Genomic DNA, 576,716 nt, shown 5'->3' on the forward strand with positions numbered 1-576,716 from the left:
AGACACTAGCAATTGGTTCTGATCCAAACAAAACTCTTGCAAATGTTTCACCAATGATTTGTGTACAATGCATGCAAACAAACAAGGTATTTTGTTGTTGGTCATTGCTAAGTTTGCTCATTCATTCTTGAAAGCAGTTGAAAAAGTCAGCCAACTAGTTCCAAACTTGATGGAATAAGACCTGACAAGAACAAATCCAACAACATTCAGGATCAAGTGCTTGCCTTTAGGTCCAAAATTTTAAAAACAGGAGAAGTCTTGGCAAGAATAGGGTCAATGGAACATCTGGCTTTCATTCCGCGAATGGCAAAAAACATTGACAAGTACATCTCAAATATTAACCTAAAGAGCAATTTTAAAATATACTATTTATTAATCTTTATTCGTCAGCAAAATGATTTAGAAGTAATTCTCAACTTTCAGAAGTTGGAACTTACGAAATGGTTATTTTCAAGCTGTAGTGGTGATGTTTGGCTTAGAACCAATTTCAATGTGTTTATCAGTTATTCACAAAGGATATTACATTATATTGTAACATATATTGCAACACAAATGTCAGTCAATGAATATCTCCAATATGAGACAATCTAACTACAGCCCTTTGACATTCAACGGTGTTACCATCACTGAATTCCTCAGTATCAACATCCTGGGGATTACCATTGCCCAGAAACTCAACTGAATTATAATTGCAATATAAGTGCAAGAGCAGATCAGAGGCTAGGTATTCTGCAGTGGGTAACTCACGTCCTGACTCCCCAAAGCTTGTCCACCATTCACAAGGCACAAGTCAGGAGTAGAAATACTCCCCACTTGCCTGGATGAGTTCAGCTCCAACAATGTTCAAGATGCTTGACACCATCCAGGACAAAGCAGCCTGCTTAATTGGCACGATACTGACAAGCATCCTCTCCCTCCACTATTGATAGTCTGCATTGCAAAAATTTACTAAAGATCCTGTGACAGCACCTTCCAAACCCACAATCACTTCCATCTAGAAGGACCAAGATAACAAATACATGTAAACTCCCCTCCAAGCTATTCTCCATCCTGATTGGAAATATATTGCCGTTCCTTCAGTCATTGGGTAAAATCCTGGAATTCCTTCCCTAACGATATTGTGGGTACACCTATAGCACCTGGATTGCAGCAGTACAAAGATGCAGCTCCCCACCACCTTCTCAAGGGGAACTAGGGACAGGCATAAATGCTGGCCCAGCCGGTGATGTTCCTGTTCCGTGAAAGAATAAAACAAATCAACTAAAAGCTCTTTGTAATAATTGTCACAGCATGTGGAAAGAGGGGAGAAGGAGCAGAATGGACAGCTAGCTGACAACAAAACAGAAGTAGGACTTAAGGTGCCCCCCAGTCCAACAAGTGATGAGAAATGGCATTACAGGTTGTATGATCTAAATTGAAGGTACTACTGGAAAGTCAGATCCCAGGATGAAATCTGACTTGATAGATTATATTTTCTTTATTTCAGTTACTGCGGTGCTCAGTCACTAAAACATAGTCACGAGGCTGCAGAGTTCCTTTAACAACAGAACAGAGGTGTATTACACAAAAGACAAAAATAAATAAAACCTATATCGGAATTTAGAAAAAGCTTAAAACACAAAGCATAACAAAGCTTTCAACCTACTTTCAAATACCATCAATTTAGAGAATTACCCCTTTAAATTAGAACTTTAGTCTCGACTGAACTGATTCTCCCCAGTTTCTTTCTCGTGAACTGTGGAGTCTTATTACATGAAGAATCATAAAACTGAAAACTTAAACATTCTCTGCTTCTAATAACCCACTAATTTCTAACCAGACAAAAACTGAAAGAACCGTAGAAGCTGTAAATCAGAAACAAAAACAGAAGTTGCTGGAAAAGCTCAGCAGGTCTGGCAGCAAGGGTGAAGAGAAATCAGAGCTAACATTTTGGGTCCAGTGACTCTTCCTCAGAACTGACGGCAGCAGAGAAAATGTTGGTTTATATACAGAAGATAGGGTGAGGGGAGGGAGTAAGGAGTAAATGGTAGGTGGGGATAGAGCCCAAAGAGACAAAAGACAGTTAGGTAGAAAAAGGAGTGGATAACAATCTGGCTGGGAGAGTGAATAGTTGTTAATGGAGACTGATAGTGGCCAACAATAGGTAGCGTGTAATGGCAGACAGTGTGATAACAAGCGAATCGACGTTTCGAGCATAAGCCCTTCTTCCGGAAAGGCTTATGCCCGAAACGTTGATTCTCCTGCTCCTTGGATGCTGCCTGACCTGCTGCGCTTTTCCAGCAACACATTTTCAGCTCTGATCTCCAGCATCTGCAGTCCTCACTCTCTCCTCCCGTGTGATAACAAGGCCTGGTGCCTGAGATTAAGGACCAGAACATGGAAGAGTTCAGGCCCTAAAATTATTGAACCTGATATTGAGTCCGGAGGGCTGCAAGGTCCCCAAGAAGAAAATTACACTGAGCTTCGCTAGAACACTGCAGCAAGCCTAAGACTTAGATGTTCGCCAGGGAACAGAATGGCATGTTGAAGTGGCAGGCAACTGGAAACGCAAGGTCTTTTTTGCAGACAGAACATGGGAATTCTGCGAAGTGCTCACTCAGTCTTCATTTCCCAAATGCAGAGACCACATTGTGAGCAGCAAGTACGATAGATTAGATTGCGTGAAGTATTGTGAAGACACAATATAGTCTACTGCATTCACTGCTTACACACCATCTTGTTCCCTGGCCATCATCTTTGTCTCAAGCTTGCTGCAGTGTTCCAGTGAAGCTCTGTGAAAGCTGGATGAACAACACCTCATTTTCTGTTTGGGGGGCCCTGCAGTCCTCTGGACTCAATAATTTTAGGGCCTGAACTCTCCCATGCCCTAGTTCCCAACCCCACATACCAGGACTTGTTTTCGCATAGTCTGCCATTACACACTACCTATTGTTAATGGCTAACAATAGGTAGTGTTTTTTGGGGCAACACGGTGGCTCAGTGGTTAGCACTATTGCCTCACGGCACCGATTGAACCCTGGTTCGATTCTAGCCTCGGGTGACTGTCAGTGTGGAGTTTACACATTCACCCAGTGTCTGCATTGGTTTCCTCTGGGTGTTCCAGGTTCCTCACAGTCCAAAGATGTGCAGATCAGGTGAATTGGCCACGCTAAATTGGCCGTACTGTTAGGTGCATTAGTTAGAGGGAAATGGGTCTGGGTGGGTTACTCTCCGGACAGTTGGTGTGGACTTGTTGGGCCAAATGGCCTGTTTCCATACCGTAGTGAATCTAATCTAATCACTAATTCGATTAATAGCTAATCACTCTCCCAGCCAGATCATTATCCATTTCTTTGTCTGTCCAACTGTTTTCTCCCTCTTTGGGCTCTATCCCTATCTATCATTTACTCCTTACTGCATATAAACCGACATTTTCCTAGGTACCATCAGTTCTGAGGAAGAATTGCTGAATGTGAAAAGATAACTTTGATTTCTCTTTACTGATGCTGCCAGACCTGCTGAGCTTTTCCAACAACTTCTATTTTCGTTTCTAATTTCTAACTAGACTTTGTTTCTTTGGAAGTTACACAAACTAAACTTTCCTCCTGAAATGACTATGTTTTCCCTGGACAGTCTCAAAATCCTGGAAGGAGATGACCCTAAACTTGCTTCAAAACCCAAACAGGCCTCCTCCAAACTACCCTAAAAACTTTAAATCTTGGATTTTCTAATCTAAAATCAATCCTGATTAGTCTGAACAAAAAAAACAAGCTAGTGGCCTTCAATGTTTAACCACTTGTCATAAACCTGGCATAAATAATTTTGCATCATATCACAAGGGTCTACCACCCTTCTTGCTTTCTGGGCAAGTTGGAGTGGGGTGACTGTCTCACAAGGACTCTGACATTGCTTTTACATTCATTCATTTATAAGTGTAATGAAATTATACATCTTTCACCAGAGTGAATTTGGCTATGCCAGGTTGTCCAACCTTTTCAAAAGATGTCACATTTCAATTTCTCCCTCAGTCCTGCAGCCAGTCAGCAAATTTCTAAATACAAGCTTTGAAACCACTGTAAACCTGAACTTCCGAATAAAAGTTGATAAGTGAAATAAATATTTAGTAAAAACAATCATTAAATAATGCCAAGTAACAGAGCTAATGAATTAAATTTTTCTGTTTGACTCTTTGTTTAAGAGGCAGTATTAGGCTGAAAAGGAATCAGAATTTCTCTGATCATTAGGCCAAGGAGGAGGTTGAGGGCAGAGTTATGTTGAATTTAACTGACAAACATGTAATAATCTCTGAGCTAGCCTTTGGGAAATTTAGATGAAAGTGAGGGTTAAAAGTGGGTTGCCTTTTTCCCTCAGTTTTCCTCCGCTCCAGCTTATGTCAAGGGATTTGCAGGGATGAAGGAAGAGGAGAGGTAAGGTGGTGTCAGTCCACATTGGACACACTAAGAGTTCAGACACTTTGCCCAATCCCCTCCATCACAACCCTCATTCATTCACTTGCATTCCTTTAGACCGTCTCTCCTATTCATTAATCTGCTCACATTCTTACTCACACATACTCTCCCACCCTCATACATTCTCTCTCTCTCTCTCTCCATCTCACGTACCCTTCCCACCCTCATTAAATCACATGCCCTCAAGTGGTAAAGAAGGTATGCGGCATGGTTACCTTCATAGTCAGGGCACTGGGTGATGGAAAAGAATAGAGCAGATCCAAAAGTTGAAGTTCTAAATTGGAGAAAGGTCAATTTTGACGATACTAGGCAAAAACTTTGAAAAGTTGATTTGGGGCAGATGTTTGCAGGTAAAGGGATGGCTAGAAAATAGGAAGCCTTCAAGAATGAGGTCATGAGAGCTCAGAGACAGTATATTTTTGTTAGGGTGAAAGGCAAGGCTGGTATGTGTTGGGAAAGCTAGATGACTAGAGAAATTGAGGTTTTGATTCAGAAAAAGAAGGTAGCATATGTAAGATATCAACAGCAGAGATCAAATGAATCATTAGAAGAGTATAAAGGCAGGAGGAGTATACTTAAGAGGGAAATCAGGATGGCAAAAAGGGGACATGAGATAGCAAATAAGGTTAATGAGAATCCAAAGGGATTTGACAAATACATTAAGGACAAAAGGGTAACAAGGGAGAGAATAGGGCCCCTCAAAGGTCAGCAAGGCAGCCTTTGTGTAGAACCACTGGAGATGGGGGGAAATACTAAATGAGTATTTTGCATCTGTGTTTACTGTGGAGGACATGGAAGATATAGATGGTGACATCTTGAAAAATATTCACCTTACAGAGGTGGTGGTGCTGGATGTCTTGAAATGCATAAAGGGTGGAAAAATCCCCAGGACCCAATCAGGTGTACCCTAGAACTCTGTGGGAAGTTAGGAAAATGATTGCTGGGCCCCTAGCTGAGATATTTGCATCATCGAAATTCACAGGTGAGGTGCCAGAAGACTGGAGGTTGGCTAATGTGGTGCCACTATTTAAGAAAATTGGTAAGGAAAAGCCAGGAAACTATAGACCAGTGTGCCTGATATCGGTGCCGGGCAAGTTGCTGGAGGGAATCCTGAGGAATGGGGTTTACATTTTTAGATTAGATTAGATTCCCTACAGTATGGAAACAGGCCCTTTGGCCTAACAAGTCCACACCGACCCTCCAAAGGGTAACCCACCCAGAACCATTCCCCTACGTTTACCCTGAACACTATGGACAATTTAGCACGGCCAATTCACCTGACCTGCACATCTTTGGATTGTGGGTGGAACCCACACAGACACGGGGAGAATGTGCAAACTCCACACACACAGTTGTCCAAGTCAGGAATCAAACCTGGGTCCCTGGCAATTGTGAGGCAGCAGTGCTAACGGCTGAGCCATGCCGTCCCATGCATTTGGAAAGGCGAGGGATAGTCAGTATGGCTTTGTGCATGGGAAATCATGTTTAACTTGATTGAGTTTTCTGAAGAAGTAACAAAGAAGATTAATGAGAGCAGAGCAGTGGACATGATCTATATAAACTTCAGTAAGGCATTTGACAAGGTTTCTCTTGGTACACTGGTGTGCAAGGTTAGATCACATGGAATATAGGAAACTAGCCATTTGGATACAGAACTGGCTCGAAGGTAGAAGACAGAGGGTGGTGATGGAGGATTGTTTTTCAGATTGGAGGCCGGTGATCAGTGGTGTACCAAAAGGAACTGTGCTGGGTCCTCTGCTTTTCATCATGTAAATGTATTGGATGTGAACATAGGAAGGATAGTTAGTAGATTTGCAGAGGACACCAAAATTAGAGGTGTACTGGACAGTGAAGAAGGTTATCTTAGAGTACAGTGGGATCTTGATCTGATGGGCCAATGGGCTGAGGAGTGGCAGGTGGTGTTTAATTGAGATAAATGTGAGGTGCTGCATTTTGGAAAGGCAATTCAGGGCAGGACTTATACACTTAATGGTAAGGTCCTAGGGAGCGTTGCTGAACAATGAACCTTGGAGTACAGGCTCATTGTTCCTTGAAAGTGGAGTCGCAAGTAGATAGGATAATGAAGAAGGCATTTGATATGCTTTCCTTTATTGGTCAGAGCATTGGGTATAGGAGTTAGGAGGTCATGTTGCGACTGTACAAGACATTGGTTAGGCTACTTTTGGAATATTGTGTGCAATTCTGGTTTCCCTCCTGTCAGAAGGACGTTGTGAAATTTGAAAGTGTTCAGAAAACATTTACAAGGATGTTGCCAGGGTTGAAGGGCTTGAGTTATAGGGAGAGGCTGAATAGGCTGGGGCTGGTTTCCCTGGAATGTCAGAGGCTGAGGAGTGATCTTATAATGGTTTATGAAATAGTGAGGGGCATGGATAGGGTAAATAGACACGGTCTTTTCCCTGAGATTGGAAAGTCCAGAACTAGAGGGCATAGGTTTAGGGCGAGAGGGGAAAGACATAAAAGGGACATAAAGGGCAACTTTTTCACGCAGAGAGTGTTGCATGTATGGAATGAGCTGCCAGATAAAGTGGTGGAGGCGGGTACAATGGTAACATTTCAAAGGCATCTGAATGGGTATATAAATAGGAAGGGTTTAGAGAGATATGGGCCAAGGGCTGGTAAATGGGACTAGATTTGGTTAGGATAATCTGATCAGCATGGACAAATTGGACTGAAGGGTCTGTTTCTGTGCTGTACATCTCTATGACTCTATCTTGCAGCTGTATAAAACTTTAGTTCGGCCACATTTGGAATATTGTGTGCACTTCTGATCACTGGATTTTGGGAAGGATATAGAGACTTTGGAAGAGTTGCAAAAGAAGTTTACTAGGATGTTGCCCAGTTGAAATGTATGATCTATAATGAAAGGTTGGACAAACTTGAATTGTTTTTGCTACTATTATGAAAGGGAAGTCAACACCCCTCTGATAATTAAGATAAAACACCCAGAAAAGATTGTCTTGCCCCTTAACCTGATAAAAAAAATGTGCAAAGTGGTATAATTACCTGTTGAAGGAGTGGTTAAATGAAATGGAATCCTTTCACATACTTTATAATCAACAATAACAATTTAATTATCTCACCCAAACAGTGAACAAATTAACAGAATTACTAACAAATCACACAATTTTCCCCTAAGTACTAACTATTCCCTAACTGAACTAAACTCTACTGGAATGAATGCTGTTCAAATAAGTCCCACTTATATCAACCCAATTAATAAGAACACAATAAATCAAAACTTAATCTCTCTGAGCTCGCACAGCCTATGTCTTTTCCGCTTTATCTCCAATCTTCCTATTGCTGATCTCATGACATAAAACTACTTTCTTCTGATGATTCTTCTGTGAGGCTTTTGAGTTGGAAATGCTCTGGTACTTTTGATGGGTCTTTTTAGAGAACTTACCAGTGTTATGTGAAAGCCAGGTTTGTCTCTCAGATGGCAGGCTTACATTCGATACAACTTACGTTTGGCTCTCCCTTCAGATAACAGTTGTTTCTCTCTTGATTTTCAAAAAACACTTTCTTAAACACCACAAACGATGCAACAAATTCTCATAATATGATTGGTTTCAGGCTGTTAACACCAGTTCTTAAATTTCGTTGAATTTCTGAGTGTTTGGTTTAAATTAATTGGCCAAATTCAAACACATCGTCAAAACAAGCTTGGAGTGAGCGGCATGGTGGCACAGTGGTTAGCACTGCTGCCTCACAGCGCCCGAGACCCGGGTTCAATTCCCGACTCAGGCGACTGACTGTGTGGAGTTTGCACATTCTCCCCGTGTCTGCGTGGGTTTCCTCCGGGTGCTCCGGTTTCCTCCCACAGTCCAAAGATGTGCAGGTCAGGTGAATTGGCCATGCTAAATTGCCCCTAGTGTTAGGTAAAGGGGTAAATGTAGGGGAATGGGTGGGTTACGCTTTGGCGGGTCGGTGTGGACTTGTTGGGCCGAAGGGCCTGTTTCCACACTGTAAGTAATCTAATCTAAAGTAACCATTAACCAATTGTTACATTTCCATTTTTAGAACTATCTGTCCTATTACCCAAATGCTCACAGACCCCTTCTCTGTTTACTTTAAACCTATAAAGCACTTTATCTCTTAGAGGGACTACACACTGCTTTTCAATTCATGATTATTCTATACAACTTCGTAACATGACAGCATCAGAGGCTGAGGAATGACCTGATAAAAATGCCAAATCCTTGGAGAAAATAGGTTTAAGGTGAGAAAGAGAAGGTTTAAAAGGAGATGTGTGAGGTAAATTTGTTTACACAGAGAGTGGTAGGTGATTGGAACACACTGCTGCAGAAGAAATAGAAGCAGATACAATAGCAACCTTTAGCAGGCAGTTAGGCAGACACATGATCGGACAGGGAATACAGAGATACGGACCATATGCAGACACATAGGATTAGTTTAGAATGAGATCATAGTCAGCTGAAGAACCTGTATGTTTGTTCTACATTAAATGTGGAGTCAGAGTTAAAATTTCAGGTCAATGATCCATCAATAGAATTGTTCTGAGGAAGGGTCATCAACCTAAAGTACCATTTCTGTTTCCTTCCACAGATACTGCCTGACCTCCTGTGCACTTCCTGTATTTTCTGTTCCTATATCTCAAAATAGATTATTTTTTCTGGTTATATTTGTGTGTGTCAGAGCATGCTTTGTGAAAAGTATTTGCTGTGCATCTTATACTAAAAGTCTGCATGTCTATAGTACTTAACTGGGTTTAAAACATTTTGGGGCATCCTAAAGGTCACTATACAAATGTAAAACAAAAAGAGAAATTGCTGGAGAAGGCTGGACAAACAGGCAGCATCTGTGAAGAGAAAGCAGAGTTAACATTTCAGTCTAGTGACCATACACATCTAAGTCCTTCTCAACGTAAAACCAATTCAGCGTGGGTCCATGAGAATTTTTCTCATTCTTTCTGGAATGAACTAACTTAGCTGGATATTGACCAACTTTACATTAATGACACTTTTGGAGGAAGACAAGATACTTTGTTTATATTTGATCAGTTAGCTTGTTCTTTACAAATCTGAAAAATAATTGTACCTAAAATAATCTGTGATCCTTCCACATCTGAATATCCCCTGGGCACTCAATAAGTGAAATGATCCAAAATTAATCAGGACGAACCACTTATGTATTAATGTAATGTCTTATTCCTGACTCAGATATTTGTACGTCCTGGCAGTTTAAACAGTAGACTTATCCAACATTAAAACAACAGTTGTGCTACATAGTCCCCAACAATAAATAATTTCAAAGTACTTAAGGAACAGATCATTGTTACTGTCATTATGACAATCAATGCTGCAGTAAAGAGACCAAGAGTACATTAATCTGAGCTTGGCAGTAGCAGGTATGTTGGCTGGATCACTAAAATACTTCTATCAATAGTCCCACAGAATCTATAAGATCAACTAGAATCAGTTGAACAACTGGATTTGCAAGTTGGATACACTTTGGCGAAAGCACTGTGGACAGATAGGGAAATAGTACCAAATATAGAAGTAGTGGTGCCAGGAAGGTGAGAGGCACTCAGTCATTACTTGAAATGGGACACTTCAATAAACTAAGAAACTTTTTTTAGGATATGGGACTCAAGTAGAAATGAGACATTAGCTTTAGAGAACTGAAATACCAAATTGTTTCTCTTGCCCCCTTCAACCAATTTCCTACGAAGTACTCAACCGCATATCCAGTCAGATAGGCTGGTTTGATATTTCATGGCTCAATAACAGAGCTGATATGATCAGTCGGCATATGAAGGACAGTGACATAATGCTCATTTATTTTAATTGCCAAACTGTGCACCCAATCATTATTTGAATTAACAGCTGTCAAAAATAGGCTCACATGTTTAAATGTTCTGAAGGATTTTGCCTGAAGACTGATTACTGAAAACGCAGCAGAAATATTTGCTGAGATTTCTGAAATCCACATTTATGATATTGCCTGAGTCCAATTTGTAGAGATGTTATAGTGTTCAATCTGTTGAGGCTAAATTTATTCCACTCAATTTCACTTTTCCATATGAAAGTGGTGAAGGGCAAAAAACAGCCGTTAATATGATAAAAACCATTTCATTAGCTTTGGCACACAAACAGAAAAGCTAGCAGTCCATTTTTCCAGTCCAGTAATATCTGATTTGGAAATTCCCATCCTTGTTTTCAATCAACTTCCACAGTTTTATCCTTCCCTTTGACCATACCCTCGAAGAGGTTCATTCTCCTTCAATTGTGATCTCTTACATATTCTCAATTTTAATCATTCCAGCACTGCAGACATGCCTTCAGATGTCGAACTGTAAACACTGATAATTCCTCTATAAGCTTCTATGTTTCTTTCTCCAAAAGACACTTATTAAAACCACTTCTGTAACCAAACCATTGGTCGCCTGTCCTAAAATCTCCCGAAGTGACTCAGTCTCAAATTTTGCTTGGTAACACTCCTTTGTGACATGTTATTTTAAAGCTGTTACGTAAATGAAAGTTATTGTTTAGAGCAAGTATACAAATTTCAGGAGTACCTGAACAGAACCACAAAAGTCTGTAACAGAACTACATAATACAATATACACACTTCTGTGAAATTTTTACTTGCCCCAGTGGGTTTATAGTGAGTTTTGCTTCAGAATGTGATCATGTTTAATGTTGAGTTTAAACAGCCATCTTACAAAGTTAAACAGCCCTGGCACAATGAACAGTTGACTGGGCCTAAGGGGAAGACTATGCAATCTGACCCAAACATCTCCTACAGGACAGGACGATTTGTTTTCATCAGTTATTAATTCAGATTATGAGTTAGGTGGCCAGCTTTAACAGCTGAAACAAAGGTCAAAAACTAAATAATAATACATCCCACTGGAGCAAACCAATCACAGCTAAGAATGTACGGTCTTAATATTTTATTGGAATATCTCCAAAAACTATCACAAAATGCATCAGTTTGAAGGTTGTTGCATTTATTTGTCAGATTAATACTACCCTTTGCACTAGACTATATTTTTCTCAAAGAGAAGTTATGGGAGAACAGAATCAATATATAAATAAATGCGCACATCTAACTCACACACACACACCCCCCTAACATTCTCTTGAGATAATGAATGCACCAACACTTCAGCTCAACAGTGGCAGTCTTCACTGACATCAATCGGAATTGAAAAGTGATCAAGTCAGAAATGACAGAGATTCATTGGAAAATAATTAAGCAGAGTGCAAATGATTCATGTTTTCTAAAAAAACAAGAGAGTCTGATCACAAATTTATTTCTAACAATCTGTTGAAGAAATGGGCACTATATCTATATGGAAAGGATAGCTTAGTGAGGCACAGCAGCTGCTACGTGAATCCAGCTGACATTCTGCAAATGGGATCAAACGAGACTAAGATTAGAGATGATATTTGTGTATTTCTTCAAGTATTGTTGTAATTTTTAAAAATCAGGTTCATTAATACTTCTTCTTATGTCCTGTTGACAGGATAGAGTCAAGCTCTCCCTACGTAAAGCAACTGTTTGGACACTGCTGATGGAAATGGAGAAGACTGGGAAAATATTAACAGTCTCAAGCAAGTTTGGCTGTTCAGCTTTGTATCTTCCACTTTGTATCTTCCCCCCAACACATTACACCACAGTAACTTTCTTATGTGGACTTAATGTCAAAAGAAAAAAACAGCTATGTTCCCAATATATCAGTTCTCTTCTAAGTACCTCCGACCAAAGTCTCCTAATTTCTCATTGATTCAGTCCATAATCCTTCACTGCTCTTGTTAAACACCTAGCAGGAATCAAAGAAAGTTTTTGCAATCATCTTGAGCTGCTGCATGTAACAAAGAAATACAATATGTCTGTTTCTTTCACCATAGTAACATTTCTTCTGTTTGACACTCCAAACTTTTATGATATTTTTGCATACCCATTCAGTGAAGTATTATTTTAAGCACGCCGTATTTTGTACAAAACACAAATTTTATTATGACCACAAATTACAAATGAATTTTAACAAAATAATCATTAGTGGGGAAGTTAAACCAAAAGCAATGCCAGAAAAATTGGAATAAATGTGATCTTGCAACTGTGCTCAACTGCACTGTAAGCAGGGAGACAACTGTATGAATCCTTTGAAAAATTTCAAGACAAAAGCTGAAGGACTTGACGTATTCGCTCAATCTTCACAGTAATGTCTTCAGTGCAATCATCTGTTCAAGTGAAAACATATCAGCAAATATTAAGTTTCTTTGTACACATTAATTCAAAGAATCAAAACCTAATGCACTCAAAAGACAATTATTTATTTTTATAATCCAGATGCTCCCTGCAGGGACCTGCCCAAAACATTGACTCTCCTGCTCTTCTGATGCTGCTTGACCTGCTGTACTTTTTCCAGCTCCACATTTTATCGACACTGACTTTCCAGCATCTGCAGTCCTCACTATCTCCCAGATGCTCCCTTTCCCTTTCTTCTCCAAGTAGTTCTAAATCTAGAGATCACTACCATGTATGGCATGTCTTAATCGACACAGGTTCCCTTAGTAATATATTGCTAGAAAGTAGCCTATGAAAATGATTAAGTATATATGTAAAGGAGGAATAAAGAAGCAAAAAAGACAGAAAAAGGAGAACACAAAGGAGGACAGTCTTGCAAGTTGTAAAGCTCTCCTTTCACAGTCTCAGAATGTCACAATGCCAGTGCAGTGTTGACAATGTTATACTGTTTGAAACACAATGATTGATTTGCACAAAATAAGCTACCAGAAACAACCATGCGATAATAGGAAGATACTCTTTTTTTATTGTGTTTTTGGAAGTATTGTCTTGAGTGTTGTCACTGCAGTAATTCTATTGAAAATATTGAGAAGATATAAAGAGCCTTTTGTGATGAAGCTGCTCCTCTGACAAAACCATGCAGTCCTTGTTTTTTTTTAAGAGAGGTCGTAAATGACACAGACTCCAAAAAGTCTGGGGTGTATGGTTTTCGGGCCAATTTGATAGTAGCCAACAGATACTGCCTCAGGCAGAGGCTTTCAAGGTATTACAAAAACACTTGTATAATGAAAGTGGTACGGCCAGTTCTTCCAGCTCAGCTTTTCTCTGGTTTGGGTTTTTTTTTAGGAGTAGGGTGAAAAAGAAAAGCTGCTGGATCCACAGAAGCAGGTCCAGGCTGGTACCCTCTCTCTGACTTCTATCTTGGAAGAACTTGTATTTGATTTTACCTTTTGTGCTAAGAGGTGTTTATGGCGATTGTTGCAAGTATTTGGAACAGCATCATTAAGTTGGGATGATTATTGGATTTTCAGAGAGGATAACTTATTCAGTATTCTGTTTTCTGTTGTTTGCATTTCATTTCATAACCTTGTAAATAAACTCTGTTTTGTTTGAAACAAAGTGGTTTGACCAGCTGATTCTCTCCTGGAATATCCACTTCGCACCTGCTTAAAACAACGAGCAAAGTTAGGGTCTGGGCTACCTTCCTGAAATGTTTTGCGGGGTCTGGCCTGGTCCATAACACTTCATCATAGAACTGTAAAATCTTTTACATGTACAAGCTTTTCGTCAACAAAATAAGGCTCCTTATCAACAATTGTAAGGCTCCTTACAAATGGAAGGCGTGGAAATTAATACAGTTGTATTTCATGAGCCAGTGGGTATTATTGGAGTTGAGTCATACCGAGATTTTGATCTATTAGTCCTCTTGGGTTTTGTTCTGCAATGGATCATCAAAGTACTTTCTGACAGTCTAAAGTTTGGTTTCCAACCCAAAAGACAGACTATGCAAGGCCCTCTGAATGCAAATTCTGCACGTATCATGAAAAGTGCAATGTCGCATGAATTCAGTTAGATTTCATAACACAAAATATATTGATTGTTTTATAAAATTCTACAATAAAAAGAATCATTATGCAATGCATAAAAATTAAAGTAAAAATAATGATATTTCATCAGACTCACTTAATACTTCTTGCATTACTGTTTAAATGGCAATATGTCATGCTTCACATTAAACGGGGGAATGTTAACTAAAGCAATGGGTGCATTTGGGGTTAGCCTGGGTGGGGTGTAGTGTGTTAAAGTCTTAATAATCTAATTCACTACACAGACCTATTCCAGCTTTAGCCCATAGACAACTCTGTAATCACATCCAAGTGTGTTCTTCATAATTGTTGATTATGGCAGGAAATACTTTTACACCCACCTCCTGCACTCAATATACCAGCCTGAAAATACCCTATGGATGGTGGAAGGATCCTCCTCCAATCTTGCCCATGAAATCTCGACACTGACAACCTTTACCCACCAAGACTTCTGATCTCCTAGCTCCTATGCCCCTGATCCTCTATACCTGAATCCAATACCCTCAGTTCTGGCCTTTCTGAGGATTGAACTCTAACAGAGATTAATTCCCCCTCTGAGAACACTGTTAACGCACGCCTGCACAGACTTACTTACCAATCACTAACGTTGATTTCGTGAGTCAGAGGAATTGATCAGTAAAGTGCGAATATGGTATAATCCATAAGTATTGAGAAGAATCCTAAGTTCTGAGCTCCTCACCATCTCTGATACACATGCATCTCATGGAAAGAGTAAGTAAAAATCTACAGCAATGTCTTAGGTAGATCATACAAAGTATTTACCTGTTGTTTCAAATTCCTTCATCAGAGCCTCAGCTTTCTGAATGCTTTCCTCCCGAGCGTTGCCCTTCAGCCCATTTAGATATTTCAGCAACCTGGCAAAATGCTTGTCAGAGATCTACATCAAAGCAGAAAACAATAAGTAGCTCAGCACTATAGAACAGAATTTACTGTCAGAATCACTCGGTTGATAATAACAGTATTAAAATACCATGGTCCAAACAGAAATGATAAATGATTATTGCTGGGCCATTGCAAGATTGTGGGAACTCATAATATTTGTCCGTTGAAGTTTTAAGTGCAATTTCTCTTCGTTCTTGTTTTCCTATCAGTTAGGATCATATTCGCTGGAGTTGAGAAGAATGAGGGGACATTGCAGAGAAACACAAAGTTCTAATAGACAGGGTGGATGCAGGAAGGATGTTCCCATTGGGGAGCTGGGAAGTCCAGAACCAGGGATCACGGTCTAAAGATCTGGGGTTAACCATTTAGCATTCAGATGAGGAGAAATGTTTCCAGCCAGAGAGTAGTGAGCTTGTGGAAGTCACTACCACAGAAAGCAGTTGAAGTCAAAACATTGTATGATTTCAAGAAGAAGTTGGATGTAGCACTTAGGGTAAAGGGATTAAGGGATATGGGGGAACTGACAATTGAGTAGAATGATCAGCTGTGATTGTATTGAATGGCAGAGCAGGCTGAAAGAGTCAAATGACATACTTCTGCTCCCATTTTCTATGTTTCTAACAATCCTTGAAACCAACTTCAATAGACTTAATTCTCATCAGAGATCTACCGATACACCCTTTGGACTCACTGCTTCTTAAAAAAAAAAGACACAAAACTCCAGGATGACAGTGTAAAGAACAACAAAGAAGCACCATCAAGGAATAACCTGCATTCAGGTCATGCCATTCACAATATTGAACATCCCAGAGAATGTTAACAGCCAATGAAGTACTTTTGAAGTGCATTTGAAAGATATTAACCAAGTTGCACACCGCAAAAGTCCAACAAGTCATGACCTGATCATGTGACTTTTTTCTGTGGAGGAGGTTGGCTGCTGTTTATAAAGATTGCTTTTGTCTCTGGGGAGAAAAGCCCAAACTTTATTCCAATAATACCTTGTAATCTCCAAATTCAATTTTTTTTACTACTCTTCTTTATCAGTTTCTGATTGTGCCAGCACAGGTTTTGACATTGTCCAGTCCTAATTATGGGTGATGTACGGCAGCTATTTTAATATACTCCTGCTGTTGGCAATCAGGTGAATATTTAAAGGCATGAGTACTATTGTCACATGTTCGAATCAATTCAGGGAGTCATCCTAACCACTCAAATAAGCCTCAACATTCCAGCATATCATGTTCACAACACCAACAAAATAATGATATTTAATATAACATAGGTCAGCATATGACAAATTAATTAAAACACAGAAAGATAAGAGCCAAAAGAACTTTTGAGAGATCAGTGAAATTATTTTACGGTGACTTCGGTAGGAAGAATAGAGTGAGGCAACACAAAATAAGGATACAATACTAAGAGGGATGCAGGAGAAGAGAGACCGGGACATATATATACATAAGTCACTGAAGGTGGGCCAGCAAGTTGACGGGGCGGTCAATCAAACAAATGCATTCTATGCTTTATTACTTGGGGCATGGAGCACAAAAGCAAGTTGGTCATGTTGAACCATAAGAAATACTGGATTGGCCTCATATGGAATAATGCATCCAGCTCCAGGCTCCACATTTGAGGAAAGGTGTGAAGGCCTTAGAGAGGATGCAGCCAAGATCCACAAGAATGATTCCATGGAATAAGGAACTTCAGTTAAGCAGAAATACTGAAGCTGGCACTGTTCTCTTTGTGAAATCTCCTCTCAAAGTTCTCTTCTCCAAGTAGATAGGGAAAAACTATGCCCACTGGTGGATGGAACGTGAATGATAGAGCACGGATTTATGGTCATTGCCAAAGAAGCAATGATAACATGAGTAAAACTTGCCCATACATTGAGTGCTTAGGACTTGCAAAAGGGTCATGGATCCAGGGTCAACTTAAGTTTTCAAAAGTGAACAGGATTAATACCTAAAAGGGAAAAACTTACAGGGGGCCAGCACAGACACAATGAACTGAATGGGTTCCTTCTGTGCGATAACCACATTATGATGCTTTGACTTTCTCGACCAAGATAAAATGCAGCAAATGGAATCAGTAGTATCTATGAAAGTGGCTGATGGTTGCAGCATCCAGCTGCCCTGATCAAAAAAACTTGTTTCAATATTTAAGGCGAGTCGGATTCGGAGACAAATGAGTGAATGTAAGAAGATGCATACCATTTAATCATATAGGAGAAATCCCATTTAATGACATAGCTCAATATTTTTGGTGGTTTAAGTTGTTCTATTTTTGACCTTGATGTGTAGAATCTTATTTTAAAAATCAACATCTATCAACTAGAGAGTCAAATCTCCTTTACCAATAGCATTAGCATCACAAGAGACAGATGACTCTTTTAGGATACTGGAAGTACAGCTGTCATGAAATCAACAAATTAAAGACTTCTCTAAATGCTAATTTGACACAAATCCAATTTCAGTTTGTAAGTGCAAGTTAATATTTTACAATAGCTGGTTCATTTGCATTGTCTTCACTTTGAGTCTGCAGTTAGCACAATTTGAAAGTAACATTTCGATCACATTTTTCCAATATTGATACCTTACCTTAATACGATCATACATGTGCTTTAAGAGCCAGGTCTGCCTCGTCTTCTGAAATCTCCAATCCTTCTGTTTCTTGGACCAACTTCAAACAAAGTGAGAAAGGTATGAAAAATAACTTGGAAAATGTAGCCAGTTTCTTTTTTTAAAAAGTACATTTTGATGTTAGTCACTGTTGTAATGCGAGTACGCAGTGACTTTGTACATACCAAGCTCCCCTAAACAGCAATTTGAGAAAACAGATAGGGCAGAAATTTCCCCTCCCTGATGTGGGATGCGAACTATAAAGAACTTAGAAAGTATGAGGTCCTAGGGAGTGTTGCTGAACAAAGAGACCTTGGAGTGCAGGTTCATAGCTCCTTGAAAGTAGAGTCGCAGGTAGATAGGATAGTGAAGAAGGCGTTTGGTATGCTTTCTTTTATTGGTCAGAATATTGAGTACAGGAGTTGGGAGGTCATGTTGCGGCTGTACAGGACATTGGTTAGGCCACTTTTGGAATATTGTGTGCAATTCTGGTCTCCTTCCTATCAGAAAGATGTTGCGCAACCTGAAAGGGTTCAGAAAAGATTTACAAGGATGTTGCCAGGGTTGGAGGATTTGAGCTTCAGGGAGAGGCTGAACAGGCTGGGGCTGTTTTCCCTGGAGTGTCAGAGGCTGAGGGATGATCTTGTAGAGATTTACAAAATTATGAGGGGCATGGATAGAGTAAATAGACAAAGTATTTTCCCTGGGGTTGGGGAGTCCAGAACTAGAGGGCAAAGGTTTAGGGTGAGAGTGAAAGATATAAAAGGGACCGAAGGGGCAACTTTTTCACACAGAGGGTGATATAGGTATGGAATGAGCTGCCAGAGGAAGTGGTGGAGGCTGGTACAATTGCAACATTTAAGAGGCATTTTGATGGATATATGAATAGGAAGGGTTTGGAGAGATATGGGCCGAGTGCTGGCAGGTGGGACTAGATTAGGTTGGGATATCTGGTTGGCATGGACGGGTTGGACCGAAGGATCTGTTTCCATGCTGTACATCTCTATAACTTCATATTGATGATACAAATATCTCAGCAAGAGGCCCAGCAATCACTTCTCCAGCTTCCCACAGAGTTCTCGGGTACACCTGATCAGGTCCTGGGGATTTATCCACCTTTACCCATTTCAAGACATCCAACACTTCCTCCTCTGTAATCTGGACATTTTTCAAGATGTCACCATCTATTTCCCTACAGTCTATATCTTCCATATTCTTTTCCACAGTAAATACTGATGCAAAATGCTCGTTTAGTATCTCCCCCATTTTCTGCAGCTCCTCACAAAGGCCATCTTGCTGATCTTTGAGGGGCCCTATTCTCTCCCTAGTTACCCTTTTGTCCTTAATGTATCTGTAAAAACCCTTTGGATTCTCCTTAATTCTATTTGCCAAAGCTATCTCATGTCCCTTTTTGCCCTCCTGATTTCCGTCTTAAGTACACTCCTACTGCCTTTATACTCTTCTGAGGATTCACTCAATCTACCTTACATATGCTTCCTTCTTTTTCTTAACCAAACCCTCAATTTCTTTAGTCATCCAGCATTCCCTACACCTACCAGTCTTTCCTTTCACCCTGACAGGAATATACTTTCTCTGGATTCTCGTTATCTCATTGCTGAAGGCTTCCCATTTTCCAGCCGTCTCTTTACCTGCGAACATCTGCCCCCCAATCAGCTTTTGAAAGTTCTTGCCTAATACCATCAAAATTGGCCTTTCTCCAAATTAGAACTTCAACTTTTAGATCTGGTCTATCCTTTTCCATTACTATTTTAAATCTAATAGAATATGGTCACTGGCCCCAAAGTGCTCCCCACTGACACTTCAGTCACCTGCCCTGCCTTATTTCCCAAGAGTAGGTCAAGTTTTGCCCACTACTCCACTGACATTAGTGTCAACTGCAAACTTACTAAACCATTCATCTCTGCCTGTGTCCAAGTCATTTATAAAAATGACAAACAGCAGTGGTCCCAAAACAGATCCTAGTAACCGTACTCCGTGCTTAAAATTATCCATCAACCACCACTCACTGCCTTCTTACAGGAAGCCAGTTTCTAATCCAAACTGCTAAATCACCCTCAATCCCATGCATCCAAAAGCCTACCATGTGGAACCTTATCAAAGACCTAATTAAGTGTTGACTACCTCATTTTCATGCATTTGTGTCTTATGGCACAGATTAGATTAGATTAGATTGGATTCCCTACAGTGTGGAAACAGGCCCTTCGGCCCAACAAATCCACACCAACCCTCCGAAGACCATCACACCCAGACCCACCGTCCCACATTTACCTCTGACTAATGCACTTAATGCCATGGGCAATTTAGCATGGTCAATTCACCTAACCTGCACATCTTTGGACTGTGGGAGGAAACCGAAGCACCCAGAGGAAACCCACGCTGACATGGGGAGAAGATGCAAACTCCACACAGACAGTTGCCCGAGGCAGAAATTGAACCTGGGCCCCTGGCACTGTGAGGCAGCAGTGCTAACCACTGAGCCACCATGCCGCCCCTATATTTCTATACACTTTCAATTCTTCTCTCCTTCTCTCAGAAACTAAATGGCACTAACTCCAACATGAAAGTCATAATGGCTGGAGGATGCCAGGTGCTTAGCCTGGCCACCATTAGCCATGCACACAACACCATGTCGCTGCTTACTCACGGATACCATCTTCTTCCTTGAACCTTCGTGCATGCAATTTGGCATCGGCAAACGACCAGCCTCACCACACCATCAGGGCTACTCTCTGACCAACTCTCACACCAGTTCAGCCCCTTAATGTTTCACTTTGGGGCTCAAGGGTGCCCATGACTTGCATGCTTTTGCCTGGTTGCTTTGCATGCAGAGACAAATGCACATCTCATGTATCCGCACAGGCCAGTTTTTTTGCTCACAGCTTACTCTCTGTTCACTCAACATGTCTGCTTCAAGATTGCTTTCTTAATATCCATTCACTGACTTCAGTCTCTGTGCCATCAGCTTACATGGCAAAAAGACTGCATGTGCTTCAATGGTCATGTGTGAAAGTCAAAGAGCAAGAGTCCTCAATGGCGTGAAATGCAACCACAGTCAGTCAGGGGTAAAGCCACAGTCAGTCAAAAGATTTGCCAGTTCCGATCACAATAGCCAAGGTCAGTCAAGTGTTTGATCATACCAGAGTCCAGAGACTGGGTGTCAGTCATTCCTGCAGGTCAAGGACAACCAGTCCAGGGATTACATTTAAGAGAATCAGAGGCAAATGTAGACATCAATCCTGGGGCTTGACAATGCTCAATAGCAGCTGTTAATGCCAAGTCAGTCTGAGGACGGGTCAAGGTTAGCCTGGAGGTTTGGTCAGTCATAGTCAGGGAATTTATTTTGCTAGGGAAGTTCATGGATCTTTCATTTTATATTGCTTTTATCAGGAATTGTGGGCAGATTTCAGGTTTAAAACATGCTCCATGATACCAGGTATCAAGTTCACATCACTTCTGGAACTAAAATCTATTAGGACTTTTAGGCAACAAAGCATTGAGCATCAATTCCTTCCTGCATTGATAACCTCATGCAGCATATGGAAGCCTGGCATTCTCATGGCCTGCATTTGAGATGCTGACTTTGAAACTTGGCCGGCAACTTGCACAGCATTCTGATGAAAGAGCATCGGTCTGAATAATTAACACTGTTTTTATTCCCAAATGGTGCCTGACCTACTGAGTTTCTCCAGCACTATCTGTACTTGCTTCAGATTGCCAGCATCTGCAGTATGCTGGCCAGGACACTTACAAACCAATATGGATACACCTCTTTAATGTGGACACTGAAATCCAAAGTGCACGCAAATATTTATATCCCTACTAAAATGATAAGCGTTCCAATGAAAAAGCAGTGAGGTTTGACAAATCACAAGAATGTGCTTGCATTACTACATGATGAGTGCTAGGAAAACAGGCTGCCCTGTCTGTTATGTGAGATTTATAAGGAAATTAGTGCAACCTTTCTGGGAACAAACTGTTCACAACTCTCCCAAGTTTATAGGCAGCAAATTTATTTCAAAAAGTAAAGTAAACTCTTTGGTGATTTATTTGGAGACTGTAATAAATTTAATCAACATCCTGACCTAACCCTGCCACAGGTTTTGTTTGTATGCGTAGCCTAGGAACAGGTTTTGTTTATAAAAAGAACATCCTTTGTTTCCAACTATAGACTTCTCTCACCCTTTTCCCTGAGGATGTGTGCTTGGCTCAGTAATACCTCCTCTAATAGTAGCATAGAATGAAAGACTTGTATTTCTATAGAGCCTTTCATGACCACACAGCCAATGAAGCACTTGTTGAAGGAGGGTCATTGTATTTTAGGAATGAAACTGGATACTTTCAACTTGGGTCAGTATACTGTTAGACAGCTCATAAAATTATAGAATCCCTACAGTGAAGATAGCAGCCATTTGACACGTAGTCTGCACCAACTCTCCAAAGAGCATCTCACCAGACTCACCCCATCCCCATAACCCCACATTTACCACAGTAGACAAACAGGAGGTTGGAAGAACACAACAAGCCAGGCAGCATCAGGAGGTGGAGATTGACGTTTTGGGTCGAGACCCTTCATCAGGATTGTGGAGGGGAAAAGGAGCTCAAATAAATAGAGGGAGACAGATGGGTCTGGGGGAAAGGTAGGTGGAATAGCAATAGGTGGCTGCAGCTGGGGAATATCGTATTGGACAGTGAGAAGGGTGGAACTGATAGGTGGGAAGAAAGATGGACAGGTAAGGTCAGGTCAAGGAGGCAGGGAGGAGGGTAAGGGCTGGACATGGGATGAAGCTGGGGGTGGGGAGATAGTGAAGCTAGTGAAGTGGGAGGTGGAAATGAAGGGAGGAGGTGGAGGTGGAGGTGGAAAGGAGCTAGGGAATGGGTGGAAAAGTTATTTGAAATTGGAGAACTCAATGTTAAGTCCTCTGGGCTATATGCTCACCTTCTGCCTAGGCAGCCTACATTTACCATGGTTAACCCACCTTATCCCTGGACACTACTTGCAATTTAGCATGGCCAGTCCACCTAATCTGCAAACCTCTGGACTGTGGGAGGAAACCGTAGTACTTGGTGGAAACCCATGCAGACATGAGGAGAACATGCAAACTCCACATAGACAGTTGTCCAAGGCTGGAATGGAACCTGACTAACTGCTGCTGTGAGGCAGCAGTGCTAACCACTGTGCCATCCTAATAGATACTAATTCGACCTCTCAGGCTATAAACACTCATTTCTGTATGATTTGGAGATTAATCAACAAGTGTTCATCTTGGTGGCACAACTCAAACTAAGCGTGAACACAGCAACAGATAACAGATTCTGGATTAGTGGTGCTGGAAGAGCACAGCAGTTCAGGCAGCATCCAAGAAGCTTCGAAATCGATGTTTCGGGCACAAGCCCTTCATCAGGAATAAAGGCAGTGAGCCTGAAGCGTGGAGAGATAAGCTAGAGGAGGGTGGGGGTGGGCAGAAGTGTAGCATAGAGTACAATGGGTGAGTGGGGGAGGGGATGAAGGTGATAGGTCAAGGAGGAGAGGGTGGAGTGGATAGGTGGAAAAGAAGATAGGCAGGTAGGACAAGTCCGGACAAGTCATGGAGACAGTTACTGAGCTGGAAGTTTAGAACGAGGGTGAGGTGGGGGAAGGGGAAAGGAGGAAACTGTTGAAGTCCACAGTCCGAGGCGGAGGATAAGGCGTTGTTCCTCCAGGCGTCTGGTGGTGAGGGAGCTGCGGTGAAGGAGGCCCAGGACCTCCATGTCCTCGGCAGAGTGGGAGGGGGAGTTGAAATGTTGGGCCACGGGGCGGTGTGGTTGATTGGTGCGGGTGTCCCGGAGATGTTCCCTAAAGCGCTCTGCTAGGAGGCGCCCAGTCTCCCCAATGTAGAGGAGACCGCATCGGGAGCAACGGATACAATAAATGATATTAATGGATGTGCAAGTAAAACTTTGATGGATGTGGAATGCTCCTTGAGGGCCTTGGATAGAGGTGAGGGAGGAGGTGTGGGCGCAGGTTTTACAGTTCCTTCGGTGGCAGGGGAAAGTGCCAGGATTGGAGGGTGGGTTGTTTGGGGGCGTGGACCTGACCAGGTAGTCGCGGAGGGAACGGTCTTTGCGGAAGGTGTGGCATTTTTGCAAGAGGTAGGGTGGGAAGAGGTGTAATCCAGGTAGCTGTGGGAGTCAGTTGATGAATTGCTCAACCTCCTCGCGGGAGCACAAGGTGGCGCCAATGCAGTCATCAATGTAGCGGAGGAAGACGTGGGGAGTGGTGCTGGTGTAATTATGGAAGATCAACTGCTCTACATAGCCAACAAAGAGACAGGCATAGCTGGGGCCCATATGTGCGCCCATGGCTACACCTTTGGTCTGGAGGAAGTGGGAGGATTCAAAGGAGAAATTGTTAAGGGTGTCTCCGCCTCCGAGCTTACTTTCACAATCAGGACTCCCGCCCACCTTCCGAGGACCCCTTCGCCCACCTCCAACACACTGCATCCACCTGGACACTCCGCGCTAGCCTATTACCTGCCCTCGACCTTTTCATTTCCAACTGCCACCGGGACATTAACCGCCTCAACCTGTCTACCTCCCTCCCCCACTCCAACCTCTCACCTTCACAACGCGCAGCCCTCCAATCCCTCTGCTCCAATCCCAACCTCACCATCAAGCCAGAGGATAAAGGGGGCGCAGTGGTAGTTTGGCACACTGACCTCTACACCGCTGAAGCCAAATGTCAACTCGAGGACACCTCTTCCTACTGCCCCCTCGACCATGACCCCATCCCCCATCACCAAACTATCATCTCCCAGACCATACAGAACCTCATCACCTCAGGAGATCTCCCACCCACCGCTTCCAACCTCATAGTTCGGGAACCCCGCACTGCCCGGTTCTACCTCCTTCCCAAGATCCACAAGCCTGACCACCCTGGCCGACCCATTGTCTCAGCATGCTCCTGCCCCACTGAACTCATCTCTACCTACCTCGACACTGTCCTATCCCCCCTAGTCCAGGAACTCCCCACATATGTTCGAGACACCACCCACGCCCTCCACCTCCTCCAAGACTTCCGTTCTCCTGGCCCCCAACGCCTCATCTTCACCATGGATATCCAATCCCTCTACACCTCCATCCGCCATGACCAGGGCCTCCAAGCCCTCCATTTTTTCCTCTCCATACGTCCCCAACAGTACCCTTCCACCGACACGCTCATTTGTTTGGCCGAACTGGTCCTCACCCTTAACAATTTCTCCTTTGAATCCTCCCACTTCCTCCAGACCAAAGGCGTAGCCATGGGCACACGTATGGGCCCCAGCAATGCCTGTCTCTTTGTTGCTACATAGAGCAGTTGATCTTCTGTAATTACACCGGCACCACTCCCCACCTCTTCCTCCGCTACATTGATGACTGCATTGGCGCCACCTCGTGCTCCCGCGAGGAGGTTGAGCAATTCAACAACTTCACCAACACATTCCACCCTGACCTTAAATTTACCTCGACCATCTCTGACACCTCCCTCCCCTTCCAGGACCTCTCCATCTCCATTAATGACGACCGACTTGACACTGACATTTTTTACAAACCCACCGACTCCCACAGCTACCTGGATTACACCTTTTCCCACCCTACCTCTTGCAAAAATGCCATCCCGTATTCCCAATTCCTCCGCCTCCGCCGGATCTGCTCCCAGGAGGACCAGTTCCACCACAGAACACACCAGATAACCTCCTTCTTTAGAGACCGCAATTTCCCTTCCCACGTGCTTAAAGATGCCCTCCAACGCATCTAGTCTACATCCCGTACCTCCGCCCTCAGGCCCCACCCCTCCAATCATAACAAGGACAGAACGCCCCTGGTGCTCACCTTCCACCCTACCAACCTTCGCATAAACCAAATCATCCGCCGACATTTCCGCCACCTCCAAACAGACCCCACCACCAGGGATATATTTCCCTCCCCACCCCTTTCCGCCTTCCGCAAAGACCGTTCCCTCCGCGACTACCTGGTCAAGTCCACGCCCCCAAACAACCCACCCTCCAATCCTGGCACTTTCCCCTGCCACCGCAGGAACTGTAAAACCTGCGCCCACACCTCCTCCCTCACCTCTATCCAAGGCCCTCAAGGAGCATTCCACATCCATCAAAGTTTTACTTGCACATCCATTAATATCATTTATTGTATCCGTTGCTCCCGATGCGGTCTCCTCTACATTGGGGAGACTGGGCGCCTCCTAGCAGAGCGCTTTAGGGAACATCTCCGGGACACCCGCACCAATCAACCACACCGCCCCGTGGCCCAACATTTCAACTCCCCCTCCCACTCTGCCGAGGACATGGAGGTCCTGGGCCTCCTTCACCGCAGCTCCCTCACCACCAGACGTCTGGAGGAAGAACACCTCATCTTCCGCCTCAGAACACTTCAACCCCAGGGCATCAAAGTGGACTTCAACAGTTTCCTCATTTCCCCTTCCTCCACCTCACCCTAGTTCTAAACTTCCAGCTCAGTAACTGTCTCCATGACTTGTCCGACCTGCCTATCTTCTTTTCCACCTATCCACTCCACCCTCTCCTCCTTGACCTATCACCTTCATTCCCTCCCCCACTCACCCATTGTACTCTATGCTACTTTCTCCCCACCCCCACCCTCCTCTAGCTTATCTCTCCACGCTTCAGGCTCACTGCTTTTATTCCTGATGAAGGGCTTGTGCCCGAAACGTCGATTTCGAAGCTATTTGGATGCTGCCTGAACTGCTGTGCTCTTCCAGCACCACTAATCCAGAATCTGGTTTCCAGCATCTGCAGTCATTGTTTTTACCTAACAGATAACAGAAGTGCATGTGAGCCTTTTATACAATTGATGGGTATTACCATTGGTTCAGTGGCAGAAATCTCAATACTCCCTGAACCAAGATCACCAAAACAGATTATCTGATTGCTGTTTGCAGGAGTTTGCTATTCGCAAACTTGACTGCCACATTTTTCCTGCATTACAACAATGAGATATTTCTGAAGTGCTTTAGCATCCCCTGAGGCTGTGAAAGGTGCAAAGTAACAAGTTCTTTCTTTCTTGTGGTTATATGCAGAAAGAGGGAAATACCAACTAGATTCACACATTGACAAACAACAAAATCTCCTGGGAAAGGGATGATATAGTGATTTACTTCCTTAGTCCCACTTATCCTCATTTGAAAAACTGCTGATTCTATCATACAATCAACCATAGGACAATGAAAGTTCAAGCAAACTGCAGATTTTTAGTGTTCAGATTGGAAGCACAGTTGTTTAATGGATTATTAAACTCAACATCAAACTATAATGGCTTCCCTAGCCATGCAAACAAAAAAAAACACAAATTACACTCTTGAGTATTGGATTTCTGTTTTTCTGAAGAAATACTGTTCACTTCACAACATAGGAGTTTACAAAATGAAGTTAAAAATCACACAACCAGGTTATAGTCCAACAGGTTTAATTGGAAGCCTTTTACTTAATTGGAAGCACACTAGCTTTCAGAGCGACGGTCCTTCTTCAGGTGATAATGACTATCACCTGATGAAGAAGCATCACTCCGAAAGCTAGTGTGCTTCCAATTAAACCTGTTGGACTATAACCTGGTGTTGTGTGATTTTTAACTTTGTACACCCCAGTCCAATACCAGCATCTCCAAATCATGAGTACAAAATGAAGGTTATATTGGGATAAGGATCTTTAATGTTATCAATAGCAACACCAGAGACTCAGTAGAGTTGGCAAAAGTTCACCTGTTTAAATGACTGTCAAAATAATGGGGATTTTCATGTTTTACCTCTTCAGATATTTGAGTGCAAGGTCGGATGCTGATGGCCCCGGAGGTTTCACTTTTTCTACTAATGCACCAGCTTCCCTCAGCAGCTGTTTTTCTTTCTTTTTGCACTCTTTCTTCAGTTTCCGTTCAATCTTTCTCTTTTCTTCTGCTGTGAGTTCCTCCTGCTCCTGCTGTACTGGTATTTCCATCCTTTCTTCTTCAATATCCTGATGATCACAGAACAATAGATTGAACTCAGAAAATTATTTTATAGGCAACACCTAAGAATCAGATTCTCACAAAAATTAAGCTGATTATAACTTGCCAATGGTCCTTTGACAGCAACTCTCAAACCGTCAACCTCTTCCAACCAGTAGCAATGGTACAGCAGGCATTTGGAAACTTTAGCCCCTGTAACTGCAAATCCACTCTGACTTGCACATGCATCACTGCCTCAAAATCCTGTCACTCCCTATTTAAAATCACTTTGCAAGTGACTGCACAGCTTCAAGCCAAAAGTTCAAAACCTTCTTCTCAAGGCAATTAGGGATGAGCAATAAATACCAGCCCTGCCAGCAAAACCTATATCTCAAGAATAGTTACTTAAAAAAAATACTATTAACACAACTCAATTATAATCTGCAGTGTTTCATCTATCAGTTGCTACTTCTGGTTTTCCATAGAACTTTTTTTATAGAATAATACAGCACAGAAGAGGCTGTTCAACACATTGAGTCTGTACTGACCTATCGACCCTAATCTCACTGTCGAGCGCTTGATCTAAAGCCTTGAATGTTGTCACATTTCCAATACTCATTTTACAGTTTGTGAAGTTTCCTGTTATAACACTCTCCCAAGTGGTGCCATACAGATTCCCACCACCCTCTGGGTAAAATGATTTTCCTCAAATCCCCTCTAAACCTCATATTTTCACCTTAGAATAATGCTCCCTCACTACTGACCCTTCAATTAAGAGGAACTGTTGCTTCCTATCCACTTTATCGATGCCCCAGAAGACCTTACACATCTCAATCAGGTCTCCCTTCAACTCACTCCATGCCAGGCAACATCTTGGTCAATCTCCTCTGCATCCCCTCCAGTGCAATAGTGCAGTGACCTGAACTGTACACACTACTCCAGCTGGAGCCTAACCAAAGTTTTGAATAGCTCCAAAATAACTTCCCTGCTCTTATAATCTAAACCATGATTGATAAAGGCAAGTGTCCAACATGCTTTCTTAGCCACCCTATTAACCTGTTTGCCAACTTCAGAGATCTGCGGTAAAGCACACTAAGAATCCTCTGTTGCTTCCTGGTGTCCTGCCATTTATTAAGTACTCCTTTGCATTGTTACTTCTTCCAACGTGCATCAACTCACACTTTTTCAGGGTTAAATTCTTTTTGCCAATGATCTGCCCATCTAACTAACCCATCTATATCTTCCTGTAACCGATGACCTTCCTAACTATTAACCACTCAGCCAATTTTCATGTCATTTATAAACTTACAGGTCACACTCCCCCCAAATTTTCATCTATAATGTTTATATATATTATGACTTACCAATACAAGGACCCACTATGTTCCCTGTGGTACACTACTACGCACAGGGTTCCAACCATACAAAAGCCTTTTACCATAGAGTCATAGAGTTGTACAGCATGGAGACAGACTCTTGGGTCCAACTCTTCCATGCTGACCAGATATCCTAAATTAATCTATATTCTTCTATACCCTTTCTATTCATGCACCCATCCAGATGCCTTTTAAATGTTGTAAATGTACCAGCCTCCACCACATCCTCAAGCAGCTAATTCCATACACACTCTACCTCTGTGTCTTACAACTCAGCCAGTTTTGAATCCATATTGCCAAGTTACACTGAATCCCATGTGCTTTCACCTTTTTTTTATCAATCTCCCATGTGGGACCTTGTCAAAGGTTTTGCTAAAATCCATATAAACTGCATTACCCTTATTGACACTTTTGATCAACTCTGAAAAATCCAATCAAATTTGTTAGCCATGAGCCTCCTCTGACAAAGCTATGCTGACTATCCCTCAACAAACTTTGCCTCTAGAAGTGGAGATTAATTCTCTCCTTCCGAATTTTATCGAATAGTTTCCCTATCACCGATGGGAGACTCATTGGTCTCAAATTTCCTGGTTTATCCCAACCATCCTTTTTGAAATGTGGAACCATGTTAGCTATCCTCCAAACCTCTGGCACCTCCCCTGTGGCCACAGGGGCATTAAAAATTTAGGCCACAGACCCTGTAATTTCCTCCTTCATCCCCCACAGCAGCCTGGGATACAACTCATCCAGACCTGGGGATCCATCCACTTTTAAGTTTACTAAAACCTCCGATGGTTTCTCACTCCCTATGTCAATCTGCTCAAAAGCCCAACAGTTCCTCTCCTCAAATTCTGCACCTACATCTTCCTTCCCTCGAATGAAGACAGAAGTGGACGGCATGGTGACTCAGTGGTTAGCACTGCTGCCTCATAGTGCCAGGGACTCAGGTTCAGTTCCACCCTCTCACGCAACTGTCTCTGTGGGGTTTGCACATTCTCTCCACGTCTGCGTGGGTTTCCTCTGGGTGCTCCAGTTTCCTCCCAAGACAAACATGTGCAGGTTAGATGGATTGGTCATGAAAGTGCAGAGGTCAGGGGCTAGGTCAGGATGGCATGCTCTTCACTCTTCGTAGCATCGGTGTGGACCCAATGGATTAAATGGCCTGCTTCCACACTGTAGGGATTCTATGCTTCTATTTGAAGTGAAGCATTTAACATTCTATCAATGCCCTCCAGCTCCATACCTCCCTTTTGGTCCCTAATATGCCCTACTCTTTCCCTGGTTACCCTTTTCCCCTTCATATAGCTACATAATATCTTGGGATTTTCTGTAATTTTACCTGTCAGTGTTTTTTCAAGCCCCACTTTGCTCTCCTAATTGCTTTCTTAAGGACCACCAGCACTTTCTATACTCTACTAGGGTTTCAGGTGATTTTTTTCCCTTTGCAACTACAAAAAGTCTCTCTTTACCTTTTTAACCAATCCTGAATATTCCCAGGCAACCAGGGTTCTCTGGGCCTGTTGCTCCTACATTTCATCTAAAGGGAACCTGTTGCACCGGTACCCTACCTATTTCCTTTTTGAACACCCCCACTGTCCTGCTATAGATTGTCCCATGAGTAGCTATTCAAGTCTACTTTGGCCACATCCTGCCTTATTTTAATAAAATCTGCCTTCCCAATTGAAAACCATTTTCTTTGCAAGCCATCATTTTTCTTTACCACAACAAGTTTAAATCATACTGTATAGGGGTCGCTATTCTCAAAATTGTGCCATAGTGCCCAACCATCACCCAGAATTTGGTACAGCACTGCACCCTCCTTTGTTGGACATTTTACATGTTGACATAAAGAGTGTTCCTAAATGCATTTCAAGACATTGTTCCACTTTGAACCCTACTATGGCTTTAAGGAATGTATTTTGTCCTGGTCTTTGTAGGAAAAAGGTTGAGACAGAGGCAGCGAACAGTCTACTCACAGTCAATAAAGTAAATAGCTTCTAAGGCCTTAGAGTTTTTTAAAAATTAAAGTTGGAACAATAGAAGCAGCCTGAATGGGTAGGGTCAAGTTCCCACAGAACCAGAATTTTTAGTTTTAGCTTTCAGTAGTTGCTGGGGTCTTGAAGCTGGACGTGGAAGCTCTTATTCCCATCTCTGTCACAGCTAAAAGCTGGGGTTTTCTACCTGCCACTAGAATTGCATGTGAGACAATCTACTTTACTGAATGTGGCTTTGCCAATGGCGTGTTTATGTTACTAAATCTGGACACTTAATTAGTAGTTTATATATATTATTTTGTTAAGCATTTCAATAGTTACAGTAAAACCAACTCTATTCTTTATTTTTATTTTGTCTGCATTTTAATCGTGGTGTAAAAATAAAATGTGTTCTGCTTCAAGTAGTTTGACCAATCAATTTGCATCTGAAATGTAATGCCTTAAAATAAGAAAAGTCAGCGTCTAGGATATCTCCTAAATGTATTTTGAGAGGATCTGGTCTAGTCCATAATACTTTGCACTTTGACTATCCCAGTTGATGCTGGGGCTGTTCAAAATCCCCTAATATAATACCCTACTATTGTTAAATCACAATGAAATGTCCACATATCTGCTCCACTAATGCTCGCTGTTTGCAGGCCTATAAAACACTCCCAGCAAAGTGACTGACCCTTTGTATTTCTGTGCCCAAAGCCTTCCAAGATATCATCCCTCTTTTTCTACAGTAACTGATTCCTTAAGTAATACTGCAACATCACCTCCTCTTTTGCAGCCTCCCATCTTGCCAGAAGATTCTATTTCTTGGAATGTTGAGTTGTCAGTCCTACCACTTGTTCAACCATGTCTCTGGGATGGCAACAATATCTTAATTTCATTTGTCAATCCAGACCCTTAGCTCATCTATCTTATCTATAATAAAAGGTAAAGAAAAGTTGCCATGGTCTTACCAAACCATAGGATTGCTCTATCATCAGAGAGGGACAGCAAGTGGTGGTTTAACCTGAAAGTTACCATGCCTCAGGTGAGGAGGAGGTTAAGAAGGGGAGTCCTTCATGGTAACCTCAGCTGGTGAATCTGTGCTTTTGCCATCACTGCATTGAAAACCAGCTGTCCAGACAACTCAGCTAATCCTTAGCATGAAAGTAGAGGCCATCCACCCTCGCCTTACAGCCTTGAGTCTTAACAAAATTGAACTGTTTTGCCCTGGTTTCTTTATTATGCTGCTAACATTTGGTGTTCCCTCCTTTGAAAACTAGCTTAAACTCCTCCCAACAGCACTAATTCATCCAATTTTGATTCAGGTGTAGACTGTCCCACCTGCACAGGTCACACCTTTCCCATCAACAGTCCCAGTGATCCAGGAATCTAAAATCCTCCCCCTTGCATCAAGTTTTGAGCCACATATTAAATTGTGTAAAACGACCTTGAACAGTACACAAACAACAACTCATTCCTAACAAAAACAAACTTGTGTAAAACAAAATCATTTCAGCCATCAGTCCTGATCAGGTATATCCTATATCTCTGTGGGAGGCTAGGGAGGAGACTGCTGGGCCCCTTGCTAAGATATTTGTATCATCAAAAGCCACAGGCAAGGTACTGGAAGACTGGAGGTTGGCTAACATGATGCTACTATTTAAGAAAGGTAGTAAGAAAAAGCCAGGGAACTATTGACCGGTAAGTCTGATATCGGTGGTTGGCAAGTGACCAGAGGGAATCCTGAGGGACGGGATTTACATGTACTTGAAAAGGCAAAGACTGATTAGGGGTGGTCAACATGGCTTTGTGCATGGGAAGTCGTGTCTTACTAACTTGATTGACTTTTTTAAAGAAGTAACAAAGAGGAATGATGAGGGAAGAATGGTGGATGTGATCTATATAGACTTCAGTAAGGTATTTGACGAAGTTCCTCAGGGTAAACTGGTTAGCAAAGTTAGATCACATGGAATAAAGGGAGAACTAATTACTTGGAAACAGAACTGGCTCAAAGGTAGATGAAGGGGATGGTGGAGTAGGGTTGTTTTTCAGACTGGAGGCCTGTGACCAGTGATGTGCCACAAGGATTAGTGCAGGGTCCACTGTTTTTCACCATTTATACAAATAATTTGGATGTGAACACAGGATGTATGGTTAGTAAGTTTGTAGATGACACCAAACTTGGAGGTGTAGTTGACAGCAAAGAAAGTTACCTCAGAGTACAACAGGATCTTGATCAGATGGGCCAACGGGCCAAGGAGTGGCAGATGGAGTTTAATTTAGACAAATCTGAGGTGCTGCATTTTGGGAAAGCAAATCAGAACAGGACCTATACACTTAATGATAAGGTCCTGGGGAGTGTTACTGAACAAAGAGACCTTGGAGTGCAGATTCATGGTTCCTTGAAAGTGGAGGTGCAGGTAAATAGAATAGTGAAGAAGACATTTGGTATGCTTGCCTTTACTGGTCAGTGCGTTGAGTATAGGAATTAGGAGGTCATGTTGTGACTGACATTGGTTCAGCCACATTTGGAGTATTGAGTACAGTACTGGTCTTCTTCATGTAGCAAGAATGTTGTGAAACTTGAAAGAGTTCAGAAAACATTTACAAGGATGTTGCCAGGGTTGGAGGGGTTGAGCTGTAGGGAGAGGCTGAATGGGTTTTTTTCCCTGGAGCGTCAGAGGCTGAGGGGTGACCTTATAGAGGTTTATAATATCATGAGGGTCATGGATAGGGTAAATGGACAAGATATCTTCCCTGGGGTGGGGGAGTCCAAAACTTCAGGGCATAGGCTTAAGGTGAGAAGGGAAAGATACAAAAGGGACCTAAAGGGCAACTTTTTTCACACAGAGGGTGGTGAGTGCATGGAATGAGCTGCCAGAGGACGAGGTTGAGGTTGGTACAATTACAACATTTACATGGCATTTGGATGGGTATATGAATAGGAAGGATTTAGAGGCATCTGGGCCAAATGCTGGCAAATGAGACTAATTTATATAGGATATCTGGTCAACATGGATGAGTTGGCCCAAAGGGTCTGTTTCCTTGCTGTATATCTCAATGACTGTAAAACTCTGTGTGTTAAACAACATTGCTTTTCACATTTTTATTGACTATTTCAGCTCAACATACAAACTCTTGTAATTGTTTCAAAAGTCTGGTATTAATGAGAGGCATTGAAATTTTCCAAAGGTAAACAGTTCTTTTCAACTGATATTAGAGAAAATCAAGATGCTTGATAAAGAAAGATTATAATAAACAACAACTATGACCATATGCTTATGCACACCTTTTCTAATTTACTGGAATTTATGGCAAATAGGAAATAGCTTGCAAAGTATATTCAAACTGCTCTTAGTACTTTGTTCAGGAAGGTTATTAGTTTATATTGCAAAATACCCAAAGACATGAGTGTCTGATTGACAGGTTATATGGTATTTACAAGCCACCTGTGCAAATCTGTTTGGAATGGATTGCCCCGTGATTTGAGTGCAAATCAGACTAAATTGCTGGTTAATCCTTTGATGGTAGGATTGAGTTTTAGATTAATGTACACAGGAATTAGACAGGCACTGACTGAGGTCTTAGTGCTATCAGAGGTCATAGTGCCCTTAAGCCGACACTGCAACCAGGGTAGAGCAAATTTTGAACAAAGCCACTGAAATAAGATTTGTGTTCAATTCTGATTGCAACATTGAATATATTTCTATTGAATGCACTTAGTAAATTAAAATATATACGCCAGCATCTGGTGAAGGTGGGGGAAGGCAAATTACTACTGAATTTTAACATTTGAGTTATTTGGCGCTGTTTTTGCTAATATTTGACAGTCCAATCAGAGCAGTTCTTGGCTAAAAGCAGCAATTCCATTCTAGACCACGAGGAAAAGAAAGATATAAGGAGAAATTAAGAGTACATGGAAGAGAGAAGAAGCCAAGACTAGTGTTTTGCCAAGGAGATGGGAAAAAAAATTGAATCTTGATATTTTGCAGTGATTGGTGCCCAATCAGTCAGGTTATTTTCTTTTGTTATAAAACCCATTGAAAATAGAATTAATTGTGAGGTCTACAAACTGCTTTAAAGAAACAGAATGACTTTTTATAATACATATTTTAAACATTCTATCGGAGTCTGATTTCCTGATTTTCATGCCCATATTTTTTCAAATACATTCCAAGAGGTGTGGATCACTGGCAAGGCCAGCATTATTGCCATTTCTTAATTTTTCCTGAGACCATTCCAATCAAATGGTTAAGTTACACCATAGTGCAGTTAGATAGGATTTTGACCCAGAAAATATGAACGAACAATAACACAACTTCAGGATGATGAATGACTTGAAGGGATCACTGTCCTGTCTGCTGATCTTGTCCTTCTGAATTATTGAGGTCTTGGGTTTTGGAGGTACGGTTCGTGAAATCTTGGCAAGTTGCTCTGGTACACCTTGCAGAGGGTATACATCACTGCCACAATTCACTGCTAATGGAAGGAGTGAAGCTTTAATGGAGTGAAGAGGGTGTCAATCAAGTGAGTCACTGTGTCTTGGTGATGAATGTGGTTAGAGTTGCACTCATTAAAGCACATGGGGTATATTCCACCATATGTCTGTGTGCGGCGACTAGGCCTTGAAGAGTCAGAATGTGAGTTACGTGTCAAAGAATTCCCAAATTACTTTTATAGGCACGGTAACTCCCGTTATGCTTCTGGTCAATGGTAACCCCAAAGATGCTGATGGTGGGGAATTCATTTACATGACCAATGCAGTCCAAATGATTGTTTCTGACTGCATGGTTTTTAATGACATAACAGCTAAGCAGGATTTTTTCATCCTTTCGCCCTTAAGGAGAGAACAAGAGGTGACGATAGAAAAACATTCTTATGTAGAAACTGGTTTGTATCTCAACTGATGGTGCACAGCCATGCTTATAGTAAATATTGCATCTTTGCAGAATGATTCTGATTTCCATCCAATTTGTCAAGTATGACTGCATAATCCATTAGCAAGTAAAGTTATGGTCTTTTCTCATATTATGAAAGTTGTTGTTAAGATTGGAAACTTGATTCAAGTAAAACTGTCATAACATCAAAACTGAACAAGGTGAATGATGAACTACAGGGAAAGGATGGAGACTTGGCATATATGATCAGTGTTGTGCATTCAAATTGAAATTGGGTACTCCCAATATTTACTGAGTCTGCAGAAAGTATTAAAATAAATCAAAGCCAAAGAAAAATGGTTCCATGCAGAAAACGCCGATGCACACCTGAGCAAATTAGCAGAAGAATTCAACAAGTAAATTCAGTTATTAGATGTGTTGGAAGACATTATTATATGTTAGACATTGGTGGGGGTGACAAATGCAGTAGGTGTTTGATTTACAAAGCATTGGAGTTGATATGGATAATTACTATGCAAAACGATATGGAGCAGAAAGTTAGATCAAGGGCCAGTGATGTTTAGGAACTCATAAGCCACTTCTAACATCCTGTGGTTTTAAAGAGATAGCTTATTTTGACTCCACATACATGCGTGAGATAGCATTCTCCCTAACGAAGGTAATCAAGACTTAGCATCATAGCCACCTTACAGATACCCATTCAATGTCTTGTATTCAACATGCAGTCTCAATGACAAGACAGACTTCAAGGCACGAGCAGATAACATGCAACTACAGGTGTCAAACAAAGCATTGGTAAGTCGAGGACAAAATGAAGAATTACATTTACATGATTCCAATTTATACAGCACTAAAAATAAATTCTTTATTCTGCATTGTCTTTGGGTCGTGGATTACAAATTCAGAAAGTGATTGCTGCTTAAAACAGTTGGAGGTCACTGTTCAAGGTGGTAGAGGTGGCAGGTTTGGAACGTGTTGTCAAAGGAGAGTTGCTAACTGCATCTTGAAGATATCGCACACTGCTGCCACTGTGCATCACGGTGAAGAGAGTAAATGTTGAAAGTGGTGTATGGAGAATTCAGCAATGAAACCAAGCAGGCAACTTTACTCTGGATGGTATTAAGCTCACTTCAGTATTGCTTGAGCTGCAATTGTCCAGGAAAGTGAGAAGTATTCCATTGTAATCCTGATGTGTGTCTTGTGTATGGGGACAGGCTTCGGGGAGACAGGAGATGAGCTACTTGTCAGAGAATTTGTACTCTCTGACCTGCTCATGTAACCACAGTATTGATATGACTTATCCATTCCTCCAGGATATTAATGGTGAGGGAGTCAGTGATGGTAATGCCATTGCCCATCAAACAGTGACAGTTAAATTCTCGCTTGTTGGAGATGGTCATTATCTGGCTCATGTGTGGCCTTATGACTTAAAGGAAAATCATTGCTGACAGCCAAACGTGATGTGATCAACCCAACTCCGAAAGCAATGCCCTTTGCTGAGATGATTGGCTTCCAATATCAAAAACATCTTCCTTTTGGCAAGGTATGATGGAGTTTGACTCCTCTGCAAAGGTAAACAGGTCACTCCTAGTTAGTCCATTTAGACCTTCATAATTTTATACCACTCACCGCTCAGCTCATTTGTTTTTAAGGAAAGCAACTCCAGCTTTAACTTTTTGACTCTTGTATCTATCTCCACAGATGTTGCCAGAGCTGCTGAATTTCTCCAGCATTTTATTTTTTTTAATTTCAGCCTTAAAGGATTCTCTTCAGGATTAAAGAGGATCTGAGCAAACATTGTTTCACCAATGAAACCACCAGAGGGTAGTAGGGTTCTGGATCTTATACCCTAAAGAGGAAAAAGCAGAAAGTCTCACTACATTTAAAATGCACTTGAATATATATTTGAAAAGCTGTAACCGGTAAGGTTACAAGTGTTGTGCAGGATTTAACCTCTTCATTCATTGGTATGAACAAGATGAGCTGAATGGACTAATTCAATTTTCTATATGAGATGGTAAGGTTTTTGTTTTTAAAGGTTAGCAGGAATTGGGAGTACAATATGGAAAAATATATGGCCATCCACATTGTCAAGAAAATCGGTAAGGTGAATATTAATTAAATGGAGACAGACTGCAAAATGCTGCATAAAGGGATCCTCAAACATGAATCACCAATTGTTAGCTTGCAAATACAGCAAGTAATTAGAAAGGCAAATTGAAACGTGCTGTTTATTGCTCAGACGAATGGAGTGTAAAAGTAGGGAAGTCTTGCTAATAACATGGCCTTGGTGATATTTCACCATGTTTTATGATCTCTTTACACAAGAAGCGATATACCCACTTTGAAAGCAATTCAAACAAGATTTGCTAGGCTGATTCCTGGGATGAAGAGGATTATTGAAAGTGAAAGGTTGAGCCTATATTTACTGTAGTTTAAAAGACTGTGGGGTGACCTTATTCAAACATACATGGTGCTTGGCAGGGTAAATGCTGAAAGGATATTTTCCCTTGCATGGGGGTGGGAGTGGTGGACACTGTTTCAAATTAAAGTGCCACCCATTTAAAGTGAAAATCAGAAGGATTTTCTTCTCTTAACGGGGAATTAATTTTTTGGAATTTTCCATGCCAAAGAGCTGTGGAGGCTGAGTTCTGAAAGGTTTTGAAGGGTGAGGCAGGAAAGTCGAGCTAAGACCATAATCAGATCAGTCATGATCTCATTGAATGGCAGAGCAGGCTCAAGAGGCTCAGTGGCCTACTCCTGCTTCCATTTCTTATGATGTTATGAACAATCATTGGAGGTTATCAGTGTAGCACTAGTGAAGCTAGAAAATTATCTAGAATTCTGCTCCTGATTATAGCTGCATTGCTGAAACCACATGTGCGCTCACTGCAAGACTGGGTTTGGCTGTGAAGCCACACACAATGGAATAATCCCACAGCCAGACTCATACTTAAGATTCACTTGTGAAAACCAGCTGCTTGTGCAAGGGAGTCAAAGATTTTTGGGGTAAAGGCAGGAAAGTGGAACTGAGACAACAACCAGAGCAGCAATACTCTTACTGATTGGTGGAGTAGGCTTGAGTAGCCAAATAGGCGAAAGTGAGGACTGCAGATGCGGAGATCAGAGTCAAGCTTAGAGTGGTGTTGGAAAAACACAGCAGGTCAGGCAGCATCCGAGAAGCAGGAAAATCAACGTTTCGGCAAAATCCCTTCATGAGCCTGATGCGCTTTTCCAGTACCACTCCAATCTTGACTCTTGAATAGCCAAATGACCAACTCTTGCTCCTAAGTCCCATATACAGGAAGATTAGATCAGATTCCCTACAGTGCGGAAACAGGTCTTTTTGGCCCAACTAGTCCACACCGACCCTCCGAAGAGTAACCCACCCAGACCCATTCCCCCGAACTAATGCACCTAACTCTACGGGCAATTTAGCATGACCAATTCGCCTAACCTGCACATCTTCGGACTGTGGGAGGAAACTGGAGCACCCGGAGGAAACCCACGCAGACACTGGGAGAATGTGCAAACTCCACACAGACAGTTACCCGAGGCTGGAATTGAACCCGTGTCCCCGGTGCTATGAGGCAGCAATGCTAACCACTGTGCCACCGTGCCGCCTCCCATAATCAGGAAGGAGAAGAATGATGAAAGGGGAAATTTGGTAGATGTGTTCAGCATCATGAAATGTGTTGATAGGGTAGGAGAACATGCTTTCAGAAGGGTCAACAACCAGAGGACCCAGATTAAAGACAACTGGCAAACTGGGTGAGATGAGCAGAATTTGTTTTTACATGGCAAGTATGTAACAGGGAATGGAAGCGGATTCAATAATATATTTCAAAAGGAAACTGAAGGACAATCATTTACAGAGGAACCTCAATTATCCAAAGGACATGGGCAGGGAGTATTCCAATTAGTTAATCAAATTTCAGATAATCAAATGCCGGATAACATAGTTTAGTCAAGCATCGGGACTTTGTGATCTTGCCGAATAATCCAACATTCAGATAATCAAATGCCTGACAATTGAGGTTGCTCTGTACAGGGTTATACGGAAAGGGAACTGGAATTGATAAACTGGCTGTTCTGCCAAAGAATAGGCATAGTGGGCTGAATGGACTCCTTTCTTGGGCTGGATCATTCTATGAAAACAAATGGTGCAGTCCAGGCTGTAAAACGCAGCTGCGTAATTGCAGATAGTCTGCAACATCCTCATGTTTCTATGTATTCTTTACGTAAACGCTTTAGCAGTCGAGAACACTACAACAGCCCATTTTCAAAGTGTGAGCCATCTGTACAAGCCTCCAGCAGGGTGTACTGAAGAGGAGTGTGCAGCTGGCTGATTCTTTTCAGGGGCACAACTGCATCACCACTCTGAATGAGAGCAGAGATTAGGGACTGAAATTGGTAGTAGTGGCCTGCTTGGCACAATGCAAACCATGCATGGAATTTATCTACTGTGCCATCAAAAAGCTTTCTGCTCCCAAATGGTTTTGATTTGGTGACTGGAAACTGATCAACATTCTGGCATTTGTCAGTAGGCTGTGAATAGCTGCTATAAGATTTAATCACTGTTTTTGCAAAGTAACATTGCTGGAATCAGTTAATTTTCTATATCCAGAAACTGACTGACAAGCCAAAGCTTGAAAAGATAGCCACAACTGTCCCTTAGTTTGTTGAGCACATACCTACCATCTGCCATTATTCTGGCCAAGAAAAGGAGAATATGAATGATGACTAGCAGATAACTGGCTGCCCTCACAGAAATCAGATTCAGCAAACTGTCAAAGAAATTTTTAATTCCTATGATAGTGAGTTCAATCTTGTGTTTTCTGAAAGTGATCCAGCATATTCGAGCCAACTGTGTAAGATATTCCAGTTTGTGCATGGGTCAGAACTGAAATAACTCCACAGAAGCCAGTATCCCATCACCAAGTCATCTCTTATTGACACGTGGGGAGTCCTTGACACTGGTCCAGCTCGTTCAGAGCCAGCGCTCAGTGAACAGAACCTCTGACATTCCTGTTTATGTCTGTCAGTCAGGACTCCCTGATTTAATCAGATTAACAGCCCCCATCAGGGAACTCATATTCTACGAAGTGCACCTGGCTGACCTCATTACAATCACTATATCCCTCCCCTCTGAGTCGATCATTTGCCAGATCTTTTATTTTAGCACCGGGTCACATTTCTCCAACTCTGCCTCTCATACAAGCAGCATGTAATGCATAGCAGCTTACCTCTTTCATCCAGAGTGCCCTAAAAGAAATTAATTCTTCTCCTCAGGCGGCAAGAGTGTCAAGACAGCAACATTCGCTGTATTCATCTCAGATTCCAAGGTACCTTCAATATTTGACAGAGAACCTACAGGTTCCGAAACAATCTGGAAGGCTATTTAGGAGCCAGGCACATTTTGCTCCCACACCATTTGCAAGTTTGCAGCTTGCATATGGTTGACAGCCTTGTTCAAGACCACTCCACATACATGACTGGACATGACCTCATGTCGACCATGCTTCTTATTCATGCAGGGGCATTTCCATAGTTCCAACACCAAACTTCATCCCCTTAAATAAACTGTCTCTCTCACTTTGTGGAGTCGTGTGTCTGGCCTTGTCGTTCCCGGTGTCATTTCACCCTTGCTCCAAGTCCAGGAAAATCAGATTTGACCTGACGCAGAGTCTTCTCCCTATTAACAATTCTGCTGCAGCTGTACCTATATTTGCATGAAAGGTGGTCCTATAATCAAATAGGAACCGGAACAGTTGGTATCTAGTGAATCTGTAGGCTGTTTTGGCTGTTTCTTTAAGATTGCCTTCTAAGTCTGAACTGCTTTTTCTGCCAAAGGATTGTTTGGTAGGATGCATGGAGCTTTCCTTGTAAGGCAAATACCATTCAACTTTAGGAATGATCAAATTCCCTGCTTGTAAATGGCTGGCTCGTTATCTATGACCAACACTCCCAGGAGTCTTGTGTTTTGCAAAGGATGCTCGCAATTTTTCTGTTGTCATTTCCATGTTGGATGAATCATGTCCAGCTACGTTGAGTGGGCATTCACAATGATTAAGAACAGTTAGCGCCCCTGAAAGGACCTGGATAGCTGATGTGAAACCAAGTCCAGGATTTACCTAGCCACTCCAACAACCATGGGGCAGCTGCTGGAGGTAATTTTTGTCCTAGTTGGCACTCTGGTCACTGTCCCAACAAAGCAGCTATATCAGCATCTAACTCTGGCCACCAGATATAACCTCTCGCCAACATCTTCATTTTGGAAACCCATGGATGACCCTTGTGGTGTCAGCCATTATCTGGCAGTGAACTTTGCAATCATTCTTGCTGCCACAATGATATGCCTACCTCTACTGTGTTCTGGTCTCTTCGAGTCAGAAAAAATTTCAATTCTGGTTGCGACGGTCCTTTGGTCTCTCCCATCATCACCAGCTATTTCAGTTAAGCTAGGATGGGGTTTTTTTCTCCATCCAAAGTCTGGTACTGTTAGCTGTAACAGGAAGTGTGTCCAGAGAACGTAAAACCATTACGGATACCACCAGTGGTGTATCTGTCAGCAGGAGGGGGCTCAATGCATCTGCATTTGTTCATTAGCCTCCCAGATGGTGTTCCAACTTGTAATTACATGCACTACTAGAGCCCACCACTGATTTCAGCCTGAAACTTTGGGCAGTACTGTCTCATCCTCTCTAAGTAGACCTTGCAGTGACTTGTGGTACATTATTATTACAAATTTATGTTTGTAAAGGTATTGGTGGAACTTCCTGACTCCAAACCTTTCTTCTCCACCTCAGCATATTCATACTCTACATTAGCCAAAGTCCTGGATATACAAGTCATTCTATGATAATGTGTGTTTTGTTGACGCTAATTCACTGTAATATTGACGAATTGGGGACACTGATAATAAAGAACGGACTTTTGAAACATGTGTTGGCTGTAACGAGATTGCATCATCACTACTTTAAGCGCTGTTCCTAAAGCGTGATTTTTCTATAATGTGGCGTTGCACAAGAACGCAACCATCGCGTTATAGAAGAACTATCTGTATACTCTATTGGGCGTGCCTCCATTGGGCCACCTATGCCTCACAGCGCCAGTGACCTGGGTTCAATTCCTGCTTTGGGCGACTGTCTGTGTGGAGTTTGCACATTATCCCAGTGTTTGCGTGGGTTTCCTCCGGGTGTTCTGGTTTCCTCCCACAATCCAAAGATGTGCAGGTCATTGGCCATGGGAAATTGCCCATTGTGTTAGGTGCATTAGTCAGGGGTAAATAGAGGGTAGGGGAATGCATCTGGGTGGATTACTCTTTGGAGGGTCAGTGTGGACTTGTTGGGCCAAAGGACCTATTTCCATACTGAAGGGAATCTAATCTAATCTAATACTACCCCAATGCCATACAGGGAGGCATCATATGTCAATACAAAATCTTGCTTGGGATCATAGTGTCCCAACACCTTAGAGAATTATAGCAGTTTCTTCACTTCCCTGAAAGCTATGGCTTGGCCACACAACCATTTCCAAGCCTGACCCTTCTTTAAGAGTTGATACAAAGGTGCCAGGATGGAGGTCAGGTTACATATGAACTTTCAGTAAATAGTTCACCAGCCCAAGACGTAAGCTCCAGTACAGACATGGGAGCCAGGGCACATTTGATCATCTTCACTTTATCTTCCAATGGGTGTAACTTGGGGTATCTGGAACACACATTTTTCCCTTCTAAGGTGTACATCCACCTGGGACAAATGTCTAAGGATGATATCTAAATTTTCTGCGTGCTCCTTATTGGTCTTCCCTGTTATTAGCACGTTATTTAGATAAATGGTGACCTGGGGTAGACCTTGCAAAATGTTCTCCATCCTCCACTGAAAAGTTGCACAGTCTGACGATACTCCAAACTCTTGTGGATATTAATTGTAGCATACTTCCGAGAATTTTCATCTAACTGCAACTAGAGGTACACATAGTTCATGTCCAGCTTCGTGAAGGACAGTCCTCCCACCAACTTTGCGTATAAATCTCTATGTGAAGGACTGGCTACTTATCCAGGTGCGAAAAGCTGTTTACCCTTTGTTTAAACTCCCCAGAAAAGTGAACCGACCCATCAGGCTTCACAATCAGTATTACTGGTGCTCCCCATTCCACAAATTGGACTGATTTGATGACTTCTTCATTTTCCAACCTCCCGATTTCTGGTTCTACTTTTGCCTATAAGGCAAATAGCACTGGGTGGGCCTTGCAGAGTCATGGAATTCCTTCCTGGTCAATATGCCCAGAGGCCTTGGTTCCCTGGTAGTCACCTGGCCCTTCGTGAAAATTCTTCAGGTGTAGGCCACTTTAGGAATATTGCATGCAATTCTGGTCTCCTTCCTATTGGAAGGCTGTTGTGAAACTTGAAAGGATTCAGAAAAGATTTACAAGGATGTTGCCAGTGTTGGAGGATTTGAGCTATCGGGAGAGGTTGAATAGGCTGGGGCTGTTTTCCCTGGAGTGCTGGAGGCTGAGGGGTGACCTTACAGAGGTTTATAAAATCATGAGGGACATGGATAGGATAAATAGAAAAAGTCTCTTCCCTGGGGTGGGCAAGACCAGAACTAGAGAGCATAGGTTTAGTGCAAGAGGGGAAAGATATAAAAGAGAGCTAAAGAGCAACTTTTTCACGCAGAGGGCGGTATGTGTATGGAATGATTTTCCAGAGGAGGCTAGTACGATTGCAACATTTAGAAGGCATCTGGATGTGTATATGAATAGGAAGGGTTTGGAGGGATATGGGCCGGGTGCTGGCAAGTGGGACTAGATTGGATTGGGATATCTGGTTGGCATGGATGAGTTGGACCGAAGGGTCTGTTTCCATGCAGTACATCTCTATGACTCGATTTCAGGAAGCCGTTTTCTGATCAAAAAATGTTGAGCCAATCTAGGTGAATCTTTCTCAACCAATTTCATCCCATAAAACTTGGGCGCAAATCTTTTATTGCAATCAGCAGTAATTGAACCAGCTGCTTTTCATAAGAGACTGGAACCAAAGTTGTACCCTTAATCTGTAAAAGATCCCCAGTGTCGGGTTGCAGTCCAGAGTGAATTTTATTAAAGACTGGTTCTCTGATCACTGTAACGGCCACGCTGGAATCAACTTCCATTAGAACCAGGTGACCATTTAACCAGATATTTATTTTGGTTGGTTCTGATTTGCATGTTGCTGAGCAATTTAATTATTCCAAACCAGATGTAGGTGAACTTTCTAGGGTGTACACTTTCCTGGATCCAGGCCTGCGAGTTCTCTTACTCAATTTAGGTCAAGTCATTAAATAGTCAAAGTTACAGTTTCAAAACTCATCTGATGCTGTCTTGAGTCTGCACACCAGCAGCAACTACAATAGCTTGCTGGCCCAGATCCTGTAGAAACTTTTAACCATTTGACCAAGGCTTGGCTTTGCTTTGGGGTTTTACTGTGGGCTGACCTAGATGCCCTCTGTTCAGGATATGACCTGAGTGAAGCTATGCAATTGCCTTCATGCAAACTGTGTTCGCCAACCTTAGTTGGACCGGTGAGCGTATCCACGTCTACTGGAATATTCAGTTCTACATGCCACATTTTCCAAAATAAAGCCAGTTGTAATACCTGTTTGAAGTTCAGTTGGACTTCCACTGTAGGCACTTTTGTATGATTACATCATTAATTCCACATAACAACGGTCTCTCAGCATCTCATTCAGGATTAAACCAAAGTCACATGTCTTTGCCAGTCATCTTAACCTAGTCAAAGATCCTTCTACAAATTCCCCTGATTTTTGAATTGCCAGGTAAAACGAATAGCGTCTCAGAATTAGAGGAGGCTTGGGATCGTAATATTCCTTAACTAAATCTGTAAACTCTTGAAAGGTTTTAGTATCTGGTGCCTCAGGAGAAGTTAGACTCCTAGTAATCAAAAAAGCTGCAGGTCCACAAGCTGTCAGGAGAATTACTTTTTGCTTTTCATTTGTCCCAATATAATTTGCAATGAAACAAAAATACATTCTTTCCACATGCTGATTCTACTCTCATCATCACTGAGGTAATTCCATACAGGCTGCTATCTCATCACCAAGTCATTCTTTATTTACATGTAGAGAGTCCTTGACACTGATCCAGCTCCCTCAGAAGCAGCTCTCGGACTAAACACAGCCTCTGAGACACTTGTTTATTTCTTTCTTTCTTTTTTCTTCTTCTCAACATTGATCCAGCTCCCTCAGAGCCAGCTCTCAGAGTGAACAGAACCTCTGATAATCCTGTTTTTTTTCTTTTGATCCAGCGTCCTCTGAGGAGACAACTGTTTTTTTTTCTTTCTTTTTTTTTCATCAAAGGGTAATGCTATCCGATGTTTTTTTTTATTTTTTATTTTTTGTGTGTGTGTGCAGGTGTGAGACACAGTGAGAGACACAAGGTGTATGAATCTTTATTCAATTTCCACCACCAGGAAGATAGGAAAACACCCGAGGGGCCAGTGACAAGCAGTGCCCTTCACATCAAAGGGCAATGCTGTGTGATCAAAACAGTGAAGGGGAGGGTAGGGACTAAATGAAAATAGAGTTGGAGGGGGAGAGACACCTGTTTATTTTTTTTTCCACCACCAGGAAGATATGAAAAACACCCGAGTGGCCAGTGACAAGCAGTGCCCTTCACATCGAAGGGCAATGCTGTCTGATCAAAACAGTGAAGGGGAGGGTAGGGACTAAATCAAAATAGAGTTGGAGGGAGAAATAATACACTCGACTCCCTGCGGGAGACACCTGTTTATAATGTCAGCCAGGGCTCCCCTATTGAACCATGTTAACAGCTCCAATCAGGGAACTCGTATATGAGATCCACCTGGCTGATGTCATTGCAATCACTACAAGAACAATCTCTCCTCACCCTCTCACCAATATTGCCCTCTAAATAGGTTTGAACAAGCTGAGATTTTAAACTTATCTTCCTTTATTCTGTTCATGCTGTTGTTTCCACGTTTCCATTTGGTTAAAGTCATGGGTTATTTAAGGGACGTTTGCTACCCCCGAATTATATGCAGTGCCCAGCCCTTGAACCCCAGCCTCTTTCAAGAAGAAATAGAATTCATGTCTGAGTAGCACTTTTCACCTCCTTAGGACTTTCTAAAGGGTTACAACCACTGCAGTATTTCTGAAACATATGAAGAAAAACAAGTTAACTTTTCAGGTTTGTGTCACAGACGGATTTATCTTCTTTCTTGTAGTTCTCCATTCCAGGTTAATAATGGAGCAGAAAGCCTTTTATGCGTTTAAAATAAAGGTTTATTTATTCTCACCCAATTAACTTGAATTAACGCAATGTATACACTTTTCTGATTATAGTTAATTCAGTTTGTGATTTACAGTTCCCAACTTCCATGTGGTGGGCCTGGGCCTGTGGTTCCTTGAACAGATTGGTCCTGACCCGAATCGTTGACTTTCCTGCTTCTTCGACGCTGTCTGACCTGCTGTGCTCTTCCCAGCTCCACATTTTATTCACTCTGACTTCCAGCATCTGCAGTCCTTACTATCTCCTTGACGGTTTATAAGTTGCCGTAAGGATCATATAAATCAAAGAATTCACAGCAGGCTGTGAAGTTTCTTGTACGTTTGGCTCTCAGATGAGTTTTGAAACTGTTACTTTGGCTATTTAATGACTTGCAGCTCATATTTGAGTTTGGTATTTGGACTTGCTGATGACTAATGGTTCTGATGTGTTTGGATGCGAGCAGATTTTAACTGATTTTTAAACACATTGCTGTCTCACCAAGTGATTTTTCATAAATTCAAGGTATTTTTGAAATAAGGTGTCGTGTTCATTTGATTTCAAATCCTGTGTCATGGGTTAACATGGCTGAGGCCCACCAGTCTAACCTGGATACAGAACATGATTTGGAGATGCCGGTGTTGGACTGGGGTGTACAAAGTTAAAAATCACCTGATGAAGGAGCGGCGCTTCGAAAGCTAGTGTGCTTCCAATTAAATCTGTTGGACTATAATCTGGTGTTGTGTGATTTTTAACTGGATAGGGAAGGCCACCATAATGGCCACTGAATTTTGATCTTCCCTTTTGTCCACTGTGAAACATGGAGACACACAGTCTGGAAATTCCTATAGTTCTTTACATGCTGGCCCATTATTAAACAACGGGATGTGTGAATTCCCCAGTTAACTCTTAAGAAATTTAACACCTATGTCCATATTTAATCAGATAATTAGCAGACACTGGATGCTGTCTGTAGACTGAATGCTAAAAATCACATGGTTTGCAGCAGTCACCTTAACAGCTTGATAGTGTTGAATTTTTTTATCAGCTTTTAGTCAAAACTTTTAATGTGACATACCTTTACATAGCATGACATCAGACCAATGTGATGCAAGGCCACTGGCCTGAAATATTAACTCTTTTCCCTCTTACCACAGATGCTTACAGCATTTTCCTGCTATTATTTCAGATATCCAGTATGCACAGTATTTTGCCTTTGTACTTTTTAAGTGTGATCACTGATGTACTGCAGAGAAATAATTCTCTGCAGTAGCTAATTCATATACAGAGAGATCCCACAAACACCAATGAGAAAAAAGGAACAAATATTTGCATCCCTACAGAATGATTGAAGCTCAAGCAATACAAAGGACCGTATTCAGAGATATTACTTAGTGAACTGATTCTATATCAAGGAGCAAGATCTTTTAATGTCGGTAACCCAAAGTATTAGGAACTGAAATTTAAAAATGTTATTAATTGATGCTAGTCACATAGGTGGTCGATAAAAATAAAAGCTCAAAGCACCCAAGCTATTAAAGCCATGGAAAGTAGCTGCCAATATAGAAAAGGGTGTTGTCCAAGATCAGACTTGAATTAGAATCAGAATGAGAATATCCTTTACTGCCACATGTATTCAAGTACAGATGCAGGAGTACAGTGAAAAATTTTATAATGTCGCCTCTTATAGCACCATAAGGCATAAGTACCTAGGTACAAATCTTATATACAAAATGAATAAAAAAGATAAATAGTTGCATTACTTTACAGAAACAAAATATTGTTAAAATAATAGTCATTACAGTGTTATTAATAAATTACAAATAAACATTGCATGCAGTAGCTGAGCGCAGGGGCTTCCACACATGGTCTGACTGCTTATTGGTCTGGGTGCTACCTGTTAAAGAATACCACGACCGTAAAGACATTTAGTTGAGCAGGTATGCCTTGCCAGTTAGAATGCAGTCCAAGATGTTACAAAGGAATTAAAATGGAGGATAAAGTATACAAAGACCCTCCTTCTCCATGCTGAAGCCAAGCACTTTCCCAATTTAAAAGAGACGTTTAGCATAGACCAGGGATAAAACTTAGAATGTTCTTACGCAGTAACACTCCATGGTCAGCATCTATCCAAATTAACCATCAGGAACTGCCCTTACTACAAACATTTATCAAGAACAAAGATACCTTCAGTGAATTACCAATACAATAAAAGTAACAGTACGTTATTAGAAGACACATATTACGGTGAATTTGTGTCTAGGGCTGGAGAATCACCTCAATTAGTCAAATGGCAAAACCATGATCTTTGCTCCCCCACTGCTGCAAACTCTAGTCCTTTGCCATTGATTGCATCTCTTGCCCATGCCCAACTTTCACCGAAAATAAACAGTTCACAACCTCTGAGACGAGTATTAGGTTCCATACTATGTCTTTAATTTCGTTTCCGTCCCAGACTAAGCCTACTGCAGCTAAAACCCATATACATCAGCACTTGGCTTCCAACCATTCCAACTTCCTGCTTGATGACTCCTACTCAATTCTCTGCACTCAAACTCCAATGTCTAAAAACCTGGTGCATATGTCCCAACCTAAGTTCTACTGGACTTTGAAATGGCTTTTGGCAACCCTTGTTGATTACCACCAATAGCACAAAAGTTAGGGTTTTTGTAAATTTTAAATCTCACCATGGCCTCATCTATTTCTACATCAATTACCTATATCCTGAACCAACCTCTTTACACCTCTGACGTCTTGTACCACATCCACTCCCACTGATCCAATCCTGCCAGCAGGGCAGTCTCATTTCCACTCTTGAAACCTTTTCCATAAACTCTTGATCCTCTCTCTGCATCCTCTCTGCCCACCCCCCCTTAAAAACGTTTACTAATCCACTTCAATATTTCGATATTTCAAGCTTCGTGTCATTTTTAGTTGACATAGAAATGGAGAGATCTCATCGAAAACCGCAAGGTATTATGAAAGATTAATATGACTAAATCATGTAGTGAATTCAAAGAATACATGCAATTTAATGCAGAACCATCATATACTGAGCAGATGTAAACTGTCACATATCAAATATATTAGGAACATAGAAACAAGACTAAGCAATTTCAGTTCCTAAAGTTGTTCTATCATTTAATATGATCATGGTTTACGTATGTTCCAACTTTTACCCATCTTTGCCCCATATCTCCTAATACATTTTATTAACAAAAATACATCAGTCTCAGATTTAAAGCTCACAAGTGAACCAACTACCATCTTCTGTGTACTATAGTATTTCTTAATTTCACTCTGAAAAGTCTGACTCTAACTTTTAAACCCTGTCCTCTCACCCTAGACCTTCCAACGGGTGGAAATAGTTACTATTTACCCTCTCTTCTTAAGAACTTCAGTCAAGCCAAACTTTAACCTTGTATATTATTTTGAACATAACCTCATTTGCGTAACCTCTCTTTGTTATTTAGTCCAGCTTGCTATCATTCTAGTATATCTATGTTGCACTGCCTCTAAGACTAACATATGGGTGTGGTGTCCAGAACTGCTGACAGTACTCTAGGTGTGGTTCAGCCAGCCCCTCTATGAAAATCCCAGCTTAACTCCTACATCCTTGAATTCTAGTCCTCCAGCCACCAAAAGTCTGCACCTGTTAACATTTTTGATTATTTTCTGTACCAGCTTGTGACACTTTAATGATCTTTATATGAGGTCCTCCATATCTATATTTTAAAAATTAAGTCTTGCCTTCATAAAGTAACTTTACTGAGGGTGGCCCAAAAATACGTTTTTTAAATTGTATCACTGTTATTTTGGAGCCATGATTAGATTAGATTACAGTGTGGAAACATGCCTTTTGGCCCAACAAGTCTACATCGAGCCTCCAAAGGATAACCCACCCAGTCCCATTTCCCACTGACTAATGCACCTAACACTACAGGCAATTTAGCATGGACAATTCACCTGACTTGCACATCTTTGGACTGTGTTAGGAAACCAGAGCATCCAGAGGAAACCCACGCAGACAAGGGGAGAATGTGCAAACGCCACACAGACAGTTTTCCGAGGCTGGAATCGAACGTGGGACCCTGGTGCTGTGAGGCAGCAGTGCTAACCACTGAGCCACTGTGGAGGTGCTAGTGTTGGACTGGGGTGGACAAGGTCAGAAGTCAGAAGACACCAGGTTATACTCCAACAGGTTTATTTGAAATCACATTCTTTCAGAGCACTGCTCCTTCATGAAGTGAAAACCTTTGCCATTGATTCCATCCTTTCCCCATTCCCAACTTTCACCTAACGAAGGGGCAGAGATACGAAAGCTTGTGATTTTATATAAACCTGTTGGACTATAACCTGGTGTCGCATCACTTCTGACCTTGTTATATAGCAGTCAATTTACAAACAGCAAGATCCACTAACAGCAAAAGCAGGTGATTTTTTTTTAGTGATGTTAAGTTAAGGATAAATACTGCCCATGACACCAAGGAGAAATCTGCTGCTCTTTTCTGAATCAGGACTGTATAATCCTTTAAGCACTTGAGAGATGGACAAGGCATTAGCCTAAAATCTCGTCCAAAAGATCACATCTCTGACAGCGCACCATACCTTGGAGGGTGGCTACCCTGGAATAAATTGTATGCTCAAATCTCTGGAGTAGACCCTACACCCATAATCTTTGGACTCAGAGGTAAGAGTTTTGCACTCTGATCCACTGCACTCACCTCGAATTGCGTCACACCACCCCAACCGAACCAAGTAGGAATTGACACATAGAGCTTTGCAAACAAGTCCATTTTTGAGGTTGGTTTTTTGGGGGAGCTATGTCAACTGCTGTCTTATAACAATCTCTGATTGCCCAACATAACGCTGTTGAGAGGGCAGAAAATGATTGCAATTCTCAATCCCTTACACAACATTCGTTGGCCGGAATGAAATGTTAATACACTCGATACAGGCGAGACCCCTTCCGTACCATCGACATCAACACCCCAGCACCCTCACCGCCAATCGATACCCTCTTCCCAAACTGCACGTGTCAAAAATTTGAAAACTATATACACTGTACAGATACTACAGCTGCTGTTTTCTCAAAACAAGTTGCTGCATCTTTTACTAACGAGGAGAGTCATAAAAGTGTCAAGCGCTCGGCAAAGAGCTCTTAATCGGCTCCGACTCGTCCTCGGAGGCATTTCAGAAACAAAAAGCGGATTTATGTCTTTTTTAAAAACTTTACTGTGTGGAGTTGTGTCCACAGTCTCCACTGGGAAGGGTCGTCTACTCTTTCATTTCCTCCTTTATTTCCTAGATTTTTCTTAACAATCGTTTCCCTCTGTTAACTGTCACAAGCACTATCGCTCTTGATAGGAAGAAAATGCCAGGACATATTCCACTTTCCTTGCCAACCGTTTATTTTTAAACTCAAAAAACGGTTTAAGCCATCATGTTGAATTTTAAACTCGTGGGGTTCAGATGGCAGAGCAGTATAACGCGTGCCCATGTTCCAAAAAAAACCCACTCAGGGTTTGAGAAAGAATATAAAAGAGCTGACAGTGGGAACAGTGGGCTGAATTTTAAAAAGGTTTCTGAAGTGCGCTGAGGCAGAAGGATTCAAAACAGGTTGGGGGGGGGGGGGGGGTAGAGGCAGGACTTGTTCTGTCAGTGAGAAACTTGCGTATCCGACAGAAGGTAAGCGCCTTCACAGCGGTTGTTTTGAAGTTTGGAGGATGGGGTGTTTTTATTTTTTTTTGGGGGGGGGGGCTGCCTTCATAAAGCAACTGAGTTCCGAGATGCCTCTTTGGAAAGCGTACCCACGGAATAGGCAGCTTGCCAGACAAGCCTTCTGTGGTGTGACCGCAGTGCATTCAGGCTTTAATGAAATCCAGGCAGCGCACATTACATGGTGTATCAGCCGAGAGCCAGCCTCCCGACAGTAATCACGACTGATATATATTTTAAAAAAACACGCACACACTAGGCACAGAGTCGGCGGGTGGGAGAGAGAAAAACAGAAGTGAATCCGTTCTAATGTACCCAGTTATTTTTAGTTTGAAGGAGATACAACCTAGGTCAGTCCGCGTTCTGTGAATGTATTCACATTTTGTGAACTGTCGCCCCCCACCCCCCCCTTTCGTAGACATCGCTCAGTGGTCAGAGTGAGAATGGGATCGCACTGCCCTGTTTGTTTGCTGCGAGACAATCCTGGGATCATCCTCTGACGAGTTTCGGAGAAAAGAATGGACTTTCACCAGCAAGGGCCTCATGCAGACAGAGGCTGACGGGGGTGCGAGCAAACCTACATGGAAAAGTCATCCAGAACTGCAGTCCTCACTGCTGAACCAGATTCTTATCAACAGCACCTATTTCGGGGGTTGGTAGGGGAGAAGAGGCAGCTTCGCAACCCGAATTTCTACTCAGCGGCAAAGCTAAAGAGCGGTAAGTGTTTCTGGAATGTCCTCACTCGTTAAACGTAAAATTTGAAACTAATTGCATTTTATCTTACTCGACCTGAGTGTTTCAATGGCAACCGCTGGAGCCTAGTTCTTGTCCACCTGCTTTAAAACAACTTCTAAACAGTCGTTCACCAGTTTTCAGCAAAGCGTGTTAATGAGGTCCAACTGGGCTTGAATCATGGCTTGTATGTTTTCTGGACGCATACCTATAAACTAATGACGACGTGAGCGTCTCAGAGTTAGTGAGTGACTTTTCCTTGGAACGCATTGTGCTGGAAGTTTGCAATTTACATTTTCATTTCACATCCACTGACAGGAGTAAACTGCAGGGCAACATGCACTCGACTCTACTGCTGCTCAAACAATGATAAGTCACAGGTACTGACAGCTCCCCTGCAAGCTTTAGTGAGATATAGATAACAATGTAAAAGGTGGCTGTCACTTTCTATCTACTCAAATTGTTCAGAGATGACAGAATAAATTGTGATCAAATGCTAAGGCACAGGGTCTGTCAGACGAGGAAGATGGGATGGGAGAATGAGGTGGCACTGGTTTGGGATCAGGTCTTAGCGACTGCAAGTTGGCAAAATGACACCTGAGTGATCTTTTTTACACTGGGGACTATCGCCAATTCTCAGCTGGCCCTGCAGATGGTGATGTGCATGGCAATTGCAGAACCAGGGTCACAGTCTAAGGATGTGGGGTAAACCATGAGGTGAGGAGAAATTTCTTCACCCAGAGAGTGGTGAGCCTGTGGAATTCACCACCTCAGAATGCAGTCAAGGGTAAAACATTGTATTATTTCAAGGAGTGAATGTAGCACTTGATCTTAAAAGAATCAAAGAATATGGGGAAAAGCAGGAACAGGCGGAAGAGTGGGATGATCAGTCATGATCATAATGAATGGTGAGAAAGACTCAAAGGGTCAAATTGCCTTCTTCTGTTGGTATTTTCTAGGTTTCTATCACCCAGAATGAGTTGGAGTGGGACATCATACAATGTACACTGCTGAGTTAGACTTGTTCCCTCAATTGGTGTCAGTGGGGGAGCACTTTGGGGCAAGTGATCATTATTCTATTAGTTTTAAAACAGTCATGGGAAGTTTTAGAACGAATCATAAAGTTAATGTTCTAAATTGGAGTAAGGCCAATTTGACAGTAATAGACACAAACTTTCGGAAATTTATTGGGTGAAGCTATTCACAGGTAACAGGATGGTTGGGAAATGAAAGGCCTTTAAGAATGACATCCAATTAAACCTGTTGGACTATAACCTGGTGTTGTGTGATTTTTAAGAATGAAATAATGAGAGTTCAGAGACAGTATGTTCCTTTTAATGTGAAGAGCAAGGGAAGGCTGAACTCTATAACTACAGGAATGAGATTTCAACATTTGATGTCTTTCTGGGCCAGAGCTTGAATGGCATTGCAGGAACGTAAATCTCCTAGTTAATAAAATTCTTACACTGCTAAGTGCCAGCGCTAACTTTCTGCAGCCCAGGTTCAGAGGGAAATTAACACACAAATGTAATAATTTCACAAAATTGACAGTAGTTTGACATTAAGCACCCATTCTTGTAAGGCTAATAGATCATTCAGTAAATTATGGTGATTTACAATTCATAGGCAATCCCTTCCTTGCCATAAGTTGCTGGGCAATTTATACATTAATAACCTTTTGGATAACTAAACCCGCCATTAGTTTGGCAGCAAAGTGTGAGTCAAAATCCAAGAGGTGTTTTTGTCCGCTCAACTACTAGCTGCAGACATGGGCTCAGGTTTGTATTGTACATGGTGCCATAGCAATAGTTAGGTTTCTCTTGGGATCTGTAAGTACAGGTCAGGTATCATTGTCTCTCCTAATTCAAGGAATATTCACTGACCATAACATTTGAAGAATTATTTATTCAATTAAGTCAGCCTGAAAAGGATTTATACTCTGCAAACACAAAAGCTTATCAATTGAACAGGAAAACATTGGTCCAATTCTGAAGCTTTGCATGAACACAGTTCACAAATCAGTGTACCATTTTCAATCATCAGCTCTGGCTTGTCACAGAAAAATGAATAGAATTGCAGAATGAATCTTAAATCATTGCTAAAAAAAAAATCACAGAACTCATTTATTAAAGAGAATGGACTTGTGTAACAATCCTAACTAAATAATGCAAGCTTCCCAAAAATTCACAAAAGCTTTGAAATTCCATGCAGTAATACTGAATTTATTGAGTTACGATAAGTTCTAGTACGGAGTGTGAGAGTCATAGAGATGTACAGAATGGAAACAGACCCTTCAGTCCAAATCGTCCATGCCAACCAGATATCCTACATTAATCTAGTCCCATCTGCCACCACTTGGCCCATATCCCTCTAAACTCTTCCTATTCATATATCCATCCACATACCTTTTAAATGTTGTAATTGTACCAGTCTCCACCACTTCCTCTGGCAGCTCATTCCATATATACACTTACCTCTGCATGAAAAAGTTGCCCCTAGGTCCCTTTTAAATCCTTCCCCTCTCACCCTAAACCTATGCCCTCTAGTTCTGGACTTCCCCAAGGGAAAATATCTTGTCTATTGTTCATTCCCCTCATGATTTTATAAACCTCTATAAGGTCACCCCTCAGTCTCCAACACTTCTGGGAAAACAGCCCAGCATATTCAGCCTCTCCCTATCGCTCAAACCTTCCAACCTGGCAACGTCCTTGTAAGACAACAAGGTTACACTTATCTGCTCCTGTGCTGTGAGTTCTCCCACACAGGTTCCTCCAAGATCAGCTGTGAATTTCACATATTTCTCAGATGCACTCTGATGTCTAGAAATACTTGAACTCAAACAGCAAAGGCAGTAGCTGTGCAGGTTCACTACTGTGACAGACAGCAGTGTTGGCTTCTTTCTGTCTCCATCTCTCTCACTGGCCATGTGGTCACTGCTTTTATTCTCTTCTTCCTTTTAAAAGTGCCATTGTTTTGATCTTTTTCTCCCCAAAGTTCCAAAACATTGCAACATCTTATAAAACAGTAACTAATACTCCTGGAATTCGAGGAAATCACCTCCAACACCTAAAATACCTCAAAGAAAGTGCAGCTCTTACAGCCACAATTTTTTCCCATCCTCCATCTTGGATTATTCAGAATCGAGGCCAGCAAAGATTCATTGTTGTCCCTTCCTTGTTTGTTTGAGATAATGATGAGCCTTCTTCAGATACTGTTTTTATGTAACTGAGTAATTTGCTGGGAATATTTCTAGAAAGCATTAAAAGGTCTCAGCATAATCTTAGGGTTAGCAACGTTGTTTGATGTATTCCTGGAGTCTTGTTCACATGGTTTCCATCTTCCAACCACACCACCTGGTTAAATAGCCCTTTTAATATCTCCTAATCACCAATTTTGCATGTGATAATGAACTCTGCCTCACAGTGTCAGGGACCCAGGTTTGATTCCAGCCTTGGGTGACTGTCTGTATGGCGTTTACACATTCTCCCTGTGTCTGAGTGTGTTTTCTCCAGGCACTCCGATTTCCTCCCACAGTCCATAAATGTGTCAGTTAGGCAGATTGGCCACTCAGAATTGTCCATCGTGTCCAGGGAATGTGCAGGCTGGGTGGACTAGCCATGGGAAATGCAGGGTTACAGAGATAGGGTAGGGGCCTGGATCTGGGTGGGATGCTCTTCAGAGGATCGGTGTGGACTTGATGGGCTAAATGGTCTGCTTCCACACTGTAGGGATTCTGTGGTTTTATGATATGATCTATGAAAATTAGAAAATAAAAACAAGTTTTTTGTTTTTAGAAGCACCCTTAGGATTACCCCCATTTCCCACCCAAAGCTGTTACCAGTACAGTCCAAGAGGTTAATCTGTCATTCAAAGAATGTCCAGGACAATCTTGGAGGGATGGCAACCCTATATAGAGAAGCATTAGAATTATGCAGAGGTTAGATTGGCTAGAGATGTCTGTGAGCCAGATGGATTTTTTATGCATTATTTATATTTAGAGTGTGCCTTTCCTTATTTAATTAATTCAATCTCAAGAATTGCATATTAAGTTTGAATTCATGGTCTCTGGTTTGCTAGTGATGCTACATGAAACCAGTGGACTACTGAATCATTTCAAAAAACATGCAAGATTATTCGAATGCTTATCTTTTTGGACACCTTGATTGCTTCATAAAATGTTAACACGCTATAAGCCTGGACACAAAATCTAAAAGGGACACAGGCATCAGAATCAGAAATAACAATCACAGTCAGTGGAGCAGATGAATTTAATTTGGCAGAGCTCATCTCAAAAGCTTTGTGAATTCCTCTGAGCTACTCCCAAATACAGAGACAGATTGTATTATAAGCTTTTGCATTGGTATCTGAGCAGCAAGTCAGAATACACAGATGCACTTAACTGCTAACTGTCATTATAGTCTACAGGAAACGTTTATAGTATGCCTGCTGATCACTGCAATGATGCTAACAGCAAACCTCGACAAATGTACTTTTGACCTACTTCAGCTTGTCATTACAGTTTTCGCATTGACTTTGCAAATTACGTAGGAATTTAACTTTGGCTGCCAGCAAGAAAGATTTGAATTTACAACTCCAGGATACCCCAAAGCACTTTACAGTGAATGAAGTAATTATGAATTGCAATCTCTTTTGTAATGTAGGGAACATAGCTAAGTACAAACTGACAACAAAGTCCTACAAACAGCAACATTACTAAATCAGGTCATCAGGACATTGTCACAATGGTGTTGGCTGGGGATTACCAGCTGATCAGGATTCCAAGGAGAATACTGCTGATGTTGGAAGTTTGAAATAAACACAGAAAATTCTGGAAAAACTCAGCAGGTCTGGCAGCATCTATGGTGTAAGAAAGAGTTATTGCTTTGAGTCCAGTATGACTCTTCTTCAGAATAAAATGTCATGCTAGACTCAAAATGTTGACAGCTTCTCGGTTTTCTTTCTACTGATGCTCACAGACCTGTTGAATTCCTCCATCTATTTCTGTTTTTGCTCCAACATCCACCATTTTTGGTTCATTCTATTGTTCTGACTTGCACAAACTCCTTTTACAAGTTCCTACACTATAAATACACTAAATCAGAATCTTTTTCCCTTGACCTTTCCCACTCAGCAAGATAAAGTATAATATTCTGTCAAAGGTCAGTCTTCTGTGTGAGGCTCAAAAAGATAAATAGTTGGAGAAACTCATCAAGTCTGGCAGCATCTGTGGAGACAAAGGAGAGTTAGCATTTCAGGTCCAGTGACCACTCTTTAGAACTGACTGTAGCTAGGAGAAGATTGGTATATATGCTGAAGATGGAGTGTGAGGAGCGGGGAGGGGTAAACAATAGGTGGAGATGGAGCCCAGTGAGAGTATAGCAGTTGGATAGACAAAGCAGTGGGCAAATGTCAGCCTGCGAGAATCAGTAGCTGTGAATGGGAATCATTAGTGGCTGCCAATGAGTTGGTTGTGGTGGAAGCCCATGTGATGGCAAGGTCTGATGTGTGGAGTTTTCATTACCTTTGAAATGAAGAGTTCACCACGAAGTGAAGACTCTCATCCCAAAACTGATGGACAATGAGAGTTAATCTTGGGCAACATCCTGTTTTAAACCACAAGTAAGAGGAACCAGAGTAGACCACCTGGTCCTTAAAGCCACTTGGTCCTTGATCATGGCTGATCCAATATTAAACATATTGACTTTTTTGTTTTCCCTATTGATCAAGAATCTATCCATCTCAACCTTAAATATACAAAGGAATTTTGGGATGCTATTCTTGAGAGAGCGGCAGGAAGTCCATTTTAACAAAAATATTGTTATAGTGGATATAGACTGGTTTACAGAAACAAGATATATTAAGTATCTCCCCTCTCAGGTTACACTGTTTTGAAGAGCAGGGCAGGGCTTATGCCCGAAACGTCGATTCTCCTGCTCCTTGGATGCTGCCTGACCTACTGCGCTTTTCCAGCAACACATTTTTCAGCTCTGATCTCCAGCATCTGCAGTCCTCACTTTCTCCTAATCAACATGTCCTGACCAATACACAGAAAGGATTCATGAGAACAATGCCATGGACAACAATTTAAGTTATGAAGGTGGATTGGAGAAGTTAGAAGTATATTCCTCAGAGAAGAGAAGACTATTTGGAGGTCTGATAGAGGTTTCTAAAATCATGATGGGTTTAAACAGAACAGATAGGTGAAATTGTTCACTGCAATGAAAGGATGGCACTTAGCAAAATCCTCTTTTGGAGAGCGAACACAGAAGGAGCTGATTGCTTCCTTTACGTTAGAATAATTCTGTGATATGTATTACTTAACCAACACCACTGAAACAGATTATCTGGTCATTAGCACATTGGCGTGTGTGGAACCTTGCTATGCACAGACTGATTGCCATACTTCTTGCATTACAAGAGTATTTCATTGCTGTAAGGCACCTTGAGTCATCTTCAGGTTGTGAATAGTATTAAGTAAAGAGAGGCTTTTATTAAGATGTTCAGACAGGATACAATGCATCTATCAGGACAAAGATACGATATGCACAAAGCATAGTTCAGGAATGTACTCCTCTATAAGAGGAGAATTCTGTTCACAGTTATTGGCTTTCAGTAAGCTTCTTGTTTTAACTGCAGTACTATGTGAGCTCTGATACTACCTCTCTATAACTAAAAGCTTATCTGCTGCCAGGAATGAAACAATACTGTGGAAAGCAAGGAAAAGGAGGCCCCTATACACTTAAATAAATGTGAAACTCATATCTGCTCTAAATATCTGAAGCCGCATTAGCTTAGGGCACTTTTGTTCTGCAACCAACTTGGCTCAAGCTATTAAAGTGGAATGTAGTACATGGTCTCTTCTGACATTAATGTATGTTGTGCATGACACTCATACCCATTAGCAGAAAAATTGCTTAAATCCACAACTCTGAAATTCATGATGAATGGGGGTTGAGGGAATGGCAAAGGGACACAGATCCAGAGTGCAGACAACTTTCCATTCGCCCACTGACGTTACTGTTACTTCATCTGAAAACCTAGGTCAAGGTTACTTAAATGTAAAGAGTGGAGAACATTACTGTTTGCAAGTCAACCGAGTCACCTTCATGATCATTAAAGAGGAGGGAGAAGAAGTGGGAAACAGGAGTGGAGGAGCAGGGGAATGTGCAGACTATAGGGTTGGGGGATTAAGTAGAGGGACGGGGAGGGGGGATGCAGAGAGAAGGGGAAAGGCAGGAGAACAAACAGGAGGAGATTAAGGGACAGGGTGATATGGGGGGGGATGGGGAAGCAGAGGGTGAGGAGTAAGCACAGGGATAGGTGGAGGGGGAATTTTCTGTGGGATCTTTTACAACATTATAGTGTTCTGGAAATAATTAACATAATTAACATTTTTAAATGTTAAAAGAAAACTATGTTTCTATCTGATCAATTGCATTGTAAAACTGGTTTTTATATTTCTATCCCCCTTCCCCACAACGTTTCTGCCCACAGCCACGGTGATCTTAGTTGCCAGGACCCAATGGGTGTCAAATGCTTCCCACCTACCCAGCCTTTTGCTTCAAACATATTGCTAGTTTATGTGGCATCTAATATATAAGGTTAAGTATATTGCTTTTGAGACAATATTTGTAACAGTCAGATTTCACTGGATAATCAGTACATTACATACAATAAGAAAAAGGCAGCACAGATGGATATATGTGAGATGTTAACTCAGCGACTTTAATGACAAAGGGCATAAAAAGAGGTGTTTTTCTTCACAAAGCTGAATCAACAACATTTCTTGTTCGACCCATTTCACGGTTTACACATAATTAAGCTTGCACTCACGTTGTAATTTGCAGAGAAAAAATATTAATTTAAGCAGTGAATCATGCAGCATGAGCAGTATACTATTCCTTACCTAAGCAGAGAGCTCAGAAGCTTGTTCTCGTACCATCGCAGCTCTAAGCAAAGTTCTCTCTTCCAACCTGTAAGTGTTGAGGAGTCCTGCCCTTGTATCAGGAGGTCATGAGTTCAAGTACTACTCCAGAGACTTGAATGCATAGATACTTTTAGTGAGTTTAAAATCACACAACGCCAAGTTATAGTCCAACAGTTTTAATTGGAAGCACACTAGCTTTCGGAGTGACACTCCTTCATCAGGTGATGAAGGAGCGTCCCTCCAAAAGCTAGTGTGCTTCCAATTAAACCTGTTGGACTATAACCTGGTGTTGTGTGATTTTTAACTTTGAACACCCCAGTCCAACATCGGCATCTCCAAATCATGACTACTTTTAGTAAAGTGGTGAAGAAGTGCTGTGCTGTCATAGATTCTATCTTTTGGATGCTACATTAAAATGTGTTTGCCCACACAGGAGGGCATAAAGGTCCCCTCATACTATTCTAAGAACAGGGATGTTCCCTTGCTGTCCTGACCAACATTTATCCTTGAATCAAGATCAATAAAGATAAATTACTTGTGGGACCTTGTTGTGCACAAATTAACTGCAGTTTGCTATACTTTTAAAGGTAAAATATCCATCGACTATGAAGTGCTTTGGGAGGTTCTAACTTCATGAAACATATTACTTTTAATCCCATGGAGAAAATATGTTCATGTGAATCAATGGACGAAACTGGAAGTTGACAATGTTTGAAGAGGAAAACATACACATATGATACAAGGCACTACAGCTTGCAGTTACTTCTGGGGGAAAGGAGTGTGTGTCTGATTGGGCATCCCAGAGGGCTTATCTCCGAATTATGGGGTCAGCAGGGAGAGCCTCCCAGTCATGTGGCCCCCTGAGGGGATAGAAGCTTGTAATCACACAGGACTCCAGGGCAACTAATTGCTGAGCAGCTCACTGATGGAACTCTTGCCTTAGAGTCAGAAGTCCTCTGTTTGCATTACACTCATGGAAACAATTACCAGAGAAACCCGTCGTATTTTGCTACACAGTTTTACAGGTATAAAAGTGCAAAAGCAACATTATCTCTCTGAGGTTTCAGCTACTATTGTTTAGCAGGGACAGCAGGCCCACCGATTCAACCCTGTGGCCATTTTATTGTCTGCTGAAAAGAACTCTTTAAGCCAAGTAATTTGGATGATTTGAGAATTGACCTCAACACATTTTTCCATCAGAACTGTCAAAACCAATATAATTATATTTTGAAAAGTCATGGATTAGTCCACATGCTGAACCATCAGAAGCTAAATGCTTGAAATATTTTGCTTGCAGTTGGAAACACTGGTCTTTCACTTTGTGTGTGTGTCTTTACTACACAGATTTGAGCCCATAATGCTCCTGGGCTAAAGGGTGTAAACATGAGAACAAGTTGCATAAATCATGCTTATATTCCTCTGAATATTGAAGATTTAAGGGATGAGACAATTGAAATGCTTGATTTGATTGCAGGAGCTAATAATCTATCTCCATCTACCTGATATCCTCTAATGGAGAGCGAACAAAGGAACGAAACCTCCAAATGAGGAGCTAGGCCATTTGTGGAAGATGTAAGGAAGTACTTCTTTACACGAAGGACATGGAAATATCGAAGATCATCCTTACCTAAGAAGCTGCTGAGATAGGGGGTAATTACAGGGAGGCAGAACTGTGGTAACAATGTCACTGATTTAGTAATCCAGAACCCCAAGTTCTGGCTATGGGTTAGAATTGCATCATAGCAGGTGATGAAATTTGAATTAATTACAAATCTGGAATAAAAAGCAAGCCTAATGATGACTGTATAACCGCTGTTGAAAGTCACAAAAAACCATCTGGTTCACTAATGTCCTTTATGGAAGGAAATCTCCAGTTTTACCTGGTCTGGCCTATAGATGACTCCAGATCCATAATGATGTGGTTGACATTTAATGGCCATTGGACAACTGGAAATGAGCATAAATTCCAGCCCAGTCAACAATGCCCACATCCCATGAATGAATAAAAGTTGAACATTTCAAAACTGAGATTGAGGGATTTACATCAGGGTTACGGAATTGTGATGGATGGATGTGATGAAAGCACAGGTCAGTCACCATCTAGTTGAACAGCAGAACAGGTGCAAATGGTTAAATGGCCTATTTCTGTGCCGTTATTCATCCAGGTGATTTGATATGAAATATCCTTCTAGAGTTTTTCATCACTGCCAGTTTTAATGTGTCAGCATTTTAACCTGAGAATAAACAACTCCATCAATAAATAAAAAGGCACAAGAGACCTTGGTTATGAAGAGACTCAGGTTCTTTTCATTACAGAAGGTTAAAAGGGAGTTTGATTGGGCATTGAAGTTATAAGCTGTCTTGCCACAGCACAAGAAATATTATATAAATTAATGAAATATGTTTTGAAGTAAAGAGCTTTAGCACATCCCAAGATTATGAAAAGTGCGATAGAACTGCAAGTGCTTTCTTTATAAGCTGAAAAGAATCTTGTTTCCACTGTTCAGTGGGCCAGCATCAAATATTTCACCAATTACATGAAGTTAAGATGTTGTCTTCAGCTGTGGGATTTTAAAGCATGGAACATCTGACTAGGAACTATGGTGGAGGGGGGGAAATCCAGAAACAGCTTTTAAAAGGGATGAGGACAAGCATAAAACATTTAGGGGGAAAGAAAAGTTAAAATCATGAGCAAACTTGCAAGCAAACAGTTAATGAGTTAATGAGTCAGAATGAGACTGAATGGCCTCCTCCAAAACTGAAAATATGATTTCACAAAACTTTCTGTTTAGTTTACAGTGGAACAATGTTAGATGACCATTCAGAATCCACAAATTCAAAGCTTCTTTTTAGATTAAGGAAGGAAGATGGAAACATTTGTAGCCCTGTTTCAGCACAATAGCAACCTGTGTTTATATAACATCTTTAACTTAAGAAAACATTCCAAGATACTTCACAGGAGTATTATCAGTCAATGTGACACCAGGCCACAAAAGAACTAATAGATCAAAGACTTGGTCAAACAAGGAGGGTTTAAAAAGTACACAAGGTATCGAAATTTGGGGCGGGGGGAGGAGTTCCACAACTTTGGGCCTAGTCACTAAAAGCAGACTGTTGAAAATGAAGATTGCACAAGACATCAGAATGGAGGAGTGCAATGAACTCTGAGGGTTATAGTAAGAGAGAGAGGAAGGGAGGAGCAAAGATGATTTTCAAATTGATGAGAAGTTTAAAAGCAGGCAATACGGAATAAAGTGCTTACTAACTATTGAGCAAAGTGACCATCAACCATGAAGAAATTCAGGCTCCAGATGGTCAGACCTTGCCAGCCTCCAGTGAGCAATTAGGTGAGAATGGGGGCACAGCTGAATTGTTACAAAATCTTTTAGTAATTAGTCGATTGCATTGTTTCTTTGCTGGTGCAATTTTACATAGTGACAGCTGATAAAATGTCACCAAGCAAATTTGCAAAAAAAGCATCATAAGCAACTGAATGTTCATAACCCAGCACATGGAATGTGTCTCCAAGGATAGACTGGAATATTTTCCTTGGAAAAATTCCATCAGTGATGTACTCTGGGCTACAAAAATAAATCGGAGGAAAGAGTTGGGCTATCATGTGTAAAAACAACTGTTAATTGCACTGTGCCATCGAGTTCAGTAAAACAGACACACTCTTGTGCAGAAAACAGTCTGCTCTGCTACACCATGTATCAGCCAAGATGATTTCCTTCCTCTAACTGGCTTTGCAGTATGACTTCCCCTCTGTCTTTATGTAATGGCATATAGTAAGGTAAAACAAAATAGCTTATTAAAATTCCATTTGAAGTCACAATATTAAAGCAGGATTTTCTCAGTATGCATTCCAGATTCTCAAAGTCACCCAGCTACTGAATGAAAACTAAATCAACACTAAATGTATCAGCCTTTTCTTCATTTTGAAGGGGAAGTTCATTTACAATTTTATATATTGCATAGCACTGGTTTTTGTCCAATTCATTAAAGGCAAAGTATTTCAGAGTAGTCTCAAGAGCAAGTATCACACTGAGGGCAGGCGTTTCATGATCAAGGTGGACAACACAATTCATTCCATCAGATGAGATTTAATTGTTTCAACAGTAAACCCCGCCACCATCACCACCACCGTGCCCTCTAATGATCACATTAAGAGCAGCAGGTAGCAAGCCTAGTAGCTAGGTACCTGCACAACACTGGTCTGGGTTGCCAACCCTCCAGGATTATCCTGAAATCTCCAGGAATTAAAGATTAATCTCTTCAACCCACTACCAGCAAAGTGGAAGAAAAATCTTCAAAGCATGTATTATCGTGTTTCCAATTTTCTGTAAATCTTTTGCTTATTAGTTTTAACAGTGGTTTGAACAATGTTTTCTGGAAATCTAAGTACATGGTATGCCAATATGCTCCTCCTCCACAGTGCATGTTACTCTTCAAAAAACTTCAATAAATTGATTAAATGTGATTTCCCTTTCACAAAACTATGCTGACTCTTCCCAATTACTTTTTTTTAAAAGTACTGTACGCATCTGTAGCCTCATTAATGACCAATTCTAACACCTTCCTCATGATTGATGTCAAGCTAACTGACTTCAAGGTTTTTACCTCCATTCTCGAAGAAAGGGTTTATATTTGCTACTTTCCAGTCAGATGGAAACTTTCCAGAATCTAACTAGTTTTGGAAAACGCTGCTTCACCATTCCAGCCAGACTCAAAACAGTGCCACATTCATGACCCTCTCGGAACACTGTCAGAATCTTAATGAGATAAATCCAAAACACCACAGAGTTCTGTAAATGCTGCATTTCATAAAAAAAAAGTAACTCTGAGTTAACAGTAATCTCAGAGCATGCTTTTGCAGAATCACCTGTTCAGTAGTTGGGTGCTCCTTTGCAACAAATGAAATGTGTGCCACATGATGTTTTACAGCTACAAGGTAAAACAATGTTTTATTCCAAACATTTCTCAATTTGGAGCACTTAAGTGGAATCCTTTCTTGGAATAAATCTTCAAGACTAGCCCTTTTTTTTCATTAATGAACCTCAGAATCCAGCTCTATAATCAGTCTCTATTTGAACATCTCTGCTGAGAGGACCTTGCCAGTAAACCAATGAACTCCAGACAGTTCTGTTGGTTCAGAAGCATCTATTGAAGAAAACAGGGTTGCCAACTCTGCTTGGAATTATTCCTGGAGGTTTCATCACAAACCTAGTGCCAGTAAAACAACCTCTTCAATAGCTTTAATGTTATGAATAAATGGTAAAATGTAAGCATTCAAACAGTTTTTGGAAAATAATTGTTTGATTGCCACTCTGATTTTTCTCCTAGGTTTTGTTTACACTAGTGACCAGGAGATTAATCTTCATCCATTGGAGATTCCAGACATTCCCAGTGGGTTGGTACCCCAAGGTGAGAACTGCAGCTTCACATTGGGCAACTGGTACAAGCCATAGCCCAGGTGAGTTGAGCATGGAAACCTGCCCTACAGTATATGAACTGATTTGATTCCAGAGTTTTGCTGTTAAAAACATTTTGAAATGTAATCATTGTATAAATTATTCAGAGCATGTTTCGGTGGGAGTCTAGTTTCATTTCAGTTTCTCTTGCAGCATCAATCAAAAGAAATGATGGAGTCGATTGCATAATCGTGTGCGTAATTTTGTAACAAGTATCAACATGAATCACTATGCAACTGAGATGAAACACATAGTCAGCAGATATCATTGTGCACAAATACAGGCATCACCTCACTTGTTTTGATGTAATTAACTTAGCTGCTGGAATTTGTGATACCTTTGCTCAGATGCTCTCCAAGTTGTTATTTCAGATGTAGACAGTTGCATTCATTCAACAACTTGCATTCATATATTATACCAAAGCATGTTAAAGGAGCATAATCAAACAGAAAATTGATATTAAGCCACATAAGGACATATCGCAGCAGATGATCAAAAACATGATCAAAAATGTGCATCTTAAAGGAAGAGAGAGAGTATGAGGTGGGAAAGTGTAGGGAGAGAATTCCAGAGCTTTAGGGCTGAGACAGCTGAAGCATGGCCGTCAATTGAAGCAAGGAAAATTGCAGACATGGATGAGGCCTGAATTGGATGAATGCAATGTTCAATACAGAACTAGTATTGTTAAATGTGTGACAATCTTCTGTATAAATTTGTCGCTGTGTGCAGACTGCCCTGAAGCACTTAAATCTTGGCATGCTTATTGCAAAGTGAACTGGATTTCGTTTGCGAACAAAATATGGCAATTGAATGTAGTTCTCACATAAAGATATACCAGATCATTTAAATTTGCTCTGCACTGATTTCAAAATTGGAATTGGTACAGAAATAATTGTATGGAAATCTTAACCCGTTTTACTCACCATTTAAATAATAATGAAATAAACAAACTTTTTGTGGTAATTGGTGTAGGTAAAATTGCCAATGGTGTCCTGGTAGAATAAGAAAAAGCCAAAGTGAAAGACAAATTTTAAAGAAAGAATTTGGATTAATATAGCACCTTTCAAAATTAGAGGCTCGACAAGTGCTTTACAGCCAATGAATTATTTGAAGTGAAACTGCTGTTGTAACGTAGGAAATGTGGGAACCAATCGACACATAGCAAGTTCCCAGAAACAAAACTTGATAATGGCCTGATAATCTTTGTGAACGATATTGGTTGAGGGATAAATATTTACAGGATAGTAAGGAGGACTTCTCTGTTCTTCAAAATAGTACCATGATCTTTTACATTTATCAGGGTAGGTGGAGTGTTGGTTAAACATCACATCCAAAAGACCACATCACTGGCAAGACTGCATTCCCTCAATGTTGTAACAGTTTAGTTATTTGTGTTCCTCACTCTGAAGTGGGACTTGAATCTGTAAATTCCTGACTCAGGGGTGACAACATTACCAGGTCAGCTGTGTTGAACCAATTGTGTCAGAATGGCTTTTACCAGAACATCAGATATGGAAGTAGGATAGAAAAGTGCCCCACCTGATAGCTCAATTATTCCAAACGCTGGCGAGTTTGACAGGTGGCCAGTACAGCAGGACTCATGCTCTCATGTCAAGGCAGAGGTCTGACAACTTTCAAAAGGCTTTAAACAGAATAGCTATTGGTATTGGGTGTGTGTTCCATTCCAGTATCACAGTACAAAGGATAAGGAAAGTTTGCAATCATGGGTAGCAAGTTCTTGGTCAAGGTTAGGATGTCAATGTAAAGTGAGAAAGAGAAAATTGTGGGAACAGAACCAAAATACACTTCCCTGGCCTTGCACCAGCTATCAAAAGAGTTACGGTACAACGGCAAAGTCAAATCCTTCCTCCCAGGGAATTGGTGGCACAGAGTAACAACATGGCCAAGTTAAAGAGGAAGGAGAAAGAATTCAGGAGTTTTATCAGAAATGAATGAGCTCATAAGAGGAGGTTGATTGCGTGACTTTAAAAGGGCACAACTTCTGATTGTATTTTTTTTAAAGTGAATCATTTACAGGAAAGTGGAACTGTGGACTGAGATTTCTGTACATGGTATGGTCACAAATGCTATTGTGAAAGAAAGGAAACTGGTCACAATGACAATACCCAGTCACCACCACAAATAATCTCACTATTTCTCTGAATTATGATATAACATGCATTTGTTTCCACCTGATTGTAATCTACATTTACAATGCAATTGCTAACATCTGACAATTTTATCCGGCATCTAAACGTATTTTTTTTAAAATGGGATCTGGAAATTGCCCTTGAACAATTTTTGTTCCAGTGCTTGTGAGAATGGTCATTCCTTCCAAGCAGTGAGCTGTCTCTAAGCTTTTTTTGCTGCTTCCAAGGAGTCTTACAGACAAAGGTTCCTCAACTGTCAAACCAAGAGAAGATACAGGAAGCAACACTTGCAACATTTTTGAACAACTTAAAATAAATCTTTACACACGAACACTTAAAATTGGCAAGTTGTCACCACTACTCTGAAACTCAAGAACTAATGAATTAAGACCATAAAGCATAGGGAGCAGAAATTAGGTCATTCAGCCCATCGAGTCTGCTGCGCCAGTCAATCATGGCTGATAAGTTTCTCAACCCAGTTCTCTCACTTTCTCTCCATATCCCTTAATCCCTTGATAGTCAAGAACCTATCTATCTCAGTTTTAAATATATTCAATGACCTGGTCCTCTATGGCAATGAATTTCACAGATTCACCACTCTCTGGCTGAAGACGTTTCTCCTTATCTCCATTCTAAAAAGTCTTCCATTTAGTCTAAGGCTATGCCCTCAGGTCCTAGTCTGTCCTACCAATGGGAACATCTTCCCAATATCTACTCTGTCCAGACCATTCAGTATTCTGTAGAATCAATCAGATTCCCTCCAACCCCACCTCCCTGCCCCCATCCTTCTAAACTCTGAGTATATACCCAGATTCCTCAAACATGAAGCTTTTCATTCCTGAGACCTCCTCTGAATACGTACCACGGCCAGTACATCCTTTCTTAAATATGGGGGCCAAAACAGCACACAATACTCAAAATGTGGTCTGACCAGAGGAGGGTCATTGTGGACTTGTTGGGCCAAAGGGCCTGTTTCCACACTGTAGGGAATCTAATTTAATCTAATCATTATAAAGCCTCTTTTTTATTCAAGTCCTCTCAAAATATTTCATTCTCATTGACTCCTGACTCAACCTGCAAGTTTACCTTGAGAGAATCCTGGACTAGAACCCCCAAGTCTTTTTGCACTTCAGATCTCTGAATCTTCCTATCAAAATATATGACCTCACACTTTCTCACAATGTTTTCCATTTGCCACTCCCTTGCCCACTCTCTGAACTTGTCCAAATTAACTGGTGAACTGGAAAAAGATATTTTCACCCAAATCCAATTTTCAGAGTTGTGTCTTGCTTCAGGGCCAGTGGGGAGTTCGGAGAGTGCGTGTTTTTACAACAAACCAGCACAGATATGATGGGCCAAATAACCTTCTTCTATACTGTATGATTCTATGTGTGCACAGTCCCATCAGCACATGAAGACAGAAGTGCACCTCAAAACCTGTGTAATTCTTTCACTAAATACTCCATGAAAGACACGGAAATAAATAATATCTCAGAACTTCAAGGTCCAGCGCTCTGCAGAGTGATTGAATTTTCCTGTCAAAGTCATCCCAATATGGGCTATTAACGATCAAGCAGACGGTTGCCTGTTTATAGTTGATTCAACTCACAGCAAGTATGGGGTTTGGTGGACACCACTGGGACACATTAAAAAATTCATCAAGGAACTAAAGAGTCTGAATTTATATAGCACCATTTATGAGATTAAGTTGTCCCAATGTGCTTGACAGCTGATAAAATACCTTTGAAGTATAGTCACAAATGCAACATAAAAAACACAGCAGTGCATTTGAGAACAGCAAACTTCCACAAGCAGCAGTGTGTCTACTGAGATGGCAGTACTGGCCAGGGCATCAGACAGAATATCTATGATATAATGGTGTAACTTATAGGAATTATAGAGTCATAGAGGTGTACAGACCCTTCAGCCCAACTTGTCCATGCTGACCAGATATCCTAAATTAATCTACTCCCGTGGCCAGCACTTGGCCCTATCCCTCAGAACCCTTCCTATTCATATCCCATCCAGATCCTTTTTAAATGTTGTAATTGTACCAGCTTCCACCACTTCCTCTGGCAGCTCATTCCATACATACACTATCCTCTCTGTGAAAAGGTTGCTCTTTGGTCCCTTTTGAATCTTCCCTGTCTCATCTTAAAACTATGCCCACTAGTTTTGCACCCCACCACCCACAACAGGGAAAGATCATGACTATTCAACCTACCCACGCCCCAAACCTCCAGAAAGTCACCCCTCAGCCTCCGATGTTCCAGCCTATTCAGTTAAAATCTTCCAACTTGACAACATCCTTGCAAATCTTTTCTGAACCCTTTCAAGTTTCACAGCATCCTTCTTTTTGCAGGGAGACTACAATTAAACGCAGTATTCCAAAAGTGGCCTAATGAATGTCCTGCACAGCCACAACATGACCTCCCAGTTCCTTTATTCAATGCACTAACCAATAAAGCCAAGCATACTAAATGCCTTCTTCACTATTTATTGATCTGGACTCCAGTTTCAAGAAACTATGAATCTGCACTCCAAGGTCTCTTTGTTCAGCAACACTCCCCAGGACCTTACCATTAATTGTATTATTATTTAGACATAATTCTTATACCTCCCAAATACGTAATATATAGCAAGCAATTAGAGTCTAGAGATGTATTGCATGGAAACAGACCCTTCAGTCCAACCCGTCCATGCCGACCAGCTATCCCAACCCAATCTAGTGCCACCTGCCAGCACCCGGCCCATATCCCTCTAAACCCTTCCTATTCATATACCCATCCAAGTGCCTTTTAAATGTTGCAATTGTACCAGCCTCCACCACATCCTCTGGCAGCTCATTCCATACACGTACCACCGTCTGCTTGAAAAAGTTGCCCCTTCGGTCCCTTTTATATCTTCCCCTCTCACCCTAAACCTATGCCCTCTAGTTCTGGACTCCCCTACCCCAGGGAAAAGACTTTGCCTATTTACCCTATCCATGCCTCATAATTTTGTAAACCTCTATAAGGTCACGCCTCAGCCTCCGACGCTCCAGGGAAAACAGCCCCAGCCTGTTCAACCTCTCCCTATAGCTCAAATCCTCCAACCCTGGCAACATCCTCGTAAATCTTTTCTGAACCCTTTCAAGTTTCACAACATCTTTCCGATAGGAAGGAGATCAGAATTGCACGCAATATTCCAACAGTGGCCTAACCAATTGTCCTGTACAGCCGCAACATGACCTCCCGACTCCTGTACTCAATACTCTGACCAATAAAAGAAAGCACACCAAACGCCTTCTTCACTATCCTATCCACCTGCGACTCCACTTTCAAGGAGCTATGAACCTGCACTTCAAGGTTTCTTTGTTCAGCAACACTGCCTAGGACCTTACCATTAAGTGTATAAATCCTGCTAAGATTTGCTTTCCCAAAATGCAGCACCTCACATTTATCTGAATTAAACTCTATTTTCCACTTCTCAGCCCATTGGCCCATCTGGTCCAGATCCTGTTGTAATCTAAGGTAACCCTCTTCGCTATCCACTACACCTCCAATTTTGGTGTCATCTGCAAACTTACTAACTGTACCTCTTATGCTCGGAACCAAAGATCAAACAAACCTATATACCGTTCACTTTAATATTATCCATGTGCCCATCCAAGAGTTGCTTAAATGTTCTAATGTATCTGACTCTACTACCATCGTTGGCAGCGCACTGTCTCCATGTACCCACCAACAAGTCCCTGACAAAAACTGAAATTGCTGTAAAAGCTCAGCAGGTCAGGCAGCAACTGTTGAAAGCAATCAGAGTTAGCATTTCGGGTCCAGTGACCTTTCCTCAGTCACCCAATGCGACATGCTAACTCTGACTTCTCTTCAGAGATGCTGCCAGATCTGCTCAGCTTTTCCAGCAATTTCTAACTTTGTCTCTGATTTACAGCATCCACAGTTCTTTCAGTTGTTTTCTTTTACTCCCGAGTCCCTTTTGTGTTGCAGCTTTCTGCAAATTTTCTCCATTTAAATAATACTATTCTTTAGTATTCTCTACCAAAATGAGCAATTTCACATTGGTGCAGTTGGGGAATGAAGGGCTGCTCAGATCTTAAACATTTACTTCATACAAACCCACAGAATTTGAGGCTGAATATAATTCCCTAAACTGACCACTAATAGCTGGATATATCAGTTACTTCTGAAATGAAGGTTTGGTTTAATTTACCTTGTTGTCATTGTGCTGTAGACATATTGGGAGCAGCTGAAAGGGGTAATAAAGCTGTCTAAGATAGGAAATACAATTGTGTTAAAGAGTAAATTACAAATTTATAGTTAAAAGTTAAACATTTTACATTTGTTTTGTCCCTTTTTAAAACTTATTTTTTCCTTTCTCTTCAAGTCCCATCTGATTATTTCCCCAATCTAAGAAACTGCTGAGTTGTCAAGCCAGCTGCTAATCAATGGATGTGTCAATCATCAAATTCTTTCTCCAGCAGTTTATAGGAGTCACCTTTTCGACAATGTGGAATTTCATTCTGCCACATTGCAGATGGTAGCTAGTACCAGATTGTTCTCTGCCTAAACGCTTTCAGGGCATCAATCCAGTCTAGCCATTATGATTGTCGCTGATAATTTTATACTGGCAATGAGAACTCTGAATAAATTCAAACTAACTAGATGCTCAACTCTCCAGAAAATCCCCTGCTCCTATATGTCACTGATTTTACTGTTGCACTCGGTTTTCAGAGAATACCCAGTTTTCACTTTAGCCTTGCACACAAGATGTTTTGCAGGCACATAGTGGAAGTTTGAAGAACTCAGACTGGTTTCAATTACGGTGCAATGAACAACAAAGTCAGAAATCTTTCTTCGGGACAAAACAAAGAATGGATTCTATGCCACATATTGCAAATTGCAATCTGTGGGGATTTCATGATGAACTTAATTACAAATGATGATGGAAAGGAATCTCTCTGCATTTGTATAATAGCAGGGGTACAATGAATTTTTCACTTTAAAGAAGTGCAACTATTTTTCCCCTCAGGGTTAACTATATGTTACTGAAATAGTAAATATCCATTCATGTTTCACAGAAAAGTTTCTTTCAAAAAGTGCTGGTTTTACTCTACAATGGTGTAGCAGATGGGCAGGTTGATCAAATGCTTTATGTACAGGCCTGAAGCCAAGCTTGTATTTGCGATCTGAGCCTGTGAACTCAGTTTCTGACTCTCGCCCAACATCTCTCCACAAAAAAGGAGAAGCAGCAATCACAGAGGTCAGACAATGGCCCCTCTATCTACTTTGCAATTCTCTGATAGCTGATTTCAGAGTAATATCAGTGGAAGCTGGGGGCTGGCTAATGATTCATGATGAGAACATCTGAAGCAAAGAATGGAGAAATTTATGCCAGCAAGGCAGACATAAAGTTTTTTTTAAAGAACAGTGTTTACTTAGCTTGTAAAGGATCAGATGAGCTACCTTTCCAGAACTGTGGTAGACCACACGTGGTAGGTACCAACAAGATTATTTTCAGCAATCATCAATTACAACTGAGAAGGATTGCTAGGTCACTTCAGTGGGCAATGTAAAGTCAATCTCAACCATTTAGATCTGGCATCACACATAGGCCACACCAAGTAAGGACAGCAGAAATCCTCCCCTGGAGGACATTAGTGAAACAGATCAAGTTTTATGACAATCAAGTAGTCCCATGGCTATCAATACTAATCACTAAAAGTAATAATAGCATTAATGTAGTCAAAGAAACTGGCACAGAATAGAACCTAGTCCAATCACCGAGAAAGCTGAATTAACTCAGACATGTACTTCTGAATCCATGAAACACCTTTATCTACTAACACTGATTCACTTTACCAACACTAAAGTCAGTTCTCAGAGTGCAATGATCAGCACTACTTTTGAACAAAATTATTAAGGGGAACACACTTAACAGAAATCAGTAGAAACAGTTGGAGACAATACTACTAGAGAAAACATACAGGACAACATCTTAGATCCATCAATTTCACTGCTTCATCAATGACCTTCCCCTGACCAGTTTCCTCGAGGTGCTCTGGTTTCCGTCCACTGTTCAAAGATGTCCAGGTTATGTGGTTTGGCCATGGTAAATTACCTATTGTGTCCAGGGTGGGCAGGTTAGGTGGAATAGCCATGGGGAATGCACAGATAGGATGGGGGGGGCGGTGGTATGCTCTTGGAGGGTCAGTGTGGTCGCGATGGGCCAAATGGCCTGCTTCCACACTGTAGGGATTCCATGATTCTATGATAAGGTGAGAACTGAAGATTGTATAATGTTCACCTCCCTTTGTAACACCTCAGATACAAAAGCAGCCCATGTCCATAGCAGTAAAACCATAACAATATTCAGGCAAAATCATAGAAACATATGGAACAGAAGAGGCCTTTTGGCCCATCAAGTCTACACCAGCAAAGCTACTCTAAATCTACACTAGTCTCACTTTCAAGCACTCAGCCCATAGTCTTGAATGTTACAACATTTCAAATGCTCATCCATGTACTTTTTAAAGGTTGTGAGGTTTCCTGCCTCCCAAGGAGTACATTCCAGATCCCTATTACTCTCTAGGAGAAAACAGTTTTCCTCAAATCTCCTCTAAACTTCCCACTTTTCATCTCCAAATTATGTCCTCTTATTATTTTTGACCCTTCAACTCAGGGGAACAGCTGATTTCTATCTGTTCTATCCATGTCCCTCATAATCTTACACACCACAATCAGGTCCCCTCTCAACCTTCTCTGCTCGAAAGAAGGTAGGCCTAGAGGTCAGTGCACCAAACTACCACTGCACCCTCTTTATCCACCGGCTTGATGGTGAGGTTGGGGTTGGAGCAGAGGGAGTGGAGGAATGCGCGTTGTGAGAGTGAGAGGTTGGAGTGGGGGAGGGGGGTGGACAGGTTGAGGTGGTTAATGTCTCGGCAGCAGTTGGAAATGAAGAGATTGAGGGCAGGTAATAGGCGGGGTATCCAGGTGGATGGAGTGTGTTGGATATGGGCGAAGGAGTCCTCGGGAGGTGGGCGGGAGTCCTGATTGAAAAAGTAAGCTTGGAGACGGCGGAAGAAGTGTTCAACATCATGACGTGTATTAAATTCATTGATGCCTGGACAGAGGGGGATAAAGGTAAGGCCTTTGCTGAGAACAGATTGTTCGTCCTCAGTGAGAGGGAGGTCTGAGGAGATGGTGAAAACCCAGCAGGGCTGGGAGCTAGGACCTGGTGTAGGTGTGGAGCTGGGAGTGGGGGCGGAGCCTGTAACTGGAGTGGGTGTGGTGGTAGGGGAAATTGGGGTGGAGTCATGAGCAGGGGTAGTGTTCCCCACAGGGTTCTGGGGGGTGGGGATGGTGACATTGGAACCTGTGGGAGGGTGTGTTGGCAAAATATTGGTGAGTGGCATCGGTGTACACATCCAGGCAAGTAGGGAGTATTCCATCATACTCCTGACTTTAGACTTATAGGTAATGGGCAGGCTTTGGGAAATCAGAAGGTAAATTACTTGGTGTATTCCTAGCTTCTGACCTGCTCTTTTTTTTGGCCCCAGGATCCTCAGCTAAAAGAATCAAGGGAGCGGCAAGAGGAAGGGGCTGGGTGAGGCATTAGCTCGCCTCACAGCTGACTGTGAGCTTGTGGCGTTACAATTGGTTATACTCCCACTTTCAGTATTCTAGTGGTTACTATTCACCATAAATGTAACTAGACTGGCTGCTTAAATATTGTGGCTGCAACAGAAAGTCAAAAATATCAATAGAAAATGCTGAAAGTACTCAGCAGGTCAGACAGAATCAGTGCAAAGAGAGAGTTAATAACTCAGGTCGACAATCCTTTACTGCAGCAATTCACCCAGGCTCCTTTGACAGCAACTTCCAAACCCATCTGGAAGAACAAGGAGAGACACAACACCAAAACCTAGCAGTTCCCTATAAGCACACACCATTCTGACATTAGTGTTCTTTTCCTGTCATGGAGTCAAAACCCAGGAAATTCCATCCTGAAAAGTGATGTTGGTGTACACATACCCTGTGGAAATTATGGGAACACCAGGCCTAATTGAAGCAGATAGGAAAATACATAGCTGGTACATTGAGTCTAGTTTGGATTTTCACTTTGGGAAGGATCTGAAGGCATTAGAGGGGATGCAGAAAAGGTTGCGAAGAATGGGTCAAGGAATGAGGGTCATCAGTCATTCAGAAGCAATGGAGAAGTTAGGAAGGTGTTCCTTGGAGGAAAGGAGGCTGCAATGAGTTGACAGAAATATTCAAATTCATGAAGGGTTTGGTCAGAAAGGAAAGGGAATAGCATTCCCACTCGTGAACAGAGCAAAAATGGAAGAGTATACATCTCAAATACTTGGCAAAAGAAGCAAAAGCGATATATGAAAAAGCTTTTTTTTGTGCAGTATGTTTTTACTCACTATCACTGGGTTCACAACATAGTGAAATTAAAATATTTAATGACCTTCAAAATTTCCCAATGATTCCTCGCCAGACCAAAAACAGCCAATACCAGACACTAAACATATATCAATACTATAACTTTAGCAGAGCAAACCTAAAGAACAAGGTAATCTAATTAATGCCCGTGATTTAAACCCAATCTTCTTTGATTGTAAGCCCAAGTCTTGCAAATTGACAGATAAACACAGTTAAGGGATAAATTAGGAAAGAAATGAAGGAATTATAATTTGCCAGTTCGATAACCAGGCAAGCGATGAATACCAGGTATTTATCGAATTCTTGAATGGTGCATTATATTACAGGTACATGGAATCTATCTTGCAGGAATTTCAACAATGTGTTACCAAATAGAATACAAGACAGATTACAATTCAAAAATCAGCTTCCTAGTCCATCAACTTCCAAGCATATGGCCTTCTGTCCAAAAAGCCCACTCAAAACCAGATATAGAATCATAGAGATATACAGCATAGAACAGACACTTTGGTCCAACTCATCCATGCTGACTAGATATCCTAGGTAAATCTAATTCCATTTGCCAGCCTTTGGCCCATATCACTCTAATCCTTCTGATTCATATATCCATCCAAATACATTGTAAATGCTGTAATTGTACCAGCCTTTAACACTTCCTGTGGCAGCTCATTCCATACATCCACTATCCTCTGCATAAAAAATGTTACCCCTTTGGTCTCTTTTCAATCTTTCCTCTCTCACCTTATAGCTATGCCCTCTGGTTTTGGACCTCCCCCACCCCAGGCAAAAAATCTCGTCTATTTACTCTATCCGTGCCCGTCATGATTAAACCTCTATATAATCACACCTCAGCCTCCGACACTCCAGGGAAAACAGCCCCAACCTATTCAGCATCCCCATTTAGCTCAAACCTTCCAACCCTGGCAACATCCTTGTACAAAGTTAAAAATCACACAAACCAGGTTATAGTCCAACAGGTTTAACTGGAAGCATTAGCTTTCGGAACACTGCTCCTTCATCAGGTGGTTGACAACTGATGGAGCAGTGCCCCAAAAGCTAGTACTTCTAATTCAACCTGTTGGACTATAACCTAGGTTGTGTGATTTTTAACTTTGTACACCCAGTCCAACACCGGCATCTCCATATCATAACATCCTTGTAAATCTTTTCTGAACCTTTTCAAGTTTCACAATATCCTTCCCATAGCAGGGAGACCAGATTTCCACACAGTATTCCAAAACTGGTCTAACCAATATCCTGTATAGCTGGAACAGGATCTCCCAATTCCTATACTCAATGCACTGATCAATAAAGGCAAGCATACCAAATACCTTCTTCACTATCCTATCCACCTGCACTCCAAGGTCTCTTTGTTCAGTAACATTCCCCAGGACCTTACCATTAAGTGGTAAGTCGTGCCCTGATTTGCATTTCCAAATGCAGCACCTCACATTTATCTGAATTAAATTCCATCTGCCACTCCTCAACCCACCAGCTCATCTGATTAAGATCCCACTGTACTCCAAGGTAACCTTTTTCAGTGTCCAGTATACCCTTAATTTGGGTGTCATCTGCAAACTCTCTGGTCACATCCCAATAACTTATATAGATGGAACCAGTACTGATCCTTGTGGCACACTACTGGTTACAGGCCTCCAAGCTGAAAGGCAACCCTCTATCACAACCCCCTATATTCTACATTTGAGCCAGTTCAGGATCCAAATGGCTAGTTCTCCCTCTATTACATGAGATCAAACCTTGCTAACCAGTCCACCATGGGGAACCTTGTCAAACACCCTACTGAAGTCCACATAGATCACGCCCACCACTCTGCCCTCATCAATCCTCTTTATTGCTTCTTCAAAACCCTAAAATCAAGTTAGACATGATTTCTCACACACAAAGCCATGTTGTTTATCCCTAATCAGTCCTTGCCTTTCCAAATAAGTGTAAATCCTGTCCCTCAGGATTCCCTCCAACAACGTGCCCACCACCGATATCATGCTCACCGGTCTATAGTTCCCTGGCTTGTCCTTACCACCTTTTTTAAATAGTGGTACTACGCTACTCTACCTGTAGTCTTCCAGCACCTCACTTGTGGCTATTGATGATATAAATAAGGGGACCAACAATCACTTTCCTAGCTTCCCATAGAACTCTAGGGGACACCTGATTAGGTCCCAGGGACTTGGCCACTTTTGAGTTTTAAGAGCAGTCCAGCACCCCTCCTCTGTAACATGGACATTTTTCAAGATGTCTCTATTTATTTCTCCACATTCCATGTCCTTCTCCACAGAATACACTGATGCAAAATACTTGTTTAGTATCTCCCCCATCTCCTGTAGTTCCACAAATAGGCAGCCTTGCTGATCTTTGAGGGGGCTTATTCTCTCCCTAATTACCCTTTCATCCTTAATCTATGTATAAAATCCCTTTAGATTCTACTTAACCATACATGCCAAAGCTATCTCATGTCCACTTTGTGCCCTCCTGATCTCCCTCTTAAGTATACTCCCACTGCATTTACATTCTTCTAAAGATTCACGAAATCTTTGCTGTCTATACCTGACATACGTTTCCTTTTTCTTGACCAAAACCTCACTTTCTCTTGTCATCCAGCATTCCATACACCTACCAGCCTTGCCCTTCACCCCAACAGGAATATACTGCTTCTGGACTCTCATTATCTCATTTTTGAAGGCTCTCCATTTTCCAGCCATCCATTACTGCAAATATTACCCCACCCCACCCCACCCACAGTCAACTTTGGAAAGGTTATACCATCAAAATTGGCCTTCTTCCAATTTAGAACTTTAATGTTTAAATCTGGTCTCTCCTTTTCCGCCACAATTTTAAAACTAATCAAATTATGGTTGCTGGCCCCAACATGCTCCCCCACTAACTCCTAAGTCACCTGCCCTGCTTGTTTTCCCAAGAGTGAGTCAGGTTTTGCACCTTCTCTAGTCGGTAAATCCACATACTGTATCAGAAAATTTTCTTGTACACACTGAACAAATTCCTTTCCATCTCAGCCCTTAAGACTATGGCAGTCCCAGTCTATGTCTGGAAAGCTAAAATCCCCCACCATAACCACCCTATTAGTCTTACAGATAACTGAGATCATCTTACAAATTTATTTTTTAATTTCCCGCTGACTATTGGGGATATCTATAGTACAACCCCAATAAGTGATCATCCCTTGCTTATTTCTCAGTTCCATCCAAATAACTTCCCTCAACATATTCCCAGGAATGTCCTGTAATGTTATCCCTAATCAAAAATGCCATTCCCCCATTCTCTTGCCTCCCTTTCTATCCTTCCAATAGCATCTATACCCTGGAATATTGAGCTGCCAGTGCTGTCCATCCCTGAGTCACATCTCCGTAATTGCTATGATATCCCAGTCCCATGTTCCTAACCGTGTGCTGAGTTCATCTGCTTTACCGTTAAATCTCTTGCATTGAAATAAATGCATTTTAACTTCTCAGTCCTAACTCATTTGCTGCTTTGTCCCTACCTGCCCTGACTGTTTGACTTGCTCCTTTTCCTAACTGTACCAGTCTCAGACTGATCTCTTTCCTCACTGTCTCCCTGGGTCCCACCCTCCCACCTTACTAGTTTAAATCTAAGCAGCTCCAGCAAATCTCCCTGCCAGTATATTACTCCGCTTCCAATTCCGGTGTAATCTGTCCTTCTTATACAGGTCACTTCTACCTCAGAAGAGGTTCCAATGATCCAAAATTGTGAATCTTTCTCCCTTGCACCAAATCCTCAACTATGCATTCATCTGCTCTATCCTCCTATTCCTACCCTCACTAGCTCATGGCACCAGGAGTAATCCAGAGATTAATATCCCCAAGGATCTCCTTTTACAAATTCTTGCCTAACTTCCTATATTGTCTCCTCAGAATCTCATCCTTTTCTCTTCCTGTGTCGTTAGTTCCAATGTGTACAATGACCTTCTGCTGGTCTCTCCCCATTTGAGAATACTCTACACCCTCTCAGGGATATCCTTGATCCTGGCACTGGGGAGGCAACACACCATACTGATTTCTTGCTGTCAGCCACAGAGACATCTGTCCGTACTTCTGACTAGACAGTCCCCCAACAGAATCGATTACTTGGAACCTAAAGTGTCCCTCGTTACATTAGAGCCAATCTCGGTACCAGAAACCTGCCTGTCAGTACTATATTCCTCAGAGTGCATCACCCCCTACATTTTCCAAAACAGCATACTTTTTTAAGATGGGGTTAGCCACAGGAGCTTCCAGCATGACCACCTTCCCTCTCCTACCTTTCCTGCAGGTAACTGATCTACTTGACTGTATCTGCAGTTCTTCTTTCTTCCTACAACTGCCATCCATCACACTCCCTCACTCCTGCAAATTTCTCATTGCCGCTCTAACCAATCCATGTGATCTTGGAAGATTCACACTTCCTGCAGACATAATCATCAGTAACATGGAAACGCTCCCGAAACTCCCACATCCGACAGGAAGAACACATCACTGTATTAAAGGCCATCTTTGCACCTTAACAATCTACAGATCCAGAAACTAGCACAGCTTTACTGCTCTAAAAAACACTACTCCAAGCTAACTTAGTATTTACTTTTTACATTTTTAAAGTTTAATTGAGAGACAGAACTCAATAAAACACTTAATCAAAAAGGAACCGACTCTACTCACCATTGTAGCTTTACAAAATACACAATAAGGTTACACTTTAAAAAGCCACTTAGCTGCTCCCCTGTTGAGAGCTCTCCCACACAAGTTTCTCCAAGGTCAGTGGTGAATTTTGCTGTTTGTTAATTTTTCTTAGACAACTTCCAATGTCCAGAAATACTTGAAAACCAAACAGCAGAGGCTGTACAGATTCACTGCTGGGTCAGATAGCTGTGCAGGCTTCTTTTCCCATTTGAATCTCTTCCAACATGGTCACTGCCTTTGTCTGTCTTCGTCCTTTTTTAAAGTGCTGTTGTTTTGATCTTTTCCCCTCACAATGCAAAAGAATGCAACACCTTATAAAACAGTAACTATTATTAAAATTCGAGGAAATTAATTCCAACACTCAGAATACCTCAAAAAACGAGCAGGTTTTACAGCCACAATTTATTTCCCTTCCTCCATTTTCAATCAATGGTTTCTTATTGATAACATTCACTGTGTTTGCCTTCCCCTTAATTAACCTATACAATACCCAACCAACTGCCAGTCCTTGAGCACTGTTCTTGGAACAATAATTAACCTGCAGTTATCTTTCCAGGCCAGTTCCCCTATGCAAACATTAATTTGTTCTCTTTTTTAAAACAAGGCGCTGCTCAAAGTTCAAAGCTGGATTCGCAACTTAAGTTCACAGTTTCAAACCAGAAATAAGAAAAATAAAGAAAAAAGTGATGCCCTCAACGAGTGAGTTTTTAAGGTCTGGACTGCACAGCCTCAGAGAGTGGTGAATCCAGGTTCAGTCAAAGCATTCAAAAAGGAATTAAGACTTATTTTCAAAAGGAGAATGTACAGGGTAACAGGGAAAGAGTGGGAGAATGAGCACATCGTTCAGTACCATTCAGAGAGCTGTTGCAGGCATGAAGGGCCGAATGATCTCCTTTTGCTTCTCTAATGATACAAAGTGTTAGTAAAAGAATAAAGCTGATCAAAGTAACCGGGTAAGCTGGTATACTAAAGAGGAGTTTGAAAAGATGTAAAAGGCCTACCTTGCCCTTGACTGATTTGCTGGTTTACTCCCTTGAAACGTGGACTAAGTTTCTTTACCAACAATTAAATATGGGAAATAAAGTTTCATCATTAAACAAATTGTAATAGCAAAACATGTGCATTCTTTAACTTTTTAAATACTTTATTTCAAGAAACCATCTCCATAATCTGTCATTACAAGAAATTCGTTTAATCAACCTTTTGGAGGTTTATAAAATCATGAGAGTCATGGATAGGGTAAATAGAGAAGATCTTTTCCCTGGGATGGAGAGCAGCAGTCAATGTCTTTTTTATATTGAACAGCAATCCCTCTCTTTGCTATAGAGAATAGGGCATAGGTGAAATGGGAAAGATTTGAAAGGGACAATAGGGACAACTTTTTCACGCAGAGGGTGGTGCGTGTATGCAATGAGCTGCCAGAGGAAGTGGTGGAGGCTGGTACAATTACAACATTCAAAGGCATCTGGATAAATATATTAATAGGGAGGGTTTACAGGGATATGAGCCAAATGCTGGCAAACAGGACTAGATTAATTTAGGATATCTGGTTGGCATGGATGAGTTGAATCGAAGAGTCTATTTTCATGCTGTACACCACTATGACTCTATCTGCTCAGCAGCTCCAATCTAAGTTGGGCAACTAGAATAGCTTCAAATTGATTCCTACACTACACTGGCTTCATCCCTCACTGCAGATAGGAGGATGCAACGTGCGAGGGGCAATTTCTCTCCAATTTCCATTTGGGAAATGAAAAAAGATTTCAAGAGTGCCATAGGGCATGGGTCATCATTTCTGCATTCGATACCTAATAACAGAATTGGGAAACAGTTTGAAAATGTTACTGTAAAACTATCAACAAACGTGGTTTGTTGGCAAACCCAGCTTTATCCTGTTTATTCTGTATTGAATGGTTTCCAAGATCTGCACATACCAACATACTGTTATTATGATAAACACCAGAAGCAAGAAAACCTATGAGACGCAGCCATTAAAAAACATATTGTGTTCTTGCTGCTGGCAACAACATTGCAACACTATTCCAAATGGGATTTTTGAAGCTTGAATCAGACATTCTAGACACATGGATTACAACTGAATCTCATCCATATGGTTATGATTTCCCAAGTTCTAACATGCTTTTTTGGAATAATGACCAAGTCCAACCAAATGAAAATTCTCCTTCCTGTGTAATTCCAATAAATAATGGTTACTTCTTGCATCAAGTCTTCAATTATCACTTCTTATAAAGTATAAACAAATTGTTTTGTTTTCTTTCATTATCTATTAATTTTTTTCCAATGTTTGATCTCAGGACATAATATCCCTCCTCCACCAGCCGCTCCCTTCTTCAATGCCCACCTCTTCTCATAACCTTGGGTCAATAGGGTAAATGAGCTTAGAAGTCCAAAGAATGAAGTTTGAAATAATGTTTTTTTGAATTCCTTTATACCACTAATATTCCTTCCAACAGTCCCCAATCACCTCTCTCCTCTCACAACTGCACGGCAGAATTGGTTGAGCCTAAACGCATTGTAAACCTGTGTGCGCCAGTGACAAAAGCCTTACAGCTGTTACCATGCTTTAAAGTATTGCTAACTTAAATCAATTTCTTCAAGTTTTTGTTCTGTGTCAGCCGTGATTCAGTGGGTATCTCTCACCTCATTGTGGTTTTAAGTCCCACTCCACAGGTTTGAGATTAAAGTCTAGACTGACACTCCAGTACAATGCTGACGGAAAACTGCACAGTCACACATGCTGTTTCTGAAATACAGATAACATACTAAAATGAGAGTTAAACACTGAGGTTTGTAAAATATCCAACTGCACGATTTTGAAAAAGAACAGGAAGAATTCTGCCCAATGTCCTACTCAATATTTACCCCTCAACATAGCAAGAACAGATTATCTGGTTAACGCACTATGTTTGTAGGCTAAGACAAAAAAAAACTAGATTACGTGAGTTGTTGCTGCAATCTAAAAAGCAAATTGGTGAAGGATAATACTGGGGTCAATCCTGAATTATTCTTGTACTTATTTATAGAGCGGAACACTGTAGGTATACATCACCTAACTCAGCCACACACACAGTTTGTAGTGAACAGCAAAGAAGGTTATCTCGGATTATAACAGGATCTTGATCAGATGGGCCAATTGGCTGAGGAGTGGCAGATGGAGTTTAATTCAGATAAATGCGAGGTGCTGCATTTTGGGAAAGCAAATCTTAACAGGACTTATACACTTATTGGTAAGATCCTAGGGAGTGTTGCTGAACAAAGAGGCCTTGGAGTGCAGGTTCATAGCTCCTTGAATGTAGAGTCGCAGGTAGATAGTATAGTGAAGAAGGCGTTTGATATGCTTTCCTTTATTGGTCAGAGTATTGAGTACAGGAGTTGGGAGGTCATGTCGTGGCTGTACAGGACTTTGGTTAGGCCACTTTTGGAATTATGCGTGCAATTCTGGTCTCTTTCCTATCGGAAAGATGTTGTGAAACTTGAAAGGGTTCAGAAAAGATTTACAAGGATGTTGCCAGGCTTGGAGGATTCGAGCTATAGGGAAAGTTTGAATAGGCTAGGGCTGTTTTTCCTGGAGCGTCAGAAGCTGAGGTGTGATCTTGTAGAGGTTTACAAAATCATGAGGGGCATGGATAGGGTAAATAGACAAGGCCTTTTCCCAGGGGTGGGGGAGTCCAGAACTAGAGGTCATAGGTTTGGGGTGGAAGGGGAAAGATATAAAAGGGACCTAAGAGGCAACGTATGCACGCAGAGGGTGGTGCGTGTGTATGGAATGAGCTGCCAGAGGAAGTGGTGGAGGCTGGTACAGTTGCAATATTTAAAAGGCATCTGGATGGGTATATGAATAGGAAGGGTTTGGAGGGATATGGGCCGGTGCTGGCAGGTGGGACGAGATTGGGTTGGGAAATCTGGTCAGCAATGATGAGTTGGACTGAAGGGTCTGTTTCCGTGCTGTACATCTCTATGACTCTAAGTACCTCTTTATATGCTTTGAATTAACTCATTAAAACTTAACTTTAACACTGTTAATTGTGAAACATTATGAAGGATCCTTCTCCTTCTCTGCTTTCGCTGCACCATGAAGTTTATCACCATCCTTTGCCTGCGTCACGACGACATAGAAGTCATGGTAATGACAAATGGCTTTACAACTGACTCATTGCCCATTCAGACTGGTGTCAAAGAGGGCTGTGTCATCACTCCAACGCTGTTCTCAATCTACCTCTCTGCAATGCTTTACCTCACTGCCAACAAGCTCCATGTTGGAGTGGAGCAAACCTACAGAACCAGTGGGAAATTATCAACATCTGCCACCTTCTAGCCAAAATCAAAGTCAGTACAACCAGTGTCATCAAGCTATGACACACAGATGATGCTTGTGTATGTGCCAACTCAGAGATGAATTGTAGATTATCATCAGCACCTTTATGAAGGCATATGAGAGCATGAGTCTCACTTTGGACATCAACACGAACATCCTCCATCAACCTGGCTCCTGATCATCAAGGTCCATGGGGAGGCCTTAGGGAATGATGGCCACTTCCAATACCTCGGGAATGTCCTGTCGACCAAAGCAGGTATTGAGGAAGAGATACAGCACTCCCTCCAGTGTGCTTCCACAGCCTTCAGCCATCTGAGGAAAACAGTGTTCGAGGACAACAACATCAAGTCCAACATCAGGCTCATGGTTTGCAGAGCTGTGGTGATTCCCAACCTCCTATACAGCTCTGAGACATGGATTGTCTACTGCAGTCTCCTCTATGCATTGCAGCTGTACCACCAATGCTACCTGTGTAAGATCTGCAAATCCACTGGAAAGAAAGACGCACGAACACCAGCATCCTTGAATAGGCCAACATCCCCAGCATCAAGGCACTGACCACCTTGATCGACTGCAGTGGGCTGGACATGTCATCTGCATGACTGACACGAGACTCCCCAAGCTGGTGCTCTATTCCCAGCTTTGAAACAGTAGGTGAGCGCCAGGAGAACAGAGGAAACGCGTCAGTGATACCCTCAAGGCCTCACTGGTGAAGTGTGGCATTCCCACCGACACCTGGGAATCACTGGTCCAAAACCATCCAAAGTGGAGGAGCAGCATCCAGGTAGATGTCGATCACTTTGGGACTTGCCGTCAGGAAAAGCAGAAGCCAGGCAAAAACAGTGTAAGGAGTGCACTGCCACACCAATGTACCACCCACCCCTTCCCACAACCACCTTCTGTCCCAAGTGTAACAGAGCCTGTAAAAGCTGCAGCAGACTGTCCAGCCACTTACAGACTCACCCTGAGAGTGAAGGAGAGTCACCTTCATCTAAGAGGGACCACCGATGACGATAAAAACTAATCAATTAAACCAGATGACAGTCCTAAAAGAAACATTGTGAAAAAATTCAAATTGTGGAAGGAAGCTGAATAAATTTAAATTAAAAGTTAGTTACACGGTAAGATGATGCATCCAGCTGCTGCAATATAATGTAAGTAGTGCTGAATGGCCTTCTCCTGTGTTGTCACCAATTCAAACTTTCAACTAAAATAGTCTAAGAAATATTCATGCCGCGTGACCGAGTGTCTCTTTAGAAAATTTATTAAAAATCTTTTTTGGATATGTTATCACACAGCTCCATGGCCATTACATCTTCAGATGGGACTTGGGCACTGTGCCATAGGACCCCCTGCCCCCACGTATCTCTTTATACATCCTCAATGATAATCTAATCAATCTGTGTTCAGATATTATTACATTCCTTTGGAACACTTGGGAGGTAGGGCACTACCACAATGCCACAAGAGCCCTCATATAAATGCTCAAGTAAAACCTAAATTAGTGCACTCTACCTGCACATATATAAATTGAATCAATTGTGTTTAAGTAAGTGCCAGAGTAGGCAATAGTATCTTCTTGATCTACTCCGGAGCTGCTATTGTGACCAACAGAATTTAGCCTGCCAAATGGTGCAAGAAGTTTGTTCAACATAACACTTAACAAAAGGAATTCATCAAAAATCATTGGAGTAGGTAAGTTTCTCAGCTAACAATTTTCATTTACACAACATGTGTTTTCAGAAGATTTGCCCAGGCTGGTGTTGACTGCAACAGGAATTTGGAACAGCGTAGAGCAGCAGCCAGCTTACACCATCTGTGAATTATTCAGTTCAAGATTCTAATGTTTTATTCATTTATTCGATCAGTTCCAGCTTTGGGGAGTAGGGTCCTGAGGTTGATCAAGTTGGGAAGGTGGAACTGTGATTTCATTTGGGATGATACATTGCTAAATGTTTGCATCAATGGCACAGTTGGCAGCACTCTCCCTTCTGAGTCAGAAGGTTTTGGATTCAACTCCCACATCAGAGGCTACCACATTGACTCCAAGCTGACACTCCCAGTGCGGTACTGAGTGATTGCTGCACTGCAAGAAATACTGTCTTTAAGAGAAGACATTAAACTGAGTTCTTGCTTATCATTTTAGGTGGTTAGAAAATGTCCCTTGCCATTAGTTAGAAGAGTAGCAGTCAGCTTCCCCAGTGTCCAGGTTAATATTTATCCCTCAATCAACCAACAGATTATCCCGTCATTATCACATTTCTGTTTGTGGGAGCTAGCTTTGCACAAAATAGTTGCTGTGTTTCTCATATGGCAATGATGGATATGCTTTGAAAATGTAGTTCCAGTCTATAAAGGATTTTGGAACATCCTGAGCTCATGAAAAGATTAACTGCAATTCTTTTAAAGTGCTTGAGTAACATTGTTTTCTCTGATTTCAAACTACAAAGATTCCTCAAGTTGCTCGGATCAGGATTGTATTGGGTGGGTAAATCACAGGCTTGAACCAGTTATTCAGTCCAGTCAGACTACTGAACAGCACAATGACTGGATGCAATGGAAGATAAACTACGGGTAGTTCTTCTATAATGTGATGGTTGGATTCTTAACAACACCATGTTATAGAAAAATCGCGCTTTACTACCAGCACTTAAAGTGTTGGCAATGTAATCGTGTTTCAGCCAATGCACGTTTTAAAAGTTTGCTTTTTAGAAACAGTGTCCGCAATTCGTCAGTCGCGTTACAATGAATTCTCACTCACGAGATGCACGTTATATCAGAATGACCTGTATTCAATTCACTCTACCATAAGTTAGAAAATGAAACCAAAAAATGCTGTAATTGCTAAGAAGGTCAGACATCATCCAAGGGTAACAGAGATAATGAGGTAAAAACAATGACTGCATATGCTGGAAACCAGATTCTGGATTAGTGGTGATTTCGAAGCTACTTGGATGCTGCCTGAACTGCTGTGCTCTTCCAGCACCACTAATCCAGAATAACAGAGATAATGGTTCAGGCAATGAGTAAAAGGATGCAAGGCAAAGTGGGCATGATAATGGCACAAATAAAGAAAAAAAATAAGTCTTGAGGAGATGCAAATGATTAAAGCAGGGTAACAAAGAGGGAGAAAAAAAACTGAAAACTGAAAATCTGCCACAGCTGATGAGGATGCCATGACACAGGGATGATATTACTGTAGAGGGGTTAGTTTAGCTCAGTTGGCTATATGATTGGTTTGCAATGCAGAGTGACGCCAACAGAATATGTTCAATCTGCACACCGGCTGAAGTTACCATAAAGGATTCTACTTTTCAATCTCTTCTGCTTGCCTGAGGCATGGTGACCATCAGATTAAACCAGCACCAGTCATCTCTGTAATGTGAGAGCAGTTCTGTGGTCTGGTAAGGCCTTATTGACTACAGATTAATATGGAATGCCCAGTCTGAGCTTTACCCCACACCCTCTTTCCACTCTCTCTAACTCTAGTGCAGCCATCGGCCATTAACCAAGAAAGTAGTATTGATAGTTAAGATGTAAAAATAAAAGATGATTGAATTCAGATAGGTGATGGTGCAAGTGGACATCCTAAATTAAATCAAAACGAAACTTGTTCCAAAACAACTATTGGGGATGGGGGTGGAGGGAGGTGGGAGGAGTGCATAGTTGGGGAGGTAATCTCCACTAAATTTGTGTTTTGGTTCCATAAATTTTTCATAGTGTTCTAAGTGGAAACATCTTTCCATAAAAATCAGTGCTGCTTGTTGATCTGAACCATGCTGTGGAGCATGAAATTCTCTCTTCAAACTTTCATACTATTACTGGAAATAGATTGAGTCATGGACTTCCTTTTACAAAAAAAATACAAACTTCAGCCAGAAAGCACTTTTGAGTAAGAAATTTGGATTCTTGCAGCCTCAAGATACCATACAATGGTGGTCTAAATGTTCAGACTTTAAGTTCCTATTTTTCCTTCCCCTTTGGGATGTAGTAATCATTAAGACAAGGTACTTCTTCATGGCAGGATAATATTCTTGCTCCGGCTGCGACCTCAGCTCAAGGTAAGCAAAAAAAAAGCACAATTTTTATTTGGAACATGGAGGTTATGACACAGAGTGGGAGAAGCTCACCAGAAAAAAAAACATAGAACTGAAAATTAATTAGTGTTAATTTGCCTCCATCAACGCATCTGTTCTTAGTTTTCTGTGCACTAAAAGAACATTACATTCATTATATATCAACAGTTTCACAAACACAAAAAGCCTAGTTACAAAACTCATTCTGACATTCAGTTCGCAAAGGAGAGTTAGATTGTGCGGACAAATTAATATCTATATTGAACTGAAATTACTACCAATGAAGAGTTAGGGTTAATAAATATAAATCGATCACTAGTAAATCCGATAAGGAATCCCGAAGAAACTGCTAAGAACTGTTAGATTGTAGAATTTACTAATGCACAGATTATGTAGAATGGCATACAAACATCTAAGCGCAGCAGGTCAGGCAGCATCAAAGGAGCAGGAGAATCGACGTTTCGGGCATAAGCCCTTCTTCAGGAATGAGGAAAGTGTGCCAAGCTGGCTAAGATAAAAGGTAGGGCGGAGGGACTTGGGGGAGGGGCGTTGGAAATGAGATAGGTGGAAGGAGGTTAAGGTGAGGGTGATAGGCCGGAGTGGGGGTGGGGACGGAGAGGTCAGGAGGAAGATTGCAGGTTAGGAAGGTGGTACTGAGTTCGAGGGTTGGGACTGAGACAAGGTGGGGGGAGGGGAAATGAGGAAACTGGAGAAATCTGAGTTCATCCCTTGTGGTTGGAGGGTTCCGAGGCGGAAGATGAGCGCTCCTCCTCCAGCCGTCGTGTTGCTATGGTCTGGCGATGGAGGAGTCCAAGGACCTGCATGTCCTTGGTGGAGTGGGAGGGGGAGTTGAAGTGTTGAGCCACGGGGTGGTTGGGTGGGTTGGTCCGGGTGTCCCAGAGGTGTTCTCTGAAACATTCTGCAAGTAGGTGGCCTGTCTCCCCAATATAGAGGAGGCCACATCGGGTGCAGCGGATGCAGTAAATGATGTGTGGATGTGCAGGTGAATTTGTGGCAGATATGGAAGGATCCCTTGGGACCTTGGAGGGAAGTAAGGGGGGAGGTGTGGGCGCAAGTTTTGCATTTCTTGCGGTTGCAGGGGAAGGTGCCGGGAGTGGAGATTGGGTTGGTGGGGGGTGTGGACCTGACGAGGGAGTCACGGAGGGAGTGGTCTTTTCGGAACGCTGATAGAGGAGGGGAGGGAAATATATCCCTGGTGGTGGGGTCCGTTTGGAGATGGCGGAAATGACGACGGATGATACGATGTATATGGAGGTTGGTGGGGTGGTAGGTGAGGACCAGTGGGGTTCTGTCCTGGTGGCGATTGGAGGGGCTGGGCTCAAGGGCAGAGGAGCGGGAAGTGGAGGAGATGCGGTGGAGAGTATCGTCGATCATGTCTGGGGGGAAATTACGGTCTTTGAAGAAGGAGGCCATCTGGGTTGTTCGGTATTGGAACTCCCCCCTGGGAGCAGATGCGGCGGAGACGAAGGAATTGGGAATATGGGATGGCATTTTTACAGGAGGCAGGGTGAGAGGAGGTGTAGTCTAGGTAGCTGTGGGAGTCGTGTTGATTCAGTCGCCCGAGATAGAAATGGAGAGGTCTGGGAAGGGGAGGGAGGGGTCTGAGACGGTCCAGGTAAATTTGAGGTCAGGGTGGAAGGTGTTGGTAAAGTGGATGAACTGATCAACCTCCTCATGGGAGCACAAGGCAGCGCCGATACAGCCATCAATGTAGCGGAGGAAAAGGGGAGGGGGTGGGCGCCGCCAGTGTAGCTGCGGAGGTTGAACAGTTCATCCACTTTACCAACACCTTCCACCCCGACCTCAAATTCACCTGGACCGTCTCAGACTCCTCTCTCCCCTTCCCAGACCTCTCCATTTCTATCTCGGGCGACTGAATCAACACGGACATTTATTATAAACCGAACGACTCCCACAGCTACCTAGACTACACCTCCTCTCACCCTGCCTCCTGTAAAAATGCCATCCCATATTCCCAATTCCTTCATCTCCACCGCATCTGCTCCCAGGAGGACCAGTTCCAATACAGAACAACCCAGATGGCCTCCTTCTTCAAAGACCGCAATTTTCCCCCAGACGTGATCGACGATGCTCTCCACTGCATCTCCTCCACTTCCCTTGAGCCCTGCCCCTCCAATCGCCACCAGGACAGAACCCCACTGGTCCTCACCTACCACCCCACCAACCTCCATATACAGCGTATCATCCGTCATCATTTCCGCCACCTCCAAACGGACCCCACCACCAGGGATATATTTCCCTTCCCTCCCCTATCAGCGTTCCGAAAAAAACACTCCCTCCGTGACTCCCTCGTCAGGTCCACACCCCCCACCAACCCAACTTCCACTCCCGGCACCTTCCCCTGCAACCGCAAGAAATGCAAAACTTGCGCCCACACCTTCCCCCTTACTTCCCTCCAAGATCCCAAGGGATCCTTCTGTATCCACCACAAATTCACCTGCACCTCCACACACATCATTTACTGCATCCGCTGCACCCGATGTGGCCTTCTCTATATTGGGGAGACAGGCCGCCTACTTGCGGAACGTTTCAGAGAACACCTTTGGGACACCCGGACCAACCAACCCACCCAACCACCCCGTGGCTCAACACTTCAACTCCCCCTCCCACTCCACCAAGGACATGCAGGTCCTTGGACTCCTCCATCGCCAGACCATAGCAACACGACAGCTGGAGGAAGAGCGCCTCATCTTCCGCCTAGGAACCCTCCAACCACAAGGGATGAACTCAGATTTCTCCAGTTACCTCATTTCCCCTCCCCCCACCTTGTCTCAGTCCCAATTCTCGAACTCAGTACCACCTTCCTAACCTGCAATCTTCCTCCTGACCTCTCCGTCTCCACCCCCACTCCGGCCTATCACCCTCACCTTAACCTCCTTCCACCTATCTCATTTCCAACGCCCCCCCCCCACCCCCCCCCAAGTCCCTCCGCCCTACCTTTTATCTTAGCCTGCTTGGCACACTTTCTTCATTCCTGAAGAAGGGCTCATGCCCGAAATGTCAATTCTCCTGCTCCTTGGATGCTGCCTGACCTGCTGCGCTTTTCCAGCAACATATTTTCAGCTCTGATCTCCAGCATCTGCAGTCCTCACTTTCTCCTATTAATAGGGGCTGTCCTGTTCAGTTGCTTTTATCTTAAATCCTGTTCAGTTTCTGGTGAATGGTAACTACAGGATGTTTATTAGGAGAGTTGAGCAAAAATAAAGCCACTGAATGTCATGAGGAGATGGCTAAATTCACCCTTGTTGGAGATGGTAATTGCCTGACAACTTATGTGACATGAATGTTACTTGCTATTTTATCAGCCTAAGACTGAATATTGATCAGATTTTGCTTCGTTTGGTCACAGGCTGCTTCAGATCTGAGGGGCTGTGAATGCTACTGGACAATCAATGGTAAACAACCCCACTTCTGAACATATGATGGAGAGAATGGGTAATAGTTGAAGCTGGTTGAGCCCTAGGTTGCCACTCTGAGGAACTCTTGCAATGATATTCTGGCATTGAGACGATTAGCTTAGTGTTGACTCTAACCAGCCAGGAGTTTTCTCCAGTTCCCACTGGGGCGGCATGGTGGCACAGTAGTTGGCACTGCTGCCTCACAGCGCCAGAGACCCAGGTTCAATTCCCGCCTCAGGTGACTCTCTGTGTGAAGTTTGCACATTCTCCCCGTGTCTGCGTGGGTTTGATCCGGTTTCCTCCCACAGTCCAAAAATGTGCAATTTAGGTAAATTGGCCATGCTAAATTGCCCGTAGTGTTAGGTGAAGGGGTAAATGTAGGAGAATGGGTCTGGGTGGGTTGCTCTTCGGAGGGTCAGTGTGGACTTGTTGGGCCGAAGGTCCTGTTTCCACACTGTAAATAATTTAATCTAATTTAAATTCTAAAGGGATTCAATGCCACACATTAGCAATGGTGTAGACCAGTTTTGCAAATGGACTGCTTCTGTGTAGTAAATTTGAGTATGTAATTCTCAAACATTATTTTTTCCTTCAACCTTTTATTTGTATTACTGGTGAAATGATATCTTGAATGAAAATGCTGGTGCTCAACTGTTTATCATCCCTGTTCTCAGGCATACTTTCAAGCTTTTGTAAGGGCAACTTGACTTGACACCCACTTGTATTTATATAACATCTTTCATGTAAAATACCAAACGAAATTCAGAGTTGCTTTTCTAAGCAAAAATTAACACCCAACCACATCATGTGACATCAGGTCAGTTACCAAATCTCCAGTGACTGGAAAGCACAGATTTAACATGAATTGCAAAATAATCAGAGGCTGATACAGGTAGTTCTGCTGTAACACGAGTTTCGTTCACACGAATTCACTGTAACACGATTAACGAATTGGGGATAGTATTTCTAAAGCGCAAATGTTCAAAACGTGTGTTGGCTGAAATGCAATTTTATCATCAATACTTTAAGTGCTGTTTCCAAACTGCGATGTTTATATAATGAAGGGTTGCACAAGAACACAAGTATCATGTTAGAGAAGAATTATCTGTATAATACAAATCTCCAGTGACTGGAAAGCACAGATTTAACATGAACAGCAAAATAATCCTACTCTGAAGGCCTCACGCCTGGTTTTTTTAGCATGTCCTGATTCATCCAGGTTTCCTGTTGGGGAACACCCAGATTGACTTCACAAATCATAGGCCATAGCAGTGAAGATTGGGGACAATATTTCATCGTCACTAAAACTCAACACTGGAGACCCCCGGGTGCGTACTCAGCCCATTCTGTACTCACTGTATATCCAGTCTGCATTGCCTAATGCCACTTACAAGTTCGCTGATGACACCACCATTGTCAGTCAAATCGCAGATGGCGACGCAACTGACTACAGATGGGAGGTGGAAGACTGGAAAAATGGTGCACTGAGAATAACCGAGCTCTCAATGCCAGCAAAACCAAGGAACTCATTATTGACTTTTGGCGGGATGTTACTCATACCACTTCCCCCCCCCCCCCCCCCCCCCACCACACCAAACATTAACAGCACAGAGGTGGAATGAGTGGAGAGTGTCAAGCTCCTGGGAGTGGTCCACAACAAGCTTTCTTGGACTCTTCATGTGGATGCACTGTTTACAAAGGCCCGGCAACAGCTCTTCTTCCTCAGGCAGCTGACGAAATTTGGCATGACGGCGAATACCCTTGCCAACTTTTATAGGGGTGCCATCGAGAGCATTCTGTCTGGATGTATCACTACATGGTATGGCAAGTGCATCATTCAAAATCAGAGATGGTTACAGAGAGTGCTGAACTCAGCCCGGACAATCACAAAGACCAACCTCCCATCTATAGAATCCATCTATCAAGGAAAGGCCACCAGCATTCTTAAAGATGCATCCCACCTTGTCAATGTTTTTCTACAATCTCTACCATCAGGGAGAAGGTACAGAAGCCTGAACACACGCACCAGCCGGTTTCACAAGTTTCTACCCTACTATTGTTAGAATACTGAATGGACTCACAAACTCTTAACATTCGCCTGTACCTGTGTTTTTGTTTTTGCCACTGTTTACCTATTATTTACTATGCATGCTACTTAACTCTGTGATCTGCCTGTATTGCTTGCAAGACAAAGCTTTTCACTGTGCCTCAGTACACGTGACAATAAATTCAATTCGATCTTTTATACACAATAAGTGATTCAGATTTGGAATTTACTATCTTACAGATTTAATAATAACCTCCAAAATGCAGTTGGATAAATACATGAAGGAGAAATATGCAGAAATAAGAAGGAGTAGAGCAGAGGAACTAAGTAGATCTCTTTTTGAAAGATCTTGTACAGAATCAATCGGCCGAACTATCACTTTCTGAATGCTTTTATTCACGATTCTACAGCTAGAAGGTTAGGTTTTAAACTGTGTCTTAGGAAAGGAAGAGAGGCAGAGAGCATTAAGGAGAAATTTACAGAGCTTTGGGATCTAGGCAGCTGGAAACAATGATGTTGTGATTAAGTTCAGAAGAACATAAGAACTAGGAACATCAAGCCTGCTATGTCATTCAATAAGATCATGACTGAAACTTTCATGGACACAGCTCCACGTACCCACCATAACCCTTAATTCCTTTACTGTTCAAAAATCTATCTATCTTTGCCTTAAAAACATTCAATGAGGTAGCCTCAACTGCTTCGCTGAGCAGGGAATTCCACAGATTCACAACCCTTTGGGTGAAGAAGTTCTTCCTCAACTCAGTCCTAAATCTGCTTCCCCTTACTTTGAGGTTGTGCCCCCTAGTTCTAGTTTCACCTGCCATTGGAAACAACTTCCCTGCTTCTGTCTTATCTATTCCCTTCATAATTTTATGTTTCTATAAGATACGCCCTCATTCTTCTGAATTCCAACAAGTATAGTCCCAGTCTACTCAATCTCTCTTCATAAGTCAACTTAATGAACTTCCTCTGCACCCTCTCCAGTGCCAGTATATCCTTTCTCAAGTAAGGAGACCAAACTGTTCACAGTACTCCAGGTGTGGCTTTACCAGCACACTACATAGCTGCAGCATAACCTCCCTATTTTTAAACTCCATCCCTGTAGCAATGAAAGATAATATTCCATTTGCCTTAATTACCTGTTGCACCTGCAAACCAACTTTTTGTGATTCATGCACAAGGACACTCTCTGCATAGCAGCATGCTGCAATTTTTCCACCATTTCAAGAATAGTCCATTTTGCTGTCATTCCTATCAAACAGATGACCTACATTTACCAACATTGTACTCCATTTGCCAGACCCTTGCCCACTCACTACCTGTATCTCTCTGCAGACTTTCAGTGTCCACTGCACACTTTGCTGTATCATTCATTTTAATGTCATATGTGAACTTTTATACACATTTGGTCCCCAACTCTATATCATTGATGTAAATTGTAAACAACTGCAGCCCCAACACTGATCCCTGAGGAGACTATTAGCCACTGATCGCCAACCAGTAAAACACCCATTTATCCCACTCTTTGCTTTCTATTAGTTAACCAATTTTTCATCCATGCTAATACAGTACCCCTAACACTTTTATCTAATGCAGCAGCCTCTTGAGTGGTACCTTGTCAAATGCCTTCTGGAAATCCAGATACACCACCAAGTTGGGAATGCTTTAGATGCTAGAATACAAGCAGCACAGATATGAAGTAGAGTTGTAGGGCCGGAGAAAGTTCCACATATCGAAAGTTACAATGTTATGGATGCATTTGAAACTCAGCTGGAGTATGCAAGCTATCCCAGTTTGTCCTTTCATTCAACTTCTCTCACACTTCGCAAGAGAACCACCCAGAATCCATTCAACACCTTCCACACACTGCATTGGAGAACAGGAACCAGCCTAGCAGAAAGTACAAATTCAAATCTGTGCTATAGCAACACAGTTGTGGTACTAATTACCTACTGGTATCAGTATGTCAGTCAATGAGTCGAAATTGGGATAAGAGTTGGAGCAAATCGAGGTTAGTCCCATAGAGATTCTGCCATCAATCACAGCAATCAGAGAGTAACTTCTCCTGATAACAGAAAGATTGTTTAATCAGCACAGTGCAGTGAGTAGAAGCTAGTTACATGACTCAAGTTATGTGCATGAAATCAATCCTAGCCATTTATAAGTGTGGGCACCAGTCATGATTGAGAGGGGAATTATACAATCAGGTTCAACTTAGCCACCCAATAATTTTTGGTACTGTAGGTTACTCTTTGTGCACGGACAGGTGATAAATTGTTTTGTTTTGGGGATTTTATCAACCAGCCTGATAGATCCAGAAATTATAATTGTTTCTGAACTGACAAGAATGAATATACTGCATTCACTCCTGCAGAAAACATGATATTTAAGGCTGGAGAGTTTAAACTAAATACTTAAAAAATGTTCAGCAGCTCTGGTTTATGACGGACTGAAGATTAACTTAGTAGCTTGGCTCCCCTCAGCCAGCATCTGCAGTCCTCACTTTCTCCCCTCAGAGCAATCTCACCTCAGAGTTAGGAGGCTCACAGTAACTTGAGCACACAGTAACTGGGATATATCTTGGGACAGTGTTGAGGAAATACTTCATTGTGTGAACAGTGAGTTTCAGATAATATATCAATCTAAGGCTGCTAACCATGCCTTTCTCTACACCAATTAATTCGTTTCAGTTGCATAGGAATCATACAGTAAGGTTCAGAGAACAGACAATACTCTTGATGACTCAGCAACACAAAGCAACCATTAACTATCTTACTTGATGTCTGTAGAACCTAGCAGTTTGCAAAGTGCCCTACATGATACCACTGATGGTCTTTTCACTTAAAATAATTCACCAAAACACTTTGAAATGCCATGAAAGATGCGATCCAGGCATCTTCTCAATCTCAATCCTTCTCAATACATTGTGACAAAGCCATTGTTGTGTATTGCATCTGCCACAATCTATAACCAATATTTACATTATTCTACTCACAGTCTCCAAGCCAATGGACTATTGATTGATTATATTTATATTACAATGAGTCATAATTGATTGCACAACAATCATTATTCATCATAAAAGCAACAATTTTTTTAAACATTGATATTTGATGACAAAACCCATTGATGTTGTTCTGAATAGTGATGCCTTAGATATATAGAGTTTATAGAAAACAATATCTACTGGCACAATATATAGTTAAAACCATTAATTTTTTTTAGCCTTCATTATTGCAAATTAGTCATCTAATTTAGTACAGTATACAATGCAATAGGTGCAGTGCACCTTTTAATTATGCACTAAGGGAAAATCAAAAGACATTCAATTTTCAGAAGGTTACTTGTAGCAGTCTCCATCTACTTTCCAAACAATTATTTCTGGGACACAGTTCCCATATTTCTTTGGTATCAATGCATGGGTAAATACAGTAATTTGACAAGGTAGCATCTGAATTAAACAGCATTGCAAATGGAACATAAACACTGGCAGAGACCAATTGAACTGAACAACATGTTCCTACGCTGAATATGCTCTCACATTTAGTACACACAGTTCTGCTTCATTTATCAAGTCTGGTCCTGAACATTCACAAGGTATGCTATCTAGCATGTTTCTATTTATGTAAAATCCCATTTGAATTGTGACACTGGGTAGCTTGTAATATTACTTAGCAGAGAAGCTTTCTTCTGTGAAACATCTGTGAAAGTATTAGGTGTGCTGTCAGTTAAGTACAGGACACCTAGTTCCATTTGCTGGAATTCAATTAGCAGTATTAGCTATTGTATGCTTCTAATAATAGTTTTGCTAGAATTTCATCCTTTGGGTTAAAGGATGAGTAGACTCACTCAGTGCCTTTAAAGCTCAAATTTGCTTTTCCTTGAGCTAACTACTTCCAGAGTTTTAATCAATACAAATGGCCAACTGCAAAGACCAAAGACCAATTCTGTAGAAATTTATAGCACAGAAAGTAACTATGCACACCATTGTGCCTGCAATGGTTCTCTGAACAATTATCTAATGAATTCCAAACCTTTGTTCTTGCCCTGTTGCTTTTAAGGAGGAATTTTTAGGCTGCAGTTGTAGAGGTAAGAAAACACAGAAGAACCGACGTTTCGGGCATAAGCCCTTTTTCAGGATTCCTGATGAAGGGCTTATGCCCGAAACGTCGATTCTCCTACTCCTCGGACGCTGCCTGACCTGCTGCGTTTTTCCAGCACCACGCTCTCGACTCTGATCTCCTGCATCTGCAGTCCTCACTTTCGCCTTTTGCAGTTGCAGAGGCCCTATCTCTGGGCAAGAAATTCTGGTTTCAAGTCCCATACAACCTGAATAAACAGGTCAATTATCAGCCTGTAAATCCAAAGCCATACGAGATCATGGCTGATCTGATCATCCTCAACTCCACTTTCTTGCCTCATCACCATAACCCTTGGTTCCCTTATGGAAAATATCAGCCTTGATTATATTCAATGAAGAGAAAGTGAGGACTGCAGATGCTGGAGATCAGAGCTGAAAAATGTGTTGCTGGAAAAGCGCAGCAGGTCAGGCAGCATCCAAGGAGCAGGAGAATCGACATTTCAGGCATAAGCCCTTCTTCAGGAATGAGGAGCGTGTGCCAAGCAGGCTAAGATAAAAGGTAGGGAGGAGGGACTTGGGGAGGGGCGTAGGGAATGCGATAGGTGGAAGGAGGTTAAGGTGAGGGTGATAGGCTGAAGAGGGGGTGGGGGCGGAGAGGTCGGGAAGAACCTCTCCGCCCCCACCCCCTCTCCAGCCTCTCACCCTCACCTTAACCTCCTTCCACTTATCACATTCCCAACGCCCTCCCCCAAGTCCCTCCTCCCTACCTTTTATCTTAGCCTGCTTGGCACACGCTCCTCATTCCTGAAGAAGGGCTTATGCCTGAAATATCGATTCTCCTGCTCCTTGGATGCTGTCTGACCTGCTGCGCTTTTCCAGCAACACATTTTTCAGCTCTTATACTCAATGATCCAACCTAGACAGCCCTCTATGGTAAATAATTTCAGATTCACGACTCTCAGAAAGAAAAAATTCTCACCGGTCTTAATGGGCAAATTCTTACTTTGAACTTAAACCCTCTGGTCCTAGATTCTCCCACAAAGGGAAAAAACCTGTTTGTGACTATCCTGTGAAGTCCCCTAAGAATCCTTAATATTTCATCAAGGTCTCCTCTCATTCTTCTAAACTTTAATGAGTACAGTCCTAACCTTTCATCATAAGAAAATCCCTCCATACCCAGAGTCCAAAATCAGTATATCTTTCCGTAGATAAGGGGACTAAAACTGTTCAAAGCATTTGAAGTGTAGTCTGACGACAGCCTTGAATAGTTTTAGCAAGACCTTCCTATTTTTAATACTCCATTCCCTCTGAAATAAAAGTTCACAGTCCATGGCGTTCCCTATTATCCACTGAACTTGGATGTTAGCATTTTGTGATTCATGCACAAGAATCCCAAATTCATCCATGGTGTACTTTTATGTGGTTTTCTCCTATTTAAGTAATATTTAGATCTTCTATTCTTCCAGCCAAAATGCATAACTTCACATTTTCCAACTTTATACTTCATGTTTGCCCACTCACTTAATCTGTCTATATCCCTGTGCCATCTCACCTATTTGCATTAGCTGCAAACTTAGTGATGGTACTTTCACTTCCTTCATCTGACTGTGACTCTAAACTGATCCCCGTGATACCAGTCACTCCACTAGTTACAGATGACATTCTAAAAAATGTCCCATTACCCCCTTATCTGTCCTCTCTTAGTTAGCTAATTATCTAAACTACCCAAACTCAATGAGCTCTTATCTTATTATGTAGCTTTATGTGCAGTATCTTATCGTATCTCTTGGAAATCCAAATATATTACATCTACTTGTTCCTCTATCAATGTCACTTGTTACCTCCTCAAAGAACCGACTAAAGTTGTCAGGCATGATTTCCCTTTCGTAAAGCCATACTGATTTTGTTTGATCATATTATGTATTTCTAATTGCTCTGGTACATACTTTAAATTAAAAGATAACATTTTCCCAATAAAGATGTTAAGATGTGGGCAAATGGTGGTTCAGTGCTTAGCATTGCTACCTCACAGCACCAGGAACCAAAGTTCAATTCCACCCTTGGGTAACTGTCCATGTGGAGTTTGCACATTCTCCTTGTGTCCAAAGATGTGCAGATGGATTGGCCATGCTAAATTGCCCATAGAGTCCTGAGGTGTGCAGGCTGGGTGGATTAGCCAGGAATAGGGTTGGGGGGGATTGGATCTGGATTGGATGCTATTTGGAGGGTTGGTATGGACTCAATGGACCAAATAGCCTGCTTCCTCGCTATATGGATTCTATGAACTGTTTTATAGTTATCTGCTTTCTGTCTCCCTCAGTTTTGAATAAGGATCTTACATTGGCAATTTTTCAATCCTCTGCAACTTTTCCAGAATCTAAGAAGTTGTGAAAGATTACGATCAGTGCAACCTTCTCCCACTGTAGATATGTCCTTAAAATTCCTGGAATGCAACCTATCAGATCCAGGAGAATTATCAGGCTCTAGCTCCAGCAGTTTCCCCACTACTTTGTCTCTAATGATAGTTATAACACTTGTTCCCTCCCTCACTTTAGCTCCTTGATTATTTAGTATCTTTGAAATGTTGTTAGCATTCTTCCTTAAAAGTTCCTCAACCATCCTCTCCACTAAACTGCATTCTCAGTTAACTCCTTCCAATATACCTGATGGATGTGATGAGAGTGAATGTGCTTCCTAGTTTGTCATCTTACAGAAAGCAATGGCAAACCACTGTAATTCTTCATCCATAAACAAACATTGACCAAAAATGGAAGCCCTTGGCCCAGTTAAGATAGAGGAAAAGTCAGAGACAGCTAGTAAGGTGGTCCTTTGTTAATATTTCTCTCCTTCCCTCCCACACCCACACCCCCACCCACTCTTTTAAAAGCAACGACACTCTCTGCTATCCACTACTATTGTTATCCTAGTGACTGATTTTTAAATAAGAGTTGCTGCTGGAACAGGCCCTTTGGCTTAATGATGGGCAAGTATTTAAACACCATTCCAGAAAGTCCCAGAGATTGCTGACCAGCTTGAATTTCTGGGTAACCTAACCATCGGGCAACTTGAAACCAAAGGAGATGGGCAACTCCCACTTCAGTACATAGATTGTGGGAACCCAGAAAACCGACTTCTCCTATGTTAGGCTCACCACCTTACCAACTGTCAAAACAATGCTTCTGGTCATAGTAGATATATTTATGTTGTGGCCCGTCAAACAGTTAACCAGCCTGAAATTTTTTCCAATATTTCACACCAAAGAAAGATTAGAAAGCTAGAACTACAGACCTAAAACAACAGTAATATTGTTAGACTTGACATGGGATCACAGTGAGAGAGGTTATGAAAGCTGATGTGCCTCAGGGTAAGAATATTTTTGTTCTTGGTATAAATGTTTGAAGTTTAGAAAAATGCAAGCTGCAGTATAAGTTTTGGATAATTCTATTAAATTGCTAACTCCAAACTCCAAGCAACGTTCTCCAATTTATTTATAAACGTTCCAGACCCGAAATTGTCAAGATCCCAGCTGACGGGGGATGAATTAGCTCTCCTTCTTTATTCACCCACCCTCCTCAGTTGGTCACAACCAATTTCACAAGTGTTCTTTCTCTTGAGGATGCTTTTCTCCCAGTGGAATTTAATTTATGATTCAAAAGAGCCAATTTAACCAGACTCTCTTGAGCTAACAAGAGTGAGGTTATTCATTACTAAGTGAGAAAAGAAATAATAACACAACACACATATATGGATTACAAATTAGAAGTGAGTTTAAGCAAAGACAAAAGTTTTTAAAGATATACAAATCAGTCTGGGTTCCGTGAACAGTTGACTTTAGAATGTTGCAGCCATTATGTTGGTTAATATAAACTGACAGCAATGGTGTTGGGAGGCTAGCAACTGTTTGAGATGCTTGGCTTTGGGGGTTTAGCTAAAGATCTTTGCAGTTTTGTTTTGTTTTCTGGTTTCCAGCAAAGTCACAGATACTTTTTTTAAAAATCTGCATGACTAGATATTTTCTCAGCTGTAACTGTTAGCTCCTCATTATCTCTGTAGTCACAGGAGACTACAGTCCTCTTTGTTTTAACTTGCCTCTCTCCCTTTGAAGACTTGTTGCTTGAAGTTCCCCTCACATCAGGTGTGATATTCTAGGGTTCTTGTCCACTGAATTTATATCTACCATCAATTTTTGGCTATATGTCAATTTTGAAAAATAAAAGACAGGAAGTTCAGTATGTCCATATGTAGTTTGGGATTTTGATCTAACGGTACGACAGCAAGTCCAATGCACCCACCAGCCACCTCTAAACTTCTGGTTACTCTGCTCCAGATTCCTATCTGAGGAGCACTAGTTGGGAATGTATGTATGTGTGTGTATGTGTGTGTGTGTTTGTGTTCATGCATGCACGTGAGTGTATCTGTGTACAGTGAGTTAACAGAAAGTCAGAATTTGCTATAATTCCTGCTGAACTATTCTTAACAGTTGAAAAGATAACCAAGTTCCCATGTGTCCATGAAGCTTATTCTGACTGAATATATCCAAGACCAATTCAGCCCGGAGGTATTCCTGGACATTTTACCCTGTGATCTATTGCTTCCAAATGCTCCGCTGCCGTATTGCTGCCAATGCTTATTCACCACATCCTTTCACACAGTAAACTGCCTTAGTGTGCCATTCAGAGAAAGCAACTCTTCATTAACCAAAACAATACTTGATCCTGTCAGTTAAAGAGCCTTTTTTTTCTCATTTTCATAACTAAAATGTAGGAAGGAAACAGCTTCCACTTTTTTTGCTCTGACAGCAGTATCCTGGAGATTAATCTTCAACTAGGGAGACTCCAGGATAGTCCTGGAAGATGGTATCTCTTTGGCTCCTGTAATTTACCACTGAGTTTAATGTTATACTAACTCCATCTTGCAGATAGATCACTTGGCAGATTTAAAAAGGCATTTTTTGGGTGTGCTGGAGGAGACTACTGGACCTATATTTTTTAAAAATTATATCTGTTGGTAATAAGATAAAATATTCATCTCAAGTTTTATTTCTGTCAATATGTCATCAGCAATCCTAATTGCTTGTAAATCATAAATATAAAATAGGCACTAATAAATCCACTGGAGAATTCAGGAGAAACTTGTAAACCATAGGGTGATGTGAATTTGGAAATTGACTACCACACAGAGTATTCAGAGCCAGATAAGAAAAATGTCTCATATAAAAAGAAAGAAGCTGGATAAACACAGGGTCAGAAGGGATAGAAGATTATGTTGATCAGGTATGGGGCAGGGCATTTGAAAGCTTGCATAAAACCAATGTGAAATTATTGTGCTGTATCACCCGTTATGTAGTGACCTGTGTTTAAAGCTCTGCAGCAATACACTTAAGTGAAGGTTGAGACTTGTAGATTGTGAATGTGATTGTGTTACATTTGTTCACCATAGTAGAGTGTGACTTGAAGTTGAAAAATGCTCACACCTACTAAAGTATCATGCAATTAAATGTTCCCCAGTAATTTAAAATGGATGCTATGTGAGCCAAGAGAGTTCAAACTCACCTGAGCTACTCTTTCATACTTCATCCATTTCACATTAGCAACATAATAAATCTCACAATGCAGTACAAACGACTTGTTCACACTGCAAAGATATAGCATTGCCAACATGCTACAGATCTGCAAAAGCACCTCAAATAGGCAGCTAAAATTTATTTTGTAGTCTCGGCTTTGATGGTCAGCATGGATGATTTTTAAAAGCAGCAAACCAGGAGTGAAATTAACAAATAAAGATCAGTCCTCTATTTGGAAGCAGTAATAACCCAATCAAGGGCTTCATATCGTCACACTATTTTCTTGAACTGACAGCCAGTATAGTACATAATGGCTTCTAATAATTACAAGGGCTTCCAATGATTTCTTTGTTGGTTCAAATTACAGTTCCTGTGCATAGTGAAAACAAAACAATAACTATTCAATCAAGCTTTGCAATCTTTAATTAACACAATCTTATTGTGTTAAGTCAGTGCTGCCATAATTGCTGAATCAAGCCACATCATTACCAACTCTCAAGGATTTAACTATCTCTTTTGATAAATCCACAAAGCCATTATCACCCAATACCTCAATGGATTTGCACTTTTTACCTGTGATTACAGTATTACCTGGTGGGAAGAAAAGAGAAAGAAACAATTCTTCATTAATGTAGTGTCTTTCTCAGCCATTACAGTATTTTTGAATCACAGTCACTGTTGTAACGTAGAAAATGTGGCAGCCAATTTGCACACAGCAAACTCCCACAAACAGCAACATGATGGTGACAAAATAATATATTTTTGTGATGTTAATTAAGAGATAACCATTGGCCAGAACATTAAGGATAACTCTGCTCTTCTTCAGATTAGCACCACAGAATGATTTGCATGCATTTTACAGAGCAGTTGAGGCTTCGGTTTAACAACAGTCATGATGATGTAAACATTGAATATTCATCTTCAAAATCTCATCAGCTAACTGAAAAGCCTTGAACATTGCAATTGAGATAAAAACAGTTGAAAATGAGCTGAGACACCTTAAAATAGCATGACCTGAAAGAAGCCAAACTGTCAGGAATAAACAAAGACTGACTATCATACATTGAAACAGCTACCCAAAGGATAATTACCTGGATATTAAAATTCATCATCTGGAATAGATAGCTCACAAGGAGGCCTTCATTATAGGAAGGATGTGAAGGCTTTGGAGAGTGTGCAAAAGAGGTTTACCTGGATTGGAATGTATTATCTATAAAGGAGAGGTTGGACAATGGACTGTTTCGTTGAAGCATCAGAGCCTGAAGGGCAACTTGATAGATCTGTACAGTATGAAGTTATGAGAGGCATAGATAGGGTTGATAGTCATAGGCTGTTTCCAGGTTGGAAATGTCAAAGTCTAGAGGGCGTAGGTTTAAATTGAGAGGGGGAAAGTTTAAAGGAGATGTGCAAGACACGTTTTTTTTATGCAGAGGGTGATATGTGCCTGGAATACACAGCCAGTCATAGAAATAGATATGATAGCAATATTTAAGAGACATTTAGATTGAAACATGATCAGGCAGGGAATAGAGTGATACAGACCACATGCGGGCAGATGTGATTAGTTTAGAATGGCATCATGGTCAGCACACAGTGGGCCGAAGGGCTTGTTCCTATGCTGTACTTTTCTATGTTGTATATTCAAATGTCTGCATGGGGATGGGGCTTCCCAACTAAAGGTATAGATGCAGCAAAGACTAAAATTAAAAACTCATTATACAAAGAGGTGGATTGATTCCACCACACCCAGTACACCTATCTATGTCAAAGGTTAACAAGGCAATTTTGACAAAAGATCATCAAACTCTTTGTAAAAATGGGTTTTACCCATTTTTGTAGGTGAATAGCCATGTTTTCAAGTGTCAAAATCTATCATAGTTCCAAGAAGATATTAACAAATGCAAAGTAATAATATTGACACACGGCTGTCATAGGTAGACCCACCAAAAGACCTCTTTGAAATATACACTGCAACCAATATTTCAAAGGAATTACTGAGAGCTTCCAGGTATATAGCTGAAGAGATGCTGCGGTCTATATCTTTCTTCTCAGAATAAGTTGGCACTTGCTTCTGACAGAAACAGCTATAGAGAAAAATTCACAAGTAACTGAGCATTTTTGCTAACTGCAACATTTAAAAAACAGATCAACGTTAGCCTTGGGTTAACAGCTTTGACTGAGGGGTTTGCAGTGTTCATACATCTGGGTCAACAGTTGTGGGTTTGAGTACCATTTCTGGATATGATAGCTGCAGAGGTAATATTATAACCCATCCAATCAGGCTGCTTTCAAGAAAGTACCAGCCGTTCATAGGTGTGTAAGATATTGTTTTGCTTTGCAACTTTCCAATGTTTCCTTTGCAAAGGTCTTGTGCAGTGGTAGTGTCCTGACCTCTGACCTAGAGGTCTGGGTTCAAGTCCCACCTGTTCCAAAGGTGTGTGATAACATGGCCAAGCAGACTGATTTGAATAATTACAACCTTAGTCTCAAAAGCAAAGGATACTAACTGCACATTTTTAAATCTTTTTTTGTGCTTGACACTAAACACCCTTCACTTCAGTTGACTGTGGCTAAATGACTGTACAAATGTACTATGCACCAATTAACAGTAGGCTTTGACAGTTAAAGGAATATCTTGCAGGGAGAAGAGTTGTCTTGCAAATTAAATCTCTAGCTCAAAGGACTTGCTTTGACAGAGGAACAAAAGTGTTCTTCACTTGAAAGGAAACCATGGCTATATTTAAGCAACAATCTGAGTATCCAGTTCACTTTTTCAACTGTTTAGCTCAGTTTTACAGCAGGAAGATGGACTCCATAAAGATAGAATTATCTATGTTACAGATTTTAAAGACAGTTATCAGATTCTCTGAGATCACCTTATAAGATTTCTGAAACATTGTGTTTTCAAATTAATTTAGAAGTATCAGTGATCATTAAACACAGATTTATCTTGTGCCTGTATAAGTTTACATTTTGGCTATACTAACAGTAGCAAATTAGCCTGAAGCATATAGTATATCACCATGGCGTTTTCTAAATGTTGCAAAGCTGAGGACAAATTGTTGGATATCTTACACTACGTTTGATGTATGACCCTGAGGCACAGGCAGAAATTATTAGCCTTGAGTCATATGATTGTAATCACTACAGCCACAAGGTTAGGCTTTGGTTTCACCGGACAGGGCTTGAATTTTGCATTTTGTGGCAAATGCCATTAAGGGTGTTGTGAGCAGAGTCTAAGCTGGAACAGAGTGAACAGGTTATATGATATTACAAGTTGCTTCAAGCCCAGCCATTCAGGGGTTTGTTGCTAGATTTGTAGCAGCATATCCAAGGACACAAGCCAGTGTGTGAAATCACAAGGATATTGATATCACTGGAAAAAAATAGTCTATGATCTTTCAGTGTTGAGAAAGTTAAAGGAAAACAAACAAAATGCACATCAACGTTACAAACAAAAGACTCTTAGCAAGTGGAACCTGTACAACATATAATGTGCTGTTCCATCACACGTGCTAGGCTTTCACCACAGTATTTCTCCAGTATGCAAAGGCATCACATGCTCTCAGAATAGAGAACCAAAAGAGTTCACATGTTTAATAACGGCTTCAGTAACTGAACACAATGGTTCACAAGTTCACGGCACTAAATGCGATCTGGTTTTAATCAGCAATCTGACGGGCAGTAGGTACTTGATTTTCAAGGAGAACACAAACAGTAAGAAATATCACCACACATTCTGTGCGTGAAAATAAGTCCAGCAAACATGAATATTTGATAGCAGATTGAGTTTAAAGACAATGCAAATGCTATTTTTAAATCAGAAACTTGCAACAAATCTGTGCTTAATATTGGCAACTGACACTGACAGATAGCAGAATGTATCCAATGAGAGACATTGACAAACTTCAACAAAAGACACTAATTTCTCATTGATTTCAGGTGACATTTTCAATTATATCGGGTTAGAGTTACTCACATAGGGCACTATTATTCAAGGCCAGTCTTATTCTCCCACCAGGTTTAGCTGAATACTGAGTAATTTTCATCCGAGGACAATTATAATATTTCCTACTTCTCTGTAAAAACAATGACTGCAGATGCTGGAAACCAGATTCTGGATTAGTGGTGCTGGAAGAGCACAGCAGTTCAGGCAGCATCCAAGTAGCTTCGAAATCGACGTTTCGGGCAAAAGCCCTTCATCAGGAATAAAACTTCTGCCTTGCCCTGGATCAACTAATCCCATCCAGAGGAAACCAAGTGCTGCTTGATTAAAACTTGTACAGTCATCAGGGAAGCAGAAAAGAACCTTTTAGCCACAAAGATGGTGGACTGAAAATTTGCAGTAGCAGGGCACCTTACGTTACGTAGACCTGTCCTTGCACGTTAAGATTTTTAAATTTCTTACATGACAAGTTGCTGAAAATGTGAGCTGCTATCAGCAGTGCAAGAAACAGGGCACCTCAGACTTTACCTAACCGTATTGAAGGATTGTGAAATAATATTGTAAGGACAGAGAAAGAGTAGGTGAACACAATGTCAATTCAGGTACAGATAAAGAAATAAATAGAGGGAAAATTTTGGATCAGGGAGAGAAAAGAGTTTTTGAAAAAATAAAAACAGTATAAAATTTAACATTTTCAAAATCTCTAACAATCAAAACATGACTAAAAGTTTTAACAGTTAACCTTTTACGTCAGAGACATTGACTCAGTTATTATAGAGTCATAGAGATGTACAGCATGGACCCTTCGGTCCAACTCGTCCATGTCGACCAGATATCCCAACCCAATCTAGTCCCACCTAGGTTATCTGTAAAGGCCACTTAGATTGAAATATACAAATCTGTGGTGAGTTTCATACATATATATGGCGGAGGTATAACAATCCCAGACAATTCAATGTGTTTCAATGGGGAGGTAGTCAGCAAGCTGCTGTTTTTGCAAAGCTAAGAACAGATTTGTAGAACCTGGACAATCTTTGGATTTCAAGTATAACCATGAATTTGCCTCTCATCTGAAGTTGTTGTGCCATTTATGAATAAATATTGTCCATAGCAACAGACTCTCATTTTGATAGCAAATTATGGCCAGATCTGGTAAATCCACTCATCACCTCAATGCAAATTAGCTAAACGAATAAACTTTACCAAACTTTGATTCTATAACAATTCACCACATCCATCTTTCCCCACCTAATCCACAGGAAATTAGATAGATAAACTTAATCAGCTCTGCAAACCTGTAATATTCTTATTCTATATGAAATCTGGAATGAGAACTGCTGGAAGTCAAATCATCACCATATACTACTCTTAGAATGAAGTTTGTGTTAATTTTTTAATCGGAAGCATTCATCTGAGAACTAGGACATGTCTCTGTTCAGAAAACGTTTTACCACTAATTATGCCAAATTCTACGATGTACCTTCAATAAAAGCACAATCAGGCTACTGGGAAAACATAGCGTAGTTCAAATCTCTGAATGCATTTAACTCCCTCATTTGCAGTGTTTTAAGTCTGCTAATTATTTTGAAAAGCAAATTTCCTTAGATAAGGGTAACAGTTTTGAGAAAAATACTTTTAATAGAGATGATGGTTTATCACATTTGTAAAAAGGGAATTAAATCCAACTCGTCCATGTCAGCATTCACCCTCTTTATGAACAAACCATTCTAATCATATTTGCTCACATTCTTCCCACATCCCTTCAACCGTTTTTTCACCTATCCAGGCTAATACTAGTGTCTTAATAACTGACACCAGTATCACAACTCTCCATGTTAAGAAGCTTCTCCTATCCTCTGTTCTTGATCTCTTTCAGGAGTCCTGTATTGGTGGCCATTAGCTCTAAATCCCTCAACAAACGGAAGCTGTCTGCTTTTGCCCATCATGACCCACCTTTTAATAATTCTAAATCCTTCTGTTAAACTGTCTTATAATCTGCAATGTTGTAAAGAGAACATTCTTTTGTGGTTATTTGATGATAGTCCAGCAAGAATATGAAGGAAAATTAAAAGAACTGCAGATGCTATAAATCAGAAACAACAACATAAACTACTGGAAAAGCTCAGCAAGTCTGGCAGCACCTGTGAAGAGAAATCAAAGTTAAACCATTTCAGGTCCAATGAATCCAATGAACGTAACCCCTTCGGATATCGGAACCGAGTTTCCTTTGGTTGCAGGTTGATGGGCCTCAGCTATTATCTTAACGTCCGTTCAACCCCGCAACTCTATTCAGAGCACAAGAGAAGGAAAAGAGGTGCCAGACAGACATATCTAGCCTCAAAATACAAGTCTTGCATCATCCAAAGTATTAAATTCTATTAATATGGATGAGAAGCTTTGATTTAGATTCTCCAGTCTCTCCTGGTCAAACAGAGGCAGTGATTGAGGAAGAAAGGCAATTTTAATAAACATTGCAAAGGTTCACTCAGTTTCAACTGGTGAGTGAACTGGTCATATTTTTATGCCCTGTTCTATACTAAGATGTTGCATACTTCCCCCACCCACCCCACATCCACCCACACACACACAAACTCTTCTCCCTCTCCTTAACTTTTGTAAGCCTCTTCAGACTGAACACAAGCAGGACTGGAAACATTTTTGTTCTGGCCAAAATCTTGAGGTTGAGGCCCTATAATTCAAACAGGGAGCTAAATCAGAGCTATAGTTAATATGAAATATGATCCAAGCACAGTTTTGACAGCAGGCTTTATGCAGTGCAGATGCTCTGCTTCAAGATTCCCTTATTATAAATTCTTTGGGTTACATAGCATGTAGGTTGTGCCTTTCTGGCTGCAGTTATCTATGCTGCACTATGAATGGTATGCAGTGTGGGTAAATATTACCATGGTACCAGCAAGGTGCTTGCTTACAGCACAGAGCGGAATAGCTTCACCCAAACTACAGTAACACTTGAGGTTGTGGGACTGTTTCAGCTGGTGGTACACCACTTGTGGAATCCCTCTACTATGGGTTACTGAGATGAGAAAACTATAATCGAGGCTCCAAAGGAAATTGTAAGCAAGTCAAAAGAGGATGACAGAATGGCTTTGTTATTGAAACTGTCAATTGGAAAGTGTAAATTAAAGCTAGCAAGTATAAAAAAGTTTAGATATGTCTTTCATGACTGTAGAGTGTCCCAGAGTGCTTTACAGCTGACAGTGTACTCGAAGTTCAGTCACTGCCATAACTTAGGAAACATCAGTATCTTTTGTGCACAGCAAACCCTCACAATCGGCTCTGAGATAATTAATAATTTGATTGTGTGATGTTCATTGAGAGATTTAATATTGGTCAGGACACAAGGAAAAACTCCCTTAATTTTCTTTGTGGTTTCTTCTTTTAAGCTTGTTTGAGAGAGCAGCACGAACTTGCTTTAACGATTCAAAGAAATGGCACCTCCAGTAGTGTAACATACCTTCAGTTAGGCACTGCGGCTGTAAGCCTGGTTCAGTCCTCAAAGCTCTGACATAGGACTTGAACCCACACAGCCTTCTGACTCAGGCGAATGTGCTGCCTACTGAGTGAGTAACTGGTGCTGATCTCAATCAGACTTCCTTTTCCTGTAAATCAAACAGTTGATGTTGAAGTGGTTGCAACATATACCAAGAAATTCACTGTCCAAAGAAAAAAATTCCAGAACATGGGTGTAATCATTTTATTTAATAACTTGCCCTTCAGTGTGTGTACTTGCACATAATTCATGCACAAACAAAGCAGACTGGAGCCAGAAATCTTAAATCTCAGTGACACAGATTTGCTACTGCAGCTGCTCTTAATTTTTCTGTTAAAAAAAATCTATGGGGATGAACTGCAGTCCGTCTTTCTTTCTACCGTCTAGGTCTGAATCCAACCCAAGTTTGTGCTTTCACTGCTGATTTTAAGTGTCCTTCATGGAGTTGCCAACCCTACAGGATTGTCATGGATATATATTGGCAGTGAGAAAAACTATGTGGCCCATCAAGTCTATGATGGCTTTCTTTAGAGCCTTCCATTCCCCTGTGAGTTTATTTCCCTCAAATTCCCATCCAATTTCCTTTTAAAAGCACAAATCATCGATGATTACCAAAGCGACCCACCCCTCTTCCCACAGCACCTTCCCATGTAAGTGCAGAAGGTGCAACACCTATCCATTCACCTCTTCCCTGCTCACTATCGAAGGGCCTCAACAGTCTTTCCAGGTGAATCAGCATTTCACCTGTACCTTCTCCAAACAGGTCTACTCCATTCACTACACCCAACGTGGCCTACTCTACATTGAAGAAAGCAAACACAGTCTGGGTGACTGCTTTGTAGAACACCTTCCCATAGCCGGTCATTTTAACAAGGTGTCCTGTTTGCATGCTCACTTCTCTGTCCTTGGCATGCTGCAATGCTCCAGCAAATCACAGGTGCAAATTGGAGGAACAGCATCTCATCTTCAGATTAAGTACTTTACAATCTTCTGGATTTAATATTGAGTTCAACATCTTCAGATTGTGAACTCACTCCCATGTCTTCCCTTCATTTTAGCTTTACTAGTTGCATTCTCTGTCACCGTGTCCTATCTCCCCTCCTCCCACTCAGTGGGACCATCGTTCATTTCCATTTTGGCAGTCAGACCTTTATTCTGCCATTTTCACATTCTGATTGTTTAATTGGCATTATCAACACCCTTTTTCTTCCCCCAGCACTCCATCCTCACCCTACTGCATTAACAGTGCCCCCTCCACACTTCACGTCAGCTCTGATGAAATCATCTAGAATTGAAATGTTAGCTTGCCTTCTCCAAGTTGCTGCCTGACCTGCTATGATTACCAGCATTTTTGACTCAGTGCAGATTCCAGTTTGTGCAGTAATTTGCTCCTATGAAACATCTCAATTTCCCCTAGCAATGAATGATAATCTCCAAAAGGCTTCAGGACCTAACCCCAGGATGGAGAGAGAGAGAGAGCAATCACAATGACATTAAAAAAAATTTCCTTATTTTTATTTTGTTAGTCAAAATGACATTGGAGATGGGAAAACAAAGGCAGGTTGAGTGGCAGCAAATAATCACCTAGTGAGATAATGTAGAGTCTTTTTGCTTACCAATTAGTCAGAAGATCATATGTGGTGAAGTGGAAGTGGACATGGTGGGCAACCAGTGGATGGGGTTGGGGGGGGGGGGGGGGGGGTGTCATTTCTCCATGAAGGACAGCTGATATGGAACAGTCCAACTACTTGGAGCGTTCTGTAGCAACAGGACCAGTCCCGTCCTTCACAAAACAGAGAACAGACAGAACCTCAGTACAGAATGACATTGGTGTTTCTGTACTGAGGATCCACGCATAGTTTGATGCAGCCACATTCAAAGGTGGTCGTCAGGATGAGGGTGGCATTGGGTACGTTCTTCTCTTCTTTTATCTTAAGCTTTGTACATGGTGGAGAGTGTGGTGCTGGAAAAGCACAGCAGGTCAGGTAGCATCCGAGGAGCAGGAGAATCGATGTTTCGCACATAAGCCCTTCATCGGGAATGGGCTGATGAAGGGCTGAAACGCAAAATGTTGATTCTCCTGCTTCTCGGATGCTGCCTGACCTGCTGTGCTTTTCCAGCACCACACTCTCGACTCTGATCTCCGGCATCTGCAGTCCGCACTTTCTCCCCTTTGTATATGGTGTCCCAGCAGGCATGGTCCATCTTAGACTCCCAGATGAAGTGGAAGATGGCTCAGGTGACTGCAGTAGCACAGATTCTGGCAATGGGCCAGACCTCACACCTGATGATCAAAGATTTTAACTGAATGAAGTGGGTGCGGTGCTCCCAAAAGCTCAGTTTCTGCCTCACCTTGGAGATTTGCTGTGCTTCTCCTGTTTCTGAACCCTTATCCCTACTCGCCTCTTCAACCCTCCTCCACATATTGTTTGGGTGCCCAGAATGGGGAACCATTGTCAGAGTGAGGTTGACCATTTTATGAAGGATTAGGAAAACTTCTTAGCTTTTGTATTTTAGGCCTATGTTCATTAAGCCCACGAAATGTCAGATTTCAGCATGATATACTTTACAACCACAGCTTTGTCAGACAATTACACACGACACAGTTGTTCATATTACGTAATGATCTGAACTTTGAACCAGGCCTTATGCAATATCCAGACAGCAATATCCAAAAGACTTGAACCCTCACAGCCACAACAAATAATGATCTAAAGTAAAGTCGAGAATGGCTCCTAATTTCACTTCCAAGTTTAAAATGGCAAAACCTTCAAATAAATTAGCACCAACATATTCACTTGTGTTATTTCTATCCACTTATGTGGATTTTGTTAACAGAAAAATTACACTTGTCATTCAGTGATAAATATTTTCTCATTTTAAATTGAAACAAATCACACTTACAAATACCCAGCCTTACAAAGGAGATGTCTTGATGCTGGTGACCAACTGCTTGGTCAACTTGGCTTTCATCAACCAGCACAGTCACTATACCAAACAAGTGGTTAGCATTTCAAAATATGCTGGACAGTTATGCAGTTAAGAAAATTTAGGATTTGCATTTCGTGCCAATGACCCAGGAACTTGACAAGGCCACAGTAACTTGTTATCCATTAACATGTACTCAATCAGAGATGAATTCTGCCCTGTGTGCAACATCAATTGAACTCTTAACTGCAAACACTGCAGGAAATGTACACACTGCCCACAGGAAAATACTTTTAGATCAGATAATAAAAATGGTTGGCTCCAAAGGGGCTGACTAAGTTAATGTTGGAATGATTGCTTCTACTGTGCTTGTTTGGCTGTAGTCAGAGCCCCATTTGCCTAACATAGTAGTTCATTTGTTAGATGGAAACTTTACTTTTAAAATACTGCAACTGCTATTAACATTCAATTGTTTGAAAGCTAACTTAGTAATCAACATTAGAGCTGAGAATGCAGATGGGTATGAGGATGGGAGTGATTCTATCCTCATTTAAGTTGTCAACTCTAACTGAATGCACTCATGCAAATTTCATCACACATCTGCCTCTTCGATAGCTGAACATCCTTAACAGGGTTAGGGACCCCAGCCAAACAACTGAGTGCAGTTCCCCCCTCCCAAAGTATATCACACTGAGCTCCCCACCCTGACCTTGCCCTTAATTCCAAAGTGCAAAGCAGTTGGATTGACCATGCTATATTGTCCATAGTGTCCAGAGATGTGCAGACTGGGTAGTTTAGCAATGGTAAATGTGCGGTCACAAGGATAGGGTAGTTGGCTGGATCGGGGTGGGATGCTCCTCGGAGGGTCAGTGCAGAGCCGATGGGCTAAATGGCCTCTTTTAACACTATAGGAATTGTATGAATCTCTAGCTTTTCCTTCCATTCAACAAATGAAAGTTCTAAAGTTTGAAAGTAACTTTGCTATGACTCATTAACCTCTTTTAAAGTAATGAAACCATGACAACTTCAAACTAAAACAGAAACTAAACAAAAAGTAACACAATGCCACTCTCATATATTTAAGGCTTACCCCTCCATCGTGGCATCTGGTTCCTTCAAGGTGTCTATGGTCCCAGTCCAGGGTATCCCAAAGTACAAGGGCAGAGGTATTCGCCTCAATTCACCCAACCAAAGAAAGAAAACTGCCCAGCTGTCCTACTAGCTGTTCCAAAACTGCAATTTTCTACCACAGCACAGCAATATCACTCACAGCAATATCTTAGAGATTAGTCTTGAATTCCTGGAGACTCTAGAACAATTTGGTTGACTACTCTAGATGACACATCTATTGTGATGTGTTCTAATTTGGGTCATGAAATAGCAGTAAATTTTCTTTTTAGCAACGTCCGGTGACAAGTCTTTAAGTTGTCAATTCATCATAAAGAAGATGGTGGCAATTTTTGCAAAAGGGACAGTTCTTGCTGCGCTCAGTGGAAAACCTTGATTCAACAGTCGTATCCCTGACACTGAGGCAAGATAGCAATCGGAATAGATTGAGCAATTCATATATAATGAAGTGAGCTGACCAGCTTGGCCTTCATTCTTACTTTCGCTCACATGCTAATATGTACACTGATTAGAAGCAAGATTTTGCAAGTGGATTATGAATCACTGGTCTCTTCTATTCCTGAGCAACTATTGATTATATATGCATCATGCGATACATTGTAGAGAAAAAAAAACAAAATAATGATTATACTGTCAATGACAGAAAGCAGAATGATCTAGAACAGCAAGAGGAACTTGGAGGTTCACTTTTATACAATATTCTACGTAGTGCCTCACATAGATAAGCTCTTAGAAAAGCTAATGGAATATTATGTTTTTAACAAAAGATATAGAATACAATGATTGAGATTTAGTGGTGAATTTATGTAGCAGTAACACCATAGGTAGCGGAACTTGTAGCTTTGAATTCCACATCATTATGGAAAGCATGTTGAGGCAATGGACCTACAGTTCAAGAAATAACTTGTAATTATGATGCAATACCTTTTAAGGCTTTGTGCAGCATTTTACAGCAAATAGTCGTAATAGTCGTATTCATGTAAGTTAGGAAAAACAACTTATGCACTTCTCTGTGCTTTTTCAAATAGTGCTTTGAGATCTTTTACATCCTCCTGAATGGCAGAATAAAACTCAGTTGAAAGTCTTATCTAAAAGACACCACCTCTGATAAGTACAACATATCGACAGTGCTGCATTGGTAGTATCAGCATAAATTACATGCTCAAGTCTTTGGAGTGGGACTTCAGCCTGCAACCTCCTGACTCAAAATGAACTCCCTAATCACTGAGCCATGACTGACATATCTAAAACGTTTCTCAATATATCAAACACAAACTAAAAATCAGAATATTTCTGCAAAATTTATCGTTGGCAGCAGGATCACTAAACACACAGAATGCACGGACCTCTCAATAAAATTAAGTGGGACTAGAGATTTAACAAAACGGAGAGGATTATATCACTGATGTCAATGAGGAATAGAACCCTGCAATTCCCATAGGTGACTCACCTGGCCTACACACAGCTGGAAGCTGTAGGCAGTTTGGTGTGGCCAGTCAACCTAGCCTGCACATGTTGGGCTGTGGGGGGTGCCGGTGTGCCCAGCAGGGACTCATGCAGTCATGGAGAAGGGGTCCAGGCTCCACGCAGTCAGTCATCCAGGAGTGGAGTCAAGCCCAGGTCCCTGGCACTGTGAGGCAGTGGTGCTGGCCCCTAAGTCACCGTGCCACCTAAACACAGGGTTGCAGGGTTACAGGGATAGGGTAGGTGGTGGTTCTGGGTGGAATGCTGTTTGGAGTGTCAGTGTAGACCAGATGGGCCAAATAGCCCACTTCCACACTGTAGGCATTCTAAAGTGGCTCTGTTAAGTTGCATAGGGTAGGATTAATGAAATGATAGAATGGTGATGGTCAGGAGCCATTAGATTCTGCAGTGATAAGATCATATTGCTTGCTATCTGAACATGCTGAGGTGTACCAGTTTAAGAAACAGACACTGTGGAAAATTTAGATGCTCCTACTCTGCCCTCCCATTTCCTTCTGAAATAATGGATTCTGAAATCCACTTCCACCAGCATTGTGCATCCTCTTTAATTTTCCAATCTCACTTGACATTACAAGAATCACTTTTTGGCAAGAACCAAAGGAGATAATTAAAATTATAAAGTGGTTCAATAGAGCACACTCAGCGAAGGTGCTTTCACTTGATGAGGAGAGCAACACTACGGGCTGGAACTATGAAATAGCTTTAAGTAAATCAAATAAGGAATGCAGTGGGATCTTATTTATCCACAGAGTGGTGAGAACATGGAACTTAAAATCACAGAGGTTTTAAGAGCATGGAGAAAGGCCCATCAGCCCATTGTGTCTATACCAGTCATCAAGAACCCATCTATCCTGATCCCATTTTCCAGCATTCAGCTCACAGCCTGTATGCTAGGAGATTTCAAGTGCTCAATCCAAATAGTTGTTGAATGCTTTGAGGGTTTCCAAATCTACTACCCTATTAGGCAATGAGTTCCAGAAACCCACCAACTGCTGGGTGAAAAATCTTTTCCTCAAATTCTCTCTAAACCCTCCGCTCCTTCCCCTGAAACTGTGCCCCCAGGTACTGATCTGTCTTCTAACAGGAAAGGTTTTTTCCTATCTATGCCTAATAAATTGGGGCGGCACGGTAGCTCAGTGGTTAGCACTGCTGCCTCACAGCACTAGGGTCCCAGGTTCAATTCCAGCCTCGGCAACTGTATGTGTGGAGTTGCACATTCTCTCCGTGTCTGCGTGGGTTTCCTCCAGGTGCTCCGCTTTCCTCCCACAGTCCAAAGATGTGCAGATTAGGTGAATTGGCCATGTTAAATTGCCCATAGTGTTAGGTTCATTAGTCAGAGGGAAATGGGTCTGGGTGGGTTACTCTTCGGAGGGTCAGTAGTGGACTTGTTGGGACGAAGGGCCTGCTTCCACACTGTAGAGAATCTAATCTAATCTAAATTGATACACCTCAATCAGATGTCCCCTGCCATCTCAGCTCTAAGGAAAACAACCCAGCCTATTTAGTCTCTCTTTATAGTTGAAACTCTCCAACCAGGGAGCACTGAAATGAATATCCTCTCCACATTCTCTGCTGCAAACTTGCTATCATGTGGTGAATTGAAACAAATAGCATAGATACATTTAAAAGGATGAAAGTATATGCAGGAGAAAGGAATTGAAGTTTATACCCAAAGGGTGGAGTAAATTAGGGTGAGAGGAAGCTTCTATAGAGCATAAACACTGGAAGAGACAAATATCCTATTTAGTGTAAATTCCCATTGGAGACCAGTAATGTCCAAATCCAAACAATGAAAATTAGCAACTGATTTGACGGCATGAAGAAGGACAGGCAAGTAGAAATATCTTTTGCATAGAGTTTATGATGTTGGTGCTCTCAATTGAGATGCTGTCAGATTGAACCTGCTCTGTTACTTTGTAGATGTTGAAGGAGTAACTGTCTTTCCCTCGACCCTTTTCTTTCTGCTTCATGGTGCCCTTTCCTTACATTTATTCAAAACTTCTTTTAGGCACAACCTCCCAGACCACAACAAGCACAAAAGTTATCCGTATTCTTTCATCTTCACATGAACACTTACAACCAGCAACAGCTGAATAGTCACCCCTTTCCAATCCAGGTCAGCAAATGCCTCTACTGTCATCTCAGCTGAGACTGGATAACTCAACAAAGATTAGCAACCAAACGAAGCCAGATGGACAAAGACAGTTCTAACTATATTTTCTGGTCTGTGTTAAATTAGCTAGTCTAGATTAGCACAGCAGTATTAAGGGGCAGGAAAGCAAGAGAAGACCGTGACAGTGTAATTGGTCTTAGTGTTCCCAGGTTACAGAGGAATTGAAAATATAAATAGCAGCCGAGGTTCTCATTCATCCACTGACATAAGTGCACTTTTGTCAATATGGAGTGATCATCCTACTTAGTAAATCTTGTAAATAAAAATCATGTACATATAACAAAGAAAAAAAGGATGTATTTTAACAAGATCCTGTCAGATGGCAAGTCTGATATAAACATAATATCCTTTCCCTGCATTCCCTCCAGTCAACTAGCCATTTTTATTCAAAGGCCTGTTAATAGCATCACGGCCTGACTCCAAATCTGCTCCAATAAATAACGAAACATCTAACCCTTTGCATTTTATACATAGAAACTGGATCCATAGAAAAGTGAAGCTGAGGTAATATTTCATCTCTCACAGGCTATATTTTGGGTGACTCCCACATGAAAGAGTTTCAAGATATCTTTAAACTTTTACAAAGTAAAAAGCATTTACAGACAGAAACAGATTATTGAATCCAACCTTTCTATGTTTATAATCCAAACAAGCATTCTCCAATGCTCTTTCAGCAAATGACCTCATCAACATTTCCTTTTATTTCTTTCTCCCTCATGTATTTATCTACCTGCCCATAACTATTCTTTGGAAGAGCAAGCTCCATTCTGGCCACTATTTTAAGTCAAGATGTTTCTCCTGAATTACCCATTTATTAGTGACACTCTATTCACTGCACCTATTTCTGGTCTCACACACAAGAGACAACACCTTTACACCTATTGTAGAAAATTCCTTAATAATTTTGAACATTTCTAACAGTATCATATCTCAGTTTTCTCTTTTCTAGTGAAGGCATTTAATTCTAATATTCAGTTTGTTACCTCTGGTGTTCCCCAAGGATATGTCCTTGACCCCATCCTATTTCTCACCTACATGCTGCCCCTTAGTGATATAAGCTATAAACAGAACATCAGTTCCCTTGCCTGCTGGGTTCACTGCTTTTTGGCATTTATATAAATGATCTGGATGTGAATAGAGAAGGTATGGTTTGTAATTTTGCAATGACACCAAATAGTTGGTGTAGTGGACAGTGAGGATTATTATCTCAGAGTACAGTGGGACCTTGATCAGATGAACCAACGGATCAAGTTGTTCCTGATCGAGTTTAACTTTGATAAATGAGAGGTGTTGCCTTTTGTTAAAGCAAATCAGGGCAGGAATTATCGAGTTAACAGTAGAGCCCTGAGGAATGTTGCTGAACAGTGAGACCTAGTGGTGGAGGTGCAAAGTTTCTTGAAAGTCGTTAGTGTTGAAGGAGGCATTTGGCCTCATTGATCAGAACACTGAGCATAAATGTTGGGATGTCATGTTGAGCCTCTACAGGACACTGGTGAGGCCACTTTTAGAATACTGCATTCAATTTTGGTCACCCTTCTTTCGGAAAGGTGTTGTTAAACTTGAAAGGGTGCAGAAAAGATTTATAAAGATGTTGCCGGGACTGGTGGGTTTCAGTTATAGAGAAAGGCTGAATAAGCTGGGGCTATTTTCCCTGGAGCATCGGAGGCTAAGGGGTGATCTTCTCGAGGTTTATAAAATTATGAGTGGCACGGATAGGATGAATAGCCATGGGCTTTTTCCTAGCGTGAGCGAGTCCAAAACTACAGAGTATGGATTTAAGGTGAAGGCATAAAGGACTATTATAAAGGGCTAACATTTTCACGTGGAGGGTGGTACACATATGGAAGTGGTGGTGGTGGATACAATTACAACATTTAAAAGGCATCTGGATGGGTATATAGTAATAGGAAGGGTTTAGAGGGATATGGCCAAATGCTGGCAAATGAGACAAGGTCAGATTGGGATGTCTGGTCAGCACTGATGAGTTGGATTGAAGGGTCAGTTTCAGTGTATATGACTCGACATATGTTGATGACACCGAGCTCCACCTCACTTCCACTGTCTTTGAATTGTCAAGACTAGTTATCTGACATACAGTGCTGGAAGAGCAGAAACTTCCTCCAATTAAGTAAGGGAAAGACTGAAGACTAATCCCTACCTCAAACCCTATTCATCAAGCTCCATTCTTGGCAACTTTCTGAAATAGATTGTTTGCAGGTATCATACTCAACTCATAGAGTCATAGAGATGTACAGAATGGAAACAGACCCTTCGGTCCAACTTGTCCATGCTGACTAGATATCCCAACCCAATCTAGTCCCACCTGCCAACACCCGGCTCATATCCCTCCAAACCCTTCCTATTCACATACCCATCCAGATGCCTTTTAAATGTTGCAATTGTACCATCCTCCACCACTCATCCTGGCACCTCATTCCATACACGCACCACCCTCTGTGTGAAAAGGTTCTCCCATAGGTCTCTTTTATATTTTTCCCCTCTCACCCTAAACCTATGCCCTCTAGTTCTGGACTCCCCCACCCCAAGAAAGAGACTTTGTCAATTTATCCTATCCATGCCCCTCATAATTTTGTAAGCCTCTAAGATCTCAGCCTCCGACACTCCAGGGAAAACAGCCCTAGCCTATTCAATCTCTCCCTATAGCACAAATCCTCCAACCCTGGCAACATCCTTGTAAATCTTTTCTGAACCCTTTCAAGTTTCACAACATCTTTCTGATAGGAAGGAGACCAGAACTGCATGCAATATTCCAATAGTGGCCTAACCAATGTCCTGTACAGCTGCAACATGACCTCCCAACTCCTGTACTCAGTATTCTGACAAATAAAGGAAATCATACCAAACACCTTCTTCACTATCCTATCTACCTGCGACTCCACTTTCAAAGAGCTATGAACCTGCACTCCAAGATCTCTTTGTTCAGCAACACTCCCAAGGACCTTACCATTAAGTGTATAAGTCCTGCTAAGATTTGCTTTCCCAAAATGCAGCACCTCGCATTTATGAATTAAACTCCATCTGCCACTTCTCAGCCCATTGGCCCATCTGATCAAGATCTTGTTGTAATCTAAGGAGGCCTTCTTTGCTGTCCACTACACCTCCAATTTTAGTGTCATCTGCAAACTTAATAACTATACCTCTTATGCTCACATCCAAATCATTTATATAAATGATGAGAAGTAGTGGGCCCAGCACCGATCCTTGTGGCACTCCACTGGTCACAGGCCTCCAGTCTGAAAAACAATCCTCCACCACCACTCTCCGTCTTCTTTCTTTGAGCCAGTTCTTTATCCAGATGGCTAGTTCTTCCTGTATTCCATGAGATCTAACCTTGCTAACAGTCTCCCATGGGGAACCTTGTTGAATGCTTTAATGAAGTCCATATTGATCACGTCCATTGCCCTGCCCTCATCAATCCTCTTTGTTACTTCTTCATAAAACTCAATCAAGTTTGTAAGACATGGTTTCTCACACACAAAGTCATGTTGACTATCCCTAATCAGTCCTTGCCTTTCCAAATACTTGTACATTCTGTCCCTCAGGATTTCCTCCAACAACTTGCGCACCACTGACATCAGGCTCACTGGTCTTTAGTGCCCTAGCTTGTCCTTACCACCCTTCTTAAAAAGTGGCACCACGTTAGCCAACCTCCTGTCTTCCGGCACCTCACCCGTGACTACCGATGATACAAATAGTAAGGGGCCCAGTAATCACTTCCCAAGCTTCTTAATGCATTTTTAAAAAACCTTTGGATTCTCCTATCTCATGTCCTCTTTTTTCCCTCTTGATTTCCCTCTTAAGTATATTCCTACTACCTTTATACTCGATCTATATTGTCTATACCTGACATATGCTTCCTTCTTTTCCTTAACCAAACCCTCAATTTCTTTAGCCATCCAGCATTCCCTACACCTACCAGCCTTTCCTTTCATCCTAAAAGGAATATACTGTCTCTGGACTCTCATTATCTCACCTCTGAAGGCTTCCCATTTTCTAGCCATCCCTTTACCTGCAAGTATCTGCCCCCAATCAGCTTTTGAAAGTTCCTGCATAATACCATCAAAATTAGCCTTCCTCCAATTTAGAGCTTCAACTTTTAGATCTGGTCTAAAAGTTTTTCCCATCTTTTTTCGCCACTATGCTATTGGAAGCGACCATAGAATTATGGTTGCTGGCCCCAAAGTGCTCCCCCACTGACACCTCAGCCACTACTTCTTTAACCTAGCTTTTAGGATATTCTTGTGTAGTCCAGTGTCAAACTTGACTATGTTGTTGATAGAATCTTGTGACTTACTGATTAGAATACTATATAAATACAAGTTGTTATTTGTGAATGCAATACAGTTTCAGATCTTACAGATAAAACTGAAGGGGTCTGCTTTATCTTGTCAAAATGATCTAATGCAAAATCTACTATAATGGACATCATGTTTCTATGAGGTGGAGGTGTCAGTGTTGGACAGGGGTGGACAAAGTTAAAAATCAAACAATACCAGGTTATAGTCTAACAGGTTGCTTTGAAAGTACAAGCTTTCGGAGCGCTGACAAAAGTTAGACCCGACGAAAGTGCAGTGCTCAGAAAGCTTATACTTTCCAATAACCTATTAGAGTATAACCTGGTGTTGTGTGATTTTTAAACATGTTTCTAAGAAGAGTACATCAGCCTTTTCCATATCATATGCAATTAACATTTTACAGCTGCTCTCAGAAGATACCCATCAAGATGTGTCTAGAAGACAGTAGTATCTTTCCCTACCTCAAACATTGAGACGCTATAGTCAATGGCCGCAAGATGTATACTCAAAATAGTGTTCAGCTGCCACAGAAGCTGTCCATGTACAGAGGGAGACCTTCTGCAACATCCTCAATGACAATATATATTTAAATCAACACTTGAATATAATATTCCAAGGCACCTCTGAACAGGATTAATAAATAGAATTCAACACCAAGCCACCTAAGGGCATAGTGGGGCAGGTGACCAAAGGTTTGATTGCAAGTTCAGAGAGTCAGAGAGTTATACAGCACGGAATCAGACTCTCTGGTCCAACTCATTGGTCCTAATCAGAAATCCTAAACTGATTTCATCTAACTTACCAGCAACTTATTCCATATACACACCACTCTCTTTATCAAGAAGTTGCCCCTCAGCTCCCTTTTAAACTTTTTCCCTCTCACCTTAAACATATTCCCTCTAGTTTTGGACTCCCCTACCCTGAGGAAAAAAACCTTGTATATTCACCCTATCCATGACCCTCATGATTTTAAAAATCCAAAAGATCATTCCTCAGCCTCCAACACTCCAGGGAAAAACACCCAGCCGATTCAGCTTCTCCATATAGCTCAATCCCTCCAATTCAGGCAACAACCTTGTAAATCTTTTCTGAATACATTCAAGTTTAACAACATTTTTCCAAAGCAGGGAGACCAGAAATGAATGCAGTATTTTAAGAGTAGCCTAACCAATGTTCTTTATAGCCTCAACATGATGTCCAGTTTTGAGGAGAATCTTAGAGGAGGAGAGGGAAGCAAGAGGCGTTTTAAAGTTGGATTCCAGAGCTCCACAATTTGACAATCCGTGCGATTTTCTGTCGCCTAGGGAAGTAGCAAAAATACACTACATCAACTTTGTGGTTCGTAAATGCATAAATAGTTCTCACAATGCTGGATTCAGAGGGAGCAGAGGTTTTAAGCTCTGAATTATTTTACTGGAGATGCATTGCATCTTGCACTGATCCATGTGTAATTTTATCAAATCTGGCTAGCTCTTTAATTTAAACCAATAAATATATCATGAAAGTACAAAGAGTTCGAGGAGAGAATAAAACTGCAATTTTACTGCTCAAAAAAGGAAAAAGAACAGAAACAGTTTGTTTAGTTTTGCCTGCGACTTGTAAAACCCAATGCCCCTTCTGGATATTTTCAGGGTTATACAGCATTTTCAAATCTATACAATTGGACAAGAAGTCAATGCATACTTCAGCTTTAATTTTGTTGATATGTTGATGTCATATCAACTTCAAATTGCCTTCATGGTTGCTCAAACTCCAACTAGCAAAGCCAGTGCAAACTATAGGTGGTTCCCTCACCATCCTTCATTAGATTGATGAAAAGTTAAGGACAGTCTAGTTTTGTGTTAATTTAAAATTAAAATAAGGTTTTATCACATTCAAAGTTTGCAATTCTTTTATTAAGTTTTCACTGTTTGTCTCAATAATTTCTTATAAGGCAAATGTTGTCTTGATTCCATGCAAGGTTTCAATGCTAAATGAATGCAAATCATTCCACCTGTTAGTAGAGTTGACTGCAAAACAGCCCTTTTGTTTTTTATATACTTTATATCACCAGTTTCACAACATTAGGGCAAATTCAGAATGGTGGCAGTCAGGCAGTAGGCTAATAACTTCTTGCCAGTAGCTATTAACATGCAAGAGAGGAGAAATCTAAACATCAGCTGAAATAATAATAGGAATAACATTAATAACAATGACAATTCTGAGCTAGCAATCTAGCTTTGCTCTAGTCTAGCCCACATGTGACTCCAGTTCCACGTATTTGACGCTGATATCTTTTAAAAGTGGCTTACAAACCAAATATTCACCCAAGAAGACTTTTGTTGAAAAAGGCAATTCATCATCATCCTCTCACAGCAATGAGTAATAAAATCTACATTGCCTATACCTCAAGGGGAAATATACAGGGTGTTTTTACACCGTTCTTTGCAGTTGGCTGTGTTCCCTGACCTGTGCCAGGATTCAGGATAACTAGCTTAAAAATGTGTTGCTGGAAAAGCGCAGCAGGTCAGGCAGTATCAAAGGAGCAGGAGAATCGACGTTTCGGGCATAAGCCCTTCTTCAGGAATGTCGATTCTCCTGCTCCTTTGATGCTGTCTGACCTGCTGCGCTTTTCCAGCAACACATTTTTAAGCTCTGATCTCCAGCATCTGCAATCCTCACTTTCTCCTTCAGGATAACTAATCTGGCCTGGAGAAAAGCTCACAGTGAGAAGGATCTAGTAGTCATGCTCCAGTCTGGCACCAATGACATAGCTGAAATTCAAGAAGAGCTTCAGCTCAGACAGTAGTGGAAGCTATACACTAAATTGAAAGACTCAAAGAACTTAAATTAGGAACCTAAAAGATAATAATCTCTGTAGTACAACCTGAGCAACATGCAAACTAGCATATGCCAAGTAAGATTGGAGACATTCAAGTGTAGAGAAAAGTTTTGGGGCAAAATATAATTAGGTGAGGCTATCAAAAACCAAGATCTTTGTTTCAGTCTATGAGTCACTGTAGTTCAATTGTGGCCCTTGTGAGGACAACATTTTGAAGTTAAATATTCTAGGACTTGGGAGTTAGTCTTTAAAGATGAATGCAATCTGTAGGAAGTCATAGTCAAGCAAATATTTTAAATGTAAGCTTTCTATTAAGCCCTATCTCTAAGGAAGGAGTTGAATTGTTTAAGAGTAGAGTTGAAGACAATTCAGATCTGGATTTCTATAGCAGCATTTAACAATCTAAGGATGTACAAAATCCATTACAGCCAATGAAGTATTTTTAAAGTGGTTGTCACTATTGTAACAAATAATTCAGACACTGCAAATTTCTACCATCAACATTGCAAAAATGACCAGATAGCCTCTCTTTGGGTGTTGATAGTGAGATAAATATTGGTCAGACCACAATTTTCATGTCCACCTGACAGGGCAGACTGGGCTTCATTTAAACTATTTTTTCAAGGACAGTAACAGAAAATATAGCTTCCTGTCAGTAATGAGTGGAGATGTGTGCCTATGTTTTATGCTCAGCTCTGTAAAGTGGAACTCAAACTCAAACCCTGTCAGTCATGAGGCCAAAATGCAGACATCCGCGAAAAGCAGAAAGAATGATTTACAAACTTTGCCAGATTGATATGAAGTTTGTTACATTTGTGGTGAAGAAGCTGATGCAGTCATGTGATATCAAATGTTGTGTGGGTTATCTCAGTTAGTGTACATACAAAACATAAATAACTGTGAATGTTTACATGGCTTAAGAAAACAATTTAACTTCTGAGGTTGGAATTCATTTGACGTTTCCTTAAAATGACTGATGGGAATCGAAGAGTCACATAGTGATTGTTAGCTTGATCCAATTATCATTCACTAGGTCACATGCAATGTTGAACTTTAAAATAGGCATGCTACATAAAGCTTGGGTAAGCTTAAGCTTCGGACTAGCTTAACTACATCTTAAAGATTTCAGCAGCCAAGTAAACTAAAACTGTTAACACTAGTAGTACTTACATCTGCATTCTATCCCTTCAATCAAGAACACAAAATTGAGCCAGTTATAAATATCATCCTTCCAGTCTCCATGACTATAAACGGATCATCCAAAATTACTTTTAACAGTGACTAACTTTTGGATCTATTTAGTTGGCAATTTTAAATATACATTACAAAGCATAACTTTCTTAACTGAGTTTTAGAGCTATAAATAGACTTGGGAGTTGTCTGCCAGAATGGGTTACTTCTACTCAATAGACTTACAGTATGTACCTTAGTGAGGGAAAGGCTAATGGACTTCAACAAGGGTAAAGGAAGAATCTAAATAAAGAGGTCAGTAACTGGAGAACCAGAGTGGAAGTTAGGTCTAAATTTTCTAACATAGTGAGAACTGTACAGTCTGAATAGATGGTGAAAGCAGAGATCTACTTGAAGGCTTTTCAAATAGAGACATCGGGTAGAGCTCTGCAGACCTTTTTAACAGCAGGCAGAGCCCAACACAGTAGTCCCTCCCCATTTCTGACAGATAGTAGTAGGGGGAATGCACAGTGTGTAATATACACAGGAGGGAAACCTGAACGCAGAGGACTCTTTGAACTTAATGTAGAATTCAATTTTGCTTATAACTGCCATGATCTGATTTTTAAAAAATCTTGCTTAAAAAAATGTTACAGCTGTCACACGAACTTTATAAAATGCTGCGCAGCACACTGATTTGATAGACAAGTTAGAATTAAGTTTGCAACTTACTACTCACTCAGTTTCAATGGAGATCTTTTTCTTATGGTTTTGGGTGGCACGGTGACATAGTGGCTAGCACTGCTGCCTCACAGCGCCAGAGACTCGGGTTCAATTCCCGCCTCAGGCAACTGTCTGTGTGGAGTTTGCACGTTCTCCCAGTGTCTGTGTGGGTTTCCTCCGGGTGCTCCGGTTTCCTCCCACAGTCCAAAATGTGCAGGTTAGGTGAATTGGCCATGCTAAATTGCCCATAGTGTTAGGTGAAGGGGTAAGTGTAGGAGAATGGGTCTGGGTGGGTTGCTCTTCGGAGGGTCGGTGTGGACTTGTTGGGTCGAAGGACCTGTTTCCACACTATACTGAATCTAATCTAATCTAATCTAATCTAAATCAATGTTTGTGGCCATCACATTCTAAGGGTGCGATTTGAACTTGGATCTTCTGGTCTAGAGACAGGAACACTACCACTTTGTTACAATTCCTCTGGTGACCTTTCCTTAAGGGCTACTTGCTGTATCATTATCAATGGTAGGCTAAATTTCAAAAATTACAATTACTTCAGCAGGAGATTCTGAGTTCACTGTTTGATTGCTTAAAGAGGCTACTAAAAAATGAGCTGTCTTTTGTTTTATTAATTTGTGGGATGTGTGCAATGCTGGCTGGCCAGCATTGACAGTCCATCCTTATTTGCCCTTGAGAAGGTGGTGGTGAGCTGCCTTCTTGAACTGCTGTAACCCACCTGCTGTGGGTTGATCCATAATGCTGTTTGGGAAGGAATTCCAGGATTTTGATATATTTCCAAGTCAGAATAGTGAGTGGCTTAAAAGGGAAATAGAAGGTGGTGGTGTTCCCAATAGTGGTGTCTAAATGGAAAGTTATTCTACAAAAGATTAACTACTTTTAGGAAATTTGAAAACTTTGGATTTTTGATTGGGAGATCTTTCACTAACAAGTGTGTGTGAGTGAGAACTATATTAAGGTTATTACATGGGGAGTATGGGTGGGCACTGAGGTAGCACTGAAGGGTATGAGGGGCCATGGTCATAGATGGGATACAGGGGGCGAGGGCTAGAGAGCACACTAGATTCTGAAGCAACTGAGACAACGTCACAGAGAATCATGTGTACTAGAAACAGATTCATTTGAGACTTCTTAGAAGTTTGGATGATTATCTTAAGTTTATAGGACTACTGGTTTATAACTTATGTCAAAGGCTGCAGACAAGTTGAGAAAGGACAAAGAGGGAAAGTTGCAGTTGCTCACTCACGTAGAATCTCATTGGTAACTTTGATAAGAGGCAGTTAAATAATGAGGCAGGAGAAGAAAATTGATGGATGCGGGTTTCACATTTGATGTTCTAGGAAAAATGTGAATGGATTTAGGAAGTGACAACATGCTTAATATCTTTGGAGAAGTAAAGGACTCTGGGATTATGACAGTAGATTTCAAGGGTGATGAGATTAAATGTTTCATTTTAAGGAATGGGCAACCACAGTAAATGTAAAGTTCCAGCTGTTATACAGCAGAAACTTGAGGACCAAATGGCCTCCTTCCATGTGGTAACCATTCTCTGACTCCATTCTATTGAATTGCTGCGAGCTGGCTTCTACTTTAGTGGCAAAAATCGACAATTTTGTTCCAGTCATGGATCTAATATAATTGAGAGATGGTCTACTGGCTTTTACTTCTGGGCAACTTCAAAGTGACTGAATCGTGTCTTTGGAATTCTTACTTTACCAGAAGACACATTTTCAGCTTTGGGCCAGCCAAAGAAGAGTTCTTGGCTTTAACTCTGTGCCAACCAACTGGTGTGCTCAACTAGATTAAAGTTAAATATGAAGAAAACTTGAGTTTGAAGTTTGGGAGGAAAAAAAGCGTCAGTTTTATTATTGAATATATCAAGGGGGGAAAGAAGGGTAATTTTAATTGTGTACTTACACTTACCTGGTTTACAGAATTCAGCTATCAGCTTTTTAGACCCTGAGTTTCAATAATATGGATCACATTTAAAGAAATGAAGCACTGGATTATGCAACATTTGCGTAGCTGCCACAAAGAGCAAATATTCTTAGCTACAATCCTTGGATCCTGCTGTGATTTACCCAAGGTGGGTTTAATGTGCTCTTAATCTGTAAATTAATGCTGAACTTCAGAAAACAACTAGTGAAGTGAAAAAGTTATAAGGATAAACACACTCATTGTTACATAGTTCAAAGATGTCTTGATGTAGAAACGTGAGTGATATTTAGAATGCGTCCTTGAACCCACAGGGAGTACTGGTCAGTTTATTGTCCATCAGCTCCCTGATTCTGACATTGGACTTATATAGTGAGATGAGGTGTTGTGAAAAACACAGGAGGCAGATGCTTCAGAGGCAAAGAAAACTCTGATTTTATTAAAACAAGCAAAATTGAGAATACATGTGTATATATAATCGCTGACAAGAAAATGAGTATTTAGAGAAAAAAAAGCTATGCATCAAATGAAATGAGAGTGGTCTTAAAGGAAGAATGCTAAGTTGGGGGAATGCCAACTATACCAAAATTCAGCAGGGGCTGAGGAATGTAGTTTGGGAGCAGCTGTTTGAAGGTAAATCCACATTCAGTATGTGGGAGGCTTTTAAAGAGAGGTTGATTAGAGTTCAGGAGAATAGGTTCCTGTGAAAATGAGGATAGAGATGGCAAAATTATGGAACCATGGATAACAAGTGAAATTCTGAGACTAGCTAAGAGAAAAAAGGATGCATACATAAGGTCTAGGCAATTGAAGACAGACGAAGCTTTGGAAGAATATTGGGAATATTGGACCAATCTGAAACGAGGAATTAAGAGGGCTAAAAGGGGTCATGAGATGCCCTTAGCAAACAGGGTTAAGGAAAATCCCAAAGCCTTTTATTCCTATATAAGGAGCAAGAGGGTAACTAAAGAAAGGGTTGGCTTACTCCAGGACAAAGGGGGAAAGCTATGTGTGGAGTCAGAGAAAATGGGCGAGCTTCTTTATGAGTACTTTGCATCGGTATTCACCGAGGAGAGGGATATGACGGATGTTGAGGTTAGGGATAGATCTTTGATTACTCTACGTCAAGTCAGCAGAAGGAGGGAGGAAGTGTTGGGTATTCCAAAAGGCATTAAGGTGGACACATCCCCAGATCCGGATGGGATCTATCCCAGGTTACTGAAGGGAGCGAGAGAGGAAGTAGCTGGGGCTTTAATAGATATCTTTGCAGCATCCTTGAACAAGGTGAGGTCCCGGAGGACTGGAGAATTGCTAGCACTGTCCCATTGTTTAAGAACTGTAGCAGGGATAATCCAGCTAATTACAGACCTGTGAGCCTGACATCAGTGGTAGGGAAGCTGCTGGAGAAGATACTAAGGGATAGGATATATTCCCATTTGGAAAAAAATGGGCTTAGCTTATCAGTGATTGGCAGCATGGTTTTGTGCAAGGAAGGTCATGTCTTACAAACCCTAATAGAATTCTTTGAGGAGGTGACAAAGTTGATTGATGAGTGAAGGGATGTAGATGTCATATACATGGACTTTAGTAAGTGTTTGATAAGTTTCCCCATGGTAGACTGATGGAGAAGGTGAAGTCGCGTGGGATCCAGGGTGTTCTAGCTAGATGGATAGAGATAAGGCTGGGTAATAGGAGACAGAGAGTAGCAGATTAGATTCCCTACAATATGGAAACAGATCCCTCGGCCCAACAAGTCCACGCCGACCCTCTGAAGAGTAACCCACCTAGACCCATTTCCCTACCCTATATTTACCTCTGACTAATACACTTAACACTATGGGCAATTTAGCATGGCCAATTCACCTGACCAGCACATCTTTGGATTATGGGAAGAAACCGGAGCACCCGGAGGAAACCCATGCAGGCACGGGGAGAGTGTGCAAACTCCACACAGACAATTGCCTGAGGCGGTAATCAAACCCTGGTGCTGTGAGATAGTAGTGCTAACCACTGAGCTACTGTGACTCCCCAAAGGGGTGTAGTGGAAGGGAGTTTCTCAAAGTGGAGACCTGTGACCAGTGGTGTTCTACCGGGATCCATGCTGGGACCACTGTTGCTTGTGATGTACTTCAATGATTTAGAGGAAGATATCGGTTGCCTGATTAGCAAGTTTGTAGATGACACTAAAATTGGTGGAGTAGCAGATAGTGAAGGGGACTGTCAGAGAATACAGCAGGGTGTAGATAGATTGGAGAGTTGGGCAGAGAAATGACAAATGGAGTTCAATCTGGGCAAATGTGAAGTGATGCATTTTGGAAGATCCCATTCAAGAGCGAACTATACAGTAAATGGAAAAGTCCTGGGGAAAATTGATGTGCATAGAGATCTGGGTGTGCAGGCCCATTGTTCCTTGAAGGTGGCAACGCAGGTCAGTAGAGTAGTCAAGGCAGCATATGGCATGCTTTCCTTCATTGGACGGTGTATTGAGTACAAGAGTTGGCAGGTCATGTTACAGTTGTATAAGACTTTGGTTCGGTCACATTTGGAATACTGCATACAGTTCTAGTCAAAAGGATGCGGATGCTTTGGAGAGGGCGCAGAGGAGGTTCACTAGGATGTTGCCTGGTATGGAGGGTGCTAGCTATGAAGAGAGGTTGAGTAGCTTAGGATTATTTTCATTAGAAACATGGAGGTGGGGGGGGGGGGGGGGGCACCTGATTGAGGTCTACAAAATCATGAGAGGTGTAAGCAGGGTGGATAACAAGAAGCTTTTTCCCCAGAGTGGAGGACTCAATTACAATGGATTATGAGTTCAAAGTGAGAGGGGAAAAGTTTAGGGGAGATATGCATGGAAAGTTCTTCACACAGATGGTGGTGAGTGCCTGGAATGCGTTGCTAGCGGAGGTGGCAGGAGTGGGAACGATAGCGTCATTTATGATATATCTAGACAGATACATGAATGGGCAGGGTGCAGAGGGATACATACCCTTATAAAATAGGTGACAGGTTTAGATAGAGGATGCAGATCGGTGCAGGCTTGGAGGGCTGAAGGGCCTGTTACTGAGCTGTAATTTTCTTTGTTCTTTGAGACTTGTCTGACAGCTACTAACACCCCTGTTAACCCTTGCAGCCCTGACTTGGTACGGTGGGTTTTGAATTACAGAGAGCTGTTAATTACTGGGTGACAGGGGAAAAGAGAGAGAAAAAGTAAACGCGAATCCCAAGGTCCAATCCCTGGGGAGTGCCCTGCACCGTTGGCCCTGAAGCCCTCCCTTCCTACCCTATCTTAGTGAGCTGGGACAAAGAGTCGCGATGACCTTATGCTCGCTCCGAAGGGGCCCCTTGTGGCTTAGATAGTGATGGATATTGCTGGCGCTGCAAACTGTCGGTCTTTCAGCTCTCCAGTCACTTCTTGTCAGTATGTGGATAGAAGATTGCTCACTGTCTTTTTCCTGAAACTGCAATTGTTATGGCTGATGTTGTTGATGCTGGCCGGATCTCTTGATGAACAAACCCCAGGGGTCTGGGTTCCCCAGTTATACTGACTGTCAGATTCCCTTATCGCCCGCTCAGAGTTCCTGAGTTATACTGACTGTCGGATTCCCTTATCTCCCACTTAGGGTTCCACAGTTATACTGACTGTCAGTGTCCCTTATTGCCCGCTCAGGGTTCCCCAGTTATACTGACTGTCAGTGTCCCTTATTGCACGCTCAGAGTTCCCCAGTTATACTGACTGTCAGATTCCCTTATCACCCGCCAAATCTGGATTTGATCACTGAGCTGTTGTACCTCCTCTCTGGGTTGAATGGTCTTCCTGAGTATTAGATGAGGTGTGAATGGTTCTCCAATTAAAGTGAGTGGGTCTCCGATAGTTTTGAATGTCCATGCTTTCTCATGGATGGGATTAGGTTACGATGTTGCTGGAAGGCCTTCCCATTCACAGCGAACAGGTTCGTATGGCATACAATGGTGTAGACTGCTCATTATCTCTGTATCCGAGCAAATGATTAAAAGTTGAATGGTTTCATAATTTTGTAGGCTCCAGAATGTCTCTGTTGTTTGCTCTGCAGGACGGTGTTCATTGCCTTTTAGGCGAGGTGTTTGTGGGAGTCTTCCTTTAGCTTAAACCTCTGTTCCAGACAGCTGCCCCGAGGCTTGCATATTGCCTAGTCTGTCTCAGCCAGAGAGGTCAGTGACTCTTCGTTCAAATGTGAATTCTACAAACTCATGTCCCAAGTTCAGAGGGTTTTAGTCCAGAATATCTGATGGGACTTTTTGCCCCATCTTACAATGCCAGCTGTAGCATTCTAATCTTTCAAGTTGGAAAGTTGTGGGATCAACCATGAGTCTTTTTCACGTAATAGCATGAATAACTGAGATGGTACTTCCAGGTGGATGCACAAAATCCCACTTAGAAAATGGGAGGGAAGCTGGTCTACACTTATCCCTGAGGAGAAAGTGAGGACTGCAGATGCTGGAGATCAGAGTCGAAGAGTGAGGTGCTGGAAAAGCACAGCAGGTCAGGCAGCATCCAAGGAGCAGAAAAGTCAACGTTTTGAGCGTAAATTCTTCATGAGGAATGAGGTGGTGGCCAAGGGGGCTGAGAGATAAATGGGTGGGGGGTGGGGCTGGGGGGAAGGTGGCTAGGAATGCGATAGGTGGGGGTGATGGTGATAGGTCAGAGAAGAGGGTGGAGCAGATAGTTGGGAAGGAAGATGGACAGATAGGACAGATCAAGAGGGTGGTGTTGAGTTGGAAGACTGGATATGTGATAAGGTGGGGGGAGGGGAAATGATGAAACTGGTGAAATTCACATTGATCCTGTATAGTTGGAGGGTCCCAAGGTGGAAGATGAGGCATTCTTCCTCCAGGTGTCAGTTGGCTAGAATTTATGATGAAGGCCTCCAGGCTCTCCATTTCGTCCTCTCCCGCTGCCCCAACCAGTACCCTTCCACTGACACACCCATTCAAGTGGCTGAACTGGTTCTCACCCTAAACAATTTCTCCTCTGAATCCTCCCACTTCCTCCAGACCAAAGGAGGACACCTGCACGGGCCCCAACTATGCCTGCCTCTTCATCGGATACGTGGAACAGTCCATCTTCCGCAGCTACACTGGCACCACTCCCGATCTATTCCTCTGCTACATCAATGACTGTACTGGCTCCACCTCGTGCTTCATCAACTTCATGAACACGTTTCCACCCTGACCTCAAGTTCACCTGGACCATCTTGGACACCTCCCTCCCCTTCCTGGACCTCTCCAACTCCATTTCCGATGATGAACTAACCACGGATGTCTACTTCAAACCCACCGACTCCCACGGCTACCTAGACTACACCTCCTCCGACTCTGCCTCCTGTAAAAATGCGATCCCTTATTCCTAATTCCTCCGCCTCCATCACGTCTGCTCCCAGGAGGGCCAATTCCATCAAAGAATATCCCAGATGGCCTCCTTTGTCAAAGACCGCAATTTCCCCTCTCATGTGGTCAATGATGCTCTGCAGCGTATCTCCTCCACTTCCCGAACCTCTGCCTCTGAACCTCACCCCTCCAGTCGTAACAAGGACAGAATCTCTGGTCCTCACCTTCCACCCTACCAACCTCTGGATACATTGCATCATCCTCTGCCATTTCTGCCACCTACAAACAGACCCCACCATTAGGGATATATTTCCCTATCTGTATTCCATAGAGATCATTCCCTCTGCTACTCTCTTGTTAGATCCACACCCTCCCACCAACTCAACTTCCACTGCCAGCACTTTCCCCTGTCACTGCAAGAAGTGCAAAACCTTCACTCACACCTCCCCCCTTGCCTCCTTCCAAGCCCCGAAGGATCCTTCCACATCCAATAGAGATTTTCCTGCACCTCCACACACGTCATCTACTAAGTCTGTTACTCTTGATGTGGTCTCCTCTACACTGGGGAGACAGGACGCCGACTTGCGAATGTTTCAGAGAACATCTCTGGAACGTACAGACTACACAATCCCACTGCTCTGTGGCTGAACACTAACTCCCCCTGCCATTCCACCAAGGACATGCAATTCTTGGGCCTCCTCCACCACCAAACTCTAGCCACTCGATGCCTGGAGGAAGAATGCCTCATCTTTCACCTTGGGACCTTCCAACCTCACGGGATCAATGTGGATTTCACCAGTCTCCTCATTCCCCCTCCCCCAATCTTATCCCAGTCCCAACCTCCCAACTCAGCACCGCTCTCTTGAATGGTCTTATCTGTCCATTTTCCTTCCCAACGATCCACACCATCCTCCTCTCTGATCTATCACCTTCATCCCCCACCTTCATCTACCTATCACATTCCCAGCGACTTTTCCCCAACAGCCCCCAGTCCCCCATTTATCTGTCAGCATCCTTGGGGCACCACCCCCACCACCACATTCCAGCTTATGCTCAAAACATTGATTTTCCTGCTCCTTGGATGCTGCCTGACCGGCTGTGCTTTTCCAGCACCATAATTTTCAACACTTATCCCTTAACAAGTAATGCCAAACTTACTATTTAATCATTATCTCATCACTGATTGTAGGAGTTTGCTATGTGCAAACTGGCAAATGCTTTTTCCACAACATCTACTATAATTCAAAAGTATTTATTTGGTTATAAAGCAATTTGGCATGTCCCTAGGTTATGAAAGGCTACAATTATAAATATAAATGCAAGCCCATCTTTATTTAACATAATATCACAATGTATTACTACATATGTAATTTCATTCAACAATTGCACGAGAATTCAGTATACAGTGATGCCCAATACCAGAAATAGCAACCACATTCCAAAAATAATGTGGATAGGCAATTGTATCATCTCTGTGGCAAAGAACAAAACAATGGCATTATTCATTCCAGTATAATGAAATATAACAATCAGAAATACTTCTTTCCCAATTCCCACCCCCAAAGATTCTTTGGCCACAGAACTTAAAGTTGTCTTGTGGTTAAACCATCTGGGGACTTTTAGTTCTCAAAATAACTGTTTTGTACACAGTAAGAGTTCAACAATTTTAAAAAAGAAATGCTCAAAAAATCAATTCCAGTTCACCCTGGAAATCAAATTCTTCATCTAAAAGCTTTGGTTAACTGTCTGTCATCTCCTTACATGGCTTTTGGGAAAATTTTGTCCAACTACTCTCCAATAAAGTATTTTATGACACCTACTATATTAATGTGCTGTATACATGCAAGGTGTGTTGGCATGCGTACATCATAATCACTTGAGCCATAGCATACATTTAAAATAAAATTGAACAGCTTATAATTCTTTTGGAAGTGTAAAGACAAAATTAATTTTAAATAAGTATTCACTGCCCAGTGCAGCACATCCTGGCTGTGGGATATATGCATTGTGCATATAATTTAGAGAAAAATATTTAGAAGACTAATACAATCTCTTTATGTTAATAATACAGCATGCTAGTAGGGTTAATGTTGAACCTTCCTTAATGTTTCAGATTCACCTATTGTTTTATGGTGCAATTTGAGGTCACATTAATAGCAGTTTGAGAGATCAGATGATACCATTAACAAATCTGCACAGTGTCAAACACTCTCACCTCAGAGTCATAAAGCAATGGATCTAAGCTCCCAGTGTAGGATTGAGCACATAATCTAGTCTGAAATTGGGGGTACTCAAGAACAAGTAGCTATTTAGCTGCTTGAGAATGTTCCACCATCTGGTGAGGTCTGTAATGGTAATTCCATGCTTTGGTTACATAGAGAGATGTTCAGCATGGAAACAGACCCTTTGGTTCAACTTGTCCATGCCAATCAGATATATCCTAATTTAATCTGGTCCCATTTGCCAGCAATTGGCCCATATCCTCTAAACCCTTCCTGTTCATATACCCATCCAGATACCTTTTAAATGTTGTAATTGTACCAGCCTTCACTACTCCCTATGGCACCTCTTTCCATCCCACCGTCTGCATGAAAATGTTGCCCCATAGGCCTCTTTTAAATCTTGCCCCTCTCAGCCTAGACCTAGATACCCTCTCGTTCTAGACTCCCCAACATGGAAAAGATCATTTCTATTTACCCTATCCATCCCACTCATGATTTGGAGATGCCAGTGTTGGACTGGGGTGTACAAAGTTAAAAATCACACAACACCAGGTTATAGTCCAACAGGTTTAATTGGAAGCACACTAGCTTTTGGACCGCCGCTCCTTCATCAATTCTCTGGCCAATAAAGGAAAGCATACTAAATGCCTTCTTCACTATCCTATGTATCTGCGACTCCACTTTCAAGGTACGTATTACCTTTGAATGCCTTTGAATAGCAAGAATATAAAAGAGTCCCAGATTTAAAATTATTAATTGAATTTGTAGCTACAGCTTTAAAACTTCTTTCATCTTTTTTGTGATGAGGTTTTTCTTAACTTCTGTCTTGAATGACAGCTCTGATTTTAAGGTAATGTTGCTTGTCTTAGACTTGCCCATCAGCGGAAACTATTTATGTCCACCTGCTTCATCAATTCCTTTGAAACCCCAAAAACTTTCTATCAAACTTAATTTTATGTTCAAGGAAAGACACATTTAGTTTGATGCCAACTCACCTCACCTTGGAATCCTGGAAATATTCTGATGAACCTGGATGGAACATCATCTATCTCTAAACTGAAATGATCCTTCCAACCACAAAAGTTTAGTATATAAACTAGACTGAGTAGATATGCAACATTAATTGAACAACATTTGGAGGGCCGAGCACAGTTCTAATATTCATATTGAAGAAGCAATATAAGAGGCACTTGTGAAGCTGCAAAAAGATTCACAATGATAAAATCCGAATGCCGAGGGCACATTTTTCAGAAAGACTGGACAGGTGGGGGCGCTTTCCATCTGAAAATATAGCTGAGCAGTGACCTGGTGAGGATTCTAAAATGCAGAGAAAAAGTTTTTACTTGTCAAAAAGAGAAAGGAAGTTAATGAATTTGAAGACAGATAGAGCCCTTATAGCATAGAAAGATAGCAGGGAAGAACTTAAACAACGAATTAGGATGGCTAAAAGGGGCCATGAAATGTCTTTTGGCAAACAGGATAAGAAAATCCCAAGGTGATTTTTATGTAAGGAGCAAGAGAAGCACCTGTACTAGACAGGAAAAGGTAGGCCCACTTCAGGACAAAGGAGAGAATTTATGCATGGAGGCAAAAGTAGTAAGTAAGGTCTTTAATGAATTTTTGCATTGGTATTCACACAGGAGAAGGACCTGGTAGATGTTGAGTCTCAGGAAGGGTTATGTTGATATTCTGGGGCATGTCAACATAAAAAAAAGATGGTGCTGGCTGTCTTAAATGCATTAATGCAGACAAGTCCCCAGGACCTAATGGAATTTGTGAATGCAAAGGGAGACAGGTGAGGAAATTGCTGGGGCCTTGTATGAAATCATGATATCTTCTTTAGTTACAGGAGATTCCTAGAGGAATGGAGCATTCCTGCTGGTTTTTCTTTCTTTAAGAGGGACAACAGATACTCCCAGAAATTACAGGCCACTGAGCCTTATGTCAGTGGTAGGGAAATTATTAGGGAAGATTCTTAGGGATATGACTTACTCAAATTAGGAAAAATATGGACTGAAGTGATCGGCATTATGGCTTTGTGTAGAGAAGGTCGTGTCTCTCAAACTTGATTGAGTTTTTTGAGGAAGTGATTAATAAGACATGGGCAGTAGATGTTGCCTTTATGGACTTTAGCAAGACTGTTGACAAGTCTGTCATGTCAGGCTAATTCATGGGATTCACGGTGAGCTGGTAAGATAAATATAGAACTAGCTTAGTCCAAGAAGATAGAGAGATAGAAAGACTGTTTTTCTGACTGGAAATCTATGACGAGTAGTGTTCCACAGAGATCAGTGCTGTGACCCATAATCTTCTCCAACTACTCTTTATTGGTCTTCCCAGTTATTAGTATATCAGCTAGATAAATGGCGAACTGGAGTAGACCTTGTAAAGTGTTCCCCATTGTCTGCTGGAAAAGGGCACAAACTGATGATATCCCACATGGCAGTCTCATGTACTGCTACAAACCTATATGGATCTTAATTGTGGCATAATTCTGGGATTTCTCATCTGGTCGCAACTACAGGTTCACATGGCTTATGTCCAGCTTCGTGAAGTACAACACCCTTGCCAGATTTGCGTATACATCCTCTATGGGAGGGATTGGGTACTTGTTCAGCTGTGCGAAGCAGTTTACCATTTGCTTAACATCTCCACTAAGGGAAAACCGACCAGTCAGGCCTCACAACCAGTACAACCGGTGCTGCTAATTCTGCAAAATGAACTGATTTGATTATTCCTTCGCATTCCAGTCTTTTGATTTCTGCCTGTACTTTTGCCAGTAAGGCAAATGGCACAGGGCGGCCTCGCAGAATCACTGAACTGCTTCCTGGTTGGCATGTAAGGTAATCTTGGCTCATTTGATAGTCCCTAGACTGTCCTGAAAATCTTTCAAGTATTTAATTAGGGTTTCCCTCAGGCACAAGCCTGATGGACCTGATTCGAAAATGCCATTTTCGAATCAGGTCCATCAGGCTTGTGCCCAAGCCTTTTACTACAATCAGTGGCAACTGCACAAAGCTGCTTTGCATAGGAGACTGGAACTGAAGTGTTATCCTTAGTCTGTAATGGTTTCCTGGTCTGTGTTCTCAATCTGGCCGAGGTCTTGCGCAATCTTAATTGTTAGAGTTCAGAGCGAATCTTGTTAAAGACCAGTTCTGCAATGACAGATACTGCTGCACTGGTATCAACCTCCATTAAAACCGGGTGACTATTTAACCGTACATTTATTTTGATTGGTTCTGATTTGGATGTTGCTAAGCAATTTAACTGTTCAAAACCGCATGTAGGTGGATTTTCCAGAGTGTCCTCTCTCCTGGATACCAACCTGTGAGTTTTCTGACTCAAGCCAGGCTTCGAAGGCCTCCCTTACTGTCTTGAGTCCACATACCGGCAGCAATTACAATGGTTTGCCAGCCTGGATCCTGAAGAACATTTCAGCCATTTGGCTGGGGCTTGGCTTTATTTTGGAGTTTTGCTGTGGGCTGACTTAGGGTCCTTCTGCTCAGCCTATGTCAGTCGAACGATGAGGGCGTTCACTTCCATTGGAACATTCTGTAGCTCACATGCTCAATTGTCACAATTTCTAATGATAAAGCCAGTTGTAGATCTGGTTTGAAGTCCATTGGACTTCAACTAGTAGGCACTTTTACATGGTTACATCAGTAATCCCTCATATAAAACGATCTCACAGCATCTCATTCAGGGTTAACCCAAAATTACATGCAGCAAAAGTGGGTTAACCCTGAATGAGATGCTGTGAGATCGTTTTATATGAGGGATTACTGATGTAACCATGTAAAAGTGCCTACTAGTTGAAGTCCAATGGACTTCAAACCAGATCTACAACTGGCTTTATCATTAGAAATTGTGACAATTGAGCATGTGAGCTACAGAATGTTCCAATGGAAGTGATGCTAGAGATTAGAGTGGTGTTGTCCTGATGAAGGGCTTTTGCCCGAAACATCGATATTTCCTGCTCCTTGGATGCTGCCTGTCCTGCTGTGCTTTTCCAGCACCACTCGACTCAAACCCCAAAATTACATGCCTCTGACAATCAACCTTGTAAAATACCCTGATATGGATTCTCCTGGTTCTCGAACTGCCGAATAAAACTGGTAGCGTCTCAGAATTAAGTGGAGATTTGGGGTCATAATCTTCCTTAACTAAATCTGTCAACTCTTTAAAGGTTTTCATATCTGATGCCTCAGAGAAAGTTAAGCTCCTAATAACAGAAAATAGTGCAGGTCCACAGGCTGCCGGAAGTATTACTCATTAATTTTCTTCTGCATCAATGTCATTTGCTCAGAAGAAATAACACATTCGTTCCACACACTGGGCCCAGACTTCGATGGCAGGATCAAACAAATCAAGCTTCCGAAATAGAGGCATGGTGTCAGAAATGCTTACCCAACTCAGAGACAACTATTCCGATCAAATTGTTTCCAGGAGCATACTGTTTTCTAACATCACCACTGAACTAACTCCATGGAGGCCTGTATCCTGTTACCAATTAATTCTTTATTTTCAAATCCACAGTACAAGGACTCTGACCCGCTAGCTCAGAGCCAGTCCAGACAGTGACAAGAATTCCTGAGAATCCTGTTTATACCTGTCAGCCACTAGTCCCTGATGGACCCAAGTTAATGGTCACAATCAGGGAACTCATACTCAATGAGAGCCACCTGGCCACCCTCCTTCCAATTACTACATATACCTTTCAGGTTAGATGGAGAGAGGTGTGGTTTTTGGCCTTGATTGGTGGGTTGAATGCCCTTTTTGATGCTGTAGATTCAATGCAATGCAATATAAATTTGAAATAAACCCAGGGGTAAAAAATTAAATTAATCTTTCATCTTGAATCCTTAATTGCAAAATGATGCAAACACCCAATATTAAGTCTTGGCCTCACTCTAGTTCCCAAGCACTAACTGACCTGTTGTGCATTCTTTTCACACCCACATTCTAAAAAGTGCAAAGTGTTGAAGAAACATCACAGATGAATAAACAGACCAAACTATTTAATAAATGTTGTGCTTGCATTCATTTCTGAGTTCATTGCTGAAAACAAGACACATTGTTCTAAAGCATTATTACAATGGCTATAATGTAGACATTCAGCTGCAATCCAAGGAATGCCAGATTAGTAGATGATTGGCCTGTTTTAAATAGAGTCACTATTCACTTTAAGAACATTACTCAATCACATTCTCATAACTGAATGGTCTAAATGACTAAATTCTGACCTTTCCTTTCTCATCTTGCAAATGGTCAAGCTCATAACAGTGGAAAAAACGAGGGAAAAACAATGACTGCAGATGCTGGACACCAGATTCTGGATTAGAGTGGTGCTGGAAAAGCACAGCAGTTCAGGCAGCATCTGAGGAGCAGGAAAATCGACATTTCGGGCAAAGGCCCTTCATCAGGAATACAGGCAGAGTGCCTGAAGGGTGGAGGGATAAATGAGAGGAGGGTGGGGATGGGGAGAAAGTAGCATAGAGTACAATGTTCTGGATTAGTGGTGCTGGAAGAGCACAGCAGTTCAGGCAGCATCCGAGGAGCAGTAAAATCGGCGTTTCGGGCAAAAGCCCTTCGTCAGGAATAAAGCTTTTGCCCGAAACGTCGATTTTACTGCTCCTCGGATGCTGCCTGAACTGCTGTGTTCTTCCAGCACCACTAATCCAGAATCTGGTTTCCAGCATCTGCAGTTATTGTTTTTAACCATAGAGTACAATAGGTGAGTGGGGGTGGGGATGGAAGTGATAGGTCAGGGAGGAGGGTGGGGTAAGGTAGCAAAGAGTGCAATGGGTGAATGGGGTGGGGATGAAGGTGATAGGTCAGAGAGGAGGGTGGAGTGGATAGGTGGAAAGGAAGATAGACAGGTAGGACACGTAATGGGGACAGTGCTGTGCTGGAAGTTTGGAGCTGGGGTGAGGTGGGAAAGGGGAAATGAGGAAACTGGTGAAGTCCACATTGATGCCCTGGGGTTGGAGGGTTCCGAGGTTGAAGATGAGGTGTTTTTCCTCCAGGCGTCGGGTGGTGAGGGAGCAGCGGTGAACGCCCCTAGTGCTCACCTTCCACCCTACCAACCTTCGCATAAACCAAATCAACCGACGACATTTCCACCATCTCCAAACGGACCCCACCACCACCACCAGGGATATATTTCCCTCCCCATCCCTTTCCGCCTTCCACAAAGACCGTTCCCTCTGTGACTACCTGGTCAGGTCCACGCCCCCCCCCCACCCCCTCCCCCAACAACCCATTCCCCACCCCCTCCCCCAACAACCCACCCTCCCATCCTGGCACCTTCCCCTGCCACCGCATGAATTGCAAAGCCTGCGCCCATACCTCCTCCCTCATCTCCATCCAAGGCCCCAAAGGAGCCTTCCACATCCATCAAACTTTTACCTGCACATCCACCAATATCATTTATTGCATTCGTTGCTCCCGATGCGGTCTCCTCTACATTGGGGAGACTGGACGCCTCCTAGCAGAGCGCTTTAGGGAACATCTCTGGGACACCCGCACCCCAATAAACCACACCACCCTGTGGCCCAAAATTTCAACTCCCCCTCCCACTCAGCCAAGGAAATGCAGGTCCTGGGCCTCCTTCACCACCACTCCCTCACCATCCGACGCCTGGAGGAAGAACGCCTCACCTTCCGCCTCTGATGCCCTGGGGTTGAAGTGTTCTATGTGGACTTAACCAGTTTCCTCATTTCCCCTTCCCCCGCCTCACCCCCAGCTCCAAACTTCCAGCTCAACACTGTCCCCATGACTTGTCCTGTCTATCTTCCTTCCCACCTATCCGCTCCACCCTCCTCTCTGACCGATCATCTTCATCCCCATCCCCATTCACCCACTGCACACTTTGCTACCTTCCCCCACCTTCCTCCCTGATTTATCACCTCCATCCCCACCCCCACTCACCTATTGTACTCTATGCTACTTTCTCCCCACCCCCACCCTCCCCTCATTTATCTCTCCACCCTTCAGGCACTGTGCCTGTATTCCTGATGAAGGGCTTTTGCCCGAAAGTCAATTTTCCTGCTTCTCAGATGTTGCCGGAACTGCTGTGCTTTTCCAGCACCACTCTAATTCATAACAGTGGAAACAATGTGTAATCACGGGGAAGGAAAGAAAAATCAAGGCAAATTGCAAACTGACTTAAATGCAGAGACACGTTTTGTGGTAGAATTTGTAACCTATAACATTGAATTAGACAAAGTTTTTTTCTGGCAAAGACTGACTGCAACTCCATTGCAGCAAACAAAGGCAATTAATTTGTTAGAATAAGATAGATTGTCAGTTAACTGGAATAATTAAACTAGTTTAATACAGTATGAAAAATTACAGACTCTGTTACAAATTGATTCACAAAGAATTTGATAGAAAGTGCCAAGTCATGGTACCATCTAGTGACTGGATCCTCGTCACTGCCAATTAGACTCAATACAAGGATATTCTTGGAACTTTTAATAGTTGAAAGATGCCTGGGAAAAAAGGTTGTAATGGCAATAGATGATCTATGGTCCCGAAGCTTCTGATGAGACAAATGCTGATTAAAACAATGTAAAATCATATCAATATTTATGCAGGACTCGAGAAGAGCTAGAAACAACTTGGGACACTGACAAAGTACAAAGCAAGGGACAGGCATTTTTTTTCTGCGATTTGAGTTACGAAAGCATAATGCTAGGATTCTTTTCAGGAACTCTCCAAATTAAATTGTGGTTCACATTACAAGGTGCAAAGAATGAGTTTTAACTGTGAAGCTACTGCCTCACATCATAGATTTTTATTTCTCAACACCTTCAGCAATGAATTTTCCACACAGGTGGCACAGCATTAGCACTGCCACATCTGGACCAGGGAATTAGGGACCAGACATTTGCACATATAATGTAGATGGACAGTCCAATGCAGCGAGGGAATGTTTACTGTCAGAGATACCAGCTTTCAGATGAGGCACTGAACCAAAGCCCTGTCTGTGCTCTCAGGCCTATGCAAATCGTCACACTGCTCTATTCAAAGAAAACTAGGAGTTTGCTCTGGTGCCTTGACCAATATTTATCCCTCAACCTATATTAGTAAAACAAATTACTAGATCATTGTTATTAATGGGATCATGCTGTGCACATATTGCAGAAACTTCTCATATTACATTGACTACACGTTAAAAATATTTAATTAGTTGTATAACTCTATGTCCTTAAGTCACAAAACTGCATGAGAATAGCAAGTCTATATTTATTCCTTCTAAGCTATATATTAGTCTCAAGTAGGCATCATCCAGAAAAAATTCCATGCCAGATAAACAAGATCAGAATATGAATTATACTCATGAAACTCTTAATTACTTATGTGAAATAGCAGAGCTTGGGATTTAAACCTGGAATATTCTGTAACTGGGATTAATAGCTTTTAAACTGAATGGCAGGTATAATTTCCCTTAGGCACAGTAATCACCAGCCACTACCACCCAATTCGTCACTGCAAAAAAACTGAACAATCAAACATAAACAGAACAAAATCTGATTGGTGTAACTAATTCTTACTTACCCACTGTACTAATAATTTCTTCTTTGGCTATGGCTAGCCAACCTGTGTAGTATGTTAATGAGATTATATTTCAAAACTGGTTAAATGATTGTTTGCACTATTGATGTGATTGAAATATAACAGGTGAAACAAATATTCATGGACTATACCTTCTCTCTCACCTACTGAGTCTGATCGAGGCAAAGTCAAAACTGGTGAAAGGACATTAAGAAGTGCAATTCAGCTGTTGTGAAGTGATTTCATATTCAAAAAGTAATAAGTGTTAAAGGCATAAGCATTATTTGTATGAATAATCTTGCTGATTTGATGACATGCATCAAACGATTAATTACAGGATCAAAATATTAAACACACTGTAAGTAACCTTAGATCTTCCTTGCGTTCTTTCCAGCAATTAGTTGGTTGGAATATAGTTGTCTGCCATCTGCCCCAACAGAATACGGCACAACAAAACAGGAAGGAGAAAGAAATTACAATTAAAACTTCAGTTGGTATGTCAAGGCTAACATGACAATATCTTTGACAATCCATGAAACATTGGTGCAGGATGGGACTAACTGAATTGTTTCTTCAGGGAACCAGCACTTCATATGTTGAATGATATCCTTTTATGACAAAATCCATTCTAAGAGACATCACAGCAGATGATTAAAAGCTTGGTCAAAGAGGTAACTTGCAAAAAAAACTCTTAAAGAAGGAGAGAGATATAGAGAGTGGGAATTTCAGAGTTTGGGATCGCAGCAACCAAAGACACAACTGTAATGAGTAGACAATCAAAATCAGGAAGCAAAAACCTAGAAGTGAAAAGAGATACAAAAGAAGGAAGCCACCAACCGCACTAACAGCACTGGGCAGTGAAAGCTCAGAGTGTTAGAACAAAACTTCACAATATATTGCACTTGTACTGTAGTTTGTACTTTGCATTTTAATAAAGTTGGCACATTAATATTAAAGAACTCTGTGCCTTCAAATTGGCTCTGTGGGTTCAGTGAGTCATGCTATCCATCATTGAGCCTTACACATAGATTCTTGATTTGTTCCACTAATTTAGTTAAGGCAGTAAAATGGAAAATACCTTACGTTTATAAAGCATCTTTAATTTGATAATGCATGATAAGGAGTTTTATAGGAGCATAATCTGACACCACATCATATAAACAGGCATAGGGCTGCATCAAAAAGTTAGAGTTTAAGCACTATCTTGACAGAGGGGACAAAACCAAAGAGATTTAGGATGGGATTTCCAGAGATTAGGGCCTGAATATCTGAAAGTGTGGCTCCCAATGATAAAATTAGAAATTCTTAAGAAACCCTAATTTGAGGAATGCAAGTATCCCAAAGGGTTGAAGGACTGGAGGAGGTTAGAGATAGATTAGGGACAAAGCCATGAAGCAGTTTGAAAATAAGGATGAAAGTTTTGAAATTGAATTATTCCCTTACTGGGAAATAATCTAGACCAGCAAGCAAGGTATAATAGCTAAACAGTACTTGGTGTGCGTAAGGACTCAAGCAACAGAGTTTGAGTGACCCTCAAATTTTTGAGTCAAATACAAGTGCCCGTCAAAACTGCATTGTAATAGTCAAATTAACAGGTAACAAGTACATGAATGAGGTAAGGGTGAAGGCAGGTAATCTTATAGAAATGGAAACAAGTGGACTTAATGATGATGCAGGTATATGGTCAGGAGTCTCAGAAAACGAATGTATTCCAACTTCTGAACAGTAAAAACTTACACTGGCATTCATACAAGCACACTTTTCTGAATATCAGGCTAAATTTAAAGATTCCTTCAGCACCAAAAGGGTTAACCTTTCCTGTTGAAAAGTCAGCTGTGTTAAAAAAAAGTTTGTTTTGAACCAATGGAGTCAAAGTGCACTTCAATTCCATAATCATTTCCTTCAGCTGCATTTTTGTGTTCTTTTACACAAAATGGGAAGGGTTTGTTAGTAATTTGCCAAGCCAACCTTAAAACATTTATGACTCATTAACAGAGGAAAAAAAAACACAAAAAAACACACACACACAAATATAGTTCCAAGTGCATCACACCACATTGTGCTAACTAATAGCAAAACTGAAGAGTGGAGAAAACCAGCACTGACAGGAAAACGCCTTCAGTGCAACTCACTTCCGATCAGCATTAGGTTTACTCTTGTCTATGTTAACGGTTGAGAAGCAAAGACTGATGGCACATTTTTAAGGCTCAGCAACGATAGCACATAAAGAGGAGAAGGTGTTGGATTTTCTTATGGGGTTAAAGTAATCAAACTGGACATACCTCTTGGACAGGTACTAAACATTTGCCACCCTTTTACATTTGCTTGGAGTATATATTTGGAGCAGCAAAGTTTGTTAGAAGCACAATACAAGGCTCGAAAGGTTAATATTTTCCATGTAAGCTTTCGCAATCCTATATTAAAGTAGATTCGATTTATAAATTCTAACAGTTGCTGGTGACCAGTGACCACTGGAACAAGTTAAACAAGTATTTACAATTAGTGAACAAACTAACTGTCTAAACTGTTGTAATATACTGATATTCCAACAAGCATGGGCCTGGAAATAAAACCAGAGTGACAGCAGACAGGGAACTGAAATTAAGTCTTTATTGTATGTGGCACTAGATCAGCGCTGAACAATTGTGCACATTCCATGTATTATTTGCTATCAGAAAGAGAATTATCTTAGCTTTGTTTAACGTGTTTTCAACTGATCTAAAAATACATGCCTCCTCTAGTGATTAAACAGTGTTCTACAGTTTGGAATGTTTGGAAAAAATGACACCTTACGTTTACCACTATGATATTATGTGACCCTTATACACCGTTTCTCCATCTCAGGCTAACATTTCTCACTTGGCAGTTGGATTCATCATTTGTGCTATTTTAAATATAGCACGTACTACAGTTTGGTACAAGTCACAAAAAAAAATGCTACTCAAATACTTTCATGCACCAAGTGATAAACAGTAATCTTGAGGAGAAAACAATTGTTCAGGAATTGAATTTTAAGAAATGACACCAAAAGAACAAAAGTCATCAGATTTGGTCTGACTATCATACAGAGGTATTACCAAATTTACAGACTGATTAAAGGCTCCACTGCTAAAAAGAGAGTAAGTGCACTGGGACCTTTGGGATAAAGATAGTTGGAATAGCCCATCAGCAATCACATTCAAAGTTCCCACCAGGGTTGCACTCACTTGGGTGAAGGATTGAAAGACTGCTTGGTCCAGCACTTCAGCAGGTCATAACTTTTACAAGTCAAGAAGAGGGTGAGACTTAAAGTTAGAATATCTGCATTTACCCCTTTACATCTCGTTCCTACAAGACACTCCTTAGAACTAAGTCTGTGGAGAGAAAGCAGAGTTAACATTTCAGGCTCCACAGATGCTGCCAGATCTGCTAAGTCTCTCTAGTGTTTTCTGTTTTTTTTTAGATTTCCAGCAGGCACGTTTTTTTGTTTTACTTTAAAATTACCTCTTTAACAAGAACCTGTCTTAACATCGCTTTATAAGCTCAGTGTCAAATGTTGTCTGGCAGCACTCTTATGGATTCTTTTGGGGTGATTACATACTTTAAAAATGTGCTTTATAAATGAAAGTTTGGTTAAGTAAACAAAGTTGTCTTCTTTTAAATACTTCAGCAACAATCTGTCTTAGAATCATAGATAGACTTATGTAAAGATTTGTAGCTCGGGTGTCGGTTGCAGTTGTTGTGGGTATGTTAGTTAAGCTGGGAAGTTGGTTTGCAGATGTTTACAACTCATAGATAGACTCATTTATAATTGCCTGTCTAGTGGGAGCATCAAAGGTTTTGAAAGTGCATCAATATCTTGTGGGAAACAACTGTTATTTTACTTAGCATTTCAGATACAGGTGTGTATATGTCAGTGGAACCTGTGGTCTGACGCTTGTACTAATTGAAGTGAGTGTTTTCATAATGGCAAAGCAATTACTACTTTAAGAATTTCACAAGAAATTATGAAAGCAGAATTGACAATTCTGATACACTGAATGTACTTTATTTGATTTTGAGCACCAGTAGTGCAAATAAAAGCTCTCAGTTCAGTCTTTCATTCGATCTGAGCACTTTTATAAGTTGCATTACATTGCTTTATGATCTCAAAGGCAAGTACAAGGAAGGAGTGCCCCCATACCAGATGCCTCCATTTTAATCATCACAAATACCCAAACCCATTGTACAAAAGTCTTGTTGAGTCTATTTTGTAGCTGGATACCTCACAATATTGACAACGGACCTTGTGCCATTATGTAAAATTTTAAGTTCTCTCTGACATTCTCATTACTATTAAGACACTGGATTCCTCCTGTTTTCTAATCCAGTCCTGTAATCACTACAACATTGGACCCCACAGTATGGTCACTGAGATGAATGAATAGAATGGAATGGAATGTTCACCAGGCAGCAGTCTAAGCAATGTGCATTTATATGATGTTTTATCACAACAAACCATCAGGAAGTATTTCACACAATGAATTTCTTCTGAACTGTAAATGGACATTGCTGTTCTCCAACATAACAAGGTAACTGCTTTTGGAGGTTGCAACTAGGAGAACAACAGTGTCCCATGGGATGCTTAATATCCAACAGAACTACTGAAACAAACTGATAGTATCTAAGTATATGTTCAAATGATTTGAACCTTCTCCCAATTATTTTCTTTTAAATTTGTGTCCACCACAAAAGTCCTCACATTCAATGAACTGAAATGCGAACTTATGCAAATGCTATATTTGGGTTGTATGCTCGGGGTCAATGACAAATCCTTTCATTGTTTACACACACAATGTTTGAAATGCCATATGCTACACCCAGGGTATCCAAAATTAATATAGTGATAAACAGCACAAGTTGAAAAGTACTCATTTGATTTTTTACTGAGACATAGAAGCAAAATGATCAGTAGAATGATCAAGTCTAGATGTTTCATTCATTTTGAAAAGCTTTATGTTGCTGATAAACACAAAAAAGTCATTCCAGCTTCCAATCCAGGAAATGGTACAATTAAAGAACATTAGTTAGGCAGCAAGTTTATCACCCTATTCTTTCTTCCTGTTTAAGTACCAAAATGATACAGAAAGATACAACATATCTTAATGATTAAAAAAACTTGGCCAAGAAATTCATTCTCCTTTAAGATAAAGCACAATTGCCAGCGGTTTGACCGGACAATTGAAAAGGCCATAGATTATAAACACAAGTGACATATTAATTATTTCAATCTGGTAAGAGTTGATATCTGTTAACCATGCTTGGATAAGATGATCAGTTCTGTCTTAAACAACATGCACATCTGTTAAAGTGATTTTGCAAGCCTAAAAGTTATCAGTTGGGATAAATTAATTCTCTTTCAAGGACTGATCCAAGAAACACTCTCCCTAGCGGACATTCACCACAGTTTTTTTAACATTGCTAAACATTTCATAAAACATTGAATCTGGATATTATGAAGTAATGGTCTAAACCAAATAATACTACTTTCACAAATGCAGCATGCCCTCCACACTTCAGTAAATACTAGTGTAGGCAATTCTGATCTTAAGCATTTATAGTGATCTAAAATTAGCCAGTAAACTTGCAATTTTTCTTCCTAACGTCTGTCTGAATATCTGACCTAATATGTCCTGTATAAATTGGTGTCAATTTGTTTTCAGATAAGATACGTCATTGAGTCATAGAACTGAACACCATGGAAACAGACCCTTAGGTCCAAGTCATCTGCACCAACAAAATATCCTAAATTAATCTGGTCCTTTTTGCCAACGCACAGCCCATATCCCTCTACACCCTTCCTATTCATATACTCATCCAGATGCCTTTTAAATGTTGTAATTGTACCAGCCCCCACCACTTCCTCTGGCAGTTATTCCATACACGCATAACACTGTATGAAAAAGTTGCCCCTTAGGTCCCTTTTAAACCTTTTCCCTCTCACCTTAAATATATGCCCTCTAGTTTTGGACTTCGCTACCCTGTGCCTGTTTAGCTTTTGATGACCCAAATGAAACATTTCTAATTCCTAATTTATTTCTGGTATGTTTATATGAATCTATTTGGATTGGTTTGCTGCATACAGTTAATAGCAAAATCCACTTACATCAGTGGCTGAAATTTCTTTGCAACCCCATGGGACCTTTTGCAATTATACAAGTGCTATAGATACTTTCTCTATCTTTGGGCTCTATCCCTATCTAACATTTACTCCTTACTCCCTCTCTCAGCCTATCTTCTGCATATGAACCGACATTTTCCTATATGCCATCAGTTCTGAGGAAGGTCACCAGACCCAAACATTAAATTTGATTGTTCTTCACAGATGCAGCCAGACCTACTGGCCTTTTCCAGCAACTTCTGTTTTTGTTTCTGATTTACAGCATCCACAGTTCTTTCAGTTTTTATTTAAATGAAGAGACCACAAAACTCTTAGGTAGGGAGGGTTCTGGATGTCCTTGCGCATGACTTAAAGTTATTATGCACGTACAATTAGAAAGATCAATATCAAAATATGGGTGTTTAGTAATAGCTACACAGAGCATTAGTGAGAACACATCTGGGGTCTTGCTTACAGTTTTAGTCACCCTAGTTAAGAACAAATAAAATTGCATTAGAAGCTGTGCAGAAAAGATTCACTTGACTTGATTGTTGGAATGAGTGGGGCTACCTTTTGAGGAAAGGTGGGGAAGGCTGGGCCTGTATCTGGTTGAGCAACAGGAGACAGAGGAGTAGTTGAAGGGAGTTTCTCGAAATAGACCCACAGGGGTCAGTATTGGGGCCACTGTTGTTTGCAATATATATAAATGATCTAGAACAGGGCACTGTTGGTATGATCAGCAAGTTTGCAGATGATACCAAGATTGGTGGAGTAGCAGAAAGCATAAGAAACTGTCAGAGAATACAGGAGGATATAGATAGACTGGAGAGTTGGGTGGAAAAGTGGCAGATGGCTTTCAATCCAGACAAATGTGAGGTGATGCATTTAGGCAAGTCTAATTCTAGAGTGATTTATACAATGAATGGAAGAACCTTGGGAAAAGTTCATGGGCAGAGAGATCTGGGAGTGGAGGTCCATTGTACCCTGAAGGTTGCTGCAAAGGTGGATAGAGTGGTCAAGAAGGCATATAATATGCTTGCCTTCTTTGGACGGGGCATTGAGTGGAAGAGCTGGCAAATCATGTTAAAATTGTACAAGACATTGGTTCGGCTGCATTTAGAATAATGTGTACAGTTCTGGTCGCCACATTACCAAAAGGATGTGGACGCTATGGAGAGGGTGCAGAGAAGGTTTACGAGGATGTTGCCTGATATGGAAGGTGCTTGCTATGAAGAGAGGTTGAGTAGGTTAGGTTTATTTTCACTCGAAAAAAGGAGATTGAGGGGGGACCTGATTGAGGTTTACAAAATCATGAAGGATATAGAAAGGGTGGATAGAGACAAGCTTTTTCCCAGGGTGAAGGATTCAATAATGAGAGGTCATGCTTTCAAGGTGATAGGTGGAAAGTTTAAGGGGGATACACGCGGCAAGTACTTCACACAGAGGGTGGTGGGCGTTTGGAACGCGTAGCCAGCAGAGGTGGTAGAGGCAGGTACGGTAGATTCATTTAAGATGCATCTGGACAGATGCATGAGTAGGTGGGGAGCAGAGCAATACAAATGCTTAGGAATTGACCGACAGGTTTAGACAGTACATTTGGATCGACTCAGGCTTGGAGGGCCGAAGGGCCTGTTCCTGGGCTGTAAATTTTCTTTGTTCTTTGTACCTGTATTCATTGGAATTTAGAAGAATGAGCAATGATCTTACTGAACCACACAGTTCCTCAGAGGAGTTGGTAATGTGCATCCTGAAAGTATTCTTCGCCCCTTGGAAGAGACTAAAACCAGAGGAAACCATTTAAAAATAAGATAAGGAGAATTTATTTTCACAGAAGGTTGTGACTTGGTGGAATTCTCTTCCCTAGCGAGCATTGGAGGCAGCATCCAGTTTCCTCCCACAGTCCAAAGATGTGCAGGTCAGGTGAATTGGCCATGCTAAATTGCCTGTAGTGTTAGGTAAGGGGTAAATGTAGGGGTATGGGTGGGTTGCGCTTCGGCGGGTCGGTGTGGACTCGTTGGGCCAAAGAGCCTGTTTCCACGCTGTAATGTAATGTAATCTAATCAAATCATTTAATATTTTTAAGGCAGATCGAGATTAAGTGCCTGCTACCCAAGAATCTAAGAGTTTTGGGAGTAGACAGGAAAGTGCTAGAATCCTATCAAGAGGTGGAAGCAGGCTAAGGGGCTGAGAGGCCTATTCCTGCTCCTAATCCATACCTAAAGTTACGTTTCCATGGCTCAACTAAAACACTCCCAAATTCTAATTTAATTTTATATAGGGCTATTTGAACATAGAACACAGAACATAGAACAGTACAACACAGTACAAGCCCTTTGATATTGGGCCGACCTTTTATCCTACTCTGAGATCAGGATACCCTACATACCCTTCATTGTACTATCTTCCATGTGCCTATCCAAGAGTCGCTTAAATGTCCCTAATGTATCTGACTCTACTACCAGTGCTGGCAGTGTATTCCACGCACCCACCACTCTCTGTGTAAAGAACCTACCTCTGACATCTCCCTAAACCTTTCCCCAATTACCTTAAAATTATGCTTCCTCATGACAGCTATTTCTGCCCTGAGAAAAAGTGTCTGGCTATCCACTCTATTTATGCCTTTCATCATCTTGTACACCTCTATCAAGTCACCTCTCATCCTTCTTTGCTTCAATGAGAAAAGCCTTAGGTTCCTCAACCTTTCTTCATAAGACATGCCCTGCAGTCCAGGCAGCATCCGAGTATATCTCCTATGCAACCTCTCTAAAGCTTCCACACTCTTCCTGCAATGAGGCGACCAGAACTGAACACAATAATCCAAGTGAGGTCTAACCAGGGCTTTATAGAGCTGCAGCATAACCTCACAGCTCTTAAACTCATGTAAGCAGATTTCACTACAGACTCCATTGCAATAGAGTAGATAGTGAAATCTGCTTACATGACTGGCTGAAAATTATTTGAAGCAAAAGATTTCATCTAAATTAAAAGTCACTTGGTCTTCTTTCAAGTAACCCATTTCCACATGTCCAGTCAGTCTGTTACTCTCAAGTCATTTTTTTGTTTAAGATGGTGGATGTATCATCTGCTTAGGGTAGGATAAGAGTCAATGAGTGTAGCAATGAATGTTACAATGAGATTGGACTGAGACAAACCCTTAACTTCCTTATGAACTGTATCACTTCAATTAATCTCTAAATTCAAGTTATCTAATTTTTATTCCTGTCTGACCCACCTCCTCCAACAAAAAAAATAGTATTTTCACCACAGTGCCATTTTGTTGTGTTAGGATGGAGGTGGGGGTCAGGGAGAAGAGAGAGAGAGAGAATGAGAAAATGATGTGGGATCTTATTACTCATCAACCATACAGGGTAGACAGGGCCTCAGTTTAAAGTTTCATCTGAAAGACACTTTCAATGGAATGTTAATATAGATTTGGTCTTGTGACCTTCTGACTCAGATGCAGGGATGCCATCACAGATCCAGAAATCTGTGAACTGCGAGGGCAGCACGCTGGCTCAGTGGTTAGCACTGTTGCCTCAAAGCATCAGGGGCCTGGGTTCAATTCCTGCCTCGGGTGACTGACTGTGTGGAGTTTGCATATTCTCCCCGTGTTTGTGTGGGTTTCCTCCCACAATCCAAAGATGTGCAGGTCAGGTGAATTGGCCATGCTAAATTGCTCATAGTGTTAGGGGAATGGGTCTGGGTGAGTTACTCTTCAGAGGGTCGGTGTGGGGACCTGATGGGCCAAAGGGCCTGTTTCCATACTGTATATAGGGAAACCAATCTTAACCGGGGCATACTGATGAGACCACTGGAGAAAAGGAGGAAAGCTTTGTAATGTAATAATATTACGACACTAATGTATTAGTCTAATAATGCAGAGGACCCAGAATTAGCAAATTAATAAAATGCATAAAACAGATGAAGAGTCAATGCTCCTATCTCATAAATGGGTTCTACTGTTAAACTAATGGCAATTTAATGCTACCACATCAGCCAGTCCACCTTCTTACTATTGACAGAGACACATGTGTTGCCTTATAAGGGTAAGCCGGGTGCTGTACATAACTTTTTTGTAGAAACAGAAAGTGCCAGACAATCTCAGCTGGTCTGGCAGAATCTGAGAGAGAGAAACAAATTTAACATTTCAAGTCCAACATGATTCTTCTTCTGAATTGTTTGCCTTGTATTATTCTCACTATTTTTAACACAATAAAATAAAAACACAATAGACTAAAAATCGGAGTATGGTAGTTTTGATGGCGAATAACTATCATGGAATATCTCCATGCATTGTTCCTCTTTACCTACATTTCTGCTGCAAACCGATGAAATATTAATTTAGTAAAAGAACAGAAATGTCAATGTAACATCTGGGGTCATCATTCCCAATGGCTCAACTTCCTGAACAATGACAAGAAGGGATAATAGAAAAAACAGACTGAATGACAGAGTAGAAGATATGATGAGTCAAATTAGAAACAATGATGAGAATAATGAGACAGAAAAAAAAGACAAAAATTGAAAACAAGCAAAAGAGGAGGAGATTGTAATCCATTTTTGAGTACATATTAAAAGAATTGTTAGATGAGGAGATAAATTAGTGAACAAAATCAATAAAATGATTAGAAAGTAAATTAATTGGATGGGAATTGCCTGACAAGAGGAGGCCACGGATCACGTAGCCCACCACTGCTTATCCTTGTCGATGACTGATATACCAATAATGGATCTGTTTATTAGATGTAGCAATTGGTCTCTCTATCAATAAATCAGCAACAGATCCAGATAAAACATGAGGGAAAAGTCCGGTGGTGAAGTGTTTAGGGAACCACAGACCCAAAATCAACTGTTTCCAGAAAGAGTTGGAGCATAACTGGAAATCTGAATGATCATGTACATGATCAACAAGGAATCAGAATAAATCCAGTCTGAAATAGGCTGCAAATAGGTGACTCATTTCCCCTTTCTGTTCAGTGTCAATTAATGGTTGCAGAATGTGAACTGTATATTTCTGAGCATTTGAACAAAAAAAAATGACTCTTGGCCATATTTGCAATGTATTTGATGATTAGGGCGGCACGGTGGCTCAGTGGTTAGCACTGATGTCTCACAGCACCAGGGTCCCAGGTTCAATTCCGGCCTCGGGTGATTCTCTGTGTAGAGTTTGCACATTCTCCCTGTATCTGCGTGGGTTTCCTCCAGGTGCTCCGGTTTCCTCCCACAGTCCAAAGATGTGCAGGTCAGGTGAGTTGGCCATGCTAAATTGCCCATTGTGTTAGGTGCAATGGTTAGAGCGAAATGGGTCTGGGTGGGTTACTCTTCGGAGGGTCGGTGTGGACTAGTTGGGCCGAAGGGCCTGTTTCCACACTGTAGGGAATCTAATCTCTCTGAATGTCAAAAGATGTGATGTCCTTATGATGAAATCTTATTAAGCACAAATGATTAGTGAGGATTGAAAAAGGAGCACATTCCACATGATACAGAATGCTACCCTCAGGCAATCTTTAGTGATTCACTGAGTTTTTACCATCAGTTCACTTTCACAGAGACCTAGGCAAAATCAGAAATTCATTGTGAAGCAAATGAGAAATATTATTGTTCTATTACCATGCTTGGACCCACTTCTGAATTGATGCACCTAGTTAATTTTTATTAGCATTATTATTTTACAAAACAGCCCTTCAGCCCAAAAGATAGGTTTCATTTCTAACTGCAATTTATTTTTGTCTCCACAGCCAAGCTAGCAATTTGCTGAAAGAGGCCAAGTGACGTCACTATGTGGAGTTGTGGAAGTTCTAATGGAACAGTAAACAGCGTGGATCAGCAGTTCTGCTACGACCTTGAATTGGTCTTTTCCATTCTCTCCATCATTTACCTCATCATCTGCTTCCCTTTCAGCATCTGCTACAATTCCTTGCTGGTCCTTGTTAACCTCTACAACAAGCCATCAATGACTATGCCTGATGTTTACTTTGTCAACATAGCAATCGCAGGCCTCATCCTCAGTCTTGTGGCTTTGATACAGCTGCTGGGGCCAGACAATCCACAATGGGCTGTATGGACATTCAATAGGGAGGTCTACATCACCTTGCTAATATTGTTTAACATCTCAGCTTTGGTGACCATGTACTCTACCACTTTGCTCAGCTTGGACTACTACATTGAGCAAGCTTTGCCAAGAACTTACATGTCCAGTGTCTACAATACCAAGCACGTCTGTGGGTTTATCTGGGGAGGGGCTGTCCTCACCAGCTTTTCATCTCTCCTGCTGTACGTGTGCAGCCATGTTCCGAAGATAATTGAGTGTTCGAAAATACAGAATAAAGAAGTGGCAGATACCATCATGGTGTTTATCGGTTTCTTTGTGCCTGCCATAGCAGTGCTGTATGCCTTGATACTAATTCTCCGAATACGGAACCAGTCCACTCCTCTTGAACAAGATTCTGCAAGACTGGATCCTTCAACACACAAATTGCTGGTGGCCACAGTCTGCACTCAGTTTATACTGTGGACCCCTTATTACATGACACTGTTGGTTCACATTACGTTAAACTCTAAAGGATCAGACTTGATAACGCAGTATCATGTTTACTATTTTGTTAAGGGCTTATCTAAGCTGCTGGCTTATTCATGCAGCTTTGTTATACCACTACTCTATACTTACATGCACAAAAACTTCACCAACAAACTGAGGCAGCTAGTCAGAAAACTGGACTGTTGGACTGAAGGATGCTCTCACCAACACTCAGAAGTGCAGCAACAAGTTTTTCTGAGCGAAAGCTAAGGTTCCTTCAAAAGGTATGCATCTTCACAAATCAAGGCAGAACAAAAAATATTGCAGTACTGGTCCTAAGAGCAATAACCTTGCAGCACCTGATATTAACTACAGCATAAGCTGGACAATTCCATCGTAGTGGGAGTTCTTTAGATTAAAGAGATCCAATACCATTTCATCATGCAACATTACTCTGGCCTGTTTTAACCAATTCCCTAAACTCAATACTCAGTCCAGCAATGGAATATATTTTTCGGTTTTTGTAATGATTCTTTGCATCTGAAGCTGTGTCAACAGTTAGTGGAATGTGCAAGCTAGCAAAAATGGGGAAACCGAACTATCAAAAGGATTTTCTGCATCAGGCTCAATGAAAGTGTTTTGTTTGGCTGAGTAACAAGCAAAAAAAACCCTGTCAATCAGGCCTTGAATTGGGGTCCACTGTCTGTACGTCCCGAAGCAACAAGAAAAGCTGATGAGAATCCAGAGGGGCAAAGAATGTTTCCAGTTGTGATAAGCTACTCAGACAGGGTGACCAGTGAACTCTGTCCACCGTTCTGAATATACTCAATTAAAGTCGACCAACTGAATGATTTATTTTTGAGTTTGAAGGCTGTCTTGCTGAAAGTCTCATCAAAATGAAAAAGTTATAGGCTGTGTTCAAAGATCTGTGGATCAGTCTCAGTAAATGATGGGATATCTTCAACCATTGTGATATAAGCAGAATTCATTTTTGACAGCCAATTTCAATGAAGGTCTTCACAACTGAGCCTATTCAGACACCTCAAAACTGTCAATGACCCAATGGGCTGTGGTCAGCTTCACAAACAGAAAAAGGCATAATTTCTCATTGCTACTATTCCATTTGTTAAATGTATGGTATCATTGTTAACTAAATTGTGAATGATAACTTTGCATTTGTAGATACATAACTATTGACCACAGTTCATAGACAAAACACGAAGGTACAAAATAGTCTAATGCTATTTATTATCATTGCGTTTTAAATAAAGAGAGATATATTCAAGTTTGAATTTGCTTCAGCTATAAACTTTACATTATAATCTGCAATGATACAGCCACACCACTCCAAAAAAAATGGCAGTATGCAATTAGAGTTTTCAGTGGAAATGCAGGGAGGTATAGCTTTATACCCTTCTTTTAAGGGCTGGGATTAATACCAACAAGTGGTGATGGAAAGTGTAGCACCTTAATCTATTTCTCAATTGATATGTAACTCACTCAGGTCTTACTCACAATGATGGCTGGTAGAGGGCTCAGAAATTTCACACCAGCCCAAATTAATGAGTGACAATGCTGCACTTGCCTAGACAGTGTACTGCCCTTTGGTGTCGGGGATGAGAAGTGTGTCATTCTATCGTACACACCAACACAAAAATATCCAAAATATCAGCATTAGTAACAGATCCATGGGATCGATTTTACCAGCCCAACTGGGGACGGCACAAAATGGTATGGGAAGTCAAGGGCTAGCATGCCAGTCATCAATATCTTCTGGCACACATCTTACTACCAGTGAAAAAGTGGCAAACAGCTGTACTGCCTGAGGACAGTTTTTAGAAATTCTTTCAGTGGATGTGAGCATCCCATTTCTCCATCACCAGCAAAGACAGATTTTGTTACTTTAGAGTGTCCAAGTAAGCCCTCTGTCTGCTGCTGCTAGTGGGAACCCTATGTCATGTAAGGACATCATGAGATAAATCATGGCAGATGACCAGCAGGCTCAAGGTAATTTATTTTATTCATTCACAGGATGAGGGTGTCGCTGGATAGGCCAGCATTTATTGCCCATCTCTAATTACCCAGAGGACAGTTTAGAGTCAACCACATTGCTGTTGGTCTGGAGACACATGTAAAGATGGCAGTTTCCTTCCCTAAAGGACATTAGTGAACCAGATGGCTTTTTTGATAATTGACAATGGATGCACAGTCACCATTAGGCTCTTAATTTCAAATTCTTAATTAATTTAAATTCCTCCATCTGCCATGGTGAGATTTGAACCTGGGTTCCCAGAACACTACTTGGGTCTCTGGATTTAAAACCCAGCAATAATACCAGTGGGTCATTGCCTCCCATTCAGGCATCTCTTGGTGCACCAGACACTCCTCCCCCACCAATGGCAATGGCCACCTCCATGGCAGTATCAACATCTTCACTCACCAACAGGCACCTTGCCCCATAACCCACAACTGTCAGACAGACCTGCACACGAAGACACATCTCCCTGTTTGGTAAGCCAGCAGCCTTCCATGCTGCCAACATTTTTCAAGTGTAGTTCCAAAGATGGCTATCACTTCAGGTGGTACTGCTGTATTGCCAGTCCTTCAGCTGGCCAACAGCTCTTGTAGCAGTCAGCTATGACTGCAAACAATTAACTGGATGCCACCTGTAAAATGCAGTCTCAAATCCTGCAGATAGCCAAAGTGGGAATATCACTCCCCTGCTCTCTGAACAATCTGGAGACTGGGGCTAGCTTCCTTCAGAGCACAGATAAACATTTCATATGTACCTTTATACTTCAATGAAATCCCAGTGACTGCATAACCATAGCTACAAAATCATTACTCTTGGCAGGACCTAAATTACTCAAATTCAGAAAAGTCTACGATAAAGCACTACTTGCAGTTGTTACAGCCCTATAATTTAGGCCTACGATATTTTGGATAAATGCCATTCTCACACTGTGGATTAGATTTCAAATAGCCACTATAAGAATGGGGATTTTGCAGTCAGCACGTGTATGATCTTCAGTCATCTGAAAGAAATCTAAAATTGCTGAAAAGAGTCATAGAGATGTACAGCACAGAAATAGACCCTTCAGTCCAACTTGTCCATGCCAATCAGATATACCAACCCAATCTAGTCCCACCTGCCAGCACCCAGCCCATATAGTAACAGGATAATAGTAACAGGATAGGACAGAGTCAGCATGGATTTATGAAGGGGAAATCATGCTTGACTAATCTTCTTGAATTTTTTGAGGATGTAACTCGGAAGATGGACGAGGGAGATCCAGTGGATGTAGTGTACCTGGACTTTCAGAAAGCTTTTGATAAAGTCCCACACAAGAGGTTAGTGAGTAAAATTAGGGCGCACGGGATTGGGGGCAAAGTACTAGATTGGATAGAGAATTGGTTGGCTAATAGGAAACAAAGGGTAGTGATTAACGGCTCCATTTCGGAATGGCAGGCAGTGACCAGTGGGGTACCGCAGGGATCCGTGCTGGGACCGCAGCTTTTTACAATATATGTAAATGATATAGAAGATGGTATCAGCAATAACATTAGCAAATTTGCTGATGATACAAAGCTGGGTGGTAGGGTGAAATGTGATGAGGATGTTAGGGGATTACAGGGTGACCTGGACAAGTTAGGTGAGTGGGCAGATGCATGGCAGATGCAGTTTAATGTGGATAAATGTCTGGTTATCCACTTTGGTGGCAAGAACAGGAAGGCAGATTACTACCTCAATGGTATCAAATTAGGTAAAGGGGCTGTTCAGAGAGATCTGGGTGTTCTTGTCCACCAGTCAATGAAGGCAAGCATGCAGGTACAGCAGGTCGTGAAGAAGGCTAATAGCATGCTGACCTTCATAACAAGAGGGATTGAGTATAGAAGCAAAGAGGTGCTTCTGCAGCTGTACAGGGCCCTGGTGAGACCACACCTGGAGTACTGTGTACAGTTCTGGTCTCCAAATTTGAGGAAAGACATTCTGGCTATTGAGGGAGTGCAGCGTAGGTTCACGAGGTCAATTCCTGGAATGGCAGGATTGCCTTACACGGAAAGACTGAAGCGACTGGGCTTGTATACCCTTGAGTTTAGAAGACTGAGAGGGGATCTGATTGAAACGTATAGGATTATGAAAGGACTGGACACTCTGGCAGGAGGGAACATATTTCCGTTGATGGGGGAATGCCGAACCAGAGGACACAACTTAAAAATATGGGGTAGACCATTTAGGACAGAGATGAGGAGAAACTACTTCACCCAGAGAGTGGTGGCTGTGTGGAATGCTCTGCCCCAGAGGGCAGTGGAGGCCCAGTCTCTGGATTCATTTAAGAAAGAATTGGATAGAGCTCTTAAAGATAGTGGAGTCAAGGGGTACGGAGATAAGGCTGGAACAGGATACTGATTAGGAATGATCAACCATGATCATATTGAATGGCGGTGCAGGCTCGAAGGGCAGAATGGCCTACTCCTGCATCTATTGTCTATTGTCTATTGTCATATCCCTCATAAACCCTTCCTATTCACATACCCATCCAAATACCTTTTAAATGTTGCAATTGTACCAGCTTCCACCACTTCCTCTGGCAGCTCATTCCATACACGTACCACCCTCTGCATGAAAATGTTGTTCCTTAGGTTTCTTTTATATCTTTCCCCTCTCACCCTAAACCTATGTCCTCTAGTTCTGGACTCTACACCCCAGGTAAAAGACTTTGTCTATTTATCCTATCCATACCCCTCAGGACTTTGTAAACCTGTAATGGGTCACCCCTCAGGCTCCGATGCTCCAGGGAAAAAAGCCCTAACCTATTCAACCTCTCCCCATAGCTCAAATCCTCTAACCCTGGCAACATCCTTGTAAATCTTTTCTGAACCCTTTCAAGTTTCAATCTTTCTGATAGGAAGGAGACCAGAATTGCACGCAATATTCCAAAAGTGGCCTAACCAATGTCCCGTACAGCTGCAACATGACCTCCCAACTCCTGTACTCAATACTCTGACCAATAAAGGAAAACGTACCAAATGCCTTCTTCACTACCCTATCTATCTGCGACCCCACTTTCAAGGATCTATGAACCTGCACTCCAAGGTGATTTTGCTCAGCAATACTCCCTAGGACCTGACCATTAAGTTTATAAGTCCGGCTAAGATTTGCTTTCCCAAAATGCAGCACCTCACATTTATCTAAATTAAACTCCATCTGCCACTTCTGGCCACAAAGAAGATTACCCTCAGATTACAACAGGATCTTGATCAGATGGGTCAATGGGCTGAGAAGTGGCAAATGGAGTTTAATTTAGATAAACGCGAGGTGCTGCATTTTGGGAAAGCAAATCTTAGCAGAACTTATACACTTAATGGTAAGGTCCTAGGGAGTGTGGCTGAACAAAGAGATATTAGAATGCAGGTTCATAGCTCCTTGAAAGAGGAGTTGCAGATAGATAGGATAGTGAAGAAGGTGTTTGGTCTGCTTTCCTTTACTGGTCAGAGTATTGAGTACTGGAGTTGGGAGGTCATGTTGCAGCTGTACAGGACATTGGTTAGGCCACTGCTGGAATATTGATTGCAATTCTGGTCTCCTTCCTATCGGAAAGATGTTGTGAAATGTGAAAGGGTTCAGAAAAGATTTACAAGGATGTTGCCAGGGTTGGAGAATTTGAGCTATAGGGAGAGGCTGAACTGACTGGGGCTGTTTTCCCTGAAGCATCGGAGCCTTATAGAGGTTTACAAAATTATGAGGGGCATGGTTAGGATAAATAGACAAAGTCTTTTCCCTGGATGGGGGAGTCCAGAACTAGAGGACATAGGTTTAGGGTGAGAGAGGAAAGATATAAAAAAGACCTAAGGAGCAACTTTTTCACGCAAAGGATGGTATGTGTATGGAATGAGCTGCCAGAGGAGGTGTTGGAGACTAGTACAATTGCAACATTTAAGAGGCATTTGGATGGGTATGTGAATAGGAAGGGTTTGGAGGGATATGGGCCAGGTGCTGGTAGGTGGGACTAGATTGGGTTGGGATATCTGGTTGGCATGGACAAGTTGGACTGAAGGGTCGGTTTCTGTGCTGTACATCTCTATGACTCTAAGTGGTCCTCAAAAACCGAATCACATCACGAGGTATTTTGTTTTGAGTTTTAGAGCATGAGCTGGTTCAGTATGTGTACATTACCCATTGTGAACAACCAAACAAATGTGCTGTTTGATTCGATCAGCTAACTATTAGGACATACAGCCTACATACCTGGCATTGCATTGGCACTGTAATTCATAAACTGGTAGGCAGGAAGTTTTTCCAAGATAGCAATCTGTTTGTTGGAAAGTAACCCTAGTGAAACCAAGCATGATAGAGCACTAACTTGATACTTAGCCCAGTTGAAATCTTGGCAATAATTTTCTAGCCTTAAAATGCCCATTCATAGGTTTGCAACCATTATCCCACAAAATAACTTTGATGTGTTCTGTTTCTGCATGCAGCTGAAAACTGCAAAGTGAGCAAATGACTCATACTTTATTTCCAGGATTGCAGATAAGACCAGTCACTTAAAATTGTCTAGCTAAAAGCATGAATATTAAATAGTGAAGGTGAGGAGCTTGTATCTATTAGTAGATTTCTCAACTAATATGTTGAGGAAAGGGAGCATTTTCATTTCCATCTCAAAAATGAATGGTGGAGCAAAATGGAGCATACAGAGATGGGTAAGGAAATTCTTCCATATGGCAGATTCAAAGATTGCAAACATGTCATCTACAAACAATCACCAAGGTACTGAGGAAGAGGAAATTACCAATATGCTATCTTTTTTTTAAAGTTCAGAGGTAATTGAAATTAAGAGGTCCAGGCTTAATGACATCCTTTTACTAACTCCTATGAAAGATTCAAATACTAGGATCTCTAATCAAGATGAAGATCACAACAGCTTTGCTCCATATTCATGCCTTGCATAAAGGCTTAATGGACCCTTTCAGATAGCTTTGTCAGAGTATTTTGCCAGTAATAATATGAAATTTAAGGAAAAGGACACAGAAATTTCAATGCCTTAGGTCACGACTCCTATCAGCAGCATCACCAGTGCTTTAAGTCAGCATGAGTTAAGAGGCTTTGTCTCCAGTTTCCTTCAATATATTTGTCAGCTATTCATAAACATTTGCAAATTATTCAACACTTCACAACTACAATTATCATACAGACAAGGGTTTCTATACTGTATTCTGAAAGGTGCCATATAAATGCAAGTATTATTTTCTTCATTATAACTGCTAAAGCTACTATGTTCTGGTCCTGCCCTGCTGACCAGAGCAACTTATTAGTAAAGTCCCGTAGAAAGTCATTCTTTCAATAACATGATAATAGTGGAATGCCATTCCCAACATCATAATATGTTGGAATAAAAGAAAAATGCTGCAAATTCTGAAAATCACAAACAAATACAGAGGATACTGGAGAAACACAGCAGGTCTGGCCGCATCTATGGAAAGAGAAACAGAATTAATATTTTGAGTCAAGTATGACTTTCTTCAGAACTTGCTACAATTGCATTCTGATTTTTACTCCAGAAAAATTTGATTTAAAATGTTATTGCATCAGTTCACCAGTAGGCATAGCTATAAAATGACAACATGGGGAAGAGAACATAGATTGACTGTAATTTTCCTAACAGTAGGCCAGGGAAAAAAGGTTCGGAATTCAAGACTGTGTCATAACAACAAAGTATATTTTTACAGCACCTACAACATTCAAGAATGTAACAAGACATTTCAGGGATAACAACTGACACTGAAACAAAGGAGGAGAGATTAAGTGCTAGATCTTGTGCTCCTAGATCCTAGCAATCAAGATGGAAGGCAGTTGTGAGGTAAAAACAAATCACATTGACTGGCATACCAATTTCCCAAACTTCAAATGCCTTCAGAGTAAGTCATGGTTGGAGGTTCTGGGCTACCTGTGCACTGCCTGCAACAAATCAAGCACACTAAATGTCACAAGGCCAATTTAAGTCAATTTTCCAGGAAGCATTCATGTTCCCACATGTTTTAGGGATCCGTTTAGATGGCCTCCTGGCAGTATGCCAGCAGTATACCTCCGCTACAAGTAAATGTAAAGGCCCATACTGCCTGCCCAGGTGCAGGAGTAACCACAGGGCCACCCTGTAAAAGGAATCTCTCTATCTTTCCCGTAGTCCCCCCAAACTACCACAGGAGTGGCTTGGCTGCAAAACTTATACTTCAAAAAGTTGGAGGGAAGGTGGCTTGCATTCTGAAGCATCGTTTGACTCCTTTAGGCTCCATTGCAGACTACTGTTATTTTGGGTTTAAGGCTTCTAACTGGCCCTTCAGGTCTGACGGTCCACTCTATCTCCAAGTTAATTAAAGGGCACCACTATAAAAATCACAATTGACTATTTCTTCACATGCCTTCCTCTCCTTGGTGGGCACATTTTGACGCCAGAAACAGTCCCGGCCTCTGTTTTTCTTTCTCTGTCTCTCCCCCAAATCCGCTAGGGAAGAAAAAATTAGGCCCTGCAAGAGATAACCAGAACTGGAGCTGAAATAACTTCTTGAAGGCCAGTATCCCAACACCAAGCCATCCTTTATTTACGTATGCGTAGTACATGTCCAGCTCGATCACAGCCAGCTCTGAGAACGTGCAGAACCCCTGACACTCCTGGGCTTTCTGATTGGACCACGTTAACGACCCCAATCAGGAAACTCTTATTTTATGAGATCTACCCGGCTGACCTCATTCCTAAGAGGGAGGTTATAAGTTGAGTCTAAACAGGAGAAGGAAGTTTAGAAGGGAACCTAAGCTTTGAAGCCTTAGCTGCTGAAGCCATGACTAACAATGGTGGAGCAAAGGAATTCAGCATTTATTTGGGTCCAGAACTGGAGGAGCATTGAGATCTCTGAGGTTTGTCAGGCTGTGGAGGTGACATTATAAGTTGCAATTTGCAAACATCACGACATTCAAAATCAGGAATCTTCAAGTCCAAGTTAAACCAAACAAAAGTGGTTTGTCCCTGAGCTGAATGCAGCAAGTTGGCCTCTCTGCAATTAGTCCAAAATTTCTTTTAAAATCTGTGATTCAAATAAATTAAGGAGTCGATCCCTTAATTCAGCTAGTTCTGTCTCCCTATCCATGGCCTCACTTGTCTGACTGACGCAATACCAAGCCCTTGCAGCAGTTGCCATGGGAAACAATTACATTGCAGTCTGTTCACCAGGCTCACATATAAAGGACAATTTGTCCGCCGAAAAAATGACAGACCTATACTTAGCAAGCTGTAAAATGTCTGTATTAATAACCATTGCCATCATTGTCACCATGGTGTTTTGTATAGAAATTGACATCATAATCTTCCTGTTGGTAACAAAACTGGTACAGGCCAGCACACTCTTTTAAGTAGACATGGTTCTTTTACTGTGATTTGGATTTATTTAACAGTACATAGTCTCCTGTTTCTCAAGGGAAAACAAAACAAATATTAAAAATAATAACAAGAATCTGAAACCATTACAGAAAAGAATATGCTGATGAGCAATTTAGTAGATGCCATGTGGAGATCAAACACAAGCATATACCATTGGGCTGAGTAACCTGTTTCTGTCCTGTATATTGCATGCAATAAAAATTGGATGGCCCTGTTATCCTTTTCTGAAGACGATGTTTTATTTTGACAGCCTGCTAAATTGGTAAAAGTATCAAAGGACAGTTTTATTCCTCATTCCATGAAGAGATTGAAAATAGAAGAAGGAAGAATATATTGCATTCTTAAAGCCTAGTATTCAAGGACTTTGGAAATTATTATACTTTTTTCAAAAATCAAGTGTCATGCAATATGTACGAGTCAGTGGATGCCAAAGATCTGAGCCTCATTAGCAGACTTGAAGACATCAGAGATTTCAAAAGCAATCTTGCAACAGAGTTACAGATGTACAGCACGGAAACAAGCCATTCAGTCCAATCCATCCATGCCAACCATCCTAAATTAATCTAGTCCCATTTGCCAGCGCTCTCAACCCTTCCTATTCATGTACCCATCTAAATGCCTTTCAAATATTGTAATTATACCAGCTTGTACCATTTCCTCTGGCAGCTCATTCCATTGACACGCCACCCTTTGCATAAAGAAGTTGCCCCTTAGGTACCTTTTAAATCTTTCATTCCAGATTAATGGTTGCTTGGGATACAAGAGGAATTAAAGGGGTCTTATAGCATGATTGCTTCATTTGTTCGGTGACAGTTGGAGTGGGAGGAGCAACATTTTAAAACATAAAAACTTACTTCAGGAGTTCAAAGTTCTGCATTTTTTTGGCGGCAGTTGGAGTGGGAGGATTAACAGCGAGGACCAGTGGCCCGACAGGAAGGTAATTTTAAAATATAAAAACTTACCTTGGGAGTTTCAGGTAAATATTTCGGCAGTGGTTGAATCCTGAGACACTATACATGTAATGTCTCCCACCCACCCTCCTCCTCTAACCAAAAAAAAAGGACGCTCGTGTTGCTGCTAAGGTAAGGGGTTTCAATTGATATTTCTTGTGTATCTTGTGATTGATTAAAAGTTTACAATTAGTTGATTAATTGAATAAGGCACAGAGAAGTACTGGAAATTATTTAATACATAAATTTGTATAAATTAATTAAGTAAGTAGAGATAACTGGACAGGTGATATGGTGTAACTCTATGATGTGGGAGCTGATCCCATTGTGAATGGCAGTGACCACATCGCAGCAAGTGTTGGTTGCTGGAAGAACTCTGGATCAGAATTGATGATCTGGAATCTGAGCATCAAACACTGCAGCACATCCAGGAGGGGGAAAGTTACCTGGATACTTTGTTTCAGGAGGCAGTCACACTCAATAGATTAAGTAATTCAAATTCAGTTAGTGATCAGGGACAACAGAGTGTGACTCTAAGTGAGGCAGGTAGGGGAATTCTGAGTGCAGGAGTGGAGGAGCCTCAGCCCTTGCCCTTGTCCAACAGGTACGAGATTTTTGCTCCCTGTATGGATAAGGGCAAGGGCTGTGGGGAGGATGAGCCAGCTGACCACAGCACCATGGTGCAGAAGGCCATTCAAGAGGGGGGAGCAAAAAGACAAGTAGTTGTTAGAGGGGGTTCTATAATTAGGGGGACAGATAGTATCCAATGTGAGCCAGATCAGGAGTCCCGTATGGTGTGTTGCCTGCCTGGTACTGGCTTGAAAGGATATTGGAGTGGGAGGGAGAAAATGCAGTTGTTGTGGTCCACGTTGACACCAACAACATAGACAAGGCTAGGAAGGAGGACCTGTTTGGGGAGTAGGAAGGACTAGGAAGGAAATTGAAAGACAGGTCCTCGAGGGTCATAATCTCTGGATTACTGCCCGAGCCACGTGCTAATCGGCATAGAGATAAGAAAATTAGGGAAGTCAACACAGGGCTAAGAAATTGGTGTGGGAAAGAGGGGTTCCATTTCATGGGACAGTGGCATCAGGTTTGAAACTGGGGCAATATGTACTTATGGAATAGTCTCCACCTGGAACCAGTGTTCTGGTGAAAAGGATAAATAGGGTGGTCACTAGGACTTTAAACTTGTGAGTCGGTGGCGGGGGGGGGGAGGGAAGAAGGGAAAGCAACAGGAAGTATGGAGTCAAGTAGAAGGATAAGCAGCAGTTAGCATGTGTGTAGGGTTTAAGTTCGAGACAGACTAGGAATGAAGTAAAAAGGAAGGATAATTTAGGACATATTACTGGAGATTATGGAAATCATGAGGATAAGAAAATTAGCATTAAGGTGCTTTACCTGAATGCTTGTAGTATTCATAACAAAGTAGATGAATTAATAGCACAAATAATCATGAATTTTTTTAAAAAGGCATCACGTAGACCTGGTTGCAGGGGGTTCAGAACTGGCAGTTAAACATCCAAGGATTTACCAACTTATCGAAAAGACGGGGAGGTGGGCAGAGGGGGCAGGGTTGCCTTGTTAGTTAAGAATGGAATTAAATCTATGGCACTGAATGACATAGGGTCAGACAATGTGGAGTCTGTGTGGGTGGAGTAGAGGAACCACAAAGGAAAAAAAACCATAACGGGAGTTATGTACAGATCTCACAGCAGTGGTCAGGACCACGGGCACAATATGTAGCAGGAAATAGATAGGGCATGTCAGAAAGGCAAGGTCACGGTGATTATGGGGGACTTTAATATGCAAATAGACTGGGTGAATAATGTTGCCAGTGGATCCAAAGAAAGGGAATTCATGGAATGCTTACAGGATGGCTTTTTGGAACAGCTTGTGATGGAGCCCACAAGGGAACAGGCTATTCTTGACTTAGTGCCAGACTTTATAAAAGATCTTAAAATAAGGGAACACTTCAGAGTGATCATAATATGGTAGAGTTCAGTCTGCAGTTTGAAAGAGAGAAGGCAAAATCCGATGTACTGGTGTTACAGTTAAATAAAGGTAATTACAGGGGCATGAGAGAAGAACTGACGAAAGTCGACTGGAAGCAGAGCCTAGTGGGGAAGACAGTAGAGCAACAATGGCAGAAGTTTCTGGGTGTAATTGAGGACACAGTACAGAGGTTCATCCCAAAGAAAAGAAAGATTATCTGGGGGGGGAATTAGAGAACCATGGCTGACAAGGGAAGTCAGGAAATGTGTCATGCAAAAAGAGAGAGCCTATAGTGGCTAAGAGCACTGGGAAATCAGAAGATTGGGAAGACTACAAAAACAAACAGAGGATAACAAAGAGAGAAATAAGGAAGGAGCGGATCAAATATGAAGGTAAGCTAGCCAGTAATATCAGAAATAATAGGAAAAGTTTCTTCCAATATATAAGAAACAAACGAGAGGCAAAAGTAGAAATTGGGCCGCTCCAAATTGATGCAGGAAGGTTCGTGATGAGAGATAAGGAAATAGCTGAAGAACCTTAATAAATACTTTGTGTCAGTCTTCAGTGGAAAACATGAGTATATCCCAACAACTTAGGAGAATCAAGGGGCAGAGTTGAGTATGGTAGCTATTACAAAAGAGGAAGTGCTAGAAAAGCTAAAAGGTCTAAAAATTGATAAATTTCCTGGCCCCTATTGGCTCCATCCTAGAGTTCTGAGGGAGGTGGCTGAAGAAATAGCAGAGGCATTGGTTGTGATCTTTCAAAAATCACTACAGTCAGGGAAAGTCTTAGATGATTGGAAAATCGTTGTTGTAACCCCCTTGTTCAAGAAAGGATCAAGACAAAAGATGAAAGATTAGCCTAACCTCGGTTGTTGGTAAAATTCTAGAATCTATCATTAAGGATGAGATTTCTAAATTCTTGGAAGTGCAGGGTCAGATTAGAATAAGTCAGCATGGATTTAGTAAAGGGAGCTCGTGCCTGACAAACCTGTTAGAATTCTTTGAAGAGGTAACAAGTAGGTTAGACCAGGGAAACCCAGTGGATGTTATCTACCTAGATTTCCAAAATGCCTTTGATAAGGTGCTTCATGGAAGGCTGCTGAGTAAGGTGAGGGCCCATGGTGTTCGAGGTGAGCTACTGGCATGGATTGAGGAGTGGCTGTCTGACAGAAGGCAGAGAGTTGGGATAAAAGGTTCTTTTGCAGAATGGGAGCTAGTGACATGTGGTGTCCCACAGGGTTCAGTGTTGGGGCCGCAGCTGTTCACTTAATATATTAATGATCTAGATGAAGGGACTGGGGGCATTCTGACGAAGTTCGCCGATAATACAAAGTTAGGCAGACAGGCAGGTAGCTCTGAGGAGATGTTGAGGCTACAGAAAGATTTAGACAGTTTAGGAGAGTGGTCCAAGAAATGACTGATGAAATTCAATGTGTGCAAATGAGAGGTCTTGTACTTTGGGAAAAAAAATACAGGCATGGACTATTTTCTAAATGGTGAGAAAATTCATATAGCCAAAGTACAAAGAGATCTGGGAGTGCTAGTCCATGGTTCTCTAAAGGTTGACTTGTAGATTTAGTCTATGATTAAGAAAGCAAATGTAACGTTGTCATTTATCTCAAGAGGGTAGGAATATAAAAGCAGCGATGTGTGACTGAGATTTTATAAAGCTCTAGTTAGGCCCCATTTAGAGTACTGTGTCCAACTCTGGGTCCCATACCTCAGGAAGGACATACTGGCACTGGAGTGTGTCCAACGGAGATTCACAGGATTGATCCCTGAAATGGTAGGTCTAACATTAGCGGCTCAGCGGCTGAGGATCCTGGGATTGTATTCATTAGAGTTTAAAAAGTTGAGGAGAGAGCTAATAGAAACTTAGAAGATAATGCATGGCTTAGAAAGGGTGGGCGCTGGGAATTTGTTTCTGATGGTGGGGAGACTAGGACCCGTGGGCACAGCCTTAAAATTAGAGGGGGTCAACTTAGATCGGAAATAAGGAGATGTTTATTTAACCAGAGAGTGGTGGGCCTGTGGAATTCATTGCCACTGAGCGCAGTGGAGGCCAGGATGTTAAAAGTCTTCAAGTCAGGGACTGATAAATTCATAATCTTGCAAGGAACTACGGGGAAAGTGTGGGTAAGTGGCGGTGAAATACCCATCAGCCATGATTGAATGGCAGAGCGGACTCGATGGGCCATATGGCCTTTTTTCCACTCCTATGTCTCATGGTCTTATGATAGCAGTAGAGAGCGGCGGGAGCTGGGTGGAAGTGAAGTTGGAGCGCAAAGCCGGTCGGGAAGGTAGGTGATTGTTATTTGAGTGGGTGTGTTCTAGACCCCAGGTTCTACAAAGTAGGGCCTCCCTCCCACCCTCCTCCTCTAACCTAAATTAAAAGTCCACAGACTTGCCCCAAATAGAGGGTCCAAGGAAGTTCCTGTGGATTGAAGAGTGAGGCTTTAGCTCAGGAGTATTTGACAAGGAGGTTGAATGAAGTGATTATGCCACAGTTGAAGAGGGTGAAGACATGACTGCCAAGCTGGTTCAGTGTGCTACGTGCTTGATGTGGGAGGTCAACGACTCTGGTGCGCCTGGCTTGTATAAGTGTAGAAAGTGTGTGCATGATCAGCTACTGACAGAGCATATTGTAGCACTGATGAAAGAACTCGAGGACCTTAGGTTCATCCAAGAGAACGAGATCTTTCTGGACAAGACCTTCAGAGAGGTTATTACACCAATCATACCAGAAGAGAGCAGAAGAGAGCAGACAACGAAGAAGGCAGAGAGGATTCAGGTGCAAGAGACCCCGGGAACCTGTCAGGAACAAGTTGAATCTTTTGGAAACAGTAGATGACACTGCCAGTCCGCGAGGAGGCCAGGTCTGTCAATCAAAAGTTGGCGTGGAGGCAGAGCAGAAGAGTCAGACATTGCACAGAGCCATGATAATAGGGGACTCCATAGTGAGAGGAACTGACCGGGGTTTTTGTGGCAGCAGGCGGGACTTAAGGATGGTGTGTTGCCTTCCTGGTGCCAGGGTTAAAGACATCACAGACAGAGTGCAGGAAATCCTCAAGGACGAAGGTGAAGAGCCAGAGGTGGTGGTACATGTCGGCACAAATGATGTCGGGAAGAAGAGGAACAACATACTACAGCAGGACTTCAGAGAACTAGGAAGAAGGCTGAAAAGCAGGATGTCCAGGGTGGTTATCTCCGGTTTGCTTCCAGTTCCTCGGGCTGGTGGGGCCAGAAACAGGGAGATAATGGACTTGAACGTGTGGTTGGGGAACTGGTGCAGGAAGCAAGGATTTAAATTCTTGGATCACTGGGGTATGTTTTGTGGTAAGCATAAATTACACAAGAGAAACGGTTTGCACCTTAATAGGTGAGGGACCAGCATTCTGGCAGGCAGGTTTGCTACTGCAACACAGCTACGTTTAAACCAAGTAGTGGCGGGGGGGGGGAACAAACTGGATGTTTAAGAAGGAAATTGGAGGGGAAGTTAGAACAAGGGAAGTCAAGAAAGACAACTGTATCAATGAGGCAGAAAACTCAAAAGGGGATCATGCTGTAAGGTTGAATGAAATAGGAATTGATGGGAAGGGTGAGGGCAGTAACAAATTAAAAATACTATACATGAATGCACAAAGCATTAGAAATAAGATGGATGAGCTTAAGGTTCTTTTGGAAATTGGCAGATACAATATTGTGGGGATAATGGAGACGTGGCTTCAAGTGAACAGGGCCTGGGAAATGAATATTCAAGGCTACATGTGCTATCGTAAGGACAGACTGACGGGGCAGAGGGGGGTGGGGTGGCCATGTTGGTAAGGGATGATATTCAGTCCCTTGCGCGGGGGGAACCTAGAATCAGGGGATGGAGAGTCAGTGTGGATAGAGCTGAGAAATTCTAAGGGTAAAAAGATCCTCTTGGGAGTTATCTACAGGTCCCCAAACAGTGGTCTGGATGTCGGACGTAAGTTGAATCAGGACCTGAAATTGGCCTGTCGTAAAGATGTTACTACAGTTGTTATGGGGGTTTTCAACATGCAGGTAGACTGGGAGAATCAGGATGGTATTGGACATCAAGAAAGAGACTTTGTGGAGTGCCTCCGAGATGGATTCTTAGGACAGCTGGTGCTGGAGCCTACCAGGGAGGAGGCAATTCTGGATCTGGTATTGTGCAACGAACCAGAATTGGTCAGGGACCTTGAAGTGAAGGAGCCATTGGAAAGTAGTGACCATAATACAATAAGCTTCAATCTGCAATTTGAGAGGGAGAGGATACAATCGGAAGTGACAATATTTCTGTTGAATAAAGGGAACTATGGAGCTATGAGGGAGGAGCTGGCCAAAGTTCAATGGTGCAATACCTTAGCAGGGATGACAGTGGAGGAACAATGGCGGATATTTCTGTGTATGATGCAGAAGATGCAGAATCATTCATTCCAAAAAGGAAGAAAGATCCTAGGAGGAGGCATGGGTGGCAGTGGCTGATGAGGGAAGTTAAGAAACATATAAAGTTAAAAGAGAAAAAGTATAACGTAGCAAAGATAAGTGGGAAAACGGAGGATTGGGAAGCTTTTAAAGAATAACAGAGGATTACGAAGAGGGAAATACGCAGAGAAAAAATGAGGTACGAAGGTAAACTGGCCAAAAATATAAAGGAGGATAGTGAAAGCTTTTTTAGGTATGTGAAAGGCAAAAAAATGGTTAAGACTAAAATTGGGCCCTTGAAGACAGAAACAGGGGAACAAAGAAATGGCAGAAGAATTGAATTGATACTTCAGATCTGTGTTCACTTGGGGAAGACACAAGCAATCTCCCTGAGGTAACAGTGACTGAAGGACCTGAACTTAGGGGAATTTATATTTGCCAGGAATTGGTGTTGGAGAGACTGTTAGGTCTGAAGGTTGATAAATCCCTGGGGCCTAATGGTCTACATCTCAAGGTACTGAAGGAGGTGGCTTGAGAAATCATGGATGCATTGGTGAGTATTTTCCAGAGTTCGATAGATTTGGGATCAGTTCCTGCGGATGGAGGGTGGCTAATGTTGTACCACTTTTTAAGAAAGGTGGGAGAGAGAAAGCAGGAAATTATAGACCAGTTAGTCTGACCTCAGTGGTGGGAAAGATGCTGGAGTCTATTATAAAGGATGAAATTACGACACACCTGGATAGTAGTAACAGGATAGGTCAGAGTCAGCATGGATTTATGAAGAGGAAATCATGCTTGACTAATCTTCTGGAATTTTTTGAGGATGTAACTCTGAAGATGGACGAGGGAGATCCAGTAGATGTAGTGTACCTGGACTTTCAGAAAGCTTTTGATAAAGTCCCACATCGGAGGTTAGTGAGCAAACTTAGGGCGCATGGTACTGGGGGCAAAGTACTAGATTGGATTGAAAGTTGGTTGGCTGATAGGAAACAAAGAGTAGTGATAAACGGCTCCATTTCGGAATGGCAGGCAGTGACCAGTGGCGTACCACAGGGATCAGTGCTGGGACCGCAGCTTTTTACAATATATGTTAATGATATAGAAGATGATATTAGTAATAACATTAGCAAATTTGCTGATGATACAAAGCTGGGTGGCAGGGTGAAGTGTGAGGAGGATGTTAGGAGATTCCAGGGTGACCTGGACAGGTTAGGTGAGTGGTCAGATGCATGGCAGCTGCAGTTTAATATGGATAAATGTATGGTTATCCATTTTGGTGGCAAGAACAGGAAGGCAGGTTACTACCTAAATGGAATCAATTTAGGTAAAGGGGCAGTACAAAGAGATCTGGGTGTTCTTGTACATCAGTCAATGAAGATAAGCATGCAGGTACAGCAGGTAGTGAAGAAGGCTAATAGCATGCTGGCCTTCATAACAAGAGGGATTGAGTATAGAAGCAAAGAGGTGCTTCTGCAGCTGTACAGGGCCCTGGTGAGACCACATCTGGAGTACTGTGTGCAGTTCTGGCCTCCAAATTTGAGGAAAGACATTCTGGCTATTGAGGGAGTGCAGCGTAGGTTCACGAGGTCAATTCCTGGAACGGATGGACTACATTATGCTGAAAGACTAGAGCGACTGGCCTTGTATACCCTTGAGTTTAGAAGACTGAGAGGGGATCTGATTGAGACATATAAGATTATTAAAGGATTGGACACTCTGGAGGCAGGAAACATGTTTCTGCTGATGGGTGAGTGCCGAACCAGAGGACACAGCTTGAAAATACGGGGTAGACCATTTAGTACAGAGATGAGGAGAAACTTCTTCACCCAGAGAGTGGTGGCTGTGTGGATGGTCTGCCCCAGACGGCAGTGGAGGCCCAGTCTCTGGATTCATTTAAGAAAGAGTTGGATAGAGCTCTCAAGGATAGTGGAATCAAGGGTTATGGAGATAAGGCAGGAGCAGGTTACTGATTAAGGATGATCAGCCATGATCATATTGAATGGTGGTGCAGGCTTGAAGGGCTGAATGGCCTACTCCTGCACATATTGTCTATTGTCAGTTTCCTCTCCTCTGGGTAGAAGGCCTGCGTTCAACTCACACCTGCTCCAGAGGTGTGTCATAACATATCTGTGAACAAATTGTTTAAAAGTATTGACAAGATGGGTTGAGAACAGATTTAACAGTATGTGTCAGCAAATCTAGAATCTAAAAATTTAGGTCAAGGAGATCTCAAGCCTTCACATGCAGAAATCAACTAGTGTGCAACGCACAGCAACAGGGCTTGGTGAGTGTGCAAACATGTACTCACAGGGCTCTAAAACTGTGTAAATGTGCAATTGGAGAGACATTGAATAAGTGAGTGAACATCAAGTTTAAACCAGAAAAAGAGCTCAGTATGGTTCAAAATCCTGCTTGGCATTGTTGCCAAATCATTGCACATACAGACATTAGTAAACAGCATATTGAATGGTTAATTCTAAGCTTTGAAGTGAGTAAGGTAACACAAGCCAATGCATTTGTTGCAAATAGCAAAGGCTATGTTACAATGTCACTAATTCATCTCCCAGGCCATACAGAACCTCATCACCTCAGGAGATCTCCCACCCACAGCTTCCAACCTCATAGTCCGGCAACCCCGCACTGCCCGGTTCTACCTCCTTCCCAAGATCCACAAGCCTGACCACCCTGGCCGACCCATTGTCTCAGCATGCTCCTGCCCCACTGAACTCATTTCTACATAACTCGACACTGCCCTATCCCCCCAGTCCAGGAAATCCCCACATACGTTAGAGACACCACCCACGCCCTCCAACTCCTCCAAGACTTCCGTTTCCCCGGCCCCCAACGCCTCATCTTCACCATGGATATCCAATCCCTATACATCTCTATCCACCATGACCAGGGCCTCAAAATCCTCAGTTTTTTCCACTCCCGACATCCCCAACAGTACCCTTCCACCGACACTCATTCGTTTGGTCGAACTGGTCCTCACCCTGAACAATTTCTCCTTCAAATCCTCCCACTTTCTCCAGACCAAAGGGGTCGCCATGGGCATACATATGGGCCCCAGCTATGCCTGTCTCTTTGTTGGCTACATAGAACAGTCGATCTTCCGTAATTACACCAGCACCAGTTCCCACCTCTTCCTCCGCTACATTGATGGCTGCATTGGCACCACCTCATGCTCCCACGAGGAGGTTGAGCAATTCATCAACTTCACCAATACATTCCACCCTGACCTTAAATTTACCTGGACCATCTCTGACACCTCCCTCCCCTTCCTGGACCTCTCGATCTCCAATAATGATGACCGACTTGACACTGACATTTTTTACAAACCCACCGACTCCCACAGCTACCTGGATTACACCTCTTCCCACCGTATCTCTTGCAAAAATGCCATCCCGTATTCCCAATTCCTCCGCCTCCGCCGTATCTGCTCACAGGAGGACCAGTTCCACCACAGAACACACCAGATGGCCTCCTTCTTTAGAGCATGCAATTTCCCTTCCCACGTGGTTAACGATGCCCTCCAACGCATCTCGTCCACATCCTGCACCTCTGCCCTCAGACCCCACCCCTCCAACCATAACAAGGACAGAACGCTCCTGGTGCTCATCTTCCACCCTACCAACCTTCGCATAAACCAAATCATCCGCCGACATTTCCGCCACCTCCAAAAAGACCCCATCACCAGGGATATATTTCGCTCCCCACCCCTTTCCACCTTCCACAAAGACCGTTCCATCCGTGACTACCTGGTCAGATCCACGCGCCCCCAACAACCCATCCTCCCATCCTGGCACCTTCCCCTACCACTGCAGGTATTGCAAAACCTGCGCCAACACCTCCATCCAAGGCCCTAAAAGAGCCTTCCACATCCATCAAAGTTTTACCTGCACATCCACCAATATCATTTATTGTATCCGTTGCTCCCAATGCGGTCTCCTCTACATTGGGGAGACTGGACACCCCCTAGCAGAGCGCTTTAGGAAACATCTCTGGGACACCCGCACCAATCAACCACACCACCCTGTGGCCCAACATTTCAACTCCCCCTCCCACTCTGCCGAGGACATGGAGTTCCTGGGCCTCCTTCATCGCCGCTCCCTCACCACCAGAAGCCTGGAGGAAGAACGCCTCATCTTCCACCTCAGAACACTTCAACCCCAAGGCATCAATGTGGACTTCAACAGTTTTCTCATTTCCCCTTCCCCACCTCACCCCAGTTCCAAACGTCCAGCTCAGCACTGTCCCCATGACTTGTCCTACCTGCCTATCTTCTTTTCCACCTATCCACTCCACCCTTCTCCCCTTCTCCCTGACCGATCACCTTCATCCCTTCCCCCACTCACCTATTGTACTCTATGCTATTTTCTCCCCAACGCCACCCTCCTCTAACTTATCTCTCCACCCTTCAGGCTCTCTGCCTTTATGCCTGTTGAAGGGATTTTGCCCGAAACATCAATTTTACTGCCCCTCGGATGCTGCCTGAACTGCTGTGCTCTTCCAGCACCACTAATCCAGAATCCTCAAAGTATGTCCATCATTTACAAGTCACAAGTCAGGGGTGTAATGGAATACTTGCTACTTGCTTGAATGAGTGCAAATTGAAAAACATTCAAGAAGCTTGACACCATCCAAGATAAAACAATCTACTTGACTGGCAGAACATCTACAAACATTCAAGATCTCCACACTTAGTAGCAGCAGTTATGTACCCCTACAAGATGCACTGCTGAATTTCACCAAGCTTTCTTCGACAACAACTTTCAAATCCACAACCACTATCATCTAGAAGGACAAATGCAGGGCTGCACTACCAACTGCAAATTCCCCTTCAAGATGCTCACCATCTGACATGAAAATATATTATCGTTCCTTCACTGTTGCTGGGTCAAAATCCAATAATATCTAATTATATCGCTCCACCTTCCTTCCATTTCTCAATAGCCTGACAAATTTTGTCTTCAAATATTTATCCAGTTCCATTTCAAATTCACTATTCAATCTGCTTCCCCATTATTTCAGATAGAGTAATTGTAAAATGGAATGAACTAAGTAAAATAGATAAATTCTCTTGGTTCTCTGGACAATTATTTTCAACACAAATTTTTTGCTCTGCAATCTTCACCAATGAAAATCAATTTGCTGGGAAGAAAAGTCTGAGCCATATTGCAAATGAAATGCTGCAAACGTAGATACACGCACATTTGGAAATGAAAACTGTGTAAAGTTTGGGCAGCTGTAAAGTTAGGAATAGTACAAAATTTATTGCAGAATAAAACATATTTCAGTATTGGAATTCAGCTCCCTTTGAAGAGTGTGAAGGGTTGAATTAGCTTTAAAGTGTGTGAAACAGGCCAAGAAAACACATCCAAACATTAAACTGAAAAACCAACTTCAAGGATAGCGAATCATAAATAAGGTTAGAAATCCCAATGTGTTAAAGAGGGTTATCATATCAACACTGATAAAAAGGATCCTGTTTAATGAAGGAACTAAATCGTTACTTCAGATGTAAACAAAGTGCATGGAAATTGAAAAGGAAAATGTTGAAGTCCAAACCAAAATTTCTGCCAGCCACAAAGAAAATTAGAAATTAAATGGTAACCCCCTAGTAACCATGAACCAGTGTTGATTGTTGTAAAAAAACATCTGACTCATTGATGTTCTTTAGGGAAGGAAATCTGCCATCATTACATGCTTTTGTCTACATATGACTCCAGACCCACAGCAATGTGGTTGACTCTTTATTAGCTTGCAGGCAATTAAGGATGCAGTAAATACTAAACTAGCTGATTGCTCCTACATTCTATGAATAAATAAAACATGTTGTCTGAACAACCATTATGCTCTATTTTGCACCTAAACTTAACTATCTAAATTTTGCGATGGTTATCACCTCATTAACCTATAAGATTTAGTTGGTTTGACCAACAATATACCCATAGCCAGTAATTTTAACACAGCATTCCATCCGCATGCCTACATCACAGTGCAAACTGGAGGTACAACATCTCATCTTCACACTAGGCATTTTGCAGATTTCTGGAATTAATATTGAGTTCAATAACTTCAAATTGTGCATCATGTCTTCCCTTTCTTTTGACTTGTTATATTCTGTTATCATATCTTCTCTCTCCAACCCCCATCCCAGTCGGACTGTCTGTTCTTTCAAACCTGATCAGAGACAAAAAAAACTGTAGATGCTGGAATCCAAAGTAGACAGGCAGAAGGCAAGCCAGGCAGCATCAGGAGATGGAGAATGGAGAAGGGACAAGGTCCTGAAGAAGCGTTACACCTGAAACATCGGCTTCTCCGCTTCCTGATGCTGCCTGGCTTGCTGTGTTCTTTCCAGCCTCCTGCCTGTTCAAGCCCAGCAAGAGACAAACCATTGTTCTGCAATTCTCACATTCCGATCAACTAATCTGAACTATCCACATTCTTTCTCCCCCAGCCATAACCACTGCCCCCACAACTATTGCATAAATGCTGCCCCTCCACATGTTACATTGTTAAAAATCATACAACACCAGGTTATAGTCCAATAGGTTTATTTGGAAATACAAGTTTTCAGACCTTCATCAGGTAGCTAGTGGGGCAGGACCATAGGGCACAGAATTTATAGTAAAAAATCAAAATGTCGAACAACTGATGCGATGCATTGAACAAATCTAGATTGCTGTTAAGTCTTTAATCACTTAGAATGGGAATGCAGCTTTCAATTGATTAACATGTAAATCCTAGAATTTCTTTCAAGTCACAGTCCTGAGTTAACTTAAGGTTTTATAAAGATGAGATGTCACCTTTTTTGAACTCAGACCTGTGACTTGAAAGTTGTTCTGGGATTTATATACTAATCAATTGAAAGCTGCATTCCCATTCTAAGTGATTATAAAGACTTAACAGCAATCCAGGTTTGTTCAATACATTGCATCAGTTGTTTGACATTTTGATCTTTTACTATAAATTCTGTGTCCTATGATCCTGCCCCACTAGCTACTTGATGAAGGAACAGCACTCCGAAAGCTACTGCTTCCAAATAAACCTGTAAGACTATAACCTGATGTCGTGTGATTTTTAACTTTGTCCACCCTAGTTCAACACCATCATCATCTCCACATCACACTTCACATCAGCTCTGATGAAGAGCCATTTAGACTCAAAACATTAGCTTGCTTTCTCTTCATGGATGCTGCCTGACCTGCTGTGACCTCCAGCATTTTTTGTGTTCAGTACAGATTCCAGCATCTGCTATAATTTGCTGCTAATAGGAGTCCCAATGATTCTCCTAAGAAGTCAGGATTCTCTTAAGGTTAATATGCAGGTTCAATTGGCAGTTACGAAGGCAAATACAATGTTAGCATTCATTTCAAGAGGGCTAGAATATGAAAGAAGTTTTGGTGAGGCTATATAAGGCTCTGTGCAGACCATATTTGGAATATTGTAAGTAGCTTTAGGCCTTGTATCTAAGGAAAAATGTGCTAGCATTAGAGGGGGTCCAGAAGTAGTTCACAAGAATGATCCTGGGAATGAAGGGTTTGTCATATGAGGAGCGGTGGAGGATTCTGGGTCTGTCCTTGATGGAGTTTAACAGAATGAGGGGGATTCCCATTGAAACTTACAGGATAGAGAAAGGCCTAGACAGAGCAGATGTAGAGAAAATAGCAGGGGACACTAGGACCTGAGGGCACAGCCCGAGAGTGAGGGGATGACCATTTAGAACATAGATGAGGAGCAAGTTCTTCAGCCAGGATGTGGTGAATCATGGAACTCATTGTTGCAGAAGGCTGTAGGGGCCAAGTCAATGAGTGTCTTTAAGACAAAGATAGGTAGGTTCTTGATTGCTAAAGGGTTATGAGGAGAGGGCAGGAGAATGGGATTGAGAAACATATCAGCCATGAAGTAGTGGTGGATCAAACCCGATGGACTGAATGGTCTAAACTCCTATATCTTATGGTTTATGGTTTTGTGCATGCACTATTTACTCCTTATTTGTAGTTGCCTTTAATTCATTTGGTCCTTGTCCTCAAACTCTGGAATACCCTCCCTACACCTCTCTATCTCATTTTCCTTTATTAAGGTTCTCCATAACAAAGCTTTAACAAAACTTTTAGTGACCTGACCGCCCAAATCTTTTTATGGCTCAGTGCTATACATGGCTTTAAAATGATCCAGGTGAAACAATTTGCTCTGTTTCATTCTGTTAACATTTGTTTATAAATATCAGTTGGGTTGTTGAAGTTGAGATTCCAGCTTAATTTTGTTGTAACAATGTTAGTGATTTTTTTGGGCAAGTTTCACACCTTTTAAAGTTAATTCAACTTTTTACACTCTTCAAAGGTAATTAATTGTGTTCCTGTTATGAGCATTCATTCTGTTCCCAACAAAGTTGTTGTGTTTCAAGTAGAAAAGTTTCAAAGCAAAAACGCATGATCCAGTCATTTCCTGAACGTTGTTTTGTCTTTGCAGTAGTTGGTAAATGTTGTTTCCAGATTTCTTTTTCCATTATACTCTTCAACATAGATTGAAAATAAATCTTTTTACAACATCTAGAAACTAGATTGGATTAGAACATGAAATAACTTGCAGAGAATAAACAAAGTAGGGTCAGAAAATGAAGGGTAAAGCAACTGCCCTCAATATTGGTTTCAAACTGATGTCAGGATGAAATTTACCCTGATGGGTGTTTTTGCAATAGATACTGCATATGCATAAATAACTAGCAATAGAAGTACTAAATTCAATAGGATTTTAACCAATAGTTAGACATTCAACAGTATCAAATGTTGGATGAATTGATTGTGCATGGAATAAATCTTAAACTCTATTTAAGGAAAAAAGATGACGTGTCTAACTGCCAGAGTGGAAAGAAGACAGTCCTACTGGGGAGGGAGGAGGATAGACAGGACACATTAACAAATAATGTAGCAAAAAAGACTAAAGGAAAGGGAAGGAATGGAAGTGGGTTCACAATCTGAAGGTGTTGAACTCAATTTTGCGCCCAGGTTATCAAGAGTCTAGTCTGAAGATGAGATGTAACACCTCCAGCTTTAGCCATGATTTGCTGGAGCCTTGCAGCATGTTGAGGATAGACAAATGCTGCCTCCTCTCCCCCCCACCAACACCCCTCACCCCACCTCCACCCTGTTAGCTTGTTTTCTCTCCATGAATGCTGCCTGGCCTTCTGTGATCTCCAGCTTTACGACTCTTAAGTCCCTCTATGCTTCAGATTTCCAAAGCCATTCCTCATTTAGAAAATAGTCTAAGTCCCTGATCTTCCTAACAAAGTGTATAACCTCAAACTTTCCCACATTGTATTTCAACCGCCACTTCTTTGCACATTCTTCTAGAGTGTCCAAATCCTTCTGCAGTGTCCCAGTTTCCTATCTTTTGTCATCTGCAAACTGAGCAACTCAGTTCTTTCGCCCAGACCATTAATGTATTACATGAATAGCTGTGGTCCAAACACCAACCACGGCGGGACTGCACTAGTCACCAGCTGCCTTCCTGAAAAAGAGCCCTTTATCTGCACTGTTTGCACTCTGCCAGTTAGCTAATCCTTTATCCATGCCAGAACCTTGCCCCTAACACCCTGGAACGTTGAGCTGTTTTATCTGATGATAGCCCAATCTTGCAGTAGATAGTCAAACCAGTTTTCCAACATATCCTTTCAAATCTGGTCAGATTTTTCTAGGTAGTGTTTCCCAAACATTTTCCCAGTGACTTGTAAGCAGAAATAAGAGCCATATCACAGGCATGACCAGAGTGAGAGAACAACAGTTTTATTGAGGACAAGGATATTCTAAACATTAATTGCATAAAAAGTAGTCTAATTTGTATTAGGCTGAGAGGGAAAAATTTAAAAGGGACCTAAGGGGTGACTTTTTCATACAATGGGTGGTGTTTATATAGAATGAGCTGCCAGAGGAAGTGGTGGAGGCTGGTACAATTACCACATTTAAAAGGCATCTGGAAGGGTATATGAATAGGAAGGGTTTAGAGGGATATGGGTCAAATGTTGGCAAATGGGACTAGATTAGGTTAGAATATCTGATTGGTATGGAACAGTTGGACTGAAGGGTCTGTTTCTGTGCTGTTACATCTCTATGACTCAGTCTATGCACTTCTCCTATAGATAGACCATAAGCTCAATGAAATAGGTTTCTGCAGGTTTGATTTGAATTTACCTCAGTTGAATGCAAACCACATTCTCTACCATTCCTACTTTTTCAGACAAGGTGTAATAGCTTGTTCTGGTCAGACTTTTCTAGGTAGTGCTTCCCAAACATTTTCCCAGTGACCCCATTTAGGAGGGAATCATGGAGTTGGGGAGTTTGCTTGTTTGTTAGAGCATAAGCACGACCCCAAAGGTTCAGCTCACAATTCTGCTTGGGGTCCTAACTCCATTTTGGGAAGCCTTGGCCTAGTTCCTTTAGAATCTACACAACAGCAAACTATTCAGACTTCCATATTTTGTTTAAAATATAGCTATTGGAAAATTACCAGCTACAGCAAATTCATTATTATTTTAATTCATTCACAGGTGGCGCTGGCTAGGCTAGCATTTATTGCCCTTCCCTAATTCCCTAGAGGGTTGTTAAGGGTCAACCACATTGGTATGGGTCTGGAGTCACACATGGATCAGACTAGGTTATGATGGCTGTTTCCCTCCCTGAAAGACATTAGTGAACTAGATGGGTTTTTCCTGGTCACTGTTTCATGGTCGTCATTAGGCTCTTAATTCGAGATTTTTACTAATTTCAAATTTCATCATCTGCCATGGTGGGAATCAAACTCAACTCCCCAGAAGATTACCTGAGTTACTAGATTAGTAGTCAGTGGTACTACCGCTAAGCCAATACCTCCCCTCATTTACAAGTGTTCATCTGAAAATTAATCAGGATAACTAGTTATCACATCCTGCTTCTCTTCAGATTAACCTGCAAGTGAGGTGTACACTTTAATACCATTCAAATTAAATTTACCTTAGAGTAAGTTAAGAATTATTGTGCCATAAATATGCAAGTAGCTTCATTCAGGTGAACACTCTTACTTTCCATCAGAGATTCTCTTGTGAAGAATGTAGCCAATTTAACTTACAGCTTGAGCAACATCAAACACTGGACTTCAATAACCCTGAAATGCAATCAGATTTTTTAAAATATAGGCCTCCAGTGATTTGCTGAGCCTCAGATACTAATCAAGTCACTGTCAAAATTAGTTAATATGTCAAATAGAAATATGGATATGATTTCACACAATTGCACAACCTTACAGGAGATTCTGCAATAATATGAGTTATAATCTTGTCCAATAAGTTTGCTATTATTTTTTGCACAACTAGTAATAACCACTTGAATTTAAATGTAGTAAAACATCCCAGCATGCTTCAAAGAAGTATTATCAAAAAAACGGTGCCGGCAGGGCTCAGTTGGAAGCACTCTTGCCTCCACGTCAGAGGTTGTGGGTTCAAGTCTCAACCCAGAACTTGAGATCAAAATCAAACTTGACACTTCAGTGAAATATTAAGGGAGTGTCACACTGTGGGAAGTGTCATCTTATGGTTGAGATGATTCAGGAAGATAAAAATACCCAGCCAATGACACTATTGTAAAGAGCAAAATGAGTTATTCTGCGTCTCCAACATCCATTTCTCAAACTGATATCACTAATACAGGCTATCTGGCCATTATCACGTTGCTGTTTATGGGAGCTTCCTGTGTACAAACTACTGCCACGCTTTCCCCATTACATAGAACACATACAGAACACTTTGGAACTGTTGTGCTCATGTAAGAAACATATAAATTCAAGCCCATTCTTATTTTAAAAATCAACACTGAGCCACATAAAGAAATATTAGGACAGGCAATCAAATGCTTGGACTAAGAGGTAGATTTTAAAGCATCTTCAATTGATCAAAGATCCTCAAAGGTAAAGTAAGAAAAAAATTCAGATATTCAACAGGATCTAGTTTCAGTTGGTAGGTTCTCCAGACAGACCTTGCGTCTAAAAGAAAGACCTTGACTATAAAATTTTGATTCACAAGCAGATATGTAAAAGCATTAGATTTCTAACATGGAGACAGACTGTCTCAATTTATCACTGCATTTCAAAGAAGAAAAATTCTTCCATTCATACAGTGCCTTTCACACCTTTTGAGAATCCAAAGCATTTCATAGCCAATGCACTATTTTTGATGTGTGGCCACTGCTGTTTCGTAGACAAGTGGGATAGCTAATTTCTGCAAAAACAGCAGTGAAATCAATGACCAGTTAATCTACTTTTAGCAACATTGCATGAGGCTAAAACACTGAGAAAATCTCTTCCATCCCTTCAAAAAATAATTACAGGGTTTTTTGTTAAACATGCATCTAAACAGTCACTTAGTTTGATGTCTCACCCCAAAAATTTGCATTGCTGGGAGGACAGCACTCCTGCAGTCTAATGGACTGATCTAATATATTTAATCTCTGAAGCAAGCATTGAATTCTCATATTTTGATGTGGAGGTAATGGTCAGGGCAACTGAGCCTAGTAGACATTTAAGTTTAGTGAGTGAAAAGAGCAAAAGGAAAGGGAAATTGTTTTAGATTTTATACCTTTCTCCACCCCTCAAATGTCAATTAAGGGATGCAAAAGATCACAAAAATGTTTATGACTTGCACTATTTCAACTTTAGTAACAACAAACCAGTTAGGTAATTCAATTGTGTGGGAAAATAGTCTAAAGTATGTTTCACACAAGGGAAATAAATACTGCAAACCAATGGAGGAGGGATTTGGAGGATGAGAAACCAAATATTCACCAAAGGAGAAGAAGATGTTAAGTAGGGGAAATATGACTGAAATGTACCAATTTGCAAATGATAGGAAACCAGATGTATTATCTAAAGTACGCATGAAAGCCCTTAGAATTCCTGATAGACTGACCTCCATGGGAAGTACTTAGGTGCTTTAAATTCTGGTGGGCAATTCCCTTGCTCTGAGAAATCTCTAACTCTTAGCTAGAATCACTGACTTTGGAGAGCTCCAATGGAACTAGCCTGAGCAGGAATACTGAAAATGCATTAAAGAGATTAAAACATTTTCAAACTCCTGTACAACTACAGAAATTGATTCCTAAATAACTCTCGAAAAAGTCCCCCAATGACTCACTTCCCCTTCAACTGTCTACCAATGTTCCAACCTTACTAGCCGACCATAATTTGACCCAATTACCAGTCTCAATCACACCAACTTCTGACCCAACTAAACCCCCAACCTGAGCTGACTCTCAACACCTGAATAACCTCCCTGAATTGTGCAAAGTCACTCTCCCAACCCAACTAGCAGCCCAAACCAATTTGCCCACATTACCCACATACTCCTCCTTCCACCCTACTCATTCACAGATATTCACGTTAAACATTTAAGCTTGCTTTATTGTAGTTTGTGCATAAAAGTAAGGTCTGTGTCTAATCCTCTGTTCCACACTATAGTGCTGCAATCAAATTTTTCAATGGATTCTGCACTCTGCATTTCTGTAGAAACCAGGCTTAGAAGATCCAGCAAGAAAATGCAGAGCAGCATTTGGCGCGGAAAGGTTCAAGTTAGACAACAATTCAACAATGACTTTCAATTCCTTGGAAGATTCAAACCAAAGTGATTGAGAATCAGAGTCTCCCAAACAGGGCAGATGTGTCTTAACATCGGTGCATCATTTGATTCACACCAAAACTAGAGATATCTAATCAGAAAACTTGAGATGGCAGATTTTTGGCCTTGAACAGCTTAACTAAACAGAAAAGAACAAGGCCAAGGACAGATTCAAAACAAAAATTGGATAAGGACCTCGGAACCAACATTATCAAGTAAATTCATATTTTAAAACAGAGAGGCTAAATGAGTTGGTAACCTGGTCACAGGGATGAGGCAGTGGAGGGGTTGCAATTTGCAAGGAGGCAATATCATTCTTCTAATTGGCTCTGAAATAAAATAGCTTTCAACCCACACATCTATCTCTGGCTGTGTACTTCAAATTCTTGACAAATTGAAAATGAAAGAACACAACAAAAGGTTGTTTGGGTCACAGTCGCAATAGACAGTGAGGGACAATAGCTCCCATTGTTGTGCAGATTTATTCTATTTGTTCAGTACGGTTTTAATGTAACACGTTTAGACTCTAATTTTACTCTCATACTGCAGGTTTCTAACATCACATTCCATAAATTCTTCAAGTCTTTTCACTTTTCATTTAAAGGACATTATTTGAATACAAAAAGTTATTATCGTTTAACCTACACACAAGACAGCAGCTTATTTTTCTGAAGTTTCACAGAACAGACTCAAACCAATTCTATAAAACAAAGTACTTACTGTTTCACTTTCCAGGACTAAGTGCCAGGATATCTTCTGAAATACAATTGTTCTTCTGTATGATATCAGGATCTACTTAATATTAAAACTTATTACATGGAATATGCAAATAATTTAAGCTGGAATCATCAGAAATCATGTGCATTGGTCACATAAAATATTGTAAAAATGTCTACTTTTAGCCTTACATTTACAATTGTATCATTGACGCTAACAAGTTTTGAAATATAATTGCATGAATATGCCATTGTATTAGATTTTACAGTAATATTTCCTTTCAATTGAAAATAACTTGTGCACTTTCCTTGTACTTAGTCACATAACAGAGACAGAAAAAGAGAAAGTAACAAAAACAACATCAAAAAAGGGGTGAAGAGAGAAGGAAGGGGACAGAGAGGAGAGAAAAGAAGGCTAAGAGGAAGGGAGAGGTCAAAGTTGTGAGAGAGTGAAGGGCAACTGGGTGGGAAAGGAGCAAGGGGAGACAGAGGGAAAGGGAATGAGAAAGAGAGGGAAAGGGGTGGGAAAGAAAGGGAAAGGGGGTAGAAAAGACAAGGAATGGGGTGGGAGGGAGATGGAAAGGGGCTGGAGAGAAAGGGAAAGGGGGTTGGAGAGAGAGGGAAAGGGGATGGAAGGGGCAGAAAGAAGGGAAGTTGTGGGAGAGGGAGAGGGGTATAGAGAAAAATACAAGGAGATGGAGACTGGGAAGGAAGGAGACAGAGTCAAAGGATGATATGAGACAGAGAAGGAGAGAAAGAAGTGAAAGTGGGGAGAAATCCAGGGTGTGCATGTGAGAGAGAGGAGACTGAAGATAGGGAGGAGGAAGAGAGAGGAGAAGAGAGAGTGGAAGAGGGATGGTGAGGGTAAGGAGGAAGACAGTGTGTAAAAGTGGGAGAATGATAGTGAGAATGAGGGGAAGGGGTCAGACGAAAAGAAAAACAAAACAAAAGGGGAGATACTGAGAGAGGGCGGGGTTGAGAAGGGATAGAAAGCAGCAGAGAGCCAGGGGAAGGGAGCAGCAGTAAGGGTGCATGTTGTGCTGAGTTGAATAAAATGATCAAGCCTCAAACTTGGTTATCAACAGTTCATTGCTTTGCAAACTGCTGACTTAATCTAGCATCTGTGGCTTTGTGGTTCAGCACAAACACAACAGGGGTAATATCCCTATATATTTGAACTGGCCTTATCCATCCACAGAAGGATCTGCTGTCTTACCATTTAAATCCCTCTAAGAGCACTGTAGCTATGGCAGAAAATGGCTGTAACATGCAGGGCGAGGTGCAAGCGGTGCACAGATATGTGTGTATTCAATTTGTGGACAGACTAGCAACAAAGGAACTCACCACAGCGTGTTGTGGCAACTGTGAAAAGCACTAGTTTCCTGGTTGACAGACCACACAGGTGGTATGAGATATAGTAAATCATTCAGCAAATAGGAGGAAATCAACATGCCCAAACTGTAAAACAAGATGAATGAAGAATTCTTGTCAGTTTCACCCTGGGATATAAAATTATCAATCGAAACAGTATATTTTGTTTCTAACATTACTGAGACCACTTCTTCCATTGGAAAAGCAGAGGTCTGGCGATGTTGGAGGTATAATTAATCCAACACTAATACATGGTGCTTAGCTTAAAAGCAAGATGACGCAAGTTTGAAACAGGTACAGATTCCTTTCACTGCCACCCAAATCTGTGAATACAACTGTGTCATCTGTCCATAATTATCTTTGTGATGGCCTGCAGGTGCTGAATACTGATTGTCCCACAGCCTGGCTCACAATGGACTAATATTTCAGGTTCTGGCCTTATATCAGAACTAGGAAATGCTAGGGAATATAATAGATCATAACAAACTGAATGGTGGGAGGTTTGTAAAAAGAAAAAAGATGAGAAGGTCAATAATTAGACTGAACATAGAACAGATCAAATGCTGGTATGGTTGGTGGTGCAGGGTTAAAGGGAAGGGTAATGGGACAAGTAAAGAAACAAATAATATGCCCAGAGGAGGTGTGAATTATAGAAGAAAAAGCGCTGCTGTCCAAATCATAAAAAAAGGAAAAAAAATCAAGATAGTAAAAACTTGTAAAGATATGGTGCCCAAAACCTGGGGTAGGATTGGAACCACAATTGTGTAACGAACCAGAATTGGTCAGTGACCTCGAAGTGAAGGAGCCATTGGGAAGTAGTGACCATAATACAATAAGCTTCAATCTGCAATTTGAGAGGGAGTGGGTACAATCGGAAGTGACAATATTTCAGTTGAATAAAGGGAAATATGGAGCTATGAGGGAGCAACTGGCCAAAGTTCAATGGTGCAATACCTTAACAGGGAAGACCGTGGAGGAACAATGGCGGATATTTCTGTGTATAATGCAGAAGTTGCAGGATCAGTTCATTCCTAAAAGGAAGAAAGATCCCAGGAGGAGACATGGGCGGCCGTGGCTGACGAGGGAAGTAAAGAAACATATAAAGTTAAAAAAGAAAAAGTATAACTTAGCGAAGATAAGTGGGAAAACTGAGGACTGGGAAGCTTTTAAAGAACAACAGAGGATTAGTAAGAAGGAAATACGCAGAGAAAAAATGAGGTACGAAGGTAAACTGGCCAAGAATATAAAGGAGGATAGTAAAAGCTTTTTTAGGTATGTCCAAGGCAAAAAAATGGTTAGGACAAAAATTGGGCCCTTGAAGACAGAAACAGGGGAATATATTACTGGGAACAAAGAAATGGCAGAGGAATTAAATGGGTACTTCAGATCTGTGTTCACTGGGGAAGACACAAGCAATCTCCCTGAGGTAACAGTGGCTGAAGGACCTGAACTTAAGGGAATTTATATTTGCCAGGATTTGGTGTTGGAGAGACTGTTAGGTCTGAAGGTTGATAAGTCTCCGGGACCTGATGGCCTGTATCCCAGGGTACTGAAGGAGGTGGCTCGGGAAATCGTGGATGCGCTGGTGATTATTTTCCAGAGTTCAATAGAATCGGGGTCGGTTCCTGAGGATTGGAGGGCGGCTAATGTTGTGCCACTTTTTAAGAAGGGTGGGCGGGAGAAAGCAGGAAATTATAGACCAGTTAGTCTGACCTCAGTGGTGGGAAAGATGCTGGAGTCTATTATAAAGGATGAAATTACGGCACATCTGGATAATAGTAACAGGATAGGACAGAGTCAGCATGGATTTATGAAGGGGAAATCATGCTTGACTAATCTTCTTGAATTTTTTGAGGATGTAACTCGGAAGATGGACGAGGGAGATCCAGTGGATGTAGTGTACCTGGACTTTCAGAAAGCTTTTGATAAAGTCCCACACAAGAGGTTAGTGAGTAAAATTAGGGCGCACGGGATTGGGGGCAAAGTACTAGATTGGATAGAGAATTGGTTGGCTAATAGGAAACAAAGGGTAGTGATTAACGGCTCCATTTCGGAATGGCAGGCAGTGACCAGTGGGGTACTGCAGGGATCCGTGCTGGGACCGCAGCTTTTTACAATATATGTAAATGATATAGAAGATGGTATCAGCAATAACATTAGCAAATTTGCTGATGATACAAAGCTGGGTGGTAGGGTGAAATGTGATGAGGATGTTAGGAGATTACAGGGTGACCTAGACAAGTTAGGTGAGTGGGCAGATGCATGGCAGATGCAGTTTAATGTGGATAAATGTCTGGTTATCCACTTTGGTGGCAAGAACAGGAAGGCAGATTACTACCTCAATGGTATCAAATTAGGTAAAGGGGCTGCTCAGAGAGATCTGGGTGTTCTTGTCCACCAGTCAATGAAGGCAAGCATGCAGGTACAGCAGGTCGTGAAGAAGGCTAATAGCATGCTGGCCTTCATAACAAGAGGGATTGAGTATAGAAGCAAAGAGGTGCTTCTGCAGCTGTACAGGGCCCTGGTGAGACCACACCTGGAGTACTGTGTACAGTTCTGGTCTCCAAATTTGAGGAAAGACATTCTGGCTATTGAGGGAGTGCAGCGTAGGTTCACGAGGTCAATTCCTGGAATGGCAGGGTTGCCTTACACGGAAAGACTGAAGCGACTGGGCTTGTATACCCTTGAGTTTAGAAGACTGAGAGGGGATCTGATTGAAACGTATAGGATTATGAAAGGATTGGACACTCTGGCAGGAGGAAACATATTTCCGCTGATGGGGGAGTGCCGAACCAGAGGACACAACTTAAAAATACGGGGTAGACCATTTAGGACAGAGATGAGGAGAAACCACTTCACCCAGAGAGTGGTGGCTGTGTGGAATGCTCTGCCCCAGAGGGGAGTGGAGGCCCAGTCTCTGGATTCACTTAAGAAAGAATTGGATAGAGCTCTTAAAGATAGTGGAGTCAAGGGTTATGGAGATAAGGCTGGAACAGGATACTGATTGGGAATGATCAGCCATGATCATATTGAATGGCAGTGCAGGCTCGAAGGGCAGAATGGCCTACTCCTGCATCTATTGTCTATTGTCCAATTTTTTTGCTGCCAACCAAGCTGTTGTTTACCATGACTTGGTTAACCTTTACCAGGATAAGGGCAGGCTGATTTTTGGGTGAAGATGCAGATATTTGATAAGATTTCATGGGGGATGTGATAGCCTCATGGTATTATTGCTGGACTTTTAATCCAAAGACCTAGGCAATGTTCAGGGACCTGGGCTCAAGTTCCCATCTGCTGTGGCAGGATGTGAATTCAACAAAAATCAGGAATTAAGAGTATAATGATGACCATGAATTGATTGTCGGAAAAAAACCTGTCCAGTTCCCTAATGCCCTTTAGAGGAAGAAACTGCAATATAGTCGCTTTTACCTGTCCTCAGGGCCGTTAGGGATGGACGATAAATTCTGGCTTAGCCAATGATGCCCTCTTCCCATGAATGAATAAAAATGCAGTCAGCAGCAAAGTAAAGGTGCTCACTGGTAGTATGGCAGGAAGCTGCCCACAAAGATCCAGCAATCTCTATGGCATGATTTTTCACTTTCCAAACAGCAGTTCAAATCAGGCATCAGGTAAAGTAATGCCTTGGCCTGTGGCATAAGTAATGTCAACGAGCAAGCAAGGGCTCAATTGCATTAAAGTATCCAAATAAAGCAAACCAGGAAGTTAAAAGCAGTTAAATTAGCATTTGGATCTTCAGATAGAAAAATCAGTATGTAACTGTATTATAACAACAGCTGAAACTGCTGAGCTCCACCACCTTTAACTACTTCATCAATGACATTTCTTCCACCTTAAGGTTAGAAGTGGGGATGTTCACCAATCAATATACAATGTTCAGCAACATTCGCCACATCTCAAATACTGAGGTAGTGCATGTCCATTGGCAACTTGACCTGGACATCATTCAGGCCTAGCTAAGAAGTGGCAAGTAAGATTCAGGGCACACAAGTGCCAGGCAATGACCATCTCCAAAAGAGAAAATCTAACTATATCCCTTTGACACTCAATATTATTACCATTGCTGAAACTCCTCTATCAATACCCTGGAAGTCACCATTAACCAAAACCTCAGTTGGCCAGATAAATACTGTAGCCACGAGAGCAGGTCAGAGGCAGGGAATTGTGGAGCAAGTAACTCAGTTGCTGAATCCCAAAGCCTGTTCACCATCAAATCGGGAGTGTAAAACAATATTTCTTATTTGCTTGCATGACAGTTTCTCCAACAACATTCAAGAAGCTCGAACACCATTCAGGAAAAGCAGCCCACTCATTATGACCCCATCAACCAACTCCAACATTCACTCCCTTCACCACCAATACACACTGGCAGCAGTGTGTATCATGTACAAGACATGTTGCAACAACTCACAGAGGCTCCATTAGACAGTAGCTTCCAAGCTTGTGACCTTTGTGACCTAGAAGGGCAAGGCCAGAACATGCATGGGAACACCACCACCTGCAAATTCCCCTCCAAGACACACACGATACTGCATTGGAAATACATCATCATTCCCTCACTTTCACTGGGTCAAAATCCTGCAACAATGTCCCTAATAACACTTTTGGCATACCTCAATCACAAACTGCAGTGGGTCAAGAATCTAGATCACCAGCATTATCTCAAGGTTAAGAATGGGCAATAAAAGCAATGCCTGTACTGTTAAAAAATATTTTTTAACCAAAGTCAAGGTTGGTCCTGTCCTCACCTGATATTCTGTCTAACTGAGACCAAAGAAGCAACACTAAGTTCTCCAGCTATACCCAAGCACATAAGAAACAACAGCAAAAGTTTGCCCTTCAGTCTTTTGAATGTACTCTGCCATTCAATGGCTACTGATATATGGTTATCGGAATCCACAGAAGTAAACCTGATTCAGTGGGTAGTGCTCCCAGCTCCAAGACAGCGGCTTGAGCACCAGTTGACACTTCAGTGTTTTATGGAAGGAGTGCTGCACTGTCGGAGGTGTCACCTTTCAGACGAGACCTTAAACCTGAAGTTCTGTTTGCTCTCTCAGGTAGATGCAATAGCTCGTACGTCATTTTATCGAAAAAGAAAACTAAATAAACAATATTTATGCCTTGGCTAAAATCTTGAAAAGCAAACTGTTTGATAATTATCATATTGTTGAATGGAGATTTCCAATGTACACATTGACAGCCATATTTTCTGCATACAAGAGTGACTACCGAAGAAGAGTCATATTGGATTTGAAACTGTCAGATCTGCTGAGTTTATTGAGCATATGCTATGTTTACTACATTTCACTAATTCACTGGACAGCACTTTGTTATGTCCTTAGTTTGCAAAAGGTGCTATCTATATATAAGTCTTTCATTTCTCTTCATTGTCTTTTCTTCACTTCACGGCCACACACCATTCTGGCCTGACACTGTATTACCAATTCTCGAACTCCCTCGCGAACAGGATTGTGGTGTCCCTAAACTCTAAGGACGAGAAATGTTAGGAAGGCAGATCACCATTTTCTCAAGTTCAACTAGGGATGGACAATAAATGCTGGCCGAGTTAGTGACATCCACATCCCATGAATGAATAAAACAATGGTGTGGACCATCTGTACTGTAATGCCAGGAACGTATGTTGCTCCATCTGGTGGTGGAAGTGCAAAGCTACAGTCAGTCACAAAATGACTGAGGCCCATATACTGTAACGAATGTGAGAAATACATATAAGTGTCTTACAAAGAGTTACTGGCATTCATTCTTATTGCTGAAACTAACTAAAAATCTTTATTAACCTGACTCATTAAGTTTCTTTAGGTATTTTAGAATAGTGAATGACGGATGACAAGCCACGAGATACTAGTCATTGCTCTTTCAGTGTACAATTCAACAATTGAGCATGGAAGGGTGTCAAATGGAAGTTTTGTTCTGAAATGATCAAATGTGGCTCAGTCCATAGACTGTGCTGTATGTTGGTTAAATCAGCTCAGGAACCAGAGTGGTTAATTCAGCCACTAGGACTGCTCTGCTATTCAATTAGATCATGGCAGATCTGTATCTTACCTATTTACTGCCTTGGTTTCATAACCTCAGTATCTTGGAATTATGACTTTGGCTTCACAGAAGTTAAATATAATCACACTTTAAACTCAAAACCTGGAGCTTGATTGAATGGGTATTTTTTTTTGCTGCTGTCCATGTGGTTGGTTGACTGACAGTCTGACAAGTTGTTACTCAGCCCACAACTAAGTACAGAAATAAAATACAGAGGACAATTAGTTCCAGCTCTTTATTAACAATACATTATAGCACCATGTCTAACAAAAAATCCAGTTTAAAAATTTCCAATTGACCCTCAACTCTTCAACTGGATTTCCACTATGCCTTGAGTTCAGAATTGCTTCCTGGCTCCACCCCTCAGAAGTTCTAAACATCATTAAATCCCTTTGCTCTAAGGAATACAGGCCTCACAATTTAATTGTTTTGATCCAAACAGAGAAAATTAAGAACATTTACTCAGAAAGAGCAAAGAAAATGAATTCCAACTAAATAAGAGTATTTTCACTGCAGACGCCAGTTGATCATTAAAAATTCTATGAAAAAAGTCAAGTGGACACTAATTTTTACCACTGAATGAAACTTCAATATTCAGTCCAGTTTGGAAGAGGTAATGAACATTGCTGAACATTATTTAAAGCAAAAGCTGACTTTCCACTCCATACTCTTTGCTAACATGACCCAGTTGTAAATGGGATGGGAATGTTTGGTGGGGGGTAGGGGGAGGGATGCAACAGACTTCGACCAAATTAAAAGACAAAAGAATAGCTACAACAATGAGAGAATGTTGCAATCTGACATCTCTGAAAACTTGAAATTCTTGGAAAGATCAATGGCAGAGTTTCAGTCCAAACCACAGGTATTTTAGATGACTTTCTATTCTAGAATGCAGTTCACCTTTCATCAGGTTTACTAACAGTAACATACTTAAGCAAATATCTGTGCCAGTGTTATCGCTGAGCTGTACAAAACAGGACCTGCTCACAACAGAGTTCTTACAAAACTTTGAGCTTGCCAAAACCAATTTCAGAGCTAAATGTCTAATCCCATAATAAACATAGTAGCTAAACCACAGAATAGTATTGACTTTAATGACACAGAGTAACTTGCCCCTTCATACATAGCATAACATCAACTCCAACCCTTTTCCTCGGAACTTATTCTCCATAAGGGGATAGTTCCACAGGCAACAGTTAACCCCTTGGTTCAATGTTCATATAGCTATTAGTGATGACTAGCACTCAGGAGTCTACTACATTCTGGCTAACACCAGAATCAAATTTAATCCCGTTATAATGCACTTCCATAAGGTTGCAATGTATCAAGACAAGGAGTGAAAGGTATGATTGATTTTTATCCTTCCTAAAGCTCGAGACAACTGGTGGCATTCCTGTCATTTCTCCAAGTGAAGGTGTGGAGATGCCGGTGTTAGACTGAGGTGGACAAAGTTAAAAATTACACACCACCATGTTATAATCCAACAGGTTTATTTGGAAGTACAAGCTTTTGTAGTGCTGCTCCTTTATCAGGTAGCTAGTGGGGCAGGATCATAGGACACAGAACTTTTGGTAAAAGATCAAAGTGTCATACCACTGATGCGATGGGCATTTAGAATGGATTGCAGGTTTCAATTCATTAATACGTAAATTCCAGAACTTCTTCCAAGTCATATTCCCAAGATAACTTTTTAAGGTTTTATAAAAAAAGGTGAATCTCAGCTCAGACAATGCATTAAAGGTGTGAGCTTACAGTCTGCCTGTATTACAGTCTTGAGTAAAACTGGTTCTATTTCCAAAGTGGGAATAGAACCAGTCTGACCCAAGGTTGGAATACAGACAGACTCTAACCTCACATCTTAAATGTATTGTCTCAGCTGAGATGTCACTTTTTTTGCCTTGAGAATGTCACTTGAAAGAATTTCTGGGATTTACATTTTAATGAATCAAAACCTATATTCCCATTCTAAGTATTAAAGACTTAACAGCAATCTAGGTTTATTAAAACACCACATCAGTTGTTTGACACTTTGATCTTTTACCATAAATTCTGTGCCCTATGATCCTGCCACACTAGCTACCTGATGAAGGACCATCACTCTGAAAGCTTGTACTTCCAAATAAACCTGTTGGACTACAACCTGGTGTTCTATGATTTTTAACTTTCTCCAAGTAAAGAAAGGATCAACCCTGATACCGTCCTCGTCTGCAAGTCTTTGCCAAGCACTGGTTTAAACTGCTGAGTCATTAGGGGAACCATTTAATATGATGTTCTACTGTGGACAGAGAGGTCTCAGTTCACCTGACCTGAAAACCATAATACCACACTGTCATTGAATAGACCTGAACAAATATCACCTGAAGACAGGGAGTCAGTTTCTACATATCTTTGGTTTAAACCATCTCTACTTTTGTCCTGAATGATTATTTAACATAAGGTAAATGAAGGAGATTGCATGGTGCAATGGGTTTGGTGAGATAACCAGCCTCCTTTCTATCTGGTTAGACATTTTGCAGATGATTCTAATACTAACATGTTGGGACATTACAAACAGAAGTTAGCTGCGAGGCTTAGCTGTTTACTTGTCAGCAGGATCTTGCAAACAATGTTTTTATGTGTCATCCTTGAAAATGTTCAAAGGAGCTTGACAGATGTGTAATCAGCCAGAAATTTGGGGGTTTGTTTTCTCCATTAGGACGTGAGATCAAGGCAACTGCATTCATTATCTGAATCAACCTGTGAATCCTTCCAACATAGGCCAATCAGAGGCAGTAAAAACACAAGATAACTTGCCAGCCATGTAATGGAAAAAAATTACAGCCTCTGCCATCATTATCCATAGCTTCAGGTGACACCATGCCTGTAAAAGTATAAGTTGTCACAACAACATGAATTCCTTGGGCTGCCAGTTGACTGGGTGGCCACTGTGGATCAGATTGCTGCCAATGGCATGGGATTTGATCATCATTCCAGCTAAGACAGATATGGGACTGACCTCCTAGCCCTACATGAGACAGCAATTGAAATCCTGCAGGTCGGACCTACCTTCGAGCAGAGAATTGTAGAACAAGAAGTTGATTTGAATGTGCTGAAAAACACTTCCAGTTAAATACAGTCTTTTGCCTTCAGCCCACTGCCATTCTGTTCCCCTCCCCAAACAGTTTTAAGTCAACCATACTTTTCACAACATCAGAGCCTAATTCAAGCCAAAGCTAAGCTTCCAGTTTCATGTCTTGTCCCACAAAAAGACTGCCTACTTCTGACTCTGCAATATGACTTCTGAACTGTTTCTCATACCTCCAGATACTGCTATTTTAAGATTCTCCTGACTGCCAACTATTTAAACTTCAAATTCACACTGCAGAATTCCAATCAATTTGTATACTCCATTCTCTTCTCACTTTCTCCAGTTATTCAACACTGTTCCTCAAACCAAGGCTTCTTGTGCATTGCCAGTCATACTTTCAGCTGTCTAGGCCCCAGGTTCTAGAATTACCTCTCCAAAGCTCTCCATCAAACTCATTTCTTCAAACACCATTTTTAAAACTCACCACTTTGATCTACCTTTCACCTTTCCTCAAATATTTAGCACAAAAACCATTTTATACCTGATTACACATCTGTCAAGCTCCTTTGAACATTTTCAAGGATGACACATAAAAACATTGTTTGCAAGATCCTGCTGACAAGTAAACAGCTAAGCCTCGCAGCTAACTTCTGTTCGTAATGTCCCAACATGTTAGTATTAGAATCATCTGCAAAATGTCTAACCAGATAGAAAGGAGGCTGGTTATCTCACCAAACCCCAACTCAGCAGTAGGAAACCATTGTAGGAAACAAAGTTCTGCTTTTATGACACTGAATTCAACTTTGGGGTTAAAGGCTTTTCCCACAAGTTTCTTAACCAAACGCCAACATATTAACTTACAAACTAACAGCAGGTCTACATTCCTGCCTCCATAGCTCACCATGGAATAAATATTCCATGTGATGCCAGCTATTGTTCAGTTGGTAGCACACTTAACCAAGTCAGAAAGCTCAGTAGTTAGCACTGTTGCCACACAGTGGCAGGGAACCAGGTTTGATTCCAGCCACCTGTCTGTATGGAGTTTGCACATTCTCCCCATGTCTGTGTAGGTTTCCTCCCACACTGCTTTCCTCCCACAGTCCAAAGATGTGCAGGTTAGGTGAATTGGCAATGCTAAATTGCCTAAAGTGGTCAGGGATGGGTAGCATAGGTGCATTAGTCAAGGGTAAATGTACAGTAAGAGGCTAGGGGATTGGATCTGGGTGTTTCATTCTTCAGAGGTCAGTGTGGACTTGTTGGGCCGAAGGGCCTGTTTTAACACTGTAGGGATTCTATAAAGTCTAAACCCAGAGATTTGAAATCACAATCTTAGTTGACATTTGAATGCAATAATGAAGGAGGCCTGCACTGTTGGAGACTTAGGTCATATTAATTACAGTCTCAGATGGATAATACAAAGTATAGATTATTTGGAGAAGAGGAAAACTGGATTACTGTATCTACTTACAACAAAAATTATGATCTTATAGGAATAAAATTACTAAAGATGCTAGAATCTGTACTGAAAACAAAAACTGCTGGAAATCACAGTGGTCAGGCAGCATCCATGGACAGAGAACAAGCTAATGTTTCGAGTCGAGATGACTCTTCATCAGAGCTCTGATGAAGAGTCTCTAGAATCGAAATGTTAGTTTGCTCTCTCTCCATTGATGCTGCCTGACCCTCTCTGATTTCTAGCATTTTTTGTTTTCAGTTCAAAAAGATGACCTTAGTGTAGATTAAAACACACTTCAAACACCGAGATTATTTTTTCATTAAACAAGCTAGCAAACACCATGCAAAGATGAAGTGTGAAGCAGAACCTGCAGTAGAGCAATGGTTTCTCAAGCTCAGGACAGGTTTCTTCCAGCCTGGAAGAACAGTTATCTAACACCAGATGTTCTAAAGTGATTTACAGTTAATACATTGGTTTTGAAGAGTAGTCACTGTTGTCATGCAAGAAATGCAACAGCCAATTTGCACACAGCAAACTCGTATAAACAGTAATGTGATAACAAGCAGATTATTCATTCTTTTGTGATATTGCCTAAGGAATAAATATTGGCCAAGATTCTCTTCAAAATCGTCCCATGATATCACTAATGGCCACCTGACAGGGCAGATGAGGTCTCAATTTAATGTCTCATGCAAAGGACAGCAAACCTGACTCACCTGCAGCACTCCTTCAGTCCTGCACTGGTGTCTCAGCCTTGACTATGTTCAAGCCTTTGTATAGGTCTTGAATCACACTTTCTGGTTCAGAATTGAGGGAATTGTACACTGAATTCTGGTTAGTTATAATTCTGGCATTTTGTAATTTCATCTCTCACTTCCAATCACACAGCCTGGTCAAACATCCTTTCTCCTCCATCACAAATATTTATATGAAAAAAAAGCAAATTAAAGCATTTAAAGAAAATGCAAACAACAATGAACTTGCACCTATGTCATGCCGGCAGATTAATCTTAACCACTGGCATTCACTAGCTCTATCCCTCCCCTAGCAACTGAACAAGAATTACAGCAAACTTGGTGTTGTATATGACCAGAGACAGTCTTCCAACAACGTCTACATTAGCACAAAGATCATTTATTTCCACTTGGGAAACCTTGCTTCAATTAACCTATGACTGAAATTCGTAGGTTAATTCATCCAACACTCTCCTCTTATTTCCAATGTCCAACTGTCTGTAAAAGTTTGAATTCATCGAATACTTGGCTGCTGTGCCCTTATTTCCACCAAGTCCTGTACATCCATCAACCTTTTGCTCAATGACCTATATTGGTTACTAGTAAGCAACACTCCTGATTTTAAAATTTTCTAAGTATTCAATTCCTTCCAAGGCCTCTCCTTCCCTAACTCTGTAAACTTCTTCAGTCCCACAGTCTCTGACATATCGGTGCTCTTCTACTCTTGGTATCTTGAGCACTCCTGAGTTTACTCGCTGCATCATGGGCAACCATGTATTCAGTTGCTAGAATTCCCTCCTGATGTCTCTCTTTAATTCTTTACTATGCTTTTTGAAACCTACCTTTCTGATCTAATTTCTACCCAAATGTCTGTTTATGTCATTTGGTGTCAAATTTTGTTTTGACTTTAACAACTTCTCCTTTAACTCCTCTCACAGCCACATCTTTGATCTTAAGAAAATGAGTACCTGCATTGGCCCCAGTTATGCCTGTCTCTTTGTAGGATATGTGGAACATTCCTTATTGCAATTTTACTCTGACCCCTTCCCATACTTTTTTCTCTGGTATATCAATGACATCATCAGTGCTGATTCCCTCTTTTGTTCTTGGGTGGCATGGTGGCTCAGTGGTTAGCACTGCAGCTTCACAACACCAGGGTCCCAGGTTCAATTCTAGCCTCAGGTGACTGTCTTGTGGAGTTTGCACATTCTCCAGGTGCTCTGGTTTCCTCCCACAGTCCAAAGATGTGCAGGTCAGGTGAATTGGCCATGCTAAACTGTCCATAATGTTAGGTGCATGAGTCAGAGGGAAATGGGTCTGAGTGGGTTACTCTTCGGAGGGTTGGTGTGGACTGGTTGGGCTGAAGGGCCTGTTTCCATACTGTAGGGAATCTAATCTAATCTAAACTGAATAAAGTATCAATTTCTATCCCACTCTCATCTTTACCTGGTCTATCTCGGACTCTTCCCTCCCTTCCTCTACCTCTCTATTTCCATATCTGAGGAAAGGCTGACCATCAATATCCATTATAAACCCACTGACTCCCACAGTTACCTTGACTACATCCTCTCATCCTGCTTCCTGTAAGGACTCCATTCTGCCAATTTCTCTAACTCTGTCACATTTGTTCTAACATTGCCACCTGCTGCAAGAGGAGCCTCAGAAATGTCCATCTTTTCTGAGGATTCCTCACTACCACTGTCAACAGGGCCTTAGCTGTGTCCAACCTACCTCCAGCACTTCTGCCCTCACCCCTTCCCTTCCCATCACTTAAAGGAGGGTACCTTAGGGTCCCCTCATTTATTACTCCATCAACTTCCACATCAAAAGGATTATAAGCGGCCATTTCCAATGGGATGCCACAAGACACATATTCCTTTCCACTTCCTTGTCAGCATTCCACAGTCACTTTTCCTTCTGAGACACTCTAGTCCACTCCTTCTTCATTCCCAACATGTCCTCATATCCCCATGGCACCTTCCCACACAACTGCAGAACTTGCAACATCTGCCCATTTACCTCCCCCTCCAAAGCCCCAAACATAATTTCCAGGTGAAGCAGCAATTTACCTGCACTTCATTCAATCTAGTCTGCTGTATTCACTGTTTGTAATATGGTCTGCTCTACACTTGGGAGAACAAATGCAGGTTGGGTGACTGCTTTGCAGAACACCTATGCTCTGTCCGTAAAAAATGACACCGAGCTTTCAGTTGTCTGCCACTGTAACATACTGCTGTGTTCCTATGTCAACATTTCTGTTGCTGGCTTGCTGCTGTGTTCCAGTCATCCTCAGCTTAAGCTCAAAGAAGAATACTTTCCACATGGGGCCCCTGCAATCTCTAGGGTTCAACATTGAGTTCACTAAGCCTTTCTTCTTTTTTAACCCATGGTTCTGATAGAACTTGGGTTCTTTTAGTGCAGTCACCCATTCTCTCTGACTCTTAGTCCTTAATATCACTTATTCAGCTTTTCTTCTGCTTTCTAGGATCTCCTTGTTTTCCATCCCATTTTGTATCTCCCTGTCGCTCTCTCTCCGCACTCCAGCTCACTTCTCTCCTTCCTGCGTTCCCTCCCCCAATTTTGTCATCAGCACGAATACCATCTTTTCCGAGATGCCAACAGTTCTGATGAAGAGTCATCATGCTCAAAACCTTAACTCTGCTTTTTTCCCCACAGATGGTCCCGGACCTGCTGAGTTTCTCCAGCTATTTCTGTTTTTGTCTCAGATCTCCAACATCTGAAGTCTTAATCTTATTTAAACTGCCATCTTTTCAAATCCTTCCACAGATTTGACCCTCGCTATCTCTATAATCTCCTCCACCCCTACAACTTTCCAAGACATCTGTGTTGCTCTAATTCTGGCTTCTTGTACATTCCCAATTACAAATGTTCTACTATTGGTGACCATACTTTCAGCTGTCTAGGTGCCAAGCTCTGGCATATTCTAAGCCTTTTCATCTCCATACTCACATTTGTCTTTTGAGACACTCCATCAAACTTCTCCCTTTGACCAAGCTTTTGATCATATGACCTAGTTCTTCCTTCTGTGGCTTGGTGTCACATTTTGTTTTATGCTGCTGTAAAGCAACCTAAGATGTTTTATAATTTTAAAGGGGAGAAATGCTGTTTTTGGAAACTTCTGTACCATTCCAATGTCGACCGCATTTTGGACTCTCTTCCAATGCTGTCAGGTCAAGGGTAATTTCTTTTGGAACAATGACATATAGTTTTTGCATGTGAACCTAAATAATATTGCAGGGGTTTCTATAGGGATTTACTCACTTTCGCAACTTTGTTAGGAATTGATTAGATTACGTTACAGTGTGGAAACAGGCCCTTCGGCCCAACAAGTCCACACCGACCCGCCGAAGCGTAACCCACCCATTACCCTCCATTTACCCCTTACCTAACACTACAGGCAATTTAGCATGGCCAATTCACCTGACCTGCACATCTTTGGACTGTGGGAGGAAACCGGAGCACCCGGAGGAAACCGACGCAGACACGGGGAGAATGTGCAAATTCCACACAGTCAGTTGCCAGAGGCGGGAATTGAACCCGGGTCTCTGGCGCTGTGAGGCAGCAGTGCTAACCAGCGTGCCACCGTGCCACCCCACAGTGCAGTTCATCACAGGAAGCAGTGAACATAAATCTCAAACAAAAGACATTTTCATTAATTTTAACTGACAACAATTTTTTATTCATAAGACAAATTGGTTCATTATCATATCTATCCCTGTGTCATACCCCAAGGATGCCCAGAGGGAGGCAGGCAATTAACTGGATCAAAGAAAGGTTTGCTGATTTAATTACTACCAGATTCAATAAAACTTTGATTTTTAGTTATTTCTAGACAGTAAGGGGTTCCTCAGGCTTTCAGGATCTACAGTAGGCTCTGCTAGGTTTACATCACGGCCAACTTTATAAAAATAGTCCAACAGGTAGCATTTTCATTCAGTTACTATCATTAATATGTGGAATACAAGGTACCAAGTTCAAGAAAATAGCATAGCATCTTCTTATTATGGATCGAGAAAGTTTTTTTCTTAGAAAGTTCTTCTTTCTAGATAATACTTATCTTATAACCAATAACATCACATTATTTATCTGATCTTTGTTGTGGGAACTTGCTGTGTTCAAATTGGCTATCATGTTTCCCTACATTACATGGAGATGCCAGTGTTGGAACGGGGTGGACAATGTTAAAAATAACACGACACCAGGTTATAATCCAACAGTTTATTTGGAAGTACAAGCTTTCAGAGCATTGCTCCTTTGTCAGGTAACTAGCAGAGTAGGATCATATAGCAAAAGATCATAGTGTCATACACTGATGTGAGATATTGAACAAATCTAGATACTGTTAAGTCTTTCATCTCTTTGAATGGGGTTGCAGGTTTCAATTCATAAATATGTAAATCCCAGAATTTCTTTCAAGTCACATTTCAGGCATAAGCCCGCTCCCATTTCTCAGATAATGCTTGACCTGAAGTATTTTTCCAGCGCCATGCTATTTGACTCTGATTTCCAGCATCTGCAGTCCTCACTCTCTAAAATGACTTTGCCTGTGGGTATGATGGAATAAAGCTGTGATGGTTTTGTTTAACAAAACCTCGAGAACAATGGATGACAAGAGTGAAGCCTCCATCCTTCTCTTCAGATCCCTCGGTGGCCTCACCCCTCCCTGTCTTTATCATTTACTCCAACCCTCAAATCTCTGTGCCTCTCTATCTCTGGCCTAGAGGGTAAACATCATTTTGTTTGCAACTGTTCTGCAACTGACGGCCATGTTTTCAACTGCGGTGGCCTCAACCTCAAGAATTCCCTCCTGGACTTTGGCTCTCCATTTCTTTCTCTTTTTCTCTCTTTATTTCTCTCTCTCTTTCTGTCCCCTATATATTTAATTTCTTTGACTACGCGTTTGGTCACAACTTTAAGCTTGGTGTCAGTCTTTCATTCCTGTGCTTTTAATGTTTTATTATGTTAGTGGTACTATCTCCTTGAACCCCTCTTTGCATTCTTCACCACATCCATCTCACAGCAGCAACAGCATTCTCCATCTTTGCTACTGCTGCTGTGAGTGAAGTGCAGAACATCTGGGTGAGCTTGTTTCCTCCTGTTTGGCATCCCTGTTCCTAGCATCCAGCCTGCAGTTTGAGGCTAAAACCATCTCATTATGAATGTGGACATTCTCTAATTTGAATGATGGCTATGCTAGTTTTTATTTCTTCTTCTCAAACTACTTTGTGCAAGTATAATAACTGTTTTGTTTTTAAGAATCTATAATATTCTTAAATTGATAGTGAATAGCTTTTTATTCAATATCTTTTACTATTTTTGCCTCTATTCCCCTTAATCCTATCAGAGATAAAGTTTCCATAAATCCTGTATCAGTTACAGTATCTTCCCCCATGACAATTATTCAGGTGTATTTCAGGACTAGATTATTGGGACACAGTCCAGTTGTGAAAGCTATCACAGCTGAATCTATTTGTCACCTCCTTCCACCATTTATCCATGCCGGCTTTCACCGATGCTCTGTATAGTGACCAGGAATTATAATACACTCACCATAGGTGCATTGTTATACAGATCTGTTCAAGTTAGAATGTTATCTCAAAAGAACATTGTTGGGCCATGAAGACAATTACTGCTCCTAAAGTCATTTCCCACTTCAGCAAGAATCACTGAATCAATTACACCAAAGAACATTGAGTGAATCTTCCCCTTCTTAGACCAGGGGAGCTTTATGGTTCAAAGTCTAAGACTTCATTGGCAGTACAACCCTGCTACCAAACTAGGTAGTAGATGTTTGCTGAGCTTTCACAGAAACACAGACTTTCTATTTACATCAGTCAGAGATTTGACTAAGGTCATGTATTTTTATGAAAGCTCTCTCACTTCTCATATCGCCTGTAACATTTTTGAACAGGTTGATTCGAAAATATTTGTAACCACGTACAGAAGATCCCTCTCCAACAAAGTGATAATAATGCATGGTGCCTTGTCCCTTGAAAAGAACTCAGAAGTATAGCCACAAATTTAAGTACGTCCAACCTTGTAAAGTTTTAACAAGCCTTCCACCATATGTGCAGTGATGTTTTAATGGTGAATGATTTGTTGTCGTGCTTTAGTTGAGTAACACTTTCTCAGATGCCACTGCAACAATTTCCTCAACACATCATAAAAAAATCATTAAACACATTTGCTGTCTGAATTCAGTGTGCTGTAATTGAAGCAAGTCAATTTGCAGTAAATGTGAATGCCTTGAATTCAGCTGGCTAATAGCTCTTAGTTGAGATAGCATTCTTGGTTTTGAAGAGGATTTGGAAAGATACAGATTAATCGGGGAGAGCCAATAAGGATCTGTTAAGGGAAGGTCACCTTTGAAAAATTTGATCAGATATTTTCAGGAGGTAACCAGGAGTGTTGATAAGGGTCTACTTCAGCTTTAAAATCCTTTGATAAGGGATGCCAGACTGATCAAGAAAATAAGAACATATAGGATCCAAGACAAAGTGGTATGTTGAATCTAAACTTGACTGAGAGACAGGAACAGAGGATGAGAGCAGAGGGACGTCTGTGATTTGAAGTCTATTTCCAGTGGGTCCCACAGGGCCTGGTGCCCTCGTCGGTCAATAACTAGGTGCATAGATTTCAGGTAAGAGGTAGATGACTGAGAGAAGGGTTGAGAAAAATAATTTCACTCAGAGGATGGTGGGAGCCTGGAATTCATTACCTGAAAGGGTACTGAAACTCTTGCAATATTTAAGCAGTTTTTTGGTATTTACTTGCGCTGCCACAGCCTCCAGGAATTAGTGTAGTCAGAACTTTGTTGATCAGCATGGATGTGATAGGATAAATTACCTTGTTCAGTTCTGTAAATGGCTATGAGTCTATGAGATATATCACTCAACTCCTGACTGCACATGAGTTCAAATCTCGTCTAAGTGTTTTCACTCCAGTACCTCCTTGGCAGTTGAAGATGTGGTGGAATTTTGGCATAGGTGGTTTATTCATAGGCGAGGTAAATTTCAGAGAACAACAAATACTGTTTGTGCCTTTAGAAAGTTCTGTGGCCTGACAAACTCACCCAGAACAAGTAAAATGTAGAGGTGATCGATGTACCACTGTTGCTTATATTGAATTTCTTCAGTCTATTAACATGAAGCCTAAAATATTGGTAAGTGCTAGATCCCAAATGTCCACAGACTACTATTAAGAAAGGCTACCATGAGCAGAATTGGCTTGTGGTAGCTAAGCAAGCATTCACAGCAACATTCTTTTTTGTTTAATAAGCACTTCTGATGAGAAGGATCAAGTCAGAAATTTACATATCAGATTATTTGTCAGCTAAAAGGAACCTGAGCTGCATTTCGACCTTTGCGATGTGTATTTTGTAAAATCTTACTTTTGTGTTTTTGAAATAGAAAATTTATTCCATACAAAATAAACATTTAGACTATATGTAAAAATGGACTTTTGCACCAATACGATGAGTTAGGAAGTCATTTTCTCATTGTGGAAGTTGATTAAAAGCTGTGGCTTAGTTGGGATACCCTTGCCTCATGGCCAGAAAGCAATGGGTTCAAAGTCCAATTCCAGAGGCGTTAGCACAGAATTCAGGCCAGCAATTCAATGCATCACTGAGAGAATATTGCACTGTCAGGAGTACCATTTTTGACAGAAAAATTAAATTGAGACCCTATCTGGTCTCTCAGATGCCCATCTTATAAACCATGACATCAATCAAAGGTGATCAAAGGAGTTCTCCCTGATGTTTTAGCCAATGCTGTTCCTCAACCAAAATGACTCAAAACTAATGATTTTGTCATTATGACCAATGTCCTTTGTGGTTTGCACTAACAGGCTGCAGTATTTCTTACATCGAAGTGACAACACTCCCTAACATACTGCATAGACTCTGAAGCACTCAGAGATGTCTTTAGATGAGAAAGGTTCTATATTGTTGTGGTTCTGTTTGCCGAGCTGGGAATTTGTGTTGCAGACGTTTCGTCCCCTGTCTAGGTGACATCCTCAGTGCTTGGGAGCCTCCTGTGAAGCGCTTCTATGATGTTTCCTCCGGTATTTATAGTGATTTGTATCTGCCGCTTCCGGTTGTCAGTTCCAGCTGTCTGTTGCAGTGGCCGGTATATTGGGTCCAGGTCGATGTGTTTGTTGATTGAATCTGTGGGTGAGTGCCATGCCTCTAGGAATTCCCTGGCTGTTCTCTGTTTGGCTTGTCCTATAATAGTAGCGTTGTCCTAGTCGAACTCATGTTGCTTGTCATCTGAGTGTGTGGCTACTAAGGATAGCTGGTCATGTCATTTCGTGGCTAGTTGGTGTTCATGGATGCGGACCATTAGCTGTCTTCCTGTTTGTCCTATGTAGTGTTTTGTGCAGTCCTGACAACAACGAGCACCCGAGCTACAAATCTTCTCCCAAACTTTAAAGGTTCTATATAAATGTATAATATAATACATAATTTATTCATGCCTTTTTAACTTGCAGAGGAGGATAAATTTAGCAAAAGCAAGGCCCCTTAAATGTGCACTTACTCAGCAAACAGTTCTCCAAAGGACCAGTATCCACCTTAGATAATTTGTAGTATTCAAGAAACAAATGCCTTCTTTAAGAGAACATCAATTGAAGTGATGCTTTCTAAAAACTACAAGATGGAATGAACAACCAAATTACAGAAAATGAAAACAATCCTACTATTGCTAAAGAATATCAGTTTCTCCCCCACTGAGCAAAGTTATTCTCCTGGAATAGTTTCTAGCTGTGAAGTCCCTTCAATGTGAAAAGAGAAACCATGGCAATTTCTCCTGAGGTACATGTAATACAGATACCCTGACCAGAAAAAGAAATATGAAGATTGGGAAGATGAAAGCTTAGTCAAAGCAAAACGTTTAAGGATGATCTTCAGGTAAGACAAAGAGATGAAGAGAGGCTTAAGAGGTGATTTCCAGAGACTAAAAGAACTGAAGGCTCTTTCTCCAATGGTGGATGAAATGTGGGGGTAAGACACACAAAAGGTAAGGGTTCATGAAGTGTACAATTAATTGAAAACATAGAAACGAAGGCAGCTGGGCAAGGTACAGATAGACGAAATGAATGAAGAAAATTTTAAACATGAGGTATAAAGTGCACTGGAGCTAATTTTAGTGAGCAAGGATTGAAGAGATAGGCGAATCACGGTTGATACACGATAGATCACAACAAAAGATCAAGTATAGTAGAATTCAACTGTAAAGGCCATCAGAGTGGGATAGGAAAGCCATAGCAAGGGATAACCTAATGGTGATAACTTTCTTTACAGCAAATATTTATTATTTCTTTGTGGGTGTGAAGCCAGGGCTACGCCAGCACTCTCAGTTAATGTAAGTACAGATTCTTTGAACACACAACTATATTATGTTGAGTTATTGCTGTTTGGTTAGACACTACTTTGAGAAGAATGTAAAGCTCCTGCCAAGCCAAGTGCAAGTAGCTTTGACAGTAGGAACAGCCAGGCATGAAAGGTTTCCAGGGTCTGACTTAGGCAGTGCACTGGATAATCTGACAATATTGGTTGTGGCCTGTGATAGATTCTGCTGTGTTTCCTAACAACCCAATTTAAGTAACCTGTGGACTTGCCTGAATCCATACTCCCCAAAATGTCTGCTTCACCTCTTCCCTAAAATTAATTTTTCTCAGCCAATTTTTCAAATGACACCTCCTGAATTCCTTAATCATAGCTCATAACTACATAACTTCTATGTTTTCTTCCCTTGGTAGAAAATTCTTGTGATGTTTTCTGCATGAAAGCTATTGTGTGACATAACCAGGACTATTATTAACTCTCGAGGGCTCTTTCTCACATGCATTAACCCAACAGACCGAGTCTGGGTTCTGCAGAAACTGCGTAAAAGACTACCACTTAGTTTTTATTATAGGCATTCGAATAGCTCTGCTCTGATGCATCTCCTGATTTCTTTGGGATGGAAGGGAGGAGGAGGTATGTTAATTATATATTGTGTGTTCAGTTATATTTAGGTGGTGGCAATTAACTGGAATTTGGATTGGAAGTGCATGATAATGTAACACGTCTTTGCACATTAAAAACTCAAAAGCATACAAAAGCATACATCTCTCCTTCACTGTCTGGCTTAGATCTAATGAGTGTAGCAAAGAGAGACAGAATACCGAACAAATTCTCCACTGAAGCAGAAAGGCAGAAGATAGCAATCTCGTGCTGGAACGTCAGTACATCTGCTGGTCATAGCGTGTAATTTATTATAATCAAGAGCAGCGTGATGAAAAGATGATAAATTCCATTGATTTATCCCTAGCCTAAGTAAATACAATCGTTACACAATATGTGCTTATTTGTTGGTGAGGGTGAATGTTGGTACCTGGACAAAACCCTGAATGTAAATGAAGCAAAAACGAAACAGTTTCAAGACTTTCGTACATTCTCAAGACACAGTTGTAGTGTTTGCTCTTCTGCAGGTCAAATCTAGAGAGCTACCCCTTTTAAAACTTTAATTTAAAAACCTTGTACTCCTACAGAATATACTCTACAAATCACCTACTAGACAACCATTTAAAAACCATTTCAGATTTATTTTGAATTGGAAAGCTGAATTTTTCATACTGATTACATGGACAAATTTTAGGGATGGAGCAAAAAGTATATGGTGGCTCCTCTCATACTGTACTCTAGAGACTAGACAGCCACTTCAGTGAGGTAATCTGTGGCACATTGAATGTTAAAAGGTGCGTTTGTGTGTGAATTGAGAGACCAGGTCTAACAAATACCATATTCTGGTTACCAAGAATTAGTTTGAAACATTCCTGACTCATAATATCTGAAGTACAAACATTCCCAACATCAGAAATCCACTGTTCATTGTTAGGTTATCGTCCTCTGTCACAAACACAACAGAACCTCAGTTTGTCTCGCACCAAGTTCATTTAATTAATCTGAGTCACAATGGGGCTCAAAGGTCAAAGCTGAAAAGCCAATATTTAATCCACTACATGGTGTACTCCCATCCAAATATAAGGAAGAAGTTTATGTTACACAACAAAAATAAAGTGGAATTTGATTACAATCTTCTATCATTATTCCATGGCTATTCAATAATAAGACTTCTGTATAAACTGAAATCGACAAGTTCAAAGCTTCCACGTTTTCTGTTTTGAGCAACATTAACATAGGCTTAATGTCAAGTTTTTTAATCTTCACAAGGCAGCTTAGAAGCAAATCATGGAGCCTTAGAGGACTCAACTGAAGCTTAAGTTACAGGTGCCAATAGATTTTGCTTTTGTAATTTAGGATTTGCCCATTGATGAGGTCTCTGTTAAGACTAGAAGGCCTTTATAGACCTCAAGACATATGAGGCATGAGGCATTTGTTGGAATACTCCCCACTTGCTTGGTTGGGTGCAGCTTGACATTATCCAGGACAAAACAGCCTGCTTGAGTTCCATCACATCCACAAACATCCACTCCCTCCACCACTGAAGCTCAGTAGCAGCAGCATGTACTACCTAAAAGTTGCTCTGCAGAAATTCACCAAAGATCCTCCGGCAGTTCCTTCCAAACCCATGGCCACTTCCAAGGGGAGCAGATACATGGGAACACCACCACCTGTAAATTCCCCTCCAGGCCATTCACCATCTGACTTAGAAATATAGCACTGTTCTTTCAGTGTCACTCGGCCAATATAGTGGAATTCCTTCTCTAACGGTATTGTGGGTCCAACATGTAGCAGGTGGACTGCAGCAATTCAAGAATGCAGCTCACCACCATCTTCACAAGGGCAAGTAGGGACTGGCAATAAATGCTGGCCAGCCAATGATGCCCACATCCCAAGAATGAATAACAAAATAATGACCAACTCTGGTTCACTGCATTCCTGAATGTTTCATCGCAGGACATTGTAGAGTAGTAATGTCACTGGACTAGTGATCCAAAGGTCCAGGCTAAAGATCTGGGCACATGGGGCTGAATCTCACAATGACAAATGATGAAATTTGAATTCAATAAAATCTGGAATTAACATGTTTATCTAATCATGATCATGTAACTATTGTTGGTTATTATAAAAACAAATATGCTTCACTTATAACCCTTACGAAGAAAGTCTGATGTCCTTACCAGATGTAACTTACCTGTGACAGCAGACCCACAGATACATGGTTAGATGCCCTCTGAAACTGCCTAGCAAGCCACAGATTTGCATCAAAACTGGTCAAAAAGTGTAAAGCATTGGCCATGTAACATCAACCTAGGCACATGAGAGGAAAACATTAAACTCGGCTCTGTCAATCCTGCAACATGCACTTACTAACATCTGGAGACAGCTTGTGCTCATGTGCAGTAAGACCTGGACAGCATCTGGGCTTGGGCTGTGTGATAACCCAACAAGGTCCATAGGGAATCACTAATTAATCTCCTCATGGAACTCACTGAGTATGAATTCATTTGATAAAAGGCCATGAGGTCCGCTTGTGGCTAAGAGGTAGTGTCCCTATCTCTGGACCAAGAGGCCCAGATTCAAGTCCCATCTGCTCCAGACATGGGCAATAACATCTCTGAACAGCTTGATTAGAAAAATAGGTTAAAATAAAAAACGGGGCGGCACAGTGGCTCAGGGTCTCAGGTTCGATTCTAGCCTCGAGTGACCGTCTGCATGGAGTTTGCACATTCTCCCCGTGTTTGCGTGGGTTTCCTCCGGGTGCTCCGGTTTCCTCCCACAGTACAAAATGTGCAGATTAGGTGAATTGACCACGCTAAATTGCCCATAGTGTTAGGTGCATTAGTCAGAGGGAAATGGGTCTGGGTGGGTTACTCTTCGGAAGGTAAGTGTGGACTGGTTGGGCCAAAGGGCCTGTTTCCGCACTGTAGTGAATCTAATCATAAATAAAGACAAAAAAGAAACAATTGTTAAGCAGACCCAAGGATTTGTCTACAAAACTGTCTGTCCAGGGCTAGGACTAACTAGTGTGCACCACGGCTAATGGCTCTGTTTTGACATTTAACAATAAATGAAATTCCTTTCCCATTGGGATTTCTGAGCTATTACACTGGCGGCAAGAGTCAAGCAAAGTTTTGCATAGTCTTGCCTTTCTTTGAGCCCAGGAAGACCATGATGGGGAAATATTGATAAAGCTACGGTTGGAAAGCTGGAACCTTATGATATGGATGTAGAAGATCAGCCGCTGTATGCTGAAAGAATGAGATACTTTGTTCAGGCAAATAAGATAGCAGGAGATCACTGAAAAAACTCATTCTCCTGACTGCTTGTGGGGCCCCAACTTTCAACATCATAACAAGTTTAACCTACCCAGCACCCTCAGGGACAAAATCTTTTTACGAACTGATGGCTATGGTAACAGACCATCAAGATTCCTAAAGATCTATTATATTGCAGTGGTACAAATTTAACATGGCAAGTAGACTTCCTGGAAGCCAGTTAATAATTCTTGTTGAGACTGAGGAAATTGATGGAGCACTGAGAGTATAGGTCAGCACTTCAGGAAATGTTAAGAGCTCACGTAGTTTGTAGAACTAATAATATTGTGACTCAAAGGAAACTACTGACCAAACAAAATCTGGGCTTCAGGAAAGTCATAGGATTGGCCCTTTTCTATGAAAACATGGAAAAAAAGAGACTCTGGATATACTGCCCAGATTGAACCTCAAGGCAAGGCTTTGCAAATAAATCAGTCCAAGGATGAGGAATTGATACAGCTAAGTTGCATTACTGTTCCCAAAGTGGCCCCAATTAAAGTAAAACTTCAGGTAAAAGGCCACCCCCTAGACATGGAGGTAAATACAGGTGTATCTATTGCTGGGGAGAAAACCTTTAGGAAACTCTGATGGGGCATCTTGCCGTTAAGCCTCTGAGATATCAATGCTGGATTGGCCAGACGCATTGGTGAGCCCCTATATATTATTGCGACCACTGTATTCTCGGTTACACAGGAAGAGCAGTCAGTCTGACTCCCCGTAATGGCAGTGCAAAGGCCAGATACCAATGTTTTTAGAAGGGACTTTCTCCAAAAAAATCCACCTGGATTAGCAACAGATCTTTAAAATTGGCTTTGGTGATCTAGATTAAGTCATTGGAAAATATCCCAATGTATTCCAAGAGGGCCTCTGGAAGATAAAAAGGTGCCAGGTCTAAGATCTATGTAGGCTCAGAGGCCCAACCTAAACACTTTAAGACATGGCTGGTCCCTTATGTCCTACATGCCAAAGTAGAGGATGATTTGGAATATGTAGAGGAATTTGGCATCACATCCAATTTGTGTTAGTAGTCCCAGTTGTAAAACCTGACAACCTGGTCCGCTTCCATGGGATTATAAGTTGAAGGTCACTTAGTTTCCCACATAGACAAATACTACTATGCAAGCATAGAAGATTTGTATGCAAAGCTGGCTTGTGGTCACATGTTTTCCAAACTGCGTATGAGCCATGTCTACCTCCAACTGGAGCTTGAGGAAGTATAAATACTCACAAAGGACTCTATAAGTACGCTCACATGCCTTTTGGAGTATCTTCTTGTACCTTCTTTCAAACAGTGATGGGGAAATCCTCCAAGGGTGCCCAGAGTCTCTCTAATATTTTAATCTTAGAAGCTACTGCGAAGAACATTGATAATTTGGAGGTGGTTTTACAAGGCTTTTTTTGTCATCGTCATCCATCCTAAAGGAAAAAAAATGTGCATTCCAGGGAAATGCAGTAATGTACTTTGGGTACAGGATTGGCGAGGAAAAATTACATGCTGGTCAAGTGGTGCAAAATTTTCCAAGAAGACCAGAAGGCTCCACCAGCTGTGAAGACCTTGGGTTCAAGTACGTGCATATTTTGCAGAACCATTTACAAGCTCTACATTCTTATTGACACTCATTCAAAATGGACTGCCTCTGGTACCTCTTACAGCATAAGAAAATGCTGCCAATTTTTTAGTACACATGGTATACCCGAGATCCTTGTAGCAAACAATGCAACCCCTTTTAACAGTGGGGAATTTCAGGCTTTTATGAAGGTGAATGGAGCACGGAAACCTACCATGAGTCCTCATATGGTCTAGATGAGTGGGCAGTTCGGGTATTCAGAAGTAGCAATACAAAGCAAACTGCAGGTTCATTGAAAACAAAATTTGTTGCTTATGACAATGGTATTAGCCCCTCAGAACTACTGATGGACTAATGCCTTCAGACAGGCTTCGCCTGACTTTCCCAAACTTGACCAGCAATTTTGAATTAAAATAATAAACCCTAAAGAGGGCCCATGACGGGCATAGGTTATACTGAGATTTCAACCAGGAGATACGGTCCAGGTAAGGATCTTCAGCGACAGTTTTCTATGAATGCCAGGATTTATCCTCAGTAAAGAGAGATATGTCGACCACCTCTATTGATAGGAACCCTCCATGGAGGCTACTGTTTCAACATTGGCATCCTTTGCACTGTGTGGACGGGAAACTCTACCCATTATCAGCTTGAGAGCCAGTCCTGAGGACTACAAGAACTCAGACTCCGAGATGGAGACAGAGGCAGCGGAAGCTCAGTCAGAGGGTACCACCAAGGGCGAGTTTCATGCAGTGGAAAATAAACTGTTTTTAGTAAATCACACATGGCTTTTCTCTAGGGTTGTTCACAGCTATATCAAAAAGGTGAATATTTGGCAAAGGTTGGCAAACAAGAACTATTGATGATCATTTTAAATTGAGCAATGTCAATGTTAGTCCTAATTCATCCTCAGGTTCATTTTGTCACTGTTTCCAAGTAATCAAAAGGGATTGGATTATTCAACCATGATTTGTTCCAAGTCTCTTTCTGTCTCTGGGGTTCGGTTTCAATTATTTACGACTAAAGTCTTAGCTGTTCCTCTGTGCTCAATTTGCATCATGCATAACCATTCTTTCTCTTCTATTTCGTCTTTAGATTGTGTCATAATGACATTTCTCAAGCCTAACATGTCAGCATTTTAAAAAAACACTAACTTTATTGTACCTGCAGGTGACATACTGACAACCTATTTGTTAAACCCATTAAGGAAGCTTCTGATCACATTTTCTCTTAAAGGTGTGTGTAAATTCATTAGCCTGTTGTTACAATTTTTACATTTGGATGTGGCCACTGTTTAGGACAGAGGATATGTGAGATAAAGGAATATCTTCAGTTACTTTCAAACACTGGGAATAGAAAACCATTTCATCTGTTTTTCATTCTCTGAGAGTCCTTGTTCAGACATCAAATGTTATGCTGCCTTGACCATCACTGTCCTTTGAATGATCATAGAAAACAGAGAATCCACAGTAATTTTAGCAAATGTATCTCTCATACATTTCAAAGTCTTTACAGTATTTGACTAAAATTGTTTTACGTCAGCAACAAACTGAATTTATATCCTAACTTTAACATTGCAAATTGCTTCTCAAAGCATTATCAGAAAAAAACTCAACATGGTGCCACATAATGAGTTATGAGGACAGATGAGGAAAAGTTCCATTTAAAAAGGTAAGTTATAGGCAGCACTCAAAGGCAAGAGGCAAAGATGCTTGAGAAGGAGCTGAGAACACAGCTGTCAATGAAACTTAGGACAGGCCAGAATCAGAGGAGCATAAATGAGTTGCAATGCTGGATGGAGTACCAGATACAGAGCCTTATATTTCATCAACAAATTAGTTAAAGCTTGAATAAGCATGCCATTTGGCAGATTAGCTAATGAAAGTAAACCGATGCCAATGTCAGGAAATTAACTTCCTAAACCCTGTGGACATTTAGACGATAAGACCATAAGACATAGGAGCAGAAATTAGGCCATTCAGCCCATCGAGTCTGCTCCACCATTCAATCATGGCTGATAAGTTTCTCAACCCCATTCTCCTGCTTTCTTCCCATAACCTTGATCCTCTTGATACTCAACAACCTATCTTTCTCAGTCTTAAATACACTCAGTGACTTGACATCCACAGCCTTCTGTGACAATGTATTCCTAGATTCATCACTTTCTGGCTGAAGACATTTCTCCATTCTAAAAGCTCCTTCCTTTACTCTAAGGCCTTAGGTCCTAGTCCCTCCTACCAATGGAAACATCTTCCCAATATCTACTCTGACCAGGCCATTCAGTATTCTGTATGTTTCAATTAGATCCCCCCCTTCCCATCCTTCTAAACTCCATTGAGTTTAAACCCAGAGTCCTCTAACGGTTCTCATATGATAAGCCTTTCATTTCTGGGACCATTCTCGTAAACCTCCTCTGAACATGGTCCAAGGCCAGAACATCCTTCCTGAGATAGGAGGCCCAAAACTGCACCCAGTACTCCAAATGTGGTCTGACCAGACCCTTATAGAGTCTCAGATGTATATCTATGCTTTTATATTCAAGTCCTCTCAAAATAAATGCCATCATTGCATTTGCCTTCCTAACTACTGACTCAACCTGCAAGTTTATCTTGAGAAAATCCTGGACTAAAACTCCCAAATCTTTTTGCACTTCAGACTTTTGAATTTTCTCCCACTTAGAAAGCAGTCCATGCCTCTATTCTTCCTATCAAAGTGCATGACCTCACACTTTCCACGTTGTATTCCTTCTGCCACTTCTTCGCCCACTCTCCTAACCTGTCCAAATCCTTCTGCAGCCTCCCCGTCTCCTCAAGACTACCTGTCTCTCCACCTATCTTTGTATCAACTGCAAACTTAGCCAGAATGCCCTTAGTTCCTTCATCTAGATTAATAACATATAAAGTGAAAAGTTGTGGTCCCAATACAGAGGCTTGCGGAACACCACTTGTCACTGGATGCCATCCTGAGAAGAATTCTTTAATCCCCACTATCTGCTTTCTGCGAGACAGCCAAACTTCTATCCATGCTAGCATCTTGTCTGTGACACCATGGGCCCTTATTTTACTCAGTAGCCTCTTGTGCCGTACCTTGTCAAAGGCCTTCAAGAAGTCCAGGTAGATAACATCCATTGGCTGTCATTGCTCATTACTTCCTCAAAGAATTCTAGCAGATTTGTGAGGCATGACCTCCCCTTGATGAAACCATGCTGACTTTGCTCTGTTTCCCATTTACTTCCATGTATTCAGAAATCTCATCTTTCAGAATGGATTCCAGGACCTTACCCGCGATCAAGGTTAGGCTAATTGGTCTATAATTTTCCATCTTTTGCCTTACTCCATTTTTAAACAGGGGTGACATGTTAGCCACTTTCTAGTCCTCTGGGACCCTCCCTGATTCCTGAAAGATCACCACTAATGCCTCCGCTATCTCTTCATCCATCTCCCTTAGAACTCTGGGGTGTAGTCCATCTGGTCCAGGTGATTTATCCACCTTTAGGCCATTCAGTTTTTCTAGCACCTTCTCCTTGGTGATGGCCACCATACTCAGCTCTGCCCCCTCACTCTCTTGAACTTTTGGGATATTACTTGTGTCTTTCACGATGAAGACTGACGTGAAGTAATTATCCAATTCCTCAGCCATTTCCTTGTTCTCCATTACTATATCTCCAGCATCACCTTCCAGTAGCCCAATGTCCACTTTTGCCTCTCTTTTGACCTTTGTATATCTGAAGAAACTCTTAGTCTTCCTTTATATTACTGGTTAACTTACCCTCATATTTCAGCTTCTCCCTCCTTATTTTTTTTTGTTTCCCTCTGTTGGTCTTTGTAAGCTTTCCATTTATCTGGTTTCCCATTGCCTTTCACCACATTATATGCTTTCTCTTTTGCTTTTATGCTATCCCTGTCTTCCCTCGTCAGCCATGGTTGCCTCATCTCCCTGTACCATGCTTCTTTTTCTTCGGGATAAATCTCTGCTGTGCCTTCTGAATTACTCCAGAAACTCCCAGAAAGCCGTTGCTGTTTCATGGTCTTTCCTGTTAGGCTCCTCTCCCAGGCAATTCTACTCAGCTCCTCCCTCATGCCTCTGTAGTTGCCTTTATTCAGCTGTAATACCGTTACCTCCGATTCTACCTCTCCATCTCAAATTGCAGTCCAAGTTCAATTATATTATAGTCACTGCTTCCTTAGGGTTCATTCACCGTCAGTCTCTTATCAAGTCTGCCTCATTGCACAACATTAAATCCAGTATTGACTGTTCCTTGGTGGCCTCCACTACAGGCTGCTCGTAGACATTCCACAAATTCCTTTTTTTGCAATCTCTACCTAATTTTCCCAGTCCACCTGTACATTGAAATCCCCCATGATCACCATAACTTTGCCTTTCCTACACATCTTTTCTATCTCCTCGTGTATCTTGTGCCCCAGTTCCTGACTACTTATTTGGAGGCTTATATATAACTCCAACTACAGTTTCTTTTTAAACCTTTGTGGTTCCTCAATTCTATCCACACTATATGACCTTACTTCTTTTCTTACTATTGATTTAATTTCATTTCTTACTAATAAAGCAACCCAATCCTTCTGCCCATCTGCCTATCTTTTTGATAGAGATGGACAGCACAGAAACAGACGTTTTGGTCCAACCCGTCCATGCCAACCAGATATCCTACCTCAATCTAGTCCCAACTGCCAGCACCTGGCCCATATCCCTCCAAACCCTTCCTATTCATATATCCATCCAAATGCCTCTTAAATGTTGCAATTGTACCAGCCTCCACCACTTCCTCTGGCAGCTCATTCCATACTCGTACCACCCTCTATGTGAAAACGTTGCCCCTTAGGTCTCTTTTATATCTTTCCCCTCTCACCTTAAACCTCGAGTTCTAGCCTCCCCAACCCCAGGGAAAAGACTTTGTCTATTTATCCTATCTATGCCTCTCATAATTTTGTAAACCTCTATAAGGTCGCCCCTCAGCCTCCGATGCTTCAGAGAAAACTGCCCCAGCCTTTTCAGCCTCTCCCTATAGCTTAAGTCTTCCAACTCCGGCAACATCCTTGTAAATCTTTTCTGAACCCTTTCAAGTTTCACAGCATCTTTCTGATAGAAAGGAGACCAGAATTGCATACAATACTCCAACGGCGGCCTAGCCAATGTCCTGTACAACTGCAACATGACCTCCCAACACCTGTACTCAATACTCTGACCAATAAAGGAAAGCATACCAGACACTTTCTTCATTATCCCATCTACCTGCAACTCCACTTTCAAGGAGCTATGAACCTGCACTCCAAGGTCTCTTTGTTCAGCAACACTACCATTAAGTGTATAAATCCTGCTAAGATTTGCTTTCCCAAAATGCAGCACCTCACATTTATCCGAATTAAACTCCATCGGCACTTCTCAGCCCATTGGCCCATCTGATCAAGATTCTATTGTAATCTGAGATAACCTTCTTTGCTGTCCACTACGCCTCCAATTTTGGGCTCATCTGCAAACTTATTAACTATACCTCTTATGCTCATATCCAAATCATTCCTTGAATATTCAATATCCCAATCCTGATCTCCTTGCAGCCATGTCTCTGTGATGCCACCCCAAGCAAGCAATTTAAAATATATACACACACAGCCCAGAGACCTATAACTGAACAGTAATGAAGATCTTTAGCAGTGCAACTTAATGTAAGTAATAATATTGGAAATTAGCAGCAGAATGCTATATCAGTTATTAGACCTAAGACATTCTGATGGGCACAGTGTCACCACTCACCCGTGACATTTTTCTCTTATGATCCAGAAGGATCCAGCAGCCCTTTTGCAGAACTTCCTCACTGAAGTTTCATCATTAAGCTTTAATGTTTCTTATTAGCCATGTGAGTGGATCATTTTGCAAAGTTCCATGAAGATCAAGAGCACTTTGCAAAATGATTGCCAATACTGTATTAACAAAATGATATTAAAAGCCATAGACAATTGAGTCCATTATTGCAGATATTTAAGGTTCACATTCTTTCCAGTCACAATTTTGTGTTGTACCCACCTTGCTATCATTCATGTCTCTATACAATGCATTGTTGTTAATTAGTTTGTGTGCAATTAACCTGGCACTTTGACTTCTAATACCATGACACAAGCAAGTGCAGTCTATTTCCAGCTAATAAAATTCTTATAGGGGATGAATATTACAGTACCTTATTTTACTACAATTTCTCACCTAGAAAACAAGGCATTGAATACAAAGAGACAGGGCAGTACGGTGGCTCAGTGGTTAGCGCTGTCACCTCACAGCATCAGTGACTTGGGTTCGATGCCACCCTTGGGTAACTGCGTGGATTTTGCACATTCTCCCCATGTCTGCGTGGGTTTCCTCTGGGTGCTTCGGTTTCTTCCCAAAGATGTGCAAATTAGGTGGATTGACTGTACTAAATTGCCCATTGTATCCAGGAATGTTTAGGCTAGGTGGATTAAAGGTGGGAAATACAGGATTACAATGACAGTGCGGGTGTGGATCTGAATGGGATGCTTTTCAGAGGGTTGATGTGGCCTCAAAGGGATGAATGGCCTGTTTCTATGCTGTAGGGATCCTATGACTAAGTCATAGCTCCTTTAAGTAAAGGATTGATAGGCCACACCTGGAGTCCCGAGAACAGTTCTGTGCACCATACCTCAGGAATGGCAATGTAGTTTTGAGACAACAGCATAGATTTATCAGAATGATAACTTGACCTCTGGGAGTCCAATTTGGGAAGAAATTACACAAACTGGCACTTATACCTTGGAATTTTGCAAAATAGGGCTGCAAACCAGAGCAAGGAAAGATTTACCATGTTTGGCAAAAAGAAATGAAGGCAATATTATGAACTGTTTTAAAACACAGAAGTGATTAGGATCTAGAATGCACCATTTGAGACAGCAGCAGACACAGATTCAAGTGTAACTTTAGTTGGACAATTGTCTGAAGGGAAAGTTTGCAGGAAGTGGCGGGGAATTGGACTATAAGTACTTTTGCTCTTGCAGAGTACCAGAACAAACATAATACGATTTGCCAAATAGGCTCCTTCTGTGCTAATTATTGGATATTTAGGGGGAGCTATAGGATAGCTTTGAGAGAAATTATTTCCACTGGTTGGGTGCAAAATGGACATAGTCTAAATATTACAGTCAGATGTTTCAGGAATGAATTCAGGAAACATTTCTTCACTCAAAGCTAGAAATGTGGAACTCTCCTCTGTAAATGGCAACTTATGCTGGATCAACTGTCACTTTTAAAACTGAGACTGATTGCTTACTATTATCTAAACATATTAAAGGACACAGGGTAAAGTTGGGTATGTGAGGCTGGATCACAATCAGCCATGATCTCATTAAAATGGTAGAACAGATTCAAGGGACTAGATCACACACTAGCGATCCACTGACTCGTATGTATCATTCACTTTCTTCACTTCTGCAGTGACAACCACGCCATTGGCCACCTTGATTCTCAGCCCTGGAATTCACTCCAAACCTCTCAATATTTCTCTCCCTCCTTTCTCTCTGTCAAGATGTTGCTTTAAAACTACCACTTTAAACAAACATTTGGAAACTTGACCAAAAATCTTCTTGTTGGTTCGGCTGTCAGCACTTGTTTTTTCCAGATCTTGGAGCACCTTGGGTCTTTTTATGATGCTTGAAGCACCATACAAATGAAAGTTCTTACTGTTTGCAGTTTCAAACAGTGCTATGACATTAGATGCCAAATTCCTACCCCCAGTCTCTGAGTCTCTTTCAGAATTTTTCTTTTCCTGGATTTGTATTCAGGATACAGATTGGGTCTTGGAATCAATCCTACAGAGGAAACTCCCTCTTCCCTTAACTCTTCCAGAACTGAAGGGATTGCTGGAGTAAAAATGCATATTTGATGTTGCAACAAGAATTTTCTTTTTTTATATAGAAAATAACACTCGAAATTAAGAACAAACATTGGCATCACTTTCACAGTGCAAAAGAAAACTGCAATGTAGAATACACACTATCTTTGGATAAATTACAAACATCACTAGTCACCACAACAACCCACCCTTCCAGTGTTTATTAAAAGTAGTATGTAGGAATGATGATAGCACAATTATGCACAAGTACAGATTTTTTAAAGTTTACTTTTCACTAAAGTTTACTTTTAGATCCTCCTGTCACACAACAGATACAAAAAGGCAAATCACATTCATTCTCTCGCCTTGTCATTGACCATTAACCAAAGCAGTCCAGAACACTTGGCAACTCCCTTGATTAGCAAAACTAGGCTAAGAAATATGTCACAGAACTAAAGTAAAGCCAATGTATTTAATTAACAAAATGCTATGGTTTTTAATACTGTCAGAACAATCAAAAAGAGAAACCTGTGTGCAAGTTTTCACTCTGAATATTATCTGCCTATACACTCAGGACAGGGGCTCAGACTAGACCAGGCTGACATCCGTTAAGGAAGAAGCACAATCAAGTTCATTCAAAAGCGGTTTGCACCTTGGAAACCAAACTGATGAAATGTCTTCCTGAATAAACATGCTTTTCTGTGCTGAAGTGGCGTAGTGGGCAGTTAGCCTGGCTGTTCGGATATGTAAGCAACGCCCTCAAAGAGGAAGTCTCAGGCACTTCCTCACAATGTCAGCAAGCAAGAGAAAAACAAAATCAAGGGGTGAGTAAAAGTATATTTAAAGAAAACTGTTTCAAGTTCAAATACTGCAACAAACCTGTAAAAATCAATGTGATCATGAATTCTATTTTAGTGTGTACAACACTAAATGTGCAGCTTCTGAAAGGTGTGGAGGTGATACTCTCATAAACCAAAAGATATCCACTGAGTGCATGACAGTGCATTAGGCCCAGAAAATGATTGCAAGTGCTTATCAAAACGGCATTTTATTTTTTGGAAATTGAACAAAGTTTTAGTCAGTAAGTTCTTTCTGAATAAAAGGGAAGACAGCAACATTGAGTTAATTTTAGATTTGCTCAAATAGCTAGTTGGTTTTCCTGTTGTGCGTCAATGGTGTGAATGCCAAATGCTTGTATTTCACACAAACGCTCAGTGGTTCTGAGGTTATTTCTATGCACTAAGAATTGCTGACCCAGAGAGATGTGTGTACTCCGTATGTCCGTGTGTGTATTGAGACAGCTGAATGGGGTGTTGATTAGCAACTTACAGCAACATTGTATGAAGCAGTGCGATGTAAGGAGTCAAATGCTGCTAAAGTTAACATAGGTAAGTTACTTTAACAAACACTGTTTGCCTTATGTGTAAAGATAATTTGGGAATGAGGTTTAATCTGGTTCTAAGGCAATGCTCCTGAAATAATTGGTAAAGTCAATTTAATCTTTAGTATTTTAAAGTTAGACCTCAGCAGTGAACTTAAAAAGATGCCCAGTCCAAAGCGCCTTCAGGTATCAAACTGATTTTTTTAAATGACTCTGAGAAAAATATAGAAGGCTGAGTCAACAAATGTTTCCTTTTCAATATTTCATACAATTTTCTTCTGATGCATATTATCGAATCTGCATTTGTCAGCCTTTCAGGCAATGCTTTCTTTATCACAGCAACTCAGTAAAATAAAGTTGTCTGTGTTCCCTTGCTTTTTTTACAAATTACTTTACATTTTTACTAATAATTTCTGGTCATGGACTCCCCTACTAATGCAAACCATTTATACCAATTCACGCCGTTCTATTCTATTAAAATTTCCCCTTAACTTTGTTCTGAGGAAAACAATGTCAATTTGCTTCACTAAAAGTTACTAATCCCTGATTGCCTTCCAATGAATTTCAACTACAATCTCTCCAAGGCCTTGAAGTCTTTGTAAAGGGTAGTCCCCAGAAAAGACACACAATACAGCCAATTTATAAGACAACATAACATACTGTGTATGTCTAATTACAATATATTTATGCATTTATACTATGAATTGAATTGTACTGATTAACTTGAAAAAAAAGCACTTTGGGCCATCTAGTTATTTGAATCAATATTGACTTGTGGATTAATGTTTCAAGTCACAAGGGATCCCAGATGCTATTGCACCATAAAAGCAATCTTGTTCCTATTTTAGAATCAGTCTTTTGAGTTTAATTAATGACAGGTTGCCCATACTTCATTATTTTGAATAGTTAATGGACCACATTTGAGGTTCTAGTTCCTGAACTATGACTTATCTTGGAGCAAATCCAAACCATTTTACTGCTTTGAGGGTTGAAGGAGCCTTCATGAAGACAACTTTCCTGGATTTGACCACAAAATATTCTGGAAAGACGAAATATGTTAAACTGCACTTCATAACACATGTAAATACAGGCATACACCATGTAGCAAATGAGTTCCATTCCGGGGTCTATTCACAAGTTGATTTGTAACCAAGTCTCAACACAATGCAGGACAATATAAAACAGCCATTCGTAAGTATATAAAATGTTCATATGTCTGGATCTTTAAAATTACACTCATGTATGGAATTGTCTTCATATGTATGTGTGTTTGTAAGTTGGACATTCATAAATCAGAGATGTACTGTAATCTTAAGATTAAAGTTTAGCTGATGGATCGTGAAATTAGGAAGCACTATTGCACAACAAAAAGGTAACAGAAATGTGGCAGTCAATTAAAACTTCCATGATTGAAATATATTAAACATCAGGTATTGATACCTTAGGCTCAGGTCATTTTCAAAAACAGACCTAAAGCCGAAGCAAAGCAAATGTTCTGTTAGGTTGATTCATACCTCAAGGCCAAATGGTCAATTTGAACCTCAAATTAAAATCTGTGACTACTACACAATAATAAACTAGCAACTTACATCATTAAAGGAATAATGTTCTAATTTTATCTCAAAACATACAGTACTCAATTTAAACATGCACAAGAAAAACAAGCACTTTTATTTCAAGTTCTGACGAGAATAAACCATACACATTGTGGAATACTTACAAGCCCTTCTTCTGAAAATGCAAATACAAATGTCAGCTGTACATACCTGTAACAAAACAGAAGATCGATCAATAAATGGGGACCATCAACTTGGTTTTACAATTACTCCTGTATCATCGCATGTCCCCAGGTCCCAAAACTTAAGGAGTTAGGTACAATTGGAGGGACAAAACAAATATTAAGTTTTTTTTTGTTCACTTATGGGAGGTGGGTATCATGGCTGGGCCAGCATTTATTGACCAGCCCCAGTTACCCTAACGAAGGTGGTGGTGAGCTGCCTTCTTAAACTGCTGTAGTCCATGTGCAGTATGGAGACCCCCCCATACCATTAGGGAAGCAATTCCAGGATTTTGACTTGGCAACAGAGAAGAAATGGCAATATATTTCCGAGTCATAATGGCTAATGGCTTGGAGGGGATCTTGCAGGTGGCTGTGTTCCAATGTATTAGTTGTCCCTGTCCTACCGGATGGAACAGATCATGTGTTTGGAAGATGCTAACTGAGGATCTTTGGTGAATTTTTGCAGTTCACGTTATAGGTGGTACACACTGCTGCTACTGAGCATGGGTGAAAGAGGGACTGGCTATTTGTGGATGTGATACTAACCAAACATGCCACTTTGGATGGCTTTCAAGCTTTATGAGTGTTGTTGGAGCTATGCTTATCCAGGCAAGTGGGGAGTATTTCATCACACTCCTCATTTCAGCCAGGTAGACAATGAACAGGCTTTGAGGAATCAGGTGAGCTATTCGCTGCAATATTCCTAGCTTCTGAGCTGTTCTTGTAGCTAATATATTTATATGGCTAGTCCAATTCATTTTCTGATCCTTCAAAAGGATGTTGGCAGTACGTGTTTGAACGATGTTTATGCCATTGAATGTCAAGTGGCAATGGTTAGATTGGTCTCTTATTAGAGATGGTCATTATCTGGCAGTCGTTTGGCACAAATGTTGCTATTTTGCAGCCCAAGCATAAATGTTGGACATTTGGACATGACATGTTTCAGTATCCGAGGAGTCATAAATAGTGTTGAAATTTCATAACAATAAATTATTGAAAAAGTTGTTATGTCTTATGTATTTTTTACTTCCCCTTCATTCACCTGTGGCACAGGTGATTCACTAAGAGAAGACATTGAAGAAATGATTGGTGGCCCTGTCACTCCTACTGATTAGAAAGATGGAGAAATTCAATCAATTTTCAATTTATTCACTTTGAACAGATTATTATTTGTTGCCTCTTCTTCCTTTTCCACCATTTGATGGGTTGCTGATCATTTGGGTTTGTTTATGGTGTCTTTCTTTGAAACACAAACAAAAAGGTTGTTTCTTTCTGAAGTTCCGATATCTGCTTCTTAAACTTTTCTACCTCTCTATTTCTTATAATGTGAACAGTTATAGAACCTATCGATAATTAATCAATTGATACTCTTCATTGCTTATGAACTGCATATCAAAAACTTTTTTATAGTGGCTCCACGGTAGCCACCTGATCTGAGTCAGATGATGTGGGATCGAGTTTCACTCAAGAAACATTCAAAAATTCCCAGTAACACTCTCGTGAAGTATTGTAGGAAAGCTGACCTGCCAGGTGCTGTAGTGAGGGTAAACCAAGACCCAGTAGTCCTTTTGGGTGGGTGCAAATGGCCTTACTGTACAATAGAGGATATTCAAAATAATTACAATCAATACATGGCGAATTTAATTTTAGCACTGGGGTCTCATGGCTCCCAAATGAAGAAAAATATGAAGGAAAAGAAATATTTGGTTGGTACCCACTGTGTTACAATCACAAGAGTGATAAGGTGTTATAAACCGATCCAGCCATTATCAACTTTTCTCAATAATAAATGAGGTAACGATCATGAATGACAATCACCCTCAAATGTTTGTGTGAACAGGACTAGAGGAGGAGGTTGTTCTGCAGTACAATATTAATATGATGGGTTCTCTTGTGACACAATTGTAGTGTCGCTTCCCCTGAACCATGGCAACCAGGTTCAAGTCCTATCTGCTCCAGGAGAATATTGCAATGTCTCTAAACAAGTTAATTAGAAAATATCTATTAATATGACAAGGAAAAGGATGTACTGCTTGGTCCATACAAAGTTGAAATTGATAGGTAGGATATAATCTGGACAGTCACAAGCTAAGATCAGCCGTTACATTGGTGTACCAGATTCTATATTGCATTTGGCTCAAAGAGGATGACAAGGTACAGTTTGTCAATAACATTGAAAGGCTAGACAAGAACAGTTCAGAAAGCTAGTGATCCCAATCTAGATTCTGCTGAGTACAACCGGTTTGCACATTAGCAGGTAGAAGGAGCATCCATCTCAGGACCCACTGTAAAAGCCCAGGTGAAGAAGTATAACAATGAACTGAATAGACAGAGTTCCAGTTAGTGACAGCTTGCTCAACAGGCACAGGAAATGACAAGTGATCGACAACTCAATCTCTGGAGTGATCAGGACACAGACAGGGCTGAGGCTGACACCCACATGCTGAAACTGAAAGCCTAACTGGAGGAAGAAGCCTTTGCTACACAGTACGGGTATAATCCAGATGCGACTGTGCTGTTTTATAAGAATACTGCCTCATACTATCCTGGGAGCTGTGAGATCGCTTTCAATAATGACAGAGATTGGTGAAAATAGCCTCTTTACTAAGTGTCTGCAGTAGTATAGTTCAAGGTGGCAATGAAATCCGAAGCACAGTTAAACAGTAGCTTCTTTTATACACAGCTTTTATGTACATTAAAATTTTAGCACTGTGGTGTCACATAATTGTATCTATTATTAACAAGTTTGCGTGACATCTGTCCTGGGGATGGTTTAAACACTTCCCAAATGTTGACTGTTATTTCTGATGGGATTAGAATCTGTGTCCGGTCTGAGCTTGCATAATTAAAAGGTGTTAGTCTTTTTGTCTTTAAAGTCAGTAATGTTAGTAAAAATACTAGACCTATACAATCAAAATAAGTGAGGAATTACACATGTAGTTCAAGATGGTAGTCCTAAATAAAAGTTAGAAACAGGTTTCATAAAGTCAATCAATCAGAGAATCATAGAATCCCTACAGTGTGGAAACAGGCCCTTCAGCCCAACAAGTTCACATCGAACCTCCAAAGAGCATCCCACCCAGACTCACTCCCCCACCCTATTACTCTACATTTACCCCTGAGTAATGCACCTAACGTCCATATCCCTGAACACTATGGGCAATTTAGCACGGCCAATTCACCTAACCTGTACATCTTTGGGTTGTGGTAGGACAGTGTTATAGAAATGGGTAGTGTACAAGACAATTTCAAAGCGACAAAGAGCAGCAGACTGTAGGGACATGCTAATGAAGGAAATTGATTGATGTCCTGCAACATACTCAGGTGCTGAGAGACAGTTACTAAGAGCTAATTAATATGATAATCTTTCCATAGTTTCAAGTGAATATTGGAGACACGTTGGCAGGTTAGGCATTGTTCTGAGTAGGTTACAATATTAACCCTTAATCAGTGGTACCCTTTGATATAGAAGCAGGTCTAAACACTGCTTGTAGCATGGGGCCGATAAGAATTGAAAAGTGAAATGAAACAGTAATGGGTTAGAAGGAATATTTAATTTAGTTTTTCTTGTAAGAGTAAAATGTACTACAAAAGCTCAGTTTTATGAACTGTATAGTAAACATAGAGAGCTTGCGAGTGAGTTAGTAAAAAGAATAATACAATATCACACAGAGCCAAGACTGATGCCATTAAGACTCAAGAATTAAGCAATGCAAGAAATGAGCGACCTTTCTGTTAGCCTGTAACAAGACATGAAACTACAGACTAACCCCTCCCTGGTGTTTGGAAAATCCAGGAAAAAACACAATACTTTTAAAATGTGCATAGCGAATATACAAGGACTGTTTTTTCTTCAAGTATTTTGTGCACAGTGTTAGGAAACATTCAAGGTCAAAGTGTCCAAAGAAAATCTTCCTCTTGGTGGATGACTAACTACCTCAGCAAAACAAGCTCTCTACTCTGAACTCAACATAACAAGTGGTTACCAGGAGGACAGAGAAACACTACAAGGATGGCTTCACAGTCTCAATGAAAAAGTACTACATTCCCAGTACTCAAGTACAGGGCAAGTGGATCCAGTATTAGGACTACTTAGTCATTTCAGGGTCACAAGTCTGCAGTGGAATAAAATCACCCGTGATCCCAAAGGACTATCTAAGAAGAATCTCATGTATGGAATTTCAAGATAATAAATTTCAGATTGCATGATGCAGATTTTTAAAGTTGAGGTCTGTAATCCCCATTTGAACTCCAGCAATTCCCTTCAAGAAATCAGAGCATGACAACTTGAGAGGCTAGGATTAGGCAACACATGCTGGAAACAGGGAGGGTGAATATAAACTTCAAGCAGAGACAAAAACTCCATTTCCATATCTAGAGGAAATTCTGACAAAACAGGATGACTCAGTTTAGCATGAGATCCATCTGCTTTATAAAGTAATTACAAAGTATCTAATTTACATTACATTGCATTGCAGGAAAAAGCTCATTGCCATCTTCTGATGTAAAGCAATGATGGTCACACCACCAAAACCAGAAGGAACACTCAAAATGCAAGATATATGGAAGTGCAACTCATATAGTGTTTTGCTACAGAGAGGATATATGATGGGCTAATGTCTTTCAAATTCTTCTTTCTCATCAAAATCTGGATCAGATGTCTTTTGCTGTCTTATTGAATGTGGGGAGCAAACAGACAAAAATATCATGCTGAGCTTTCAAAATTCAAATCTGCTAGTAAAGCCAAACAAAAACTTTCTCTCTCCACCTTGAAAAAAAGCAGAAATAAAGGTCACAATCAGCCAAGTTACGTCCAACTTCCTCCTTCCTATAAATGTGCTGAACAGAAGGACTAATTTTGCACAAATTTGTCCAATTTGAATACACAAATTGGTGGCATGGTAGACAGTGAAGAAGATTTTCTAAGATTACAAGAGGATCTTAATGAAATGGGCAATGGCTGAGAAATGGCAGATGGAGTTCAATCTGGATAAATGTCAGGTATTGCATTTTGGTACAACAAACAAGGGTAGGACTTGTGCAATTACTGCTCAAGCCTTGGATAGTGCTGTAGACAGGGGGACCTAGGGGTGCAGTTATCTAATTCTTTGAAGCTTGCATCACACATGGACAGGGTGGTTAAAAAGGCATTTGGCCACTTGCCTTTGTTGCTCAGTCCTTTGAATATAGGAGTTGAGAAGTCATGTTAAGGTGGTGCAGGACATTGGTGAGGCCTCCTCAGGAAAACTGTGTCCAGTTATGATCACCCAGTTATAGGAAGAATATTAAGCTGGAGAGGGTTCAGAAGAGATTTACCTGGACGTTGTCAGGTATGGAAGGTTGAAGTTTATAAAGAAAGTCTGGATAGGCTGGGATTTGTTTCACTGAAGCATAGGAGGTTAAGAGGTGACCTTATAGAAGTTTTAAAAATAATGAGCTATACAGATGGAGTTAATGGTAGTTGTCTTTTCTCTAGAATAGGGGACACATTTTTAAGGTCAAAGGAGGAAGATTTAAAAAAGACAAGGGCAAATTCTTTATGCAAAAGGTGGATTGTGTGTGGAATGAACTTCAAGGAAATAGTAGATGTGGGTACAATTACAACGTTTAAATGGCATTTGGATAAGTCCATGAATAGGAAGGGTTTGGAGTATTATGGGCTGGGAGAAGGCAGGTGGGACTGGTTTAGTTTGGAATTATGGCATGGACTGGCTGGATTGAAGTATTTGCTTCCATGCTGTATGACATGAAGATTCTATGACTCTATAAGTTTATATCAAAAAAGGTTTGTTAGAAAATGGATTCCGAACATGTGATTGGCATGCCAACACATTGAGTTCCAGTTTTGAAAGTTGCTTCTAAATGCAGACAGACAACAAAAAAGGAGAAGAGGATTTGGGTCTAGTGGTGGTCAGTGAAAGGACTCAGGGGAGAGGGTATGTCAGGTCAGGGTATAGGGTGGTTTACTTGAAGGTGGTGTGCTAAGTTGGAGAGTCAGTTTAATAGTTACTCAGGACTCAGCCTAGGTACTTAATAGACTAGTGTTCTCTGTTGTAACTATTTACTTAACTTCAACTAAACCCTCCAAATCCTCCAATTTAAATGGATGCTTTCAGAGGATTCTAGATACAGGGAAATTGCCCAGCAGAACCTTCAATTTCCAGGCAATTCCATCAGAGTCTGCTACAATGGATTTCCACAAGGTCACAATGCACAAACCCCATATACACTTCAGAAACGACTATCCAGCCATTGGAAAATCTGGGTCATTATTCCCAGCTGTAAATATCAGCAGATAATCTACTTCTTACTCTATCAATGACCCACTGACAGAAAACAATGTCATTCCAGTTTACACTTGATTTTAACTTTCACATGGAGAACATGACAAAACATTTACACAGAGCGCAAAGAAAGACATTGTCCCATCACATCAAATAGCCTAATGAATTGCAGGGTCATGCACCCTTCTGAGGTAACTAAAGTGGCCATGATCAATGGACCATGTAAAAAGATTAAAGGAAGGATGAGCAACTCCAATGTGCCCAGAGGTCCCACAAAAGAGGGTTCCAGCTCTTGCCCAATAGCAGACTGGACAGTTTATTTGTCACATGGCCTCTCCCGTCAAAGGAATAACTATCAGTGGCGCCAAGCCGAAGCACTCACATTGGCAATAATTGGCCACTTAAGGGCCTCAATAAGCTGAAGGGCAGGCAACCAAAGTCTAACCATGCACACCCCCAACAACATAAAATTTTAGCCAGGTTGGATGGTAGTAAGGACACATGCTAGAAATTATCTGCACCTCTGCCTTCAACATACAAATGAGTATACAAATGTCTAGTTCTGGTCACCAAGATATAATGAAGACATTCAACTGCTGCCCTCAGTACAGGGACAGTCTAATCAACTGATCCAACAGTGTCAGGATATGAGTAATGGGGAAAGGTGGAGAGATCTGGGTTTTTCTTTCTGGATTGCAGGCCTATGAATTGCTGATTTTTTAAAATGTGTACAATAAGAACTGCATGAAAAAGAAATGCACTAAAATATAAATGAAATGGTTGAAGAATGAGGGTGCAGGAGTAGAAGGTACTAAGGAATAACTTTACACTTGATATAGGCAGATTTTCTTCATGCAGTCTATGATTAATACTTGGAAAATAGACTTCCAGTATAGTAGTGGAGTGGAAAACCCTGGAATGATTTAAGAAACAACTCCATGCAGGAGGAATGGGGGGTTACAATTGTCAGATAATTATACTGAGAGTAGTTGTCTTCTTCATCTAGTAGACTGTGATCACTGCACTGTAATTTAGAAAGAGTGCCAAAACATTTCATGTTCGTTCGAGGTATTTTTCATTAACCTGTTCAGAAGTGTTATGGCATACCACTGAAGCAGGAGTGGCTTGAACCCAGGCCTTCCAGCTCAGCAGTAGAGACACTATCACTGCCAAACACGAACCCTTCCATGATAGTTATAAAGCAACAATGTTTTGATTGAAACTAACAGTGAAAATCACCACTAGACCTCAAGGAAGATGAGTTTAAATAAATGAATAAAGGTACAGAAAAGTTTGTTAGTTATATCTCCACAGCAAGTGGCTTCAGATACCACAGCACAGCACTTTATTATCTACCATTTTATTATCTGCTGGTTCAATCTCATTTCCTGGCTCTGCTTTTCTAATCTGCCATTCAGCCCAAGATGTAATCCTCTCCCATTAGCTTGTAGATAGCTCCAGAAAAGCTTCTTCCCAATACATGCCCTCATACATGGCAAAACATTCACAGGGAGAAATGTTTTGGCATAGCCACCCAAGCACTATTTTCCTAAGGCAAGCAGCATCATTGTTATATCATTAATATTACTGAAGAAGGCCTACAGACCACAAAGGAAGTGGCCTGCAATGTGCAAGGTAGCCCATTTCAAAAGACTGACATAGTATAACTTGCACCAGTAGAGGAATCTACATGTTTACCTTGTGCATCCTTAGACAAACAGGGAACATATGGACAATGACTTAACTGCCACCATTGTGAATCTTCTAATGAAATGGATTCTTCTCATGAAAAAAGATCCTTCTGTTTCTCTTTCCTTCTTTTCATAAAAAGATTTAATCTGTATTCGCTCCTGAACAATTCACCTCTTGATGGGAATATTTTCCCTTTATTTAATTTATATTTAACTTTCTTAGTTTTAAACATTGTGGTGTTTTGTCATTCAGCTTCTCAATCTGCTGAACCAGTGTTAGTGATCCTGATGCAGAGAATTTCAGCCTGCAAAAATTATGAAATTCAACATCTTTGTAAACAATTCAAATATATGATTCAAAATATGAATTGCAAGAATCTATGATCTTGGGTGCAAGGCGAATGGAGCTGGTCAATGCAGATACTCAACATGCATCTGAATGATACAAGCTGACACTCATTTACCAAACCCATTACTGAAATGGAAGCCACTTACTTAAAACAACTGCCTTTGCTTTTCTGATTCAGCTGGAATTTTATTGTGTATTAATGCCTTGCAGAAGTGGACAGGATTACATCTGGTCAAGTTAAAATACACAGTGACTCCCATCAAAGCTGGTGTGGTTTCCATTACACACTTTCTATCAAACTGCTTTTGAATAGTGTAAATAAATTGTTAAAGTTTTGGAGATCATAATGGCATTTAATCAAATTTAACTAAGTGAGGCACAAGAGAATGAAAGTTGGTAACAACAGTAAAAAGACACTTGAAATCATTTCTAATCCTACAAAAGCTATATAATTTTCTTTGTACTTTCTCTGTTTCTCTCTCTCTCACACACACACACACACACACACACACACACACACACACACAGATATACCAAACAATGTACCTTTAACAGTATGGGCGGATCTATACCACTCTGTTAACATCCTTGTTCGGCTTTCTAGGAACTAATATGTGAAGAAAGCAAACTCCAATCATTGGGAGACATTGAGCATCTTTGGAAGAAGTGTAGTAAGTTATTACTTTAAAAGTGTATTTGCGCTTCTGAAAATTACAACTTTAAATCACGTCAGGTTTACCATAGAAATCAATATTAAAGCCAGAGTTAGGTTCCTATGACTGTTGTTGGTTGGAAAAAACAACATACATATTGAAGAGTGGTGAGGCATTGATGCTCTACCTGCCAATGTGGTTAACTCAGCCTCATTAGGGAGATTTAAACAATCCTTGGATAAGCACATGGATGATGATGGGATAGTGTAGGGGGATGAGCGTAGAATAATTCACAGGTCGGCACAACATTGAGGGCCGAAGGGGCTGTTCTGCGCTGTATTGTTCTATGATCTATGAAATATTGTTCTTCATGTGTCATGCTGTGTATTCCTTGCTGAAATAAGTTGCAAAGTAAAATAAATCATTAAAAAAATAAAAGAAACACGGTAGAGTTAAGTTGCCCAGGACCATGCTCAGCAGAAAAACAAATTGGAAACAGAATTAAGCCAAACTGGCGTACGTTAATAAATGCCCATATTCATAAATAGAATAATGTTTAAAATTATAAATGTAATCACTATTAGTATTAACCATACCTGATAAAGTTTGATTTGACCATGCTACAACTAATGGTAGAGACTGGTCACAGGTCAGTAAACTACCTGCATTGGAAGGAACTGTGGGCAGACAGAGGTACCGGAGGAGGACCAGGAGGACTGATCATGAGGTGGAAGCATGGGAAAAAATGTCTCCAATGCAGGCAGCCCGCAGAACACCAAATTTGTAGCAATGTTAAACTGAAACTCAGAATGTTAAATATAACATTGTTATTGTGTTAATGATGTTAAATCAAAACCATTTTTAATGTGTCAATAATAAATAGTGAATTATTGTATTCAAACTCATCCAATTACCATAATATTTAGTTTTACAAACAAGAAGAAAAATGTCCCAATTACAAGTTTTAGAAGTTTACACTTTTGAGCTACTGTTTTTACGTGACCAGATTCATTGTTACAGCACTCTCCATATACTTGTGAACGATATTAATTGCAACATTGAAATCACAATTCATTAATTTTTGCATTTATTTTTAGAAAATTGACCAGCATTTGCAATCTGGGCTATGCTCTGTGTTCCCATGGCTTTCATCACTAAGCTTTGACCCCGGTATTTCTCACTTGGGTGTTAAGAGAGCTGGTACTGAAGATTACAGTAAATTTAAATAGGAGAATGCTGAAACTACTCAGTGAAGACAAAAACAGAGTTAACACTTTAAATCACAGTCCTTCAAGAGCACCTTCCAAACATGTGATAGCCATCTCCTAGAAAGACAAGATCAGCAGATACATAGGAAAAATGCCACCTGTAAGCCACACACAATTCTGACACAGGACTATATTGCAGTTCCTTCACCACTGCTGGTCCAAAATCCTCTGATCCATTCCTAACATGCTGTGGGTATTAGAGTACAATGAATGGTTGCCTATCCATGAATGGGAACCTGGAAATTTGGAAATCAAACATATTTTGAACAAGTATGGTCACAGATGGGGAAAGATGGGGTGGGGAGGGGGATAGAAAAAACAAAAGGGAAGGTAGAGTGAAAGGTACGAAAGATGATAACAGAAAAGGATGATGATGAAAGGTAAATAGAGACAGTAATGGGACAAGGATGGGTCTCAAGGAAGTGCAAATGGCAAAAGCAGGATCATTGCCCATACCTACCCTCTGAAAACTGTGGGCAGACATTATGATCTGAAAGTTGTGAACTTAAAGTAGCATGGTGGTTCAGTGGTTAACACTGCTGCCTCAGTGCCATAGACCTGGGTTTGATTCCACCCTCAGGTGACTGTGTGGATTTTGCACATTGTCCCCTTGTCTGCATGAGTTTCCTCAAGGTGCTCCAGTTTCATTCCACAGTCTAAAGATGTGCAGGTTATGTGGATTGGCCATGGGAAATGGAGGGTTACGGGGATAGGATAGTGGGATGGGTCTGAGTGAGGTGCTATTTAGAGGGTCAGTGTGGACTTGATTGGACGAATGACTGATTCCACATTGTAGAGATTTTATGATCCTAATTCATTGTGGAGTCCAGAAAACAGTAAATGGTTGAATCAAAAGATTAGGTTCCGTTCTTTGGCCTGATGTTGAACTTCACTGGGATATTGAAGTACACCAAAAACTGTTTAGTAGGGAGAAAGGTGCAGCATTAAGCAACAGCTGACCAGAAGCTCCGGATTGTGCTTCCAGACTGAATAGAGATGTTCTGGACAGCGATTGACCCTTTGAAGTGTAAAGAAGAGCACAGAGTGAGCAATTTTGAGCTTCTTCCGAATTTAATATTTTGATTAGGTATGTTCCAGGTCTCCAGATTTATCAAGTTCCACAATTTCAGCTCATGAATTATAACAACCATTCACAATTGTTTTCCCCAGAGAGCAGTTCTTGAAACTTATTTTGCCATCTCACTTCCACCTCCTCTGGACATGTAAATTCTTTCCTGACCTGTTCTTTTACAATTTTTTTATTGTTTTGCACCATCAACCCTTTTATCCTTTAATCTCTATTGTCTTCGATCCAATTATAAAGGTTCCATTTTGGTCTTTACATTTAGTCCATTTTTGTTTACCTGGATTTATCGATGACCAGATAACCATTTCTGAAGCATAGGATGGAGTTGTGCATTGGAACTCTGTGGAATCTCTCAGTGTAGCACACTCCAAGAGAATTGCTTGGGAAATTAAAGATTGCAATGGGCAATTCCCCTGCACCAGGAACTCTCTAGAAGTATCCTTTTAAATCTGAGTATTCAGATGGTTGCAAGATAGGTATCAGTTACCCAAGAAATATTAAACAATTAAGTACCTATTGTAAATCATGGGTAATTGCTAAACTAACCCTGTAACTTACACTTCTCCTAGACCCCTTTCGCGCCCCTCCCCCCACCCAACACTCTTCAATTCCTCTGACCACCACCTCTCTTCCCCAAACCTCCAGAACCCAACAATCCCCATGCCAGACCTGACACCATCCTCTGCCCATGTGACCCAACAGGAAAATCTCCTACACCCACACACCATTGAACCTAACAGCTATTGCCCCATGATCTGACCTCGCTCTCTCCCAAGATCATGACGCACACAAACACCCACACACGCTGTCCCTAATGGACCTCATAACTCCAAACTATCCTAGACATGCAATCAGTTCCCTGACACTCTTTCCACTTCGCACTGTTCAACACACTCACCTAGCATCCTAAACAACTGGCATCCTGACACCCTGGTATCTTGCCCACCTGACACCCTAACTTCACACTTAGCTTACAAACTTACCATTTCACAAGAGTTTTCAAAGTGGCTGTTTCTGCTGCTGTACATTTAAGTCACAGAATGTGCAACTATTGCTATGAGAAATGGGGTGTTATTTGCCCTTTCCCAACTAACCTGAACCATCAACAACTTTTCCCAGTTCTAATGAAAGATCACAGAGCGGAAATATTAAGTCTATTTCCATTTTCTGTTTGATGTATTGGCTATTTCCAGCATTATCTGTTTTTATTGCAGAATTCTAGTGTCTAATGTGTTTTGCTCTTGTAAAATAAAGACTCTTGTTTCCTCATCAAAGCAGTGAAAGAAGATGGCATCTGATCAAGAAACCAGTTACCTCATGCTGAGCTTTAATTCAATTCAAGCATTTCTTTTGTGATTTAAGTTGCAGTTTGAAAACTAGTTTTTTATGTTTTCTTGCCAAATTTTCCAATTACAATAATGGAACCTCTGGCAATGTATAATCGCATTCCAAAAATGTCACAGCGTCAATGTGCAAGCTCAGTGTAATAAATGTGATGTACTCTTGGCACTACCACCAAATGCAACACTGCATTTTTAAGTTGATTACTGCAGGATGAAGCCCATACTTATTTTTTTACATCCTTAAGTATTTTCACAATGAAAGTTGGCAGCAGTTACCTGCACAAGCTTGAATGAAATATCCTTGTTTCTTAATTCAATATTTATGACTAAACTGTCTCAAAGTCACTGCTAAATTATTATCTTCATTGTTCAGATCACAGGTGGGGGTTTCCATGCAATTCTATGTATCACACATTAGAAACAATGTCAGAGCCTTGGAGAGGATCTAGGGGAAATTGATCAAAATGGTCCTCAGGCTAAGGGACCTTTCTGAAGAGTCCGCAAAAGCTGAAAATATTTTCCTAAGAGCAGAGATGGTTAAAGGAAAATTTAACAGAGATGTACAAAATTATGAGAGATGTGATGATCTGGAATGCATTGCCTGATAAGGGGATGGAATCAGATTCAGAGACAACTGTCAAAAGCAAATAAGATACACACTTGAAAAAAGGAAGTCAGAGATATACAGCATGGAAACAGACCCCCTTCGGTCCAACTCATTCATGCCAAACAGGTACGCTAAATAAATTTAGTCCCATTTGCCAGCATTTGGCCCATGTTCCTCTAAACCCTGACTATACATAAACCTATCCAGGTGCCTCGCAAATGTTGTAATTGTGCCAGCTTCCACCACTTCCTCTGGCAGTTCATTCTATACATGCACCAACCTCTGTATGAAAAAGTTGCCCTTAGACCCCTTTTAAATATTTTCCCTCTCACCTTAAACCTACACTAGTTCTGGACTCCCCCACTCCAGAGAGAGAGAAAAAAACTTGCCTATTTATCTTATCCATGCCCCTCATGATTTTATAAACCTCCATAAGGTCACCCTTCAGCCTCCAATGCTCCAGGGAAAGTAGCCCCAGTCTATTCAGCTTCTCACGATAGCTCAAATCCTCCAATCCTGGCAACAATATTGCAAATCTTTTCTGAACCCTTTCAAGTTTCACAACATCCCTTGCATAGCAGGGAGGCCAGAATCGCATGCAGTATTCCAATAGCAGCCAAACTAGTGTCCTGTACAGCTGCAACATAACCTTCCAACTCCTGTACTCCATGCACTGACAATAAAAACAATCATTCAAAATGCCTTCTTCATGCTCAGGACTAGTGGGAAAGGGAATTGGGAGTGGAGTGATTGGCTACATCCTTCAAAGAGCCAGCAGAGGCATGATGGACTGAATTTTGGAACTTAGACTAAAAGACTTTCTCCGCTCCCCAATTTTGCCACAGCTCTTCCTGGTCCCACTTGACAATTAAGACAGATTTTACTCTAATGTTTTAACATCCTAACTAAAGATTCAAACACAACATCCAAAGTTAAATTTTAAATAAAATGACTATATAGCTTTCAAACGTTTACAAATTCCCAAAAAACAAACTATTTAAAGAGTGTTCTTTTTGCATTAGTCTTCCTACATTACAATTGTGATGACATTGCAAAAAGTAGAGTTGGCTTTGAAACAATTTGAGATGTCCTGAAGTGATGAAATGTGTGACGTAAATTTAAGTATTTTCTTTAAATTATAGTTTCTGACAACATCAAGTAATTACAGAGTTTCAATGTACGAGATGGCTCAAATCCACAAATACGCAAGTATATTAAGTTTAAGTTTTATCATGAAATTTTACCATTACCAGCTTTTCTGAAAACAGAATTATTCAATATTTCAGATCAAGTGAGGTCACTGAAATAATATGTGTGGTTTAACAAAAGAGTTAGGTTTGAGTTCTACTGTGAGTAGTGAGATCCCAATAGGGTCTTGATCAACAGTTGGCGCACTACAATACAATCAATTGTAAAATCTGTTAAAAAGAAATGCTTTTAAATGATCTAACATGGAGAGTAAATGCAAATGGAAAACATCCACCTGAAAATGACATAATTCAATCTAAATGAAAACAGAAAATCTATGTACTTTCCGTGTTAAATTATTACTAATTCTATCTTCGATTTATTGCAGAAAAGTGATGTGAACTGAGCTTAATGGGTCATACATTGTTTCAAATTCAGCTTAAATAAAAGTTGCTTTTAAGTTGCTAAGTATGCAATCAGATAATGCAACAGCAAGACAACAGTCTTTTTCCCTTAAGTCCTGAATGTTAAGAAAAAACAGGGTTGATGGAGAAGGAAATGAAAGAGAATTGCAATTAAATCAGGTACAGAGAGAGACAAAACAAAATACAGATTGGGAAAGAACAAAAAAAGAGAAAGAAAAAGTAATTAAAAATTAAATATTAACATTTTTAAAATTCCCATGAACAATGTATTACCTGAAGGAATTAAGCTTCACGGTTTTACTGGACAAGACAGATACCAGAAGTGACCACATGTGAGGCCACAAACTTTATTTAACAACGTGACACAAGTTTATCATACAAATTACTAAAAAACTATAAATGACAATTTAGGAAGATCTTAATTTGAACAGCAAATATACGATATAGATACTCAAATCCCACAGAAGTGTTTCAACTAATTGAGCTGTTTCACTGACTCTTCCCAGTTCTTTACTTTGCATTGCTGAGACAGTTTATAGTTTCTTTCCAAGTCTGCTACCTGAACTTTATCAATTCTGATGGCCTATAACACTTTTCAGTTTGTATAGTTGGAATACCTCTATATGCATTTACAACCTGGATACTTCATAGGCTAAACTCATTTTTGCTAGGGTGTCTGCTTCCCCTGAACTAAAACCTTTAACTTGCTCTGAAATGAAACGTGTGGCCCCAAGTTCAAAGTAACTTATTTGCTTTTGTACTCTATGTCCTTGTTAATAAAGTCTAAAATATTGTATGCTTTATTAGCCACCCTCACCATCTCTCCTGCCACCATTGATGACACACGCATTTTTATACCCATTGGACTTTATTCCTTCACCCTTTTTAAAAATTGTGTCCTTTCTCCACATCGTTTAAAACAATATGAATCATCTCATGCTTCTGCACATGACACTTCATCTGCCACTTGTCTGCCATTCTACCAACTTGTCTATGTCCTTCTGAAGGTGTCTACTATTCTCCTCCATTTACAATATTTCCAAACTTCACCTATCCACAAATGGGACTCCAATGCAAATAACAAATACAGTAGAGTCCAAGCCTAATTTTCTGCATTGAGTTTAATTAGCAATTAATCTGCATAGGCAACATATGGATGAAATTATAAAGTGGATGAGGACAAGCTGTTGTCTTGGTGAAACTAACAATAGGGTAGTGTGTAAACATGTCGCAACTTGCAACTGATAGGAAAACCCCTTCCTTCTGACAAGCTGTTGAATATTTTACTTATTAGTTATGTCGAGTGCTGTAGAACAGTCCATTATTTTGGAAGCAAAATCTAGACCGTTGTACTTCAGGTTCACTGGTCAGTGTACCTGGTTGTACTTTACTGTAATACATTTTGAAAACAAACACATTGCTGCCACCTTGTGGGCAAACCATTCAAATGTATTCATCTACACACATTGAGGACATTCAGGCCATCATTACGTCTGCTTTCTCATCCACCAGAGCTAGATGTCTGTCAGGTCCTGCCTGGATCCCAAGGCAGCTGAGATCTGTCATGCACAAAGACAGCTTCCTTTACTCCAATGTCCTCATCGTCCTTTTTGGAAGACTGCTCCCATTTGGTCAGGTCCATAATTAAAAAGAGTAGCCTTTATCTCCTAGTAACCAGCTTTGAAAGGCCTCTGGATCCCGAAACACACTAAGAAACCCAAGAGTACTCCTGCATGTGGGACTTGTGGCACTGACAGGGTATAAGGCACACCGCTCCATAATGTGGTAACAGTGGTCAAAAATCATATAGGCATTAATTGATTGGAAGCATTTCCTTTTGATGGATACTGCAGCATGTAATGCAGCTCTCTCAATACCACATACAGTTCATGGCATCCTTCACATGGGGGACACCATTTATGTTTCTAAACTCTGCTGCTCAAGTTGTAGCACTGTCCTTGTTATCAGAAACAAAATGAACTGCAATAACCTTGCTTTGATGGCATCAGACACTGTCCTGATGCATTTGTCAGTGCATGAGCGAGACAACCTCACATCACTTCTTGAAAACAGCAAATCTCACAGAAGTTGTCACCCTCACAGCCACTGAGAGGGAATGGCTTCCTACTCCTGCAACTTACTCCTGCAAGTCCTAATCTAGTATCTGACATAGGTCCATCACAGTGTCACAGGACATATGGAGTTTGTGCTACCTCTGCACTTTGCTCATGACAAGGAAGTGCTGTATAAGTCTCTAGTTCTCCTGCGGACCCCATACATCCCTTGTGACACTGTGGTTGCCTGCCACAGCAGGATATTCCTAGGCACCACGGCAGTTCACTATATTCCTGAGTATAGTACACCTTCATACAGTGAGATATGCAGCACCCCATTAACTTGGGTCCTTCATTCATTCAGCTTCAAACTCAGCATGTGCACTGTCTTGGTGAAGGAACCACACTGTTTGAGTGACTAACATGTTACATTAAGAAAGGAATGCCTGCTGAGCTCAGACCGCTTTCCCGTCCTGGAGTGGCATTAGCCATGAAACTTACCGCTACATTCACTAGAGTGTTTCGTAATATTCGCAGGACAGATGATAAAGTGATCATTACCCACAGCTCCCTTCTAAGTTTCACATGTTATGAGTCACTTTTGGTCAGCATTCCCCTCTTTAAAAGTCATTGCTGCTAACACTCGCATAATTGAGACGCCAATATTCAATTTGCAAGCATCAATACTATGGTTTTAACCAGCATTTGAAAGCTAAACACATGCATTTCATATGTATTGCAAATGTACAATAAAATTGTTACAAACTAAAGGTAGCTACAGTTTGCAAGGATATGCTTCATGTTTTTGCCCAGCAAAATGTATCCTGCACTTGTTGCCATTAAACCCCAGGCATTGCCCCAGCCATTTTGAGTTGCAGTTATTGTCTCATCGGCACTGGGTTCTGCTTGGTCACCAGGCACCCCTCCTACCGTCTCCATGTTCCCTTATTCATTACATAAATGAAAAGATGCCGATGTAGAAATAAGCCCTTCAGCCTATGGAGTCTGCCATACCACTCAATGAGATCAACTTCACTTTCTTATCTTTTTCCCTTAGGTCTGAGTTACTTTACTGATTAAAAATCTATCTCATCCTTGAATATTTTTAATGATCCAGCCTCAATATCTCTCTGCAGACCAAATCTTTTCACTCACTGATGTGGTCGAAATAATGCACTGCATTGTTTTACCATACCTCCTTATTTTTATACTCCATTCCCTTGGAAATAAAGGCCTTCTTATAATTTCCCTTCCCTAGTATCTGCTGAACTTGTAGGATAGCTTTTTGTAATTTATTTACATCCCCACCCAATAAATCCTTCTGAGTTGGAGATTTCTGTCGTCTTCCCCCATTTCTGTAATATTCAGCTGCTCTATTCTTCCTCCCAAAGTGCAAAACCTCAGATTTTCCAATACTTTATTCCACCAATCACATTTTTCCCTACACACTTGACTGTATCCCTCTGCAGACGCACTGTGTCATCTTCACTACTTGCCATCCCACCATTTTTGAGTCACCTACAAGGTTGGCTATAGTACATTTATTTACCTCATCCAAATCATTAATATATAATATAAATAATTGTGGTCCCAGAACTAATCCCTGTGGCACTCCACTAATTACAGATGCCATTCTTCCTTACTCCAACTCTGACTTCCATTAATGAGCCAATCCTCTATTCATGTTCATATACTACCCCCAACATCATGGACTCTCATCTTATTCATTAAGAGGTATTTTATCAAATATCTCTGCAAATCCAAATTTATACTACCTCCACCTTATCTATCTATCTTGCTTGTTAGTTCCTCAAAGAAATCGAATAAATTTCTCATCCACGATTTTCACTTCATGAAGCCACTTTAATGCTGATTTAATGTGTTATGCTTTTTTAAATGCTCTGCTGTTATACCATTTATAACAGTCCAATGTTTTTCCAATATCAGACATTAAATTTCTTGGCCCATAGTAACCTGTCCTTTTTCTCCTTCACGTCTTTAAGAATTCACGTGTTAGCAATTTTCCAATATTCTGGCAATTTTTTAGAATCTAAGGTTTCTTGCATTATACTATCAGTGCATCCAGTTCTTTAGCTAGTTCTTTTAATATTCTCCAATACACTCCATCCGATCCTTTTAGCACCATTAGTTTCCTGACTATTCTTTCTCTAATGATACTTAATGCACTTACTTCCTTGCCTCATTTTGTCCTCTTGATTATTTCGCATTTGTGAACTGTTATTAGTGTCTTTAATACAAAAACTGATGCAAAGCATTTATTCAACCCCACTGCCTTTTCACCTTCCCCATTATTATTTCTCCAGCCTTGTGCTTGAAGGTCCCTAATATCCATGATGTTAAAAATCACACAACACCAGGTTATAGTCTAACAGCTTTATTTGGAAATACAAACTTTCAGAGCGTTGCTCCCTCACCAGATACCTAACGAAGAAACAGCGCTCCGAAAGGTTGTACTTCCAAATAAACCTGTTGGACTATAACCTGGTATTGTGTGCATCTGCAGTTATTGTTTTTACCTCGTTGATTTTTAACTTTGTCCACCCCAAGTCCAACGCCGACACCTCCACATCATATATTCATGATGGCCTCTCTCTTTTATATATATATATATATATATATATATAGTATATTTTGATATTACTTGAAAATTTACTCTCAAAGTTTACCTTCTTTTTAAATTTCTCTCGATCACCTTTTGTTGTTTTAAAACAAAAATTTCCCAATCCTCTGGCCTACCACTAATCTTTGCCACAATTTATGTTCCTATTATTGGAGGCACACCACATTGAACTTAGTCTCTAGCTGTTCTCCTTGCTCTGAGTCTCACCAGTACACCTTAATAATGTCCACCATGGTCATCTATGCTCCCACTGTGGATACTAAGATGTTGTCACTGTCAATGACATCCTCTCCTGTAGCCTATTATGTCCTCCAATGCTAGTCTGCATATCCCCCCTGTACCTCAACTTTCCTTCATCAGCCTTGTCCCACCTCAACACATGCTTTCCCACAGCCTTGACTGCCTTTATGCTTGACAATAATGAGAGGTCCTTCTTCCAACTTCCTCAACAATCAATGCACAGACTCTCCAGCATGCCATTCATTTCAAAGTTCTCACCAACTTGGACAAATAGCCCCTAAACTTGACTAATCTGACCCCTGACCACTATCTTTGCAGCTCCCAGACTGACATGATTCCCTTGGCTGCTAGTGATAGCCCTACAGGCTTGATCTTTGCCCACTCCCTGGACTATATCCCCTGACTGTGACTGGCCTGAACAGATGATTGAAGGCCAAGTTCTCAGCACCTAGTTTGCTCACTTCAGGAGGTAGGATAGGAAGCTGAATATGAAAAAAGCAAAATGTGAAGACAGTAAGGTCACGTTCAAGCAATAATCCACCCTTAACAGGCAATTTGCTGTTGCCTCGAGAGAAATCTAACTTCAATATTCAGATTTTTCCTAAATGATGCAGATGGTTCCTCCCAAAGTTGTGATAGGCTTCACTAGACTTCTTGTGCGATTCTGCCACATATCTTGCCATAGTCCAAATTGTTTGAGCCCCTAAAAGACCCTGTCAAAATTTTATCCACATGCACCACACAGATTCAATGTGAGACAAAGGAACCAGCATGCATTTATATAGGGCTTTTTATGACATTTGGATGTTCCAAAGGCTTTAACAACCATTGAAATAATCATGATTGAAATGTAGGAAACACAGCAGCAAACGTGAAGACTGAGGTACTGTTATTGAGATAAAATACTCCAAGTAATCTATGCTACTTGTGTTGATAAAGAGATAAATGTTGGTCAAGACACTACAAATCTTTAGCCTTTCATAAAATGCCATGTTAACATTTATATGGCAATGTACCATATCAGTCATCTAAAACTCAAGCCTCTGATGACTATCAGAGAATTGTTCATGTTTTCTGGGATCGGAGGTTGCAGGCAAGTTATCATTTAACATCTCATTGGAAAGGTGGCATTTTCCATGGTGCAATACTCCATCAGTACTTAAGTGTCATCTTAGTTCATGTGCTCAAATATCCTACATGGAGTTTGAATAATGATCTTCTGACACTGAAGTCAGCCTGTTATCAGAGAGTGAAGTGATGCCTAACTCAATGTTTACTTCTGTTTGTGATGATGCTGCCCCTTTAACAAGGTTATATCATACTTGTTTTTTGTCAAGAGGGGTCGTAATGGCAGAGGTGCCAAGAATGTCTTGGAAGAAAGTTTACTTTAAACAATGACAGGGGAGTGACCAGTTCTCCCATTTCAGGTTTTTTTTTCTAGTTTGTTTTTTTTGGCAGGCAGTCAGCAAAACTGCTGGTAGCAGAGAAGCAGTTACATGTTCAATAGAGGTCTTTCCTGAACTTTCTCTCTTAAGTTTCTCCTCCCTGTAAGAACCTGTGTTTGAATTTACCTTTTGCCAAGGGGTGCGTTCATGGGATATTGCGGGGATTGGAACAGCTCCGTCGTTAAGTTGTGATAGAGTCGGTTGGGTTATCAAATAAGTTATTCTAAATTCTGTTTTCTTTTATTTGTATTTCATCCATAGTGTTTAAATAAATCCTGTTTTGTTTAAAGTTGAGTGGTTTGACCAGCTGTATCACTCCTGAAATATCCAATTTACATCTGCCTAAAAAAAAGTTAGGGTCTAGGCTACCTTCTACAAACATTTTGAGGGGCCTGGCTCAGTCGTTATAATTTCACAAAAAATGTTTAGATAGGCAGAAATTAACTAATCATCTTATTTGTTCTTCACAGGTTAAAACCTACTGTCACTTTCCTCAACTCAATTTGCAGAACTGAATGCCAGAGATTACAATTCAGGATACAAATTGGCTGCCTTTTGCAAAACACTGAATTACGCACGAAGAGATGGCTTCACAAATAATGTTCCATAATGCAACCAATCTCTCAAATTACTCTAACTCAGACGATGGCAATTCCGAAAACTTTACTTTAGGTTTTGACAATCTCACAATCATCAAGTTTTTGGAAGCACAAAACTTAGTTTCAAGATGCGTTTACATCTACAGTGTGTTTGGACTTATGGGACTCACAATGGGCATCGTCATCCTTATCAGAAACATGAGAAACTACAAGCAGAATATGAATTTTGAGAGATTTGATATCATTCTACTCTCCCTGACAGTGGCAGATCTCTCACTCATTCTTTTCTCACTCACTGATGTAGTCAGACCAGAAGAGGTAAATACCACTGCACTTGGCTGTGCTGTCCTCTCATTCTTCTTCAATATCTTCTACTTCCACACAGGATATATTCACATCGTGATTTTCTTCTTGGTATATGACCACCTAGAAATGGTGAGGAGAGCTTTGAAAACAACTTACACCTCTATCTTGGCTGTAATGGGCATTAGCATCACCTTCTCCATCCTGATCACATCGCTAACTGGGGCCGGACATCACCCAAACATGTCAGTGAACTGCCACGTGGACCCACTCGAAGCCCCTGCTGAGTATAGCATTGTCAAGTTTGTCTTTGGATTTTTAATACCAACACTTACCATTCTGGGCTTACTCCTGCATTTCCTGATCAAATCAAAATGCGTGCAGAAAGCACAGGAGCACCAAGACCAGAGTGAGTGCTTCCATCCTCGACGAGTGTTTCTGGTGCTGGTCATGGTGACTTTTGTTTGCCGCCTGATTTATAATGTTTTGCTTCTACACCAATTTCAAGAGGAGGCATGGCACCATATTAGTCATCTCAAATTCAAGCCTCTGGTGACTATCAGAGAATTGGTCATGTTTTCGGGGAGCTGCCTGTGCCTGATGTTCATTGCAATTTTTCACGAGCTGCGTCACCAAGCCATGATCAATGCTTACCGAAACCATAATGTCATGAGTCCTGAAATTGAGATCACTGGAAACCATGACGAGTCTGCATCGCTCAACTGAAGTACCTGCCACTCAGTAAGGATCAAGTTCTGCAACAATGAACTCAAACAATGCAGTGACAAATTCTACTACTTCAATTTTGTCCCAATAAAAGATGTTTTTGAAGCAGGGTTTCATCTATTTTGGCTTGCTTGAACATCCCCAAATTCTTTTGAAGACTTGCTCTACGATAACCTACTCCTGGTCTCAACCCTACACAATGCCATTTTGGATGCAACCACATTCTGGAAGGAATTAAGTCGAAGACAATACCCTCACGGCACCTTTACTACATTGACAAGTGTTTCACCATTGAAAAGATAAAGTAAGGAAAATCTAAATGTGGAAAATCAGCAGAACAGGCAATTCCTGAACATACTTTTTTTATAATTAGGTCATTTATGGCTTTACCTAAGAAAAGTGGCAGAACAATAGAGTATTGATCTATTATAAATCACATTTGAACACAAATGTTCTCTGGTTTAGAACAAAGGACTTGTTTTGATTTGTTTTTTTTTAATATTAGAAAGGTATAGGTCTTGTAAAATGTAAGATGCTTAAACAGCTTGATCAGGTCAAACTGCAGAAGATAGTCTTTGAGTTACAAAGTTAGGAGATTCACGGAATACAACTCCTAAAACCATAGGATTTAGTCCTTTCACCCCTTATTTTTCAAGGAGGCCACAGGTTATAAAACTTGCACAGCATGTTAGCTCCAAAGCATGTGAAGTTGGACAAACTGTCTACACTTGATTGTAGCCAGCAGTAAATCTACAGAACAAGCCATGCAAATGACACCAGCTGTCATTTTAATTGATAGCATTACATTAAATGCCAACATTAATGAACTGTTAAATAACACTGGCTAAGCACAAACAGTGCCAAAATTATACATTTTACATTTACTCATGAAATAGAGTGCTCTAATAATGGCAATGGATTAGAAACATAGGCTTGAGTGGTAGATTTTACTAAAACGTGGCTTCTCACCCAGGTCTCCTTGATGAGAAAAAGCTAATTGTTGAATGACTGCAGTTAGCTCCTCCCCTAGGGTCAAAACTTGTGAAATCTTTTCATCCTCCATAGTGAAAACCTTTTGCTTTAAAGGTTGGGCCATGCTCAGTTGTTCAGATGATAGCTGACCAGCCAACAATGTGTGCTGTGGAGGACAAAAAGTCTGATTACTGAACAGGACTGAACAGAAAGTGTGAACTATTGACTGGAGGGATGAACAAATGACTTTGTTAAACTTGTGAATATTTACCAAAACAGAAAGGATACAAGAAATCAGTAATGACTGCATTGCAATTAAGTAACCGTCATATTGTGAAGTGATTGCAAAGCCCATTTAATTCTGACGGTGAAAGCAAGAATGGCATCACTTCCTGCAAGACTGTGAATACATATTTATGAGTCAGGCATACAATCAACATAAAAATCACATGCCTTAAAAAAACATAAAAATTATTATAAGAGCTTCAGAAAAAAATGCAACTTCCTTTCTTGAACATCTTGATTCTGATCTTAAAATAAACTATTTTGACTTTTGTATTTTATATTTTAACTGATTGTCTTTGTGCTGAAGAATACTCAATGTAAAATATTCAGTCCTATACTGAAGGGGGAAACAGTGTTTAAGTAAGTAAGTAAAAATTAAGTTTATCTTCGGAAATATGTCAGCCAAGCCTAAAAATAAAATTAAGTTGCTTGAAGTTTCTATCCACACAGATTTGGAGAACTTACTTAAAATGGCATCAATCTTATGCAGACCATTAAATCAAATGTACATAGGTAGACTTGTAGGAAGAGGCAAAAGAAGAGCAATAGTTCATTTGCTTTGCCCTTTAGCATCCTGATAATTGTCTATTGATAGTAGCAGGAGAAAGTGAGGACTGCAGATGCTGGAGATCAGAGCTGAAAATGTGTTGCTGGAAAAGCACAGCGGGTCAGGCAGCATCCAAGGAGCAGGAGAATCGACGTTTCGAGCATGAGCCCTTCTTCAGGAATGAGGAAAGTGTGCCAAGCAGGCCAAGATAAAAGGTAGGGAGGAGGGGCATTGGAAATGCGATAGGTGGAAGGAGGTTAAGGTGAGAGTGATAGGCCAGAGGGTTCAGCACCACCTTCCCAACCTGCAATCTTCTTCCTGACCTCTCCGCGCCCACCCCCACTCCAGCCTATCACCGTCACCTTAACCTCCTTCCACCGATTGCATTTCTAACGCCCCTCCCCCAAGTCGCTCCTCCCTACCTTTTATCTTAGCCTGCTTGGCACACTTTCCTCATTCCTGAAGAAGGGCTCATGCCCGAAACAGCGATTCTCCTGCTCCTTGGATGCTGCCTGATCTGCTGCGCTTTTCCAGCAACACATTTTCAGTATTGATAGTAGCAATCAATCTCCACCTTGTATGACAGTTATAACAGGCTCACATCTGACATGAGGAAACTCCCATGTCATAGTGTCAGAGAGATGTACAGCATGGAAACAGACCCTTCGGTCCAACCTGTCCATGCCGACCAGATATCCCAACCCAATCTAGTCCCTCCAGAGAGATCTGGGTGTTCTTGTACACCAGTCAATGAAGGCAAGCATGCAGGTACAGCAGGTAGTGAAGAAGGCTAATAGCATGCTGGCCTTCATAACAAGAGGGATTGAGTATAGAAGCAAAGAGGTGCTTCTGCAGCTGTACAGAACCCTGGTGAGACCACATCTGGAATACTGTGTACAGTTCTGGTCTCCAAATTTGAGGAAAGACATTCTGGCTATTGAGGGAGTGCAGCGTAGGTTCACGAGGTCAATTCCTGGAATGGCGGGATTACCTTACACTGAAAGACTGAAGCGACTGGGCTTGTATACCCTTGAGTTTAGAAGACTGAGAGGGGATCTGATTGAGACATATAAGATTATGAAAGGATTGGACACTCTGGCAGTGGTAAACATGTTTCTGCTGATGGGTGAGTGCCGAACCAGAGGACACAGCTTAAAAATACTGGGTAGACCATTTAGGACAAAGATGAGGAGAAACTTCTTCAGCCAGAGAGTGGTGGCTGTGTGGAATGCTCTGCCCCAGAGGGCAGTGGAGGCCCAGTCTCTGGATTCATTTAAGAAAGAGTTGGATAGAGCTCTCAAGGATAGTGGAATCAAGGGTTATGGAGATAAGGCAGGAAGAGGATACTGATTAGGAATGATCAGCCATGATCATATTGAATGGCGATGCAGGCTCGAAGGGCTGAATGGCCTACTCCTGCACCTATTGTCTATTGTCTATTGTCACCCTAAACCTATGCCCTCTAGTTCTGGACTCCCCGACCCCAGGGAAAAGATTTTGTCTATTTAACCTATCCATGACCCTCATAATTTTGTAAACCTCTGTAAGGTCACCCCTCAGCCTCCGACGCTCCAGAGAAAACAGCCCCAGCCTGTTCAGCCTCCCCCTGTAGCTCAAATCCTCCAACCCTGGCAACATCCTTGTAAATCTTTTCTGAACCCTTTCAGGTTTCACAACATCTTTCCGATAGAACACCAAAATTGCATGCAATATTCCAACAGTGGCCTAACCAATGTCCTGTATAGCCACGCCATGACCTCCTAATTCCTGTACTCAATACTCTAACCAATAAAAGAAAGCATACCAAACACTTTCTTCACTATCCTATCTACCTGTGACTCCACTTTAAAGGAACTATGAACCTGCACTCCAAGGTCTCTTTGTTCAGCAACACTCCCTAGGACCTTACCATTAAGTGTATAAGTCCTGCTAAGATTTGCTTTCCCAAAATGCAGCACCTTGCATTTATCTGAATTAAACTTCATTTGCCACTTTTCTGCCCATTGGCCCATCTGGTCAAGATCCTGTTGTAATCTGAGGTAACCCTCTTCGTTGTCCACTACACCTCCAATTTTGGTGTCATCTGCAAACTCACTAACTGTACCTGTTATACTCGCATCCAAATCATTTAGGTAAATGACAAAAAGTAGAGGACCCAGCACCGATCCTTGTGGCACTCCACTGGTCACAGGCCTCCAGTGTGAAAAACACCCCTGCACCACCACCCTCTGTCGTCTACCTTTGAGCCAGTTCTGTATCCAAATGGCTAGTTCTCCCTGTATTCCGTGAGATCTAACCTTGCTAATCAGTCTCCCATGGGGAACTGTGTCGAACAGCTTACTCAAGTCCATACAGATCACATCTACCGCTCTGTCCTCATCAATCCTCTTTGTTACTTCATCAAAAAACTCAATCAAGTTTGTGAGGCATGATTTCCCACGCACAAAGCCAGGTTGACTATCCCTAATCAGTCCTTGCCTTTCCATAAATTCCGACCTGCCGAAGCGCAACCCAACCAGACCCATTCACTTACATTTACCCCTTCACCTAACACAACGGGCAATTCAGCATAGCCAATTCCCCTAACCCGCACATTTTTGGACTGTGGGAGGAAACCGGAGCACCCGGAGGAAACCCACGTAGACACGGAGAGAATGTGCAAATTCCACACAGAGTCACCTGAGGTGGGAATTGAACCCTGGTCTCTGGCGCTGTGCAGCAGCAGTGCTAACCACTGTGCCACTGTGTACACCCTGTCCCTCAGGATTCCCTCCAACAACTTGCCCATCACTGACATCAGGCTCACTGGTCTATAGTTCCCTGGTTTGTCCTTACCACCCTTCTTAAACAGTGGCACCACGGTAGCCAACCTCCAGTCTTCCAACACCTCACCTGTGACTATCGATGATACAAATATCTCAGCAAGAGGCCCAGCAATCACTTCTCTAGCTTCCCAGAGAGTTCTTGGGTACACCTGATCAGGTCCTGGGGATTTATCTACGTTTATGCGTTTCAAGGCATTCAGCACTTCCTCCTCTGTAATATGGACATTTTGCAAGGTGTCACCATCTATTTCCCTACAGTCTATATCTTCCATATCCTTTTCCACAGTAAAAACTGATGCAAAATAGTCATTTAGTATCTCCCCATTTTCTGTGGCTCCACACAAAGGCTGCTTTGCTGATTTTGAGGGGCCCTATTCTCTCCCTAGGTACCATTTTGTCCTTAACGTATTTGTAAAAACCCTTTGGATTCTCCTTAGTTCTATTTGCCAAAGCTATCTCATGACCCCTTTTTGCCCTCGTAATTTCCCTCTTAAGTATACTCTTACTGCATTTACACCAGCTCCTCAGTCATGCATTCATCTGCTCGATCCTCCTATTCCTGTCCTCACTAGCTCGTAGCACCGGGAGTAATCCAGATATTGCTACTCTCAAGGACCTCCTTTTTAAATTCCTGCCTAACTCTCTGTAATCTCTTTTCAGAATCTCAACCTTTTCCCTTCCTATGCCATTGCTTCCAATGTAGGCAATGACCTCTTGCTGGCCCCTCTCCCCTGTGGGAACATCCTGCACCCTCTCTGAGACGTCCTTGATCTTGTCACCAGGGAAGCAACACACCATTCTGATTTTTCGCTGCTGGCCACAGAAACGTCTGGTCATACCTTGAACTAGAGAATCCCCTAACACAATTGATCTCCTGGAACCCGACGTACCCCTTGTTGCATTAGAGCTAGTCTCAATATCAGAAACTTGGCTGTTTGTGCTACGTTCCCCTGAGAATCCATCACCCCCTACATTTTCCAAAACAGCTTACTTGTTTGAAATGGACATAGCCATGAAAGACTCCTACACTAGCTGCCTAGCTCTCTTACCATTCCTGGAGTTATCCCATCTATGTGACTGTATCTGAGACTTTCCCCCCCTTCCTACACCTGCCATCCATCACATACTGTTGCTGTTGCAAATTCCTCATTGATTCTAACTGTCTCTCCAACTGATCCATTCATAAGATTTGCAAACAAAAGCATTTATGGCAGATAAAATCCGCAGTAACCCTTAAACTCTCTTTAAACTCCCACATCTGACAAAAGGCACATATCACTCTACTAAAGGCCATTTTTGCTCCTTCAAAATCGACAGAGCCAGAAAATAACACCGTCTTATTCCTCTACAAAACACTGCCCCAGATTAAATTAATAGTTATGGCTTATATTTTAAGTTTAATCAAGAGACAGATCTCCAAAAACATCTAATCAAGAAAGAACCCACTCTACTCACTACTGCAGACTTTCTGTAGGCCACACCTAAAACAAAATACACTTATCTGATTCTGTGCTGTGAACTTCACCCAACAGTTCCTCCTAGATCAGTTGTGAATTTCACTGTTCGTTAATTTTCCCAGAAGCACTCTGATGTCCAGTGATTCATGAATTCAAACAGCAAAAGCAGCGTCAGTTTCTTTCTCTCCCTCTCTTTCCTGCACTAACCTCACCATGTGCTTCCTTTGTCTGTTCTTCTTCCTTTTAAAACTGCTGTTGTTTTGACTTTTTTCTCCCAAAGTTCCATCACAATACAACAGCATATAAAACAGTCATTGCTACTCCTGGAATTTGAGGAAATCATCTCTAGCACCTAAAATACCTCAAAAAGGGAGCAGCTGTTAGAGCCAGAAATTTTTCCTGTCCTCCATCTTGGATTACCCAGAATGTGTTGGAGCTCTGAGAATCATTGGTCCAAAGTCATCTGTTCCTCCCACGTACACTGCACTCACTACACTTCACATCTCAAATCACTCATCCACTGTATCTCAAAATGCTACCAGTAAACATGATGTCACAATCTTGGACAGCATATATTTTTGCTATATTTTAAATGAGGGCAGGAAATTAAAAGATATCTAACTGCAGTCTATTGCTCACATGTGCCACATAAAAGCTCGGTGGAAGGTCCAGGAAGCTTATTTTATTTGCATTAGTTATTATAGAATTACTAGATAAAGGATTTGCAATGTCATACTGTAGTTTACTTTTGTGCGTTAGTGATTACTGGTTGTGCTACTTTTGACAGATGAGAGGCACTTACCTCCTGCTTCCTTTCCCACTTTAAATTAAAAAAAACCTACAGACTGAACAGCAAAGACCAACAATGTTTATTCCCACTGTTTATACCCTTCTCCAAATGTAGTTTTGCATTACCTAATGACTACACTAACAACATTGCTTTTTTTTCTCTTAACAAACTAATTTAATCAAGATAAAACAAAAGTCATGACTGTGCAGAAGTCCTTATGTTGACTAAAACAAAAAAGGTCCTTTTCTTAAAAATAAAGCTTTCCTCAGCACTGGGAGGGTTTAAGGATGGAGTCAATTTAACCACAATTGCAGAATAAAAGGGTGCAATGACATGCTAGGTGTAGTTGAGCAGTTATAATTGGGGAACTTCAGTTACCAGAAGATTCAGATACTAGTATTGTAAGGGACAATGAGTGTATTAAGGAGAGTTTCCTACATCACTGTGTGTTGAGACCAACAAGGGCCTGGTGTTTAGAAATGAGATGGGCCAAATGGAACATGTGGTGAGGCAATAATCATAAGGTTCCCGTTGGTGTTAGAGAATGCCATGCAACAATCCAAAGCAAGAAAAATCAATTTGCAGAGAGCTGACTTTAGCGGAGCAAGAACAGAGCTGAGTAGGATTGGTTAGAATAAGAGATTTGTTAGGAGATCAATAACTGAACAACAGGCCACCTTCAAGGAGCAGATGGTTTGGGTGCAAAGTATATTCCCTTTAATTGGAAAGATAGATTAACAAATCCAGGATTCTCTGAATGACCAAGGAGGTAGAAATTAACATTAGAAAGAAAAGGTCTGTTTATGACAAGCATAAGGCAGAAAATACAATTACAATCAACAGGAATACTACAGGGTGAAGGAGGAGGTGAAAAAGCAATAGAAAAAGCAAAGAGAAATAATGAAAAAAAACTAAAAGTTAGCCAAGGGAAATCCCAAAATTTTCTTTCGGTATATAAAAAGTAATAGAGAAGTTAAAGGAGTAATACAGTCGGACACCAAAAAAAGGATTCACAGACAGAGGCAGGGCGTTAAATGAATAATTTGCATCTATCTTCATAATGGAGGATGCTGCCCACCCCCTTGTTGGCAGAGGAAAAAATTCTATCAATAGAAGGGATCAAAATTCAAAAGGAAGAAGTCTTGGATAGACTGTTGGTACTTAAACTTAAAGGCACCAGGAATACATAAAATGCCTCCAAAGATTTTAAATGAAGTGAAGGTAGAAATTGTGGAGGGACTGGTCATAATATCTTTTTTCTCTGGACTCCAGGGAAGCGCCAGAACATTACTGCCCTGTTTAAAAAAGAATGTAAAGCTAATTCTAGTATTACAGACTAGTTAATTTAACATTGGTAGTGGGGAAACGTTTGGATACAATTGTGGGTTAGAATCAGTAGTCACATGGAAAAAGTGGGTTGATTAGGAAGAGTCAGCATGGATTTCTAAAGGGAAAATCATCTTTTATTAATTTACTGGAGTTTGTTTTTGAAATGATAACACAAAGCTTTCCAGAGGTCAGTACTGGGACCCTTACTTTTCATGATATATTTTAACAAGCTCAATCTAGATGTGCAGGGAGCAACTTACAAGTTTGCAGATGACCCAAAATTTGGAAGAATTGTAAACTGTGCAGAGGATCGTGTAGAACTCCAAAAGCTGGTGAAGTGAGCAGATAAGTGGCAGATGAGATTCAATACAGAGAAATGTGAGATGATGCATTTTGGTTGGCACTAAAAGTCAATATAAAATAGAGGGTGCAATTCTAAAGGGAGTGCGGGAGCAGAGGGACTTTGGTGTATATGTGCACAGATTATTGAAGGATAAGTAGGGAATGTAGTAAATAAAATATTCAGTGTTCTAGGCTCTATTAACAGGGGTATAGTTTACAAGAGCAAGGAGATGACATTGAACAAAGACACTTTTTAGACCTTGCTCGGGTATTGTATAAAGTTGTGGGAGCCACATTATTGGAATTATAGAAAAACATTGGACAGAGTGTAAAAGGATGGTTCCAGGTATGAAAAATCTCAGCTATGAGGAAAGATTGAAGAAGTTTTCCCTGGAGAGAAGAAACTGAGAGGAGATCTGATTGAGGTATTTTAAATCATGAGTGGGTTGGATAAAGTAGGTAACATAAAGTTGTTTCCATTTGTCAGAAAAACAAGAATATGAGGGAATGGATTTTAAAGTGATACACAAATTAAGCAAGGGTGATGTGAGAAAATAACATTTTCACACAGCAAGTTGTTAGGGCATGGAATGGACTGCCTGGAAATGTGGTGGATGCAGGTTCAGTTGAGGCATTCAAGAATGCTTTGGGTGTTTTCTTGGATAGGAATGGTATGCAGGAATGTGGGGAAAAGGCAGGAGTCTGGCCCAAAATAATTAAACCGGTACAGACACGATGTGCCGAATGGCCTCCTTCAGAACCATAACAATTCTGTGATTCTGTGATTCATTCCTGCAATGGTTTGACAACAAGGGAAGGAGTATAAGCACTGAATCCTTGTTACAGCAGAAGTATTGGTGTACTATTTTTTGCTACACTAAATGTGGTTGCAAGTAGCTGAGTAGGCTACTTAACTACTGATTATAAAGTATTAAGTGGGTGTCAGGAGCAAGCTTAGACTCATAATACTGACCGATTATGATTATGAAGTCAGTATCAAGGTGGAAGGAGGAAGATAGACTACGAAGAGTGGAAAATTAGTCTTTAGCATTCTTACCCCCTTTGACTTTTCAAATTTTCAAATCTGCTCCATCTACCTCAAGAAAATTTACCTCAAGAAGCTTTGCTACGCTGACCAATTACCATCCATGTCCATCTCAATATCTATTAACTCTTTGTGAAGTCCAAGTCCATCCAAAACAAAATATTGCTTCCTAATCTAATGAGGCTGTTCTACTAAGAGTGCTCTCATTTGTTATGACTAGATACAAAAAAAAATCTGCTCGACACTTGATTACTTGTTACCAATGGCAAAACCTGCCTGCCACTACTTTTTTAATCTTGCTCTGATTTATGATTGACTGAGTGCTGCTTTAACTTTACCCTCTTTATCCTCTTCACCTGAAAATAAGCCTTCTGACATAAAGTATGCTTTCTCTTCCTTATGTCCCACCAATGCTGAAAATTCAGATTCATGACTCTAACTTGCCCACAAAACCACAGAACTCCCGATTTTCCTCAGCTATTCCTTTCTATGACAATCTTCCAGCTTTTGACAGCCAAGGCCAGTAACACCTGGTCAGCACAACTTCTTATCCTTATTTTAGGCAAACCTCCTCATTGAATTAAACAAAATTAAATTATATTCAAAATCATGTTAAGTTCAGCTGCACAACCTTCAAATCATGCTGAAGTTATAATCATATTCAATGTAAGTTAATGAAAGAGCAATAACAACTGTTAGATATCATCAGTAATCAGAAAGAAGAGTGTCATTATATTCTACTTGCAGCACTGTTTATTTCTTGCTGGTTTTGTAGATTTATGCCCATCTCTCAAACTGTTCCTCCCTCATTTACTTCTAATGACATAGAGGCTGTTCATCTTTCTCAGTGCATTATCAATCTTAGCTTTTCACATTTGTTTCTCAGTAACAAAACAATGTAGTGCAATACTGACCTGAATTCATAGTTCCGTGCAGAAGGAAATTTGTGAACTGAAGCAGAACACAGAACAATCCAGTGGCTCGAAACAAAAGCTACAATAAATATAGTTGTGCAAAATGTAAAATGTCATACATTTCCACCCAGTGGCAAGGCTTACATATTACAGTCATACAACAGATTCATAGAGTCAGAGAGACGTGAAGGATGGAAGCAGACCTGTCAGTCCAACTTGACCATGCCAACCAGACATCTTCAATTAATTTAGTCCCATTTGCCAGCATTTGGTCCATATCCCTCCAAACCCTTCCTATTCATATAGCCACCCTTATGCCTTTTAAATGTCGTAATTGTACCAGCCTCCACACTTCTCTGGCAGATCATTTCATATTTGCACCACTACTTGCATGAAAAAGTTGCCCTTAGGTACTTGTTAAATCTTTTCCCTCTCATCTTAAACTTATGCCCTCTAGTTTTGGATTCCTCTACCCTGGAAAAAAAGATCTTGATTATTTCACCTATCCAGGCTTCTTATGACTTTACAAACCTCTAAAAGGTCACCATCAGCCTCTGACGCTCCAGAGAAAATAGCCCCAATCTATTCAGCTATTTCTGCACATTCAGCTTTGAAACAGTTTTCCGCCATCAAATAACTGGATTGCAAATACATCTACTTAACTTTCCAGTTTCCCTATTTATAAAGACTATTCCACCACAATACATTTCACTTTCAATCTCCATGCCAAAATCCTTATGTTTGCTTTCCTCATTTCTAGGTTCCTGCAAGGAATCACTCTAATTGAACTCAACTTTGAGTAGAACTGATTTGGAGATGCCAGTGTTGGACTGGGGTGTACAAAGTTAAAAATCACACAACACCAGGTTATAGTCCAACAGGTTTAATTGGAAGCACACTAACTTTCAGAGCACCACTCCTTCATCAGGTGTTAGCATCACTCGACGATCATCACTCAATATGCTTGCAACTTCATTCAGTCTAAATTCCAAGGTGTATTCTTCACTTCTCTAGCTTCGTTTTCTGTACGTGCTTCCATCATTCTGCAGATCTGCTGTGTGACCTGAAATTCCATTCCAAATGTTTGCTGTTTTACTACCCTCCCAAAGGCTTTCTCAAAAGCATGATATTGTACTATTCAGTATTCATTTTTCTTCTGTGTTCTACTTCATGAATAAGATCAAGGGTCTCTGCTGAAAGTCACTATCATGGCTTGAATCAAATATGTTGTAACTTACTGACTTGTCTATCACAAAATTTGCCCACTGACATCTCTGAACCACTGTTTGTCTGTAGCCCTAACTCTGACTAGCTCCTGCTCCCATAACTACATGCCTGTCCTTGGCCTGCTGCAAAGTTCCAGTGAAGCTCAATGCAAACTGGAGGAACAGCATCTCATCTTCCGACCAGGCACGTTAAGCCTGCTGGTCTCAACATTGAATTCAACAACTTCAGATGATTATCCCATCTCGACCACTCTGTTTTCATTCTGCTCCATAATTTTATTTCATTTATTTTATTTATCTTGCTCTAATATTTTTTTCACTGTTCTGTACTTCATATTTCTTGATTGTCTCTCTTTCTCTCGCTCCCCACTCTCTTATCACCTTTTTCCTCTCCTCTTCCCCCTTTACCACCCTTCTCCCCTGTTTTCCATTTTGTCTCTGCTTCACCCATCCCCCATACATTTTGTCACATAGCACTGGCTTCAGCCTTGGTCATTCACAGCTCCTAATCTCCCTATAATCTCTCTATGCACTGTCATTATCATCTCTTTATTGCTACCTTTGCTTCTGGAGCCATGACTCACCTTCTCTCAGCCTAGTATAAATACCTCCCTAGTTCTCCCTTTGTTTAGCTTTGACAAAGGGTCAGTTAGACTCAAAATGTCAGCTCTTTTCTCTCCTTACAGATGCTGCCAGACCTGCTGAGATTTTTCAGTATTTTCTCTTTTGGTTTCAGATTCCAGCATCCACAGTAATTTGCTTTTTTCCCACATAATTAGCCTGACCTTTATGCAATCTGCTTACAGTGCATGAGTTTGGCTCAATCGGTAGTACCCTTGTCTCTCATTTAAAAAGATCAATTACTACTCCAGAGCTTAAATATAGTACATACTAACGTCAACACGCCAGTCCAAATCGGAGAGAATGTTGCATTATCACAGGTATCATTCTTGAGACATCGAACAGAGGATCCTGTATTCCTGTTTTTGTGAATCAGGCGAATGTTAAAGTTCCCAGGGTTTACTTCAAAAGAACAGCCAGTCCTGCCTCATAATATTCTTCTCCCCATCATTCCACCATCGAGAAAGAATAAGGACAGCAGGAACGTGGAGCACCACAAACTGCAAGATCCCCTCCAAGTCACACACCATCCTGATCTGGAACTATATTATTATTCCTTCAGTATCGCTAGGACAAGATTTTGGAATGCCCTCTCTATCAGTTTTGAAAGTGTATCTACATCCCAAGGACTACAAGTGGTTCAAGAGAACAACTCATCACCATTTTCAATATATATTTAGGCATAGGCAAAAAATGCTGGCCTGACCAATGACACGCACATGATGTGAATGAATTTAAAACAAAAACTCATCGTTACCATCACTACCAAAACCAGACTAAAAAGGTACATCATCACGAGGTTGGATTTTGTGTTGGATCCAGCTGTGTATGTAACAACCAACATGCTTGCCTACATAACAACAGTCATTGTATTTCACTGTAAATTGTATGTAAAGTGCGTTGAGGTGTTTTCGAGAGATGTGCACCCAAGTCTTCAGTGTGTCATTAAAATTTATTATATTGCTATCATTACAACCCTGCAGCTTTGCACAGGATATCACAGTAATATATTGCATTATTTGGTTGCGTAATCCAAACTTACCACAATTGAAGCTCGTCAGTGTAAATATAACCAGTAACTAAGGAAGGGGCATGGGTAACTGACAAAGAGAAAAAAAAACACATCTATTAAATTATGTAAATATGCTATCGTGCAAGGATCATTAATTCTATTTACCTTTAGACAGAATCATGAACTACATGGCTGTTGATCAAGATCAAAGTTAATCAAACTGACACCACATGGCTCTGATCCCATTCACATAACTGATAGACAACTCCAGAAGATTAGCAAATTGAGGCCATTTTGCAACTGTTATCTGGGAGGGCAGGAATCTCTGTGGACTACTGACAGCTGATCTCATCATTGATAATTTTAGAAAAGAAACAACGAGTGAAAAATGACAGATCATCACTGAAGGGAAAAAGAATTGTTAAAACAAATTGTTTTGGGGTATGAGGCTGAAAATAAAGTACCCCCTTCAATTATCAATTCTTATTCTATTGACAGGAGGGGAACTGTCCTATTTTGGAAACAGAAGCTAGAAAGGGCTATTTAATTCTCCAGTACATTTCAGCCAGAATTACAATCCAATCTTTTTCCAACAATTATTATATCCTTTAACAGTTTCTGTAATAACTCAGAAAACCTAACTAGAAAGGAATGTTGTTTATTGTTGAACAACTGTTTTGTAGAGCCATCACAGAGTCTGCATTGTTTTGAAATAGCCTGTTCAGAGATGTTACTACACACCTCTAGAAGAGGTGGGGCTTGAACCCAGGCCTCCACACTTTCACTGTGCCTCAAGGACCTCTAGGTCTGTTTTATGTTTTTCATAATCAACCTGTTCACAGATGTTATTACACCCTTCTGGGGCAAGTAAGACTTGAAACTGGGCCTCCTGACTCAGAGGTAAGGATACTACCACTATGCCACAACAGCCCTCTGGGTCTCTCTTTCTTTTGTTTTGCGACAAGAGTTCTTAGTTTTTTTTGTTTTTAACTATTAATTACCGCCAATAATCATCCATGTGAAAGTCACAGTTGGAAGCCAACATGATTGTCCAAGTATTGGATTTGAACCCATGACCTTGACATTATCAACACTAAGCTCTGATCATCTCAGCTAACCAGCCAGTTCAGGGTCAGCTTTTGTTTATATATATATGGGTCTGCTCATTTTTTGAAATAACTAGGAAACATGATCACACACAACTGAACAAACTTTCCATCAAATCAGTATAACCTTTACTTTTGCTTTTAACTATTAACTAGGACCAGTAATCTAAAGTGCAGCCAATTAGACATTTACATGCAAAACCCATTAGTAGCAATAAAAAACATCAAAAGGGAGGAGGTAGGGGTAGGAAGAGCAGGGAAGGACTAAATCAAAATGGACTTGCAGTGGAAAATAAAGCACTGTTTCTTCTAAAATCCTTAAGGGCTTCCCCTAATTCTGAGGCTGTGTTCTCTATATTTGGCTTTCCCTTAGCTAGGGGAAGCATTCATTTTGTATCCAGCCTTTTGTATAGACAAAGCAATCCTGGTTCTGAAGAGGTTAATGTATATGTTACATTGGCTTCACCTATTCTACTGACAGCACAAATAATTTGTGGATGTTGGCAAGGAGTTCTACCCTAGTTCTCTGAGGGAGCAGATATTGATCTAGTTCCCTCCCCTTCACTGTTTTGATCACACAGCATTACCCTTTGATGTGAAGGGCAGTGCTTGTCACTGGCCACTCGGGTGTTTTTCATATCTTCCTGTTGGTGGCAAAAAAAAAGAGAAAACAAAGAGAAAAAAAAAGAAAAAAACAAGAACAGGAGTGTTCACCCGGTACGGAGGAGGGAGGGAGGGCAGGTCCGAAGACCTCCTCGTGGGTCTGCTCCTGGGCCTGGCCAAACTGGCCATCAACAGGTCGAGGCAGCGGGCCGTGGAGGGGGTCGTTAGGGCCGACTGCCTGCCCCTCTTCCGCGGTTACGTTAGAGCCCGGGTGTCCTTGGAGAAGGAGCACGTGGTGTCCACCAACACCCTGGAGTTGTTCAGGGAGAGGTGGGTGCCGCAGGGAGTGGAGTGCATTATTTCCCCGTCCAACTCTATTTTGATTTAGTCCTTACCCTCCCCTTCACTGTTTTGATCACACAGCATTGCCCTTTTGATGTGAAGGGCAGTGCTTGTCACTGGCCACTCGGGTGTTTTCCTTTCTTCCTGGTGGTGGAAATTGAATAAAGATTCGTGCACTTTGTGTCTTTCACTGTGTCTCACACCTGCACACACACACCATGGGTGCTGGGGAAAAATAAGCACTACCGCAGTTAGGCGGTAGTGTGGGCATAAAAAGAAAATAAACAGGGAATTATCACACAGCTTTGCCCTTTGAAAAAAGAAAAGAAAAAAAGAAAAAAGAAAAAAAAGAACAGGAGTATCTGCTGTCTCTTGTATGCAGCTGTAAATGTAACTGTTTGTTGTAAACTGTTTTTGTAATTTGTTTAATAAAGTAAAAAAAAAGAAACAAGATGCTTGCCCTTTGATGTGAAGGGCACTGCTTGTCACTGGCCACTCGGGTGTTTCTTTTCTTCCTGGTGGAGGAAACTGAATAAAGAATTTGTGCACTTTGTGTCTTTCACTGTGTCTCTCAAAAAAAGAAAAATAGATAGAAAAGAAAAAAAAAGGAGTGTCATCCTGTTCACTTCGAGAGCTAACTCTGAGGGAGCTGGATCAATGTGTGTGAAGGACTCGCAAACAAAAAAGAAGAAAGGAAAAAAAAGAACAGGAATGTCAGACATCCTGTTTACTCTGATCGCTGGGTCTTAGGGCCAAGGGCCCTCTACATGTAAATAAAGGGTGACTGAATACCAGCCTTAGTTGAGTTATTTCAGTGGTGATGAAAGAAAAGCACCCTCCTTTAGAAATTTACTCGCAACAGTCATCTTTGAGTTGGGGTAAGCATTTAGGCATCATGACATTATTTGGGACGCTCTACTGGTTCGATTCTGCTGTCAATGCCTGGGTCCAGGCAAATCACATGTGGACAGATGAAAGTCAACCAGTAATGCTCCTAACAGCTTGTGGACCCGCAGCTTTTTCTGTTATTAGAAGCCTTACTCTCAGTGAGGCAGGTAAAAGCAAGGACTGCAGATGCTGGAAACCAAAGTCTAGATTAGAGTGGTGCTAGAAGAGCACAGCAGGTCAGGCAGCATCCGAGGAGCAGGAAAATCAACGTTTCGGGCAAAAGCCCTTCATCAGGGCCTCCGTGAGGCACTAGATAGTAAAACCTTTCAAGAGTTCACAGATTTAATTAAGGAATATTACGATCCCAAGCCTCCTCTAATTCTGGGATACTATCAGCTTTACTTGGCAATTCAGAACCACGGAAATCCAGACCGGATTTTTGACTAGGTTAAGATGACTAACAGAGGCAAGTTATAGAGTCATAGAGACATACAGCATGGAAACAGACCCTTTGGTCCAACCCATCCATGCACACTCGCAATTGCAGTTAGATGAGGACTCCCAGAAGCATGCTACAATTAATACCGATAAGGGTTTGTACCAACATACGAGTCTGCTATTTGTGGTATTGTCAGCCTGTGCAATTTTTCAGTGGATGATGGAAAATATTTTACAAGGTCTACCCACATCGCATTTATCTAGATGACGTGCTAATAACAGAGAAGACAGAAGAAGGAGCACTTCGGGTACTTGGGATAGCCCTTAGACGTTTCTCCCAGGCGAGTATATGCCTTAGAAGGGAAAAATGTGTATTCCAGACAGCCCAAGTGGCTTATTTGGGCTACAGAGTTGACAAGACTGCGTTACACCCAATGGAAGATAAAGCGAGGACAACCAAAGTGCCCAGGCTCCCGCATCTGTACTGCAGCTTAGATCATTTCTTGGGCTGGTGAATTATTATGCGAAGTTCATATATAATCTGGCTTCCATCCTGGCATTTTTGCATCAACTCTTAATAAAGGGTCAGCCTTGGAAATGGTCAAATAGCCAAGACATAGCTTTTAGGGAAGTGAAGAAACAGCTGTCACCCTCCAAATTGTTGGCACACTATGATCTCAAGTGAGCTTGGCAATAGCATCAGGGTTATTAGCTCACAGGTAACCAATGCAGAGGAACACCCAGTGGTGTATGCAGCCAGGACTTTGGCTAACGCAGAGTGTAAATATACCCAGATAGAGATGGAAGGTTTGGCGGTCGAATTTGGATTCGGTAAGTTCCACCAATACCTTTACGGACATAAGTTCATAATAATAAACCACAAATTCCTGCCAGATCTACTTAAAGAGGACAAGGCAGTGTGACCCATAGCTTCAGGCCAAATTCAGCAGTGGGCACTAATACTCAGCACGTATAATTACAAATTGGAACACTGCCCGGGAGGCCAAGTAGCAAATGCAGATGTATTGAGCTGTCTCTTGCTGGCAGATACACTACCAGTGGTATCATTACTGCAAGAGTCTAAAATATTTTAAAATTTCAGAACACATTTCCAGTCACAGCTGATAATATCAGTCTTTGGACGCAGAACAATCCGGTCTTGGCAAAACTGAAACAGCTGGTGGTGAAGGTGGAAACCAAAGGGCCATCACAACCAGAACTGAAACGTTTTTGGGTCTGGACAGATCAGGTCACAGTAGAGGATGATATATTATTATGGGGAGCAAGAGAGATTGTTCCAAACTGGCTCAACTCCACTAGAGTTTTCCAAGGGCTTTCAAAATGAAGAGGTTGGTGAGACATTCTGTCTGGTGGCCAAGATCGGATGTAGATATAGTCTCATTAGTGAGGCAGTGCCTGGAGTGCCAACATGGACAAAAATTACCTCCATCATCCCTCCCACATTCATGGGAATGGACAGGTAAACCCTGAACTTGGTTACACGTCGACCATGCAGGTCCTTTCATGGGCTCAATGTTCTTAGTCATTGTGGACGCTCACTCAAAATGGTTGAACGTGCATAGAATTCATTTGTCAAACATGGGGATGACGATAGAAAAGCTGTGCACATTTTTTGCCATGCATGGACTTCCAGCAGTGTTCATCATAGGTAATGGGCCATCATTTACCAACAAGGAATTTGAGTATTTCTTAAAGTCAAATAACATTTGACATATAAAGACAGCTCCATACCATCCATCATCCAATAGTCTGGCAGAAAAAGCAGTTCAAACATTGAAGCCAGGCTCGAAGAAACCACCTACAGTTTCACTCGATACCAAACTGTCCCGATTTCTATTTGATCATAGGACCACCTCTCAGGCAATAAGAAGGAGAGCTCCAGCAGAGTTGCTAATGAGAAGATTCTGTATCAGGTTAAATCTGATCTTCTCAGACCTGGGGAAGAGAGTGAAAATGCATAAGGAACCCAATGCTGAACACAAGACTCTGCTAAGCAAGAAGGACAGTTTACTTCCGGGGACAAAGTTTGGTGTAGGAACCATGGGAATGCCTGTGTGGGTAAGAGGCATGGTCGACACGAGGTTAGGTCCAGTGACGCATAAAGTTCAGATAGGTGCGACAATCCTGAACAAGCATGTGGACCATACGAAAGCTGCAAACTCACAAATGGTACAGAAATAAAACACGCCCGGCTCCTCAACAGTCTTTCCAACTGTTCCAGAACCCCTGGGCTCTCCGTTTCTGTCAAGCATTGAAGCGAGCTCTGAATCTGAAGTGGCCATGGCAGATGTTGCCACCTTGATGTCTTTGCTGCCTATAATACAGAATGAATTTCTTCCAAGAGGGCCCAGGCACAAGCTGCTGTGCATTACATATTGCCCAATCTCAGAGGTAGAGTTGGAGGAACATGACCCAATGGTAAAATGCCCCAAAAGGAGCCAAAAAAAAAAAGAACTGGCCTATGTCCTCGAACTCAGAGGAGGAGAGATATAGTGATTGTAATAAGGTCAACCAGGTGGACCTCATAGAATATGAGTTTCCAGATTGATTAATCTGGTCTAATCAGGGAGCTCTGGCTGACAGATAAGAACAGGAATGTCAGACATCCTGTTCACTCAGAGCTGGCTCTGAGACAGCTGAATCTGTGTCATGGATCAGATACAGGCTTCTGTGGAGTTATTTCAGCTAACATGCAATAAATCTTATTATCTAAGAATTGCGTCTCTTTGGTAGATATTCCTCAGCAACATATCCTCTACCAACTAATCACTCATTCAACTCAAGACAAAGCAAAGCAAAGACAAAGGAGGATTGGTGGCAGCAAGCTACCTCAAACAACCCTTTTTCAGTACAGTACAACATAGTGGTAGGAGCAGCAAATACCATAAGGTGCCTGTAGTGGTCATCTGGGAAAGTACCACATATCCTGTCAGTTCTTTAAGAATGTTGTAGCTTTCAAGGAGCTTAACTCATACAAGCAAAAACAAACGTGACCAGCCATTAAAGTTGCCTCAACTCATCCATCCATCCAAAATACAGCTCCATCCTTGCATTTAACCTCAGCCTCACAAAGGGATTTAGCTTCCATTACCATATTACAAATTCATTGCAAATGTTGCTCCTTCTTTGCTCATAAATTATTTCCTGACATCAGTCTTTAAATTTTCTTTTCAGCTGAATTAATGGATCTCACTATGTGGCAATGAAAGATACAGAGCAAAAATATATAAAAGTGCATCAGCCTTGATCAATAAAATGCTTCAGAGAACTGCTATCATCTCTAATCTTCCATATCACAAGCCATCTACCAACATGCATCGCTGGCTTTATCTCTGAATATACAATACAAGCTGTTGGCTCGTTTAGATTCATTCACCAAACTATCAACCCAAACTTCTCCATTAAACCAAAGTTTGGGAGTTGAATGGTTGATATGTCACAGAAATTTAACCACGCCAAGTTTTATAATTGTAAAAGGCAAATAGTGGGGCATAGGTTCATGAGACATAATTGGCCAACAAATTATAGAAACAGAGGGAGGCCATTCATAACCTCAAGCCTATTTCACCATTCAATTAGATCATAGCTGATTTGTACAAACTGCACAAACATACTTTGGTTCCAAAACATTTTAACCCCTTGCCTCACAAAAATCTATTAATCTCTGTTTTAAATATTGAATTGACACCTCAGCTTCACTAAATGATAAAGCATTTTAAATCCAATTCTTTTACTAGATGAGCCATTAATAAGACAAAATGCCTTTGTTTTGAATGTATTGGGAGGGAGGGTTGAATATGAAATACAAAAACAAATTCCAAGACCTCAGTGAAAGGTATTTGGAGCCCAACGTGTTCCTCAATTCAGGCTGGTGGTTTGGGGCAGAAAGGATATAGTTAAAAACAGAATAAATAGGAGGGAAATATGGGCATATGAATTAAATAAACTAGAAAAGGTTCAGAAAAGATCTACAAAGATGTTGCCAGGGTTGGAGGGTTTGAGTTATAGAGAGAGGTTGAATAGGCTAGGGCTGTTTTCCCTGGAGTGTTGGAGGCTGAGGGGTGATCTTATAGAGGTTTACAAAATTATGAGGGGCATGGATAGGGTAAATAGACAAGGTCTTTTCCCTGGGGTGCGGAAGTCCAAAACTAGAGGGCGTAGGTTTAGGATGAGAGGGGAAAGATGAAAAAAGATCTAAACGACAACCTTTTCACGCAGATGGTGGTGCGTGTGAGGAATGGCTGACAGAGAAAGTTGTGGAGGCTAGTACAATTGCAATATTTAAAAGGCATCTGGATGGGTATATGAATAGGAAAGGTTTGGAGGGATATGGGCCAGGTGCTGGCAGGTGGGACTAGATGGGTTGGGATATCTGGGTGGCATGGACGAGTTAAACCAAAGGGTCTGTTTCTGTGCTGTACATCTCTATGACTAATTATTTTCTAGTATCTTTGCTACAGTGTAATTCATAGATCTGAACTCCCCATTGCTGTATAATAAACTAACTTGAAGTGAATTATAAGGACTACCAGATATTTTCTGATTGAGGGACCTCAATAACAAATACTGGTGTACTATGCTTCATTTTAAAACAGGAATGAATGGTTCCAGTATTGGTGGTTGACTTCCGACTGTACTCAAGTACAAGTACAACCTGCTGTGGGACTCAACAAAAATGCCTTCTGACAGTGGTAGTTACCGCTGTAGAACAACTGCTTGGCCATCTCTTTGTTTAGTCACAGAGGTTGTGGCAATTTTATCTAGCCAGACATTTCATGCAGGACTATTTATTGATCTGTATCTAGGCTGCAAATCTGGACCATGTCTGTCATAACTGATTAAAATCAACCTGGATCGAAGACTGGAGAGATAACCTGCAAAGCCTATATATTATTTTTGTTTAAAACTAACCTTATTTTGCCAAGAGTGAGAGTTAAAAGTTCCATGTGTTTATTTTAAGCCCTTCCATACAGAAATGTGTGCAAGATTGAACTGGTTCAAGTTCAGAGTCAGCGCTGAGTGGATAAACTCAGTAAACAATTACCCTGTCATTGGAGAAAGCAAGGAATACACAGGCAATGCATATTAGAAAAAATGCTTTTTAGATTATGACAAGCCTTACTGTCATCTCAAAGAAAGGATCCTGAGAACACTAATACTACAAGGTTACCTTGTTAAATTAATCAAGTTCATTAAAATGAAGGATAGGAGTTCCATTATGGTGGGACACAATATTGTGCTTGAAAAAAAACATTTCCACACAATATTTTCCACCCTCAAATTAAGCATGGTCGAACACTTTTTTTAAAGTAGATCCAACGTCAATAACTCATTCACAGAAAATGGGAAATCTCCATCCAACACTCCTTCACCTAAAGCAGCTGACTGTGCAGCAACTTGGTTAATTTATGTCTCAGTCATTTCAGAAGTTGTTTCTACATTGGTCTTGAAGGAATACCTTTCCTCCATTCCACTCAGGCAGATCTTCAGTGTATCTTGGTATATTTTCACTGGAGCATAGGAGGTTGAGAGGTGACCTGATACAAGCTTATAAAATAATGACAGGTATAGACAGAGGTAATGGGAGTTACCTTTTCCCTAGAATGGGGGGGTTCAAAACTAAGGGGCACATTTTTCAGGTAAGAAGAGAGAAATTTTAAAAAGACGTGAGGCAAATATTTTCCATAGAGGGTGGTTAGCATGTGGAATGAACTTTCTGAATTGGTGGATACAGGTACAATTACAACATATAAAAGACATTTGGATAAATCCATGAATAGGAAAGGTTTGGAGGGATACAGGCCAGGAGAAGGCAGGTGGGACTAGTTTAGTTTGGGATTAAATTCAGCAATGGCTGGTTGGATCAAAGGGTCTGTTTCTGTGCCACATGACTCTATAGCTCTAAATGGGGAAACTGTTGCACACGGCAGCATTAACCATGCTCTTTCTGTAGCAGGTCAGCGGCAGTCAAAGATTCTGCAGCACATAAACTGGAAACCATTTTAGGATGACTTCAGAACAGTTAACATGTGAAGTATTGTTCTCCATAATCGTGAGCCAGGACTTCACAGTGACTGAGAATCCACTCTCGGGTGGAACATCAGGATGTAGGTTTGCTCGCTGAGCTGGAAGGCTCACTTTCAGATGTTTCGTAACATCTTCAGTGAGCCTCCAGATGAATCACCTTTGGTGTTTCCTGCTTTCTATTTATATGTTTGGTTTTCCTTTGGTTGGTGATGTCATTGCCGGTGGTGATATCATTACCTATGGTGATGTCATTTCCTGTTCTTTTTCTCAGGGGGTGGTAAATGGGGTCTAAGTCAATGTCTTTGTTGATAGAGTTCCAGTTGGAATGCCATGCCGCTAGGAATTCTCGTGTGTCTCTCTGTTTGGCTTGTCCTAGGATGGAAGTGTTGTCCCAGTCAAAGTGGTGTCCTTCCTTATCTGTATGTAAAGATACTAGTGAGAGAGGGTCATGTCATTTTATGGCTAGTTGATGTTAATGTATCCTGGTAGCTAGTTTTCTGCCTGTTTGCCCAATGTTGTGTTTGTTACAGGTCTTGCACAATATATTGTAAATGACATTAGTTTTGCTTGTTGTCTGTATAGAGTCTTTCAAGTTCATTAGCTGCGGTTTTAGTGTGTTGGTGGGCTTGTGGGCTACGATGATGCCAAGGGGTCTGAGTAGTCTGGCAACCAGAACTCTGTCAACAAACACATTAACTTGGACCCCATTTAGCACCCCCTGAGAAAAGGAACAGGAAATGACATCGCCATAGGAAATGACATCGCCATAGGAAATAACATCGCCGCAGGAAATGACATCACCTACCCAAGGAAACCCAAACATATAAATAGAATGCAGGGAACACCAAAGGTGCTTTGTCTATAGACTCACTGAAGATGTTACCTAGTATGGTTACGAAACTTTTGAAAATGAACCTTCCAGCTCAGTGAGCCAACCGACATCCAAAACCTCAATCTGAGCTACAAATCTTTTCAAAACTTGCTAAGACAATGTCTACCACATCCCCCATGTGTTATGGTTTGCAGTGACCAAGAATGGATGACAGATTTCCTTTGCTTAAGGACATTAGTGAACCAGATAGGTTTTTACAACAATTAGTCATAGTTCACACAATGTTACTTAGAATAACTCCATGATGAAGTTACACTGCCATCATGGGATTTTGACTCATGTTCCAAATCATTAGCCTGTACCTCTGAATCATTCATGCAGGTACATTATCACTTCAACATCTTTCAAGGTTATGACATGGCCTTCTTCAGGACAATTATGGATGGATAACATGTCAGTTTAGACAGCAATGTCCATGTCCAATGAACAACTGAAGATCTAATTTCTCCCACTGTCTTTAATCCCAAATCTATGCTCAGGATTCTGGGTAATCCAAGATGGAAGACAGGAAAAATTTCTGGCTATAACAGCTGCTCCTTTTTTTGAGGCATTTTAGGTGCTGGAGGGGATTTCCTCGAATTCCAGGAGCAGCAATTACTGTTTTCTATGCTGTTGCATTGTTTTGGAACTTTGGAAAAATAAAAGTCAAAACAACAGCAGTTTTAAAAGGGAAAAGAGCAGACAAAGGAAGCACATGGTGAGGTCAATGTGGGAGAGAGAGAGAAAGAAACTGATACAGCAGTGAACCTGCACAGTTACTGCCTTTGCTGTTTGAATTCATGTATCGCTGGACATTGCAGTGCGTTTGGGAAAATTAACAAAGTGAAATTCACAAGTGATCTTGGAGAAACTGTTTGGGCGAAGTTCATAGCACAGAAGCAGGTATTGTTTTTAAACTGTGACCTACAGAAAGTCTGCATTAGTAAGTAGAGTGGGTTCTTTCTTGATTAGATGTTTTTGGAGATCTGTCTCTTGAAAAAAACTTAAAGTATAAGCCATAACTATTAATTTAACCTGGGGCAGTGTTTTGTAGAGAAATAAGACGGTGTTATTTTCTGGCTCTGTTGATTGTGAAAGAGCAAAAATAGCCTTTAGTAGAGTGATATGCGCTTCTTGTTAGATGTGGGAGTTTAAGGGTTGCTGCAGATTATATCTGTAATAAGTGCTGTTCGTTGCGAATCTTATCAGATTGAATGGATTGGTTGGACAGACAGTTAGAAGCAATGAGGAATTTGCAACAGCAACAGTATGTGATGCATGGCAGTTATAGGAAAGGGGGAAAGTCTCAGATACAGTCACATAGATGGGTTAACTCCAGGAACGGTAACAGAGGTAGGCAGCGAGTGAAGGAGCCTTCTGTGGCTATACCCATTTCAAACAAGTATGCTGTTTGAAAATGTAGGGGGTATGGGATTCTCTGGGGAACGTAGCATGAACAGCCAAGATTCTAGTATTGAGACTGGCTCTAATGCAATGAGGGGTATGTCGGGTTCTAAGAGATCAATTGTGTTCGGGGACTCTCTAGACCAAGGTACAGACAGATGTTTCTGTAGCCAGCAGTGAAAAATCAGAATAGTGTGTTGCTTCCCAGGTGACAGGATTAAGGATGTCTCACAGAGGGTGCAGAATGCTCTCAAGGGGGAGGGGCCAGCAAGGTCATTGTCCACATTGGAACCAACGACATCGGAAGGGAAAAGGTTGAGATTCTGAAGGGAGTTTACAGACAGTTAGGCAGGAATTTAAAAAGGAGGTCCTCGAGAGTATTAATATCTGGATTACTCCCAGTGCTACGAGCTAGTGAGGGCAGGAATAAGAGGATAGAGCAGATGAATGCATGGCTGAGGAGCTGGTGTATGGGAGAAGGATTCACATTTTTGAACCATTGGAATCTTTTTTGGGGTAGAAGTAACCTATACAAGGAGGACGGTTTGCACGAAAATTGGAAGGGGACTAATATACTGGCAGGGAGTTTTGCTAGAGCTGCTTGGGAGGATTTAAATTAGTAAGGTCGGGGCTGGGGCGCGGGGGTGAGACCCAGGCAGATAGTGAGGAAAGAGATTAATCGGAGACTGGTACAGTTGAGAACAGAAGTGAGTCAGACAGTCAGGGCAGGCAGGGACAAGGTAGGACTAATAAATTAAACTGCATTTATTTCAATGCAAGGGGCCTAACGAGGAAGGCAAATGAACTCAGGGAACATGGGATTGGGATATCATAGCAATTACAGAAACATGGCTCAGGGATGGGCAGGACTGGCAGCTTAAGGTTCCAGGATACAAATGCGACAGGAAGGATAGAAAGAGAGGCAAGAGAGGAGGGAGAATGGCGTTTTTGATAAGGGATAGCATTACTGGTGTGCTGAGGGAGGATATTCCCGGAAATACATCCAGGGAAGTTATTTGGGTGGAACAGAGAAATAAGAAAGGGATGATCACCTTATTAGGATTGTATTATAGACCCCCTAATAGTCAGAGGGAAATTGAAAAACAAACTTGGAAGGAGATCTCAGCTATTGTAGGGGATTTTAACTTTCCAAACATAGACTGGGACTGCCAAAGTGTTAAGGGTTTAAATGCAGAGGAATTTGTTAAATGTGTACAAGAACATTTTCTGATTCAGTATGTGGATGTACCTACTAGAGAAGGTGCAAACTTTGACCTACTCTTGGGAAATAAGGCAGGGCAGGTGAATGAGATGTCAGTGGGAGAGCACTTTAGGGCCAGTGAGCATAATTCTCTTAGATTTAAAATAGTGATGGAAAAGGATGGAAAAAGTGATGGATTAGACCAGATCCAAAAGTTGAAGTTCTAAGTTGGAGAAAGGCCAATTTTGATGGTATTAGGCAAAAACTTTCAAAAGCTCGGATGCTGCTTGATCTGCTGTGCTTTTCCAGCACCACACTTTCAACTCTGATCTCCAACATCTGCAGTCCTCACTTTCTCCTAGTCCTTTTTATTTTAGCCAATCAACCTACTTTTGACTGGGTTTTGACAAATTTGATTCTTCTTGATGCATCCAAAGTAAGCATTTTGTTTTTTTCCACCTTTCTGTTAGTGTTTCGATAGACAAGAGTGCAAACATTGGTTGCACATCAAAATCTCAGATGGACAAAATAATGTAACATAACTATAAAAAATCAAAAAAAATCATTGAGTCACCATAAGCCATATCACAAGACATTGGCTAACATATAATAATTTATTTAACATTTTTGAATTGATGATTACAAGGCACATGTTAATATCATAAATTAATCTAATAACTTCTCATTTAATGATCATGGATCTTGAATATTGTCTATAAACTTTACAGAATCACAGAGCAGAATGTTCTGGCTTTGCAGGATGCCTCATTCATCTGCCCAAAAGGTGTTAAGAACACCAAGGTGACTCTTCAGAGGTAGGCCTGCCATATTTTCTTCCAATCAGGCAGTTTAGTGGTGGGTCTTCCTCTGAGATCAAATAGCTGGGGGGGCAGGTGTCCTGTTCTGTGAGAGGTGCAAGACTATCAGTTGATGATTGCTGAGGCACTTAGCCAAGCTATAGCGAAGGCCATGGCTGCTGCCAGAAAGACACTCAAGATAACATGGATCATGGTGTCAACCTTTGTGGGGCTGGGGATTATAGGGCAAGGGGGAAGGGGAAGTGGAGGCAATGAGGAGGTATGTCCCTCAATATGCAGCTCTCTTTCCGATTTCCAGCTGCTTGTTATAGCACAAATTAGTACTAAGACTATTCTACCAAAAGATATTGGTGTAGAATTATGCCATTTGGCCCATTGAGTCTTCTGTACCATTCAATCATGATTGATATGTTTCTCAGTCCCATTCTCCTGCCTTCTTCCCATAACTCTTGATCCTCTTACTCATCAAGAACCTATTCAAAGACTTGGCCTCCACAGTGTTCTGCAAAAATGAGTTCCACAGGTTCACCATGCTCTGACTAAAATAAATGCTCCTTATCTCAATTCTAAAGGGTCATCTCTTCAATTTGAGGTTGTGCCCACATGTCTAACTCTCTCCACTCATGAAACATCTTCTCCACATCCACTTTATCAAAGTCTCCCAGTATTCTGTAAGTTCCAATGATATCCCCATCCTTCTAAACTCCATTGAGTCCAGATCTCAACCATTCCTTATATGACCAGCCTTTCATTCCTGGGGTCACTCTTGTGAAACAATTCTGGACACCCTCCATTTTCTGTACATACTTCCTTCGATACAAGCCCAAAACTGCTCACAATATTCCAAATATGGTCTGACCCTCAGCAGTACATCTCTACTCTTATATTCAGACCCTCTTGAAATGAATGCTAACAATACATCAGCCTGGCTGACTGAGAACTGAACCTGCTTGTTAACCTTAGGAGTCCTAGTTCAGGATTGTCTTAAGTCAATTTGTCTTTCAGATTTCTGAAGCCTTTCCCCATTTACAAATTGTATTCACCTCTATTCTTCCTACCAAAGTGTTTAACCTTACACTTTCCCACATTGTATTCCATCTTCTATTTTTTTTTGCCTACTCCCCTGGCCTGTCCAAGTCCTTTTGCCGTCTCCCCATTTCCTCAACACTACCTGTCCCTCCACCTGTGTATCATCTGCAAGTTTAGTAACAATGCTCTAGGGTCCTCTGTTCAGTTGTTTGTTAATGCATAACATGAATAGTTAAGGTCCTAAAACTGACCCCTGTGGACCTCCACTAGTTATTGCTGCCATCTTGAAAAATATTTTGTCTCTACCCTCTGCCTTCTGCTAGTCAGCCAGTCATCTATCCATGCCAGTATCTCGGCCCTAATACTCCTGTCTTATTTCGCAGCCTTTTGTGCGACACCTTGTCAAAAGCCTTCTTGTAATCCAAATGGATCACATCTAACTGATTCTCATGACCTCCTCAAAGAATTCTAACATATTTGTCAGGCATTGAAAGATCTAACTAATGTCCCATCTGTACCCCTTTAACAAAACAAATTGAATTGACTGCCCCTCATCTTTCTCTGTTAGAGCTGAGATATTTGCAACCTGGATGGGAATAGACCCTTAAGTTGTCATTATTTAACCACTTTAGGGCTTAATTGGCAGCAAGCTGGGAAAGCTAAACCTGGGCCTCACCCTAAAGCAAATATCTGCAACCAACTTTGTTGCTTATTCGAAGCGTAGCAACTTCACAAAACCATTCTTAATTCAAATAGATTGAACATCTAATATGACAAGAGTTGCAAAACCTCTATTCTGATCAAGTTGTTTTAGCATGGTGAAACTGGTACTTACAGTTCTGCAGTTCCAATAATATATTGGAAAAGGTGATTTTCAATTTTTATGTTCATACTATAAATCTTTTGGATGAATGATGCAGTGCTTCACATAAAATATATTTTGTGGCGATGAATCTCAGCATTTTCGCAATGTGCACATATCAAAATTTTCGAATTACATTTAATCAACCTGTTCAGAAATGTTATGACATCTCAGGATAGGTGGAATTTGAACACGCCATCTAGCTAAAATTAATCATGCTATCACTGTGCCATAGATCCCGAAAAACATTTTATATTCTGGTGTTAACAATACAAAGTATGCTAATTAGAACACATTCACTGGGGTCTTAAACAATTTGCTTGCTATAATGAGGTATGCATCATAATGAATGTCCCATAACAAGGCATAAAATGTAACATGAAAACGTCAGTAACAAAGGACCAACAACGTAATGAGGAAGAAAATGTTATGATATTTATTTGGTGAAGGTCGGACATGTGGTAAAATGTGTTAAGTGGCACTAGCAGAGTCATTAGGTACATTTAAGCACCTGCTGGATATGCACATAGTCAAAAGTAAACCGAGGGGTGCGTAGGTAAGGTTATTTTATTTTACATTAGGATTAATCCTCGGCACAACACAGGCCGATGGACCTGTTCTGTGCTGTACTTTTCTATGTTCTATGTTCTAAAAGCTGATTGGGAGCAGATGTTTTCAGGTAAAGGGAAGGCTGGAAAATGGGAAGCCTTCAGAAACGAGATAACAAGAATCCAGAGAAAGTATATTCCTGTTAGGCTGAAAGGAAAGGCTGGTAGGTATAGAGAATGCCGGATGACCAAAGAAATTTGAGGGTTTGGTTCAGAAAAAGAAGGAAGCATATGTAAGGTACAGACAGCAGAGATCGAGTGAATCCCTAGAAGAGAATAAAGGCAGTAGGAGTATACTTAAGAGGGAAATCAGGAGGGCAAAAAGGGGACATGAAATAGCTTTGGCAAATAGAATTAAGAAGAATCCAAAGGGTTTTTCCAAACATATTAAGGACAAAAAGATAACTAGGGAGGGAATAGGGCCCCTCAAAGATCAGCAAGGTGGCCTTTGTGTGGAGCCAGAGAAAATGGGGGAGATACTAAATGAGTATTTTGCATCAGTATTTACTGTGGAAAAGGATATGGAAGATATAGAAAGTAGCGAAATAGATGGTGACATCTTGCAAAATGTCCAGATTACAAACGAAGAAATGCATGTCTTGAAACGCATAAAGGTGGATAAATCCCCAGGACCTGATCAAGTGTACCCGATAACACGGTGGGAAGCTAGAGAAGTGATTGCTGGGCCTCTTGCTGAGGTATTTGTATCATCGATAGTCACAGGTGAGGTGCCAGAAGACTGGAGGTTGGCTAAAGTGGTGCGACTCTTTAAGAAGGGTAGTAAGGACAAGCCAGTGAACTATAGACCAGTGAGCCTGATCTCAGTGGTGGGCAAGTTGTTGGAGAGAATCCTGAGGGACAGGATGTACATGTATTTGGAAAGGCAAGGACTGATTAGGAATAGTCAACATGGCTTTGTGCATGGGAAATCATGTCTCTCAAACTTGATTGAGTTTTTTGAAGAAGTAATAAAGAGGATTGATGTGATCAATATGGACTTCAGTAAGGCGTTCGACAAGGTTTCCCATGGGAGACTGGTTAGCAAGGTTGGATCTCATGGAATACAGGGAGAATTCACCATTTGGATACAGAACTGGCTCAAAGGTAGAAGACAGACGGTGGGGTGGAGGGTTGTTTTTCAGACTGGAGGCCTGTGACCAGTGGAGTGCCACAAGGATCGGTACTGGGTCCTCTACTTTTTGTCATTTACATAAATGATTTGGATGCAAGCATAAGAGGTACAGTTAGTAAGTTTGCAGATGACACCAAAATTGGAGGTGTAGTGGACTGCGAAGATTACAACAGGATCTTGATCAGATGGGATCCAAAACTGCTGCCTGAACTGCTGTGCTCTTCCAGCACCATTAATCCAGAATCTGGCTTCCAGCATCTGCAGTCATTGTTTTTACCTCTTGATCAGATGGGCCAATGGGCTGAGAAGTGGCAGATGGAGTTTAATTCAGATCAATGCGAGGTGCTGCATTTTCGGAAAGCAAATCTTATCAGGATTTATACACTTAATGGTAAGGTCCTAGAGTGTGTTGCTGAACAAAGAGACCTTGGAGTGCAGGTTCACAGTTCCTTGAAAGTGGAGTCACAGGTGGATAGGATAGTGAAGGCGGCGTTTGGTATGCTGTCTTTTATTGGTCAGAGTATTGAGTACAGGAGTTGGGAGGTCATATTGCGGCTGTAAGGACATTGGTTAGGCCACTGTTGGAATATTGCGTGCAATCCTGGTCTTCCTATCAGAAAGATGTTGTGAAACTTGAAAGGGTTCAGAAAAGATTTACAAGGATGTTGCCAGGGTTGGACAACTTGAGCTGTGGGAAGAGGCTTAATAGGCTGGGGCTATTTTCTCTGGAGCTCGGAGGCTGAGGGGTGACCTTCCAGAGGTTTACAAAATTATGAGGAGCATGCATAGGATAAATAATCAAAGTCTTTTGCCTGGGGTTGGGGAGTCCAGAACTAGAGGGCATAGATTTAGGGTGAGAGGGGAAAGATATAAAAGAGACCTGCGGGGCACCGTTTTCACACAGAGGGTGGTACGTGTATGGAATGAGCTGCCAGAGGATGTGGTGGAGGCTGGTACAATTGCAACATTTAAGAGGCATCTGGATGGGTATATGAACAGGAAGGGTTTGGAGGGATATGAGTGGAATGCTGGAAGGTGGGACTAGATTGGGTTGGAATATCTGGTCGGCATCAACGGGTTGGACCAAAGGGTCTGTTTCCATGCTGTACATCTCTATGACTCTCTTCATATTGATTTGACAACCAATAGAAATAATCTGTTAATATTGACCTATTTAAAATTCTTTCATAATTTTTATGACTCTCAATTAGGCATATGGTCATACTCTCCTGTCCTGATGAAAATTAATCTCGATATATCGAGTTTTCTTTCGTTATCGGAAGGATGTTGTGAAATTTGAACGGGTTCAGACAAGATTTACGAGGATGTTGCCAGGGTCGGAGGATTTGAGCTAACAGGGAGAGGTTGAATAGGCTGGAACGGTTTTCCCTGGAGTATTGGAAGCTAGCTTAGGATAAGAGGGGAAAGATATAAAAGAGATGTAAGGGACAATTTTTTCACGCAGAGGGTGGTGCATGTAAGGAATGAGCTGCCAGAGGAAGTAGTGGAGGCTGTTACAATTGCAACATTTAAAAGGCATCTGGATGGGTATATGAACAGGAAGGGTTTGGAGGGATATGGGTGGAATGCTGGCAAGTGGGAATGAATCGGTTGGGATATCTAGTCGGCATGGATGAGTTGGACCAAAGGGTCTGTTTCCATGCTGTAGCTCTCTATGTCTCGCAAACTACTGTTTTTGTGAAAGAGTACACTGAACAGAATGTGGCTGAAGTGTTCAAATTTCAACATTTATTGAAGGAAGACGCACTTACATAGTGCTTTTCATGACCATCTGACACCCCATCAGATTTTTCAGCCAATAAAGTACTTTTTGAATAGTGGTCTATATTACATTGTAGGAAATATAGCAATTAATTTGTATACATCAAGCTCCCGTGAACAGAAATGTGATGATGACCAGATAATAATTTTTGTGACATTGAAGTTAAGTATTGCTTGATCATCTTCAAAATAGTGCCATCGGATCTTTTTCATCCATCTGGGCAAGTTTCAATTCAACAACTCAACCGAAAGATGGCATCTCTGACAGAACTGAACTGCCTCAGTATTGTATTAGTGTCAGCCTTGATTTTTGCTGAAGTCCTGGAATGGGACTTGAACCAATATACTTGTGCCTCAGAAGTGAATGCACTACCAAATTGAGCTGACAATTAAAAAGTGATTTTGAAGCAAAAATAAATGTCGATAGCAAAGCAATTTTAAAGTTTGGTTACTTGAATAATATAATTTAATATATAATTGGTTTCATTATTCAGTGGAAAGTTGAGGAACAGTTAACTGGAAGGTTGTGAGAAATAATCAAAAACATTAAGCAATGTCAAGCAAGTCAATATATGAAAATACATTAAGGAACACACTAGATCAGAAACACATCTCAAAAATTCACATTCCATTTCCTTTCTACTTCCTTTCGTTTGAATAAATGCAGTTAAGAGAAATGTTAATCCAAGAACAGCTTTGCAAAAATAAGATGTAACATTTTGGATCAATGAAAAGGTGAACAGCTGGTTATTTCTTCCAAGTCAAGCACTTTGAATTAGACTTTGAAACAGCTTTTCTTTGGTGTTTAACCATCAATTCCCCCAAGAATTATGCAATTTCTTGGTCAGGGCTAAATACATGCCAAAACTAAATGCAGGAGCACTACATCTTCCCAGCATCAATAACCAAATATTTTAATGGCATTAGGTTGCACAGTTGACATTGATAGAATGAAGTTTAGATTTGATATCAAATCAAATTTGTACTCAAGACCCAACAGCCATCAAGCACTATCACATAATTTGTCTTCAGCTCACTGCTGCAATATTCCTGGGTATTACTCATGGTAGCCAGCAATGTCAGCAGAGGGACAAACACTCCCATTAGCATGCTCCCCACAGAGCGCAAGGCTAGTCAGCTTTGAGAAACTGGAGCTGATTTGTTGATTTTTGGGATGCAAGTTCTAGAGGAACCCAATGTACAACTTCAATCATAGAGTCATAGAGATATGTAGCATAGAAATAGACCCTTCAGTCCAAGTCATTCATGCCGACCAGATATCCTAAATTAATCTAGTCCCATTTGCCAGCGTTCGGCCCATATTCCTCAAAACCCCTCCGATTCATATACCCATTCAAATGCCTTTTAAATGTTGTCATTGTACCAGCCTCCACTGCTTCCTCAATCCATACATACCACACTCTGTATGAAAAAGTTGTCCCTTAGATCCCTTTTAAATCTTTCTCCTCTCATCTTAAGCCTATGCCCTCTAGTTTTGGAATCCCCTATCCCAGTGAAAATACCTTGCTTATTCACCCTATCCATGGCCCTCATGATTTTATAAACCTCAATAAGGTCAGCCCTCAGTCTCCGATGCTCCAGGGCAAATAGTCCCAGCCCATTCAGCCTGTCCCTATAGCTCAAATTCTCCAACCCTGGCAACATCCTTGTAAATCTTTTCTGAACCTTTTTAAGTTTCACAATATCCTTCCTATAGCACGAAGACCAGAACTGCATGTAGTATTCCAAAAGTGGCCTAACCCATGCCCTGTACTCAATGCACTGACCAACAAAGGCAAGCATGTCAAAAGCCACCCACTGAGCTTGCAATTTACATATGGGGGACCCATTCAAAATGATGACATTAAACACGTGTGTGGTAAGCTTCAGAACAGACAAGCAGTTCTCAGCCATCTTCCACCTCAACCACTCAGATGAGGGCAGAAGGTCCAGGACAAATCTACTTCAAGCAAGTGGCACTGGATCCTGATACTTGAAGGAATAACAATGCTGAAGCAAAGGTGCACAGTGTATTCAGGCCAGCAGCTTTCCTAATTGCCAGGCTGGCCAAGAAGAATTTAATCAATTTTCTCAGTCTTCGTTATTCTATAGGTAGCACGATGAGCTGCACACATCAACATTGTCAAACCAGCTTTAGCAAGAGCTCACTTTGCATTAGAAATATGAGCAAGCAAATGAAGAACTGCCAGTTATATACATAAAGATTTACTGACACGTAATTCCCAAATAGCAAAAGTTCTACATATAAACCTTTTAAGCAAGCAAGCTCACATACAGATTTTTTTCTCTGGTATTGTTGGGAAGGTCAGTATTTATTGACCATCCTAATTGTCCTAGATCAAGTGTGTTGAGCTGCCTTCTTGAATCGTGAAGTAGGTACACTCACAAGTGCTGTTGGGAATGGAGCGCTAGCATTTTACCCCAGAGACCAAAAAAGAGATAAGGATAAATACTTGAAGAGGGGAAAAAAAGCAAGGTTATGGGAAAAGGGCAAGGGAATGGAGCTATTTCGGTAGTTCTTTCAAAGAGCTGGCAGAGACATCAATGGCTGAACAATCCACTTTGACATTTATATGATTGCTTGAATTTATGAAATTGTGATGTGAGTGACTTGAAAGCAAATTTGGACATTACTTCCCTCATCCTTCCCAGTGGTGGACTGGTCCTGGGTTTAGAATATACTGCCAAAGATGCTTGGGTGACTTGTTCTAAATGCACACTACAGTCAATAAATCTTTCAAACAACAGTCCACAATTTAATCTCAGGATACCAAACTGACAATTTGACAGTTTGAAATTATAAGGTCAGAAGTCCAACAACACCAGGTTTTGGTCCAATAGGTGTACGTGAAATCACAAGCTTTCGGTGTGCTGCTCCTTCATCAGGTGAAGTCACCCATAACCTAGTGTCATGTGACTTCTGACCTTATCCACCCCAGTCCAACATCAACACCTCCACATCATGAAATTATATAGTAAATGATTATATCACTATTACTGTAAATAAATTTAATAACATACATAAAAATATTATGGGCAGCACACTGAAGTTTCAATTTCCTTTAGCTTATTACTGTCTTTAAATTATCCACAGGCTTCACCAAATGCTGTCATCATTCCTGAAAGAAATATGTGCTCCTTTTGCAATTTCAGAAACATTTTGAAATGTATCATAAATTAATGCATGGGGGTGAGGGTGGTGGTTGAAGAGGCGGGTGAGTGAGGGAAGGGAGCTGTTAGGGAAGGAACTTCAAGACTTTGACCCAGTGACAGTGAAGCAATGGCACTGTTGTTCCAAGTTGGGATGGTGAGTAACTTGGACCAACTTTGCTTCTGACTGATGCCCAGTCTAGCTCAGATTAAATAAAAACTGAAAGAACACTAAATGCTGCAAATCAGAGACAAAAATAGAAATTATTGGAAAAGCTCAGTAGGTCTGGCAGCATCTGTGGAGGAAAATCAGAATTAATGTTTCAGGTCAAGTGAGGCATTTTGGGGAAGGACCACTCAAACTGAAATGTTAACTCTGATTTCTCTCCACAGATGCTGCCAGACCTGCTGAGTTTTTCCAACAATGTCTATTTGTTTCTACCTCAGATAAACCTGGAAGAGGAAGGTGTCTGAAAAACGAAGTTAGCAATCTCACATTGCTCAAAGACAAAGAACTGTGGACGCTCGAAATCAGAAATAGAAACAAAAATTGCTGGAAAAACTCAGCAGCTTTGGCAGTATCTGTGGACAGAAAGCAAAGTTAAAGTTTCAGGTCCAATGACCCTTCTAAAGAACAGAAAGTTCTCTCTATAGATGCTGCCCAATCTGCAGTTTCTCCAGCAATTTTTGTTGTTCTGTCTCACATTGCTACAATGCAGTAAATCCATGAGTAGTTTTCTTCACTAAGATGATGCTGCTGCCAAGACAAAATTATGTTTTGCTTAGCACGTCAATGAGTTCTGTAATGTATGAGTTTCAACGCTGATGTGCTGCCATGTATGTAAATCACACTAAATAAAAATCAAAAGAACTGTGAATGCTGTAAATCAAACTAAAACAGAAGTTGCCTGAAAAATCTCAGCAGATCTGGCAGCATCTGTGAAGAGAAATCAAAGTTAACATTTTGGATCCAGAACTGAGGAAGTCATGTAAGTCATACTCGTGGACTGTATCAAACAAAGGATACCACTGACCATTCGCAGAAGATAGCACATTGATTGTGCTCAACCAGTCTGCGCTTGCAAGTCTCAGAGAAGTATGTCCACCATTAAAATTGATTCTGCTACTGGAACTCATTAATTAAATAATCCAGACTGTGGTAATAGTTATATTGGAAACCAAGGTAAGATCATTAGTAAGGCTTGTAGTGTAATGTATTTGCATATCAGAGCCTACATAAATAAAGACACATGACCCTAGTTTTGTAGACAAAAACAATTTGTGCATACAGTGTAAATTTGAGATAGCCAATTTCTACTACATCTCAATGGCAACATCATGATGAATCAGAATCTACCTGCCTGGTCTGTAAAATAACATAAAAACTGATGGTTAACTGTTCTTATTGCATCTCCATTCCAATGACGGCTCAACCAATCATCACCCTCTTCTCATGCTATATAAAATGGTGTCCCTTTGTTGAAGTCTGTGTCTTACATTCCAGTTCTGATGAGTTCATGGAAAGCTTGGTCTCCTTTTAGCAATATTTAAGTTCTTCATCCCCCCCGGAAGTTGATAGTTCTAAAGAGAAGTCACACTGAAATCATAACAGTAATCTATTTCTCTCTTTACAGATGCTGCCAGACTTGATGAGTTTCTCCAGTATTCTTTGTGTTGTTTCAGATTTCCATCATCCGTAGTATTTTTACTTTTATTAATAGGATGTTGATTGTGGTGAATTCAGCAATGGTAACGTCATTGAATATAAATGGAGTGATGGCTGAAGAAGACTAGTGTTCTGGAACAGGACACAGAGGCACTGCTGGTCATCACCATCGATGACTACGAACTCAATATTGTCCATCAGTTGATATACCTTGGTTCAACTATCACTGACAACCTCTCTTTGGACACAGAGACCGACAAAAGGATCGGGAAAGTAGCCTCAGCTCTTGCTCGCCTCTCGGCTCGAGTATGGACAAATCCCAAGCTGACAGTGAAGACAAAAATGTCAGTCTACAATGCCTGCGTCTTAAGAAAACTGCTGTACGGCAGTGAAACATGGAGTACATACGCCAGACAGGAGATAAGACTGAACACCTTCCACTTGAGTATCCGCTAAATCCTGTGTATATCCTGTCAACACAGTACCCAATTTAGCAGCCCTATCATGCGCTAGCTTTCCCAGCATGTACACACTGCTCAGGCAGCAGAGACTACACCGGCTGAGCCAGGTCCACCAGATAGAAGACAGCCCCATCCCAAAGGATATATTCAATGGAGAGCTCGCACCTGTGAAGAGACCCACTGGGCATCAAGCCAACCTAAGGAAGGTGTTACCGAAGTACCACCAGAACACTACCTGCCCCACTAGGGGCCTGAACATTTTAGACCACTGCTACACAACTGTGAAGGATTCTTACCGCTCTATCCCCCGCCGTCATTTCAGGAACTCCGACCACAGTGCTCTTCTTCTCCTGACTTACAGGCAAAAGCTCAAGCAGGAGACCCCCTCGCGGATACAGGTACAGTGCTGGTTGGAGGAGGCAGAGAATCAAGTCCGGTGCTGTCTGGATTTGGCTGATTGAGCCATATTCAAACAGTCTGCACGTACTTTGGACGAGTACGCCACCACCGTCACAGACTTTATCAACAAGTGTGAGGAGGACTGTATACCGAGGAAGTCAGTCTGGGTGTTCCCCAACAGGAAACCCTTGATGAATCAGGACATATAGAAACTGCTAAAAATCAGGTGTGAGGCCTTCAGATGAGGAGGCCCATTCAAATATAAAGAATCCAAGTATGACCTTCACAGAGCCATTAAGACAGCCAAGGACCAATACCGATCCAAACTAGAGACCCAGACAGACACCCGGCAACTATGGAAAGGACTGAATAACATCACATGTTCTAAAAAGAGACAGTGCAAGATAGCAGACAATGACACATCCTTCCCAGATCATCTCAATGCCTTCTATGCTCACTTTGAACAGAAGTTTGGCATAGAGGCAACACCTATTCCGACAAGCCCTGACAAACCTATCCCAACAGTCGCTGCATCAGAGTTCAGATCAGTTTTCCTTCATGTGAATCTAAGGAAAGCAATGGGACCAGACGGAGTACCAGGCCATGCAATCAGAGCACGCGCAGATCAACTGGCCAAGGTCTTCCCAGACATCTTCAGCCTCTCCCTGCAGCAGATCACTGTCCCTGTCTGTTTCAAGAGGGCCAACATCATCCCTGTACTTAAGGCTCATGCAGCATGTTTCAATGATTACCGCCTGGTGACCCTAACTTCGGTGGTCACGAAGTGCTTTGTAAGGCTGGTCGTGGGATTAATCAACACCAGCCTCGCCACTACTCTTGACCCACTCCAATTTGCCTATCAGAACAACTGATCCACGTCAGATGCCATGTCACTTGCCCTTCACTCCTCCCTAGAACATCCAGATACCAAGAACAGCTGCATAAGAATCCTACTCATTATCTACAGTTCAGCCTTCATCACTATTATCCCCCCAAGACTGACTACGAAACATAGTGATCTCGGACTAAGCCCCACTCTCTGTAACTGGATCCTTGGTTTCCTGACCCACAGTGAAGATTGGGGAAAATATTCCATCCTCACTAACACTCAACACTGGATACCCCCAGGAGTACATACTCAGCCCCCTATGTACTGACTGCATACCCATGACTGCGTCGCCAAATACCAGACTAATGGCATTTAGAAGTTCGCTGATGACACCACCATAATCAGTTGAACTCAGATGGTAACAAAACAGACTACAAACGGGAGGTGGAAGACCTGGAAAAATGGTGCACAGAGAACAACCTAGCTCTCAATGCCAGCAAAACCAAGGAACTCATTGTTGACTTTCGGCGGGATGTTACTCATGCCCCCCCCCCCATACATTAGCAGCACAGAGGTGGAACGAGTGGAGAGGGTCAAGCTCCTCAGAGTGGTCATCCACAACAAGCTTTCTTGGACTCTTCATGTGGATGCACTGGTTACAAAGGCCCAACAACGTCTCTTCTTCCTCAGACAGCTGAGGAAATTTGCATTATAGTTGCACCATCGAGAGCATTCTGTCTAGATGTGTCACTACCTGGTATGGCAAATATACCATTCAAGATTGGAGATGGTTACAGAGAGGGGTGAACTCAGCCCAGACAATCATGAAGGCCAATCTCCCATCTATAGAATCCATCTACCAGGCCCACTGTCAAGGAATAGCCGCCAGTATTCTTAAAGATCCATCCCACTCTAGCAATGTTTTTCTACAACCTCTACCACTGGGGAGAAGGTACAGAAGCCTGAACACACGCACCAGCCAGTTTTCTAACAGTTTCTACCGTACTGTAGTTAGAATACTGAATGGACTCTCAAACTCTTAACATTTGCCTGTACCTATGTTTTTGTTTTTGCCACTGTCTACCTATTATTTACTATCTATGCTACTTAACTATGTGATCTGCCTGCATTGCTAGCAAGACAAAACTTTTCACTGTGCCTCAGCACACGTGACAATAAATTCGATTCAATTCAATTCAATCCCCAGCTGTGTGTACAAGGGGCATGAAGGCGCTCAATATCATTACAGAGCCTTGGGAAAGGCTTGCAACTGACCTCACGAAATGGAGAAGCACCCTGAACCAATAACTGAAAACAGGGGAAAAGAAGCTGAGGAGTACTGCAGCAGCAGACACGCAGGAAGGAGTGCAGCAGCTTTAGCAGATCAACAACCATATTCACATGTGACCTCTGCAACTGGGACCATCACTCTAGTATTGGTGTCTTCAGTTAAACGCGACGTTGCTTCAGTGAAGCAGAAAGCTAGAAAAGCAAGGATGCAACCCATGGTCAGCCATGACTGAAAGGGGCCTCATGAGTAGATCCTGTCTTGTTGGAGATGGTCATTACCTGTTACTTGGTGTGTGGTGTGAATGTTACTTGCTATAGATCAACTCATCCATGAATGTTGTCCAGGTCCTGCTACAACTGGACAGGGACTGCTTCAGTATTGTTTTATGAGTCAGGTGCTCAACATTGTGCAATCAGCAGTAAATATAAAAAGGCAAAGGGTGATCAAAATGAACATAGGTCCCTTACAAATTAATCTGAGGAGATAGTTATGGGAAAGAGGGAAATAGCAATATGAGTGAAATAGATATTTTGCGGCATTCTTCACTTTGGAAATTACTTTGAACATCCCATTAGCACTGAAGAATACAAGTGTGGAATTAAGTAGCGTTACCATCACTAGAGAAGTAATATTAGAAAAAACTAGTGGAACTAAAAGCATATAAGTCCCTGGCCCTTAAGGCTTGCATCCTGGGATTCTTAAATAAGTAGCAACAGATATATAGTGAATTCATTGGTTGTAATTTTCCAAGAAATCCTTGTATTCTGGAGTTGTCACACAGGATTGAAAATTGACAATGTGACACCCCTATCCCAAAGGGGAGAGAAGCAAAAGCAGGCCAATAGGCCAATTAGCCTAACATCTATTGTGGGAAAATTGTTGGAATTACTTAAGGAAGTAATAGCAGAACATTTGGAATACCTTAATCTAATCAAGCAAAGTAACAGGGCTTCATGAAAGGGAAATCATGTCTGTAGAAAAGTCTTACTGAAACTGTACAAGGTGCTGGTGAGACCATATCTGCAGGACTGTGAACAGCTTTGATGCCCTTGTTTAAAGAAAGATATTTCATTGGAGGAAGGTCAGAGAAGGTTCTCGAGGATAAACCCCAGTATGGAAGGAGTGTCAAAAGCAAAGGCTAAATAGCTTGGTATTCTACTTACTGGAGTTTAGAAGAATGAAAGGTGATCTTGAAACACAGAGGATTCTTAAAGGGCTTGACAAAGTAAATGCAGAACAGATGTTTCCCCTCAAGTGAGAGTATAGAACCAGAAGGCATAATCTGAGAAAAATGGGACATCAATTTAAGAGTGAGATGAGAAGGAATTTCTTCTCTTGGAGGGTTGCAAGTCTTTGACACTCTTTACCACAGTGAGAAATGGAAGTTGGGTCTTTGTATATATTTAAGAATAAAATAGATTTTGATTAATACGGGAATCAAGGGTTATGGGAGTGACAAAGTCAGATCGATCACAATCCTGAATGACAGAACAGCCTCAAGGGGTTGAATGGCCCACTGTTATTCTTATTTCTTATGGTTTATATCCCCATTTCTGACATTACGACAGAGAAAAGATCATTGATAGAAAAGTTGAAGATGGTTGGGCCTAGGGCACTATCCTGAGGAAGTCCTGTAGCTATGTCCTGGAACTGAGATGATTGACCTCCAACATCTTAAACCATCTTCCTCTGTACTAGGTATGACTCTAAATAGTGAAAAGCTTGCTCCATATGCCCTCACCTCCACAATTCCCAGCGATTTTAGCTATGCCACAACTCTTAGATACTATTCACAGTTAAATATAGCCTTGATGCCAAGGATATTTGCTCTCATCTCACTTTGGGAGTTTATATTTGAACCAAGGTTGTAATGAGATCAGGAGCTAAGTGACCAAGCTGAGGAATCTGAACTGAGAAATTGAGTGGCAGTAAGCAGGTTATTGCTAAGTTCATATGGCTTGATAGCATGAGTGATGATTGAGAGTAGATCAATGGGGCAATTATTAGCTGGGTTTGATATGTCCTGTTCTTTGTGTGTAGGACATACCTGGGTCATTTTCTATCTGGCTGGGTAGACGAGTGTTGTAGCAGTACTGGAATAGATTGACTAGGGAAAACTGTTCTACAATACTAGCTGCTTCTTTAGTGGACTTTTGCATCTTTACCAATCTATCCCTGCCTTTTCTGAACCTTTGATTGTCTCCTTTCTTCTCTGTCACATTTTGTCTGCTTGGATTTCCAAATTTGCCCTATATCACCTTAATTTGGACTTCACAACATTCCCTGGTCTATAAACTCATTTTAAATTGTTTTTCAACTTTCAATTACCCCTTTTGTAGCTATACTTCATGGTACCCACCCGCTATAGCAGCAGTGCTTGATCAGAGTTCAGAGTACTTTCATTACATCTAGCTTTTGCAGTGTGTAAACTGTACCAATTTCAAAGCTTTCCTTGCCTGACCAGGGATTTCAACTTTACTCATAAGCCTGCCTTGCCCATTTGCTTTCCGGTTGAACTTTGAGGATTGCTGCCACCAGATCATCGCCACTCAATGCAGGTTGCAGCCACCTTGGAGTGACTCTATGGAGTTCCTCTTTCCTGCTGCTACACATTTCTTACCAAGTCTGAAGTGCTTCATACCATCCACTGGAGACTCTGATTTGTTGAATCGTGCCATGAGGTTCCCTTCTGCAGGGTTCTCAATGTTCATCTCTTACAACTAGTGACTGGCTGCATGATCAGTCTTCATATAGTTCTGTCCAAATAATCTTCAGACAACCACCACCATCAGTCTGTAGGAGACAACTAAATGGAAATCACACTGGGTTTTAAAAATTCATTTGTGGGATGTGGGTGTCGCTGGCTCGCCAGCCTTAAGGGCAACTAGAGATGGGCAATAAAGATAGTGGTGAGCTTCTTGAACCGCTGCAGTTCACCTGCTGTAGGTTGACCCATATTGTCCATTAGGGCAGGAACTCCAGTATTTTGACTCAGTAATATGAAGGAATGGTGATATATTTCCAAGGCAGGATGGTGAGTGGCTTGGAGGGGAACTTGCATGTGGTGGTGTCCCCATTTATCTGTTGCCCTTATCCTTCTAGACAGAAGTGGATTGTGAGTTTTAAAGGGGCTGAGGATCTTTAATGAATTTTTGCAGTGCATACTGTAGACAGTACACACTGCTGCACTGAATGCCAGTGGTGGAGGGAGTGAATGCTTGTGAATATCGTGTCGAGAGTGTGGTGCTGGAAAAACACAGCAGGTCAGGCAGTATCCAAGGAGCAGGGGAATTGATGTTTCGGGCATAAGCCCTTCATCAGGAGAGCTGCTTTGTCCTGGATGGTGCCAAGTCTCTTGAATGTTGTTGGACTTGCACTCATCCACAGCACAGAATATTCCATCACACTCCTGACTAGTGCTTTGTAGATGATGGACAGATTTTGGGGAGTCAGGAGGTGAGTTACTCACCACAGGATTCCTAGTCTCTATCCTGCTCTTGTAGCCACTGTATTTATGTTCCAGCATCTGCAGTCATTGTTTTTACCTATTTATGTGATGAGTCCAGTTGAGTTGCTGTTCAATGAAAACCCTCAGGATGTTGATAGTGGAGAATTCAGTGATAGTAATATTATTGAATGGCAAGGGGTGGTGGTTAGATTCTCTTATTGGTGATAGTCATGGCCTGGCATTCATGTGGCATGAATGTTACTTGCCACTTGTCAGCCCAAGCTTGTATATTGTCCAGATCTTGTTCCTTTTGAACATGGACTGCTTCAGTATCTGAGGAGTCGCAAAGGTGCTGAACATTATTCAATAATTAGCAAATGTCCCCACTTCCGGCCCTATGATGGATGGAAGGTTGTTGATGAAGCAGCTGAAGATGGTTGGGCCTAAGACACTAGCCTGTGGAACTTCTGCAGAGATGTCCTGGAGCTGAGATGAGTGACCATGGCCATCTACCTGTGTGCCAAGTATGACTCCAATACCAGAGAGTTTATCCCCTGATATCCACTAATTCCAGTTTTGCTAGCGATTCTTAATGCCACATTCAGTCAAATGTAGCCTTGATGACAAGGACTGATATTCTCACCTCACCTCTGGAATTGAGCTCTTTTGTCCATATTTCAATCAAGTCAGGGAGCTGAGTGGCCCTGGCAGAACCGAAATTGGGGGTCATTGAGTATGTTACTGCTGAGCAGATGCTCCTTGATAGTACTTGTTGAGGACACCTTCCATTACTTTACTGATCAAGAGTACACTGTCGGGACAGTAATTGGCTGGGGTGGATTTGTCCTACTTTTTACATACAGGACGTACCCGGGAAATGTTGGGTAGATGCCAGTGTTATAACTATACTGGTACAGCCTGGCTAGGGGAGCAGTTCTGGAGCACAAGCCTTTCAGTACTATTGTCATAATGTTATTAGGGCTCATAGCCTTTGCAATATCCATTGTCTCTGTTTCTTGATATCACGTGAAGTGAATCAAATTGGCTGAAGATTGATATCTGTAATGCTGGGGACGACTAGAGGAGGCTGAGATGGATCATCTATTTGGCAATTCTGGCTGAAGATTGGTGTGAAAGCTTCAGCCTTAGCTTTTGCACTGGATGTGCTAGGCTCTTCTATCATCGAGGAAAGGGATACTTGCGGAGGCGCCTCTGTCAGTGAGTTGCTTTATGACCACTCATGACTGAATATGGCAGGACTGCAGAGGCCAAATCTGATCCACTGATTGTGGGATTGCTTAGCTCTGTTCATAGCTTGCTACTTATGCTGTTTGGCATGCAGGAAGTGCATCCAGCTCTTGCTCCTCCAAGAACACGTTCGGGAACTGGAGCGGCAGCTGGATGAACTTCGGATCATTCGGGAGGTGGAGGCTGTGATAGATAAGAGTTACAGGCAAGTATATGGGGATGATTTGCCAGAGGTATGCAGTGCGGTGTGGGTCTCGAGCACAGAGTCTGACCCTGTTGCATAGAAGGGAATGAGAGAAAGGAGGAGAGTGTTAGTCATTGAGGACTCAATAATTAGAGGGTCAAATAGAAGGTTTGTTGGGAACAAATGAGACACACGGCTGGTGTGTTGTCTCCCAGGTGCCAGGGTCCGTGGTGTCTCGGATCATGTCTTTGGGATCCTGAAGGGAGAGGGTGACTAGCCCCAAGTCATGGTCCACGTAGGTACCAATGACAAAGGTAGAAAGAGGGAGAGGGATGTAAGGCAGGATTTCAGAGAGCGAGGGTGGAAGCTGAGAGCGAGAATAAACAGAGTTGTTATCTCTGGTTTATTACCCATGCCACATGATAGCGAGGCAAGGAATAGGAAGAGATATCAGCTAAACACGTGGCTGCAGGAATGGTGCAGAAAGGAGAGTTTCAGGTACATGGATAATTGGGGTTCACTCTGGGGAAGGTGAGACCTCTCCAAACAGGACAAGCTTGACTTGAACCAGAGGAGTACTAATATCCTGGGTGGGAAATTTGCTGGTGCTATTTGAGAGGGTTTAAACTAGCTCTGCAGGGGGATGGGAAGCTGAGGTGTAGCTCCAGTGTAAAGGACAATGAGCGTAGGGAGGGCATGGACAGGATTTCACGGTCACAGAAATGTGCTGGCAGATAGCAAGCTGGTTTAAAATGTGTCTACTTCAACATCAGGAGTATCCGGAATAAGGTAGGTGAGCGTACAGCATGGATTTCAATGTTGTAGGTGAGCGTACAGCATGGGACTTCAATGTTGTGGACATTTCTGAGACAGGGATAGAGCAAAGTCAAGAATGGGTCCAGGGTTTAGATCTTTCATTAAGACTAGGGAAGATGATAAAAGAGGGGAAGGCGTGGCCTTGTTAGTCAAGGAATGGATAACGGTGGCTGAAAGAACTTTTGACAAGGACTCATCTACTGAGGTGATATGGGCTGAGGTTAGAAACAGGAGAGGAGAGGACACACCGCGAGGAGGTTTTTATTGACCTCCGCAGAGTTCCAGGGATGTGGAGGAGAGGATCGGCAAAACAATTCTGGGTAGGAGTGAAAGGAACAGGGTGGTCATTATGGGGGACTTTAACTTCCCCAACATTGACTGGAAATGCTATAACTCTAGTATGTCGGATGGATCAGTTTTTGTCCAATGTGCACAGGAGGGTTTTCTGACACAGTTTGTTGAAGGCCCGACAAGAGAGGAGGCCAGAATGGATCTGGTAATTGGTAATGAACCAGGCCAGGTATTTGATTTAGTGGTAGTTCTGCGCTTTGGAAAGTGTGACCATAATTCAGTTACATTTAGTTTAGTGATGGAAAGGGATAGGTACAAGCCACAGGGCAAGAGTTATAGCTGGGGGAAGGGCAATTATAATGCAATGAGGCAAGACTTCGGATGCATAGAAAGGGGTAGCAAATTGCAGGGGATGGGGACATTCAAAATGTGCAGCTGGTTTAAGGAACAGATATTGTGTGTCCTTGATAGGTATGTCCTTGTCAGGCAGAGAAGAAGTGATATAAGTTAAGGGAACCATGGTTTACGAAAGAAATTGCATCTCTTGTTAAGCGGAAGAAAGAGGCTCATGTGATGTTGAGACAAGACAGTTCAGATGAGGTGATAGAGAGTTACAGATTAGCTGGAAAGGATTTAAAGAGAGAGTTAAAAAGAGCAAAGAGAGGACATGAGCAGTCTTTAGCAGGTAGAATAAAGGAGAGGCATGTGAGGAATAAAAGGATGAGTAGGGTAGGAATCGGGCCAAAGACAGAAGTGGGAAGCTGTGTGTGGACCCTGAAGAAATCAGAGAGGTGCTAAATGAATATTTCTCATTTGTTTTCACTCAGGAAAAGGAGAATATTGTAGAGGAGAAGAACAAGATACAGGATATTAGACTAGAAAGGATCGAGGTTAGTAAGGAGGAGGTGTTATCAATTCTATAAGGTGTGAAATTTGATAAGTCTACTGGACCGGATGCGACTCATCCAAGGATTCTCTGGGAAGCTGGGGAGGAGATAGCAGAGCCTTTGGCTTTTATATTTGAGCTGTCATTGTCTACAGATTTAGTACCAGAAGACTGAAGGATTGCAAATGTTGTGCCCTTGTTCAAGTAGGGGAGTAGAGATAACCCAGATAATTATAGACCAGTGAGCCTTACATCTGTTGTAGGAAAAGTTTTGGAAAGGATTATAATAGATAGGATTTATAATCATCCAGCAAGCAACAATTTGATTGCAGATAGTCAACATGGTTTGGTCAAGGGCAGGTCATGTCTCACAAACCTCAGTTTTTTGAGAAGGTGACCAAGCATGTGGATCAGGGTAGGGCAGTTGACATGGTGTACATGGACTTCAGTAAAGCCTTTGATAAGGTTCCATATGGTAGACTGTTGGAGAAAATGCAGAAGCATAGGATTGAGGGTGATTTAGCAGTTTGGATTAGAAATTGGCTTTCTATAAGAAGGCAGCGAGTGGTGATTGATGAAAAATATTCAGCCTGGAGTCCGGTTACGAGTGGTGTGCAACAAGGATTGGTTTTTAGGACCACTGCAGTTTGTCATTTTATAAATGACTTGGACGCAGACATAGGTGGATGGGTAAGTAAGTTTGCAGATGACACGAAAGTCGATGGACTTGTGGACAATATGGAAGAATGTTGCAGGGGGACTTGGATAAATTGCAGAATTGGGCTGAGAGGTGGCAAATGGAGTTCAATAAAGATAAATGTGAGGTGAGTCACTTTGGGAAGAATAACAGGAAGGTAGAATCCTGGGTCAATGGGAAGATTATTGTGGATGTGCAGAGGGATCTTGGAGTCCATGTACATAGATCCCTGGTTGCCACCCAGGTTGATAGTGCTCTTAAGGCGGCATACAATGTGTTAGGTTTTATCGGTCGACGGATTGAGTTCCGGAGCTGTGATGTCATGCTGCAACTACACAAAACGCTAGTGCGGCCGCACTTGGAATATTGCGTACAGTTCTGGACGCCTCATTATAGGAAGGATGTGGAAGCATCGGAAAAGGTGCAGAGGAGATTTACCAGGATGTTGCCTGGTCTGGAGGGAAGGCCTTATGAGGAAGAGCTGAGAGACTTGGGTCTGTTTTCATTGGAGAGAAGGAGGCTAAGAGGGGATTTGAAAGAGACATAAAAGATGATCAGAGGATTAGATAGGGTAGACAGTGAAAGTCTTTTTCCTAGGATGATGACGTCAGCTTGTACGAGGGAGCATAGCTACAAATTGAGGGGTGATAGATTATAGACGATGTCAGAGGCAGGTTCTTTACTCACAGTGGTAAGGACGTAGAATGCCCTGCCTGCCAATGTAGCTAACTCAGCCACATTAGGGGTATTTAAACAATCCTTGGATAAGCACATGGATGATGATAGGATAGTGTAGGGGGATAGGCTTAGATTAGTTCACAGGTCGGCGCAACATTGAGGGGTGAAGGGCCTGTTCTGCACTGTATTGTTCAAGTTCTATGTTCTATCTTCTAAAGGGACCTGTGACCTTGTTGATCAGTCACTGAAGGCTAGTGTGCTGAAGCAGCAAGCTATTAGGAAGGCTAATACAAGGTCAGCCTTTACACCAACAGGATATATGTACAACAGTAAAATGTGTTGCTTCAATTGTATAGTAGCCTTGTTAGACAGTACCTGGGGTACTGTGTGCAGTTGTTCTCCTTACTTCAAGAAATGCATCACCAGCATCAGTGGATTGGCTTATTCCCAGGGTTTTATTCCTGATGAAGGGCTTTTGCCCGAAAAGTCGATTTCGCTGCTCGTTGGATGCTGCCTGAACTGCTGTGCTCTTCCAGCACCACTAATCCAGTATTTGGTTTTCAGCATCTGCAGTCATTGTTTTTACCTTGTTTTTAGGGTGGCAGGACAGACCTAAGAGAGGCTGAGCAAATTGGGCCTGTATCAGAATCATACAACACAGAAACAGACTCTTTGGCCCAACTCGTCCATGGCAACCAGATATCCTAATATGACCTAGTTTCACTTGCAGCATTTGACCCATATCTCTCTAAATCCTTCTTATTCATATGCGCATTCAGATGCCTTTGAAATATTATCATTATACCTGCTTCTACTACTGCCTCTGGCAGCTCAATCCACACAAGCACCACCCTCTGCATGAAAAGGTCATGCCTCAAGTCCCCTTTAAATCCTTCCCCTCTCACCTTAAACCTGTGCCCTCTAAGCTTTGGACTCCCCTACTTTTGGAAAAAGACCTGGGCTATTCACTCTGTCCATGCCCCTCATGATTTTAATAAACCTTTCTCAAGGTCACCCCTCAATCTCCGATGGTCCAGGGAAAGAAGTCCCAGCCTATTCGGCCTCTCCCTGTAACTCAAATCCTCCAACCCCAGAAGCGTCCTTGTAAATTTTTTCTGTACCCTCTCAAGTTTAACAACATCTTTCCTATAAAAAGGTGATCAGAATTGAAAACAGTACTCTAGAAGTGGCCTCACCAATGTCCTGTACAGCCACAACATGACTTCCTAACTCCTATAGTCAATTTTCTGACCAATGAAGGCAAGCATGCCAAAACCTTCCTCACCATCAAGTCTGCCTGCAAGTCCATTTTCAAGGAACCGTGCACCTGTATCCCTCAGTCTCTTCGTTCAACTCTAGGTTCTGGTTTGACGTTTCAAAATGCAACACCTCAAATTTATCTAAACTAAACTCCATCTGCTGCTCTTTGGCCTATTAGCTCATCTGATTAATGTTCGATCACTACACCACCTGGTATCATCTGCAAACTTACTAACCATTCCTCCATTAACATCCAAATTGTCTAGAGTTTTGAAGAATGAGAGGTGATCTAATTGAAATCTACAAACTTCTTCAAAGGGACAGACAGGGTATATGCAGGTAAGATATTGCCCCTGGTTGGAGAGTCTGGAACTACAGGCAGAATTTAAAAATGAAAATTAATGGTGCACCATACCTCCTTACAAGTATGGTGCACCAGAAAACGGAACTTTTTTTAATATGATGTGGCAGCCCTTTTTGAACCATACAAATACGGACTTATCGAATTTATTGGTTAGGGCCTTTGTGTAGTCATGAGGGCTGTTTCTGGCAACCGGGGCGCCTGAGAGGAAGAATTCTAAACAAATATGGGTATGCTAACTGATGCTCCCATTGATGGAAAGCTTTGGTGGGACTGCGCTGAATGTTGTAACTTAACGTAATTTAATGTAATTTGCCTTGGTTCAACTTAGTTTAATTTAGTTTCTTTTTGTTTTGATTTAGTCATTTATTGAATTGTAGTTTGTGTAGAGATTTTTTTTCTCCTAGGTTGTTTGTGATGTGGAGTAGTAGTTTGTTTACGGTTATTGTTATATTGCAAGATTGTTCTATTATTTTGTAATAATTTTATTAATTGTTGTAATTTTGCAAAAAATACAAAATCTCCTTCTCAATAAAAATATTTATATTTTAAAAATGAAGATTATACCATTTAGGACTGCGATGAGGGAAAAATGCTTTACTCAGAGGGCCGTGGAAGCTTAGTCTTTGAGTATGTTGAAAGTAGTGATTGATAGATTTATGATCACCAATTGCATAAAGGGTCAAGATTAGAGTGGTGCTGGAAAAGCACAGCAGATTACGCAGCATCCGTGGAGCAGGAAAATCGATGTTTTGGACAAAAGCCCTTCATCAGGAATCTTGACTCTGATCTCCAGCATCTGCAGTACCTACTTCCACCTAATTGCATAAAGAATGTTGAGTATAGTGTGGGTAAAAGAAAATGAAGTGTTTGTATGATGGTATTCAATTGCAAAGCAGGTTTTATGGGTTGAACAGCCTACTCCTGTGCCCATGTACTCTATACAGTACCTTCAATTACTTTAGCTTTGCACTCTCATCTCCAATTTAAATTTGTGGTAAGCACATTTACTACATCTACTTTATATATTCTCTGAAATTTAAAATAAGAGGAACATTTGAATTAGCATTTAGAGCAAGTGCATACAGTAGCCTTTAATATCTATTTAAATTAATATGGAAAGAAATCACTCCAAGCTTAAAGTATCAACAATCAATATGTTTCACATTTTCATTCAATACAAGAAGCTGCAGAGAAACTGAAAGAAAAGTAGAGATCACATTGGAATTTTATAACAGATTTAACAAAGATCCAATCTCTCCTGATGGTTTATAGACTAAACCAAGATGTAATTATATGGGGCTAGCTTCTCATTTTCAGGATAGGAACAGACAGTAATCCATTCAGTCCTATGTGCCTGCTACATTACTCAGATTTTGGTTCTTTTGTATTCTGAACTCCATCTATCCAACCTTTGTTCAATATCCCTTTTACGCTGATCTAATAACAAATTATTATCTCACTCCTTAAAGCTTCAATTTTACTGGCAACCCAGGTTTATGGGGACAAGGTTCATGATTTCTGTGCCCTTTCTGACATAAAACCCTTTCTGCTTTCCTACCTAAATATTTAACTTAAAGATTATGTGCTTTCATTCTCAATTCCCCCATCAGAGGGGGTGGTTTATCTGTATCAAATGTATTAAATCTATCTAATTCTGTTTAACTTTTCAAAGAACACCCCTCAACATTCAGTTTATGCAACCTGATTTCATATTTGAACCACTTGTTTGTGCATCTTTCAGGTGAATCTGTATTGTAATTCTCCGAGGCCAAAATTATTTATGAGGAGTTAATCCAGGATGGAACATAATAACGAAGTGCAGGATGGAAGAAGAATCTAAGTGGGCCTGATCAAGGCTCTATAAAACTAAAGTATAGCTTTGTTCCTTTTGAAATCTGTGCATTGATATTCTATTTTCCTTCCTTTAAACTTGTTTACTAACAACTAACATACCTGAATTTTCTTTTGAAAATGGCAAAGACAGCCTCTAATTTATTATTGAACTTTGGGCTCCAGTTGAAAGCTTGATTAATGAGGCTATGGAAGTGTTTACAAGGGCAGTACGGGTAATAAATGGGTGATGATTACAAATGCGTTGGCTGTCAACTCTTGTTCTTGGGAATGCACCTACTAGGATGTGGGTTTACATATTCTACTTTAAACCTAGTCAATAGTTTAGAATTAAAGATATACAAGCACAGAGGTGAATAGCATTAATACATTTCAGGGAAAGCTAGATTAATGCATGAAGGAGAAAGAAATGGAAGATTTCATGATCGCATGGGGAAAAGCAACGTGGGAGGAGGTTTGTGTGGAGTATAGAAACTGATATAGACAAATAGAGCCTAATGGTCTGCTTCTGTGCTATAAATTCAATTCACAAAGATAGAGTTCAGGGTCAATAATGTTCAAAAGCAGGGTTTTTTGTTTGTTGGTTCTCATTTTTATTACAGTTAGATGAAACACTGGTAGCAAGCAAGTCTCAACAACCACCTGATGAAGGAGCAGCGCTCTGAAAGCTAGTACTTCCAAATAAATCTGTTGGACTATAACCTGATGTTGTGTGATTTTTAATTTTATTTTGAATGAAACTGTACTAAATGTCTAACTGTTCACTGAAATCAGGTTATATGGGAACTGTCTTAAAATTTAGATTCTTAGCTTTCCTAACAGCAGTTTCCATTCTTAGATATGCACCAAGTCTGGCAATTCCTTAAGCAGAAGAGAGGAAAGACACTTTGTACCTTTTATTGGGACATGCAGAATAGCACGTGAGGTGAGAAGCAGAATGAATACTTACTAAAAAAAACAAGAAAACAATTCAACATTTCACTGTCAAAGGCCACAATCAAAACAGCACAGAGGTGGAACGAGTGGAGAGTGTCAAGCTCCTCGGAGTGGTCATCCACAACAAACTTTCTTGGACTCATGTGGACACACTGGTTACAAAAGCCCAACAACTCTTCTTCCTCAGGCACCTATGAAATTTGCCAACTTTTATAGGTGTGCCATTGAGAGCATTCTGTCCAGATGTATCTTTTTATTCCTGATGAAGGGCTTTTGTCCGAAACATCGATTTTACTGCTCCTCGGATGCTGCCTGAACTGCTGTGCTCTTCCAGCACCACTAATCCAGAATCTGGTTTCCAGCATCTGCAGTCATTGTTTTTACCTGGATGTATCACCACCTGCTATGACAACTGTACCATTCAAGATCGGAGACGGTTACAGAGAGTGGTGAACTCGGCCCAGACAATCACAAAAGCCAACCTCCCATTTACAGAATCCATCTACCAGGCCCATTGTCAAGGAAAGGTCGCCAGCATTCTCAAAGATCCATCCCACCCAGGCAATGTTTTTCTACAACCTCTACCATCGGGGAGAAGGTACAGAAGCCTGGACACACGCACCAGCCTGTTATTTCATAACAGTTTCTACCCTACTGTTGTTAGAATACTGAATGGACTCACATACTCTTAACATTTGCCTATACCTGGGTTTTGTTTTTTGCCACTATTTACCTATTATTTACTTATCTATGCTACTTAACGACGCAATCTGCCTGTATTGCTCACAAGACAAAACTCTTCACTGTGCCTTGGACATGTGACAATAAATTCAAATCAATTCAAACAGATTATACTGCAGCCTAAACCTCAACCATGGTTCAATTTGTCTATCACCCCTACCAGAGGAGAAGGTTGTAGGTTCAAGTCCCACTGCAGCTAACATTTCAATGCAGAACACAGTGCCCTGCAACACCAAAGATGCTGTCTTTCAAATGAAAATAAATGACACTTTAAACCATCAGTACTCACAGGTGGATGTAAAACATCTCAAAATACTATATGATGAACAAGAACATTCTTGTTAATTATTAGCTAATTAGTGACTTATTGAGTCAATAGCCCCAATGCCTTTAATTCAAAAAAGCAAGGTCTTAATGAGGATACAGAATTGGTTGAGTGTGCTGCACACTCTTAGATCCTACTGCACAACTCCTCTTCCTATCCCCTTAGAAATAACCAGGTCTCCACGCCAACTGTCACATTCATTCATCGGTGGTCCCTCGTAGACTAGGATGACACTTTCCCACTCTCAGAGTAAGTCTGTTGGTGGCTGTACAGACTGATGCAGCTTCTGCAGACTCTAACACCTGGGACAGAAGGTGGTCGCAGAAAGAGGTTGATGGGATGTTGGTATGGCAGTGCTCTCCTTATGTTGCTTTCATCAGACGACCAGTCTCGAGGTGCTCGATGCCTTCTCGGATGCTCCTTCTCCACTTTGGATGGTCATGGGTCAGTGATTCCCAGGTGCTTGTGGGAATGCTGCACTTCACCAATGACGCCTTTGTGGGTATCCCTGAAGCACTTCCTATGTCCACCCGGGGCTCGCCTACCATTTCGGAGCTGGGAGTAGAGCACTTACTTGGGGCGACTCATGTCAGTCATATGGACAACATGCCCAGCCCATAACAGCCGATCAAGGGGGGGGGGTCAGTGCCTCGATGCTAAGGATTTTGGCCTGGTTGAAGACACTGGCACACTGCTAAAAGCACAAGTGCAGGCTGTAGCAATTCACCTCACATTCCCCACTCTGTTCACAAGATATGGAGTGGACCTTAGTATCTGATCTCTGCCTTTCTTAACACTTGTGCCTTGTACCCCTCGAACCCAAAGGCAGGACTAAGAATCTAAAACTTTCAGCACCACCTTTCCTCTTTCGTCCTATTTCCTGTAATTGTAAAAGCAAACTAAAAACATTTTAAAAATATTGCAATGAAAAGATTCTGGTCTGTCAGTTTATTTGTGACAAAGGATTTGAATAACTAACATATTATTGTCAGTTCCTAAGTAGCTTGGACATTTTAATCACCTAAATCTCTTTCTGTGACAAGTAATATGATATTGTTTATTTGGTGCTTCCTTTGCATTGCATTCAAATTGTCTTTGTCTGAAAATAAAGGTACTCTCAATTTTTACTCAAAATCATCACAGTCATTGTCCTTGGAATTCCTTTATAGCCAATGTTCTCATTTTTATCATGCTTGGTTCTTTTCAATTCTCACTTCTTTCCTTCTCAACAAATCCATCCACGCTGTCACATTTTACAGCCAGACATGCCTCTGAAAGGGTGAGGTGTCTTGAAGATTTTAATAGGGAAAGGCTTCACTAAAAACACAATGTTATGGAATCAATCATGAGTCACTTGGTAATCACCCTACTTCCCATATCATCAGTCTGCCCTGATTATCAGGAAAAAATAAAAGCCAGTGCTGGGTGTCAAATTCTAGAGTTGCTCTTTGACTTTTGCTTCATCACCCCCGCCAACAAAATGTGTTAATTAAGGAAAGATATTTATAGGCAGCATGCTTACAGGTTTTACCATTACTTGTCACTCCTGACAGTATCCGACATTCAAGTACATCTCATCAGTTCTCAGGGCTGACAGTGTACAGTTAATGTCATGATTTTTTCCATGGACTGCTTTAGTAACAATTTAGTCCCATCTACATCCAAATTTTCACCTAGTTTATAAGACATCAAGAGAGGCTGGTGTATTCTGCTCAAAGACAACTTCACCACCCCCACCCCTTCTTTCAGTTGCTAAGGATACAGCACAACAGAATAAACTAACTGCTGCAGTAGAGGAGGAGTGCTTAACTTAGCACTAGACTTATTTGATTCGCTGCTCACCAATGCATCGGATACTGGCTGGAGCTCAATTGTTGCACAGCAGGTGGCGTTTAGTTTGGTCTACAAATTTTCAGTTACACCCAAATTCTGCATAGAGCTCAAGGGCTAGGTTAATACCCAGCCTGGTGATTTGAAAAGAAAATAAGGGAAACAGTTCTATCAGTTTCTTTGCCGATCTTTCCTTGGAGAGGATATCTATAATCTGGAGACAGAACTAACAGGTACTATTTTGAAAGTTGAATTGTTCTGAAATCAGGACTTGCAGGAGTATCTCATTTTTGCAATGATTTCACTTATTAATGTTTATAGAATGTGTGCTAAGATACAACAGACAACACTGTAACAGTAATATTCTGTACTGTTTATTGTTCCTCCTTTTAGTATTGTAGTTTGGGTAAATATGTACCAGACAACACTGAATAATGTCAAAACATTTTTAATGTATTTTGCTCAGGAACTTGTATATCTTTGTTCTCATTCTACCATTCCCCCCTCAATTTCTTCCCTCATTCCATCCCACTCCCCCAATTTGTGGCATAAGATCTTTCTTTCAGCACCAAATCCTCACATTTTCTAAGTCCCTTGCAAAACTTACACGGACATGAAGAAATTAACTTCATTCATAAAGACGTGTTTCCTTTTTATTAATCAAAGGGACCAGGTTGCAATATAAAACATTTTCATCATTATAATTTATCTTTAGTTTGTAAACTAAAATAATGCATTTGCAAGCAGACAATAAGCCAAAACCTTCACTCAACACCAACACATGTATGACCTAACTCTGCATCTGTTAATTTACAAAGCTGATTCCAACAATACTATAATGAAATGAATTATTCTAACTTCGGGAGTGACTAGACACAATAGGTTAAATCGAGTGCATAAAGCAGCTGCTTTCACTTGGGCTACATTTATTATCATGAGTATTGAAGGGAATTTCGAGATAAAAATATAAAAGCAACATAACACTGGCATTGTTATAATATTCATACTGCTGCTCAGTGACGCACATGAGGTGGAGTGTAGCATTGAGTCCTGCTTCCTAATCTAGACTGGGCAGATACCATGCCAACACTGGAGCATTTCTGCATATGGAAAGTGATGTAAAAGAAAGAAGGGAAATATCAAAAGGGAGAGTGGACACCAACAACCGTCAGTGACAAGCTATAGGAAAAAAATAACAACTCATTTCTATAACATCTTTCACAACCTCAGGACATACCAAATCACTTTGAAGAACGCATATTGCTTTTCAGAGCTGAGGAAGTGTAGTGTGTCAAGGGAACTAAATGGCTAATTTGTCAGCATGTGTTAACAAAATGTCTGAGGGCTTCAGTATTAGTGGAAATATTACGCCACTTAAAAGGTTGCCAGCCCTCCAGGATTGCCTTGGGAGTCTCCAGGAATTAATTAATCATTGTCCAGGACATGACTGCAGAAACCTAGGAGAAAATCATAGTAGCACTTTAAAAAAAGTTTGTGTCTGTTTCGTTTTCTTTGAGCACTACTGTTGATTATTCATGAGAACACAGTAGAATCTTGTCACTAAACATCTGTTTGGTTTTCACTTGGCATGGACAGGTGTTGAGTCATGGGAGGTCAGAACAAGGACACTACAGTTAATTAAGTATATGTAAAGTGTAGTCAATGTTGAAGAAAACACTGCATAATAGGTACGCAATAAATGCTCAACAACAGAAATGTGATAATGATCAGTGAACCAATTTTAGTTGTAGAATATATATTAGATGGGATACTCAAGGTGACTCCCTTGCTCTTCTTAAAATAATCCTACAGGATCTTTTCTAATCATCTGAGAAAGCACATGCAACCTCACAGAGGTTATCATTTCATCTAAAAATGACACTTTGCTCTACACACTGCAGTGTCAGTCTCGGTTTGTGGACACAACTACTTGGAACAGGATGTGAATCCATAACAGTTTGTTATTTGAACGGTCACTGAAAAATTACCAGGTTATGTTTGGTTTAGCAAGCTGTTACTGCAAGGTACCACAATGAAAAGTCTCCTAAACCTCAACCATTTACAATTAAATGAATCAATTAATTGGAGGAACTGAGTGTAATGTATCCAGGTTGATTAATGCAACAAAATTGGTTGGGAAAATAAAGGAATGAGGAGAATGCAAAAAAAAAGATCAAAGGATCACAGAAAAATTAAGTGAACGGATGTGAATGTGGCAGATGGAATATAATGTGAAGGAAAGTGAAGTCGTTGATTTTCAAAGGAAAAAAAAAAGAATTTTTTTAATATGGTGAGTGAGTGGAAAATACCGTTGACAAGGTTCTGGTTACGCTTGTACATGAATCACAAGAGTTGCAAGCAAGTAATTAGAAAAGTAAATACTATGTTCGTTTTTATATCAAACAGATTTAACAATAAGATTGAAAGAGCTTTAATGTGATTGTAGATGGTTTTGGTGAGGTCACATCTGGAGTATTATGTGTGGTTTTCAGTGACTCACCCAAGGAAGGATATACTTACCTTAAAGGGCATGTAACAAAGGTTCATGAAATTGGTTCTTGCAGTGGTCTGACATTTAGGACTGAGTGATAGAGAGATTTCACTCAAATGGGATTGTGAATCTTTGGAATTCTCTAACTTGAGAGAGCCGTAGGTGCCCAGAAATATATTTGAATGCAAGATTGATAGATATTTTAATACAAAGTATTATTAAGGAATATTTGAGTAGTACAGGATAATAAAGCTGAGGTAGGAGATAAACCATGATCATATTAAATGGCTCAAAGAACTGAATGGTATATGCCAAATCATAATTTATGTCTTCTTGTTCAAATAAGAACAATGTGTCACATTAAAACCAATTCTGAATTAGTAATGACACCAAACCTACCAATGCTTCTGGTATGTCTCTGAAACTGACTGTAACCTATAGAATCCACACCCAAGTTGCTATGTCGGTGATTCTATACTTCCAGCACATATTTGAAGTTCTCCCTTTAATCATTTAAATAACAGAGCGAATAAAAAAAGATCTTTCAAACCATTAGTTTTACAGTAAAATCCATTGAAAATGCAATCCTGCTGATTGTGACATAACTGGGCTTTTAATTTTATACTACATTCATAATTGTTACTGAACAGCCTCACTGGCCCTGACCAAAAGACTAATTTTATATTGTGAAACATCAAACTTTTCAACTTTTAGAAGATTTACATGATTATGGTACAAGTTGAAATATCCTGTGCATGTTTCCATTGTTTATTTCACTCTACATAAAATTTTAACTTTAAAGAGAGTGGAAAAATTCACTTAGTTCTACTTCATGGTTTGCTGTTTGCGAGGATATATCATTGTAATTGGCTGTTTGCATTGATTGATGATATCACTTAATACTTGGTGGCAGGTGAAAACTGATATCAAAAAAAGTGAACTCTGTGTCAGACTGATTGCTCAAGCTTTCCTTAAAGGCAAAACCGAGTGTCCTTTACCACAGCCAAATATCTGGATTAATCTAGACTAAATGAAAAGATAATGAATGATCTAGCTAGAATCAAAACAGGTTGCAAACATCCTCCAGAATTATCCTGGAGCCTTTTGGAATTAAAAGTAATTCCCAGGATATTAAGTAGTATGAACAAAACTCCAACATAGAGTCATAGAGATGTACAGCACAGAAACAGACCCTTCGATCTAACTCATCCATGCCAACCAGATATCCCAACCCAATCTAGTCCTACCTGCCAGCACCTGGCCCATATCCCTCCAAACCCCTCCTACTCATATACCCAATCCAGATGCCCTTTAAACATTGCAATTGTACACCACTTCCTCTGGCAGCTCATTCCATACACATATCACCTCTGAGTGAAAACATTTCCCCTTAGGCCTCTTTTATATCTTTCCCCTCTCACTTAAATCTAAAAAGAAAACCTGAGACATTTAAGAAAAAGTTTTATTGTGAACCTTTATTCATTATAGAAATATGGATGATTGAAAAAAAAACAATGGAAACACGCACAAGATATTTCAACTTGTACCATAATCGTGTAAATCTTCTAAAAATTGAAAAGTTTGACGTTTCACAATATAAAATTAGTCTTTTTATCAGGGCCAGTGAGACTGTTCAGTTGACTGGGCCACACACATAGAGGGTGAAAATCATGGAGTAAAACTCCAGAAATAAGTCTAACCAGAGTTGGCAACTGTATCATACATGGCAAAAAGGACTTTGACAACTTTTGGTGAAAAAGGTTGCATTTTTCCTACCATTACAAAGCATATTAACAATAAAATGTAAGTAACGTTCATTATTCTGGAAATCTTTTCAGTACAGTATTAGAACACAAATATTGATCGTAATGTTCATAATAAAGGATAGGTTTAAGACTGAACTACAGACTATATTTAGGTATATTACAAATAAATCCATTGTACCTGATTGCCTCCAAACATCCTGTATACTAAACCAAATTAGAAGGCAGAATTAAAACTCAGAGATAGATGAGGATAACAAAGTATTGAATCAAAATGTCCCAGAAGAATTTGTTCACAGCTCTGAATTGTTTTCCTGTGAAAACCTGATTATGATCCTCCACAGATCATGGCAACATCTTTCAACAAAACAAAAAAAACTACAACAACATTCCAGGATATTTTTCCATTATTTCAGTACTTCAAATTAAGAAGGTTCACACAGCACTACGTTTCTAGGATCCAGCATCTGAATTGTAAATTGGGTATTGATTTTTGCAGAAAACGCATTGCCAATAACCTTGTGTTTACAGGAAGATTATTGGCTAAACAGACTAAACAGATGAAATGCATTTGAGTGCTCAATAAATTTAAGGATTCATTAAAACTACTTATGCACAAACAAATTGGCAGAGGCTACATGACAGGTAATTTGTTTCAGTTCAATGTAACGTGGTTCTAGATTGCGCAGGAAAATTTCTAATGATTTAGTGCAGAGATTTTGATGAATGAATCCCTGTTTGTAATGATATTACAATAACACTTTTTTAAAAATGTGGGGTTTGGATGCTTCACAAATGGAGACAAAAGCTGCAATGATTCAATTTCTATATGAAGCCTATTTCCATCACAACAGGAGGACATTCACACAAAAATGGCATTAGGAACAAAAAAGGGACAGTAGCAACTTGGAAACAGAATTAGCTGGAGTGACAAGAGACAGAGAGTAATGATCAATAGATGATTTTCAGGCTGGAGGAAGGTTTATAGTAGAGCTCCCCAATGATCAGTGTTGGCTCTTTGCTTTTCCAGATATATGTAAATGACTTAAAGCTCACGATACAGGCATAATTTAAAACTCTGTCGTTGATATAAAACTTGGAAGCACTGTAAACTGTGAGGAATATAATGTAAACTTCAAAGGACACAGATAAGTTGGTGGACTGGATGGACACGTGTCCTGTGAAGTGAAATGCATAGAAATGAGAGATGATTAATTTTGGAAAGATGAATATGGAAAGACAATACAAAATAGAGTACAATTCTAAAGTGGGTGTAGGGATCTAAGTGTATAATTGCATAAATAATTAAAGGTGTCAGGACAGGTTGAAAGAGTATTAAATAAGGATTGAGTACTTTTCACAAGGCATACCATATCAGAGCAAGAAAGTACACTGAACTTGTATAAGACACTAATTTGGCTTCAGCTGAAGTATCATGTCAAGTTCTGGATGCCACACTTTACACAAAGGCTGTGAAGGCATTGGAGAGGGTGCAGAAGAGATTTATGGGAATGGTTCCAGGGAAGAGGAACATGAGTTTCAAAGATAGAAACAAACATTTTCATGCAGTGAGTAGTCAGAACGTAGTAGGCATTGCCTGAGTGGGTGGCAGAGCCAGCTTCAATTGAAGAATTCAAAAGAAAATTAGGATGTTATTTGTAAAGGAGTAGTATGTAGACTTATGAAGCGAAGCAGATGAGCATCCCTAAGTGAAATGTTCATTTAGGAGCCACTGCAGACACAAATAGGTCAATAGCCTCCTTCTACACTGCAAATAATTCTGTGGTTCTATGGTATGATTGTGCGTAATAGAGTTCAAGATTACTAAAAAGGTAAAGTCAGGAGCCACTTACTAGGAAATTGCAGAACATGACTAAAAAGCACAAAACTAATGGGCAGAAAATGACCAGCTGGATCATCAAACTGGTCGCATACCACGATGCAGGTATGCAGGAGCATCACAATCCTTCTTTCTTCTCTCTCTCCTAACACCCAATATACCTCGAGAACCCGTCCTGTCTCTGCAATTTCCACAAAATCACAAGCAAAGTGGAGATAAATGCCCAAGGTCAATAAAAAAACATGAATATTACAGTAAATTCAGCTGATCTCTCAGGTAATGAGAAGCAATCCAGGAAATCACCAAGTGCTTACATTTATTGCCCAATTTAATTGCCCTCGAGAAGGTGGTGGCAATCTACATAGAATAGCCAGAAGAAAGGAGAATCAACATCTCGAGCATAAGCTCTTCATCAGGGATCATTCCTTATGAAGGGCTTAGCCCGAAACATCGATTTCCTGCTCCTCGGATGCTGCCTGACCTGCTGTGCTTCTCCAGCACCACACTCTCGATTACCTAGAATAATTGCAGTCTCTGTGATATAGGTTAGGGAGCAAGTTCCAGGATTTTGACCCAGCAACACTGAAGGAACGACTATATAATTCCAAGTTAGGATGCTGTATTGCTCTGAGGAGAACTTGCATGTGGTGGTCTTCTAATGTATTTGCTGCCCTTGCCGCTTGCAGTGATAAAGGTGGTGGGTTTAAAAGGTGCTATCTAAAGACCATTGGTGAGTTGTTACAGACCTTATAGATGGTACACACTGCTGTCTCTTATCTAGAAAATAAATGGAAATTGAACAAGTGTAGAAGGTTGTGGTTACTGAAAGTATGAAATAAAAAGCAGGTAATGCTCCAAAAAACTCAAGAGTCATCTGTGGAGACAGAATCAAAAATAATGTTTCAGCCAGGTGACTCTTTATCAGAACTTCAAGGTTATCAACTTGAAACCCTGCCTGTTTTTCTCTCCACAAGTGTGGGTTGAACGCTAAGTGAATGGGGAACGGGTTTTTCTGGTTTCTCTTTGAGCAAAATATCAATGGAACAATATCCAGTATCTACTATTAAAAGCCAGTGTCCTCTGTATTCAGTTACACTTGTTGTCAATTCTTTTGAGGGGAGTTGCCAGCTAATCAAATATTTAGCTTCTTCCTTTATGCTACTGATCCTTATACTGTCCATTGGCTCAGTAATTTAGTAAAGATATTCTGGCCCTGGAAGGGAGGCAATGCTGAGTCAAAGAACACCAGAAAAGAGGTGATAAATGCCACTCAATTAAGAATTCAGAACTCCAGATTAATGTTCTGGGAGCATAATTTCAAACCCCACTGTAGCACATAGTGGAATTTGAACGTTATAAACACTAGATTAAAAAGATGACCTAATAGAGATCATTTGTCAGTTGTCATTAAAAACGGTTGTAATTAAATGTTTTTGAGAGAAGGAAATTTACCATGTTTACCTGGTCTGGCTTACGTGTGATTTCAGATGCACAGCAATGTGTCTGATTCTTAACTGTCCTCTGGACAATTAGAGATGGGCAATCAATGCTGGCCTAGCAGATGTCACACCCATCCCGTGAAATTTAAACAAATTCAGCTCTAGATGCCTTGTTCCGCTATTCAATGATGCTATGGCTGATTTCACACCACATACCAACCTTTACACATATCTTTTAATACCTTTCATTTTCAACAGCAGATTTAAAATTAATTCTTCATTGAATATTAATTGCTTTTTTCAGAATTTCTAACTTCTGTCTCCTTTGAATCTAAATTAACTCTTCAAAATGTTTGTTGCTAAATTTTAGGTAATGCCTTCATCTTAAACTGTTCAATTAGACGAATTAGTTTCTCTCTATATTTCATTCCAGCTCTGTTCAATATCTGGTAAACTGTGTTCAAATCACCCCTTCATGTTCTAAATTTTAGGGAGTATAACCTTGATTTGTGTAATTTCTTCTCATTTATCTTTAGAGTCCACTTAATGTCCTTAACAACCAACCTCCAACACAGTGGTTTCCTACCAAGTTTCCCATTCTCAAACTGAACGCTACATTCTATCATATTATAGTTACTGCTGTTTATGGGATCTTTTACTTGGAGATCATTTATTAAACCTGCTGCATCACATTACCAGATGCAAAATATCTCAATACCTGGTTGCTAGCACAACATACTGTTCCAAGAAAAAACAAAAGAACTTTGGATGCTGTAAATCAGAACCAAAAACTGAAGTTGCTGGAAAAGCTCAGCAGGCCTGGCAGCATTCTGTGAAAAGAAATTGGAGTTAACGGTCAGGTGCTCTACTTTGCCATCATATCCTTTTGATTTTTAAAGCTATGTATCCCATTCTGAACCCTCTTCCTCTTAATTTGTTCAAAGCCCTTTCTAGAGCCTTAGCTATTCAGTTCATTGGTTATCCATTCAACAGAAATGATCGTTGGATTAAAATTTTAAAAACGTGAATAGATTGCACAAATAGGCTTGTACTTTCTTCAAGGGGAAGGAGTAGGAGAATTAGAGGTGGAGGGAAAATTAGCCAGAGTATAAGCAGGAAAGGCAGAGTTAAAACAGGACAGTCAGATGCATTGTGGGAGAGACAGAGTGGGAAGTGGGGAGAGACAGAGCGGGAAGTGGGGAGAGACAGAGCAAGAAGTGTACTGGAGGGCGGGGGGAGGAGACAGACAGAGCCAGAAGGGGAGACATATCAGGACAAATCCTATTTCTCTGGTGGAGAGCCATGAATAAGTGCTTAAATTAAAGATAAACTGCTCAGGTGATGCTATCAGGAATCATTGCTTGGAAATGTAGTGGGAGTAGTGGTGGAAATCCAGAATACAATGTTTAGAAAAGCTAATGAATTTAGTGTTCAATTGAAAATGTCAAAACTGAGATTGATTAATTTTTGAGAGATGATGATGGGAAACCAAGGTAGGTAATTCACTAAAAATAATCAATCAGTAGTGATCCAACTGGATGGTGCAAGAGGTTTGAGTTGCTGAATGGCTTACCCCTGTTCCAAGAAGACTCAGATCATCTATCAACTGTCACCAGCTGAGACAAAATGGATAGAACCATCAATTCAACTAGACAAAACAACCCTGAAAAACATGGACCACTTTCCAGATCTTGGAAGTCACCTCACCTCCAATGTCAACGTAATGATGTGATCCGGCATCATCTTAAATGCACTGGAACAGCTTTTGGATGTCTCCAAACAAAAGTCTTTCATGATTGTGACATCCGGACAGACACCAAAATGTTAGTGTAAAAAGTACTGGAGATCTCAATGCTTCTGTATGCAACAGAAATTTGGACAACATAACTGACGACATCTAAAGGTATTTGAAAAGTTCCATCAACACTGCCTTCAAACCACCTTGAATATCAAGGAAGATAGAAGAACCAATGTCAGCATGCTGAATGAAGCAAAAGCAACAAGCTTTTCATCAAGAACCAACTAAGATGGAATGGTCATGTTATTCGGATGAAAGGCGAATGTCTGCTAAAACAAGCCTTCTACTACCAGCTTAAAGAAGGCAAACTTAAAAAAGACGGACAACAAAAGAGATTCAAAGACATTTTAAAAGCCAACATGAAGTAATGTAACATCAACATCAACAGTTACGAAACCAATGCCAAGGACAGGGAACTTTGGCACCTGAGAAGGAACAGCAACTTTCGAAGCCAACAGATGTGCAGAACTAGAAGAGAAGAGAAGAAAATGGAAAGTGAGGCAGCAACAACCAAAGCCTGATCTGCCTACTGGAACTACTTCTCCTGAATGTGGAAGAACTTTCAAAAGCAAGATTGGACTCATAAGCCACTGAGAGCCCACAAATAGATCAACGGAACGAAGACCATCATCCTCGACCTCAAGGGATTGCCATGAACAAACAAGACAAGAAGAAATCGAACAGAATATAACAGCAATAACAAAGGAATGCAAAGAAAGGTGACAAAATGCTTTGTCAAATCCCTAGGCTTAATATAAATTTTATAGAAGAACAAGGTAGAGAAATTTAGGGAAGAAATTCCAGAGCTTAGGGAGCTGATGGAACAGCCAGCAATGGTGCCGCGTTGACAATCAGATGTGCAAGAGACCAGAATTAGAGTTACATAAAGAGTTGATCTATTTGTGGGCTCTCAGTGGCTTATGAGTCCAATCTTGCTTTTGAAAGTTCTTCCAAATACAGGGTTGGAGCTGGTAATGGAAATTTCAACACAAGGACGGAATTGTTCCAGGCAGAGGTTGAGTATGAAAGTAGGTCACAAGTACAGGGAAGTATGTGCCATTTAGGCTACAGCCTGCAGCTAGACCCTGAGTTTTCATAAGAATTGAGATAACATTGGAAGACTGATTATCATTGTACTTTTCAGAGATACAAGATAAGGTTCACTGTTAAATGCATGGACACAGAATCCAGGCAGTCTCACAAACAAAACCAGAAATGTAGAGTAATAGGGTAGAGGAATGGCTCTGGGACGGTTACTCTTCGGAGGGTCAGTGTAGACTTGTTGGGCCAAATGGCCTGTTTCCACACTGTAGGGATTCTACGATTCTATGAAAATAGTGGAAATATTTGGCAGAACTGGAATAATCTATGGAGAGAGCAATGCAATTAAGCACCGCAAAATCTTTGTTACCCCATCTTTCCTGGTAAAATAGCTGCTATCAGTACTGGTACACTTTTGTTATGTACAACTTTGACTCGGTATCAAGGGAACTCTCTGTAACTTCCCCAGAGGCCAGAATTGGAGGCGTAGAGCTATCTCAGATGATTATGATGATAGGGAAGTTACAGAGATAAAGAGAAATAAGGCAATGGAGGGATATAAAAGCAAGATGAGAATTTTAAAACCAAGACCCAAATGTGGGTCATTGAGCACAGGATTGGACTTTGTGCAACTTAGGACTCAGACTGCAGAGTTCTGCACTTTGTAATCGGTTTCATCTTCATGGAAAATTGTCATAAATTGTTTAGGTGAGGCCAGCCAAATGACACAATGGTACTGGAATCCGACACATTTGTAAAATTAGAATCCTTCATGAATGGTATAAACATCTTTCTGAAATTCTGCGGGAATCTTGTCACAAAATCATCAACAAAATATTATTTTAAAAGTCCACCATGTCACATATAGAATATAGCATGTACTATAAAATCCCTCACTTTATATTCCTGATTTTGTCTCTGTGTCTGAATGAATATTCAGTCAGCTACACTCCTTACCTAAAATACAATTGGAAACAATTTCCCATAGTTGAATGTTTTAAAATTCCTAAGTACCACATCAGTAACAGTCATTCAGTTAAGGCTGAGGAAGCAGAAGTATTCTTATTGGTCTACTGTAAATGTAATTAGCAGATATTTATACAACTTCATTAATATAACCTAAGCCCTTCACAAATGTGCTATCAGACAAAATCTGATACTCATAGACACAAGGAGATGTTAGGAAAATTGACAAAAAGCTATGTTAAATATGTTAAAAGGAGCATCTTGGAAGGGGGAAAGAGAGAAGGAGGCAATTCCAAACCTTGGGGTAGAGGCAGATGAAGTCTTGGTAACCACTATTAGAGAATTTACTATTGAAATAATACAAGAGGTCAGAGTTGAAAAAATGCAGAAATTTGAGGGCTGTAGTGCTAGAAAAGCATACAAAGATAGGTGGGAGGAAGCCATGGAGGCACAGGGGTGACAATTTTAAACTCAAGGTTTTGTCAGCTGAGAAGCCCTGGTGGAATAGTGAGCAAGGGCAAACAGGACTTAATGAGTTTTTAATATTCCATTCCACAAGTTGGATCTTCAGCTGTGCCCATGAACACTAATTACTTCAGCAGTTGTGTTTATGATCTTTCAGCCACACCCCATAGGTAGCAAGGTACCTTGGTCAACATATCAAAAGTGATTTTTCTTGAGAAAAGCCATCTTTATGATTTAGGGAGATAGAATAGGGGTAGGTCACTGAAAAATCACAGGCACATCATTTCCAATAAAATCACTGTTCCCCTGAAAGAAAACAAAACGAACAAGCAGATCTTCATTGGAGAGTTAATATCAAATTTGTCATCAAATAATTTTCCCTAGGTGTCTTTGTTGGTTACGTAGAACAGTCGATCTTCCGTAATTACACCGGCACCACTCCCCACCTTTTCCTCAGCTACATTGATGACTGCATTGGCGTCACCTCATGCTCCCGCGAGTACGTTGATCAATTCATCAACTTCACCAACAGATTCCACCCCGACCTTAAATTTACCTGGACCATCTCTGACACCTCCCTCCCCTTTCTGGATCTCTCCATCTCCATTAATGACGACCGACTTGACACTGACATTTTTTACAAACCCACCGACTCCCACAGCTACCTGGATTACACCTGTTCCCACCCTACCTCTTGCAAAAATGCCATCCCATATTCCCAATTCCTCCGCCTCGGCCATATCTGCTCCCAGGAGGACCAGTTCCACCACAGAACACACCAGATGGCCTCCTTCTTTAGAGACCGCAATTTCCCTTCCCACGTGGTTAAAGATGCCCTCCAACACAATTTTTCCACATCCCGCTCCTCCGCCCTCAGACCCCACCCCTCCAATCGTAACCAGGACAGAACGCCCCGGTGCTCACTTTCCACCCTGCCAACCTTCACATAAACCAAATCATTCGCCGACATTTCCGCCACCTCCAAAAAGACCCCACCACCAGGGATATATTTCCCTCCCCACCCCTTTCCGCCTTCCACAAAGACCGTTCCCTCCGTGACTACCTGGTCAGGTCCACGCCCCCCCCCCCTACAACCCACCCTTCCATCCTGGCACCTTCCCCTGCCACTGCAGGAATTGCAAAACCTGCGCCCACACCTCCTCCCTCACCTCCATCCAAGGCCCTAAAGGAGCCTTCCACATCCATCAAAGTTTTACCTGCACAATCACCAATATCATTTATTATGTCCGTTGCTCCTGATGCAGTCTCCTCTACATTGGGGAGCCTGGATGCCTCCTAGCAGAGCGCTTTAGGGAACATCTCCAGGACACCCGCACCAATCAACCACACCGCCCATTGGCCCAACATTTCAACTCCCCCTCCCACTCTGCCGAGGACATGGAGGTCCTGGGCCTCCTTCACCACCGCTCCCTCACCACCAGATGCCTGGAGGAAGAACACCTCATCTTCCGCCTCGGAACACTTCAACCCCAGGGCATCAATGTGGACCTCAACGGTTTCCTCATTTCCACCTCACCCCAGTTCCAAACGTCCAGCTCAGCACTGTCCCCATGACCTGTCCTACCTGCCTATCTTCTTTTCCACCTATCCACTCCACCCTCCTCCTGGACCTATCACCTTCATTCCCTCCCCCACTCACCTATTGTATTCTATGCTACTTTCTCCCCACCCCCACCCTCCTCTAGCTTATCTCTCCACCCTTCAGGCTCTCTGCCTTCATTCCTGATGAAGGGCTTTTGCCTGAAACGTCGATTTTACTGCTCCTCAGATGCTTCCTGAACTGCTGTGCTCTTCCACCACCACTAATCCTGAATCTGGTTTCCAGCATTGCAGTCATTGTTTTTACCTAGCCAGAAAAGTAAATAACAAGTGTGTGGAAAAACTCTTAATTGATATATTTATGTATTTGCCATTTCTAACCTGTTGTGCTAAACACATATGAAACTTCCGTTGACTAGTAGCAAGGTATGATTTGAAAGGACACACAACATTTTTAATTCCACCTTCAAATTCGAGGCTGTTGTTCAAGTATGTTAATAATATTTACAATTACCTGGTCTTGTCAAGTAACAAGCTTTCTTAATTTAAATATCATACTATGGTATATTACACTGCCATGACCTATCTGAATGGTGGAGCAGATTTGATCAGCAGAACGCTTACTTCTGCTCCTATATCTTATGGTCTTATAGACCACTTGTCCAATTATTGTCAGCATTTTGTGAAATTAAACAGCTCATAAAACTCTTGAATAATAAAGCTTAATAAAGCCCTTGCCAATTAATTCTAACAATTAAATGCATGCATGCGTAAGTGTGTGCCCAATGGCAGTTTCAGTTGATGGGACACTGGCGTCACTTCAGATCATGTGTTGACTCAGTACTTCTCAATCAGAGTTTGTTTTTATTAATTCAGAGAATATGAGCATTACTGGCTAAGCATTCCGATTTGCCTAGACAGCAAGTAAGAGTCAACAAAGTTGCTGTGGGTCTGGAGTCACACATAGGCCAGACCAGGTAAGGACAGCAGATTGTCTTTCCTAAGTATTAGTGGCATTAAGTTTTTACAATAATTGACAGTGGGTGAGTTAGCTTTTTTTTACATTTCCAGATTTATTTTTACATTGAATCCAAACATCTGCCATGGTGGGATTTGATCCTGTGTCTCCAAAAGTAGGATTCTAGATTACCAGTCCACCGACATTAGCACTATGCCACCATCTCTCAACTGGGCTGTTGTGAGGTAGAGAACGAATGGAGGGGGAAGTTGTGGAGAAATGGAGGGAGGAAGCCAAGAAGCCATGGAAATAAACAAGGAAGTCCCTTTCTCAAATTACGATTACTTTGTAGAATCAAAATTTTAGAAATGCATAGTATATGTGAGTAAGGCACTACTTTGTCCTTTCAGCTCTTGTAACTCAGCTTCAAAATTAACTTAAATTGTTAAGATAAATGTGTTGGTATACTTGCTAGAAAATGAGTTGAGAAAGGGCTCAACCTCATCTCCAGTGGAAGGAGAGCCTACAGTACAGATTTCATTTGACAGCAACATGTCAAATATGATTTACAAACATGTAGTTAGACCCTTATCTAAAAGTACTCCATATTGCTTGGGGACTCAAAGTCTAAAACAAGAACTGTTATGTTTCTCCAGAACTGACATGTTTCAATTTGAGAGAAGCTTTCGAATCACCAGAGAATATAAGTGTTTAAAAAGTAATTGCAATTTGTGTTGGACTGAGGTTATAAATAGAAAAGGAACTATTTGTTAAAAGTAACAATTAGATTTTTTTTAGAGCAATCACATTTTGACTTTATGTACGGTCTGATGGTTTCCATTCGCAAGAGATTCAGTAAGAACAGTAAGAGGTTTGATGAAAATCCTGGATTAGATCTCCAGTGACTATGCACACTGGGAAGATTCAGGTCAGATCCTGGTCTTGAATTCATCCAGGACAATGGTACTACAGTTGGTTAGGATGCTCCAGAAAGAAAGAACTGTTCGATATTGAAGTGTTATGACCTCTGGATGCCCCAAGGCACGATGCAATTAATGAAGTTCTTCTGGAGCTTAAGAAACAGACTTGCATCTAACTTACACACAGAAAGTTCCCACAAACAGCAGTTTGATAATGCTGAGATGATTTATTCTTAGTGACATGAGCTGAGAGATAAACAATGTCTATGACAATTGGAAGAACTCTGTCCTCTTCTTTGTGGTTTCATGGGATTGTTTATGTTCACCTTCTGATGCCTTTAAAAATGTTATTTTGTCTTGAGGATTTTTTTTGAAGAGAGATTGTAAAGGCTGAAAAGTCTAGAATGCCTTTAGACTTTTTTTTAAAAAACAATATAACAAAGGAAGGGGACTGGCTAGTTCTCCCAGTTCAGGGCTTTCTAGTTTTTTTATTTAGCTGTGGTAGTCACAAGATTGTGGAGTGCAGAAGGGGTGCAATCTTCAGTAAATGATTCCTAACTGACTTTCTTTGAAATCTCTCTGGATGTTGTTCCCTCCTGCCTGTAAGAACCTGTGTAATTTATCTTTTTGCCAAGGGCTATGTTTATGGGATATTACTATATTGGAACAGTTAATTAGTCAAGTTGCTGTATCTGGTTGGTTAAGTTTTCCAGTAGTTAAGTTATTCTAAATTCTGCTTTCTTTTGTTCCTGTTTCAACTATAGCATTTAAATAAATTGTTTTTCTTAAAGCTGAGTGGTTTGACCAGTTGCATCATGCCTGAAACACCCACTTCATATCTACCAGTAAAATTTTTTTTAAAAATTATGGTCTAGGCTACCTTCTTAAAATATTGTGAGGGAGTCTGACCTGGTTCATAACAGATTTAGGTCTCTTGACAGGATAATTCTACAAATCCAATTTGGGTTTAGGGTTCTTGGACTCAAAGGCAGCGAGTGTTAGTGCCTTTTGTTTTGGATGCTGAATTTGGCTGGTTTAAACAGTGCTTTATGTAGTGATGGCTCTTTCAGTCACTAAGAGTTTTCTGGGGATAGAAGGAGTGACTTCAGTGGCTTTACAAAAAGCCAGCAAGGCAAAGCTGTTGGAATTAACAGACAAGCTAGAGTTGGGGTTGCTTTTGTGAGAAAAGGAGGTAATTAAAGCAATAGCTCAACATTTAAATTTGCTGGAAATGCCATCGGAACCTTTGGAAATGGCTAGAATTCAATTCCTTGAACATAAAAAGGAACTGAAACAGTTTTAATTATGATTAAAAGCAGAGGAAAGAGAAGAAAGAAAGAATAGCCTTGTCAGAACAAAAAGGAAAGGATAGTCCTAGCAGAACAAAAAGGAGAGGAAGGCTCTAACAGAAAAAAGGGAGAAAGAGAGAGAAGAAAAGCAGAGAGAGAGTTTGAACTTCAGAAGTTGGCAATTAGACAGGAAAGGCGACTTAAAAGGACGGAGGTAAAGGCTTAGTGAGAAGGATGGTGAGGGTGAGCAAAACCATCATAGCCAAAGGCCTGGTGGGGATCTGTTCAAATATAGCCAGGCATTATCTAATTTTGATGAGGTGGATGTAGAGTTCATCATTTCATTTGAGGAAGTGGCTAAACAAATGAAGTGGCTGGTGACCATGTTGGTTTGTTGATCCAGAAAAGTTGGTAAGTACAGCTCATGAAATAGTTGCATCACGATCACAGAAGGTATCTGGGGAGTATGAGGATGTGAAGAAAGTGCATATGAACCTTTGCCAGAAGCCTACAGACTTAGCCCTAGCAATCTCAGGAGTGACCCTGGTCAAACATACAGTGAGTTTGAAAGGATCAAACAAAATGATTTTTGTCGGTCAAAAAGGGCATTAAAAATAGATCTTACAGAGATGATTATTTTGGAGGAGTTCAAAAATTCACCTCCTGATGTTGTGAGAACTCATGTGGAACAGCAGACAGTTTAACTGCAAGATAAGCAGCTGAAATGGCTGATAATTAGGAGTTAGTTCATAACTGGTGGGCGGCACGGTGGCACAGTGGTTAGCACTGCTGCCTCACAGCGCCAGAGACCCGGGTTCAATTCCCTCCTCAGGCGACTGACTGTGTGGAGTTTGCACGTTCTCCCAGTGTCTGCGTGGGTTTCCTCCGGGTGCTCCGGTTTCCTCCCACAGTCCAAAGATGTGCAGGTCAAGTGAATTGGCCATGCTAAAATTGCCCGTCGTGTTAGGTAAGGGGTAGATGTAGGGGTATGGGTGGGTCACGCTTCGGCGGGCGGTGTGGACTTGTTGGGCCGAAGGGCCTGGTTCCATACTGTAAGTAATCTAATCTAATCTAAAATAAAGTTTGGCTTCTGACATTAATTTCAATCCATGAGGGGTAGAAATTGAGAAAAACAGAAATCCTCAGGTGGTAAGGGAAAAGTAGATCTCAGTGAAGATAACACAGATAGATTACTAAAGGGTAAAAATGAAACCCATGGGGTGGGGGAAGAGAAGTAAAAAGGCTCAGGTGTTTTCACTGCAATAAAGCAGGCCACATGAAGTCACATAATTGGTGGCTTAGAAAAAACACTGGAAGACAGATTAGGAAAACAGAATAAGCCAGTGAGTTTTGTTAAAGTGGTAAAGGAAAGCATAGTGGAGGTGAAAAAGCTGGACCAGAATGTACAGCCTGGTCAGAGGTTGGTTAAAAAGGAAGTACCAGATCTTCTTAAACCATTTGTTTGCGAACGTAAGGTTTACTCACATTAGCCAGGAGCAGCAGGTAAAGAAGTTACAGTATGAAGAGATATGGGATCGTGTCAATCTTTGATGCTGAGAGATGAAGGTATATGCAATTCAGAAGGACTACTGCCAGAAAAAGTCATTGTACGTGGAATTCATGGTGAGGCGAGAAGTGCTCCATTACGTCGGGTGAGGTTGGAGTGTCCAATGAAAAATGGAGGAGTACTGGAGAAACTCTCACCTCCAGGAAAACAATTTGTCCTTGGTAACGATATAGCTGGATCCCAAGTAGGATTGCTGCCTACTGTGGTTGAAAACCAGTGGAAAATCAGGCAACTGAAGTATTAAAGGAAGCATATCCTGGGATTTTTCCTGACGCATGATAACAAGGTGACAAAGCCACCAATTGAAACAAGAGGAGAAATCAAAGAATACAGATAAAGAAGCTGAAGCAGAATTAACAGAGACCATGTTTGATCGAATGAGTGAGAAAAAACAAGAACGGGTGGAGGACAAAGTGGACATTTTCAGTTTAAAGAAATTAACTGAGTTACAATAGAAAGATGAAAAACTGAAGCAATATTAACAAAAAGCGAACACAGAAGATATATCTAACTGTATTCCCAAATGTCGTTATCTTAAAATGATGTTTCATTGAGGAAATGGAAACAATCACATATTCAGGTGGATGAGAAATGGGCAGACGTTCATCAGGTTGTATTACCAGTGGGTTATAGAAAGGTGGTGATGCGGGTAGCACATGAATTAACAGTAGGCAGTCATTTAGAAGTAAGAAAAACGCAAACCAAAATACACAAACACTTTTACAGGCCTGAACTGCACAAGGATGTAGCTGACTTTTGCCAGACATGTCATACGAGTCAGGTAATTGGAAAACCTCAGGCAGTATTAAAACCAGCACCTTTATTACTCATAACCAGCACTTGAGGAACCTTTTACAAGGGTCTTAATTGATTGTGTATGATCCCTACATAAAAGAAAAGTGGGAATCAGTATTTGTTAACAATAATGGACGTATCCATGAAATTCCCAGAGGCCATTCCAATATGCACGATCACAGGTAAAAGGTTTGCAGAAGAGTTGCTCAAATTTTTCAGAGATACAATCAGATGAAGGGTCAAATTTTATATCAAAATTATTGAGGCAAGTTATGGATAGCTTGGGAATAAAACAATTAAAATCTACTGCATACCATCCGGAATTGCAGGGAGCATTAGAAAGGTGGCATCAAACTTTAAAAACCATGTTTAGGGATTATAGTCAAGACTATCCAGATGATTGGGATAAAGGAATTCTGTTTGTACTTTTTGCCATTAAGGATGACTAAACGAATTGACCAAACTCAGTCCATTCAGATTAGTTTTAGGCATGAGGTGAGAAGACCACTAAAATTATTTCAGGAGAAGTTGGTGAGTAGAGTTGGCTAGACGGCATTTAAAAGTATCACAGCACATGATGAAACAGGAAGCAGCCAAGAAATGGCTGTCTATCAGCTTTGTCTATCTTGCTGTTTATGCAGTTTAGCATGCAAGTAGTCCTGTTTGGTAGCTTCACCAGGTTGACACCTCATTTACAGATACGCCTGATGCTGCTCCTGGCATGCCTTCCTGCACTCTCAATTGAGCCAGGGTTGATCCCCTGGCTTGATGGTAAGGGGTGAATGGAGGATATGCCAGGCTATGAGTTTGCAGATTGTGCTGGAGTACAGTTCTGCTGCTGTTGATGGCCCACAGTGCCTCATGGATGCCCAATGTTAAGCTACTAGTTCAGTTTTGTCGGTCCCATTTAGCACGGTGATAGTGCCACACAACACAATGGAGGTTATTCTCAATGTGAAGGTGGAACTTTGTCTCCTCAAGGACAGTGTGATGGTCACTTCTACCATGGACAGATGCATCTGCAGCTGGCAGATTCGTAAGGCTGAGGTCAAGTATGTTTTTTTCCTCTTGTTGGTTCCTTCACCCCCTGCCACAGACCCAGTCTAGCAGTCATATCTTTTAGGACCTGACCAGCTCGATCAGTAGTGCTGCTGCAGAGCTAATCTTGGTGGTGGATATTGAAATCCCCCACCCAGAGTACATTTTGTGCCCTTGCCACCTTCAGTGCTTCCTCCAAATGTTGTTCAACATGGAAGAGTAATGATTCATCAGCCGAAGGAGGACGGTACATGGTAACCAGTAAGAGGTTTCTTGCCTATGTTTAATCTGAAGCCATGAGACTTCATGGGGCCTGGAGTCAATGTCAAGGACTCCCAGGGCAACTCCCTCCCTACTGTATACCACTGTTCTGCCACCTCTGCTGGGTCTGTTCTGTGGGTGGGACAGGACATATCCAAGGATGATAATGGTGGTGTCTGGGGTGTTAATTGTAAGGTACGATTCCATAAGAATGACTATGTCAGGCTTTTGCTTGACTAGTCTGTGAGACAGCTCTCCTAATTTCAGCACTAGCCCCAAAATGTTGGGGAGGAAGACTTTGCTGTTTGTGTTTTTGCTGTTGTCGATGCCAGGTAATCTGTCCAGTTTCATTTCTTTGTTGTGACTTTCTAGATATTGATACAACTGAGTGGCTTGCTAGGCCCTTTCAGAGGGCAGTGGAGAGTCAACCACATTGTTGTATGCCAGACCAGGTAAGGATGGCAATTTCTTCGCTAAAAGACATTAATGAATCAGGTGGGTTTTTCTGACATTGACAATAGTTTCATGGTCATCAGTTGATTCTTAATTCCAGATTTTAAAAATTGAAATCAAATTCCATCATCTGCCGTATCGGGATTCAAATCCAGAACATTATTCTGAGCTCCTGGATTAATAGTCGAGCGATAATATCGCTAGGCCATCACCTTCCCCCAAGCGATCCCAAAACCAACAGATCAGATCTAAGCCCTGGAGTATTTTCACATCCTGTCGTGAATGGTGATGGACAATTCAAGAACTCACTAGAGGAGGCAGCTCCACAAATATCCCCATCCTCAATGATGGAGGAGCCCAGCACATCAGTTCAAAAGATAAGGCTGATGCATTCGTAACAATCTTCAGTCAGAAGTGGCAAGTAGATGATCCGTCTCGGACTCCTCTAGTGGTCCTCAGCATCACAGGTACCAGTCTCTAGCCAATTCGATTCACTCCACATAATATCAACAAACAGCTGGAGGCACTCAATATTGCAAAAGCAACGGGCCCTAATAACATTCCGGCAATAGTACTGCAGAAGTGTGCTCCAGAACGTGATGCTCCCCTAGCCAAGCTATTCCAGTACAGTTACAACACTAACATCTACCCAACAATGTGGAAAATTGCCCAATTATGTCCTGTCCACAAAAAACAAGACAAATCCAACCTGGCCAATTAGTCTACTCTCCATCATTAATAAAGTGATAGAAGGGGTCATCAACAATGCTATCAAGCAGCACCTGCTCAGCAACAACCTGCTCAGTGACGCCTAGTTTGGGTTTCGCCTGGATCACTCGGCTCCTGATCTCATTACAGACTTGGTTCAAACATGGACAAAAGAGCTAAATTCCAGAGGTGAGGTGAGTGTGAAAGCCTTTGACATCAAGGCCACATTTGACTGAGTATGGTACAAAGGTGTTGTGGGAAAACTGGAATAAATGGGTATTAGGGGGCAAAGACTCCGCTGGTTAGAGTCACATCTGGCACAAAGGAAAATGGTTGTGGTTATGAAGAGTCAGTCATCTCAGCTCCAGGACATCTCTGCAGGAATCCCTTAGGGTGGTGTTCTAGGCCCAACAATCTTCAGCTGCTTCATCAATGACCTTCCCTCTGTCATAGGGTCAGAAGTGGGGATGTTCATCGATGATTGCACAGTGCTCAGCACCATTCGCGATTCCTCAGACACTGAAGCAGTCCATGCTCAAACGCAACAAGATCTGGACAATATCCAGGCTTGGGCCAATAAGTGGCAAGTAACATTCATGCCACACAAATGCCAGATAATGACCATCTCCAATAAGATATACTCTAACTACCACCCCTTGGCATTCAATAGTATTGCCATCACTGAACCCCCCCCATTGTCAACATCCTTGGGGTTACCATTGACCAGAAACTCAACTGGACTCACCACATAAACACAGTGGCTACAAGAGCGAGGCGAGGGATACTGCAGCGAGTAACTCACCTCCTGACACCCCAAAGTCTATCCACCATTTACAAGGCACAAGTCAGGAGGGTGATGGAATAGTCCCCACATGTCTGAACGGGTGCAGCTCCAACAACACTCAAGGAGCTTGACACCATCCAGGACAAAGCAACCAGCTTGATTGGCACCACATCTACAAACATTCAATCCCTCCACCACTGGTGCTCAGTAGCTGCAGTGTGTACTACTTACAAGATGCAGATATTCAGCAAAGATCTTTAGATAGCACCTTCCAAACCCATGACCACTTTCATCTGGAAGGACAAGGGCAGCAGGTACTTGGGAATCTGCAAGTTCACCTCCAAGCTACTCACCATCTTGACTTGGATCTATAGCGCCATTCCCTCACAGTCGTTGGACCAAAGTCTTGGAATTCCCTCCCTCCCAACATTGTAGATCAATCCACAGCAAGTGGAAAGCAGCAATTCAAAAAGGTAGCTCACTACCACCTTTTCATGGGCAAATAGGGACGGGTTATCAATGCTGGCCAGCCAGAGACGTCCAAGTCCCATAAATGAATTTTGTTTAAATTCCAAAATTCGCAATTTTGCTAATGGAAAGTGTTAGTATTACGTCCAGTGATAGGTGAACCTTTAAAAGCAAGGTTTAGTGGACCGTATCAAATTGAAAGGAGCTTGAATGAGGTGAATTAGTTGATCAGGACTCCAGCTAGAAAGAAATCTCACAAAATGTGCCATGTGAATTTGCTCAAAAGAAAGCAAAAGAAAAATGTGTTACTGGTTAGAATACAGAGCAAAGAACCAAATTCAGAGGATTCTGAATTGGATATTCCTCAAATTAAAATAAGGAAGTTCTCAAACATTGGGATAAATTATTGAGTTACCTTCCAACTTAAAACTGAAATGCCCTGACAGAGTTATTACTATAGCATGGGATGATATGTGGGAATAAGCTGGGAAGTACTAATTTAATTATGCATGATGTAGATACAGAAAATGTTTTTCCAATTAAGCAACATCCTTATAGACTTAACCCCACATTGTTGGCATGTTCAAAAAGAGATTGAACACATTCTTCAAGACAACGTAATTGATTCTAGCTCACCCATAACAATAGTGCCAAAACTGGATGGTACCCAACAATTGCATGTAGACTATCACAAAATCAAAGCAATTACAAAATCTGATTCACATCCAAACCCATTTTTAGAAAACTGTATTGAGAAGGTGGGACGAGCAATTTCTATTTCTCGGATGGATTTACTCAGAATACTGGTATCTTAATCCAAAAGAGCAAAGACAATTTTGGCTTTCGTAACAGCAAATGGACTATAGCAATTTAAAGCCATAGCATTTGATATAAAACATAGATTTCAAAGACTAACCAATTAAGTAAATTCTGGAATACCCAGATGTGGCATACATCGATAACCTGAAGAGTTTTAGCCACACATGGAAGGTTTATTTGCAGCATCTATTGGAATTATTCCATCAACTTCAGAAGGCAGGCTTGGTGATAAACCAATAAGAAGTCAATTCACCAAGTAATGTTCCTGCGTCACGTGATTGGTCATGAACAGATGGCCTCATGAAAAGGAAAAACAAAGGTTTCTGGGGAGTTTCCCATACCATCAACAAAGACAACAGTACTACAATTCCGGGGATTGAGTGGGTTTTATTGGAAGTTCATATCAAATTTTAAAAGTGTGGTTGCTCCACTGACTGAATTATTGAAGAAGTGCATAAAATTTCAGTGGATAGCAGACTGCCAGAAGGTACTCGACAGCCTGAAAGCTGTGTTAATTACTGCCCCAGTATTAGCCACCCCTAATTACACAAAGCCATTCAAGCTTGCTATTCGTGTAAATGATGTGGGTGTCAGTGCTGTGTTCTTACAAGAAGATAATGAGAAGATAGAAAGAGCTATCGAGCATTTCTCCAGGAAGTTGAATATTCATCAACAGGGATATTCCACAATTGAGAAGGAGATGTTGAGCTTAGTGTTGGCATTACAACAATGCATCTGAGACAACTGTATATATGATTGTAACCAATGAAACTTGTAAGAGCCTAAGTTATATGCAGACGTCTCTGGAGTGGAAATTGAACACAGAATCTCTGATTTAGAGCTGCCAGTTGTGTCTTGGCTGATATTGATGGTGAACGGTAGTGAGATTATGAGGAAATGGTCAATATTCCTGCTTCTGCATGTCTCAAGCAAGTGAAGTTGTGATCTGCTAACCCAGTTTATCAAACATATTAAACCAAAACATAAGGTTTAATATGCTTTTCTAGCCAATCATTTTTTTAAAAATTTAGATTCTCTATAGTGTGGAAACAGGCCCTTTGGCCCAACAAGTCCACGCCAACCCTCCGAAGAGTAACCCACCCAGACCCATTTCCTTCTGACTAACACACCTAACCCATGGGCAATTTAGACTAGATTAGATTAGATCAGATTACTTACAGTGTGGAAACAGGCCCTTCGGCCAATTCACCTGATCTGCACATGTATTTTAATTCATACACATAAGTTGGAAAGAAGTTTGAAAACAGTGGATACTGATAGAAGGTTGCAGGTTATTTCCACCATCTGATTTTAAAAACACCATCATTGTTCTGGGCAGTCTTCTTACCTCAGCTAACACCAGAAACAAAATGTCTGGTTGTTGGCATTTGCAGAACCTGTGCATAAAGTAACTTCCGGCATTGTTGCAGTGCTGACATTCGAAAAACAATTAACAGTAAAGAACTGATGTAGTGTTTTCACAAAAGTACAAAGTATGAAGTATGTATGTATAATTCAGTAAAGCAAAGCAGTAATCACCTATAATTAAAGAGAGTACTGCTTCATGAATAAAGCAGATGAAAAATATATTGCAATCTCACACTTTAAGCCAAACTACAAAAAACATCACCATCATAATGTGAGGCTTGACATTTTCACATGATCCATTAACCTTCTTCCCTAATGCAAGCTTACTGATCAGATCTTGGCCATTGCATTTGTCAGAAGATACAGACATTAATATGTCACTACCTATGAAACTAAAATGACTCACTGAATAAAAGGTAAATCTCCTGAATTTGCTTTGTATTTATTGCTGATTATTCTATATTTAAGGCACCCATTCTCCCAAAATTGGAAACGTGTTCCTGGTGAGAAAACCTTTTGGTTCAGGTTGATTTTTGAATCATAATCAGCACAATCTCCTTCCTGCTGCTTATTTGATTTCACACACGTCTTGCCACAAACCTGACTCTGACTGGGTCAGACAGTCGTGGCTAAACGTTTCACTCCAGTGACGTGGACCCTGAATCCAGGCTCAATAGAAAATAGGTCTGGGAAATTAGTAATGGGGAATAAGGAGCTGATAGATGACTTGAACAAATATCTTGCATTATCTTCACTACGTAAGACCCAAGTAACATTCCAGAAATAGTTGTAAATCAAGAATTGAAAAGGAGAGAGGAATTCAAGAAAATAACAATTACCAGGTAAGTAGTACTGAGTAAATTGTTGGAGCTGAGAGTTGGTAAATCCCTGGTTCCTGATGGATTTCACCAAGGGGGTATTATAAGAAGTAGCCAGTGAGATAATGAGATTACTAAAGTTTACTAAACTGCATTGAATTAAGATAATCAAAAGATCAAAGCAAGAACTCAGAAGATTTTTTCTTTGCTTGTGATTGAAATAAAAACTGTGTTGGGAGAAGAATCCTCAAAAGATCTTTTTTAAATGTGGATGAATATTTCAATATGTGAAATCTGAAATGGCAATGGAATAAAGCTCAGGGAACAGCTCCTCACTGTAGCTGTGTCAGCTCTTGAAAATAACTATCCAATGAAATCTGTTATGCTTAGGAAAAGAATTGCGAGGTTGTGTGTCCAAATCCTTTTTGAAAGTCGCTACTGAATCTGCCCCCTACACCCTTTCACACGATGAGTTGTGGAATTACAATCTATAGTAATACTGATTATTCCAAATAGTAATAAACATAAATCGAGATCTGTTGTTTCTTTCTGGTGCAGCAACCTTGAATAGGCTATGGATTTCATAATGATAGGATTCTTGCAAAAAAAAAATTACCATCTGCTATGATTAGGTAACTTAGTTCAAGACTAAATTATGATAGATATTTTGTTTAAGAGCGTCGTGAAAATGTGTTATCAAATCACAGTTAACAATATATTGACAGTTTAAATGAAATGCTGAAAATGTATTGCTGGAAAAGCGCAGCAGGTCAGGCAGCATCCAAGGAACAGGAGAATTGACGCTTCGGGCATAAGCCCTTCTTCAGGAAACAGTTATATTGATTCCTGAAGGGTTTAAGCTCGAAACGTCGACTCTCCTGTTCCTTGGATGCTGCCTGACCTGCTGCGCTTTTCCAGCAACACATTTTCAGCTCTGATCTCCAGCATCTGCAGTCCTCACTTTCTCCTCCCAGTTTAAATGAAATTCCTAACACCCCTTGCTTTGAGGTGGAAAATCATGGGTTCATACTAGACTGAAAAACAGAATCAAGGCTAACCAAAAAATGGTGGTCCAACTAGATTCAAACCATTTCAATTCATTATTCAAACCCACAAATGCAGTTTTCTGAAGAGTCCAGTCACCATTTATATTTTGGCCAAACACCATGAAAACAAATGCACAAAACAAATATCCTTTGCTGTTTGCAGGCTATTGTGCACAAGTTGACTGAAAACACAAAAACATCATGTTCTTTGGAGGAGGCATCAGAAGCCCCTTCAGATGTCTTTTTTTAACAACTGATCTGGTTTACTTCATTGGTTCCTTACTTCACAGAGACTGCACTCCTTTAAAAAAGGCATGGTTGGAAAGCACTTTGAGTACTATGGTTTTCTTACATTGTAAAAATAGAAGTGGTACATTTGTAACGCATCAACATAATATCCTTACTGTAGTAAAATAATCCAAGGTACTTCATGGGAGCCCAAGTAGTTAAACATTTCTGGACATAAGACTGGAGACATTGAGACATGTGACAAAAAGTTTGGTCAAAGGTACTATATAGGTCTTAGATAGTCTTCAAGGAGGAGAGTGTGAAGAAAGGATACAGTAGGCGTTCTAATGGTTTAGGAAATTGAAAGCAGTCACCAATAGTGGAGATGAATGCAAGTGGGAATATATATAAAAGTCAGAATTGCATGGGTTACTAGAGGTGGAGCAATTACAGAGATTTGGAGGGATGTCACACAGTGATTATAAAATCAATACTTTCACAAAATACAATAATGTCTCATAGAATGGAAATGGACATCTAAGCCCCTACAGGTGACTCTTCACCAAGTTGATAAATTAAAGTTTCAGCATCAAAAGTATTAGAAATGTGCAGTACAGCAACAAACTAGGAAAGCCAAACAACATATCATTAAATGGTGGTTAGAAAAATAAAGTTTTCAATAAATGTCTTCAGCTCATTTATGTGTGATTTTTTTTCCCTTGTTACAACTCAAGAATACATTTTGAAAATGAGACTTCTCCAAAATAACTTCTCACAAGAAGCAATTACATGGAATTTGTAGTTTTCAGTTAGACTGACACAAAGGTGAATGATGATTAATTAGACTTTTTTATAAGAAAGGTGCTGAATAACTTTGATTATGTTACTATCAACCTGTGTGTTGCAATCCTGAGGAAATCATTCCTTACTCCAGACCATACACAACAATTGCAACCAAGCAAGAAATCTTCCAACTTCTTAGATTCACTCGTTAAACTCTCCAGTAGATACAGGTCTTGCAAATTCCTGCAACAAATTCTTTATGGCCTTCACTGTGCTTTTACACAGAGATGCAATTACTTCATGTAAACACAATACAATTTTACCAAAAGGCAACCCTCACACTCTGCACTTTTATTTCCTTTTTGAATTTGTGTTAAGATTCCACTGCTTATGAAAGGAAGACATGATTTGTCTTTTTTAAACTACGAATGTCTGCACATCATCAGTTTGCTTTGTCATAATTTTGTGCTATACTGACATAAATAATGCCATACCCTAGTTCAAGATGACAAGCTAATCTCCACACTACTGCAGGAGCTTTCAGAGTATTAATTAGCTTAAAAGAAAACTCCTGATTTTAAGCAGCTATCTTTCAGCTCTTTATTGAAACTCTTTTTCAGTACTGAGCGGTAATTAACAGAAATGTTAGAAACAAACATAATTGTGTTGCAATTATGTTTACAAATATAATTTTAATGTTCAAGTTATTGTTCTTCTAAATAGATTATGCCACAACTTAAGTGCTAAACAGAAACATGTTACCTCCAAACTGATATTTACAGTAAACATTGATCAACTTTCTTTCCTTAATGAACATTTCCAAACTAAGCCCAACTGAGTTATATAATTGTTGTCTTATTGTTGGAGATGCATCTACAAATTTCAATATTAGGTTCTGACCTTGCTTTGAACTTCTCTGCTGTGCACATCACAGTGTCTGAATTTTATTCAAGTACATGAAGTGGTACATTATTGTTCATTCAGTTTGCTAATATAATTGGATAGTATGTTCTTTACAAATGTCAAAATGCATGTTTAGATTAACCTTCACTCAATAGAAAAAAGGTTCTCAATCACATATTACAATATTCCCTTTTGATGAGGAACTGTCTTATTGTGTGTACAAAATATATTGATCCATATTTACTTCTCTCCTTCATATTTCTCTTAACTGTAGGATGCTCACTGGGAGTTTGTAGTCTGATCGGATTTACAGCCAGTTATCGATTGGAAGCCAATCCAAAGTAAAGCCTAAAGGTTTCAGCTCACCAAACAAGTGAGATGCAGTCACCACTGGACCTGCTTAATCAAAACACCAATGCCTGATGTTAGAACTTGACCACCTCACGCAAATGCAAGTATCTGGTCTGAATTTCTTATCTGGCAGCCCGAGTGCTTGGCCTCAACTATTAAGAACAGCGATCTGCAGTCAAAGGGCAGAAAAGCAACCAATGCACAAGCAGACACACACAGCTTTCCAGTACCAAATCTAAACTTTCTCCAACGTGTACTGATAAATGTGTAAACTTTCCTGAATGAAGGCCAGAGAGATGCATGTTGAACTGAAGGTGACGAAAACTACATCTATTGACCAAAACCACAATGCCACTGCAGGATCCAAGTCGTGTTCCACTGGATTCTCCAAACAGCAGATAAAGTATGGCAGATGCATTTTTGACACATTAGGTCGAATTGACTGAATGCATCAATGTAAACAAGTGTAAATACTTAAAGCACCAAAGCATTACTTCTGGATCATTCAAAACATAATTTTTGAAACATTTACTGCGGCCTTTGAAGATGGAATTGCAACTAGTATCACAATTATTACTATTTTCCAATGAAAGTGAACTAAATGAATCCAGTTACTGTAATGAAACCTTACACTGTAGCTATGTAACAGAAAACCAAAGTGACAGCCATTTTTACAGTATCAGCCTCTTTCTATCTTGCTTGTATACAGTTTTTCTATTTCCCATAGGCTTCATTGGGAATGGATTAATCCTGGTTGTAAACTTGAATGATCATAAGAAAATGACCATCCCAGATCTCTATTTTGTAAACCTTGCCATAGCTGACCTGATCCTTGTAGCAGATTCGCTCATTGAGGTATTCAATCTGAATGACAAGTACTATGACATAGCCATTCTATGTACCTTCATGTCTCTGTTCCTGCAAATCAACATGTACAGCAGCATCTTCTTTCTCACATGGATGAGCATCGACCGGTACCTTGCCCTGGCACAGTCAATGAAATCTGGCACACTCCGAACCTTGCAGCATGCAAAGTGGAGCTGTAGCCTGATCTGGTTGACATCCATCCTGGCTGCAATGTTGCCATTTGCTGTGGTACAAGCACACCACACCGGGGAAGTTCACTTTTGCTTTGCAGATGTTACAGAGATTCAATGGTTGGAAGTAACTCTTGGATTTGTCATCCCATTCTTTATCATTGGACTCTGCTATTCACTGATTGTACGGATTCTCACAAAAGCCCAGAAACACAATCGTCTTTGGCCAAGACGTCAGAAGGCCCTTCGTATGATTGTTGTAGTTGTTCTGGTTTTCTTTATCTGTTGGTTACCTGAAAATGTTTTCATCAGTCTTCAGCTCCTACAAGGCACAAAGGATTCATCAGTTTCCTTCAAGAAATCAATGGGGCATTATTATCCGCTTACACGTCATATTGTCAACCTGGCTGCTTTTTCTAATAGTTGTCTGAATCCCATGATTTATAGCTTTCTTGGGGAAACATTTCGAGACAAGCTTCGCCTATACATGAAAAAGAAAGCAAATGTGTCTACAGTTTATCGGCTTTGCAACAACACTTTGAACTGGAACATTCCTGTAACCGCAGAGGAATCTTTTGCATAGTAGATGAAATCGTTAGAAACAAAAGTATTTATTAGAAGGCCAAAAGTGCATTCAACTTTCTTTAATTATAACTTGCAGTTTGACAGTTGAAAGCAATGTTTCCAGAGCTGTCAACTTCAAAGTGAGTTGGTATAACCACAATAATAGAAATTAATTCCAAGATAATCAAGGAGGCATTGGTTAAACATGTTTGGGATATAGATGGCAGCATCTTCTTTCTGTGTTTGTCACATTCACCAAACTGTTTACTCATATGGAAACTATCAACTAGCACTTGTTCATGTTACTATTTAAGGCTTGTAGTTTAAAACAGAATTATATTTAATAAAGATATTAAAAGTCCACAAAATAATTCCTCTCCTAATTTGGACAGAAAATGAAAAACACAATAATTTTATTAAATTTTGCATGGTTTGTAAAATAATTATACCATAATTTAAATATGTACATTCTACAATTGTAATGATACAAACTAAGTTTGACAGTATATGTTTAGTTTTCAAAAGTCGTATTTGCTGATCAAGCATTACAACTTAACAGAAAAGCCTAAGGGGCAATAAAAATGTCAGTATTTGTGAATGAAAAGTTCATGGTGTTATCAAGGTGAGACATTCCAGCCAACAATCTAAAGTCATACCAACACCAAATATTCAAACTTCAAACTAAATCGAAAACATGGATGAGGAGTTCATGGATGGAAATCACTTAAAGTATTATAACTAATACTAGGGTGAATGGAGTTCAATTTTCAAGTAATCTCCCAGTGAAAGATAATCAAAACTGCTCAAAATAGATTTGGCTTTTGTAATTTATGAAGGAGAAAATAAGACAGATAGAATAAAAGAGAGAGGGTAAACAAAAATACAAGTGGGAGAACGTGGGTAACAGAAGAAAAAGAAAACTTGAGAGGAAAGGCAAAAAGAATTGAGAGAAAGGAAGGAAGTACCTACACAAATATGGTAACTTTTACAACCTCAGTGTTTCCAAAATCATTTAAAGCAAGTATTTTGAGTATGCATTGTTCCAATAAAAGAAATGCAGCCTGTTTGCACCCAGAAGCTCCTACAAACAGCAATATGTGAAATGATTAAATAATTTCTGCTGGAGAAGTAAAAACAGAAAATGAGAGTTCATCAACCTTAAATATTAATTTTGTTTTGCTATCCAAAATAATGCAGCTGAACCTACTGGGTATTTCCAGCTGTTTCTGTTTTTATTTCAGACTTTCTGCATATGATGTCTTTTGCATGCAATTGGATAAAGACAAAATACTGATGAGGAAACTAAGGAAAACTTCCTTTCCCTCCAAGTAGTGCCATGGGAGATTTGATATCCACCTGAAGAAGCAGATGGCAGCTCAGTTCAGCATCTCCATAAAAGACTGTATCTCTTGACACTGCAGAACTCTCTTCGACTGCATGCTCGAGTCTCTGGAGTGGTGTTTGAACCCATGACCTTCTGACCCATTGAGCCACAACTTTCATATTTAACTGCTATGTATAAATTCCTATGAATATGAAAGAACCGCAGCTTGACCAGAGAATTGTTCAATATTACCAGAATGAATAAGAATGTTTAGCAAAATCAATTCGAGATGTTACATTTCAACTTTAAAAACAAACAAATAAATTTGGAATGATATAAAGAACATAAAGTATCATGCATTTTTAAATCCAGAATTCTAGAGGATCACAATTCATATTAAGGTGTGGATCATTTAGGACCCAAATGAGAAAAAATTTCTTCACCTCGAGGGCTGTATATATTGTACTCAGTAATGAGGTATATTCAAGACATGGGTAAATAGTTTTCTGCATACTAAGATGTTTAAGAGAATGGGGAAAACATGGGAAGGTAGGTCTAAGTTAGAAAATTGCTTGTGATCTCACTGGATGGCACAACAGCTGTAAAAGGCCAAATGGTCTCTGCCAATTTCTAGTTTTCATATTCTTAATAGAATCAACCTAACTCATATCGTTATTCCTCATAATTGAAAAGTCTATGGTATATCTACATTCATGACAGAAACACAGAGCAAGCTGTACAACAGCATCATTACAAATTCCAGTGATAAAAGTTTTGCTAGAGTTTTACCAGGATTGAAGAAAAGTACATGCAGCACTGTGTATTTTGGTCTCTTAGTTCAAATGACATCACTGCATTTGAAGCAATTTACAAAAGATTCACTCAAATATGATTCAATGACTCTAAGTGATTCCTGGGATGAAATGAGAGGGTTATAGAATCATAGGCATGTACAACACGGAAACAGACACTTCAGTCCAAATTATCCATACCAACCAAATATCCTAACCTAATCTAGTCCCATTTGTCAGCCCATATCCCTCTAAACCATTCCTATTCATATTCCAATCCCGATGCCTTTTAAATATGTACCTGCCTCCACCATTTCCTCTGGCAGCTCGTTCCATACATGCACCACCCTCTGCATGAAAACGTTGCCCCTTAGGTCCCTATTAAATTTTTCCCCTCTCACCCTAAACCTATGCTCTCAGGTTATGGACTCCCCCAGTTGAGAGAAAAATCCTTGCTATATATATCCTATCCGTGCCCCTCATGAAGTTTGTAAGGTTAAGACAGCCAAGGACCAAATCGATCCAAACTAGAGACTCAGACAGACATCTTCCAACCTGTCCCTGCAGCAGGCCACTGTCCCTGCCTGTTTCAAGAGGGCTAACATCATCCCTGTGCCTAAGAAGGCTCATGCAGCATGTCTCAATGACTACCACCCATGATCCTAACTTCGGTGGTCATGAAGTGCTTTGAAAGGGTGGTCATGACATTAATCAACTCCCACCTCCCCATTACTCTTGACCCACTCTAATTTGCCTATCGAAACAAGAGATCCACGTCAGATGTCTTGTCACTTGCCTTTCATCCTCACTAGAACATCTTGACACCAAGAACAGCTATGTAAGAATCCTACTCATTGACTACAGTTCAGCCTTCAACACTATTATCCCCTCGAGACTGATTACTAAACTTAGTGATCTCAGACTAAGCACCACTCTCTGCAACTGGATCCTCAGTTTCCTGACCCATAGGCCACAATCAGTGAAGATTGGGGACAATATTTCATCCTCACTAACACTCAACCCTGGAGCCCCCCAGGGGTGCGTATTCAGCCCTCTACTGTACTCATTAAATACCCATGACTGCGTCACCAAATACCAGACTAATGCCGTTTACAAGTTCACTGATGACATCACCATTGTCAGTCGAATCTCAGATGGCGATGAAACAGATTACAAATGGGAGATGGAAGACCTAGTAAAATGGCACACTGAGAACAACCTAGCTCTCAATGCCGGCATAACCAAGGAACTCGTTATTGACTTTCGGCAGGATGTTACTCATGCACCCCTACACATTAACAGCACACAGGTGAAATGAGTGGAGAGTGTCAAGCTACTGGGAGTATTCATCCACAACAAGCTTTCTTGGACTCTTCGTGTGGAGGCACTGGTTATAAAGGCCCAACAACATCTCTTCTTCCTCAGGAAGCTGAGGAAATTTGGCATGACGGTGAATACTCTTGCCGACTTTTACAGGTGGGCCATCGAGAGCATTCTGTCTGGATGTATCAAAACCTGGTATGGCAACTGTACCATTCAAGATCAGAGACGGTTACAGAGAGGGAGAACTCAGCCCAGACAATCATAAAGACTAACCTCCCATCTATAGAATCCAACTACCAGGCCCATTGTCAAGGAATGGCCACCAGCATTCTCAAAGTTCCATCCCACACTGCCAATGTTTTTCTGTAATCTCTACCATCGGGGAGAAGGTACAGAAGTCTAAACACACGCATCAGCCAGTTTCGAAACAATTTCTCCCCTACTGTTGTTAGAATACTAAATGAACTCACAAACTCTTAACATTCGCCTGTACCTGTGATTTTGTTTTTGCAGCTGTTTACCTAATATTGATTTACCTATGCTACTTAACTCTGATCTGACTGTAGTACTCGCAAGACAAAGCTTTTCATTGTGCCTCAGTACACGTGACAATAAATTCAACTCAATTGAAGGTCACCTCTCAGCCTCCAACGCTTCAGGAAAAACAGCCCCAGCCTATTCAGCCTCTCCCTGTAGCTCATATCCTCCGACCCTGGCAACATCTTTGTAAGTCTTTTCTGAACCCTTTCAAGTTTCGCCACATCCTTCTGATAGGAAGGGAACCAGAATTATGCGTAATATTCTAAAAGTGGTTGAGTCAATGCCCTGTACAGCCACAACATGACCTCCCAACTCCAATACTCAATGCTCTGACCCATAAAGGAGAGCACACCAAATGCCTTCTTCGATATCCTATCGAACTGCGATTCTACTTTCAATCCAGGGTACGTTTGTTCAGCAACACACCCCAGGACCTTCCCATTATAGAGAAGAAGGTTGAGAGGCGACTTAATTGAAACATATAAGATGACCAGGAGGGTAAGATAGGTTGGACAGTGACAGCATTTTTCCTCAGATGCTGTCCACTACATCTCTAATTTTGGTGTAATCTGCAAACTTACTAACTATACCTCCTATGTTTACATCCAAATCATTAATATAAAAGACAAAAGGTTGTGGACAAAGCCACCGATCCTTGTGGCACACCACTGCTCACAGGCCTCCAGTCTGAAAAGCAACCTTTGACCACCACCTTCTGCCTTTTTCCATTTGAGCCAGTTCTATATCCAAATGGCTAGTTTTCCCTGTATTCTATGACATTAAACCTCGCTAACCAGTCTGCCATGAGGGACCTTGTCGAACGCCTTACTGAAGTCCATATGGATCACATCCACCGCTCTGCCCTCATCAATCCTCTTTGTTACTTCCTCAAAAAAAAACTCAAACAAGTTCATGAGATATGATTTCCCACGCACAGAGCCATGCTGACTATGTCTAATCAGTCCTTGCCTTTCCAAATACATGTAAATCCTGTACTTCAGGATTCCCTCAAACAACTTGCCACTACGAATGGGTCACTGTCTGTAGTTCCCTGGCTTATCCTTACCACCGTTCTTAAATAATGACACCACATTAGCCAACCTCCAGTCTTCCGGCACCTCACCTGTGACTATCAATGATACAAATATCTCAGCAAGGGACCCAGCAATCACTTCCCTAGCTTCCCGCAGCGTTCTCTCATACACCTGATCAGGTCCTAGGGATTTATCGACTTTTATGCATTTCAAGACGTGCAGCACCTCCTCTTCCATAATATGGACATTTTTCAAAATGTCACCATCTATTTCCCCACGTTCTATATCTTCCATGTCCTCCTTCACAGTAAACACTAATGCAAAATACTCGTTTAGTATCTCCCCCATCTCCTGCAGCTCCACACACAGGCCACCTTGCTGATGTTTGAGGCCTTATTCTATCCCTAGTTACCCTTTTTTCCTTAATGTATTTATAAAATCACTTTGGATTCTCCTAGACTGTATTTGCCAAAGCTATCTCATGTAACTAATACTCAGAGGGAAATTGAGAAACAAACTTGTAAGGAGATCTCAGCTATCTGTAAGAATAATAGGGTAGTTATGGTAGGGGATTTTAACTTTCCAAACATCGACTAGGACTGCCATAGTGTTAAAGGTTTAGATGGAGAGGAATTTCATAAATGCGTACAAGACAATTTTATGATTCAGCATGTGGATGTACCTACGGGAGAAGCTGCTAACCTTGACCTACTCTTGGGAAATAAGGCAGGGCAGGTGACTGAGGTGTCAGTGGGGGAGCATTTTGGGGCCAGCGACCATAATTCTATTCGTTTTAAAAAGGTAATGGAAAAGGATAGACCAGATCTAAAAGTTGAAGTTCTAAATTGGAGAGAGGCCAATTTTGACGGTATTAGGCAAGAACCTTTGAAAGCTGATTGGAGGCAGATGTTCGCAGGTAAAGGGACAGCTGGAAAATGGGAAGCCTTCAGATACAAGATAACAAGAATCCAGAGAAAGCATATTCCTGTCAGGGTGAAAGGGAAGGCTGGAAGGTATAGGGAATGATGGATGACTAAAGAAATTGAGGGTTTGGTTAAGAAAAAAAAGGAAGCATATGTCAGGTATAGGCAGGATAGATCGAGTGAATCCTTAGAAGAGTATAAAGAAAGTAGGAGTATACTTAAGAGGGAAATCAGGAGGGCAAAAAAAGGGGATATGAGATAGCGTTGGCAGATAGAATTAAGGAGAATCCAAAGGGTTTTTGCAAATATATTATGGACAAAAGGGTAACTAGGGAGAGAATAGGGCCCCTCAAAGATCAGCAAGGTGGCCTTTGTGTGGAGCCACAGAAAATGGGGGAGATACTAAATGACTATTTTGCATCAGTATTTACTGTGGAAAAGGATATGGAAGATAGAGAAAGTAGCGAAATAGGTGGTGACATCTTGCAAAATGTCCAGATTACAGAGGAGGAAGTGCTGGATGTCTTGAAATGGTTAAAGGTGGATAAATCACGAGGACCTGATCAGGTGTATCTGAGAACTCGGTGAGAAGCTGGAGAAGTGATTGCTGGGCCTCTTGCTGAGGTATTTGTATCATCGATAGTCACAGGTGAGGTGCCGGAAGACTGGAGGTTGGCAAACGTGGTGCCACTGTTTAAGAAGGGCGGTAAAGACAAGCCAGGGAACTATAGACCGGTGAGCCTGACCTCAGTGGTAGGCAAGTTGTTGGAGGGAATCCTGAGGGACAGGATGTACATGTATTTGGAAAGGCAAGGACTGATTAGGGAGAGTCAGCATGGTTTTGTGCATGGGAAATCATGTCTCACAAACGTGATTGAGTATTTTTTGAAGAAGTAACAAAGAAGATTGATAAGAACAGAGCCAAAGATGTGATCTATATGGACTTCAGTAAGGCGTTCAACAAGGTTCCCCGTGGGAGACTGATTAGCAAGGTTAGATCTCATGGAATACGGGTAGAACTAGCCATTTGGATACAGAACTGGCTTAAAAGGTAGAAGACAGAGGGTGGTGGTGGAGGGTTGTTTTTCACACTGGAGGCCTGTGACCAGTGGAGTGCCACAAGGATCATGCTGGGTCCACTACTTTTTGTCCTTTACATAAATGAGTTGGATGCGAGCATAACAGGTACAGTTAGTAAGTTTGCAGATGACACCAAAATTGGAGGTGTAGTGGACAGTGAAAAGGGTTACCTCAGATTACAACAGGATCTGGACCAGATGGGCCAATGGGCTGAGAAGTGGCAGATGGAGTTTAATTCAGATAAATGCGAGGTGTTGCATTTTGGGAAAGCAAATCTTAGCAGGACTTATACGCTTAATGGTAAGGTCCTAAGGAGTGTTGCGGGACAAAGAGACTTTGGAATGCATGTTCATAACTCATTGAAAGTGGAGTCGCAGGTAGATAGGATTGTGAAGGCGGCGTTTGGTATGCTTTCCTTTATTGGTCAGAGTATTAAGTACAGGAGTTGGGAGGTCATGATGCGGCTGTACAGGACATTGGTTAGGCCACTGTTGGAATATTGCGTGCAATTCTGGTCTCCTTCCTATCGGAACGATGTTGTGAAACTTGAAAGGGTTCAGAAAAGATTTACAAGGATGTTGCCAGGTTTGGAGGATTTGAGCTATAGGGAGACGCTGAAGAGGCTGGGGCTGTTTTCTCTGGAGCGTCGGAGGCTGAGAGGTGACCTTATAGAGGTTTACAAAATTATGAGAGGCATGGATAGGATAAATAGACAAAGTCTTTTCCCTGGGATTGGGGAGTCCAGAACTAGAGGGCATAGGTTTAGGGTGAGAGGAGAAAGATATAAAAGAGACCTAAGGGGCAACCTTTTCACGCAGAGCGTGGTATGTGTATGGAATGAGCTGCCAGAGGATGTGATGGAGGCTGGTACAGTTGCAACATTTAAGAGGCATTTGGATGGGTATATGAATAGGAAGAGTTTGGAGGGATATGAGCCAGGTGCTGGCAGTTGGGACTAGATTGGGTTGGGATATCTGGTCAGCATGGACAGGTTGGACCAAAGGGTCTGTTTCCATGCTGTACATCTCTAAGACTCTCTGACTCTATGTTCGTTTTTTGCCCTCCTGATTTCCCTCTTAAGTATACTCCTACTGCCTTTATACTTGAAGGATTCACTCGATCTCTGCTGTCTATACCTGACATATGCTTTCTTTTTCTTAACCAAAATTTTCTTAATTTCTTTAGTCATCCAGCATTCCCTACACCTACCAGCCTTTCCTTTCACCCTAAATGGAATATACCGTCTCTGGACTCTCGTTATCTCAGTTTTGAAGGCTTCCCATTTTCCAGCCATCCCTTTACTTGCGAACATCTGCCCCCAATCAGCTTTCAAAAGTTCTTGCTTCATACCAAAATTAACCTTTCTCCAATTTCGAACTTCAACTTTTAGATCCGGTCTATCCTTTTCCATTACTATTTTAAAAGTGTAAGTGCTCCCCCACTGACACCTCAGTCACCTGTCCTGCCTCATTTTCCAAGGGTAGGTCAAGTTTTGCACCTTCCCTAGTAGGTATGTTCACACACTGAATCATAAATTTTCTTGTACACACTTAAATTCCTCTCCATCTAAACCCTTAACACTATGGCAGTCCAGTCTGTTTGGAAAGTTAAAATCCCCTACCATAACCACCCTATTATTCTTATAGATAACTCAAATCTCCTTCAAATTTGTTTCTCAATTTCTCGCTGACGATAAGGGCATTGATAATACAATCCCAATAAGGTGATCATCCTTCTCTTATTTCTCAGTTCCACCCAATTAACTTCCCAGGATGTATTCCCAAGAGTACCCTCCCTAAGTAAAGCATTAATGCTATCCCTTATCAAAAATGCCAACCCCACACCTCTCTTGCACCTCCCCCCCCCCCCCTCCTTTCTATCCTTCCTGTAGCATTTGTATCCTGGAACATTAGGCTGCCAGTCCTATCCATCCCTGAGCCACATTTCTGTAATTGCTATGATATCAGTCCCACGTTCCTAACCATGCCCTAAGTTCATCTGCCTTCTCTGTTAGACCTCTTTCATTGAAGTAAATGCAGTTTAAATTATAAGTCCTATCACGTTCTCTTTGTTCCTGCCTGCCCAGACTCTTTGACTGGTTCCTTTCCAAAGCTGTGCCAGTCTCGGATTGGCATCTTTCCTCGCTACACTTTTGGGTCCCACCCCCTCAACCTTACTATTTAAATCTTCCCGAGCAGCTCTAGCAAAACTCCTTGCCAGTATATTATTCTCCTCCCAATTCAGGTGTAAGGCATCCTTTTTGCACAGGTAACTTCTACGCCAGAAGAGATTCCAATGATCCAAACATGTAACCCATTCTCCCAAGCACCAGTCCTCAGCCACACATTCATCTGCCCTATCCTCCTATTCCTACCCACACTAGCTTGTAGCACTGGGAGTAATCCAGGTATTACTACCCTTGAAGACGTCCATTTTAAATTCCTGCCTAACTTTCAATATTCTCCCTTCAGAATCTCACCCTTTTCTCTTTCTATCTCATTAGTTCCAATGCATACAATGACGTCCTGCTGGTCTCCTTCTCTTCCCCTTGAGAACATTCTGCACCCTCTCTGAGACATCCTTGATTCTGGCACCAGGGAGGCAACGTACCATTCAAATTTTTTGCTACTGGCCACAGAAACGTCGGTCTGTGCCTTTGATTAGAGAGTGCCCTATCATTTATCAAATGAGAAAAATTGAACAGATTAGGGTTGCATCCATTGAACCTTAAAAGCAAGTGTTGCGATCGTACTGAAATGATTCTGAGGAGACTGAGCAGGTTCCACTTCAATTGTGGAAGCAATGAGAACCTGGGTAAACAGTTTAAAAACATGAGTGGGCCATTAAAGATAGAAGTGAGGAGTCTTCTTTTTCTCTCTCTCAAGAAACTGAGGAAGTCTCCTCCACTCTTTTGTTACTGCTCCCTTAACTCCATACCTTAGTCATGGATATACCATGTGATAACACATTGAATAGTTCATACTGTGGCTTTTACATGTTCAGGATGTCACAAAGCATCTTAAGCAAATGGAACTATTTTGAATTCAATTAATTGTCTAACGGAGGAAATGAGACAGGGAATTAGAAAATAATCTGAGCGATAACAGCCAAGAAATAAATATTGACCAGGACAATGTCTTCTTACAATCTGGCCACTAAACCTTTTCCTCTATCAAAAGGGGAGACAAAGTTTACTTTATTATGACACCAAGATGCCAGATCCAATACTGTCCTCTTAGATTTTGAGTGGAAGTTCCTGAAGTGGGATTTGAACCCACAACTTGCTGTCTCTGAGGCGAGAATGCAACTAGTTGTCAAGGATGGACACAATGGAAATGTAAAGGCTTTTGCCCGAAACGTCGATTTCGCTGCTCGTTGGATGCTGCCTGAACTGCTGTGCTCTTCCAGCACCACTAATCCAGACAATGGAAATGTAGCCTGGCAAGTTAAGAAGCTGCAAATTGGCTTGGATTTCAATGATAAAGGCAAAATCTAGGCTGAAACATGTTCATACAGATATCAGGAAATAAAATATATTCAGAAAGTCAAAGTCACTTTGGCAAGCTATCAAGTACTTTAGCCTTATATTGCTATGCAAAAGTCTGGACTCTGCTCTGTTCTTTCTTTGTCTTGTCTTGTCATGGACCAGACCCCTCTGTTTAAAAAAAAACAAGGACAACATAACCTTTTTAAAGGAGCAGCTTTGTCACACCTCCCTTCCTCAAAAATAAATGAACCATCAGTATCCAAAGATGGATTCATTTTAAAACCCCTTAATCTTAAACTCTACACCATTGTAGATGGACAAATGGCCTCACGAAATGGGCAGTTATTAAGGAGCCTGCATTCCAAAGTCATAGGATCATAGAATCCTACAGTGGGGAAACAGGTCTTTCGGCCCAACAAGTCTACACTGACCCTCTGAAGAGGAACCCGCCCAGACCCATTATTCTACATTTATCCTGATTAACGCACCTAATCTACACACTATGGGCAATTTAGCCTGGCCAATTCACCAAACCTACACATGTTTGGATTGTGGGAGGAAACCAGAGCATCCAGAGGAAACCCACGCAGACACTGGGAGAATGTGCAAACTCCACACAGACAGTCACCCGGGACTGGAATCGAATCCGGGTCCCTGGCGCTGTGAGGCAGCTGTGCAAACCACTAACCCACCATGCCACCCCGATCGAACAAGTCCAATAAACGTTGCAAATGTTCCTTCCATGTGTGACTAAAAAAATCACCAGGTCATCTATGTATACAACACAGTTGGGTAATGTACATATACATTACATTGACAATGAGCATGTAAACATGCATGACTACAATCTGTTTCAGTCTGTTTTACTCCTGTCATCAAATGTTGCCATTTCTCATTCAAGTGTTAACAATACGTCAGCAATGATGTTTTCTCATCCTGCCAAATGCACTATTTTCAAATTGATTGGCTGTAACAACAAGCTCCATATAAACAGTCTGGCATTTTTGTCTTTAAATTTCTCCACAAACTTCAATGGGTATGTGATTGTCTCAGATACTTTACTAGTAACATAAACCTTGAAATGTCCTAACACCAAGCTCAAAGTTTCCTTTTCAACTGTTGAATACGTTTGCTGATGAATGTTCAACTTCCTGCAGAAATACCTGGTAGGTCTTTCTATCTTCTCATCATCTTCTTGCAAGAGCACAGCACCGACACCCACATCACTTGTATCAATAGTCACCTTGAATGGCTTTGCGTAATTAGGTGTGGCTAATATTGGAGCAGTGGTTAACACAGCTTTCAGGCTGTCAATGCCTTCTGACAGTTTAGTATCCACAGAAACTTCTTGCCTTTCTTTAGCAATTCAGAGAATGGAGCAGCCACACTGCTAAAATTTAGTGTGAATTTTCAATAAAACCCATTAATTCCCAGGAACCATCTTTTTGTTGATTGTATGGGAAAACTCCCAAGTTACCTTAGTTTTTGTATTCCATGAGGCCATTTGCTCATGTCCAATAACATGGCACGGAAGCTGACTTGGGCTTTGGAAAATTCACTTTTAGTCAGGTTTCCGAAGTCAATCGAACAAGTCTGATAAATGTTGCAGATGTTCCTTCCATGCATGACTAAAAATCACCAGATCATCAATATATATAAAACAGTTGGATTAATCTGGCAATTACGTTATTGGTTAGTCTCTGAAATATGGCTGGCATATTTCCCATGCCAAATGGCATGTTATAGTCCAGTCAGCATTGTTGGATGCTGCCTGAACTGCTGTGCTCTTCCAGCACCACTAATCCAGTATTATGAAAGCCGGCTTTGCCTTCACTCTTTCTGACAAAGGTACCTGCCACTATCCTTAGAAGTATAAGTTGCTTGTCCCACCTTCTCAACACAGTCTTCCAAACGTGGAATTGGATATGCATCAGTCTTTGTAACTGCACTGGCTTTGCGATAGCCCACACATAGCTATTGGGCACCATCTGGTTTTAGTACCATTCCTATGGGTGAGCTCCAGTTATAGTAACTCACTTTGATTATATCATCTTGGAGCACGTGTTCAATCTCCTTTTGAAGCTGTGCCAACTTTAAAGGGTTATGCCTATAAGGATATTGCTGATTAAAACAACATCTCCTATACCTATATCATGCATATTTAGGTTAGTTCTTCCCAGCTTATCTCCCCATGTGATAATAATAACTTTCAGGCCATTTCAATTTTCATCTGGAAGGTACTCAATAATTTATCCCAATTTTGGACAACTTCCCCATTGTCCAATTTAATTTGAGGAATCTCCAATTCAGAATCGTCTGAACTTGGTTCTTGCCTCTGTATTGTATCCAATAACACATTCTCCTCTGACTTTCCTTCCCTGTCAAAATATCTTTTGAACATATTCACATGACACACTTTGTGAGATTTCTTTCTATCTGGAGTCCCTATCAAATAGTTAATCTCACTCAATTTCCTTTCGACTTGATATGGTCCATTAAACCTTGCTTTAACCTATCACTGGAAGTGATAGTGACACCTTATCTTCGATGCCAAAATTACAAATTTTTGATTTCTTGTCTGCATCCTGATTCTTTGCATGCTGTGATACTTTTAAATGCTGTCTAACCAACTCCCCCCACTCTATTTAATTGTTCCTGAAAATTTGACACATAGTCCAAATATGTGCTCTCCGAATTCTGACCTACCCATTTCTCCTTAATCAATTTCAGTGATCCTCTCACTTCACACCCAAAAACTAATTCAAATGGACTGAATTTGGTAGATTCATTTGGGGCATCTCTGATCACAAAAACTACAAATGGAATTCCCTTATCCCAATCATCTGGATAGTCTTGACTTTTAGCCTTCAACATAGGCTTTAATGTCTGATGCCACCTTTCTAGTGCTCCCTGTGATTTTGGATTACGCAGCAGATTTGAATTGTTTTATTCCTAAGCTGTCCATAACTTCCTTGAATAATTTTGATGTGAAGTCTGACCCTTGATTTGATTGTATCTCTGTGGGTAGTCCATATCGAGTGAAAATTTAAGCAACTCCTCTACAATCCTTTTAACTGTGATAGTGTGTAATGGATGGCCTCTAGAAATCTAGTGGACACATCCATTATTGTTAACAAATACTGATTTCCACTTTTTATTTGAGGTAGGGGACTTATGCATTCAGTTAAGACTCATGTAAAAGTTCATCAATTGCATGAATGGATATTAAAGGGGGTGGGTTTTATTACTGCCAATTTCCAATTACCTGACATGTATGACACAACTGGCAAAATTCAACTACATCCTTGTGCATTTTGTATTTTAGCTTGTGTTTTTCTCACTCCTAAATGACCCCCAAAGGTAGCTCATGTGCCACTCACAACATCTCCTATCTATAACTCACTGGTAATACAACTTGATGAACTTCTGCCTATTTCTCATCTATCTGAATATGTGATGGTCTCCATTTCCTTATTAAGACATGATTTTTAAGATAATAATATTCAAGGATACATTTGGATTCTTTTTCTGTGTATGTCTTCTGATACAATTGCTTTAAGTTTTCATGTTTCTGCTGATATTAATTTATATGAGCTAAAGAAGTGTGCATTGTCATCTATCTGTTACTGTTTGTGTCAACCATCTGGTCAAACAGGGTCTCTGCTAATTCTTATCTGTACTCTTTGACCTCTCCTGTTCCAACTGGTGACTTTGTGACCTCGTTACCACACAGTCAGGAAAGATTCCAAGATATGTGACCTGCAAGAGTTCAGTTGCTTGGGTTTCCACTGGCTTTTCAACCACAGTAGGCAGCACTCCTACCGGTGAATCAGCTATATCATTAGCAAAGACAAATTGTATTCCTGGTGCTGAGACTTTGACCAGTACTCCTACGACAACTTCTCCACTCTTCACTGGACACTCTAACCTCATTTTACATAACTGAGCACTTCTTATTTCACTGTGAATTCCCGATACTAGTTTATTTTATATGTCCTCATCTTTCAACATCACAGATTGAGGGGATGCTGTATCTCTTAGTATTGTAACCTCTTTACCTACTGTTTCTGGCCTATGCAAAAAAACTTTACATTCACAGATGTATAGTTTAAGAAGATCTGGCACTTCCTCCTTAACCAACCTCTGACCAGCTTAGACATTCTGGTGCATTTTTCTAGCCTCCATTGTGCTTTCTGATACCACTCCAACAAAATTCACAGGATCATCCTGTTTTCCTACACCTGGCTTCCCAAGTGCTTTTCCTAACCTAACAACATGATTAATTTGGGATAGTTGTTATGCTGAGATTTCAGGTGGCCTACTTTATTGAAGTGAAAACACCTGAACCTTTTAACTTTTCTTTCCCCTTGAAGGTTTTCCTTTTTACTCTGTGGTAAGTTATCCCTATGATCTTCACCAAGATCTATCTTTATCTTTCCACATGAGGATCTCTCTTTTCCTCAATTTCTATCCCTCACGATTTATGGACCAACTCATAATCATTAGCCATTTCAGTTGCTGATCTTGCGATTTAACTCTCTGCTCTTCCACATGAGTTCTCACTACTTCAGAAAGTGAATTTTTGAACTCCTGCCAAAGTGCGAGTTTTTGAACTCCTGCCAAACACTTTAAATGAATCCTAAAATCAACACCCGGAATAAAAAGACACTAACATTCACCACTCTCTGTCTTCGAGTCTCAACAACCCTAATCTGAAATTGGAACTATAGAACAAATCCTGTAAGGATAGCTGGTCATGTCGTTTCATGGCTAGTTGGTGTTCATGGATGAGGATCGTTAGCTGTCTTCCTGTTTGTCCTGTGCAGTGTTTTGTGCAGTCCTTGCATGGGATTTTGTACACGACATTGGGTTTGCTCATGCTGGGTATTGGGTCCTTCGTCCTGGTGAGTTGTTTTCTGACAGTGGCTGTTGGTTTGTGTGCTGTTATGAGTCCTTGTGGTCTGTCAGTTCAGAAATGTTTTTGATGTATGGTAGTGTAGCTAGTCCTTTGGGTTGTGGCATGTCCTCATTCCGTTGTCTTTCCCTTAGGCATCTGTTGATGAAATTGCGGAGGTATCCATTTTTGGCGAATACATTGTATAGCTGTTCTTCTTCCTCTTTTTGCAGTTCTGGTGTACTGCAGTGTGTTGTGGCCCTTTTGAACAGTGTCTTGAACAAACAGTCTTACCACAAATTCAACCCAAACTCTGGGTCAGATATGTTCATGATACCTTTGTAATCATTAAAAACAGAAAGAAAGAACATACACCGGATCATCATCGCCACACTCACAGGAATCCGATTCACTGGAGAGGAAGAAAAGGCCAACCAACTCCCATTCCTAGAGTGATGATACAGAGAACACCGAACGGAGAATTCACCACAAAGATATACAGGAAAGCCACACACACAGACCAAGTCCTAAATACGAAAGCAACCACCCCAACACACACAAAAGAAGTTGCAGCAAGACACTGTTCAAAAGGGCCACAACACACTGCTGTACACCAGAACTGCAAAAAGAGGAAGAAGAACACCTATACAATGTAATCGCCAAAAACGGATACCTCCGCAATTTCATCAACAGATGCCTAAGGGAAAGGCAACGGAATGAGGACATGCCACAACCCAAAGGACTAGCCACACTACCATACATTAAAAACATTTCTGAACTGACAACCAGACTACTGCAACAACTAGTACTCATAACAGCACACAAACCAACAGCCACTCTCAAATAACAACTCACCAGGACGAAGGACCTGATACGCAGCATGAGCAAAACCAATGTAGTGTACAAAATCCCATGCAAGGACTGCACAAAACACTGCATAGGACAAACAGGAAGACAGCTAACGATCCATGAACACCAACTAGCCATGAAACGACATGACCAGCTATCCTTAGTAGCTCAGATGACAAGCAATATGAGTTCGACTGAGACAACACTACTATTATAGGACAAGCCAAACAGAGAACAGCCAAGGAATTCCTACAGGCATGGCACTCATCCACAGATTCAATCAATAAGCATATCGACCTGGACCCAATATACTGGCCACTGCAGCGGACAGCTGGAACTGACAACCGGAAGCGGCGGATACAAATCACCATAAATGCCGGAGGAAACATCATAGAAGCGCTTCACAGGAGGCTCCCAAGCACTGAGGATGTCACCTAGACAGGGACGAAACGTCTGCAACACAAATTCCCAGCTCGGCGAACACAACCACAACAACGAGCACCCGAGCTATAAATCTTCTCCCAAACTTTGAACAAATTCTGCAAAGAGCCCCAAATTTGTTATGGATCAGGCCAGACCCTTTCAAAACACTCCAAGGAAGTGGCCCAGACCCTAACTTTGCTTGTTGTTTTAAGCAGGTGTAACACAGATATTCTAGCAGGGATGCAGCTGGCCAAACCCTTACTTACAAAATTACTGAATGAAACACACAAAAAAGAAGAATACAGAATAACAAACTGTCTGAAAACCCAACAGATTATCCCAAGTTAATTATGCTATTCCAAATACTTGCAACGATCCCCATAATCACCCCTTGCCACAAAAGGTAAAATCAAACACTGGGTCTTATAGGAGAGATGTCAGAGGGAGATAAGCAAAGACCTGCTTCTTTGGGCCCAGCAGCTTTTACAACACTACTGCTAAAAACCAAACCAGAGCAAAGCTATGCTGGGAGAACTGGCCACTCCCCTTTCATTATAAAGTATTTTTTTAAAACTTAAAAGCATTTTGACTGAGGCAGTATGTTAGGTATAATAAAATTGACCCTAACACCCTTCAACATAGACTTTTTGGAGTCTGTGTCTTTGATGACCTCTCTTAAAAAAACAATAACAACATAACCTTGTTAAAGGAGGAGCTTTGTCACACTCGGTGCCAACAAATCAGAGAAATATACATTGGCATCGACATAATTTGTTAGTAACAAGGATAAATAAAAAATTGAATTTTGGGAAGTTTTACGAACTTAAGTTATTTAAATGCGAATTGTTAAAACATCTGTAAGTTATAGATGAATATGCAAGAATGTAAAGTGTAAAGGGAACATCACCATCTGCAAGTTCCCCTCTAAGCCTCTCACCCTGACTTGACAAAATATATCACTGTTCCTCAGTGTCATTGGTTGAAAATCCTGGAATTCCCTCCTTAACAGCATTGCAGGTCTACCTACAGCACATGATCAGAAGCGATTCAAGATGACACCTTACCACTACCTTCTCAAAAGGCAACTCGGACAGGCAATAAATGCTGGCTCAGTCAGTGGTGTCTACGTCCGAGTAAGTAAAAAGAAAACCTGTACATAGCATAATCACATCACAGTTAAAGTACCATGTACAAATTTAGACATCTCAACATCAGAAGCAATGCTAGACTTGCATTTACATAGTTTGTTTTATTGTCTAAGGATGATCTGAAGCACTTTACATCCATTAAGTACTTGTTTAGTGTAATCATTGTTGTAATTTCAGAAGGACAGTTAAGGTGCAGTGTATATTCGTTAAAATGTTGCTACGGATGATAGATTGCAGCATAGATCAAAAAACTTCAGGGTTTGTGCATCAAAACAGAGCAACGTTTTAGTGAAATGCAAAGCAAAAAGGCTAAAAATGCTCAAAAGTTTAATTGGAACTATAAATATAACATGGAAATACCTGGAGTTCAAAAGGTTGAGAAAAAGAGAACCAAACCTATACAAATGGTGCAGGATACTTCACTAGCTGATATTCTGACTAAGAATTAGTATTCTGCATGACTGGCTTTGCATTTCCATTTTAGAGTTAATAATCTCCATTGCCACAGATACTTCAAATGTTTTATTTATATTTCTTCCTATCCTGAAAAACAATGATCATGACCCCCGTTTCTTTCCTATTTTCCTTATTTTCTTCTGGATCCATTTAAATTCTTCTTCTGTTTTCATTTTTCCAAGTTCTAATCTCAGAATTCTTAGAGCTCAAAAGCACTGCACTCAGTGATGAAAGGTTACATCTGAAAACCTGCCTGTTCTTTCCATTAATGTTGATTTACCAACTGTGCTTCTACAAGTCTGTTGTCTTCATGATCTGTTTCGTTTGAAAATGGTAGGCCTTTTTGATATTACAGCATGTAAGAGATGATCTAATATGTAGTCAAGATAATGGATCATGACAAAACACATGAGCGTACGAATTAGGAGTATGCCATTCTGCCCATTTGGCTTGCTCCATCTTTCAATAAGTTCACAGTTGTTCCAATCTGGGCATCAACTTCACATTTTCACCTGTCCCCAATGACCATTTACTCAAGAAGTACTTTAAAAACTTTCCACCTGTCTTTTCCCCTGTCCTTGGTTTTCTGAGATTAGGGCTTTGGACGACCATTAGATTGGTTCATACTTACGAGCAAAGTAGATTTGCCATTGCAGTCTGCAGGATGGCTAACCGGGAAACACTCCCACACTTAATACCTGCAACTAGATCTATTGGAAGGATTTAGAGGCTGATAATCAATCTGTTTGACGGTGCTACGAATTCACCTCCCATGACCATTATTTAACACGGCCCAATGCTCAGTGGTATGAATGTTTCTAACATGCCGCAGATCTTTTCCTGATGAAGTCAATAGTGACCAGATTGTTTTACTGACCAATGAACCATTAAACAGAGAAAATAACCTTAAGAGAATTATAAGTAAAATTAAGGGGAGAGAGAAGAATATTCTATGCACAGAAGTTATTTAAAATATGGAATTCTCCTTCACAAATGGTTTAAGGAGCCACATCTATCAGAATCATTCAAAGAGAATTAGAGATTTGACTGAAACTGTTAAATTGGGGAATGGGTTTAAATTTAAAACTGTCAGGGAAAGAAAAAAAAACACTTGATGGGCCAATAATCTGTTCTCAGGTAACTTAGATGGAGCTGCAAATCACAGCTGAATTGATTAGGAAAACATTAGAATCTTACATTTGTTCTTTGGCAAAATGCCCAGTTTCTCCAAAAGATTATTACCATGCCACATTTGACATCAAGACAGTAAGAAAACAGGTGGCCAGAATGTCATTTAATGAAGCATTATTTACAGACATACTTAAGAGAACAAATATTATATGCATTTGTTACAAGAAAGCCGGAGCAGGAAAGATCCAAATGAGTACAGTCACAATAGCAAATTTTAAAATGTAAGGGCACTCGGCTTCAGAATGATGCTAACCAATGCACAGGTAATCCAACTCCCTTCTCATTTCACGACTACCTCTGGGCAATTCTTGGCCTCAGGGAACAACAGCAAGACAGGTATAAACTGTATCAACAGAGGCACAAAAAATGTCTCTTCAATCTTTCCCAGTTTAAACATATTTCAGTTTAAAGCTAGGATTAATCTACAGATGAGAAAAAGCCTGAAAGAACCATGAATGCTGGAAAATGTCAAACAAAAACAGAAATTTACTGAAAAATCTCAGCTGGTCAGGCAGCATCTTGGGAGAGAAATCAGTTAACATTTTGGGTCCAGTGACCCCTTCTTCAGAACGGAAATGTTAACTGATTTCTCTTCACAGATACTGCCAGACCTGCTGAGACTTTCTACAAATTTATACACTTTTATGAAAGGCTGTGAAGTCAAGAAAGTTCTCTAAATGATCTTAATAGATTTATCTCTAGGTTTTTGAAGAATCAGGAATTGATGAAAAGCCATTCCTTTCAGAAAACTGGCAATTCCTAATATCATCAGATTTTGTAAATTTTATGATCCTAGTCAAAAGGTCATTGTTGATTTCAGTGGTAAAAAAAAGTAAGTCTTTCAGCTCTTGACAAAAAGTCTTACCAGTTCCTTGGGAAGTTACCATATGCCTCCGATTCTAACTGGGATGCTTCACAAGATCTCTAACACTTCTGGCAAAAGTAATGGGACTCATCTGGTTTCGTCTTCTCCCCAACGAGAAGTTTAACAAAAGCCTGGTTTTCAAGAAAATGAGAGAATAGAACCTCCGAGGCTTAGTCTGAAAGACACCAATATTCTTACAGACTATTGTTGAACTAAATCATAATGTAAGTGTATCACTTTCTAAAAGAGATAAACTTACTGCTTCAGGTTCATCTCCAATGCAAGTGATTTTCACAACTTTTTTTTAAACCAGGCAATAATTCATGAATGAACTGAATTTGCATATAATTAAAATATGCAGAAATAAACTTTAGTTTGGTCACAATATTCATGATTTATAGAATTTTTTCCAAACTTTGAAATCCACAAAAGAGATACAATCCCTCCTCAGCAAGAACTCACTGGGAGACAGATTCACAAGTCGAAGTTTGAGAGAGAAAAGATTTGAGAAGATGTAAAGCAGAATATTATTTTTATTCCTTTAAATCAACAAAACGGGCAGCACAGTGGCACAGTGGTTAGCACTGCTGCCTCACAGCGCCAGAGACGCGGGTTCAATTCCCACCTCAGGCAACTGTCTGTGTGGAGTTTGCACATTCTCCCTGTGTCTGCGTGGGTTTCCTCTGGGTGTTCTGGTTTCCTCCCACAGTCCAAAAATGTGCAGGTTAGGTGAATTGAGCATGCTAAATTGTCCATTGTCTTAGGTGTAGGGGAATGGGTCTGGGTGGTTTGCTCTTTGGAGGGTCAGTGTGGACTTGTTGGGCCGAAAGAGCCTGTTTCCACACTGTAAAGTTGGGCGGCACGATGGCACAGTGGGTTTCCTCCCATAATCCAAAGATGTGCAGGTGACGTGAATTGGCCATACTAAATTGCCCATAGTGTTAGGTGAAGGGGTAAACATAGGGGAATGGGTCTGGGTGGGTTGCGCTTCAGTGTGTTGGTGTGGACTTGTTGGGCTGAAGGTCCTGTTTCCACACTAAGTAATCTAATCATATCCAACATGCCTTAGCTAAAAGCAAGAAAAACAGAAAACAAAATTCCCATTTGATGGGCAGCATGGTGGCACAATTTATTCTTCTTTTTAACAATTAGCTGAATTCTAGCTGTGGAATTCTTAAAAGTGTTTCTATAAACACCAAGGGTTGTTAAAACAGCTTTCAATTTGTTCTGTGTCAGCTTTATCCCATTAATGAAAAACACAGAAAATTTTCAAATATAAAATATTTTAAGAATGGATATGTTGTGCAAAAGCCCACACACAGGAAACACAAAGATAGGTCTGAATAGTTATATTTCCAACTTCATCACATTATCCACAGCTAGGAAATGAACAATGATCTATTTATTTAAAGAATGACTATGCAATTGATACAATAGTTTCAGAAGTTCACTCCAAAGAACCATATGGTAGCCAGAATCTTTAACCATTGACATAGCAAACTTAACTGGAAGGATTAGTGTAACTTTTACAAATGTTACTTGAATGTAATGAACACTCATTAAAAGGTTTGACTAAAACTCATGACATAGAATAAGGTCATGGTAATGTAGGAATAAAACAAATTTCATCAGGTTTAAACAAAAATACCAAGTGCACCTTTAAAATGGTAAAATAGCTTATCTAAGGAAACTCAAATAAATTATAATACATCAGCTTATCTTTTACTCAAAATTTGTGCATTTTAATACATTTACTGTTGACATCTTAAAAGAGACTAATGCAAGAACAGTCATTAAAGAGTGCAATTACATGCAACTAACTTATCAAAAGAAAACATTTTGTACCAATATGCGAATCACAGCAGTTAAAGCTAATTTATGTTGATAAAATCACTTTTCATTCCAAAATTTATGAAATAACATGGCAGATGGTGGTATTCCATTACTAAGTCACCTTTCTCTTTTACACGCATATTATTTGACACTGATCTGACTTCTTCAAAACCAGTTTTGAGTGAACATAATCTCTAACACTCCTGTTTAGATCTGTCAGCCAGGGCTCCTTGATTGCATTAAGTTAATAACCTCAATCAGGGAACTTATATTCGAACAGGCCCACCTGGCTGACCTCATTACAATCACCATACCCTTCCCCTTCTAAGTCTGGATCATTCCTGGGGTGTTTTCACACCAGATCTAGTTCCTCTGACTCAGCCCCGATATGGGCAGCATATACTGGACCATAGCCCAACTCTTGTATCCAGAGCATCTCGGAAGAAATTCATTCTCCTTTTTCAGGCGGTAAAAATCTCGAAGCTATGACATCCACTGTGTCCATCTCATACCCCGAGGTTTCTTCGATGTTAGATGGGAGAGGAAGGATCCACAGATTATGACAGCCTTTCCAGCTGTTCTGAGGGGTGGGGTAAGTTTTGCTCCCGTCCAGTTTGTGAATCTGCTGCTTTTATGTGGTAAACATGCTTGGTCAGGACCGCTTCACCTACCTGAACTGTTACAGGATCTGAACTTGGGTCAATCATGCCTCTACTCCATGCAGGCATTTCGAGGGCTTCAGCACCAAATTTCATCCCCTGAAATAAACTGCCTCTCTCACTTAGAGGAGTCTTATGTCCAGCATTGGCATTCCTGATGAAGAGCTTTTGCCCGAAACGTCAGTTTTCCTTCTCCTTGTATGCTGCCTGACCTGTTCCACTTTTCCAGCACCACTCTAATCTTGCCTCTGATCTCCAGCATCTGCAGTCATCACTTTCGCCATTCCTGCTGCTGTTTCACCCTCCCTACTCAAGTTTGGGAAGGTCAGATTTAACCTGGTATGAAGTCTTCGCCCACTAGCAACTCTGCTGAAGCTATCCCTGCAGTTCCATGTGAAATGGTCCAATAACCAAATTGGAACTGGGACAGTTTGGTATCAAGTGAAGCTGTCGGCAGTTCCTTTAAGCCTGCTTTCAAGCTTTGGACTGCTCTTACTGCCAGACCTCCGGATAATGGATAGCATGGAGGAGTCCTTATATAACGAGTAAAACTGATAGTGCCTCAGGATTAGAGGCGGCTTAGGGTCATAATGTTGCTTAATGATACCTGTCAACTCTTGAAACATTTTAATATTTTAATACAATAGTTTCAGAAGTTCACTCCAAAGTGAACTCAGGAAACATTACACTTCTAATAATCACCTTCCCCTGCCACCGCAGGAATTGCAAATCCTGCGCCATCACCTCCGCCCTCACCTCCATCCAAGGTCCTAAAGGAGCAGTCCACATACATCAAAGTTTTACCTGCACATCCACCAATATCATTTATTGTATTCGTTGCTCCCGATGCGGTCTCCTCTACATTGGGGAGACTGGATTCCACCTAGCAGAGTGCTTTAGGGAACATCTCCAGGACACCCGTACCAATCAACCACACCGCCCTGTAGCCCAACATTTCAACTCCCCCTCCCACTCTGCCAAGGACATGGAGGTCCTGGGTCTCCTTCACCGCCGCTCCCTCAGCACCAGAACCTGGAGGAAGAACGCCTCGGAACACTTCAACACCAGGCCATCAATGTGGACTTCAACAGCTTCCTCATTTCCCCTTTGCCCACCTCACCCCAGTTCCAAACTTCCAGCTTAGCACCGTCCCCATGACCTGTCCGACCTGCCTATCTTCTTTTCCACCTATCCATTCCACCATCCCCTCCCCCAACCTATCACCTTCATCCCCTCCCCCACTCACCTATTGTACTCTTTGCTACTTTCTCCCCACCCCCACCCTCCTCTCACTTATCTCTCCACACCAGGCTCTCTGCCTGTATTCCTGATGAAGGGCTTTTGCCCGAAATGTCGCTTTTACTGCTCCTCGGATGCTGCTTGAACTGCTGTGCTTTTCCACCACCACTCTAATCTTGACGCTGGTTTCCAGCATCTGCAGTCATTGTTTTTACCTACTTCTAATAATCACAAAAGCCATATGTCCACAAGGTATCAGGAGAATTACCTGTTGCTTTTCATCTGCTCCAATGTCATAACCCACTCTTATCACCACTGAAATAATTCCACATAGACTGGTATTCCATCACCAAGTCACTCTTTAGTTACATGTGCATAGTACTTGACACTGGTCCAGCTTCCTCAAAGCCAGCTCTCAGAGTGAACACAACTTGCAACACTCCTGTCTATGTCTGTCAACCAGAATTCCATGATTGGACCAGGTTAACAGCCCAGTCACTAGAGTGTATGCATGTTAGAACACTTAGAAATGAGGGAAGAAAGAAATTCAAATATTAATCAGCTTAGAATGATTGCCTTTTAGCTCATCATGCCATGGCCCGCTTTTTGGAAGTTATCTGATTAGACCTTTCTCTGCTTTTCTTTCCCCATACTCTTCAAGTATTTATCTAGCTTCCTTTTCAAAGTTAAATTGAATCTAAATCCAATATCTTTTCATGTAATGCAATCCAGATTATAGTAAGATTATGCAAAAAAAATTACCTTTTTTTTTTGCTATCTTAAATACATTGATAGGATGAGATAAGTTAAATGCAGCCTCCAGCGAGATGTAAACATCTACTCAGACCCTTTGGGCTGAATTTCCTGAGAATCTGAACTACAAATTCTATGTAAATAGAATGTTAAAATGACTCAAAATAGATAAGATTGGTGGCCTTAGTACAAACTATGACTTTTTAAACTGCCGAGTGAATCCAGTTCTGCGTTTTCTCAAGAAATGTTGTTAAAACAGATATTTTCTGCCAATTTAGCTCATTATACATTAAAACATAGAGGTCTGGCAAAGACACAGATCTGAGATTCTTTTCCTTCTTACTTGTTACAAAGCATGCAAGGCAAACCTGAAAAAGTGTAGCAAAAACGTGCAGTTATTGGTATGTTGATGTATATGGCAGTAGAGCCAAGCAATGTACAGGTATTTCCTTTCGCTTTGTTTGACAATTAACAGCCTTGTTATCCTATAGGGGCTTTATGACATACATGCTAGCAAATAGAGACAAAATCTACAATCACTGCCACTGCACCATCCACAAATCAGTATATGATTCTTGCCCTGATTAGATATGGAGAAAATGAGTTATCACTGTTAATGTTCTAACTAAAGGGATACTTTGCCATCATGACACATGTTTGTAAAAGTCAACAAGGTACAGCTGGCATGCTTAAAAGAATAGTGTCATGTTCTTTAAATTTATTTCCAATATTGTAACTCTCCATTACTCTTTGTGAGATATACTCTAAACACTGAATCTGGCATATGGCACCAGCATGAAAGAACATTTTGGCCAGCCAAAAATTTTTTTTTTTCATTGTAATGCCTTGTTTAAAGCTGGCTTCCAGAAAGGAAAAAAAATGAATACTTATTAAACTGTTAAATTATGATTCTGGTCAGGCTTCAATCCAGCTTCAAGTGGATAAGAGAGACAGAGAGAAAGTGTGAACAAAAATACAAGATGGCCAAACCTTCGGGAGATCTTGCCGTGTGCAAACAAATGACCAGAAAGTCTCTCTTCGGTGCCACTAAAAGAATAATACTGGTCTGAATTGTGTGTGTGTGTGTGTGTGTGTGTGTGTGTGTGTGTGTGTGTGTGTGTGTGTGTGTGTGTGTGTGCGCGCGCGCGCGCGCGCGCGCCCCGGGGGGGGGGAAGAGAGGAGGTGGTAAGAACACTCTGCTCTTGTTCTCATACTCAAATTGTGCATTGCAATCTCAGAATATCTGTCAACGACAGGCAGCATTAACCTCTTGATGGTATTTTCATCTTACACAGCAATGCCATCAAGACAATGCAATGCTGCAGAATCATTTCTATTTTGTGGCTGAGAGAGACTAGGTGCCAGCTATGGCTCAATGAGCAGCATTGGTCTCCATGTCAGAAGGCTGTAAGTTCAAATCTCACTCCTGAGACTCACACCCAAGACCAAAGCTAACATTTCAGTGCAGTACTGACAGAGTGTTACATTGCCAGAGGTGTCACTTTTTGGATGGAACATTAAACTGATGAGACATCCGTTCACTTAGGTGGACTAATTCGTAGAGAACCACAAAAGTTCCACCTGGTGTACTGATAGCTCAATCAATATCACTAGAACAGAACATCCATCAAAAAGTGGTGGGGGCAGGCACAATTATAACTTTTAAAAGGCATCTTGATGGACATACAAATAGGAACTGTTTAGAGGGTGTATAGGTTCTGGCAAATGGGGGGATGTGCCATAAAAGAAATTCTACACCTTCCACAGTCCATTACGGACGGCGTAGTGTACGCCAAGGTCCGCGACTGAAACAGACTGAAGGATCTGTTTCCATGCTGTATGCTCATTATCCCTTTTCTGTGTGATGTGCAAAATGGTTGCCATCTTTGCCTATTTGACAATACCAATTACACTTCAAAAGAACTTTACTGACTGTAAAGTATTTTAAGAGTTCTGGGATCATGTATCAATCCAAGTCTTACATTTTTTTTAACCCTTTACAATATCTCTGTTGTGCCATAACTGGTACATTTTGTTAATGTGACTTATATTTGCATATTCTCTTTGCCACTTCTATTTGCCAATTCCTGAATTTACAATTTTATACTTAGATTCTAACAGTAGGCCATCACTCATTGATGGTTCCTCAATGACTGAAAAATCTGTCCACTACAACAAAACATTTCAAGAGATCCAAGAGATAGACAAGGAAAAGTAGCAGTTCTGTTTCTTGTGCGAACTTCACTGCACACTCCAAAAATGTTGCCTTTTTGTCCTTAGATGTTTGTCAATTTACAGAATCAAGTGTTCATAAAACCAAATGATTATTCAATAATCCAACAAGGAGTACAGAAGATTTTTCAGAGTATCATTTGCTTTTCATTAAATGAAATTATAGTAAATATGAAGGGCTTTGAATGAGGAAGTGAATTTTCATCTCCAACATAAATGGAATACTCTATTTAAATACACTGTGCTGATCCCATTAACTTCTTGGAAATAAAAGCTAGTGGCTAAGGTGAGATTTAATTAGCTTGAATCAGGTTGGTTGACAGCACATTTCCATTTTAGGCACAGGTATGAATCTTCTCGGGATTTCAACAGTAAAGTCAGAAGGAGCAGCTTAACAAAGCTGGTCAGGGCAACTCACACTACCGAGTCAATAACAACATACTTGTGTCCCTGCTGAACACGTTTACAGGATATCACAGCATTCCAATTCTATGTCAGTGTTTGGATGTCATTATTGCAAAAGACTCTTACAGTCAAGAATCAATTTATCTATGAGACGATGCATAAAGACAAGTAAACATTAACATTGCACTGTATTCCTCAACAGGAAAGTTCCACAAATTTGTACCTTTGCGATACAAATGAAAATAACAATTTTTTGCGAGTACCTATAAAGTTTAAAATTAATATTCCCAATGATTTACATACATTTTTAGCTGAAATCACCTTCTTCAGATGCATTCTTTTTGGTATTGACTTTCCCTGACAATAAACACCAAATGCATCTGTTGAGATTTTCTTCTTCTTGACTGCTCCATTTTACTGATGCCATTTCTCCTCTTTAGTATAACAATACTCATCCATTCTAAGCTTCTCCAAATCTAATAAAAAAAACTCTTGCAATCATCTTTTATAAGATGTATAAAAGGTAAGAGTGGACATTGAACTGCTGGGAAATGAGGCTGAAGAGGGTGCTGGTGAGGCCACACCTGGTGTACTATGTGCAGTCTGGTCTCCTGACTTGAGAAAGGATGTACTGTCACTAGAGGTGGTGCAGAGGAGGTTCACTCGGTTGATTCCAGAGTTGAGGGGGTTGGTTTATGAGGAGAGACGGAGTAGATTGGGATTATATTTATTGGAATTTAGAAGAATGAGGGGAGATCTTATAGAAACATATAAGATTATGAAGGGAATAGATAGGATAGAAGTAGAGAGGACGTTTCTACTAGCAGGACAAGGGGGCATTGCCTCAAAATTAGTGGGAGCAGATTTAGGACTGTATTGAGAAGGAACTTCTTCACCCAGAGAGTTGTAAATTTATGGAATTCCCTGCCCAGTGAAGTAGTTGAGGCTTCCTCAGTAAATGTTTTTAAAGCTAAGATAGATAATTTTTTTAACAGCAAAGGAAATAAGGGATACGGTGAGAGCGTGGATAAGTGGAGCTGAGGCCATGAAAACATCGGCTATGATCTTATTGAGTGGAGGAGCAGGCTCAAATGGCCAGATGACCTACTCCTGCACCTAGTTCTTATGTTCTAAGATGTAGTGATGTGGAGAAAAGAAATGGCAAAGAAACTGATTAGGTACTTTATTCAATTTTCACAGTGGAAGTCATACCAGAACTTCAAGACAGTCGGGGGCAGAGGTGAGTGTAGCTTAAGGTCTGAAAAGACTGTATTGTCTCTCCATGTTTCTTCTACCGAATGCATTACCACACATTTCTCTGCACTGAAATTCATCTGCCTGGTGTTTGCCTATTTGGCCATCTTGTCAATCAGATTCCACCACCACAGATATATTTCCCTCCCCACTTTATCTGTGTACCAGAAAGACCATTCCCTCAGTGACTCTTTCGTTAGGTCCACGGCTCCCACCAACCCACTCTCCACTCCTGGCACCTTCCCTTGAGGCCACAAGATTTGTAAAACCGGCGCACACACCTCCCCTCTCACCTCGATCTGAGGCCCCAAAAGATTTTTTTCACACCAGGGAGAGATTTTCCTGAACACCTAAACACCTCATCAACTGTGTCCGTTGCTCTTGATGTGGTCTTCTCTACATCAAGGAGACAGGACGCCAACACACAGAACGTTTAAAGAAACATCAGAGACACATGCACCAACCAACCCCACCGCCCTGTGGCTGACCACTTTAACTCTCTCTCCCACTCTGCCAAGGACGTGCAAGTCCTGGGCCTTCTCCACCGCCAAATCTAAGCCACCTGACAACTAGTAGAATGCCTCTTCCTCCACCTTGGGACCCTTCAACCACATAGTATCAATTTCGAGTTCACCAGTTTCCTTATCTCCCCTTCCCCACCTCATCCCAGATCCAACCCTCCAACTTGACACCACCGTCTTGAACTGTTCGATCAATCAATCTTCCTTCCCACCTATCACTATCATCCCCCCAACTACATCGACCTATCACCTTCCCAGCTACCCCATTCCTGATGAAGGGCTTATGCCTGAAACATCGATTCACCTACTCCTCGGAGGCTGCCTGACCTGCTGTGCTTTTCCAGCGTCACACTTTTCGACTTCCATCTTGTCAATGTCCTTTGCTCAGCATCATCCCCACAATTCTCCCTGGCTTAATATCACTTGCAAATCTAGAGATGTTGTTCTCAAAACCCATCTCCAAATCATTTACCCAAAACAGAAAATGCAAGGCTCCCAACATTGATCTCTGGGGATCACCACATTCAACATGACTTCAATCTGAGAAATACTAAGCAACACTTACCGGTTTCCTTTCTTTTAGCCAATATCTAATCCACATTGCCAAGGACCCACCAATCTCAAACATTTGGATGTTGAGTGCAATCAGTTACTTTTTCTTCGTAGTTAAAAGAATGCCCTGTAGATCAGTCATCTATGCCACTTACAAAAGTATTCCATTCTGCCAAAATGGAACCACATGCTGCAATATATACCAACTCAAAGTATTAAATATTGTGTCAGCTGTGGTTCACACACCTCTGAATCGTGGAACTTTCTTCCTGACAGACCTGTAGTTGCACCTACACCACACTCACCACAGCAGTTCAATAGGCAGCTCATCATCTCCTTCTCAAAGGAAATTTAGGAATGGATAATAAATGCTCTAGCCAGCAACATCCAATGAACAAATTAAAACAAAAATCACCAGTCTGGGTTCAAGTCCCTGTTGATTAACCCTGAGTATGCCAATAGCTACATTTACAACCAAATTATGACCAATCAAGTTTGTAACATGGCTCATTTATGCTTTCTGGAAATATTATACATTCATATGCAAGGGCCCATTTTTGCGAGTACAGAAATATGTTAAAACCTTCGTCTTTTGAATTGCCCAGATGCCCAAAGCTCCCTATTGCTTTCTCTGTGGAAATGCCTTTAACAGCCAGAGTCAACTTACCAAAACAATAAGCATCCTTCATATTGTGATCAGTAACATTTATCATGCTTACATTTGTCTTGATGGTCACAAAACACAGTTCTGTGACAACGAGTCTCTCTCTTTTCAGCAATATTCAAGAGCAGGAGGGTTAACCCCAGCGGCCAATATTTATTGTTCACTCAGTATCACAAAACAAGATGATCTGGTCATTATCACTGCCATTTGTGGAGTTTTGCTGAGCACAAATTAGATGTCACATTTTCAGCGTTATAACAGTGACAACACTTGAAAAAGTACTTCTTTGACTGCAATGTATTTTGAGACATTTGTTGGTCTGGAAAAGCACTGTATTAATACAATACTTTAATTTTAGTCACAGCAATAAAATGCTACAGTCAACATGCAAGATTTCTCAAACATTTTACAAAACCAAACATTTCATGTTTTGTGCTGTTCTTCTGCGCATCCTTGATTTCCTTCATTCCATAAATAGTAGCCATACTTTCAGGTGCCCAGACAGTAGGCTCTGGAATTCCCTCTCTAAACCTTTCCATCTCTCTGTCTCACTCACTTTCCTCAAGACTCGGCTGTGAACCTCTCTTTGTAGCCAAGTTTTTAGGAACTTGTTCTAAAGCCAGAGTGTCATAATTTCTTGATAATGCTCACATTAGGAAACTTAGAACATTTGCTATGTTAAAGGTGCTATATAACTGCAAGTTGTGGTTATTGCAGTAAAGTACAGCATTCCCCTACATGGAAGCGAGTATAAAGTATCAAGAGAGGAAGGAAATTAAAACAGCCTGTCTGTTCTTGGGTACATTTATTGGATTAGTGGTGCTGGAAGAGCACAGCAGTTCAGGCAGCATCCGAGAAGGAGCAAAATCGACGTTTCAGGCAAAAGCCCTTCATCAGGAATAAAGGCAGAGAGCCTGAAGCGTGGACGGATAGCAGACATGGATATCCAATCCCTCTACACCTCCATCCGCCATGACCAGGGCCTCCAAGCCCACCTCTTCCTCCGCTACATTGATGACTGCATTGGCGCCACCTCATGCTCTCGGGAGAAGGTTGAGCAATTCATCAACTTCACCAATACATTCCACCCTGACCTTAAATTTACCTGGACCATCTCTGACACCTCCCTCCCCTTTCTGGATCTCTCCATCTCCATTAATGACGACCGACTTGACACTGACATTTTTTACAAACCCACTGACTCCCACAGCTACCTGGATTACACCTCTTCCCACCCTACCTCTTGCAAAAATGCCATCCCGTATTCCCAATTCCTCCGCCTCCGCCGTATCTGCTCCCAGGAGGACCAGTTCCACCACAGAACACACCAGATGGCCTCCTTCTTTAGAGACCGCAATTTCCCTTCCCACGTGGTTAAAGATGCCCTCCAACGCATCTCGTCCACATCCCACCTCTCCAACCGTAACAAGGACAGAACGCCCCTGGTGCTCACCTTCGACCCTACAACCTTCGCATAAACCAAATCATCCGCCGACATTTCCGCCACCCCAAAAAAGACCCCACCACCAAGGATATATTTCCCTCCCCACCCCTTTCCACCTTCCACAAAGACCATTCCCTCCATGACTACCTGGTCAGGTCCATGCCCCCCTACAACCCACCCTCCCATCCTGGCACCTTCCCCTGCCACCGCAGGAACTGCAAAACCTGCACCCTCACCTCCTCCCTCACCTCCATTCAAGGCCCTAAAGGAGCATTCCACATCCAAAGTTTTACCTGCACATCCACTAATATCATTTATTGCATCCGTTGCTCCCGATGTGGTCTCCCCTACACTGGGGAGACTGGGCACCTCCTAGCAGAGCACTTTAGGGAACATCTCCGGGACACCTGCACCAATCAAACACACCGCCCTGTAGCCCAACATTTCAACTCCCCCTCCCATTCTGCCGAGGACATTGAGGCCCTGGGCCTCCTTCACCGCCGCTCCCTCGCCACCAGACGCCTGGAGGAAGAACGCCTCATCTTCCGCCTTGGAACACTTCAACCCCAGGGCATCAATGTGGACTTCAACGGTTTCCTCATTTCCCCTTCCCCCATCTCAGCCTAGTTCCAAACTTCCAGCTCAGCACTGTCCCCATGACTTGTCCTACCTGCCTATCTTCTTTTCCACCTATCGACTCCACCCTCCTCCCTGACCTATCACCTTCATCCCCTCCCCCACTCACCTATTGTACTCCATGCTACTTTCTCCCCACCCCCACCCTCCTCTAGCTTATCTCTCCACGCTTCAGGCTCTCTGCCTTTATTCCTGATGAAGGGTTTTTGCCCGAAACGTCGATTTTGCTGCTCTTCGGATGCTGCCTGAACTGCTGTGCTCTTCCAACACCACTAATCCAAAATCTGGTTTCCAGCATCTGCAGTCATTGTTTTTACCCTGTTCTTGGGTACAGCCTAGCAACTACTCTTAACAATATATAGGTTAATTAGTGTTATTGCAATGTCATAAATTACTGAAACAATAAAGCAAACAAAAGACTGGTGCCAAAATGCAAAGTGTTAGAACTCTATATCCCCATTCTGCCTTTATTGATAAACACGCGTTATTTACAGTACTTTGTGTGCCCAGAAAACACAGAATTACCTAAATTGGTGAGTTCACTATGATGCTTTAGAAGAGAATCAGCACTGTCACTAACTCCATTCTAATAGAATTAAGAATCTTCTAAAAAGCAGCTTAACAGCAAGCAATGGACCAGGGTACTCTCTAAAAGGTTTAAAACTGTCTAGATGACATATGAGGCCCAAACCAGTGCAGCTAAGAAATAAGACTGTTCCTGTAGCAACCTCTTAATTTAGATACCACTGAGTCTGCTACACAATTGAGGCTGACTGGCTCTTCACACCACTAGTTTAATCAGAGAAACAAAGAGAGCTAGCCACTGCTGAGACTGCAAGAAGAATGAGAGGTCACCTCCATGTTGAAGCACCTTCATCGCAAGTTAAGGAAAATCTTTTCCCTGCTAAGCTCAGACAGACAGGACCTAGTGTTTGGAAGGAAAACATCTCCAGTAATGGAGTCAGAGCAGCTGGGGGCCCCTACTACACCCAAAGAACTTTCATTGGTGCCTCTAGATGTGATGGTCTCGCCTCCACCTGAGAAATAGCTGGACAGCTGCCTCCCTGTAACTCCTCAGTTGGTTGGGGAGTAGTAGGGTGTGGTGATGGTACATGGTTGATGTTCAGTGTTCCACTTCAGTAAATATCAAAAATTCCCAGTGGTTTGGGAAAATGGCCCTCAATTAATTAATTGGCTAAACTGGTTCTCTGCCTCTGGTTGATAGGTGTTGAGCCAATATCATTCCTGCCACTGGAAAAAGCCTGAGTCAGTGTCCTCACACTCTCACAACACAGTTTCAGACATTTTACCATGTGCCTTTTCCTAGCCTATCACATGGATTTCTGGTAAAATGTTGTCCTTGGGTCACATGCATGAAAGTAACACAATAGACAATAGACAATAGACAATAGATGCAGGAGTAGGCCATTCTGCCCTTCGAGCCTGCACCGCCATTCAATATGATCATGGCTGATCATTCCTAATCAGTATCCTGTTCCAGCCTTATCTCCATACCCCTTGACTCCACTATCTTTAAGAGCTCTATCCAATTCTTTCTTAAATGAATCCAGAGACTGGGCCTCCACTGCCCTCTGGGGCAGAGCATTCCACACAGCCACCACACACATTGAACACTGCTATTTCATATGGCATAAATGAACAGTTGGGCCATTTTAATGCTAATCTGGAAGGTGTTAAACATTAATGAAATTGTGACGTAGAATATGCAGCACAGAAACAGGGCCTTTCAGGGTGTGTGGTCCAATTAGACTAAAATAACACTTACAGTCCTCTTTTCTCTTCTCATCCTATTTCAAGAGTATACCTTTCTCTTCTTTTGTTCCCCCCTATGTTCCAAGTTTCACATCCTCACCACTCCCTGGGTAGAAAGGTTTCTTCTGGATTTCATATTTGGTTTCTTTATAATTATTTTATAATATTGGCCTCCACAACAGAAAACATTCTCTCTTACCAATTCTGTCAAACTTTTCATAACTTTAAAGAACTCGAAGGATATTCCTCAACAATCATTTTTCAAGACAGAAAAGAAAGGGGTCCATACTTTTCACTCATTCCTGATAGGTTATGATGTCACAGTTCTTGTATCATCCTAGCAAATCCTTTTCTCAAAACCCTCTGTGTCTTTATATACATTTTGTAGCATGACAACTAGATCTGTACACAGTGCACCAAGTACATTCTAACCAAGGTTCAAAACAGATTAAGCATAGCTTCTCTAATTTTCAATTCCATCAGTCCATTCCAGTATATTCCCTCATTCAATACCCAGCAGAAATAAATCCAGATGCATTGTTTGTTTTGCTTTCGCCTTATTTACCAGCATCATCTTCTATAAAAGTATAATGCCTTATCCTTACCTACAAATGGATTAAGTTATAAACTCCAGACACAGGTGCAATAATACAAATGGCAGTGATGTTGCACTTATCAGAGTTTGATGAAGAAATGGCTTGAAAGACTGAGTTGCTGTTGGGATGAAACTGACCTAATGGCCTGCAAAACACATACTGTATCTAAATAAGCAAGAGGTGAATGCTTCTCTCTTTAATGAGTCAAATCTTCCCTGCTGAGATCTTGACTAACCTTCAATCTCCAAATCCAGCACTGGATATACTTTTGAAAACCCAGACCAGAATTGCAGAAGAGGTGGGAATCGGAAAAGGATGAACAGAACATGAAGTAAAGATTAAAGTAAATAAACTGGTTCTTTTGATGAGAATTCATAGTTTTAGTTACTGTGAAATTCAACAAAAAGAATAAATAAAACTAAACAAATCAACATTCATCAGAATCAATTCCAGCAAAAGATGAAGCCAAAAGGAGACCTTGGAATCTTAGGTGACTCAAGAATCTCAAACAATAGCAATGAAAATAACAGCCAAACGGAAAACTCGAACTCCTGAGGTACACCACTGGCAGTGGCATGGTGCTCTGTGCAGCCAGCTGCAAGTTAAATGTGAGTGTTACTGACCTTTCCAGGTTAGCAATTTGAAGTTCAGCTTATCTCCTGTTCACATACTTGAACAAGAAGTTAGTGTCATCATTATGCATATGAGAACTCAAAGTTAGAATGTGAACAGTAAGTAGTGGACAAGTTGCAGCTGCGTTTACTTGGCTACCTCCCCTCACTGCTGTCCCCAACGATCCTGCTGGCTCTCCCCTTGTCAACCCAACGGCCATCTCCTCATTGCCCCACTTCTTAGGCAAGCCAGCCAATGAGTGAAGTACCAGTTAAGACACCCAGGGCTCATTCTGAGCACCTCTGAGTCAATGATTTTGTAATTAATTTCAGAGACTCTAATAGCCCATTACTCAGTGCCAGTGACACTGGAGGACTTGGGGGCTGTGACTTCATTTTGTAATTATTTCATGATGCAATCTGGTGTCCCTGAAATGTAGCAGTATTTCTAGGAAGAAAGAAGTTACAGCAGTGACACAGTGAGTGACAAGTTTCAAATCATAACACTTTGTAGCAAATGGAAGTAGGTTGCCTTGCTATGGTGAATTCAGGTGAATTTGGTGTAGTTAAATGCTGGTTTATTGTTGGTGACTTGTCCTCTTCTGATGCGCAACAAATTCAAACTGCATACAGTGTCCTAAGGAAATGTCCATTACCAGACACCCAGTCTGTTCTCCACACAGATGGTGTGTGATCTTCTGATCAATTAGAGCATTTATTTTTGCTCCTGACTTCTGACAACTACAGTATCACTGTACAAGCTTGTGTACAAAACAAAAATGGTTAATCCAGCAGCAGAGTCATTTTAAAAACAGGAATTACTGGTGAAATTCTGTGGTAACTGAAAGCAAAGATCGGATCGTAAACAATGACTTGCATTTCCACAGCACCTTTCATGACTACAGATCATCCAGACAAATGGATATGTTTGGACTAACGACTTTGTTGTGTCATGTTGTCTACATGGTCAGTCAGCCAGCTATTTGAAATCACTCCTGTATATAGGTTGCATCCAGAACTTCACGTCAGTAGTTTGTTCGAAAGCAAACAAACAACAGCTTATATGCACATCAATACCGTATGTACTTAACTGTGGGACATGGAAGATTACTGCCTGGGAAAAGAAGATCATGCAAGAATAAATGTTTTTCCAGCTGCAAAACCTCACCCTGGGAAGTCTAATTTTTCTTGCACAAATAATCCATTTTCAAAGAGTTTTTAATACACTTGAGTGATATTGATGTTCCTCTTCAGAAAAAGTAGATCTCTTACCATTCTGTAATAAACAAGACTGGTTGTTAAAGGACCAAGTTTATAGAAAGGCTTCTTTCAGAGTACTTTCAACTATTATATCTGCCACACAGACAACCAGCTTCAAACTAAAGCAAAAGTCTGACAGCAGTTTTGGAGGTCAAGAGATTATTACTTCATCTAGTGGATAAATAGCTAATTTTCGCTGAGTGAAACCTTCCCAAAGGATGCTGCAATGTCAGTTTGAGTAGTCATTAATTTAGGACAAGGGAAAAAAAATAATTTGAAGAGGAAGTTCAAATATTTTCACCAAGTTATTACAAAATGGAATGCAAGATAAGTAACTGTTGAAGCAAAATCTGACTGGTAAGAAATCACAAAAAATACATTTTTTTAAAGAAGTATGTGAAAAGTGACAACTTCAATTTTGAAGTTTCCTTACCTGTCTTGTTCTTTGATAGATTTTGTTTTGAAAGTTAAAGCTAGGTGTTGAGGAATGAAATATGTTTGCTTTTATTGTTAGCATCAAGAACCAAGTGAAATGTGGAAATAGTTCAAGGCAAACACCCACATACTTCATAACATGGGCTATTCAATGGTAAAAGCAATTCTTAATATCTCTATTCTCACCAGGATTTCAACTTTGATTTAAATGGCAGCTTCCCATCTATGGAATCATGTTCACTCAAAACTCAGCTAAAGCCCAAGATTCAAAAGTAATCAACGGGCTTCCCATAGTACTTCTCATCATAGTAAATATAAAACGAAGAAGAAATTCCCAGCTTCAGTGAGCATACTGTTGAACAGAAGTCATCGATAGTCCCAAGTTTAACCTAACATGACCATGCTTACTGAGAGTGTTAGCTTAAAATTAGGGCCAAGCTCATTTCTATTTCGTGCTAAGCTAGTTTTGAACTCCCAAGCTGAAATTCCCAAACCGCCTCTGGGAACTTTCAGTTATCATGCTGTCCCAAAATTCATCACAGAATAAGCATGATGACCACTTTCATCCCACTAGAAAGGTTTTTGTTTCTAAAACGTGTCAACATCTTAAAATTGCACTGTATACAGAAAAACAAAGATAAAGGTTTAAATTCACAAGTAGTTTTCTTAACTTATTTAGCCTTCATAATCACAGCCAATGCTAAGCGGGACAGCATTCAGAACATCCTGATTCCGTGAGAAATGCTAATTTTAAAAATTGAATCCTTGGTAAATGATACATTGTTGCATGAGGAGAAAGAAACTTCTCAAAATGAACCCTGTCAGCTGAGTGTATCTTGCATTACTAAACAGCAAGAGGTTCATTCCAGAGGCTGGGTAAATGCTTAATATATATATTACAAAAACGGAGATTTGTACTTGTGCAGAACCTCTCATGACCTCAAGTTGTCCCAAAGTATTTTGCAACCAAAAACATTCTTTAGAAATACATTACACTATTGAAATGTAGGAAATACAGCTTCCTTTTCATACAGCAAATTTAGATAAACAGAAATTAGATAGCTACTAGCAAACCTGGTTTTAATGATACTAGCTCAGCAATAAATATTAGATCAGATACAAGTGTAGACTCCATGCTCTTTTATAAAATAGTGCCATGGAATCTAAAAAGCAACACTGAAGTGTAAGCCTAAATTGCACGCTCAAATTTCTGGAGTAGGTCTTGAAATTACAGTCTTCTCTCTGAGGTGACAGTGCCACCCACTGAACTATGTATTTTTGCATGAGAGACAGAGACAGACACAATGAGAGAGAAATATAAACACAGTTTAAATGTGGACAGAATTGAAGTTGAAACTGAAGTAATGATGTACATAGACAGTCTAAAAGAGAAATGGTGCAATGGTGCAAGAGGGATTGTGATGAAGTATTGGAGCTGGAAAGAAATTACAAAATGAGAATTTCCTAGGAGAAATCTTTGACAGATAAAAAAAACAAAAAGTAACAAACAGAAAACAAAGATGGTGAAATATAATTTGAAAGGAATGCAGTAGCAAAAAGATGGACAGAATGTTCAAGTAGATTTTACAATAATCCAAACTTGAGGAGTTCTCAAGAAATGGAAACAAAACAATGACATCAGAGGTTTAAAAAAAAGTGTTTTTAAAATTAATGAATACAAGGAAAGTTCCAGGCACACATGGAGTAACAATATAACCTCTAAAAGCCCATGAAGAAACAGTATTAGAAATAATACCAGAAATATGTGATCAAATATATACCAAAAGATGCATTTCAAGTGACTAGAGGCATTCATTATTTGTTAACTTACCCAAGAAACTTAAAACAATTGAATACATCATCTTAGAACAAGCTTAATGGGTCACCTCATTAAAAAGACCTTGTAAATCACAACAGAAAGAAATCATAAAACATTTGAAGCAGAGGCTGAGGAAACAATCTGGATTTAGATCTGGAGAAGAAACAAGAAAAGGAATATTTAGCCAAAGAATGATTTTCAGTTCTGAAGAAGGGTCACTGGACTTGAAGCATTAACTCTGTCTGCACAGATGCTATAAGTCCTGCTGAGTTTCTCCAGTAATTTCTATTTTTGTAACAATTTTCAATAAGTAGGTAGAAAAAGAACATTTACTTACACTTCACAGAGTAAGAAAAAACTATCAATTGTGCTTATATCAAAAAAGACATGTTGCTTAAATGTGACACTGACAGTAAAGACATGAAATGTATCAAGAGGTTATAATGGGATAAAATATCAAGCATCAGACTAGTAGAGGGAAAATCAAACAAGTTTCAAATGATAAGAGTTTGACAAGATTGTTTACTGTCATCAAGGTTGTTCAATCTGTATACAGAGCAAATATTCAGGGAACTAGATGTACTTCAGGGGGAAAAGGATGGAGAGACCACAACATAATCTTTTAGTACACTGTCAATAAGTGTTAGTTACAGAATCAGCAAGAGCCCCTACAAAATATTGAGGAGGAAGGAAACTCTTAAAGTTTAGAATTTGAAATCTAAAAAGACAGAAAACAAGAAATTGGTAGCCAGAAGGAATACATTAAAAGAAATGAGATTGAAGGTTCAATAAATGGTGTCACAGTTTGTCTATTTGGGACAAATAAAAACAGACGGCATGATGCAGAAGTTAGAAAGGGGACGGAGAGAGCCAGAACAATTTTGTTCAGAAAATTTAAGCTTATAGCAAGATAAAAGCTTTTAAGAGGCTACATTCTATACATTTATCTGTTAGCCTTAGAAACAAAGGCACTCAGCAAAGATAATTAACTTAATATTAATTATGAGGAATATCAATAAGAAAATAAAGACTTTTGAAATGGGGATGCAAATAGGTATGATAAAAAGCCCATGTAATGACCAAAAGACAAATGAAGAGTCACTTGAAATTGCAAAAGTGAAGAAAATACTAAAAAAAAATGACATTCAGAAAATAAAAATTATCAATAATTTGGTCAATTTATCGGAGCTGAAAAATTACAGGGATCTCTTCCAGAATTACAAAGTGAATGACAGCGGAAAGAGGGGTTGAACTGATAGATTTTTAATGAGTAAGGTAATGAAGGGTTACAAGAAAAAGGCAGGAAAGTGGATTTGAGGATTATCAGATCAGCCATAATCTCAGTGAATGGTGGAGAAGGCTCGAGGAATTGAATGGTCTACTTCTCTTATAGTCTAACCATAATTCAACAATAGATATCACAGGGCAAGATGGAGTTTAATTCAGATAAATGCAAGATGCTGCATTTTGGGAAAGCAAATCTTAGCAGGACTTATACACTTAATGGTAAGGTCCTAGGTAGTGCTGCTGAACAAAGAGACCTTGGAGTGCAGGTTCATAGCTCCTTGAAAGTGGAGTCGCAGATAGATAGGATAGTGAAGAAGGAGTTTGGTATGCTTTCCTTTATTGGTCAGAGTATTGAGTACAAGAGTTGGGAGGTCATGTTGCGGCTTTATAGGATATTGGTTAGGCCACTGTTGGAGTATTGCATGCAATTCTGCTCTCCTTCCTATCATAAAGATGTTGTGAAACTTGAAAGGGTTCAGAAAAGATTTACAAGGATGTTGCCACGGTTGGAGGATTTGAGCTATCGGGAGAGGCTGAACAGGCTGAGGCTGTTTTCCCTGGAGTGTCGGAGGCTGAAGGGTGACCTTATAGAGGTTTACAAAATTATGAGGGGCATGGGTAGGATAAATAGACAAAGTCTTCTTCCTGGGGTCGGGGAGTCCAGAACTAGAGGACATAGGTTGAGGGTGAGAGGGGAAAGATATAAAAGAGTCCTAAGGGGCAACTTTTTCACGCAGAGGGTGGTATGTGTATGGAATGAGCTGCCAGAGGAAGTGGAGGAGGCTGGTACAATTGCAACATTTAAAAGGCATTTGGATGGGTATATGAATAGGAAGGGGCTGGAGGGATATGGGCCGGATGCTGACAAGTGGGACTAGATTGGGTTGGGATATCTGGTCGGCATGGACGGGTTGGACCGAAGGGCCTGTTTCTGTACATCTGTACATGCTGTACATCTCTATGACTCTATGACACAGACTGATGAGCATGACAGACCATAATTGTAGGTGTAGGAGGAATAAAAGTGGATGTAATCTGATGTTTAAACTGGATCATTTTAAAATTTACTAAGATTAGAGAAAAATGTATTTCCTCTTTTGTTAAAAGAAATTAGATCATCACAGAATGCATGATCAATGTGCTGTCAGTCAGCAGTCAAAACAGTACACAACGTATAGTACATGTCACAACATGACAGCAGTCTCAAGGCACAAAAATAACACTCCTGCGTAAACCACAGAAACCTCACACTTATTAAAATAATCAAACTGGGCATAAATTTACACAAATAGAAACAAACTAGTCAATAATTAATGACTGCACAAGTATTTCCTTAGGATTTTAACACAAATTTATATAAGGCAATTCTAGAAATAAAATGACTTGCTTTCAAATTTACTCAAATATTAAATCGGCTAAATTTTGTTGTCTTTGGAGCCTGTCACAAGTAAAGCTAACTGGACTTTGCTATTATAAGATATCAAAAGTTCCAGATATCAAAAGTTCCAAATATCAACAGATCTGACTTGTGTTACAATTAATGTAATACAAGAGGCAATAGGACAAGAAACCGCTAAATTCACAAAAGAATACATCATATATTGCACAGCAATATGGAAGAAAGACAGGTATGTGGAGATGTGACACAAATCAGATATGATCTAATTGGATGGTAGAACAGACTTGAAGGACAGGCAGAGACAGAGGTCAAATGCATATATCTGAGAATTTGGTTCAAAGTGGGGAAACTTATGCAGATGAGAAAAGAGTGCTGTAAGGAAGGTTTGCTGCAACAAGTAAAATGTGCGAAGTTTGGAGTTCTTTGAAGGGTGAATTGAGATTTTCTACTCTTTTTGAGTAAGTTCATAGGTTGGTAAAAAAACTTAACTGGTATTATAAACTGTCTTTAAATGGCCGTAAATTAGGAAAGCATATTACTTTTAGCTGAACTTCTATTTAACTGAGAAAATCCAGGAATAAGTGAAGTCAGGGCTAATATAATGCAGAAATGTAAATAATCCAAAACAGAAGTTAAGGCATGGCAGTACAGATAGGCAAGTGGAATACATGGAGTCAAAAAGTGTGGTGCTGGAAAAGCACAGCCGGTCAGGCAGCATCCAAGCAGCAGGAGACTCGACATTTCGAGCATAAGCTCTTCATCAGGAATGCAGGGGGACGCCCAAGGGGGCTGAGAGAAAAATGGGAGGGGGGTGGGGCTGGGGGGGAAGGCAGCTGGGAACGCGATAGGTAAATGATGGTGATAGGTCAGAACAGAGGTTGGAGCAGATCGATGGGAAAGAAGATGGACAGGTATGACAGATCAAGACGGCGGCGCTAAGTTGAAGGGTTGGATCTGGATAATGTGGAGGGAGCGTAAATGAGGAAACTGGTGAAATCAACATTGATCCTGTGTAGATGGAGGTTCCCAAGGTGGAAGATGACTTGTTCTTCCTCCAGGCATTGGGTGGCGAGAATCTGGGGGTGGAGGAAGCCCAGGACTTGCATGTCCTTGGCAGACGGACAGGGAAGTTGAAGTGTTCGGCCACAGGGCAGTGGGATTGTATAGTGCCTGTGTCCCAGAGATGTTCTCTGAAACATTCCACAAGTTGGCATCCTGTCTCCCCAATGTAGAGGAGACCACATTGGGAGCAACAGACACAGTAGATTATGTGTGAAGATACAGGAAAATCTCTGTTGGATGTGGAAAGTTCATTTGGGGCTTGGATGAAGGTGAGGGGAGAGGTGTGGATGCAGGTTTTACACTTCTTATGGTGGCAAGGGAGTGGAGGGTAGCTTGGTGGGGGCATGGATCTAACAAGGGAGTCGCAGAAGGAATGGTTTCTGCAGAATGCAAATAGGGGTGGGGAGGAAAATGGATCTCTGTTGTGGCATATGTTTATCGGTGGCAGGAATGGCAATGGATTATGCGTTGTAATCCGGAGGTTGGTGGGGTGAAGGTGAAGACCCTTGGGGACAAGGTCTGTCCTTGTTGCGATTGGAGGGATGGGGTTCAAGAGCGGAGGTACGAGGTGGAGGAGATGCGCTGGAGGGCATCGTTGACCACATGGGAGGGGAAATTGCAGTCCTTGAAGGAGAAGGCCATCTGGGAGGTTCTATGGAGGAACTGGTCCTCATGGAGCAGATGCGGTGACAGCAAACGAATTGAGAATAAGGGACAGCGTTTTTACAGGAGACAGGATGGGAGGAGGTGCACTCCAGGTAGCTGGGGGAGTTAGTGGATTTGATGTAGATGTCCATAGTGAGTCGGTCTCCAGACATGGAGATGGAGAGATCCAGGAAGGGGAGGGAGATGTCCAAGAGAGCGTGAGGTCAGGGTGGAAGGTGTTTGTGAAGTTGATGAACTGTTCAACTGTTCAGCCTCTTCGTGGGAACATGAGGTAATGCTGATGCAGTCATTGATGTCGCGGAGGTAAAGGTGGGGAATGGTGCCAGTGCAGCTGTGTAAGATTGACTGTTCCACATACCCGACGAAGAGGCAGGCATAGCTGGGGACCAGGCCTTCTTGCAGCAGTATGCATGTCCAGATCAACAAAAAAAGCAGCACTGTTGGGCTTGGTTCTCAGAAATGAAGTGGGCCAAGTAGAACAGGTGTTATTTGGTAAAGATTTAGGAGACAGTGATCTTTGTATTGTAAAGTTTAGGGTGATGGAAGAGAAAGGTAATGGTCGATCCAGAGTAAGAAAAATTAACTGGCAGAGAGCAGACTTCAGTAGTGCAAGAATGCAGCTGGGCTGCACAGACTGGAACAAAAGATTGGTGGGAAAAGTTATAACTGAGCAAAGGGCTACTTTCAAAGAGGAGATGCTCTGGTTATAGTCAAGGTATACTCCTTCAAAAGGGAAAACTGGTAGAAATAAATCTAGAGTTGAAAGAGATGATAGAAATTAAGAAATGGATATGCTCATATTCAAAACTACAAATGAGAACGACGGAGATTAAAGAAGGTTCGGGGGCAGGTGAAAAGCTTATTAGATTAAATAAAAAGAGGAATTATGAGACAAGATTGGTGGCAACCAAATCTTCTGTAGGCATATCAAATATATAAACAGGATAAAGAAGTAAAAGGAGTAGGGCCAATTTGGGATTTAAAAAAAAGGGAATTAGCACGTGGAGGTAATGGCATGGCTGAGGTATTAAATGAATACTTTGCATTTGCCTGCACCAAGGAGGTAAATGCTAGCCAGGCCTTGGTGACAAAGGAAGAAACTCCACCAAAGGATCTCAAATTTGAGATGGCAGAAGTGTTGGATAGATTGTTGGTACTTTAACTTCATAAGGCACCAGGACTGAATGAAATGCATCCAAGGGTATTAAAGGAAGTGAGACTGGAAATTGCAGTCAGAATCTTTCAGCATACACGAGAGTTAGAGAGAGTGCCAGAAGATTAAAAGTTGCAAACATCCTGCCCTCGCTCAACAAAGGCTGTCAGGGTAAGCCTAGCAAATATACCCCAATCAGCATAATTTCAGTGGTGGGTAGCCGCTGGAGATAATTATTTGGGATAGAATCAGTAGCTACTTAGAGAAAGGTGGATTGATTAGGAAGAGTTAGTACAGATATGAAAAGGTCAAATCATATTTAACTTGCTCGTGGTTTTTGACAAGATAAATGGGCAGCATGGTGTCTTAGTGGTTAGCACTGTTGCCTCACACACCAGGTACGAGGTTCAATTCCACCTTTGGGGGACCCTCTGCATGGACTTTGCACACTATTTTTGGATCTGCATGGGTTTCCTCCAGGTCCTCAGGTTTCCTCCCACAGTCCAAAGATGGGCAAGGTAGGTGGATTGACCAAGGGAAATGCAGGGTTACAGGGACAGGGTAGCAAGCAAGGTCAGAGAGGGAAGCTCTTCGTATGGACATTATGGACTCGGTGGGCCAAAAGGCCTGCTTCCACAGTGTAGGGATTCTATCCAGCCTCATCCACTCTCTCTATTATAGGTTCATAGAACCCAAATGTCTAGGGATTCTATGATCCTATAATAGAAAGAGTTGATTTGGTGTATGAGGACTTCCAGAAGGCATTCAATACTCTGCCACGCAACAAATTTGAGAGATAGGAAGAATAATAGTAAGATGGACACAAAGTTGCCTGTGAGAGAGGAATTAGAGAGCCATGACAATTGACATGTTTCAGGCTGCGGGAAGGTATATTTTAACTTACTCATGTCATATCCCAAACAAAGAATATAATGAATTATTGTCCATGATCCAGTACTGGATCTGCCTTCACAATCATGCCACAAGTTTCTTTCAATCAGCTCCTATCTGTCAAAGTTTTTAAACAATTCTTCAAAATTTTACTGTAAAGTATGAGGTTCTCAGATTGGTGAAACTGTTCCACATTATTGACATTGAAGAACCTTTAGCATTGCTGAGAACAAACCTGACATTCACAGGGGTGAATTTTATATCTTGTTAGTGAGGTCCGTGGTAAAGCATAGGTTCTTCCAGCTAAGTATCAAGTTGCCATGACTTCAACCTTTCCTTACCATTGTAACTTTCCCCAGTCTAACATGCATCCTGCAATGCTGCCTCTGTTGTAAACCCGATTTCTTGCACTGTACCATTCACTTTAATCATGCTACCAGTTATTTTCACTTCTTTTTTTTCCTTGAAGATACTACTTAAAACTTACTGTCACTGTTCCAATAGTTTCTTTCGTACTGAGTATAAAATTTTATCCAATAACACTCATGTGAAACACTTTAGAAGGCCTTACCACTTTTACAATGCTATAAAAATGCAACCTATCCCTGCTGCCTGGAATTATTAAGACAGGTAATCGAGAACATTCAGTAGAATATTGATGCTTTTACATCCATGCTATTTTGGCAATGTAGCTCAATATGCACTTAGCTTTGTTGTTTGCAATGGCATCAGTTGGACATAAAAAGAAAGATTTGCGCTTCCCTTGCACCTTACACAAATTTACAAAATCCCAAAGCACTTTACAGCCACCAGTTAAATACTTTTGAAATTTAGACATTGTTGATTTTAAGAAAAGCAGTAGTAAAGTTGTGCAAGCAGGCTCCCACAATTAAACAGTAATGAGATAAATGACTTTTTTTCAGTTGGTTAGACGATAGATGTTGACCTGAATGACAGTAAGGAGTCCTCTGTTCTTCTCTGAAATCAGGTTGGTTTCTTCTACATCTATCAAAAACGGACTCAGAACGTCCATTAAAGTCTAATAGTAAAAATGGCACTTCCAGCATTGCAGAATTTCCCTCAGAAATGCATTTGCATTTTAGTCAAGACCGGTGTGTTCAAGTCTCAAATGGAAACACAACCTTTTGGTTCAGTGGCAGGCATGCTATTGACCATCACAATTGATTATCTTATCACAGAAACTTACAGTACAGCAAGGAATATTCAGTCAACATGTCTGTACTGACTCTTTGAAAGAGCAGTCATGCTTAGTACTTCATTCCTGACTTTTGTTCATAATCCAAAAACTCAATCCTCAGGTGCCTGTCTAACTTATTTTTAAATTATTTATGGAATCAGGTCCACCATCTTTTCAGAGACATTGGTGTAATTATTATAGGGATTTGAGTGGAGTGAGCTATGGCACACTATATGGTAGAACTGGATGAGAAGTCCAGCAAGGCTGACTTCAATATTGTGAGCATCTCACTCCATTTTTAATGCCTTAATCTAATGGCACTGTAAAATTCTCACTGGTCAGTGGCGAATTGCCAATTAAGGGAAGTTATTGCTTGTTAAATAAGTCATTAACGTCCCAACCTGCCCCAGTAATATTCAACATCCTATTTTACCGACATAGCCAAACAAGTTAGATGTCAAGAAACCTCAACGTGGAAATCAAAGGAGGTACAGGTTGTTTTGCTATAACGCATGTTTTGTTAATGCAAATTCATAACACCATTGATGAATTGGGGACAATTTGTATAGCACGAACATTTAAAACATGTATTGGTTATAATGCGATTTTGGCCCCATTAGTTTAAATGGTGCTGTTATTAAGCAACTTTCTTATAACACAAGATTGCACGAGAACAGAACTATTGCGTTATAGCAGAACTGACTGCACCTACTGAATTCACCTCACCATTTGCTCTGTAGGACCTTCATGTTGGACACTCAACATCTCAGGGCACTGGCCACACTCTTCTCAAATCCACACACACTGGCATGTAATACAAGCTCGCCTTTCAGCATGGCACATCGCCATATCACTTAGAGGACATTTATGTATTTCAACGCTGCACCACCAAATATTCCTGTAATGCTGCAGAAAGGATTATTTATGCCGAAGGACACACAATCAACTCATGTACTTTACCAGGTTGCAGATCTGGCCTCTTCACTCCTATCATATTGCTCAATCACTTTGATGCTCCTGACATTCCTGCCTTGTATTGCCTTGCCTTGCCTTTATGCACTTTGCCCCCTCAGTCAGCGACTCTAAACTCAGACTATATCTATCTTGCCTTTCCATCTGGCACAGACACAAAGGCAGGGAGTTCATCATGGCTGTGAGCAAGCCTCAGTCAAGCTAAAGAGGGTAGCCTTCAGTCAGGGTTCTCCCAGCATAGTAAATCAAGGGGAACCTATCATATCAGTCCAGGGGCTTGGGCAATGCAAGCCAGTCATTCAGGGTGGTCAGAGTCAGGATAGTCTTCACTGACGGGTTGAAGAATGTTGGGCTCTCATCAACTGTCTTCCGTCTTTCTACACTGTTGTGGGCTATTTCTCTCCTGGACTGAGAGAGAGAAATATTAAGCAGATGACACAGCTATTATTTTTGGCATAGGTGGGCAGATGCCCCAAATGAGATTTTAGGCAGTACAAAGGGCATGCAGAGTTGGTAGTGTCAGAGATCAGGGTGAATGTGAGCAAGTGAAAGAAGATATTGCAGACAATAGTGTTATGAACCAAGCCAGACATCTCAAAACATTTCAAGAAGGTCGCCCAGACCCTAACTTTGTTCATTGTTTTAAGCAGGTGTAAAGTGGATATTCCAATAGAGAATCAGCTGGTCAAATCATTTAGATTTAAACAAAACAGAATTTAAAAGATTACTGAATGCAATACAAACAACAGAAAACCGAATAACTTATCCGAATCAAATACTTAACAGATCATCCCAATGTAATGATGGTGTTCCAAATACTTGCTACGATCCCCATAAACACGCCTTGGCACAAAAGGTAAAATCAAATACAGCTTCTTACAGGATAGAAGTCAGAGAAAGTACCAGCCTGGACCTGCTTCTTTGGCTCTAGTAGCCTTTCTTCACGTGACTGCTTTTAAAAAAAACCAAACCAAAGAAAAACTGAGCTGGGAGAACTGGCCACTCCCCTTTCATTGCACAAGTTTTTTTATATAAAAACGTGAAAGCCTCCTTCCTGAGGCAGTACCTGTTAGCTATAAACAAATTGGCCTAAAACCCTTCAACCCCCAGACATTCCGGAGTCTGTGTCGTTTAAGACCTCTCTAAATAAAAGCCAAGTACTGCATAACCTTGTTAAAGGAGCAGTTTCATCACAATACTGAGAGTAATAAATAATGAGCCTTAGATACAGTGGTAGGGACAAAGAGTGCGAGGTACCAGACAGAGAATGGTAGCATTTACGCTGGCAGAGTGCAGATTGTTACAGATTCTCTTTCTACAGTACTGGGCATTCATCAAGTAGTCGAGATTACTTTATCCGGTAGTAACCTCTGGCCAAGCTGCATGGTATGGCTTTGAAGTCTCCACCACTGGTCCTGGAAAAGAGGAAGTTCTGAGTCTGCACCACCCCATCCTCCAGGTCCCTGTTTGCATAGCAGGATACTGATTTCCCCTATCTGGCATGTCTGAGAAAAATGTCAGGAACCATAGAGGAACATCATTTACTTCCACCGCCCTCTCAAGCAGATCATTCCACATTTCTACCACAATCTGGATGAAAAACATTTTACCCAGGTCTCCTCTAAATTACTTTTGCCTCACCTTAAACTTCAAGTCTTAGACATATATACCTTGGGGAAAAGCTTCTCACGATCTACCCTGTCTTTGCCTCTCATAATTTTGCATATCACAATCAGATCCTCCCTCAGTCTCCTCTGCTTGAAGGAAAACAAACCCAGTCTATCTAGCCTCTCCTCATACTTGAAACTTTTCATTTCAGGCAACACTATGGTGAATGCCCTCTGGCATCTTCTCTCGTGCAATCTTGGTGAATCTCCTCTACAGCTTCTCGACTGCAATCATGGCCTTCCAATAGTGTAGCATTCAGTCTGTTTTTAAATGCATCCTGAACTATTTATTTTCACCTTAGTAACCTTGCAACTATGTCCATGTAATAGTGTTCGATCTAAACCATTTACCTCTATTTAGAGTTACAGGGTCATAGAGATGTACAGCTCGGAAGTAGACCCCTCAGTCCAACTTGTCCATGCTAACCAGATATCCTAACCTAATCTAGTCCCATTGGTCAGCTCTTGGCCCATATCCCTCTAAATCTTTCCTATTCATATACCCATCCAGATGCCTTTTAAAAATTGTAATTGTACCAGCCTCCACCTTCCTCTGATAACTCATTTCATACTTGCACCACCCTCTGCAGGAAAAAGCTGACCCTTAGATCCCTTTTGAATGTTTCACCTCTCACCCTAAACCTATGCCCTTTAGTTCTGGACGTGCCCACCTCAGTGAAAAGACTTTGTCTATTTACCCTACCCATGAACCTTCATGATTTTATGAACCTGTATAAGGTCATACCTCAGACTCTGACGCTCCAGGGAAAACAGCCCTAGTCTATTCAGCCTCTCCATGTAGCTCAAATCCTCCAACCCTGGCAACATCCTTGTAAATCTTTTCTGAACCCTTTCAAGTTTCACAACATTCTTCTGATAGGAAGGAGACAGAATTGCCTATTATATTTCAAAAGTGGCCTAACCAATGTCCTGTACATTCGCAACATGGCCTCCCAACTCCTATACTCAATGCTCTGTCCAATAAAGGAAAGCATACTGAATGCCTTCTTCACTATCCTGTCTATCTGCAAGTCCATTTTCAAGGCACTATGACTTGCACTATGACTATGTCTCTTTGTTCAGCAACACTCCCCAGGACCTTAACATCAAGTATATAAGTTCTGTTCTGATTTGCATTTCCAAGATGCATCACCTCACATTTGTCTAAACTAAACTCCATCTGCCACTCTTCAGCCCATTGGCCCATCTGATCAAGATCCCGTTGTACTCGAAGGTAACCTTCTTCACTGTCCACTACAACTCCAATTTTGGTGTCATCTGCAAACCTATAGCTCTTCTGTTCACATCCAAATCATTTACAGAGGGACCTCAATTATCCAAATCATTTACGGGGGAACCTCGATTATCCAAATGAGTTGGGCGGGCACTATTTCGTTCAGATAATCGATTATACAGATAATCGAATTTACCTTAAACAAGGGAAGCCATACTGATTTAACGCTGTGCTCGACTGAAGAATGTGTTTAAATCTATCATTTAATGAGTCTGCCATTTAAATAAACTAGTCCTTGCAGACTGCAAATTACAGGTTAAAATGAGAAGGACTTACCATCACATTAAAACTATATCAAATCCCAGCATTAAACAAGGTCTCAAACAGCTTCTACGATGGCAAGAGCATTCGTCAGTTTCCAGGAACTCAGTCTTGCGATAGAAAGGCAGGAACACTGTGTCACGCATGCATTTACATTCTTGGCCATTTTTTTTCATGAACGGCCTGGTAAACTGACAGGAATACTCTGTAAAACACTTACTTTTGCAAAGGGCTGTGTAACAACCCTTACCTAAAAAATATCCAGGTGCTGATCCTTGAGCTACTTGTGTTCCTTTGTTCTTGCCAGTGTTTTCACATGTTCTTCAGTACAGGTAAATCGATTACACTTACCCCTTTGATGATAATCGAAATTCGGATAATCGAGGTTCCTCTGTATATAAATAACAAAAGGCAGTGGACCCAGCACCGATCCTTGTTGCACACCAGTAATCACAGACCTCTAGTCTGAAAAGCAACCCTCCACCACCATCCTCTGTTTTCTACTTTCAAGCTAGTTCTGTATCCAAATGGCTCGTTCTCCCTGTATTCCATGAGATCTAACCTTGCTAACCAGTCTACTAAGAGGAACCTTGTCGAACGTCCATATAGATCACGTCTACCACTCTGCCCTCATCAAGCCTCTTCGTTGCTTCTTCAAGAAACTCAGTCAAGTTCATGAGACATATTTCCCACATTCAAAGCCATTATGACTCTCCCTAATCAGTCCTTGCCTTTCAAAATGGGGCGGCACGTTGGCTCAGTGGTTAGCACCGCTGCCTCACAGCACCAGGGACCCGGGTTTGATTCCAGCCTCAGGCGACTGTCTGCATGGAGTTTGCACATTCTCCCAGTGTCTACGTGGGTTTCCTCCAGATGCTCCGGTGTCCTCCCGCAGTCCAAAGATGTGCAGGTTAGGTGAATTGGTCATGCTAAATTGCCCATAGAGTTAGGTGCATTAGTCAGAGGGAATGGATCTGGACTGGTTACTCTTCAGAGAGTCGGTGTGGACTAGTTGGGCCAAAGGGCCTGTTTCCATATTGTAGGGAATCATAAATCCTGTCTATCAGGATTACCTCCAATACCTTGTCCACCACCGATGTTAGGCTTACCAGTCTATAGTTACCTGGCTTTTGTGTTGATAACTGATGCAGTTTGTTACAAGTGCTATAATATTTTGTTTGGACCTTATCCACTGATGCGTTATTACTGCATCCTATTCTGTTCATATTAACCCAAATCATTACATTCAATTGTCTCAATGTTTCTATTCAGGTTTTTACACCTTACTCCACCTGACTTTTCTCATTACCCCCTTGGTTAAAAAATAGTGTCTCAGAGCCCTTGCAGTACAGTTGACCAAGGCACTTATCCTAGCTTTTAAGTAGAGAATATCTAGTGGCAAAGGTCACTCGTTCCCCAATACTGTCAATAAAGTCCACCAGTTAAGCTCAACCAATGACTTCTAAAGCTCCAGCATAAACTCTTAACTCTTACATTTTACACCTCCATTTATAAAAGAGAATTACCCCAATGTCTATGATATTTAACATTTGAGTCAACCAAAACTCCAATAAATATCATTCAGCATTTAGTTGAAATTAATTCTGATTTTTTTCAAGCCCCTTTATTTGCTCTTACTCTTGATATCCCCTCAGAACTGAAAATATAAATTCTCTCCTCTCCAGATACCTTTGATTTTTATTGCCCATTCTGTTCCTGCTTTTCAGGTTTTTCAGCTCTTTTGCTTCACTGAGGTGATGAGCAGAATCATTATAAAATGTGACAGATGTTGCTGGGTTAGATCCTGTGGAAAGGACGATAGATGAAGACTCGCCATCTGAGGTAGTTTGGGCTGAGGTTAGGAATAGGAAAGGTGAGGTCACCCTGTTAGGAGTTTTCTACAGGCCTCCTAATAGTCTGAGAGACGTAGAAGAAAGGATTGCGAGGATGATTCAGGAGAAGAGTGAAAGTAATAGGGTGGTTGTTATGGGGGACTTTAACTTTCCAGATATTGACTGGGAAAGCTATAGCTCGAGTTCATTAGATGGGTCGGTGTTTGTCCAATGTGTGCAGGAGGGTTTCCTGACACAATATGTAGGCAGGCCAACAAGAGGTGAGGCCATACTGGATTTGGTTCTGGGGAACGAACCAAGCCAGGTGTTAGAATTGGAGGTAGGTGAGCACTTTGGGGACAGTGACCACAATTCGGTGACTTTTACTCTAGTGATGGAGAGGGATAAGTGTGCACTGCAGGGCAAGAGTTATAGCTGGGGGCAGGAAAATTATGATGCGGTGAGGCACGACTTAGGATGCGTGGCTTGGAAAAGTAGGCTTCAAGGGAAGGGCGCAATTGATATGTGGAGCTTGTTCAAGGAGCAACTATTGAGTGTCCTTGATAAGTATGTACCTGTCAGGCAGGGAGGAAAGGGTCGTGTGAGGGAGCCGTGGTTTAATAAGGAATTGGAACCCCTTGTTAAAGAGAAGAGGGTGGCCTATGTAAAGATGAGGGGTGAAGTTCAATTGGAGCGATTGAGACTTATAAGGTAACCAGGAAGGATCTGAAGAGAGAGCTAAGAGCAGCAAGGAGGGGACATGAAAAGTCCTTAGTTGGCAGGATTAGGGAAAACCCAAAGGCTTTCTATAGGTATGTCAGAAATAAAAGAATGACTAGGGTAGGAATAGGTCCAGTCAAGGATAGTAGTGGGAAGGTGCGTGTGGAGGCTGAAAAGATTGGGGAGAGACTGAGTGAATACTTTTCGTCAGTATTCACTCAGGAACAGGACATTGTGGCCGATGTGAATACTGAGTCACAATTAATTAGAATGGACGGCTTTGAGGTATGTAGGGAAGAGGTGTTGGAAATTCTGGAAAGGGTGAAAATAGATAAGTCCCCTGGGCCTGGTGGCATTTATCCTAGGATTTTCTGGGAAGCAAGGGAGGAGATTGCAGAGCCATTGGCCTTGATTTTTATGTCCTCGTTGTCTACAGGAATAGTGCCAGAAGACTGGAGGATAGTAAATGTGGTTCCCTTGTTCAAGAAGGGGAGTAGGGATAATCCTAGTAACTATAGGCCGGTGAGTCTCACTACTTTTGTGGGCAAAGTCTTAGAGAGAATTGTAAGGGATAGGATTTATGAACATCTGGATAGGAATAATGTGATCAAGGATAGTCAGCATGGTTTTGTGAAGGGCAGGTCGTGCCTCACAAACCTTATTGAATTCTTTGAGAAGGTGACTAAGGAGGTGGACGAGGGTAAAGCGGTAGATGTGGTGTATATGGATTTTAGTAAGGCATTTGATAAGGTTCCCCATGGTAGGCTAATGCAAAAAATACGGAGGTATAGCATTGAGGGTGAGTTGGAGGTTTGGATTAGGAATTGGCTGGCTAGAAGAAGACAGAGGGTAGTAGTTGATGGTAAAGGTTCATCTTGGAGTGCCGTCACTAGCGGTGTTCCGCAAGGATCTGTTTTGGGACCATTGCGGTTTGTCATTTTTATAAATGACCTGGAGGAGGGGCTAGAAGGTTGGGTGAGTAAGTTTGCAGATGATACGAAAGTCAGTGGAGTTGTTGACAGTGAGGAAGGATGTGGCAGGTTACAGCGGGATGTAGATAAGCTGCAGAGCTGGGCAGAAAGGTGGCAAATGGAGTTCAATGTAGGTAAGTGTGAGGTGATTCACTTTGGTAAGAGTAAGAAGATGGGGTACTGGACTAATGGTCGGATACTTGGTAGTGTGGATGAGCAGAGGAATCTTGGTGTCCATGTACACAGATCTCTGAAAGTTGCCACCCAGGTAAATAGTGCTGTGAAGAAGGCATATGGCATACTGGCTTTTATTGGTAGAGGAATTGAGTTCCGGAGTCCTGAGGTCATATTGCAGTTGTATAAGACTCTGGTGCGGCCGCATCTGGAGTATTGTGTGCCGTTTTGGTCGCCGTACTATAGGAAGGATGTGGAGGCATTGGAACGGGTGCAAAGGAGGTTTACCAGGATGGTGCCTGGTATGGTAGGAAGATCGTATGAGGAAAGGCTGAGGCACTTGGGGCTGTTTTCATTGGAGAAAAAAGGTTTCGGGGTGACTTTATAGAGGTGTACAAGATGATTAGGGGTTTAGATAGGGTTGACCATGAGAACCTTTTTCCACGTATGGAGTCAGCTATTACGAGGGGGCATAGCTTTAAATTAAGGGGTGGTAGGTATAGGACAGATGTTAGGGGTAGATTCTTTACTCAGCAAGTCGTGAGTTCATGGAATGCCCTGCCAGTAGCAGTGGTGGACTCTTCCTCTTTATGGGCATTTAAACAGGCATTGGATAGGCATATGGAGGATAATGGGCTAGTGTAGGTTAGGTGGGCTTGGATCGGCACAACATCGAGGGCCAAAGAGCTTGTACTGCGCTGTATTTTTCTATGTTCTAAAAAGTTCTCCATGCCCAAAAACATACAGGGCGACCCCATATCCGCGAAATCGGTTTCCACGGTTTTCGTTACCCATGGTTTCCCATAGGCTGAACATACCACAGGGAACATTCCAGAACCAGGGACCAGGAGGCTGCTGGGAAGGTAAATTTCCCATTGAAATGAATAGGTTTGCTCCTATCCGCAGTTTCGGTTTCCAGCGGTAGGTCAGGGAATGCATCCCCTGCAGGTATGGGGTGGACAACAGTACATTAATATGCTTCCATACATGTCATTCTCCGAGAGGTTTTGTGAATGATCAGCAATCTTCACTCTATACAATATTTTCTATTGTGTTTACAATTTTTTTTCTTAGATAGCAAAGGATTGTTTCTGCTGATATAGAGAAAGCAATAATGTCAATATAATCATGAAGAGCTAGAAGGGGATTAGATAACAGAGAGAGAAAAAAAAGTGCAAGAGGTGAGCAGCAGTGGAATTAGTTTAGTGTCGATGCTAAGGAATATATTGATACAAACCTGGTTGAGAGCATGGTGCTGGAAAGGCACAGCAGATCAGGCAGCATCCGAGGCGCAGGAAAATCAACATTTCGGGCATAAGCCCTTCATTAGGAATGGAGTTTGTGGGCCGGGGGGGAGAGACGAATGGGAGGTGGGGTGAGGTGAGGTGTGGGGGAAGATAGCTCCAAATGCGATAGGTAGATGAAGGTGGGGGAGGAGGTGATAGGTCAAAAAGGAGGGTGGAGCTGATCGATGTGAAAGGCAATGGACAGATCAAGAGGGCTATGCTGAGTTGGAGGCTTGGGACTGGGATAATGTGAGGGGAGGGGAAATGAGGAAACTGGTGAAATTCACATTAATCCCATGTGAAGAAGATGATACATTCTTCCTCCAGGCGTCGGCTGGTAAGGGTGTGACGATGGAGGAGGCCCAGTGCGAGTCCTTGTGGAGTGGGAGGGGAAACTAGTATTCAGCCACAGGATGGTGGGGTTGGTTGATGCAGGTGTGCCAGAGATGTTCTCTGAAATAATCCGCAAGTTGGCGTGCTAAGAACGCGATAGGTAGGCGAAGGTGGGGGGAAGGGGCTGAGAATGCAATAGGTAGACGAAGGTGGGTGAGAAGATGATAGGTCGAAGAGGAGGGACTGAGAATGCAAACCTGGTTGGTCAGACAGTCTGCTCTTGTACTAGAATGCTCAATGATTTGATTAAACATGGAGTGGTTTACTCTGACAGGATTTCAGGTAAGATACACCTTCCCAAAATAGTACAGACTACAACTGTCCAACAACTACCCCCTATTTGAGCAACACAATGCTGTTCAAAATTTCAAATGCTGAAATTGAGCTGTGAGGAATATGGGAAAGGAATAGGCCATTCAGCTCCTTGAATTTATTCTGCCATATAATAAGATCATGGTTGAATTTTTTTTATTCATTCTTGTGAAGTGGGTGTCAATAGCTGAACATTTATTATCGATCCCTAGTTTCCCTAGAGAAATCCCTTTGGTGTGCAAACAGCCACAATGGCAAGGAGCCCCAGCATTTTGAACCAGCAAAACTGAAGGATTGACAATATATTTCCATGTCAGGCCAGTGAGTGGTTTGGAGGGGACTTGCAGATGGTATTGTAGTAGGCATGCATTTGGGAAGGTGCAGTCTTAAAAACCTTGTGAATTTCTCGGGGATAGTACGCACTTTTGCAACTGAGAGTCAGTGGTGGAGGGCATGAATATTTGTGGATTTGGTGCCAATCAAGTTGGTTGCTTTGTCCTGGATGGTATCAAGCTTGAGAGTTATTAGAGCTGCACTCATTCAGGCAAGTGGGAAGTATTCCATCACACTCTTGATTTGTGCCTTGTAGACAGCAGACAGGCTTTGTGGTATCAGGTGGTGAGTTACTTGCTGCAAGATTGCTAGCCTTTGACTTACCCTCGGAGCCACAATATTTAACTAATACAGTTCAGTTTCTGGTAATGGTAACCACCAAGACGTTGGTGGGCGATTCAGTGATGGCAATACCATTGAAAGTCAAGCAGCAATGAGTAAATTCTCCTCTGTTTTAGATGGTCATTGCCTGGCAGACTGTTTTTGCCACTTATCAGCCCAAGCCTGGATATTGTCCAGGTCTTGCTGCATTAATTTTATTATTGATTTTGACTCCATAATCCTCCAACATCCTTAGTTAACATGGATCTGTCAATCTCAGTTTTGAAATTTTCACTTCACCTGCAATATCAGCATTTTAAGCGAAAGAAGTCCAAATTTCCACTACTCTTACGTACAGGACAAGGCTTCCTAACAACAGCCTTAATATTACATGGTCATCTTAAGTCCAGATTTTTTAAGGAAATCAAATTCCATCATCTGACAAAGTGGGATTCGAACCCAGGTGCCTTTCACTGAATTAATAATGTTCTGTTAATACTACTTGGCTATCACCTTTCATTGGGCAAACAACAGACTTGCAAAGACAACACATCTTGATTCCTACACACAATGGTTCTTTGTCTAGAATGATACAAAACAGGGTGGCTTGTGCCCCAACATAAACCTAGAGGAGAAATAAAAGAAAAACATTTTTATTTGATGGTGAAAAACATGTGGAAAATGGGGATGGGGTGAAAAGAGGTGAATGGTCAGGAAAGAGCAGATTCTTACAGATTACAGAGAAATTGACCAATGTACAAAATGGCACACTAATTTCCAGTCTAAAAACCTGATTTTGCAAATTTAAATCAGAATCAACATTTGAATAGTACTTCTTATAACCCTTTAAAATGCAACAAATCTTTAAAAAGATAACTGGCAAAGAACAATACTACTAGACCCTGCACAAAAACCACTGGCGGGGCAAAGTGATCTACCTTTGCCCATACTTGTCTTTATTCAGGAAATCTGAGGCTGCTTCAATGTTTTTCTCTGACACACAGTTACTACTGCTGCCGCCCCTCTCAACTTGGATCAATTAGTTCCAGCCTCTGGGGATAAACTGAGACCACAGGAGAGTGAAACCAAAGTATCTACAGGATTTGCTATAATACTACAGCTTTTCAATAACATGTATGTAACCCTGTTGTGATGTATCACAGATAAGTTCGGGAATTTATATTTTTAATACTGCCCAAAGGTACTTTTGCTGTTGCATCATCTTGTTATCTGGCCATCAGAAAGAGCTGTCTCAGACTGTTTACAGTGGGTTCTACTGCAATATACGGGCTAATTGTTCACCATAGACATGGTCACTGCCAGATTAGGTAATGATGTGATGCAGTCAAGAGCGGGTTTGACCTTTACAGTTGATGCTTTGTTTTTAGAGAAAGCAACTAGAAGAGCCCAAAACCATAAAACAACCTTCTTCCAACCTTCAGAAACTAACTTAGCTTTCTAAATCTTAATGTACAACAATTCTGAAGAGTGGTGCCAACATTTCAGAGTTATCTCTGCTTTAGTTATTGTCTCTGAACTAGGAGAACGGTCAGCTGTCAAGTCGCTAAATCAATAGTAGCCAGTGTTGTTTTTAATTCTTATTTAAACTTGTTTTACATCGCAAGTGTCTGCCCTTCAAAGTTTGTTTATTTTTCACAGCTTTCACTTGAAGGAGACAGCTGGATAATTTGTCAGTTTTATTTTGAGATGAAAATCAATTGTGCTTATCCCTGTCCACACGTAACACCACCAGCAAATTAACAAACCAAAGCATGCATTGTTGGAGGTGGGATGTGACATAGGAGAAGAAAATACTAAGCTGTAAGTAGCTATTTCCATTATGGTCACGTTCAAGCTATGAGTGCTGATGACTTTGGGGAATACATGTTTTCCAAGTTACATATTTTAGAAAACAAGCTCCCAAATGAGGTTTATTAAGACAGCAACCACACTCATCATTTTGTATTTCCCAAATAGAGCTGGTGAAAGACAGTTGCCAAGTAAGTCACTAGAACCGCATAAATAACATATTGCAGATACATATAGCATTGATGTCAAGAACCAACCTTGTCAATCTCACAAGCCTTTTCTAAGATTTTAATAAAGTGCAGCTTGGTTTAGTTAGCAGTACCTCATCAAAGTAAACAGCTCATTCTGTTCTGCCTGCAAGACAGTGTTACTACTCACTGGGGTAGAACGCTGTGAATCAAGCCCACTTATTCCCAGAAACGTACAAAATGTTAACATTTAGTTTAAGGTACACACAGTCGCCCATTTTACCTAACTTTCAGACCATGATTGGTAGAAATCAGATACCAGGTTTCTGTATTAAACAACAATCAATACCCTTTTTTTTTCAAGATTTAATTTACTATTCTTACTTGTGGCTATTGAAGAAAAGCACTCCCGTTAGCAATATATTTAGCAAACCAAGTAAAAAACTTGCATATGTATTATGCCTTCAATAATAGTAAAACATTGCAGTATATTTTATAGGAGTGTTATCAGACAAAGCTGATACCAAGACATATAAATTGATATTTCAACACGTTACCAAATGCTTTATCAAAAAGAGCATCACACAAAATAAGAAATCAAGAGGTAGGGAGATTTAGAAAGGTACCATATACCTAGAGCTCAACAGCTAAAAATACAATCCCAGTCTGTAATCTCACAGTTCAGCTTGTCACCCATTCTACCATTACCACCAAGTCTGGGATCAACTCTAACTCAATGAAGACTACAGGAGGCATGCCACGTGCAAAACACTCATACTTAAAAATGAGACGTTAACTTGTTAAGCTACAACACAGAATTATTAGCATGTCGAACAGCAGAAGCAGCATGCAATAGAATAGAAATCCCATAATCAATGGATCTCCAGTTCTAATTGTGAATGGCGTTTGACAATTAAGGAAGCAACAGAAGAAGGCAAGTCCACAAATGTCCACATCCTGAAGAACATGGGGGTGGGGAGAAATCCCAAAACATCAGCACAAAGTCAAGTCTGTACAATTTGTAACAACCACCACTCACGTACCAATTGGATGATCCATCCAAACTTCCTCCTGACGCTGCTAGCATCACAACCAATCTTCAGCCAATTCGATTCACTCCACATGATAAAGTGTTGGGTCCAGAAAAAATTTCAGCAATAGTACTGAAGACTTGTTCTCCAGAACTAGCTGTGCCCCTAGCCAAATTACTCCAGTAGAGATACAACACTTGTATCTGTACAACAAGAAAAATTGCCTGGGAATATCTTGTCCAAAGAAAAACAAATACAACATGTCCAATTACAGCCATATCAGCATACCCTTGATCATCAGCAAAATGATTTGAGGTGGTTATCAGCAGTGCTGTGAAGCAGCATTTAATCAACAGTAACCTGCTTATTGATATCTACCAGGTTCACCCAGCTTCTCACCTCATTACAGCCATGGTCCAAACATGGACATAATTGTCAAATTCCAGAGGTGAGCTGCAAGTGACTGCCTTTGACATCAAGGCAGCATTTACTGAGGATAGCTTCAAGGAGCCACAGCAAAATAGGAATCAGTGGGAATCAAGGAGAAATCTTTACTGGTCGGAATCAAACATGGCACAAAAACAATTACGGTTGTTGGAGGTCAATCATCTTAGTGCCAGGACATTGTCACAGGAGTTCCTTAGTGAAGTGTCCTCGGCCCAACAATCATCAGCTGCTTCAGTGATCTTCCCTCCATCAGAGGATCAGAAATAAAAATGCTCACTAATGATTGCGCAATGTTCTGTACCATTCACAACCCTCAGATAGTGAAGCAGTCTGTGCCCATATGTAGTAAACCTGGACAGTATCAGGCTTGGACTGAGAAACAGTAACTACCCTTGATACCACACAAGTGCTAGGCAAAGACTGTTACAGGTGAGAATCTAATATCATTATCATTGCTGCGTCCCTACTATCAACATCTTGGAATTGTCATTGACCCTGAACTGGAAGAGCCTTATAAGTACTGTGTCTACAAGATTAGATGAATGCAGGGAATTCTGTGGCAAGTAGTTTACCACTAATCTGAGTTTGCCCACCATCTCTTAGACATAAATTAGGAGGAGGATGGAATATTCAAATCTAAAATAAGTAATATTGATGGAACTTCTTTTCTTTAGGCATTATGGATATACTTATACCATATACTTGCAATGGTTTAAGAAAGCAGCTCATCATCACCTTGTTAAGGAATGAGCAATTAAGGATAGTCAATAAATGCTGGTTTGGCCAAAAACACCAAACCTTGCGAAGAAATAAAAAATGAATAGCACAAGAGACCTGAATTAATCAAAACTACCTCATTTTAAAAGATGGGATATAGTCCACATTTCTGAAAATTCACAATACTTCATGAATATAAAGAAATGTGTGTTCCTAACAAGATAACCATAAAAGCAGAGAGACTTCAAGAATTGTGCAATGAGACCTTCAACTTCCCATGCTTTATTTTTGCTAAGTTATGTACATCGCCGTAAAATATAGTTTCTTTTTCTATTTATTCTTGCACTGTGTGCTTCAGAAAAATTTGCCAGTCAGAAGGTCAAACGTACCAGATGCTGATTTAAACAATCATTGCATATCTTTCCAAACATCAAAGCAAATTGTAGACCTCTGGCCCCCTCCGAGATTTACATTTTCTAAGGGATCTCTTGTGCAGCCTTTTTCCACTTACTTTATTAAAAACAGTCATGTTAGAGGATCATGGCAATACCCTAGAGACGACTTGAAGGAGACTAAATCAATATAACAACATTGCCAATAATGCCACACACATTCTAATCCTTTTCTCAAGGAACTGGTGAGGTGTTATGCAGAAATTGTAAAATAAGTCATCACAAAACAAGCAAATACTTGCACAGTTCCCACCCTCCTCTCACTTTCAATCTTTCATCCAAACTGGTGATCTAAAACTTTTTCTAGTTTACACTATGAGCGTAACAAACTCCTTGAGGGTAATATTTCTGAGCAGGTTTAAGGTTAGGCTCCCTGTTTGGTCTATTACAACAAGCATTAAGCCAACAGCTCTCAGGAGTTCAATGATTTGAACTTTGTGTCTCAGATTGTATCTTACCTATTTGTGCTTCTTCAATCTCTCCAAAAGTGGTGCAGGTTGACAGCATGGTTCTGTTAGGCCTCTCTTGCTACAATGAGTACATTTCTGGTGAAAAGTTAAACAGCTTTTTCTTTGCTGATTTGGCATTTTGAAGATACACCAGCAAAAAGATACTGGAGTATTAGATTGTTTAGGATTATGTATGATGCCATCACCTGCAGTGTATTGTTGAGATAAGAGGTCTTTCTCTTCTAGTCACATGGTACACTGTGATTTAAGTAATCCACATGCTCTACATTCAAGTTGCATATTCAATGGAACTTTTCCTGTATAATGCTTCTTGAACAATTTTCTCGATTCTGTATTGTTATATCTATGTTAGTTATCTTCTGTAAGTTATATCTATGTTGACTGAAGAAGTTCAATGACTGATTTATCTCAGAGACCAATGACAATTCTGTCACAAAGGAACTCTTGTAAACCTCCACAGCTGCATGGTTCAAATAGAGTTGTCGAGTCATATAGCAAGGAAGCAGACCATTTGGTCAAACTTGTCCATGCCAATCAAGTTTCCCACAGATGTCTAATGCTGGAGTGGCTTGAAAACTTAGGAATTCTGCTTTCCACACCTGCAAACACTGTTCTATCAAATGGATTTGAAAGCTCAATTTTTCAGGTGGAAAGATTGGCACAGATGAACTTTGTTCCAGTGTTCAATTGTTGATAGGCACTTGAGCAGTTGATTATATTTTGATTTGGAAGAATATTGTTAGGATTTGCTCTCCCATGTATTTTGTTGCCTTTTCGTATTCTTTGTCCATAAAGTTGCTGTTCAATCTTTGTTGTAGAAAAGATTGTTATTCCAGTACTAAAACTGAAAGCTGTTAATGTCTTTGCTGTTTTCAATGTAAAATTTGGTTGTCTTTTGCCAATATGACATTTTCAAGGATGAAAGAAGATATTCATTTCCAAAATGGTTGAAGGATTTCCAAAAGATCTGTGGGTAGAAACTTTCTCAAAATGGCTTCATTCAATAAGATTCAATTTTTAAAAACTGTATAAAGGTTGGCTAACATGGTATCATTCATATTTTTGTGACAAATTTCAAAATATGATCAGATTCTTGCTCTTTATATTTATAGAATGTTTCATAACTTAATGAACACAATTGCTGAAATTGCTCAGTTGCCAAATAAAACGTAAAATTGTCATTCAAATCATTAAAATAGTAAAGATGTCACTAATGTCACTGTTAGGGTTATGATATTCTAAACTGTAATATGATTTTTATTTCCAATTTTCTTGCCCCCTTAGCTGGTTGTGACTTTTACTGCTCTTGCTTGAGCAGCCTTCTTTTTAAAGGCTGGATTTCCTATTACTGGCTGTTAAAGGCTGTTCAGACATATTATTCTGACAATTTCAACGAACAGAAAATTCCTCCAGAGTGGTTTCCTTCGCAGCAGATGTTCAGCTGTGTGGGATTTCTGGCTGCTAGCTGGTCTTAAATGGATACCGATGCTATAGGTAGTAGTTGATTAGGCTAGGGCTGTTTTCTTTGGAGCGTCAGAGGCTGAGAGGTGACCTTACAGAGGTTTATAAAATCATGAGAAGCATGGATAGGATAAATGGATAAAGTCTCTTTTCTGGAGTGGGGAGTCCAGAACTAGAGGACATAGGTTTAGGGTGAGAGAGTAAAGATATAAACAGACCTAAGGGGCAACATTTTCATGCAGAGGGTGGTGCATGTATGGAATAAGCTGACAGAGGAAGTGGTGGAAACTGATACGATTGCAAGATTTAAAAGGCATCCGAGTATGAATAGGAAGGGTTTAGAGGGATATGGGCCGGGTACTGGCAAGTGGGACTATATTGGGTTGGGATATCTGGTCAGCATGGACAAGTTGGACCAAAGAGTCTGTTTCCGTGCTGGACATCTCTATGACTATGATAATTTATTCAATTCTTCTCTTCCCCAGGTGATCTCTGGTCAGATTCTTTATTTCCACTGCTTCTGGCCAAATCGTGTAATCTGTCATCATGTGGTTTGATGACACTATATGTTTGAGTTCAAGACAGACTGGTTGAAAGGAATGTAAAGTCAAGAACTGTTTGCAGGCTTAGCCTTCACAGTAACATCATTACTTACACATTAATATTAAATACTGTGATACTTGGTGTTCTTGGGCTCCGTCTCATAGTTACATTGGGTTAGCAGTAATTTATCTTCTTTGCACATTCATATCCATGTGGTCATGAGTGTCACTCCAGTCTAGATTATTTTAACTCCACCTACATTGTGCTATTTATGTTCGGTACTGTGTAATTTAGTGACATAATGAAAAGACAGAATCATAGAAAATAGGAGTAGGCCATTTGGCCCTTCAAGCCTACACCTCCATACAATATGGTCATGACCAATCATCCCACTCAATACCCTATTCCTGATTGCTCCATATAAACTTTTAGGTCAAAGATATATATTTAACTTCTTCTTGAAAACATTCACTGTTTTGGCCTCACCTGCTTTCTGTGGTAGAGAAAACCACATGTTCACTGGGTTCTTTCCAAGACCAGCTAACAGGAATAAGACAAAGAACGAGCAGGAGCCTTAAAAGTTGTCTTTATTGAAAGTACTTCTTAATGCATCTTCAAGTTTAAGTTTAACTTACTGTGAATAGATGTGGCTTCTTATACAGCATTGCAGCTGAAGCTTGTTTATACAGTATTCTTATGGTTATTTGCCCCTACTATGAGAAACAGACATTTTCTCTTCAGAATATTTACTTATTCTACCTTTTTTATGCAGTTATTATGACTCACTCAGCCCGAACAGCATTTGCTGTCATGCACCCCTTGTGTCATCCATGTTAATCTGATCTTCCGCGTAAACCCGATCATATTTGCTGATCACTCTAATCATCCTAACAACCTTTTCAGTTGCCACTGCCCACAATTCCCTCCTTTGATTCTGTCAAAGCACACTGCAGAATCTCAAGTTTTAAACATAAGAAACAATACAAAATGACAAAGTAACAGACTTATCACAAACGACTTCATGTTTTGATGTTGAGAGTAGTCCTTTTTAGATGGGAAGTGTAGATCCAAGCTTTCTTGATGTTGACTTTAACAGCAGATTGTGCTGTCAGCAGAACTTGGTATGGACCTTGCCATTTGGTGCCAAAAGGTTCCTTATTCACTTTCTTAATGTAGACAAAGATACCAGGAACTAGGTCATATACTTCATCCGGAGGACTTCCCCAGGCTATCTATGCCTGTTGAGCTCGTAACTGTGGTTAGACCTTGACAATATTAGAGCAATGAGTCACTTAACAGGTGGCAGTCAGCAGTACATAGGTCAATGGTACTGCATAAGGACATAGGCCAAAGGGGCTGAGACTCATAATCCTATTGTGAGTTGCCAGTATACTACTCAAGACCACGAGTAGAGCTTGTGGCCAAGGTAGGCCTACCTGGTGGTACTTTGCGAGCCTCCGTTTAAGAGGTCTATTGGCACACACCACCTGCCCTGAAGACTGGTGACTTGGCGGTGATTTGGACAGTGTAGATCCCACTTAATACCTAGTAGCCTGCTGTGTAGAGATACCCCGTGGCAAATTACCCTGGGTCAGGACCTCAAAGAGTGTTGTGGCTGCCCACCCAGTCTTTTGGATCCCATTTTCCACAAAGGATGACCCATCTGTAAAGAGGTGCAGATCTGGGTTCTATAAAGGCTCTTCCGAAACATGAGCTGCTTTCTAAGCTGCTGTAATATGCCTACCCAGTCATGTTCTCAGTCAGTGTCACCACTCTGCCCCCTGCCTCACACCTTTTGATCCTGTGGGATTGGCAACAATGTGGCTGACTAAACAGGTTCAGCTCACATAAGATGGCAATTAGGAGCTTCCAAAAGGGTGGTCTCGCGGGTGGCTGTAACCTGGGAGACAGAGTTCATAGAGAGCATAGCAAGTGTTGCTAAACAAAGAGACCTTGGAGTGCAGGTTCATAGCTCCTTGAAAGTAGAGTAGCAGGTAGATAGGATAGTGAAGGTGGTGTTGGTATGCTCTCCTTTAATCATCAGAGTACTGAGCACAGAAGTTGAGAGGTCATGTTGTGACTGTACAGGACATTGTTTAAGTGTGTGTGTGTGTGTGTGTGTGTGTGTGTGTGTGTGTGTGTGTGTGTGTGTGTGTGTGTGTGTAATGGGCTGCCTGAGGAAGTGGTGGAGGCTAGTACAATTGCAACATTTAAAAGGCATCTGGATGGGTATATGAATAGAAAGGGCTTGGAGGGATATGGGCCAGCTGCTGGCAGGTGGGACTAGACTGGGGTGGGATATCTGTTCAGCATGGACAAATTGGACCGAAGGGTCTGTTTCCGTGCTGTACATCTCTATGACTCTATATACAGTCTGAGACATTTAACAGTTAATCTTTGATCAAGAACAACAGGCACTGTGACTTTAACCACACGGCAAGTGGTTTCCATCACCCACAAACAGCTCTCCCATCCTAATGCCACATGATCGAGTCAGGTCAAATAGTAACCAATAAGTTGTTGTTTATTACCTTGCTCGAGTTAAAACGGCTTTGATGTAACCATCCTGCTCGTGCACGTGGAGAGCGAAAGATCTACCATTATCAGGGATGGTCAAAGTCGGGATGGAACAAAGGCCATTTTTGAATTTCTGGAAAGCAAAGTGCTGCTCATGGGAAAACAAGAAAATGTCCTTGGAATCTCTTCTGCCCTTTAAAAGATCAGTCAGGGGCTGTGCTATCTGAGAGTAGCTGTCAATCCAATTTCTATTGAAATTGCAAAGGCCTAGAAAAGATCTCAGTTCCTGGATACTGATGGGTTCCTTTGTCGTCTGAATAGCAACTGTCCTATCCTCAGTGATCTCACGTTTCCCCACTGAAATCTTCTGCCCTAGGTATATATCTTCTTCCTGGATGATCTAGGCCTTTTTATGGCTAGCGTTATGGCCCTGAGAGTGCAGGTGGTCAAGTAGAGTACGGAGATCCTCCTTTTGCTGCTCCTCGGTCGGGGAGGCAACCAAGATGTCATCCACATATTGGATAACCACAAAGGCCATGGGAGCAGCACACGCAGATGGTTTTGCAGCATCATATAGAAAACAGTGGGGTTACTGTAAAATCCCTGTGGTAAGCGTGTCCATTTATATTGCTACTGTTGAAATGTAAAGAAGAACTGGGGTTGTACTTTGGGTGCCAATGGAACCCACCAGAATCCATTGGCCATAACAAATCACAGAAAAAACTTATGATCTGGTAAAAGGGTGTTAATGATGGTGGAGGAGTTCACAACCAAGGGTGCTTTCTGTTAAATGCATTGGTTAGCTTTCCCGGTAGTCAACAGTCATGCCTCATGTACTATTGGGTTTTTTAACCAGCCATACCAGACTGGTGGATGAGCTATGGATTTTAACGAGAACGTCTTGTTGTTCTAAATGGTAAAATGCCAGCAATAAAGGCAGAACTAGTAAACCTATTGTTTGGTATATGGTGAGGTAACACGGGTGTATGTTACTGGTGCCATCTTTAGTAGGCCACAATGATTTTTATCTTTTACCCAAATAGGGTGGTCTCGCCATCCCTCTTCGATTTATCTGACTGACATCCATTCACAGAAAAGTTTGTCTGATGGAACACACCCACACAGAGGTGACTATTTCACAGGGGCCCAGCCATATCAGAAGGGTTCTGTTTTCTCAATCTTGAGTTCTTTCCCTCCAGCTCCCATGGCGGTCCTCTTCTTGCCCTCTTGGGGTAGACTATGGCCATCAAACAAACGAAGGAAGACAAATTAACTCAGCAACTGTGTCAAGGAGACAGTCAATTTCATGATCGCCCACACCCATTAAAACATGACAGTCATCTGGTGGATTTTCTAAAGCTGCAGTAAAAAGGGCCAACAGTTTTTTTGTAAGATTAATGAGTTGCTTCAACGGAAACTCCAAGCACCCTTTCAGTTGTCAAGTAGAGTTAGGCATTCCATTAGGGCAAATTTATCCCATCCAGAAGCCTCTTTATATGGTTTGGGGTTCTGTTTCCCACCTGGATCCTTTTCCTTTTGTCTGCAATTTTTACACCAATGTCCTTCCTTTCCACAACTGTGGCATTTTCTAGGACGGCTATCAGTGTTAGTTGGGCCCCCAGCCTGCAAGACTCCTAATATCAATTTATATCCCACTCCAGCTTATTTCCTTCTCTAACCAGGTCTCTGAGGGAGATGCAGTCCTGTTCCCAACTGCAGCAATGTAACTTCAATATTTTCACAAGTTCGGGTTTAAGGCCAGTCACAAAAGTTGATTTTAGCAGTTCTATATCATCTGTCTCGTCATCGTGAGCAAGCCCTGATAGTTCTATCGAAATATCTATAAAATGTTCTGCAAGTTCCCGAATGTCTGTAGTACTTTTTTTGTTGGCAGGCAGTTATTTTGTTCAATCTGCCTTAGGAGGGGTGTAATCGCAGAGCCAGTTGCAGATAGAATGCCACCCATCCTCAAACTTCTGTCCATCTTTCCCTAACTGTGCTGCTACTTGAGTGAGGAGTTTATTTCCCATATTTGATCCCACCATGACAGATAGAATTTGAACTCCATCCATAGGATGCAGAGAGTAAATATTTTTCAACTTGTCCAATTCAGTCCATGTTTTTAGACCCCCGTTCTTAGCGTGCAGCAATTCTTTTGTCCACCTTTCAACCAATTTCGGATTGGGGGGGCTTGTGATCAGCCCATCACGTGCATTCATATTTGGACCCTCCCGGCTCATCATCCTTCTCTTTGACATGAGTCTTTTTCCATTTTTGTTGTCTTAGTCAGACTGATTGCATGGCCACAACGGGTGCCTTATTAGTATCGAAATCACCATCGCTCTCCAAGGAAGATTCCGAGTTGCCTTTCAGAGGGAGTGCACTCAGAGTAAGAACAGGATATAAAAGGTGTAGCGGGATTAGGTGGCATATTCGATGAAGTAGTCTTCATGTTTTCTATCTCCTTTTTAGTGGCAACCATTTCATCTTTGGTTATTTTTAATTCATTACATATCGCTTTTAACTGATCTTTCAAATTGTTCACTTCTCGGTCATGATTGCACTTACCAATGATCTCTACCTCTGTCTTAACTGTCACATAACACAAAGAGACCATCAGGCTAGTTCTTTATCTTTGAGTCAAGTACTTTTTTTCCCAAGTTTCTTTGATATCGTCCAGGGAGGTTCCGTATTTCTTACAAATTTCTGTGAGGGTAATAGGGAGGTTGAATTGTTGTTCAATGTATTCTTTTAGTTTTTGTAAGACTTCCTCCTCTAGAATATCAGGTGATACCTGCCCACCTTTAACTGTAGATGGTAATGGACTATATATTTTGCATCAGGCCTCACATCTCTTAGGTCAGTGCCAAAACTAAGCTCTTTTTGATCCGCAGATATTCTAATTGATTACTGAAAGAGACATCTCTAATTAACAATAGATTTTGAACCAACTATGCTTGCCTTCTTTGGACCATGTCAGATGGGTCCTTTCACCATGCAGACTGTTACTTTCACCAGAGGACTTTCAAATAGAGAAGGTTACCTTGTAGGTGCTAATAGACTGAAACACGAGCGATAGTGGTGGTCAGGTGACTTATTGATGGATTCTTTCTAAGACCAGTAAACAGCAGCGAGACAGAGACTAAGCAGGAGTCTTAGAAGTTGTCTTATTGAAAGCACTTCTTAGTACATCTTCAAGTTTAAGTTTAATTTACTGGGAGTAGACGTGGCTTTTTATACAGCATTGCAACCAAAGCTTGTTTATACAGTATTCGTACGGTTATCTGTCCCTATTATGATAAACAGATGTTATCTTTACAGAGTATTTACTTATTCTATCTCTCTTACATAGCTAACAACACACACACAGGCCTGACAGCAGTTGCTATCAAACGCCCCTGGTGTTATCCATGTCAAATCGATCATCCACGTTAACCCAATCATATTTGCTGTCAGGTGCCACTTTAGTCATTCGCCTTAAATCAACCTATCTTCAGTTGTCGCCCTCACACTCAATCATTGGTGCAAGGAATTTCTCCAGTTTTAAATTGCCAACTCTGTATCCTTAGGCTGTGACTCCTGGTTCTGGTGATTCCCCCAACATTGGAAACATCCTTCCTGCATTTACCCTCTCTTTGTTTGTTACAGTTTTAGTGATTTTCATGCGATTTCCCCACATTCTTCTGAACTCCAGTGAATATAGTCAGAAGCAATCTAGTCTCTCTTCATACATCAGTCCTACCAACACAGGAATAAGTCTGGTAAGCAATTGTTGCATTCTCTCTGTAACTAAAACATCCTTCCTCAGAGAAGGAAATCAAAACTGCACACAATAACCCAGATAAGGTCTCAGTAAAGCCCTGTTTAAGATATCACTGCTTCTGTACTTGAAAATAAAGGGCCAGTATAACATTTGCCATATTTGTCACTTGCTGTTCTTGTTAAGCTTATTTTCAGTGACTGGCTATCCTCTTTTATGAAGACAGAACCAAAGCATGTATTTAATTGATCTGCCATCTCTTTGTTCCCATTACAGCCACAAACAAGATACGTTGTAAGAGTCCTAAATTTGGCTTCAATATCTTTTTCTTCTTATCAAAATTTTTATAATTATTTTGTATTTTCTCTGCAAGCTTGCTTTTCTACTCTTATTTACCCCTTCTTAATGCATCCTTTTGTCACCACAATCAAAACTCCTCCAAATCCTCAGGTCTGCTTCTTTTTTGGCTAAATTTGTATCCTTCATCATCACAAGGTTGTTCCAGGCTTTCACATCACTCTAAAGTATGATTACTATGTGAAACGCTTTCCCACAAAGTGTTTTTGGAGTCAAATTACTATTTTTGCTGCAAGTCTATTGTGCCCATCAATAGAGCGTTGGATAGCTTCTTTAAAATTCTAATCCCGATGAAAACCATTGATTTTGTCTTCTACATCACTGGCAGATAGAAAAAAAGAGTAATATATCTTCCCCATATTGGAAACATAGATTCCCTTTCCTGTGTTCGCTTCTGAACAAAATGCTCAGCTTTTTGCTTCTCTTCTCTTCATTACTTACGACCTCTAGTGTCAGAATCCAAAATGGCATAATTTTTAAATGCTGCCCCTGAATTTCAATTACAATTACTATACTTTAATTGTATTTCATTGCTAAAAAGCATTTTGGGGTGTTCTAAGGTCATAAAAGATATTGCATCTAAATAAATTAATAAGAGCACAAGTGTGTGAAATTTTTATCCTCTTCCCACTAACATTAAAAGTACAGATTTTATCCTTTAAATGTCAGTTTGGTCAACAGACTGCTTTGAGCCACAGAATGCTAAAGTATAGTAGCCATGGGTTAGTCATTATGATGTCGACCGTATAAAGGTACAAGCATGAATACCACCACTGACTAAACCTAAGTGATAAAACAACTCCAAAATTTTCCTCAATAGTAACTTGTGTTTATAATGACATGCTCTTCAGTGTCAAGTGATCCTTAAACTGTCCCAATACTGTATCCTTTTTTATGGCAATTTTACACTTATCAGATACTTTCAGCAAACGATCAATATTCACAACAACATTTCACTTATGTAAAAATACAGACATTTTGTACATTTTTCTTCCATTAAAATCTATCCTTAGGACAGAAATTATAAATTGAAAGGGAAAACAAGGACCAGAAAGTTTTTCTCAGCAGCAAATTTAGATGAAAAACTAGAAGGCTTGCCATAACTAACAGATTACCAGAGCAAGCTCAACAGGCTAGAGGGTTTATTGCTGTCCAAATGAATACTATCAGTATCCATAATAGTCATAATCTGACCTTGCTGCTTTAAAAACACAGAAATAAAATGTATGCATACATACACAACACACTTTTTGAAAAGATGTGTTTTTCCACTGCTACCATGTTTATTTGATATCAAACTGAAGGTAATTTCATTAAACAAAACACAACTAGAAGCCATTCAGACTGTGAAAGCTTGGCTGACTAATGACATTTATAGATATCATACATTTACTATGATTAGTAGATCATACAAACTGACCTTCTTATAAAGTTGAAGGGATATAGAAATTTCCAAATAACATTTTTAGAACTAAATTCAGTGTCCAATGATAAAATATTTGCTTCTGCAGGTTGAAGAGTCATCAAATATTGTTTAACCACTATTTGCTACCTTTTCACTGGTTCCTAGCAACAGATGAAATATAATGACAGGAGATGGTCAAGATAAACATTTTAAGGTGCACTGTACCGGTTCTGACAAGTGCTGGATAAGAGTTGAACTTTTATATTAATTCTCCATTGTGGATAGGTCTGCCCAAATAGCTACTAAAATCACAGAACAATAATCCCAGGAGGCTAATTAGCCTGTCAAAGACCTTTGTACAAATTATTCTGATGACTTTTTTTCCCCCTCATGGTCCTATCAATCTTCAAGGTTCAAGCATCTATCCAATTTCTTTTGTAAAGTAAAATACTAAATCAGTTTCCACCATGATGGAGGAGATACTATGTGAATATTTTGCATCAGTGCTTACTGTGGAAAAGGACATGGAAGATATAGACTACAGGCAAATAGAATCTTGAATAATGTCCATATTAGAGAGGAGGATGTGCTGTAAGTCTTAAAACGCATAAAGGTGGATACATTCCAAAGCCTGATAAGTAGTACCCTAGAACTCTATGGAAAGACACAGAAGTGATTGCTGGGACTCTTGCTGAGATATTTGTATCATCCATAGCCATAGGTAAGGTGCTGGAAGATTGGAGGTTGGCTAGCATAGTGCCACTATTTAACAAAGGTGGTACGGAAAAGCCAGGTAATTATAGAGCAGTGAGCCTGACATCAGTGGTGGAAGTAATCAACTCGGAAAAAGTGAGGACTGCAGATGCTGGAGATCAGAGATAAAAAGTGTGGTGTGGAAAAGCACAGCCAGTCAGGCAGCATCCGAGGAGCAGGAGAGTTGATATTTCAAGCATCAGCTCTTCATCAGGAAATGATTAAATTATGCTCGAACGTCGACTTTCCTGCTCCTCGGATGCTGCCTAACCAGCTGTGCTTTTACAGCACCATACATTTCAACATCAGTGGTGGGCAAGTTGTTAAGGGAAGGACAGGATTTACATGTATTTAGAAGAGCAGGGAGTGATTAGAGATAGTCAACATGGCTTTGTGCATTGGAAATCATGTCTCATGAGCTTGACTGAGTTTTTTGATGAAGTAACAAAGAGGGCTGATGAGGGCAGAGCAGTAGACGTTAGCAAGGTTTGATCTTGTGGAACACAGGGAGAACTAGCAATTTGGATTCAGAACTGGCTCCAAGGTAGAAGACAGACAGTGGTTTTGGAGAGTTGCTTTTCAGACAAGAGGCCTATGATTGATGGTGTGCCACAAGGATTGGAATATTGCATGCAATTCTGGTCTTCCTTCTATTGGAAGGATGTTGTGAAACATGAAAAGGTTCAGAAAAGATTTGCAAGTATGTTGCCAGGGTTGGAGGGTTTGAGCTCTCAGGAGAGGCTGAATAGGCTAGGGCTGTTTTTGCCAGAGCATGGAGGCTGAGGGGTGACTTTTATAGAGGTTTATAAAATCATGAGGGGCATGGATAGAATAAACAGACAAGGTCTTTACCATGGGGTGGTGGAATCCAGAACTAGAGGGCATAGATTTAAGATGAGCAGGGAAAAATTTAAAAGGGACCTAAGGGGCAACGTTTTCACGCAGAGGGTGGTGCATGTATGCCAGAGGAAGTGGTGGAGGCTGGTTCAATTACAACATTTAAAAGGCATCTGGATGAGTTAATGAAAAGGAAGGGCTTACAGGGATATGGGCAAGGTGCTGGAAAATGGGACTAGATTAGGTTAGGATATCTGATCGGCATGGACAGGTTGGACCGAAGGGTTCGATTTCCGTGCTGTAGATCTCTATGACTTTATGTCAGGCTGTAACAGACATGCTGGATAATTTTCTTTCTTCCACCACCCACTCATGTCGCCTCTGGCCCCTTTATCAATTATGGTGGCTCAGCAGTTAGCACTGCTGCCTCACAGCACCAAGGACCCGGGTTAGATTCCCACCTTGGGTGACTGTCTGTGTGGAGTTTGCACATTCTTCCAGCATCTGTGTGGGTTTCCTCTGGGTGCTCCAGTTTCCTCCCACAATCCAAAGGTGTGCAGGTTAGGTGAATTGCCCATGCTAAATTGCCTATAGTGTTCAGGAATGTGAAGGTTAGGTGTATTTGTTAGGGGTAAATTTAGACTGGTAGGGGAATGGGTCTGGGCGAGTTACTCTTTGGAGGGTCGGTGTGGACTTATTAGGCCTAACGGCCTTTATCCACATTGGAGGGATTCTATGATCTATGACCTCATACCTAAGCCATCTGATTGTCAACACTTTAGCCACTGAGAGAGTTTTTCTATGTTTGCTAATTTTGGTACCCATAGGGAGGGCCTCAACCAGGACCTTGGGTTCATGTCACATTACAGGTGACCACCATTGCACTATACACACACACACAGATACTCCTATGCGCATGCACTCTCTCACACACAGGCACTCCTCTACACACATACACACAGATGCACACACAGATGCACACACAGACACCCACACACACCTTTACAGACACACACACTCCCACCCTCACACATGAACCCCCTCACAGATTTAAGACACTCTGCACTCACTACACACACACCTACACACACTCCCACCCTCACACATGAACCCCCTCACAGATTTAAGACACTCTGCACTCACTACACACACACCTACACTTTCTCACACTCTCAACCCTCAACCCAGACAGACAGACAGACAGACACACAGATAGACAAAGACCCACATGCACACATATTTTGTGGGGTGAATTTGTACTTGCATGCAGTTTTTGAGCAAAGTACAATGTAACCCTGCATTCATGTAAAACTCCGTTATCTCACTTTTTAGATTAGAATCAATCTAAACATCATGGCATAGACAGAGAACACAACACATTGTCTAGCTATCACCATTGTTCACAGCTAAACCGAGAATGCAACTTTTTTAAAAAAAAGGTTTTGCGATTTACACATGAAAGAAGTGAAACTATCACTGTACTCTAACAGATGAAAGGCCTAACAGACAATCAATTTTTCTATGTATAATTTCAGTTACATCACACTGAAATTTTTGCTATAAATTCTGTGTTAGGATTGAGCCCTCCACTATCACCTGATGAAGGAGCGTAGCTCCGAAAGCTAGTGTGCTTTCAATTAAACCTGTTGGACTATAACCTGGTGTTGTGTGATTTTTAACTTTGTACACCCCAGTCCAACACCAGCATCTCCAAATCGAAGTTAATTGACAGATTTGTCTGCACTTGACTGATCACTCCTACTGGCCCTAAGGCATTCATCAGGTGGGAAGAACATAGCCAGCCAACTTAGGCACCTACTGGCGAGATAAACTCCTATCATAAAGAGGTACCACTCTGAGCTGATTGGAGAGTTCATAAGGTAACCTTGCACAGCTCACATGTCAGATACAATTGTTTTACAAATGGCTTCTTAGCAAGGAGGGCAAACGTTTGACCATAAAATGACTTCCTGACATATTGTGCAGAATCTCTTCAATGTTAGGCCTAGAATAATTTCTAAGCTAGGAGCAGATTCCTGCATTTTAAGCACTGAATCATTCTGTACCGGTGGCGGAGATGTTACCATAAGGTTGCATTTAAACTGATTCATTAGCCTTCAAATTAAATATGCTTTATTTCAGGGTTGTGATTCAAATTCAAATAAGACATAAGGTCTGATTAATTAAAATTGACAATGGGCCAGTCTGTAAGGTCTGTAGAGTAGTCTGCAAGAACAGCAAGTAAATTAAACTTCGTCAATATTACCTTTTTCAGAGTTTGTATTTAATAACCAGTAATGGCTACTCAACATCATCATAAAGTCTCAAACATGCAATTAAGTTCACAGCAGGTAAGCATGAAGCGTTAATTTTCTACTGGTTTCAGCAGCCTCAGCACTAAAATGGTCTCTCTCTCTCTCTCTCTCTCTCTCTCTCTAGTGTTCTTTTGAACTCTCAAGTCAGGGACTTGTAACAGTAAAGATGTTTTTCCCTCTGTATCTGCCTCATTTGCAAGGGGAAATAAGAATCATTATAATTGACAGGACCTGACCGTCAATTACAAAGCTTTGATAGTACAGAGTTTTGTTTCACGGTCGAATCAAACACTTTCATTGATTTCGCAAGGGAACAACTGTGAATGTTATCACCTGGTGCCCTGTTTACACAGATTGACTACAAAGACATAGAGTCATAGAGTCACAGAGATGTACAGCATGGAAACAGACCCTTCGGTCCAACCCGTCCATACTGACCAGATATCCCAGCCCAATCTAGTCCCACCTGCCAGCACCCGGCCCATATCCCTCCAAACCCTTCCTATTCATATACCCATCCAAATGCCTCTTAAATGTTGCAATTGTACCAGCCTCCACCACATCCTCTGGCAGCTCATTCCATACACGTACCACCCTCTGCGTGAAAAAGTTGCCCTTTAGGTCTCTTTTATATCGTTCCCCTCTCACCCTAAATCTATGCCCTCTAGTTCTGGACTCCCCGACCCCAGGGAAAAGATTTTGTATATTTATCCTATCCATGCCCCTCAATTTTGTAAACCTCAATAAGGTCACCCCTCAGCCTCTTGACGCTCCAGGGAAAACAGCCCCAGCCTGTTCAGCCTCTCCCTGTAGCTCAGATCCTTCAACCCTGGCAACATCCTTGTAAATCTTTTCTGAACCCTTTCAAGTTTCACAACATCTTTCCAATAGGAAGGAGACCAGAACTGCACGCAATATTCCAACAGTGGCCTAACCAACGTCCTGTACAACCGCAACATGACCTCCCAACTCCTGTACTCAATACTCTGACCAATAAAGGAAAGCATTCCAAACGCCTTCTTCATTATCCTATCTACCTGTGACTCCACTTTCAAGGAGCTATGAACCTGCACCCCAAGGTCTCTTTGTTCAGCAACACTCCCTAGGTCCTTACCATTAAGTGTATATGTCCTGCTAAGATTTGCTTTCCCAAAATGCAGCACCTCACATTTATCCAAATTAAACTCCATCTGCCACTTCTCAGCCCATTGGCCCATCTCATCCAGGTCCTGTTGTAATCTGAGGTAACCCTTTTCACTGTACACTACACCTCCAATTTTGGTGTCATCTGCAAACTTAATAACTATACCTCTTATGCTCACATCCAAATTATTTATGTAGATAACAAAAAGTAGAGGGCCAAGCACCGATCCTTGTGGCACTCCACTGGTCACAGGCCTCCAGTCTGAAAAACAACCCTCCACCAACACCCTCTGCCTTTTACCTTTGAGCCAGTTCTGTATCCAAATAGCTAGTTCTCCCTGTATTCCGTGAGATCTAACTTTGCTAATCAGTCTCCCATGGGGAACCTTGTCGAACGCCTTACTGAAGTCCATATAGATCACATCTACTGCTCTGCCCTCATCAATCTTCTTTGTTACTTCTTCAAAAACTCAATCAAGTTTGTGAAACATGATCTCCCACGCACAAATCCATGTTGACTCTCCCGAATCAGTCCTTGCCTTTCCAAGTACATGTACATCCTGTCCCTCAGGATTCCCTCCAACAACTTGCCCACCATAGAGGTCAGGCTCACCGGTCTAAAGTTCCCTGGCTTGTCTTTACCGCCTTTCTTAAACAGTGGCACCACATTTGCCAAGTTAAGGTAAATGTTCTTAATTGTCTTAGAGCATCTTGTTATCACTTAGTGAGCACAGATGTTTTTATCTTCTGCCTACCTTGGGTTCCCCCTTTTTCTAAGCCAACCAACCTGTCTATTTTCTAGTGTGCAGCAAATGTGTTCTATAACTCAACATTACATTTTAGTCTAAATATTTAAAGACAAGTTTTAAGGCTATAGATTTTTTCAGCAATGCCAGTGAATGTCAAGGGGAGACTGTCAGATCTTCTCTTATTGGGAAAGGCCATTGTGTGGCACTTGCAGGATGCGAATATTATTTACCACTTATCAGCCTCAGCCTGGGAGTATCTTCACTTCTTATATTATATTGAAGGGAAGGAGCAACTCAATCTGTCGAGCCGGAGCCTAAGATACTCCTGCAACACTGCACTGTGAACAATATGTTTAACCTCCAAAGACCACTACCATCTTCTTTTGTGATTGATATGAATTTAACCAGTCAAGACTTTTCTCCAAGTCCCACTAGCTTTAATTTTACTGGAGGCCGCACCCAGTCTTGCTGTCAAGAATAGTCATTGTCATTACACCTCTGGGGTTTAGCTCTTTTGTCCATGTTAGAACCAAGGCTGTAATGAGGTCAAAAGCAGAGAGGTCCAAAGTGAGTCATGATTTATAGCAGACTATCGCTGGATTGGAAATACCCTACATCAGGTGGACACTACATGCAAGGAATTTTTCATATTAGTAGAAAGATACCAAGAATGTAGCCATATGAAAATAAGGAGCAGCTAATTCTGGAACATGGGTAATCAGCCAGTTGTTTACTTGTATATGTTTGACCCGATGAGTGAAACTTCATTGGCTCCGGAGCCGATTCTGAAGACTCCCACTGCACCTATCTATATACAGTACTATTGTGAAGCAGGAAGTGTGCAAAGCTAATGATAGTGAAAGAGTTCATGAGGTTGGCTGTGAGATATGACCTAGTGAGTAAAACTATGCCCACTTCTATATTGTCAGGCTTTGCTCGACTGATCTGTAAAGTAATTAATCAAATGTGCCGGAAGTATCCATATGTCAGCAAGGAGAGCTTCACACAGCTGACCTGAAAAACTTTGAGGTTTCACACCTTTCCACACTAATGTGATATGCCATCCTTACCCAGTTTGGCCCCAAGTGCAACCTGCAGAGAGTGGAGTGTGACACTTTGGTCAGTGGGAGTTAGATGAAATAGGGAAGGAAGTTGTTTTTCTGCTGCCTTCTTTGCCTAATGACATTTTCAGATCAGTGGGGGCAAAAGCAGACCAAAGCCCAAGGGCTCAGAGATTATCAAAAGATTAACTAAAAAGCAGCAGGGACAAGTCAAACTCAGAGAATAAGAGTAGACTAAATTTAAGGTAAATTAAGTATCTTTACGATTAAGTTAAAAATCACGCAACACCAGGTTGTAGTCCAACAAGTTTAATTGGAAGCACTAGCTTTCGGAGCACTGCTCCTTCATCAGGTGGTTGTTTGATGAAGGAGCTAGTGCTTCCAATTAAACCTGTTGGACTATAACCTGGTGTTGTGTGATTTTTAACTTTGTACACCCCAGTCCAACACCAGCATCTCCAAATCTTTATGATTAAGCAATTAGAAAGGTTTGCAAGTAAGACCAAGTTAGTGCAAGATTAAGACATAGCAGATGAGGTCAACAGAATGGAATATGTGACCTACTACATATGGGAAGTCACGGACCCTGCTGTCATCCAAGGTGTGTGCAGAAAGTTTTCTTAACTGAAGAAATCTGGGTCCGTGCTTTGGAGCTTAAGCAGTGGTTGAAGACACTGTGGAACACACCCAAAATTGAGTGTTAGGTGGATAGCACGTTCAGAGAGGTGGTTACACTGCAACTCCAGGGACTGGAGGAAAGAAGGGAATTGGTGACTACCAAACAGTCAAAGAGAATCCCCAGGCAAGTAGTACAGGAGTACCCTATGGTCCCGCTCACAAATCGGTTTTCCATTTGGAAACCTGATGAGGGCACTGATTCCTCAAGGGAACACAGACAAAGCCAAGCTTCTGGCACCACAAGCAGCCTGATTGCACAGAAGCAGAGGAAAAAGAAAACAGGAGTAATAGTGATAGGGTATTCATTAGTTTGAGGAACTGATAGATGTTTCTGCAGCTAGAGGCATGACTTCAGGATCGTGTGTTGCCTCCCTGGTCCCAGGATCAGTGATGTCACTGAGTGGCTGCAGGGCATCCTGAAAAGCAGGGTAACAAGACATAAGTCATGGTACACATTGATACCAATGACATTGATCAAATGAGTGATAAGGTCCTACATCAAGAATTGAGGGAGTTAGGCAGTAGACTAAACAGCATGATCTCAAACAGTTGTGATTTCTGGCTTACACTTAGTGCCACATGTTAGCAAGTACAGAAATAAGGGAACAGGGCAGATGAATGTGAGGCTCAAGAGTTAGTGCAGGAGAGAAGGTTTTAAATTCTTGGACCACTCCAACAGTTTCAGGGGAAGCTAGAACCTGGAAGGAAGGGACGGTCTGTACCTGAACCAAAATGGGACCAACATTCTTGCAGGTTGGTTTGCTAGTGCTGTTGGGAGGAATTTATACAGTACTAATTTGGCAGTGGGAAGGAAAACAGTGTTAGCACAGTAGGGATCAGCGTACTTTAGCAAAGAAACCAAGGCACAGGGAGTCCAGCCATGTTAATTTCTAAGGCGTAAGGTGACACTGGATGACCTCTATTTAATGTGAGGAGTATTATAGGTAAAACAGATTAGTTAAAGGCATGAGTTAACACAGGGAATTGCGAAGTTGCTGCAATCACAGAGACGCAGTTGAGGAAAGAGTAAGACAGGCAACTCAAAATTTCAGCAAAAAAATGGGTTTTGAATTGGGAGAAGACAGATTTTATTCAAATAAACAGGAAATTGTTCTTTCAGCACCATCTAGTGATGAACTGAAGAACCGCAACACCCAATCTTCATAATACACCATGTCGAGGTGGTTGGACTGGGGTGGACAATGTTAAAAATCACACAACACTAGGTTATAGTCCAACAGGTTTATTTGGAAGCACTAACTTTAGAGTGCTGCATGGATGGCTGTATTTGTGGTAGAGGGGTGATTGTGCTTATGGTGTCAATCAAGTGGATCCTTAGTCCTGTATGGTGTCAAGTTTCTTGAATGTTATTGGAGCTGTGCTCATCCCGTCAAGTGGAGATTATTCTATCACACTCCTGACTTGTGCCTTGTGGATGGTGGACAGCCTTTGAAGTGTCAGGAGGTCAACTACTAGCTGTGGAATTCCTGGCTTCTGACTGGTTCTTGTAGCCACACATTTATATGGCTAGTCCAGTTCAGTCACCAGCTGTCTCCAGGGTGTTTAAAGGTAGGGACGCTGGAGAGAAATCAGCAATGGTAAAGCCATTGAATGACAAAGGGCAGTAATTAGATTCTCTCTTGCTGGAAACAGTCATTGCCTAGTGTATTTTTGCACGAATGTTTCTTGCCAATTGTCAGACCAAGCTTCAATGTTGTCCAGGTATTACTGCTTTTGGACATGAACCACTTCAGTTTCTGAGGAGTCACACAAAGTGCTGAACATTGTGCAGTCATTAGCATACATCTGACTTTATGATGGACAGAAGGTCATTGATGAAGTAGCTGAAAACGATTGTGCCTAGAACACTAACATTGAGAAACTTCTGCAGAGAACTTCTGAAGCTGAAACAACTGAACACTCCAACAACTACAATCTTGATATGACTCCAACCTGTGAAGACATTCTCCCCTCCACCCAATACCCATCAATTCTAGTTTTGTTGTCACGCTCCTTGATGCCCGCCTCAGTCATATATACAAATATACGATGTCAAAGTTAGCTATTCTTACCTCATGTTACATAATGATATGCATTTTCACAATGTTTTCAATAATATTTTATTTTTCCAAATATAAACTTACTGCCAGTTAATAACTGAAAGAAAGCCTTTATTATATTCACCATGGAGTGATATCAGTATTAAAGAACAATGATTATGGAAACAACAAAAGAGGGCTAAAAAGGTTTCTGTTTTAAATTCCGACATATTAGATTCCCTGTCACGTTAAAAGAACCAAACTTAGAGGGAAAGTTGAGAGACATGATCAGTTTATATTTCTCCATTGGTGGTTTTGCTGCACAAACAGTGTTGCCATCATCAGGATAAATGTGCCATTCTAAATGCCTCTACAGTCGCCTCAGCAGCTAATCCATACTGGAGGACAATAGAGTTTTCACATTTGCTGTCTTTGTGTCAATACCCATGCACCAAGTGCTACAGAACAAACGAAAATCAGGGTTGTGAAATGTACTTTTCCAAAAACTCCAGAGGTCTGCCAAAGGACGTGTTGATTAATTTGCAGTTTGGAAGCATGACAATTATATATGAAGAGAATGTCACTGCAAAAAACAAGAGTGTTCACTGTATCAAAGCTGTCCATCGTGTTTTCCTATAAATGTCATCTAGTCTTCTGTCAAGCTTCTGCTGCCCCGTGCCTTTTACTATTAGAATCGTAGAGATGTACAGCACGAAATAGACCCTTCAGTCCAACTCATCCATGCTGACCAGATTATCCTAACCTAATCTTGTCCTATTTGCCAGCACTTGGCCTATATCCCTCTAAACATTTCCTATTCATATACCCATCCAGATGTCTTTTAAATATTGCAATTGTACCAGTCTCCACCACTTCCTCTGGCAGCTCATTCCATACATATACCACCCTCTGTGTGAAAAACTTGCTCCTTAGAATCCTTTTAAATTTTTCCCCTCTCACGCTAAACCTCTAGTTCTGGACTCCCCCATCCCAGGGAAAAGGCCTTGTCTATCTACCTTATCCATGCACCTTATGATTTTATGAACCTTTATAATGTCTACCTCTCAGCCTACAATGATCCAGGGAAAACAGCCCCAGCCTATTCAGCCTCTCCCTTTAGCTCAAAATCTCCAATGCTCGCAACATTCTTGGAAATCTTTTCTGAACCCTTTCAAGTTTCACAACATCATTCCAATAGAAGGGAGACCAGAACTGCACACAATATTCCAAACGTGTCCTAAGCAATATCCTGCACAGCTGCAACATGACCTCCCAACTCCTATGTTCAATGCTCTGACCAATAAAAGAAAGCAAACCAAATGCCTTGTTCATTATCCTATCTACCTGTGACTCCACTTTTAAGGCACTATGAAGCTGCACTCCAAGGTTTCTTTGTTCAGCAATACTGCTCTGATTTGCTTTTCCAAAATGCAGCACCTCCCATTTATCTAAATTAAACTCCATCAGCCTTCTCAGCCCATTGACCCATCTGATCAAGATCCCATTGTACTGAGGTAACCTTCGCTGTCCACTACACCTCCAGTTTTGGTGTCATCTGCAAACTTACTAACTGTACTTCCAATGTTCACATCCAAATCATTTATATAAATGACAAAACGCAGTGGACCCCGCACCAATCCTTGTGGCACCTCAGTGGCCACAGACCTCCAGTCTGAAAGGGAGCCCTGCACCATCACCCTCTATCTTCAACCTTTGAGGGAGTTCTGTATCCAAATGGCTAGTTCTCTCTGTATTCCATGAGATCTAACCTTGCTAACCAGTATCCCATGAGGAACCTTGTCGAAGCCTTACTGAAGTCCATACAGATCACGTCTACCACTCTGCCCTTATCAATCCTCTTTGTTACTTTTTCAAAAAACTCAATCAAGTTCATGAAACATGACTTCCGACACATAAAACCACGGTGACTCTCCTGAATCAGTCCTTGTCTTTCCAAATACACTTAAATCCTGTCCCTCAGAATTCTGTCCAACAACTTGCCCATCACCAATGTCACACTCACCGGTCTATAGTTCCTTGGCTTGTCCTTACCACCTTTCTTAATAGTGGCACCACGTTAGCCAACCTCCAGTCATCCGACACCACACCTTGTGACTATCAAATGATGCAAATATCTCAGCAAAGGGCCCAGGAATCACTTCCCTAGCTTCCCACAGACTTCTAGGGTATACCTGATCAGGTACTAGGGATTTATCCACCTTTATGCATTTAAGATATCCAGCACAACCTCCTCTGTAATCTGGGCATTTTTCAAGATATCACATTTATTTCCCCACATTCTATATCTTATATGCCCTTCTCCACAGTAAACACTGTGCATAATACTCATTTAGTATCTCCCTCATCTCCTGAGGTTCCACACATAGGCTGCCTTGCTGATTTTGAGGTGCTCTATTCTCTCCCTAGGTACCCTTTCATCCTTAATGCATTTGTAGAATCTCTTTGGATTCTCCTTAATTCTATTTGCCAAAGCTATCTCATGACCCCATTTTGCCCTCCTGATTTCCCTCTTAAATATACTCCTCCTGCCTTTATACTCTTCTAAGGATTCACTCAATCTGTGCTGTCTATATCTGACATGTGCTTCCTTCTTTTTCTTAACAAAACCTCAATTTCTCCAGTCATCCAGCATTCCCTACATCTACCAGCCTTGCTTTTCACCCTATAAGGAACATATTGTGTCTGGACTCTTGTTAGGTCATTTTTGAATCTTCCTTGAAAATCACTTTCTAAAGGACAACCAGGATGGGCAGTAAAATATTGGTCTTACTAGCAAAACATACATCCCATAAACACATAAAATAAATAAAGTACAGAATTTGAGAGACTTTTGTAGGAAAATTGCAGGAATTCTTTCTTAAAAGCTGAAGTTTTTTTTCAAAAATGTGTTCACGGGTACATGTGTTGTTGGAAAAGCCAACATTTCTTTCCATCTTTGACTGCCCTTAAAATGTTGATGCTGCTACACCTTAACAACTCAGTGGCTTATTAAGCCATTTCAGACGGCAGTTAAGAGCTAATCTCATTACTACAGTGCTCAAGTTGCACAGAGATCAGGATAAGGACAGAAGATTTGCTTCCTGGAATGAAAGAATGTCGGGTAACCAGATGTGTTTTACAACAATTTGGTGGTTGTATGACCATCATGGTATGGTTTGGTACTTCCTTTTTATTCTGAATGTTTAGTTAATTATCTTAACATAACATCCCTAGTTTCCATGGTGTGATGTGAATTCAGATCTTCAGATCATTAGTCTGCATTATTAACTCAACGATACAAACATAGTCTACTATTCCCAAAACCCTGTTCAGTGACTGAGACCTCCACATTTAATCACCTCCATGCAAAAATAATTAGTTCAGAGTTACAAGTTTATGGGCCATTATGACTTACCTTGAACAAAAATATCATGAATGAACTGCATACACTCGAGGTTCCTGAATCCAATAACACTTGGATCTGGTTATTGTAAAAAATATGACAGACTGGAGAGCCTTTTGTCTTTACTTAACCAAATCTGAGAATTTTCTCTTGATGTATGAGATGTTAGCTAGACTAAAACTGGAAAATTCAGACCAATTTCTATTAACTTCTGTCACTTAAGAGTGGATATGTGCTTTTGTAAAGCAAACCAACAACCTAATCGAAGAGTGTTACATGTTAAATTCCAACAAATGTCCTCCCCTAGGAAAAAGATTTGGAAGGTCGAAAGGATTTTCAAACTGTAACTCAACTACTTATACATCCTTTGAGGGCAATGGTTATGTTATTTCAACATTGCAGCTGGAAATTTCTGGCATGTGAAATTGAATTATAGAGTCATGTCAGTGCATAAATGGAATCATTATCATCACATTGGGCTAATTTATTTCAAGTGTTGATGTTACAATTTAAGCACTTTACTTGGAAGCTCAATGATTAAAACCTCATTTCCATACTTGGTGAGAATAGGTGGCCAAAGGGACACCAAAATCAAGAACAGACTCTTTGATTTGCAGCGTTGAATTCACTTACACAGCTAAAAAGATACGTACAGCAGCCCTAAAGCTTTCAGATCACTTGGAAACCATTGCTAAAAGTAACTGCAGTTGGAATTGGAGACTATGGCACAATAAGGTTGTAAGTGTAATTAAGTCCTTATATTAGTTCTTGGGAACCACAGGATTTCATGTGAAAGTTGCCCATTACTTGAAACTTGACTAACATTTTATTAAAGATTTACAACATTGTTGATTGCATTGTTATTTTCATTGCTGGCCCAAATTTCTCACTGATTGACTTAGGAATTAAACCCTGAGCTACTCCAACATGTGAACCTATCAGATGGATCTGACAATGCCTGAAGGCATATCCCAACTGTGGAGCGATACATGACTTACCAACAACATAACATCAAACTTCTAATTTATAGGAAGCAAAAGCTTTGTACTGAGGGTGAATTTTTCAATGAGCATGCATAAGAGGTGATATCAACAGAAACACAACATATATTCAGTTTTTCCATCAACCAGGTGGCCAACCTGAATATAAACCTAATTTGATAATAAAATCTATCCGGACCTGTCCATGAAAACCGGGATTCCATTTGTCCACTATGAAGTGTGTAATTTATCATAAATGAGGATAGCCTATTTATTTACACAAGCAAAAAAAACAAGTTGTCAAAAGTTGGGTATCGATGTCCTTCCTAAGGATTGGGGTTACTGATGGAATTTAATATACTATACCAGGTAATTTACCAGTTTTGAGTGTTCTTGTAAGTGTTCTGGTAAGTGTCCTCTGCTTACACAAGAATCATCCAACCCATTAAATTCTTATTTGGTGGCAATGACCTAATCTAAATAGTACTTCTCTAGATATCAGCAACGGTGGTCAATCATGACCATCTGTCTGGAGTATGACGCACTTGCCTGGTTTATGCATTGGATTACTCAACCTACCACACAGCAAAGTGATTTTAAATATTCCATTTCACTAAAGATTCACACCGCTGTAAAATCAAGCCTTACTCCTGGACTTAAGCACATAACTTAGACGGGTAATTCAGTGAGGGAGACCTGTCTCGTCAGAAATGTCTTTTAGCTGATATACCAAAACAATCTGTTCCAGTAATGCTGCCAAAGCAAAATGGCACTATCCAAACTAAGTGGACAGTGGGAACACATGTATATTGTCACTATACTTCCCATAAATATTGTTACTGCATTTCACACTCGTGAATTACATATTCCACAAGCTCAAAGCACAAGTACCTTTTACAGAAAAACTGTACCTTCTACGGATCAAAATTTGATCTTATCCACAAACTGACTTGGACAAAGTGCCATCAGATGAATGATGAATCTCTTCTCTTTTGAGAAAGACACTAAAAACAATGCACAGTGAATCAAGTGCTTTTAGACTCTGAACAGGTTGGAAACATTCTGCCAACAAACTAAAGAGTGCAGGATAAAAAGTATGAATCAAATTTATTAAAGAATAAAAGTTATTTAAGATCTGCAGAATTGGGGGCAAACCAAATTGTAACATATCACAACTTACACCACCTGCTATAAAATAAATCAGTATTTTTCAGTGACAATGGTCAAGTAAAGAACAGATTTAAAAGTCACTTAATAGATCATATGCTCCCTCCAAAAGGCAGGGAATGGAATTTTGCTACAAACTGATATAAGTACAGTATGCAATAGTGACCATTATATAAAATTGATCCTGGCAGTTCTACATTTACAGAATTGTGGCTTGACTTCAGCATTCTTTTCACTCTTCAAGCCGGGAAAAGGCATTCAGAAAGTTTGTGGCTCTTCTAGATCATGGAGAAATTAGCCTCAGAGAAAATCAGGCAGTAATCTTAATATGGTCACCGTTGTGAGAATAAAAAATGTTACTGTTACTGTTATTTGTATCAAGGTATAGTGAAAAGTGTTGTCTATAGTCCTTTAAGGTAGGTTGTACTATACAAGTAGATCAGGGTAACAGAGCAGTGTGCAGGATACGATGTTACAGCTGCCAAGAAGGTGCAAAGCAATCATCATCAACATTAAAGAGGACAAATCAAAGGTCTGGTAACAGCAGGGAAGAAGCTGTTGTCGAATCTGTTCGTATGTGCATACAAACTTTTATATCTTCTGCTGGACGGAATAAAGTGGGAGTATAAACTGAAGTATGCACGAAATAGAGGGTGGAAATACAGCAAAAATATAAAATCCTTCTGATGCGTGACATCTCCCCACCCTCAAAGGCCAACATAAAGATACCAAAAATAATGACCCTGCGACTGAGCAGCAGGGCTTTCACTGACAGAAGGACCCGCGTTCATGGGGACCCCAGAGGCTCGAGACCGCCTCGGCTGGGGCTGGCCTTCCACCACCCACCTGGTCTCTGCTCCTTTTCTTTCTTTTCGCCTTGGCTACATCCGGCTGCATCTCAGAAGTTGGCTCCTCTCCTTGTGAGTCCTGGGTGTCCGACCTACTTCTCTTCCCTTTAGCCATGGCACGGAATGAGCGTTGGTGTTTCCTTTCTCCACTGCCGTCCCCCTCTCACACGGAGATGCACAGCCCGGCCGGCGGTCGAGCGTTTGAACCCAACTGAAATTCTGCAGCTGACAGCTCCGGCGCGAACACACGTGGGCTCTCAGATCAACCGAACGCGACTGCCGCAGCTCGCCCGCCTCCTGCGCGACAGCATTGGCCCAATCTCTTCATCGCGCCTCTCTACTGGCTCTGGGTGCCGTCCGTCAAATGGCCGCAGCAGCAGGAGCAGCATGTTTGGTTGACATTCCAAGCACCTGCGCATGCGCTCCCCCGATGCTCTGGATGGAAATCTCAGTGCAGAGAAATCCCTGTGCTCAGGGTGAATTAAAGTTGCTTTAAATGTTCCTCTCCCCCAGCCCAAGATCCAGGGTATCTGAAAGATGGCTAGAGTGGCTACGTTTTCTGAACCGAATCTAAGGGCAGGTGGAAGCAGAAGTGGCTACTCAGAAAATACAGCAGAGTATGCTTTAACATAAAGTCACGGAGATGTATAGCACGGAAATAGACCCTTCGATCCAACTCATCCATGCCGAACAGATATCCAAAACCAATCTACTGTAATCCCATGTGCCAGCACTTAGTCCATGTCCCTGTAAACCCTTCCTATTCATCTAACCATCCAGATGCCTTTTAAATGTTGAGTGTGTGGTGCTGGAAAATCACAGCAGATCATGAGATAAAATGTTGAGTGTGGTGTTTTTCCAGCACCAAACTCTCCACTCTAATCTCCAGCATCTGCAGTCCTCACTTTTGCCTTTTAAATGTTGTCATTGTACCAGTCTCCTCCATTTCTTCTGGCAGCTCATTCCACACATGCACCACCTCTGTGTGAAGAAGTCTCCCTTTAGGTTCCTTTAAATGTTTCCCTTCTCACCTTAAACCTATGCCCTCAGGTTCTGGACTCCCCCACCCCAGGGAAAAGTCCTTGTCTATTTACCCTATCCATGCCCCTCATGATTTTATAAACCTTTATAAGGTCACTCCTCAGCCCCCAATGCTCTAGGGAAAACAGCCCCATCCTATTTAGCCTCTCAATATAGCTCAAACCTTCCAACTCTGGCAACATTCTTGTAAATCTTTTCTGGACCCTTTCAAGTTTCAGAACATCTTTTTGATAGGAGTTAAAAATCACACTACACTAGGTTATAGTCCAACAGGTTTATTTGCAAGTACAAGCTTTCGGAGCATTGCTCCCTCATCAGGCAGCTCATGGAGTCAGATGATAGGACACAGATTTATAGCAAAAGATAATGGTGTCATACACTAATGCAATATATTGAATAAACCTAGATTGTTGTTAAGTCTTCGAAAAGATGAAAGACTTAACAGCAAGGTAGATTTGTTCAATATATTGAATCAGTGAATGAAACCATTATGATCTTCTGTTGTGTCCTTTGATCCTACTCCATTAGCGACCTGATGAAAGAGCAGCATTCCAAAAGCTTGTACTTCCAAATAAACCTGTTGGAGTAAAACCTGGTGTTGGGTGATTGTTAAATTTGTCCACCCAGTCCAACACTGGCACCTCCACATCATGGTTTCCGATAGGAGGGAGACCTGAATTGCACGCAATTTTCCAAAAGTGACCTAATCAATGTCCTGTACAGCTGCAACATAACCTTCCAACTCCTATACTCAATGCTCTGACCAATAAAGGAAAGCATACATATTCTACAAACTGCTAATATTGCCAGGAATATTTAATTTCAGAGATGGGCAACTTTCCTAGCCTGTAAATATGTATTTAATATTAAACATTTTTCCTTCCTCACCAGGAATTTTAATCTGTACTCACAGATCCTGTGTGAACCCTGATTTGGGACCACTCTTGCAGTTCATCACGATGTAATGCAATTGTTAACTGTCTTGGAATGACTCACATCAAAGAAGCTCATGAGGTGGAACAGGCTACAATAGAAGAAATTCCGAATTAAGATACTCCTAAAGGAAATAGGTAATACAAGAAGATATTTACATCTATGTGCATTTCACTAATTTTAAGCTTAATACAGTGTCACAACGTGATCAATGTGTGTGATGGATGAAAAAACCCTGTTAACAACTGACAGTAGTACACCATATGGTTTGTAGAATCACACAGTATAAAAGAGGCTTTCAACCTATTAAGTTGGTACTGCCAAAAATATACGACACTCTACTCTAGTCCCATTTTCCCGTACTGGCCCTTGAATCTTTTGACACTTCAAGTACTTATCCAAGTTCTTTTGATATGTTGTGAGGTTTCTTGCCTCAATTACCCTCCCAGACAACTCATTCCAGTTTCCTAAACCTTCTGGATGAAAACATTTTTCCTCATGTCCCCTCTGAACCTCCTACCTTCTACTTTAAAATTATGCCCTTGTATTGACCCCTCAACTAAAGGCAACAGCTATTTTCTATTAATTAAGTTCACATCCCTTCACCTTATACAGTACTATCAGGGCAGCTGCTCCAAACAAAACAACCCAGGCTTCTTTAGCCTAAAATGTTCCATCCCAGGCTATATCTCCGTGAATTTCCATTGCACACCCTCCAGTACAATCACTTCCTTCTTATAGTGTGGTGACTAGAACTGCACACAGTACCCCAGTTGTAGCCTAACCAAAGTTCTGTACAACTCCAGGTTCAACACTTAAGATAAAAGGTGTGCTACAAGCAAGTCTCAACACAAGTGGTGTCAGATGGCAAGAACTCAAATGTACTTCACAGCCAAGAATTGTTATTCTTAAGTATGAATGCGTGTCATCATCTGAATCTTCTTCAAATGGTGGAAGGAGTCAAGCTAGTTAAACTCAAGGAACATCTGGTTCAGGAACAGCCAGGCATGGAACAACTGACAGAAGATTTCATAGTTCTCCTAGACTCAAGGTGGAACCCAAGTAGAAGAGAGGATCCATTGAGATTAGCTATGTTGCATAAGAAATTTGTGCTATATTGTCAGAAAGATGGAAATCTGTAATTATAGGATTGGCAGAAATGTTTTACGCTAAAATAAGACTGAAAGAATCAGCAAAAATTATGAAAAAAGCACAAACAATCAACGATATGGGCAGCACAGTGGCACAGTGGTTAGCACTGCTGCCTCACAGTGCCAGAGACCCGGGTTCAATTCCCGCCTCAGGCGACTGACTGTGGGGAATTTGCACACTCTCCCTGTGTGCGTGGGTTTCTTCTGGGTGCTCCGGTTTCCTCCCACAGTCCAAAAATGTGCAGGTTAGGCAAATTGGCCATGCTAAATCGCCCATAGTGTTAGGTGAAGGGATAAATGTAGGGGAATGGTTCTGGGTGGGTTGCGCTTCGGCGGATCGGTGTGGACTTGTTGGGCTGAAGGGCCTGTTTCCACACTGTAAGTAATCTAATCTAAAAAAACATACAGTAAGCCGTATTCTTTTATTTGAGCTACATCTAATTTCAGATGTTGAGTGATTCAGAAGATGCAAGTTCCTAGGAAGAATCCTCAGTATTAATGAAAAAGATCATGCCAAGCAATAAGTAATTTTCAATTACGCTAGTATGAATAAAGAAGTGAGTATTATTTGTCTCTTCAAACTACATTTGCCAACGGTGAATGAAAGCAACAAGCTGAATAAAACTTCAACACAGATTTACTAGTACGCTGAAAATTAAAATATCTATTCACACAGATTGAAGACATGGTGCCTACAACTCCATGGAAGCCATTACTGAGAAGGGATGATCAACATCCAAAGACTCAGAATATAGTCAAGAAGTAATTGCCTGGTTCAGAAATATAGGAATCTGAAAAAAGTACCTGTTTCAAGAAGACAGTCTCCAGTGAAGGAAATTTATTAAACGTTCTCTGGATATTACAATTAGGCATTTGCTGGTTTCAGTTGGAATGCCAAACTCAGTGAAATAACTCCAAGACATAAAAGATCCTCAGTTTAAAGACATCTTTAGTCTTCCTGCAGTTTTAATCCAGATATCTACCAATTTTACATGTCTGAAGAGAAGGCGTTCTGGAAGAATAGTAAAACCACTAGATCTCCTGAATTAGTGAATGTCTGAATTTCAGACACCTCTTCTGATCTGACACCACAAACTTACTCTCCCTGAATTCTGTCTGCTGGTATATTCTTCTCTCTTTACCACTGTCAGCTATATTGAGCCCAGCTTGGCCATTTCTTCCTTCAAGAGTGTGGTACTGGTAAAGCACAGCAGGTCAGGCAGCATCTAAGAAGAGAAGAATCGACATTTCAGGCATTAGCCGATCATCAGGAATGAGGCTTGTGGGCCGGGGGATGAGAGATAAATGAAGGGGGTGGGTGTGGCTGAGGAGAAGGTAGCTGAGAAAGCAATAGATAGGTGAAGGTGGGGGAGGGTGGAACAGATAGATGGGAAAGATGATGGACAGGTCAAGAGGGTAGTGCCGAGTTGGAGGCTTGGGACTAGGATAAGGTGGAGGGGGGAAATGAGGAAACTGGTGAAATCCACATTAATCCTGTGTGGTTGGAGGTTTCCAAGGTGGAAGTTGAAACATTCTTCCTCCAGTTGTCAGATGGTTAGGATTTGGCGATGGAGGAGGCCCAAGACCTGCATGCTCTTGGTGGGGTGGGAGGAGGAATTGAAGTATTCAGCCATGGGGCAGTGGGGTTGGTTGGTGCAAGTGTCCCAGAGATGTTCTCTGAAACAATCTGCCAAGTTAGCATCTTGTCTCCCAGATGTAGAGGAGACCACATCAGGTGCAATGGAAACAGTACATAACCTTTGTGGAAATACAGGTAGATTTATGTCAAATGTGAAAGTCCCAGGTGGTCTCCTTCTTCCTTTGAAGAAGGAGACCATAGAAAATCCCAGATGGCCTCCTTCTTCAAAGACCGCAAGTTCCGCTCCCATGTGGTCGACAATGCCATTCAGCGCATCTCCTCTACCTCCCACATCTCCAGCCTTGAATCCCACCCCTCCCAATGCAACGAGGACAGGGCGCCCCTGATCCTCATCTTCCACCCCACCAACTTCTGTATACATCGGATCATCCTCCACCACTTCCGCCACCTACAAACAGACCCCACTATTTCCCTCCCCACTTCTATCAGCGTTCCAGAGAGACCATTGCCTCCACGACTGCCTTGTCAGATCCAGAATCCGTCCCCCACCACCACAACCAGCCCTCACCCCATTTCCGGCACCACACTCTCGATCTCCACCACTTTCTCCCATTTCCTCCTTCAATCCTTCTCTATTCTGCCTCACCACATTAACAAGGACAAATGGACTGCCTTATTTCCCTGTATTATAACCTTGCCTGCATTTTGAAAATATTTCATTGCAGGCACAACCCTTTGGTTTTAATAGCAAAAGAACTTGCACTTATATAAATAAAATAGAAAATTCAAACGATACACACATTATTTTGCTTTTCTCTTCACTGCATATCAAGCCTTTTGACATCTTTGACCAGGTTTTTGGTCACCCTTGTGTTTTGGATGAACTTTTTAAATTTATTCATTGGATATGGATGCCCGTGGCTCGACTGGTATTTATTGTCCATCCCTAATTGCTCAGATATCAACTTCTGTTATTTTGTTTTAATTCGTGTATTCTACATACATCTTTATAGTTTTTCCATTTTAGAGATGTTATATGGATGTTATCAGATGTATTTGGGGCAGCACGGTGACTTGATGGTTAGCACTGGTGCCTCACAATGCCAAGGACCCAGGTTTGTTTCTAGCCATGTGTGGCTGTGTGGAGTTTGCATGTTCACCCCATGTCTGCATGATTTGGAGATGCTGGTTGTGAGAAACAAAGCTCACACACCTCAATAATTGCAGTCCGAGACAAAATCTGCATCAGTAGTGTCCTTTATTTTACACTTGCAAGTGGGTGAGATGTCCAGTGCCTATAAGGTAGAGGACATACACACACCAAGTTCAATTCATACATAATATTTATATGATTTGATGTCTTTTATTTTACATTGCTCCTCCCCTGCTTACATCCTCCACTTCCCTAAGACCGGCCCCATTACCCCTGTTTATCTCTTGCCTTATCCGGCCTTGTCAGTGACAAAATGCTTATTCCTGGCCTCACAAGCCTGTTTGACCTCATCCTGCTGTAGGTCATTGTTAGGCATATTCTTTCTTCATCATTATCTACCCCCTCCATCTGTGCCTTTCCCGAGGCCGTTCTGATCCCTATGACCCTTTTAATTGGGGTTTGTTCCTGTGTTTTTGTAAAAGTGGGAAGCAGATGTTTATACCTACTGTTTGTACAGGCGTATCTAGCTTAACTTCATCCCCTCACAACATCTTATCTATTTGCCCGTAATGTCTACCTTCTGACATACAGTTTTAGCTAATACAAAAACAATTATATATTTCCTCCACATCGTTTCCATTCTTGTTGACTCAGCTCGTGGCTAAAACAATTACACACTGGTGTGAGTTCATTTTACTTTGTAAAATGAAATTGCAGAATTGCAGAAGTAACATTAATTTACCTATATCCCACATAGTGTTGGACTGGGATGTACAAAGTTAAAAATCACACAACACCAGGTTATAGTCCAACAGGTTTAATTGGAAGCACACTAGCTTTCGGTGATCCTGATGAAGGAGCGTCGCTCCGAAAGCTAGTGTGCTTCCAATTAAACCTGTTGGACTATAACCTGGTGTTGTGTGATTTTTAACCATGTCTGCATGGTTTTATGCCGAATGCTTCAGTTTCCTTCCACAGGCCAAAGATGTGCAAGTTAGGTGGATTGGCCATGCTAAATAGTCTGTTGTGTCTAGGGATGTACAGACCATGTGGATTAGCCTTGATAATCTTCTGGTGCGGTGGTGGTGTCTCTACTCTTGGACTGAAAGGCCCAGGTTCACATCCCACCTGCTTCTGACATCTCTGAACAGATTGATTCGAAATACAAGTTAAATTAAAAGCGGGTTTACGGGAAAAAAGAGTAGGAGTCGGGATGGAATGTCCTTCGGAGGGTCAGTGCGAACCCGATAAACCGAGTACTCTTTCCGCAATTTGATCAGGACAACTATTCGGTACCTCCAGGAAATTTTATTCCTGTGGGGATCGCGTTTAATTTTGCGGTTACCTAATAGGAAAAAAATATTTTACATTCTAAACTTTATTGCATTTGACAGAAGAACTGATACTACACAAACCACAGAAATGCCTGACTCAGCGCAATTGGAATTGCAACCAGCAGAGCAAGATACATGTGCGCACGCTCTGTGAGGAAAGGGAATTCTATTGGTCACATTTGGGACCTGGTGCATTCTGGGTGTTGTAGTTTCAGTTTCCGTTGACACTGGATTAAATATCAACTGGAGAACTACGACTCCCAGAGTGCAATAAGACAAATCTTTTTAAAAATTAAAAGTGAACTTTAATGCCGTCTACATCATTTGTTTGATACAATTTTAAACAGCTCAAACAAAAGAGATATTGGGTTATAGAAAAGAGTTGTTTGGTGAAAAGAATGTATGACGCTTGCTTCCGGTGAGGTGCTGCAGGTCAGATGGAAACAAAATGGTGGTGTGTGTGGAGGTGGTGGCGTTGCTAAGGGGGCTGCTTTTTCTGTATGCTTTACATGCTCGATTTGGGAAAGTGGAAATATGATCACTGCTCCTGATGTTGTGGCTCTTACCCATGAAGATGAGTACGGGGAGCAGTATAATGATGATTCGATGCCCCCTTTCCAATTTCAATCTGAAAATCCCTGGTCCAAGACGGCCACGGCTAAATTCGAGAAGGATTTCATTCTGATTTCCGAGTTTTCCGAGCAGGTAGGCCCTCAGCCTTTGTTAACCATCCCAGACAATGCCCGCGGTAACTTTGATCTCAACTATTTCTCTCTCAGGATCATGTCTGTGGATTATCAAGCCTCCTTTGTCGGTCACCCCCCTGGTACCAGCTATCCCAAGCTCAATTTTGTCGAGGACTCCAAGGTGGTTCTAGGGGACTCCAAGGAAGGGGCTTTCGCCTACGTCCATCATTTGACCCTGTATGACTTGGAGGCCAGAGGGTTTGTAAGGCCATTCTGTGTGGCTTACATTTCTGCTGATGAAAACAAGATTATGCAGCAGTTCCAGGAGCTTTCAGATGATTTTTCTAAAGCCTCGGAGTGTTTGAAAACTGGAAATAGGAAGGCGTTTGCCAGTGAACTGGAAAAGAAACTTCAGGATTTAGAGTACACACGAAATGTGCTACACAATGAAACAGAAATCCAGAAACGATCTAATGATAAAGGATATTACTCATCTGTAGCAATTGAAAAGGCCAATGAATTAGCCAATGTGGAAAAGTGTATAATCGAACATCAAGATCTCTTAATGCAGATAAGAACTTACTCTCACAAAAAAACACAAGATGCAGACTATTTTTCCTATGAGCCAGAATATGGAATGGAACAATCTGATGTTGGTTTGGAACAACTGTCAAACACTGATGAATTGTGTGAAAAAAATAGCTTTTCTGAAAGAAGATCTTACACACCCAAGTTCACAAGAGCTAAATCGGCAAAATGCTTTGAAAAAAAGTTGAAAACCTTAGAAGAACTTTGTGATAGTTACTTTTTTAATCAAACTCTGGAACAGCTTAAGCAGGTAGAGAAATTCTTCAGAGGTGATGTATGCTATTTGATTACCAGTCAGATTGAAAAAAAGCTGCTTCAACATCAGCGGTTAACCTCCTTTCTGTTTGAAGACCCACTAATCTTCACTGATGTAGAACAAACTGAAAAGCAACAGCGCAGTGATAAACTGCTTCCAGCTTTTAACATTCTCAGTCCCAAGCTTTTAGTACACCCCTGCTTATCAAATGAAGCCACAAGCTTTGAATCATACAAGTCTTGTGTGGAGTCTGTGCCTATTAAATTGGATCAGCAAGTCAATGCAGAGAGTTACCATGGGACAATTGCAGAATCTATACCATGTAAAAATCCTCTAGCATCTTCAGACTATCTTGAATTGGAAGGGAAAGAAAAAGGAAGTATTAGTAGTGGTGAAAGCATTGAAGTGCTCGGTACAGAAAAATCCTGCCCAGCCCCAGTATTTTCTAAGTCTGAGAGCCAAACAAACCTGCAATGCCAGCATCCAGAAACTGGAAGGAGGAAATTTGTAGTCACCAAGCGTACAAACAGTGAGGACAGCATTGAAGTCCTCAGTACTACTGAAGCCCTGATACCTGAAGATTTCAAGGCCACCTACCCGAGTGCAATATATGAAGAACCAGCTTTAGACAATGAAGAAGAGAAACAGCTGAGCACTGATCTTATGCAGCCTGATGCAAACCTGGACCACGGTAATAGCTTCAGCAAGGCAGATTTTGAAAATACTATAACTCTGCCTGTTTTACCTGAGGCTGTAGACTCTACTTGTTGTATTGGGAAAGAGAGCCCCAGTTTTACTAAATCAGTACCTACATTTGTAACAGAAGAATATAGTGGAGTAGTCAATGTTCCACCACAACGCAGTAAAACCATGGATCAAATATTCCACAGTGATTTATCACAGCAAGTTGAGGGAAATGGATTATATTGTGCTGATGATAGAGTATTATCTAACTGTGAAAAGCAGTACAATGATGTACCTGGCATTGGAGAAACAGCTCAAATTCCAGTTGATGAGTATTTGGATAACATGAGTTATATGAGTGCATCATTATATTCTGACAGGACTCCATCTCCAGCCTTATCAAACTGTCCAACAAAGAGACTTTCTGGAAAGCACAAGAAGCAGTCTGGGAAGAATTCGCTGTGGTTTATAAGACAATATTCTTTTGCACAACAGGCAATTTTTTCTTTATTGTCTGGCCGGACTCTTGTAATAGTGGGTGAGCAAGAAGGAAAAGTCAAAAAGCTTGTCAATGCTTTGTCAACATTTGTCCCCCATTGTGGCAGGGATTCAGACTCTATAAAGCAATGGGTAACATTTCCTTTGCAGATCAACCATTTACAGACCTGGAAACTCATAGGACTTCAGAGGTGTGTATTTAAATATAGTTACAATGAAACTATGTTTAAGGTCAAGTTTACTTTGTAATTGATTCAGGTCAAACAAGATCAAAGCAATAAATCAGCTTACCACTGGATGCTTTTCAGAATGAAAGAATTGGTAAATTTAATAAATTTTGGGGAAAATTATATAATCAAACTTGTCAATATCACTGACAACAATGATTCCAAATATGGATCTAAAGGATAAATCTCTCAAATCTCCTTTTGATAACTTTTATTTTTTATTGTTTATTTTTTTTAAATCAAAAAGTAATTCACATTCTAAAATGTTGGTACTATTGATAATGCTTGGAATTATAAATATACTGGATGATTTCTTGCTTAAAACTTTCATCTTATTTGCAAAAGACTAACTTGCTGCTCCACTGCTTGTAAGCACTCTGGTAATGAGCACTATCTCGTCACGTTATAACCTAAAAAATCCATTTGGTAAGATAAATTTCAAACTATTGGCACCTTGTATAATGTCTCAAAATTTTAAAATATTTGCTTATGTCTCTACAAAGATTGATTTGTGACATCAGTACAGATTTACTGTAGATTTCTCTAGACAAGCTTGGAGCTATCTGACAGATCCGCTCCGAGCAGGACGGTAAAAGCCCATTCAAACCACAAATATAAAACGGGCCTTACCACTAACAGACTTTGAGAGAACTTTTTTTAAAGTTTGTCTTCACTTACAATAATGCTTGACTGTTGTAAAATTTCTTGTTTAATTTTGTAGCCCCATCTCTCAACTTTTTACATGAAGTTTATGTGTAGTTGTTGAAATTAACATAAAAGTAGACACTGGATGAATTTGGTAGCCATAGTTAGTTAGCAGCAAACATTTTGCATTTTATATGATGCATCCAGAACCAACTGCAGGATCAAATTCAAAATCACAAAAACTGTAAACCTGTAGGTCCTGATAGTCTGGCAGGTGCAGAGAAACAATAATTATTTCTTATATTAAAAGAAGGTTTGATGATGTATTCCTTACTGAAATCATACAAATTACAGTCTGAGACTACTTGTTTTGATTCTGGTTACCGAAAGAAGCTGAGTTGATGTATTCTTAATGAACTGAATGCTCTTTACATAAATGCCATTGTTTATACTCATTTCCATTCACATTAGACATGAAAATTAATCATGTCTGGGGAGGTTCACCAGTTTGGTGCTATCCTCCTCGGTATGTCTAAATTGCAGGAAGGTATGAAGGGTAGATACCAGATCGATAGTTGAACTACAAAAATCAAGATGAACACCACCAACTGCAAGTTGTAATCTGTAACTGTTGGGCTTCGCACTGGGCAAGTTCTGGTATAATTCCAGTGTAGTGCGAAAATGCATTTTTAATTTAATGGCAATTGCCACTTTTACCTACTGTCTTACGCTGGGTGGAAGCCATTCAGAATGTGAGCATGTTACTTTGTCACATGATGGTACTTTACTTTTCTTTACTCTGGTCTACTTCTGAATGTGGTGTTAAATAATATCTGTAAGAAATGCCATGCAACAGTGCCCCTGAGGGTCTGCAGTCATTCCACCTTAAAGCAACATTGCAGCAACTTGTCTGGCTTAAAAAGGTTCCTTTAAAAATGCAAGGCTGAGTCCAGAGAGGGGAATATGGTGGTGAGATTTGTGATGTTTCCTTGTGTCCGAAACTCTGTAAATTGAACAGAAAATATGCCTGTGTGGTTGAAGGAATCAATAGCTTCTGCTTTCATACTTGAAATGGTAGATATTCTGGAAAAGCCTGATTGCAGTCTATTTTCTGTACGGCTACACTGAGAGCTGGATCAGTGTCAAGGACTCTCCACGTGTAGATAAAGGGTGACTTGGTGACGGAATATTGGCCTCTGTGGAGTTATTTGAGGTATATGTCAGATATAGACAGCTGGGATCAAGTAAATCTCTTGAGGTGCAAAGGAGGTGGAGGAGTACCCTTAAGAGGAAATCAGGAGGTCAGAAAGGGAACATGAGATAGCTTTGGCGGATAAGATTAAGGAGCATCCAAAGAGATTCTATGGTATATTAAGGGCAAAAGTGCAATTAGGGAGAGAATGGGACTCCTTTTAAAGGCCAAAGAGGCCAATTGTGTGTAGAACCACAAGAGATGGGTGAGATCTTAAACAAATATTTCGTACCTGTATTTACTATGGAAAAAGACGTGGAAGCTAGGGAACTCAGAAGTAAAAAGCTGTCTTGAAAAGAAGAGATGGTGTTGGAGGTCTTAAAACGCATAAAGTTAGATAAATCCCCAGGACATAATCGAAGACTTTGGCATGGTAGACTGTTTAGTAAGGTTAAATCACATGGGATCTAGGAGGAGCTTGTCAATTTGATACAAAATTGGCTTGAAGGTATGAGATAGAAAGTAGCGGTAACGTGTTGCTTTTCGGATAGGAGGCCTGTGACAGTGGTGTGCCACAAGGATCAATGTTTGATCCACTGATTTTCATCATTTATATAAAAGATATGGATGGGAATATAGGAGGCACGGTTAGTAAGTTTTCGGATGACATCAAAATAAATGGTGTAGTAGACAGTGAAGAAGATTATTTCAGAGTACAATGGGACCTTGATCAGATGGAGTTTAATTTAGATGTTGAGGTGTTGCATTTTGGTAAGACAAACCAGGGTAGGACTTAGACAGTTAATGTAGGGCCCTTGGGAGTGCTGCCTAACAAAGAGACTGAGGGTTGCAGTGACTTTGCAGGTAGATAGGGTGGTGAAGAAGGCATGTGGCACACTTGCCTGTATTTGTCCGAACATTGAGTGTAGGAGTTGGGACATCCTATTGTGTCTGCACAGGACATTGTTGATAGACAAGCAGGAGGCTAGAAGAACACAGCAAGCCAGGCAGCATCAGGAGGTGGAAAAGTCTGGCTTGCTGTGTTCTTCCAGTCTATTTTGGATTTCAGCATCTGCAGTTTTTTTGTTGTCTCTGTCTCTGGAATGTGGTGAGGCCATGTTTAGAATACTATGTGCAGTTCTGGTTACCCTTCTGTAGGAAGGATGTTGTTATACTTGATGCCATTTAGAAAAGATTTACAAGGATTTTGCTGGGGTTGGGAAGTTTGAGTTATAGGGAGAGGCTGAATAGACTGGGGCCTTTTTCCCTAGAGTGTTGGAAGCTGAGAGGTGACCTTGGAAGTTCATAAAATCATAAGGAGCATAGGGTGAATAGCCAAAGTCTTTTTCAAAAGTGAGGAGTCCAAAACTAGAGGACGTATCTTTACGGTGATTTGAAAGGGTCCTGAGGGGTAATGTTTTCAAGCGAAGGGTGGTATGTATATGGAATGAGCTGCCAGAGAAAGTGATGAAGGTTGGTACAATTGCAACACTTAAAAGGCATCTGGATGTGTATATGAATAGGAAGGGTTTAGAGGGATATGGGCCAAATATTGGCAAATGACACAGTCATACTAGGATGTCTGGCTGGCATGGACAAGTTGGACTGAAGGATCTGTGTCCATCCTAGGAGTCTGTATTAGAAGAGACACCTTTTACTAGTAACTGTATTGGGCAATCCAAGCAAGTTGTTACTGTTTATCAAATGTTCAAACTGCTTGTGGTGTTAAATTATGGTATGACTATTGTCACTGATATGACAAATGTACTGTTTTTTTTAAACCCTGCTGCACTTCCTGAGGACATTTTGTTGAAATCTTTTAATTCAACCATCTTTGCTTCGGTTTTGTTGCTGCAAATAATGGTTGTTATGACTTCTAATGCCAGTTGAATCTATACCGGATGGTCAGTTCCCCCAAACATATGGGAACCAAGTAAATTGCATTATGAGGGGGCAATAAAATCCTTTCCCAGATAGTCATGCCTGCTGTTTTGAAGTTCACTATCTGGAGTTTTGCAATGCATTATTTTTACATTTTGGTAATAACATTAAAGCAAACTGTTATTGATTTGAAATGTTCACTTGCTCAAGGTTATCTTGAAGGATTCTATTATTCAGATTGAACATGAAAAGGCCAAAATGGCAATTTTGAAATTGACATTGTTACTAAGTATGTTTGAAATTGACATTGATATTAGTAATTATGTATATATTCCCATTATGCATGAGCAGCCCTTTTGTGAATGAAGTGGTAATGTTCTATTTCTTTGGCTTTTCTAGAACAGCTTCTCCTCTGGGTACCAGTATTTTGCACTCCTTGAATCGGTACAGTCGCTACATCAGCATACTAGACTGTGACAACAAAACTCTGCGTTGCCCACAATATAAAGGACAGCTAATCACCAGGCTGGCAGACCACAGGACTCAGATAAAGCGGGGCAGCACATATTACATGCATGTCCACAATATGTTGACCCAACTGTGTTCCCAAGCATTTCTCTACGCTTTCTGTCATCATCTGCACCTTCCCATTGATGAAAGAGAAACCGAAGAATTAGTCACATATCGAAGGGTAAACTTTTTAAAGCACCACCTGGGCTTGACGAATGATGATAGCAAGATTGTACAATACTTTGCAGAATTGATAAAGATGCACTACCTACATGAACCTGGAAAGGGCTTAAATCCAGTTCTACGATTTAACTACACCTCCAGTGGTGTGTTTAAGATCTAGTTCTGCCACATTCTCCATTCAATGCCGACATTTTAATTTGTACTTTGATTACAGAAAAGCATGATCTATTTCTGTTGGTTTTTCTTACATTGCTGTACTGTCATCTGCACTGTGAAAATTCATCAGTCTGGCTATGGCAGATAAAGAAAGGTTCACCGTTTTCTATTTGGTGTTTTAGTGATGAGATTATATAGAGCATTTACAGATCTGGTAAGCTGAAGTTTTTTTTCAACCCAGTGTCCCAAGTTGTATTTTTAAAACGTAGCAAGCTTGAGGAAGAAAATCTCAGATGATGTAATACACTGAGGGGAATGGCATGCTGCAGTTTCCTGAGTCCTAGATGAAATAAGAATCCATAGTTTTGAAACTTGCTATCTAAGTCTTTAGATCTATTCATCAACATATTGGGTGAACAGGAAAATTGAATTCCAGGTCAAGGTGTTACTAACTGTAGTTCAGATAAAGCACTACACCAAATGGAGCTCTGAAACTGAATATCACTCTGTCAGTGGCCTCTGTGATGTACTGGCTTGAGATTGACAGAGCTGCTGGGTGAATTTTAGGAGTCAAGGACATGACAAATAGTGGCTAAACTTTCAGAACAATATTCAACCTGTCTATCAGATTGTGTTTTGAAGATTTTGCCGAGGCGGGGGCTTGGAGGAGTATACTGCCAGTTTGCCAATCAGCTGTAACTGAACAACAGTGACTTTGAACTGCCAAATGTGACCTCTAGATTATAGTTGAGGTGTTGGTTGTGTTGAAGCAGTAGCATAATAACAAGATTGCCTGTTGTTTTCCAGTATAAAATGTGAAAAATAACTCTGTTATAGTCCTGGAAATAAAGTTAGCTTTTTTTTAATAGGATGCGGTAGATTCCATGTCTGATACAAGGGTAAAGTGATAAGGTTAAATACCTCATAGTATTATGGCAGTAGATGCTTTTTCATGATGCATGATTTTATGATTGTTCATTCACTGTTGTCAACAAATATGATCAAAATCTCCTAATCTTTGTCTCCAGTAGCTTACACTGTGCCTGGATCTGTATGTAATCTGCATGCTACCAGTATGTGAGCAGATCTCATTCTGGATTTGCAATGCCAGCACCTGGCCAAGTTTCGCCAATGGTAAATGCTTATTTATTAGCAGCCCATTCTTAGGAATGGCAAGGAGATAGAATAGAAATAAACTCATTTACATGTTAATGTAAAGTTAGCCCAGCCACTTGATTCAATCCAGAGTGTTGCAATACCCATTTTTCTCCGTCAGCACTTTGATCAGTTTCAGAGGGAAATGAAATGCTGCACTGGGTTTGCAAAAGATTTGCATTTAAAATGGAAAATAGCTGTTTGTTTAGTTTTGTCAATGGTTTCATTCAACATTTTAATTGGGGGTGAAAAGTGCTCCATTTCAAGATGTGGTCACATTGTATAAATGGAGTTTTTCACTTTGTTCATTTGAATACTGCTAAGTGGATGCCTCTACATACGGTGTTATAATGGCAGCTAGTTAGAGAAAAAGTTCTGGTTTGCTCTTCTATTCCTTCAAGTAGAATGATTGAGGGCTGTGTACAGATATTTTTGCCCTCTTACTCGGGAATGGCATGCAGCAAATATGGTCCTGAAAAGAAAGGAAGGAAAATAATGCTGCATCGTTTTGCATTCCAAAAAATAAAGAATAAACCCTAATCACATTGATAGTATGACTGACTAATACAAATCCCAAGTCTTTGATCTGACTAGGCTGCCACAAACTGAAATGATACAACACCCCCCATTATTCCTTTTTATGTAGATCCAACAACCAAGAAAAGAAAATTTTAGTATCTACTTGGATTTCAAAAGCATTTTTGGATAGTATCCAAATTTTGACTACTCAGCAGTTTCACATTTTCAGATCCTGTTTTGTTTGCTTGTTGCTCAGATAATACAGCACTTTAAGAAAACTTGCATGCAAAGCGTCCCTCAAAAGGGTTTCAGCAGAATGCAAGCTGTTGTGAAATATAATGTCATGAAACTTAGCACCTTAACTTGGTTATCATGGTTAAAACTGAACAGCCTACTCCATTTTCCTTTTCCAGATTCAAACAGAAGAATGCTAGCTTTATTATTAATTATCTTCTGTCTCTGAAGTATTTCAATTGACTGTTTAAATATAAAAGTATCAAACATTAATAGGACAATTATTGCATTGTTTTTATTAATTCTGTTCACAGGAAACATAACTGAAATATTAGGTGCATTTTGGACATGTAGACTATTTTTTTAATCACAGTTAACTATAGACAATCTCCTTTTCACTTTCACAATGCCAGTCTTGCAGTCAAATATTATTGGACACTATATGGATGGTTAGATATGAACAATCCCAACCAAAGAATTTTCATTTATTATCATTTAGAAAACCTTTTGTGTTTTTTGTCTTATTTTTCCCCTATAGCTTCATTTTCTTTCTCTCAAAGGCAGTTCAGGTCATGCTTGACTGTTTACTTAATGATCTTCCTTTTCATCCTTTTTGTAGCCACTCTTCAGTTGTGAAAATAAGTAATAAGTACTGTCAGTCAAGAATTGAGAATATGACAGCTATGTCTGAACCTATTCACACAATATGTATTTGCCAGGATAGTCATTTAAAGGAATCTCAACTGGCAACTTCCCTCCCAATTCCAGTAGTATTCATGTCACTGCTGCCCTGGCTCAGATTGATTAACTTGGCACATTCACAGGATTGAATCAAAGACCTTGTGAACCATCTCAATTGTTAGTGTATTTTAAAGTTTAATTCTGGCATCCCGTAATGCAAGTACAAAATTGAGTTTTGTAAACTGGGTGACATTGAGGAAAAACTATGGCTGAAAGGCAAGGATTACAATCCACTTAAAGACCCCCTGTCCTATTAAACAAATTAGATTTTTTTGATGCATTCAAAGTGTCGAGTTCTTTAGTTTCTGCAGCTTTTATGTATCTTTGTCTTAATGTGGTGGCTGTACAAGTTTAAACCCCAATCCAGAGGTGTCTAATCTAAACTGTAACTTCGTTACTATAGTAGGTGCTGTTTCATGATTGACATGATCATGAAATGATGTCTGCCTTTCCAGCTGGAGAACAGTTTTACTACCCTAGCCAACGTTTTATCTTTCAAATTAACATCAATAAAATAGATGACATTCTCATTGGTGTTTTCAGAACCTTGCTATGCAGAGTCTGTTTCTCTGTAAATGACTACACTTGATAAGATTGAACTGATTGTTGAACATTGACATATCCTGAGCTTGTAAAAGATTCTGTAAATATAAATTCTTCCTCTCTCTGAGCATTGAGTAATGTTACTCGGTATCTGCAACATTTGGGTAACTCTTAATAGTGTGCTGCAGGTGAGCATTCTTTTCTGGAGGTCAATATCCTTAAGCTCTACTTTTACACTCTCTTTCTATTTCCCTCCACACCCAACCCAAAAATACTCCAGCCTCTGAATAATATATTTTACCTATAATGTTTCCTTTATGAAAATGTTCAATAAAGTTGACCTTGCTTACTCACCTCTCCACTGAAACTATTTTCTAAAAGAAAATTGAGGTTTTTATTAATTTATTGATCCATATTTTAATTCCCTTTCTAGTTGTTATATTTAAGGATGCACACTTGTTGGTTGCAGCCCTGTTTTGAGGATTTGCCTGAGTATTCAGACATTGTTGTTCTGACAGGATGTTCATTGAGGAAATATACTTCTGGAGTTCGGAGATGTGCAACTGTTTCAAGCAATTTATGTAGGATTGTCAAGAGTCAGAATCCAGTTTTCCTAATCACGACATAGTTCTGAGATGACATCATAATAGTCCCTTAGTTTACACTCCATGTACTTCGGAATCACCTAGAATAATGTGCTCTAACATTTTCATACTGCAACATTAACTTGCACACAACATTTTTAGAAAAAGAATTTGAAGACGAAGTGGAACCTATGTTTGAGATCTCTCCGTCATCTTGTCCTGGAGGCATTTATTTTTATTGGTTTAGGAGCTATTGGTGCTTTCTGCAACTTCTCACTGTGCTGTATATGAGCAAACTCTTGAGAGTTGAAGCATGATACCTAGGTATTATCTGCCTCTTGTTTAGCATATCTCCCAGTCAGGATCATTAAAATGCAGTTGGAAACAGGATTTCTCACCAGCCCAGGAATGTTAGTTCTGTTACTTTGTCAATTCTCTCAAGTGGTGTGGAAATATGAGATTATTAAAAATTGATATATTATTTAATTAGACATCTTCCTTTGTTTTGAGAATTTATTTTGTGTTCTGGAGCTGTGCATTCTTTTTTTTTGTTGTTCCAATGTCTGGAATCTTCCATTGTTGCTGCCGAATCCTTTCTATACTACAATATATAATTTATTACTTTGTCTTATTTTCTTGTTTCCTAGTTCACCTTTTAAAGAGTGATAGAAATTAACAAATTGCATTTGAGTGAGCAGACCATGCACCACCTGATAAATCATGTAACTGTATAATCTGGCTGAGTACAAACTGAGATTCATTAAATTTATTTGAAGTGCTGCATTTTTGATGCAGGTTAATTCATTTGAATCTAAATTTAAAAGCCCAATGAATGCATTGAACATTTCTATATCCAATTTCTGTCAAATCTGTTGGCTAACTGAGGATTTGCTCTAAATGTCTGGCAACAGCAATAATGCAAAATGTGTAACTGCTCTGAAAGGCTGGCAGATGAGTGAATAGAAAGCATCTATTTGGTGAGCACATTAACATCCTACTGAACAATGCATGTTAACCAGCATGGTGTAACAGAACTGACAGTTAAACTTAGCTCAGCGCTATACAATTTTGCATTGCTGCAGTCTGAAAACAAAGTGTATAATTTTAAAAAGTACATTTAAAGATACCATGGGTTTCTGTCAAAACTTATTTTAGAAAGAAACATTGTGAATACAGTTGTTTGCACTAATGCATTGATTGCCTTCTTAGCCCAACTCAGAACAACTTAATGTAACTACTATACAAAAAGCTCATGCGTGACATAATTAGTCACTTGAGTAGTTAATTTCAACTTTTATTTTAGTACAGGGGGTGATTTGTTGATTGAATTGAATTTTAGGTTTATTTTTCTAATACTTACCACCAGAAATATCCATTTTCCTGGACACAAAGGTCAGTAAGTGGGAGCAGAGACCTTTTGGGTATATACAAATCCATGGTACTGATGCAACTGAGCCAGGAGAAACTTGCCTACTGCATTTTCCTGGGATAATACTTAAGTGAGCAGCATTCCATAACAGAAAACTCACGGTAATGAAAAAGAGCAACTCAGTGTGAGTGCACTGTTTCAGCCTGTGGCAAAGGGATATAGAAAATATCCCATTTCTTTTTAAATAGCCTTTAGAGATCTTTTGTCTTAGCAAGCCTTGGGAATAGTCCATTCAATCTGCAATATTAGACAATGGAAGTAATGTCTAATGCGTAAGTCTGTGAGATGCCCAAATTGTGTCCAAAGGTGAGGTAGTACTGGATTCTTTTCCATTCTTTGAATTTATGTGGTGTAGTCCAACATCAATCGGCATTGAAAGGTAACTTCTCCTGAAACACAAGTTCTCAGCCAGCTTAGATGTATCTGGATGCTATTACTTACAGTAATCATTGCATGCAGAAGCATGATATTTTCATTTGTTGAAAAATGTGAATGTAATTTGAATTTTACCTTGTGTCCAGTAGCTGGTCGAAGATGGCTGAAACCTGTTTACATGTGGGCATAAACACCTCTGTAACTGTATGAAGTAAGTCGTCAATGTGCATGAAGAATCACTAACTAATATGGTTTCCTTTTCCAGGGATAGAATGTAACAGTCTGATTTTATTTTATTTCTGAATTGTTTTCTAATTGGCAATTTGAGGAGACCATCAGTCATGTATTTGAAACTGTAATTATGTTGTATCCTTTAATTCCTTTATATATTTAAAAAGTACTTAGTATTGTAAATAAAAGTTAAAACAGAAAATGCTGAAAATACTCAGCAGGTCAGGGAACATCTGTGAAGAAAGGAACAGTTGTAATTTCAGTTTTGCCTTTCATCTGAACCTACTTATAGATATGAAATATAAAGATTTGATTTTTGCATTGAATTACTATGTGGTTATCACTGCAATGTATATTTCAATTTTTTTAGATTTGTATTCAGCTGCTTGCATTTTTATTTTATTTCTGGCCTCATCTGTCATACATTTAGCTCTGGCTTCGACTCTATAATTTCTTTCTCTCCTTGACTTGTAATGTTGCTCACTCTAAATGAGTTGCATTTTCCCCAGGCCCAAAAGCTCAACAAACCTTGCCAGTTGTCCAACACAGCTGCTAGCCACTGATTATAGACTTCCCTCATCAATTTCTGAATTCCAGCTGTCATGACTTTGCTTTGCTGTCTAATCAAGTGGGAGTTTATAACTAGTGAAAACTCACCTATTTAAAGGGAGAAATAAGTCCCTCAGTATCTGTATTAAACAAATACTTGCCTCATAAAAATCTGACTAAGCCAAAAAGAAACTGTCCAATTAAAAAGGATATATTCGTCAGCTTCTAAATGTGACCACATAGCAGTTCCACACTTTAATGTTTAGATGAGGTGGCCCCGAAGACATGCTGTCCTCCCTTCCATTGCATTGTCTCCCTGAAACATCTAATTTGTAAAGATGTCTCCAAGCCTGTAGGGTTCAAACCCACTTCTAGTTTCGGGAGCATACTTATAATTGCAAAGTAACTGGAATTCCCTGGAGGTATGAAGTACAGTTCAGTTGTAACTTTTTTTGTTTCCAAGACAGAGATGGAACATGTTAGATCCTGAAACTTTACCCTGTTGACAAAACTTTAGTTTGCAAGGCTGTTGTGATTGCAATAATGTTCATTCATCAGAATATGTGACTATAATAAATTCATGCAGTTACTGGAAGCATTTGTTTTTAATAATGTTACAATTTGCACTTTCTCGCTTATTAATTTTGCACAAAATGAGTTGTTTTGAAATGCCAAGTGTTGTCTCTTTTATAATTATTTATGTAACTGTCCTGGTTTCAGTTTGAAAGTTATATGTCCATTTGATTATTGTTGTCTTAAAATGTTGTGCCTTCCACTTGTAATCAATCACTCAAACATTGTGTACCTTAATAAAACATTTTTGCAGCTTGTCTGTATTGAAGTTTTCCATTTGTGTAATTGAATTACCCTCTGGTTCTCCAACCAATGTATTCACTATACACAATTAAGGGAGCAACTGGATATCTATTGGTATAAATTTTAAAAATCTTAGTTACTCCTTCAAAGGAGAGGCCAAACCAGGTGATGGTAGTTGCCAGGTCTTCGTGTGCCAATAAACAGTCCAATGGTCTTAAAGCCAAGATAGCACAGTTTGTGGAGTTCATCAAGACATTTTTGTCAGCCAATATCTATGTGGAGGGGAGCAGGTCAAGAATATCCATGCAAGTTACACATTCTTTTGGTGTGGCCAAGGGAAAAGAACCAGTATGAAGCAGGAGTAGGTTTTGTTGTAATGAATCATAAGTTGATTTGTTTTCCCAAGGGTACTAATGTATTTTGATAGCTGGCCCCTGCTCCAGAGAAGAAACTCTGTAAAGCATAAGCTCTTAATCAATTGAAATACTGTCAATGATAGTGACAAGGTATCTTGAATGTGCTTGTTCAGTGCAATGGCACACAATATATTAAGATGTCACCCAGTAGAGTGCCAAGCAGGATGGTTTATGGAACAAAAAATGTGTGGCCTTGATGACTAAATTGACCAGCATCTTATTTCTTAATCATTGAACAGACAACACCTTGATTTCACGTCTTATGTGAAGAATAGGAAAACACCCATCTCATTGTTGTTTATCAACTAAAAAACCATGGCTGAGGCTAATGCTCCCCAAAGTTACTCCCACTGTGGTCCTACTTAAAGTTTGGAAATTGTCACTACCACTCAGTAAGAACTGTAAGAGCGTGGTGTGGCGGAGAAAAGGGTCTGAGAGTAAAAAGTATGGGAGGATGAGGCACAAAGATCCACAGCAATCTCTCCTATCTTGTAAATCTCAGTTTGCAACCCAACATGGGAAATCTTTTTGAGGTTAAACGTACAACTTTGATATTCCTCTTTTTTTTGCTAGAGTAAAATCCTCAACATAGTCACTATAATCATCCTACTAACATTTCAATATCGTCCATAATCATCTTCCAGTTCTCTTTCAATGGTGATAAAATACTGGAGAAACTCAACAGATCTTGCATGACTGCACAGAGAGATGATTTGGAGATTCTGGTGTTGGACTGGAGTGTACAAAGTTAAAAATCGCACAATAGTGGGTTATAGTCCAAGAGATTTATTTGGAAGAACTACTTTTCAGAGCACTGTGCCCTCAACAGTTGAAGCTTTACGGTGTGATGTAACTGAAATCAGATATTGAAAAAGACCTGGCTTGTTCAGTCTCTCATCTTTCAGAATGACCACGTTGGTTTCAGTTGTTAACAATGGGTGCCATGTCGGCCCAGATAGTGCATTGAAGGTGTAAGGAGAGAGAAACAGTTACCGTTTCGAGTCCGGTGTGACTTTTTTTTTCTCTTCCAAGAAGTGTGTACACACTAACATCAAACTCGATAATGCAGCTTATATGAAAAGTCTCCACTGAACTCCTTCGTTCACAAATACTACCTCAATGTCCATTCGAACCGCGAAATCTTTGTTCAAAAAGAAGACAAACAGCGACCCGTCGTGGTGTCCTTGCCTCTGATTGGATTGTTAATGAAGTCCCGCCACGCGGCGTACGGGCACGCGCGAGGCATTATGGGATTTGTAGTCTCCGTGTCCCCTTAGGCTCAGCACCTGCCGCCAGAAAGAAACTACAAATCCCAGCAGGTCGTGTGTGGCAGCCTGGCAGCGAGGACGAGGGGAGAAGGAGAGAAAAATTCCTTCCCTGGATGCTGGTAAAAATGGCGGCTTGGGGAAGGAGGCGCGGTAACACCGGGATGAGGGAAAGGTCAGTACCCGCGTTCTTGCATTTTTTTCCCTTTCTGATCGGATGGAGGGCGCGAAGGCCTCGACACGGTTTATGACAAGTGTTGCCGTTGGTTTGCAGCCAACTGATGGCGGCTCGTGTGGTTAAATCGAGCGAAGTGAAGCTTCACATTGGCCGGCCTAACATACAAGCCAGGTGGGGGCGGTCTCCAAAACTCACTGGGCCTGAGTTTCAATGTAAAAACCAATGGTTTCCTAATGAATGTATCGGTAAATTCCATCGTCCATGTTGGGGGAGGGGAGGGTGCCGCTGTTTTGACCCCCAGCTCTTCTGGAAGCTTCCAAATTTGAATGTGCCTGTGGAGTTTGCAACCATGAAGGGATTTGTTTTTAGGAGTCACGGGGCTGGTGAAGAAGACTTCAAATTGCCTTTTCCTTGGCGGCCTGAGCCTAGATTGGTCGTGAAGTGATGAGATCCTGCACCGTTTGGTCGTGTGGTTTTAGGCGGAGTTGAGTAACACTTCTGCCCTTGTGGATCTAACCAGTGGAGAGGGAATTAAGTAAATAATTCAGAAACCGACATTTGTAATGTCGCTGACCTCTCTTTATTGCCTGGGGGAAATTGAAGCGAAGGAAAATAGACACATCTGTAAGGTCTGTTTCGGCTTCCGGGGCTGTTGTACAAATAAATCTGAGAGATATGAAGAGGTGTAGATTCACGTCGTGTAACTTCCATATATATCATGAGTGTAAATTTAGTTTCTTTCTAATTACAAGTGGTTATTCTCAATTTGTACTGGTTCTAAACTCCATTTTTATAGAAAAGTATTTGAAAAGTGCAGAGCAGAAAATTATTCTGCAAGCTTTGCTGTAGTTAGCAGTTAGTTTGTAGCAATGAGTGGATGCAACAACTTCATATTTCAAAATCATAATCTTCAGTTGCTGTCAAAGAAATGTCCAATTAATTTCATCCTTTCCCAAAAATGGGCTCAGTAATGTCAGCAGAAAGTGAGAACTGCAGATGCTGGAAATCAGAGTTGAGAGTGTAGTGCTGGAAAAGCACAGCAGGTCAGGCAGCATCTGCGGAGCAGGAGAATTGATGTTTCGGGCATAAGTCCTTCATCAGGAATTCTGTTTGGGTCTTTGACATTTCCTCCACTTAAAAAAAAATACCAACAATCACAATGGCTGTAGTGTTAAAATGTTTTGATGATTTTCACAGTAGATTAACAGACTTCCATGGAATGGAGAATATGCCATATGAAAATCTGTACAACCATAAATTTTCTATTTGTGTTTCTGTTATACTCACTGGTTTGCTCCTTTTGAGTTTGTGAAGCTGGAGATTTGGAAGGAGCTATTTTAGTGCTTTTATCTCATCATGGGATGATTCCTAAATCAAGTTTTGCTGTGGACAACTTGAGATAAAACAAATAAATGGTAATGTTACCATTGAACTTTAGGCCCTCACACCTCTATTGTATGCTGCCCAGTGGCTAATGAAACATGAACAGTGGTGTTAAATCAGCATACCATCTCCTGAGGCTTACATGCTGTAGGTGTAGAATTAACGCCAAACAATCAGTGTCAGTATTCACTGGTTCAGACTTTGCAATAACAAACTCCTGCATGGTGGTGGAATTGCCTCCTGTGGAACCTGTGTCTCTTGTCTGTTTTCCACCCAGCTCCCCCACCCAATAAAAAGGAAGCACCACTTACCCAGTTGTTGTACTCTAATCTCCACTTTCTTTTTGTCTGCGTCTTTGACATTTCCTCCACTTAAATGTTAAACCTTAATGCATTTAGCTGCATTTCTTTGTAATGAAGTTGTCTGTTTTGTTAACTTGTTGTATTTCAACATGTAAGGTCATACATCTGTAACTTGGCATTCACGTGTATCAGTATTTTGGCAAGCAGCATGTTTGCAGAGTTGTTTTAGTGTTGATGTTCAATGGATATGGTTCTGCTTATCTGCACATTACTGTAGTTAAATTTCAACCTTTCACAGTAAAGTGACTAGTGACTTGATATACCCCTCTATCAGTTGAATGCCAAATTGTTGTCCCAGATGACATGTAACTTCCTGGAAAGTACTGAGCATGTAATGATCTTGAAACAGCGGATGTTGAATTCGGACTTAATATTCTGGCCAACAACCTTATCTTTCAATTTACTTGTAAAATAAAATATTCTTTATTTGAAATTTCATTGAAAGGGTTATACAAAGACATTTAAAAAAACATCCTTTTTTGAAAAGCTATCATTATTAGATGATGCATTGCATCTCAGTAGTTTGAACTAATGCTGTAGTTTGAACTGTTAACTTTTGATTTGTAGACCTCCCTTCAATAGATTTGTACAGCAAAAATGTTTGTCTCTTTAATCCGATAAACCCAAACAGTTGCTCGCCCTAGTCTTTATTGAATATTGAAAATAATCAGTGTATCAGTTGTTACTCTAAAAGTTTTCATGTCCATTTTCATCAATATAGTTAATGACATACCCTCTATGCATAAACTTGGAAAGACTTGAGTTTATGCATAAAATTTCCTGATTGAGCTGAATATTCTTTGAAATTGAGGTTGCAAAAATTATTTATTTGACACAGTCTGATCTTTGCAGTAATGTTTCAATTTTTATCCAGCATTTGAAGACTTCTGTTTAAAATATGTTGCAACAAGCAGTGGCTTGACATTTTATTGTTAACCTCTCTACACTACATACAGTTCCTCTTGGTTATCTTGTTTTGTAAGTGCAGGGGTGTCTTTAAGTGTGTCCTACTGATTCTGCCCAGATTTTCTTTTGAGCTTTCATGGAGCTGGTTGTAGGCCCAATGGTGGATTTCATGGTTAATGTAACTATGTCAGCTCATTTTCCAAGAATTATTTTCCAAATGAGGAAGCTTGATGATTGGCAGAGGTTGACTTTAGAAGTCATGATTAAGTGATTTAATTCTTTTTTGTGAGGATGGTGAAGTACTTTCTTGGGGGCCAAAAAAGTAAATATATAGTAAAAATTTGGATGAAAAGCTAAAGAACAAAGGAGAAAGTAAGACCAGAATAATGTAAATCTGTATTGAGTGGGTGAGAAATGAGAGGGATAGCAAATTTTAAGAAAAGGGTTTTGGAAATATGTAGACTTGAACATCTTTGAAGAGCTTGGCAATATTGTGTTGTGGCTGTTGTAATACTACAGGTAATGTTGCCAAATTGAAATTGATGGATTCTATTGATTCTGTAGTGGTGGTGCAATACAACAGTTATATTGTAAACTGTTCAAATTAGAATTTTAAATTGTATTCAACCTGCAGGAAAAATTTTCTTTTTGATCAGCTAGGCTACAAAGATTTCTCACTATTTCAAAAATAAATTCTTGTTTAGAGTTTATCCAGTTTATGGAGAATGTTCACTCCTGCCTTGAAAATGTATCTCACTTAGCTACATTTAAAGTGTTTCACTGTTGCCAAAAGCTTTTTTTTGTGGAGGGCAAAGGGCAGTGACAGAAGCTGATTCTGTTGGAGTTTAACCAATAAAAATGCTTAATACCATATCTATCTTGATAGCACAGAGCATTGGTAAGTTTCTTCTCTTCTGTTTGTCCTATTATAGAATTGGCCTACAGTATTGTCTGGAGTAGAGAGAATGTCAATTCCAAATGACATTACCTAATCTTCCACGTTCTGCACATGGCTAAGTTGGTTCTGTCATGCATTAATGTACTGCAGATCCACCAGATAAGAAAATTAGATACCAAAAGGAGGATTGGATAGGATTATGTCTTTGCTAGACGGTATGTCAGAGCTGCTTGTGAATTACTTCATGTGGAGGTGCTGGTGTTGGACTGGGGTGAACAAAGTCAAAAATCACATGACATTGGGTTATAGTCTAACAGGTTTATTTGAAACCGCAAACTTTTGAAGCCCCTATCCATCCTCGGGCAGCTAGTGAGAGAGAATCCATTGGACACACAATTTATAAGTAAAACATCAAAGGGTTGTGCAATTTATGCAAATGTATTGAACAAATCTCATGGCTCTTAAGTCTTTAATCAGTTAGAATGGGAAGTGCAGGTTTGATGGATTAATATGTAAATCTTCAGAATTTCTTTCAAGTCACTGTGTCATCCCGTTTTCCCCCTCACGGGGAGCAAAACACTCAGACACAGTATAGTTTTTTACTTCCTTCATTTTTATTCCAGGCCCTGGAGGGAGAGAGAATGACCGCCCATGTGCACGGAGATATAAGTTCTTGGTCTTATCTTGAAAAGCAGTTTCTTGTGGAAATATGTAGACCTTTTTACAGGGAGAAGCATCAGATAAGGCAATATACATATTAATTGGGTGACTATTACAATTAGTGAGTGTCAATAGTAAAGATTAAGCTATCTGCTGTTACACAATGAATGTTCTTAACCTTAACTGGCTTCACATAATTAATACTTTTCACGTTGTTAAACTGACCTTACATACTGAATTCTTCCAATATTAAATGGCTCTCCATAATGAATGTTTTTCCAACTTGTTAACCATTACCCTTGCCTCCAGCACTCTATTGTTGTATTTGCAAATGTACATTCTCCCCATAGATTTATATGTGCGTATGTATGTATGTAAAGAGGGTGGAGAGAGAGTGTATGTACTGAGGGGGAATATGTTGGAGTGTGAGGGAGTGTATATATGTGTGTATGAGAGAGGGTCTGTGTGTGTAATGTGGCAGGATTACCTGTAGCGTGACATGAACCCAAGATCCCAGTTGAGGCCGTCCTCATGGGTACCAAACATGGCTATCAGCCTCTGTTCAGCAATTCTGCGTTGTTGCATGTTCCAAAGTCCACCTTCAAGGACAGATCTTCAGGTAATTGTCCTCCAAGGTGAACTTTGGGGCACGCAACAATGCAGATTTGCTGAACAGAGACTGATAGCCATGTTTGGTACCCATGAAGATGGTGTCAACTGGAATCTTGCATTCATGTCACTGTACAGGTGACCCAGTCACATTATGCACTCACAAACACGCACACGCGTGTACTTACATAGATCCTCTGTCATCCACTCACACTCACATGGGCATATACAGAGGTACCTCGATTATCTGAATGATACAGGTGGGGAGTATTTTGTTCAGATAATCAAATGCCAGATAATCGAATGTTGGATAATATAGTTTAGCCAAGCATCGGGACCTTGCAATATTCTGATTATCAAGGTTCCTGTGCACTCCCTCACACTTGCACGCATGCTCTCTTGTATATACACTCCATCACACACACTCAGTCCCTCTCAAGCACGCTCTCATGTGCTCCTCCACCTTCACACGCCCGCACACAAATCTAAAGGATCAATTTGTATTTACATTTACCTTCTATTTTGTTCAAAAACACACACAATCTGTAGCCAGTCAGTGATGCATTTTATAAATTCCTACTTTGAAAATAAAACCAGTCTGACTCCAGTTTGAGATACAAACAGACTTGAAACAAAGCCTCGCACATAAATGCATTGTCCACCCTGAGGGGTTACCTTCATTCTCATAAAACTTCAAGGCTTATCATGGTGGGCAGTGACTTGAAAGAAATACTGGGATTTACCAATTGATCACTCGAAACCTGCACCCCCATTCTAACTAATTAAAGACTTAAGAGCCATCTAGCTTTGTTAAATACATCCACATGAGTTGTACGACCCTTTGATCTTTGACTTATAAATTCTCTGTCTGCCTGAGGAAGGAGTGGGGACTCTGAAAGCTTGCGGTTTCAAATAAACCTGTTGGACTGTAACCTGGTGTGTATTTTGGCTTTGAGTGTTCCTTGGTAAGCAGCATAGCTCATAAAGTGCAGTTACATGGCCACCTTCATTCCTGACTGGTTGAGGGGGGGGGGGTGGATGCGGCTGGGCAGTGGGATTGGGGGGGGGGGGGGTTGTGGATGCGGCTGGGCAGTGGGATTGGGGGTAGGGTTGGAGGCAGGGGCGGATTTGGTTGGGGGGGTGGGCGGGGACAGCTGTGGATGGGTTTGGGGTGGGTGTGATTGGTAGTTAGGGCGGGAGTGGATGGAGTTGGGGGCGGGGTCTCATGAACGGGGAGCAGACTTTTTAAAAACTCCGAGCCCCAATTAATCGATTATCCGAACGAAATAGTGCCCGCCCATCACGTTTGGATAATCGAGGTTCCCCTGTAGTTAGTAAGTTTGCAGATGACACCAAAATTGGAAGTGTCGTGGAACTGCTAAAAAGGTTACCTCAAATTACAACGGGATGTTGATCAGATGGGCCAGTGGGCTGAGGAGTGGCAGATGGAGTTTAATTCTGATAAATGTGAGGTACTGCATTTTGGGAAAACAAATCTTAGCAGGACTTATACACTTAATGGTAAGGTCTTGGTGAGTGTTGCTGAACCAAGAGACCTTGGCGTGCAGGTTCATTGCCTCTTGAAAGTGGAATCTCAGGTAGATAGGATAGTGAAGGAGGTGTTTGGTATGCTTTACTTTCTTGGTCAGAGTATTGAGTACAGGAGATTGGTTAGGCTACTTTTGGAATATTGTCTGCAGTTCTGGTCTCCTTCCTATTGGAACGATTTTGTGAAACTTGAAAGGGTTCAGAAAAGATTTCCAAGGTTGTTGCCAGGGTTGGAGGATCTGAGCTATAGGGAGAGGTTGACCAGGCTAGGGCTGTTTTCCCTGGAGTGTCGAAGGCCGAGTGTTGACCTTTATAGAGGTTTATAAAATCATGAGGAGCAGCGATAGGGTAAATGGACAAAGTCTTTTCCCTGGGATGGGGGAAGTCCCGAACTAGAGGGCATAGGTTTAGGTTGAGAGGGGCAAGATATCAAAGAGACCTAAGGGGCAACATTTTCATGCAGAGGGTGGTGCATATGTGGAATGGGCTGCCAGAGGAAGTGGTGGACGCTAGTACAGTGGCAATATTTAAAGGGCATCTGGATGGGTATATGAATAGGAAGGGTTTGGAGGGGTATGGGCCGGGTACTGGCAGTTGGAACTAGATGGGGTTGGGGTATCTGGTCGGCATGGACGAGTTGGTCCAAAGGGTCTGTTTCCATGTCTCTATGTACGTCTCTATGACTCTATACAGGTGAATATATCCCATGAATTCTACTTGTCTATCAATTGCCGCATGCCTTGAATGCTATGGAAACTTTTATCATTGACAAAATTGAGACTTTTGAACAATATTAAAGTATATGACAAACCTTTAAAATGCAACTTTTAGTTTGGTATTCTTGCTTCAAGTAGCTTTTTTCCTGGACCCTTGGACTGTGTGGTGGTAATTCTTGCCTCTGCTTTAAAAGATCACAAGTTAGAAGTTGATCCTAGGTGACAAGCAATGCGTAATCAAGTGTCCTGTTGTCAGGGCTACCTTCTGAGCAAGGTCATATTTCACGAAATAGAGATGTGAAATTCTTTAAAAGCAATTTAATAGATAGAGTGGGAAAAATATTGGAAATGGAGAACAACAAACATGCTGCTGTGTCCTTAAAAATAGTTCACTTGTTGATTTAGATGTTCTTCACAGCCTTGACTTGGTACACCTTTTAGAGGTTTGAACGTCTTGTTAGTTATATCCTGTATTTGGGGAATCAAAAGAGGTAGACTGGCTAATAGAGTTGAGGTCACAATCAGACTAACCAAGATCTTATCGATTGGCAGAGCAGGGTCAAGAGTCAGATACCCAACTAAGGCGTAAGGCATAGTGGCAGTGGTAAGCAGTTTTAAAGTGAAAGCAAACTGTTATTGTCAGGTTCTGGTGGAGGAAACTTGAAGTCAAGGACTTTTCCAGAAGTCCTAAATTTCACCACGACAGAGCAGCTAAAATTTTAAAAATATTTCTTTTGAAACTCATTGTAACTTTTCTCTTCACTGCTCTGTATAGTTTGCAAATATCTTTGTTTGCTGTGTTAACATGAAAAGATCACCGTATCCTCCTCTACATCTTTGCCTGTGTCTTTCTTTCCTTTAGGCTTTTAGACTTGATGCTTGACATCACTGGTGTTGATTTGCTCTACGTAAGTGAAAATTGTGTAATTAACGACATAATTAGGGATGGGAAACCTTTTTGAAATTCTTAGGTGTGTCTGTAGATATGAAGAGTTTTTTGTTTTATTTTGTTTTTTGTTTTGTTTTATCAGCTTTCGCATCATAGAATCCCTACAGTGTGGAAGGAGGCCATTTGGCCTATCGAGTCTGCAGAGCATCCCACCCAGACCCAGCCCCTCCCACCCTGTCTCTGTGATCCCATATTTACCATGGCTAGCCTGCACACCCATGGACACTATGGGACACTTTAGCATGGTTAATCCACCTAACCTGCACCATCTTTGGACTGTGGGAAGAAACTGAAACATTCAGTGAAAATCTTATGTAGACACAGGGAAAACAAGCAAACTCCATATAGTCTTTCAAGGGTGGATTTGAACCTGGGTACTTGGCACTGAGAAGCAAAATTACTAACCACTGAGAAACTGTGCTGCCTCATTTTATTTTACTTTTTGTATTGTAGACAGCATATTTGTGTAATGTGTCTTTTTTTCTGCAAGTTTAAATATCTTATTGTGTTCAAATATTGAACCTTGTGATGGAGAATCAATAGTAGCAGTTTTCTAATACTGTTTTTAGTGGTTGTCATTATGACTAGAAAATAACCTGCAGTTTGGATAATTTAAGGTTTCAAAATCAAACTTAATCTCTCAAACCTACCTTAAATCTCAAAGTAGTTATGATTCTGTACCAGCAAATCTCTGAGCCACATTTTTTCTGTGTAAAAAGTATTTTCAATTTTGCAGTGATTTAAAAACCTTCAGGGTGCTTCAAAGCAGTTTACTGCAGTGGATTACTTTTTGAAGAAAGTTATTGCTTCAATGTAGGAAACATGGATGTAATTTGGATACTGCGAAGCCCCACAAAAGATGTGTGATCAATGAATAGGTCTTATAAATCATTGCCCTTTTGTTTTTGAGTGCAAATGATTATAACTTTTTTTTTGAAAAGGCGTTGGACCTGAATTTAGGTTGTCAGAGCAGTCATGTCATATTTTACTGTCCTTTTTTAAGTTAAAGCTGGGAGGGAATGAAAAATTGATGTAAAATTGAAATGCAATTTCTTCTCTGATAATCCAGTCACCATAGAGATATAAGGTTGTTGGAAGTCTTGCCTCACCATGTCCCAGTTTGCATATTTCTGATATTTTACCATCTGTCCTCTGCAGGGGGCCACTGAATTCAACTGACTGCTATATTGTCCGTGAAATCTACAATGGGGAGAATGCACAGGAACAATTTGAATATGAGCTGGAGCAAGCCTTGGAGACCCAGTACAAGTATATTATTATCGAGCCAACTCGAATTGGAGATGAGACAGCACGTTGGATCACAGTTGGGAATTGCTTGCATAAAACATCCGTAATTGCAGGATCGGTGTGCCTGTTAGCCCCTTTAGCACTGGCTCCAGAATATGCTCGTTACATAACCCTTCCTATCGGGGCTGTCAGTGTGGCCTGTGCAGCTCTGTATGGTATTTCATGGCAATTTGATCCTTGCTGCAAATACCAAGTGGAATATGACACATGTAAACTCTCCCGGTTACCCCTGAACACACTCACTTCATCTACGCCCGTGGTTCTGATTAGAAAAGATGATATTCACCGGAAAAGACTCCACAACACAATAGCATTGGCAGCCTTGATGTACTGTGTTAAGAAAATTTGTGAGATCTGTGCAGTATGATTGGGACAAATGGTGCTGTTATAATCTACCTAATAGTACTGTTAATATGACAAATGTGGTCAGTGAAGACTGCAGGAACAAGGTCCCAAATAGATTTTTAGAAGTATCTCCCCTTGTACACTGTGGTCTCCAGTCCACATTTTAGTTTTGCCAATCCCCATGACCTTGACTCACTCTAAAAGACCGTAGTGTAGACCTGACATTTGAGAAATTCAATATATGCAGAGCTACTGAGTTGTTTCAGGTGATGAACAGGCAAATGACTCTGTTACCTTCATATTCTGCAAATTTCTACAAAAAAAGGTATTATGTGGCTTTTGGGTTCTCCTATTTTACAGTACAGAAAGAATTCCCACAAGGGTCCTAAGTATATATACAGAGTTGAACACTTATATTTTTAAAATTTAAGTGATAGCTTTGGTAGGTCTTGCCAATTGATATTAATGTAATTCAGAAACATTGCTGCATGTGTATTATAAAATGTGATCTTCACATTTGTTTCCTGTGCTAGGCTGCAGCATTTGAGATGAATTAATTTAACCTGACATTCAGTTATTACTTATGGTGCAACTGTAGCAAGTTAGTTCCAATTGAAATTGTTACATTAAAGACAGAAAATGAAATTCACTTGCAAAACATGAAGTTAGTGTGTTTGGATTTAATGTGCGATGACTCCATCATTTGTTTCTTTTTAACATGTGGGTTACCACAATGTAGTCATGAATGCTGAAGTTTTAAAGACCGGTGAGGGAGCTACAGCACCTAAATGCTCATCAGTCGGATTTAAATTTTGTCAATAGCTCAGGTTTGTCCCCAGTGGTTTATCATGAAGAAAAGTCTGAGCTTTGTTGCTACCACTTCCTCGCTGCTGCTGTAAGAAATAAACAATTGAATTGGAGTTGGAATCTGTGAAAATGTTTTGATGTGGTGAAACAGTTTGAATTCCAAACCAAATCTGAGAAAGTTTTAAAATTAGAATTTGTCTTCTTATGCATTCGAATCTGGTTCTGGTTTCCATGCAACCAAGCTGTTGCTATAATATGAAGACATTTTTTAAAATTTGATAATAAAAGGGACCATTTTCGGATGTAGTCACAATGTCACCAAGGTGCCTCATTTTAATTTTGGTGACATTTCCATCCCAACACATGGGTCAATCCTTTTACTGCATGTTTTTTGAGTATTTTGTTTTCATTCCTCCTAGTAATATTTCATTGGAAGCGACATAAAGTTCTGAAAGGACAATATAGAGAATTGGACAGACCTAAGTTGTGGGTTCTGGTTGTACTTTAGGATTACAATGCAATATAAGAAATAATTGCATTTATTTTCCTTAGCTTGTGTAATTGAACTGGTATTTATACAATGCATTGATGAACTTTGTGTGTACAATGGGATGATGGTATGTGTCTGATTAAACGTGACGCACTTCAGGCAGATAGTGTTGGGCATATTATGCAAATTATATTTTAAAGAAGTAATTTTTTTGAAAACTTTATAGATTTGTGTATCTTGGATCTTCTTAGACAATCCAATAAAGATTAAGAAGAATTGGTACTGGAATTGCTAAATGACATTACAATGACTTAGTTAACTTTACCCAACAGATGGTGACGTTTATGCTTTTGAATGTGAAATTATATGCAACTCTATATCCTGAGCTATTGATACACTTGATGTTGGCTGACACTAAAATTTTTGATAAATACTTCAAAGAATTATCTTACCTTTTTATACTGGAAATTAACAAATGCTGAGCAGTCACTTTACTTATTGCTTGGTGTGTGTTTTCCCAGCAAAGAAGTTAATATTTTCTGAAATGTTTGCCAAGTACAATCTGATATTGATGCCACTGAATCCATTGATATGACAAAATTAAAAGTGTTTTTCTCTATATTTAGACACATCGAGTGACATGAAAGAAGGGCATTCTGCAAAATTATCACTAAAGTTTGGCTATTGTATCTATATTGCTAATGGTCAGCCTCAGCATTTGTGACATTAATTCTCGTCCTATTTCCCCTCTTGCTCTCATTTTTGCTCCTCCCTTTTTTTCATACCATTCTTACTTTGTACCCTCTCTCCAGGAAAGTTGATTGTATGGCATATTTCAATATTGAAAGGATCACATCCCATTCTTTACACACAACCCCAGGTGAGGTGAACAATAGTGCTTTTCCAAGACTGATTTTCATCACCAGTACTAAAAGTAAAATGAAGGCAAGAGGTAACAGAAATTATCTTTATGCCAATCGGTGAATTTACTTCATTTACTTGAATCATTTATGTCATTTACTTGGTAAGTTCTTCTTTGCATATACCCCTTTACACCCTCACCTTTGAGTCATGGCAACTTATTCACCAGGAGCCAGTATTATTTCAATTGCTGCCTTAAATAATATTTGAAATTTCAACATTTTCTAAACAATACACCATTGTCGTCTTTTAGACTTAATATGTTAAGCAATATGCTAAGTGCACATTCAATATTTGTAAGGCAGTGGAAGCAAATTATGCAGCTGCCAATGTAGTAATATATACACCTAACTGTAATATTCCAAGTTTAACAATTGTACTATTAAAATTTGGAACCGCGGGCTAAAGGACAATGTATGTTGAGGTTTTCTGTATCCTGTTGATTTTCCAGTGTTACCATCATTTTTCCCATAAATACTTTAATACACTGGTTCACTTTTTGACAAAATAGTTTTCCAGAATACATTCTGTGAGCAAGACCGTATATTTTTAAAATTGGTTGCTCATTCAAGGGGCCAGTGTCTTTTTCAAAAGACCTTTGACTATGTCTGTTTTGTTACAAAAGGGCACAATGACATGAAATGCATTGAAGTAAAAAAATTACATAATGTCTGTGCCTTGTGGTGAAAATGATATGTGGTTGCTGTGACTGCACCACTCCCCAGCCAAGAAATTGAAGAGATGATTGTGCCCCCTAGACAGTTTCAGTATTCTTTCTCATGTTTTGAAATGTTTCTACTTTGCTATTCTGTTAAAGTCTCTGCATCTGCCAAATTAGATTACATAGGTTTGTTAAAGTATTGCATTTCTTAGTGTTAAATTGTTTGAACTGCATACTATAAATAAACACATTAGTGAGCAAATCAAACCTGCTTCTCCTTAAAGAAGGTAAATTTGTTTTTGTAGAGTTATAGAGATATACAGCACAGAAACAGACCCTTTGGTTCAACTCGTCCATGCTGACCGGATATCCTAAATTAATCTAATCCCGTTTGTCAGCAGTTGGCCCATATCCCTTCTGAACCCTTCCTATTCATATACTCATCCAACCGCCTTTTAAATGCTGTAATTGTACTAGCCACCACCATTTCCTCTGCCAATTCATTCCATACACTCACCACCCTCTGTGTGAAAAGTTTGCCCCTTAGGTCCTTTTAAATGTTTCCCCTTTCACTCTAAAACTATGCCATCTAGTTCTGGACTCCCCCCACCCTAGGGAAAAGACCTTGATTATTTACCCTATCCATGCCCCTCATGATTTTATAAACTTCAGTAAGGTCACCCCTCAACCTCAAATGCTCCAGTGAAAACAGCCTCAGTCTATTCAGCTGTCCCCCTTTAGCTCAAACTCTCCAGTCCTGGCAACATCCTTCTAAATCTTGTCTGAGCCCTTTCAAGTTTCACCTATTTCTGATAGGAGGGAGATCAGAATTGAACGCAATATTCCAACAGTCTTGTCCAGCCGCAACATGACCTCCCAACTCCTATACTCGATGCCCTGACTAATAAAGGAGACCAATAAAGAAATGCCGCCTTCACTATCCTATCTACCTGTGACTCCACTGTCAAGGAGCCAAGAACTTGCACTCAAAGATCTCTTTGTTCATCAACACTCCCCAGGACCTAACCATTAACTGGAGAAGTCTGATTTGGCTTTCCAAAATGCAGCACATTATGTTTATAAAAATTAAACTCCATCTGCAACTCCTTGGCCTATCTCATCAACATCCCATTGTAATCTGAGGTAACCTCCTTCACTGTCCACTACACCTCCAATTTTGGTGTTATTTGTAAACTTACTAACTATACCTCCTATGTTCACATCCAAATAATTTGTATAAATGACAAAAAGTAGGGGACCCAGCACCGATCCTTGTGGCACTCCACTGGTCACAGGCCTCCAGTCTGAAAGGCAGCCCTCCACCACCATCCTCTATCTTCTACTTTTGAGCCAGGTCTGTATCAAAATGGCTAGTTCTCCCTGTATTCCATGTGAACTAACCTTGCTAACCAGTCGACCATGTCGAATGCCTTACTGAAGTCCATATAGATCATGTCCACCACTCTGCCCTTGTCAGTCTTCCTTACCTCTTCAAAAACTCAAATATATGAGACATGATTTCCCACGCACAAAGTCATGTTGACTATTCTTAATCAGTCCTTGCCTTTACAAATAAGTGTAAATCCTGTTCCTCAGGATTCCCTCCAGTAACTTGCCCACCACCAATGTCAGGCTCACTGGTCTGTAGTTCCCTGGTTTTTCCTTACCATCCTTCTTAAATAGTGGCACCACGTTACCCAACCTCTAGTCATCCAGCACCTCACCTGGGACTATCATTGATACAAATATCTCAGCAAGGGGCCCAGCAATCACTTCCCCAGATTCCCACAGAGTTCTAGAGTACATCTGATCAGGTTATGGGGATTTATCCACCTTCATGTGTATTAAGACATCCAGCACCACTGCCTTCTGTAATATGTCACCATCTATTTCCCCACATTCTCTATCTTCCATATTCTCCACAGTAAACACTGATGCAAAATACTCATTTAGTATAGGTGTATAAAGCTGTGGCAGCAGGAAGTAAATGCAATATTTCCATGTTCCATTAAGTTATTCACCAGTTCTTTAAATTAATAGCTTTTTCCTGAACACTAGGCCAACAGAAAAGTCCATTCGTGCAGAGGACTGTTGGATGAACTTCAAGATTTTTGGGGAGGGGAGGGGTATGAAATCAGATAACATGATGAAGATTGGATATCTGCAGTGATTTAGTTGGAATTCCCATACGATCAGGGTGTTTGTTATTCTGCAAGTGAACCAGTCTGTCGGGGATTTGTGAAAGTGAAAACTAAGTATTCTATAGAATTAATGATTGTTATCTTTTGTCTATATAGGATGAATGAATATGCTAGAGTGCTACAAAATCCTTTTGAGAATTTATCAAGTATTCTTGAAGTTTCAAGTTTGTAGATAATTATGGTTAAATGGTTGTGAGATGTGTGCATAGATTGAGCTAGATTAATGGTATACTGCTGCAAAATTCAACTGAGGGTTATCCATTTTTCTTCCCTCATTAAGAATGAAGTGTATCAGATTTTCAACTTTTTTTTCGTCTTTGTTTTGGAATGTGGGCATACGTTGGCTTGCCCTGTGCCACTTTTATCAATATGCCTTATGCTGACAACAATCTCTAAATGCCAAACCAACTGGGCTTGTGGGAAATCTGAGTAACATTGCTAATTTGCACTATTTATACTGAGAGTTTGCTTCCAAGTGTGTTTAAATAGAGAATCAGCTTTTTGATAGAGTTTGACCAGTTTGGTTTGGAATTTACTCTCTGGTTATCAGTTGACAGATGAGTGTTCTGCTAATTTTCAGCAATGTTTCTTTCTTGGGCCAAATAAACTTTTTTCTTGTATCTATTCCCTTGACATAGATAAATTTATAAGGTAAAAACAATGACTGCAGATGCTGAAAATCAAATACTGGATTAGTGGTGCTGGAAGAGCACAGCAGTTCAGGCAGCATCCAACGAGCAGCTCGATGGATGCTGCCTGAACTGCTGTGCTCTTCCAGCACCACTAATCCAGTAATGGATAAATTTATAGCAGTACGTTACTGCAATGTCCTTCAGTGAGATCTTTGTGCAGCTTGCTATTTCACATTGGTGGATGATGGTCAGCTAGCATTTAGCAGTAACTCAGCTGGAAATGCCCACTTTAAGACACACACACACACAGAGTCACTTTTTGCTTGCTGAGCTTTGTAGTGCTTACTTAAAAAGCTTCACATTCTTGAGTGGACTGCTTAAGTGGTATTCAGGAATGGTAAGTAAAGTCAGAACTACCGATTCGCTATTGCCGAAAAGTAATTTTACTTGTCTTGATCTGAGCATTCAAAGAAGTCACTCCGTGGAATGCCTCTTGTATTGCCAGGAACTGATGCACCTTCCTTGTTATATTGCTTTCGTTTAAACCCTGGTATACTTTTTTTAAAAATGGAGCAATTATCCATTTTTCTTTTTTTTTTCAAAACCTGTCCACAAGGTGGAAAGTGGTTGTTGTTAGAATTGCTAATTTGACAAAATGTACTCTGGCTGAAACGAGACAGTAATGCCACTGGATAAGGGAGTAAACTCATCAAACCAGCTTCTTATCGTGTCATCCACATGCATATACTGAATTGCTATTATTCTTTATCAGGAGTGGGAGTATGAATGTACCACGTCTTCTCTCCCACTCGTCCACCACCACCACCCCCAACTGCTACTGCTCTTCTGGTCGAGATGGGTCAGTTTAGCACAGGACTGGTACAAGGATAAAATAGAAACAATTCAGCAAATCACTGGGTTCGCTCATCGTGCCATTGAGGCCTTAATTCATGTAATACATGACAAAGCTCTTTTTGAGATGGAGATGTGTTATTTCATAGAATCCCTACAGTGTGGAAACAGGCCCTATGGTCCAACAAGTCCACACTTGTTGGACTTTAGACTCAGAGTCTAAAAATTCCACCCAGATATCTTTGGAGTGAACTAAAGAAGCACTTTTAAATGCAAAGGGGGGAAAGGAGTATGGAACGCTTTTCCACAAATGGCAATTGATGCTAACTGACAGAGATTTTTTTAAAATCAAATAGGTGCAGGGACAAATCTAGAATTAAATAAACTTTTCAGTCTTTATCTCTATGGCAGAACATGCGAAAGGGTGTAAACAACCTACTACTGACAAAGTCACAGGACTCTCAATGTAAACTCTGCTTTCTTCCCTGAATGCTACCAGCACGTTTTTGTTTAAGATTTCCAGTATCTGTAGTTATTTGTTTTATTATACAACTGTAGCTATATTCAGAATATAGTCATTTAACATGTTGGAAATGTAATTATTTTCTGTTAACATTCACAATACAGATTTAATTTGCATTGTGACTTGAGCACAGTCTTACCAGTCTCTCTCTTTGAGCTATATCAATCGCTTAGTGAATAAGCACACGAGATAATGGGTCAGAATATGCTGGAGTGGAGCAACTCACTGTGTGACCCATAAAGTTGGACTTTACCTCACACTCCTTGGGTTGTAAATATTCTACCTTGTAAGTTCTTGAAGCATGAAATGATGATGGCACCAAGGGTAACAGGGTCAACAATTTACCCAAGAGATTTAGTTCAGAAAGAAATAGTAGAAATAATGAGGGAAATATCATGTCAAACTATGTACAGAAGAGAGGAAAATAATTGAATTAAGGAGAGCAGAGGGAATGTAACAGATTAAGGTTTAATATTTTGTATATTTCTGCCAATGTGTAACATCTGCAGGGTCTTGACTCCACAGTTTAAATTGCTCCCTTTCTAGGTGGGAGAGATTGAGAGACATTATATTAATCACTAATCTCCTTGTTAAAGAGATACACTGTTAGACATTAGCCCTAATTGTCAAGTGCACTGCAGAACGTTAATGTGTAAATTCAGTACTTTTTCTGAAATTAAGCAGGTAAACTGGGGAAAGTCTTTGCAGATTTGCGCAAATCTGCAACTTGTGTAATTCACAGTTTACAAGAGTTACCTCTTCCTCATCACAAGTTGCTAGATGATTCACAATAATAGGATGCACCATTAAACTGTTATTTCAATAGCAAATTCTGGGTCTAGTAATTGTGTGCTGAGCTATATAGACCAGCAGGTTTCATGTTTCTGCAACATTTGGTGCGCTGGAACTGGCATCTGAGTGAGTGGCTTGGAAGTATGAAATGCCTTTAACACGAACTGTGAATGTGTCATAAGAACAGAGTCCAATGATTTTTAATTATGAACCAGCCAGAACCAGAAAACACTTGCAGCAATGTGGTATCTATTGCAACAGTACTTCAAATGCACAATTTTAGTTGTTATTATTATTTTCTGCCTGACGACATTAAACAGACCAAAGTGTCCCACTGGAAAAAGTTACACAAAACTGGCCATGTGTGAAAATAGGCCTAGGAATGTAAATACAAATTTTGTCAAGAATCTGACCCTGTAATTTGTTTATAGTCCTAGAATTTTGCAAGTATAATTGAGAACTGTTCTCCTGAATTCAACATTTACAACTTGTAGGCTTAAATGTTGTTCAAGGTATAAACACCCTCTTTTCCTAATGCCAGTAATAATTTCAGCATCTATCAATGGAGAAAACAGCTTCTTAATGAACAACCTTTTCTATGATGCAGTACTTATTGAGGGTTTAAGTTCTGTAAAAATATTTAAACTGTTCATTTCTCAAGCTTAGACTTGTGCAGTGATTGGCATATTGGAACTAAACTATGTAGAAATTCAGATTATCATCATCAATACAGAATCAATGTATTCTGTTAATTTATCTGACAGTTTTCTAAAATTTTCAAATGAAATGCCAACAATAGCTTTTGAACTAATTGTACCAAATATTATCCCAAACATTTTATTGCATTTAATCAATTACATTTTTATGACTGTCCTTTCCATGCGATTTCTCACTTTTGTTTACTATTGTTTTCAACCTATGACAGTGGCATGCAACAATGTGAAAGAGAGGTCCGAGTAGATAAGCTTCTTTCAGTACTATCTGCCTCATCTGTGCCTTGTCATGCTGACTCATGCTGTGAGAAGCCCAATTTCCATAAGGCTAAAGCTTCAGAGGAGGTTTCCTGGCCCACTCCCTAGTGATTATGCCTATGCCCTGGCATTCAAAAACCAAACTCTGAGCTATAGGAAAACAGTTTGAGTGCCTTGTAGATACTTCAGCAAAGTTGAAATCTAAGAAACTCTGACAAAAAACATGTAGAGTGGAGTCCAAAGGTTGTCTGATGTTTAAATATATCGTTCTAGCACTCCTGTAATATAGTCAATGCCAATATGTATGCTTTGCATTCCTATAGAGGGGCATCATGGGAAGGATTTTGACAAATGAGTACCCTGGCTTTTCCATTAATTTTGGCCAGATTTGCAAATGGGAAAGAACATGCTGATTTCACTGCAGAGACAGTAGTTATGGGTAATAAATCCAACTCACTTGACACGTAGAACATGTGCTACAATAGTGGGAGAGACCATCTCCCATTGGCCAGCCCAAGTAATAATGTCTGACCCATCTACTTCAATAGGTGCTTGGAGATTAGAGGTTCTGTTCAAAAGCAGACTGAAACTGTTCTTCTTGTCAACCAAATGAAAAGATGCCAACTTTTCAATTGGCACACTGGAAAGTCTGGACCAAATACCCATGATTGCCAGATAATATCTAGCTGATTGATGATGTGCAAAAGACAGTTACAATTGACATGGAACTTGAAAGATTTAACATTGAAATAATTTTCCTTCAGGAGACAAGATTTGTTGAGTGTAGATAAAAGATAATACATTCCATATTCATCTAGCAGGTTAAGAACTCAGTGAGAGACAGGAACAAGGTATAGTTTTTTTTAAACAGTGAAACCTAACTACTCTCAATAGGAAACACTCAAATGTTTCTGAATGTGTTTTCTTTCACCTATCTATACAATCAGGGCCAGTTTATCCCACGAGTTATCTATTCTGTAATACTTTGTGTTCCATGAGAGACAAAAGACCTGTCAACAGAATACTAGTCATAAGGTTGGTTGGCTGCAGTGTAACAGTGGACATACAGCAAGGAATTGCCTCATAGGGCTTTTTGAGGTAGCACGGTGGCCCAATGGTTAGCACTGCTACCTCACAGTGCCAGAGACCTGGGTTTGATTCCAGCCTCGAGCGAGTGTGTTGAGTTTGCACATTCTCAGTGTCTGTGTGGGTTTCCTCCGGGTTCTCCTGTTCCCTCTCACAGTCCAAAGATGTACACATCAGGTGAATTGGCCATACTAAATTGCCTGTAGTGTTAGGTGTATTAGTCAGGGGTAAAGATAGAGTAGGAGAATGGGTCTGGGTTACTCTTCAGAGGGTCAGTGTGGACTTGTTGGGCCGAAGGGCCTGTTTCCATACTGTAGAGATTCTAACTCTAATCTAGTGCAGTGAGACATAGGACAGGAGTGTGGTGATCAGATCTGCTCGCTGCATTAGGCATTTTGTTAATTATGGGTGTGGTTGTTGTCAAACACTTGCTGCAGTTTGTTGAAGACTGATCTGGAGCAGTGAATTGGGTGTTTGATCTTCTCGTTTATGGTAGCCTTTTAAGAGGTGATTGCCAAGGAATGGGCAGATGTATTCCAGAATGTGTGTTTCATTACGTGGAAGTGGAATATTGACCTGAGTTTTGTTTTGGCAACCTTAAAGGATATGTTGCTTATTATATGTAGAATTAAAGAGATTTAAAGTCATTGCAATGCTGTTGAACAATTGACAACAGCATTGCAATCATCAGCAACTGTAGATCATATATTGCTGTGTTGGAGGGTGTAGTTTAGTCATGTTGACGTTGGAGTTTTACATCTAGACTGTATTTAACACTCACGCCAGAAGGTGGTTGATCTTTGGGTGAATAACCACACTGGTAGACTAAATAGTATGGGGACTATCATCCAGCCTTACTTAAAACCGGTCCAGATTCTGTGGATTTCTTTTTACAGATCTCCCACTCAAGACAATTACAGACATTACATCATGAAGCAGTTGCAGAATTGTGATATTCTTGGATATTCCAAATCTTGTGAGAAAGGGAATGGCCATTTGCAAAGTAATGTATTTGCCTTTGTCACACTTCAGATCTTTATTGAACACATCCACCTCAAATCCTATTTGTTTTAGAACTGGCAGATCTATGCTAAAGATGATCATGTCAGCCTGGCAACTATAAGAGAAATGGTGTGAACAAAGACACAACCATATATAATTTTCATGGATCACACTAAGGCATTAGAGAATGTGAGCAGAGGCAATCAATTTAAGATGCTGGAGAGAGTTTTCTGCCTCTCAAAGCTGCTTGATATGATCTCTTTTCATGATGAGACAACATTGAAATTCTTTGTGATCCTCAATTGGTTGAAAACAGGCTTATGTTCTGGCACTGAGATCTTTGGCATATTCTTCTCTTTACTGATGTGATAAACCTTCAGGTCATTCATATAGAGGTGTACACTTGCATATCAGAATTGACAGAAAGCTGTTCAGTTTTGTTGACCTGGGATACAAGTTAGTCTGTACAGACAATGGAGCACTAACATAGAACACGACAGCATAGGCCCTTCAGCCCTTGACGTTGTGCTGACCTTTTATCCTACTCGAAGATCAAACTATCTTACATACCCTTTATTTTACTATCATCCATTTGTCTATCCAAGAGTCACTTAAATGTCCCTAGTGTATCTGACTTTATTACCACTGTTAGCAGTGCATTCCACGCACCCACCACTCTCTGCATAAAGAACCAATCTCTGACATCTCCCCTAAACCTTCCTCCAATCACCTTAAAATTATGCCTCCTTTTGATAGCCATTTCTGCCCAGGAAAAAGTCTTTGATTATTCGCTCTATCCATGCCTCTCATCTTGTACACCTCTATCAAGTCGCCGCTCACCCTTTTTCACTCTAATGAGAAAAGCCTTAGCTCCCTCAACCTTCTTCATAAGTCATGCCCTCCAGTCCAGGCAGTATCCTGGTAAATCTCCTCTGCACCCTCTCTAAAGCTTCCACATCCTTCCTATAATGAAGTGACCAGAACTGAACACAATAATCCAAGTGAGGTCTAACTAGGGCTCTGTAGAGCTGCAGCATAACATCGTAGCTCTTAAACTCAACCCGCGTGCTAATGAAAACCAACACACCGTACATCTTCTTAACAATTTTATTAACTTGGGTGGCAACTTTGAAAGATCTGTGGACGTGGCGCCAAGATCGTCTGTTCCTCCACACTACCAAGAATCCTGCCTTTAACCCTGTATTCTGCATTCAAATTCGACCTTCCAAAGTGAATTACTTTTCACTTTTCCAGGTTGAACTCCATCTGCCACTTATCACTACAGCTCTACATCCTGTGAATGTCCTGTTGCAACCTGCAACAGTGGTCCACACTATCCACCACTCCACCAACCTTTCTGTCATCGGCAAAGTTATTAACCCACCCTTCCACTTCCTCATCTAAGTAATTTATAAAAATCACAGTGCAGAGTTCCCAGAGCAGATCCCTGCGGGGCACACTAGTCACTGAGCTCCAGGCTGAATACCACCCTGTGTCTTCTATGGGCCAGCCAATTCTATATCTAGACAGCCAAATCTCCCTGCATTTCATGCCTCCTTACTTTCTACAGCATACTATGGGGAACCCTATCAAACACCGAGCTAAAGTCCATGTATATCACACCACTGCTCTACCTTCAATGTGTTTTGACACATGCTCAAAGAATTCAAAAGGCTAGTGAGGCATGACCTGCCCCTCTAAAAGCCATGCTTTTCCAAATAATCATAAACCCTGTCTCTCAGAATCCCCTCCAATAATTTGCCCACCACAGATGTAAGACTGACTGGTTTGTAATTCCCAGGATTATCCCTATTCCCTTTCTTGAACAAGGGAATAACATTTGCCACCCTCCAAACATCTGGCACTGGGCCAGCAGACAGTGAGGATGCAAAGATCATCACCATAGGCGCAGCAATCTCTTCCCTCACATCCTGTAGTAAACTTGGGCATATCCTGTCTGGTCCAGGGGACTTATCTATCCTTTAGCTTTTCAAAGTTTTCAGCACATTCTCCTCCTTAACATCAGCCTATTAGAGCATATTGGCCTGTTTCACGCTGTCCTCACAAATGATAATGTCCCTCTCAGTAGTGAATACTGAAGCAAAGTATTCATTTGAGGACCTCCTCCAATTCCAGGCACAAGTTACCTCCACTATCCCTGTTTGGCCCCACCCTCACACGGGCCATCCTCTTGTTCCTCACCTAAGCATAGAATGCCTTCGGGATTTCCTTAATCCTACCCACTAAAGCTTTTTCATGCCTCCTTCTAGCTCTAAATCCATTGTTCAGTTCCTTCCTGGCTACCTTGTAACCCTCGAGCCCTGTCTGATCCTTGGTTCCTCAACTGTAAGTAAGCTTCCTTCTTCTTCTTAACTAGATGTTCCACATCCCTAGTCACCCAAGGCTCTTTCAACCTACCATCCCTTCCTTGCCTCAGTGCTGGACAGGTTTGTCCCACTATCAGCAAGTGCTCTCCAAACAACCTCCACACTTCTGTTGTGCATTTTCCTGAGAACATCTGTTCCTAATTTCGGCATCCCAGTTCCTGTCTAATAGCAATGTAATTTCCCCTCCCCTAATTAAATACTTTCCCATACCGTCTGCTCCTATCCCTCTCCATGACTATAGTAAAGATCAGGGAGTAGTAATCACTCTCACCAAAATGCTCTCCCACAGAGAGATTGGACACCAGGCCTGGTTCGTTGCCAAGTCCAAAATGGCCTCCCCTCCAGATGACCTATCTACATATTGAGTCAGGAATCCTTCCTGGACTCACCTGACAAAAACTGCTCCATCCAAACTATTTGAACTAAGGAGGTTCCAATCAATATTAGGGAAGTTAAAGTCACCCATAACAACAATCCTGTTACTTCTGCACCTTTCCAAAATCATCTTCCCAATCTGCTGCTCCATGTCTCTGTTGCTATTTTTTAGATTTTTAGATTACTTACAGTGTGGAAACAGGCCCTTCGGCCCAACAAATCCACATCGACCCTTCGAAGAGCAACCCAACAAGACCCATTCCCCTACATTTACCCCTTCACCTAAGGGAATCTGTTGAAAACTCCCAATAAAGTGACTGCCCCTTTCCTGTTTCTGACTTTCACCCATACTGACTCTGTAGACAAACCCTTCTTGACAACCTCCCTTTTTGCAGTTGTGATAATGTCTCGATAACATTCCAAAATGTGAATAAAAGTTTATAATTTATTTTTATAATTTGGGAATTGGATTGTAGAGGTAAGGGGTTTCTGGTTTTAGTTCTGTGAAGGTGGCTAATATTTTTGTGCAGAGTTCAAATATCATTTCCAAGAATGCACATGATTTAAGCTAAATTTACTAAACAATATACATCAGTTAATTAATGAAATGTTTACCTTTTATGGCAGAGTAGGTTTTACTTGGCAAGAACAGTTTCATACCAGAACAGCAGTCTAATTTGTAGCAGTACAGTACAAGCTTTCAGAGCTGAAAGAAATTGTGAAATTAGATTCCCTACAGTGTGGAAACAAGCCCTTCGGCCCAAAAAGTCCACCCTGACCCACCGAAGAGCAACCCACCTAAGATCCATTTCCCTACATTCACCCCTGACTAATGCACCTAACACTACAGGCAATTTAGCATGGACAATTCACCTAACCTGCACATCTTTGGACCGTGGGAGGAAACCGGAGCACTCGGAGGAAACCCACACAGACACTGAGAGAATGTGCAAACTCCACACAGACATTTGCCCGAGGTGGGAATTGAACCCGGGTCCCTGGCTAACCACTGAGCCACGGTGCCGCTCATAATTATTTTAGTAGTTTTAGTAGACTGAGCATTTCTTAAAGTTGAATTATTAGAAGTTGATGAAATGATCAGTGTCTTGTGAAGAGACAGTAATGGAGAGAATCACATCTGGTAAATGGATAGAAAATTGCCAAAGGAAATGCAATCTCGACAGTGAAGTAAGAAATTAAAGAATTAAAACTGGGTTATAAGTCTGTAAAGGATATTGCTAGAAAAAGGGTTGAATATTTCTTTTGATGTTTATGTTAAGATCTTTTTTAAAATGGTCCAAGATACAGCTGTTTTGTGTAATAAACTTGCGTTCTTTTATTAAAAATATGTTCAGTCACTGAACACCATGGCAACCAACAGGAAATGTAAAACTAAATGACCTGTCAAGCCAGGTTTCACGCTGAGATCTGACTTGTTAGTCGTGTTAGCAGCTGGGATCATAACATTATAAATAATACCTGTGTTGGCAAATAATGTTTTAATGGTTGCAAACAATCTGGTATGATTGTCAGTATCAGGAAGATATTTGTCATAGTCCATATTGTTGGCACACCACCATCTATCAGTTTTGATAATATGCAAGTTGCTGACGGCTTCCCATGACTAAGGTCCACATTCATCAGCACCTTATCACTTGATGCTAAAATCAATACATATCATAAACTCTGCAGCTATGTCATGTCCAAGCTAAGTGAATCTGAAACATCAGAATCCTGACTGAACACCAAACTGTGACCCTGTCAAGCATGTCTCCTAAGTGTATTCCTCAACATTTGTGAGGAAGCAGAAAAACCTCAACAGCTTCCATCTTTGCTATGTTAAATGTATTTTCTTCACACCTACTAATCCCTTCATACATTGCTTAACCAACATTGGCACTGGTTTAGCTATGTTGATCACACAAATGACTGCAATACACCTAAAGGTCTTCTGGACAATGAACTGGTCACTGAGTCACAACTTCCTGGGGCATCCATATCTCTACCACAAAGACATCAGCATGAAGATGGCAGATGTTAGCAGTGACAACTGAGACACCAGTTGATGTCTATCACCACGAGAGGCTGAATGTTTGTAGAAAAAAATAGTAGTACAATAGAAAACAGACCAATAAATACTACATCACCTCAATCTAATAGCTTCCTCTGCAGCAAATGAGACCACTATGCCAGGGTATCTAAGCCATAAACAGGAAATGTTTCACAAAGAGTTGACCACTGGCACAAACCCCATCTTACACATAATAAAGAAATGTAGCTAATTTGCACAAAGCAATGTGATGACGACCAGATGAATTAATGATATTAAGGAATAAAGATTGACCATTCAACATAACATCCTTACTCTTCTTCAAAACAGGGCCAAAGCATCACTCAAATCTAGCCAAGCCAGCAAATGGGTATCAGTTTATCATCTATGAAAGATTGTACCATTGACACTGTAGTACTGCTTCTATGTTGCACTAAAGTCATAGAGATGTGTAGCATGGAAACTGTCCAACTTGTCCATATTGACCAGATATCCTAGATAAATCCAGTCCCATTTCCCAGTATTTAGCCTGTAGCCCTTTAAAGCCTTCCTATTCATATACACATTCAGGTGCCTTTTAAATGTTATAATTGTACCAGCTTCTACCACTTCCTCTGGAAGCTCATTTCATACATACACCACTGTCTGCATGAAAAAGTTGCCCTTTAGGTCCCTTTTAAATCTTTACCTTCTTACTTTAAACCTATGCCATCTAGTTATTGACTCTCCCATCCCAAGGAAAAGACCTTGTCTATTCACCCTATCCATGCCTCTCATGATTTTATAAATCTCTGTAAGGTCACCCCTCAGCCTCCAATGCTCCAGAGAAAACATCCTCAGCCCATCCAGCATCTACCAATAGCTCAAATCCTTCAACCCTGGCAACATGCTTGCAAATCTTTTCTGAATCTCAAGTTTCGCAACATCCTTCCTATAGCAGGTAAACCAGAATTGCACACAGCATTCCAGAAGCGGCCTAACCAATGTCCTGTATAGCTGCAACATAACCTCCCAACTCCTATACTCAACGCATGGACCAAAAAAGTCAAGCATATCAAATGCTGTCTTCACCATCCTGTCTATCTGTGTCTCCACTTTCAAGGAACTATGAACACTATGCACTCCAAAGTCTCTTTGATCAGCAACACTCCCCAGGACCTTACCATTAAGTCCTATTCTGATTTGCCTTTCCAAAATGCAACACCTCACATTTATCTAAATTCTACCATTCCATCTACCAGCTACCTCTCCTCGCCCATGGGCCCATCTGATTAAGATTCTGTTGTACTCTGAGGAATGTCAGGCTCTATTTTTTCGCTCACAACCTTGGAGTGTTTTGGCAAGGAAGAGTGCAGGATTCCATTTGTTTAATGTGACTATTTATGGTGGATTGTCCGCCACTAGTTACACACAGTGCCTTGTGAAAATAATTTTATACCCAGTATAACAAACAACAATTCAGTAAATAATCAGCTGATACAGGATCTTTATGGTTTTGGATTAGAACATAGAACAATATAGCACAGAACAGGCCCTTCGGCCTTTGATGTTGCGCTGACCTGTGAACTAATCTAAGCCTATCACCCTACACTATCCCACCATCATCCATATGCTTATCTAAGGATTGTTTAAATCTTCCTAATGTGACTGAGTTAACTACATTGGCAGGTAGGGCATTCCACACCCTTACCACTCTGAGTAAAGAACCTGCTTCTGACATCTGTCTTAAATCTATCACCCCTCAATTTGTAGTTAGACCCCCTTGTACAAGCTGACGTCATCAACCTAGGAAAAAGACTTTCACTGTCTATCCTATCTAACCCTCTGATCATCTTGTATGTCTCTATCAAATCCCCTCTTAGCCTTCTTCTTTCTAATGAGAACAGACCCAAGTCTCTCAGTCTTTCCTCATAAGACCTTCCCTCCAGACCAGGCAACATCCTGGTAAATTTCCTCTGCACCTTTTCTAATGCTTCCATATCCTTCCTATAATGAGGCATCCAGAACTGTAAACAATATTCCAAGTGCGGCCGCACTAGCGTTTTGTATATTTGCAGCATGACATTACAGCTCCAGCACTCAATCCCTATACCATTAAAACCTAACATACTGTATGCCTTCTTAAAAGTACCATCAACCTGGGTGGCAACTTTCAGGGATCTACGTACATGGACTCCAAGATCCCTCTCCACATCCACACTACCAAGAATCCTTTCATTGACCTAGTATTCTGCCTTCCTGTTATTCTTCCCAAAGTGACTCACCTCACATTTGTCTTTATTGAACTCCATTTGCCACCTCTCAGCCCAATTCTGCAGATTATCCAAGTCCCTCTGCAACCTCCAACATTGTTCCACACTGTCCACCACTTCTCCAATTTTTAGTGTCATAAAAGTGTCATTAGTTCTCAATTTACTATTTGCTCATTCTAGACACTTTAATAACCTATGACATCAACCTGAATAAGAAAGTGGACTGGAACCTAAGCTTAACACTGAATGACAGATGAAATGTGTTTCTCTCCCTTTTTCCCCACTCTTTCTGTATAAATTCCTCACTTTAAACCATCTGATAGCATTAGCAAGAAATGAACTTTCTGTGCCCCTGGAGCTGGAATTATAGTCATACTGTAAAAAAAATTCATGAAGTCTTACACTATGATTTTAATAAGGAGGGGAAATTGAAAATTTCACACCAAATTCCTTTAGCAATTGATTCAAGGTAAAGAGATCACAAGGACTAGGCATACAAGATTAAGAGTGGAACCACTCTACATTTTTCGGTCAGGTTATCTGTTCTTATCCGACCTAACCCCACCTCACTAAAGAAATCAACTGCCAGCACAGCAGGGATCTGCCTAGTTCAATGTTGCATTTCAAAGCTTTTTAGAACCAATTTCATTTGCACAAACATGCATTCAAGCACAGTATCCAAAGTCACTGCTCCTTAAATATCAAACTTTTATCTAATATCTTTATTTGTTTTACATAAACATAATATACTTAAAGTTTGTAAACAAATTTACACATTTAAATACTTCAGATGCTGTAGTTGCAACACAAACTCAGTCTGGCTCTGCTTTCTAGGGCAGACAATGACAACGACAACAGAACAAAGTGGAGTAAGAATCTCTGAAGGATATAATTTCAGTCCACTCCAATTTTGACTAGATTTGGATGTTCATACCTGCTTGCAGTTCAAGTTCAACATCTGTGCAAAGCACTTTCAACTTCACACTGACATTACAACTGAGATGTGAATACAGTCAGTTCTGCTATAATGCGTGTTTCTTCAACACGAATTGCCTTTATCGTGACTGAAGAATTTAGACCATTATTTGGAGATGTGAACTATACTTATCTGTATTGGCTATAATGTGATTCTGGCCCCATTAGTTTAAATGGCGTGGCTATTGCAGGATTTTCTTATAACGAGATTGCATGAGAATGGAACTATCGCGTTATATCAGAACCGACTGTACAATGTTATATATTTGTTCTGCTCTTATTTACTCACAAATGTAGGTTTTGATTTTTTTCTTTAATCTCATGCTCAATATTAATTTATCCTGATTTCAAGAGTTTCAAAAACAAAATGAGTTCAGGAGATATATTTGGAAACAAATGTTCAGCAGTCAGTGTGGCACCGAGTTGGAAAATAATGGCACCAAGAGGCCTTAACAGTAACGTTCATGGAGAAAAAGTGAGTTAGGGCACCCCAGACAAGGTTAATTATCCTTCATCTTGCGCTCTTTCTTAGCTCTGGCTGTCATAATAAGAAAGAAGAGACTCGGAATCAAAGTTCGCAAGTAAACTGCGACTGTCGGCAGAAATCCAGCTAGCAGAACATCCTTCTTCCTCCTGCACACAGTTGTTAGAACAGCTTCAGCAACAACACGAGGTTCATAGCCTTCTGCTGTATTCTTGTCCATCACTGGTTTCAAATGAAGAAAAACAAGTAAATGAAACGATCGGTCACCTCCTCATAACATTTCTTATGCAATCTTAACCAAATGCTTTACTGTCAAATCAAGAATCCAAGCCACTGGTCTGAGGCTCAAAGTGCAGAACATTACAGAGGTCTAACTGTTCTTCCTTATTCTTATGGTGAGAATAGGAAAGACAAGGATATCGATCAAGTTGGAAAAGAACAAACACATTTATAACAAGACAGATGTTTCTTCTTTCCAGTATCTAAACAATGCTCTCAGTTGATCCAAATCTCTTCAGCCTGTCTGCAATTAAAATAAGTTCATTGATTCATGTTGCATCCCAGAGCAGCAATGCCTTTGTAACCTCCCCAGGTTTGCAACCTTCCAAGATCTCTAGTCATCCAACTGTGTATCCTCACTTTTCTTTGATTGACCACTGGTAACCATGCACTCTGGGATTCCTTCCCTAAATAGCTCTGCCTCTCCATCTCCCCTACCACATTTCTTAAAGGCCACCTCTTTGACCTTCATTAGATCAGTGTCAATTGTTTTCCTAAATAATGTTCCTTTGAAATATTTTGTCAATTTAAAAAACATTCTGTCAAAGGTGGCATATCAATGCAATTCGTGGTTGCTTCACAAAGGATTTGTGTATATTTTTATGTATATAGAGAAAGATTTTTAATAGAGAATGAAGCTGCCATCTTCTACAATTTAAATGACTCCTCGATCCCCATTTATCCCCTCAAATTCTTCCAAATAATGACATTACAGACATTGGCAGTAACCTATCTGTAAATGAGATCCTCACACGATATAAAACAATTCAGAGTAATTAAAAGCATACCACCATACTTGGATCCATTCCCAGTCACCGCATTCAGGGAAAGGTTGGTGCGGATATATCCTGGACTAATTATAGTCACCTTAACTCCATACTGCTCTACCTCTGCTCGTAGACAGTCAAAGAAAGCTTGGGTAGCATGCTTAGATGCTGCATCTGGAACAAGAAATTAGAAATTTGTCATTGGAATTTGTACAGAAGAGGAAGGTATCTTAAAATTAAAGGCGACAATTAGAAAGCTTAAAGTCAGTGTAGTTTACTTAATATTTTGCCATAACATAAATATCAAGAGTTGAACAATCTACTAGCACAGGGTTTATATAATTACAGTATCTGACAACACATGCTGTAATTAATTTACAAATTGACCAGTAGCTCTAGGGGAAAGTTAAACACGTGGTGCCGAAAGGCTTCATGAAAGTTGCAGCCTGTCTTTACCCTTCCTGAGTTTCATGAAGATGCTGCATTTTCATATTAATTGTCTTTTAAACATGCTTGATATCTCAAAGTGAAGACAGACTTTGTTTCCAAAGGAATTATGTAGTGGTCACTTCTAATGATACTGTCACAGGCAGATGCACTGCTACAGATAGATTGGTGATGACATAGCTAAGTATATTTTTCCCTGCCATTGGTTTCCTCAATTACCTGCCGCAGACCTAGTCTAGCAATTATGTCCTTTGGGACTTGACTAGCTTGGTTAGTAGTGGTGGGACTAAGCCAATCGTAGTGATGGAAAATTACTATACTCTGGGTGAGGGATTTCAATGTCCTGCCACCCTCAAAAATTCTTCCAAGTGCTGTTCAAGATGAGTACTGATTCATCAGCTAAAGAGAGTCTGGGTGTGTTATGAGGAGGTAATCGGCAGGATTGTCTGCGATTGACTTGATGCCATGAGATATCATGTGGTCTAGAGTCAATGTGGAGGACTTTTGCATCACTGTAGCACCAGTTGTGCTGGGTCTGTCTCATCAGTAGAACAGGATATGCAGAGGGATTGTGCTGTCTGGGACAGAGTCATTCACTTGGACTTACACTTGTAGACAATGTCGGACTATTGCTTAACTAAGCCATGGCACCATTCTCCCAATTTTGGCACAAGCCCCCAGATGTTAGCCAGGAAAACTTTGCAGTGTTGACAGGGCTGAGTTTGCCATTGTCATTTCTGGTACTTTGGTTGATGCCAGGTTGTCAATCTGATTTTATTCCTTTTAATCAGACTACATAGCAGCTGGAAAGAATGGAGTGACTTGCTAGGTCATTTCACAGGGAATTTTAAAGAGTCAATCACATTGCTGGGTCTGGAGTGACCTGTTGGCCAAGATCAGTGTGGATGAGATTCTTAGCAAATGGCTTACGACAAGTGACAATATTTCGATCATGAGACCAATTATTTTTTAAATTCCTGATTTTTGTTAATCAAATTCCATCATTAGTGATGGGATTCAAACCCATTCCCCTCGAGAATTACCCTGGATCACTGGACTATTGATACCATTATGCCATTGTCCTCCTTTAATGTGTTACTTAATCATACTGGTGGATGAAATACAGTACGTATAAACAAAAAGTGATGAATGCTTCACCATACTTACAAGCAGATCGAAACGGAATTGCTATTTTCCCTTGGACACTACTAATCACTGCAACATGTCCACTTCTTCTCTGCACCATGGAAGGCAGGATGGCTGCAAGGTTAAGTGATTGACATATAGTTAAGACATTGCATAGTGGTGCCTTGCACACCAACCAGCAGCTCTTAACAATGAATCTAACACTTCACTGGGGGGATCATTAACCAGACAGAGCAGACCCTCAACAGCAGCTGTTACACAAGCGAGCATGAAGAAACAATGGTGCTCTATGGTCTGTGCTGTGAAGTTCATCCCTTAGCAGCTTCCCAAATATTACAGTGATTTTGTTCTGTGTGCAGATGAGTCTTTAAAACCAGTTGCCCACCAAGCCATACATTATTCTGAATTGAAACTAGCATAGTTGCCGTTCCTTCACTGCCACAGTATAAAAATCCTGTAATTCCCTTCCTAAACATCACTGCGTGTTATTACAACACATTAGATTAGATTACTTACAGTGTGGAAACAGGCTCTTCGGCCCAACAAGTCCACACCGCCCCACCGAAGCGTAACCCACCCATACCCCTACATCTACATCTACCCCTTACCTAACACTACGGGCAATTTAGCATGTCCAATTCACCTGACCTGCACATCTTTGGACTGTGGGAGGAAAACGGAGCACCCGGAGGAAACCCACGCAGACACGGGGAGAACGTGCAAACTCCACACAGAGAGTCGCCTGGACTGCAGCGGTTCAAGTACAGTCAGTTCTGCTATAATGCACATTTTTTCAACGTGAATTGGCTATAACATGATTGAAGAATTTAGACTAATTTGTAGAACACTAACTTTCCGTACCTTTACTGGCCTTAACACAATTCTGTTCCCATTAGTTTAAATGGTGCTCCTGTTATGCAATTTTCTTGTAACATGGGATCGCACAGGAAGGGATCTATTGCATTATATCAGAACAGACTTGTAGGTAGCTCATCACTATCTTCTTAAGGGCAATTAGAATGTATAATAATTAACTGTAAAACAGTGACCTATTAACTGAGCCCATCTAAGAATCTGTACATAGACCATTCTATGGAAATCATCGTTGTTTAATCAAAGAAGAATGTCAAAAAGTATTGACGCTTAGTTTTTTCAGAGCTTAAAGGATTTTGCAGACATGACATTAAAGTGAACAACTTAATTCCATTTTACTAGAAGACCTTTATTCTGTTTCTGGTGGTTGAGCACCATCTAGTGATCATCCAGGGTAAAACTGCAGAATGCCACTGATTCAGATGACCTCAATGGATTTTATTCATTCTGTGGCTTGGCCGTCACACTCAGATTGCCATACACTCCTGTTTTGTTCCCATCAAGAGCTCCACATTTCTAGCAGGAGATTCTAGTAGAAGACAGCAAGGGCACAGGTGCTGCATCTGGGTTGGGACTAATGCCAGGTGGGATTAGGGAAAGGAGGGCCTGTGGGGGAGGTGTTGTTGAGGGTATGTATGTTAGTTTGGAAGTTAGACTAAGTAACTACTAACTGCAGAGAACTCTCCAAATTTTCTGATTTAAAATGGTCTCTTTGGGACAGTTCCCATTGTAGGGGAATTGCCAGTTGAAATCAATTCTCTGGGCAACTCCTTCAGAATTTGCTAAATCAGGGATTCCGCAGGGTCCTGAAGTTAACCTCCCATCTATACTGCAGAAATGGCTATAAGGCCACCAGAAAATCTGGCTCAGTTTGTTATTAATTTATTTCTGCCCCTGTTCTCGAGAAGAGGTTGATCCATGTTCATCTGCAGTTTCCAGCTATCAGGAAGCTGTTGGTCCTTGTTCGATTGCTCACTCAAGTATGAACATGGATACAGAGTCTTGGTAACTAATTGATCACAGACAGAATCCTAGCCCACTGCAATGTCAACTTCATTTGACACATACTAACTCCTGCATTTTGTAACAAGCATCAATGGATAGCAATTGGCAGACTTCACCCCAAATGCACCCCTTTCCACCCTGCACACGTGAGTCATATAGCCAATTATAGCACCCCAAAGCAGTTTAGCAACATTGGTGGAGCTAATCATCGGTCAGGAAACCACAAATAACTCCCTTGTTTGGATGTAGGTTTGCTCGCTGAGCTGCAAGGTTCATTTTTTGACGTTTCGTCACCATACGAGGTAAAATCTTCAGTGAGCCTCTGGATGAAGCACTGGTGGTGTAATCTGCTTTCTATTTATATGTTTGGGTTTCCTTGGGTTGGGGATGTCAGTTCCTGTGGTGACATCATTTCCTGTTGTTTTTCTCAGGGGGAGGTAAATGGGTTCCAAGTCAATGTTTGTTGATAGAGTTCCAGTCCCAGTCGAAATGGTGTCCTTCCTCATCCGTATGTAATGATACTAGTGAGAGTGAGTCATGTCTTTTTGTGGCTAGTTGATGTTCATATATCCTGGTGGCTAGTTTTCTGCCTGTTTGTCCAATGTAATGTTTGTTACAGTTCTTGCAAGGTATTTTGGAAACCACATTAGTTTTACTTGTCTGTATAAAATCTTTCAAGTTCATTAGCTGCTGTTTTAGTGTGTTGGTGGGTTTGTGGGCTACCATGATGCCAAAGGGTCTGAGTAGTCTGGCAGTCATTTCTGAGAAATCCCTGATGTAGGGGAGATTGCCTAGGGTTTCTGGACATTTTCTGTCTGCTTGTTGGGTTTGTTACTGAGAAATCGGCAGACTGTGTTCATTGGGTACTCGCTCTTTTTGAATACACTGTATAGGTGATTTTCCTCTACTCTTTGTAGTTCCTCTGTGCTGTAGTGTGTGGTGGCTCGTTGAAATAATGTTCTAATGCAGTTTCATTTGTGGATGTTGGGATGACTGCTTCTGTCGTTCAATATTTAGTCCGTATGTGTTGTTTTCCTGTAGATGCTGGTTTGAAGTTTCCCATTGGCTGTTCACTCTACTGCGACATCCAGAAATGGCAGTTTTCCTCCTCTTTAGTGAATTTTATGCCAGTAAGAGTATTATTGATGGCATTAAGGATTTCCTCTAATTTGTTGCGTTTAGTGATGACAAAGGTGCCATCCATGTAGCAACCCAAAGTTTAAGTTGGATGGTTGGCAGAGCTGTTTGTTTGAGTCTCTGCATTACTGCCTCTGCTAAGAACCCTGATATTGGAGATCCCATGGGTGTTCCGTTGATTTGTCTGTAGGTTTTTTTGTTGAAGATGAAGTGGGTGGTAAGGCCGAGGTCCAGTAGCTTGACGATGTTGTCCTTGCTGATGAAGTTGGTGGTGTTTGGTGTATGTGTCTTTGGTTCTTCTAATAGTGTAGTCAGTGTTTCCTTGGCCAGGTTGATGTTGGTGGATGTGAACAGAATTGTTACGTCTAAGGAGAGCATTATTTCATCCTTTTCTATCTTGGTGTCTTTGATGGTCTTCAGGAAATCTCGAGTGGAGTGGATGGAGTGGTGTGAGTCTTCTACTAAATGTTTTAGTCTTTGGTGTAGCTCCTTGGCCGATCTGTAAGTTGGTGTCCCAGGTAGTGAAACTATGGGTCTGAGGGGGCTTCTAGTTTGCGAATTTTAGGTAATCCTTAGAAGCGTGGTGTGTTGGATCCGTCTGGTTTCATTTTGTGGAAGTCAGTCTTATTTATTTCTCCAGATTTCTGAAGTTTTTGAACAGGGCTGTGATTCAGTTCTCCAGTTGCGGGGTTGGCTCTATCGCCACTTGTTGGTAAGTGTTGGAATCTGCAAGTAGTGCGTTTGCGTTCTCAATGTAATCTCTTTGATTTAAAATGACTGTCCAGCGTCCTTTGTCTGCAGGTAGGATAACAATTTTTTTTTAGTCTTTCTAGTCTTTCCTTTCTGTGTATGTAGTGGGTTTCCTTCCTTTTTCCTGCTTCATGTTGGTGCGACTGCCTGAATGATGGTTTGCCTGGTTTCTTCCGTGAGTTGGTTGTCTTTCAGTGTTGTTTTTAATGCTGCTAAGAAATCTTTCTGGTCTGCATCCTAGAAGTTGTAATTTAATCCTTTTACGAAGACGGCTTTTTCAGTGTCTGTTAATGGTTGGTCAGATAAGTTTTTTATCCATGCTTCTGTGTAACATTGTTGTAATTTTGTGTATCATGTATTATGCCTTATTGGCATATAATACACTCAAGAGGAGGAAAACAACAAACTACCATTCCTAGATGTCGCAGTGGAGGGAACAGCCAATGGGGAACTTCAAACCAGCGTCTACAGGGAAACCACACATAGGGACTAAATATTGAACTACAGAAGCAATCATCCCAACACCCACAAATGAAGCTGCATTAAGAACATTATTTCAACAAGCCACCTCACACTGCAGCACAGAGGAACTACAAAGAGCAGAGGAAAATCACCTATACAGTGTATTCAAAAAGAACAGGTACCCAATGAACACAATCCACCGATTTTTCAGCAACAAATCCAAACAAGCAGACAACATGTCCAGAAACCCTAGCCACTCTCCCCTACATCAGAGACATCTCGGAAATGATTGCCAGACTACTCAAACCTTTTGGCATCATGATAGCCCACAAATCCACCAAAACACTAAAACACCAGCTAATGAACTCGGAAGACCCTGTTATACAGACAGCAAGTAAAGCTAATGTGATTTACAAAATACCTCGCAAGAACTGTACGAACGCTACATTGGACAAGCAGGCAGAAAACTAGCCACCATGATATGTGTCCATCAACTAGCCAAAAAAGACATGACCCACTCTCACTAATATTCTTACATAAGGATGAGGAAGGACACCACTTTGACTGGGATAACACATTCATCCTAGGACAAGCCAAGCAGAGACACACACGAGAATTCCTCAAACCGTGGCATTCCTACCAAAACTTATCAACAAATACATTGACTTGGATCCAATTTACCACCTCCTGTGAAAAAACAGGAAATTACATCACCATAGGAAATAACATCCCCCAACCCAAGGAAACCCAAACATATAAATAGAAAGTGAGCTACACCACCAGTGTTTTAGCCGGACGCTCACTGAAGATGTTACCTAGTATGTTTATGAAACGTCTGAAAACAAACCTTCCAGCTCAGTGAGCAAACCTATATCCAGAACCTCAACCTGAGCTACAAATCTTCTCAAAACTCACTAACTCCCTTGTTCTTCAAACTAGGACATCCTCAGTGTCCACCTAAGTGGGATACTGAAGCTTTGGTTTAACATCTCATTTGAAGGGCAACACCTCTAACAGTGCCCAATTGGGTGTGCTGGCCTAGATTGTTTACTGAAGTCTGTACAGTGGGATTAGAACCTACATCTGATTCAGTGGTCAGCATGCTACCATTGGGCCACTACTGTTGCTCCAAATGGCCGAGATCAACTTTCAGACTAAACATCATCATCACCTTTAAACAACACATCGGTGAGCCACTAGGAAGCTGTGAGAGTGATTAAATCAGAGGTGTGATTCAGAAGAACATTTAATCACTGTTCCAACAATAACAACACCACAGCTAATGCTTCACATTTACTGAATAGCACAACACGAAGGAGTATATGTTAAACAGTAACCAATAAAATGCTTAGAGACCAAGACCAGAAACTGGTGTTAAGGATTATATAGATCGACCATGATCTCATTGAATGGTACAGGAGACTCGAAGGGGGAAGTGACTGTGTTCTGCTCCTATGTCTAATGGACCCTGTGTGTTCAATTCCACCCCTGAGACTGGAACATAACACCCAGGTTAGCACTCCACGGGAGTGATGAGCAAGTGCTGCATTGTCACATAAATGATACTCACCTTAGGCCACATTTTGTCCTCTCAATTGAATCTAAAAGATGCCAAAGCACTATTTCTATGAAAAGCAGGTGAATTTTCCCCAGTGCCTATGCCAACATGGACGTCTCAATATCAAAAAACTAACTATTTGGTCATTATCACATTAATGGTCGTGGGGTCTTGCTGTATTCAAATTGGCTGCTGTGTTTCTGACAATGGCTACATTTTAAAAGTTCTTCACTGCTTGTAAAGTATGTTGGGTCATTCTGAGTTCATGAAAAGTGTTATGTCAATGCAAGATTTTCTTTTCTTTCCCTCTTCCCACATTGCTGGCATTTGATCTCCCTTCAATGAGGAGAAAGTTGTCATAAAAATCATGAATCAGCTGCACTTCATCCCAGGTCATTTTCACATACCACCTCTTGGCCTTGTTATCGAACAATGCTGACAGAGAACGGGTATGAAATTGTCTCCATCTTTTTATTGTGTAGCCATGGCATCGAGGAGAAGACCCAGAATGGGGAGGCAATGACCTATTAGTATTATCATATGACTATTAATTCAGACAGTCAGGTAATGTTCTGGGACTTAGGTTCAAGTCCCACCATGGCAGATAGTAGGATTCGATTTCAATAAAAATCTTGAATTAAGAGTCTAACATTGATCATGAAACCATTGGAAAAACCCATCTGGTTCACTAATGTTAAGGGAAGGAAACTGTTGTCCTCATCTGGTCTGGCCTACATGTGACTCCAGACCTCGGAAATGTGGATGACTCTTAACTATCTTCTGGGCAGTTTGGGTTAGGCACTAAATGCCCATATCCTGTGAATGAATAAAAAAACTCAATATTAATAATAAAGGGAAACTCTCAGAACTGAAAACTAACAACATGATACCTTTTGTTAAAGCAATTGGTCCAAAGTAGTTGGTGTTCATCACATCTTTATCAACATTTATGGCAGTGTCCAGGATGTTGCCTCGGTAACTGATCCCTCCATTATTTATTAGAATGTCCACTTGACCAAAGTAATTGAGAATCTCATGTGCGCTGCTTCTCACAGCGTCCAAGTCAGCCAGGTCAAAGGTCACAATGTGAGGTGTGTGCGTCTACAAACAAAACCCAGATACACAGTAAGGAAATGAAATCGCACATCCACTTTTGCATTGATTACACTTATCTGGAACCATCAGAAAAAAACTCAAGTTTGTTGTAAATAGGCCGCAATGAGGATGGGACAGAGCACCATGCCCAACACAACTGTCAGTCCTATAACCAGACTTATAACATTGGGAGCTCACCTAAAGGGGGCTAAAATTGAGATGGCCAAGTGAGAGCCAGCTCCAGGGAAAACAACTTTGCATGTGGGACTGCTGTTTGGTTCTGATGCCAGAACCCTGAAGCCCACAGGAATTCCTGCCTTAAGGTTCACCCAGCCAATGGCCCTGTCCACACTGACCTACACTGGTCCCTCTACTCTTGTCTCCATCCCGTTGGTGAGAATTTACCTCCAACAGGGTGTGTTACCTGATGTGGTAATGTTTATGCTATCGTCCATAAAATGAGAAAATGGATTAGATATTGCGGTATTGAAGAACCTGTTCATACCTATTAGGTATAAACATTATTTTCTTCAGGCACAGGTCTAGAATAACATTAAGCTATTAGGTAACAGAGAAGCATGCTTTAAGTGGTATGGGGTGAGATGGAGTATAAAATTCTTGTACTCTCAGATCACAAGCTATGATGGAGTGAAGGTATCGTCAACATGTCTCCCAACAGAATACTAACAATGGGACATGACACAAACCATTAACATTAAAAGTCTTATCCACAAATCACTCCACAGTCTTACCACAGGATATCTGTTAGTTACTCACTGACACAGCTACTCAAACATCATGGGTTGCGCTCTTCACAAGCTAGCATCCAATTTCAATTCACAGATACACAAGTATTCAGCACCACTGCTGCTATCGCAATTTGAGTAAAACCTCTCTTTACCTACTTGATTTAAGATTACTTTATTCCCTCGTCTGGCTAGCCTGGCTCACTTGCTGTATTATTCTGATATATATCCACACCAATCTGGAAAATGAGGTGTTAAGGAAATCAAAAACGTAACAGTATTGTGATGTTGTAGAGCCCTTGGAACTCTCTATCTCAGAGTGTTTGGCTCATTTCATAGCAGGGTACATGGAGTGTACAGCCCAGAAACAGGCTATTCAGCCTTACAGGTCCACACTGTACAGCTTCCTCCTACCCCTCCTTCTTTTATCCTCATTAGCGTATTCTCCATAAATACATCTGTACTATTGTTTTCAACCACTCCATATAGCAGTAAGTTACATTCTAACCATTGATAAAGAAGTTTCGCCTTATTTTAGCCATTTCTTTATTTTTATAATTTCTGTATTTTGAAACACTAACAAACATAAGCAATTACTTGTATTCCAAAGAACAGTCTACCTTGCTCTTGTTGTTCACCATCCCAGTTAGCTCCTTCACAAGTTCCTCCAGCTTCTGCTTGTTCCGTCCGCACAACACCAGCCTAGCACCAGCTGCATGGAAAACCCTGGCGCACTCTTACAGAGAAAGCAACAATCATTGGAATCAGCTTCAACAGCAACAAACACTTACACTTACATAGTGCTTTTAATATAACACAATATCCCAAGGCACTCCACATATTAACAAACCAACTTTGGCATAGATTCACATAAGAAGATATTCAGACAAATCATAACAGGCTCAAAGAGGTAAATTCCAAAGAAAGAGAGGTAGAAAAGTTCAGAGAGAGAATTCTGGAGTTTAGGGCTACCTTATCTGAACCTGTGGCTACCAGAGTGATTAAAATGCTCAAAGACTGATTTTTTTGCATGAAAGCTGAGCGCCGTGGCATCATCACAGTCAAACAGCATGGAGATGATGACCCACTGAAAACAAAAGTGAGGCGCTTTCTAACTAATTCTTCCCATCTTACATTTAGCATTATTATTTAATAAAACCTATTGGGGTCAGGGTGCTGGGAGGTGGTTATCACACTGCACACTCAGATCAGCCTCAGTGTCAAAATCTCATGCATCTGTAAGGATTTATTGTGAAATGACACAGGATGGCACAAACACGAATGGGCCAAAGAGTCTTCTTCTGGAGTGTCTTGATTCTATGAATCTGAAACTTTGGCCAGCCTTCAACCAATTCTTACCATGATGGTGCTGGATTGTCAAACTCACTCAGACGGCTCACGCAGATAACTGGGATGGACAAAAAAAAGTGTCTAATTTGGGGGTTAAGCCTCATTATTGGGAGCACAGTAGCATGATTGTTCAGCAATACCTCATCTGCGGTGCACTTTATCCATAAGGACCAGATTCTGATTATTGGTAGCAAAAGTGAAAATCGTGGTTGGGTTTCTCAGCACTGACATCCTTAATCATGATACGTACACTGACCCACACAATATTCTGATTAGGTCTGAGCTTAAGTGTTCTGTTCTGGGCACCACGCTTCAGGAAAGATGGGATACTTTTGTGGGTGTGCAAAAGAGGCTTACAAAACTAGCACTCAAAACAAAAAGCATCAGTTGTGAGGAAAGATTAAGAAACTTGGATTATCTTCCGCAGAGCAGAGATGCTTAAGTGGAGACTTAATATGGGTGTTCAAGGAGAATTTTATTGGAGTAAAGTATTAGTAAGAATAAACTATTTCCATTGGCAGAAAGGTTGTTAGTAAGGGAGTACAGATTGGCAAAAAGAATCAGGAGGTAAAACCTTAAGAATTTCTTTTGACTCAGTGTGCTGCTGTGATCCACCTACAAGACTGGTGAAAACAGATTCAACAATAACTTCCAGAAGGGAATTATATGGAACTTAATTATAAAGTAATGAGGAAAAGAGGAAGGGAATTTAAAAAAAAAAGAGTTGGACTAACTGGATAACTCTTTCAAACAGATTGACAGGCGCTATGGTTTTTCTTCAGTGCTATACAATACAGTGTCAAACAGCAGCATGTAAGTCATACACCAAGTTTCAAGGGTTTAAAACCATGGATACAACATTTTAAGGCATGGTTGTAGTCACAAATAAACAACTGTACACAACTAGGGAAGAGCTGAGAGGGAGGGAAAGCTATGGAGAAATAAAGACATAAATATGAAATGAACAGACCATTACATTATCTGTGTTATTACCTTACCTTTACCGAGGCCAGAGCTTGCTCCTGTTATCACCACCACAGCATCTTGAACTATTGCTCGATCCTTCATGCTCTGCAGCAGTCTGAATAAAATAATAAGGCCCACACTACCCAGCAGCAATGGCAGGAGGTTTGAAGAGGATATTTCCATGAGAGTCCCTTTGTACAGCATTTTCCTGGGGATTATAAAAATAAAAGCAATTCACTTGCCTCGCCTAATGCGCACTAGTGCCAGAGTTAAAGGAAATATACCCTTCGAGACATATTCTGTTAGGCATGAATCCCCAGGATACTAAAACCAGCAGTGAATTTCACTGACAGAAAAATTCCTTTGCTTTTTGATCTGCACCTTGCAATCTTAAATATCCAGTTGAGGGAGAAGATAGGGTCTTTGCAACATTGCAGCACTAGACTTTTATACAGTAGTTTTCTTTTGGCAAATAAAGCATTAGCTAGTCAGTCTCTAATTCTCCACCAGTGAACAGACCAAGCCAGAGAGGACATGCACAAGGCATGATGACATCAAGCAGCAAACAGCTGTTAATTCTATTTTAAGCAGCTAAAACCAGTCTCATCCAAACTTAGCTTTATCATCAGTTAAAGGAGGGGCGAGAAAACAACTTTGCTTCAGGTTTACAGAAATAAAATGAAACTAATTCAAAGCCCACCTTTGTAATCTCCTAACAATGTATCTTCAACAGAGATAAACCCCCTTATTTGGACAGTCCACAGGCTGTCTCAAGACTAGGTAAGCTGTCCTTTAATGAGTCTCAGCGTAGACATGAGAGCTTCGGCTGCCCTGAATAGGAATGCCTAACTGTAACTAAAATACTTGGAACTCCATCTGACGTTAGGCATACCAGGTTCTTTGTGACTCAATATGACTACCAGTGTCGATGTCATTAAAGAGCTGTGATCCTCAACCCGGACAACGTTTGAATGGCTACTATCAAGCTGTAATCAGAGCCAAAGGGAAAGGAAAGGGTGAGGGGACTAAGACCATGAGGGAAGGGGAAACGTGCGGAGCCAGCCAAATCACATTTCTGCCCCTGACCTATACTTTACTATGTGCATAAGGGCAGGTGGAGGGATGAGGGTTACACCAGGATAAACTTCTTGCCCAACTACATAATAATTCAGACACTCATGATCTGGCTCAAAGCCAAAGGGCCAGGGAGAGGTGGTACTTAGTTGCTGTACTTTGATCAGCACAAGTTAACACCTTTCGGAGGAGGGCAAAAGTTTGTTTTATTTCATGCTGAACATTCTATTGCCCTCAATTCACCATTCCAGACATGTACTTATGGCAGTTTTGTGTTAACTGGACAACTTCTTAGATTACTGTGCTTATTAATTTATGTGAAAACCTCAATATTGCACAGGTTGTCCAACAGATTGTTCATTCACAGCAATGTGATTTGTTTATGTTTTGTCTCAAGATTTCCTGTTCAGACCAGGGAGGAAGAGGCCACAGCCAGCAAAGGGACCAGCAAAAGGAACGGTGGGCCAGGATGCAAAACAGGATCAAAGCTGAGAAAGTGGCAAGCCTGGTTGTGAAAGATCAGTGGGAACATAGAGGAACAGACAGAGGTCATGCCTCCTTCAGCCGCAGCAGCACTGAATCAGCCCATTTGGTACAAAAGTCCCACAATAGTATTTATGCTACACACAAGCCTCCTCCAGCCCTTCTGCAGCTCACTGAGTGGCCATATCCTTCCAAACCTTTTCACTTCTGTCCTTGAAAACAACAAATTCTGGAAGTCACAGCGGGTCAGACAAGCATCCATAGAGAGAGAGAACGCAAGCCAACGTTTCAAGTCTAAATGAGTCTTCAGAGTTGAAGTGTGGAGGCAACATCATTTATGCTATGATTTGGGGAGGGGGGCAGTGGAGTAGTGGGTGTTGGGTGCTGGTGGAAAAAAGATGATGAGAGTTCAGGTTAAGTGATGGGAATGTGAGAATGGCAGAAAAATGGTATGACTCCTACCAGATTTACAAGGACCAACAGTCCCCCACGATGAGGGGAGGGAAGAGAGGTCATGATAACAGAATGTAACAAGCTAAAAGGAAGGGAAAAAATGGTTCACAATTTGAAGGTGTTAAACTCAATATTAAGTCCAGTAGGCTGTAAATGTCCCCTTCTGGACATCCTCGACCATTCCACAACCATCAACATCTCCCTTCTCAAATCACACCTTCCTATGCAAGTGCAGAAGGGGTGATGTGGAGGAGCTGGTGATGGATTGGGGTGGACAAAGTTAGAAATCACACAACATTAGGTTATATTCCAACAGGTTTATTTGGAAGCACAAGCTTTTGGAGCACCTACTCCACAACTACCTGAACAGGGACCAGCATTCTACACCTTCAAATTGTGAACCATTTCTTCCTTTCTCCTCTCCTTCCATTCCAGGGGGACTGTCGGTCCTTGCAAGTCTGGCAGGAGACACACCGTTGTTCTGTCATTAACACGTTCTGATCACTTAATCTGAACTATCAACACTTTTCTCCACCAGCACCCTACACCCACTAGCTACCAACCCCTCATTCCCCCCGCACTATTACATGAATGCTGTCCCCTCCACCCTTCACCTCATGTAGACTCAAAACATTAGCTTGCTCTCTTTCCATTGATGCCGTCTGACCCACTGTGATTCCCAGCATTTGATGTTTTTAGTACAGATGCCAGCATCTGCAGTAATTTGCTCCTTCATTCTGTCCTTACCAAGCTTTCCTCTAAATGGTGTGATGTGATTCATCTCCTTCACATCTGGTTTCACATTCTAACAATTCTTGCATAATGAAGTTTCCCTGATTTTGATTTATAAGCATATTATAATTATGGGCCATGGCTCACCTCGCAACCTTCTGGTTACCAGAGAGAATGTGCCCAACATAGTTAATTGTTCTTTATAAACTACTATTCCATTTGCTCTATCATTCTAGTTGCTTTCTACAGCCACCTTGCTTCTCCAAAGTGCTTTCAGGATTTTTGAATGAGTGGTTCCTTCGTTGATTTTATTTTTCTCTTTTGTTATAAGTGTTGGCTCTTTGCTGGCCTCAGTGGTGTCAACCATTCACCAAAATGCCATTATCACACAGGGCTCTTTGCCTGAACAAAGATAAGCCAGTGTTTATCACCAGGAACGAGGCACTTTCAGTCCCTCAGCTACTTTTGCACAGAACTGTTAAAATCAGACAGCAAGTTGTAAACTTGCAGTGACTGAAATTCGACGAGCTTTTATGATACACCAAGCCATTTAGCCAAGTAGCTCAGCTGTTTGACCATTGTAAGCAACACAGCTACGGCCATGAGCCCATTTGCATGCACATCCACAGAAGAGAGCTTCAAGTTCTGTAACAGCTTTCACACCTCCTGGAAGGTGCAGCCTTTCAGATTTCAGTCTAGAGATTGGTGGTGAATAGAAACCAGAGTTCCAGCTCAGAATTCAGACATGACACCTGGTGGAATTGTCAGGTCCAGTGAGTGTAGGACACACCACAACATCATCCAGATTACGAGAGGCCATAAATCCTCTATGTAGAACCAACTACCCTATCACCTGAAATCTGACTGACAGCTTGCCAATATTTCCAGTACTATTCTCATGGGATTCGAGTGAAGATGCAAAAGACAAGACTCGTACACATTCACACACGTATGTCAATGATGTAATTGGAAGCAAGAATCCTATTCCACTTTCCACGATCATGTGAGGCTTTCTGATCTGCTCTCTGTTGTTCAGTTCATGTTCTTATCAACACATCCAGCAGGTGGGGCTCTATCCTTAACATCTGGTGTGTTACCTCTAACTTGATGTCTTTGAACAGCAACATTTAGCAGATCAAAGATCCAATTATCACTTCCGTCTATGATAGACACCCTGGTTGGTCAGTATGTTAAGAAATCCAGCCACTTAGAAGTACACTAAACCCAAAGCACTTTACTTACATTAATGAGAATGGACAAATTACTGTATTTACACCAGCTGAAACCATTCCATTGTTTAGATTAGATTACTTAGTGTGGAAACAGGCCCTTCAGCCAATAAGTCCACACCGACCCGCCAAAGTGCAATCCACCCAGACCCATTCCCATAGATTTACCCCTGCCCCTAACACTACGGGCAATTTAACATGGCCAATTCACCTAATCTGCACATTTTTGGACTGTGGGAGGAAACCCACGCAGACACGGGGAAAATATGCAAACTCCACACAATCAGTCACCTGAGGCGGGAATTGAACCCGGGTTGCTGGCGCTGTGAGGCAGCAGTGCTAACTACTGTGCCATCGTAACGCCCAAAATATTTCTTCTTGGGCACCACATACACACTGTTACTTATTGTCGAGTCTTGGTTATATTCAGGCAATGAAAGTCAATTTAAAACATAATTTGGGAAGGAATTTTCCCTGAAATCTAACTTCCCTTCCCCCAATGACATGAGTGTATTGGAATGATTTTACAGCCAGGAAATACTTTCATGGTCATTTTGCTTCGGCCTGTGCACAAATGACCAGATGGCAGGACTTGAATATGTGGCATTGGATTGTTAGGACAAAACCGTCAATGAAACTTTGATCCCTGCATGAAGTGGGTCATCAAAACTATAATATATGGAGAACTACACTGCAAAGATCGATTTGGTTGGAGCAAAACAGAATGGCACAATGTCAAGCTGCCTTGCATCTAACCCTGCCTCTCCCAGAACCCTGCCTTCCACCACTGCCGCCTGATGACCAAAACAGGCAGAGCACTAAAACATTCAGAGACTAGTAGAACAGATTATCAGGCAAGTAGAGATTTCAAACCGTTGTCAAGAAGAAAACTGTTGGATGGTTACCTGGGTTCACAGTTTTTAAGATGTCTGACAGAAATAAACAAGTCGATGGGGGCAAGGACAGATATCACTTGCTATGAAGATGATTGAGAATCATTCCTGGTTGGCAACAGGGCTTTTTAAAAAAATTATTCATAAGGTATGGGCCAACGTTTATTGCCCAGCCCTGGTTTCCCTTGAGGTGGTGGTGGTGGTGAGCCGGCTCTAGAAAAACTGTAACTATCCGCTGTAGTTAGACCACAGTGCCATTAGGGAAGGAGTTCCAGGATTGTGACCTAGCAACAGTGAAAATATTTCCAAGTCAGGATGGAGAGCGGCATGGAGAGGAACTCCTAGGCGGTGGGTGTTCCCATGTATCTGATGCTCTTGTTCTTTGAGATGGAAGTGGATATGGGTTTGGAAGGTGCTGTCAAAGAAGCTCTGGAAAATTTCTGCAATGTGTCTTATGGCACACATTGCTGCTGTAGTGCATTTATGGTGGAGGGTGTGAATGTGATACCAATCAAGTGGGCTTCTTTGTCTTGGATGGTCTTACATACTTTTTGAGTTTTGTTGGAAATAATTCAGTTCAGTTTCTGGTCAATGGTAACCTCCAGCATTTTGATAGTCAAGGCAATATCATTGAATATTTGGTATGCTCTTGTTTGAGGTGGTTTATTTCTTGGCAGCGGTGCAAATATCACTTGCTACTTGTCAGCCCTGCATATTATCCAGATCTTGCTGCATTCGATAATGGAAATCTTCAGTATCTGAAGAGTTGTAAATGGTGCTGAAAATTGTACAATCATCAGCAAACATGCCCACTTATGACCTTAAGATGAATTGATCATTGATGAAGCAGCTGAAGGTGACTGGAGCTAAGACATGACCCTGAGGTACTCCTGCAGAGACATCCTGGAGCTGAGATGACTGACCTCCAATAACCACAACCATAAATAAATGCTTGACAATGTAGAACTTAAAAGGAGACTCAAAGTTGAAACTTTTCATCCTGCACTCATTAGAACTAGGATGCAAAAAAACAAATTTGAAAAAGAGACACCATTTTAGGGAGAATGAGAATCAGAAAGCGTCAGAGGGCAATGTTGCTAGGTTTGCAGATGACACAGAAATAGGTGGAGGGAAAGCTAGTGTTGAGCAAGCAGGGAGGCAGCAGAAAGACATGGATGGGCTAGGAGAGAGGCCAAAGAAGTGGCAGACAGAATATAACATGGAAAACGTGGTAGGGTGAATACAGGCAAGGATTATTTTCTAAATGAGGAAAGGCTTTGGAAATCTGAACCACAAGGGGACTTGGGAGCCCTAGTTCAGGATTCTCTTAGGGTTAACATGCAAGTTCAGTTGGCAATTAGAGGAGCAAATGTAATGTCAGCATTCATTTCAAAATGGCAAGGACACAACAGACAAGGTTCTGGTCAGGCTGCATTATGAATATTTTGTGCAGTTTTAGGCCCCCTATCTAAAAGAATGTGCTGGCCTTGGAGAGGATCCAGAGAAGGTTTATAAGAATGATCCCTGGAGTAAAGGGCTTGTCAGATGAAGAGTGGGGGTTCTGGGTCTCAGCAGAGTTTTGGTGGATGAGGGGAGATCTGGTTGAAACTTACAAAATACTGAAGTCTGGATATAGTGGACATGGAGTTGATGTTTCCACCAGCAGGAGAGACTAGGACCCAAGGGCACAGCCTCATAGTAAAGGGACAACCCTTTAGAGCTGAGATGAGGAGGAATTTCTTCAGCCAGAGGCTGGTGAATCCGTAATATTCATTACCACTTAAGGCCATGGAGCCAAGTTATTGAGTGTCTTGAAAGCAGAGATAGATCAGTTCTTAATTAATAAAGGATTATGGGGACAGGGCAGGAGAATGGAGTTAAAAGACACATCAGACATGATTGATTAGCGGAGCAAACTCAGCAGGCTGAATGGCCTAATTCTCCTCCTGTATCCTATGATCTTAAAGGTGCTGGATGGTTGGGCCAGAATTGGTGTGGGAGTACAGCAAGAACAGTTAATCATCAATTTTAATTCTCATATCAGGCAAGTAGATTTGTTCTGAAGAAAGGTCATTGGACCTGAAACATTGACTCTGCTTTCTCTCCACAGATGATGCCAGACCTGTTGAGTTTTCTCAGCATTTCTGTTTTTGCTGCAAGTAAATTCAGAATGGTCTCTTTGACGCGTGCAAGACAAAAAGCTTCAACTATAGTCTCCTTATAGCAATGTTTAACTACAACTATCTTGCCCCGTGACAGGTATGACTAACCAGTGAACAGTTGTTATTTCCCTCCCCTTCTTCACACTGACTCCAGTTTTGATAGGGTTCCTTGATGCAACACATGATCAAATGTGGTCTTGATATGCAAGGGCAGTCACTCTTACCTCACCACTGGATTGCAACTCTTGTCCATGTTTGAATCAAGGCTGTAATAAGGTCAGGAGCTGAGTGGTGCTGAGTGTCCAAACTGAGTGTCAGTGAGCAGGTAATACTTAGCAAGTGGTGCTCAGTAGCATCCACTTCAACTTCCATCACTTCACTGATGATCAAGAGAAAATCAAAAAAGTGCTAATTTCGTGGATTGGATTCATTTTGCTTTTTAAGTATAGGGCATACGTGGGCAAGTTTCCACATTTTCGGGTAGATGCCACTGTTATAACTGCATTACAACAGCTTGAGTGGCAAGCTCTGGAGCATGTCTTCAGAACTACTGCCTCATTATTTACTGCCTGATGGAGATAGATGTTTTTAATTAGCTTGTAAGAATAACAGAACATGAGGAGAAAACAAAAGTCACGTCTTTGTGATCCACGTTAGAACCAAAAAAATCCAGAATTGTCAGCAAAGTCATCTTTGGAAAGTGCCAGGAATGAGGAGCTAAATGAAAGTTAGGGCCTTGTAAGTCATTTTTTATGGATTATCATTGGAGCCTTGAGGAAATTGGCGTAGACATAAGAACATTACTGGGTTGAACAAGCAATGGAATGTCTATTTGAGAAAGGTCATATCATGGAACACTGGGCGGAAGTGGGTACTGCAGACGCTGGAGAATAGAGTCAAGATTAGAATAGGGTTGGAAAAGCACAGCAGGTCAGGCAGCGTCTGAGGAGCAGGGAAATCAACGTTTTGGGCAAAAGCCCTTCATCAAGAATCAGCCTCATTCCTGATGAAGAGCTTTTGCCCGAAACATCAATTTTCCTGCTTCTCGGATGCTGCCTGTGGCTGTGCTTTTTCAGCACTACTCTAATCTTGACTCATGGAACACTGGGACCAGTTTTACAACTGAGCTATTGAAATGGATTCAATATTGCAAATATATAAAATTTCAGTTAGACCACATTTGGAGTTGTTTACAGCTCTGGTTGCCACACTGTATGAAGGATGTGACGGCTTTGGAGAGGGTACAAAAGAAGTTTATCTGTATATTGCCTGGAATGAAGAGCATTAGTGACAAAGGAGAGCTGGACAAACTTGGATTGTTTATGCTGGAGCAGCGGAGGTTGAGGGTGACCTGAAAAAAGTAAATAACATTACCAGAGTCATGGATAGAGTGGATAGTCAGAGTCTTTATCTTAGTGTGCAAATGTCAAATACTATGGGGGCACAGGTTTAAAGTGAGAAGGGAAGAGTTTAAAGGAGATATGAGAGGCAAGTTTTTTTACACTGAGGGTGATAGGTGCCTGGAACAGGGAGGCATATTAAAGGGCGGATGAGGCAATCATGGCTGACGAGAAGTCAGGGACAGCATAAAGGCAAAAGCAAAAAACAATAACATGGCAAAGAGTAGTGGGAAGCCCACAAAGCCCAGAGGATAAAAGAAAATAAGGGGGAAAAAGATTAAAAATGAGGGTAAGCTAACCAGTCATATAAAAGAAGATTGTAAGAGCTTCTTTGGATATATAAAGGGCAAAAGTGAACATTGGGCTGCTGGAAAATGATGGAGAAGTAGTAATGGGGTACAAAGAAATGGCAGGGGAACAGAACAAGTAGTTTATGTCACTCTTCACAAAGGAAGACACGAGTAATATCCCAAAAATTCAAGAAAGCCTGTGGTGGTAGTGGAAGTAGGAGTGTTGGGGGTGTTGGCAGAGGAGAGTATGGTGGCCATCATGAAGGAGAAGGTGCTACAAAAACTGAAAGTTCTGAAGGTGGATGAATAACCTAAACCAGATGGACTACACCCCAGAGTTCTGAAGGAGATAGCTGAAGAGATAGTGCAGGCGTTACTGGTGATCTTCCAAGAATTACTGGAGTCAGGGAGGATTCCACAGGACTGGCATATTGGTCTTATAATCCCCCATTTAAGAAGGGAGTAGGCAAAATATGGGAAACTACAAGCCAATTAGCCTGACTTTGGTTGTTGCTAAGACTTTGGAGTCCATTGTGAAGGATGAGATTTCTGAAAACTTGGAAGTGTTTGGTAAAATAGAGCAAAGTCAGCATGGTTTCTTCAAGGGAGGTCATATCTGACAAATCTTTAGAATTCTTTGGGGAGGTAATGAGCAGATTAGACCAAGGAGAGCTAATGGATGTTATCTACTTGGACTTCCAGAAAGCCGCGCAGCAGGCTGTTCTGTAAGGTAAGGGCCCATGGTGTTCAAGGCAAGGTGTTAGCATGCATAGAAGTTTGGCTGTCTGGCAAAAAGCAGAGAGTGGAGATAAAAGGGTCCTTCTCAGGACAGCAGCTGGTGATTGGTGATGTTCTGCAAGGCTCAGTGTTGGGACTGCAAATATTCACTTAATACTAAATGATCTAGATGAAGGAATTGAGGGCATACTGGCTAGGTTTGCAGAAGATACAAGGATGGGGGAGGGACAAATAGCATTGAGGAGACTGAAGAAGGATGAAGAGTGGACAAAAAAGTGGCAGATGGAGTACAACATGAGAAAGTGTGAGGTCATGCACTTTGGTAGGAAGAATAGAGGCATGGACTATTTCCTAAATTAGGAGAAATTTCAGAAATCTGAAGCGCAAAGGGAGTTGGGAGTCCGATTCCAGTATCATCTTAAGATAAACTTGCAGGTTGACTTGGTATTTAGGAAGACAAACACAGTGTTGGCACTTATTTTAAGAAGACTAGATTAAAAAAGCAGTGATGTACTTCTGAGGTTTTATAAGTCTCTGGTCAGACCACATTTGGAGTATTGTGGAGAATTTTGGGCCTGGAGGATGTACCAAATGTCCCAGGAATGAAAAGCTTAACATGAGGAATCTTTGAGGACCCTGGGTCTATACTCCATGGAATTTAAAAGGGGGGGGGGGAAAGAGATCAATTAAAACTTATATAATACCGAAAGGCTTGGACAGAGTGAACATTGAGAAGATGTTTCCATTGATAGACAAGACTAGGACCCTGGGCACAGCTTCAGAATAAAGGAAAGACCCTTTAGAACAGAGATGAGGAGAAACTTCTTCAGCCAGAGAGTGGTGAATCTATGGAATTCATTGTCACAGAAGGCTATGGAGACCAGGTTATTGAGTAGATTTAGGACAGAAATAGATAGGTTTTTGATTGTCAAGGGGATCACAGGTTTACAGGAGGAAAGTGGGAGAATAGTGTTGAGAAACTTATCAGCCATGAATGAATGGCAGAGCAGACTCGATGGGCCAAATGGCCTAATTTCTGCTCTTATGGTACAGGGTGATACAGACCATGTGCAGGCAGATGGGATTACTTTAGAATGGCATCATGGTCAGCACAGACATGGTGGGCTGAAGGGTCTGTTCCTGTGCTGAACTGTTCTACGTTCTACGGGCTGTGACTAAGGGCATAGCAGAGGTATAAATAGTGAGTAACAAGGACATTAAAATAATAAAGAGGGGGTGGTGTTCAGGTGGACTAAATAGTGCAGGTTAAAGCTCAAAAGAAAACAAAAGGACACTATAGTAATAAGAATTTGCATTAAAAACCAAAGATGTAAAATAATAAAACAAAGAGATAAATAGGAAATATCCAAGTAAAAGAGCAGAATATTAATTGTTTATATAAACACAGTATATGAAAAACAAACTAAATGAACAACAGGAATAAATTCAACTTGAAGAATATTACACTGTCAAGTTGGGAACTTAAACAATATATACCAGGTCATAAGACGTAGTGGTGAACAATTAAAATAACCCCATCATCAATAAAAGGGAAGTCCAACACATCAAGACAAGGCTGGAAATTTTTCAACAATCCATCTTGTTGACCACCTCCTGAAGTGGGCGGCATGGTGGCACAGTGGTTAGCACTGCTGCCTCACAGCGCCAGAGACCTGGGTTCAATTCCCGCCTCAGGCGACTGACTGTGTGGAGTTTGCACATTCTCCCTGTGTCTGCGTGAGTTTCCTCCGGGTGCTCCGGTTTCCTCCCACACTCCAAAGATGTGCAGGTCAGGTGAATTGGCCATGCTAAATTGCCCGTAGTTTTAGGTAAGGGGTAGATGTAGGGGTATGGGTGGGTTGCGCTTCGGCGGGGCGGTGTGGACTTGTTGGGCCGAAGGGCCTGTTTCCACACTGTAAGTAATCTAATCTAATCTAAAAGTCTAAATCATTAGATGTCAGCTTTCAGCCAGCTCAACTAATTCCAGGTTATATCAAAATATAGCTCAAGGAACTGGAAACTGCAAAAGCTGCGGGCTGACAAATTTCTGATAATAGCATAAAAGAAATGTCCTCCAGAACTAGGTGCACCCGAGCCAAGCTGTTCCAGTACAACTGCAATACTGACATCTACCAGACAATTTGGAAAAGTGCCTAGGTATATCTTGTCCACAAAAAAAAAGGTAAATTCCAATCAGTGAATATTGTTGCATCAGTGTACTCTCATTCATCAGCAAAGTGATGAAGTTTGATAATGCAATCAAATAGCACTTGCAAAACAATAACTGGCACACTGATATTCAATTCGAGTTCTGCCAGGATCATTTTGTTTTTGACCTCCATTTAGACTTGGACCAAACATGATTTAAAAAGCTGAATTCAAGATGTGAGGCGAGAAAGACCGCTCTCAAGATCAAGGGTGGTACTTGGCCAAGAGTGGCAATAAAGTGGCCTAACTAATTGGGAATGGAGGGAAATCTCTCCACCAGCTGGAGTCACTCCTAACGCAAAGAAAAATGGTTATTGTTATTGAAAGTCAATCGTCTCAATCTCAGGACATTCCTGCAAGAGCTCCTCAAGGTAGTATCCTCGGCCCAACCATCCCTAACTACTTTATCAATGACGTTCCCTCAATCATGAGGTCAAGGATAAGCAAGTTCACTGACAATTGCAAAATGTTCAGCACCATTTGTGATTTGTCAGTTACTGAAACAGTTCATGTCTGTATACAGCAAGACCCGGACAACATTGAGGATTTGGTTGATCAGAAACATTCATGCCACAAAGCTACCAGGCAAAGACTATCCATTGATGGAGGATCTTATCGTCAACCCTTGACAATCAATGCCATTAATGTCACTAAATCCCTCACTATCAACATCCACGGGGTTACCATTGACCAGAAGCTCAAGTAAACCAGTCATATAAATTAAGTGGGGAGAAAAGCATATCAGATATTGATAATTCTGCAGCAAGTAACTCACCTTCTGATGCCCCAAAGGTTGACTACTACCTACAAGGCATTACTCAGCTGTATGATGGAATACTTCCCACTTGCCTTGACAGATACATGGCCAAAGAAGTTCAACATCATCAAAATCAGCGCATCTCTAACTTGAAACCTTCACACCCCCCTCAAAAATACACTGCTTAAAAACATGTACCATTTAGCAAATGAGCAACAGCAATTCACTCAGGCTATTGGGAATGGGATCCCAACCCAATCATTGGGCAGACTCCATGCGCAGTGGCCACCGGTTCCCAGCAGCAGGAAGGGCGCGGGGGGGGGGGGGGGGGGGTGGTCGGTGAACAGCAAACCGAGTCCGCGGGGCAGTGTGAGGATTTAACCCACTGCACGGGTGCAGCCGCGCCGCTGACCCTCACTCACCTTCTCAGCAGCGACAGCATCCTCCCGCCCAGCAATCAATCACCGTGACTGACAGCCCCCATACAGCCAATCGACGGCCACGCCACCAATGACAGCCAATCGGAAAGAAGGAATGGGCGGAGTTACCGCCCGGATATTTATTATCGAAGCACTCGGTAAAAGGCTTCCGGAGTGATCCTCCGAGCACTTCCGATTGGTTCCGCCTATTTGTTTTGGGATCTTCGATTAAACAGTGGACATTTTTAAAAAATAAAATGCTCACCTTGAAGTTTATGACTTAAAGTGGCTGGAGAATCGGTTCAGGTTTAAATATAAGTTACAGTTGACAGGAAAGGGGAAGGTAAACTATTGCACACTTTGTGCTGGTAACTTAAATTAGGAGTATCCTGCTCTGTCAGTGCAGCTATCCTGGACACTTTCCTATAAAATAACAAATGGATTACACAAAGTATATAGTAGGAGATTAGTGTAGCGCTTTTATTAATGAACGTCATGATCTCCTTCGAACAATAAGTATAAGTGGCAAAAGATACATAATAGCCTTCATGTGCTAATGTCCTGTTGTATTGGAATGAACGTCTATTCATCTCTTCAGCTTTCATAGCTTCTCTTCCCAGTCCTGAACATTTATCTTTGGTGTCAACATCTCAGCTTGAAGTATTTGATCCCCTCTCTGAGACTTTGAATAGAGTTCAAGCATCTGCAACACTTGATTATTCAATATTTTCAGTTTTGTCAATCCCTCAAGTCAGACGTTATCAGCAACACCTAGAAAAAGTAGGAAAACGATTTACCTGTATAAGGGGAGGCAATGGTCTAATGGTATTGTTAGATTATTCATTCAAGTATCCAGATGATGATGTGGTGACGTTGGTTTGAGTGTTGCCACGGTGGTTAGTGCAATTTGAATTCAAGGGAAAATTCCAGAAGGGAGAGTCCAGTGATGACCATGCAGATGTTGTTTGTTGGTGAAATCCATCTGGTTCACTGTTAGCCTTTAGGCAAGAAAATCACCATCCTTGCCTTGTCTGGCCTACATTCGACTTTAGACCCACAGCAGTGGGGTATCGGTATGTTATAAAGAAACCCTCTTTGACATGAAAGTTACTGAGAAGTCTTCAGCATAATGATATTGAGAAGGTAATGTGATTGCCTTGTTGTAAAGTAATTAGTAAAATTCCATTTTCACTATTTTGACATTGTTAACTAGGTAGCAGAAGGTTCTGATCTATGGAATATTTGCATGTCATAAAAATTATTTGTTTGCTGCTTTGTTCAGCCTGTAGTATTATCGAATGATTATATCAAAGATAGCGGCCATTTCATTTATTGTACTTTTTTTCCATCACCAAATCACTTGTGGTATATATTTTATCTATTAACCACCAACAATAATTCACCTGCATTTTCCAACTAATCTGTACTACCTTTATCTACCCTCTGCAAAAGTGTTGCAGTCAATCCCATTTATGTGCTCTTTTCCTGTGGCCCTCCAAATATTTTCTGTTAGCGTAATTTAATTCCTCTTTGTCAACCATAATTTAGTCTGCCTTTTCCACACTGACCCTAGATTCAAGATCCTAAACACACACTGTTTTAAAAGGAAAGCTTTCTTTCTTTCTTTCTTTACACTATTCATGACTTTGCTATTCACCCTGATTTTGGTGACCTTTAGTCCTTGACCTTTCTGTTGAGAGAAACAGATTTCTCCTCTGGCTCTACCCAATTTATCTCATGTTTTCCTGACTTGAAGGAAATCAAACACAGCTTCTCCATTCCATCCATAAGACATAGGAGTGGAAGTAAGGCCATTCGGCCCATCAAGTCCACTTTGCCATTTAATTATGGCTGATGGGCATTTCAACTCCACTTGCCCGCATTCTCCCCGTAGCCCTAAATTCTTGATGTCACAAGGAATTAATCAATCTCTGCCTTGAAGACATTTAGCGTCCCGGCTTCCACTGCACTCCGCAGCAATGAACTCCACAGGCCCGCTACTCTCTGGCTGAAGAAATGTCTCCGCATTTCTGTTCTGAATTGACCTCCTCTAATTTTAAGGCTGTGCCCATGGGTCCTAGTCTCCCCGCCTAACGGAAACAATTTCTTAGCGTCCACCCTTTCCAAGCCATGAGACTTCAACCCTGGAACCATCCTTATGAATTGTTGCATGCGTCTATGTGCTTCTTATCCTTCCAAAAATATGTCCAAGAATTGTACATAACATTTCAGCAAAGCTGCACCAGAATTTTACAATCGTAAACTCCTTGCTCATTTGTTAGAAAGCTTAGACCTGCCTTTTTTAAAAATAATTTTTCATTGAAAAAATAATTTTTAAAAATATTACAACAAATACAAAATAATACAAAGAACAGAAAAAGTTTAAAAACCCGCTCTCACGTACAAATGTATAAATATATATAGAAAAATATATAATAAAAAATCTCAACTAACTATTTAACTAAATAAATAATAATCAACAACAAACTAATAGACAGTAATAACTCAACTCAGCCAAACAAGACACTCAAACATTCGCAGTTCGTCCTTCCTGGACATTGAACTCGTAAAACACTATTGTTATGGTATTATAAAAGCCCTTATTAGTGTGACAGATAAATCTTTGTCCAGGTATTCCAAAAATGGCTGCTATGTCTTATTAAAATTCTCAGTTTTGTAGTGTATCATACTTGTGAGAAAATCCAAGGGGATATGTTTCATAACAATCTTTCGCCAAACTGACAGGCCTGGGGGCGGGTTCTGTTACCCAACCGAGCAAGTTGTTCTTTCTTGTGCAGAAAGTGAGGATGTTGAAAAGTTTTTTATTACGTGCATCTGCAGGGAACACATTGGGCAGGCCAAGAGGAGGAGAGATCGGGTCCTTCTCCACCCTTACACCCAAAATTCTCTCCATTGCACCCGCCACAGCACTCCAGTATGTTTGAAGCCTACCACAGGACCAGAGACAATGGGTTAGAGTGCTCGTACCAACCTTTTACTTGGAACATCTTGAAGATACCCCTGGTTTAAATTTTGATAAACAGTCCATAGCCAAGTGGACCCTGTGGAGAATCTTCAACTGTGAAACATGGGTTCTATTGCAAATTTATATCTTTCTTGCATTTTCCCATGCCTCTGAGGAGGCCTCAACACCTAGCTTTCTCTCCCAACCCTGCAGAGTCGATCAAACTTATCTGAGGAGGCACCCCCCGACCGATGATATAAAGTGTTTACAGAAAGTGTACTGTTGGCACTGAGTACCCTCTTCTCTATGTTGGATTTGTAGGATCAGTCAAAAGTGTAGTCTTTTTGAGTAAAATCCCTAACTTGAAAAAAAAACAAAAAAGAGGTCCCTGTTAGATAGCTCGTATTTCCGTGCTAACTGACCAAAGGACATCATTGATTCTCCCGCAAATAAATTGTCCGTGCAAGACACACCCCTAGCTGCCAAATGTTTGAATCCTGAATCTATCATCCCTGGTTGAAAACCCAGCATAGCCACAGTAGGTGTAAGAGAAGATGTTTTGCCTTCTCTCTGCCGAAATGCCCTCCATCCAGTTGGGTTATGGCAATATTCCCTAACTGTCCTCATTTTGTCTAAAAACAGCAAGCTAATTAGGGGGCACCTTCCCTGGGAGATTTTGATATCTAACCATATTGAAAGAGGGGCCCCACAGGCCTAATCACTCACATAGGATAAAAGCGAGCTTATTTGGTAGCTTTTAATGTTCAGGAGATCCATTCCCCGCAATCTGTAAGGCAATTGCAGTTTAGCTAATTTAATGAGGGGCTGCTTATGGTGCCAACTGAAAGAGCTGAGACAGCCATTCAGTCTCCTGAATGTTTGCTAATTGAAAATCGGGGGAGCATCTGTATAGGGTAGAACAAACGGTTGAGGATGTTCATCTTAATAAACACTATCTGACCCAACCACGAGACCGGAAGCGCCTCCCATCTTTGAAGGTCTTGTTTGATTTTGTCAAATAATTGAACAACATTAGCTTTGAATAGCCGATCCTGAACAGGAGTCATGAATGTGCTCAAATACACAAAGCCCCCCTGTGACCACTTCAATGGGAATTAATATTCGCCCTCAAGACCTAGCACCTTCGTAAAACCACCCATAGGCATAGCCTCTGATTTTGCAAGATGGCGGTGCGGTGGCACAATGGTTAGCACTGCTGCCACACAGCGCCAGAGACCTGGGTTCAATTCCCGCCTGTGTGGAGTTTGCACATTCTCCCAGTGTCTGCGTGGGTTTCTCCGGGTGCTCCAGTTTCCTCCCACAGTCCAAAAAATATGTAGGTTATGTGAATTGGCCATGCTAAATTGCCCGTAGTGTTAGGTGTAGGGGAATGGGTCTGGGTGGGTGGCGGGTCGGTGTGGACTTGTTGGGCTGAAGGGCATGTTTCCACACTGTAAGTAATCTAATCTATTCTAAAAAAGTAATCTAATCTTGTACCCCAAAAAGGCACTGATGCATCGTATCTGGTGAGGCACAGAAACTGCTGGATTTGACAAAAAAAATTAGGCCAATGGTTCAATCACCAACGTAAAAAGCAGTGGCGAAAGGGGACAGCCCTGCCGACTGTCCCTAAAAATGTTAATTTGCTGGATTGCACCCGTTGATGACGACTGCAGCGAGAGGGTCACTGTAGAGAACCTTTACCAATCTCAAAGACTTCACCCAAGCCAAACTGCTCCAGAGTATAGAAAAGGTACGGCCACTCAACTCGGTCAAATGCCTTCTCTGCATCGAGAGAAATCACCAATCCGTGTATTGACTGTGTTGACATGCTTGAATTACATTAAGCAGCCTCCTAACATTATTGGAGGATCTGTGGCTCTTTATGAAGCCTGTCTGGTCCTCTTTAACAGTAGAAGGTAACACAGTCTCCAGCCTAAATGCAAGAGTCTTAGAGAGGATTTTAAAGTCCACATTTAAGAGTGAAATGAGCCTGTACGAAGCACAGTCGTCCGGGACCTTCCCTTTTTTAAGAATAAGCAAAATATTGGCCTCTCTCAGAGATGGTGGGAGACAATCATGGCTGTATGAGTCATTAAACATGGTGAGCATTGGGCCTGACAGAATGTTTATAAATTCCTTATAGAATTCGCTGGGAAGTCCATCAGAACTAGGTGCCTTTCCACTCTGAAGCTGCTTCACAGCCCCCTTCACCTCTTGTTCGGATAAGGGGGCACTGAGAAAAGACTCTTGTTCGGGGGGTCACACCATGGAGCTCCAGATCCTTAATAAAAGACTCCATTTTGGCCCGCCACTGCTCACAACCGTCAGATTGGTATAACTTAGAGTAAAGCCTCTGGAATGCCACATTAATCTTTTTGGAGTCACATGTTAGATTCCCAGACCTTTCCTTAATCATTGTAATGGCTTGAGGGGAGTTTTTTTTCCTAGCAAGATATGCTAAGTATTTGCCTGGCCTGTCACCATGCGCATATAACCTTTGCTTTGCAAAAGTAAGCTCCTTCTTTGCTGACTGAGTGAGCACGGAATTCAATGCAGACCGCAGCACCGTAATCCTCTGTAGCTTGACCAACGAGGGCCTGTCCAAGTCAGCCTTCTCAGCTGACTTCAACCGTGCTTTGAGAAGATGCTGCTCACCCTTCTGCTGCTTCCTACCGGCAGAGTAGGAAATAACTAACCCCCTGGCATAGGCTTTGGCAGTTTCCCCAAAGGACAGATAGGCTACTAATTGAGCCCAAGTTAATGTCTAGAAACACCTGAAATGCCCTAGAGAAGTACTCCACAAACTTATTATCCTTGAGGATAAAGGGATCCATTCGCTAGTGTCTTGAACCCACTATAATGTCCTTAATCTTAACCAACAGGTATACTGGAACATGATGGGAAATGGTAATATTACCAATCGTACAAGATACCACCAAGTCCAGGTTGCCAAGGGGGAACAGAGAAAAAAAAAATCAATCCTGGTGTGACATCTGTATGGATTGGAAAAATACGTAAAATCCCTGCCTGTAGGGTGGAGATGCCTCCAGATGTCCACCAAACCTAACTCCCCACACAGACCCACTAATTGTTTAGTTTGTACAGAGGGTATCGGGATGGCCTTTGGGCAATCTGTCTACGGTGGGATCTATGACACAGTTGAAATCTCCCCCTATAACAATATGCCAGGACTCGAGACTGATCAGTTTAGAAAACGCATCTACCAGAAATTTGAGGGAATGGACTGGAGGACAATAAACATTTAAAACACCATATTCTTCCCTGTTTATCGGGGCTTTGAGAATTACAAACCTCGCGTGTGTCTCTTTAACACACTCTGGTAACTTAAATGGGAGATTCCTCCTAACCAATATAGCCACTCCTCTACTTCTTGTATTAAAAGATGAAAAGTAAACCCGATCAAAGCCATTCTACTGTAGTTTCAAATGCTCCTTATCATCCAAGTGTGTCTCCTGTAACAAAGCAAAATCCACCTCCTTTCTAAGACTCAAAAGTACCTTCTTCCTCCTAATTGGTGAGTAACTCCCCTTGATGTTCTCGGTACACCATTTAATCAAGTCATTAACCTTCTGCAGTAACATTTAAATTCCAGAGAGGAGGAACTTGAACCACAAATTGCTAAGCCTTCGTGTCGCAAGATCTATCGATCATAAAACTGCACAAACTAAAACCACTACATTTAACAAACCTAAAAAGCTATCAAAGATTACATACAACAAAAACCATAAAAACAAACCAACATATAAAGCACCAACTATGCTGAATAGGGGAACTCACCCCTTGCCCAAAGAGGGCAACGACTCACCCCAAATCCCAATTTCCCATCCCATTGCCAAGACTGCAGCCCAGGCATTTAGATACCTGAACCGGGTATAAACTGCCCATAAGTAGGCATCTAGCCTTCCCCCTAGCCAGAGACACACTGCAAACACAAGCAGAAAAGAAAGAAAATACACCATGGAATAGCAATATGAATAAATAATTTTTTTAAAAGACAAAAAAGGGGTAAATACCCAACCTTTGGTATAACTTAATTTAGAAATTGAAAGTACACATCTCAACTGCTGCCAAACATAGTTTAAACCAGATTATTACCAATTTAAAAAAAGGAAAAGAAAGCCCCAAAAGGACTTCCTCTGCTTTTTAAAGAAAAAAAAAAGACATACCCAAACAACACTACTATTTGTACATACTAAATTAATCAGATTAGGTTAATTTGTCTACAAAGTCTCCTGCCTTCTCCCACATGTCAAAGAGATGTACGGATCCATCTAAGGTCATTCAAAGCACCGCCAGATACCTCAGAGTACTGGATCTTGAGCTCCCTCAGTCTTCTCTTGACACCATCATAGGATTTTCTTTTCTAGATTACTGCTGCTGAGAAGTCCTGGAAGAACATGATCCTAGAGTCCTTGTAAATTAGGGCCTTCGGATCCTACCCTGGATTCTGGAAGTTTCCATGATTCTCTCCTTGTTTCTATAATAATGAAACCGCACTAAGAGAAGAAGAGGATGTTGACCCAGACCTGATTCCGTGCCATGACCCGGTGAGCCCTCTCGATCTTCAAGCCTCTCATTTCAGCCTCCCAAGTTAAGGAATTTCAGCAGTCAGTCCTCAATAGATTCCACCAGCCGCTCACCTTCCTTATCCTCTGACAGACCGACAATCCAAATATTTTTTCTCCTGCCCCTGTTCTCAAGATCACTTGGTCACGCAAATTAAGGACCTGCGTCTCACCCCCCCAGGGCTTGGATCCTAAATTTGGAGGAACTGGTATTAGCTTCCACCACTGTAACTCTGTGTTCAATCTTATCTGTCCTCTTTTTCAGGTCTCCCAGCTGCTGTTCATGCTTCAGCATGATAGAGATTGGGGCTAGCTTTTCCTCTATCTGCTACCCCAATATCTCAAGATTTTGCGAGCTCCTTCACCAGGGCCTGGTAAGTAATCGAGTCCAAGGATACTGCAGGCTGAGCCGCAGGCCTGGCCTCGGACACTTCTCCTCCCTTCTTTGGCAGCTCTGGATGGTGAAAACGCAGGTAAGTTGATTTTTCACAGTTTTCTGGGACTCTATGACCTTTCTAGAGTCCTAGGATATCGCAATGATCTGGGTTGGGTGAGTTGGACGTTCATCCCACTTGTGCTGCAGTGTGGAGCTCTGCAACGCGATCCTCCTAGATCGCCGCCATCTTGGATCCCCCTTCACCTGCCTTTTGACCACCTTTTTTTTATTCAACCTTCACTGCCATTTTGAGATGTTTAAACGCATAGTGCCCAAGTCTTTGTTCATGCATCTGCTTTGGATTCCATTCTCTTTGATGTCACTTCTCCAAAAAATATGATTTCACACTTCTCCACATTGAATTTCAATTGCCATGTTGGTTTATAAAACCTTGAGGGGCACAGGTAGGGTGAATAGAGAAGGTCTCTTTCCTTGTATGGAGAAGTTCCAAACTAGATGGCATAGATTTAAGGTGAGATGGGAAAGATTTACAAAGGACCCAAGAAGTAACTTTGTCCCGCAGAGGATGGTGTGTGTACGCAACAAGCTGCCAGAGGAAGTGGTGGAGGTGAGCATAATTACAATGTTTAAAAGGCATCTGGATGGGTATATGAATAGGAAGAGTTGAGAGGGATATGTGCCAAATGCTGGCAAATGGGAGGTCAGATTGGGATGTTTGATCGGTGAGGACAAGTTGGACTGAAGGGTCCATGCTGTCTGACTCTATGACTTATTCTTAAAAATGTGTTGCTGGAAAAGCGCAGCAGGCCAGGCAGCATCAAAGGAACAGGAGAATCAACGTTTTGGGCATAAGCCCTTCTTCAGGAATGAGGAGGGTGTGCCAAGCAGGCTAAGATAAAAGTTAGGGAGGAGGGACTTGGGGAAGGGGCGTTGGGAATACGATAGGTGGAAGGAGGTTAAGGTGAGGGTGATAGGCCGGAGAGGGGGTGGGGGCGGAGAGGTCGGGAAGAAGATTGCAGGTCAAGAAGGCGGTGCTGAGTCTGAGGGTTGGGACTGAGAAAAGGTGGTGGGGAGGAGAAATGAGAAAGCAGGAGAAATCTGCATTCATCCCTTGTGTTTGGAGGGTTCCGAGTTGGAAGATGAGGCGCTCTTCCCACCCCCTCTCCGACCTATCACCCTCACCTTAACCTCCTTCCACCTATCATATTCCCAACATCCCTTCCCCAAGTCCCTCCTCCCTACCTTTTATCTTAGCCTGCTTGGCACACCCTCCTCATTCCTGAAGAAGGGCTTATGCATAAAACGTCAATTCTCCTGTTCCTTTGATGCTGACTGGCTTGCTGCGCTTTTCCAGCAACACATTTTTAAGCTCTGATCTCCAGCTTCTGCAGTCCTCACTTTCCTCTATGACCTATTCTGTCAAGCTCTCTAAGTTTTTTTTTGACTTTTTAATGAGCTCACTTGTTACTCTCTGGTCAATGTTACCATGTTCTACCTTATCTTCTGGGGATTGGTTAGCTTGGTGGCTTGTTTGTGATACAGAATGATGACAACAGTGTGGGTTCAAATAATAGTTGAGTTTACCATGAAGGACTCTCCTTCTCAATCTCTGCCCATGTCTGAGGCATGGTGATCCTCAGGTTAAACACCAACAGTCATGTCTCTCTCTCTTTCTCATGAAAGAGTAGCCCTATGGCACAGGAGGGCTATGGCAATTTTACCTCTTTAAATTACCTTTCCTCATGCAATAGCCATGTTCTCCCAAGAGCCATTCTAGTGAACTTGTCTTGCAAAAATATATCCTACCTCCAGTGAAGAAACCAAAACTAAACCATACTCCATGTGTGATCTAATATTAAGATACTAGGAGAAAGTGAGGACTGCAGATGTTGAAGATCAGAGTCAAGAGTCTGGTGCTGGAAAAGCACAGCACGTCAGGCGGCATCCAAGGACTAGGAAAATCAATGTTTTGGGCATAATCCTTTCATTAGGATTCCTGATGAAGGGCTTATGCCTGAAACATTGATTCTCCTGCTCCTCAGATGCTGCCTGACCTGCTGTGCTTTTCCAGCACCACACTCTTGACTCTAATACTAAGATACCATTGTTTTGACTTGCATTACAGGCAAACGTACCACTTTATTTTCCTAATAACTTGCCGCAGTTGCATGTTAATTATGGTGATGTGTACATGAACACACCCAAATTTCTCAGAATAACAACACATATTAGTCTCAGAATTTTTATAAAATACTCTGATTGTACTCCGTACAAAATACTGTGGTTGCTGGGAATCTAGAATAAAAACAGAAAATTCTGGAGATATCCAACAGGTCTGGCAGTGACTGACTGACTGACTGACGTGAACTTTCTGCCTGAACCATTTCCTCTTGAAGAGCTGCTGAACATTTCCAGCATTTTCCAATTTTATGTTGAGTGGACAAGTAGCAGCTCCACAGCCAGCTTTGGGCTCTCATATTTACCATCATATTGGCACTCTGTGTGTTTACAGAGAATCCATGATTTTATCCATTCTCACTGCAGTAGAGATATTTAAGGAAGTAATATGCGTTGCAGGAGTAGGAGGTGATATATCCAGTTTCTAACTTGTCTGACAGAGGCAAGATCCTTTTGGTCAGGAAGATTTATATTCATCCTTTTCTTTTTCGGACTCCACAGATCATTGAGTTGCAACCAGTAGACAAAAAAAAAATTGAAAAAGAGACTAAAATTGTAATACTTAGAGCTAGAAGTGGTTGAGGACTCTGGATCTGCACTCAATGGCGTTTAGAAGGATGAGGCGGGAATCTTTTGAAACTTACAGGAAACCAAGATGCCTGGTTAGAATGGACATGAAGATGTTTCCACGAGTAAGAGAGACTAGGACCCGGGAGGACAGGCTCAGGGTGAAGGGATGATGTTATAGAATTAAGACAAGGAGAAATTTCTTCAGCCAGAGCGTGGTGACTCTATCGAATTCAGTGCTGCAGAATGCTGTGGAGACTGTCATTGAGTGTATTTGACAGAGATAGATAGGTTCTTGATTAGTAAGGGGCTTAAGGGTTACAGGTGGGATAATGAAGTTGAGAAACATATCAGCAACAATCAAATGGTGGAGCAGACCCGGGCTGAATGGCCTAATTCTGCTTCGAAATCTTATTGTCTAATATAATGGAGTGGGATTTTTTCCCCACAGTTAGACTATTCCCGGAGTATTACATTACTGAGCAAAGCACATTGGAAGAGTTACATTGGTGTTGAAGTGAGTATGGGTTTCAGCAGAAAGTTACCATAACTCCTGGATCATGAAAAATCACAAACTAGGTTTGTATTCTCTTCATGTCCAGTGGGTTCAATTCCTGCACATGGTAAAGAGACGTACAGTATGGAAACAGACCCTTTGGTCCAACCAGTCCATGCCAACCCTAGTCCAAAATTAAACTAACCCTACCCGCCTGTCTATGCTTGGCCCTTATCCCTCCAGGTGTTTCCAATGTATGTACTTATTTAAATGTCTTTTAAACATTGTAACTGTACCCACACCCACCACTTCCTCGGACAGTTTATTCCACATGTTAACCATTTTCTATATAAAAAAAATTGCCTCTCATGTCTTTTAAATCTTTCTCCTCTTACCTTAAAAGCATGCCCCCTAGTTTTGAAATCTCCATCCTAGGGAAAAGACACCTGCCGTTCACTTTATCTATACCCCTTGTGATTTTATAAACCTCTCTAAGGTCACCCCTCAACCTCCTGTGGCTTCAGTGAAAAATGTCCCAGCCGATCCAGTATCTCCACATTCCTGACAATATTCTGGTAAATCTCTTCTGAACCCTCTCCATCTTAATGATATGTTATAATAGGTAATATTATATCATGTTATCTGGCAAGCACTGAGAAAATGTGGTGCTGGTAATTCAAAAATGCTGATTAATTGGATCTCAAGAGTATTGTTTTAACCTCACTGCCTCCTATCCCACAATTTAGCTGCATAGTTAATCCATTGAAAAAGTAACTTCTGTAAAACCAAACAGTCCAATTTATAATTCTACATTCTTATCTAAAGTGCTTCCTGTCCTTAAGATCTAGACTGAGCCAGAATTGATCTTGACCATGGGAACCCAGACTGTAACTTTAGGGTGCAGGACCTGGAGTGTAGGGAGGGTAGGAATATGGTATCAATCTTAAAGGATCGTGCCTGTAAACAGAAGGGTGGCTTGAAGTGTGTATACTTTAATGCCAGAAGTATACGAAATAAGGTAGGTGAACTCGCAGCGTGGGTTGGTACCTGGGACTTCGATGTTGTGGCTATTACGGAGACGTGGCTAGATCAGGGACAGGATTGGCTGTTGCAGGTTCCAGGGTTTAAATGTTTTAGTAGGGTCAGAGGTGGGGGTAAAAGAGGGGGGGGTGTGGCTTTGCTTGTCAAAGATAGTATTACAGCGGTGGAAAGGAAGATGGATGAAGATTTGCCATCTGAGGTAGTTTGGGTTGAGGTTAGGAATAGGAGAGGTGAGGTCACCCTGTTAGGAGTCTTTTACAGGCCTCCTAATAGTCCTAGAATCGTTGAAGAAAGGATTGCGAAGATGATTCAGGAGAAGAGTGACAGTAATAGGGTGATTGTTATGGGAGACTTTAACTTTCCTGATATTGATTGGGAAAGCTATAGCTCAAGTTCGTTAGATGGGTCAGTGTTTGTGCAATGTGTGCAGGAGAGTTTCCTGACACAATATGTAGATAAGCCAACAAGACGTGAGGCCATACTGGATTTGGTTCTGGGTAACGAACCAGGCCAGGTATTAGAACTAGAGGTAGGTGAGCACTTTGGGGACAGTGACCACAATTCGGTGATTTTTACTCTAGTGATGGAGAGGGATAAGTGTGTACTACAGGGCAAGAGTTATAGCTGGGGGCAGGGAAATTATGATGCGTTGAGGCATGACTTAGGATGTGTGGATTGGAAAAGTAGATTCCAAGGCAAGAGCGTAATTGATATGTGGAACTTGTTCAAGGAGCAACTATTGAGTGTCCTTGATAAGTACGTACCTATCAGGCAGGGAGGAAAGGGTCGTGTGAAGGAGCCGTGGTTTAATAAGGAGTTGGAATCCCTTGTTAAATGGAAGAGGGCGGCCTTTGTAAAGATGAGGCGTGAAGGTTCAATAGGGGCGATTGAGAGTTATAAGGTAGCCCGGAAGGACCTGAAGAGAGAGCTAAGAGCAGCAAGGAGGGGACATGAAAGGTCCTTAGTTGGTAGGATTAGGGAAAACCCTAAGGCTTTCTATAGGTATGTTAGGAATAAAAGAATGACTAGGGAAGGAATAGGTCCAATCAAGGATAGTAATGGGAAGTTGCGTGTGGAGGCTGAAGAGATTGGGGAGGCGCTGAATGAATACTTTTCGTCAGTATTCACTCAGGAACAGGACATTGTTGTCGATATGAATACTGAGGCACGAATAAGTAGAATGGATGGCTTTGAGATATGTAGAGAAGAGGTGTTGGAAATTCTGGCAAGGGTGAAAATAGATAAGTCCCCTGGGCCTGATTGCATTTATCCTAGGATTCTCTGGGAAGCAAGGGAGGAGATTGCAGAGCCATTGGCCTTGATTTTTGTGTCCTCTTTGTCTACAGGAGTAGTGCCAGAGGACTGGAGGCTAGCAAACGTGGTTCCCTTGTTCAAGAAGGGGAGTAGGGATAATCCTAGTAACTATAGGCCAGTGAGTCTCACTTCTGTTGTGGGCAAAGTCTTAGAGAGAATTATAAGGGATAGGATTTATGCACATCTGGATAAGAATGATGTGATCAAGGATAGTCAGCATGGTTTTGTGAAGGGCAGGTCGTGCCTCACAAACCTTATTGAATTCTTTGAGAAGGTGACGAAGGAGGTAGATGAGGGGAAAGCGGTAGATGTAGTATATATGGATTTTAGTAAGGCGTTTGATAAGGTCCCCCATGGTAGGCTACTGCAGAAAATACAGAGATATGGCATTGAGGGTGAGTTGGAGGTTTGGATTAGGAATTGGCTCTCTGGAAGAAGACAGAGGGTAGTAGTTGATGGCAAAGATTCATCTTGGAGTGTCGTCACTAGTGGTGTTCCGCAAGGATCTGTTTTGGGACCATTGCTGTTTGTCATTTTTATAAATGACCTGGAGGAAGGGTTAGAAGGTTGGGTGAGCAAGTTTGCGGATGATACGAAAGTCGGAGGAGTTGTAGACAGTGAGGAAGGATATGGCAGGTTACAGCGGGATATAGAGAAGCTGCAGAGCTGGGCAGAAAGGTGGCAAATGGAGTTCAATGTAGCTAAGTGTGAAGTGATTCACTTTGGTAAGAGTAATAAAAAGATGGATTACTGGGCTAATGGTAGACTACTTGGTAGTGTGGAAGAGCAGAGGGATCTTGGTGTCCATGTACACAGATCTCTGAAAGTTGCCACCCAGGTAAATAGTGCAGTGAAGAAGGCATATGGCGTACTGGCTTTTATTGGTAGAGGAATTGAGTTCCGGAGTCCTGAGGTCATGCTGCAGTTGTATAAGACTCTGGTGCGGCCGCTTCTGGAATATTGTGTGCAGTTTTGGTCGCCATACTATAAGAAGGATGTGGAGGCACTGGAACGGGTGCAGAGGAAGTTTACCAGGATGTTGCCTGGTATGGTAGGAAGATCCTATGAGGAAAGGCTGAGGCACTTGGGGTTGTTTTCTTTGGAGAAAAGAAGGTTTAGGGGTGATTTGATAGAGGTGTACAAGATGATTAGGGGGTTAGATAGGGTTGACAGTGAGAACCTTTTTCCGCGTATGGAGTCAGCTATTACAAGGGGGCATAGCTTTAAATTAAGGGGGGGTAGATATAGGACTGATGTTAGGGGTAGGTTCTTCACTCAGCGAGTCGTAAGATCATGGAATGCCCTGCCAGTAGCAGTAGTGGACTCTCCCTCTTTATGGGTATTTAAGCGGGCATTGGATAGGTATATGGAGGATAGTGGGTTAGTGTAGGTTAGGTGGGCTTTGATCGGCGCAACATCGAGGGCCGAAGGGCCTGTACTGCGCTGTATTGTTCTATGTAATAAAGAAGTCACAGGAGTCCAAATCTGGAAATCCCGATCAATGGAGCATTCTCGTTGGTATAATGTCAGATAACAAACTTTACTGTACAAGATTGATTCAGTTGATTTGTTTCAAATTCGGAGAAAACCTCAATGAGTGAGACGGAACTATTTTTCTACGTGTGGGATACTGTCAAACAAGGAGACATCACCTTAAACTGAGAGCCAGCCATTAAGCTGAGAAGTTAGGATGTATTTCTTGAAGCAGAGTGGGTAGAAGTGAGGGCCTCTCTCCCACAAAAAGATGGTAGCTTAATTAATAGCTCTGAAACCTGAGATTGATGGGAATTTGCTAGTTTAAGGGTAGTAAGTCTGAATACAGACCAGCCATAATCAGATAGGATGGCAAAGCAAGCTGATTGGGCTTCATGCACTCCTTCTGTTCCTGTCTTCCTCACACTCCCCGATGCCTCTCTCTGAGGTTAGGTAACTGGTGCTGCTAACAGGATGTAATCAGCAGTAAGATTAAATCAGATTCCCTACAACGTCGAAACAGGCCCTTCGGCCCAACCAGTCCACACTGACCCTCTGAAGAGTAACCCACCCAGACCCATTTCCCGCTGACTAATCCACCTAGCACTATGGGCAATTTAGCATGGCCAATTCACCTGACCTGCACATCTTTGGACTGTGGGAGGAAACCAGAGCACCCGGAGGAAACCCACGCAGACATGGGAGAATGTGCAAACTCCACACAATTGCCCAAGGCTGGAATTGAACCTGAGAACCTGGTGCTGTGAGGCAGCAGTGCTAACCACTGAGCCACTGTGCCGCCCCCTTGGGAATGCTGGCAGGTAATCAATTTATATATTTTTCTGTGGGAATATATTTACCATCCTCCTATCTCAGTACATTTTACAAAACGAAATTGAAACAGTATCCTATTAATTTAATTTATTATCCACAAAACTGGAACAAGCCATTCAACTCAACTGCTCTGTAACTGATCATTCTCCACATGGGCTTCTATCCACCTTACGATACATCCTTTCCTGGCAGCATCATCTTCAGTTCTCTTGGGGCGGCACAGTGGTTAGCACTGCTGCCTCTCAGCACCAGGGATCCAGGTTCAATTCCATCCTCAAGTGACTGTCTGTGTGGAGTTTGCACATTTTCCCAGTGTCTGCACAGGTTTCCTCTGGGTGCTCCAGTTTCCTCTCATAGTCCAAATATGTTTATGTTAGGTGGATTGGCCATTTTAAATTGTCCATAGTGTCCAGGGATGTGCAGGTTAGGTAGATTAGCCATGGGAAATGTAAAGTTACAGGGATGGGGTTGGTTTAGATGGGATGGTCTTCGGAGGATCGGTATGGATTTGTTGGGCTGAATGGCCTACTTTCACACTGTAAAGATGCTATGATCCTTTCTTATCTCTTTAATCAGCTTCCTCTAAAATGAATCTACATCTTAAAGTTCTATTCCCATTCAATGTTAGTGGAAATGCCATTTGTTGAGATTGAACTTTGAAGATTTGGGATTTGATTCAGAATTTGATTTTATTTTGTCCTGTGTTTTAACAGACTCCACAGTATACTTTCTCAATGAAAAATATTATAGATATGGAAACATGGAAAATTGCACAGTACAGCGAGGGAGTGAGGTCTTTCATGCCCTATTGCCCTCATGCTCACTGACAAAAGTCGTCTCCCATCTCTTTACACATGTCAGTCAGTGCCAGACTCTCCAATAATCTCTGGGTTTAAAAAAAAACCTCAATTCCCCCTAATCCTTAAACCAATTACAATACCCTTAGCTGTTTAGCTTTCTGCTGATGGAGTGGAGTCCTATCCGTTAGGTCTATGTACTTGAGTTAAGTCTCCCTCAGCCTCTTCTGTTCCAAAGGAAACAATCCCAGATTATCCAATCTTTCCTTTCAGCAAAATACTTCTCTTCCTGGCAACATCTTTAAAAGTCTGCTGTCTCAATTGTAATCACTTCTTCTCTTTAATGCTCTAACCAAAAATTTGTGTTCAGTACTTGAGCTATAGTGTAACTAGTCCTTAATACAGTTCTGATGTAACCTCCCTATTCTTGTAATCTAGTAAATGCCATAATCTCCAGGTTTGTAGTTATAACCATTGCATAACTCTAAACCTTAATAAATATGGCCTGGGTTATAAGTGTAATTAACTGCAGATCTTTCTGGTCTGTAGGGCTCAGTTCTACACATTTTTTTGATTAAACGCAGAGTTATAGTTGTTCCTAGCAAGACAGCATTGACCATTTCTGACTGCTTTGGGAAGATGCTGATGGTCCTCCTTGCTGATCAGTGATGGTATGAACAGGATTCTTGTCAGCTCTGTGGTGGTTTAAACACCAGGTTGTAAGACCATAAGAGATAGGAACAGGAGTAGGATGTTCAGTCCCTTGAGTCTGCTCGACCAATCAATAGGATCGTGCTGCAATATCCCTTATGTCCGCTTTCCTGCCCTTTCCCTGTCACATTCGATTCTCTCACTCATCAAGCCATCAGGTCTCTATGGCAAGGAGTTCCAAAGATACTCAGACCTCAGAGAAGAAAATCTTTCTTGTCTCAGTTTTATTCTGAGACTATGTTCTTTGGTCCTAGATTCTCCCGTGAGGGGAAACATCTTCTCAGCATTTACCCTGTCAAGCACCGTAAGAATCCTATATTTTGCAACAAAATCATCTGTTATTCGTCTAAACTCCATTGAGCAGAGTCCCAGACTGTTCAGCCTTGCTCATAAGGCAATCATTCTATAACAGGGATATGTTGGAGGGAGGTTAAGACACCCACAGTGGTGTGGGATTAGAGCCAATATAAAGACCAGACCAGGTAGGCAAGGCAATTTTCCTTTCCGAAAGGACATCAGTGAACCAGTTGGCTTTTATGACAGATCAATTTTTGAAAGCTAACATCAGTTTCTTAAATGGTAGGCTTTGAACTTACATTTCCTGGATTGCTAATCTAGTTAACATGCATACTTGGCAACAAATTAACCCACACAGTCATCAGAAAAAAACTAAGTTGCCTTTCACATAAATGTTCTAACAGCTTCTGTCTTTATATGGTCTATGATATCACATCTGAGTCAATTTACAGTGAGCCAAACCTGATGTGCAATGCAAGGACATTGGATGAAATGTTCCAGCATCCATTGGAACCTTGCCTGTGTTCCCCCAAAAGCTTCCGGAATATTCCTGGAGCAACTAAGCACATGCTTGGCCTCAGGGTAATTAAATGGTGAGGTTTAGAAAAGGAGGGGGTCAGAGGGTAAATTTTATTTAATGTGAAATGAAAGAAACAGAAAGAAAGCTGAACACAATTTCTCTGGGGAGCATGCCTGTACAGTGGCCAGCCAATGAGTTTGAGAGATTTATTTTTGGTTTTCTATAAAAGCTGATAGAAAACAGAAACGGACAAGTCTGTCATTAGGGAGTTTGGTGCCATTTACTTTGTTTCTGAGAGAGTCTGGGGCAAGTTTGATCGTTCCCAAGCACAGCTGGATCCCGTCGATTAGTTTTTGCAGGGAACTGTTGTTCTTGAACAGCTGAACAATTTGGCTTTCAGTGCCTTTGACGATTCAAAAGGAGCCAGCAGATTATATTTCAGCCGGATCAATACTTCATGGGGCTCAGGTGGCTTTTGTGGAATTGTGAAAAAAAATTTCAACTTCCAGGAGGCAAATGGGGCAGGGATGGTAACACCCAGGACATCAAAAACCAAAGGGAATTAGGGAAAGGCCATTGTCAGCTCTAAGGTTTGCAATGTATTTTGCTGCTATGATCCTCGCAGTTGAACTTATGGATGAAGAGAAATAGGATTACAGTGAGCACGAGGTGCGATATTATATGGCCAACTAGGATTAATTTGATCTTCACCTTTGGATCTCTCCTGAAGTGAGTGCAAAGATCACAGAATTGTTCCCAATCAGAAGCTGGCCATTCAGCCCATTGTGATAGCATCAGTTGTCTAAATGAGCATTGTGACTTTGTGCCATTCTTCTGCCTTTTCTCCACTTCCTGAACATCATCTTTATTCAAATCATTCTCTTACACCCTCTTCAGTGCCTCAATTGAACATGCCATTACCATACTTCCAGGCAATACATTCTTGACCCTAAGCATATGCTGTGTCAAAATGTTTTTTTTCTCATATCTCATTTAAGTCTTCTGCAAATCATTTTAAATTTGTGCACTCTCATTCTTAATCCTTTTAGGATTGTGACGATGCTACTCCTTTAACAAGGTTGTGTCGTCCTTGGTTCTTTTCCCCAAAAGTGTTTTACGAGACATAGGTTTCAAAATGTCTGGCTTGATCTACTTTTATTGAATAATCTTTTATAAAATCTAGTTTTATTGAAAAAAAACACTTGTACAATGAAAGGGGAGTGGCGAGTTTTCCAAGCTCATCTTTTCTCTGGTTTGGTTTGGGTTTTAGCAGTCTGGCTGTTCACTGAAAGCAGTCAGTCAATTTTTTGAGGCTGCTGGTCAAAGAAACAGTTCCATGGAAGGTGTTCCTTGCTGAATCTCTCTGCCATCTCTCTCTCTCTCTCTCTCTCTCTCTGACATCTCTCCTTTAAGACCCTGTGCTTGATTTTACCTTCATTGCCAAGGAGTTTCTGGGGATTGTAGCAAGCATTTGGAACAGCATCATTAAGTTGGGTTAATTTGTTGGGTTTTCAGATAGGTTAAGTTATCCTGTATTCTGTTCTCTTTTGTTTGTGTTTCATTCAGTTATCTTGCAAATAAATTCTGTATTGTTTAAAACTAAGAGCTTGGGCTAGCTACATCCCTCCTGGAACATCCACTTTACACTCGCTTAAAACAACTAGCAAAGTATGGGTCTGGGCTACTTTCTTGAAATATTTTGAGGGGGACTGGCCTGGTCCATAACAGGATTGAGAACGGTTTCACCCTATGGAGCTTGCGCTTCGATTCAGAACTGTATGCAATACTCCATCTGAGGTCTAACTAGTGTCTTATAAGGTCAAGCATGACCACTTTGCTTTATTAATAAAGCCAGAGATAGTGAATCCCTCCACAAGTCCTACCACCTTTAATAACGTGCACTTATAAACCCAGATCTCTGCTCTTGCACATCTTTTAGAACAGTATTCTTTATCTTATACTGTCTCTCCATGTTCTTTCTACCAAATGCATCATCCCACACTTCTCTACATTAAACTTACCTGCAGTCTGTCTGCACAGTCCAATATTTTGTTAATGCTTTTTGAAGTTCAACACTATCTTCTCATAGTGGACATTACTTCGTGTCAATTACAAACTTTAAAATTGTCCCCTGTATACTAAAATCAAGATCATATTGAAAACAGGAAAAACAAGGTTTCCGATACCAACCTCTGGGAACAAGTTTTATAATTAAAAAAAACCCATTCACCATTACTCTGTTTTCTGTTACTCAACCAATTTTGCATCCATATTGCTATTGCCTTGTTTATTCCATGGGCCCTAACTTTGCTCACAAATTGAATTGTGTCAAACAGCTTTTGGAAGTGTATGTAAACCAATGTTAACAACATCAGCCCTGTCTGTTCCCCGTCAAAGAATCTCCAAGCTAGTTAAACGTGACTTTCTCTTTGGAAATCCACACACTAGCTTTCCTTAGTGAATCCACATTTGCCAATGTTGTTATTATTAATTTATTACAAATCCAAACTCCATCCATAACAATTCCTGCCTTTGTCCACTCCATTCTCAGGAGCCTGCCTCCATTTTAAAACGTGTATGATTTTCATGCTGTTTCCCAAATCTGAGGAAACCTGGCAGACAAAATGAACTGAGATATAAAAAGATAGATAAGTGCTTTTGCTGAACATCTTGTGGATCTAGAGGAGCAACTGGGTTTCCTGTAAATTCCACACCCTTCCTCCAATATCATCAAACCGACCCCTGCTGACACAGCTGACCAGATTTTCTGACGGGTGGCCAGTAAAACACCCAGTATTGCAGCACACTAATGCCAGATTGACATCTCCACATTGTTTAATAGACTTAAACTTTAAATTTCAGTAATGTATAGGTATATCAGAATTCCCAGCGCAAGTAGAAACCACAATAAAACCAGCCAATTTGATCTTATCAAATCGTGGAGCAGGCTTGAGGGCCAATTGTTCTACTTCTGTTCCTAATTCGTGTTCCAAGCCGACATAAACCTGGTGAAAACAGGTCCCACAGTGTCTTTGTGCTGGTATAATGAACCAAAAATGAGTAATTTCAGGGATTCTCCACTTAAACTAAGAATAAGAGGAGAGTTAAATAGGACATTATTTCATTGAACTCGAAGAGGAAAAATAACGTGTGGTGTGATTTTTGCATTAGATTTTATGGCCTTTCTATAGGAATTGGGTGAAAGGTAGTAATTTATCTAATTATATAGTGAAGTCAGTCATGACTGGATCAGGCATACATGCAGAATCAACACATTAGAAATTTTGGATTAGAAGCTGCATCCAATAGACATTTTCATGGGTTTGTCCTTGAAGTAAAAGCTCCTGATTTGTCACGCAATGTTGAAAACCCTCAGCCAACACAATTTTAAATCAAGCATTTATCCTTCATTCAACACAAAGGAAACCCTGTCTTCAAGTACATGACATGACCACAAAGAAACATTGTGAAGTCTTGCTATAATTCACTAAAACTATAGTTTCAGCAGCTCTGCCCTTGAACCCTCTACTAGAAGGTTCCATTCAACTCCCTGAACTCCGTTCAGCTGCTTGGTGACCTCTGCTCAATGCTGTATTAAACGGAACCACAGAGACCAAGTTGTACCCCAGGGTAGGTATTGTATTTCCATCAGGCCTGAATGTTGCCCCATTACCTAACTTAGGCAAAAAAATATAGCAAGGCAAGTTGCATCTGTGAACAGAGAAATATGTCGATGTTTCATCAGAGCTGGCAGTAGTTAGAGATTTAACAGTTTTTAAGCAACTGCAGGAAGAGGGAAATGGAGGTGAGTGGGAACAAAGGATGTAAGGTTTGTAGCAGGAGTAAATGGAACATTCCATTTTCAACTTTGACTGATTATCAGCAATATGATGGGGAAAGGACACAAAGTTAATTCTCATCGTCTTCCTCACGTGATTGAAGAAAATGTTTGCCAACAGATCATGTTTCTGTTAACAGCTATAACCACTTGAGATCCTCATACGAGACCATACGCACCAAAAATGCATATTTATCCAGAGCTCATAAATGCTGAAAATGAAACCCTTACCTGGCTTCAGGAGGTGGGGAGGGACCAGCTTCTAAAATCTTAAATGACACAGCTCCCCTAAAAATATAAAGTAAAAGAGATTAAATAACAAAAAGAATGTTGGTAATAGCAAAAGGTGATAATGAGAATGGGGGTAAAGAAACAAAAGCTGGGTCTGGAGGAAGTCCAAGTGATTAATAACAAAATCATTACCAGCACATATTGTCCAAATAAATGGAAGCAGTAGATATGACCTGAAACTTTTGAACTCTGCATCAACACCAAAATGCTGTATAAGTACCTGATGGAAAGATGAGATGCTCTTATTGAGCTGTTTAAAATTATTACAGTGGTTGATAGGGGGGATCTTGTCTTATTTCCTCTGGTAAGGAAGTCCAGGACAGAGGACACAAACTTACAATTACAACTAGGCCATCCATGAGTTGTGTCAGAAAGCACTTCTTCACACCAAAACACAACACTCTCCCAAGAAACTGCCAAGGACCAGATGGGAATATTAAAACTAAAATAGATTAATTTTGTTACGCAAGGCTATTCAGGGATATTGAACCAAGATACAGTTTAGCCACTATCTAATTAATTAGCAGTATAGGCTGGAGAGGTGGAATGGCCTTCTTACATTCAATGCCCCACATTTAAATCCTACTTTGACCGATAGACAGGAAGAACCTTGAATCTATTCCTCTCCCTAGGAAGAGATGTAGGTTGTTCAGTCAGTTCCATCTTTCAATCTATTTTTGTCTTATTTGTACAACTCTCTATTAGTTATAGGATGTGATCACAACTTTAGCTTTAACTTTGAAGAAAACCAGATTGAAGAGTCTATTGAATGTCGTTTCTAAGCTGAGAATTTGGTTTATTCTACGGTATCAACCAGCTCACAAATATGGAGGTAGTCAATAAGGATATCAGGTTGATACTTTATTTTCATGATTCAGTGCAGAATTAAACCAAACACAGCAGGACGATCTCATGTCTAATCTATTTCAGTTCTGGGTTAGTACTGATTCTCTGTCACTGGGTTAAGGAATGGGAGAGTCAGCCTAGAGACCTGCAACCTGAATGCTATCTTGTGCAGGCAGATAGGAATGGACTCTTTCAACATCTAGATCCACAGGTACTAGCCACTGCATTTCAAATATAGTAAAAGTCATTGCATTGATGAATACAGATAGATGCCACACTCACAATTAGCTATGTCATCAGAATTGTAGAATGTTAAGGTTACATTTAAAAGGCTAACACATCTAAATGCAGAGAACCCTGGGAAGCTTGACGTAAAATTGTTATTTGCTGAGTTTAAAGCTATGAGTTTAGTGCAAACCATTGACCTGGAATGGAAATGTTTGTGATAATATAGGCTAACGTCTACAAATATGCCCAGGTGTTCTTCTAATGTTACACAGCTGCCGAAACAAAGCCCAAGGCCTGAATTTTACCAAAAATCAAGTAACTGTAAATTTCAGCGAATTTTGTAGAGGGTTTCTCTCCACGAGTCTTAGCGAGTTTTTTCACACTGTTTTTAACAGCTTGCTTCAGTCGCTACTAACCATCATCTTTATGCTACCTTCTGCTCAGCAATGGCAGATATATTTACCACTGCCAAGACCTCCCAGCATTCTTGGCACCAGTACAATTTTTAAAGCCCAGCCGTGCATTAGGGCAAATGCTGCCAGATTAAAATTGCCTTCAGTAGTCCACATAGTTGGAGTGAAATGAAACAGAATTGCTTCTGATGGCACATAGGGGCATGAGTGACAATTCATTGCAAATACCAGCTATTTTACATTACTGACTGACACTTCACAATCTGAAAATTCCAATCAGGAAGAGAGTCAGCATGGTTTTGTCAAATGATAATCACATTTGATCTTTTTATTGGAGTTCTTAGAAATAACATGCGCTGTGGATAAATGGTAGATGTACAAAACTTGGATTTTCCAAATGCATTTGCTAAGTTGCCACGTCAAAGGTCATTGTGTAAAATAAAAGCTCGCAGTATAAAGGGTTACATATTAGCATGGATGGAAGACGGACTGGCTGGAAGAAAATAGAGTATATATTAATGGGCCTTTGTCTAATCAGCAAGGTGAGAGAATGGAGTGCCACAGAGGTATGCTGTACAATTTACAGCAATGACATGGATGAGAGAGCAAAGGTATGGTAGCTCAATTTGTAGACCACACCAAGATAGATGGGCAAGTATGTTGCGTAGCTGGCATAAGGAAGTTGCAGTTGTATATATTTATAGGTTGAATGAGTAGACAATATCTGGCATAAGGCATGTCATGCATGCACAATGGGAAATTATTCACCTTGGCAGGAAGGATGAAAAAGCAGAGTATTATTTATTAAAAAACTGCAGAATTGAGAGATGCGGAGGGATTGTGATGTTTTAGTGCACAAGCCACAAAGTTAGAATGCAGGTACAACATGTAATCAAGGTGGCTAATGGATGTTATCCTTTATAGACAAAATCTTTTCCCTGGCATTGGGGAGTCCAGAACTAGAGGGCTAGGTTTAGGGTGAGAGGGGAAAGATATAAAAAACACCTAAGGGGCAACCTTTTCACGCATAGGGTGGTATGTGTATGGAATGAGCTGCCAGAGGATGTGGTGGAGGCTGGTACAATTGCAACATTTAAGAGGCATTTGGCTGGGTATATGAATAGGAAGGGTTCGGAGGGATATGGGCCGGGTGTTGGCAGGTGGGATTAGATTGGGTTGTGCTATCTGGTCGGCGTGGACAAGTTGGACCTAAGGGTCTGTTTCCAAGCTGTACATCTCTATGACTCTATCTATGACTCTATCTATGATAATTGAATGTAAAACTAAGGATTTTATTTTAAGTTTTAAGGGCATTATTGAAAGAATATTTTGAGTACTGTGTACAATCGTATTCTTCTGTATAAGGAATGATGTAAATGCATTGGAGACTGTTCATAGGAGATGGTTGATACTAAATTGATACTTGGATTGAGCAGGTTGGCTTATGAGGATAAGTTGCACAAGTTTCCTTGTTTTCACTAGAGTTTAGAAAAGTGAGGAGTGACTTGATTCAAGTGTATAAGGTGGATGTCAAAATGATGGTTCCTCTTGTGGGTCAGACCAGAACAAGAGAGCACAGATTTAAAATAGAGAACTGTCCTTTCAGGATAGAGATGATAATATGTTTAATTCCCCTCTGACAGTTGAGCATGTTCAGTTGTCTCTGCTCCAGAAGGTGGAAGAGGTGGGGGATCATTGAATATTTTTAAGAAAGGGATGGTTAGATTCTCACTGGGCAGGGGAATCAACAGTTATTAGAATGAGATTGTAAAGTGGAATTTGAAACAAAAGCAGCTGGTTTTGTTGAATGGTGGAGCACGTTCAAGGAACCAAATGATCCTCTACTGCTCCATTTCATTTGTTCATATGTTTATCTTAGATAATTTAGTTTAGCATAGGCCAAAAATCAAAGCAGAGTCTGGCTTGGTATAGTACTGTATGTGTATTACCAGTCATGTCATTAAATATTTGAAATATTAAAAATCTTAGTCCTTACATAACTCACATACCAACCTTTTCCATAAAAACATACTAAACTATTGTACCCCATTATAATATAAACCACCTCAGTAAACTGTCACCAAAGATGGTGCTGTTGCATTCAGTCTTGCATCCCTGGCTCCTTATCCTTTACTTCATTAAATGACATTCTGTGCTGTATCATAGAAATATGGAAAATAGGAACAGGAGTGAGTAATTTGGTCCTTTGAGCCTGCTCCACCATTCAATATGATAACAGCTGATCATCCAACTCCATATCCTGTTCCTGCTTTCTCCTCATACTCTTTCATTCCTTTAGTCCTAAGAACTATACTGATTGCCTCAAAAACATGCAATGATTTGGTCTCAACCATTTTGTAACAGAGAACTCCACAAACTTAGCACTATCCAGATGAATAAATCTCCTCATCTCAGTCCGAAGTAACACAACTCATATCCTTTGATTCTCCATTCACCTTCCTGCTATAGGAAGGATGTTGTGAAACTTGAAAGGATTCAGAAAAGATACTACTTTTCATCATTTATATAAATAATATGGATGCGAGCTTAAGAGGTAGAGTTAGCAAGTTTACAGATGACACCAAAATTGGAGGTACAGTGGACAGTGAAGAAGGTTACCTCGGATTACAACAGGATCTTGACCAGATGAGCCAATGGGCTAAGAAGTGGCAGATGGAGTTTAATTTAGATTAATGAGAGGTGCTGCATTTTGGGAAAGCAAATCTGAGCAGGACTTGTACACTTAATGGTAAAGTCCTAGGAAGTGTTGCTGGACAAGGAGGCCTTGGAGTGCAGGTTCATAGCTCCTAGAAAGTGGAGTTGCAGGTAGATAGAATAGTGAAGGCAGCATTTGGTATGCTTTCCTTTATTGTTCGGAGCATTGAGTATATGAACTGGGAGGTTATGTTGCGGCTGTACAGGACATTGGTTAGGTCACTTTTGGAATATTGCGTGCAATTCTGGTCTCCTTCCTATTGGAAGGATATTGTGAAACTCGAAAGGGTTCAGAAAAGACTTACAAGGATGTTGCCAGGGTTGGAAGATTTGAGTTATAGGGAGAGGTTGAAGAGCTTGGGGCTGTTTTCCCTGGAGTGTCGAAGGCTGAGGGGTAACCTTATAGAAATTTATAAAATCATGAGGGGCATGGATAGGGTAAATAGACAAGGTCTTTTCCCTGGGTTGAGGGAGTCCACAACTAGAGGGCATAGGTTTAGGGTGAGAGGGGAAAGATATAAAAGAGACCTAAGGGGCAATGTTTCCACATAGGAGGGTGGTACGTGTGTGGAATGGGCTGCCAGAGAAAGTGACGGAGACTAGTACAACTGCAACATTTAAAAGGCATCTGTATGCGTGTTTGAATAGGAAGGGTTTAGAGGCACATAGGCCAAGTGCTGGCAAAAGGGGCTAGATTGATTTAGGATATCTGGTCAGCATGGACGAGGTGGACCGAAGGGTCTGTGTCCGTGCTGTACATCTCTACGACTCTAATGTTGCACTAATGCTACTTCTCTGCTTCACATATTACTGAAAATTACAGGCCTCACCTAACCTACCCTCATTTACGCAGATCACCAAGCAATCATTGCAAATCATTTTCTATCACAAAAAGAGTTAATTAGAAAGGCATCACTCACAACTTATTGAACATGCTAGCTAGTTAAATTGTGATTACTTTAATTATTTAATCCACCATACTTGCTGATTAAAAAGTCCTGTTGACTTCAGGTAAAGTCTTCCAGAAGCTCTTTGCAGCTCATGAAAGTGCAATTTCATCAAGCCATTTACTGTCTGCAAATCTCACTTTAAAAAACGCTCTTAAAATAATTTGAATTGACTTGATGGTCATGGAATCCTGGGCCACTTGTAATTTCTGCAGCCTGGAGTAGACTTGCTTTTGTACTCATGTGAAGTGCAAAAGTTTAGAGTCCTTCCTCTCTTTGAAAGGGCCATTCCTCAACTTCTGGAAGCATTTCAGCCCCTCCACTACTCCCCCCCCCTCCCCCCCCTCCCCTCTCCCCCACTCCCCTCCCCCGATCTCCTGGGACAGAAGGAGACGGGCGAATCAGAGGAGCCCCTTGTCAGACTGGCCTAACCCAAATTCACAAAAGGTTTGCTCAGCCTGATTGTCTGTCTCACTTTCGTGATTAAATCCATGCCTGAATGTGTCTGGTGAGGAAGTAATCAGTGATGACCTAGTAAACTTGAGACCTCTGTGACTAGCTGGGACCATAAGGACTGAAGTGCTTTATCAAAATCAAATTGTTTTCCAGCTCAAACAAAATTTCCTTTGAATTTACAGTTTGTTTACTTTGCTTTGTCAAGTGGGTCAGTGGTACCTCTTTCAAATGGGAAATAAATTGGTGATGGTTCTTTTAAAAAACAAGGTATAGAGTCTCTTCCATAAGCACAGTATGTCCCAAATTGCTGGACAGAAAATATGTAGGCACTGACTGCAATGTAGGAAACCTGGCAGCCAATTTGCATAGAACAAGTCCCTACAACGCAATATGATGATAATCTGGTAATCTAGTAATCAGTTTTTTAAGCAATGTCGATTGAAAGATTGGCCAGGACTTTGCAGATTACTCCCCTGCTCCTCTGAACTAGCAACAGGAGTAGGCCTTTCAGCCCTTCGAACCAGTTCTGCCATTCAATAAGATCGTGACAGATCTGTGACCTAATTCCTTAAATGAGTCTTAGCCCCATATTCCTTGATACCTTAGTAAAAATGTATCTGTTTCTGAATGTATCTAAAATTAACAACTGATCTAGCATCAACTGCAATTCATGGGAGAGAGTTCCAAACCTTTATTACCCTTTGTATGGAGAAGGGCTTCTTAATGTCTCTCCTGAATGTTCTGACCCTAATACCTCTTCAAAATAGGGGCATTAAATCTTTTAAATATATCGAAGGAGGTACATGAGCCCTTTGATTAACATCTCCTTCAAAAGATGGCGTTTCTAATAATGTGGCACTGAAGTGACCTTTTTTATGGGGGCTTTACGACCACATATCGGAGTGAGTTTTGAATCTGCAATCTTCTAGTTCAAAGATGAATGTCCTATTAAACAAACAGTGGCTGACGTGATAATCAATGATTCCACTCTGAGAGGCTGTGCAGCCACGGCTTAGAGGGAGTGTTGTGTATAACATACTATGGATCACTTCACATGGCAGGCAAATTGCATCAACATCAAATATATGCATTGGAGACAGCATGTGAGCATAAGTACTGAATGTATGACTTTCAAATGGGGACTGAATTACAGATTGCCCAACCTCTAGCTGCTAAACTCTCACCCTTTCAGTGTAGAACTGTTTATTCTTGACTTTTCATATTTAATACCATGAAAGGTTGATCAGTATATATAGTAAAAGTTACGCTGGAGACACTTCACTAGTTTACTTTGCTGCCCTATAATTTAAGATGGAACCCCACCCCACAGAAAAGTAATAATGTGCAGTTATTTTTCATCACAGTGAATTATTACTTGCCTTGGCACTAAAAATAATATTCCATCCCCTGTGATCATGGGTTCAAGTCCTTTGGGAGGGAAACAAAAATTGGGAAAACAGAAACAGATTAAAGCAAGACACAGCTGGTGTGCAGCTCCTTCCCAGCAAAACTGGTGTACATTACTGGAGAGTGAACAAGACCTGATCCCAATTTGGTTACAGGAGACTCTGTTAAGAAAAGATAAAGTTCAGCCATTCTTTTTGATGCTTCCCTCCCCAGTGCTTTCATGCAGACAAACGTGGCTTCTTTCTTCCTCCTTACTTTTGAAAGGAATTTTGACACAATTGGTCCTGGAAATTATAATTTTTAAGATGTGATCAGCCTGATAATGAGCAATGGTCAGTTCTCTGATTATGAGGACTTCACCAGTCATTTCCAATCCCAATGTTATATGGTAACATGCCCACTCTCCAGCAAGTGTCATTGGATAGCTAACAGCATCTACACCTCTGGCTAGTTTCGTCCCTCCCTAGCCCCTGAAGTTACACTGGATTGCCAACAATATTTGAACACATTCCAGAGTTTACTAACTGTCACTGTGTTTTCTGATTCTCACAGCTCACTCACCATCCACAGCAAGTGGAAAGTGGACACTGCTTTCATAACTTAATTGAATGATTCATCATTAGACAGCCTTTCATTTTCACTCCAATTCTTATATATGAGGTCAGTAAACGTTTTTTAAAAATAGGACTTTCTTCAAAAACACAATGGTCTTAGCCATGGCGACTCAACGTAATTATCTGGAAATTAATCATCAATCCCAGGAAACTCCACGTCAATCCAAAAGGGTTGACAAACCTTTCTGAATTTGCGGGGGTGAAAAAAAAATTGAAGTAATCCTGAGAGAGTGGTTAGAAAACAAAATTCTCTGCAAAATGTACAATCTCACCTTCCCTGAATGATATGGACTATGGCGAGATGAGTGATTAAAAACAGGTGTGGTGTTTGACAAGGCCCATCTTGATGTCAAGATCATCTTGCCACATCTTACTCATATTTCTTAGGCGTTGTGGCAAGATTCTTGCTAACCAGCAGCAAGTTCCCAATTGATGATCATTATTGTTTGTTTAAGAAGTTGTTGAGATTTGGAAATTTGAAAAACAAAGTAAGACTAATTAAATCAATCGAATGCATTTTTCAAGGATGGTGGACAGTTCCACCCTACCAACTAAAATGCTAGTCAGAAACCAACCGAGATAAAAGTACACCACACAGCAATAAGACATTGTGGGTTGTGTTGATAAGGGGAAAGTGGGACTGGTAGTCATGAACACAGCTCAATCCATCACACATACCAGCCTCCCATCCATACTTCCTGCTGCATTTGGAAAGCAACCAACATAACCAAAGACCCCTCCCACCCAGTTATACTCTCTTCCACTCTCTTCCATGAGGCAGAAGATATAAAATTTTCATACACAAATTCATGAACAGCTTCTTCCCCACTCTTATCAGACTTTTGATTGAACCTCTTTAATGTTAATGTTGATCTCTCTCTGCACCTTCTTGGCAACTGTAACATTGCACTCTCTTACCCTGATGCAATTGTATAATACACTCTGCCTGCAATGCATGTAAGACAATACTTTTCACTGTACCTCTGTCCACATGACAATAATAAAATCGAATCAATTCTTACCAAACTCACCATATAAGCTAGTCGTTTCTTGGCAGGTTCAACTCAACATTTGCTCCAGGAGATCCATTTAGGCCACGGACAAACTGCAGAGCAGGACACGATTCACCAGCAGCTGCCACATGCACTCTCCCACTGCTGTCATTGGCACTCCACCGTCAGGGAGGCATCACCACCATTCTGGCATCGTCCAATGCACTGGCACTGTGTCCTATGAGACTGGTCTAGGAGGAATACCATCAACCAGCAGTACATTGATAATCAGGTACAGGTCTGTGCAAAGAGAGTAATCCATTACACAGTTTTTAAACCAGGCTGTTCCCTTGCTTACTCTGCATGGATTCATCTGGTGGCTATCTGCATGCCTTGTCTTGTTCTGTGCCTTACATTAGCATTGACACAGTAAGACATTGTCACTTGCCAATTATATTGAAATAGCTGACGGTAAGTCTGTCGTATATGCTAACTCAGAGGCTCTGGTCAGACCACATTTGGAAGTGTGAGAGCAGTTTTGGGCCCTCTATTTAAGGAAGGACAGAGAAGGTTTACAAGAATGACATGGGCAATGAAGGGCTTTTCATATCAGAAGTGTTTGATGACTCTAGGTCTGTACTCGATGGAGTTTAGAACGATGATGGGGGAGCTGAAACTTACAAGATACTAACAAACCTGGTTAGAGTGAGCACGGAGATGATGTTGACACTAGAACAGGTTAAGACTCAAGGGCACAGTCTTACAGTAAAAGGACAACCCTTTAGAACTGAGATGAAGAGGAATTTCTTCAGCCAGAGTTTGGTTAATCTGTAGAACTCATTGCCACAGAGGGCTGTAGAGGCCAAGTCATTGAGTATTTAAGACAGAGAAAGATATGTTCTTATTTGCTAAGGGGATCAAGGATTACAGGGAGAAGGCAGGAGAATGGAGTTGAGAAACACACCAGCCATGATCGAATGGTGGACTAGACTTGACAAGCCGAATTGCCTGATTCTGTTCCTATGTCTTATGCTGCTAGATCTGTTGAGTTACTCCAGCAATTTTCACTTTTGTTTGCTTCAGATCTCCGGCATCTGTGGTACTTTATTTTATTGTGTTATTGGAGGCTTGATGGAGTATAAATACTGGTGTACAGATATAGACCTGACTGGTGTACAGATATAGACCAGTTTCTGTGTTGCAAATTCTATGCAAGTTTTTGCAGAATACAAATTCATAATGCTCGCCATCAGAAATCAGGTCTCAGTCTGACTATCAATTACTTGACTTTAGAATACTTTTATTATCCATGTTCATAACATACAGCATATTAAACATCATTACTGAAAGGAGGGGTTCAGATCGAGAAACAAATCTTTTTGTTTGTCTGGCAATTCAGATTATAGCTTGAGGATTGCCTCTTAGAAAATAAAGGATAGGCTTGTAATTATATGTTGCCTTATTACATCTCTCAAACACCACCAGGTACTTTTCATAAAACAAATCAATTTGAAGTTCAGTCACTGCCATTATACAGGTAGAATCATAATACTACTTTTAAAGCTTTCACTTTAGATCATGATGTCCAAAGTCACAATTAACCAAAGGGGCTTAGATTTAATTTGTTGGATTTTTAACCTGTTGTCTTGTTCTTCATGTTTCTTGTAACATTCCTTCCATGTACATCAGGAGACACTTAATTATGCACCCTTGATCTCTCTGCCCTCTCCCTCCTTCAGTGTTCCAATGGAATTCAGTGCAAACTTGAGCAACAGAGTACCTTATCATTCAATTAGGCAATTCATAATTCTGGCCTTAACATTAAGTTTAGCAACTTTAGATTCAGCATCTGCTTTCATTTTCAGTTGGAAATTCTGCTAGTATATATTCCTCCTTTTGGACTTTTAAAGGATTTAATTAGTTGTTCATTACCAGCAACTTTCGCCTGACATCATCAATCCCTTTTATCCTTTAATCACTCCTGTCTTCTACACCAAAGATCTTGTCTTGTTCTTCACCGCTCCCCTTCCTACCTGGTTCCATATTTGGATGAAATCTGTTAAACTTCTAAATTTTTCTAGTTCTGATGATATGAAACAAGGTCAGTTTTTCCTCTCTCCTGTGATAAAGATTTATAGAATCACAGAATCCTTACAGTAAGGATGTAGGCCATTCAGCTGAGAGTCCACATCAACCCTCTAAAAAAGCATCCCACCCAGACCCAATCCCCTACCCTATCCCTGTAACCTGACATTTCCCATGGCTAACCCACCTAGTCTGCACATCGCTAGACACTATGGTCAATTTAGCATAGGCAATCCACCCAACCTGCACATCTTTGGACTGTGGGAGGAAACCAGAGCATCTGGAGGAAACCCACACAGACACGGAAGAACATACAAACCCCACAAAGTCGGTTGCCCAAGGGTGGAATTGAACCTGTGTCCCAGGTGTTGGAATACACTGAGCCGCCATGCCAAGGTGTCATATTTGGGAATTTGGATTTTAAGATCAAGGTAAATGGATTTTACTTTTCAGTTCTGTGAAGATGACTCAATTTTTTAAACCATAAGTCAGAAAGTCATTTTGTGCAGTGATTTAAAGGGATTCAAGAAAGCATAGAGTGTGGCACAGTGGCTAGCACTGCTGCCTCATAGCACCAGGGACCCAGATGGGCAACTATCTGTGTGGAGCTTGCACAGTGACTGATTGTTTCTGAAGGTCACTGGACCTGAAACAATAACTCTGCTTTCTCTTCACAGAGACTGCCAGACTTACTGTGTTTTCCCAGCATTTTCTGTGTTTGTTTCTGATTTCCAACATCCATAGTTCTTTGATTTATTTGAATCTTTATTTTTGATGTTTATATTTAGCATTTGTCTAATTTGTCTTATATGTAGTTTTGTTTCATCCTATACTTTTGTGTGGTAAACTTGCATTCTTTCATTCAAAGAACATTGTCAGTCTTATGGGAAAATGTTCAGTGACTGGCCACTACAGCAATCAAACCGAAAAACTACATCTCACAACCTATCAAACTGCACACAGTGATCTGACTTGTCATGTACTGCAATCAGCAGTGATCATAACATTCCATAGATGCAGCTTGACCTGCTTAGTGTTTCCAACATTTTTCTGTCAGACTTCCAGCATTTCTGTTTTGGGATGTAACTTCTGCTATTCTCTACTTTGGAGTTATGTTGACAGCTGAAAATGAGTTTTATCAGATTTAGTTATGGGTCTTAGCTCATTAATTTCAAACAAGACACTGAAATATGTCAATCTGATTTGATTGGAGAGATGAAAGGGAGGAACTTGAACACCACGAGGTAACAACAGTCATTCCACACTATTAGGATTTTTGAAAATTTGTTGTTTGGAATTAAATGATTGTGTTAGGGGTCTACAGATGTTTTATATATTATCACACAAAGTATAAATATTTTGCTATTCCAGTGATTAATTGAGGACTTTGCTGTTAGAATGACAATATAATAAAGCTAACATTTCAATGTTGAAGTGGAAGACTAGGAGAGATATGCAACAACTAACACAGCCAAGTATATTCCATTAATGTATGCAGTGCATATACACAAATACTTTAATACATAATACATGCACTGCAGCCATAATGTATATGGACATATTAAATATGCATTTGCACACATAAGTGCACATGGCATGCACATTAAAAATGTTTTAAATTTGGTTTCCTTTCTACGAGCTTCAAAGATGGGAAACCAAAAGATGTTCCAAACTGCTCAATTTCAGTATGGACTCCAAATTAGCCCTTTGCATCTTCAAACAGGTTTATAAATACTCAGGGTATAACTTCAATGGAAATAAAACATGAGAGATGTAAAACTGGCTTACAACCCACTATTGCACAGAATCAACATCAACTCTCAGTCTATGTAACCACAACCCACTCAAAAGTAAGACCACAAAGTTATTCAGCTTTGTCAAGTCAAACTAATGGTGACGAGGTAACAGTGGTGAAACTGCTCTCTCTTCATTGCAGCTGAGTAGGATTCCAATCAACAGAAATAGATTAGGACAATCCCAATCTACTACTTCACAGCACATGGCTCTAATTTGATCATACCTCAACTGCTTAACTTAAACGGGCCACATAGCCTAGTATGGCAAGAGGAAATTCCCACCCAGTTGAACAGGATCACTTTACTAAGCCTGGGCATAAGTACACTGATGGCACAAGGTACCTAAAATAATGTATAGTAGCTGAAAAAAGAAATGAGGATAAATAAAGATTTCTTTTGACTCCTCCTCCCTGCACATCCTTTCCATGACAGCTATCACCAGTAATAGACTTTCAGCCACAGAATCAATCAGCAAAAACCCTACTCAGGATGTATACTGGGATTTCCTGGTCTGTATGTTCAGGGAACTGCCTGAGCAGTGCATGCACTAGATTACTGAGATAGCTCAATTGCTTCATTTTCATTTTCATTTCACTGTGTGCAGAGGGGTTGGGGAAGGGTTTGAAATGGAAGGTGGAAGGCAGAATGGTGAGCAATACTGGAAATGACTCTCAAAATCATAAAATGACTGAGTATATTCCATTAATGTATGCAATGCATATACACAAATACTTTAATATATAACACATGCATTGCAACCATAATGTATATGGACTGAGGTTTGATGGTCTACCAGTCTTTCAACCTGTCTGTCATTTTGTGTAGCAGTGAATGTTGACTTTAAGACAGAGAAGAACAGCCTGTATTTTCATAAGGCCTTTCATGATCAGGGGCATCCCAAATACGCTTTTATAGCCAATGAAAAAGTTTTGAAATGTAGTCATTGTTATAATATGGTAACCAGTTTGTATGAAGCATGATTCCAAAAACAGCAATGTGGTATGAATCAGATAATCCATTTTTATTGATGTTGGTTGAGGAATCAATTTTGGAGAACACCAATGTAACTTCAAACAGATGAGAACGAAATAATCATGCATGTGCAGTCTCACTGTATTAACCTTTACCTACCTCACTGTTCCACTATGTATAAAGTTAGGATATTCCACAAATGTTCAGTTTTATGCAGCGTTTTTCTTTAATAACCCAAATCTTCACTACCAGTTATTTGTGTTGTTTTCATAGAATCAAACTGCAGAATCAAAAGGCGAATCAATTCTGGAGGGGAAGGCGATGGCAGAGTGGTATTATCGCTCGATTATTAATCCAGAAACCCAGGATAATGTTCTGGGGACCTGGGTTCAAATCCCACCATGGCAGACGGTGGAATTTGAATTCAATGAAAAAAATCCAGAATTAAGAGTCAACCGATGACCATGAAACTATTATCAATTGTCAGAATAACCCATCTGGTTCACTAATGTCCTTGAGGGAAGGAAATCTACCATCCTTACCTGGTCTGGCCTACATGTGACTTCAGAGCCACAGCATTCTCAACTGTCTTTTGAGATGGCCCAGCAAGCCACTCAGTCACAACAAAGAAATGAAACTGGACGGACCACCTGGCATTGGCCTTGGAACCAGTAAAGATAACAGCCCTGTCAACCAGGCAAAGTCCTCCTTACCAACATCCGAGGGCTAGTACGGAAATTGGGAGAGCTGTCTCACAGACTAGTCAAGCAAAAGCCTGACATAGTCATTCTTACAGAATCATACCTTACATTACCATCCCTGGATATGTCCTGTCCCAACTGCAGGACAGACTCAACAGAGATGGCAGCAGTGGTATACAGTCAGGAGGGAGTTGCCCTAGGAGTCCGTGACATTGACTCAGGACCCCATGAAGTCTCATGGCTTCAGGTTAAACATGGGCAAGTAAACCTCTTACTGGTTACCACATACCGTTCTCCTTTGGCTGATGAATCAGTACTCCTCCATGTTGAGCAACACTTGGAGGAAGCACTGAAGGTGGTAAGGACGCAAAATGCACTGTGGGGGATTTCCATGTCCACCACCAAGAGTGGCCCAGCAGGACTACTGATTGAGCTGGTCAAGTCCTAAAGAATATAACTGATGGACTGGATCTATGGCAGGTGGTGAAGGAACCAACAAGAGGAAAAAATGTACTTGACCTCATCCTTACTAATCTGCCAGCTGCAGATGAATCTGCCCATGACAGAATAGGTAAAAGTGACCACCGCACTGTCTTTTGTCTCCAAAAGTCCCGCCTTTACATTGAGAATAACCTCCATTGTGTTGTTTGGCATTATCACCGTGCTAAATGGACAGACTTAGAACTGATCTAGCAACTCAAGACTGGGCATCCAACTGTACTCCAGCACAATCTGCAACTTCATGGCCTGGCATATCCCCCACGCAACCATTATCGTCAAGCCAGGGGATCAACCCTGGTTCAATGGAGAATGCAGGAGGCCATGCCAGGAGCAGCATCAGGCTTACCTAAAAATGAGGTGTCAACCTGGTGAAGCTACCAAACAGGACTACTTGCATGCCTAATAGCATAAACAGCAAGTGATAGACAGAGCTAAGTGATCCCATAACCAATGGATCAGATCTAAGCTCTGCAGTCTATCCATATCCAGTCATGAATGGTGGTGGACAATTAAACAACTCACTGGAGGAGGAGACTCCACAAATAACCCCATCCTCAATGATAGGAGCCCAGCACATCAGTGCAAAAGATAAGGCTGATGCATTCATAACAATCTTCAGTCAGCAGTGCCAAGTGGATGATCCATCTCTGGCTCCTGCAGTGGTCCCCAACATCACAGATATCGGTCTCCAGCCAATTTGATTCACTCCACAGGATATCAAGAAACGGCTGGAGGACTGGATACTGCAAAGGCAATGGACCCTGATAACATTCCGGCAATAGTACGGAAGATGCGTGCTCCAGAATTTGCTGCTCCCCTAGCCAAGCTCTTCCAGTATGATTACTACACTGGCATCTACACCACAATGCGAAAAATTGCCCAGGTATGTCCTGTACACAAAAGCAGGACAAAGCTAACCCAGCCAATTAATTAGTCTACTCTTCATCATCAGTTAAGTCATGGATGGGGTCATCAACAGTGCTATCAAGCAGGACCTGTCCACCCAACAACCTGCTCAGTGACGTCCAGTTTGGGTTTCACAAGGGTCACTCAGCTCCTGATCTCATTACAGCTTTGGTTCAAACATGGACAAAAGAGCTGAACTCCAGAGGCGAGGAGAGAGTGACACCCCTTGACTTCAAGGCTGCATTTGACTGAGTATGGCATCAAGAAGCCCTGGCAAAACTGGAATCAATGGGTATCGGGGGCAAACCCTCCACTGGTTAAGAGTCATACCTAACACAAAGGAAGATGGTTGTGATTTTGGACGGTCAGTCATCTTTGCTCCAGGACATCTCTGCAGGAATTGCTTAGATCAGTGTCCTAGGCCTAACAATCTCCAGTTGCTTCATCAATGACTTTCCCTCTGTCATAAGGTCAGAAGTGGGGATGTTCACCAATAATTGCACAGTGTTCAGCACCATTCGCAACTCCTCAGATAATGAAGCAGTCCACGTTCAAACGCAACAATATCTGGACCATATCCAGGTTTGGGCCAACAAGTGGCAAGTAACATTCGCGCCACACAAATCCAGACAATGACCATCATCAATAAGAGACACTCTAACTACCACCCCTTGACATTCAAAAGTATTAACACTACTGAATCCCCCTCTGTCAAGATCCTTGGGGTTACCATTGACCAGAAACTCAACTGGACTCACCACATAAACTCTGTGGCTACAAGAGCAGGTCAGAAACTAGGGATACTGCAGCAAATAACTTATCTCCTGACACCCAAAAGTCTATTCGCCATCTACAAGGCACAAGTCAGGAGGGTGTTGGAATACTCCCCACTTGCCTGAATGGGTGCAGTTCCAACAACACTCAAGAAGCTTGACACCATCCAGGACAGAGCAACCCACTTGATTGGCACCACTTCTTCAAACATTCAATCCCTCCACCCCGGGTGCTCAGCAGCAGCAGTGTGTATTATCTATGAGATATACCGCAGGAACTCACCAAAGATCCTTAAACAGCACCTTCCAAGCCCACGACCACTTTCATCCAGAAGGACAAGGGCGGCAGGTATTTGGCAACACCACCACCTGCAAGTTCCCCTCCAAGCCACTCACCACCCTGGCTTGGAAATATACCACTGTTCCTTCACAGTAGTTGGGTCAAAATCCTAGAATTCCCTCCCTACCAGCATTGTGGGTCAACCCATAGGAAGCAGACAGCAGCGATTCAAAAGGCAGCTCACCACCACTTTCTCAAGAACAAATAGGGATGGGCTATCAATGCTGGCCAGCCAGCGACACCCAAGTCCCACAAATGTATACCAAAAAACCAATTGTGTGGGGACTTTAGAGGAAAGAAAGAGTAGAAATTGTTAGCCCAGCAAGTGAATTCCTATCACTTTATTGGGAATGTGATAGAAAAACTTGAAAACAGCCTGAGATATCTAAATGTGCAAGGATAAGTTTCCAATTGAAGTTCACACAGTGTCTTTCAAGAGCAGAGTCTCTATCCACTCTTGAAAAGGTGAATAACAAGGAGTAAGGACTTAATAAATTGAGGATGTTTTTATCTTCAGGCTATGAGGCAGTAGCATATCTTTGAAATCTAGTGCACCCTGTTTTTCTCAATATCTCCTACTTTGGGCTCCAAGAATTAGCATGGTAATCAGAAGATTTAAGAAAATTCAAGTTTGTTTTGTCAATTTCATTGTTTGGGTGGGGTATAAAAAGCTATCTGCATATTTTGGGGGGGCAGGGTGGGGAAAATATACTTCATCCTTGCCTTAGCATCAAGGCCAAATGTTACAGCATCCTGGGACAGACAACAGCACAACATAATTACAAAAAAAAGGAATAGGTGCTTTATGCTTGTATCTAAATAAGATGACATCTGTATTCCAGTAGTATATGTAGCAGAGGAACAGAGTGACACAATGCCAATTTAATAGCTGGGATCACTTCCTAAAGGAATTTCTGAACTATGATTAAACCAAGTATTGTCATATTTCTAAATCCTCCGGGTTTTCTTTTTCACTTTTGCTTCTGTTTAATATTTTAAAAATACATTTAATTCAACATTTTCACCTTGACTCATGTGGTCTGTCAAAGATGTTTACCATTAATCACAACACTGAAGAAACATAGTATGCAATCCATACCATTGAGATCTCCTACGGTTTTTAAAAAAGGGTTTACTGTTTGCCTGGAGACTGCTGTTGAGAAAGCCAAGTTTCAGTTCACTGAAAGTGCAAGTTTGCCTTTGGAAGCTGACTATTGCTAGAATGAAGTCTATGTGGAAAGGGACTAAAACATCATTCCTCCATGTGTTTTATGTTTCTTATCTCTGCAATTTCCTGCGGCCCAGCAAACTAAAATCTTTTTGTGTTCCTCCAATAAGAATATCTCACACATCCAGACTACCATTCAGAAACATGGCTTCAGTGCCTTGGCCTAAAGCTCTGGAACTTAACTATGTTAAAGCACGTTTAACCAATCTATCAGAGTTCTTTGCAGAAATAACATGTACTGTGACTAAATGGAGTCTGATAGACGTACTATACTAAGATTTTCAGTAGACATTTGATAAGGTTACTGTGAAAATTAGAGGGGGTGAAATATTGTCATGGGCAAGAAATTGGCTAGCTAACAAGAAACAGAGAGTAGTCATAATTGGGTTTCATTTTTGTATTCCAATATTCCTTTCATTCTTTTCTTTATTCTTTCAATCTTAAAATGATTTTTTTTAAGGTTTATCAGAAAAGATGCTTCATTCCTCTTGATTTAGACTGTTGTCTTATCCTGCTTTCTAATGGTATTGGGGTGATAAGAGTCTTAGTCAGTTCTTATCGGTAACCAATATTTCTTCACGCCCAGGTTTTTAAAAAAAATTAATTCATTCACGGGATGAGGGCACCACTAGCCAAGCCAGCCTTTACTGCCCATCCCTAATTACCTATAAGTAGTTAAGCATCAACCATATTGCTGTGGGTCTGGAGTCACATGTAAGCCAGACCAGGTAAGGATGGCAGATTCCTTCCCAAAAGATATTAGTGAAACAGATGGGTTTTTCCAACAATTGACAATGGATTCACAGTCATAATTAGACTCTTACAAATTAAACCATCTGCCATGGCAGGATTCAAAACCGGGTCCACAGAACATTACCTGGGTCTTTGGATTAGCAATCTAGTGGTAATACCAGTAGGCCATTGCCTTTCATTCCAGGCCTTCTTTTTAGTAATTAAGATATTATTTATATCTTTTTGTTGTCCGTGCTGAGCACTAATTTAATTAATTGTGTGAGTGTGTCATCTCAGTGTTCTTTTTGAGGTATATCCTTTTCCCACTAGCTGCAACATAGTTTTACATGGTTAATTTCTCTTTATCGTTTAATGTTTTCTATATCTGTGTTTCCAAGGTATTTAGTTATACTTATTTCTCAATCAAACCTATGTTATAATCAGCTATTATTAGTGAAGAAGACACAATGAGGCTGTAAAAGGATATAGATCGGTTACTGAGAGGGCAAATGTGTGGCAAATGAAGTATAACAGGAGAAAATATGATGTTATCCATTTTGCCAAGTAGAATTTTTTTTTAAAAGGCATATTATCTAAATAGCAGAGCTCTGGGATGCAGCGGGATCAGGGTGTCCAAATGCATGAGTCATAAAAGGCTTTTTAGCAGGTACAGCAACAAATCAGGAAGGCCAAAGTTATACACTGCAAAGGAAATTAAATACAAAAGCAAGGAGTTGTGCTTCAGTTATACAGGGCATTAGACCACATTTGGAGTGTTTATATATTAAAGGTCTCAGTTAGCAAAGAATATAAATATGTTATAGACAGTTCACAGAATGTTTACTAAACTAACACCTAAAATAGACAGGCTGTCTTATGAAGAAAGGAGAAAGTGAGGACTGCAGATGCTGGAGATCAGAGCTGAATATGTGTTGCTGGAAAAGCGCAGCAGGTCAGGCAGCATCCAAGGAACAGGAGAATCGACGTTTCGGGCATCAGCCCTTCTTCAGGAATCCTGAAGTAGGGCTGATGCCCGAAACATCGATTCTCCTGTTCCTTGGATGCTGCCTGACCTGCTGCGCTTTTCCAGCAACACATTTTCAGCTCAGTGTCTTATGAAGAAAGGCTGGATAGGCTAGGATTGTATCCATTGGAGTTTAGAAGAGTAAGGTGCAACTTGATTGAAACTTACAAAAGATTTGACAGGGTGGATTCAGAAAAGGTTGTTTCCTCTGTGGGAGAATCTAAACACTACGTTGCTGTTTAAAAATTAGAGATTGCCTATTTGTGATGAGAAGAATATTTTTCTCACAAAGGGTTACAAGTCTTTGGAACTCTTCCTCAAAGATTGTGGAGGTAGAATTTTTGAATAGTTTTAAGACAGAGGTAAATAGATTCTTCATAAGCAAAGAAAGGAATGAAAAGAATGAAAATAATCCTCAGGAGCTGGTAATATAGAGTTGAGGTTAAAATCAGATCAGCCATCATCTAATTGAATAGTGGAACAATCTCAAAAGCTCAAGTGGTCTACTCCTGCTCTGAATGCGTACGAGAGTATGCAATTCTCTCCACTATCCTCTTTTCAGTATACTTGAACTTCCGCAATAGAATAGTGCCCTCTTACTTTCAAGATGTTCCTTGAAGCCCACCTCTGCAACCAAGTTTTTGGTCACCTGTCCTCACCTCACTTTGCCTCATAGCTCTCATTTAAAGCAATTTTGTAATTTTTTTCACATTAAAGATATCATTTAATCAATCCTCTCAACAATCACAGAACTACTATTTTGCCTGCTGTTATACTGTACAAAGGATTTTGTGGAATACTAGAGTTACTAGAGTAATTAAACCACTTTCTACAATGCACAAAATAATATCATCATAGAATATACAAAATAACAGATCCTGGTGGGAACTAAATGCTGCAATTCAATTATACTCATAAATCATTTCAGCTTCATTTTTCAAGTTCCAGATCAGAATTAAAGCTTTAATCTCCTTTTAAGTTCAACACTTTTATAAAAAAATGTAAATTAGCTTAACTTTGGCAAACACCCTGGGCACAATGTGCATTACAATTAACTGTTGATATATCATTGTTACATTTCTGATAAGGATCTTATATTAATTTGATTTTAATTTTCATATGTAAGGGGAAAAAGGAAAAGCTTGACCATTTCCTTTCACTTTACATTTTTAAGAAAATGGATTTTATTCAGGATAACAGGACACCAATTAAATTCAACAACTTAATTTCTTCCTAGTGCCATCCACTTTGTGGCAACTGACACAAGTGGTCTCTTTTGTCAGTGTTGGTCAGTATGTTGGAAAAGCAGCAGCTTACATTGAGAATAAGGATTGCATGATCTTAGGCATCTCCAGGCTTTTTAATCAATGTAGTACTCTGAAACTTAGGTGAGGTAGCATAGGCAATTTCGATAAAGTTAGGAAAATATGATAAGAATGAAATTATTAGAATCTTAACAGGAAAAAAATTTCCCAATGTTCCTCTTAAGCTTTAAATTGGAACTTCAAAATCTTGCCAATCAGCAACTCTTATTTCTTTGCAATGTATCTCACTATTAGCTAAATTTGTCTTCCAATTTTACTCTTTCCAGGAAAAATTAGATAGCAATTTGCAATGTTAAAGTCAGAGATGTTACCTGGCAGCTGCAGCTGCTTGCTTATGCTGGCCTTCATCCAACTCTGTCTTTACTGCAACCTCCCTGCGTGCCCCGTGGACACCGTGCTCCTCCATCCTTAGTACACAGAAATTGACACCAGCAAACCACAAGCCTCATGACTTCATTCTGACTGCTCTCGGTCCAATTCTCACACCACTTGTAGGACTTTGAAACTCAAGGATAGCTATAACTTGCATACTTCTGCCAGGTTATCTTTCCTGCAGAGATGTACATGTATCTCATGCATCAACAAAAGATACTTTTTATGGCTCTGCTCTTAACTCACTCACTTTGTGTTTACTTTTGAGGTAGCCAGTTTCTGTGGCTTGCATTGATTTTAGCACAGGCAGACAGTTTAGCACAGTTGGGACACTAATGTGAATATGTGGACATGTTGCTCTATGGTACCATGTTATATCAATGTCATATTTTTAGCATCTGCAATCAGCTTATGTGGCAAACAGACCGCATGTGCTTCAAGTGATCTACGGTCTGTGATCAGGGGTTACCTCCACAATCAGTCAAGGGACTGTCAAGTTCCTCCTCAGGGCTTGTCCACGGTCAGCCTGGCACTTTATCTGATCAGAGCCAGGGGAGATGTGTTTTTACATATTGAGACTGAGCCACAGTCAGGCTTACAGGCTAAGTACAAGAAATGTGGGGTAACAGAAGCCTCAATAAGTATGCTGTTGCAACATCAGCCTCAAGGCTGACATGTGCTCAGTTGGGACTTTCCTGCTCGGTGAATGTGTCATGGTCAGTTGTGGAGGCTTGGGAATAATTTTCAGGGGATTTATCGAAGACAGAACGAGACATCCTAGGGTAAGTGGGAAGACTGAACATCTGGGGCACCCTGGATGAAGTTTGTCAGGTCATGTATGTGGCTCCTCCTCCCTATATGGCACCACCCTATTTCCCAAGAGGCAGAGGCACTTAGTGTAAGGTCAAGGTCCCTCACCTCACATTTCCATTGGTGATAGGTACCCACGGTTACAGCAATGGAGTTGCAGGTCCACGTGCATATCTGGCAGACACTGGACCTGGCTCTCCATGATAGATATCAATCTCTCCGTTAAAACAGCAAGACACATACATGCAGGAGACAGTGTGGTATTAATAACGTTCATGGATTCCTCCATCCTTTAATCTATTTTACTAAGTACCTCTGACATACGTCCCTGCTGTCCCTGTGACTGTTTGATTAAGTCATTAATGGTGGAGACCCTGGAATTGTGTTCTGTCTAGGGCTCTCTGTCCCCACACATGCAGCCATGCTGTTCTCTGCCAGATCAAGTATTCTCTCAATCTACAATGTGAACAACCTAATATCCACCTTTCCCCAGATGGTCTTGGTGCAGATATGGGGCAGCACGGCAGCTCAGTGGTTAGTACTGCTGCCTCACAGCAGCAGGGTCCCAGGTTTGATTCCAGCCTCGGGCGACTGTCTGTGTGGAGTTTGCACATTCTCCCAGTGTGTGCGTGGGTTTTCTCTGAGATCCGGTTTCCTCCCACAGTCCAAAAATGTGTAGGATTAAAGTGGTGCTGGAAAAGCACAGCAGTTCAGGCAGAATGCAAGGAGCAGGAAAATAGACGTTTTGGGCAAAAGCCCTTCATCAGGATGTGCAGGTCAGGTGAATTGGCTATGCTAAATTACCCATAGTGTTAGGTGCATTAGTCAAAGGGAAATGGGTCTGGATGGGTTACTCTTCAGAGGGTCGGTGTGGACTGGTTGGGCCAAAGGGCCTGTTTTCACACTGTAGGAATCTAATCTAATCTAATCATTCTTTTCCTGCAATGAGACAAAGGGACAGAGTATGTTAGAAGTGGATACGAGAGCAGTTAGTGGTAATGTTTCTGCAGGGTAGGTGGTGATGTTTCTCCAGTGAGTGAGCCTAGAGGACTGGAAAGGTTGGTAGTCTGGGAGGAAGAGATGGCTGTTGATTGCATTAATGAAAGCTTAGTCCTTGAGACTTGAAAGATGGATAAAGTGGCATGTTTAGTGTGACTAGTGGCCCTGCAAGTGTGAGAAGCAAAGAGAAAGTGATGGAACAAACTTATGTAGAGCTCAGAAAATCATTAACCTTCTTTCTACACTTCTGTGCATTCCTTTTCACCATGCACACAGCATTAACCCAGACTTCCATCTCACTCAAAGTTGATTGGGTCTGATGACATGGCCTCTGTGGGATAAAGCATGACCCTCCCATCCCCTGATGCTTTTCAGTGATAACTGCTCAATGTGAAGGGTAGTTCCTGGTTTATAGCATCTGACATGATATGCAGCTGGGCTTTAAATATGACACTAGCAACATGAACTGTGTAAGGATTTGGCATTAGTGAAAGTTTCCATCTCTCCTGCTGTGTTCAACAAGATTAGCAAGGTGAGATCTCACGGAATACAGGGAGAACTAACTATTTGGATACAGAACTGGCTCAAAGGTAGAAGACAGAGGGTGGTGGTGGGAGGGTTGTTTTTCAGACTGGAGGTTTGTAACCAATGGAGTGCCACAAGGATCGGCACTGGGTCCTCTACTTTTTGTCATTTACATAAATGATTTGGATGAGAGTATAAGAAGTACAGTTAGTAAGTTTGCAGATGACACCAAAATTGGAGGTGTACTGGACAGTGAAGAGGGTTACTTCAGATTACAACAGGATCTTGACCAGATGGGCCATTGGGCTGAGAAGTGGCAGATGGAGTTTAATTCAGATAAATGCGAGGTGCTGCATCTTGGGAAAGCAAATCTTAGCAGGACTTATACACTTAATGGGGCAACTTTTTCACACAGAGGGTGGTACGTGTATGGAATGAGCTGCCAGAGGATGTGGTGGAGGCTGGTACAATTGCAACATTTAAGTGGGATTTGGATGGGTATATGAATAGGAAGGGTTTGGAGAGATATGGGCCAGATGCTGGCAGGTGGGATATCTAGTCGGCATGGATGGGTTGGACCAAAGGGCCTCTTTCCATGCTGTACATCTCTATGACTAAGTGCATAGCATGCGGATGCATAATGAATGAAGTGAACAGAGGAAGACCAGGGGGGAGAAGTCACAGATATGGCTGAATAGCACCGTGAACGTGACTTGACAAGATACTAACTAAAAATGGGAAAATTCTGCCCATAGTAACTGCTATAAACACAGCAGCCAAATTCACTGACATAAAAGTACTCCAGACAGTACTGTGACCAGATAATCTGTTCAAGTAATACCGATTGAAGGATTATTATTAGCCAAGGTACAAGGGAGATTGCTTCCAGTCTTCTTCAAATTACTGTCAAGGGATCTATTAAGTCTACCTAAAGGAAGTCTTCACACTGGAGGGCTTTCTTTCAACCTTGCAGTTCAGTTTATTCAATGAGACTATCGGGCCTTAAAGCACTAGTTAAAGCAAAGACTACAAGTCCTGGCAACATGCAGCTGTAACAGCGAAGGTTTGTGCTCCAGAAATACCTCTATTCTAGCCAAACTATTTAGTACAACTGTAACCTGGCATACATTTACTTGACAAATTCATGCCAGAAGGTCCAGTCTACAAAAGCAGAACAAATCCAAACTCGCCCATCAGTCTTAGTAGAGTAATGGGAAGGGTTCAAAAACAGTATGGCATTTATTCACCATAAATTGCTCACATTGCTGTGTTGTGCACAGTAGGAAAGGCTTTGGGAAGTCAGGAGCAATGTTCCCTCGAAGGTATGTAGCCAAACAAATGGTCCTTGCATAACAAACCAAACAAAACCATTTTCGACAGATGTGTCTCTGGAAGTACATTAAGAAAGTGGCCAGATTCATTTTCCAGAGTAACAAAAACTCTCCCACTACACAACGTTCCTGTGTCTCGTTTGGTTTAGAGAGGCTGGAATTTCTCAGTATAGTGTTTGAAAGGAAAAAAAAAGGTTGCTACTCTTTTGGACCATAGCTCCAGCTGCATGATAGTAAAAGCCTCCAGAAAATAGTAAACATCCAGTTATGCCATATTTCTGCTATTTCAAGAAACTCATACTGTCCAGGACCAGAGAGTTTCAATCTATTCCTTACAAGATAATGATAGTGAGGGAACAAAATCTTGGATAAGGGACTTTTACCTCCAGGATGTTCTACTCCTTTGGCTAAGTTCGGATCGAGCATATCAATGGAGGATGCAACATTCATTGATGCTAGGTGAACCAGCCACCAGAAAGAAAGAGGGGTGTTGGTTCCATCAGTGTGTTCTAGGCCAGTGATATAGTCTCTTTGTTCAGCAGCACTCCCTAGGACTTTGAGTCATCATTAAGTGTATTAACTGATTTTCTTTTCCAAAATGCAGTACCTTAGATTTATCTAAATTAAACTCCATCTGCCTCTGCTCAGCCCATTGGCCTATTTGATCACGATCCTATTGTAATCTTTGGTAATTTTCACTGTCCACTACACCTCCAATTTTGGTGTGATCTGCAAACATACCTTCTATGTTCACATCCAAATCATTTATACAAATTAGTCATGAGAAATGGAAGTCCAAAAGTTGCTGGGATAGGAGAAACCAAACAGATCAATGAAAAAGTGTTAAAAATATTTTCATTGGCAATTATTTTAAGTCCCATGACTGCAACATGGAGACTATCTAAAATTGTGTCCATTCTCAGAGGATTCCAACATTAGATAAGTAAAGATATACTTGTATTATTGAAGCCTGCTTAAAACAGGCATTTTTTTTCTGTCATCTTCTCTCAAAAGCGCTGCACCCTGTGCATGGTACCCCTTGGATATTTTAAGTGGTCAATATTTGAGAGACTCAACAAAGAGCAGAAGATTATTCAACCATAGGAGATCAAAGACAATTTTCTCCTAACAAAGATCCATAATTGTGGATTTCCAGCAGTGGATCATCAAATGATGATTGGTGGCAAAAGTTCTTTATCTTTCACCACAGCTGCCTTGGCTCAGATGAACCAACAGAATCAATGGAGCACAGAGAATGGGAAAAACAGGAATGAAGGAAAAAAAAAACACATTTGGTTACTATAGCCAAGCTTTAACTTCACCCAGTGTGATTAAGGAACAATTATGTGTACAATTTGAATGAGGTTGAATAGGGATCACTTCTTGAGTTGGTGGTGAAATATACAAGTGATTCAGAACACAGTTAATTTTCAACAGGATGCCAGTCTCTGTTAGGGATGAATGCAAGTTCAAGCAGCATGGCGCATAAAATATTCAAGTCATGATCTCGGCCCAGTCATCTACTCTTGGTACAGTGAAAATGAAGCAGATTTAATGTATCAACATTACACTGCTGATAACTGCAGCAGTAATCAATTTAACCATAATAATAATGATGCAAGTCCAGAGAGATTCACTCACCAAAAATGAAGTTATACCAATATATCCAAAACCCATATTGATGGCTTGTTGAGGTAAATTCTGTCAATTACATTTGACATCTATTCAAAGTACCAAGACTCAGGCCACCAATGTTGCTGGATAGAAAGAAAAACTTGACTGCTTGGCCAATCTCTTATCGAGCTCAAAAATAAAATTACAAGAATTGTTCTAAAGCAAAGTTGAAGTGATCAACATATCATAGAGTGATGAATCCAAACAGCACGGAAACAGGCCATTCGGCTTAAGTCCGCACTGACCCTTCAAAAGGCATCCCACGCACACCCCGCCCCCGCCATAACACCACATTTCCCATTGCTAACTCACCTCAACCACACGTCCCTGGACACTATAAGCAATTTAGCATGGCCAATCCATCTAACCTACATGTTTGGGCTGAGGGAGGAAACCAGAGAACCCAAAAGGAAACCCATGCAGACTCAGAGATAAGGTACAAACTCCACACAATCAAACTTGGGTCTCTTGTGCTGTGAAGAAGCAGCGCTAACCATTGGGTCACTGTGCTGCCCAAGATACTTTCAAAGCAGGTTTATGGCATGTTCCACAGGAAGCTTTGAAGCAACCCAAGTTCATCAGACTAAAGAAATTTCAGACTATGTCCCTGCACTCTATGCAAGGATTAAAATTGGACTTGGACAGCCAATCAAAAAGATTACACAAGACTGGCTTTAAAATAGAAAGATAAATGGTTATATTCTTGAATACACTTTGTAATCAACGAAACTGAGATTCTTTCCCCGCGAGCTCCATTTTTCAGTCTCCAGGATTTTGGATAAACATTTGTGACTCATTATCGAATGTCAGAGTTCAGTTCAAGGTCTGTTAGTCAGCCCTAAGGCTCTGCAGTGGGAGATGCAAAGTCACTAGTGAACTCATATGATGTGACTTGTGACTTACCATGAAATGACCCCACATTGGGTTAAGTACCGTAGCTTCTGAAACAGAAGTAACACAAAATTTGATGTTTACTGGGAAGAAGAAAACCCAAGTCCTCGTTCCCCCAAATATTATGAAATGTAACATGTGCAAAATTCGTAGGTCATTCCAATTAACTATGTCACTATGCCCAAACTTAATGGAAGGTCACCTTACATAATAAGTTTTAAATTGGTTGATTTATCGATTCCTGAAGAATAGTTAATAAGATGAAACCACTTTGATAACAGGGCAGGAATCTGTAATGTCTTGACATCACATTCATTTACAGTTTGTCATGCCCTTTCCATTGCTCTTCCAAGTTTACTAACTCCTAGGTGAGACAGCAGTCTTGTTCACACTAAGCTTGCCTCTTTCTGTGCTTCATAAAACCCGCCTTGCTCCCAAGAACTTCCATAGTTTTGGAGACTCTATAAAGTCTCTCCAGATACTTGAAGGGCTTTCTGATCCCAGTTTCAGGACTGTTGTTTTAACTGCAATAATTATGGAGCAGTACCGCCTGGTCTCTCGGGGAAAGAGGTAAAAACAATGACTGTAGATGCTGGAAACCAGATTCTGGATTAGTGGTGCTGGAAGAGCACAGCAGTTCAGGCAGCATCCAAGTAGCTTCGAAATCGACGTTTCGGGAAAAAGCCCTTGGGAAAGAGTTAATTGTTTAAAACATATCAGACCAGCATAAGCAATTACAGAGTACAAAGCACAGAAATAGGTCATTCAGCCCCTGGTTTAAAGATGACTTTTGCAGTTGAAATTAATCACCTTCCACCAACATTTAACCCCATCACCAGTGCTTATCCAGTTTTGCCTTAATAACTGGGTGATTGGAGATATTCCCCTTGGTCTGGTGATTTTGCAAGGATGGGGGCTAGTTCTATAACTCATTCAAATGTGTTTGGTCTCTGGACAGAAAAGGTGGAAGCTTCTTACTCTCCACGAGCGACATCCTTCACCATTACTAACTTAATCGGAATTGGTCACCTGACTTGATTATATCAAAAATACAAATAAATTAGGACTAGGCCAATCGGCCCCTTACAGCCATCTCCACCATTTAATAGGATTCTGGCTGATCAGCTCCACTTGTCTGCCCAATACCCTTAATTCCTGTTCGTTAGAATCTTCGCCTTAAAAATATTCAATAACCTGTCCCTCAAGGAGGCTCCAGGGAAGAAATGTCCATAGATACAAGACCCTCAGAAAAATATTATTGTTATCTTAGTATTAAATTGGAAATGCTTTATTTTTAAATTGTATCTTCTAGATCTGGTCTCTCCCCACAAGGGTGAAGAGATGATCATTTCATCACCATTTCAGCATTCACCCTGTCAACTTTCCTCAGGATTTTCTATCTTTCAATAATATTACCTCTCATTCTTCTATACACCAATGGAGACAGACCCAACTTGTCTAACCTTGCCTCATAAGAACCTCCCCAATCCCAGGTATCAGTGAGGTGAACCTTCTCTGATCTGCTTCTCATGCATTGATATAGTTTCTCAAATAAGGTTAAAATTGTACCTCAGATATAGTCTCACCAATACAACTGTAGCAAACCATCTCTAATATATTCTATTCTCCTTACAATAAACGCAAAAATATTCTTGACATTATGTTCTTCATTTCAATTTCATCAGCATTGCATTCTGGTTGCTTAAAGATAAAACAGCAGATAGCACTGTATTTTAAAAAAAAGTTGAAGCATTTCTCAGTTATAATAATACGTATTGGTTTTAAGCTCCTGAACACCAAGCTAAGACAAGAAAACATTTTCACATTAACCAAAATATTAAGTTTTCAACAGACCCTTCAGTCCAACCAGTCCATGCCAACCAATCCCAAACTGGTCCCACCTGCCTGTCGCTGGCCCATATCCCTCCAAACCTTTCCCATTCACGTACTTATCCATGTGTCTTTTAAATGTTGTAACTGTGCCCACATCCATATCGGAGAAACACCAATGCTGCTTTTTTAAAAATCAGGTAAGTGAATAGATAATGAACCACATTTGTGTTCATTTGCTGTGCACAAGATTGCGGTCACAGAGCGGCTCTGAAGTGACACTTCCCAAACTTTTTCCGAATGTGATTCCAGAGTAGGAAGTTTGGAAGCATGAGAGCCAGGCCTTGGTGGTGGACACTTCCAGATACTGAAGCTGGGGGAGGTAGTAGGAGGTGAAGTTTTAGTTGCAGGAATACTGTGTAGGCTTCAGATGCTAAGGGGGCAGGGGATCTTTAGTTCTTGTCTAGGGGACTCTCAGGAGATAAGTATTGGAGGAGTTGATGTAAAAAAGTGGATTAATTACAAAATAAAAATAAACCTTGTCACAGGTTCTTTATTGCAGCAATAGGCCTCAGAGCAACCCATAAGACCATACCCACCAATGGAAAAAAAACATTTAAACGGCCCTCAGTTTGGGAAGCTTTGCACTTAAGGCATGGTGCTTTTGAACAATGGGTGGGGTAAGATAGAACAACGTGAACAGGAAGAATGATTTCAATGAAGTCTTAGAAACACCACTTGCCATTTGCCTCCCTACAGCTCAGGAATTAGCATGCTCTGGGAAGCTAAGTAGAACAGAAATAATAGATACATCAATTCAACATATCTGGTCACATAACTTGTTTGATTCATACAGAATGTGCTACAGTTCCCACACACATTCATTTTTTCTGCATTCAAAATAGCATACGATCAACTTAGCACCCTCATTCCTGATGAAGGGCTTTTGCCTGAAACGTTGATTTTCCTGCTCCTCTGATGCTGCCTGACCTGCTGTGTTTTTCAGCACCACTCTAATCTTGCCTCTAATCCCCAGCATCTGCAGTACCCACTTCTGACCAATAGCAAGAATCAACTTTTAAAAACAACAAAGACTGCATTTTTCGATTTTTTTTATTATCAGATTGTACAAGAGTTTACACACTTTCTCAGAATGTCAGAATACAAAACAATACAAATGCTTTCCAGGTTATATGATACTTACACTGCAGATTCTATATGGCTATGCAATTATGATGTATCTACACGTTGAGGTATGGGTAAAACACAGTAGAGGATTTGGTTGGAGAGGATAGGGTTTGGTGAGATGGGACTGAAGCATGTAGCAAAGCCTGGTTTCTGGATTAAACTAATAATGCATTCCATGTGTCAAGAGCTGGCAAAAAAAAATGTATCCCACTATTCAGCATCTCCTAAGTACAGAATTATACAAACAGAAGACATTAAATACAGACTACTACAATCCAGATAAAGTACACGTTGATATTTATAAAAACATATATACATAAAACATGACAGAAAGCAATTTAAGCTAAAATACAGTTTATACAGTTTACAAAGGCATCGAGTGTTTACATGGTTTGTCTTCATTTGTATCTAAATTCAAACCCAGTGAATGAAGTTTAGCATCTTTAGTATCAATATCTGTTAACAATGAGATACTAAGAGTGTTTTTACTGCATTGATTCTGTAGAACAATGTTCCTCAAAATATTAAAAAATAAAATTAACATTTATTCTCTAAGATGGCTGGCAGCAACAGCTAATCCTATGAGCATTTAATGCCCTTGGCATTTTCTCAATTTGGTAATTTTCTAGCAATCACTGAAGCTTTCTGTAAAATCAGCCATGATTAGAAAAAATATACAAAATTCATACCAAATCTTGTTCCTTTTCTTCAGTTAACTTGATTTTTAAATTTAAAAGCGCTTTCCTCCATACAAAGTGACTGGCATGGGGTTATCTTCAATGCATCAACTGGTCAACTTTTATATTCAGCAAGACAAACATTGTCCAATAATTTTCATGGAAAAAAAATCATTTTAAAAGGAAAAGGGAGGAGGATCCTTAATTAACAAACGCTTTAACTCATTTACTTTCACTGACATTTTCTGCATTGCAGCTTTTGCTGGCTCCCAAAGGAAATGCAAAATTATAGGAATAGAAGTTTTATCTTACAGATGAGACAATACAAAAACTTCACCTAAAATAGCAGAGAGATTAGGATTCGTGTTTTACGCAGCTCAATATCTGTGATCGTTATATCATACCTACAAGTTATATCATGCCTGCAAAGTGTAATAAATCACTATTAATTTATCAGTGCAAGATTCGTTTACATTCCTCAGCATTAAAATTGCCTTCAACAGCTAATGGGAATGCTAAACTGTTAATTTGACCCAATTTGTAGCAACTCATTTCAGTAGGTTGGTTCAAACCCGATTGCATATCACCAAAATTGACACTTGGAATGCTACATTGCCTGAGGTACCATCTTTCAGAGACCAATCTGCCTATTCAGCAGGAACTGATAGACCCACAGCACCACTTGGAAAACAGTGGTGAATTTTTCACTTGTCCTGCCAATACTCCTTTTTCAAAACAACAATCAGAACACAGATGAATTCCCATTGCTATTTGTGGAACCCAATGTTTTGCAAAGTGACTGGTGTCATTTTTGCCAACTTGACAATAGTGACCACATTTAAACTGCATGAATAGCAGCATCCTGAGGAAAGAAAAAGTGTCAAACAAATGCAAGCTTTCTCTTTTTTCTGGCAAAAAAAAACTTAATATGCAAATCAGGAATTTATTCTAAATTATTTCTGCATTTGGATAGAGACTTGCACAAAGTTATTAACAAAAAGGCCAAAGTTATGATCCAAATGCAATCTTGGAACCATGGAATGATATTTCCATGTTTCTACAAATGCCTCTTTTGCCCAGAATCCCACACATGCTGCATTGCAGATTGTTCTCAGATCCTTTTACGCCACAGCACAGGGCAGGAGGTGTAACAAAGTAATTCACAAGCAGCCTTTTAGTAAATATTAAAATTCTGAATAAAATGAAAATGGCACTTTTTTCATGTCTGTGCACATTATAATACAAAAATGTGACATTGTTTTGTTATTAACATTTGCTCATGTTTACTGAGAGATAACTGTTAAAATTGGCTGTGCATTAGTCTGGACATCTGTGGCACAAATTTACCAATGACCCTGGTCTCGTTGTACAAATCTGCATTTACAGGGTTAAATTAGCAGATAGTATGATAATTTAGTAGGAGTACAAACATCTATGGAATGTATCACATGATCAGTATTACCCGGAATGCTAACAATTCATTTAAGCTTCCAGATGAATGACCAAAAGGTGACAGTTTTGAAAGCTGGCATTTTCCACGATTTCACTATTTCCACAAATGAACAAATTGCTGAAACCCAAGCTGTTGCATTCCACAGATGAATTACCACTTGCTCTGCATGTACAGTTTCTTGACAATATCGGAAAACATACTTAAACAACAATACCCAAATAAATACGTATTTTAATAATGTCCAGTTCTGTTAAGAGATACCTCTCAGTCAGACAAATGTGGTTTTAAACCCCAATCCAGACACAAACACTGGAGGATTGTACTATTGGAGATGCTGTCTTTCAGATTAGATATAGTTAAACCATGGCCCCATCTTGACCCCAATGATACTATTCTGCTCTTCCCCACACACATCCCCCCACCCCCCTGGAAATTAAAAAGGAACACCTGGTCATTACTAGGTTTCTAGGGACATGAGGTGTGCAAACTGGATACCACATTTCATACATTATAACAGTGGCTATACTTTGAAAGTACTCAAATTTGATTTTAAAGTGCTTTGGGATGACCAGAGGTGGCAGAAAGCACTACATAAATAATCTAAAAGCACTCTATAAAAGATGTTTTACTCTAACCAATCAATCATTCACTGTAATTTTTCCAAGTTTGTTATATTAGCAACAGAGAAATTAGAATTCCATTCTATTATCCAACATTCCACTGGAGTGAAGGGTGGAATTGTTGGAACTGGTGAATTTTCTGTGAAGTTGAATTAGAAGATCGGTGTGAAACAAAATGATGATTCAGCCATGCCTCTCAGCCTATTTAAATCCAGTAACTTAAAATCCTCTCTCAGTATGCTCCATCAATGGAAGAGATCAATTTGGCAACCTTGGTCTTCACAACTTCAACGTCCAAGTCTCATGATCAACTACAACTTTTCTCTGAACATTCTCCAATTCAAAATGCCCACTGCAAAATGAGTTACTTTATCAATGAAACTGCAAAAATGAAATGTTTGATTTCTGCAAAAAAACCACTCAAGATTCAGGTCAGTTCTTGATTAGTGATGTTAACATTCCGATTAACGGGATACTTTCAATGAATGATTAAAAGATCCATGCTGTACAACTCTGACAGATTTGTAAAACATTATCGGAGTTTCAATGTAATTCCTGAGGGAGCAAACGTAGTGGTTAAAAACCCATCTCTGGCTGTATTTGGACACCAAATACTAGTGGCATTTTTATTTTAAATCTCAGTTCAGTTAACTGAATTAATGAGACAATATAATTCATAACAAATATTATTCCAGAATAACTTCAAACTTTTTCCCTAAACTTAGACCAACAAGAGATGACAGAATGTGAGGTTAATTGAAAGAGAAGTGTTGGATCATACTGGACATGAAACATTGCAATGTGTCTGCAAATGATAAGTTGATTTTCCAAAGTGGAATGTATTCAAATTTTATCAATAGCATGGAAAACAGAAAATGTAACCCAGCAAAATGAAGAAGAGTGGAATGAATGCACGCACAATGAAGCAAGAAGGTTTCAACTACATTCAGCCATTTGTGCTAGTAAAACTATCTATAATTGGAATCTGCTGCCTGGCAGTTCTTAAGTATTATGCAGAAATAGTTTATGCAACTTCATGAATTTTACTTTATGCTCTGAAACTATGAAGTAGATGTTTCTTGATAATTCACTAACTTCAGTCACAGAATCCTGTAAAGTGTCTTTTATGCAGATTCTACAAGGTTTCCATTGATTTAATGGCAGGAGATCAGAAGAATCCCATAGAAATTATATAATTTGGCTCAACACTAACCATTATCAACTGAAGTTAAGTGGACTTGAAAGGTCCTTCTCTCATTTATTTTATCTTTACTCTTTCTCCACCTAAAGCACTTAACTTTGCAAAACAAAAAACAGAAAGCTGGGAGAATAAACTATTATAACACAAAACAGTCTGCATCAGATAAGTCAGAGCAGACCAAGAATGAAACATTAGTGTTACGTCAACAATGAAAGGAGTTCACAACATACCAGAGAAGGCAACAGAAAAAGCTGGTATATGGCAAAAGTATTCAGCATTAGATACTGGCCAAATATTTGTTAGCCCATAGATCTTTCCTAAAACAGAAAATACCATCTAAATGAGTGTCTCTAAGCCCCAAATTTCCTTCTCATAAAACTAACAATAATGAGTCCAATGAAGACACAACCAAATAAAGCCCCACTGTAAGCATATTCCTCAGCTAATAAATCTGGATGTGCCAAACAACTTGTACTATACTGTATAAAAATTGGAGACTATTACAGATTGTTCAACCCTTCACTATTTTAATTGTCCAGAATTTGGCAGGAAGAGGAGGGGGGAGGTAGAAAGAATGAATGGAAAATAACAAAATAAATTCCTATAGATCTTAGAGTAAAACATACTTGGAGAATGATCCTTCTAAGTGCTAAAAAGATGGTTAAGTGCACTTTGCACAAAACACAATTAGACAAACTCTGAACACAAATGTACAAACATCTGATTCTGTTTAAATTCATTCCTGCTTGTTTGAAACTGCATTACACTTCCCTGGTTCTTAAATATTGAAACAGTACAGAAGAAAAACATTTGAGCAAGCTCTTTTTTAAGTAGTTATTAGTGAAGAATATCTGATGCCATACACTGAATAATCTGACTTAAGTTATATTTCATGAACATAATTCACATATGGGAAACACTAACAGATTAAAAGACAAGTTGTCAGCAGAGGACCCTCTTGTCAGATTTGACACTAATCTGGGCTGGAGTTTGATTTCGATTAGATTTCCCAAGGAATTTCAATTTTATAATGTTAACTCGAGAAGAAATGTGGGTGGGGGGAGGAGGCAGAAGGAGGAAGAGAGGAATTAATACATTTTCCAGGTAAACATCACAAAAAAAAACTGTTCAAAAGCAAAAACTGCATATATTTTTCTTGTTAATTTTAAATTATTTACTACCTGTGAAATTACTTTTATCGTTACGGTTAAGAGTATAGACACTTATATATGTGCAGCTGACGAAGAGTGCACAAACAAATTGCACTTAAGTCATATTTTGTGGGTTTACATGTTTGTCATTTTCAGATGAATACCACAGCTGAAACAGACTGGAAATTTTTTGAAAATGATTGGGGAAATTTGCTTTAAGAAAATAGCAATATTTCTTATGATACAGAGTACCTAGAATGCCAGGGTTAAGCCATTCCTTTCAAGTAGCTTTAACATATATATCTTTGTCATGAATTACCATTTAAAATAAAAATGTTTTTCATGGTTACTCCAAATAAATTTAGTCTTGGTTGAAAATAGGCTGCTCAGGTTAGACAACTATTTAAACTCATCATTTCTACTCTCCTTGTGTCAATGAAGTTTAAACCACACGTATTAAAATACAACATTATTAACTATGAGACAAAGTGTTGCTGCCACTTTATTGTTGAAGACCTTTCTTATTGTACAGTTTATACCATTTGTTAAATTCTAAATGCTAATTTATTTAAATGTGGTATTCCACAATCAAGTGTTGCTAAAGTGGTCAGCAAATTCAAAATTTAGGTGATAGAAAAATGTGAAAATGAAATCACATCGAACAACTTAAAGATTAACAAGACACATTCAATAGTGCCAAAGCAAATTTAAACAAAAAAAGTGCTTAAAATTACAGGCAAATCAAAACTCTTTTTTTCATTACCAGTTTGAACCTGCTGCATTTATCCATTTAGTATGCTACATAAGATATTCAATTAAACTCGATAAAGTACCTGGAGGCTTAGGAACAAAAAATGCCATTTTGTGTAATTAAGAAAAGATTAGCTGGAAGTTCAGATTCCCCAGACAATGGTAACATGTTAAGAGTTTTCTAGGTCACATCTGATCAATATGGGTCAAAAATCCACTATTACACTACACACTAGTTGGTGCTATGAAAAATTCAGCTCGCATCTGTGTCAGATACTTCTGTTTTCAAGACTCCTCATGTATGCTTGTTGGTAGCAGCCACTCACTTCAAAAGAGCATTTCCATAACTGTAACCCAGTTCCAAAAATCTCCTATTCTACAAAAGAGTGCACAGTTGATTTTGATTATGAATTAGTTTTGAATCATTATCTGATATTATATTTCTAAAATAAAGTTCATATGCTACAAGCCAATGGTTAGTGTGACTGTGACCTGTTTTCAGGTTTAAAACTGAGTTTTGATCAGCATTCCAGCCAATAGACATGTCCAACTCTTTGTCAAACTTAAACAACCCAACTCACACCTGTAATACATTCTATGGATGCTCTACATACAAGTCAGATACCACTGTGAAGGGACTTCATGAAAACCATAGCTTGAAGTAACAAGCACATTCACAATAAAGCAGAACTCCAGGTTGTACCCATTAAATCTTGCATGTCATAATTAACTGTAAAAATGTTTACAAAAGCCAACTGTGAAGTCAGCTGCTTTACCATTGTAGTCCCGAATATTCAGCAAATTAACAGTATGTTAATTGTGTTATAATTGTGTCACTTGATAGCTGTTTGCAACATTCTTCCCAAAAAAGTATATAGCAACAGAGGATCAGCATTTCTGGGCATGCTATCCACTTCTCACTGCTCAGAGATTTTGGACTTCAGATCCAGTTTGCATTAGGCAGTAGTAAATACCTGAATGCTGATGAGGGCTAAAGTCCATAGAGTAGCTTGGATAATAAATTTCCCTGAAATTTTAATCGATGCAGAGTTTCATGCAAGCACCTCTTGAATTGCATGCAATTTTCGTTCAAGGAACTTAATCAATTGAAGTAAATTGTTCAGTTACCAAATTTTATCAAACAACACAATCAGATAAGAGCCCTTAGTGCAACAAATGTCTAAAAAGATTATTCACAATGCTTCTAAGGTTGGAGCACTTGTATTGAAGTGAAAAAGGACACTTATAAGCACTTCCAATAAATGCTGTCAAGCATCAAGCTTTCATGTAGTCAGAGATGCCTATTAAATCCACAATTGTCAGCCACTGAGTTCTTGGACATGGTGCTGATGGCAGAGGAAATACCAAAGAGCAAAGTTCAATGATGATCTCTTCACTGCAACATTACATCTTTCAAATTCTCTTGCAGAATAGTGTCTTTCACTGCATGGAATACAAATCGAATGTTTTCCGTGTCTATGGCTGTTGTAAAGTGATGGAACAGTGGTTTGGTGCGATCTCGTCGCTTGTTGTTAAAGCACTGAACCAAGTATTTTTGTACATCCTCTAGATTATGAGGGTCCCACTCAAAATTTGGGAAATATTTCTTAATACTGACCGTTTTCACCTTCCCCACAAGCAAGTCCATTTTGTTCAGAAACAAAATAATGGAGACAGAAGAAAATAATTTGTTGTTTACAATGGTCTCGAAGATGTTCATTGATTCTACCAAACGGTTTGTCCGCCGGTCTTCCATCAAGACTTGGTCATATTCACTTGAGGAAACCATGAATAGAATGGAGGTAATGCCATCGAAGCATTGAAACCATTTCTGCCTCTGTGACCGTTGACCACCCACATCTACCATTTTGAAAGGAATTCCTTTTATGACAAAATCATGCTCCACAATTCCTTTGGTGGCTTTTCTAGCAAGTAGGACATCATGCCTGCTGGGAAGGTAACTCTGAAAGAAAGAAACTCATTAGAGCATTTTGCATAACCAGGTACAGTGGCAGCTTCAAACTTTTTCTGTGCTGTCCATCCTGCCAGCAATAAAAACGCCTCAGTAAGTTCAAACTGGACTAGCAGAACTACGGCTTAACGATGTTAATTTCACATTATGTGATCACATCAGGTTCAGACTTCACTAAGGACTAGGTACCAGCCAGAGATGAAAGTGAACTTGCTGCTGCTTTTGGAAAGAGGGAAGAAGTGAAAGTTGGGAAATTGCTTGACAGATGTATTTGTTTTCTGAAGGACACACTCCCCACAAATCATCCCCAACAGTTCTAAATCTGCTGCAGTCAAAATTCATATTGCATTCTCAAAGATGGGTAAAAACAATAATAAATGTAAGTTCAGTAGTGTGAATAGTCGATTAAATAAATTGAAGATAATGACTGACTTTACAGCTCAAATAATTAAACTATTTGAAAAAGCTGTGAACTTTTAGAAAACAAATCTATAACCAGACAGAGTAGAGATTTCCAAACCACTCAAGTCTGAGAATTCCCTAGATTGTCCTTTTGATATGCTGCAAACATGAGAACTTGGACTATATTTCTGAATAATTCCAATCAACTATGGACAAATACTCCACATAATAAAATCGTAAACTATAATTGTCAATAGAAATGCAGTAGAACTGAAGATCTTTGGTGACTGTGGCAAGAAAAGCAGTTGTATTTCTCTATTGATAATTTCTCCATATTCAGTAGTTGTAGGAACACTGCAACAAATGAAAATATTGGGGTATAAAACAAGGCTAAGGAAAAAAAAAATCTGGTAGATCTGAAAATTCAAAACACTTCCAACTTCGGTGGTGGTGTTGGTGATCATGGTCAGACAATCAATCAGAGTTCCTTCAATCAGACAGTAATGTAGTAAACAATGGATTGGAAAAGTTCAAAAGGCATTGGTGAAGACAGAACAGAAATGCCACTCATCTTTAGTATCATAAATATCTTCATGCAGAATGACATTAGGAGGCTAATTGGTCCACTGTGTCTGGGCCAACGCATAGGTGCTGCAAACTGCTTTGTGAATGAGAAACTGACCAAATAATTCCAATAAATTTGGAGATTTTTATTTAAAACAAAAGATAGCCTCCTCTCTCTTACTCTTCAACTCCTTCCTTGACACCAGGATGGCACCTTGACCAAAACTAATCAAAAATTGTTTGTATTATCTAAAGGCAGAGGCTGGATGATACAATCTCCTTAAAGAAATGCAGTTTAGTTTTTTCATGATTTTCCATTATTGGCAAAATGATTTGACATTTATAAGCTACAGGTAGAAGCCGCTTATAGTTTAAAAAGTCATTTGCCATCAATAGGCATTTTCAGGAGCACTAGCTTCTTGCCACATGCAAAATAATGAGCAGGAATGGCACAAATGAGGCTTTGCAAGTCTTCTGCATTTCAATTTGTCACTTAAAATAATCAAGAGTCTGAAATAGCCACAGGGAGGGTTTCTTGACAGAACCTTCAGTCAATTTAACCCAAATAGCATATGGTAAACCCTACTTTGTCAACTTCATCATGGTATATTTTTGGAAGTGATGAGCATTTCACCACGGCAAGTGTAACACAGGTCATAATACGTATGGGTTTGTGATCGCCAAATCTGGCTACCACACAAGGGCTTTAACTTATACTTTCACATATATCTAATAAAATATTTTAGGTTACATCATAACTCATAGATAAATTAGAAACAAATGCCAATGCATTTAGCTGCCAATACAGACATTTCATTTATTTCAACATCCGTCAGTAATCAGGTAATCCAATTCAATCAGCATGAAATGAATCCTGTCTGCAATGTTTGATACTGGCATCACTGTATCAGTCTGCCAAATCCTCCCAGTACACATTCGCACTCTTTCAAAATTATTTCAGTGGAATCCAACCTTTGCCCAAAATTCTAGAGCTACACTTGCAGGAGATAATTTCCTAGAGAAAGGCAGACAAAGAACTGCCAATTTAGCATTATTCTTCCAACTACCCTTTTTCCAAAAATTTGTTTTGCTGTTTCGGGAAGTAATTTGTATCATTTGACTTGATTACATCATACTTATAGACAAGAACATCAACTATGGCTTTGGTTACTGAGATAATTTTTGAGCATCTGAATAAGAATTCACGGAGTGTTCGCAGACTTTGCTCAGAAGAAAGTGATTTGACAGTTTATTTTTCAAAAGAACATCATTGCACTTCAACCCGGGTTCATTGTTTATTGACCTTATGAGGCACTTTAGAAATGTGGTAAATTGCCACATTCAAGTAATGCAGAACAGGCAAGTGATAGGCAGCAGAGAGGGGAATGCAATTAGCTGAAATAAAAACAAAACTCATTCAGCTAACCTACCAAATGGGAGAAATTCCAAACATGGTTGCAACTTGATTTTTCCCCACATTGTCTTCCACATAATGCAGAAGTAACTTGAGCATATAACCAGTGTGATCTCAACTTCCAAATTAGCAAGTGTGAATTCCCTATGCTTGGAGTGTTAAAGTAAACAGGAATTAGACTCACCAATTGTCCAATCTGGTCAAGATTATCCAGAAAATATTTCACAGATTCACCCTGTTGGCAGAAAAAACCAGAAAGAAAAAAAATCAGTTCTAATATCCTAATATAACTGGAATTCATTCAGGTTAGGGGAAAAAGATTAATTGTATTTCTCTTAACAGCAAAGTTAATTCATACCAGACATCAATTATCAGTAAGTATGCTGCAATTGATTCTCAATGATGAACTAATGAATAGAATAGCAACAGTGAAAAATCTTAATTTTATTTTTTTTTAAAGAATTTTTTTTAGAGCACTTGATTCACTCTCCATGATATAGATGATCAGAGACAACACTAGCTCTGCCTCCAGTTAAGCTGGTCCAGTACAGTTACAATACTGCCATTTACCAACAATATGGAAAACTGCTGAGGCATATCCTCTCCACAAAAAGGACACATCCAACTCAGCCAACTACTGTCCTACCTATCAACTCTCGATCATCAGCACAATGAAGGAAGGGATTACTGATAGCTATCCAGCAGCATTTACAATAACTTGCACACTGATACTCTGTGGATTCCATCATAACAACTCAGTTCTTGACCTCATTACAGCCTTGATCCAAATAATGTCAAATAGAGCTGAAAACAAGAGATGAGGGGAGAGTGATGGCCCTTGACACCAAGCTAGTATTTGATTGAGAATGAGATCAAGGAACTTTAGCAAGAATAATGAGAATTTAAGAGAAGGGTTCACAGTTCGAAATCATATCAAACATAAAAGGGGTGTTTGGCATTGGTAGAGGGCAATTATCTCAATCCTAGGGCTGTACTGCAGGAGTCCCTCAGGATTGTGTCCGAGCTTCAATCATCCTAGGCTGCTTCAATACGGATATTCCCTTCATCACAAGATCAGAAGTGAGAATATTTGCTGAAAATCACTATGTTCAGCAACATTCACGATGACTCAGATACTGAAACATCCCATACCCACATATAGCAAGGTCTGGTCAATATTCAGACTTTTGGTTCATAAAGTGACAAGTAACACACGCACACCTGTCAAGGAATGACCATCTGTTGCAATCATACCTCTGGACATTGAATGCATCACTGACATATCCACTGTCAACTACCTTGGGGTTACCATTGAAGAAACAAAACAGGACCAGCCATATAAATACTGGCGTCGTATGAATACGTCAAAGGTTGTGAATTCTGTACGGTGTAACTCACCTCCTTCCTCCCCAGAACATGTCCAACATCTACAAGGAATAAGTTAGGAGTGTGATAGAATGTTCCCCTGTTGCCTGGATGAGTATCGCTCCCAGCATTCAAAAAGCTCAACACCTCGAGGACAATGTTATCTGCTTGAATGACACCAATCCACCACTGACATACAATAGTAGTAGTGTACACCATCTACAAAATACACTGCAGCAAATCACAAAAGCTCCTTCAACAGCACCCTCCAAACCCAGGAGTTCTGCCTTCTTGACGGAAAAGGAGAACAGGTTTATGGCAACTCCATCATGTACAAGTTCCCCTCTAAGACATACTGATTGCCATTCCTTCACTGTTATCTTGTAACTCCCTTCTTAAAAGCACTATGAATGACCAAACGTCATATGCATTGTAGTGGTTCAGGTCAGCAGGTAACCAACAGCTTCTGCAAGATAATATGCTTGGGCAGGAGTTATGGCCTAGTCATTGACACCCACAACTGAATGAATGAAATGAATATATTTTCAAAAATCTCAGATTTTACTTAGCAACTAGACTATAAATTCCATCTGTTCAAGTCTGAATTTTATTTTAAAATGGAAATTATCTAAAGAACAATAATCAATCAAGGAGCAAAAAAAAAATTGCCACGTTAGTTTTTGTTCTTCAAAATCAAGTCTTTCCTTTTAACTCACAGAACATCATTACATCCCAAATCCAGCCAACCTCTCAATTTTCAACTGTGGGACCATCCAAGTTATCACGAAACACCCATTATTGTGCATGATTTGTTTAACTATATAACCTTTTAATCACACACTAATTTAAAGAATGAAAACAAATTAAGCAAAATGCAATTAGTTTTAAATAGTTTTTATAAACTGATATCAAACCACAGTTTTGAAAGGGATTGATAGGACTGGCTAGAGTATCTGCTCCTCAGACTCTAATTCTAAGCTTCCTACCATCCTGCCTTCACAACTCCATTAAACAAAGATTTGTTTCAAGAGTGCAACACAGCATTGTGTTCAACAAGAGGTCCTTACTGAAGTGAACAGAAAATGTATGCACTTCATGTGTTGAGGTCCCGTAAGTACAGGAAGGACATCTGTACAGTATTGCATTACAATGCAAACAGAATCCAATCTCTGGATGCAGCAGGAAGGAGAGAATCCATAACTGGATAAAAACAAACAGCAAGTGTAGTAGACACAAACCATGAATGGAGAACCAGATATTCAGATTGTGACTCTTTCAACATTCTTTCTTCCAATCCTAATTCTAACGTTTTCAGATTCTCACCAGCAGTTGTGCTTTCAATTGTTCAGTCACGTTTGGACCACGAAGGAGGTAAATGTCAGAAACACGTTTAGAAAAGGAGGAATTCCAGAATCCTAACATTAGAAAACTGCCAGAGTGTAAATTTCGCATCCCTGCACACAATTGTCGCAGCCTTGCAGAAGCATAGAATGGATTGTGGTTTCATGATCACAAAATAGGACCGTGTGAAAATCAACAAAAATTCCAACCAGAATATTGAAGATTCACAGTTAATAATCCTCAACATTCCAATTCTTTGCAGCTTCCCGCCTCATCTTTTTCTCCACTACTTTAATGTTTTCTGCTTCCTGCTCTCACTCCGAACTGAAATATCAAGTTTGCTTCCAATGTTTATCCTTCTTTTGTCTTCATATGCTTTGTCAGATTCTTCCATTCCTTGCCTTTTCTATCTTTAGTTCTAAGAATAGATCGTTAATCAAATCTGATTAACTCACTTATCCCATTCCTACATAATCAGACCTGTTCCTACACTATTTCCTTCAAGGATTGTTCCAGTTATCCAATATTTCTATGCAATCCATTTGAACTATAGCACTTCCTATAAAAGTGCTTCTGATAAGTTTCACTTTTTCCTCAACCGAAGATTCCCTTCTATCATGACAAAATCAATTCCTTTTCTCCATATTTCTATTCTACTCCTCCTTACAAGAAATAGATTTCCCCTTTCTTTGCCTTCATCAGATCTTGGATGATCTTTCAACACTCAATGAAACTTATCAGAAGCACTTTCTAATGTTCTCACTAAATACATCTTTCCCACCCTTTAAGCCATTCTAAATGTGATTGTTCTCTCCACAATACTGTAGTCTGTTCTTGATTCACGTGAACGATGCAGTCTCATGTCTTTTCATCTTCTCCCTCCAGCTATTCAAGGTGCCAAACATTTCTTCACAGTTAAGCAGCAATTTATTCGTACTTCATTCTGTTTACTATATTGCATTCACTACTCCTAATACAGTTGTCTCTAATGTTGGGAGATAAAACAGGTTGGATGACTGCAGGACACCTTCATTTAACCTGTAAGCATGATCTCGAAATTTCAATGGTATACCCTTTTATCTTTTCACCTCACAGCCTCCAATAGCACTAAACTCAAGAAACAACATCTCATCTTTTGATTAGACATTTTACAACATTTGAAACTAGAATTAAACATTTCAGATAATAATCACTGCTTCCATTTTCTCAAACAACAGATTGCAGTAACATAAACAAAGTTGTTGAAAATACAAAATGTTTCCAAACGTTCTGAATATCTGTAGAGACAAACAAGAGTTAAATTGAGTTGAATATGACTCTTCTCCAGAAATTCAGTTCTGAAGTCATATTTGATTTGAAGTGTTAACTCTTTCTCTCTTCACAGATGCTGCTCGAATAGCTGAATGTTTCCAGCACTTAGTTTACATTTCAGATCTGCAGCAGCCACAATATTTAGTTTTTAGTTTACATCATGGTAACAGTCGTATTGTTGATATTTCAGTTCCACTTTCCTTAGTTGCAGCCTCCTTTTGGCTTGTACCATTACTACATCACTTAAAGACTCTTGTTTTCACATGGCTGGGACATTGATTGAGTGGCAGGTACAACGCATGGAGAATGAGTAGGTACTCATATTGACAGGATGTGACCAATGATCTCCCACAAGGATTCGTGTTAGGACCTCCATGATTCATATTATTTATTAATGGCTCAGGTAATGGCATAGAAAGTCATATATCCAAATGTGCAGGCCACACAAAGTTAGGCAGGATAGTACAGTTTGGATGATAGTCTATCAATATCCTTTTTTAATTTTATACTGTGCAAATAGACAGATGGGAGTTCAATGGAACCAAGTAAGAGGTTATCCATTTTGGACAAAAAAAAGGATAGATTAAAGTACTTTTAGATGATACCAAGTTAAATATTGTGGATGGCCAAAAAGACTTGGGAGCTCAGGCACAACCGATCTTTAAAATATCACATAGAGCTGCGGAAAATAATCAGGACCACTCATGAAATGAATGCCATTATATCTAGAGTACAGTCACAGAAGTATAGAGATATACAGCATGGAAACAGGCCCTTCGGGCCAACTTGTCCATGCCGACCAGATACGCTAAATTAATCTTGTCCCATTTGCCAGCATTTGGCTCATATCCCTCTAAATCCTCCCTATTCATATACCCATTCAGATGCTTCTTAAATGTTGCAATTGTAACAGCCTCCACCACTTCCTCTGGCAGCTCATTCCATACATATACCCTACTCTGCATGAAAAAGTTGTCCCTTAGGACCCTTTTAAATCATTCTCCTCTCACTCTAAACCTATGCCCTCTAACTCTGGACTCCCCCAACCAATAAAAATACCTTGTCTATTTAAACTATCCATACCCCTCATGATTGTATAAACCTCAAAAAAGGTCACCCCTCAGCTTCCAACACTCCAGGAAAACAGCCCCAGTCTGTTCAGCTTCTCCCCATAGCTCAAACCCTCCAACCCATGCAACATCCTTGTATATCTCTTCTGAACCCTTTCAAATCTCATAACAGTATTTTACTTTAGATGAAAATACCAAACCTCATTAAATATTACTGCATCTCATAGCAGGGAGACCAGAACTACATACAGTATTTCAACAGTGGCCTAATCAATGTCTTGTACAGTTGCAACATTACCTCCCAACTCAATGCACTGACCAACAAAGGCAAGCATACCAAATGCCTTCTTCACCATCCTATCTACCTGTTGGAATAAAAGGATGTAGAAATTATGCTGCAATTGTATAAAACCCTGTTTAGAGGCCACTTGGTGTACTATGAGCAGATCTGGGCCCCACACCTTAGGGAGGATATATTGGCCTTGGAGGGAGTATAAAGTAGGTTTACAACAGTAATGCCTGGTCTTCAGAGATTAAGTTATAAAGAGAGATTATACAAATTAGGTCTGTTTTCTTGCCAATTCAGAAGATGAAGGGGTTATTTGATCAAAGTTGTCAAGATGTTAACAAAAAAAAGACATGGTAGATAAAAATAAACAATGTCCACTAGTTGTGGGTTCTCGAACTTAGAGGGCACAGTCTGAGGATTAGGGCCAGACCATTTAGGATGATCTCAATGAATGATGCCAATTCTTACACTTTACAGTTGAGTTGAGTTTGAAAAGATGGTCTTAAGAGCTTGCAGACTTTTTGCCTCTGCGCAAAAAAAAAGTTAGGCTGAAAACCTTACGCAGGTAATATTGTACATCTCAGAGCAATGCCAATACCAGAACAGTATTTCCAGATGTGATATAGGTGATTTTAGGATATTGGAAAAACAACTGGGACAATTAACCAAAAAGCGGGAATGAGAATTTAGTACAGCAATGTCATGAGCAGTGGCATAGGAACAGCACCTTAACTACCAGGCTGTTCTTAGCTTCTCCATCTGGGCAACATCACTACAGAGTTTACCCAAATCCATGAAACAAGTATAATCTCTTTACAGAACAAAGGATGACTGCCCAGCTCTGCCACACGAATGGAGGATTGCCATCAAAATCTGCTCAAGACATCCTTCATGGCTTCCCCACAGAACAGACTCAGAAAGGGATGATCACTTTATTACTTTTCATGCCTTGGGTCAGGAGGAATCCTGTTTCAATGCTTGGTCTTGCTCGATTATAAAATATTTTGTGTTCTGCATAATTACAGAGTCTGGAAAGAAAACACAAATTCTAGCTTTGTTAGAGTCACTTCACAGCAAATACCCTTGGCCTGTACACTCACTGCAGTCCCTGCTATGTCTCAAACAAGTATGGGAGAGCTGGCCTGAAACTTCTTCAAACAAAAAGTCTCAATAATCAACCAATTTAAAACAGATCTCAATTTAGACATCAATCTGTCAACCCCTCATCTGAAGAAACCAGAAATAAAATAACTATAATAGGCTCTAATAAGTTATTTTCAATTCAAGGTTAAATTATAAAAATTTCTTGTGAATTCATCTGCTTTTCGATGATAATAGGTTGGTGGACAAGTAGAACACAAATAGCATGTTTGTGTCATTTGGATGGTTCTCCGATTTTCCTTTTCTCCATTGTAATGATTTTGCTCCATTTAAACTGGTCCATAGTACTAATTCACCTGGTCTCACTTTGAAAGTGTGCAATATAGACACCAATTTCAATATATCTTCCAGTACTGTGAACAGTGTTGAC

General features: G+C 40.8%; 8 protein-coding genes across 18 annotated transcripts in view; 5 read left to right on the plus strand and 3 right to left on the minus strand.

Moving 5' to 3' along the window:
* Positions 1-12,430: 12,430 nt before the first annotated feature.
* On the minus strand, positions 12,431-428,634 carry chlsn (cholesin). Its single transcript, XM_072559281.1, has 5 exons — positions 428,358-428,634; positions 27,664-27,869; positions 17,833-17,914; positions 15,116-15,230; positions 12,431-12,679 (listed from the first exon to the last, which is right to left on the minus strand). Exons 1-5 carry the CDS (start codon positions 428,472-428,474, stop codon positions 12,612-12,614), a joined length of 588 nt encoding a protein of 195 aa, XP_072415382.1. The 5' UTR covers positions 428,475-428,634; the 3' UTR covers positions 12,431-12,611.
* Positions 52,997-162,267, plus strand: gpr146 (G protein-coupled receptor 146). 3 transcript variants are annotated; one of them, XM_072559278.1, is made up of 4 exons: positions 52,997-53,058; positions 53,507-53,805; positions 67,091-67,220; positions 160,220-162,267. In XM_072559278.1, the coding sequence occupies exon 4, from the start codon at positions 160,261-160,263 to the stop codon at positions 161,266-161,268; it is 1,008 nt and encodes a 335-aa protein (XP_072415379.1). In that variant the 5' UTR covers positions 52,997-53,058; positions 53,507-53,805; positions 67,091-67,220; positions 160,220-160,260; the 3' UTR covers positions 161,269-162,267. The 3 variants fall into 3 exon arrangements, with proteins under 3 accessions (XP_072415379.1, XP_072415380.1, XP_072415381.1); XM_072559279.1 differs by lacking the exon at positions 52,997-53,058 and having other exon boundaries at positions 53,214-53,805; positions 67,091-67,171; XM_072559280.1 differs by lacking the exons at positions 52,997-53,058; positions 53,507-53,805; positions 67,091-67,220 and adding an exon at positions 150,533-150,656.
* On the plus strand, positions 228,261-255,168 carry LOC140464334 (uncharacterized). Of its 2 annotated transcripts, none has more exons than XM_072559273.1 (2): positions 228,261-228,393; positions 252,476-255,168. In XM_072559273.1, exon 2 carries the CDS (start codon positions 252,590-252,592, stop codon positions 253,631-253,633), a length of 1,044 nt encoding a protein of 347 aa, XP_072415374.1. In that variant the 5' UTR covers positions 228,261-228,393; positions 252,476-252,589; the 3' UTR covers positions 253,634-255,168. The 2 variants fall into 2 exon arrangements, with proteins under 2 accessions (XP_072415374.1, XP_072415375.1); XM_072559274.1 differs by lacking the exon at positions 228,261-228,393 and adding an exon at positions 228,864-228,957.
* On the plus strand, positions 309,558-340,423 carry LOC140464335 (G-protein coupled estrogen receptor 1-like). 2 transcript variants are annotated; one of them, XM_072559276.1, is made up of 3 exons: positions 309,558-309,735; positions 330,066-330,145; positions 338,346-340,423. In XM_072559276.1, the coding sequence occupies exon 3, from the start codon at positions 338,969-338,971 to the stop codon at positions 340,040-340,042; it is 1,074 nt and encodes a 357-aa protein (XP_072415377.1). In that variant the 5' UTR covers positions 309,558-309,735; positions 330,066-330,145; positions 338,346-338,968; the 3' UTR covers positions 340,043-340,423. The 2 variants fall into 2 exon arrangements, with proteins under 2 accessions (XP_072415377.1, XP_072415378.1); XM_072559277.1 differs by lacking the exon at positions 330,066-330,145.
* Positions 428,635-436,022: 7,388 nt separating the features above from the next.
* smcr8a (Smith-Magenis syndrome chromosome region, candidate 8a) lies at positions 436,023-450,262 on the plus strand. 2 transcript variants are annotated; one of them, XM_072559283.1, is made up of 3 exons: positions 436,160-436,276; positions 436,351-438,474; positions 442,628-450,262. In XM_072559283.1, the coding sequence occupies exons 2-3, from the start codon at positions 436,355-436,357 to the stop codon at positions 443,079-443,081; spliced, it is 2,574 nt and encodes an 857-aa protein (XP_072415384.1). In that variant the 5' UTR covers positions 436,160-436,276; positions 436,351-436,354; the 3' UTR covers positions 443,082-450,262. The 2 variants fall into 2 exon arrangements, with proteins under 2 accessions (XP_072415383.1, XP_072415384.1); XM_072559282.1 differs by having other exon boundaries at positions 436,023-438,474.
* A 1,714-nt stretch (positions 450,263-451,976) lies between these two features.
* On the plus strand, positions 451,977-463,381 carry tmem11 (transmembrane protein 11). 2 transcript variants are annotated; one of them, XM_072559285.1, is made up of 2 exons: positions 451,977-452,109; positions 461,302-463,381. In XM_072559285.1, the coding sequence occupies exons 1-2, from the start codon at positions 452,051-452,053 to the stop codon at positions 461,816-461,818; spliced, it is 576 nt and encodes a 191-aa protein (XP_072415386.1). In that variant the 5' UTR covers positions 451,977-452,050; the 3' UTR covers positions 461,819-463,381. The 2 variants fall into 2 exon arrangements, with proteins under 2 accessions (XP_072415386.1, XP_072415385.1); XM_072559284.1 differs by lacking the exon at positions 451,977-452,109 and adding an exon at positions 452,129-452,283.
* Positions 463,382-480,492: 17,111 nt separating this feature from the next.
* Positions 480,493-506,793, minus strand: dhrs7b (dehydrogenase/reductase (SDR family) member 7B). Of its 5 annotated transcripts, none has more exons than XM_072559286.1 (7): positions 506,680-506,793; positions 493,871-494,046; positions 492,143-492,258; positions 490,572-490,782; positions 483,918-484,010; positions 482,325-482,477; positions 480,493-481,479 (listed from the first exon to the last, which is right to left on the minus strand). In XM_072559286.1, exons 1-7 carry the CDS (start codon positions 506,697-506,699, stop codon positions 481,274-481,276), a joined length of 975 nt encoding a protein of 324 aa, XP_072415387.1. In that variant the 5' UTR covers positions 506,700-506,793; the 3' UTR covers positions 480,493-481,273. The 5 variants fall into 5 exon arrangements, with proteins under 5 accessions (XP_072415387.1, XP_072415390.1, XP_072415388.1 ...); XM_072559289.1 differs by lacking the exon at positions 506,680-506,793 and adding an exon at positions 506,456-506,576; XM_072559287.1 differs by lacking the exon at positions 506,680-506,793 and adding an exon at positions 506,276-506,576.
* Positions 506,794-559,514: 52,721 nt separating this feature from the next.
* gna12a (guanine nucleotide binding protein (G protein) alpha 12a) overlaps positions 559,515-576,716 on the minus strand; it is an 83,475-nt gene continuing 66,273 nt past the window's right edge. Inside the window, exons 3-4 of the mRNA XM_072559296.1 lie at positions 569,994-570,044; positions 559,515-567,420 (exon numbers count right to left, since the gene is read on the minus strand). Coding sequence (XP_072415397.1) covers positions 566,851-567,420; positions 569,994-570,044 — 621 coding nt within the window. The 3' untranslated portion in view covers positions 559,515-566,850. The remainder of the gene's footprint in view (positions 567,421-569,993; positions 570,045-576,716) is intronic.

This window comes from Chiloscyllium punctatum, chromosome 40 (assembly GCF_047496795.1).
Source record: "Chiloscyllium punctatum isolate Juve2018m chromosome 40, sChiPun1.3, whole genome shotgun sequence".
NCBI lineage: Eukaryota > Metazoa > Chordata > Chondrichthyes > Orectolobiformes > Hemiscylliidae > Chiloscyllium > Chiloscyllium punctatum.

Bases quoted from the DNA above. Each gene is read 5' to 3' on its own strand.
- smcr8a (XM_072559282.1), top strand. From the start codon at position 436,106: ATGATCACTGCTCCTGATGTTGTGGCTCTTACCCATGAAGATGAGTAC. The intron at 438,475-442,627 runs GTGTGTATTTAA...TGGCTTTTCTAG, and splicing joins AAACTCATAGGACTTCAGAG to AACAGCTTCTCCTCTGGGTA.
- tmem11 (XM_072559284.1), top strand. From the start codon at position 452,216: ATGGCGGCTCGTGTGGTTAAATCGAGCGAAGTGAAGCTTCACATTGGC. The intron at 452,284-461,301 runs GTGGGGGCGGTC...TGTCCTCTGCAG, and splicing joins CGGCCTAACATACAAGCCAG to GGGGCCACTGAATTCAACTG.
- gpr146 (XM_072559278.1), top strand. From the start codon at position 160,261: ATGTGGAGTTGTGGAAGTTCTAATGGAACAGTAAACAGCGTGGATCAG.
- dhrs7b (XM_072559286.1), bottom strand. From the start codon at position 506,699: ATGCTGTCGCTGCTGAGAAG. The intron at 492,259-493,870 runs GTAAGGTAATAA...TTTCTCTGTAAG, and splicing joins AAGCTCTGGCCTCGGTAAAG to AGTGCGCCAGGGTTTTCCAT. The intron at 484,011-490,571 runs GTATCATGTTGT...TTAACCTTGCAG, and splicing joins ACCAATTGCTTTAACAAAAG to CCATCCTGCCTTCCATGGTG.
- chlsn (XM_072559281.1), bottom strand. From the start codon at position 428,474: ATGGCTAAAGGGAAGAGAAGTAGGTCGGACACCCAGGACTCACAAGGA. The intron at 27,870-428,357 runs GTGGGTGGTGGA...TGTGATCATCAG, and splicing joins AGAAAAGGAGCAGAGACCAG to GATATTGAAGAAGAAAGGAT. The intron at 15,231-17,832 runs GTAAGGTATCAA...GCTTTGATGTAG, and splicing joins ACATGTATGATCGTATTAAG to ATCTCTGACAAGCATTTTGC.
- LOC140464334 (XM_072559273.1), top strand. From the start codon at position 252,590: ATGGCTTCACAAATAATGTTCCATAATGCAACCAATCTCTCAAATTAC.
- LOC140464335 (XM_072559276.1), top strand. From the start codon at position 338,969: ATGGAATTGCAACTAGTATCACAATTATTACTATTTTCCAATGAAAGT.